General features: G+C 44.1%; 2 protein-coding genes and 2 long non-coding RNA genes across 5 annotated transcripts; 2 read left to right on the forward strand and 2 right to left on the reverse strand.

Annotated features, from left to right (window-relative positions):
• Nucleotides 1-23,810: 23,810 nt before the first annotated feature.
• Nucleotides 23,811-293,582, reverse strand: HRH1 (histamine receptor H1). 2 transcript variants are annotated; one of them, XM_077275993.1, is made up of 3 exons: nt 293,172-293,582; nt 107,126-107,303; nt 23,985-26,425 (listed from the first exon to the last, which is right to left on the reverse strand). In XM_077275993.1, the coding sequence occupies exon 3, from the start codon at nt 26,323-26,325 to the stop codon at nt 24,835-24,837; it is 1,491 nt and encodes a 496-aa protein (XP_077132108.1). In that variant the 5' UTR covers nt 26,326-26,425; nt 107,126-107,303; nt 293,172-293,582; the 3' UTR covers nt 23,985-24,834. The 2 variants fall into 2 exon arrangements, with proteins under 2 accessions (XP_077132107.1, XP_077132108.1); XM_077275992.1 differs by lacking the exon at nt 107,126-107,303 and having other exon boundaries at nt 23,811-26,425; nt 293,172-293,523.
• Nucleotides 246,074-285,038, forward strand: LOC143788929 (uncharacterized). The gene is made up of 3 exons (XR_013218759.1): nt 246,074-246,085; nt 284,769-284,859; nt 284,992-285,038. It is a non-coding gene; the product is annotated as an uncharacterized LOC143788929 (long non-coding RNA).
• Nucleotides 293,583-342,853: 49,271 nt separating the features above from the next.
• On the reverse strand, nt 342,854-384,655 carry LOC143787575 (uncharacterized). The gene is made up of 3 exons (XR_013218403.1): nt 384,568-384,655; nt 354,168-354,230; nt 342,854-344,003 (listed from the first exon to the last, which is right to left on the reverse strand). It is a non-coding gene; the product is annotated as an uncharacterized LOC143787575 (long non-coding RNA).
• A 158,491-nt stretch (nt 384,656-543,146) lies between these two features.
• On the forward strand, nt 543,147-546,883 carry LOC143787365 (protein kinase C delta type-like). The gene is made up of 5 exons (XM_077276029.1): nt 543,147-543,204; nt 543,725-543,863; nt 544,384-544,575; nt 545,156-545,284; nt 545,843-546,883. The coding sequence occupies exons 2-5, from the start codon at nt 543,798-543,800 to the stop codon at nt 546,485-546,487; spliced, it is 1,032 nt and encodes a 343-aa protein (XP_077132144.1). The 5' UTR covers nt 543,147-543,204; nt 543,725-543,797; the 3' UTR covers nt 546,488-546,883.
• Nucleotides 546,884-576,716: the final 29,833 nt, after the last annotated feature.

Consider the following 576,716-nt stretch of genomic DNA (forward strand, 5'->3'; position numbering starts at 1 on the left):
TAAGTACAATTGCTCATTTTACCTTTCTACCTAGATAATTCTTCTCTTTTCTCTGCTCTATGTAGAAACATGAAGTCTCTTTTCCATGCATTTATCATTCCCCTCTTCACCTCCTGACCCAGCTGTTTCTCTATGCCCCCACCAGGGACTTTTGCAGTGACTCATGACTCATACAGGGAAGATTGACCTCCTGTTTCTACATAGAGCTTAGAATGATTCAACTCGTCAGTTATTAATCACGTGATGTCATAAACCTAATGGTAAAGAGAAGAATTATCTGGGTAGAAAGGCAAAAAGCAATTGTAAGTACACGGTGCTGTAAAATACGATGACTGCAATATATTAAGACTAAGAGGATAAACATTTTGATGGGCGTGCTTCTTTAATGGATGCATGAGGGTGGATTTATCGATCATCTCCCTGTAGCCACCTTGCCTTTCTGCATACCAAACAGTATAATACAGTATGTAGCAGCTAAAGTTACCTGATTACAGTTTTGGGGGGGACTCATTTTATGTGCAGTCTTGTGATAAATGAGGTCTTAACCCTGCAGTAACAGGGCCTGCTTTGATTCCTTCCAGTAATGATTCCAGATATTTTTATCCTCAGAGGTTTAAAGTAGGAAATGTACTTGTTCAGATGTTCCGAGCTCATTTCAGACGCCAGCAGAATAATATTCAGATATTTATCTCACACAAGTGTTAGAATCAACACTTTTACTGCAAGAGTAAAAATATTGGAAGTGAAATTTAAAGGAGCAATAACGGCGATTGCCCTTGGCATTCTAAATTTAAAGGTTTATATGTCAAAGTGCCCCATCTGGAAGAAAGCGTACCTAGGGGAGTTCTAAAGATTGGAGAGCTTTGATCATTAGGATCAAAGGAATATATGTAATGTCTATAAATCACATCATATGATACTTTCAACATTTTTCAAAACGTTTTAGCAGCTTCAAACTTTTGAACGATTTTCTGAGGCGGGTGCTATCTGTGGTTTTCACGGATCGCACTTGTACGCATGATATTCTGTGGGGCTGTGCACATGGACTGAGTGGTCCGAGAAAAGAATCAGAGACTTGTTCGATTTTGATGCCAGTGTTGGATCAAAATCAGCAATGCAAGTCTATGGGTCCATGAAAAAAAAATGGACTGCACTCGGATAACATTATTATTAATTATTATTATAGCGCCATTTATTCCATGGCGCTTTACATGTGAAAGGGGGTATACATAATAAAATGAGTACAGTAATCTTAAACAATACAAGTCACGACTGGTACAGGAGAAGAGAGGACCCTGCCCGCGAGGGCTCACAGTCTACATGGGATGGGTGAGGATACAGTAGCAGAGGGTAGAGCTGGTCGTGCAGTGGTTTGGTGGATCGGGGGTTACTGCACGTTGTAGGCTTGTCAGAAGAGGTGGGTCTTCAGGTTCCTTTTGAAGGTTTACATGGTAGACGAGAGTCTGATATGTTGCGGTAAAGAGTTCCAGAGTGGGGGTGATGTGCGAGAGAAATCTTGTATGCGATTGTGGGAAGAGGCGATAAGAAGGGAGTAGAGAAGGAGATCTTGTGAGGATCGGAGGTTGCGTGTAGGTAAGTACCGGGAGACGATGTCACAAATGTATGGAGGAGACAGGTTGCGGATGGCTTTGTATGTCATGGTTAGGGTTTTGAACTGGAGTCTCTGGGTAATAGGGAGCCAGTGAAAGGATTAACAGAGGGGAGAGGTCGGGAAATAGGGGTGATAGGTGGATTAGTCGGGCAGCAGAGTTTAGAATAGATTGGAGGGATGTGATAGTGTTAGAATGGAGGCCACAGAGCAGGAGGTTGCAGTAGTCAAGGCGGGAGATGATGAGGGCATGGACTAGGGTTTTTGCAGATTCTTGGTTGAGGAATGTACGGATCTGGAAAATATTTTTGAGTCGAAGTTGGCAGGAAGTGGAAAGGGCTGGGATATGTGGTTTGAAGGAGAGATCAGTGTCAAGGATTACCTCAAGGCAGTGAGATTGTGGGACTAGGGAGAGTGAGCAGCCATTTACTTTAATGGATAGGTCATACTCAAAAATATTTCACAGATCTGTACATTCCTAAACCAAGAATCTGCAAAAACCCTAGTCCATGCCCTCATCATCTCCCGCCTCGACTACTGTAACCTCCTGCTCTGTGGCCTCCTCTCTAACACTCTCGCACCCCTCCAATCTATTCTAAACTCTTCTGCCCAACTAATCCACCTGTCCCCCCGCTATTCCCCGGCCTCTCCCCTCTGTCAATCCCTTCACTGGCTCCTCATTACCCAGAGACTCCAGTACCAAAGCCTAACCATGACATACAAAGCCATCCACAACCTGTCTCCTCCATACATCTGTGACCTCGTCTCCTGATATTTTCCTGCACGCAACCTCCGATCCTCACAAGATCTCCTTCTCTACTCCCCTCTTATCTCCTCTTCCCACAAGCGCATACAAGATTTCTCTCGCGCATCACCCCTACTCTGGAACTCTCTACCACAACATATCAGACTCTCACCTACCATCAAAACCTTCATAAAGAACCTGAAGACCTACCTCTTCCGGCAAGCCTACAACTTGCAGTAACCACCGATCGACCAAACCGCTGCACGACCAGCTCTATCCTCACCTACTGTATCCTCACCCATCCCTTGTAGATTGTGAGCCTTCGCGGGCAGGGTCCTCTCTCCTCCTGTACCAGTTGTGACTTGCATTGTTCAAGATTATTGTTCTTGTTTTTACTATGTATACCCCTCCTCACATGTAAAGCGCCATGGAATAAATGGCGCTATAATAAATAATAATAATAATAATAATAGGTCTGTTGGGGGAGTCAAGTAAGATGGGAGAAAGACGATGAATTCTGTTTTGTCCATACTAAGTTTTAGAAATCTATCGGAGAAGAAAGATGAAATAGCAGATAGACATTGAGGGATTCTGGTTAGTAAAGAGGTGATATCGGATCCAGAGAGGTAGATCTGTGTGTTGTCAGCATAGAGGTGATACTTAGGGTTGAGCGAAATGGATCGTTCATTTTCATAAGTCGCCGACTTTTGGCAAAGTCGGCGTCTCATGAAACCGAGCCGATCCCTGTGTGGGGTCTGCCATGCGGTACGCGACTTTCGCGCCAAAGTCGCGTTTCAATGACGCTAAAAGCGCCATTTCTCAGCCAATGAAGGTGGACGCAGAGTGTGGGCAGCGTGATGACATAGATCTCAGTCCCCACCATCTTAGAGAAGGGCATTGCAGTGATTGGCTTGCTTTCTGCGGCGTCACAGGGGCTATAAAGGGGCGTTCCCGACGACCGCCATCTTACTGCTGCTGATCTGAGCGTAGGGAGAGGTTGCTGCAGCTTCTTCGGAAGCAGGGATAGTGATAGGCAGGGTACATAAAGCTACAAACCGCTTGTGCTGTAGCGATTTCCACTGTCCAACACCACCTTTTGATTGCAGGGACAGTGGAAGCTACATTTTTTTTTCCTCAGCGCTGTAGCTCATTGGGCTGCACTAGAAGGCTCCCTGACCCTGATAGCTGCGTTGCTGTGCCTGTGTGTACGCCGCTGTGCAAACCAACTGCTTTTTTCAAAGCACAAATCCTGTTTTTCCTTCCTTTCTGCACAGCTATCTTGTGTGTTTGTCCACACTTTTGTGTGCAGCAGTCCTTTTTATAGCTGCCTGCCATACTTTTCTGAGATAACTGAAGGGAGATAAATATTGGCAAGTCTGCCTCCGTGCCATTGCTGTGTGTGGTATCTGTCTCTCATTGTGTGCCACCGAAAACTCTGTGTAATACTTGGCCCTTTTTTTTTTTTTTTGCTACATTCTCCCTTTTCCCCAAAAAAAATTAGTGGGAGATAAATATTGGCAAGTCTGCCTCCGTGCCATTGCTGTGTGTGGTATCTGTCTCTCATTGTGTGCCACCGAAAACTCTGTGTAATACTTGGCCCTTTTTTTTTTTTTTTGCTACATTCTCCCTTTTCCCCAAAAAAAATTAGTGGGAGATAAATATTGGCAAGTCTGCCTCCGTGCCATTGCTGTGTGTGGTATCTGTCTCTCATTGTGTGCCACCGAAAACACTGTGTAATACTCGGCCCTTTTTTTATTGGGGGGTACATTCTCCCTTTTCAAAAAAAAAAAATTAGTGGGCGATAAATATTGGCAAGTCTGCCTCCATGCCATTGATGTGTGTGGTATCTGTCTCTCATTGTGTGCCACCGAAAACACTGTGTAATACTTTGCCATTTTTTTTTTTTTAGGGTAAATTCTCCCAGAAAAAAAAAAAATAGTGGGAGATTAAGATTGGCATTTCTGCTTGAGTGCTGGTCCTGTGTGTGCCATCTGTCTCAAATTATTGGGGCACAGAAAACCTAGTGTGTAACATTGGGCCTGATTTTCCTTTCAGTGTCAGGCACCTATAAAGGCTACACAAGGCCTCGAACGCTCTCTTTTCTGGGAGTAGGAAAACCACTTTTGAAGCCGGAGCAGGAGGAACAAGTATTGGCTTTCATTGCTGACTCTGCCTCTAACTCTTTCGCCTCTTCCTCGGAAAGTGCCAAATGTCAGAGCAGTGCATCGTCAGTGGATGCTCCCGGTCAGGAACAAGTCGCTTCCTTGTGTCCTTCACTAAAAACAACAGTGAAGGATGCGTCAGTCGACACAACAGGTTACTCCATGGAGCTCTGTACACATACCGTTCCTGGGTTACACAGTAAAACAGTTAACAGGCCATGCCCATTAGAAGTTGAATCGGACATGGAGTGCACAGATGCACAGCCACAGCCAGATTACTATGCTGTTCCTTTGACTCAGACCAGAACATTGCCCTCGCAGTGTACTGAGGCAGAATCAAAACCAGCGGAGACTATGGTGCTCCGTCACGAACGCAATACCACCGGCTTACACGGTGACACAGACGAAGTTGCACACAACATAGAAGAGGAGGTCATAGATGACCCAGTTGTGGACCCCGATTGGCAGCCATTGGGGGATCAGGGTGCAGGCGGCAGTAGTTCTGAAGCGGAGGAGGAGGAGCCGCAGCAGGCATCAACATCACAACAGGTTCCATCTACCGGGCCCGTATCTGGCCAAAAACGCGTGGCAAAACCAAAACCAGTTGGAGGACAGCATGGCCATCCGGTTAAAGAAGCTCAGTCTGCAATGCCTGAAAAGGTATCCGATAGTAGAAAGAGTGCAGTCTGGCATTTTTTTAAACTACATCCAAATGATCAGCGCAAAGTCATCTGTCAAAAATGTTCAACTACCTTAAGCAGAGATCAGAATCTTAAAAGTCTAAATACAAGTTGCATGCATAGACACTTATCCACCATGCATTTGCAAGCCTGGACTAACTACCAAACGTCCCTAAAGGTTGCAGCACCCTCGGCCAATGAAGCTAGTCAGCAACGCTACATCCCTCCCTGTAAGCCGACCATTTCCCACACCACCTGCAGTATCTGTGCAGCTTTCGTCGCCAGGCCAAAGCAGTCAGGGAATCACCAGGTTAGTAGTAGGAAACACTGCATGTAGGGCACCGGCAAGAATACCATCTCCAACCCTCTCTCACTCACCCATGTCCACCGGCACCACCGCTAGTTCCACGATCTCCAGCTCTCCAGTCCAGCTCACCCTACATGAGACTCTTGTTAGGAAAAGGAAGTACTCATCCTCACATCCGCGTACACAGGGTTTGAACGCCCACATTGCTAGACTAATCTCATTAGAGATGATGCCCTACCGGTTAGTTGAAAGCGAAGCTTTCAAAGCCCTGATGGACTACGCTGTACCACGCTACGAGCTACCCAGTCGACACTTCTTTTCTAAAAAAGCCATCCCAGCCCTCCAACAGCATGTTAAAGACCGCATCGTCCATGCACTCAGGCAGTCTGTGACTACAAAGGTGCACCTGACAACAGATGCATGGACCAGTAGGCATGGCCAGGGACGTTACGTGTCCATCACGGCACACTGGGTGAATGTGGTGGATGCAGGCTCCACAGGGGACAGCAATATTGGGACAGTTCTGCCTAGCCCATGGTCAAGGAAAGAGTTGGCTGTAGGCGTTCGCCCCCCCTCCTCCTCTTCCTCCTCCTCCTGCAGAAGCAAGAGCTCGTCCACAGACTGCAGTCGCACATCCACTCCATCCGCAGCTGCCACTGTTGCACACCAGGTGTGCCATTATGGGACAGCTAGTGGCAAGCGTCAGCAGGCTGTATTGGCAATGAAGTGTTTGGGCGACAACAGACACACCGCGGAAGTTCTGTCCGAGTTCTTGCAGAAAGAAACTCAGTCATGGCTGGGCACTGTACATCTTGAGGCAGGCAAGGTAGTGAGTGATAACGGAAGGAATTTCATGGCTGCCATAGCCCTTTCCCAACTGAAACACATTCCTTGCCTGGCTCACACCTTAAACCTGGTGGTGCAGTGCTTCCTGAAAAGTTATCCGGGGTTACCCGACCTGCTCCTCAAAGTGTGCAGACTTTGCTCGCATATCCACCGTTCGCCTGTACACTCCAGCCGTATGCAGAACTATCCGCGTTCTTTGAACCTTCCTCAGCATCGCCTAATCATCGACGTTGCAACAAGGTGGAACTCCACACTGCACATGCTTCAGAGAGTGTGCGAACAGAGGCGTGCTGTTATGTATTTGTGGGAGGATACACGGGCAGGCAGTTGGATGGCAGACATGGAGTTGTCAGGTGTGCAGTGGTCAAAGCTACAAGACCTGTGTCAAGTCCTTCAGTGTTTTGAGGAATGCACATGGCTGGTTAGTGCAGACAACGCAATAATAAGCATGAGCATCCCCCTAATGCGTCTGCTGATGCAAAGTTTGACGCACATAAAGGAGCAGGCGTCTGCAGCCGAGGAAGAGGAAAGCCTTGATGACAGTCAGCCATTGTCTGGTCAGGGCCGTGTAGAGGACGCGGTAGCGGGCGAAGAGGAGGAGGAGGACGAGGAGGATTGATGGGGATGAGTACTTTTTTAATGAGGAAGCTTCTCCTGGGCCAACAGAAATTAGTGGCGTTGCAAGGCCGGGTTCTGTTTTTGTAAGGGAGACAAGTGACGTAGATTTGCCTGTAACTGCCCCCTCAAACCAGCACAACCGCAGATTTGCCAACTGGAACTTTGGCCCACATGGCGGATTATGCCTTACGTATCCTCAAAAAGGACCCACGCATTATTAAAATGATGAGCGATGTTGATTACTGGTTGGCCTGCATCCTTGACCCTCGCTATAAAGGCAAATTGCAAAATATTATGCCACATGAGAACCTCGAACAAATATTAGCAACCAAACAAGCTACTCTTGTAGACCGTTTGATTTAGGCATTCCCAGCACACAGCGCCGGTGATGGTTCTCACACGAGCTGCAGGGGGCTACAGGGCAGAGGTGTTAGAGGTGCACAGATCAGAAGTGGCGTTGGACAGAGGAGTTTTCTGACCAGGTTGTGGAGTGATTTCGCAATGACCGCAGACAGGACAGGTACTGCAGCATCTATTCAAAGTGACAGGAGACAACATTTGTCCAGTATGGTTACTAACTATTTTTCAGCCCTTTTTGATGTTCTCCCTCAACCGTCATTCCCATTTGATTACTGGGCATCCAAATTAGACACCTGGCCTGAATTGGCAGAATATGCGTTGCAGGAGCTTGCTTGCCCAGCAGCTAGTGTGCTATCAGAAAGAGTATTCAGTGCTGCTGGTTCAATATTAACCGAAAAAAGGACTCATCTGGCTACCCAAAATGTGGATGATCTCACCTTCATTAAAATGAACCACTCCTGGATTTCAAATTATTTTGCCCCACCTTTCCCGGCTGACACTTAGCTTTCCTATAAAAAGGTCTTGCTTGTGGACTGGTCTTACTGAGTGTTAAAATCTCTTAATTTGCAGCAGCTGTTTGACCAGCATACGACATGTTTACACATCCCCCAATGGGAAAACTCCCCCCACGGGGCCGTTGTCTCACTCTCGACACTTGGCGCAAGCACCCGTTAGTTACAGTGCTGTCTGTCAGAAGAGGTGGGTGTGCCCGCTTTTGGTCGACGGCACTGCCACTGGGTCCCTCATAGTACAATGTACTGTCTCTGGCGGTGGTGGTGCGCACCCAACGTCAGACACACCGTTGTAACATGAGGGGCCCTGGGGCGGTACCGCCGGCCACAAGAGAGTTCCCCCCCAGCTCAAACTGTGCTTTACCACGTGCCAAATTATCTCGCACAGCTCCACCAATGTTTAGTCTATGCGCTGACATCATTCAATGCCTGGCACTGACAATCAATACCAATTTGTTGACATCTATGATGATAGTTAAAGTAGTCTGGGTCAGTGTCCTATATTGACACCAGTAAATACTAATTTACTGCCAAATTACTTTGTCATAAACTCTGCAGATGAGCCCACCCCTGTACCTAAGCATGCCACCCTTTTTTTTATTTATAGTTGTTTTGCGAGACATTAACATCTATTTATTTTTTGGGAGTACTAACTGTGTCAGACACTTCTTGCAATACTCCTCCACTGACCACAATGCTGCCTGCCTGTGTATCCATGTAACCGATTTAAAACTGCCATGCCTGCCTATTGTTTGTTATTTTAGGCCTTTGATAGCCTGTCTGCGGCCCCTACCTGCAATACTCCTCCACTGACCACAATGCTGCCTGCCTGTGTATCCATGTAACCGATTTAAAACTGCCATGCCTGCCTATTGTTTGTTATTTTAGGCCTTTGTTAGCCTGTCTGCGGCCCCTACTTGCAATACTCCTCCACTGACCGCAATGCTGCCTGCCTGTGTATCCATGTAACCGATTTAAAACTGCCATGCCTGCCTATTGTTTGTTATTTTAGGCCTTTGATAGCCTGTCTGCGGCCCCTACCTGCAATACTCCTCCACTGACCACAATGCTGCCTGCCTGTGTATCCATGTAACCGATTTAAAACTGCCATGCCTGCCTATTGTTTGTTATTTTAGGCCTTTGATAGCCTGTCTGCGGCCCCTACCTGCAATACTCCTCCACTGACCACAATGCTGCCTGCCTGTGTATCCATGTAACCGATTTAAAACTGCCATGCCTGCCTATTGTTTGTTATTTAAGGCCTTTGATAGCCTGTCTGCGGCCCCTACTTGCAATACTCCTCCACTGACCACAATGCTGCCTGCCTGTGTATCCATGTAACCGATTTAAAACTGCCATGCCTGCCTATTGTTTGTTATTTTAGGCCTTTGTTAGCCTGTCTGTGGCCCCTACTTGCAATACTCCTCCACTGACCACACCAATGCTGCCCGTGTACCCCTGGAACCTATTTAAAAGTTCATAGAGCCTAGTTATATATTTTATTTACTATTAATAAGGCCATGATGGACTACGCTGTACCACGCTACAAGCTAACCAGTCGACACTTCTTTTGCGAGAAAAGCCATCCCAACCCTCCACCAGCATGTAAAAGACCGCATTGTCCATGCACTCTGGCAATCTGTGAGTACAAAGGTGCACCTGACAACAGACGCATGGACCTGTAGGCATGGCCACGGAAGATTACGTGTCCATTACGGCGCAATGGGTTAATGTGGTGGATGCATGGTCCACAGGGGACAGCCTACTAAGTCTGTCTGCAGTCCCTAATTCAAATTGTCCTCCACTGTCTAAATCGGAGCTTCCACCTTCTGACTTTCGGCCTATAGTATCAGAAATTAAACTGCATTTGGCCTTCAACTTTGGTTACGGCCTACTAACGGTGTCTGCCCCTGCCTGGTGTTTGTCCTCAACTGAATAAAGCTGAGCTTCAACCTTCTGGCTCTCATTAAGTGCTGTGTTTTTAAAAATTGGTGGTTAGGGACTACTAACGGTGTCTGCCCCTCCCTGGTGTTTGCTCTCAACTGAATAAAGCTGAGCTTCAGTCTTAGGCTTTTGGCCTAAAGTATCAGATATTAAACTGCATTTGGCCTATTAGTGTGTTTGGGCCCTTAAAACAGTGTCTGCTGCTCCTGGGTTTGCTACTCCACTGAACAAAGCAATGCCGCCTGTTTAGTCCTGTTACCAATTTTGAACTGCATTTAGCCTACTTTATTCTTTGGCCCTATATCTGTTTCCTCCTCATCCTGCCCATTGCCCAGCCACTGCTAGATGAGTCTGCTGGTACATTGACCTAGACCACTACATTCCCCTTGCACTCTACACAGCCAGAATCTGACCCTGCTGAAAGTAAGGTTCCCCTTCCCGCATGTTATACCACCTTAAACAGGGACAAAGAGGAAGGTGCAGATGAAAGTGCAGGTTCCTTCATCAGGTGGGGGGGCATACTCGTTGGCGACGTCACTGGCACAGGGCCGCTCAGAGTACGCAAAAGTGTCGCTGCTGGTGAGAGGCGCCCCCGCCGTGCAAACACACCGCTGTACTTTGAGGGGCCCTGTGCCAGTGCCAATGCGAACGAGTGTGCCCCCCTGCTTGCTCAGGATCACAGCACTTGCAACGTTGAAATACTTACCTCTCCCTGCTCCACCGCCGTGACGTAGTCCACGATTCCTGGGCCCACTAAAACCTTGAACCAGCCCTACCCCCCACAACTTTTGCCAAATGACCCCCAAGTTCCATTGAACAACTATTATTATAAAGTTAATTAAGATTGACAAGCTTCAGAAACAAGAATGGATGTTTTTGGCATTAAAATGGGCACTGTAGGTGTTTTCCTGGCCTCCACTCACTGCCGACTATGCTTCCCCATTGACTTGCATTGGGTTTCGTGTTTCGGTCGATCCCCGACTTTTAGCGATAATCGGCCGACTGCACTCGACTCGACTCTGGACAAAGTCGGGTTTCACAAAACCCGACTCGATCTTTAAAAAATGAAAGTCGCTCAACCCTAGTGATACTGAAAGCTGTGGGACTCTATGAGCTGTCCCAGACCAAAGGTATAGATGGAGAAGAGCAGAGGCCCTAGAACTGAACCTTGCGGGACTCCGACAGATAGGGGGCGAGGTGAGGAGGTGGTGTGTGAGTGGGAGACGCTGAATATCCAGTCTGTTAGGTATGACGAGAGCCAAGATATGGCCAAGGTTGTGATGCCAAGAGATCAGAGGGTCTGTAGTAATAGGGTTTGTTCCACTGTGTCAAAAGCAGAGGACAGGTCCAGGAGGAGGAGGACTGAGTAGTGTCGCTTGGCTTTGGCAGTTAGTAGATCACTGGTGACTTTAGTTAGGGCAGTTTCAGTGGAGCGATATGGTCGGAAGCCAGATTGTAAGCGGTCGAAGAGAAAGCAGGAAGATAGATGGGAGGACAGTTCAAAATGGATGTGTTGTTTCAGTAGTTTTGAGGCATAGGGCGATAGCTTGATACAGAGGATGGGTCAAGAGAGGGATTTTTGATGATGGGTGTGATTGAGGCATGTTAACATCCAAGTGTGGTACGATTTTCAAGGACTGACAGAATGGAAAATAAGAAACTTTGTAATGTATCTGATCAGATAATACGTCTTTCTCCGCTTGGACTGATATTTTATTCTCAAAATTCTCAATTCACAGGTAAAATTTGTCTTCATGGATTAAATACCTTCCCATTACTAAGATGGGAGATGACAGTTTGTGCTTATAAAGTTCTCTGGGGAAATGTAACTATTAATGATGAGCGAACGTACTCAGACTAGGTGCTAACCGATCATGCTCAGGTGCTAACCAAGTGACTTCGGCGTGCTTGAATAATATGTTCGAGTCCCCACGACTGCATGTTTCGCGGTTGTTCGATAGCCCCAACACATGCAGGGATTACCTGTTTGTTAGGCAATCCCTACATGTGTTGCGGCTGTCAAACAGTGATGAGACATGGAGCCGCAGGGACTCGAACATATTTTTTGAGCATGGCGCAGACACTTGGTTAGCACCTGAGCATGCTCAGATAAACCCTTATCCGACTACGGTCTCTCAACGCCAGTAACTAACAATGAAACATTGATTCCAGGGGCTTGAATTCTTTTATCAATGACTTCCTAAAGGCTGTCATTGAAATATTGGATTGGATTAAGAAGAAATAAAGAAGCAGAACTGATACTGTGCCTCATCTCCAGATATGGGATGACAATCTGACTGATATCCCTCATTGTGGCGCAGTTCTGTTCCTAATTGTTCCTGCACCACAGCTATTCCTTAATATGGGTGTTTGGGAAGATGCTAAAGGTCATGGTGTCCTCATATATATACATTTAGTCCTATCCAGTTTTCTCCTTTTTACAAGCTAGGGTGCATGATTAAATCAGCACATACAGTATAGAATACGTATACCTACTCTTCCACCGTTGGGTTTGCTGTGAAACAAAAAACCTTTGACAGACCCCTGAGCTACTGCAACCTAATAAGATTTCGATGGTACTTTTTCTATAACGAGGGGCATATTTGGAAGGAGGTACCTTATTTAATTCTGAAAGGCATTGGTAGGGGTGTAATGGTCGGAGAGGGTGCGACTGGGTTCGTGTGGGATGAAGGCCCACCGATGTCAGAGCCAATTTCACATTGATCTACATCCGAGGACGCACATTCAGCTGAAACGTACTGGAGCACAGAGATCCACCATCTCCCTCCTCTGCAATACTCGCTGACGGCCATTAAGAGGCCAGCAGCTGATGTCAGCTTGCCCGTGATGGGCGGTGTATGGCAGTGACCTCATACGCTACCCTAGCTGGCACACCAAACTCAGCTTCCGGTTTCTGTGCTGGCTATAGAGGAGGACGCTTTTTAAAATGTGCTGGAGAAACACAGAAGGTGCCCAGGTTGGGGGACAGTGTTATAGCATGGGACCAGGATGGAGGATATTATTACAGGAAGGGGCCCAGGATGGGAAGCATTATACCAGGAAAGAGCCTAGGATGGGGGACATTGTTATAGAATGGGAACCAGGATGAGGGGCATTATTACTGGAAGTGTCCCAGGATGGGGGACATTATTACAGGAAGGAGCCAAGGATGGGCAGCATTATAACAGGAAGGGGCCCAGGATAGGAGGCATTATACCAGGAAGGTGCCCAGGATGGGGGACATTGTTATAGAATGGGGACCAGGATGGGGGACATTATTACAGGAAAGGGGCCAAGGATGGGGAACATTATTACAGGAAAGGGGCCCAGGATGGGGAACTTTGTACCCGGTAGGAGCCCAGGATGGAGGACATTGTTATAGAATGGGGACCAGGATGGGGGACATTATTACAGGAAAGGGGCCCAGGATGGGGAACTTTGTACCGGGAAGGTGCCCAGGATGGAGGACATTGTTATAGAATGGGGACTAGGATGGGGGATATTATTACTAGAAGGGGCCCAGGATGGGGACATTATTACAAGAAGGAGCCCAGGATGGAGGATATTATTAACCCCTTTCTGATCTCGGACGGGATAGTACGTCCGAGGTCAGAAGTCTCTCTTTGATGCGGGCTCCGGCAGTGAGCCCGCATCAAAGCCGGGACATGTCAGCTGTTTTGAACAGCTGACATGTGCCCGTAATAGGCACGGGCAGAATCGCAGACAGCGGCATTTAACCTGCTCTTCAGGCCGGGCGGCCGGAAATGAGTGCATCGCCGACCCCCGTCACATGATCGGAGGTCGGCGATGCTTCAGAATAGTAACCATAGAGGTCCTTGAGACCTCTATGGTTACTGATGCACGGTAGCTGTGAGTGCCACCCTGTGGTCGGCGCTCACAGCACACCTGATTTTCTGCTGCATAGCAGCGAACATAAGATCGCTGCTATGTAGCAGAGGCGATCGAGTTGTGCCTGCTTCTAGCCTCCTATGGAGGCTATTGAAGCATGGCAAAAGTAAAAAAAAAAAGTAAAAAAAAATGTGAAAAAAATACAAAAAATATAAAAGTTTAAATCACCCCCCTTTCGCCCCATTCAAAATAAATCAATAAAAAAAAATCAAATCTACATATATTTGGTATCACTGCGTTCAGAATCACCCGATCTATCAATAAAAAAAGCCTTAACCTGATCGCTAAACAGCATAGCGAGAAAAAAAAATCGAAACTCCAGAATTACATTTTTTTGGTCGCCGCGACATTGCATTAAAATGCAATAACGGGCGATCAAAAGAACATATCTGCACCAAAATGGTATCACTAAAAATGCCAGATCGGCATGCAAAAAATAAGCCCTCAACTGACCCCAGATCATGAAAAATGGAGACGCTACGGATATCGGAAAATGCCGCAATTTTTTTTTTTTTTCTAGCAAAGTTTTGAATTTTTTTTCACCACTTCGATAAAAGAGAACCTAGACATGTTTGGTGTCTATGAACTCGTAATGACCTGGAGAATCATAATGGCAGGTCAGTTTTAGCATTTAGTGAACCTAGCAAAAAAGCTAAACAAAAAACAAGTGTGGGATTGCACTTTTTTTGCAATTTCACCGCACTTACGTAAACGACATGGTAAAACCAATGATGTCGTTCAAAAGTACAACTTGTCCCGCAAAAAATAAGCCCTCACATGGCCATATGGAAGGAGAAATAAAAAAGTTATGGCTCTGGGAAGGAGGGGAGCGAAAAAACGAACACGGAAAAACGGAAAATCCCAAGGTCATGAAGGGGTTAAAGGACGTAGCCCAGGATGGGGGACATTGTTATAGCTTGGGGACCAGGATGAGAAGCATTTTTACACTAAGGGGCCCAGGATGAGGGGGCATTATTACAGGATGGGGGACATTATTACAGGAAGGTACCAGGATGGAGGAGACTATTAGGCTGGGGTCACACATGCGAGTTTTACGGACGTAAGAGCGCAGAAACTACGTCCGTAAAACTCGCATTACATACGGCACAATTATTCTCAATGGGGCTGCTCCTATTAGCCATATATTACGGTTCAGTATTATACGGCTTTCTACGGCCGTACAAAATCGCAGCATGCTGCGTTTGTCAGCGTACTGCGCAAATAATACGCCAATGAAAGTCTATGGGGGCGCGAAAAATACGGATTCCACACGGACCTGCAGTGTGACTTGCGAGAAATACGCAGCGGTGTTAGTGAAAAGTCGGTAATTCAATTGCCGGCTTTTCATTTCTCCTGCCTAAACCCGACAGGATATGAGACATGATTACATACAGTAAACCATCTCATATCCCCTTTTTTTTGCATATTCCACACTACTAATGTTAGTAGTGTGTATGTGCAAAATTTCAGCGCTGTAGCTGCTGAAATAAAGGGTTAAATGGCGGAAAAAATTGGCGTGGGCTCCCGCGCAATTTTCTCCGCCAGAATGGTAAAGCCAGTGACTGAGGGCAGATATTAATAGCCAGGAGAGGGTCCATGGTTATTGGCCCCCCCGTGGCTAAAAACATCTGCCCCCAGCCACCCCAGAAAAGGCACATCTGGAAGATGCGCCTATTCTGGCACTTGGCCACTCTCTTCCCACTCCCTGTAGCGGTGGGCTATGGGGTAATGAAGGGTTAATGCCACCTTGCTATTGTAAGGTGACATTAAGCCAGATTAATAATGGAGAGGCGTCAATTATGACACCTATCCATTATTAATCCAATTGTCTGAAAGGGTTAAAAAACACACACACACATGATTACAAAGTAGTTTAATGAAATAAACACAGCGGTTGTTGTAATAATTTATTGTTCTCCCATTCCATTTCCAGGACCTCGCTTGGCAACATAATAAACGCACAAGATACATACCTTCTGCTGTCAGATCTCGTCCCACGAAGTAATCCATCTGAAGGGGTTAACTAATATTACAGGCAGGAGCCCTGCAAATGCAGCTGTGCTCCGTGCTTGTAATCCCCGGGGAATGAATGAAATGTAGGTCATTGACCTACATTTCCTTCAGTCGCGGTGATGCGCCCCCTGGTGGATGTTCTCATGAACTGCAGCCTGGGAACTTTTTCCCACGCTCCAGGTCATATGAGGACATCCACCAGGGGGCGCATCACCGCGACTGAAGGAAATGTAGGTCAATGACCTACATTTCATTCATTCGCAGGGGAATTACAAGCACGGAGCACAGCTGCATTTGCAGGGCTCCTGCCTGTAATATTAGTTAACCCCTTCAGATGGATTACTTCGTGGGACGAGATCTGACAGCAGAAGGTATGTATCTTGTGCGTTTATTATGTTGCCAAGCGAGGTCCTGGAAATGGAATGGGAGAACAATAAATTATTACAACAACCGCTGTGTTTATTTCATTAAACTACTTTGTAATCATGTGTGTGTGTTTTTTAACCCTTTCCTACAATTGGATTAATAATGGATAGGTGTCATAATTGACGCCTCTCCATTATTAATCTGGCTTAATGTCACCTTACAATAGCAAGGTGGCATTAACCCTTCATTACCCCATATCCCACAGCTACAGGGAGTGGGAAGAGAGTGGCCAAGTGCCAGAATAGGCGCATCTTCCAGATGTGCCTTTTCTGGGGTGGCTGGGGGCAGATGTTTGCAGCCAGGGGGGGCCAATAACCATGGACCCTCTCCTGGCTATTAATATCTGCCCTCAGTCACTGGCTTTACCACTCTGGCGGAGAAAATTGCGCGGGAGCCCACGCCAATTTTTTCTGCCATTTAACCCTTTATTTCAGCAGCTACAGCGCTGAAATTTTGCACATACACACTACTAACATTAGTAGTGTGGAATATGCAAAAAAAAAGGGGATATGAGATGGTTTACTGTATGTAAACCATGTCTCATATCCTGTCGGGTTTGTGCAGGAGAAATGCAAAGCCGGCAATTGAATTAGCGGCTGTTCACAGATATCGCGCTGAATGAAATCTAAATACAGAATATATATATATGTGTCACAATGACATATATATATATATATATATATATATATATATACTGTATATATGTTTTCCCTAACATTTGAGCACATAAATCCATTAGATGTCGGTTTTGCAAGCCTGCGCGAAAATCTCGCAGTACGGATGCCATACGGATTACATACGGAGGATGCCATGCGCAAAATACGCTGAAACACCCTGACTACGGATCAATATTTTGGGGACATTTCTCCGTATTACGGCCGTAGTACGGACGTATAATACGTGGCGTATTTTCTTACGCCATGTGTGACCCCAGCCTTACAGTCAGAAGCCAGGATGGGGGACATTATTACACGTGGTGCGAACACGCATGTCTTGATAGGATCTAGAATACTATAAGGGTCCATACCAGATCCATCGGACTCTAGTTACAACACTGGGCATCAGGGCCCTCGGGAACATTTTACTGCTCTTCCTTTTTCAAATACTGCCCATTTAATACTGACTGTTTCCATATATTTGTATGTACAATATTATAGATAGGGCATTATGCTAATGTACCATTTCCATCTTGTACTTTGCAATGTAAATACTTGAATGAATGGGAAAAAATGAAAACTGCAGGTAAAACACATAAAAAAGCAGTAAAAATACACAAAAAACAACATTTGCAGAAAATCTGCTGCAAATGCTAACTGTACGCACACAGCCCTGTAAATGGAAGTGTTCTGCATTTTGTTTGCACTTTTCATATCATTATACTTGAATATCATTCATAGGTTGGATACTTAGCAGTATTAGATGCAAAAGGAAATGTGATTTCTCATAAGAGGATAGGAGGCTTTTTATGGGGTAAGGCATATTTGTATATAAAACATAATTTAAAAAAAAAAAAAAAAAAAAGCCTCGTTGTAATTTCAACCTTTTTTTATGCATTTCCTAAGATCAACATCAAATACATTTGCATAGAGTAAAGGCAATGAGTCCTTGGCTTCGCTGGATGGGTTTATTTCAGTGTAAACATTTCTGATATTTCAGACGTATTATTTATCCCAGCTATGCTCCGTGTAACCCTGAAGCCCATTGTTGTGCACACGCTCATTAAATCCACTTAATATACTTCTTGCTGTGGTCTTGCACTTATCATGTGCAGCGGGTCATTCATTGCTAATCACGGCCTTTTGATTGACAGCTGGCTTTAATTATGATTTTCTATACAGTTTTTTTTGCTCTGGGTCTGCTGGAAATGATAATAATGGGATATTTGCACATTGCATCATCGCTGCACAAAATCACCAAGTTTTACCTAATAAGAAAATATAATCCAACAGAAGCATAAATATTTTTCCTCCATACCGTAAAATCGCATTAAAATGAAGTAAAAATTCATATAATGTTACATTCACATGGAATTTCTATCAGCATATACATTTAAGAGACTTTCCCCTGAAATTAAACATTGGAACATTATTTATTTTTATCATACCTGTTTCCAAGAAACCTTTTTGGAAAGTTGAGGGGACAACATATTGCTAGGCAGATTTTATATTTTTAAAGGGGCGTATTAACGTTATCCATATATCCCCTAGATAGTGATAATGTTGGGATCCGAGCACCAATGATTGTGGTCATTGATGGATGGCAGTCAGCTGCCTTTCGCAGCTTCATATCAGCAGTAACCAGGTGACTTAAAGGGGTCGGGCAGACAACCATATTTTCTGTCCGAGTGCACTTGTGCCAATGTTATTGTATGGTGCCGGATTTTTTCCTTGGACAGAGCCAGTCCGAGGGAAAATAAATCACAGCTTGCTCGATTTTTATTGGATATTCGGATGGCACTTGGTCATACAAGTCAATGAGTCCGGGATAAACATCGGACTGCACTTGGATGACATCTGAGTGCAGTCTGATGTTTACTGACTGACAGAATGAGAAAGATGGAGAATTTTTTTTTCTCCATCTTCTCCTCATCCAAGAAAGGTGGATCACACTCTGGTCAGAGTATGATTAGCATAATGGACCCTATCCTCTCGGATGATAGGAAACAAAACAGTTGGCAATTGTTCAAAGAGTCATGGAAATGGCAAAGAATTGGAGACAAGCCCCAGATTCTACAGTCCTTGCGGTAAAATGCTTCACCCTAAGAAAGGGACCTTTTGGATCTTCACTATGGGGCTCCCGTTCTCTTCTGTTTGCTCCATTGGGCGTCATACATTTTTAACACCCTAATTACTTCACAATTGTGCTAAAATTATGGCACATTTAGCTTAAAAGAAAGGGGTTGTACGGCCTCAGGCTACAAGTCTGCGGTCACTCTATATGACAGCAGACTTGTGAATCCTCAGATTGTGCACACTACGTACGTTGAGGATTCTCCTGTGCCAATGGCGGGAGTGTTTGGTCATGTGTCCCCAAGTACGCGATATGCATACTTCCAGCCACATTCCAACTAGACGAGCTAGGCTGTGCACATCTAGTCTAGTTGGTATGTGAACAAATGTATGCGATGAAGCGTCCATCCACTCCTGGCACCGGAACAGCGCACAGTACTTACAGAGAGTGACTGCAGACAGTTAGAGGCCGGTCAACCCCTCTATTACGATTCACCATTTTTTTTGTGGATGTTTTTTGTAAGGCTGTGTGCCCACGTTCTGGATTTTTAGCTTTTTTTTCATGTTTTTTCGTCAGTTTTCCGCTGCAAAAGCGCAAAATAATGCTTATATTAAGCATCCCATATTTAGAATGCATTCCGCAATTCTTGTGTCCATGCTGCGTTTTTTTCCGTGAAAAAAACGCATCGCGGAAAAAAGCGCAGCATGTTCATTAATTTTGTGGACTTGCCGCTATATTATTGCATTGGGAAGCTCCGGAAAAAAAAAACGCCAAAAATCCGAGAGAAAAACGAACGGAAAATGCGAGAAAAACGCAAGCGGATTTCCTGCGAAAGGAGTCCGATTTCCTTCAGGAAAATTCTGCAAACAATCCTGAACGTGGACACATAGCCTTAATAATAGCAGGCTTATTGTATAAACTAAAGACTTGCAAGTAATATGTAATTTGGAATTACAGTACCGTTCTTTAAGGCAACATTTCACACCAGAAAATTTGGGTCAATCCAAGATGATTGGTGTTTTCAGACAAGACAAGGTCATTGTTTGGGAAATCCTCCAAGTTGCAAGTAACTGTCATGAAAAAGAACCTTGATCCTTATCTTATAGTTACTATTCTCCTAAATGTCTGCAATAAATACTAAAAGTAGCCTGCCACATCCCCAAATGCTATTAACCTGTAGATATGGGGTTAATTTATGTTCCAAAACTGTGAAAGCCCGGCTACTGGGGAAAATGAACTTTATTCCTCCCGGTAGCCTAGAGCTTTATGCCATAGAGGAGCCTCCGGTGCAGCTTCAGTCACTGACCAGTACCCAGTGAGTGGCGGCTGTAAGCACACCCCGGCCTTGACTGACAGCTGGCTCTGCTGTCTATCAGTACAGAAATAGCTGTCAGTCAGTGCTGGGCCTAATTATCTGAACGCCGGAGGCTGCTGGGAGGAATAAAGTTCATTTCTTCCCAGTAGCTGGGCATATTTGGAATTCTATGACCCTGCAAATTTGCCCCATATCTACAGTAATGTTAAAAGCATTTGCGGATGTGAATGGTTCCCGTTAATGATTATAAATATTGTATGCTAGCTTTACTTCCAAACTTCCAATTTATTTTATGCATTATCATTTGTCACATGGGCCAATTTATCTGGATGAATGAGGGTGTCATATGGCCCTATTAATTCTGTCTCTACTTTGAATTACTTATTATTTTATGAGTGGCGATAATCTATATTACTTTAGTTGAGCCTACGGAGCTCATTAAATATATACACTGCTCAAAAAATAAAGGGTACCCTTAAACTTCTGTGAAATCAAACTGTCCACTTAGGAAGCAACACTGATTGACAATCAATTTCACATGCTGTTGTGCAAATGGAATAGACAACAGATGGAATTATTGGCAATTATCAAGACACCTCCTATAAAGGAGTGGTTCTGCAGGTGGGGACCACAGACCACATCTCAGTACCAATGCTTTTGATGTTTTGGTCACTTTTGAATGTTGTTTGTGCTTTCACACTCGTGGTAGCATCAGACGGACTCTACAACCCACACAAGTGGCTCAGGTAGTGCAGCTCATGCAGGATGGCACATCAATGCAAGCTGTGGCAAGAAGGTTTGCTGTGTCTGTCAGCGTAGTGTCCAGAGGCTGGAGGGGATACCAGGAGAGAGGCCAGTACACCCGGAGACGTGGAGGGGGCAGTAGGAGGGCAACAACCCAGCAGCAGGACCGCTACCTCAGCCTTTGGGCAAGGAGGAGCACTGCCAGAGCCCTGCAAAATGACCTCCAGCAGGCCACAAATGTGCATGTGTCTGCAGAAATGGTTAGAAACTGACTCCATGAGGATGTTCTGAGTGCCCGACATCCTCAGATGGGAGTTGTGCTCACAGCCCAACACCGTGCAGGGCGCTTAGCATTTGCCACAGAACACCAGGATTGGCAAATTCGCGCACCCTGTGCTCTTCACAGAAGAAAGCAGGTTCACACTAAGCACATGTGACAGACGTGACAAAGTCTGGAGACGCCATGGAGAGTGATCTGCTGCCTGCAACATTCTTCAGCATGACCGGTTTTGCAGTGGGTCAGTAATGGTGTTGGGTGGCATTTCTTTGGAGGGCTACACAGCCCTCCATGTGCTCGTCAGAGGTAGCCTGACTGCCATTAGGTACCAAGATGAGATCCTCAGACCCCTTGTGAGACCATATGCTGGTGCGGTTGGCCCTGGGTTCCTCCTAATGCAGGACAATGCCAGTCCTCATATGGCTGGAGTGTGTCAGAAGTTCCTGGAAGATGAAGGCATTGAAGCTATGGACTGGCCCGCCCGTTCCCCAGACCTGAATCTGATTGAACACATCTTGGACATCATATCTCACACCATCCACCAACGTCACTTTGCACCACAGACTGTTCAGGAGTTGGCGGATGCTTTAGTCCAGGTCTGGGAGGAGATCCCTCAGGAGACCATTCGCCGCCTCATCAGGAGCATGCCCAGGTGTTGTAGGGAGGTCATACTGGCACGTGGAGGCCACACACACTACTGAGCATCGTTTCCTTGTTTTGAGGCATTTCCACTGAAGTTGGATCAGCCTCTAATTTGATTTTCCATTTTGATTTTGAGTATCGTTCCAAATCCAGGCCTCCATTGGTTAATAAATTTGATTTCCATTGATGATTTTTGTGTGATTTTGTTGTCAGCACATTCAACTTTGTACAGAACAAAGTATTCAGTGAGAATATTTAATTCATTCAGATCTAGGATGTGTTATTTGAGTGTTCCCTTTATTTTTTTGAGCAGTGAAATACACATAACAAATTCAAATATTATTCTAAACCTAGGGACTATTATAGAAGATATCATGACTGAGCGCTTACTCTGGTTGACTTGTTATGACTATGTATTGGGCTCACGGTGGCTCAGTGGTTAGCGCTGTAGCTTTGCAGCACTCAGGTCCTCCTGGGCTTAAATCTCACCAAGGACAACATGTGCAAAGAGTTTGTATGTTCTCAAGGTGTTTGCATGGTTTTCCTCTGGGTTCTCCACTTTCCTCCCATAATTCAAAGACAAATTGAGAGGGAATCTACATTGTGAGTCCCAATGGGGACAGTGATGATGTCTATAAAGCGCTGTGGAATTAATGGCCAACATTGGGGAGACCAAGACCTTATTTTGACAAGTTTGTCCAGGTTGGGATAACCCATTAAACAGTTAACTCTACATTCATTATTTGGTTGACTGTCCATATTTCAACTGGTACCATACCTTACACATTGATTAAATGTGAAAAACTGGGCAATGACAATTCTAACCACATTCAGGTGCAGATATGGTAGCATTATTGATACAGTAATAATATTAATTTTTGTTATATAGTAATGCTGGTTTTAGAATCATATTTTTTAATTAAAAAAGTCAAATAAAAATCAACTTAATTTTCTTTAAATCTTGGAAATAAAGTTTAATACTATGTTCCTATTGACTGAGAGCTGTAGCATGGCAATGTCCTTGGTAGTGAAGTTTGATAACTGTCTCCTTTGTGACTTTTCTTCGGTTAAAAGGTTTTTCTTATGTCTTTTTGGCATATCCACAGATGAGAGTTGTGGGTCACAAAGGGGTCCTGTTTCGCACGGCTGTTAATCGAGACGTGTCTGTGTAGCTTCTTCATTTACTTTAAAGGGAGTTACAAAAGTAGCCCGACATGCTTGCTTGGCTAGTCCCATAACTCCCATAGAAGTTAATTGAGAGAGCCACACTTCTCCATTCACATGGGCACCCGATAAACATGGATCCCATAGGTGCGACTTGCATCTATAAGACATTTATGGTTTATTCGGTGGATGTTTGACATGGAAATACTGTATTCCTTCAAGTGATAGAAATAAAGAATGGATAAAATATAAAGTAAAGTCTACTTGCAGATACCCGCATAGTTAGTCAAGCTTCTCAATTCTTGAAATTCTTATTTCTATGTGCAGTGTCGTCATATTAGAGTTGAGCGAATATGTTGGGTATCGGTCGCCAAATCTGAATTTGCCATATTTGTGCCATATTGGTACCCTATTTGTGCCGAATTTATGTTTGACAATCGATTCTGAACATATTTGGTCATTTCTACTCCCATTGATTCCAATGATGTTCGGCTGTGTTTGGCGAATATTGCAAATACAATGTTCTCCGCCAATTGTAACCGGAACCGAATTTTGAAACATTCGCTCAACTCTAGTCACAATCATCAAGATGTTGTGTGTGTTTTATATTACATACATAAACACAAGTCTGCACATATATACTGTACACTTTCAATGTAACAAGTAGATATTGTATTTTGGTAATTCGAATCCAAGAAATGTTTTTATCATTTTTATAGTAAGGCTACGTTCACACAAAGTTTTTTTCAGGCTTTCAAGAGCCACCAGTTTTCAAGGGGAAAACGTTTCAGGAAATTCTTCTTTTTTGGAGTTTTACTTTTTCTAAAGTGCTTCCTGAAGAGTTGTTTTCTAAAGAGTTTGATTTTTCAGTCTTTTGATTGGAAGTGCCTAGTTTGGAGAAGTTTTCTTCAGTGTCAGCTTCCAAGAAGTGACATACACTTTTTTTTTTACCCTTAGAAGTTATTTAAATCTTCTTCAGGAAAAAAGTAGAAAGAAAAATCCTCCTCATATGAACATATGAATTTGAAAGGTTTTTCAAGAGGTTTTTGAGAAGCATTTTGGAGAGGATGAAAAATCTAAGTTTTTGTAGTGGAAACTGAGCAGCACCTCCAAGTTTTTGATGAGTTTTGAATATTTGAGGAGGATCTGGACAGTTTTTGTCCAGTTTCGGCTCAGTTTCTGTTCTAAAGCCTTGTCCAAACATTTTGTGTGCACATAGCCATAGCACGTAGTTAAAAAAGTATGGTATATGTAATATTAATATTCTGACGAAAAACTAATGGTGGCACTGCTGTCACAGATGGCTATAAACAGGTTTAGTCTTGGGTTAAAGGCTAGCCAAATAAAATGCTTAAATATATGTATAAATTATGTTATGTTTGATATGTTGGGTTGATGTTACTTATGTGTTATATTTGGTTGGTAAATATGAAGCAGTAATAGAAAAAGCGCTCAGAGGAACAAAACACAGGCTCATACAAATCATGTTTTTTCTGTTTGGCATTTCCTTTATGCTTCAGCAGAATAATCTAGTTTATACTTTTCAAGAGAATTGGACAAATCTCTTTATTTCAATTTCATTGTTTGCTCCTGTAAGATAAACCTTTGCAATAATGTCTTAAATTCTTAACCCTTGCTCTGTACATTAAGATTACATTTAGTTCAAGTTTTCACAGACTTAACAGAGGCATACAACGTTCTTGAATCAAAATTAGGAAATGAGGCACCAAACACAATTCATGAAAAATGTTAAATATCTCAAGTAAGGTTCCTCTCGAAAACCGTTAAGTTAATACTGATATTTCAAAGACTTCTGAAGAGCGGACCAAGTTCATTTATAAGTACACGTCGCACAATTTTCCTTTTTATCACAGTTTAACCTAATATGAAATATTTTCTTAAATGTCTTCTTAAAATTTTCATTACACAAAGGGTAGATCAAAGGGTTTAGTGTTGAGTTGATATAGCCAAGCCAAATGGTGAACATGTGAATGTTGTGGTTGAAGCAGTCTTGACAAAAAGCTATAACCATGAAAAGAACAAAATATGGGATCCAACACAACATAAAAGCTGCCATGATGAAACCTAACTGCTTAGCAGCTTTCCTTTCCCTGTTCATGTGAAGTCCTTGCATGTTCTGCTTGGATTGTGTGCGGAACCTCTGCCACGTGTGCTTTAGGTAGCCAAAATGGCTGGTTTGCCTTGTTTCAGCGCCATCGGTGGTCTCAGTGTTGTTCTGTTCTATCTGATTTGAATCCAAGATATAAGATCCTGCCTCGGCAAATGTGTGTTCCTCTGATATATCTGTCACCTCCTGATTTTCTGGGAAGTGTCTACTCTTTTTTCTACTTACTGTAACATAGTTTCGGCATTCTTCAGGGTTTGCTTGTATTATGGTCAAAGGAAAACAGTGCAATTTGACTACCTTATTGTCACATGGGCTGAATGTCTGCTGACTCTCCAAGTCTTCCATATGGAATTGTCCATGTAGGTTTTTTGGTTTAGAAAACACATTGGAAACTGTAGTATATTGTCTGTGAATGCTTGCCTCTGGTACCATAAGAGTTCCATTACTACACTGTTTTTTTACACAAGTCCTTGGCTTTTTTAGCACTTTGACTTTACGAACAAACTTACTGTCATAGAACAGTTGGAAAGAGCCATTAATGAGTTTGCGATGTTGATAATGTTCTCTCACCGCTTTGTATATCTTAGCGTAGAACCACAACATTAGCAAAGATGGTATATAGAAATTCAATATGGCAGTGAGAACTTTAAACCAAGTGACTTTGTGAAACTCTGTTTCACATGTATGTTCCGGCACTGACCTATTTCCACCATTTGCAAATACATGCCAACCCAAAATAGGAATGATCCAAGTCAATGAAAAAAGCCAAGCTCCAGATATCATGAAGGAAGCTCTAGTCTTTGTACGATACTTTAAATACTGCAAAGGTTGCTGAATGGAGCGATAGCGATCTATACACAGAATAAATAGGCTGAAGATAGAGGCTGTACTAGCAACGTAGTCCATAGATAACCAAAAGAGGCAAGTTGGTCTTCCAAGGATCCATTCATGGTTTAGGAGATACACAATATTTAGTGGCATGACTGCAATGCCCACTATGAGATCAGCGATAGACAAGCTAACGATGTACAGGTTTCCCACAGTGTGAAGCTTTCTCTCAGTTTTCACAGCATACAGTACTAAAATGTTCATGATAACTGTAAAAAATGATATGCTGCCTAATACAAATCCCAAGGTTGCAGAGTGAATACTGGTCACATTCTTTGCTAGGCTTAAGTTATTCTTCAACATCATTCCACGAGAATGGTGGATTAGAAACAAAATGACAGAAGACGCCGGGTCTTTATTAATATGCAGGATTGGAAAGGGTCATTTTCTGATTGTTGGTCTTTATCTGCAAAACAAACAGAAAAAAATGTTTAATGTTGAATGGTAGGTCATTAAATAGATAGAAGTATATAAATGTATTAAATGATAGATGGTAACAGCAAATGCACCATTGCAAATCTGCTAAGAATCTCCAGAATAATATAGGACAGTCTAGGTAAAGTAACTGTCACTGCTCCATTGTCGGGTGTCCCTGGACCAGGGGCTCCTTCCCTGTCCCTAATGCTAGCCTTGTTCCTCGGATTACTTCTGATGGTGAAGTTGCCAGGGCCACGTACCTTTCCTTAGATCCTGAATCTGCCCTCAGTCTGTACCCTTCCCCCACCCAGGGGAGAGGGGAGTAGTTGTGTACCGTAATACACCAAACAGACTAACAAGGTAATACAAACGGGGTAACGAAAAATATCAAACATACAAATATACTCACACATACAAAAGAGGAATGCACCTGGGAGTGGAGGATGGGGTTAAACCAAAGTAGGAGAAGAAAGGGAATTATCACGTGCTCAAGACCTAGCAACATACACAGATAAACCCACCAAATGCCTTCTCCAATAATAACCACCATCAACCTCCAGCCATGCAGCAAAAGCTAACTCTGACAATGAGTGCTAACCAGGGCCCAGATTATATAGGAGATGGAAGTGGCTAACAATGCACAGCTGAGAGGCTTAACACTCCAGGAGCTCTCAACTGAGCAGATTAACCCCTGCACTGCTAAAAGAAACACCATTTAATATGAAAGTGAAGTGCTTCTAATCCATGCAGGAGTAGGAGAAATCAGACGCTGCAGTCTTCTAGCTCTTCTCTGATGTGCTTAGCCCGTGACAGTATCACGAGAGCTCTATCTATACATATGTTAAAGGGAATCTGTCACAAGATGTACGCCCCCCTATCCAGGTGTAGTATAAAGTTGTGACAGAGGCCCGGTTCAATCTCTGGATCACCAACTTGAATTATTTCAGTAGCTTTCATAATATCATTGTTTATACTAAATGGATTTTCCCTTCTGTAAAAAGAGAGAGAGTAGCATTTCTCTGAGGGTTCGCTCATATAACCGACAACATTGCATGAGTGCTATCCGCTGTTTTATCATATAGCACTTGGACCAATGTTATGATATGGGGCAGTGCTGATCAAAAAAAAAATTCTCATCCTGATTTAGTATGAGAATAAAATAACGGCAAATCAGATTTCATACACCCACCCATTTAAATCTATGGGTGCGTGGAAAACATTGGCCTGCACTTGGATGACATCCGTCTGCACTCTGATTTCCGCGAACTCACACATTGTAGAACATTGAGAAATTTTGATCTCCAGCTTCTCCTCACCTGTGCTCTGATTCTCTCATCAGAGAGAATTGAACCACACTAAGCTTAAACTTTTGTAGGCCCAGCTCCAAAAGAAAAAGACACCGGAAGAAGGCTGGATTCATGCGAAACATGTTGTGGTTTTAATTCAAGCTTAATTATTTCTTCTTTTTTTGGTGATTTTTTCACTTTTTTCCCTTTGCAGTGCTCATCACCTGGATCTTATTTTCATAAAATCACTGACTCAGAATCTAAGCCTGGACTCCATTAAATGTAATCCATATAATGCAGAGTCCTTGATATTCAGGAGCTGTGGGCTATACTCACTCCCCTGGTGCTGATTGACAGCTTTCTCCCTATACTGTCCAGGAAAATGGCTGTTAATTAGGCTTGGGACAAGATTACCCCACAGCTCATGAATATCGCGGACTCAACAGTGCATACATTGGGAGAAATACTATATTTTTTAACAACCAATTAAGAAAATTTCTATTTGTCATAATTAAAAATTTGACCTACATTTTCAATGACCATTGAAACAAGTAGTATGTGCAGAATTAAGTGTTACGGTTAAGAGCACCAACATTGGAAAGTTTAGTAAGTGCAGTGTCGGCTTAAGGAAGCCTTCTAAGACAGACATGATTGAGATATGTCTCTGGTGAGATTTTCTGAATAATAGCCTAACCGCTTGCTTAGCTGTTTAAAATATAAACTGCATCGCCCCAGTTCTCTGCCAAGCTAAACTGTACAGAGTGATTCATGAGGTTTAATAAACATTACACTTTACCTAGTAAATCATGAGACAAGGCACAGGATCCTTTTACCTGTCATTTCGGAGTATATTGATGGTATAATTATTTAGCTATTTGAGACAGATGCAATTTTGAGCTTTTTACCTTGTAATCAGGCAAAAGAACATATACAACTAATTGTATCATATTCCATAAATGTATTTTTGTTAAAAAAAATTATGTTGGCATTTCTTTTATTTGTTTCTGTGTTACACAACCATTCCTCATTATTACACCAGGCATGCAATCCACTCATAATTTACTCACTTTGTCCATAAGTCACTTAGTGACAGACTCGGGTTCCCTGGGCCCACCATAAAAGAACCAGTCCTCCTTGTTTAGAGAGTTGTTGTGATCCGCTTTTTGGCTCCCCTGGTGGTGGCTGGTGGTACTGGAGACTTGTGTGTGCTTTTCTTCCTCAGCTCACCTGCTTCCATCAGTTTTGGGCGTTCCCTATTTAGCCTTGCTCTCCAGTCACTTCCTTGCCGGTCATCATTGTAACCTGAGTCATTCAGTTGCATGTTCCTGCTACTAGTCTGCTGATCAGCTAAGTGGACTCTTGTCCTTATTGTTTTGTTTTTCTTGTCCAGTTTACAGTTTTGTCTTTTCCTGTTACTGGAAGCTCTTGTGGACTGAAATTGCCACTCCTGTGTCATGAGTTGACACAGGAGTCTTAAAGTAATTTCAGGATGGTTTTTTTGAAAGGGTTTTTCAGCTGACCGTGAAGTCCTCTTTTGTATCCTTCCTCTATCTAGTAAGTGGACCTCGCTTTGCTAAATCTACCTTCATACTGTGTATGTCTTTTCCTCTGAACTCACCGTTAATATACGTGGGGGCTACTATCATCTTTGGGGAATTTCTCTAGAGGTAAGCCAGGTCTGTTCCTTCCTCTTCCAGGCGTAGTTAGTTCTCCGGCTGGCGCATGGCATCTAGGCAGCCGTAGGAATGCTTCCTGGCTACTGTTAGTTGTGTGGTAGATTTAGGTCACGGTCAGCTTGAGTTTCCATCACCCGAGAGCTAGTCTGTTATTTTTGTGTTTCTGATGTTCCCATGCCATTGGGGAATCATGACAGTATGACCGGCCGTTGTTAAAGTAATTTGCAGAAGAAAGGAGAGTAAAAGAAGTCTGTAGATTTTTTTTTTTTTTTTTCCTCTCATGTTTGCTACTTAGTTGGCTCAGTTGTATTTCTGCTCTATTTACAGCCTTGCCTTTCTCTCCTTCTAATCCTTGAATGGCTCTGATCTCTCCGGTTTAAGGATGGACCCTCAGAGTTTGGCTGCAGGTTTAAATAATCTTGCTATGAAGGTTCAGAATTTACAAGATTATGTTTTACGTACTCCTATTTCTGAACCTAAGATTCCTACACCAGAGGTATTTTCCGGAGATAGATCTCGGTTTCGGAATTTCAAATGTAATTGTAAATTATTCCTTTCTCTCAGACCTCACTCCTCTGGAGATCCTGTTCAGCAGGTTAAGATTGTGATTTCTTTGCTGCGAGGTGACCCTCAGAATTGGGCATTTTCATTGACACCAGGGGATCCTGCGTTGCTCAATGTGGATGCGTTTTTTCTGGCTTTAGGGTTGCTGTATGAGGAACCTAATTTGGAGATTCAAGCTGAAAAAGCTGTAATAGCCCTGTCTCAAGGGCAAGATGAAGCTGAGATATACTGCCAAAAATTTCGTAAATGGTCTGTGCTTACTCAGTGGAATGAGTGTGCCCTAGCGGCAAATTTCAGAGAGGGCCTTTCTGATGCCGTTAAGGATGTCATGGTGGGGTTTCCTACGCCCACAGGTCTGAATGAGTCCATGACAATGGCGATTCAGATTGATCGGCGTTTGCGGGAGCGCAAACCCGTGCACCATTTGGCGGTATCTTCTGAAGGGACGCCAGAGAAAATGCAATGTGACAGAATTCTGTCAAGAAGCGAGCGGCAGAATTATAGGCGCAAAAATGGCTTGTGCTTCTACTGTGGTGATTCCGCGCATGTTATATCAGCATGCTCTAAACGTACTAGGAAGGTTGACAAGTCTGTTTCTATTGGCACTTTACAGTCTAAATTTCTTCTGTCTGTAACTCTGATTTGTTCATTATCAGTTATTACCGTGGATGCCTATGTGGACTCTGGCGCCGCTCTGAGTCTCATGGATTGGTCCTTCGCCAGGCGCTGTGGGTTTGATTTGGAGCCTCTGGAAGTTCCTATACCTCTGAAGGGTATTGATTCTACACCTCTGGCTTGTAATAAACCACAGTTCTGGACGCAAGTGACTATGCGTATGACTCCAGACCATCAGGAGATGATTCGCTTCCTCGTGTTGTATAATTTACATGTTGTTTTAGTGCTTGGATTACCATGGTTACAATCTCATAACCCAGTACTGGACTGGAAAACTATGTCTGTGTTAAGCTGGGGATGTCGGGGGGCTCATGGGGACATACCTTTGGTTCCTATCTCGTCATCTATTCCCTCTGAGATTCCTGCATTTTTGTCGGATTTTGGGGATATTTTTGAAGAGCCTAAAATTGGTTCTCTCCCTCCCCACAGAGAGTGTGATTGCGCCATAGATCTGATTCCAGGCAGTAAATTTCCAAAGGGTCGTTTGTTTAACCTATCTGTACCTGAGCATGCTGCCATGCGAGAATATGTTAAGGAGTCCCTGGAAAAGGGACATATTCGTCCTTCTTCATCACCTTTAGGAGCTGGGTTTTTCTTTGTTTCTAAAAAGGATGGCTCGCTGAGGCCTTGTATTGATTATCGACTCCTGAATAAAATTACTGTCAAATATCAGTATCTGTTGCCGTTGCTTACTGATTTGTTTGCTCGCATAAGGGGGGCTAAGTGGTTCTCCAAGATTGATCTCCGTGGGGCGTATAATTTGGTGCGAATTAAGCAAGGGGATGAGTGGAAAACCGCATTTAATACGCCTGAGGGCCACTTTGAGTATTTAGTAATGCCTTTTGGCCTTTCTAATGCGCCTTCAGTTTTTCAGTCCTTTATGCATGATATTTTCCGTGAATATCTGGATAAATTTATGATTGTGTATTTGGACGATATTTTGATTTTTTCTGAGGACTGGGAGTCTCATGTTCAGCAGGTCAGGAGGGTTTTTCAGGTCTTGCGGGAGAATTCTCTGTGTGTAAAGGGTTCTAAGTGTGTTTTTGGGGTTCAAAAGATTTCCTTTTTGGGGTATATTTTTTCCCCTTCTTCTGTTGAGATGGACCCTGTCAAGTTTCGGGCTATTTGTGACTGGACGCAGCCTACTTCTCTAAAGGGTCTTCAGAAGTTCTTGGGCTTTGCTAATTTTTATCGTCGATTTATAACTGGTTTTTCTGGTGTTGCTAAGCCTCTTACGGATTTGACTAAGAAGGGTGCTGATGTTGCCAATTGGTCCTCTGCCGCTGTGGAGGCCTTTCGGGAACTTAAGCGCCGCTTTTCGTCTGCCCCTGTGTTGCGCCAGCCCGATGTCTCTCTCCCCTTTCAGGTTGAGGTCGATGCTTCCGAGATCGGAGCGGGGGCGGTTTTGTCGCAGAAAAGTTCCGATTGCTCAGTGATGAGACCTTGTGCGTTCTTTTCTCGAAAATTTTCTGCCGCCGAAAGAAATTATGATGTCGGTAATCGGGAGCTTTTGGCCATGAAGTGGGCATTTGAGGAGTGGCGTCATTGGCTTGAGTGTCATGAATCCCAATGGCTAGGGATAACAAGGGACAAGCAAAGTAATACAAAATATCGGACGAGCTCTAGGGTGATGGAACCTGGGCTGACCGCTGCCCTACGCCTGACAAACGCAACTAGAGATAACCAGGGAGCGTGCCTACGTTGGTTCTAGACGCCACGCACCAGCCTAAGAGCTAACTAGTACTGCAGAGAAAATAAGACCTCACTTGCCTCCAGAGGAATGAACCCCAAAAGGTATAGTTGCCCCCCACATGTATTGACGGTGAAATGAGAGGAAGGCACACACATAGAGATGATATATATAGGTTCAGCAAATTGAGGCCCGCTGTAAACTAGAAAGCAGAACGATACAAAAGGGGTCTGAGCGGTCAGCAAAAAACCCTAATCAAAAAACCATCCTGAGATTACAAGAACCCATGTGCCAACTCATGGCACATGGGGAGAACCTCAGTCCACTAGAGCTACCAGCTAGCATAGAAACATAATAAGCAAGCTGGACAAAAAACCAAACAACTGAAAATCAGCACTTAGCTTATCCTGAAAGATCTGGGAGCAGGTAGGCAGGAACCAAACAGAGCACATCTGAATACATTGATAGCCGGCAAGGGAATGACAGAAAGGCCAGGTAAAATAGGAAACACCCAGCCTCTGATGGACAGGTGGAAACCAAAGGCCGCAACCCACCAAAGTCACCCAGTACCAGCAGTAACCACCAGAGGGAGCCCACAAACAGAATCCACAACAGTACCCCCCCCTTGAGGAGGGGTCACCGAACCCTCACGAGAACCCCCAGGGCGATCAGGGTGAGCTCTATGGAAGGCGCGGACCAAATCAGTCGCATGAACATCGGAGGCGACCACCCAGGAATTATCCTCCTGACCATAACCCTTCCACTTAACCAAATACTGGAGTTTGCGTCTGGAAACACGAGAATCCAAGATCTTCTCAACAACATACTCCAATTCTCCCTCCACCAGCACCGGAGCAGGAGGCTCAACCGAAGGAACAACGGGCACCTCATACCTCCGCAACAACGACCGATGGAACACATTATGAATAGCAAACGATGCTGGGAGATCCAAACGAAAAGATACAGGGTTAAGAATCTCCGAGATCCTATAAGGACCGATGAACCGAGGCTTGAACTTAGGAGAAGAGACCTTCATAGGGACAAAACGAGAAGACAACCACACCAAATCCCCAACAAGAAGTCGGGGACCCACGCGGCGACGGCGATTAGCAAACTGCTGAGTCTTCTCCTGAGATAACTTCAAATTGTCCACCACCTGATTCCAAATCTGATGTAGCCTGTCCACCACCACGTCCACTCCAGGACAATCCGAAGACTCCACCTGACCAGAGGAAAAACGAGGATGAAACCCCGAATTACAAAAAAAAGGAGAGACCAACGTGGCAGAACTAGCCCGATTATTAAGAACAAATTCGGCCAGCGGCAAAAAAGCAACCCAGTCATCTTGATCAGCAGAAACAAAACACCTCAAATAAGTTTCCAAGGTCTGATTAGTTTGCTCCGTCTGGCCATTCGTCTGAGGATGGAATGCAGACGAGAAAGACAAATCAATGCCCATCTTGGCACAAAACGTCCGCCAAAATCTAGACACAAACTGGGATTCCCTGTCAGAAACGATATTCTCCGGAATCCCATGCAAACGAACCACGTTCTGAAAAAATAAAGGGACCAACTCAGAGGAGGAAGGCAACTTAGGCAAGGGCACCAAATGAACCATCTTAGAAAAGCGGTCACACACCACCCAGATAACGGACATTTTCTGTGAAACCGGGAGATCAGAAATAAAATCCATGGAAATGTGCGTCCAAGGCCTCTTCGGGATGGGCAAGGATAACAACAACCCACTGGCCCGAGAACAGCAAGGCTTAGCTCGAGCACACACTTCACAAGACTGCACAAAGGTACGCACATCCCTAGACAAGGAAGGCCATCAAAAAGACCTGGCCACCAAGTCTCAAATAATACCAAATATTCCAGGATGACCAGCCAACACAGAAGAATGGACCTCGGAGATGACTCTACTGGTCCAATCATCCGGAACAAACAGTCTTTCTGGTGGACAACGATCCGGTTTATCCACCTGAAACTCCTGCAATGCACGTCGCAAGTCTGGGGATACGGCGGACAATATTACCCCATCCCTAAGGATACCAGTAGGCCCAGAGTCTCCAGGAGAGTCAGGCACAAAACTCCTGGAAAGAGCATCTGCCTTCACATTCTTTGAACCTGGCAGGTATGAAACCACGAAATTGAAACGAGAAAAAAACAACGACCAACGAGCCTGTCTAGGATTCAAACGCCTGGCAGACTCAAGGTAAATGAGATTCTTGTGATCAGTCAGGACCACCACACGATGTTTAGCACCCTCAAGCCAATGACGCCACTCCTCAAATGCCCACTTCATGGCCAAAAGCTCCCGATTACCCACATCATAATTGCGCTCGGCGGGCGAGAATTTTCTAGAGAAGAATGCACATGGCTTCATCACCGAGCCATTAGAACTTCTCTGTGACAAAACCGCCCCCGCTCCAATCTCGGAAGCATCAACCTCAACCTGAAAAGGAAGTGAAACATCTGGTTGACACAACACAGGAGCAGAAGAAAACCGGCGCTTAAGTTCCTGAAAGGCCTCCACGGCCGCAGGAGACCAATCAGCAACATCAGCACCCTTTTTAGTCAAATCAGTCAAAGGTTTAACAATACTGGAAAAATTAGCAATGAACCGACGATAAAAATTAGCAAACCCCAAGAACTTCTGAAGGCTCTTAACAGATGTAGGTTGTGTCCAGTCACAAATCGCCTGAACCTTGACGGGATCCATCTCAATAGTAGAAGGAGAAAAAATGTACCCCAAAAAAGAAATCTTCTGGACTCCGAAGAGACACTTTGAGCCCTTCACAAACAGAGAATTGGCCCGCAGAACCTGAAACACCTTCCTGACCTGTAAAACATGATACTCCCAGTCATCAGAAAACACCAAAATATCATCCAAATACACAATCATAAACTTATCCAGATATTCACGGAAAATATTGTGCATAAAGGACTGAAAGACTGACGGAGCATTGGAGAGTCCAAAAGGCATTACCAAATACTCAAAATGGCCCTCAGGCGTATTAAATGCGGTTTTCCACTCGTCACCCTGTTTTATCCGCACCAGATTATACGCACCGTGAAGATCTATCTTAGTGAACCACCTAGCCCCCTTAATGCGAGCAAACAAATCAGTCAATAATGGCAGTGGATACTGATATTTGACTGTAATCTTATTCAGAAGGCGATAATCTATACAAGGCCTCAGGGAACCATCTTTTTTTGCCACGAAAAAAAAACCTGCTCCCAGAGGGGACGAAGATGGACGAATATGTCCCTTTTCCAAGGACTCCTTAATATAATTCCGCATAGCAGTATGCTCTGGCAGTGACAGATTAAATAAACGACCCTTAGGGAACTTACTGCCAGGAATCAATTCTATAGCACAGTCACAATCTCTATGAGGAGGGAGCGAATTGAGCTTAGGCTCCTCAAAAACATCCCTATAGTCAGACAAAAACGCAGGGATCTCAGAAGGAGTAGATGAAGCGATTGAAATCGGAGGTGCATAATCATGAACCCCCTGACATCCCCAGCTTAACACAGACATTGTTTTCCAGTCCAGGACAGGATTATGAGTTTGTAACCATGGCAGACCAAGCACTAGTACATCATGTAAATTATACAGTACAAGGAAGCGAATCACCTCCTGATGAACGGGAGTCATGCGCATGGTCACTTGTGTCCAATACTGCGGCTTATTCATAGCCAATGGTGTAGAGTCAATTCCCTTCAGAGGGATAGGAACTTCCAGAGGCTCCAGACGAAAACCGCAGCGTTTAGCAAATTACCAATCCATAAGACTCAGGGCAGCGCCTGAATCCACATAGGCATTGACGGAAATGGAAGACAGTGAAAAAATCAGAGTCACAGACAAAATGAACTTAGTCTGCAGAGTACCAATGGCAAAAGATTTATCAACCCTTTTTGTGCGTTTAGAGCATGCTGATATAACATGAGCTGAATCACCACAATAAAAACACAATCCATTTTTCCGCCTATAATTTTGCCGTTCACTTCTGGACTGAATTCTATCACATTGCATAGTCTCAGGTGCCTGTTCAGAAGACACCGCCAACTGGTGCACGGGTTTGCGCTCCCGTAAACGCCGATCAATCTGAATGGCCATAGCCATCGACTCATTCAGACCTGTAGGCGTAGGGAACCCCACCATAATATCCTTAATGGCCTCGGAAAGACCATTTCTGAAGTTAGCAGCCAGGGCGCACTCATTCCACTGAGTAAGCACCGACCATTTCCGAAATTTTTGACAATATATTTCCGCTTCATCATGCCCCTGAGAGAGGGCTAATAAAGCCTTTTCAGCCTGAATCTCCAGGTTGGGTTCCTCATAGAGCAATCCCAATGCCAGAAAAAACGCATCCACATTGAGCAATGCAGGATCCCCTGGTGCCAATGCAAATGCCCAATTCTGAGGGTCGCCCCGCAGGAAAGATATTACAATCTTGACCTGTTGAGCAGGGTCTCCAGAGGAGCGAGATTTTAAAGAAAGAAACAATTTACAATTGTTCCTGAAATTCAGGAAGGTAGATCTATCTCCAGAAAAGAACTCTGGAATAGGAATTCTAGGTTCAGACATGGGAGTGTGAACAACAAAATCCTGTATGTTTTGAACTTTTGCCGCGAGATTACTCAGGCTGGAAGCCAAACTCTGGACATCCATGTTAAACAGCTAATATCAGAGCCATTCAAGGGTTAAGAGGCGGTAAGAAGCAGCTAGACAGCAATTAAGGGCTAGGCAGCAAAACTCTGAAGGAAAAAAAAAAAAAAAAAATTTCCCTTAAACACTTCTTTTTCTCCTGCTTCAGCCCAAACAATTAACACTTTGTGGGCCGGCTATACTGTCATGAATCCCAATGGCTAGGGATAACAAGGGACAAGAAAAGCAATACAAAATATCGGACGAGCTCTAGGGTGATGGAACCTGGGCTGACCGCTGCCCTACGCCTGACAAACGCAACTAGAGATAGCCAGGGAGCGTGCCTACGTTGGTTCTAGACGCCACGCACCAGCCTAAGAGCTAACTAGTACTGCAGAGAAAATAAGACATCATTTGCCTCCAGAGGAATGAACCCCAAAAGGTATAGTTGCCCCCCACATGTATTGACGGTGAAATGAGAGGAAGGCACACACATAGAGATGATATATATAGGTTCAGCAAATTGAGGCCCGCTGTAAACTAGAAAGCAGAATGATACAAAAGGGGTCTGAGCGGTCAGCAAAAAACCCTAATCAAAAAACCATCCTGAGATTACAAGAACCCATGTGCCAACTCATGGCACATGGGGAGAACCTCAGTCCACTAGAGCTACCAGCTAGCATAGAAACATAATAAGCAAGCTGGACAAAAAACCAAACAACTGAAAATCAGCACTTAGCTTATCCTGAAAGATCTGGGAGCAGGTAGGCAGGAACCAAACAGAGCACATCTGAATACATTGATAGCCGGCAAGGGAATGACAGAAAGGCCAGGTAAAATAGGAAACACCCAGCCTCTGATGGACAGGTGGAAACCAAAGGCCGCAACCCACCAAAGTCACCCAGTACCAGCAGTAACCACCAGAGGGAGCCCACAAACAGAATCCACAACACTTGAGGGTGCTAGACATCAGGTGGTGGTTTTGACTGATCACAAGAATCTGATTTATCTTGAGTCTGCCAGGCGCCTGAATCCTAGACAGGTGCGCTGGTCGTTGTTTTTCTCTCGGTTTAATTTTGTGGTCTCATATCTGCCAGGTTCTAAGAATGTGAAGGCGGATGCCCTTTCTAGGAGTTTTGAGCCTGATTCCCCTGGTGATTCGGAACCTACAGGTATCCTTAAGGATGGGGTGATATTATCCGCTATTTCCCCAGATCTGCGACGTGCTTTGCAAGAGTTTCAGGCGGATAGACCTGATCGCTGTCCACCTGGTAGACTGTTTGTTCCTGATGATTGGACCAGTAGAGTCATCTCGGAGGTTCATTCTTCTACGCTGGCGGGTCATCCTGGAATTTTTGGTACCAGGGATTTGGTGGCTAGATCCTTCTGGTGGCCATCTCTGTCTCGTGATGTGCGTGTTTTTGTGCAGTCTTGTGATGTGTGTGCTCGGGCCAAGCCTTGTTGTTCTAGGGCTAGCGGGTTGTTGTTGCCCTTGCCTATTCCGAAGAGGCCTTGGACGCACATCTCGATGGACTTTATTTCTGATCTTCCTGTCTCTCAGAGGATGTCTGTTATCTGGGTGGTGTGTGACCGTTTTTCTAAGATGGTTCATTTGGTGCCATTGCCGAAGTTGCCTTCCTCGTCTGAGTTGGTTCCTTTGTTTTTTCAAAATGTGGTTCGCTTGCATGGTATTCCTGAAAATATCGTTTCTGATAGGGGTACCCAGTTCGTTTCTAGATTTTGGCGGGCATTCTGTGCCAGGTTGGGCATTGATTTGTCTTTTTCGTCTGCCTTCCATCCTCAGACTAATGGCCAGACGGAGCGAACTAATCAAACTTTGGAGACGTATTTGAGGTGTTTTGTGTCTGCGGATCAGGATGATTGGGTTGCCTTTTTGCCGTTGGCGGAGTTTGCTCTTAATAATCGGGCCAGTTCTGCCACTTTGGTTTCCCCTTTCTTTTGCAATTCGGGGTTTCATCCCCGTTTTTCTTCTGGTCAGGTGGAGTCTTCGGATTGTCCTGGAGTAGATGCTGTGGTGGATCGGTTGTATCGGATTTGGGAACAAGTGGTGGACAATTTGAATTTGTCCCAGGAGAGGACTCAGCGGTTTGCTAACCGTCAGCGTCGGGTTGGTCCTCGCCTTCGTGTTGGGGACTTGGTGTGGTTGTCTTCCCGTTTTGTCCCAATGAGGGTTTCTTCTCCTAAATTTAAGCCTCGGTTCATCGGTCCCTATAGGATTTTGGAGATTATTAACCCTGTTTCCTTTCGTTTGGACCTTCCGGCATCTTTCGCTATCCATAATGTGTTCCATCGGTCGTTGTTGCGGAGATACGAGGTGCCGGTGGTTCCTTCTGCTGGGCCTCCTGCTCCTGTGCTGGTTGAGGGTGAATTGGAGTACGTTATAGAGAAGATCTTGGACTCCCATATTTCCAGGCGGAGACTCCAGTACCTGGTTAAATGGAAGGGCTATGGTCAGGAAGATAATTCTTGGGTAACTGCCTCTGATGTTCATGCCTCGGATTTGGTTCGTGCCTTTCATAGGGCTCATCCAGGTCGCCCTGGCGGTTCTTGTGAGGGTTCAGTGCCCCCTCCTTAAGGGGGGGGTACTGTTGTGATCCGCTTTTTGGCTCCCCTGGTGGTGGCTGGTGGTACTGGAGACTTGTGTGTGCTTTTCTGCCTCAGCTCACCTGCTTCCATCAGTTTTGGGAGTTCCCTATTTAGCCTTGCTCTCCAGTCACTTCCTTGCCGGTCATCATTGTAACCTGAGTCATTCAGTTGCATGTTCCTGCTACTAGTCTGCTGATCAGCTAAGTGGACTCTTGTCCTTATTGTTTTGTTTTTCTTGTCCAGTTTACAGTTTTGTCTTTTCCTGTTACTGGAAGCTCTTGTGGACTGAAATTGCCACTCCTGTGTCATGAGTTGACACAGGAGTCTTAAAGTAATTTCAGGATGGTTTTTTTGAAAGGGTTTTTCAGCTGACCGTGAAGTCCTCTTTTGTATCCTTCCTGTTATGACCCCAATGGCGAGGGTCTCAGAGGAACGTGGAAGTCTGCAGAATACAAAAATCCAGCTCATAGGGCAGTGGTAACTGGGTTGACCATATATCTACTCCTAACGCCAACACTAGAAGTAGCCGGGGATCATTCCTACGTTGATTCTAGATGACACGCGCCAGCCGGAGAATCTAGCTACCCCTAGTAGAGGAAAACAAAGACCTTTCTTGCCTCCAGAGAAGGGGACCCCAAAGCTGGATAGAAGCCCCCCACAAATAATGACGGTGAGGTAAGAGGAAATGACAAACACAGAAATGAACCAGGTTTAGCACAGAGAGGCCCGCTTACTGATAGCAGAATAAAGAAAGATAACTTATATGGTCAACAAAAACCCTATCAAAATCCACACTGGAAATTCAAGAACCCCCGAACCGTCTAACGGTCCGGGGGGAGAACACCAGCCCCCTAGAGCTTCCAGCAAAGGTCAGGATATAGATTTGGAACAAGCTGGACAAAAATACAAAACCAAAACAAATAGCAAAAAGCAAAAGGCAGACTTAGCTGATATAACTGGAACCAGGATCAGTAGACAAGAGCACAGCAGACTAGCTCTGATAACTACGTTGCCAGGCATTGAACTGAAGGTCCAGGGAGCTTATATAGCAACACCCCTAACTAACGACCCAGGTGCGGATAAAAGGAATGACAGAAAAACCAGAGTCAAAAAACTAGTAACCACTAGAGGGAGCAAAAAGCAAATTCACAACAGTACCCCCCCCTTAGTGAGGGGTCACCGAACCCTCACCACGACCACCAGGGCGATCAGGATGAGCGGCATGAAAGGCACGAACCAAATCGGCCGCATGAACATCAGAGGCGACCACCCAGGAATTATCCTCCTGACCATAGCCCTTCCACTTGACCAGGTACTGAAGCCTCCGCCTGGAGAGGCGAGAATCCAAGATCTTCTCCACCACGTACTCCAACTCGCCCTCAACCAACACCGGAGCAGGAGGCTCAGCAGAAGGAACTACAGGCACAATGTACCGCCGCAACAAGGACCTATGAAATACATTGTGAATAGCAAACGACACAGGAAGATCCAGACGAAAAGATACAGGATTAAGGATTTCCAATATCTTGTAAGGCCCAATAAAACGAGGTTTAAATTTGGGAGAGGAGACCTTCATAGGAACAAAGCGGGAAGAAAGCCATACCAAATCCCCAACGCGTAGTCGGGGACCCACACCGCGGCGGCGGTTGGCAAAGCGCTGAGCCTTCTCCTGTGACAACTTCAAGTTGTCCACCACATGATTCCAGATCTGCTGCAACCTATCCACCACAGAATCCACCCCAGGACAGTCAGAAGGCTCCACATGACCCGAAGAAAAGCGAGGATGGAAACCAGAGTTGCAGAAAAAAGGCGAAACCAAGGTGGCGGAACTAGCCCGATTATTAAGGGCAAACTCAGCCAACGGCAAGAATGTCACCCAATCGTCCTGATCAGCAGAGACAAAACACCTCAAATAAGCCTCCAAAGTCTGATTGGTTCGCTCCGTCTGTCCATTAGTCTGAGGATGGAAAGCAGACGAAAACGACAAATCAATGCCCATCCTACTACAAAAGGATCGCCAGAACCTGGAAACGAACTGGGATCCTCTGTCTGACACAATATTCTCAGGGATGCCATGCAAACGAACCACGTTCTGGAAAAACACAGGAACCAGATCGGAAGAGGAAGGCAGCTTAGGCAAAGGAACCAAATGGACCATCTTAGAGAAGCGATCACATATCACCCAGATAACGGACATGCCCTGAGATAGCGGAAGATCAGAAATGAAATCCATGGAGATATGTGTCCAAGGTCTCTTCGGGACAGGCAAAGGCAAGAGCAAACCGCTGGCACGAGAACAGCAAGGCTTAGCTCGAGCACAAGTCCCACAGGACTGCACAAATGACCGCACATCCCTTGACAAGGAAGGCCACCAAAAGGACCTGGCCACCAGATCTCTGGTGCCAAAAATTCCCGGGTGACCTGCCAACACCGAGGAATGAACCTCGGAAATGACTCTGCTGGTCCACTTATCCGGGACAAACAGTCTGTCAGGTGGACAAGACTCAGGCCTATCAGCCTGAAATCTCTGCAACACACGTCGCAGATCCGGAGAAATAGCTGACAAGATAACTCCATCTTTAAGAATACCAACAGGATCCGCGACTCCAGGAGCATCAGGCACAAAGCTCCTAGAAAGAGCATCGGCCTTCACATTCTTTGAACCTGGTAAATACGAGACAACAAAATCAAAGCGGGAGAAAAACAATGACCAGCGGGCCTGTCTCGGATTAAGGCGTTTAGCAGACTCGAGATACATCAGATTTTTGTGATCAGTCAAGACCACCACACGATGCTTAGCACCCTCGAGCCAATGACGCCACTCCTCAAATGCCCATTTCATGGCCAACAACTCCCGATTGCCCACATCATAATTTCGCTCGGCAGGCGAAAACTTCCTAGAGAAAAAGGCACAAGGTTTCATAACAGAGCAACCAGGGCCTCTCTGCGACAAAACGGCCCCTGCCCCAATCTCCGAAGCATCCACCTCAACCTGAAAGGGAAGTGAGACGTCAGGCTGGCACAAAACAGGCGCCGAAGTAAACCGGCGTTTCAACTCCTGGAAAGCCTCCACGGCAGCAGGAGCCCAGTTAGCTACATCGGAGCCCTTCTTGGTCATATCCGTCAAAGGTTTCACAATGCTAGAAAAATTAGCGATAAAACGACGGTAGAAGTTAGCGAAGCCCAAGAACTTCTGAAGACTCTTAACTGACGAGGGCTGAGTCCAATCAAGAATAGCTCGGACCTTAACTGGGTCCATCTCCACAGCAGAAGGGGAAAAAATGAACCCCAAAAAGGGAACCTTCTGTACACCAAAGAGACACTTTGAGCCCTTGACAAACAAAGAATTTTCACGCAAAATTTTAAAGACCAACCTGACCTGCTCCACATGCGAATCCCAATTATCAGAAAAAACCAAAATATCATCCAGATAAACAATCAAAAATTTATCCAGATACTTCCGGAAAATGTCATGCATAAAGGACTGAAAAACTGAAGGCGCATTGGAGAGCCCAAAAGGCATCACCAAGTATTCAAAATGACCTTCGGGCGTATTGAATGCGGTTTTCCATTCATCACCTTGCTTAATGCGCACAAGGTTGTACGCACCACGAAGGTCTATCTTGGTGAACCACTTGGCACCCTTAATCCGGGCAAACAAGTCAGACAACAGCGGTAAAGGATACTGAAATTTGACAGTGATCTTATTTAAAAGCCGATAATCAATACAAGGTCTCAAAGATCCGTCCTTTTTTGCCACAAAAAAGAATCCCGCACCAAGAGGGGAAGAAGACGGACGAATATGTCCTTTCTCCAGAGACTCCTTGATATATGAACGCATAGCGGTATGTTCAGGTACCGACAGATTAAACAGTCTTCCCTTAGGAAATTTACTGCCTGGGATCAAATCTATAGCACAGTCACAGTCCCTATGAGGAGGCAGTGCACTGGACTCAGACTCACTGAAGACATCCTGATAATCAGACAAATACTCCGGAACTTCCGAAGGCGAAGAAGAAGCAATAGACACAGGCAGGGAATCCCCATGAATACCACGACAGCCCCAACTTGAGACTGACATAGCCTTCCAGTCCAGGACTGGATTATGGGTCTGTAACCATGGCAGCCCTAAAACAACCAAATCATGCATTTTATGTAAAACCAGGAAACGTATCACCTCGCGGTGTTCAGGAGTCATGCACATGGTAACCTGTGTCCAATACTGCGGTTTATTTGCTGCCAATGGTGTAGCATCAATACCCCTAAGAGGAATAGGATTTTCTAATGGTTCAAGAGTAAAACCACAGCGCTTAGCAAATGAGAGATCCATGAGACTCAGGGCAGCACCTGAATCTACAAACGCCATGACAGGATAAGATGACAGTGAGCAAATCAAAGTTACAGACAGAATAAATTTAGGTTGCAAATTACCAACGGTGACAGGACTAACCACCTTAGCTATACGTTTAGAGCATGCTGAGATAACATGTGTAGAATCACCACAGTAGTAGCACAAGCCATTCCGGCGTCTATGAATTTTCCGCTCATTTCTAGTCAGGATTCTATCACATTGCATTAAATCAGGTGTCTGTTCAGACAATACCATGAGGGAATTTGCGGTTTTTCTATCACATTGCACCGAATTAGGTGTCTGTTCAGACAACACCATGAGGGAATTTGCGGTTTTGCGCTCCCGCAACCGCCGGTCAATTTGAATAGCCAGTGCCATAGTATCATTCAGACCTGTGGGAATGGGAAAACCCACCATAACATTCTTAATGGCTTCAGAAAGGCCATTTCTAAAATTAGCGGCCAGTGCACACTCGTTCCAATGTGTCAGCACGGACCATTTCCGAAATTTTTGGCAATACACTTCAGCCTCGTCCTGCCCCTGAGACATAGCCAGCAAGGTTTTTTCTGCCTGAATCTCAAGATTGGGTTCCTCATAAAGTAAACCGAGCGCCAGAAAAAACGCATCAAGATCAGCCAATGCCGGATCTCCTGGCGCCAGCGAAAAAGCCCAATCCTGAGGGTCGCCCCGTAAGAACGAAATAACAATTTTTACTTGCTGAGCAGAATCTCCAGATGAACAGGGTCTCAGGGACAAAAACAATTTACAATTATTCACGAAATTCCTAAACTTAAACCTGTCTCCGGAAAACAGTTCAGGAATCGGTATTTTAGGTTCTGACCTAGGATTTCTGATAACATAGTCTTGTATGCCCTGCACACGAGTAGCCAGCTGGTCCACACTTGTAATCAAGGTCTGGACATTCATGTCTGCAGCAAGCATAGCCACTCTGAGGTAAAGGGGAAGAAGAAAAAAAAAAAAAAAAAAACTCAGAATCTTCTTTCTTATAATCCCTCTTCTGCAATGCATTAAACTTTTAATACTGGCCTGGCAAACTGTTATGACCCCAATGGCGAGGGTCTCAGAGGAACGTGGAAGTCTGCAGAATACAAAAATCCAGCTCATAGGGCAGTGGTAACTGGGTTGACCATATATCTACTCCTAACGCCAACACTAGAAGTAGCCGGGGATCATTCCTACGTTGATTCTAGATGACACGCGCCAGCCGGAGAATCTAGCTACCCCTAGTAGAGGAAAACAAAGACCTTTCTTGCCTCCAGAGAAGGGGACCCCAAAGCTGGATAGAAGCCCCCCACAAATAATGACGGTGAGGTAAGAGGAAATGACAAACACAGAAATGAACCAGGTTTAGCACAGAGAGGCCCGCTTACTGATAGCAGAATAAAGAAAGATAACTTATATGGTCAACAAAAACCCTATCAAAATCCACACTGGAAATTCAAGAACCCCCGAACCGTCTAACGGTCCGGGGGGAGAACACCAGCCCCCTAGAGCTTCCAGCAAAGGTCAGGATATAGATTTGGAACAAGCTGGACAAAAATACAAAACCAAAACAAATAGCAAAAAGCAAAAGGCAGACTTAGCTGATATAACTGGAACCAGGATCAGTAGACAAGAGCACAGCAGACTAGCTCTGATAACTACGTTGCCAGGCATTGAACTGAAGGTCCAGGGAGCTTATATAGCAACACCCCTAACTAACGACCCAGGTGCGGATAAAAGGAATGACAGAAAAACCAGAGTCAAAAAACTAGTAACCACTAGAGGGAGCAAAAAGCAAATTCACAACACCTTCCTCTATCTAGTAAGTGGACCTCGCTTTGCTAAATCTACCTTCATACTGTGTATGTCTTTTCCTCTGAACTCACCGTTAATATACGTGGGGGCTACTATCATCTTTGGGGAATTTCTCTAGAGGTAAGCCAGGTCTGTTCCTTCCTCTTCCAGGCGTAGTTAGTTCTCCGGCTGGCGCATGGCATCTAGGCAGCCGTAGGAATGCTTCCTGGCTACTGTTAGTTGTGTGGTAGATTTAGGTCACGGTCAGCTTGAGTTTCCATCACCCGAGAGCTAGTCTGTTATTTTTGTGTTTCTGATGTTCCCATGCCATTGGGGAATCATGACAGAGAGTGTATGCAAACCTAATTTTATTGAATCTCAAAGAGGACCTTTCATCAAATTTTTCATGCTGAACTGGACACATGATGTAATAGACGCTGCAGAGCAGAATTAAATGTTTTTTTTTTTTTTAAATTTCACCTCTCCATTGCGGAGATATTAGTGATCAAAATATTTGGCACCTGAGCAGTTAATTTCTGTAAGTCTATGTGGGCATTATCAGAGAGATTTCACTGGGGGCATGTTTTTTCTTTTTTTCTGATGCTGACCAATCATAAACGTGCAGCTACCCACTGAAGAAAGAAAAACATGCCCCCACAATAGCTTAGAACAGGCTCAGTGTGAGATTTGTATTGACAAACAGTCTGGTCTCCTCACTGCAGAGTGATGACAAATGCTGGTTCACAGCAGACCTGAGTGTGAATAACAGCTCTCATCTCAAACAATCATTTTGAGAAGAGGGGGAGTACAGCAGGGTTGTCAGCTCAGCACTGCAGTTGCTTTGACAATGCTAAGGAGCATTTGGTTCTGTCAATGAAACTCATTTGTGTTTCATTGTGAGAGGATTCTGCTCTGCAGCGCCTATTACATCATGTGTCCAGTTCAACATCAAAAATGTGGTGATAGGTTTTCTTTAAAGGGTGAGTAAGTTATTAAATTTCTTTAACTGGTTAGCAATAATAAATAAGCAAGTTTGCTATTGACCTGCTTTTTCTGTCTGCTGTCATTCTCCTGCAATGAGAGCTTTTATTTTACATAGTGTAGAGCTGGTGTACATGGAGCTTGGAAACTAGTGTCTGCCCAGTCCCTGGTGAGAGTTCACAGTAGCTACATTCCACGAGAGGAGTTAAATCCTAATATACCAATATGCTCTTTCCATTCAATTGATTTCTGTACAGCTATTAGCTGGTCACCTCCCTCTCAGCTCCTCACAGTGCTTTTATCAGTCTTGTGTAATAACGATCTCTGGCCTTCAACCTCTAACTGCTCTCACTCTCACAAGCCCTATGCATGTTCAAATGTTCAGTTATTTCTTTATGTAAATACAGTGATAACAGTGTAGACTCAGATCAAACAACTGATGGCTGATTGTGTTACAGCAGACCTTGTGCTGAGCTTTATAGTTCTACTAAGACTACAGCTATGCTACTCAAAGTTGAACCCACCCTACAAGAAACCAGCAACTAGAGAGACTCCAGAGCTGTGAGCTGCTCAAGAGAGAATTTGAGAATAACCCTTTAACTGTTCTTGTCATCACTGCACACACAGTAAAATATCATCATTACATAAAGCCCCCATCCATAGGTCAAAGGTTTCTAAATACACCAATTTCAGTGGGACTCTTTTCTCCCCCTACAGAACACTTACATGCTTAGCTGAGCAGAGCATTAATTGTTTGGGATGGTCTGGAGAAATAAGTGTCAGCCAAACAAATGTTGGGTAGACACAAGTTTTATGGCCAGCTTTATACTATGGTCTTTATAAAGCAACCCGTAAGAAATATATCATAGTGACAAATATTTGGCTCCAAAGAAATCTCCAAAACCTTACATCCTCTGCTAAAATCTTTGTATCCCTTATTGTCTAAGAAACTAAGGAATCCTCTGGCACTTTGGTTCTTTCCTAATTATTATGCTTTTGTATATCTACAAACACACATCAACTAATGTACCATAAATACTCGTGTATAAGCCGAATTTTTTCAGCACATTTTTTGTGCTGAATACGCCCCCTTGGCTTATATACGCGTCATTGTCCCAGAAGACAGAGGGGAAGGGGAAGTGGCGGAGCAGCAGGTCACAGGAGGCAGGAGCCGGCAACTGCGGTTAAAGCCTGAGCCAGCTGCCAAAGAGAAATGAATATTCACTGCACTGGCAAAGAATATTCATTTCTCTTATAGCGTTCACATTTACAGCCACAGCCACCTGCTTCCAGCAGCTGCCGGGCTATCACGGGTGTGCGCTCATTAAGATAATGCATATTCACCTCTCTCCACTCCCATAGGTGTGGGGAGAGGTGAATATTCATCCCCTTAATGAGCATACCCTAAGACATCTCTTTTTAAGAGCTTGTACATGCCCTATGACTAGTGTTGAGCATTCCGATGCTGCAAGTATCGGGTATCGGCCGATACTTGCTGTATCGGAATTTCCGATACCGAGATCCGATATTTTTGTGATATCGGGTATCGGTATCGAAACAACATTAATGTAAAAATGTGTAAAAGAAAGAATTAAAATAAAAAATATCGCTATACTCACCTGTCCGACGCAGCCTGGACCTCAGCGAAGGAACCGGCAGCGTTGTTTGTTTAAAATTCGCGCTTTTACTTGGTTACGTGAATTCCCGGCTTGTGATTGGTCAGGGCGGCCATGTTGCCGGGACGCGGACCAATCACAGCAAGCCGTGACGAAATTACGTCACGGCTTGCTGTGATTGGTCCGCGTCCCGGCAACATGGCCGCCATTAACCAATCACAAGCCGTGACGTCACGGGAGGCTGGACTTGCGCGTTTTTTTAAAAAGCGCGCGTGTCCAGCCTCCAGTGACGTCCCGGCTTATGATTGGTCACGGCGCCATGTTGCCGGGACGCGGACCAATCACAGCAAGCCGTGACGAAATTACGTCACGGCTTGCTGTGATTGGTCCGCGTCCCGGCAACATGGCCGCCATTAACCAATCACAAGCCGGGACGTCACGGGAGGCTGGACACGCGCGTTTTTTAAAAAGTGCGCAAGTCCAGCCTCCCGTGACGTCACGGCTTGTGATTGGTTAATGGCGGCCATGTTGCCGGGACGCGGACCAATCACAGCAAGCCGTGACGTAATTTCGTCACGGCTTGCTGTGATTGGTCCGCGTCCCGGCAACATGGCCGCCCTGACCAATCACAAGCCGGGAATTCACGTAACCAAGTAAAAGCGCGAATTTTAAACAAACAACACTGCCGGTTCCCTCGCTGAGGTCCCGGCTGCGTCGGACAGGTGAGTATAGCGATATTTTTTATTTTAATTCTTTCTTTTACACATTTATATGGTTCCCAGGGCCTGAAGGAGAGTTTCCTCTCCTTCAGACCCTGGGAACCATCAGGAATACCATCCGATACTTGAGTCCCATTGACTTGTATTGGTATCGGGTATCGGTATCGGATTGGATCCGATACTTTGCCGGTATCGGCCGATACTTTCCGATACCGATACTTTCAAGTATCGGACGGTATCGCTCAACACTACCTATGACATATTTGCAAAATGTCTTTTTAAGAGCTGACCTGATGGTGGAATGTGCAAGGGCTAAAACCCGTCAATTTCATCCCTTTAAAATAATCAGATATATTACAAACACTGCATAAAATAATTAAATCATGTTTTTTAATTTTGGTGAAAATCACAGTATAGTTTTTATAGATTTCTATATTCCCCGTTATTCTCCTTAAAGTAGACAACAATTGATTTTAATACAAGACACAATAATTATTTGATGAAAATATAGTAAGAACATTTTTGTAACTGAGGGAAGCTGCTGAAGAACTATTCTCCATTCATTTATATAGACATAGTAATAAGAAAAGTTTCTTTAGAGACCTCTCAGGATCTTCCACACACTGATGTGACAATTTAGTAATTTATTGTCTCTTAGGCTAGGTTCACACAAGAGTTTTTTGATGATGAGGATTTTGAAGTGGAGCTGCTCCAAAATCCTCCACCAAAAAACACTTCAAATACTGCTTGAATATACTTGCTGTTCAATCCAGTTCAATTTTAAGCTTTTCGTTTCAGATTAGATTTTGAAAACCTCGCATCAGAAAGGAAGTGGTGTGTCATTTATTTAAGTTGAATCACAATTGGATTGAACTCCAAACTTAAAGAAGTTGCCCAGGTTTGGCACAAAATCTACAGTGATTTGATTGCAGACTTGTGAACAGTGCACGCTGTCAGGATTATCCTGTGCTGGAAGCAGGCGGTCATGTGACCACAAATATGCGGTATACATACTCCTGACTAGAGTTGAGCGACTTTCATTTTTTTAAGATCGAGTCGGGTTTTGTGAAACCCGATTTTGTCCAGAGTCGAGTCGAGTGCAGTCGGCCGATTATCGCTAAAAGTCGGGGATCGACCGAAACACGAAACCCAATGCAAGTCAATGGGGAAGCATAGTCGGCAGTGAGTGGAGGCCAGGAAAACACCTACAGTGCCCATTTTAATGCCAAAAACATCCATTCTTGTTTCTGAAGCTTGTCAATCTTAATTAACTTTATAATAATAGTTGGGCATAGGGAATTGGGGGTCATTTGGCAAAAGTTGTGGGGGGAGTAGGGCCGGCTCAAGTTTTTCGTGGGCCCAGGAAATGCGGACTACGTCACGGCGGTGTTGCAGGGAAAGGTAAGTATTTCAACGTTGCAAGTGCTGTGATCCTGAGCAAGCAGGGGGGGCCCACTCGTTCGCATTGGCACTGGCACAGGGCCCCTCAAAGTACAGCGATGTGTGTTTGCATGGCGGGGGCGCCTCCCACCAGCAGCGACACTTTTGCGTACTCTGAGGGGCCCTGTGCCAGTGACGTCGCCAACGAGTATGCCCCCCCACCTGATGAAGGAACCTGCACTTTCATCTGCACCTTCCTCTCTGTCCCTGTGTAAGGTGGTATAACATGCGGGAAGGGGAACCTTACTTTCAGCAGGGTCAGATTCTGGCTGTGTAGAGTATAAGGGGAATGTAGTGGTCTAGGTCAATGTACCAGCAGACTCATCTAGCAGTGGCTGGGCAATGGGCAGGATGAGGAGGAAATAGATATAGGGCCAAAGAATAAAGTAGGCTAAATGCAGTTCAAAATTGGTAACAGGACTAAACAGGCGGCATTGCTTTGTTCAGTGGAGTAGCAAACCCAAGAGCAGCAGACACTGTTTCAAGGGCATAACCACACTAGTAGGCCAAATGCAGTTTAATATCTGATAGTATAGGGCGAAAGCCAGAATGTGGAAGCTCAGCTTTGTTCAGTTGAGGACAACACCAGGCAGGGGCAGACAGACACCTTTAGTAGGCCGGAACAGCCAATTGCATTTTTAAAAATGGTAATTTGGAACTGAAGGTTGAAGCTCAGCTTTATTCAGTTGAGGACAACACCAGGCAGGGGCACACAGACACCTTTAGTAGGCCGGAACAGCCAATTGCATTTTTAAAAATGGTAATTTGGAACTGAAGGTTGAAGCTCAGCTTTATTCAGTTGAGGACAACACCAGGCAGGGGCAGACAGACACCTTTAGTAGGCTGGAACAGCCAATTGCATTTTTAAAAATGGTAATTTGGAACAGAAGGTAGAAGCTCAGCTTTATTCAGTTGAGGACAACACCAGGCAGGGGCAGACAGACACCTTTAGTAGGCCGGAACAGCCAATTGCATTTTTAAAAATGGTAATTTGGAACAGAAGGTTGAAGCTCAGCTTTATTCAGTTGAGGACAACACCAGGCAGGGGCAGACAGACACCTTTAGTAGGCCGGAACAGCCAATTGCATTTTTAAAAATGGTAATTTGGAACAGAAGGTTGAAGCTCAGCTTTATTCAGTTGAGGACAACACCAGGCAGGGGCAGACAGACACCTTTAGTAGGCCGGAACAGCCAATTGCATTTTTAAAAATGGTAATTTGGAACAGAAGGTAGAAGCTCAGCTTTATTCAGTTGAGGACAACACCAGGCAGGGGCAGACAGACACCTTTAGTAGGCCGGAACAGCCAATTTTTTAAAAAAACAGCAGTTAGTAAGAGGCAGAAGGTTGAAGCTCAGCTTTATTCAGTTGAGGACAACACCAGGCAGGGGCAGACAGACACCTTTAGTAGGCCGGAACAGCCAATTGCATTTTTAAAAATGGTAATTTGGAACAGAAGGTAGAAGCTCAGCTTTATTCAGTTGAGGACAACACCAGGCAGGGGCAGACAGACACCTTTAGTAGGCCGGAACAGCCAATTTTTTAAAAAAACAGCAGTTAGTAAGAGGCAGAAGGTAGAAGCTCAGCTTTAATCAGTTGAGGACAACACCAGGCAGGGGCAGACAGACACCTTTAGTAGGCCGGAACAGCCAATTGCATTTTTAAAAATGGTAATTTGGAACTGAAGGTTAAAGCTCAGCTTTATTCAGTTGAGGACAACACCAGGCAGGGGCAGACAGACACCTTTAGTAGGCCGGAACAGCCAATGGCATTTTTAAAAATGGTAATTTGGAACAGAAGGTAGAAGCTCAGCTTTATTCAGTTGAGGACAACACCAGGCAGGGGCAGACATTCACCTTTAGTAGGCCGGAACAGCCAATTGCATTTTTAAAAATGGTAATTTGGAACAGAAGGTTGAAGCTCAGCTTTATTCAGTTGAGGACAACACCAGGCAGGGGCAGACAGACACCTTTAGTAGGCCGGAACAGCCAATTTTTTAAAAAAAACAGCAGTTAGTAAGAGGCAGAAGGTAGAAGCTCAGCTTTATTCAGTTGAGGACAACACCAGGCAGGGGCAGACAGACACCTTTAGTAGGCCGGAACAGCCAATTGCATTTTTAAAAATGGTAATTTGGAACAGAAGGTAGAAGCTCAGCTTTATTCAGTTGAGGACAACACCAGGCAGGGGCAGACAGACACCTTTAGTAGGCCGGAACAGCCAATGGCATTTTTAGAAATGGTAATTTGGAACAGAAGGTAGAAGCTCAGCTTTATTCAGTTGAGGACAACACCAGGCAGGGGCAGACATTCACCTTTAGTAGGCCGGAACAGCCAATTGCATTTTTAAAAATGGTAATTTGGAACTGAAGGTTGAAGCTCAGCTTTATTCAGTTGAGGACAACACCAGGCAGGGGCAGACAGACACCTTTAGTAGGCCGGAACAGCCAATGGCATTTTTAGAAATGGTAATTTGGAACAGAAGGTAGAAGCTCAGCTTTATTCAGTTGAGGACAACACCAGGCAGGGGCAGACAGACACCTTTAGTAGGCCGGAACAGCCAATGGCATTTTTAGAAATGGTAATTTGGAACAGAAGGTAGAAGCTCAGCTTTATTCAGTTGAGGACAACACCAGGCAGGGGCAGACATTCACCTTTAGTAGGCCGGAACAGCCAATTGCATTTTTAAAAATGGTAATTTGGAACTGAAGGTTGAAGCTCAGCTTTATTCAGTTGAGGACAACACCAGGCAGGGGCAGACAGACACCTTTAGTAGGCCGGAACAGCCAATGGCATTTTTAGAAATGGTAATTTGGAACAGAAGGTAGAAGCTCAGCTTTATTCAGTTGAGGACAACACCAGGCAGGGGCAGACAGACACCTTTAGTAGGCCGGAACAGCCAATGGCATTTTTAGAAATGGTAATTTGGAACAGAAGGTAGAAGCTCAGCTTTATTCAGTTGAGGACAACACCAGGCAGGGGCAGACATTCACCTTTAGTAGGCCGGAACAGCCAATGGCATTTTTAGAAATGGTAATTTGGAACAGAAGGTAGAAGCTCAGCTTTATTCAGTTGAGGACAACACCAGGCAGGGGCAGACATTCACCTTTAGTAGGCCGGAACAGCCAATTGCATTTTTAAAAATGGTAATTTGGAACTGAAGGTTGAAGCTCAGCTTTATTCAGTTGAGGACAACACCAGGCAGGGGCAGACAGACACCTTTAGTAGGCCGGAACAGCCAATTTTTTAAAAAAACAGCAGTTAGTAAGAGGCAGAAGGTAGAAGCTCAGCTTTATTCAGTTGAGGACAACACCAGGCAGGGGCAGACAGACACCTTTAGTAGGCCGGAACAGCCAATTGCATTTTTAAAAATGGTAATTTGGAACTGAAGGTTGAAGCTCAGCTTTATTCAGTTGAGGACAACACCAGGCAGGGGCAGACAGACACCTTTAGTAGGCCGGAACAGCCAATGGCATTTTTAAAAATGGTAATTTGGAACAGAAGGTAGAAGCTCAGCTTTATTCAGTTGAGGACAACACCAGGCAGGGGCAGACATTCACCTTTAGTAGGCCGGAACAGCCAATTGCATTTTTAAAAATGGTAATTTGGAACAGAAGGTTGAAGCTCAGCTTTATTCAGTTGAGGACAACACCAGGCAGGGGCAGACAGACACCTTTAGTAGGCCGGAACAGCCAATTGCATTTTTAAAAATGGTAATTTGGAACAGAAGGTAGAAGCTCAGCTTTATTCAGTTGCAGCTTCTTGGCAATAATATAAAGAAGACGCGACAGGACAACACTCGGTGGATGCCATATCTGTGTTTTCAATGGAAAAAAACCTTTCAGTTAACTACTTGCAGGAGCAAGTTTTTGTAGCTGGTGGACAATTTTTTTTAAAAAAAGCAGTTAATAAGAGGCAGAAGGTAGAAGCTCAGCTTTATTCAGTTGCAGCTTCTTGGCAATAATATAAAGAAGACGCGACAGGACAACACTCGGTGGATGCCATATCTGTGTTTTCAATGGAAAAAAACCTTTCAGTTAACTACTTGCAGGAGCAAGTTTTTGTAGCTGGTGGACAATTTTTGTACTGTACCAGTTTTTTGTTGTATGTGTTTTTGTTTTTAATGTTAAAATGTCTGCATTTGATATCTCTCCAGTATTTTCTTTTTTATAAGCAAAATACTGCAGTTTTACATCGGTTACATGGATACACAGGCAGCTTGGTGGTGAGTGGAGGAGTATTTAAAGTAGGGACCGCAGACAGGCTATCAAAGGCCTAAAATAACAAACAATAGGCTCATGGCAGCTTTACAGCGGTTACATGGATACACAGGCAGCTTGGTGGTGAGTGGAGGAGTATTTAAAGTAGGGACCGCAGACAGGCTATCAAAGGCCTAAAATAACAAACAATAGGCTCATGGCAGCTTTACAGCGGTTACATGGATACACAGGCAGCTTGGTGGTCAGTGGAGGAGTATTTAAAGTAGGGACCGCAGACAGGCTATCAAAGGCCTAAAATAACAAACAATAGGCTCATGGCAGTTTTACAGCGGTTACATGGATACACGGGCAGGCAGCTTGGTGGTCAGTGGAGGAGTATTTAAAGTAGGGACCGCAGACAGGCTATCAAAGGCCTAAAATAACAAACAATAGGCTCATGGCAGTTTTTCAGCGGTTACATGGATACACGGGCAGGCAGCTTGGTGGTCAGTGGAGGAGTATTTAAAGTAGGGACCGCAGACAGGCTATCAAAGGCCTAAAATAACAAACAATAGGCTCATGGCAGTTTTACAGCGGTTACATGGATACACAGGCAGCTTGGTGGTGAGTGGAGGAGTATTTAAAGTAGGGACCGCAGACAGGCTATCAAAGGCCTAAAATAACAAACAATAGGCTCATGGCAGCTTTACAGCGGTTACATGGATACACAGGCAGCTTGGTGGTCAGTGGAGGAGTATTTAAAGTAGGGACCGCAGACAGGCTATCAAAGGCCTAAAATAACAAACAATAGGCTCATGGCAGTTTTACAGCGGTTACATGGATACACGGGCAGGCAGCTTGGTGGTCAGTGGAGGAGTATTTAAAGTAGGGACCGCAGACAGGCTATCAAAGGCCTAAAATAACAAACAATAGGCTCATGGCAGTTTTACAGCGGTTACATGGATACACGGGCAGGCAGCTTGGTGGTCAGTGGAGGAGTATTTAAAGTAGGGACCGCAGACAGGCTATCAAAGGCCTAAAATAACAAACAATAGGCTCATGGCAGTTTTACAGCGGTTACATGGATACACGGGCAGGCAGCTTGGTGGTCAGTGGAGGAGTATTTAAAGTAGGGACCGCAGACAGGCTATCAAAGGCCTAAAATAACAAACAATAGGCTCATGGCAGCTTTACAGCGGTTACATGGATACACAGGCAGCTTGGTGGTGAGTGGAGGAGTATTTAAAGTAGGGACCGCAGACAGGCTATCAAAGGCCTAAAATAACAAACAATAGGCTCATGGCAGCTTTACAGCGGTTACATGGATACACGGGCAGGCAGCTGGTGATGAGTGGAGGAGTATTTAAAGTAGGGACCGCAGACAGGCTATCAAAGGCCTAAAATAACAAACAATAGGCTCATGGCAGCTTTACAGCGGTTACATGGATACACAGGCAGCTTGGTGGTGAGTGGAGGAGTAGTGCAAGGAGTGTCTGTCCCAGTACTCCCAAAATATAAATAGATGTTAATGTCTCGCAAAACAACCAAAACAAAAAAAAAGGTGGCATACTTAGGTACAGGGGTGGGCTCATCTACTGAGTTTCTGACATAGTAATTTGGCAGTAACTATTTAATGGTGCCAATATAGGACACAGACACAGACTACTTTAAGTTGCATCATAGATGTCTACAAATTTGTATTGTCAGTGCCAGACATTGAATGATGTCAGCGAATAGACTAAAGATTGGTGGAGCTGTGCGACATAATTTTGCACGTGGTAGAGCACATTTTGAGCTGGGGTAGGGGGGAACTCTCTTGAGGCCGGCGGGACCGCCCCAGGGCCCCTCATGTTACAACGGTGTGTCTGACGTTGGGTGCGCACCACCACCGCCAGAGACACTACATTGTACTATGAGGGACCCAGTAGCAATGCCGTCAACCAAAAGCGAGCACACCCACCTCTTCAGACAAACAGCAGTCTCACGGGTGCTTGCGCCAAGTCGCGATACCACGGCCCCGTGTGGGGAGTTTTGCCATTTAGGGAGGTGTAAACATGTCGTATGCTGTACAATCAGCTGCAGCAAATTAGACATTAGAAAAGTAATTCACAGGCAAGAGCTTTTCATAGGAAAGCTAGGTGTCGGCCGGGCAAGGTGGGGCAAAAGATTTCGAAATCCAGTTGTGGTTCATTTTAATGAATGTTAGATCGTCAACATTTTGGGTAGCCAGACGAGTCCTTTTTTCGGTTAATATTGAACCTGCAGCACTGAATACTCTTTCTGATAGGACACTTGCTGCCGGGCAAGCAAGCTCCTGCAATGCATATTCTGCAAATTCTGGCCAGGTGTCTAATTTGGAGGCCCAGTAATCAAATGGGAATGACGGTTGAGGGAGAACATCGATAAGGGATGAAAAATAGTTAGTAACCATACTGGACAAATGTTGTCTCCTGTCACTTTCAATTGATGCAGCAGTACCTGTCCTGTCTGCGGTCATAGCAAAATCACTCCACAACCTGGTCAGAAAACCCCTCTGTCCAACGCCACTTCTGATGTGTGCACCCCTAACACTCCTAGTCTGCTGCCCCCTGGAGCTCGTGTGAGAACGATCACGTGCGCTGTGTGCTGGGAATGCCTGAAGCAAACGGTCAACAAGAGTTGATTGTTTGGTTGCTAATATTAGTTCCAAGTTCTCATGTGGCATAATATTTTGCAATTTGCCTTTATAGCGTGGATCAAGGAGGCAGGCCAACCAGTAATCGTCATCGTTCATCATTTTCGTAATGCGTGTGTCCCTTTTTAGGATACATAAGGCATAATCCGCCATGTGGGCCAAAGTTCCAGTTGTCAAATCTCCGGTTGTGATTGGTTGAGGGGCAGTTGCAGGCAAATCTACGTCACTTGTGTCCCTCAAAAAACCAGAACCCGGCCGTGACACGCAACCAATTTCCTGTGCCCCCGGGAAAGGTTCGGCATTAAAAATATACTCATCCCCATCATCCTCCTCGTCCTCCACCTCCTCTTCGCCCGCTACCTCGTCCTGTACACTGCCCTGACCAGACAATGGCTGACTGTCATCAAGGCTTTCCTCTTCCTCTGGTGCAGACGCCTGCTCCTTTATGTGCGTCAAACTTTGCATCAGCAGACGCATTAGGGGGATGTGTTGTGAATTTGCTTTTTGCTCCCTCTAGTGGTTACTAGTTTTTTGACTCTGGTTTTTCTGTCATTCCTTTTATCCGCACCTGGGTCGTTAGTTAGGGGTGTTGCTATATAAGCTCCCTGGACCTTCAGTTCAATGCCTGGCAACGTAGTTATCAGAGCTAGTCTGCTGTGCTCTTGTCTACTGATCCTGGTTCCAGTTATATCAGCTAAGTCTGCCTTTTGCTTTTTGCTATTTGTTTTGGTTTTGTATTTTTGTCCAGCTTGTTCCTAATCTATATCCTGACCTTTGCTGGAAGCTCTAGGGGGGCTGGTGTTCTCCCCCCGGACCGTTAGACGGTTCGGGGGTTCTTGAATTTCCAGTGTGGATTTTGATAGGGTTTTTGTTGACCATATAAGTTACCTTTCTTTATTCTGCTATCAGTAAGCGGGCCTCTCTGTGCTAAACCTGGTTCATTTCTGTGTTTGTCATTTCCTCTTACCTCACCGTCATTATTTGTGGGGGGCTTCTATCCAGCTTTGGGGTCCCCTTCTCTGGAGGCAAGAAAGGTCTTTGTTTTCCTCTACTAGGGGTAGCTAGATTCTCCGGCTGGCGCGTGTCATCTAGAATCAACGTAGGAATGATCCCCGGCTACTTCTAGTGTTGGCGTTAGGAGTAGATATATGGTCAACCCAGTTACCACTGCCCTATGAGCTGGATTTTTGTATTCTGCAGACTTCCACGTTCCTCTGAGACCCTCGCCATTGGGGTCATAACAGTTTGCCAGGCCAGTATTAAATGTTTAATGCATTGCAGAAGAGGGATTATAAGAAAGAAGATTCTGAGTTTTTTTTTTTCTCCTTCCCCTTTACCTCAGAGTGGCTATGCTTGCTGCAGACATGAATGTCCAGACCTTGATTACAAGTGTGGACCAGCTGGCTACTCGTGTGCAGGGCATACAAGACTATGTTATCAGAAATCCTAGGTCAGAACCTAAAATACCGATTCCTGAACTGTTTTCCGGAGACAGGTTTAAGTTTAGGAATTTCGTGAATAATTGTAAATTGTTTTTGTCCCTGAGACCCTGTTCATCTGGAGATTCTGCTCAGCAAGTAAAAATTGTTATTTCGTTCTTACGGGGCGACCCTCAGGATTGGGCTTTTTCGCTGGCGCCAGGAGATTCGGCATTGGCTGATCTTGATGCGTTTTTTCTGGCGCTCGGTTTACTTTATGAGGAACCCAATCTTGAGATTCAGGCAGAAAAGGCCTTGCTGGCTGTGTCTCAGGGGCAGGACGAGGCTGAAGTGTATTGCCAAAAATTTCGGAAATGGTCCGTGCTGACACATTGGAACGAGTGTGCACTGGCCGCTAATTTTAGAAATGGCCTTTCTGAAGCCATTAAGAATGTTATGGTGGGTTTTCCCATTCCCACAGGTCTGAATGATACTATGGCACTGGCTATTCAAATTGACCGGCGGTTGCGGGAGCGCAAAACCGCAAATTCCCTCATGGTGTTGTCTGAACAGACACCTAATTCGGTGCAATGTGATAGAAAAACCGCAAATTCCCTCATGGTGTTGTCTGAACAGACACCTGATTTAATGCAATGTGATAGAATCCTGACTAGAAATGAGCGGAAAATTCATAGACGCCAGAATGGCTTGTGCTACTACTGTGGTGATTCTACACATGTTATCTCAGCATGCTCTAAACGTATAGCTAAGGTTGTTAGTCCTGTCACCGTTGGTAATTTGCAACCTAAATTTATTCTGTCTGTAACTTTGATTTGCTCACTGTCATCTTATCCTGTCATGGCGTTTGTAGATTCAGGTGCTGCCCTGAGTCTCATGGATCTCTCATTTGCTAAGCGCTGTGGTTTTACTCTTGAACCATTAGAAAATCCTATTCCTCTTAGGGGTATTGATGCTGCACCATTGGCAGCAAATAAACCGCAGTATTGGACACAGGTTACCATGTGCATGACTCCTGAACACCGCGAGGTGATACGTTTCCTGGTTTTACATAAAATGCATGATTTGGTTGTTTTAGGGCTGCCATGGTTACAGACCCATAATCCAGTCCTGGACTGGAAGGCTATGTCAGTCTCAAGTTGGGGCTGTCGTGGTATTCATGGGGATTCCCTGCCTGTGTCTATTGCTTCTTTTACGCCTTCGGAAGTTCCGGAGTATTTGTCTGATTATCAGGATGTCTTCAGTGAGTCTGAGTCCAGTGCACTGCCTCCTCATAGGGACTGTGACTGTGCTATAGATTTGATCCCGGGCAGTAAGTTTCCTAAGGGAAGACTGTTTAATCTGTCGGTACCTGAACATACCGCTATGCGTTCATATATCAAGGAGTCTCTGGAGAAGGGACATATTCGTCCGTCTTCTTCCCCTCTTGGTGCGGGATTCTTTTTTGTGGCAAAAAAGGACGGATCTTTGAGACCTTGTATTGATTATCGGCTTTTGAATAAGATCACTGTCAAATTTCAGTATCCTTTGCCGCTGTTGTCTGACTTGTTTGCCCGGATTAAGGGTGCCAAGTGGTTCACCAAGATAGACCTTCGTGGTGCGTACAACCTTGTGCGCATTAAGCAAGGTGATGAATGGAAAACCGCATTCAATACGCTCGAAGGTCATTTTGAGTACTTAGTGATGCCTTTTGGGCTCTCCAATGCGCCTTCAGTTTTTCAGTCCTTTATGCATGACATCTTCCGGAAGTATCTGGATAAATTTTTGATTGTTTATCTGGATGATATTTTGGTTTTTTCTGATAATTGGGATTCGCATGTGGAGCAGGTCAGGTTGGTCTTTAAAATTTTGCGTGAAAATTCTTTGTTTGTCAAGGGCTCAAAGTGTCTCTTTGGTGTACAGAAGGTTCCCTTTTTGGGGTTCATTTTTTCCCCTTCTGCTGTGGAGATGGACCCAGTCAAGGTCCGAGCTATTCTTGATTGGACTCAGCCCTCGTCAGTTAAGAGTCTTCAGAAGTTCTTGGGCTTCGCTAACTTCTACCGTCATTTTATCGCTAATTTTTCTAGCATTGTGAAACCTTTGACGGATATGACCAAGAAGGGCTCCGATGTAGCTAACTGGGCTCCTGCTGCCGTGGAGGCTTTCCAGGAGTTGAAACGCCGGTTTACTTCGGCGCCTGTTTTGTGCCAGCCTGACGTCTCACTTCCCTTTCAGGTTGAGGTGGATGCTTCGGAAATTGGGGCAGGGGCCGTTTTGTCGCAGAGAGGCCCTGGTTGCTCTGTTATGAAACCTTGTGCCTTTTTCTCTAGGAAGTTTTCGCCTGCCGAGCGAAATTATGATGTGGGCAATCGGGAGTTGTTGGCCATGAAATGGGCATTTGAGGAGTGGCGTCATTGGCTCGAGGGTGCTAAGCATCGTGTGGTGGTCTTGACTGATCACAAAAATCTGATGTATCTCGAGTCTGCTAAACGCCTTAATCCGAGACAGGCCCGCTGGTCATTGTTTTTCTCCCGCTTTGATTTTGTTGTCTCGTATTTACCAGGTTCAAAGAATGTGAAGGCCGATGCTCTTTCCAGGAGCTTTGTGCCTGATGCTCCTGGAGTCACTGATCCTGTTGGTATTCTTAAAGATGGAGTTATCTTGTCAGCTATTTCTCCGGATCTGCGACGTGTGTTGCAGAGATTTCAGGCTGATAGGCCTGAGTCTTGTCCACCAGACAGACTGTTTGTCCCGGATAAGTGGACCAGCAGAGTCATTTCCGAGGTTCATTCCTCGGTGTTGGCAGGTCACCCGGGAATTTTTGGCACCAGAGATCTGGTGGCCAGGTCCTTTTGGTGGCCTTCCTTGTCAAGGGATGTGCGGTCATTTGTGCAGTCCTGTGGGACTTGTGCTCGAGCTAAGCCTTGCTGTTCTCGTGCCAGCGGTTTGCTCTTGCCCTTGCCTGTCCCGAAGAGACCTTGGACACATATCTCCATGGATTTCATTTCTGATCTTCCGCTATCTCAGGGCATGTCCGTTATCTGGGTGATATGTGATCGCTTCTCCAAGATGGTCCATTTGGTTCCTTTGCCTAAGCTGCCATCCTCTTCCGATCTGGTTCCTGTGTTTTTCCAGAATGTGGTTCGTTTGCACGGCATCCCTGAGAATATTGTGTCAGACAGAGGATCCCAGTTCGTTTCCAGGTTCTGGCGATCCTTTTGTAGTAGGATGGGCATTGATTTGTCGTTTTTGTCTGCTTTCCATCCTCAGACTAATGGACAGACGGAGCGAACCAATCAGACTTTGGAGGCTTATTTGAGGTGTTTTGTCTCTGCTGATCAGGACGATTGGGTGACATTCTTGCCATTGGCTGAGTTTGCCCTTAATAATCGGGCTAGTTCCGCCACCTTGGTTTCGCCTTTTTTCTGCAACTCTGGTTTCCATCCTCGCTTTTCTTCGGGTCATGTGGAGCCTTCTGACTGTCCTGGGGTGGATTCTGTGGTGGATAGGTTGCAGCAGATCTGGAATCATGTGGTGGACAACTTGAAGTTGTCACAGGAGAAGGCTCAGCGCTTTGCCAACCGCCGTCGCGGTGTGGGTCCCCGACTACGCGTTGGGGATTTGGTATGGCTTTCTTCCCGCTTTGTTCCTATGAAGGTCTCCTCTCCCAAATTTAAACCTCGTTTTATTGGGCCTTACAAGATATTGGAAATCCTTAATCCTGTATCTTTTCGTCTGGATCTTCCTGTGTCGTTTGCTATTCACAATGTATTTCATAGGTCCTTGTTGCGGCGGTACATTGTGCCTGTAGTTCCTTCTGCTGAGCCTCCTGCTCCGGTGTTGGTTGAGGGCGAGTTGGAGTACGTGGTGGAGAAGATCTTGGATTCTCGCCTCTCCAGGCGGAGGCTTCAGTACTTGGTCAAGTGGAAGGGCTATGGTCAGGAGGATAATTCCTGGGTGGTCGCCTCTGATGTTCATGCGGCCGATTTAGTTCGTGCCTTTCATGCCGCTCATCCTGATCGCCCTGGTGGTCGTGGTGAGGGTTCGGTGACCCCTCACTAAGGGGGGGGTACTGTTGTGAATTTGCTTTTTGCTCCCTCTAGTGGTTACTAGTTTTTTGACTCTGGTTTTTCTGTCATTCCTTTTATCCGCACCTGGGTCGTTAGTTAGGGGTGTTGCTATATAAGCTCCCTGGACCTTCAGTTCAATGCCTGGCAACGTAGTTATCAGAGCTAGTCTGCTGTGCTCTTGTCTACTGATCCTGGTTCCAGTTATATCAGCTAAGTCTGCCTTTTGCTTTTTGCTATTTGTTTTGGTTTTGTATTTTTGTCCAGCTTGTTCCTAATCTATATCCTGACCTTTGCTGGAAGCTCTAGGGGGGCTGGTGTTCTCCCCCCGGACCGTTAGACGGTTCGGGGGTTCTTGAATTTCCAGTGTGAATTTTGATAGGGTTTTTGTTGACCATATAAGTTACCTTTCTTTATTCTGCTATCAGTAAGCGGGCCTCTCTGTGCTAAACCTGGTTCATTTCTGTGTTTGTCATTTCCTCTTACCTCACCGTCATTATTTGTGGGGGGCTTCTATCCAGCTTTGGGGTCCCCTTCTCTGGAGGCAAGAAAGGTCTTTGTTTTCCTCTACTAGGGGTAGCTAGATTCTCCGGCTGGCGCGTGTCATCTAGAATCAACGTAGGAATGATCCCCGGCTACTTCTAGTGTTGGCGTTAGGAGTAGATATATGGTCAACCCAGTTACCACTGCCCTATGAGCTGGATTTTTGTATTCTGCAGACTTCCACGTTCCTCTGAGACCCTCGCCATTGGGGTCATAACAGGGATGCTCATGCTTATTACGGCGTTGTTTGCACTAACCAGCCGTGTGCATTCCTCAAAACACTGAAGGACTTGACACATGTCTTGTATCTTAGACCACTGCACACCTGACAACTCCATGTCTGCCATCCTACTGCCTGCCCGTGTATCCTCCCACAAATAAATAACAGCACGCCTCTGTTCGCACAGTCTCTGAAGCATGTGCAGTGTTGAGTTCCACCTTGTTGCAACGTCTATGATTAGGCGATGCTGGGGAAGGTTCAAAGACCGCTGATAGGTCTGCATACGGCTGGCGTGTACAGGCGAACGTCGGATATGTGAGCAAAGTGCACGCACTTTGAGGAGCAGGTCGGAGAACCCAGGATAAGTTTTCAATAAGCACTGCACCACCAGGTTTAAGGTGTGAGCCAGGCAAGGAATGTGTTTCAGTTGGGAAAGGGAGATGGCAGCCATGAAATTCCTTCCGTTATCACTCACTACCTTGCCTGCCTCAAGATCTACTGTGCCCAGCCACGACTGCGTTTCTTGTTGCAAGAACTCGGATAGAACTTCCGCGGTGTGTCTGTTGTCGCCCAAACACTTCATAGCCAATACAGCCTGCTGACGCTTGGCAGTAGCTGGCCCATAATGGGACAACTGGTGTGCAACAGTGTCGTCTGCCGATGGAGTGGTTGGCAGACTGCGTTCTGTGGAAGAGCTGTAGCTTCTGCAGGAGGACGAGGAGGAGGAGGAGGAGGGGGTGCGAACGCCTACAGCCAACTGTTTCCTAGACCGTGGGCTAGGCACAACTGTCCCTAAATTGATGTCGCCTGTGGACCCTGCATCCACCACATTCACCCAGTGTGCCGTGATGGACACATAACGTCCCTGGCCATGCCTACTGGTCCATGCATCTGTAGTCAGGTGCACCTTTGTACTCACAGATTGCCTGAGTGCATGGACGATGCGCTGTTTAACATGCTGGTGCAGGGCTGGGATGGCTTTTCTGGAAAAAAAGTGTCGACTGGGTAGCTCGTATCGTGGTTCAGCGTACTCCATCAGGGCTTTGAAAGCTTCGCTTTCAACTAACCGGTAGGGCATCATCTCTAACGAGATTAGTCTAGCTATGTGGGCGTTAAAACCCTGTGTACGCGGATGCGAGGATAAGTACTTCCTTTTTCTAACCAGAGTCTCATGTAGGGTGAGCTGGACTGGAGAGCTGGAGATCGTGGAACTTTCGGGTGTGCCGGTGTACATGGCAGACTGAGAGACGGTTGGAGACGGTATTGTTTCCGCCGGTGCCCTAGATGCAATATTTCCTCCTACAAAACTGGTGGTTCCCTGACCCTGACTGCTTTTGGCTGGCAAAGAAACCTGCACAGATACTGCCGGTGGTGCGGAAAATGGTGGCCTTACAGTGACGGAAGGGATGTTGCGTTGCTGACTAGCTTCATTGGCCGAGGGTGCTACAACCTTAAGGGACGTTTGGTAGTTAGTCCAGGCTTGAAAATGCATGGTGGTTAAGTGTCTATGCATGCAACTAGTATTTAGACTTTTCAGATTCTGACCTCTGCTTAAGCTAGTTGAACATTTTTGACAGATGACTTTGCGCTGATCAATTGGATGTTGTTTAAAAAAATGCCAGACTGCACTCTTCCTAGACTCGGATCCCTTTTCAGGGATTGCAGACTGAGCTTTAACCGGATGGCCACGCTGTCCTCCAACAGGTTTTGGCTTTGACACGCGTTTTGGGCCAGATACAGGCCCGGCAGATGGAACCTGTTGCGATGTTGATGCCTGCTGCGGCCCCTCCTCCACCTCCGCTTCTGAACTACTGCCGCCTGCACCCTGTTCCCCCAATGGCTGCCAATCGGGGTCAATAACTGGGTCATCTATTACCTCCTCTTCGAGCTCGTGTGCAACTTCGTCTGTGTCACTGTGTCGGTCGGTGGTATAGCGTTCGTGGCGGGGAAACATAGTCTCATCAGGGTCTGATTGTGGATCTGTACCCTGAGAGGGCAATGTGGTGGTCTGAGTCAAAGGAGCAGCATAGTACTCTGGCTGTGGCTGTGCATCAGTGCACTCCATGTCAGAATATACTTGTAATGGGCATGGCCTGTTAAATGTTTCACTTTCTAAGCCAGGGACGGTATGTGTAAAGAGCTCCATGGAGTGACCCGTTGTGTCGCCTGCTGCATCCTTCTCTCTTGTTGTAGTTTTTTGCTGAGGAGGACAAGGAAGCGACTTGTCCCTGACCGTGAACATCCACAAGCGACGCGCTGCTTTTACATTTACCAGTTTCGGAAGAGGAGGCAAAAGAGCTAGAGGCTGAGTCTGCAATGTAAGCCAAAACTTGCTGTTGCTGCTCCGCCTTTAAAAGCGGTTTTCCTACTCCCAGAAAAGAGAGCGTTCGAGGCCTTGTGTAGCCTGACGACGAAACTGGCTCCACAGCTCCAGACTTAGGTGGAATATTTTTATCCCCACGACCACCTGATGCTCCACTACCACTACCATCATTACCAGCTGACAATGAACGCCCACGACGACCTCTTGCACCAGACTTCCTCATTGTTTTAAAATCTTAACCAAAGTAACTTTATTTGTTGCTGTCAAACAACTTACACGGTGAGCTATAACTTCAGTATGATTTCAATATCCCTTAACTGGTTGGTGAGACCACAAGGAAAATCAGGCACAATGTTACACACTCTGTTTTCTGTGGCACAAAATCACAGAGATGACACACACGCAGGACTGTCACTCAAGCACTAATGTCAATATTAATCTCCCACCTAATTTATTTATTTTTTTTTTTCAGGGAGACTTTAGAAACCAAATAATATTAAAAAAACCAAAAAAATAAATAGCCTTTCTATGGCCCACTGAATGAGAGAGAGAGGTGGCACACCCAGGAGTCAAGACTGGCACACAAGCTGAAAGGGCAATATTACTCTCCCACTGTTTTTTTATGTATTTTTTGTTTTTTAAGGGAGACTTTAGAAACCCAATAATATTTAAAAAAAAAAATAAATAGGCTTTCTATGGCCCACTGAATGAGAGAGGTGGCACACCCAGGAGTCAAGACTGGCACACAAGCTGAAAGGGCAATATTACTCTCCCACTGTTTTTTTATGTTTTTTTTTTTTTTTCAGGGAGACTTTAGAAACCAAATAATATTAAAAAAACCAAAAAAATAAATAGGCTTTCTATGGCCCACTGAATGAGAGAGAGGTGGCACACCCAGGAGTCAAGACTGGCACACAAGCTGAAAGGGCAATATTACTCTCCCACTGTTTTTTTATGTTTTTTTTTTTTTTTCAGGGAGACTTTAGAAACCAAATAATATTAAAAAAACCAAAAAAATAAATAGGCTTTCTATGGCCCACTGAATGAGAGAGAGGTGGCACACCCAGGAGTCAAGACTGGCACACAAGCTGAAAGGGCAATATTACTCTCCCACTGTTTTTTTTTTTTTTTTTTTTTTTTCAGGGAGACTTTAGAAACCAAATAATAAGAAAAAAAATAAATAAATAAATAGGCTTTCTATAGCCCACTGAATGAGAGATAGCACACACAGCAGTGGCACACAAGCCCTGACTGAGGCCAATATTTTTCTCCCACTGATTGATGTAGTGTTTTTGTGTTGAGGTAGATTTTAGAACACAAATCAAGGAAAAAAAAAAATGCTTTCTATGGCCCACTGAATGAGAGAGGTGGCACACCCAGGAGTCAAGACTGGCACACAAGCTGAAAGGGCAATATTACTCTCCCACTGTTTTTTTATGTATTTTTTGTTTTTTAAGGGAGACTTTAGAAACCCAATAATATTTAAAAAAAAAAATAAATAGGCTTTCTATGGCCCACTGAATGAGAGAGAGAGGTGGCACACCCAGGAGTCAAGACTGGCACACAAGCTGAAAGGGCAATATTACTCTCCCACTGTTTTTTTATGTATTTTTTGTTTTTTAAGGGAGACTTTAGAAACCAAATAATATTAAAAAAAACAAAAAAATAAATAGGCTTTCTATGGCCCACTGAATGAGAGAGAGATGGCACACCCAGGAGTCAAGACTGGCACACAAGCTGAAAGGGCAATATTACTCTCCCACTGTTTTTTTTGTTTTTTTTTTTTCAGGGAGACTTTAGAAACCAAATAATAAGAAAAAAAATAAATAAATAAATAGGCTTGCTATAGCCCACTGAATGAGAGATAGCACACACAGCAGTGGCACACAAGCCCTGACTGAGGCCAATATTTTTCTCCCACTGATTGATGTAGTGTTTTTGTGTTGAGGTAGATTTTAGAACACAAATCAAGGAAAAAAAAAAAATGCTTTCTATGGCCCACTGAATGAGAGAGGTGGCACACCCAGGAGTCAAGACTGGCACACAAGCTGAAAGGGCAATATTACTCTCCCACTGTTTTTTTATGTATTTTTTGTTTTTTAAGGGAGACTTTAGAAACCCAATAATATTTAAAAAAAAAAATAAATAGGCTTTCTATGGCCCACTGAATGAGAGAGGTGGCACACCCAGGAGTCAAGACTGGCACACAAGCTGAAAGGGCAATATTACTCTCCCACTGTTTTTTTATGTTTTTTTTTTTTTCAGGGAGACTTTAGAAACCAAATAATATTAAAAAAACCAAAAAAATAAATAGGCTTTCTATGGCCCACTGAATGAGAGAGAGGTGGCACACCCAGGAGTCAAGACTGGCACACAAGCTGAAAGGGCAATATTACTCTCCCACTGTTTTTTTTTTTTTTTTTTTTTTTTCAGGGAGACTTTAGAAACCAAATAATAAGAAAAAAAATAAATAAATAAATAGGCTTTCTATAGCCCACTGAATGAGAGATAGCACACACAGCAGTGGCACACAAGCCCTGACTGAGGCCAATATTTTTCTACCACTGATTGATGTAGTGTTTTTGTGTTGAGGTAGATTTTAGAACACAAATCAAGGAAAAAAAAAAATGCTTTCTATGGCCCACTGAATGAGAGAGGTGGCACACCCAGGAGTCAAGACTGGCACACAAGCTGAAAGGGCAATATTACTCTCCCACTGTTTTTTTATGTATTTTTTGTTTTTTAAGGGAGACTTTAGAAACCCAATAATATTTAAAAAAAAAAATAAATAGGCTTTCTATGGCCCACTGAATGAGAGAGAGAGGTGGCACACCCAGGAGTCAAGACTGGCACACAAGCTGAAAGGGCAATATTACTCTCCCACTGTTTTTTTATGTATTTTTTGTTTTTTAAGGGAGACTTTAGAAACCAAATAATATTAAAAAAAAACAAAAAAATAAATAGGCTTTCTATGGCCCACTGAATGAGAGAGAGGTGGCACACCCAGGAGTCAAGACTGGCACACAAGCTGAAAGGGCAATATTACTCTCCCACTGTTTTTTTTTTTTTTTTTTTTTCAGGGAGACTTTAGAAACCAAATAATAAGAAAAAAAATAAATAAATAAATAGGCTTGCTATAGCCCACTGAATGAGAGATAGCACACACAGCAGTGGCACACAAGCCCTGACTGAGGCCAATATTTTTCTCCCACTGATTGATGTAGTGTTTTTGTGTTGAGGTAGATTTTAGAACACAAATCAAGGAAAAAAAAAAATGCTTTCTATGGCCCACTGAATGAGAGAGGTGGCACACCCAGGAGTCAAGACTGGCACACAAGCTGAAAGGGCAATATTACTCTCCCACTGTTTTTTTATGTATTTTTTGTTTTTTAAGGGAGACTTTAGAAACCCAATAATATTTTAAAAAAAAAATAAATAGGCTTTCTATGGCCCACTGAATGAGAGAGGTGGCACACCCAGGAGTCAAGACTGGCACACAAGCTGAAAGGGCAATATTACTCTCCCACTGTTTTTTTATGTTTTTTTTTTTTTCAGGGAGACTTTAGAAACCAAATAATATTAAAAAAACCAAAAAAATAAATAGGCTTTCTATGGCCCACTGAATGAGAGAGAGGTGGCACACCCAGGAGTCAAGACTGGCACACAAGCTGAAAGGGCAATATTACTCTCCCACTGTTTTTTTTTTTTTTTTTTTTTTTCAGGGAGACTTTAGAAACCAAATAATAAGAAAAAAAATAAATAAATAAATAGGCTTTCTATAGCCCACTGAATGAGAGATAGCACACACAGCAGTGGCACACAAGCCCTGACTGAGGCCAATATTTTTCTACCACTGATTGATGTAGTGTTTTTGTGTTGAGGTAGATTTTAGAACACAAATCAAGGAAAAAAAAAAATGCTTTCTATGGCCCACTGAATGAGAGAGGTGGCACACCCAGGAGTCAAGACTGGCACACAAGCTGAAAGGGCAATATTACTCTCCCACTGTTTTTTTATGTATTTTTTGTTTTTTAAGGGAGACTTTAGAAACCCAATAATATTTTAAAAAAAAAATAAATAGGCTTTCTATGGCCCACTGAATGAGAGAGAGAGGTGGCACACCCAGGAGTCAAGACTGGCACACAAGCTGAAAGGGCAATATTACTCTCCCACTGTTTTTTTATGTATTTTTTGTTTTTAAGGGAGACTTTAGAAACCAAATAATATTAAAAAAACCAAAAAAATAAATAGGCTTTCTATGGCCCACTGAATGAGAGAGAGGTGGCACACCCAGGAGTCAAGACTGGCACACAAGCTGAAAGGGCAATATTACTCTCCCACTGTTTTTTTTTTTTTTTTTTTTTCAGGGAGACTTTAGAAACCAAATAATAAGAAAAAAAATAAATAAATAAATAGGCTTTCTATAGCCCACTGAATGAGAGATAGCACACACAGCAGTGGCACACAAGCCCTGACTGAGGCCAATATTTTTCTACCACTGATTGATGTAGTGTTTTTGTGTTGAGGTAGAATTTAGAACACAAATCACGGAAAAAATAAATAGGCTTTCTATGGCCCACTCAGTGAGAGATGGCACACACAGGGATGGCACTGTAGCAGAAATGCCAATCTTAATCTCCCACAAAAAAACAAACAAAAAAAAACCAGGGACTGTCCTACAATTACTATCTCCCTGCAGTAATCTAAGCCAGGTATGGCAGGCAGCAATAGGAGTGGACTGATGCACAAATTAAATAAAAAGTGTGGACAAACAAAAAAGATAGCTGTGCAGAAAGGAACAAGAGGATATGTGCTTTGAAAAAAGCAGTTGGTTTCCACAGTGGCGTACACACAGCAATACAGCTATCACGGAGCCTTCTAGGGCAGCCCAATGAGCTACAGCGCTGAGGAAAAAAAAAAAAAAAATAGCTTCCACAGTCCCTGCACACCGAAGGTGGTGTTGGACAGTGGAAATCGCTACAGCACAAGCGGTTTGGTGGTTAGTGGACCCTGCCTAACGCTCTCCCTGCTTCTGACGAAGCGGCAGCAACCTCTCCCTAAGCTCAGATCAGCAGCAGTAAGATGGCGGTCGGCGGGAACGCCCCTTTATAGCCCCTGTGACGCCGCAGACAGCAAGCCAATCACTGCAATGCCCTTCTCTAAGATGGTGGGGACCAGGATCTATGTCATCACGCTGCCCACACTCTGCGTTCACCTTCATTGGCTGAGAAATGGCGCTTTTCGCGTCATTGAAACGCGACTTTGGCGCGAAAGTCGCGTACCGCATGGCCGACAAGCACAGGGGTCGGATCGGGTTTCATGAGACGCCGACTTAGCCAAAAGTCGGCGACTTTTGAAAATGATCGACCCGTTTCGCTCAACCCTACTCCTGACTACATTCCAACTACATGTGCACAGCCTTCAAAAAGCTCTGTATGTACACTGGCATGTAAATGTTTGGGCACCCCTGGTCAAAATTACTGTTATTATGAACAGTTAAGCATGCTGAAGATGAAATGATCTCTAAAAAGACTAAAGTTAAAGATGCCATATATTTGTATTTAACGCAAATTTTTTTTGTAAAATGTTTTACATTTTAAAAATTACAAAAAGAAAAAAGGGACCACTTGCAAATGTTTGGGCACCCGGCATGGTTAGTACCTAGTAGTGCCCCCTTTTGGAAGTATCACAGCTTGTAAACACTTTTTGTAGCCAGACAAGAGTCTTCCAATTCTTGTTTGAGAGATTTTCATCCATTCTTCCCTGGAAAATTCTTCCAGTTCTGTGAGATTCCTCGGTCGTCTTGCATGCACTGCTATTTTGAGGTGTCGCCACAGATTTTCAGTGATGTACAGATCAGGGGACTGTGAGGGCCATTGTAAAACCTTCAGCTTGCTCCTTTTGAGGTTGTCTATTGTGAATTTTAATGTTTGTTTAGGATCATTATCCATCTATAGAAGCCATCCTCTTTTCACCTTCAGCTTTTTTTTTACAAATGGTGTTTGTATCAATAATTTGTTGAAATTTCATTTAATGCATTCTTCCCTCTACCCATGAAATGTTCCCCATCCCATTGGCTGCAAAACAAGCCCAAAGCATGATTTATCCACCTCCATGTTTAATAATGGTTGGTGAAATGTTCCTTTCCTAATTTTCTGTGCCCTTTTTCTCCACACATATCTGTGATCATTGTGGACAAAGAGTTCTATTTTAACCTCATCAGTCCACAGGACTTGTTTCCAAAATGCATAAGGCTTGTTTAGATGTTCTTTTGCATAACTTTGAAGCTGAATTTTATGGGGAGGATGCAGGGGAGGTTTTCTTCTCATGACTCTTCCATGAAGGCCATATTTGTGCAGGTTTCTCTGGACAGTACAACAATGTACCACAACTCCAGAGTCTGCTAAATCTTTCTGAAGGTCTTTTGCAGTCAAGCAGGGGTCTGATTTGCCTCTCTAGCAATCCCACAAGCAGCTATCACTGAAATTTTGCCTGGTAACCCAGACCTTATTTTGACCTCCACTGTTCCTGGTAACTGCCATTTCTTAATTACATTTTGAGCTGAGGAAATGGCAACTTGAAAACTATTTGCTATCTTCTTATACCCTTCCTGCTTTGTGGGCCTCCACCATTTAAATTTTGAGAGCGCTAGATAGCTGCTTTGAAGAACCCATGGCTGCTGTTTTTTTGGCACAAGGTTAGAGAAGGCTGGGTTTTTATGAAGCTGGGAAATTTGCATGAACAGAATATAAAGTAGTGTAGGAGGCTATAAAAGAATGGTTAACATGGACGTTGTGTGACAAGCAATAAGGCTGCACGCTTGGGAGTTAACAGTGGAGGTGTGCAACGGCTCGCGGTGATTACCCATTATCTAGGTGCTGAGAGTAACCAGAGTTACTGAGTGACATGAATGCAAATGACTCAGGCTGCCTCTACACATGCTGTCATTTATCCTCATACGCATAAAGAGCTGCTTCTTTATGAGCATTATAGTACTAATCTTATAAAGTATTGCTAATAATAGTGTTCCAGCAATTTTTCAATCATAAAGAATAGGCTATACAGTATATATGGTTCGAAAATTGCACCATTCATCCTGAAAAATGGTCAAATACCTTTATATATTTTTAATAGCGCCAATATATTCTGCTGCACAATTACTCCTTGTACCCACTTAGAATATACAATCTAAAATTCCAAATTAATCAATCAGTATATTTTTTTGAAGCGTTGGAGAAAATCTACAGAAAGATAGGAACAACATATAAACTCCAGACTGGTTTTGTCGCAAACACATGCATATAAAGAGAGTCTTAGGGGTTCCATAGCCAAGCTTTGAATTTGTGCCCCTGGCTACAATTAATCGATCCACTGTGTTTCTGGAATTGATTGGCTGATCACTGTGGCATCTACAAGATTAAAATGTTCAATTATAAAAATCAAAGCTGGCTCCAATCGCAGCAGTTACCAGCAGGGTCTGCTGTGTAAAAGAGCCAGCACCTAATGGGTTTATAGCATGCTCAGAAAGTGAGCCTGCATTATGCAAATCATCGCTAGTTCTGCCGTGCACAACCTATATCAGGCCTCATAATGGTCAATTGGCCTGTCGCCAATGACTTTTGGTTGGATTCAAGATCCCAGATTTGCAAAGTAAGATTGCTTAGCACTTTACCTCTTTGAAGTCGTCCATACATATACGAGGGGCGTTCATTAAAACTTTCCCCTGACCCACTTCCTGTGGACTGAGAGCAATAAGACTTGGTACAGTTATTAGTCCTTCTCTATATAGGTGCTACCTAGGAACACACACTTCTCTCATCTCTTTCAGAAACTGTAAACACCTTACTTGTAGAAGTTGATAGGTTGCTCCAAAAAACACGTTGTGACTTCGGAAATTAGAGTCTCATCATCTGGAAAATGCTTGTCCTTCAAAAATAACGTCATTGTTGGAAAGAGTTGGAAGTCCGATGGTACGAGGTCAGGTGAATAAGTGGGATGCAGTAGAATTTCAAAGCCACAGGAGCATGCTTCCATTTGGACAGCACGTGAGTTGTGAACTGGGTGCTTTGTCTTGCAGAAGGCGGACACCTTTGGTGAGCATGCCACGCCTCTTGGATTTGATGGCCTTCTGCAATTTCCGCGGCAGTGAAGCATAGTAAGCTCCAGTGATCATGGTACCCTTTGCTAGGAAATCCATCAATACTACTCTATGCTGCTCCCAAAGTACTGTGAGCATGACCTTGCCTTCCGAAGGTTGGGCACGTGCCTGCTTTGGAGGGGGTGAGTCATGATGCTTCCATTGCATCGACTGGACTTTAGTCTCAGGATCATAGTGATGAACCCAGCTTTCATCCTGTGTGATCAGTCTGTTGAAAAAGTCCTCCTGGTTTCCATAGCAGATCATCAATAGAGCCTGAGAGCATTCGACTCATTCCTGCTTCTGGAAAGTTGTGAGCCGCCGGGAACCCAGTGAGTGGATACCTTATGCATGTGAAGATGGTCGTGGATGATTTTTTCCACAGACCCCACACTAATCTTAACATTTTGGGCTATGTGGCGAATGGCTAGGCAGCAATTTTTCAAAAGGGCGACCTCCACTTCCTGGATGGTGTGTTCATCAATAGCAGAGTGGGATCGCCCTGGAATTGGAGCTGTTTGCACTGAAGTCTGACCACATTTGAATTGACGATGCCAGTTCTTGACTGTATGCATCATATGATGGGGAATCATTACCATAAACCTCTTTCATCTCATCGAACGTCTCCTTTGGTGTGCAGCCTTTCAAGTAAAGGAGCTTGATGACTGCTCTGTATTCCACTGGGTCCATTACCAAACCTCACACCACTTCAGCACCTGTAAAATCAAGACCGTTATCAGTTCTGAGTTGCAAATTGGCACGTAACCTATAGAGACTTTTATCATTACATATGTGCAGCTTCAGCGTCCTGTGGTAAATAGAAGTGGGTCAGGGGAAATCTTTAATGAACGCCCCTCATATATGTTTGATTTATAGAATAAACCTTTGAATAGAACGGAATTATTATTTATTTTTCTATCATATTCAAAAATGGCTTGGACAAAGTTTATGATTCCCTTTTAAAGTTGTAAGAAAGATTTGCTCTAAATTGATATTGTATTTCCAGTTGTAACGGTACAAATTGCCCCTTCAGAGAGGATGAGGACTTGAACTCTATAGCTTCACCTGTTGGAAGCAGCAATACTACAAGTTACTATCGACCCTTTAACGACCCTTGAAATCTGATTTGGGATAAAAACCAAATCAGAATCTCAAGTTGCACAGACTAATATTGTTTCGGGGTATTGCCCCTTGTTAGTGCAAAGTATGAGAACTGATTTGGCTAGGTGAGAGGCTCTGGACTCAGGTCTAAGGGGTAACAGTTCTCCTTGTGGGGAGTGACATACCAGCACTGGCGTGCCAAGGAAAGGAGGCTTATTCACCGTGCAATGCGCCCCTGAGAATTCTAATAGCAAATTTCAGAGAGTAAGAGGACTTGATCTCCATACCATAGGGCCACCTATTAGAAGCAATGATCCTACAAGTCACTATTGTCCCTTTTAACGGATCTTGAAATATGACTTAGGATAAAAGCCAAATAAGAATCTCAAGTAGCAGATATGGTGTTTCGGGGTATTGCCTCTCGTCAGTGCAAAGTATAAGAAAATAATTGGCTAGGTGAGAGGCTCTGAACTCACTTCTAAGAGGTAATGGAGAGTGACATACCGGCATGCCAAGGTAATGAGGCTAATACGCCATGCAATGCTCCTATGGGAAATTTAATATGCAAGTTGTAATGGTGGCATCCATTTTGGGATGATAACGCTGATATTTTCTATAGTGTTCTAAATAGACAATAGTTTTATGTTGAATTTCTAAGAAGATACATTAGCCCGTACACAATGACCTTCAGAATGAAGGATGTTTAATCTACAAAAGTTTCTATCGGTGGCCTTCCTACTAAGAAGGCATGCATTGTCCAGCTCACATACACAAAGTTTGAGACACCCACCCATGGCATTATGCACACAATGTTAATTAGAAGCTTGAAATGTAAGCCTATAACATGTTCGTTAGAAATGAATATTCAACTAGGTAGAGGATTGAATTATTAACCAATCAATAGTAAGATGTTAATACAAATCAATAAGATGCTTACATTTTTGTGTCTTATTTCTTTTCTACACCCAAAATTATACTGTATAAGTATGAATTAATTTTCTCTAATAAATGAGGAATCTTGTTATACCAAATACTTGTCTGTAACTTCATTGCCTCCATTGACGACATTCAACTGTGACACGAGGCTGATCCCTGCATGGCTGGTCTCCATAGTTGCCATGCCTAAGTCATCTAATATCTCTTACACAGGAGTGAGAAGACATAACAACTGATCATAAGCTGCTGACGAAAAGATCTGGTACTGAAAGCCTAGTGGTCAATTTTAAGTCAATGTTCATATTTCCAGTAATGATCCGTTAGAATGGATACAACAGCAATCCGTTGGCAGAAAATAATACTTCAGCACCATTTCCCACACTACTGAATCATCAGAGAGCAGGCAAAATGTCAATTTGCATTGCCTTGTACAGTGGTGATCTGTATCGGGACCATCACAGATCAGCGGTTAAGAGTGGAGCTCACTTTACACGGCAGAGTCGTTTTCCATTTCCAGATTCACTTGGAAAGTCTGTGTCCCCTGTAAAATGTAAGCTCTTATAGTCAGCAGGGTCCTCTATCTCTCTCCTGTAGAGTGTAAGGTCTTATAATCAGCAGGATCCTCTATCTCTCCTGTAGAGTGTAAGGTCTTATAGTCAGCAGGGTCCTCTCTCTCTTGTAGAGTGTAAGCTCTTATAGTCACAAGGATCCTCTCTCCTGTAGAGTATAAGCTCTTATAGTCAGCAGGATCCTCTCTTCTGTAGAGTGTAAGCTCTTATAGTCATCAGGGTCCTCTCTCCCTCCTGTAGAGTGTAAGGTCTTATAGTCAGCAGGATACTCTCTTTCTCTCCTGTAAGGTGTAAGGTCTTATAGTCAGCAGGATCCTCTCTCTCTCCTGTAGAGTGTAAGGTCTTATAGTCAGCAGGATACTCTCTTTCTCTCCTGTAAGGTGTAAGGTCTTACAGTCAGCAGGATCCTCTCTCTCTCCTGTAGAGTGTAAGGTCTTATAGTCAGCGGGATCCTCTCTCTCTCCTGTGGAGTGTCAGCTCTTATAGTCAGCAGGATCCTCTCTCTCTCTTGTAGAGTGTAAGCTCTTATAGTCAGCAGGATCCTCTCTCTCTCCTATAGAGTGTAAGGTCTTATAGTCAGCAGGATCCTCTCTCTCCTGCAGAGTGTAAGGTCTTATAGTCAGCAGGATCCTCTCTCTCCTGTAGAGTGTAAGCTCATAGTCATCAGGATCCTCTCTCCCTCATGTAGAGTGTAAGGTCTTACAGTCAGCAGGATCCTCTCTCTCCTGTAGAGTGTAAGCTCTTATAGTCAGCAGGATCCTATCTCTCTCTCATGTAGAGTATAAGGTCCTATGGTCAGTGGAGTTCTCTATCTCCTCTCCCCCACATGTAACATTTAACGAGCAATTACAAGTTTTCCAGTATTGAAATTTGTGCAAATGTATTAGCTGGAAATCAATATTTTTTTTAATAAAAATGTTGTGATTTTGAATTTCAAAAGATTCACTCATCTCTAAAAGAAAGCACAGTGGTGCTTGGCAGAGTGAGTTCTCCTGCGTTTGGAGTATCTGGGAGAGATAGCTGCCGCTGAACCATTTATCATCTGATAGCTATTTGTTATGTATGGGGCCCTTAAAACTGACGATGGGTTCAATTGTTTTCGTGATTGGCGAAAGGTCTCAGGAAAACAAAGCAGTGAGTTTCTAAGCAATAGAAAATGCTTGAACATGACATAACACAGTAATTTGTCAGAATCGTGATGAATAAAATTGATTACCACTCTGGTAACAATGATTGTGATGCAATTCAGAATATAAAAAAGTGTATTTGCACATTCTGTGGAGATGGTGGCCTCAGTGTTGTCTCAACTAGTGGGTCCAAGGAATTTTAGTCTGGCACCGTACAAAGCGTAAAACTGAAGCTGTCTTCATTGTTCACTAGTGTTGAGCATTCCGATACCGCAAGTATCGGGTATCGGCCGATACTTGCGGGTATCGGAATTCCGATACCGAGATCCGATACTTTTGTGGTATCGGGTATCGGTATCGAAACAACATTAATGTGTAAAAGAAAGAATTAAAATAAAAAATATTGCTATACTCACCTCTCCGACGCAGCCTGCACCTTACCGAGGGAACCGGCAGCGTTCTTTGCTTAAAATGCGCGCTTTTCCTTCCTTCCGTGACGTCACGGCTTCTGATTGGTCGCGCGCCGCCCATGTGGCCGCGACGCAACCAATCACAGCAAGCCGTGACGTAATTTTAGGTCCTTCAGTATTTTAAAATTACGTTCCGGCGTTGTGATTGGTCGCGTCGCGGTCACATGGGCGACGCGACCAATCACAAGCCGTGACGTCACGGGAGGCAGGAGACGCGCGCATTTTAAAATGCCGGTTCCCTCGGTAAGGTGCAGGCTGCGTCGGAGAGGTGAGTATAACAATATTTTTTATTTTAATTCTTTCTTTTACACATTAATATGGTTCCCAGGGCCTGAAGGAGAGTTTCCTCTCCTTCAGACCCTGGGAACCATCAGGAATACCGTCCGATACTTGAGTCCCATTGACTTGTATTGGTATCGGGTATCGGTATCGGATTAGATCTGATACTTTGCCGGTATCGGCCGATACTTTCCGATACCGATACTTTCAAGTATCGGACGGTATCGCTCAACACTATTGTTCACATCTTACTATCCTTTCATTAATATTTGCCAAATCTCCCGGAATGTCCGAGAGGCTCCTGGAAAAAGGGGATACTATTGGACTTCAAAAAGATTTGACATTTTTCTTGGGTACTCCTGAAGCCAAGCGAAAAACAAAAGAAAAAAACACTGTCACTAAAATTGAAGAAAAATTGGGATAAAATAAAAAGATCTCCAGATTAAAATAGCAATACCTTGTGTTGCTTAGCTTGATACATAGCTAGTAAATACCAATGAAGTGTACAGAACGAGGAAAGCGGCACTCATCACTCTCAATTCAGGAAAATACACTTTGTTTCGGTTACAGGGTTGCAAACATAGACATCAATGAAATGAGCAATAGCCGTTTCTCATGAATACACGCTTCTTCCGGGAGACCCAGAAGAAGCTTGTATTCCCTCGAAACAGCTGTTGCTCATTTAATTGGGGTCTCTGTTGGCAATCCTGTGTCCAAAATAAAGTGTCTTTACTGAATTTCTGCATTCTCTATGCTTCATTCGTACCTCCGAAGCCAAAACTGCTCCCAAAAACTGCACTTTTGAAAGATATCTTCTGTGCTATGGTGGAATGCTCCATCATTAGATGTAGCTCCGCCATCCAAATACATGTACACAGTGAGTAGAAAAGGCATAAAAGAGGTGTTGGAGAGCTGTGAAGGGGGCATGACCTGGAAAAAGGGTATGGATACAGGGTGAAATATTTTAGTCACAGGCAATTGCCTTCTGGAAAACCATTCCTTAAAGTTGGCAAGCATGCTTTTATTAGTCATCATTTATAAAGGCAGTAGCAGTACTAAAAGACTCAATGGTAGACATTTCTGGGAAAAAAACAACTTTTTATTTATATTTTTTTCCAAGTGAATCTTGTGTCAATACAATTTCTAAATAAATCCTCTAAATGACTTTGATCGCTATCAGTGGAGGAAAGTACAATTCTGCTATTCTAGTCTGAAAAATACTGTATTGATTAACTGTCCTGAGCTAGGAGCAGCGGTAATGGCTGACTTGACAAAAACAAGGCATTCAAGCTTAACTCAGAGCTGATATTTATGTTTGTATACTTTGTTTTTCTTAGAGCACAGTGACTGTAATGTATTTGTGCATGAAAATCAATCAGAATAATCTTTTGGAAATATGAACCCTTTCTTGATGAATCCTGTTTGGGCCATAAAAGAGGACTCAGCAATAAGAGACTTTTCAGCTGTCCTCTGGATAAGCCATATTATGGTAGAACTACCCTTTTTACCACTTAGTGACCGCCATATAGTATTCAGGGTATTTCTTCTGATGAATAAGAAAATTGCAACTTAGTGCTGTGTAAACCCAATAACCAGGCTGATGTTCAACCTCTTACATGACCTTGAAATCTACTCCTTCTGTCATTCCTTCTGCCCCTTGCATCATTGTCAGCGATGCTTTCCTAACAAAGGCCACTAGGTCTGTGATAACCATCTGCCTTTAAGGTGATGCCAAAGAACTACAGAAAAGAGTCCCACTTCTCATTTCAAAAATGTTCATATCTTTTTTAAATAGTTCACCTTAAAGGAGTGATCCAAAGTTATTCTTGAATTAGTTAACACGAAAATGAGCAAGTAAGCAAATTGACTTGCTTTTCTGCCATTCTCTTTCAATGAGTGCTTTTGTCTTTCATAGTGTTCTGCTAGTTTTCATGGACTGTGGCTGCTAGTGCTTGCTTACACTTTGGCTAAAAGTGCACAGAAGCTAAATGCTATGAGAGGGGTTAACTCTTAATACTCTAGCCACTTCTCTCCAGCCCACCAGCCTATTGATTTATATAAAGCAGTTAGCTGCTCACCTCCCTTACTCCTTGACAGGCAGCTTGCTTTGCATTGTGCGTACAGCATATGCTACAGAATGACAGACAAGGTGCAGGTACAGTGATGACTGCACACTCATTGTATAGTGAGTGGTGACTATTTGTCAGAGAGAGACTAGGTGAGTGAGAGCTAATAACCCGGGCCCCTGCAGTTTCCCTCAGACTAGGGAAATCCTGACTGACCCTCTACCTGGAGTTTACACTGAAGGTGTGCATGTCCAGGCCTCGAACCTCACCCTGTCTCCTGAGCTCAGCCCTAGGCTGAAACCTCCGCCCACCACCCAGTGAAGATGTTATTCCCCAATACCCACAGTTAGCACAGACAAGGATAAAGGAAAATATACACCACGCCGCAGTCACTCAGGAATACACTATAAATGTGCAGGGCAAAATAAATACAAATATAGGAAGGAGTAAATAAGACAAAGGAAAATACACCACCAGCAACGAATCTCCAACCACCAGCTCTCCTCACCAGACCGAGATAACAACGCACAAGACAGAAGCTATAATCGGCGACGCCCAAAGATCAGGAGAACTATTTAAAGGCAGTGGGCATGGCCCAGCTTCCAATCCAAGGATTAGGTAAATTAACCCCGGAACAGCTAGATAAAATCTAGCAGACGCCAATGAGCAAATAGTGGTCAAAAGGGGAATCACCGCTGTCTGTCGGACGACCTGGTCTGAACAGCGTCCGACATGACAGTACCCCGCCTTCTACGAGGGACCCCAGGGCCCTCACAGCTAATAGGACCCGGCTTGTCCGGATGACGGCGGTGAAACAACCTGACCAGCCGGTCAGCATGAACGTCCGAGGCTGGTACCCAGGACCTCTCCTCAGGCCCATAACCACGCCAATGTACCAAGTACTGTAAAGTGCGACGCACTACACGAGAGTCAACCACCTTGGAGACTTCAAACTTCAAATTACCATCCACCAAGACTGGAGGTGGCATAGGCGCCGCGTCCACAGAACCCACCACCTTCTTTAGAAGAGACCTGTGGAACACGTTGTGTATCTTATACACCGTAGGGAGCTCCAATCGGTACGCTACTGGGTTAATGACGGCGTGACCCTAAATGGACCCAATTTAAGGGATGGTATTTTGAGCCTTATGTTTTTTGTGGATAAGCACACCCAGTCATCCACACTCAGGTCCGGACCTGGCACACGCCTACTGTCAGCCACACGTTTGTACCTAGCACCCACACTCAACAGGCGCTGTTTAACTCTCCTCCAGACTGATGACAATTGTGTTCCTAACTGGTCCTCCTCCGGAACGCCGGAAGAGCCCCTCTGACTCAAGGTACAAAATTGAGGATGTAGCCCGTAAACACAAAAAAAACGGAGACTCCCCAGAAGACTCCTGGCGGTGATTATTGATGGCAAACTCAACCAAAGGAAGAAAGGTAGACCACTCCTCCTGGTTATCAGAGACAAAGCAGCATAAGTACTGTTCCAAATTTTGGTTCATACGCTCAGTCTGACCATTTGACTGAGGATGAAACGCCAAAGAATGAGATAACTTGATTCCCAGCCGTGAGCAAAACACTCTCCAAAATTTTGCCACAAACTGAGACCCCCTATCAGACACGATGTCAGATGGAACCCCATGAAATCTGACCACCTCCTGCACAAATACTTGGGCCAGAGTCTTAGCATTAGGCAATGCAGGCAAAGACACATTTTAGAAAACCGATCAACAATCACCAAGATGACCGTGTTTCCAGCTGATGAGGGCAAATCAGTGATGAAATCCATGGAGATTTCCGTTCATGGCTTACTAGGTACCTCAAGAGGAAGTAGTGTGCCAACAGGAGGGGAGCGAGGAGTCTTAGCCCTAGCGCACGTGGTACAAGCTGACACGTATGAGACCACGTCCTGTCGGATCTTGGGCCACCAAAACCGACGTGACACCAACTCCAAGATACCTCTAACCCCTGGGTGACCAGCCAGGACAGCATCATGATGCTCCGCCAAAACCTTTAGGCGGAGATGAAGCGGTACAAAAGATTTGTTGACGGGAAGCTCAGATGGTACCTCCTCCTGAGCCTCGGCAATCTCAGCCTCAACCTCGGTAGTGAGAGCCGAAACCACAACACCCTTTTGGAGGATGGGTACTGGATCTTCCCGAGGTTCTCCCCCCGGAAAACACCTGGACAGAGCATCCGCCTTAGTGTTTTTAGACCCCGGTCTGTAAGTGACCACAAAATTGAACCGCGTGAAAAACAATGCCCAGCGAGCCTGCCTGGGGGACAGACGCTTGGCAGACTCCAAATACAGCAAATTCTTATGATCGGTAATAACAGTTACCTGATGTACCGACCCCTCCAAGAAGTGTCGCCATTCCTCAAAGGCCAACTTAATTGCCAACAACTCCCTGTTGCCGATATCGTAGTTACGTTCGGCGGACGACAGTTTCTTGGAGAAATAGGCGCACGGACGTAAAACAATCAAAGATGAACCTTGAGATAGTACCGCCCCCACACCTACCTCAGACGCATCGACTTCCACAACAAAAGGTTTTGATACGTCTGGCTGCACAAGAATGGGGGCTGAAACAAAACTGTTCTTAAGAAATTCAAATGCGCGCACAGCAGCCTCAGGCCAAACGGAGAAATTGGAACCCTTTTTAGTCATGTCAGTTAGCGGTTTAGCAATGATGGAAAAATCCTTGATAAATTTCCTATAGTAGTTAGAAAACCCAAGGAACCGCTGATGTGCTTTCAGGTTATCAGGACGTTCCCACCGCCTGCACCTTAGCGGCGTCCATTTTAAAACCAGAAGCAGACACAATATAACCCAAGAAAGGCAACTCTTGAACAGAAAATACACATTTTTCAAGTTTAGCATACAGCTTATTCTCTCTGAGAAGCTGTAACACCTGCCTGACATGATCTAAATGAGTATCACGGTCGCAAGAATATATGAGAATGTCATCTAGGTACACGATAACGAATTTCCCCAAAACATGCGAGAACACATCATTGATGAAATGTTGGAACACTGCAGATGCGTTAGTCAGCCCAAACGGCATCACCAAATTTTCAAAATGACCCTCAGGGGTATTAAAAGCCGTCTTCCACTCATCACCTTGACGGACTCTTATGAGGTTGTACGCCCCCCTGAGGTCAAGCTTGGTAAACCACTTAGCACCTGCCACCTGGTTGAACAAATCTGGTATCAGAGGTATAGGGTATGGATCACGAACCGTAATCTGGTTCAACTCCCTGAAATCCAAACACGGGCGTAATCCGCCATCTTTCTTCTTCGCGAAGAAGAACCCTGCTGCCACCGGCGAGGATGACGGCCTGATGTGCCCTTTGCTCAAGCTTTCAGCAATGTAATCTTTTAACGCTTGTCTCTCCGGACCAGAGATGCTAAACATCCTTGCTTTAGGCAATTTGGCTCCTGGTTTAAACCTGATAGAACAGTCATAAGGACGATTTGGCGGCAACTCTGAACAACCCTTCTCAGAGAACACATCCACAAAATCCTGAAGTGACTCCGGAACGCTTGAAGTCACTGCAGCCACACATGTGGCCAGGCAATTCTCCTGGCAGAACTCGCTCCACCGAATTATGTCCTGAGTTTTCCAGTCAATTACCGGGTTGTGCATAGACAACCAAGGAAAACCCAAAACCACCTGAGCAGGAAGATTCCTGAGCACCTTACATATAACCCGCTCGGAATGTAGAACTCCAATGTGGAGTTTTACCTCAGCCACAAATTCAGTAATCTCTTCCTGAGAGAGAGGAGCAGCATTGATGGTGACCACGCGGATAGGATGAGACAGTTTTTCAATCCTAAAACCTGCTGTGTTGTTGGGCTGATTATAATGTCAGGGAGAGACTAGGTGAGTGAGAGCTAATAACCCGGGCCCCTGCAGTTTCCCTCAGAATAGGGAAATCCTGACTGACCCTCTACCTAGAGTTTACACTGAAGGTGTGCATGTCCAGGCCTCGAACCTCACCCTGTCTCCTGAGCTCAGCCCTAGGCTGAAACCTCCGCCCACCACCCAGTGAAGATGTTATTCCCCAATACCCACAGTTAGCACAGACAAGGATAAAGGAAAATATACACCACGCCGCAGTCACTCAGGAATACACTATAAATGTGCAGGGCAAAATAAATACAAATATAGGAAGGAGTAAATAAGACAAAGGAAAATACACCACCAGCAACGAATCTCCAACCACCAGCTCTCCACTCCGGACAAGAGATAACAACGCACAAGACAGAAGCTATAATCGGCGACGCCCAAAGATCAGGAGAACTGTTTAAAGGCAGTGGGCATGGCCCAGCTTCCAATCCACGGATTAGGTAAATTAACCCCGGAACAGCTAGATAAAATCTAGCAGACGCCAATGAGCAAATAGTGGTCAAAAGCGGAATTATCGTTGTCTGTCGGACGATCTGGTCTGAACAGCGTCCGACATGACACTATTAAAGTCCCCTGTACCACCATGATGATAAGTGAGTGGCTGCAGGGAGAGTCTACCTTGATTTTCTCCGTATAGCTGTTTCTTCTTGTTCCAGTTACACTGACATACATGATTAATATGCTATTTATCTGCATATTGTCACTATATCTGCAGGTAACTTGCAATTTTATAGCAAACAGGATCCTTTAAAAACCAAGCAATTGTTTTAATGTTTTCTTGTTGCATTTCAAGCGCTATAAAGCTGGATATAGATGGCAATTTTAGATTTTGGATCTGGATATAGATGGCGGTTTTATGGATTGTTACAGATAAAAGAAGATAAGGACATTGGTAAGTGCCATCCTTTTTTGTCTTTTTATGTTGAATACTGATTGTTAGTGCCACTGGAGTCTGAGCGCCACCGTGAATGGCTTTTAAGCCCAAATAAAATACTCTTGGAATGTTCCACGCTTGAGAGATAGTGCCATTTTCTGATACCTGTAGCGTCTCCATTTTTCGTGGTCTTGCGTTGAGTGAGGGCTTGTTTTTTGCACGCCTTACTGACATTTTTAATGATACCATTTTGGTGCAGATACGATCTTTTGATCATCAGTTATTGCATTTTAATGCAATGTTGCGGCAACCAAAAAAATTTAATTCTGGAGTTTTGACTTTTTTTCTTGTTACGCCATTTAACGATTAGGTTAATTCTTTTTTTATATTGATAGATTGGGCGATTCTGAATGCGGCGATACCAAATATGTGTATATTTGATTTCTTTGATTGTTTTATTTTGAATGGTGCGAAAGTGGAGTGATTTTAACTTTTATATTTTTTTTATTTTTTTATATTTTTAAAGACCTTTTTTCTTTTACTTTTTGCATGCTTCAATAGTCTCCATTGGAATCTAGAAGCTGTAGAAGCTGCTGTACTTTGATCGGCTCTGCTACATACAGGCAATGATCAAATCGCCTGTATGTAGCATAAATGCTCACTTGCTATGAGCGCCGACCACCGGGTGGCACTCATAGCAATCCGGCTATGGCAACCATAGAGGTCTGCTGGAGACCTCTGGTTGTCATACCAACCCATCAGTGACTCAAGATCACGTGACAGGGTCACAGATGGGCGGGATTTCCGTCGCTCTTCCGGAATGCCCAAGTTAAATGCTGCTGCCTGAGATTGACGGTTGCATTTAACTAGTTAACAGCTACGGGTGGATCGCGATTCCACCCGTAGCTGTTGCGTGCACATGTCAGCTGTATAAATCAGATGTCATGTGCCCGGAAAAGTGCGGGCTCAGAGCCGGAGCCTGCACCAAACAGGGTGAGTCCGACATCGGCGTGCTATTATGCCCGATGTTGGAAAGAGGTTAAGTATGCAGAATGTTTTCTACTTGTATTAAAAGTTGTAAAATAAAAAAGAAATAAAAATAGAATTATCTATTTGTAGCTAATTTCACTCCGTGCTCCTGCTTTCTCCCACATGTTGGATTTGGCATTTTTCATATCATACGGTCGAACGACTGTCACAATATCTCAACAAGGTTTAGATCTGGTAATTTACACTTTCCAATTAATTACACACAGCCTTGACATCAGTTTGCTTCCAATGGCAATTATTAGAATCCGCCATTAAATGTGAAAACCCACCATAACAAATTATACTAAAGACACCTAATTAGACCATCCTCATGGCAAATCCAATCAAAGCCAACGTGAAATATGCATGATGTTTCAGGGACTTTATGTAACGAGTCTGATACATAACAGATTATCTGACATATTTAGACCATGGTATAAATAAATCTTTCGAAAGCTTGCAATGTTATTGTGACAGAAAATTAATCATGTAATTAAACTGTAAAACAACAATTTAAAAATTACAAACTAGGATAATCCACAGGAGAAAATATTTGTAAGACATTTTATTAGCCAAGAACCACACAACGAGCTGTGTGTTCACTTCCAAGTGTCATCTTAGAGGGATTTTCCACTACACTATCTTTAGCATAGGTCATCAATATCAGATTGATTGGGGTCTAACTACAGACACAGCCACCGATCAGCTGCAAGCAGCTCTAGCAGTGGATGGATGTAAACATTATATAGATTAGAACATCAACGCCCCATCATACTGTTTAGTGGCCATTCCCGGGTGCTGCTCTTTAATACTGTTTTCCATTGTCAGCTGTTGACTCTAGCAGCTAATTGATGGGTATGTTGGGAGACAGAGCCCTACTCATCTGATCTTGATTACTTAAGACCCACATACATATTAGACTAATGTTGCTGAACCCACCGATATTCATGGGTTAGTCCGATGGGCTTGTATTGGGGCGGAGGCTGACTGATGGCTGCGAGAGAAGTCAATCAGGCATGTCTGTTTTAGGACTGCCAATCACATTATACTCCCTGAGATAAGATCCTGGACAATGTGTCAATTGATCGCTTTCTCATAAAGACCACAGGAGCTCTCGACTAAATGTCGAGAGTCAGGAGAGTTGGCTGTTAGCTAAACAATCGGCCAAAGCATCGTTTGGCTGACAGCCATCTAATGTGAATGGCCAGCTTTAGTCTTAGAATAGGTCATCAATATCAGTGTAGTAGAAAATCCCTTTAAATCCCTGTTTTTTCTCATTTCTTTCTTCCCTTCCGAGAGGGATTTCTTTCTTGTATCTTAATTAACCAGACATCTATTTTCAGCAAGCCAAGAAGAAAAGACTGTTATCTATATGTTGATTTTTGAATTTTTGTGTTTCTTTCTTGTTGGCCAAGAAGCAGACTTTTGCTTGTGTAAGCCTGTAATATTGACTTGTAAGTTGACAATTTGTTGTGATACATTGTACTCTTATCCTGGATGACTAGTGATGTTTCTTGATATGCTGATTAGACATTGTACAGGCAAGCCAGTTTGTTGACTTAGAAAATAGAGGAGAAAAACTATGCAAATAGATTACATAATCAAACAATATGAGCTGGCCTTATCAGCATTCTCTCACTTTACCTGTAAATACTGAATGAATGGCCCTTTTTAATTATAAAAAGAGGCTGTATGCCTCTGTAAGAGCCAGAGATATTCAGTCAAGACATCCAGACATCCAAAGAACCAGACTCTCTACAGGAGAGCAGTCAAGACATAATGGCTCCATCATGAAGGACATAGATTTGCCAATTTACAGGATGCCAACTTAAGGGACGTCCCTGGCTGGAGGAATACCGATCTGCTCCATTGACCATCGCTGAACTATGGATATGTTTGTAAAAGCCAGGAATGGGACCCTCCGGTTGCCTGGCTCCATGGAGATGTTCGGAGAAGCCAGGCTGTGATCCTCAGGTCAACTGGCCTTGTACCTCAATGGACTGTCATCTTCCTAAGCTTGTCGTTACTTCCTCTTTGTGTGCATGCCACAGGTGGGGTAGTCAGTGCTGGAAGTCACAGCTGCTCTTATCTCGGCAAGTCAGCGGAAGGGTTAGATTCTGTAATGTGCACCATCTTGTGTATTTTGCTGGGTCTGTTCTATGTGTTATCTGCCTGTTTTATGGTTCAATAAAGCATTGCCACACTGTTTTACCCTCACCGTGTGTTTTTTGAATATTGTTACACCCACGTTAAAAGAAAAGCTGGCGTTTGATAGGAGGATCCCTGGTCCATGCAATTTTGGCTAGCGGACTGGGGCGCCCGCAGACTTCCTATGTCTCCACAGATAGCTTTGTGCCATCTACATAGCTGTATGAGAACTTGCTTTATTGTGGAAAGAGTTGTTATTTTGAATTGCACCATTCATTTTATCATATATTGCACTGAAATGGGAAAAAAGTGGGATGAAATGGTGAAAAAACACAATTCCTCTATTGTTTTTTTGTTTTTTTCTACAGCGTTTATTGTATGGCAAAAATTACCTGAAAACAGGATTCTTCAGGTCACTACAAATATTAGGTTCCATTTTTTTTACTTAGATGGCAAAATACATGAAAAATTTAGAAAATAGAAATCGGTTTCTGTCACCATATTTTAAAACCTGTAACTATTTTTCCATCAACTGAGTTGTGTTTGGTCTTGTTTTTTGCTTGGCAAGCTGACAGTTTTATTTATATCATTTAGGGTTATATGTGATGTTTTCATTGGTTTTTATTGTACTTTTTTAGAGAGGTGCGGTGACTGAAAAAAATGCAATTTTGTCATTTCATTTAATAGAATCTGCAGTTGTCTGATCGGCTCAGCTTTACACAGGCGATGAGCTATGAGCACTTGCTATGAGCGTCGTCCAGTGGGCCGCACACATAGCAATCCGGCTATGACAACCATAGAGGTCTGCTGGAGACCTCTGGTTGTCATGCCAACCCATAGGTGACCCGCGATCACGTGATGGAGTCACTGAAGGGTGGGATTTCCGTTAGGAGATCGACAGCGGCATTTAACAGTTTAACAGCCGCAGGTGGATTGTGATTCCACCCGTGGCTGTTAGAGGCACATGTCAGCTGCTCAAACCAGTTCAAAACAGCTGACATGTGCCAGAAAAGATGTGGGCTCAGTCCAGAGCCCACATCAATGGGAGAGTGTTGTGAAATTGGATTTTGGGCTCCCCCGGTGGCCACTGGTGGAATTGAACTTGTGTGCATCATCCCCTCTGTTCACCTGTTCCCATCAGGATGTGGGAGTCACTATTTAACCTTGCTCCTCTGTCACTTCCATGCCGGTCAACATTGTAATCAGAAGCCTTTCTGTGCATGTTCCTGCTACCAGACAACTTCCAGCTAAGTCGGACTTTTGTCCTTGTTTGTTTTTTGCATTTTGTTCCAGTTCACAGCTGCAGTTTCGTTTCTGTGTCTGGAAAGCTCTTGTGATCTGAAATTGCCACTCTGATGTTATGAGTTAATACTAGAGTCTTAAAGTAATTTCAGGATGGTGTATTGATAGGGTTTTCAGCTGACCATGAAAGTACCCTTTCTGTCTTCCTGCTATCTAGTAAGCGGACCTCGATTTTGCTAAACCTATTTTCATACTACGTTTGTCATTTTCATCTTAAATCACCGCCAATATATGTGGGGGCCTCTGTCTGCCTTTCGGGGAAATTTCTCTAGAGGTGAGCCAGGACTATATTTTCCTCTGCCAGGATTAGTTAGTCCTCCGGCCGGCGCTGGGCGTCTAGGGATAAAACGCAGGCTACGCTACCCGGCTACTGTTAGTTGTGCGGCAGGTTTAGTTCATGGTCAGTTTAAGTTTCCATCCTTCCAAGAGCTAGTTCCTATGTATGCTGGGCTATGTTCTCTTGCCATTGAGAACCATAACAGTTTGACCGGCCCACAAAGGGTTAAATTAATTGGCAGAGAAAGGAGAGAAAAAAGAAGTCTGCTGAAAAAATTTTTATTTTTTATTTTTTTTTTCCTTCAGTTCTGAGTGTGCTTTCAATTGAATCACTTGCAAGTCTGCCTATATTGCAGCCTTCCTCTCTCTCTCTCCTTCTAATCCTGGAATGGCTCTGTGTTCACCTGTTTAAAATGGATATTCAGAGTTTAGCTGCAGGTTTGAATAATCTCACCACGAAAGTTCAAAATTTACAAGATTTTGTTGTTCATGTTCCTATATCTGAACCTAGAATTCCTTTGCCTGAATTTTTCTCGGGGAATAGATCTTGCTTTCAAAATTTCAAAAATAATTGCAAGTTGTTTTTGTCCCTGAAATCTCGCTCTGCTGGAGATCCTGCTCAGCAGGTCAGGATTGTGATTTCCTTGCTCCGGGGCGACCCTCAAGATTGGGCTTTTGCATTGGCTCCAGGGGATCCTGCGTTGCTCAATGTGGATGCGTTTTTTCTGGCCTTGGGGTTGCTTTATGAGGAACCTCATTTAGAGCTTCAGGCGGAAAAAGCCTTGATGTCCCTATCTCAGGGGCAAGATGAAGTTGAAATATACTGCCAAAAATTCCGTAAATGGTCTGTGCTTACTCAGTGGAATGAGTGCGCCCTGGCGGCGAATTTCAGAGAGGGTCTCTCTGATGCCGTTAAGGATGTTATGGTGGGGTTCCCTGTGCCTGCGGGTCTGAATGAGTCCATGACAATGGCTATCCAGATCGATAGACGTCTGCGGGAGCGCAAACCTGTGCACCATTTGGCGGTGTCTACTGAGAAGACGCCAGAGAATATGCAATGTGATAGAATTCTGTCCAGAAGCGAACGGCAGAATTTTAGACGAAAAAATGGGTTGTGCTTTTATTGTGGTGATTCAACTCATGTTATATCAGCATGCTCTAAGCGTACTAAGAAGCTTGATAAGTCAGTTTCAATTGGCACTTTACAGTCTAAGTTTATTCTATCTGTGACCCTGATTTGTTCTTTATCATCTATTACCGCGGATGCCTATGTCGACTCTGGCGCCGCTTTGAGTCTTATGGATTGGTCCTTTGCCAAACGCTGTGGGTATGATTTAGAGCCTCTTGAAACTCCTATACCTCTGAAGGGGATTGACTCCACCCCATTGGCTAGTAATAAACCACAATACTGGACACAAGTAACTATGCGAATTAATCCGGATCATCAGGAGATTATTCACTTTCTTGTGCTGTATAATCTACATGATGTGTTGGTGCTTGGATTGCCATGGCTGCAATCTCATAACCCAGTCCTCGACTGGAACGCTATGTCTGTGTTCAGCTGGGGATGTAAGGGGATGCATGGGGACGTACCTTTGGTTTCCATTTCGTCATCTATTCCCTCTGAGATTCCTGAATTCTTGTCTGACTATCGTGACGTTTTTGAAGAACCTAAGCTTGGTTCATTACCTCCGCACCGGGAGTGCGATTGTGCCATAGATTTGATTCCGGGTAGTAAATACCCTAAGGGTCGTTTATTTAATCTGTCTGTGCCTGAACATGCTGCTATGCGAGAATATATAAAGGAGTCCTTGGAAAAGGGACATATTCGTCCTTCGTCATCTCCCTTAGGAGCCGTTTTTTTCTTTGTGTCTAAGAAAGATGGCTCTTTGAGGCCGTGTATTGATTATCGGCTTTTGAATAAAATCACGGTTAAATATCAATATCCGTTGCCACTGCTGACTGATTTGTTTGCTCGCATAAAGGGGGCCAAGTGGTTCTCTAAGATAGATCTCCGTGGGGCGTATAATTTGGTGCGAATTAAGCAGGGGGATGAGTGGAAAACCGCATTTAATACGCCCGAGGGCCACTTTGAGTATTTGGTGATGCCTTTTGGCCTTTCAAATGCCCCTTCAGTCTTTCAGTCCTTTATGCATGACATTTTCCGTGATTATTTGGATAAATTTATGATCGTGTATCTGGATGATATTCTGATTTTTTCGGATGACTGGGACTCTCATGTCCAGCAGGTCAGGAGGGTTTTTCAGGTTTTGCGGTCTAATTCCTTGTGTGTGAAGGGTTCTAAGTGCGTTTTTGGGGTTCAAAAGATTTCCTTCTTGGGATACATTTTTTCCCCCTCTTCCATCGAGATGGATCCTGTCAAGGTTCAGGCTATTGGTGATTGGACGCAACCCTCTTCTCTTAAGAGTCTTCAGAAATTTTTGGGCTTTGCTAACTTTTATCGTCGATTTATTGCTGGTTTTTCTGATGTTGTTAAACCATTGACTGATTTGACTAAGAAGGGTGCTGATGTTGCTGATTGGTCCCCTGCTGCTGTGGAGGCCTTTCGGGAGCTTAAGCGCCGCTTTTCTTCCGCCCCTGTGTTGCGTCAGCCTGATGTTGCTCTTCCTTTTCAGGTTGAGGTCGACACTTCTGAAATCGGAGCTGGGGCGGTTTTGTCGCAAAGAAGTTCCGACTGCTCCGTGATGAAACCTTGTGCTTTTTTTTCTCGTAAATTTTCGCCCGCCGAGCGGAATTATGATATTGGGAATCGGGAGCTTTTGGCCATGAAGTGGGCTTTTGAGGAGTGGCGTCATTGGCTTGAGGGGGCTAGACATCAGGTGGTGGTATTGACCGACCACAAAAATTTAATTTATCTTGAGTCCGCCAGACGCCTGAATCCTAGACAGGCGCGCTGGTCGTTGTTTTTCTCTCGGTTTAATTTTGTGGTGTCATACCTACCGGGTTCTAAGAATGTTAAGGCGGATGCCCTTTCTAGGAGTTTTGAGCCTGACTCCCCTGGTAATTCTGAACCTACAGGTATCCTTAAGGATGGAGTGATATTGTCTGCCGTTTCTCCAGACCTGCGGCGGGCCTTGCAGGATTTTCAGGCGGATAGACCTGATCGTTGCCCACCTGGTAGACTGTTTGTTCCTGATGATTGGACCAGTAAAGTCATTTCTGAGGTTCATTCTTCTGCGTTGGCAGGTCATCCTGGAATCTTTGGTACCAGGGATTTGGTGGCAAGGTCCTTCTGGTGGCCTTCCCTGTCACGAGATGTACGAGGCTTTGTGCAGTCTTGAGACGTTTGTGCTCGGGCCAAGCCTTGTTGTTCTCGGGCTAGTGGATTGTTGTTGCCCTTGCCTATCCCGAAGAGGCCTTGGACGCACATCTCGATGGATTTTATTTCGGATCTTCCTGTTTCTCAGAAGATGTCTGTCATCTGGGTGGTGTGTGACCGTTTCTCTAAGATGGTCCATTTGGTTCCCCTGCCTAAGTTGCCTTCTTCTTCCGAGTTGGTTCCTCTGTTTTTTCAAAGTGTGGTTCGTTTGCATGGTATTCCGGAGAATATCGTTTCTGACAGAGGAACCCAATTCGTGTCTAGATTTTGGCGGGCATTCTGTGCTAGGATGGGCATAGATTTGTCTTTCTCGTCTGCTTTCCATCCTCAGACTAATGGCCAGACCGAGCGGACGAATCAGACTTTGGAGACATATTTGAGGTGTTTTGTGTCTGCAGATCAGGATGATTGGGTTGCTTTTTTGCCTTTAGCGGAGTTTGCCCTCAATAATCGGGCCAGCTCTGCCACCTTGGTGTCTCCTTTTTTCTGTAATTCGGGGTTTCATCCTCGATTTTCCTCCGGTCAGGTGGAATCTTCGGATTGTCCTGGAGTGGATGCTGTGGTGGAGAGGTTGCATCAGATTTGGGGGCAGGTGGTGGACAATTTGAAGTTGTCCCAGGAGAAGACTCAGCTTTTTGCCAACCGCCGGCGTCGGGTTGGTCCTCGGCTTTGTGTCGGGGACTTGGTGTGGTTGTCTTCTCGTTTTGTCCCTATGAGGGTTTCTTCTCCTAAGTTTAAGCCTCGGTTCATCGGCCCGTACAAGATATTGGAGATTCTTAACCCTGTGTCCTTCCGTTTGGACCTCCCTGCATATTTTTCTATTCATAATGTTTTTCATCGGTCATTGTTGCGCAGGTATGAGGTACCGGTTGTGCCTTCCGTTGAGCCTCCTGCTCCGGTGTTGGTTGAGGGCGAGTTGGAGTACGTTGTGGAAAAAATCTTGGACTCCCGTGTTTCCAGACGGAAACTCCAGTATCTGGTCAAATGGAAGGGATACGGTCAGGAGGATAATTCTTGGGTGACTGCCTCTGATGTTCATGCCTCCGATCTGGTCCGTGCCTTTCATAGGGCTCATCCTGATCGCCCTGGTGGTTCTGGTGAGGGTTCGGTGCCCCCTCCTTGAGGGGGGGGTACTGTTGTGAAATTGGATTTTGGGCTCCCCCGGTGGCCACTGGTGGAATTGAACTTGTGTGCATCATCCCCTCTGTTCACCTGTTCCCATCAGGATGTGGGAGTCGCTATTTAACCTTGCTCCTCTGTCACTTCCATGCCGGTCAACATTGTAATCAGAAGCCTTTCTGTGCATGTTCCTGCTACCAGACAACTTCCAGCTAAGTCGGACTTTTGTCCTTGTTTGTTTTTTGCATTTTGTTCCAGTTCACAGCTGCAGTTTCGTTTCTGTGTCTGGAAAGCTCTTGTGATCTGAAATTGCCACTCTGATGTTATGAGTTAATACTAGAGTCTTAAAGTAATTTCAGGATGGTGTATTGATAGGGTTTTCAGCTGACCATGAAAGTACCCTTTCTGTCTTCCTGCTATCTAGTAAGCGGACCTCGATTTTGCTAAACCTATTTTCATACTACGTTTGTCATTTTCATCTTAAATCACCGCCAATATATGTGGGGGCCTCTGTCTGCCTTTCGGGGAAATTTCTCTAGAGGTGAGCCAGGACTATATTTTCCTCTGCCAGGATTAGTTAGTCCTCCGGCCGGCGCTGGGCGTCTAGGGATAAAACGCAGGCTACGCTACCCGGCTACTGTTAGTTGTGCGGCAGGTTTAGTTCATGGTCAGTTTAAGTTTCCATCCTTCCAAGAGCTAGTTCCTATGTATGCTGGGCTATGTTCTCTTGCCATTGAGAACCATAACAGGAGAGATTCCGACGTGGGCATATTATTACGCCCAACATCAGAAATTGGTTAAATCAAAAGCTTTTTCAATCAAAAACATCTTAAGAGGTAAAGTTTCATGTTAATATAGGACCCCTCCTTTGATATCACCTTTACAATTCTTGCATCCATTGAACTTGTGCTTGAATTTCTTGCAAGATGTCAGAATAACCTCTCAGAGCTGTGGTTTCGATGTGAACGGACACCCACCCCATAGATCTTTTGCTTCAGGATACTCCAAAGGTTCTCAATAGGGTTGAGGGCAGGGGAGGATGCTTGCCATCACATGGGTTACATCCCCTTTATTCCCATAGCAGTCAATGACTTAGAGATATTCTTTGCAGCATGACATAGGGAATTCTCATGCATGAAGATAATCTTGCTATGGATGGCATGGTTCTTCTTTTTGTACCACGGAAGAAAGTGGTCAGTCAGAAACTCTATATACTTTGCTGAGGTCATTTTTCACATCTTTAGGGAGCCTAAAAGGGAGCTACTGGTTCTCTCCCTACATTTCCAGCCCAAAACATCACTCCATCACCTGTTTGCTGACGTTGCAGCCTTGTTGGGATGTGGTGGCCATCCACCAACCATCCACTACTCCATCCATCTGGACCAACCAGAGTTGCACAGCACTCATCATTAAACAAAACTATTTTAAAATCGGTCTTCATGTGTGTCTGAGCCCACTGCAACTGTTTCTGCTTGTGAGCACTGTTTAGGGATGGCAGAAGCCTCTGGATCATCGTACAACTTGAAGTTCCTGGGATTCCAGAGGCACCAGCAGCTTCAAATACCTGTTTGCTGCTTTGTAATGGTATTTTATCAGCTGCTTTCTTAATCAAATGAATTTTCAGAAACCTTCCTCATTATGCCTTTATCTGCATAAACCCTTCTGTGGTCTGTATCAGCCACAAATCTCTTCACAGTTTGATGATCACACTTAAGTTTTTGTGAAATGTCTAATGTTTTCATACCTTGTCCAAAGCATTGCACTATTATCGTAAGTAGTTTTCCTTTAATTGGACTCACCTGGCAAACTAATTATCATGCGTGTTTGTGATTGATTTCAGTGATCCCAAGAGCCTCAAGACACAATGCCATCCATGAGTTTATTTTTTTTTTCAAATTACATCTTTATGACATGTAAATCCTATTTGCATAATAATTTGGAATGCAGTGTATATATGTGAAAAAGTACAGTAGTTTCAGATTTTCTTTAGTCGTCTAAAAAGTAAGTTTTGAAAATATTGCTTTTTCTGAACTATTTTAAAAAACATGAACAAAAACGTAATAAAGCATGGAACATAAAAGAATTTCATGCATGTCAGCCACATCTGAATGCGTATGATGTGAAGATGTCACTTTTCAGAGCAGATCTGAGGACCAGCATGGCACGTAGCCAGCGGCTCACTGAATTGAGAGCATTAGACTAAAGCAATAAATTGAGCTGACGCATCACACGTCAGTGAATCCTTTGGAAAAAAACCCACAATGTACAAGTAATCTAATTGTGTTTGGGACAAATGACTGTACAATTTGGTACTCAGCATTTGGAAGGAAAAAAAACTTTCTCCAACCCATATATCTTGAAACACCTGCAGAGCCTGTTGTCTAATGAAGGGAACAGTCAAAATCAGACATTTCCGAACCACTCAGCAGTGAAAAATCAATTTCTATTGTCTCAAAAGTTACACTAGACCACAGCCGTCAGTAGGCTTCATTATTTTACCCTGTGACATGTAAGCACAGATACATCTCTATATATAATTGCCTAAGGGGTACTTCCGTCTGTTTGTCTGTAACTTACGTAACGGAAATCCCAGCTCGCTGATTGGTTGCGGCCGGCCGCGACCAATCAGCAATATTGGGGCGAGAGTTAAACACCGCTTCACTTTTTACTATTTATGCTGCCTAGGCAGCATCAATACTAAAAACAGATAATGTTAAAAATAATAATAAAAAAACCCCATTATATTCTCACCTTCCGGCGTCCATGGCACCCTTTCCCATTCCTCGCGACGCTCCTGTCCCAAGAATGCATTGCGGCAATGACTGGAGATCACGTAGCGGTCACGCGAGATGATGACGTAGCGGCCTCGCGAGACCGCTACATGATCACGGGTTATTGCCGAAAGGCATTACTGGGAAAGGAGTGTCGCGAGGAGCATCGCTAAAGGCCTGGGCTGGATCCGGGGCCCGACGGAAGGTGAGTATATAATTATTTTTTATTTTAATTGTTTTTTTTTTAACAGGGATATGGGCACTGCGTGGACTGTCTTATATACTGCATGGCCTGTGTTATATACTGCGTGGGCTGTGTTATATACTACGTGGGCTGTGTTATATACTACGTCGCTGTGCTATATACTATGTGGCCTGTGTTATATACTGCGTCGCTGTGCAATATACTACATGCTTGTGTTATATACTTCGTGGCTGTGTTATATACTACATGGTCTGTGTTATATACTACATGGCTGTGTTATATACCACGTCGCTGTGCTACATGCTACGTGGCCTGTGTTATATACTACTTGGCTGTGCAATATACTATGTTGGCTGTGTTATATACTGTGTGGGCTGTGCTATATACTACGTGGCTGGGCAATATACTACATGGCCTGTGTTATATACTATGTGGCCTGTGTTATATACTGTGTGGGCTGTGTTATATACTGCGTGGCCTGTGTTATATACTACGTCACTGTGCTATATACTATGTGGGGTGTGTTATATACTATGTGGCTGTGCAATATACTACGTGGGCTGTGTTATATACTGCGTAGGCTGTGTTATATACTGCGTGGGCTGTGTTATATACTGCATGGGCTGTGTTATATACTGCGTGGGTTGTGTTATATACTACATAGGCTGTGTTATATACTACATACATATTCTAGAATACCCGATGCGTTAGAATCGGGCCACCATCTAGTTTCTAATACTAAAGGATAACTAAACTTTTAAATATTTTTTTGATATGTTTTAGGCCCTGTTTAAGTGTTACTAGGGGTTCAGGCTCTAAGCTTCCCTCAAACTGATGGGTAGTAGTGCCCAGTGTATTACTGAGCATGAGAAGAGCCTAAACCATTGACTTTCTACATTGACTATTAAAGTTGAGTACTAAACCATTGACTTTCAAAGGAGCCGGAACATGAAGATTCTTACAGTTGAGGATTGGCAGGGTTTCTTCCTCTTGGTATAGCAATCAGTGGGGTACAAGGACCAGGACTCCCATGAATCAGTACTGCAAAATATCAAAAATGATTTACACTGTTTAAATATTTTAAAAATGAGAAGTAGAACTTCTCATTTATATATGTCACGCATCTGCCGCGCACTGTGTCCTAGGGATGCAGTGACAGCTCAGCTGGCCAATAGATGGAAGTGGGACTGGAGTGTCCTGACTATCTTAATGCTAATTAGGGATAATTAAGCTGCCTAGTCAGGGGCTGGGGCATGCTGGGCTGCCCCATGCAAATTTAAGATTGCCCAAGAGCCCAATCATAGGCTGAGCTTACTGGGATTCCACCAGGTCTCACCCTTTTAGGGTGATCGCCTGGCTTTTCAACTGTGCTGGCTTTGCTTGGTGAAGTTCATTTCTTGTGCTTTAGTGTTCTGCTGTCCTGATCTTTTGCTGTCTGACCTTGTCTTTGACTATTTGTTTAGCTATACCCTTTGTCTCGATCCACACCATTTTAGACCACTGACTTTGGACAGTGACCTGTTTTCTCTTTTGTCTAAAGGTACCGTCACATTAAGCGACGCTGCAGCGATAGCGACAACGATGGCGATCGCTGCAGCGTCGCTGTTTGATCGCTGGAGAGCTGTCACACAGACCGCTCTCCAGCGACCAACGATGCCGAGGTCCCCGGGTAACCAGGGTAAACATCGGGTTGCTAAGCGCAGGGCCGCGCTTAGTAACCCGATGTTTACCCTGGTTACCAGCGTAAAAGTAAAAAAAAACAAACAGTACGTGCTCACCTGCGCGTCCCCCAGCGTCTGCTTCCTGACACTGACTGAGCTCCGGCCCTAACAGCACAGCGGTGACGTCACCGCTCTGCTTTCACTTTCACTTTAGGGCCGGCGATCAGTCAGAGCAGGAAGCGGACGGCAGGGGACGCGCAGGTGAGTATGTACTGTTTGTTTTTTTTACTTTTACGCTGGTAACCAGGGTAAACATCGGGTTACTAAGCGCGGCCCTGCGCTTAGTAACCCGATGTTTACCCTGGTTACCAGTGTAAAATATCGCTGGTATCGTTGCTTTTGGTGTCAAACACAACGATACACGGCGATCGGACGACCAAATAAAGTTCTGGACTTTATTCAGCGACCAGCGACATCACAGCAGGATCCTGATCGCTGCTGCGTGTCAAACTAAACGATATCGCTAGTGAGGACGCTGCAACGTCACGGATCGCTAGCGATATCGTTTAGTGTGACGGTACCTTTACCCTATTGGTATTTGACCCCAGACTTCTTGACTCTTCTGCCTCACGGTTTGTCCGTGAGAAGCAATGATAGTCAGCATCACAATATTGTGATTGAAGTTGAGCAAAACATTTAAGCTTTATTCCATACTCCATGAATATGATATCGATGCCTTCCCTGTGTATAGGCGATCAATATCAGTTCTTGGGATGCCCGACACCTGGCGCCCTCACCAATCGACTGCTAACACTCCCAGTGGTGGCCAGATGTAAACAGTTGCTTTCAACTTGTGATATATTTTTCTCAAAACAGCAATGAATTTATTTGACTTGATACATAAACACAATTGTTTGTCTTCTGAGAAATTTTAGCAACTATTAGAGAAAATGGATGTTACAGGCATTGACAGTTGATACCACTCATAGGTCCGCAATCTGTCCAGTCTTCTTTAAGACCCAAGTGCCTTAATTCAGTGACTGTCAGTCTACTGCATATTGGATAGAGCTGTGCAGCACAGCCCTTCTCAATGTTTTCATCTGGCCACCGGAGCTGCTAGCAGCTGAACAGTGTTGGGAGTTGGACTTAATCGTTACGATAGGTCATAATTATAATATGCCCAGATATCCAATTTAGCATTTAACAAGTTAGAAAAGCTTGTATGATAGTTTTCATGGAATCTTAATTTAAAAAAAAGTTTCTTTCAGTCCAAAAGAAATATGGACACATTGCCGAGCTCCAAGTGGGACCATCTATCAACGTCTGTAACACTCATGTTCTCTAAAACTTTCTCAAATTTCTCAGAAGACAAACAAGTCTGTTCATATCTCAAGTCAGATAAGTTTCTTGCTGTTTTGAGAAAAAGATGTTGGAAGCTGGATTCACGCTATGTGCATTTGGGAGAAAAACTATTGATGTGACTTAACTTGAGAAATTGAGAGCTTTCAGTGTGACCTAAGTCTCAGCTAGAAGGATAACATTAGACATCTAAGGAGCCGTTATTGCATGGCAGATTCCGTCTGTTTTCTCATAATCAACTTGTGATTTATTCATCACATTTTTCTCCTATGGCCAGTTGGATGCTAGAGAAGAGATAATATAGAATTTCGGTTGATAAGGACAAACTGATATTCTCCAGGTGGAAAATGTGAACATATCACTGAAGGCTTTGTAAAGAATACGCCTTCGGGAAAGCAAAATGAAAACAAACAACTAAATTAGCTCCCACTCCTTGTACAGAACAGTTTGTGTATTATGATTGAAAAATTACTTGACTTTTTCTTAAATAATGAAATAGGTAATCAAAGGTGTATTCTCTAGCAGTCAGGAGATGTTCAGGGAACCATGGAAACTGAGGACATTCCGACACAATTTGAGAAACTTTATAATGATTAGTAGGGTAATGTTACCCTTAAATATGCCCATTGTGCACATTGTTCTGAAATGCCAAATGGTAATTCATGTTTCTTTTTTTTTTTTATTAAAGAAGTCCAAGACTTTTTCATATTATGTAGCTGCATTATAATCAACATTCAACATACAGTATATTCCACATATTCATGTTATTTCAAACAGGCTCAAAAGGCTACCTCGGACTGTTTTTGCACATTGCTTCCACAGATTGCTTTTACAGCACGTGAGACAAGAAGGGTCACCATGTCAGGTCAGTGCCAAAAAGTCAAGTTAAAACAAGCAGATGGTCAAAATTCAAACCGAGGTTAGAAAACAGAAGAAATCAGGAAGCAAACACTAGCACAGCAAACAGGTAAGCATAAGTAATTGACCGTCATTGGAAGTCAGAGACCCCAGGATTTAAATAGCAGGCATCTTCCATCCCCAGAGCTCTCAGAAAGGAGTAATCAAAACCAGACATGTAATCCCATAGCTCCCGGATCTAGCGGCACCAAAAGTCCCAGAAATAAAACTGGAAAAAACAAAATCCACTACATTACACCCTTTTTTACCCCATGTAATACAACACCCATAATATTCTGTAGGCCGACGTTGTACCTATATGTTCATTCAATTTTACACAAAGGTGCATTTGGGACCATAGTTTTTCAGAAGACTTACTAGGCTAGGAGCCAAGCATTTTCTTTGTTTAGGCACTGTTATCTGTGCCTTTGGGCTCCAAAAGTTGAAAGTTACTTTCCCTCAGCTCAATAGCAATACCCATACATAAATATTTTATCATAGTGGACCTATGGATCACTAGCGACAGGGCTGTGACGTCACACCACCTCATCCCTCATTATCCCTCCATGAGCAGTATAGTCTTGTCATGACCATGATTACATGTGCTCAAATTTTTCCATGGGCTGTTGGGCCAAGCCAAAGCAACTATCGTTTATAGGGCTAAATAGGTCTAGTACCTACTGTTCCAGCTTCATGCTATCAGCTGTAGTGAGGCGAAAGACTGACGTGCAAGAACGGGCCATAAATATTTGAAAGCCCTTGGACCTGTTTGTAGACTAATACAGCTTTGGTAGCAATAAGTGTTTCCCAGTGGGTTACATCATATTTGGTGAGGTTGTTTCCATTATATGCCTCGGCTGCTCATTAGGCATTTATTATCTTTAAAATGCTTATTAAGTGCTTTACCAGTCCTGATGAATTATCCAATTAGGGTTGCTATATCTTGTACAGCCATATTTGTCACTGGCGGCGTCTATTATCATAGCAACACATTATGCGTCTCAGAGACCGGAGGCAGTTATATTCCTCTGCCTTTTTTCCGGAAATGTGTTCCCAGTGGAACGCAGCGTTCCTCCTATTTTCGACTTATACTGAGGTTAATTACACTTCTGGTTTAGCCGACAGAAAATACCTCCCTCGGTGTGTTTTATGGACGGGCTGAGCAGCCAGCGTGCATTCCAGCCATGCACTAGTAAGTGTTTGTATGTTTTGATTATGCTAATTTATATCCCTTTTTATTTTGCTAATTGCTTGCTATATAAGTCCACCCCTCCAGGTGTCTTCTGCCTCCCATAAATATAGGATGAGCCCAGTAGTGTTCCCCTTTTTTCTGCACTAGCGTGATATAGGTCCCCTGAAGAATCGCATTTGGTGAAACCCGTCAGAACGCACAGGGATAGTGCAGGGCCTCCATTATAAGGGTCAGATGTGGACTGCCCTTGTCAGCATTGGAGTTTTGGGGTTCAGGTTAGGCCAGCCATCTTAGGGCTATTTCAGTGCCAGACTACATTCCCAGCTTTTCCTGGAGGAATCCCACATAACCATGATGACCTCCTGCACCTGACTTCTTCTTATGGGTGAGAGACCATTCCATTTTAATATCATTTGTTGTGTTTTGATATATATTCATGCCCATTATATGTCTATTATACCTCTGCACTCACACATACAACTATTTGATATGTGGTGGTTCCACTAGGGTTATACTCTTCCTGAATCTTTGACCATTGTCAATTCATTCATTTTCAATTTACCCTGGATCACTGTCACATACTGATATCTTTTGTGTATGTTCTCAGTTTGCAGAGATAGATCCAGTCATTTAATCTGCAGAACTGGTTATTCTTGTCTGATCTATATACATTGAGATCTGTTGCTATATGCTTTACTACAATTGATATCCGTATATTCAGCTCTTAACGTTTAACGTTTCTAATTATTTTATGTCCCTTCATTTCCCATCCATTTTATTCATTATTTAATTAAAACTTATATTTTATTACTTTATTGCTGTTACACTACTGTGAGAGATATTACAGTGGGCCTTTCTCCACTTTTTGCTGGCTGTATACTACCAGTAGATTACATCATACCAAAAATCAGGAACTTCTTTTTTGCTTTTTAAAAACCACACCATTCTTATTTATAGGCTGTATTTCCCTCAGCACCTTTAAAATTAGCATGACTAGGTTACAATACCAGGCACACCGAATGGACAAAAGTGGTTCTGTTTATGGATTAAAAATGGAACCTCTTTTTTGCAACATCAGACAACGCCTTTAAGATTTTTGAATGCAGGTTACTTTGCTGACGGTGTATAATAATATATAATATTGGGGGAAGATCTTCATTGTATTATTATATTGTATTAACTGGAAAATTAATTGGACATGTCACTCAAAGCAAGGAAACCAGATTACGGCTTGCCTACTTTGGACACATAACACGAAGAGAGCAATCACTGGAGAAGGACATCATGGTTAGAAGAATAGACTGAACAAGGCGAAGAGGAAGATCAGCAACACAATGGCTTAATACTATCAGCGGAGAACACCCTGGTGGAACTATGTAGACTTGCACAAGATCGATCTTCCTACAGAATGTTCATCCATCCATTGCATGGCTAAAACTGAAAGCCGTGAAAAAAAAAAATTGCACACAGCACAAAGCCTTATAAACATGTCCCTATTTGCTTATTTGGTTAAATCCGATTTTTTCTGATATACAGTATATATATATATATATATATATATATACAGTGGGGCAAAAAAGTATTTAGTCAGTCAGCAATAGTGCAAGTTCCACCACTTAAAAAGATGAGAGGCGTCTGTAATTTACATCATAGGTAGACCTCAACTATGGGAGACAAACTGAGAAAAAAAATTCCAGAAAATCACATTGTCTGTTTTTTTATCATTTTATTTGCATATTATGGTGGAAAATAAGTATTTGGTCAGAAACAAACAATCAAGATTTCTGGCTCTCACAGACCTGTAACTTCTTCTTTAAGAGTCTCCTCTTTCCTCCACTCATTACCTGTAGTAATGGCACCTGTTTAAACTTGTTATCAGTATAAAAAGACACCTGTGCACACCCTCAAACAGTCTGACTCCAAACTCCACTATGGTGAAGACCAAAGAGCTGTCAAAGGACACCAGAAACAAAATTGTAGCCCTGCACCAGGCTGGGAAGACTGAATCTGCAATAGGAAAGGAGCTTGGTGTGATGAAATCAATTGTGGGAGCAATAATAAGAAAATGGAAGACATACAAGACCACTGATAATCTCCCTCGATCTGGGGCTCCACGCAAAATCCCACCCCGTGGGGTCAGAATGATCACAAGAACGGTGAGCAAAAATCCCAGAACCACGCGGGGGGACCTAGTGAATGAACTGCAGAGAGCTGGGACCAATGTAACAAGGCCTACCATAAGTAACACACTACGCCACCATGGACTCAGATCCTGCAGTGCCAGACGTGTCCCACTGCTTAAGCCAGTACATGTCAGGGCCCGTCTGAAGTTTGCTAGAGAGCATTTGGATGATCCAGAGGAGTTTTGGGAGAATGTCCTATGGTCTGATGAAACCAAACTGGAACTGTTTGGTAGAAACACAACTTGTCATGTTTGGAGGAAAAAGAATACTGAGTTGCATCCATCAAACACCATACCTACTGTAAAGCATGGTGGTGGAAACATCATGCTTTGGGGCTGTTTCTCTGCAAAGGGGCCAGGACAACTGATCCGGGTACATGAAAGAATGAATGGGGCCATGTATCGTGAGATTTTGAGTGCAAACCTCCTTCCATCAGCAAGGGCATTGAAGATGAAACGTGGCTGGGTCTTTCAACATGACAATGATCCAAAGCACACCGCCAGGGCAACGAAGGAGTGGCTTCGTAAGAAGCATTTCAAGGTCCTGGAGTGGCCTAGCCAGTCTCCAGATCTCAACCCTATAGAAAACCTTGGGAGGGAGTTGAAAGTCCGTGTTGCCAAGCGAAAAGCCAAAAACATCACTGCTCTAGAGGAGATCTGCATGGAGGAATGGGCCGACATACCAACAACAGTGTGTGGCAACCTTGTGAAGACTTACAGAAAACGTTTGACCTCTGTCATTGCCAACAAAGGATATTTTACAAAGTATTGAGATGAAATTTTGTTTCTGACCAAATACTTATTTTCCACCATAATATGCAAATAAAATGATAAAAAAACAAACAATGTGATTTTCTGGAATTTTTTTTCTCAGTTTGTCTCCCATAGTTGAGGTCTACCTATGATGTAAATTACAGACGCCTCTCATCTTTTTAAGTGCTGGAACTTGCACTATTGCTGAATGACTAAATACTTTTTTGCCCCACTGTATGTGTCATGATTACTTAAAGGGAACCTGTCACCAGGTTTGACGGATGCGAGTTACAGCCATCACCTCTCAGGGCTGATATACAGCATTGTATAATGCTGTAGATAAGCCCCTATTCTGACTTGTAAGAGAAGAAAAATAACTTTTATTATACTCTGCTGGGGAGCGGTCCACTCCGAGGGGTGTCGCTCTTCTTGGTCCGGCGCCTCCCATCTTCTTACGATCCCTGTCCTCATGCTTGTTTCATATGGATGAAGCATCAGTGCATCATCCACAAGGGCTCCCCTGGCATTGCGCTCCTGTGCAGGCGTACTTATCTGCCCTGTTGAGGTATTGCAGTGCGCAGGCGCCGGGAAAGGTCAGAGAGGCCCAGCGCCTGTGCACTGCAGTACTTTGCTCTGCCCTCAACAGGACAGATAAGTATGCCTGTGCAGGAGAGCGATGCCAGGGGAGCCCGTGAAGCAAGCAGGAGGGCGGCATCACAGGACGATGGCAGGTGCCAGACCAGGACCTGCGACACCCCTCAGACCGGACCGCTCCCAGGTAAGTATGATAAAAGTTATTTTTCTTCTCTTGCAGGTCGGACCAGGGGCTTACCTACAGCATTATAGAATGGTGTATATAAGCCCTGAAAGACGGTGGCCTTAACTCATATCTGCCAAACCTGGTGACAGGTTCCCTTTAACTAAATATACCATCACCTTCTAAATATTCCAAAATATTTTAATCAAGGCAAGCCTTAGGCATGTGCAATATGTAGCACAGGGCACTACATCTGCCATTGCTGAAAGGCATGCCGCCGGTCCTCATGTTCTGGGCCACCAAACCTTGCTCCCTGGGTCACACTCTTGGTGCCATTATCTATGGAGAGAGACATGCACAGGTTACAGCTACGTTCCCTGGTTTATTAAATAGTGATGATTGTAATGTTTGGGTACAGTATGGGGCACCATAAGGGTACAGCACACCAGCCAACATCAAGGATTGACTATTTATGGTCCATTTGACATTATGTGCACAGAGAAAGATCACAGGCGAAATGACATCATCCTCCAATAGAAAACTTATTGAAATGACTGACACATCCAGCTTTGCAGAACACGTGGATGTATAAGAACTTATGTGAATTCATGAAGATCGTCGATGTAACTAGCATAATATTTTCTGCTTCAATGTAATGTTCTCCATTAGGCAAGGTGAGGACCTGGTCTTAGACATCAGCATCATTAGGCATGTGAAGGCTTAATTCTCACCTCTCTTCTTTGTCTCCTGGTTATTTCCGTACTTTCACCTTGACACTCCAGTCATTATGGCTTTGGTGACAGACAGATTTGGCAGCAACGGGAACGAATAAGCGATCTCTTTCCCGTGTCACCGTGGCTCAGGTCAACTGATCTAGAGGGGTGGAGATGTTCTCTGTCATAGTTGTCCCTGCGGAATATAATGAGAGCAGCACAATTTTGACTTGGTTGTGAATGACATATTTTTTTTATTCTGCTTTTTATACAAGAGTCAGACGTGACTATAGCCATCTCTATGACATGGGAAAAGAAAGTAATTTTGTAGCTTTGCAGCGTTGGGGTCTTGGGTTCAACTTTTATTGAGGACAATATCTGCTCGGAGTTTGCATGTTTCCACTGTGTTTGCATGGGTCTCCTGTGAGTACTCCACACTCCAAAAGACATACTCATATGGAATTTATATTGTGAGTCCCCATGGGATGACAATGTCTACTGTGACTGCAATATTTTAGTTTTAGCTGTTGATATTCATTTTGCTCTTTTGGGTGGTGAAGGAGCTTCACTATCAATAGGATTCTAATGACGACAATGCAACAATTTACAAACCCCCCAAATTATAATTTGAATGACATTACATATATCAAAATATTAGTATGTTTTAATAATATTATTATTACTATTACATATATCAAAATATTAATATTTTGATTATTATTATAATATTTTTAGATTTTGCTTCCTATAGTGACAATATACTCTGTATCTGACCATAGTGGAGCTCACAATGTAATCATCTCAGAAACACTAAGTCCGATTTCAGCAAAAAAAAATAACTACTGAATGACAAAAAACTATTTTTAAGGTTAAAAAAAAAAACTAGCTACCACTAGCACATTCACAAAAAAAAGAGAATTCATCCCAATGATTTAGCCATCCAATATGAGAATAGCATAATGTAGAAATAGATACCCTGATACCAGTAATGTGTCACTTACTAGCTTTGATAAAATCACTGTTTTATCAGCAGGAGATTATCACTCGTGACTAGGGAACCTGCTGCCTTGTAGTCCTCCATATTCATGAGCTCTGTGTAACCCCGCCCCCACCACTGATAGGCACATAGAGTGCACACAGAAAGCTGCCAATCAGTGATATGGGCGGGGTTATACAGAGCTCAGCAGTCAGAAGACTGGGAGATTTGCAGCAGATAAAATAGTGATTTTATCAAAACTGTAGCAAGCAGCCCAGTAAGTGATACATCACTGGACTCAGGGTATCTGTCCCTACATCATGCTGCTCTCAGATGGGATAGCAAAAACCTGATGACAAATTCCCTTTAATAGCAAGCTCATCAGAAAGCAATGATAAGTATGATTAGCATGACAACTTGAAAAAATCACAAATGGCCCAAGAGAGCGGCTGGAAATGTGACCTTTGAATTTAGTATCCGGCAGCACCTTGTGATCCAGATCATGTTTACAATATGCAATTGCCTCTAATTAGCCAATTAACACATTTCAGTCAGTGGCATTTGGATAAACAACTTAAAATTCATGAAACCTCCAAATGTTTATTCCTAACGAGATGACAGCTCGTTTGTTCTGCATATTGATTACATTATGGAACGATGAAAACAAAGAAGTAAATATACCGATATACCACGCAGTGTCCTGATTGTCCAATAAGGAGGGTAAATTCTGCTGGTAAACAGCCACTAAATGTTCTCTATTTTCTGGAGAGCGTCTCATCACTTCAGATGTTTGCTGATTGTACTGAAGCCTATTTTAATAATTAGCCGTACTCGTTCTGGCTTGATTGCTTTTTCTTTAATCAGGACAAAGGGTTATTAATGCCTACTCATTGTTCACATTGTAGTTCTTAAAGGGAATTCATCACCAGTTTTTTTTACCCTATCTGAGTGCAGCATGATGTAGGGGCAAATACATTGATTCCAGTGATGTATCACTTACTGAGCTGCTTGCTGTCATTTTGATAAAATCACTGTTTTATCTGTTGCAGATCTAGCTGTGCTCTGAATGCTGAGCTCTGTATAACCCCGCCCACACCACTGATTGGCCGCTTTCTGCTCATGTAACGTGTACACAGAAAGCTGCCAATCAGTGGTGGTGATGGTGGGGGTAGTTGGACTATTTGGCAGCAGGTTTATTAGCCCTGTAGTGATAATCTTCTGCTGATAAAACAAGTGATTTTTTATCAAAATTACAGCAAGCAGCCCAATAAGTGACACATTGCAGGAAACAGGGTCCCTGTCTCTAGACCAAGCTGCTCTCAGATTAAGTGGCAAAAACTTGGTGACAGATTCTCTTTAAAAACAAAGTGCCTAGTGGTAAAAGTCTTTAAGAGTACTAATTCCTGAAGGTTAAAACAAAAATCTACTCAAAACTCAAAAATTCAATGTGAGAATGTCTTTAACCCTTTCATGACCTTTCACGTGTATTTAAAAGGTCGTGTTTCTGCCTTTGGTATGGGCTCGCTAACCAAGCCCACATCTTTTGCAACACAAGATGACTGATTTAATCAGTCATCATGTGCCTTTAACAACCGCGGGTGGAGCAATGTTCCACCTGTGGCTGTCAACCAGTTAAATCCTGCTGTCTATCACTGACAGTGGTATTTAACACATGCCGGATGGAGGTGCTTCATTTATCCCACCCATTGACGTCTCTGTTGTGTGGCCATGCGCAGTGCATATCCTCACCTCTCACTCCCCTCCCTACGGCTTCTTCAGACTGTGCGGTGTCACGGCCGTGGCATGCTATTAGGGATCAGCTGACACCGAACAGTCTTTAGAAGCCGTAGGGAGGGGAGTGAGAGGCGAGGATATGCACTGCGCATGGCCACGGATCCCAGGCCCGCGGTGGGATTACATTACACGACACTGCGAGGCTGAATCTCGGACAGCGCACACACACAGGCGCAGCCAGCCTGACAGCAAATGATGTCAGAAGACAGGCAGCGCGAAATGTGTGCATGGCCAAGGGGTAACCTAACAGCGCAGGCTCCGGGACAGATTCAAACAACGCTGAGGAGGCGGCGCACGGCGCCAAGGGGGTATAAATGACGGCTGTGCTGCGTCACATGACAAAGGAAAGTTCCACCTACCGGACGGTTGAACGCTGTGAGGGGACACATTTCATAAGTGTTAGGTTCAGCATCTGCAAGGAGCACCACGAAAAGAGGCACTTTTTCCCTTTGCATCATTACTGCTGCACAAGGTGGCTCCTTCAGTAACAAACGCCTGGGGGGGGGGGGACAGGTTCCCTTAAATTTAACTTGTTGTGCCTGCGTGGCGGTCGCAGTACACGTTGCCGTATACACAGCAGGGGAACAGCTGGCGGTGCTGAACCCCACTAACACATTTGCGAGGTGTTTGGCTCTGTGCGTACAGCACTTCTGGACGGCAACTGGCGGTGTTGGAGCCCAGGGACAGGTGGAGGAGGAGGTTGGAGGAGGTAGGAGGGATTGCCACACACACAGCAGGGGAACAGCTGACGTTACTGAACCCCAATAACAGAGGAGGGACTGTTGACTGTGCGTACAGCACTTCTGGACGGCAACTGGCGGTGTTGGAGCCCAGGGACAGGTGGAGGAGGAGGAGGTTGGAGGAGCTAGGAGGGATTGCCACACACACAGCAGGGGAACAGCTGACGTTACTGAACCCCAATAACAGAGGAGCGACTGTTGACTGTGCGTACAGCACTTCTGGACGGCAACTGGCGGTGTTGGAGCCCAGGGACAGGTGGAGGAGGAGGAGGTTGGAGGAGGTAGGAGGGATTGCCACACACACAGCAGGGGAACAGCTGACGTTACTGAACCCCAATAACAGAGGAGCGACTGTTGACTGTGCGTACAGCACTTCTGGACGGCAACTGGCGGTGTTGGAGCCCAGGGACAGGTGGAGGAGGAGGAGGTTGGAGGAGGTAGGAGGGATTGCCACACACACAGCAGGGGAACAGCTGACGTTACTGAACCCCAATAACAGAGGAGGGACTGTTGACTGTGCGTACAGCACTTCTGGACGGCAACTGGCGGTGTTGGAGCCCAGGGACAGGTGGAGGAGGAGGAGGTTGGAGGAGGTAGGAGGGATTGCCACACACACAGCAGGGGAACAGCTGACGTTACTGAACCCCAATAACAGAGGAGGGACTGTTGACTGTGCGTACAGCACTTCTGGACGGCAACTGGCGGTGTTGGAGCCCAGGGACAGGTGGAGGAGGAGGAGGTTGGAGGAGGTAGGAGGGATTGCCACACACACAGCAGGGGAACAGCTGACGTTACTGAACCCCAATAACAGAGGAGCGACTGTTGACTGTGCGTACAGCACTTCTGGACGGCAACTGGCGGTGTTGGAGCCCAGGGACAGGTGGAGGAGGAGGAGGTTGGAGGAGGTAGGAGGGATTGCCACACACACAGCAGGGGAACAGCTGACGTTACTGAACCCCAATAACAGAGGAGCGACTGTTGACTGTGCGTACAGCACTTCTGGACGGCAACTGGCGGTGTTGGAGCCCAGGGACAGGTGGAGGAGGAGGAGGTTGGAGGAGGTAGGAGGGATTGCCACACACACAGCAGGGGAACAGCTGACGTTACTGAACCCCAATAACAGAGGAGGGACTGTTGACTGCGTACAGCACTTTTGGACGGCAACTGGCGGTGTTGGAGCCCAGGGACAGGTGGAGGAGGAGGAGGTTGGAGGAGGTAGGAGGGATTGCCACACACACAGCAGGGGAACAGCTGACGTTACTGAACCCCAATAACAGAGGAGGGACTGTTGACTGTGCGTACAGCACTTCTGGACGGCAACTGGCGGTGTTGGAGCCCAGGGACAGGTGGAGGAGGAGGAGGTTGGAGGAGGTAGGAGGGATTGCCACACACACAGCAGGGGAACAGCTGACGTTACTGAACCCCAATAACAGAGGAGGGACTGTTGACTGTGCGTACAGCACTTCTGGACGGCAACTGGCGGTGTTGGAGCCCAGGGACAGGTGGAGGAGGAGGAGGTTGGAGGAGGTAGGAGGGATTGCCACACACACAGCAGGGGAACAGCTGACGTTACTGAACCCCAATAACAGAGGAGGGACTGTTGACTGTGCGTACAGCACTTCTGGACGGCAACTGGCGGTGTTGGAGCCCAGGGACAGGTGGAGGAGGAGGTTGGAGGAGGTAGGAGGGATTGCCACACACACAGCAGGGGAACAGCTGACGTTACTGAACCCCAATAACAGAGGAGCGACTGTTGACTGTGCGTACAGCACTTCTGGACGGCAACTGGCGGTGTTGGAGCCCAGGGACAGGTGGAGGAGGAGGAGGTTGGAGGAGGTAGGAGGGATTGCCACACACACAGCAGGGGAACAGCTGACGTTACTGAACCCCAATAACAGAGGAGGGACTGTTGACTGTGCGTACAGCACTTCTGGACGGCAACTGGCGGTGTTGGAGCCCAGGGACAGGTGGAGGAGGAGGAGGTTGGAGGAGGTAGGAGGGATTGCCACACACACAGCAGGGGAACAGCTGACGTTACTGAACCCCAATAACAGAGGAGCGACTGTTGACTGTGCGTACAGCACTTCTGGACGGCAACTGGCGGTGTTGGAGCCCAGGGACAGGTGGAAAAGCAGAGGAACACAATGTAGGCCGAAGCCTGAGAAAGTCGAAAGGGAACCTTTAACCCCCCCCAAGGCGTTTGTAGCTGAAAGAGCCAGCTTGTGCAGCACAAAAGATGCAAAAGGAAAAGGTGGCTCTTTTCATCATGCTCCTTGCAAACACAGAACTAAACACTTATAAAATGTGTCCCCTGCAACCGTAAAACCGTCCTGGAGGTGGGACTTTCCTTCGTAATGTGACGCAGCACAGCCGTCATTCCTACCCCCCCGGCGACGCGCACTGGCTCCTCAGCGTTGTTTGATTCCGTCCCGGAGCCTGCGCTGTTATGTTATCCCGTGGCCAGGCACACTTAGCGCTGCCCGTCTTCTGGCATCATTTGGTGTCAGGATGGCTGCGCCTGTGCGGCCGCGCTGGCCGAGAGCCCGCCTCGCAGTGTCTTCTGATTTAATCCCACTGGGGGCCTGGGATCCATGGACATGCGCAGTGCATATCCTCGCCTCTCACTCCCCTCCCTACGGCTTCTTAAGACTGTGCGGTGTCACGGCCGTGGCATGCTATTAGGGACCAGCTGACACCGAACAGTCTGAAGAAGCCATAGGGAGATGAGTGAGAGGTGGAGGTTCAGATATGCACTGCGCATGTCCATGGATCCCAGGCCCCCAGTGGGATTAAATCAGAAGACACTGCGAGGCGGGCTCTCTGCCAGCGCGGCCGCACAGGCGCAGCCATCCTGACACCAAATGATGCCAGAAGACGGGCAGCGCTAAGTGTGCCTGGCCACGGGATAACATAACAGCGCAGGCTCCGGGACGGAATCAAACAACGCTGAGGAGCGGGTGCGCGGCGCCGGGGGGGTAGGAATGACGGCTGTGCTGCGTCACATTACGAAGGAAAGTCCCACCTCCGGGACGGTGTTATGGTATCAGTGGACACATTTTATAAGTGTTAAGTTCTGCGTGTGCAAGGTGCTAAACAAAAATAGCTACCTTTTCCTTGTGCAGCATTACTGCTGCACAAGGTGGCTCTTTCAGTAACAAACGCCTTGGGGGGGGGGACAGATTCCCTTACATTTCAGTTGTTGTGTCAGCGTGGTGGTCGCATGACACATTGCCGGCTACACAGCTGGGGATCAGCTGACGTTACTGAAACCCAATAACACTGGGTCGTATGTTTTGACTGTGCAGACGGCACTTCTGAGCCTCAACTGGCGGTGTTGGAGCCCAGGAATTTAAGTTCAGGTGGTAGAAAGATGAACACAACAGGAGACCTGGATAACGTATACAGTGACCTAATTATTTAATCAGGAGGAGGAGTGGCAAATTCCTGCGAGATCCAGGCCTTGTTCATTTTCAGGAAAGTAAGCCGGTCAACGTTATCGGAGGATAGTCGCATGTGACGGTCAGTTAGTACACCACCTGCAGCACTAAAGACACGTTCCGATAATACACTGGCCGCAGGGCAAGACAGCACCTCCAATGCATACTGGCTTAGCTCTGGCCATGTATCCAGCTTTGAGACCCAAAACTTGAAAGGGGAAGAGCCGTCTGGGAGTACAGCAAGAGGGCAAGACATGTAGTCTGTCACCATCTGACGGAACCGTTGCCTCCTGCTGACTGGAGCCGTCTGTGATGGTGTAGACTTTTGTGGGGGGCACAGAAAACTGTGCCACAGTTGGGCCATACTGGTCTTGCCTTGGGCAGAGGCACTGCTTCTGCTCCCTCTTTGTGCAGAGCCTCCACCACTGCCTGGACGCACTGAGCTGCTTTGGAATGCACTAGCAGAACTTCTCTCAGTTGGAATGGAGAAGATGATGGAATTGACCAGTGTGTCTTGGTACTCCCGCATTTTTCGCTCCCGGTTCAACGGTGTGATGAGGCTTTCTACGTTGTCCCGGTAGCGAGGATCGAGGAGGGTGAACACCCAATAATCAGACATGTTGAGAATGTGGGCGATGCGGCGGTCGTTTCTCAGGCACTGCAGCATGTAATCCACCATGTGCTGCAGACTGCCAACTGCCCAAGAAACGCTGTCCCCTGCTGGAGGCGTGATCTCTGCCTGCTCGTCATCACCCCACCCTCGCTGTACACACTGAGTACTGGACAATTCGGTAACTCCCTCCTCTGGACGGACGTGTTCCTCCTCCATTGACTCCTCCTCATCCTCCTCACAAACTGTCCCCTGCCTACGCGTTTGTGTGGAACCACGTGGCGCTGACTGTCCAGAAGATGATGGAAATGGTGAATCCTCATCCTCCACCTCTTCCACAACATCATCCCTTAGCGCTTGCAGTGATTTTTCAAGCAGGCAGATAAGGGGGACAGTCATGCTGACTAGTGCATCATCTGCACTCGCCATCCGCGTGGAATAATCAAAGGGACGCAAAACCTGGCAGACGTCATTCATAGTGGCCCACTCTGTAGTTGTGAAGTCTGTACGGCGCTGACTGCGACTTTTTTGCGCCTGAAGCAGCTGGTACTCCATTACAGCTTGCTGCTGCTCACACAACCGCTCCAACATATGTAACGTGGAATTCCACCTGGTAGGTAGGTCACATATGATGCGATGTTCCGGCAGGCGGTGTCGGCGCTGCAGAGCCGCAATGCGCGCTTTTGCCGTGCTGGAACGCCGCAAGTGAGCACACTCTAGGCGGACCTTGTGCAGCAGTGCATCAAGATCCGGATAGTCCCTCAAAAAGCTCTGCACGACCAAATTGAGCACATGTGCCAGACATGGGATGTGAGTGAGGTTGCCGAGGCCCAAAGCTGCCACCAGATTTCGGCCATTATCACACACTACCATGCCTGGCTGGAGATTCGCTGGCACAAACCACACATCGCTCTCCTGCTTGATGGCATTCCAGAGCTCCTGCGCTGTGTGGCTACGATTCCCCAAAAAAATTAATTTCAACACGGCCTGTTGACGTTTGGCCACGGCTGTGCTCATGTCGGTCGTAACAGGTACACGTTCATCACGGGTCCATGTGGAGGTGGACTGTGACGGCTCCTGCAGCGATGATTCTGAGGAACTGGTGTAAGAGGAGGAGTCAATGCGTACAGAATGGATTCCTGCAATCCTTGGAGTGGGCAGGACACGTCCTGCGCCACTCGCACGGTCTGTACCCGGCTCAACGACATTAACCCAATGGGCAGTGAGGGAAAGGTATCGCCCGTGTCCATGTTGACTGGTCCACGCATCGGTGGTGAGGTGGACCTTGCTACTGACGGCGTTCAGTAGCGCGTGTTTTATGTGTCCCTCCACATGCTTGTGCAGGGCAGGGACGGCTTGCCTGCTGAAGTAAAAGCGGCTGGGCACATTGTACTGTGGGACTGCCAATGACATCAAGTCACGGAAGCTGTCAGTCTCCACCAGCCTGAATGACAGCATTTCCAGTGACAGAAGTTTGGCAATGCCTGCAGTCAGAGCCTGTGCTCGTGGGTGGTTTGACGAGAAAGGCCGCCTTTTCTCCCATGCCTGTACTACCGATGGCTGTAGACTGGGCTGGGAGTGTGTGGATGACTGGGAAAGTGGTGCTGCGGGTGGAATTACAGCGGGTCTCTGGACAACAGGGCCAGAGGTTCTTCCACGGCGATCCTGGGAGGAAGCCGAACCAGCTGCGTGTGAGCTAGAGGAAGAGGCAACACGAGCTGAAGAGGTGGTAGCTGCCGCTGTTGGTTGGCCTACCTCTTCAGTGTGTTTTTCTAACTCCGCTCGGTGCCTGTTGCGCACATGTTTCCACATGTTGGAGGTATTGAGGTTGCTGACATTTTTCCCTCTTTTGACTTTTTGATGACACACCTTGCATCTGACATAGCAAATGTCATCTGCAACTGTGTCAAAAAAGGACCAGGCACTGCAAGTCTTGGGAGCGCCCTTTTTGGCTTTTGGAAGAGACATGCTCCTAACGGGTGCCAAAGCGGAGGCTGCAGGATCCGCAGTCTTCCCCCTCCCTCTCCCTCTTTGGGCCGTACGGGGAATCTCTTCCTCAGAGCTGCTCCCACCACCTTCCTGTCCCTCACGCCAAGATGGGTCGAGGACCTCATCATCTACACTACCCTCTGCCCCCAACTGCTCCTCCTGGGTAGTCTCAGCAGCAGAGCACGCACCAGTAAGTGGCACCTGAGTGTCATCATCAGCTGATGCGGCCTGCGATGTGGTGACCGGAGCCACTGGCCCACCCACCTCTTCAGAGGAAGACAGAAAAAGCTGTTGGGCATCACTGCACCCTGCCTCTTCTTCCATTTCTCCAATGCTGCTTGGCTGGCCCCCTGTTTCCAAGCCAAGAGATTCAGAGAACAGAAGTAGAGACGGCTCCTGTCCTGGGCTCTCTGTCTGCCTGGGCAATTTGGCAGGTGGTGAAGAGACAGATGGCTGCTCTCCAGTGCTCTGTGTCTGAGAGGATGTGGCACTAATGGAAGTTGATGCATTAGCTGCCATCCATCCGACAACAGCTTCAATTTGTTCTTGACGCAGCAGCGGTGTACGGCGCTCTGACACAAAGCTGCGCATGAACGACTGTTGCCTGGTGAAAGTGGGTGCTGATGAGTCACCGGTGCCCGCAGCAGGCACAGAATCCCCACGTCCCCTCCCTGCTCCGCGCCCACGCCCACGCCCACGTGCCTTACTCACTGCCTTCTTCATCTTGGTTGACTGATAAAGATAAGCAGAAAAGTACTAACGGATTTGTGTGCTTATTCCTGAGCAACTCCTCCTAACAGGTATAAGAAACACTAATTTTCTAAAGTGTGGACTAGACTTTAATATGAGCTAATGTGGCCTACACAAATGTAAAGTGGTGTAACTGGTGTGTTTGGTGAACTTTATTATTTATTTATTTTTTTGGGGCTGAACTGACAACAGATAGAGCTGCAGTCACACGGAGACCGTGCAGACAGACGTAAACGGCGCTGCAAGGCCCAAAAACCCTCCTCTACGTTATCCTATGTAGTGTTTTTCCACAAGTTAGCTGGAGACGGGTGGAAAGACACTAATAGGATTTTTTTAAATAAATTAGCAGCAACCTACACTACTTGAAAAAAAAAGAAAATTGATTTGGCGGTATGACGCAGTGAACAACCCTGAGCTGGAGACAACCAGGCTATGGCTGCTCACAGACTACAGGGCGAGCTGCAATCACACGGAGACCGTGCAGACAGCCGTAAACGGCGCTGCAAGGCCCAAAAACCCTCCTCTACTTTATCCTATGTAGTGTTTTTCCACAAATTAGCTGGAGACGGGTGGAAAGACACTAATAGGATTTTTTAAAATAAATTAGCAGCAGACTACACTACTTGAAAAAAAATTAAAATTGATTTGGCAGTATGACGCAGTGAACAACCCTGAGCTGGAGACAACCAGGCTATGGCTGCTCACAGACTACAGGGCGAGCTGCAATCACACGGAGACCGTGCAGACAGCCGTAAACGGCGCTGCAAGGCCCAAAAACCCTCCTCTACTTTTTCCTATGTAGTGTTTTTCCACAAATTAGCTGGAGACGGGTGGAAAGACACTAATAGGATTTTTTAAAATAAATTAGCAGCAGACTACACTACTTGAAAAAAAATTAAAATTGATTTGGCGGTATGACGCAGTGAACAACCCTGAGCTGGAGACAACCAGGCTATGGCTGCTCACAGACTACAGGGCGAGCTGCAGTCACACGGAGACCGTGCAGACAGCCGTAAACGGCGCTGCAAGGCCCAAAAACCCTTCTCTACTTTATCCTATGTAGTGTTTTTCCACAAATTAGCTGGAGACGGGTGGAAAGACACTAATAGGATTTTTTTGAATAAATTAGCAGCAGACTACACTACTTGAAAAAAAAAAAAAAAAAAAAAAGAACAGTATGAGGCAATGAACCACCCTCCCTGAACTGAATACAACCAGCTATGGATGGCCTATGTGGCTGCACTCAGACTAGAGAGTGGGCTGCACTCACACACACACACACACAGACCTTGCAGATCGCTGTGAAAACAGCGCTACAAGGCAAAAGCAAGGTGAATAGTAGGTGAACACAGCGGTTGCTAAATTAGCCTTTGGAAAGCACAAAGAAGCAAATCGCTATCTCTAAACTGTCCCTCAGTCAGCAAACAGCGTCCTGTCACTAACTGAATTCACAGCGGAGTGATCGCAAAATGGCGCCAGCGACTTTTAAACTGCAGCATGACATCATTTCAGCAGCCAATCACAGCCTTGCCAGTAGTTTCATGCCCTCCATGCTAAACAGGATGTGCCCACACTTGGAATCATTCTCATTGGCTGAATTTCTGCATTTTGAATCTTGGAACTTCCGATTCCGGTATCCGATACGCGGCAAGTATCGGAATCCCGGTATCGGAATTCCGATACCGCAAGTATCGGCCGATACCCGATACTTGCGGAATCGGAATGCTCAACACTACTCGTAAGTAATCTATTAAATTTAGTGAAAAGTAAAAAAAAAAAAGGTTGTTAAAAATATGAAAAAAAATAAATATATAAAACCACAAAAGTAAAAAAAAAAGTTTTTGCAAATATATATAAAAAGGAAAAATGCAAAAATTAAAAAAAAGTTTTTGCAAATACATAAAAAAGGAAAAATACAAAAATGAAAAAAAGTTTTTAAAAATATAAAAAAGTAAAAACACAAAAGTTAAAATCACCTCCTTTTGCCCAATTAAAAATAAAACAATAAAAATAAATAAAATAAAAAAAGACACATACTTGGTATCGCTGCATTCGTAAAAGTACGATCTATCAAAATTTAAAATAAATTAATCTGACTGGTAAATGGTGTAATGAGAAAAATAATAAAAATGACCTATCTATCGTTTTATTGATAAAATGGTATCAATAAAAAGATTGACTCAGGCTGAAAAAATAAGCCCTCACACAGCCCCATATCCTGAAAAGTGAGAACGCTACAGTTCTCGGAAAAAGGTGACATAAGTGAAAAAGATTTTTCTTAAACATTTTCGATTTTTTTTTCACCACTTAAATAAAAAAAAATCTATACATGTTTAGCATCTGTGTACTCCTACTGACCCGGAGGATCATACTAGCAGGCCAGTTTTATCATATAGTGAACATGGTAAATAAAAACTCAAGAAACAATTATGGAATTTCACTTTTCGTTGCAATTTTAACGCTTTTGGAATTTTTGGGTTTCCAGTGCATCACATGGTAAAAGAAATGGTGTAATTCAAAAATTCAACTTGTTACTATAGGTTTTTTTTTCTTATAAAATCACTGTTCTATCAGCAGAAGATTATCAATAGAGGACTAATAAACCTGCTGCCATGTAGTCTTCCATATTCATGAGCTCTGTGTAACCCCGCCCCCACCACTGATTGGCAGCTTTTTGCCTATGCACAGTGTACACAGAAACCTGCTAATCAGAGGTGTGGATGTAGTTGTACAGAGCTCAGCATTCAGAGAACTGATTGACAGGTCTCTCTCTGTGTGCGTGTATACAGTACAGACCAAAAGTTTGGACACACCTTCTCATTTAAAGATTTTTCTGTATTTTCATGACTATGAAAATTGTACATTCACACTGAAGCATCTGAGCTGCTGTTAACCTGCGATTTCTGAGGCTGGTGACTCAGATAAACTTATCCTCAGAAGCAGAGGTGACTCTTGGTCTTCCTTTCCTGGGGCGGTCCTCATATGAGCCAGTTTCTTTGTAGCACTTGATGGTTTTTGCAACTGCACTTGGGGACACTTTCAAAGTTTTCCCAATTTTTCGGACTGACTGACCCTCATTTCTTAAAGTAATGATGGCCACTCGTTTTTCTTTACTTAGCTGCTTTTTTCTTGCCATAATACAAATTCTAACAGTCTATTCAGTAGGACTATCAGCTGTGTATCCACCAGACTTCTTCCCAAACAACTGATGGTCCCAACCCCATTTATAAGGCAAGAAATCCCATTTATTGACAGGGCACACCTGTGAAGTGAAAACCCGGTGACTACCTCTTCAAGCTCATCAAGAGAATGCCAAGAGTGTGCCAAGCAGTCATCAAAGCAAAAGGTGGCTACTTTGAAGAACCTAGAATGACATATTTTCAGTTGTTTCACACTTTTTTGTTAAGTATATAATTCCACATGTGTTAATTCACAGTTTTGATGCCTTCGGTGTGAATGTACAATTTTCATAGTCATGAAAATACAGAAAAATCTTTAAATGAGAAGGTGTGTCCAAACTTTTGGTCTGTACTGTAGGTAGAGACATATGAGTCATTCATTGGCAGTGGGTGGGACACATGTTTCCAATTCATCTCTCCTGTGGCTTGGTGCCCGGTGACTTTTAAGGTACGGTATGTGTTTTCTGAAACGCTGCATCGTTTCACAAATAAATATATATGGCTGAAATAATACAGCCAATGTCTGATACATGCTGCCCATGGATCAGGCAGCATGTATGAGCTTTCCCTTTAAAAAGATTAATTCAAAAACATATATCATCTATCCACGGGATACGTGGTAAATTTATGATTGCTGGAGGTCCCACTAATTACGAGAACGTGACTGAATGATGTGTTAGTGAGCATGCTAGTAACTGTGTGTAGCAGTTATAGACCACTAACGGACAATAGAAAGCGTGTAGACAGTCAATGCAGCAATGACCTTACATGCCCATTAACATTTCTGTTGTGAACTATACTTCTTGGCTCCCTCTTGTGGTCACTAGTGATTTGGCACTTGGATTGTCTTTTACCAGGTTGGTACTCACCTGCTTCGTTCGGCCTGGGGTGTTGCTATTTAAACTTCCTGGATTCTCAGTCCAGTGCCTGGCATCATTGTAATCAGATCATTTCTGTTTGCTCCTGTCTTCAGGTCCTGGTTCCTTGCAAGATAAGCTAAGTCCTGCTTTCTTATTTTTGTTATTTTGCTTTGTTCATATTTTTGTCCAGCTTGTATAAAATGTGATTCCTGATATTGCTGGAAGCTCTAGGGGGCTGATATTCTCCCCCCTCACCATTAGTCGGTTTGGGGGTTCTTGGATATTCAGTGTGGATATTTTGCAGGGTTTTTTGCTGACCATATAAGTCATCTTACTATTTCCTGCTATTAGTCAGTGGGCCTCTCTTTGCTAAAATCTAGTTCATTGTTACGTTTGTCTTTTCTTCTTACCTCACCGTTATTATTTGTTGGGGGCTTGTATTACTTTGGGTCTTTTCTCTGGAGGCAAGAGAGGTCTTATTTTCCCTGATAGGGTTAGTTAGTTCTCCGGCTGGCGCGAGACGTCTAGGATCAACGTAGGCACGTTCCCCGGCTACTGTTAGTGTTTGTGCTAGGATCAGGTATATGGTCAGCCTAGTTACCACGTCCCTATGAGCTGGTATTTATGTTTGCAGACTTTGCTGTAATCTCTGAGATCCTTTGCCATTGGGATCATAACAGTATGCCAGGCCTATGAATAGTTAATGCATTGCAGAAGCGGGATTAAAAGAAAAGGAGTCCTGAGTTTGTTTTGTTTTTTTTTCCTCTCCTCTTTCTTCCTTCCCCTTTTTCTCAGAGTGGCTGTAAGCTTTGCTGCAGACATGAATGTTCAGATCTTGATTACTAGTGTGGATCAGCTTGCTGCACGAGTGCAGAGCATTCAGGATTTTGTTGTTAGCAGTCTGTCTGAGCCTAAGATACCTATTCCTGAGCTGTTCTCTGGAGATCGATTTAAATTTAGGAATTTTAGGAATAATTGTAAATTGTTTCTATCTTTGAAACCTCGTTCGTCTGGAGATTCAGCTCAGCAAGTTAAAATTGTTATCTCCTTTTTGCGTGGCGACCCTCAGGATTGGGCTTTCTCGTTAGCGCCAGGAGATCCGGCATTGGCGGATGTTGATGCGTTTTTTCTGGCGCTCGGATTGCTTTATGAGGAGCCTAATCTTGAAATTCAGGCAGAAAAAGCTCTACTAGCTATCTCTCAGGGCCAGGATGAAGCCGAAGTGTATTGCCAAAAATTTCGGAAATGGTCCATGCTCACTCAATGGAATGAATGTGCTCTGGCGGCAAATTTCAGAAATGGCCTTTCTGAAGCCATTAAGAATGTGATGGTGGGTTTCACAATTCCTACAAGTCTGAATGATTCTATGGCGCTGGCTATTCAGATTGATTGGCGTTTGCGCGAGCGCAAATCCGCTAATCCTCTGGCGGTGTTGTCTGAACAGACACCTGTTTCAATGCAATGTGATAGAAACCCCGATCCAGCAATGCAATGTGATAGAATCCTGACTAGAACCGAACGACAAAATCATAGACGACAGAATGGGCTGTGTTTTTACTGTGGTGATTCTACACATGTTATATCAGCATGCTCTAAACGCCTAACCAAGGTTGTCAGTCCTGTCACCATTGGTAATTTGCAGCCTAAATTTATTTTGTCTGTGACTTTAATTTGTTCATTGTCTTCCTACCCTGTTATGGCGTTTGTGGATTCAGGTGCTGCCCTGAGTCTTATGGACTTGTCGTTTGCCAAGCGCTGTGGTTTTGTCCTGGAGCCTTTAAAAGTTCCTATTTCTCTCAGAGGAATTGATGCTACGCCACTGGCGGAAAATAAACCGCAGTATTGGACACAAGTGACCATGTGCATGACTCCTGAACATCGGGAGGTGATTCGTTTTCTTGTTCTGCATAAAATGAATGATTTGGTCGTGTTAGGTCTGCCATGGTTACAGACCCATAATCCTGTTTTGGATTGGAAGGCTATGTCTGTGTCGAGTTGGGGTTGTCAGGGAATTCATTGCGATTCTCTGCCGGTGTCTATTGCTACTTCTACTCCTTCAGAGGTTCCTGAGTATTTGTGTGACTATCAGGATGTATTCAGTGAGTCCAGTTCCAGTGCTCTTCCTCCTCATAGGGACTGTGACTGCGCTATAGATTTGATTCCTGGCAGTAAATTTCCTAAGGGACGATTATTTGATTTGTCTGTACCCGAGCATGCCGCGATGCGTTCTTATGTCAAGGAGTCTTTGGAGAAGGGGCATATTCGTCCATCCTCTTCCCCTCTTGGTGCGGGATTCTTTTTTGTGGCCAAGAAGGACGGGTCTTTGAGACCTTGTATAGACTATCGGCTTCTGAATAAAATCACTGTTAAGTTTCAGTATCCTTTGCCACTATTGTCAGACTTGTTTGCTCGGATTAAGGGTGCCAAGTGGTTCACCAAGATAGATCTTCGTGGTGCGTACAACCTTGTGCGCATTAGGCAGGGAGATGAATGGAAAACGGCATTCAATACGCCCGAAGGTCATTTTGAATACTTGGTGATGCCCTTTGGGCTCTCTAATGCTCCTTCAGTGTTTCAGTCCTTTATGCATGATATCTTCCGGAAGTATCTGGATAAATTTATGATTGTTTATCTGGATGATATTCTGGTTTTCTCGGATGATTGGGATTCTCATGTAAAGCAGGTCAGGATGGTGTTTCAGGTTTTGCGTGATAATGCTTTGTTTGTGAAAAGCTCTTTGGAGTGCAGAAGGTTTCCTTTTTGGGTTTTATTTTCTCCCCTTCTGCTGTGGAGATGGACCCAGTCAAGGTCCGAGCTATTCATGATTGGACTCAGCCCATGTCTGTTAAGAGTCTTCAGAAGTTCTTGGGGTTTGCTAATTTCTACCGTCGCTTTATCGCTAACTTTTCTAGCGTTGTTAAACCTTTGACGGATATGACCAAGAAAGGTTCTGATGTGGCTAATTGGGCCCCTGCAGCCGTGGAGGCCTTCCAGGAGCTGAAGCGCCGGTTTACTTCGGCGCCTGTTTTGTGCCAGCCTGATGTCTCACTTCCCTTTCAGGTTGAAGTGGATGCTCCTGAGATCGGTGCTGCGGCTGTTTTGTCGCAGAGAGGCTCTGGTTGCTCTGTGATGAGACCATGTGCTTTTTTCCCTAGGAAGTTTTCGCCTGCTGAGCGGAACTATGATGTTGGTAATCGGGAGTTGTTGGCCATGAAGTGGGCATTTGAGGAGTGGCATCATTGGCTCGAGGGTGCTAAGCATCGTGTGGTGGTCTTGACTGATCACAAGAATCTGATGTATCTCGAGTCTGCTAAGCGCCTGAATCCTAGACAGGCTTGTTGGTCATTGTTTTTCTCTCGTTTTGACTTTGTGGTCTCGTACCTGCCTGGTTCGAAGAATGTTAAGGCTGATGCTCTTTCTAGGAGCTTTGTGCCTGACTCTCCTGGAGTCTCGGAGCCAGCTGGTATTCTTAAAGAGGGAGTTATCCTGTCGGCCATATCTCCTGATTTGCGACGTGTGTTGCAGAGATTTCAGGCTGGTAGACCTGACTCTTGTCCACCCGACAGACTGTTTGTTCCTGATAAATGGACCAGCAAAGTCATTTCCGAGGTTCATTCCTCGGTGTTGGCAGGGCATCAGGGAATTTTTAGTACCCGAGATTTGGTGGCTAGGTCCTTTTGTTGGCCTTCCTTGTCACGGGATGTGCGGTCATTTGTGCAGTCCTGTGGGACTTGTGCTCGGGCTAAGCCTTGTTGTTCTCGTGCTAGCGGGTTGCTTCTGCCCTTGCCCGTCCCGAAGAGGCCTTGGACACACATTTCCATGGATTTCATTTCTGATCTTCCGGTGTCTCAAGGAATGTCTGTCATCTGGGTGGTGTGTGATCGTTTTTCCAAGATGGTCCATTTGGTACCCTTGCCTAAGTTGCCTTCCTCTTCCGATCTGGTTCCTTTGTTTTTTCAGAATGTGGTTCGTTTACACGGCATTCCGGAGAATATCGTGTCCGACAGAGGATCCCAGTTTGTGTCCAGATTCTGGCGATCTTTTTGTGCTAAAATGGGCATTGATTTGTCGTTTTCATCTGCCTTCCATCCTCAGACTAATGGTCAAACGGAGCGAACTAATCAGACACTGGAGGCTTATTTGAGATGTTTTGTTTCTGCGGACCAGGATGATTGGGTGACCTTCTTGCCATTGGCGGAGTTTGCCCTTAATAATCGGGCTAGTTCCGCTACTTTGGTTTCGCCATTCTTCTGCAACTCTGGTTTTCATCCTCGTTTCTCCTCGGGTCATGTTGAGTCTTCTGACTGTCCTGGGGTGGATTCCGTGGTGGATAGGTTGCAGCGGATTTGGAATCATGTGGTGGACAACTTGAAGTTGTCACAGGAGAAGGCTCAGCGTTTTGCCAACCGCCGCCGCGGTGTGGGCCCCCGACTTCGTGTTGGGGATTTGGTTTGGTTGTCTTCTCGGTATGTCCCTCTGAAGGTTTCTTCTCCTAAGTTTAAGCCTCGCTTTATTGGTCCTTATAAAATTTTGGAAGTTCTTAACCCGGTTTCTTTTCGTTTGGATCTTCCGGTGTCATTTGCCATTCACAACGTGTTCCATAGGTCTTTGTTGCTGCGGTACGTTGTGCCTGTGGTTCCTGCTGTTGAGCCTCCTGCTCCGGTGTTGGTTGAGGGCGAGTTGGAGTACGTGGTGGAGAAGATCTTGGATTCTCGTCTCTCTAGACGGAGGCTTCAGTATTTGGTCAAATGGAAGGGCTATGGTCAGGAGGATAATTCCTGGGTGGCCGCCTCTGATGTTCATGCGGTCGATTTGGCGTGCCTTCCACGCTGCTCATCCTGGTCGCCCTGGTGGTCTTGGTGAGGGTTCGGTGACCCCTCCTTAAAGGGGGGGTACTGTTGTGAACTATACTTCTTGGCTCCCTCTTGTGGTCACTAGTGATTTGGCACTTGGATTGTCTTTTACCAGGTTGGTACTCACCTGCTTCGTTAGGCCTGGGGTGTTGCTATTTAAACTTCCTGGATTCTCAGTCCAGTGCCTGGCATCGTTGTAATCAGATCATTTCTGTTTGCTCCTGTCTTCAGGTCCTGGTTCCTTGCAAGATAAGCTAAGTCCTGCTTTCTTATTTTTGTTATTTTGCTTTGTTCATATTTTTGTCCAGCTTGTATAAAATGTGATTCCTGATATTGCTGGAAGCTCTAGGGGGCTGATATTCTCCCCCCTCACCGTTAGTCGGTTTGGGGGTTCTTGGATATTCAGTGTGGATATTTTGCAGGGTTTTTTGCTGACCATATAAGTCATCTTACTATTTTCTGCTATTAGTCAGTGGGCCTCTCTTTGCTAAAATCTAGTTCATTCTTACGTTTGTCTTTTCTTCTTACCTCACCGTTATTATTTGTTGGGGGCTTGTATTACTTTGGGTCTTTTCTCTGGAGGCAAGAGAGGTCTTATTTTCCCTGATAGGGTTAGTTAGTTCTCCGGCTGGCGCGAGACGTCTAGGATCAACGTAGGCACGTTCCCCGGCTACTGTTAGTGTTTGTGCTAGGATCAGGTATATGGTCAGCCTAGTTACCACATCCCTATGAGCTGGTATTTATGTTTGCAGACTTTGCTGTAATCTCTGAGATCCTTTGCCATTGGGATCATAACACATTTCATTCACATATTCTTATGACTGGTGGCGTTGTCACAGTCAGAGCCTCAAAAATAATACATTTATCTCCTTTTTCAAACAAATTTTATTAACATTTTCAAATTTTACAAACAAACAATTGTATGTCGTCTATATAAATAAAATATTGGGAGAAGTCTAAAATCTGTTGAAACAGTCCAGGCAACATAGGATAAGTTCAAACATAAGTTAATTCAATAAAAATAGACTATGGGTTTCTGCATCATACTGAGGCCTTCCTCAGGTCTGCATATATGCTAAACTGCTTGAAAAAGCCAATCGCTGAGCTTCAGCATTCTTCGGCAATCTCATGGACCATGAATGGATCGGAGGTGGAAAATGTATTCTTCTGCTCTTTTATTCGCAATTTCAGAGCCCCGCTCTTGATCGCCAGGAATCCCAGCAGTTGGACACTCAACAATCAGCCAGAAAATCCCCTATATGCCTCCATATGACATCAGAATCATATGGTGGCACATTACGGACCCATAGACGTCTAAGCGTACCCCATTATGGCTCCATACAACTTGGAGCTAAAGACTGCCTGATACTTTTACAGAGACTAAGTATCACTTAAAGGAGTTGCCTCATTTAAAAAAAAAACACCCTGATTTTCTCACCTTCCCTGGGTCTGTAAGGAGATGGACATACTGACCATGTTCCCCCTTGAAGAAGCAAGTTTACTGTTGTAATATGTTATCTGATGCAATGTGAGGTATAATGTGAATTGCGATGGGCGCTAAAGGTAATAGTAATACTGATAGTGTGTGTAGTTTGACCGTAGAGACAGTAAGAATTAGCATATGAAACTAGCCCAGAATAGAAGGGGCTGAGTTGAAGGGAATGTGACAATTTATTGTCAGAGCGTCAGATATGGTCTGGAGTGCATAGAAAGAGGAACTAAGGTCCACGGTGAGCAGCACCGCATGCTAGGGTGTCCCTAAAGTGAGAGGAGACCAAAGGAAAGAGATAGTGAGAGCTGGAGCAGAAGTGACTGAGAGAGTGATCAATCTGAGAAGGGTCCTGGGAGAGGCCACCTAGCTGAATAGCCCAGAGTTTACAATTCCAAGAGGTAACAGGCCAAGATAGGACTGAGTATATGACATGAATAGATTGTCTTGGGCGGGCGTTCCAGAGTGTCAAAACTTGAGGCGATAAGTACAAGCCATACTGGCACCCTAAAGGGAGAGAAGAAGCAGAACCACGTGTCGAGTAAAGGACTCTTTCTGAACAGGACTGTAAAGTTGAGCTTGGTTGTAGTGAAGTTGTGAGAAACAGTAGAGATGGAAGACAAGTAGTGAAAGTAAAGAGGAAAAGTAAAGAAACGAGAGCAACAGTGAAACGAAAGAAGGAAACTGTGTGGAAAATGTTTTGAGTTGTAAAGGAAAGTTGTAAAGTTTATAAGACTTTGTACCCGCTATCTCTTGTATATATTCCCTACCAAGTTCTTGTTCAGTAAAAAGTTTATTTTCAAATGGTGGTCTTCCTCATTGAACAGTCCAACATATGAGCCTGGCAAACCAGCAACATTGGTTACATATGGGCCTACATGGGCGTAGCGCCCTCGCAGCACAAGTCTTCACACCCAGCCAGGACCCCCACTTTCATGTAATGTGCATAAGCGATGAGTACCTCACCCATGGCTACCACGTTACAGGTCCACCACTAAGACTCTGTTGCTGCTCCCAGTGTCTCCCAACCTGAGCGTTACAGCCTCATAGAAATATATGAAGGTATCACTCTCGAATCGGGAGAGCCGTGGTCAATCCATGCTTTAGCGGTCGGACCGATTGACACAGACGTCAGCATTGGCTGCGTCGGCATTATAATAGATTCTTAAACGATGGTTCAAACAACATGCTTCAATCCAATGAGCAAGGGGCCTTAACGATTGATGACTAGCCTTAACGATTGATGACTAGCCTTAACGATTGATGACTAACCTCACCATATGAGCAAGTTCTTAGAAATAACTAATCTGGTTAATAGTATTGATCTGAGTGAGGTTCATTAGGAGATGCTGAGATTCCATTTAACTGCTAAAAAAAGGTTTGTTTGCATAAAAGTATTTTGGGAGTTGATAAATTATGCAATTTAACGTACAAATTTTGTTTCACCTCATTTGCTTCCCATACACTAGATGACCATTTTCTAAATGGCTTCACATTTGGAGGTTGTCATTCTGGAGAACAGAAACCTCAAAATGATCTTTGATCACTAAGCCAAGCTGAGATTTTACTAATGTGTGCACATCTGTTGTTTTGTACAAAATATCTTGCCAAGTAATGGCAAAAACTACACTCAAAAGTGATAAAAAATTCCAACAATCCCAAGATCCAAATTTGATAGATCACTGCCCTTGGTCAACGTTTGACATGATCTTTTGTGTCGTAACAAAAAAAGAAACCAATGTCAATGAATGGTTAAAATCTGTGATTCTGAAAGTCCAAAAATATACTATTTTATACCCCATGTAGCCTAGCTTACATCACATGAGAACATGAGTATAAAATATGATGGTGCAAAAATTGATAGAGAAAATAATTGCAATGTATATATGAATAAAAAATTAAAAACAGAAGAGACTCTCACAGAAAAAAGGGAGAATAATAGTAAACTAGTTTGCAGCAATCCAAAAGACGTATAGAAAGAGCTAGTGCATTTTATTATCATTCAAATAGACTAAGTATGTAGAGCATGATGAGACTCTAAGGAATAGACATTAATTAATATACAATGACTTGTGAAAGTATTCACCCACCTTGGCATTTTTTTTTATTTTGCTAACTCATAGCCTGGAATTTCACTTGTATTGTTGAGGGTTTGCATCAGTTCATGTAACAAACATGCCTATAACTGTGATAATTTAGTTTATTGTGATGCAAACAACAAATAGGATGAAATAACAAAGCTTCAGTGTGCATAACTATTCACCCCCCCCTAAAGTCAATACTTTGTAGAGCCTCCTTTTGCGGCAATTACAGATGCAAGTCGCTTTGGATAAGTCTCTGAGCTTTCCACATCTTGCCACTGGGATTTTTGACCATTCCTCAAGGCAAAACTTGTCCAGCTCATTTAAGTTCGATGGTGTCCTCTGGTGAACAGCAATCTTCAAGTCCAATCACAGGTTCTTGACTGGATTAAGGTCAGCGCTTTGACTACGCCACTCCAAAACATTTACACATTTCTCCTTAAACCACTTGAATGTTACTTTAGCAGTATGCTTTAGTTCTTTGTCTTGTTGGAAGATGAAACTCCGTCCCAGTCTCAAATCACTGACAGACTGAAACAGGTTTTGCTCAAGAATATCCCTATAGTTTGCACCTTCCATCTTCCATTCAACTCTGACCATTTTCTCTGTCCCTGTTGACAAAAAACATCCCCATAGCATGATGCTGCCACCACCATGTTTCACTGTGGGGATGGTGTTTTGGGGGTGATGAACTGTGTTGATTTGGAGTCAGACAAAGCGTTTTTACTTTGGTGGACAAAAAGTAAAATTTTGGTCTCATCTGACCACAGCCACTTCTTCCATACATCTGGAGAGTCTCCCACATGTCTTTTGACAAACTCAAAACAAGCCTTACAATTTTTGTGAAGCAAAGGCTTTTTTTCTGCCTACTCTTCCATAAAGGACACCTGTATAGAATGTACGGCTTATTGTGGTTATATGGACAGATACTCCAGTCTCTACTTGGGAACGCTGCAACTCCTTCAAGGCTACCTCTGGTCTTTGTGCTGCCTGTCTGATTAATGCCCTCTTGCCTGGGTGGAGAGTTTTGGTTGGCGGCCCTCTGCTGGCAGGTTTATTGTGGTACCATGTTCTTTCCATTGATGGTAATGGATTTGATGGTGATGGTGGGGATCATTAGAGATTGGGACTTTTTTTTATAACCCAACCCTGACTTGAACTTCTCAACAACTCTGTCCCTGACTTGTTTGGAGATCTCCTTGGTCTTCATGGTGGTGGTTGGTTAGTGTTGCCTCTTGCTTACAGCTTCTTATAACAGCCTCTATGACCTTTCAGAAAAGGTAAAGTGTATATACCGGCAGACATCCGACACTTAGATTGCACACAGGAGGACTTCCTTTCACTAAGCATGTGACTTATGAAGATAATTGCTTGCAACAGAAATTTTTAGGTGTGTAATAGCAAAAGGATGTATACACATTGCAGTGCAGTGGGGTTGGTGCAGTGTGACAGACAGGCAATGACCACAGGAAAGTTCAAAGCAAAGTGACTTTAATGTCCAACGTACTCACAAACGGAAAACAAATGGCATCTTCCGGATCGCAGCCGGGAATCAAGACAGTCCGTATCTGAGACTGGTTGCCGTGGGCGACTGCACCACCGTGTCACGCTGAGGGGTGCCAGGCGTTTTGGCTTTGCTTGGCTCCGTGTTACTTCACCCAGGCTGAACCTTGTAGAGCCACCTGCTCTGCAGTTTGCAAACCAACACTGACACACCCAAACCTTTGCTGCATGGTTTTTAAATGGAATCTGTACGACCCGGCCTGGAGGTAGTGAACTGCCCCACTACCATCTTGTAGTTCGCTCCAAAAATAAAAGCCCATGCCGGGTTTTCTTAAATCTGCCTTGGGCAAATAGCTTGACCAAGACCAACTTATTTTTATTTTACACTGCAATCACAGCTATGCCTGTGACTGCAATGCACTCCAGTGGCCTTAATACGCTTCTATGTACATCCTGGGGGACACATAGAGACCCTCGCATATAACACCTGTCACTGCCTCCTAATATGCACATGCAATTTTTTATTTATTTTATCCCATAAATTTATTTATGCATATATTTTTTTCCACTTCACCAACTTAGAGTATTTAGTGCTGATGCATCACACACAAATCAGATTACAATAATATTTAAGCCAAGGTTGTAATGTAACAAAATAGGTAAAAAGCCAAAGCTGGAGAATACTTTTGCAAGCCACTGTAATATGACAGAAGGAGTTAATAACAATACTGCTGGCTCTGATTTAAATTTGCAAAGGTTATATTAGTCAATAAGAAATATTATAGAGGTGCAATCTCTACTGTCATAGTAACATTAATTAAATATCAGAGTCTGCATGTAAAATCCACATAATAGCTGCTAGCTATTATACCTGCGGTCACAATGATACAATGGATACCAATATTCCCGTCCCGGATTAAACCTTGACGCGCGTTTCATTGTAGCACACAACAAAGTCGAAGTTTCATCATATCTCTGGTTGGTTCTAGATATTCTTTTAGGAGATGCTTTTTAGGGAATTGCTTTGGTGTTCTATGAGAATAAAATATTCATATCTTAGACTATTTCTATATTCATGTGTTAATGAGATTGTCTGTCCTGAGTAGTTACACAAAAACCATAATGAGAATAAAAGAATAAATCCGTATTTCAAACTGGAAACATCAGCTACCTGGGTATTGTAGGTGAAAACCGCAAAGTAGGTCAGAAACGTGAATTATTAAAATCTCCTTTCCGGCTGTAGTAAATACTTGTAATCTCCAGGTTAAAAAAAAACCCCTCGGAATCAACTTTCCTGAGAACTGTTATGTTGTGCTGTTCCTCTCTTATTCCAATCTGAAATTTAAAGGGGTTGTCCAAAACTTTTATGTTGAAGGCTTATCCTTAGGATAGGTCATCTATATCAGATTGTGGGGGAGCAACACCCGGTATCCATGCCGATCAATTGTTCCTGGTGCCGGCTGCATGTGATCAGTTGCAGAGCAGCACAGCTTTGTCAACAGTATAGTGGCCGCAGATGGGTACTGCAGATCTGCCCCTATTTGCTCTAATAGGGACGCATGTGTAATGCCATCCGCTACCACCATACAGTTGACGGAGCTGTTCAGCTCTGCAACAGGTCACATTCAGCTGCCACCCACACTAAGAGCAGCTGATCGGTAAGGGTATGTGTCCACGTTCAGGATTGCATCAGGATTTGGTCAGGATTTTCCATCAGTATTTGTAAGCCAAAACCAGGAGTGGGTGATAAATGCAAAAGTGGAGCATATGTTTCTATTATACTTTTCCTCTAATTGTTCCACTCCTGGTTTTGGCTTACAAATACTGATGAAAAATCCTGACCAAATCCTGTTGCAATCCTGAACGTGGACACATACCCTAAGGGTGCTGGGTGTGACACCTCAATTGATCTGATATTGATGACCTATTGTAAGGGTAAGCCATTAATATAAAAAAACTGTATTTTAATGCACAAGTCAAGTGGGCGGTCCTATCATGATTGACAGCCTTCACCGGATGATAGATATCTATCAATCATTGGTAGCACCACCCACTGGACTCACATAAATACAAACGTCAGCAATTGGAATGAATAAAATACAAGTTTTACGGAATCTTTTCCAACAAACCTACATATCATTCTGCTCAGCTTGCTGTCCCTTATACATTGCCACGACCTTACCATACACAGGGCCTAGTCGAGGCTGGAAGTCCCAGCCTAGAGTGCACATCATAAGATCAGAACGCCGTCACTATGACCTTACAACATACATGTACAGAGACATTACGGGCCTAGTTACAGGTGAAAGCCCCAACCTAGAGTGTGCAACTAGGCCTGGGATGTCTCTGTGCATGATGTGCACTCTAGACAGAGACTAGGCCCAGCATGACCCTGCACATTGTAAGGTTGTGGTAACATATGGGGGTCAGTGAGCAGCAGAGATGAGCAGTGATGAGAGCATTAGTTGTTTTTTTTTGTACATATTATCTTTATTATGCATAATAAAGAGACATTCAATTTGTCAAGAATAAATTTGCTGCAAATCAAATCTTCCTATAAAATCCATGTAATTTGCCGAATTTGAATCTCGTCAGATCCGCTCATTTCTACTGTCCGCAGATAACACTGCATGTAAAATGGGACAGGTTTCTTTGATGTTCTCTACGGAACCATTTAAGACCACATTGAGACCAAAGAAATTTCAGTCCACGTGCTGAACGTTTGTACAATGAGCCCCATGTGGACAATACAATGGCCAATGTAGGCAATATACTAGTTCGCATAACCCATTTTCCACATGGATAGATGGTCTGTATAGAAAAAGTCATACTTGGTCTCCTCAGTTTCAATTGTGCCGAATGGCTCATAGCTCATGTACCCGTTGCTGATGAGTGCAGTGAGTTGCACATGGATGACGTCACACAATTTGCCCACATATTTGCCTGGTAGATTGAATGTGCACTTCAGTTGGACCAGTCTAGAAACTACTGAGTATGGTGGTGTCCACCGGCACTGACTGACAGCCGGCTCATCATTAGGCCGGATGTCAGTCAGTGCCAAGGGGCGCTGTTACTACCACAGCTCTCTAAGCACAGATTTTTTGCATATTGTGTCTCCATGTTTTATTGTTTTCTATGCTAATAAGATCAATTTTTTAATCCATTCCTAATAAAGTGTTGAAATTTTTAAGGCAATAGCTTCTTTTCCCTTTTCTGATGATTATCTCTAAGCACAGAGCGGTGACTGAACCCGGGGCGGCACCATCCCTGTGACTGAAAGACCAAGCCTCCTGGGGGCAATAAAGTTAATTTCCTCTCAGTGTCGGGCCACTGAATAATTAAACTAATAATTAAACTTGTCCTGCGAAAGCAATCCCTCCTGTAGCTGATGTATATTAACAACAAAACATGAAAAGTTATGGTCTAAAGGACGTTTTGCTATTAGGGGATAGTGCGAGCCTAATCTCTGTAATGGGGTATATGTTCCAAATTGGACAACCCCCTTAATTCCATAGTTTGTACGATAATTTGTAAATACTGTATTATAAATTACAATGTCAAATGTAGCAACAATTCCATCCATAAAATAACATTTGTAAAGCTGCATACTAATGGCTCTCTCCATACAGGACATGAACTGGTGCAGAGATAGCCTCTCGAAAATTCGACTCTATGTGCTGCCAGCTTCAATTCAAAATCAGTCTAACTTCTGGTGCCAAGTCAGACCTTTAGGCCGGAGACACACTGGTGCGAGATACGGCCGAGTCTCGCTGGTTAAAAGCAAGCCGTGTCACCGGCACTCCGGAGCAGAGCGTGCGGCTCCATGTATTGCTATGCAGCTGCACGCTCCGCTCCGGAGTGCAGGTGCCACAGCTTGCTTTTAACCAGCGAGACTCGGCCGTATCTCGCACCAGTGTGTCTCCGGCCTTACTGTCATTAATTGCCTTGTAAGTGTCAGTGTTCTCTATAGAAATGCTGACTCTGAATTTCCAAGAAAAGAAAATGATAATTATCTGTCTTCCTGGACTGACTCCCACTTCTACTGTTTTTTTTTGTGCACTAGTGGGTTTGTCAGTGAATGTCCACCTAAAATGTTGAGAGTGAGATAATAAAGTCTTACTTGTTATATTTCCTTAAAAGGAGCTTAGACACTGATTTCAGTGATGTGTCACTTACTAGGATGTGTGTTGTTGTTTCAGGACAATGAGTGGTTTATCAGCAGGAGATTATCTCTGCCAAGACTACAGTTGTTGTGCATTCTGGTCCAACTCCGCCCCCACACTGATTAGCAGCTTACTGTCAATTTACAATGTACCACAGGTGGACGCAGTCAGAAAGGGGCTCTTTTGCAAGAACAATATGGGCCCTCTGCAGCCCAAGCACACTCGCCCATCACTACTCGCAACCGATGCTTCATATTTACTTCAGTTCCGGGTCATATTTTCGTATCGGTTTTAAATAAAATAATTGGAAAACTTTTAAAGTCACTGAAATCAATGGATATGTTCCATTTCTTTTGCTACGACCACGGGAAAATTAATTCAATTTACAGGAGAAGCGTAATTCTCTGCACTGACACATCGAATTTAATAAACAAAAAGAACTCCGTGAATTCTGACTGTATCTGTTTTTCTCAGATGTGGATCATTATTGCCCTTGTGTGGGTGTGAATATCTTGACGAGCCTTATAATGAGCTTGTAAATGACTGAGATTTGTGACGGGGACGCGATCGCCATGGTAAAGCCTCTCTGTCGTTAGAGACACAAAGATCGTATTCAATCAATGCTTGAATTAACAAGAGGAGATTGCAGAAAGATTCTGATCATCCTTATTAAGCATTTTTTTTACTAATATGGATTTTGTTTTGTTTGAAGTATCTTTAATGGATTAAATTGAATTCTCTTCTCAGTGCTTAGCACTTGAGATTTAAGATGATAATTTGAGCAAAGGTTCATTATCCAAAATGCACTTGTCCTTGGGATCAGTCTGTTCATTTTTGCAAATTATGCATTGATTCTAATGAAAGACTCGAAGATTTTGTTGGTATGTTCATTCCTTTGTTAATTACCTGTCTGATTTTTTCCTGTGGTGTTACGACCACTGGTCATGTGTGATCATGTGTTCACTACAGGGGTAGTGTGCGTGTGTGACAACTGCCACATTGGCTATAATTATAGACTGGCAAAAAATGAGTAAATTCCATATTTAAAGGAGTTGCCCACAACTTGGACAACCCGGTATCAGCTGGAATTTTTGCCCCGAGTAAAATTACAACACTTTTACTCATCTCCGATGACGGCACTCACTGTCTAGGGGCACGTGTTACATGTTTATCCACTTTGGGGCAAATATGCTGATTGAGACGGGCTGGTCTGAGTAGTGGCCTAACCCTTTAAAGGAGGTTTGTCATCTTATAAAGTGATTGCATATTGCGAAGAAATGCCATCACATTTTAATCAGTGGGTTTGATGTCTGAGACTTAGAATGATCAAAAGAATAAAAAAGCTGCTGAAAATCAATAGCCGTGTGTCTCCATTAAACTTTTCCCTGCACAGCAACACTTCCTGACGATTTCGGTTCCAGGTACAGGAGAAAAGCCCCTTCTACGTGAATTTACCTGTGTTTTAATTTTTTGCACAGAAAATTGCAAGAGGTGACACTGTACTGGGTAAAAACAGTAGAGAAGACAAAGTGGTTATATTAGTACTTCATCCTCAGGATTGGAAGGGGTCCTGGCGGTCAGCAGCAATCACAATATAATGGAGGATCTTTGAGGGATACATCTTTTCCCAGAACCTTAGTAATGCCCTAAACTGAGATAATGCAGAGTGTTTATCTATGCAAGTTTACAAGAATTTTTTACCTTTGTACTCGATAAAAGTGGCAGCAGTTCTTTCCTTTTTTTTTAATGTGAAAATTAGTCTACATAAAAAATTGCGCCCCTTTCAAAGCAGTATATTTTTCTCCTTGAGGTTGTTTTATTCTGTTATTTGTTTCTACATTCGTACCTGATCTTTCAAGAAATCATAAAATGAAAGAAACTTTCAAAAGTCAAGGTAGGGTTGAGACTCAAGTTCTTCTTCACCTTCTGTATGTGGCTGCGGTGTTTCAGCCTGTCTTTATGATCCTCCACTAATTTTGTTTTATCTGAGGACAGTGGATAGAATAACAAAAAAGTATATTTTTTCCACTGGTAAAATCATTCCTGGCGTAACCAAAATATAGAACCAAATAATGAAATTTGCAGATGGTAGTCTTTCAGACAAAATACATAGTGATAATCATCAAAGTCACTTTTTAAAGGGAACCTGAAAGCTGATATGTGCTGCCTGATTCACGACTTCAGCCAGGTATGTTTGACTCTAAGGCTGTGTACCCATATTACCCGTATTTTCACTGCATCCAAAGTGCTGCCTCCTAAATCCGCATGTGTTCACTGAACCGTGTGGATTTTCCGCATTCAATACATTCTATTGATTATATTTCTGTTGCGGAAACTATCTTCCGCAAGAGAAATTGACATGCTGCAGTCTTGAAAGACGCGTCACATGTCAGTGTCTGCGGGTGACATCCCATCCACTATGCTGTAACAGCTGGTCGCTGTGGGTTTGACGTTGCATACATACACAGCGTGAAACCCACAGCAATTCCTGATCATGTGTACATACCCTAAAACTCTGTGGAATTTCAGAGAATAACATACTTTAACAACAGTAAGAGATCAAGCCACAAGGGAGACTAGTCAGACAGGCAGGTCTCCAGCGGCTTCTTACCGCCTCCTTCCCTGGAGTGATAGTTCTCTCTCTACACAGTCACCCAGAGAGAAACCTGACACCAGGGGAGCTGGTAGGGGAGAAGCCACTAGGCATCTGCCTGTTGGACTAGTATACCCATGTGGCTAGGTCCCCAGTGACTTTTTCCCGCCTCCTCCCCTGGAGTGATAGTTCCGTTTTTACACAGTCACCCAGGGAGAAACCTGTCACACCAGGGGAGCAGGTGGGGAGAAGCCACTGGAGACCCGCCAGTCTGAATAGTCTCCCTTGTGGCTAGGTCCCCAGCGGCTTTTACCCGCCTCCTCCCCTGGAGCGATAGGTAACTTTTTACGCAGTCACCCAGGGAGAAACCTGTCACACCAGGGGAGTGGGTGGAGAGGAACCGCTGGAGACCCGCCAGTCCGACTAGTCTCCTTTGTGGCTAAGTCCCCAACAGCTTTTAGTCTTTGTATTTCTCTGAAACAGTGCATAATTTTGAAGTCAAGCCTATCTGGCTGAAATGATGCAATCAGTGTCTAATACATGATGCATTGTATGAACTTCCAGACTCCCTTTAATTATGGTGAGCTTCATATTATGATGTGAGACAGTCAGAGAATCCAACAGCAGACTCTCAAAAGTAATGACTTTCCATTGCTGCAATTTACAAGATTTTAATGGTCACACTGTGGATGGAGCCAGTAGGCTTGAATCGTGTTTTATAGAACCAACGAAACCTCCAAAATGGTAGCGCTCTACATGGTGGATAATAAATATATCACAAAGTAACACTACTGGGCTCAGTCAGCACCCATAACATCAGGTTATATGTTCCATATTTACAATTTCAAGCAAGAATATATATAAGGGGTTTCAAATTAATATCATACAAATTCCCTATGCAGATAATACTTTATTGATAAAAAGGACCAAAATACTGTCCATACCAAAAACTGACCAAATAGCCAACAAAAAAGTGCTAAAAAAACCAATAAAAAACTGTTGGGATGAACTAAGAGTCCCTAGGTGTATCGCCTAAGCTCACACCTACCTGGCTGCGGAGGTTGGCACCCTAGGGGGAAGTGTGTTTGCACCCCCGCTCCACAATGGCTGGCCCTGATGTACCCTGCAGCCACTAGAGAAACCCTCTACCCAACAGTTTTTTTTATTGTTTTTTGAGCACTTTTTTGTTGGTTATTTGGTCACTTTTTGGTGTGGACAGTATTTTGGTCCTTTTTATCAATAAAGTATTATCTGTATAGGGAATTTGTATGATATTTATATGTTCCATATTTACCTCGATAAAGTGAGAAGAACATTTCTTAAATGACACAAGATATTTAATGGGGTTTTCTGATATTAGCAAAAATAGCTGTTTTTTTCCCTAAAACAGCTCCACCCCAGTTAAAATCTTTTGATCGGTGTTGCAGCTCAGACCAATTGAGTTTAACATACAGTAGGTGAGCTTCTCTACCAGGCAAAACTATGGACAATGTGACCTTGTTTCTGGAAGAAAGCTGCCATGTTTTTCTGGACATCACCTTCAGTTTATTATTTCCTTAAACAATATATAAAGTCCTGCCCAAGAAGCTCATGGATAGTCTCCTGCCCTTTCACTGGTTGTAGTTCTTGGGCCACAGAATTAGATACTATGCAGAACAACTTTATAGGATTATGAGGACTTCTCGAGAGAGAATCAAAGCTTGATCAGGAAGCATACAATAAGAAGAAACTATAAAGTTTCAGTAAAAATGGTAATAACCAGCCCACAGTGATCATACACTTTTCATTAACTCAGGCTGTATGTACCTCCCTGTTATAGGGACATCATTGGGCACAAAGCCCGGAAGCGCATCTCAATAGCTTATCTTCTCTTGCAGACTTAGGACCACAGGTCAGTAACTTGAAACAACTCTCACATCCGCTGCCTAATGGTCACACCTAGAACCAATTTAGATATGAACGTGACCCTTTTTCATCTCTCACTTGTCTGCATAGGCAATAAGTGGCCTTGCTGGTAGTTTGGCCACGCTGGCTGCAGGAGAGAGAGATAGAGAAAGATAGAGAATGACTCTCCCACCATGACGCCTGGGATTGACCTCTTCCTAGAGCCATGTTGGATGAGACATCACAATATGCACAATATTGGATCACCGCAAACTTTACATTACAATAAAATGTAACAAAAAAAGTGTACAAAAGCAATAAAAACATTTCCTAACAAAAGTCCAGGCCAATTCCCTGGCTTACAAGAGTATAAAGAAACGTCAATGCCTTGCTTTAACTTTCTTCATAGTAGTGCTCCATATAAGTGAATATGAACATCAATATCTGATCTATAACAAGTATGGCGTCTCCTCTTATCTGTGCGGCTGGTTTATCTGATACTTAATCTAATTCAGCATTTAATCAACAGCAGAGCAAACATTCCATAAAATAGTTGTATTTGCTAGAAAATAGACATCATTAAATAGACATAATTTGTTGAATGTAAGTCTGTTTAACCCCTTCATGACCCAGCCTATTTTGGCCTTAATGACCTTGCCATTTTTTGCAATTCTGACCAGTGTCCCTTTATGAGGTAATAACTCAGGAACGCTTCAACGGATCCTTGCGGTTCTGAGATTGTTTTTTCGTGACATATTGGGCTTCATGTTAGTGGTAAATTTAGGTCGATAATTTCTGAGTTTATTCGTGAAAAAAATGGAAATTTGGCGAAAATTTTGAAAATTTCGCAATTTTCACATTTTGAATTTTTATTCTGTTAAACCAGAGAGTTATGTGACACAAAATAGTTAATAAATAACATTTCCCACATGTCTACTTTACATCAGCACAATTTTGGAAAGAAATTTTTTTTTTGCTAGGAAGTTATAAGGGTTAAAATTTGACCAGTGATTTCTCATTTTTACAACAAAATTTACAAAACCATTTTTTTTAGGGACCACCTCACATTTGAAGTCAGTTTGAGGGTTCTATATGGCTGAAAATACCCAAAAGTTACACCATTCTAAAAACTGCACCCCTCAAGGTGCTCAAAACCACATTCAAGAAGTTTATTAACCCTTCAGGTGTTTCACAACAGCAGAAGCAACATGGAAGGAAAAAGTGAACATTTAACTTTTTAGTCACAAAAATGATCTTTTAGCAACAATTTTTTTATTTTCCCAAGGGTAAAAGGAGAAACTGGACCACAAAAGTTGTTGTCCAATTTGTCCTGAGTACGTTGATACCTCATATGTGGGGGTAAACCACTGTTTGTGGGCACGGCAGGGCTCGGAAGCGAAGGAGCGCCATTTGACTTTTTCAATGAAAAATTGGCTCCAATCTTTAGCGGACACCATGTCGCGTTTGGAGAGCCCCCGTGTGCCTAAACATTGGAGCTCCCCCACAAGTGACCACATTTTGGAAACTAGACACCCCAAGGAACTTATCTAGATGCATAGTGAGCACTTTAATCCCCCAGGTGCTTCACAAATTGATCCGTAAAAATGAAAAAGTACTTTTTTTTCACAAAAAATTTTTTTTGCCTCAATTTTTTCATTTTCACATGGGCAACAGGATAAAATGGATCCTAAAATTTGTTGGGCAATTTCTCCTGAGTACGCCGATACCTCATATGTGGGGGTAAACCACTGTTTGGGTGCACGGCAAGGCTCGGAAGGGAAGGCGCGCCATTTGACTTTTTGAATGAAAAATTATCTCCATCGTTAGCGGACACCATGTCGCGTTTGGAGAGACCCTGTGTGCCTAAACATTGAAGCTCCCCCACATGTGACCCCATTTTGGAAACTAGACCCCCCAAGGAACTTATCTAGATGCATAGTGAGCACTTTAAACTCTCAGGTGCTTCACAAATTGATCCGTAAAAAATGAAAAAGTACTTTTTTTTCACAAAAAAAATTTTTTAGCCTCAATTTTTTCATTTTCACATGGGCAACAGGATAAAATGGATCCTAAAATTTGTTGGGCAATTTCTCTTGAGTACGCCGATACCTCATATGTGGGGGTAAACCACTGTTTGGGTGCACGGCAAGGCTTGGAAGGGAAGGCGCGCCATTTGACTTTTTCAATGGAAAATTAGCTCCAATCGTTAGTGGACACCATGTTGCGTTCGGAGAGCCCCTGTGTGCCTAAACATTAGAGCTCCCCTACAAGTGACCCCATTTTGGAAACTAGACCCCCCAAGGAACTAATCTAGATGTATAGTGAGCACTTAAAACCCCCAGGTGCTTCACAGAAGTTTATAACGCAGAGCCATGAAAATAAAAAAATATTTTTCTTTCCTCAAAAATGATTTTTAGCCCGGAGTTTTTTATTTTCCCAAGGATAATAGGAGAAATTGGACCCCAAATGTTGTTGTCCAGTTTGTCCTGAGTACGATGATACCCCATATGTGGGGGTAAACCACTGTTTGGGCGCACGGCAGGGCTCGGAAGGGAAGGCACGCCATTTGGCTTTTTGAATGGAAAATTAGCTCCAATCATTAGCGGACACCATGTCGCGTTTGGAGAGCCCCTGTGTGCCTAAACATTGGAGCTCCCCCACAAGTGACCCCATTTTGGAAACTAGACCTCCCAAGGAACTAATCTAGATGTGTGGTGAGCACTTTGAACCCTCAAGTGCTTCACAGAAGTTTATAACGCAGAGCCATGAAAATATAAAATTATTTTTCTTTCCTCAAAAATGATTTTTTAACCCACAATTTTTTATTTTCACAAGGGTAACAGGAGAAATTGGACCCCAAAAGTTGTTGTGCAGTTTCTCCTGAGTACGCTGATACCCCATATGTGGGGGTAAACCACTGTTTTGGCACACGTCGGGGAGCGGAAGGGAAGTAGTGACGTTTTGAAATGCAGACTTTAATGGAATGCTCTGCGGGCGTCACGTTGCGTTTGCAGAGCCCCTGATGTGCCTAAACAGTAGGAACTCCCCACAATTGACCCCACTTTGGAAACTAGACCCCCAAGGGAACTTTTCTAGATGTGTGGTGAGCACTTTGAACCCCCAAGTGCTTCACAGAAGTTTATAACACAGAGACGTGAAAATAAAAAATGTGTTTTCTTTCCTCAAAAATATTTTTTTAGCCCAGAATTTTTTAATTTTCCCAAGGGTAACAGGAAAAATTTGACCCCAAAAGTTGTTGTCCAGTTTCTCCTGAGTACGCTGATACCCCATATGTGGGGGTAAACCACTGTTTGGGCACATGGCGGGGCTCGGAAGGGAAGTAGTGATGATTTGGAATGCAGACTTTGATGGAATGGTCTGCGGGAATCATGTTATGTTTGCAGAGCCCCTGATGTGCCTAAACAGTAGAAACCCCCCACAAGTGACCCCATTTTGGAAACTAGACCCCCCAAGGAACTTATCTAGATGTGTGGTGAGCACGTTCAACCCCCAAGTGCTTCACAGAAGTTTACAACGCAGAGCCGTGAAAATAAAAAATCATTTTTCTTTCCTCAAAAAAGATGTTTTAGCAAGCAATTGTTTATTTTCACAAGGATAACAGGAGAAATTGGACACCAATATTTGTTGCCCAGTTTGTTGTGAGTACGCTGGTACCCCATATGTGGGGGTAAACCACTGTTTGGGCGCACGTCAGGGCTCGGAAGGGAAGTAGTGACATTTGAAATGCAGACTTTGATGGAATGGTCTCCGGGCGTCACGTTGCATTTGCAGAGCCCCTGATGTGCCTAAACAGTAGAAACACCCCACAAGTGACCCCATTTTGGAAACTAGACCCCAAAAGGATCTTATCTAGATGTGTGGTGAACACTTTCAACCCCCAAGTGTTTCACATAAGTTTTATAACGTAGAGCCGTGAAAATAAAAAATAATTGTTCTTTCCTCAAAATTATGTTTTAGCAAGTATTTTTTTATTTTTGCAAGGGTAACAGGAGAAATTGGACCCCAATATTTGTTGCCCAGTTTGTTGTGAGTACGCTGGTACCCCATATGTGGGGGTAAACCACTGTTTGGGCGCACGTCAGGGCTCGGAAGGGAAGTAGTGACATTTGAAATGCAGACTTTGATGGAATGGTCTGCGGGCGTCACGTTGCATTTGCAGAGCCCCTGATGTGCCTAAACAGTAGAAACACCCCACAAGTGACCCCATTTTGGAAACTAGACCCCAAAAGGATCTTATCTAGATGTGTGGTGAACACTTTCAACCCCCAAGTGTTTCACATAAGTTTTATAACGTAGAGCCGTGAAAATAAAAAATAATTGTTCTTTCCTCAAAATTATGTTTTAGCAAGTATTTTTTTATTTTTGCAAGGGTAACAGGAGAAATTGGACCCCAATAGTTGTTGCCCAGTTTGTCCTGAGTACGCTGGTATCCCATATGTGGGGGTAAACCACTGTTTGGGCGCACGTCGGGGCTTGGAAGGGAGGGCGCACCATTTGACTTTTTGAACGCAAGATTGGCTGGAATCATTGGTGGCGCCATGTTGTGTTTGGAGACCCCTGATGTGCCTAAACAGTGGAAACCCCTCAATTATAACTTCAACACTAACCCCAACACACCCCTAACCCTAATCTTAACTGTAGCCATAACCCTAATCACAACCCTAACCCCAACACACCCCTAACCACAACCCTAACCCCAACACACCCGTAACCCTAAATCCAACCCTAATCCTAACCCTAATCCCAACCCTACCCACAACTGTAACCCCAACACAACCCTAACCCTATCCTTAACCCTAACCACAAGCCTAATCTTAACCCTATTTCCAACCCTAGCCCTAATTCCAACCCTAAGGGTACCGTCTCACATAACGATTTACCAACGATCACGACCAGCGATACGACCTGGCCGTGATCGTTGGAAAGTCATTGTGTGGTCGCTGGGGAGCTGTCACACAGACCGCTCTCCAGCGACCAACGATGCCAAGGTCCCGGGTAACCAGGGTAAACATCGGGTTACTAAGCGCAGGGCCGCGCTTAGTAACCCGATGTTTACCGTGGTTACCAGCGTAAAAGTAAAAAAAAAAAACGTACATACTCACATTTTGGTGTCCTTCAGGTCCCTTGCCGTCTGCTTCGCGCTCTGACTGAGTGCCGCCGTACAGTGAGAGCAGAGAGCAGCGGTGACGTCACTGCTGTGCTGTGCTATCACTTTCCGGCCGGCAGACAGTCAGAGCGGGAAGCAGACGGCAAGGGACCTGAAGGACACCGAAATGTGAGTATGTACGTTTTTGTTTTTTTTTTTTTACTTTTACGCTGGTAACCACGGTAAACATCGAGTTACTAAGCGCGGCCCTGCGCTTAGTAACCCGATGTTTACCCTGGTTACAAGTGAACGCATCGCTGGATAGCTGTCACACACAACGATCCAGCGATGACAGCGGGAGATCCAGCGACGAAAGAAAGTTCCAAACGATCTGCTACGACGTACGATTCTCAGCAGGGTCCCTGATCGCTGCTGCGTGTCAGACACAGCGATATCGTATGGATATCCCTGGAACGTCACAGATCGTACCGTCGTAGCGATCAAAGTGCCACTGTGAGACGGTACCCTAACTCTAATTCCAACCCTAACCCTAAGGCTATGTGCCCACTTTGCGGATTCGTGTGAGATTTTTCCGCACCATTTTTGAAAAATCCGCAGGTAAAAGGCACTGCGTTTTACCTACGGATTTACAGCGGATTTCCTGTGTTTTTTTGTGCGGATTTCACCTGCGGATTCCTATTGAGGAACAGGTGTAAAACGCTGCGGAATCCGCACAAAATTGACATGCTGCGGAAAATACACAGCGTTTCCGCACGGTATTTTCCGCACCATGGGCACAGCGGATTTGGTTTTCCATAGGTGTACATGGTACTGTAAACCTGATGGAAAACTGCTACGAATTCGCAGCGGCCAATCCGCTGCGGATCCGCGGCCAATCCGCGGCCAATCCGCTGCGGATCCGCGGCGCATCCGCTGCGGATCCGCGGCCGATCCGCTGCGGATCCGCGGCAATCCGCTGCGGATTCGCAGCCAAATCCGCACTGTGTGCACATGCCCTAACCCTACCCCTAACCCTAATTCTAACCCTAATTCTAACCCTAGTTCTAACCCTAACCCTAGCAGAAAAAAAAAAATAAATAAATATTTATTTTTATTATTGTCCCTATGGGGGTGATAAAGGGGGGTCATTTACTTTTTTTTCATTTTGATCACTGCGATAGGCTATATCGCAGTGATCAAAATACTTCTGAAATGAATCTGCCAGCCGGCAGACTCTGCGGGCGCAGTGCGCATGCGCCCGCCATGTTGGAAGATGGCGGCGCCCATGGAGAAGCCGGACGGACATCGGGAGGCCCGGTAAGTATGAAGGGGGGGTGATCGGATCACGGGGGGGGACCGGAGCACAGGGAGGGGGCATCGGAGCACGGGGGGAGCGGACAGGAGGACGGAGGAGCGGACAGAACGAATTAGGGGGGCAGACCGCGCACCGGAGCACTGGGGGGGCGATCGGTGGGGTAAGGTGGGGGCAGATTAGGTTTTCCAGCCATGGCCGATGATATTGCAGCATCGGCCATGGCTGGATTGTAATATTTCACCGTTTTTTTGGGTGAAATATTACAAATCGCTCTGATTGGCAGTTTCACTTTCAACAGCCAATCAGAGCGATCGTAGCCACGGGGGGGTGAAGCCACCCCCCCTGGGCTGAAGCACCACTCCCCCTGTCTCTGCAGATCGGGTGAAATCGGAGTTAACCCCTTCACCCGATCTGCAGGGACGCGATCATTCTGTGACACAGCATATGCGTCACAGGTCGGGAAGGCACCGACTTTCATGACGCATACGCTGTGTCACAGGTCGGGAAGGGGTTAAAGGAGCTAATTAGATAATGAATGGAAAGATGTTTTTTAATTGGCTAATTATTATATAAGGTCAGAGAGATATGCATTTAACCCATTATCTACCAATGTCCTTTTTTTGGGACACCTAATCTTTAGCTTCTAGCAGCTATGATTTTATAATTTTTATAATTAGGTCCAATTTTTTGTGTTGTATTTGTAAAATGAATGTTTTCAAAATAGGAAATTATGTCATTGTAATTTTTAATTGAATATTGGGACGTCCTTTTCTGAAAAATCCGTAATTGTAAAAATTTTGCAAATTATGTTTCTGATTCATTAGGACCCAAATCATTAAAAATCTGTCATAAAAAAAAAAATGAAGATTGCTAATTTGGCAAGTAATGGGTTAAAAATCAATGAAAAAAGCAACCTGAATGTATTAAACTACTGTGGCATGTAAACGTTTGGGCACCCCTGATCAAAATTACTGTTAGGCTATGCACACGCTACGGATTTTACTGCGGATCCGCAGAGGTTTTGATGCTGCGGATTCGCAGCTGTTTACCATGCGTTTACAGTACCATGTAAACCTATGGAAAACAAAATCCATAGTGCACATGCTGCGGAAAAGAATGTGCGGAAACGATGTGTTGTTTATTCCGCAGCATGTCAATTCTTTGTGCGGATTCCGCTGCGGTTTACACCTGCTCCACAATAGGAATCCACAGGTGTAAAACTGCAGGTGGAATCCGGACAAAAACTGCAGTAAATCCACAGTAATTCCGCAGTAAATCAGCAGGTATTCCGCAGTGCGGTTTACCTGCAGATTTACAAAAATAGGTGCGGAAAAATCCGCAGAGATCCAACCTACATGTGCGCATACCCTTAATGTGAACAGTTAAGCAAGTTGAAGATTAAATGATCTCTAAAAGGACTAAAGTTATAGATGACACATTCCATTGTGTTTTAGGGAAAAAAAACAGTAATTTTTTTACATTTTAAAAACTGCAAAAAGGAAAATGGGCTTGGAGATTTGTGTGCTCAGATAACTTTGACCCAGGTTTCAGACTTTAATTAGCCTGCTAGGGTTATGACTTGTTCACTAACATCGTCAGGAAAGGTCAAGTGATGCAAATTTTTCAGCTTTATAAAAACCCAACCTCCTCTTACCTGGTGGCAAAAAAACATGGGATCTTCTAGGCAACTGCCTAGCACTCTGAAAATGAAAATGGTGGTCCATAATGCAGGAGAAGGCTATAAGAAGATAGCAAAGTGTTTTCAAGTTGCCCTTTCCTCAGTTTGAAATGTAATTAAGAAATGGCAGATAACAGGAAGAGTGGAGGTCAAAATAAGGTCTGGAAGGCAAAGCAAAATTTCAGTAAGAGCTGCTCGTAGAATTGCTAGAGAGGTAAATCAGAACCCCCGCTTGACTGCAAAAGACCTTCAGAAAGATTTAACAGACTCTGGAGATGTGGTACATTGTTCTACTGTTCAGAGACGCACAAAGAGTCATGAGGAGAAAATTTCTTCTGCGTCCTCACCGTAAAATTCAGCAACAGAAGTATGCGAAAGAATATCTAAACAAGATTGATGCATTTTGGAAACAAGTCCTGTGGACCGATGATGGTAACATACAACTCTTTGGCTAAAATGATCAAAGGTATGCGTGGAGAAAAAAGAGCACATAATTCAGAAAAAGAACATCTTGTCAACCATTAAGCATGAGGGTAGATCAGTCATGTTTTGGGGTTATGCTGCAGCCAATGGCACAGGGAGCATTTCACGGGTAGAGGGAAGAATAGATTCAACGAAATTTCAACAAATTCTTGATGCAAACATAACATCATGATCCTAAACTCAAATCATAATTCACAATAGTGTACTTTAAAAGGTGCAAGCTGAAGGTTTTACAATGGCCCCAACAGTCCCCTGATCTGAACATCATTGATAATCTGTGACTAGACCTCCAAATAGCAGAGAATGCAAGACGACCCAGGAATCTCACAGAACTGGAAAAATTTTCCAAGAAAGAATGGATAAAAATCTTGCAAACAAAAATTTAACAACTCTTGGCTGGTTACAAAAAGTGTTTACAAGCTGTGAAACTTTCAAAAGGGGGGGCTACTAGGTACTAACTATGCCCAAGCTTTTGCATCAGACCATTTTTCTTTTTCTAATTTTTAAAAAGTAGAAGATGACAACATACATATATTTTTTGTTTAATAAAAAGGAAATGTGTCATCTTTAACTTTAGGCATTTTAGAGATTATTTTATCTTTAACTTGCTTAACTGTTCACAATAACAGTAATTTTGACCTGTGGTGCCCAAACTTTTACATGCCACTGTAGATCTGCATTGTACTCCTCCATCATTGGAAAAGGATTGTGCCACTTGGAATATTACACCAACCAGTTCCAAAACAAAAAAAGATCAGAACCATAACCATATATTATAAAAGAAATAGAATAGAGTTATGGGATTGTGATCACAGTCGTTTGGGATCTGTACCAATCATATCAGTATGGGATTCAAAGTCGGGCTGTAATCCTAGCTGTTTAATACCAGACAGGGTTCTCCTTTCTGAGAGGGGTCACTCCATCTGAATTCCTGAAAAGCCCTCTATTCTCATATGTTAAAGGTAGTCTGTCACTCCAAAAATGCATTTTAAATTACGGTAGTTAGACATTTTATAGGGAACTTAGGGAGTACTGTCCATCAGAAGAGATGGGCCACCCCCAATATGTAAAGGAGGAGGTATAACAGTGCACCAACGCATCCTCAAATACAATTACAGTGCTAGTATGATTTATATAGGGGCTAAATACCCTATATCACTGTATAGCTTATTTAAAATGTATATGGCGGAGGAAAGACTAAATTTCAATAAAAAATCTAAATAATCAAAATATTATTTATTTTTAGAGTACCATTGATTCCACAGTGCTGTACATGAGAAATGGCCACATACAAAACACAAATAGAAATTACAATGAACAAACAGACTGGTACAAATGGGAGAGGACCCTGACTTCACGGGTACAGAATAATGTGGAAGGCGACAGTAGGTTGAGGGGTTGCAGGAGCTCCGATGATTGGGAGTAGTCAGCGGGGTTAGTTTAGGCTGTAAACTTTCTGGAAGAGAAGGGTTTTAAAATTCTGTCTGAATGTTTTCAATGTGGTGGATAATTATACAGAGAATTCCAGAGGATGAAGGACACTCAGGAGAAGTCTTGGAGGTCAATTGGGTGAGGAAAGTTTGAGTATGGAGGAGAGAACGAGGTCTTGTTTGGCCTGCAGATTACGTGTTGGAAGATATCTGGAGATTAGTTAGAAGATACAGGTGCTGCTCACAAAATTAGAATATCATCAAAAAGTTGATTCATTTCAGTTCTATTTCACGTGTTTATTTCTGTTAATGTTGATGATTATGGCTTACAGCCAATGAAAACCCAAAAGTCATTATCTCAGTAAATTTGAATATGTCAGCACTCTGAACATTTTTTACCTTTTGTGCATTACTGCCCTTTTCCAAGATGGCGTCTTTGGTCTCATGTGCACTGTGTCTTCCTGCTATAAAACTCCACCCCAGCCTTCAGTCTGCGCTAGAGTATTCTGCCTTGCATCCAGCTCCTGACTCTGGTGACTACCTGGCTGTACACCTGCTCCTGTGAACCTGTGGGGTTATCCTGCTACTCTGCTCTGAGTTCCTGCTTCATATACCAGTTTCCAGTAATCCTCCTTCATCTGCTGCTCGTGTTTACTTCCATCTGCATTTGCTGGACATGTAAGCTGTTGCTGCTCTGCTTAAATCTGAGATTATCACCCAGGCCTTCCTGGTTGAGATAAGACATTGCTTGAACTGCCTTATAAGCATATCAATCTGTGTTTGGACTAAAACAAGGACTAATTTGTGTCAAGTATCCTCAAGAATAACTGTGCTTCATAGACTTTCTGCGTGATTGCATTTTCCTCTGAAGTTCCCTAAAGACTGCTAAGCTGCGTTTAATATTTACACCAAGCGTCGTGGACTCGAGTTTCTCTCTGCACCTGTTTGAATCACCGTGTGATAATATAGACTTTACCACTTATAAAACTGTGTCCTGTAGTTGTCTTGTTCCACGCAGAGTCTCCTGAGTTATCCCCTATAATTATTACAGAATACTTTATAACACCAGCCTGAAAAATGATTGTAAAATCCAAAATGTTGGCCTACTGAAATGCATGTTCAGTAAATGCACTCAATACTTGGTCAGGGCTCCTTTTGCATCAATTACTGCATCAATGCAGCGTGGCGGCGATCAGCCTGTGGCACTGCTGAGGTGTTATGGAAGCCCAGGTTGCTTTGATAGCAGCCTTCAGCTCATCTGCATTGTTGGATCTGATGTCTCATCTTCCTTTTGACAATACCCCATAGATTCACTATGGGGTTAAGGTCAGGCGAGTTTGCTGCCAATCAAGCACAGTGATACTGTTACTTTTAAACCAGGTATTGGTACTTTTGGCAGTGTGGACAGGTGCCAAGTCCTGCTGGAGAATTAATTCTCCAAAAAGCTTGTCGGCAGAGGGAAGCATGAAGTACTCTAAAATTTCCTGGTAGATGGCTGCACTGACTTTGGTCTTGCTATAACACAGTGGACCTACACTAGCAGATGACATGGCTCCCCAAACCATCACTGATTATGGAAGCTTCACACTAGACCTGAAGCAGCTTGGATTGTGGCCTCTCCACTCTTCTTCCAGACTCTGGGACCTTGATTTTCAAATGAAATACAAAACTTACTTTCATCTGAAAACAACACCTTGGACCACTGAGCAACAATCCAGTTCTTTTTCACCTTGGCCCAGGAAAGACGCTTCTGGTGTTGTCTATTGGTCATGAGTGGCTTGGCATAAGGAATGTGACACTTGTAGCCCATGTCCTGGATATGTCTGTGTGTGGTCTCTCGTGAAGCAATGACTCCAGCAGCAGTCTGCTCCTTGTGATTCTCCCCCAAATTTTTGAATGGCCCTTTCTTAACAATCCTTTCAAAGCTGTGGTTAAGGCTGCTTTCACACATCAGGTTTTTTGTTTCAGGCTAAATCCGGCAAATTTACATTAAAACGGATCCGGCGTAAATTGTGGAAAACTGATGCACCGGATCCGTTTTTTAGCTGGCTCTGACTTTCTTCACTGCGCATGGATTTTTGACTTTGAGAGAGAGAGAGAGAGAGATTTCCCATGTCAGAATCGAAAACAAAGCTTCTGGGCATGCTCAGTGTACAAAAAACGGATTCGGTAGCCGGAACCGTTCATTCACACATCCGTTCCATGCATTTATTGCCGCAAACATCCCTTCAGGCTTTTTCGCCACACAGAAAAAACGTTGCAGTGGATGTTTTTTGTGTCCGGCAAAAAAGCCTGAAGGGACGGATCCGGCACAGAACGGATGAATCGCATGTCCTTCAGGCACAATTCGGCGCTAATACAACTCTATGGGAAAAAACAGATCCGGCGTGTAAAAAAACCGGATCCGTTTTTTTCAAAAATTGCCGGATTGTGCCTGAAACAAAAAACCTGATGTGTGAAAGCAGCCTAACCCGGATGCTTGTGCACCATTTTCTGCCACACTTTTTCCTTCCACTCAACTTCCCATTAATATGCTTGGATACAGCACTCTGTGAACAGCCAGCATATTTAGCAATGACCTTTTGTGGCCTGCCCTCCTTGTGGAGTGTGTCAGTGACTGCCTTCTGGACATCTGTCGATTCAGCAGTCTTCCTCATGATTGTGGAGCCTACTGAAACAGACTAAGGGACCTTTTTAAATGCTTAGGAAGCCTTTGCAGTTGTTTTTTGTTAATTATTCTAATTTACTGAGATAATGACTTTTGGGGTTTCATTGGCTGTAAGCCATAATTATAAACATTAACAGAAATAAACCCTTGAAATAGATCACTCTGTTTGGGGCTACTTCATTGGGAAAAAATTGCATGGCTCTTGGATAGCAGGAATGAAGCAATCCAAAGTGAAAAAAAAAATAGCTGTGGTGCCAAGGGGTTAAAGATTTAACTTAATAATTGTCTGACAATTGTCACAGTTGGCCCATGTGACTTTAATCATTTAATTGCTTTTGGACTGATATGCCGGATATAATAGATAAATCACTATGTGTGTGCAGGTTCATTTCTTAACATGTCTAATGTCTCAGAAGAAGCATGAAAATCAGCAGCGAAGGTTTAATATGGAAACAGTCATAACAAGCAAGTAATAGATGCTCATTGCATTAGTTATGGGCACACTATTTTAAAAGATATTATTAACGGAAGCGTTTCAAAGATATATTAGCGAAAATAATCCTTATTCTTAAAAGCTTTTTTGGAGCACCAGTCATATGAACACTGTGAGGAGTAATGATCATCGAATACATCTAATGTGGTGCTGTTCCAGTTACCTGACCTCTGCAGGCAATCACTGGCCTCAGTGATCAAATATCCAAAAAAGGACTCTATCATCATCTCCTGTGCCACTTGACAAGACCAATGTGTCCTGTACTAATACCATGGTGTTTAGAGAAGATGAGTATACACCATTTCATCATCTTTTTACCTATTCATTGCTTCCTTATTTTTTTTTTTTTAAGTCGGGCATCCCTTTTCAAGCCCTCCTTTTTCAGTACACAGCCGCCCTCATTTACAGTGATTCTGGTTAATCCCATATAAAGGTTAGCTGTTCTAGTTGGATTTTTCAGATATTTTCTTAGTTGATTTTAGAGCAAAAGTCGTGATTCTTAAAGAGTCACAGCAAAGGGATATCATTTTTGAAAGTTATCAGTGAGGAGAAGACAACAATTTTTTTCCAAGGCATTAGATGTACCATACAACACTGAAGATGGTCATGAACTGGATGTCACTCAAAAATTTATGAAAACGTTTGAGAGAAATTGTTTCGGGAGGCCGCCAAGAGGCCAACAGCAACATTAAAGGATCTGTAGGAATTTCTGGGAAATGCTTGTTGTGTACTGCATGTGACAACAATCCCCCTATTCTTCATATGTCTTGCCTGTGGGTTAGGGTGGCAAGATAAAAGCCATTTCTTACAAAACAAATCATCCAAGCCAGTCTATGTTTCGTAAAAACCTACATCAAGTCTGCCAAAAGCAGGTGGGAAAATATCTTATGATCTGATGAGACCATGGATGTCCTTTTCAATTATAATTCCAAAAGGTATATTTGGCACATTTACCATTGTGCATAACCAAAACAACACCGTACCCACAGTGAAACATGGTGAAGGAAACATTATGCTTTGCGCATGTTTTTTGGCAGTTGAAACTGGGGCTTTATTCAAAGTGGATGAAGTTATGAACAGTTCCGTTTATTAGTAAATTTTACAACAAAGCGTTCATGCCTCTGCTGCAAAGCTGAAGAGGAAATTCACCTTTCAGCACATCAACAACCCTAAGCATACCTCCAAATCAACAAAAGAATGGCTTCCAGAGAAGAAGATCAAAGTTTTGGCATGGCCCAGCCAGAGCACAGACCTGAATCAAATTAAAAATCTGTGGGTGAAGAGGGAGCTGTACACAAGAGATGACCTATTAATCTGAATGATTTGGAGGTACTGCGAGGAAGAGTGGGCAAATATTGTCAATCCTTTATGTGCACTGCTAATAGATTACAGCCCCAAAAGACTGCTGTCAAAAATGCAAGGGGTCTTACGCAAACTATTATGATAAGGTTGTGCATATTTATGCAACCGCATTATTTTAGTTCTTTATTTTTCTTTTCTACCCCAAAAGATTTCAGTTTATTTCTAACTGAATTGTATAGTTTACATGTGGCATTATAGGTGGAAAAAGCTCTGAAATGATTCTTCTTGTTACAAGTTATTTATTTTACAAAAACCTGTAATTTTAACAAGGACATGTAGACTTTTTACATCCACTGTAAAGGCTTTAAATATTGGACTATCATATTTTTTAGACGAAAAATCTCATAAAATAGACCAATTTAGGCCCCAAAACTGCAGATAAACCCTAAAAGGGTCAATTAATAGGACTGAAACTTGAGTTAGCAACTGGCTATAATTTATTCTAATTTATGGTGTAAATGATAGTAAACATGCAGGGACATAGGTGGCCCCTTCTCGTCTGCTAAGTCCCATGTATGTTTTCAAAAAAATGCTTAAATAAGAAATAAGAAACAATTGCGGCACGTGGCCCTTTATAAATTCCTTCCTATGAGTACAAATAGCATAATTGGAGCTCTCAGAAAAAGGAAGGTTTGCAGCATATCATTTTTTTAAATGATGAAAACATTATTGCTCATTGCTTATGTTCTACTTTATAGAAATCATGACATGTTTCTCACTGGAGAGCACCGACCTTTCGAAAAAATATTTTTCAGCAGTCTGTAAACAAACCGGGCTGACAACTGAGAGTGCCCATCAGTAACTTGCTGTTTTACATATACTTAGTTTGGATAAAAGAATTACTGATGTATTTCACTCCACTAATGGGAAATAATGTGCTCTGTAATTGTGTGTTTTCCCTTTGGTTCATCATAGTTATGTGAGAATTCCCTGAGCTAGCCTACCCAGCCGTTTATCTCCGTGCAGCCAGGAGATCTTTTCATGTTGATGTTCAAGCCAGCTGAGCACAATATAAAAAAAGTGTGAGTTTCTTTTTCTGTAATATACCTTATAGGGATTTTTCATTTTCAGAAAACCTGCACCCAAATAAGAAGGGCACGTCTCAGGTGGCGGCATGGCTATTTTTTCAAGGAGTCACAAAGGTTTGAGGATGAATGCTCAGATCATAGACTTTGCTCTTCTCGCCGATGCTTTGGAGTGCCAGCCCTTTGGCTGACAAGCACTGTGATATGCTTTCAAGTGAAAAGAAGAACATTGCAGACCTTCTCAGCTGAAGAGGCCAAGCATCGGCAGAGTCAGTCTGCACCACGTAGCGCCAAGCTCAGATCAGGCTTCACTGTCCTCTGCTTTGATCCTTTGAAGCAATTCCCCTTCAGCTGACAAGCACTGTAATATGCTGTGCAATCACAATCAATGCATTGGAGAGCTTGTCATCTGAAGGGCCAGTTCTTCAACATTGACCGGACCGCAGAGGAGTAGGAGAGTAAAGTCTGTGATCTGAGCATGTGTGCCCAGACTCCGGTCAGTCATAGCCGCACCCCACCAGCGACATGCTTATCTCCGAGTGATTCTGGTGTCCAGATCATAAGTAACAGATGAGAAGCAATGGCTGAATGACAAAGGGTAATATGACTCTCACAAGTATGTGCTCATGGAACTATCGCAGGTTATGAAAGTATAATAGATAACTGATTAATAGGAAGAGTTAGGACATATCGTAATGGGGTCAAACATTAGTGGAAAACCCCTTTAAGGTTTTCTTCACATATTTCTTTTATTTCAATATACAGTACAGACCAAAAGTTTGGACACACCTTCTCATTTAAAGATTTCTTTGAATTTTCATGACTATGAACATTGTAAATTCACACTGAAGGCATCAAAACTATGAATTATCACATGTGGAATTATATTCTTAACAAAAAAGTGTGAAACAAATGAAAATATGTCTTACATTCTAGGTTCTTCAAAGTAGCCACCTTTTGCTTTGATGACTGCTTTGCACACTCTTGGCATTCTCTTGATGAGCTTCAAGAGGTAGTCACCGGAAATAGTCTTCCAACAATCTTGAAGGAGTTCCCAGAGATGCTTAGCACTTGTTGGCCCTTTTGCCTTCACTCTGTGGCCCAGCTCACCCTAAATCATCTCGATTGTGTTCAGATCTGATGACTTTGGAGGCTAGGTCATCTGGCGTAGCACCCAATCACTCTCCTTCTTGGTCAAAGAACCCTTACACAGCCTGGAGGTGTGTTTGGGGTCATTGTCCAGTTAAAAATAAATGATGGTCCATCTAAACGCAAACCGGATGGAATGGCATGCCGCTGCAAGATGCTGTGGTAGCCATGTTGGTTCAGTATGCCTTCAATTTTTAAATAAGTCCCCAACAGTGTCACCAGCAAAGCACCCCCACACCATCACACCTCCTCCATGCTTCACGGTGGGAACCAGGCATGTAGAGTCCATCCGTTCACCTTTTCTGTGTCACACAAAGACACAGTGGTTGGAACCAAAGATCTCAAATTTGGACTCATCAGACCAAAGCACAGATTTCCACTGGTATAATGTCCATTCCTTGTGTTCTTTAGCCCAAACAAGTCTCTTCTGCTTGTTGCCTGTCCTTAGCAGTGGTTTTCTAGCAGCTATTTTACCATGAAGGCCTGCTGCACAAAGTCTCCTCTTAACAGTTGTTGTAGAGATGTGTCTGCTGCTAGAACTCTGTGTGGCATTGACCTGGTCTGTAATCTGAGCTGCCGTTAACCTGCGATTTCTGAGGCTGGTGACTCAGATAAACTTATCCTCAGAAGCAGAGGTGACTCTTGGTTTTCCTTTCCTGGGGCGGTCCTCATGTGAGCCAGTTTCTTTGTAGCGCTTGATGGTTTTTGCAACTGCACTTGGGGACACTTTCAAAGTTTTCCCAATTTTTCGGACTGACTGACCTTCATTTCTTAAAGTAATGATGGCCACTCGTTTTTCTTTACTTAGCTGCTTTTTTCTTGCCATAATACAAATTCTAACATTCTATTCAGTAGGACTATCAGCTGTGTGTCCACCAGACTTCTTCTCAACACAACTGATGGTCCCAACCCCATTTATAAGTCAAGAAATCCCACTTATTAAACTTGAAAGGGCACACCTGTGAAGTGAAAACCATTTCTGGTGACTACCTCTTGAAGCTCATCAAGAGAATGCCAAGAGTGTGCAAAGCAGTCATCAAAGCAAAAGGTGGCTACTTTGAAGAACCTAGAATATAAGACATATTTTCAGTTGTTTCACACTTTCTTGTTCAGTATATAATTCCACATGTGTTAATTCATAGTTTTGATGCCTTCAGTGTGAATTTACAATTTTCATAGTCATGAAGATACAGAAAAATCTTTAAATGAGAAGGTGTGTCCAAACTTTTGGTCTGTACTGTACATATTTCTTTAAATGACATAAAATTCATGCTTTTTTTACAAGCAATTTCTCTGCAGCCTCTAGACAGGAAGATTTCTCTGCAGCGCCTCGACAGGAAGATTTCTCTGCAGCGCCTCGACAGGAAGATTTCTCTGCAGTGCCTCGACAGGAAGATTTCTCTGCAGTGCCTCGACAGAAAGATTTCTCTGCAGCGCCTCGACAGAAAGATTTCTCTGCAGTGCCTCGACAGGAAGATTTCTCTGCAGTGCCTCGACAGGAAGATTTCTCTGCAGTGCCTCAACAGGAAGATTTCTCTCCAGCCTCTCGACAGGAAGATTTCTCTGCAGTGCCTCGACAGGAAGATTTCTCTGCAGTGTCTCGACAGGAAGATTTCCCTCCAGCCTCTTGACAGGAAGATTTCTCTGCAGTGCCTCGACAGGAATATTTCTCTGCAGTGCCTCGACAGGAAGATTTCTCTGCAGTGCCTCGACAGGAAGATTTCTCTGCAGTGCCTCGACAGGAAGATTTCTCTGCAGTGCCTCGACAGAAAGATTTCTATGCAGTGCCTCGACAGGAAGATTTCTCTGCAGCCTCTCGACAGGAAGATTTCTCTGCAGTACCTCGACAGGAAGATTTCTCTGCAGTACCTCGACAGGAAGATTTCTCTGCAGTGCCTCGACAGGAAGATTTCTCTGCAGTGCCTCGACAGGAAGATTTCTCTGCAGTGCCTCGACAGGAAGATTTCTCTGCAGTGCCTCGACAGGAAGATTTCTCTGCAGCCTCTCGACAGGAAGATTTCTCTGCAGCCTCTCGACAGGAAGATTTCTCTGCAGTACTTCGACAGGAAGATTTCTCTGCAGTGCCTCGACAGGAAGATTTCTCTGCAGTGCCTTGACAGGAAGATTTCACTGTAGTGCCTCGACAGGAAGATTTCTCTGCAGCGTCTCGACAGGAAGATTTCTCTGCAGTGCCTTGACAGGAAGATTTCTCTGCAGCGTCTCAACAGGAAGATTTCTCTGCAGTGCCTCAACAGGAAGATTTCTCTGCAGTGCCTCGACAGGAAGATTTCTCTGCAGTGCCTCGACAGGAAGATTTCTCTGCAGTGCCTCGACAGGAAGATTTCTCTGCAGCCTCTCGACAGGAAGATTTCTCTGCAGTGCCTTGACAGGAAGATTTCTCTGCAGTGCCTTGACAAGAAGATTTCTCTGCAGTGCCTCGACAGGAAGATTTCTCTGCAGCGCCTCGACAGGAAGATTTCTCTGCAGCGCCTCGACAGGAAGATTTCTCTGCAGTGCCTAGACAGGAAGATTTCACTGCAGCGCCTCGACAAGAAAATTTCTCTGCAGTGCCTCGACAGAAAGATTTCTCTGTAGTGCCTCGACATTGTGTCAATTAAAACGAAAGAGCTGTTGAAGTAATGCACAGGCATGTTGCGTTCTCCGGAGAGGTAGACACACTTTTAACCTGTCCTATACTTTGGTTTATTGTAGAGGGTTGTGAATAAGGACCAACTCCCCCACATCTATTAACTCAGAATTCCCTAATAACATATGAAAATGGAAATCGTAACCCCAACATCACCTTTTAGAAAAATTCACACCTCTGCTTTCCTATCCAAATATGCACTGGGACCCCATATATTACTGGTGTTAAAATAGGCATCAGAAACTCAGAGTCACTATACAGTTATTTACTCCTGTGATGGGGGAGGATGCTCCAATTTTCCAACACTGTAGGCTACAATCATGAATGTGTTCAGAATTGACAGAAGCTTTCAGGCAGTTCATGTATCTTGCTGTACATGATTTATGGGCAATCATGCCTTGTTCAAGGATTCTTCTCTTCTACGAAAGTAATTAAATGACTATAATACATTTTTATTTTAATGGGTGCATTATACAAAAGACCAGCATGAGCAGCTAAGAACATCAGGAATGTCTTGAAGAATCTATTGAAACATTACAGGTAGTATGAGGTCTGCAAGAGATAACTCTATTATCATGGGCTACGGGAAGAAAAACCTATCGTAGAATTTCACACAATACCACTGAACAATATAGGATTGTGAACCCATTAAGTTATATAAAAGCTGAATCAAAGCTCAATATAATACTGCAAAAGGATAAAAGTGCTGTTAACCCTGCCAATCTATTTGATTCCGAACTCATAACAATGGAGTTAAGGAAATGGACTAGTATATATGGCTTAAATCTCTGTAAAAACTTACTTGCAGGCTTGGACTGGCCCACAGGGGAACCGGTGAATCCTGTTATGGACTTGGTGGTTAGGAGCACCCGGAATGACCTGATGGTTATAACCAAAACTTGAGACAAGCTCTGAGGAGGTGGTAACTCTACTGACCGGAATCCCTAATCCTATCACACACACTAGAAATAGCCGTGGAGCGTACCTAACTCTCCCTAGACGCCTCTTCACAGCCTAAGAGATAACTACCCCTAAAGATAGAAATAGTAGCCTACCTTGCCTCAGAGAAATTCCCCAAAGGAATAGTAGCCCCCCACAAATATTGACTGTGAGTTAAGAGGGAAGTGACAAACACAGGAATGAAAACAGATTTTAGCAAAGGAGGCCGAATCTTATCTAGATAGACAGAAGATAGGAAAGGGAACTGTGCGGTCAGTATTAAAACTACAAAAACCACACAGAGTGTGCAAAAAGACCTCCACACCGACTCACGGTGTGGAGGTGCAACTCTGCACCCCCAGAGCTTCCAGCTAGCAAGGAAATATCATAATAGCAAGCTGGACTAGAACATAGCATGTACTGAGAAATATACTCAAAAACAAATGGACAACAAATGAACTAGCAGGGACTTAGATTCTGCTGGAGTAGACAGGTCATCTGAGAAATCCAAGAGAGATCTGAACCAGTACTGGGACATTGACAGCTGGCATGAACTAATGATCAGAGCAGAGTTAAATAGGGAAGCCAGCAGGAACAATAAACGAGGGCAGCTTAGAAAGCCAACCTCAAAGATCAGCAGTTCCACTCAAAGCCACCAGAGGGCGTCCAAGGACAGAACTCACCAAAATACCATTCACGACCACAGGAGGGAGCCCGAGAACGGAATTCACAACAGAAACGGAATTCACAACAGAATACCCTGGTGGGCCCCTGTGCAGGAGTAACCCACTTACTCCCCAGTAGTTGAGCAGTAGTTGGCCCAAAACATTTTATTCACTATGTACAGAGAAAAGCAGCATCTCATCCTTCACTCAACAAACTACCTAGTTTGTAATCATATGGAAGCAGAGGTAAATCTGTGAATGAGGGTAGTGTAATACTTGAATGTAGATAAACAGTGGACCCCAAGAGTCAATGTTACTGGTGGACTTTTACCTGTCATGAATCCCCAATGGCTAGGGATAGCACAGGACAAGCAAAGTATAACAAATATCGGACGAGCTCTAGGGTGATGGAACCTGGGCCGACCGCTGCCCTACGCCTGACAAACGCAACCAGAGATAGCCAGGGAGCGTTCCCACGTTGGTTCTAGATGCCACGCACCAGCCTAAGAGCCAACCAGTACCGCAGAGAAAACAAGACCTCACTTGCCTCCAGAGGAATCAACCCCAAAGGTACAGTTGCCCCCCACATGCATCGACGGCGAAATGAGAGGAAGGCACACACACAGAGATGATGTATACAGCCTCAGCAAATAGAGGCCCGCCGAAAACTAGAAAGCAGAATGATACAAAAGGGGACTGAGCGGTCAGCAAAAAACCCCAATCAAAAAAACCACCCCGAGATTACAAGAACCCATGTGCCAACTCATGGCACATGGGGAGAACCTCAGTCCACCAGAGCAACCAGCCAGCATAGAGACATTCCAAGCAAGCTGGACCAAAAACCAAACAACTGAAAATCAGCACTTAGCTTATCCTGAAAGATCTGGGAGCAGGTAGGCAGGAACCAAACAGAGCACATCTGAACACATTGATAGCCGGCAAGGGAAATGACAGAAAGGCCAGGTAAAATAGGAAACACCCAGCCTCTGATGGACAGGTGGAAACCAAAGGCCGCAACCCACCAAAGTCACCCAGTACCAGCAGTAACCACCAGAGGGAGCCCACCAACAGAATCCACAACAGTACCCCCCCTTGAGGAGGGGTCACCGAACCCTCACGAGAACCCCCAGGGCGATCAGGGTGAGCTCTATGGAAGGCGCGGACCAAATCAGTCGCGTGAACATCGGAGGCGACCACCCAGGAATTATCCTCCTGACCATAACCCTTCCACTTAACCAAATACTGGAGTTTGCGTCTGGAAACACGAGAATCCAAGATCTTTTCAACAACATACTCCAATTCTCCCTCCACCAGCACCGGAGCAGGAGGCTCGACCGAAGGAACAACGGGCACCTCATACCTCCGCAACAACGACCGATGGAACACATTATGAATAGCAAACGATGCTGGGAGATCCAAACGAAAAGATACAGGGTTAAGAATCTCCGAGATCCTATAAGGACCGATGAACCGAGGCTTGAACTTAGGAGAAGAGACCTTCATAGGGACAAAACGAGAAGACAACCACACCAAATCCCCAACAAGAAGTCGGGGACCCACGCGGCGACGGCAATTAGCAAACTGCTGAGTCTTCTCCTGAGATAACTTCAAACTGTCCATCACACGATTCCAAATCTGATGTAGCCTGTCCACCACCACGTCCACTCCAGGACAATCCGAAGATTCCCCCTGACCAGAGGAAAAACGAGGATGAAACCCCGAATTACAAAAAAAAGGAGAGACCAACGTGGCAGAACTAGCCCGATTATTAAGAGCAAATTCGGCCAGTGGCAAAAAAGCAACCCAGTCATCCTGATCAGCAGAAACAAAACACCTCAAATAAGTCTCCAAGGTCTGATTAGTTCGCTCCGTCTGGCCATTCGTCTGAGGATGGAATGCAGACGAGAAAGACAAATCAATGCCCATCTTGGCACAAAACGTCCGCCAAAATCTAGACACAAACTGGGATCCCCTGTCAGAAACGATATTCTCCGGAATCCCATGCAAACGAACCACGTTCTGAAAAAACAAAGGAACCAACTCAGAGGAGGAGGGTAACTTAGGCAAGGGCACCAAATGAACCATCTTAGAAAAGCGGTCACACACAACCCAGATAACGGACATTTTCTGTGAAACCGGGAGATCAGAAATAAAATCCATGGAAATGTGCGTCCAAGGCCTCTTCGGGATGGGCAAAGATAACAACAACCCACTAGCCCGTGAACAGCAAGGCTTAGCTCGAGCACACACTTCACAAGACTGCACAAAGGTACGCACATCCCTAGACAAGGAAGGCCACCAAAAAGACCTGGCCACCAAATCTCTTGTACCAAATATTCCAGGATGACCAGCCAACACAGAAGAATGGACCTCGGAGATGACTCTACTGGTCCAATCATCCGGAACAAACAGTCTTTCTGGTGGACATCGATCCGGTTTATCCACCTGAAACTCCTGCAATGCGCGTCGCAAGTCTGGGGATACGGCGGACAATATTACCCCATCCCTAAGGATACCAGCAGGCCCAGTGTCTCCAGGAGAATCAGGCACAAAACTCCTGGAAAGAGCATCTGCCTTCACATTCTTTGAACCTGGCAGGTATGAAACCACGAAATTGAAATGAGAAAAAAATAATGACCAACGAGCCTGTCTAGGATTCAAACGCCTGGCAGACTCAAGGTAAATGAGATTCTTGTGATCAGTCAAGACCACCACGCGATGTTTAGCACCCTCAAGCCAATGACGCCACTCCTCAAATGCCCACTTCATGGCCAAAAGCTCCCGATTACCCACATCATAATTGCGCTCGGCGGGCGAGAATTTTCTAGAGAAGAAAGCACATGGCTTCGTCACCGAGCCATTAGAACTTCTCTGTGACAAAACCGCCCCCGCTCCAATCTCGGAAGCATCAACCTCCACCTGAAAAGGAAGTGAAACATCTGGTTGACACAACACAGGAGCAGAAGAAAACCGGCGCTTAAGTTCCCGAAAGGCCTCCACGGCCGCAGGAGACCAATCAGCAACATCAGCACCCTTTTTAGTCAAATCAGTCAAAGGTTTAACAATACTGGAAAAATTAGCAATGAACCGACGATAAAAATTAGCAAACCCCAAGAACTTCTGAAGGCTCTTAACAGATGTAGGTTGTGTCCAGTCACAAATAGCCTGAACCTTAACGGGATCCATCTCAATAGTAGAAGGAGAAAAAATGTACCCCAAAAAAGAAATCTTCTGGACTCCGAAGAGACACTTTGAGCCCTTCACAAATAGAGAATTGGCCCGCAAAACCTGAAACACCTTCCTGACCTGTAGAACATGAGACTCCCAGTCATCAGAAAACACCAAAATATCATCCAAATACACAATCATAAACTTATCCAGATATTCACGGAAAATATTGTGCATAAAGGACTGAAAGACTGACGGAGCATTGGAAAGTCCAAAAGGCATTACCAAATACTCAAAATGGCCCTCAGGCGTATTAAATGTGGTTTTCCACTCATCACCCTGTTTTATCCGCACCAGATTATACGCACCACGAAGATCTATTTTAGTGAACCACCTAGCCCCCTTAATGCGAGCAAACAAATCAGTAAATAATGGCAATGGATACTGGTATTTGACTGTAATCTTATTCAGAAGGCGATAATCTATACAAGGCCTCAGGGAACCATCTTTTTTTGCCACGAAAAAAAAACCTGCTCCCAGAGGGGACGAAGATGGACGAATATGTCCCTTTTCCAAGGACTCCTTAATAGAATTCCGCATAGCAGTATGCTCTGGCAGTGACAGATTAAATAAACGACCCTTAGGGAACTTACTGCCAGGAATCAATTCTATAGCACAGTCACACTCTCTATGAGGAGGGAGCGAATTGAGCTTAGGCTCCTCAAAAACATCCTTATAATCTGACAAAAACGCAGGGATCTCCGAAGGAGTCGATGAAGCGATAGAAATCGGAGGTGCATCATCATGAACCCCCTGACATCCCCAGCTTAGCACAGACATTGTTTTCCAGTCCAGGACAGGATTATGAGTTTGTAACCATGGCAGACCAAGCACTAGTACATCATGTAAATTATACAGTACAAGGAAGCGAATCACCTCCTGATGAACGGGAGTCATGCGCATGGTCACTTGTGTCCAATACTGCGGTTTATTCATAGCCAATGGTGTAGAATCAATTCCCTTCAGAGGAATAGGAACTTCCAGAGGCTCTAGACTAAAACCGCAGCGTTTAGCAAATGACCAATCCATAAGACTCAGGGCAGCGCCTGAATCCACATAGGCATCGACGGAAATGGAAGACAGTGAAAAAATCAGAGTCACAGACAAAATGAACTTAGACTGCAGAGTATCAATGGCAAAAGATTTATCAACCCTTTTTGTGCGTTTAGAGCATGCTGATATAACATGAGCTGAATCACCACAATAAAAACACAAACCATTTTTCCGCCTATAATTTTGCCGTTCACTTCTGGACTGAATTCTATCATATTGCATAGTCTCAGGTGCCTGTTCAGAAGACACCGCCAACTGGTGCACGGGTTTGCGCTCCCGTAAACGCCGATCAATCTGAATGGCCATAGCCATAGACTCATTCAGACCCGTAGGCGCAGGGAACCCCACCATAACATCCTTAATGGCCTCAGAAAGACCATTTCTGAAGTTTGCAGCCAGGGCGCACTCATTCCACTGAGTAAGCACCGACCATTTCCGAAATTTCTGGCAATATATTTTCGCTTCATCATGCCCCTGAGAGAGGGCTAATAAAGCCTTTTCAGCCTGAATCTCTAGGTTAGGTTCCTCATAGAGCAATCCCAATGCCAGAAAAAACGCATCCACACTGAGCAACGCAGGATCCCCTGTGTTATGGTTACCCCAATGACCATGGGAAAAAAATACAAAACGGACTAGCTCTCGGGTGATGGAAACTAAGGTCGACCGTGACCTGAACCTGACCCAACACTTACAGTAGCCGGGGGATGTACCTACGATGCCCTAGACACCACGCGCCAGCCGGAGATCTAACTACCCCTATAAGAGGAATATACAGGCCTACCTTACCTCCAGTGAGGAACCCCAAAAGATGATAGTAGGCCCCCACAGATATTGACGGTGAGTTCAGAGGAAATGACATACGTAGGATGAACAGCAGATTTAGCACAGTGAGGTCCGCTTACTAGATAGCAGAAGGACAGGAAAGAGTTACTTCACGGTCGACCTAAAAATCACTATTCAAAAACACCATCCAGAAATTACTTTAAACTCCAGTGACAACTCATGCCACTGGAGTAGTAATTTTCTGTCCACAAGAGCTTCCAGCACTGAAGAGTCACATTGCAGATAGCTGGACAAAAATAGCAAAACAAGAAACAAAATTCAACTTAGCTGAACTGGGACTTGAGGCAGGTGAATGCAACAGAATGCTACTAGCACATTGTTGGCCGGCATGTGACTAACAGCCAAGCAGCCTTAAATAGGAAACTCCCCAAGAGGGTGGCGACAGGTAATCAGAGATGGAGGAAGGCACATAAGAGACACTACCATAACAGACCACCGGGGGAGCCCACAAACCGAATTCACAACAGTACCCCCCCCTTAAGGAGGGGGCACCGAACCCTCACCAGAACCACCAGGGCGACCTGGATGAGCACTATGAAATGCACGAACCAAATCGGGAGCATGAACATCGGATGCTGTCACCCAAGAATTATCCTCCTGGCCATAACCTTTCCACTTAACCAGATACTGAAGTTTCCGTCTGGAAACACGGGAGTCCAAGATCTTTTCCACCACATACTCCAATTCACCCTCAACCAACACAGGAGCAGGTGGATCAGCAGAAGGAACAACCGGTACCTCATACCTCCGCAATAATGACCGATGGAAAACATTATGGATATTAAAAGATGCTGGGAGGTCCAAACGAAAGGACACAGGATTAAGAACCTCCAGAATCCTATAAGGGCCGATAAACCGAGGCTTAAACTTAGGAGACGAGACCTTCATAGGAACAAATCGAGAAGACAGCCACACCAGGTCCCCAACACAAAGACGAGGACCAATACGCCGATGACGATTAGTGAACTGTTGAGTCTTCTCCTGGGACAACTTCAGATTGTCCACAACCTGTCCCCAAATCTGATGCATCCTATCAACCACAGCATCCACTCCAGGACAATCCGAAGACTCCAATTGACCGGACGAAAACCGAGGGTGAAACCCTGAATTACAAAAAAATGGAGAAACCAAAGTGGCAGAACTAGCCCGATTGTTAAGGGCAAACTCTGCCAATGGCAAAAAGTCAAGCCAATCATCCTGATCAGCGGACACAAAACACCTCAAGTAAGTCTCCAAGGTCTGATTAGTACGCTCAGTCTGGCCATTAGTCTGAGGATGGAATGCAGACGAAAAAGACAAATCGATACCCATCCTGGCACAGAACGTCCGCCAAAATCTAGACACAAACTGAGTACCCCTGTCAGACACTATATTCTCAGGAATACCATGCAAACGCACCACATTCTGAAAAAATAGAGGAACCAACTCAGAGGAGGAGGGCAATTTGGGTAAAGGTACCAAATGAACCATCTTGGAAAAACGGTCACAAATCACCCAGATGACAGACATCCTACGAGAAACCGGAAGGTCAGAAATAAAGTCCATAGAGATGTGCGTCCAAGGCCTCTTAGGAATAGGCAAGGGCAACAACAACCCACTGGCCCTAGAACAGCAGGGCTTGGCCCGAGCACAAACATCACAAGACTGCACAAACATGCGCACATCTCGAGACAAAGAAGGCCACCAGAAGGACCTAGACACCAAATCCCTGGTGCCAAAAATTCCAGGATGACCTGTCAACGCGGAAGAATGAACCTCCGAGATAACTCTACTGGTCCAATCATCAGGGACAAACAGTCTACCAGGCGGACAGCGATCAGGCCTATCCACCTGAAACTCCTGCAAAGAACGCCGCAGGTCTGGGGAGACAGCTGACAATATCACCCCATCCTTCAGGATGCCGGTAGGTTCGGAATCACCAGGCGAGTCAGGCTCAAAACTCCTAGAGAGGGCATCCGCCTTCACATTCTTGGACCCAGGCAGATATGACACCACAAAGTTAAATCGGGAGAAAAACAACGACCAGCGCGCCTGTCTAGGATTCAGACGCCTGGCCGACTCAAGATAAATTAGATTCTTGTGGTCAGTGAGGACCACCACCTGGTGTCTAGCACCCTCAAGCCAATGACGCCACTCCTCAAACGCCCACTTCATGGCCAGAAGTTCCCGATTTCCCACATCATAATTTCGCTCAGCAGGCGAAAACTTTCGGGAGAAAAACGCACATGGTCTCATTACTGAGCAGTCAGGATCTTTCTGCGACAAAACTGCACCTGCTCCGATCTCCGAAGCATCCACCTCAACCTGGAACGGAAGTAACACATCAGGTTGGCGCAACACAGGAGCGGAAGAAAAGCGGCGCTTAAGCTCTTGAAAGGCCTCCACAGCCGCAGAGGACCAATTAGCAACATCAGCACCCTTTTTGGTCAAATCAGTCAAAGGTTTAGCAATGGCAGAAAAACCCGCTATAAATCGGCGATAGAAATTAGCAAAACCCAAGAACTTTTGCAGACTCTTCAAAGAAGTAGGTTGCATCCAATCACAAATAGCCTGGACCTTGACAGGGTCCATCTCCATAGATGAAGGGGAAAAAATATATCCCAAAAAGGAAATTCTCTGAACTCCAAAACTACACTTTGAGCCCTTTACAAAAAGAGAATTAGCTCGCAAAACCTGAAAAACTCTCCTGACCTGTTGAACGTGAGATTCCCAGTCCTCCGAAAAAACAAGAATATCATCCAAATACACAATCATAAACTTATCCAGATATTCACGGAAAATATCGTGCATAAAGGACTGAAAAACGGAAGGAGCATTTGCGAGACCGAAAGGCATTACCAAATACTCAAAATGGCCTTCAGGCGTATTAAATGCGGTCTTCCACTCATCCCCCTGCTTAATCCGCACCAAATTATACGCACCACGTAGATCGATCTTAGTGAACCACTTAGCCCCCTTTATACGAGCAAACAGATCAGTCAGTAAAGGTAACGGGTACTGGTATTTAACTGTAATCTTATTCAAAAGTCGATAGTCGATACAAGGTCTCAATGAACCATCCTTTTTACCTACAAAGAAAAATCCTGCCCCTAGTGGAGACAACGAGGGGCGAATATGACCCTTTTCCAAGGATTCTCTGATATACTCCCGCATAGCAGTATGTTCAGGTACAGACAAATTAAACAAGCGACCCTTAGGAAACTTACTACCGGGGATCAATTCAATAGCGCAGTCACACTCTCTGTGGGGAGGGAGAGAATCAACTTTAGGCTCTTGAAAGACATCATAAAAATCTGACAGAAATGCTGGGATCTCAGAGGGAGTAGATGAAGAAATAGGAACCAAAGGTGCATCCCCATGAATACCCCGACATCCCCAGCTCAACACAGACATAGATTTCCAGTCCAAGACGGGATTATGAATCTGTAACCATGGTAATCCAAGCACTAAGACATCATGTAGGTTATATAATACAAGGAAACGAATAATCTCCTGATGGTCTGGGGTAAGACGCATAGTCACTTGTGTCCAATATTGTGGTTTATTGCTAGCCAAAGGTGTAGAATCAATACCCTTCAGGGGAATAGAAACTTCCAACGGCTCCAAATCAAACCCACAACGCTTGGCAAAGGACCAATCCATGAGACTCAGAGCGGCGCCAGAATCCACATAAGCATTCACAGTCACAGATGATAAGGTACAAATCAATGTCACGGACAAAAGAAATTTTGACTGCAAGGTACCTGTAGAAAAAGATTTATCAACCTTTTTATCAACCTTATTTATACGTTTAGAGCATGCTGATATAACATGAGCTGGATCTCCACAGTAGAAGCACAATCCATTTTTGCGCCTGTAATTTTGACGTTCGCCTCTAGACAAAACACGATCGCATTGCATATGCTCCAATGCCTTTTCAGAGGTCACCGCCAAATGGTGCACAGGTCTTTGCTCAGAAGACACCGCCATATGGTGCACAGGTTTTTGCTCAGAAGATACCACCATATGGTGCACAGATTCTTCCTCAGAAGACCCCGCCATATGGTGCACAGATTTGCGCTCCCGCAAACGCCGATCAATCTGGATAGCCAATTTCATGGCATCATTCAGACCTGTAGGCACAGGGAACCCCACCATGACATCCTTCACGGCATCAGAGAGACCTTCTCTGAAATTAGCTGCTAAAGCGCACTCATTCCATTTAGTAAGCACCGACCATTTACGGAATTTCTGGCAGTATATCTCAGCTTCATCTTGCCCTTGGGAAAGAGCTATCAAGGCTTTCTCAGCCAAAATCTCCAAATTAGGTTCTTCATAAAGCAACCCCAAAGCCTGAAAAAACGCATCTACATTTAACAACGCAGGATCCCCTGGCGATAATGCAAATGCCCAACTTTGTGGGTCGCCGCGCAGTAGAGAGATAACAATTTTAACTTGTTGAGTCTGATCACCAGCAGAGTGAGATCTCAGAGACAAAAACAATTTGCAATTTTCTCTGAAACTCAAAAACCGGGATCTGTCTCCGGTAAAGTATTCAGGCAGAGGAATCTTAGGTTCAGACATTGGAGCACGTATAACAAAATCTTGTAGGTTCTGTACTTTTGTCGCAAGGTTATTCAAACCTGCAACTAAACTCTGTGGATCCATGTTTCAAATGGGTGTAACCCAAGCATTCAGAGGTTAAGAGGAGAGGAGAAAAAAAAAAAGGCTGAAGACTGCAGTTTAAGCAAGGAATACAAATGATCAAACTAAGGTGCACTTTCAAACACAGAAAAAAAAAAAAAAAAAAAACCTTTTCTTCTCCTTCCTACTTTAGTGCATATTTTAACACATAGATTTTTTACGGGCCGGCCAAACTGTTATGGTTACCCCAATGACCATGGGAAAAAAATACAAAACGGACTAGCTCTCGGGTGATGGAAACTAAGGTCGACCGTGACCTGAACCTGACCCAACACTTACAGTAGCCGGGGGATGTACCTACGATGCCCTAGACACCACGCGCCAGCCGGAGATCTAACTACCCCTATAAGAGGAATATACAGGCCTACCTTACCTCCAGTGAGGAACCCCAAAAGATGATAGTAGGCCCCCACAGATATTGACGGTGAGTTCAGAGGAAATGACATACGTAGGATGAACAGCAGATTTAGCACAGTGAGGTCCGCTTACTAGATAGCAGAAGGACAGGAAAGAGTTACTTCACGGTCGACCTAAAAATCACTATTCAAAAACACCATCCAGAAATTACTTTAAACTCCAGTGACAACTCATGCCACTGGAGTAGTAATTTTCTGTCCACAAGAGCTTCCAGCACTGAAGAGTCACATTGCAGATAGCTGGACAAAAATAGCAAAACAAGAAACAAAATTCAACTTAGCTGAACTGGAACTTGAGGCAGGTGAATGCAACAGAATGCTACTAGCACATTGTTGGCCGGCATGTGACTAACAGCCAAGCAGCCTTAAATAGGAAACTCCCCAAGAGGGTGGCGACAGGTAATCAGAGATGGAGGAAGGCACATAAGAGACACTACCATAACAGACCACCGGGGGAGCCCACAAACCGAATTCACAACACCCCTGGTGCCAATGCAAATGCCCAATTCTGAGGGTCGCCCCGTAGGAACGATATAACAATCTTGACCTGTTGAGCAGGGTCTCCAGAGGAGCGAGATTTCAAAGAGAGAAACAATTTACAATTGTTCCTGAAATTCAGGAAGGTAGATCTATCTCCAGAAAAAAACTCTGGAATAGGAATTCTAGGTTCAGACATGGGAGTGTGAACAACGAAATCCTGTATGTTTTGAACCTTTGCCGCGAGATTACTCAGGCTGGAAGCCAAACTCTGGACATCCATGATAAACAGCTAAGATCAGAGCCATTCAAGGGTTAAGAGGAGGTAAGAAGCAGCTAGACAGCAATTAAGGGCTAGGCAGCAAAACTCTGAAAGAAAAAAAAAAATAAAAAATTTTCCTTGAACACTTCTTTTCCTCCTGCTTCAGCCCAAACAATTAACACTTTGTGGGCCGGCTATACTGTCATGAATCCCCAATGGCTAGGGATAGCACAGGACAAGCAAAGTATAACAAATATCGGACGAGCTCTAGGGTGATGGAACCTGGGCCGACCGCTGCCCTACGCCTGACAAACGCAACCAGAGATAGCCAGGGAGCGTTCCCACGTTGGTTCTAGATGCCACGCACCAGCCTAAGAGCCAACCAGTACCGCAGAGAAAACAAGACCTCACTTGCCTCCAGAGGAATCAACCCCAAAGGTACAGTTGCCCCCCACATGCATCGACGGCGAAATGAGAGGAAGGCACACACACAGAGATGATGTATACTGTTGTGAATTCGGTTTGTGGGCTCCCCCGGTGGTCTGTTATGGTAGTGTCTCTTATGTGCCTTCCTCCATCTCTGATTACCTGTCGCCACCCTCTAGGGGAGTTTCCTATTTAAGGCTGCTTGGCTGTTAGTCACATGCCGGCCAACAATGTGCTAGTAGCATTCTGTTGCATTCACCTGCCTCAAGTCCCAGTTCAGCTAAGTTGAATTTTGTTTCTTGTTTTGCTATTTTTGTCCAGCTATCTGCAATGTGACTCTTCAGTGCTGGAAGCTCTTGTGGACAGAAAATTACTACTCCAGTGGCATGAGTTGTCACTGGAGTTTAAAGTAATTTCTGGATGGTGTTTTTGAATAGTGATTTTTAGGTCGACCGTGAAGTAACTCTTTCCTGTCCTTCTGCTATCTAGTAAGCGGACCTCACTGTGCTAAATCTGCTGTTCATCCTACGTATGTCATTTCCTCTGAACTCACCGTCAATATCTGTGGGGGCCTACTATCATCTTTTGGGGTTCCTCACTGGAGGTAAGGCAGGCCTGTATATTCCTCTTATAGGGGTAGTTAGATCTCCGGCTGGCGCGTGGTGTCTAGGGCATCGTAGGTACATCCCCCGGCTACTGTAAGTGTTGGGTCAGGTTCAGGTCACGGTCGACCTTAGTTTCCATCACCCGAGAGCTAGTCCGTTTTGTATTTTTTTCCCATGGTCATTGGGGTAACCGTAACAGTTTGGCCGGCCCATAAAAAATCTATGTGTTAAAATATGCACTAAAGTAGGAAGGAGAAGAAAAGGTTTTTTTTTCTGTGTTTGAAAGTGCACCTTAGTTTGATCATTTGTATTCCTTGCTTAAACTGCAGTCTTCAGCCTTTTTTTTTTTCTCCTCTCCTCTTAACCTCTGAATGCTTGGGTTACACCCATTTGAAACATGGATCCACAGAGTTTAGTTGCAGGTTTGAATAACCTTGCGACAAAAGTACAGAACCTACAAGATTTTGTTATACGTGCTCCAATGTCTGAACCTAAGATTCCTCTGCCTGAATACTTTACCGGAGACAGATCCCGGTTTTTGAGTTTCAGAGAAAATTGCAAATTGTTTTTGTCTCTGAGATCTCACTCTGCTGGTGATCAGACTCAACAAGTTAAAATTGTTATCTCTCTACTGCGCGGCGACCCACAAAGTTGGGCATTTGCATTATCGCCAGGAGATCCTGCGTTGTTAAATGTAGATGCGTTTTTTCAGGCTTTGGGGTTGCTTTATGAAGAACCTAATTTGGAGATTTTGGCTGAGAAAGCCTTGATAGCTCTTTCCCAAGGGCAAGATGAAGCTGAGATATACTGCCAGAAATTCCGTAAATGGTCGGTGCTTACTAAATGGAATGAGTGCGCTTTAGCAGCTAATTTCAGAGAAGGTCTCTCTGATGCCGTGAAGGATGTCATGGTGGGGTTCCCTGTGCCTACAGGTCTGAATGATGCCATGAAATTGGCTATCCAGATTGATCGGCGTTTGCGGGAGCGCAAATCTGTGCACCATATGGCGGGGTCTTCTGAGGAAAAATCTGTGCACCATATGGCGGTATCTTCTGAGCAAAAACCTGTGCACCATATGGCGGTGACCTCTGAAAAGGCATTAGAGCATATGCAATGCGATCGTGTTTTGTCTAGAGGCGAACGTCAAAATTACAGGCGCAAAAATGGATTGTGCTTCTACTGTGGAGATCCAGCTCATGTTATATCAGCATGCTCTAAACGTATAAATAAGGTTGATAAAAAGGTTGATAAATCTTTTTCTACAGGTACCTTGCAGTCAAAATTTCTTTTGTCCGTGACATTGATTTGTACCTTATCATCTGTGACTGTGAATGCTTATGTGGATTCTGGCGCCGCTCTGAGTCTCATGGATTGGTCCTTTGCCAAGCGTTGTGGGTTTGATTTGGAGCCGTTGGAAGTTTCTATTCCCCTGAAGGGTATTGATTCTACACCTTTGGCTAGCAATAAACCACAATATTGGACACAAGTGACTATGCGTCTTACCCCAGACCATCAGGAGATTATTCGTTTCCTTGTATTATATAACCTACATGATGTCTTAGTGCTTGGATTGCCATGGTTACAGATTCATAATCCCGTCTTGGACTGGAAATCTATGTCTGTGTTGAGCTGGGGATGTCGGGGCATTCATGGGGATGCACCTTTGGTTCCTATTTCTTCATCTACTCCCTCTGAGATCCCAGCATTTCTGTCAGATTTTTATGATGTCTTTCAAGAGCCTAAAGTTGATTCTCTCCCTCCTCACAGAGAGTGTGACTGCGCTATTGAATTGATCCCCGGTAGTAAGTTTCCTAAGGGTCGCTTGTTTAATTTGTCTGTACCTGAACATACTGCTATGCGGGAGTATATCAGAGAATCCTTGGAAAAGGGTCATATTCGCCCCTCGTTGTCTCCACTAGGGGCAGGATTTTTCTTTGTAGGTAAAAAGGATGGTTCATTGAGACCTTGTATCGACTATCGACTTTTGAATAAGATTACAGTTAAATACCAGTACCCGTTACCTTTACTGACTGATCTGTTTGCTCGTATAAAGGGGGCTAAGTGGTTCACTAAGATCGATCTACGTGGTGCGTATAATTTGGTGCGGATTAAACAGGGGGATGAGTGGAAGACCGCATTTAATACGCCTGAAGGCCATTTTGAGTATTTGGTAATGCCTTTCGGTCTCGCAAATGCCCCTTCCGTTTTTCAGTCCTTTATGCACGATATTTTCCGTGAATATCTGGATAAGTTTATGATTGTGTATTTGGATGATATTCTTGTTTTTTCGGAGGACTGGGAATCTCACGTTCAACAGGTCAGGAGAGTTTTTCAGGTTTTGCGAGCTAATTCTCTTTTTGTAAAGGGCTCAAAGTGTAGTTTTGGAGTTCAGAGAATTTCCTTTTTGGGATATATTTTTTCCCCTTCATCTATGGAGATGGACCCTGTCAAGGTCCAGGCTATTTGTGATTGGATGCAACCTACTTCTTTGAAGAGTCTGCAAAAGTTCTTGGGTTTTGCTAATTTCTATCGCCGATTTATAGCGGGTTTTTCTGCCATTGCTAAACCTTTGACTGATTTGACCAAAAAGGGTGCTGATGTTGCTAATTGGTCCTCTGCGGCTGTGGAGGCCTTTCAAGAGCTTAAGCGCCGCTTTTCTTCCGCTCCTGTGTTGCGCCAACCTGATGTGTTACTTCCGTTCCAGGTTGAGGTGGATGCTTCGGAGATCGGAGCAGGTGCAGTTTTGTCGCAGAGAGATCCTGACTGCTCAGTAATGAGACCATGTGCGTTTTTCTCCCGAAAGTTTTCGCCCGCTGAGCGAAATTATGATGTGGGAAATCGGGAACTTCTGGCCATGAAGTGGGCGTTTGAGGAGTGGCGTCATTGGCTTGAGGGTGCTAGACACCAGGTGGTGGTCCTCACTGACCACAAGAATCTAATTTATCTTGAGTCGGCCAGGCGTCTGAATCCTAGACAGGCGCGCTGGTCGTTGTTTTTCTCCCGATTTAACTTTGTGGTGTCATACCTGCCTGGGTCCAAGAATGTGAAGGCGGATGCCCTCTCTAGGAGTTTTGAGCCTGACTCGCCTGGTGATTCCGAACCTACCGGCATCCTGAAGGATGGGGTGATATTGTCAGCTGTCTCCCCAGACCTGCGGCGTTCTTTGCAGGAGTTTCAGGTGGATAGGCCTGATCGCTGTCCGCCTGGTAGACTGTTTGTCCCTGATGATTGGACCAGTAGAGTTATCTCGGAGGTTCATTCTTCCGCGTTGACAGGTCATCCTGGAATTTTTGGCACCAGGGATTTGGTGTCTAGGTCCTTCTGGTGGCCTTCTTTGTCTCGAGATGTGCGCATGTTTGTGCAGTCTTGTGATGTTTGTGCTCGGGCCAAGCCCTGCTGTTCTAGGGCCAGTGGGTTGTTGTTGCCCTTGCCTATTCCTAAGAGGCCTTGGACGCACATCTCTATGGACTTTATTTCTGACCTTCCGGTTTCTCGTAGGATGTCTGTCATCTGGGTGATTTGTGACCGTTTTTCCAAGATGGTTCATTTGGTACCTTTACCCAAATTGCCCTCCTCCTCTGAGTTGGTTCCTCTATTTTTTCAGAATGTGGTGCGTTTGCATGGTATTCCTGAGAATATAGTGTCTGACAGGGGTACTCAGTTTGTGTCTAGATTTTGGCGGACGTTCTGTGCCAGGATGGGTATCGATTTGTCTTTTTCGTCTGCATTCCATCCTCAGACTAATGGCCAGACTGAGCGTACTAATCAGACCTTGGAGACTTACTTGAGGTGTTTTGTGTCCGCTGATCAGGATGATTGGCTTGACTTTTTGCCATTGGCAGAGTTTGCCCTTAACAATCGGGCTAGTTCTGCCACTTTGGTTTCTCCATTTTTTTGTAATTCAGGGTTTCACCCTCGGTTTTCGTCCGGTCAATTGGAGTCTTCGGATTGTCCTGGAGTGGATGCTGTGGTTGATAGGATGCATCGGATTTGGGGACAGGTTGTGGACAATCTGAAGTTGTCCCAGGAGAAGACTCAACAGTTCACTAATCGTCATCGGCGTATTGGTCCTCGTCTTTGTGTTGGGGACCTGGTGTGGCTGTCTTCTCGATTTGTTCCTATGAAGGTCTCGTCTCCTAAGTTTAAGCCTCGGTTTATCGGCCCTTATAGGATTCTGGAGGTTCTTAATCCTGTGTCCTTTCGTTTGGACCTCCCAGCATCTTTTAATATCCATAATGTTTTCCATCGGTCATTATTGCGGAGGTATGAGGTACCGGTTGTTCCTTCTGCTGATCCACCTGCTCCTGTGTTGGTTGAGGGTGAATTGGAGTATGTGGTGGAAAAGATCTTGGACTCCCGTGTTTCCAGACGGAAACTTCAGTATCTGGTTAAGTGGAAAGGTTATGGCCAGGAGGATAATTCTTGGGTGACAGCATCCGATGTTCATGCTCCCGATTTGGTTCGTGCATTTCATAGTGCTCATCCAGGTCGCCCTGGTGGTTCTGGTGAGGGTTCGGTGCCCCCTCCTTAAGGGGGGGGTACTGTTGTGAATTCGGTTTGTGGGCTCCCCCGGTGGTCTGTTATGGTAGTGTCTCTTATGTGCCTTCCTCCATCTCTGATTACCTGTCGCCACCCTCTAGGGGAGTTTCCTATTTAAGGCTGCTTGGCTGTTAGTCACATGCCGGCCAACAATGTGCTAGTAGCATTCTGTTGCATTCACCTGCCTCAAGTCCCAGTTCAGCTAAGTTGAATTTTGTTTCTTGTTTTGCTATTTTTGTCCAGCTATCTGCAATGTGACTCTTCAGTGCTGGAAGCTCTTGTGGACAGAAAATTACTACTCCAGTGGCATGAGTTGTCACTGGAGTTTAAAGTAATTTCTGGATGGTGTTTTTGAATAGTGATTTTTAGGTCGACCGTGAAGTAACTCTTTCCTGTCCTTCTGCTATCTAGTAAGCGGACCTCACTGTGCTAAATCTGCTGTTCATCCTACGTATGTCATTTCCTCTGAACTCACCGTCAATATCTGTGGGGGCCTACTATCATCTTTTGGGGTTCCTCACTGGAGGTAAGGCAGGCCTGTATATTCCTCTTATAGGGGTAGTTAGATCTCCGGCTGGCGCGTGGTGTCTAGGGCATCGTAGGTACATCCCCCGGCTACTGTAAGTGTTGGGTCAGGTTCAGGTCACGGTCGACCTTAGTTTCCATCACCCGAGAGCTAGTCCGTTTTGTATTTTTTTCCCATGGTCATTGGGGTAACCATAACAGTATACAGCCTCAGCAAATAGAGGCCCGCCGAAAACTAGAAAGCAGAATGATACAAAAGGGGACTGAGCGGTCAGCAAAAAACCCCAATCAAAAAAACCACCCCGAGATTACAAGAACCCATGTGCCAACTCATGGCACATGGGGAGAACCTCAGTCCACCAGAGCAACCAGCCAGCATAGAGACATTCCAAGCAAGCTGGACCAAAAACCAAACAACTGAAAATCAGCACTTAGCTTATCCTGAAAGATCTGGGAGCAGGTAGGCAGGAACCAAACAGAGCACATCTGAACACATTGATAGCCGGCAAGGGAAATGACAGAAAGGCCAGGTAAAATAGGAAACACCCAGCCTCTGATGGACAGGTGGAAACCAAAGGCCGCAACCCACCAAAGTCACCCAGTACCAGCAGTAACCACCAGAGGGAGCCCACCAACAGAATCCACAACATTTACCCCAGTCTGACACTTGTGCCATATTTGCTTATTTTGTAACCTAATAACATACAGAAACTTTACAGTGCTGTCACATGTGATGTTTTGATACAGTTTTTGAAGAAAAAGTACTATAATACCACATTACATAGTTTTTTTAACCCCTTTCCAACTTTGGACATAATAGTACACCCATGTCGGACTCCTTTACGGGGCACATGTCAGCTGATCTATACAGCTGACATGTGCCTGCAACAGCCGGGTGTGGAATTGCGATTCACACGTGGCTGTTAACTAGTTAAATGCCGCTGTCAATGTCTGACAGTGGCATTTAACTCGCGCTTACCGGAAATCGTGTCATAAATTCAGCCCATCGGTGACCCCATCACATGATCATGGGTCACTGATGGTTCAGCATGACAACCAGAGGACTAAAGCAGACCTCTATGGTTGTCATTGCCAGATTGCTATGAGCATCGCCTCGTGGTCGGCGCTCATAGCAAGTGAGCATTTCTGCTACATACAGGCATTGCCTGTGTGTAGCAGAGGCGATCAAGGTAGTGCAGCTTCTAGTCTCCCATGGAGGCTATTGTAACATGCAAAAAGTAAAAAAAATGTTTTTAAAAATATTAAAAAAAATTAAAAAATAAATAAAAGTTCAAATCAGCTCCCTTTCTCCCCATTCAAAATAAAAAAATCATATATACACATACTTGGTATCACCACATTCAGAATCGCCTGATCTATCAATATAAAAAAAAAAAAATTAACCTGAGCATTAAATGGCGTAACGAGAAAACAAGTCAAAATGCCAGAATTACACTTCTTTGGTCGCCGCAACATTGCAATAAAATGAAATAACGGGCGATCAAAAGACCAAAGCGGTATCAATGAAAACGCCAGCTTTGTGTGCAAAAAAATAAGCCCTCACCCTGCCCTAGATCATAAAAAATGGAGATGCTACAGGTATCGGAAAATGGCACTTTTTTTTTTAAGGAACTTTGGAAATTTTTTCACCACTTAAACAAAAAAGAAAATAGACATGTTTGGTGTCTATAAACTCGTAATGACCTGGAAAATAATAATGGCAGGTTAGTTTTAGCATTTAGTGAACATGATGAAAAAAAAGAAAAACAGCAACTGTGGAATTGCACTTTTTTTGCAATTTCACCACACTTGGAATTAATTTCCCGTTTTTCCAGTACATGATATTTTAAAACCAATGGTGTCGTTCAAAAGTACAACTTGTCCCACAAAAAAAAGCCCTCGCATGGCCATATTGACGGAAAAATAAAAAAGGCTCTGGGAAGCAGGGGAGCAAAAATGAAATCGCAAAAATTGAAATACCCTTGGTCGTTAAGGGGTTAAAGTGATTGTGTGGACACAGAACATTGTGAGGAGTTTTTAGATCAGAAACTGAGAGGAAACTTTTCAAATCTTCCTCAAAAATGCAAAACACCTAAAAAAAATTGGTTGTTCTGCTTAGTTTCTTCTAAAAAAAAGAAAACACTCAGCAAAAAGACTCCATGTACACAAAGCCAGCTAAACTAAGAACACGCACCAGAATCGGCTGTTAAAAGGAATGTATCAGCAACATTTTTTTAATAAATGAATAAATTGACAATCTTTTTTTCTGTGTTTTTCTTTTTAATTAATTTTCTGACTGAAGATCTTTTTTTTCTATTTTCTGAACACGATATAGGGGAGCCCAACCTTCCTGAGCTTTTGTTAAAGGGAATATGTTATCACAAAATGAAGTACTGGTTTTCATTATTTTGAAAGTAAACTGTTGCCAGGTTTTCCCAATATAGATTTCAGCCACCACCTTTACCGCCTCTTTTACAGTAGTCTAGTTGAGCGCCCCCACGTGTAAGGGCAATGGGGTACTCGGTACCGGGTCTATCTCTCTCGGTTCTGGGAATGTCACAGTGGCCCGACCCGGTCCATGGCCCTTCTGAGGGGCGTCCACTTAAGGGTGTAGTTGTTTGTACGATGTTCGTGACGCCACCTGTGGTATTCGGTCAGGGTGACCGACGCTGCTAGGGGTCCGCTGGGGTGATGGAATGGCAGCTAGATGGTGAACCTTCCCACAGGTGAAGTGTAACCCCAGGGCTTCCCTGTTGTATAGGTGTTGAGGGTTTACATTGTAAGGCGCAATGAATAACGAGGACACAAAGGTTGCAGTCTCTTTACCTTTTACTGAAGACTTCAGAGTCCACAGTCCAGAGTACCGTTCACAGGGCAGGCTGAGTCTGGCCGGTCTGAAGGCACATCCAGAGTTCCCTTATGCAGGTGGAAATCAGTAGCCTTCCTACTAGCGCCTGTGTGTTGTAGTACCTCCCTGCTGAGCACCACGGGATAGTCCTCACAACTTTTGTGGATGTTTCTGATGTTCTCTCTGTCCCCCAGATGATATGGATAGGACAACCCGTATAATGGGGTAGGCCTGGAGCTATTTTATAGGGACCCTAGAGACGCCCCTCTCCCACACTTTGCCTCTGTGTCCTCATAGGTATTAAGGTCGGGCAGCCAACTTGGAATCAACTGTCCTGCCAGTCTCTGAAGTAATCCGTAGAGCCTATTACTCCCTCGGTGTTCTGGCCACCGGCTACGCGCCTCAGAAGGAGGCTGCCGATCTTGGGGCAGAACTCCTCCCGGTATTATCTCCTTGTGCTGTGACTTCGTTTCTCACTTTCCACAATATACTTCGCTTCCTCGCTTCCTTTCTTAGGATACTGCCGCAATGAAGTGCAGGTGCAGCTCCGTAACGTTCTATCTCGTGCTTGGCCTCTGTCAGGATCCCACCCCTGACAGAGACCCTCTGTCTGCAGCTCAGATGTTCCTCCTTCTCCCCCTGTCTGCCTGACAGGTCCTCTCTGGGTCTAACCCAGGCAGCTTCTGACTGACTTCCTATCCAACCCACCAGTTTTACCCGTGTGTGAGGAGTGGCCTAGTAGATAGTACCTTTGCTCCCCCCGGTGGACTGGAGTGTGAAGTGTAGTGTGTGACTGTGATACCTGGTCAGGTGAACTCCTTTAGTACCATCAGACGTAACATCACTCCCCCTGGTGGAAGAGCGACATTACTGCAACGACCAGGACTCTGGGGTGCTGCACTAGCAACCTAAATATAAGCCCCCAACACCCTCTTCATATCCCCAAAAATACCTTTTAAAGTCCCCTTATGGCACATTCAAGTCTGATGGGCATCACTTGTCTTGCTCTGCACCTCCTCTTTCCCCGCTTCCTCCTGCCCTGCTTCATGTGGATGACGCATCCTATGTCATCCACACAGTGCCCTCAATCTTGCACCTGCGCAGGCGTACATTGCTCTGCCCTGCTGAGGATAGACCAAAGTACTGTAACGCGCATGCATGCTTTAATTTCCATTCATCGGTGCTTTTGACGCATGCGCATTACAGTATTTTGCTTTGCTCTAGCTAAATAGTAATATAAAGATTTAAAAATAAATCCCCAAAAATTATTTAAAAAAACTTGATTGAAACAATAGGTTATCTTCTGATGACACATTCCCTTTCAACTCAGCACAGGAAGTGATCCCAGAACAAGAAGTGTTATTCTATTATTTGGCTTAATGGCCAGAAAGAAAATTATCATCGTAGCTTTAAACATAGATATAGTTATTGTTATGGATAATTAAAACTAAGTCACAAAAGAAAGAAGAACAAACCACCAGAAAACTTGCTTGAAAGTGTGCCATCTTTTGATGACACATTCCCTTAAGCTCATCTTTATTTTATGGTTATAATGGTTATCTAGAATAAAAAATTACAGCTCTAAAAATAACTGAATAAAATGGACGGATGCCATATGTTTTCTTAGCACTTAAGAAAGTAATTCATTGCAGTGGGATTGGTGAATTATGATCCCAAGAGAAGAGCTGAGGAATATGAATAGTCTCATTATTTAGCCATGTTGTATCATTTCTAACATAAGATATATTCCCGGGGACAGTAACTGCTTCCTGCTTCACAATGCTCCAATACACATTCATTTAGCTCAAATATCACACAGAGGGTAAAAAGATAATCAAGAGACAAGACATGCACAGTCTCAGTTCTACCAAATTGCCAATAAAATGCTGTGACAAAAGAATAGTCTGGGCGCCTTTGTCAGAGTATCTGGAGGGGCTGAATGAAAAGGTTACTCTAGAAGTTGCATTGCTTCTTTTTAAGTTTGGCACGTGTTGAACTGTCTGCGAGACAAAAATGAACTTTGACAATTTGTGCAGCACCGCCGTTCATTATATAAAGTAAATTAGCAGGTGTTTATACAAGCAGAAATTTGTCTTCGTAAGACTAAGGCTTTGACCACGACAGCTATCACATGTCCAAGGTTTACTCAGTGCTGCTGCTACATCACATCATTGTCAAATACAAGTGAATGGGGTCACATCATGATCCTGACGGTATTGCGACGGTATTTTGTGCAGTGGCAGAAGCCCATTCACTAGTTCTATGCTCTGATCTAGCAGCGGCACTGAGTTAACCTTGAAGGCTTGACAGGTGTCTCGGCCAAAGTCGCCGTGTAGCCCTAGGCTAAGGCCAGGCCTACACAGTTTTGGTAAAACTACTAGAATTGGGTAAACTGGAGGCTTCCACTTAATAATTAAAATCAACCAGTGCTACAAAAAGTTGCAGTACACCTGGGCCTTAATGAGGTTGCCCCTTACAAAAACTGTTTGCCTATAAGTAAACTGCCCCAAAAAACTGAACCTTGCTTATTCTCCTAGAGTCTAGCGCAATGACTTTGCCTCCGCAGTCTTCATTGATCAGCTGAAATGGAGATGCCAGGTCAGAGGTGCTGCAGCCAATCACTGAGCTCTGCATGATTTGCTGAGCTCAGTGATTGACTGCTGCTCTGTTGACTTGACTTCACTGTTGTAGCTAATCAACACAGACCAGGGTAGGGTAATTAAAGCTAAGGGTTTTTTACACATAATGTGGGCAGACGTTTCTTTTGAGGCTATCGCCTCTTTAATGTTATCTTGAATGTCCACTTGGGATGTGTTAATGTACACCACTTATATCACTAGTTTAATTAGTTAAATCACTCTCATAGATTACCTTTAAGTCTAAGAAATATATGAAAATCATTATCTGTGTGTCTCAGGAGCTCAGCCATGTCTTCCATCCTCCTTCTCCTCACTGTCCTGTGTTTGGATGTAGAATAACTGGCTGCAGCAGAAACCTCCCTGCTGTGCTCTGTCTGCTGTGGCAGTGGGACAAAAATTGCTAAGCCCCGCCCCTGAGTTACCAAGATGGAATTGATAGGTGATGATGTCACCCTATAGACTGACTTCCTGTCTACACATTAAACCACGTACTAGATTTACAATCACACCGATGATCACATGACAGCTGTTCATAATGAAGCAAGGGAAATGCATGGATGCAACTGAGAAAGGATGAAATAAGATACACAGGTAGAATATTACTGGTAAGGCACCATTATATGTACCAAAAAAAACCCAGCAGGAGTGTTACTTTAAACTTTCTGCTGGCTGATATGTTCATATTACACATTTTTCGGTCATTTGGTAGATACTATATATATATCATAATTGATGGTAATTTGACGGATATTCTACCTTCTGCGTGACACTTATTCATATCTTTATCCAATACTTACTCTGACCACAAACAAATCCAGACAACGGTGTATGATATGATTATTGTATAAAATGTCAGAGCTGGTTCTTTTTTTAGACTAGATCCACTAAAATGAATTCCATCTGAAAAGATTGAAGTCATAAAAAACATCACCACTGTTAACCAGTTCAAAACTGGATTATTTTCATATACTGGTCACAGTGGTTTGGTCTGGCTACGGCATTCTTCATTTTTTTAAATTTAGATTTAATTTATTTTTTCTTATTTCTTTATTATTTATTTTCTTTTATTTGTTTTACGCATTTTGCCCCAATTAGGGGGCATTACAACATGTAAAAACTAACCGTTGTTTTAATTTTTATTTCATAAATCAATAGTATATTTGAAAATAAAAAAAATTGTAAAACATCTTATCAAATAAATTTGCTTTTTTCTCCTCCTGGAATGACTTTTTGTATTCAGTGAAGAATGATTTTCACATTACTTGTTTTTAAAAACCGATGGAGAGAGAGAAAGAGGAGAAAACAGAGACAGACATTCTGCTGCAAGTTCTTCCGAAACAACAGTTTGCACTAGGCTTGACTTCACCTCCATTAAGTCTGTTCACATTTGCCGATTATCAACATGATTCACATGTTTCTGAGAAATTGTGGTGACAGTCAGTGTTAACAAAGGGGAACATCAATGATTACACTGAACTGAGAAGCCTTGAAAATAATTGTTATCGGTGGCAGAAGAGAAAAATGTAAATGCTGTTGAGTGACATGTACACAAGATATTGCTATCTGTTGCAAAACCAGGTCTTTGGGTTCAGTGGTGTGGACTGTGTTCCCCAAGGCTCAACTGCTTTTTTTGAAAATACAAAGTACAATATGGTAGAAACATTACACATAAATTATCCCTTCCTCCAAATAATAATAATAAAAAATAAGGAAACTAAAAAATACCGCTATACACTGACTAACATATGCCTACAGCACACATATCGTGTCTTATTTTGTAAGGATAGGACTGCAACATGCAAGTTTACCCAAGCATCCCTTATCTTGGGTTTCCAACACTAGTATACATAAAGTGGGGGTCTCAATTGTGGGACCCCATTAATATTAATGACTTTTCTATATATGCTGGATACATTTGGTTGCATCCACCTTGCTATATCTGCACATCATACAGTATATTGTAGAGTATTCTAGATGCCTCTTTCGATAGAAGCATAACCTTTTGTTTTCAATCTCTGAATTCCCCAGAGATGTCCTGTAACAAAAGACCAACGGATACAAGTGCTGTATAAATACATATGTGCTACCTTTTCACATCGAGCTGGAATGTTGAAAGCTTTCCGCAATACAAGAGAACTGTATCATTTTTCTGTGTGTGCAATTTTACAACCTTACATTTTGGTGTTAAGAAGCAACACAATAAATTATGTTGCCGTCTTTTCAAATGTTTCCTGAATTGAAAAGAGTCAAGATCAGAATTGAAGAGAATAGTTTCGTGCCAAAAACAACTTATAATGTATTTACAATTTTATATCATGTAGCACCAGTACTTGCAGGACAACTTTATTGTGGGCGTAGAGGACACAGGTTTTTTTTCATTGCAGAGTTTCAAAGAAACAAGACATAACAAGAATCAACGTGTCATGCTGTGATGGTCTTCAGTAAGGAAGAGGATCCTCAAACTGTCCCTGCAATTGGGCACTAACTATCCCTGTCCCGGTTGTACTCTTGAAGGTAGAGAGGCCTGAGTTTCCGACCTTACTAGGCTCCTCTAAAAACCCTAATCTGTCCCCTCCCCTACCCCATGAGGCGTGGGACAGAAATGAAAGGTAAACCAGACACAAAGGTAAAACAGGAATAACAGAAAACCTCTATCATACAAAAGCACTAACCAACAATAGGGAAGAAGATAGGGACCGGGAGGAATAAATGGGAAAATGGATCAGGGGATAAGCACACACGTACAACAGCAAACTATAGAACACTCCAACTCCAACTCCAAACTTTAACTACTTAGATTTAGCACAAAGCACAGGAAGACAAATCTTTTACCAGCAGGAACTAAACACCCAGAGCCTTTCCCAACTTAAGGGTCACTGCTCCAAGTGCTCCTATCACCACTGGAATCACTGTTGCCTTCACCTTTCACATCTTCTCCAGTTCTCCTTTGAGGCCCTGGTATTTCTCCAGCTTCTCATATTCCTTCTTTCTGATGTTGCCGTCACTTGGCACTACCACATCTTTTATCATTGCTGTCTCCTCATCTTTGTCTACTATCACAATTTCTGGTTGGTTAGCCAACACCTGCTTATCTGTCTGGATCTTGAAGTCTCACAGGATTTTAGCCGTTTCATTCTCCACCACTTTATCTGGGGTCTCCCACCTGGACTTAAGGGGACTTAGCCCATATGCTGTGCAGATGTTCCTGTATACAATTTCTGCTACTTGGTTGTGGCATTTGGTATACGCTGTTCCTGCTTGCATTTTGCATCCTGCCACTATGTGTTGGACCATTTCAGAGGTTTCTTTGCATAGTCTGCACCTTGTGTCTTGTCTTGTGTGGTAGATTACTGCTTCTATGGATCTGGTATTTAGTGGTTGCTCTTGTGCCGCTATGATTAGTGCCTCTGTGCTGTCTCGGAGTCCAGCTTTCTCCAGCCATTGGTAGGATTTCTCCATGTCAGCCACCTCCATTATGTGTCAATGGTATATCCCATGCAGCAGCTTGTCTTGCCATGGGGCTTCATGTTCCTGTTGTTCCTTCCAGATCTGTTGTTGTTGCTGTCTTAGGCTTTCTCTCGGTATCTCTTATTTTGGTTCCATCATTCCTGGATACTCCTTGTTTCAACTGTGATGGTGGTTTGGATGCTTATCAAGCCTTGACCACCCTCCTTTCTGTTGGTATACAATCTTTGAGTGTTTGACTTAGGGTGGAGACCTCCATGCATTGTGAGGAGCTTTTATGTCTTCACATCTGCAGCTTCCATCTCTTCTTTTGGTTAGCACACTATGCCAGCAGGGTATCTGATAACTGGCAGGGCATATGTATTGATGGCGTGGATTTTATTATTCCCATTGAGCTGACTCTTCAGCACCTGTCTTGCCCTTTGATGGTAATTGAATGTAGCTGCTTTCCTTGCCTCCTCATCATGGTTACCATATCCCTGTGGGATGCCGAGGTACTTTTAGAAAGCCTGCATATCTGCTATGTGCCCTGCTGGTAATTTCAATCCATCAGTCTTGACTACCTTGCCTTTCTTTATTACCAACCGGCTGCACTTCTCCAGTCTGAAGGACATCCCAATGTCTTCGCTGTAGATCCTTGTCAGGTGGATCAGTAAATTGATGTCTCATTCATTTTTTGCATACAGCTGATGGTGCTTCCACTCTTGAACTTGTATCTATAGCCAGACTCTGTAATTATGTGACTGAGGGGGTTCAAACCTATGTAGAACAGCAATGGGGACAGTGCATCACCTTGGTATATGCCACATTTGATGGTCAGGTGCGCTAGTTGTCTGGAGTTGACTTCCAATGTTGTTCTCTATGGCCCCATTGAGTTTCTGAGGAAGGTTCTTAATTTCCTGTTGACATTGTAGAGAGCCAAGCATTCACAGATCCATGTGTGAGGCATTGAGTCATAGGCTTTCCTGAAGTCAATCCAGGCTGTGCTGAGATTGGTCTGTCTGGACCTTGAGTCTTGAATGACTGCTCTATCTACTAGGATCTTAGGTTTTGGAGTTTTTAGCTGCTAGATGCAAGGGGAGGGGATTTAGGCAAAGCCAGGGGCCAGGAGTGGAGAGATCTCAAGGGGTTAAATGCTTATGTACAGCATAGCCTATTGTTGTTTTCCAGAGAGGTCAGGACAACTTATCATGTGGGGAGAAGTCAAGGAACAGAGGGGATCACCAGGCTCCCATTTGGCAGCTCCTCCCCCACAAGTTGGGCCTTTCATATGACTGGTAACTGACTCTTATCTTCTGAACACTTTGTACTGCTACTATTTGTATTTGCATATCTCACCATTGTATATGCATAACCATTGTGTGCATAGTGTTTTGTCTAGTGTGCCCTTAAGATGATTAAATATATAATTTAACCTTGAGCTGTTATTTTATCTTGATCTATGAATCTCCATGTCTGTATTCTCGGCTTAACTCTCCTTGCTACCTGGGCTAGTTTCTGGCCTGATATAATCCAGTTAACAGACCGGGCATTTATCTAATGAGGAACTGGTGATGTAATGGTAATGTCAGGCTGATTGGCGATGTGCGGGTTCGTCACATGTGGTGGCAGCAGTGGGATTCTGCATGATCTCTTTAGTGCCATCATTCACATGTGGTGGCAGCGGTGGGATTCTGCATGATCTCTATAGTGCCATCATTTACATGTGGTGGCAGCGGTGGGATTCTCTCTGATGCCATCCTTCACATAGGTCATCATTTATCAAAACTGTCTGTAAGGCCCTACATTACTGTCTCCAATGCCTTAATTTAACAAAACTGTAACAGACAGTGTTTGTTTCCCCTAGCAACAAATCAGAGCTCAGCTTTCGTTCTTTAAATTGGTCTGATAAAATAAAAGCTGTTCTGTGATTGGTTGCCATGGGCAGCAATTTTTCTTATAGATAGGTCATATATATCTGCCTCGTGTCTTTTTATTTTTCCAGAAAATTATTTTTTGCGCTTTGGAGAGTCCATTATACTTTTAGGATCATTAGATTCAATGATTTAATTCAATGAAGCATCAGTTAGCTACCTGTATGTGAGAGACATTATACTGATGTGGTCTCCCATGGCTGTGTGTCTACTATCTGGGACCAGTCCTTCTCAGCCTTTATCTGCATGTGGAGCGCCCTCAGACGCAGGGCCGCGGGGCACTCGGTACCGGGCCTCTCAGTCTCAGTCTTGGGGTTGTCACGGTGGCCTGACCCGGTCCGTGACCCTGCTAAGGGGCATCCAATTAAAGGTGGTGGTGCGTGGTGCGATGAAATAACGAGGACACAGGGTTGCAGTCTCTTTACCTCTTTACTGAAGGCTTCAGGATCCGCAATCCGGAGCACTGCTAACAGGGCTGGCTGAGACCGGCCGGTCCAATGGCACATCCAGAGTTCCCTTCACAGGTGGAAATCAGTGCCTACCTTCTAGCGCCTGTGTGTTGTAGTACTTCCCTGCTGAGCACCACGGGATAGTCCCCACAACTGTTGTGTCTTATTCTGATGTTCTTTCCCACAACTCGTATCTTTCTGATGTTCTTCTCCGTCCCCCAGATGATATGGCTAGGACGCACCCGTATGACGGGTAGGCCTGGAGTTCTTCCGGGACCCTAGTGACGCCCCTCTCCCACAGTTGCCCCCTATGTCTGCTTAGGTGATTTAGGTGAGACAGCCAACATATAATTAACTGTCCTGCCTCTGTTTGAAGTAATGCTTGGAGCTCAATACTTCCTCGGCGTTCCGGCCACCGGCTACGTGCCTCAGTAGGATGTTGCCTCGGTCATACAGCACGACTCCTACTGGTATTATCTCTTTTTTGCTGCGATCTCGTTTCTCACTGCTTCACAATAAACCTCGCTTCTTGTCCTCTCTTAGGACACCGCCGCAAATCAGTGCAGGCGTGGTTCCGTAACGTTCTGTCTGTTCGCTAGGCCTCTGTCAGGATCCCACCCCTGACAGGGACCCCTCTGAATCTTTCCCTGCAACACCCTCTGCCACAGGATGTTGCCTGGTTCCAACCCAGTCAGCTTCTCTCTCACTTTCTATCCAACCCCCAGTTTTACCAGTTTGTGAGGAGTGGCCTAATGCATAGTGCCCTTAGCTCCCCCTGGAGGCGAGACGGTGAAGTGTATTGGTGCTTGTGATACCTGGTCAGGTGAACTCCTTAGGTGCCATCAGACGTACCATCACTCCCCTTAGCGGCGGAGCATCAGTACTGCAACGACCAGGACTCTGGGGCGCTGCACTTGCATCTTACTTGACAAACAGTAAGGTTTTTAATAAGAGAGTTAGGACTGTCCCAATTACGGTCAACCTTGAAGAGGCTGGATCGCTTTTGCATTTTTTTTTAATCAAAAAACATGTTAACTAAGTATCGTACTTTATTTTTTTATGCACTATGCTGTTTACTTATTTACTGCAGGGTATTTAATCATTATCTTTCTGTGCTTGGTTTCTTCTGTATGTGAGATATAATGTGTATAGACAGAGTGGACAATTAGTATACATTATTAGTTATACCATCTACACTTTATATATTTTTTAAGGCTATGTGCACATGTTCAGGATTTCTTGCAGAAATTTCCTGAGCAAAACAGGACATTTTCTGCAATAAATCCGCATGCGTTTTTATCGCGTTTTTACCATGTTTTTGGTGCTTTTTTTGCAGATTTTTCCGGAGGTTCCCAATGCAATAATATAGTGGGAAATCTGCAAAAAATCCGCAAAATTAATGAACATGCTGCGTTTTTTACCAATTAATGAACATGCTGCGTTTTTTACCGCGATGCATTTTTTTCGCGGAAAAAAACGCATCATGTGCACAAAAATTGCAGAATGCATTCTAAATGATGGGATGCATAATGTATGCGTTTGTTTTGCGTTTTATAGCGAAAAAAAAACGAAAAATCTGCAACGTGTGCACACAGCCTAAGTGTTTAGTAAGTCAGTACATAGACCTAAAAATGTGCAAGTGGCCTTCTGACCTGTAGATTCAATTGTCCATGAGTCTACAGCGTTGACATGGAGATAACACTGTGATCAAAGCCATCCCTGTTCTTACCAAGTAATGGCAGAAGAGTCAAAAGTAATCATTTTTTTCAACCCTGCTGAGCTATTATTTTGTTACATCTCAGTTTCTTTGACTCCTGTGGTTTTCGGGAAGTTAGCGAGAGACTGAGCTTAAATGCAGCCAATCCTGAATTTTTCGATTTATGTTGGATAAAGCTTTAAGTTTCCTTAAGGGGACTATAACTAATATGCAATCTTGGCAATCAAGATCTTAAATGTATAGAGATTATAAAAATTGGAAAGTATATGTGATATGTAAATAGATAACTGTAGAGTTCTAAACCTCCCCTGGCATCAACATCAGTATGACTGTTGTGCACTGGAAGCTGTATGACATTGGTTTCCATTGGTCAGTAGCTGCATGATTGCCTTACATCACCAAGCACAATCCCAAGCATTTGATGGAGTAGTTTAAAGCAGTGGCAACATATTCCATGGAGAGAAAAACCACACTTCTCTATTCCTGATGAATGAGTCTAGTCTGGAGTGTAAACAAATTTTTTTGTGTTTTCTTCTCTTTTTTCTTACTGAGTTAGAAATAGCGATGTCTAATAGACACCTCTCTATTACTAACCTGTGAGCTTGATGTCAGTGGACATTATACAATTGACATCAACCCCACAATCCCATTACCCTGCACCAGGGCAATCGTGAAGAGCCGAGGCTAAGCACCATAACTGGTGCATCAAATGGATGCACCATTTCTGGGATGGCTGAAGGCTGGTGTTATTAGGTTGGGAAGAGAGCAATATCCATGGCCATTCTAAGCCTATTAATATCAGCCCGCAGCTGTCTGGTTTGCCTTAGCTAGCTATTAAAAATAGGGGGACTCCACATCATTTTTTTTAGAGTTCCCACATCTTTAATAACCAGCAAAGCCAAAACAGACAGCTGAGGGCTCATATTAATAGGCTGGGAAGGTCTGTGGATTTTGGCCCCTTCCCAGCATAATAAGACCATAATAGGAGGGTCACTTTGTTTTATTTATTAGTATTTTTCATTTATTTACATGTAATAAATAAACTATGGGCTGATATTAATAGGCTGGGAATGCCCATGGTTATTGGGTCATTCCTAACCTACAAATATCAGCCTGCAGCTGCCTCAGAAATGAAACTTCGTATTTAATGTGCCATATCTGGCTCTTTGTCAGGACTCTGAATATTTTTTATTACCTTTTGTGCATTACTGCCCTTTTCCAAGATGGCGTCTTTGGTCTCATGTGCACTGTATCTTCCTGCTATAAAACTCCACCCCAGCCTTCAGTCTGTGCTAGAGTATTCTGCCTTGCATCCAGCTCCTGACCTCTGGTTACTCCCTGGCTATATACCTGCTCCTGTGAACCTGTGGGGTTATCCTGCTACTCTGCTCTGAGTTCCTGCTGCATACACCGATTCCAGTAATCCTCCTTCATCTGCTTCTCGTGTTTACTTCCATCTGCATTTGCTGGACATGTAAGCTGTTGCTGCTCTGCAAGAACCTGAGACTAACCCAGGCCTCCCTGGTTGAGCTAAGATATTATTTGAACTGCCTTATAAGCATATCTATCTGTGTTTTGAACTAAGCAAGGACTTATTCGTGTCAAGTATCCTCAAGAATAATTGTGCTTCATAGACTTTCTGCGTGATTGCATTTTCCTCTGAAGTTTCCTATAGACTGCTAAGCTGCATTTAATATTTACTCCAAGTGTTGTGGACTTGAGTTTCTCTCTGCACCTGTTTGAATCACCGTGTGATAATATAGACTTTATCACTTATAAAACTGTGTCCTGTAGTTGTCTTGTTCCATGCAAAGAGTCTCCTGAGTTATCCCCTATAATTATTACAGGATACTCTAGCCTAAAAAAAAAAGGAGACTGCCGGAACAATGACTGCAGAAAGAAGACTAGAGCAGGTGTTTTCCATAATTAGATCACTGCAGAAAGATGTGGAAGGTCTGCAAAAGAAGTTTGGAAGCTTTGAACACAATCAACAAGTGTTTGGACAAACTTTGCAGGACTTAAGCACCCGCATAGCAGCCCAGGAAAACAAACTTGCTGGCATAGAGTCCCAGTATGGACGGGCTTTCCAGGACATAAGCACGCAAATAGCTGCACAAGCGACTTTTCCCTTTGGGCAACCGCCACCAGCTAGCCCACCTAAGTTGCCCCCATTCAGATTTAATGGTGATCGCGACAAATTTCGTGGCTTTGTGAATCAATGTATGCTATATTTTGATGTGGATGCTGACCGTTTTCCTAATGATAGATCCAAAGTATTGTGTGTAATAATGCTGCTGACCGCACGAGCGCTCGCCTGGGCGAATCCGATGATTGAGTCTCGTGACCCACGGTTAAATAACTTGGATGATTTCTTGGCCGCTATGGCATTAATGTTTGATGATCCTAATCGCCGTGCAACCGCTGAATCTGCTTTATTGTCTTTACGCCAGGCAAAACGTTCTGTTATTGAGTATGCTACTGAATTCAGGAGATTAGCAGTAGATACCAATTTTGACAGTTATGCACAATTGCCTATTTTTAAAAGGGGTCTGTCTAGTATTGTAAAAGATGATGGCTCGCTCTGAGTCACCACAAGAGCTAGAGACATTTATACAGCATTGTGTGCGCATTGACATTCGTCTTCCTGAGCGTAGGCAGGAGAAGTTTGCTGCATATAACCGTATTTCTAACTTTTCCCTTCCCTCCAAAGAGCCTGCAGGTAAAACATCTCGGGAGGTGGAGGAGGTGCCCATGCAAATTGATTCCGTTCAGAGGCGCGAGATCAATGAGCGCCGGGAGCATCGCCTTCGTGAAAGTCTATGTTTCTACTGTGGCCAGTCTGACCACTTCTTGATCAATTGTCCTAAGTGTCCTAGACGGCCTAACAAGGTGCTAGCAGCAGTAGGGGAGTATGACAACTGTGATGTTGAATCTGACATCTCTGAATGTAGCCTGCCTTTAAACGCTGTATTCCATTCACTTTCTGTGACTTCACCCCCCAAGGAGCTTAAGGAAAAAAACTCTCACTGTTCTCTCCCTATTAAGATCCTGTGTTCAGGACAGTGGATTTCCAGTGCAGCTATGATTGACTCTGGTGCAAGTGGCAATTTCATGGATATCGCATTTGCCAAGGAACATGGTATTAAAATTCAGCAAAGAGCCTCTCCAATTACCATGGAAACAGTGGATGGGTCACCTTTAATCTCTGGGCCTGTGGATCAGGAGACCGTACCCCTTGAAATTTTGTTGGAGCCTAATCATCAGGAGCAACTTTCTTTCTTGCTAATATCTTCTCCTCATTTTCCTGTGATTTTAGGCATTCCTTGGTTGCGTTCTCAGAACCCAATTATCAACTAGGAGACCAAGGAGATTATCTTTCCAACAAGTAGCAACTCAGCATTAACAGAAGCTGCCCCTGAGTCCACAGCTACGGAACCACATGTACAGGTATTTTCTTTACCTCCAGCATATAAAGAGTTCTCTGACATCTGTGATCAGAAGAATGCAGATCAGCTTCCTCCACACAGGCATTATGACTGTCCCATTGAGTTGCTTCCTGGGGCAGCTATTCCTTTTGGTAACGTTTACCCTTTGGCGGCACCTGAGCTTCAAGCCTTAAAGGAGTATATTGATGAAAATCTGGCCAAAGGCTTCATACGTCCTTCTTCCTCATCAGCAGGGGCACCTATCTTTTTTGTAAAGAAGAAGGATGGGACCCTGAGACCCTGTGTTGACTATCGGGAACTCAATAAGGTAACCGTATGAAACCATTACCCTTTGCCTCTGATTCCCGAATTACTGGAAAGAGTCCGCCATGCTAAGGTGTTCTCTAAACTGGATCTTCGTGGGGCTTATAATTTGGTGCGTATTCGTCCAGGGGATGAGTGGAAAACAGCATTCAGATGCCGGTATGGACACTTTGAATCTCTTGTGATGCCCTTCGAGCTTTGTAACGCCCCTGCAACGTTTCAACACCTTGCTAATGACATTTTCAGAGATTTGTTGGACCAGTTTGTAGTGATCTATTTGGACGATATACTAATCTTTTCTGACTCTCTACAGGAACATAAAGAACATGTCAAAACTGTTTTAAGACATCTGAAAGAGAACCATCTGTATATTAAGCCGGAAAAATGCGAGTTCCATCGTTCTGAGATACAGTTCTTATGTTATATCATCTGTCCCCAGGGGCTGAACATGGAATCTGGTAATATTCAGGCTATCCTTGACTGGCCGGTATCCAAGAACGTTAAGGAGGTCCAACGTTTTATTGGTTTTGCAAATTTCTACAGACGCTTCATTCGAAATATTTCTGATATTGTCCGTCCCATTACTTTTTTGACAAAGAAGGAAAAGCCCTTTAAGTGGTCATCACAGGCTCAAGAAGCTTTTGATCGGCTTAAGATCTATTTCACATCAGCACCGCTGTTGATACACCCAGATCCAACACTTTCTTTCATTGTGGAGGTGGACGCTTCTGATAATGCTTTGGGGGCTATTCTCTCCCAAAGAACTGGAGAGAAGGGTCTGCTACATCCTTGTGCTTTCTTTTCCCGTAGACTAACCTCAGCAGAGAAGAATTACGACTTGGGAGAAAAGGAATTGCTGGCTATTATTGTGGCTTTCAAAGAATGGAGGCATCATCTGCAAGGAGCTGCACAACAGATCATAGTGCTAACTGACCATCGCAATTTAGAGTTCCTTAGATCCGCTAGATGTCTTTCTCCTCGTCAGGCTCATTGGAACTTATTTTTAAATCATTTTAACTTTGTTATCTCGTACCGTCCAGGTTCTCGTAATGGGAAGGCTGATGCTTTATCCCGAATCCATGCTGCGGATTCCATACCTGGAGCCCCATCCAAGACCACTCTATCTGATGCCAATTTCATCAGTTATCCACAATCAGAACTTGTGGAAGGAGTGCAGGGAGGCCTATGATGGCGATGTATTTCTGGCCAACCCACCTGTGTATATTAATCTTGTCTTTCAAGGTGGCATGTGGTTCAGAGATCGACGTATCTATGTCCCTGAGGTTGTCCGTCTGCAGATCCTCAAGTTGGTACATGACTCCAAGTTGGCTGGTCACAGGGGGTACAGAAGACACAAGAGTTCCGGAGCCGATTCTTCTGGTGGCCAACTTGCCTGAAGGATACCAAGGACTATGTTCTCTCTTGTGAGGTTTGTGCTCGTTACAAGACTCCTCATGTGGCACCTACGGGTCTTCTACAACCATTACCTGTTCCGTCCCACCCTTGGGGGTCTATATCAATGGACTTTATGGTGGAGTTGCCTACATCAGGGGGCATGAATACAATCATGGTGGTAGTTGATCGCCTGACTAAAGCTGCTCATTTTGTTCCATGCACCGGCCTCCCCTCAGCTAAAAATACAGTGAACTTGGTTATACAGAATGTCTTTCGGTTGCATGGGGTTCCGGATGAGATCATCTCTGACCGTGGAGTGCAGTTCACTTCAAGAATCTGTAAGGGGTTTTGCTCTGTACTCAATATTAATGTCTGTCTCTCTTCCGCTTACCATCCCCAGACAAATGGTCAGACTGAGTGTACCAACCAGACGCTGGAACAATATCTAAGATGCTATGTCAGCCATCTCCAGGATGATTGGTTGGAGTTGCTGCCGTTAGCCGAATTTTCATATAATAATTCTCAGAGCGCCTCCACTAAATTTACACCTTTCTTTGCCAATCTGGGTTATCATCTGTGTATCTTACCTAGGTCTCCAATTAATTCTCCAGTTCCGGCAGTGGAGGAAAGGCTGACTGCGATGAGGCAAAATCTGGAGGTTCTGAAGGAATCCCTGACCACAGCTCAAGAACGTTATAAGAGATCGGCTGATAGATTCCGTAAACCTGCACCTATGTTCAAGGTAGGAGATTCCGTGTGGTTAGCAACTAAGAATTTGAAGTTAAATGTTCCTTCACAAAAACTTGGACAGAAATTCATCGGCCCTTTCAAGATCAACGGTATTGTGAGCTCTGTGGCCTGCTGAAGCTGCCTAGGACTATGAAGGTACACCCAGTTTTTCATGTATCTTTACTAAAGCCTATATCGACTAATACCTTCCAGGGAAATGTTGTGCCACCTCCGCAGCCTGTGGTGATTGATGGGCAAGAACAATTTGTGGTGGAGGAAATTGTTCATTCCAGGATTCGCAGGAATCGGCTCCAATATCTGATAAGTAGTGTTGAGCATTCCGATACTGCAAGTATCGGGTATCGGCCGATACTTGCTGTATCGGAATTCCGATACCGAGATCCGATATTTTTGTGATATCGGGTATCGGTATCGAAAAAACATTAATGTAAAAATGTGTAAAAGAGAGAATTAAAATAAAAAATATTGCTATACTCACCTCTCCGACGCAGCCTGCACCTTACCGAGGGAAGCGGCAGCGTTCTTTGTTTAAAATTTGCGCTTTTCTTTCCTTTACGTGAGTCCCGGCTTGTGATTGGTTGCGTGCCGCCCATGTGACCGGGACGCAACCAATCACAGCAAGCCGTGACGTAATTTCAGGTCCTTCAGGATTTTAAAATTACGTTCCGGCGTTGTGATTGGTTGCGTCGCAGTCACATGGGCGACGCAACCAATCACAGCAAGCCGTGACGTAATTTCAGGTCCTTAAGGATTTTAAAATTACGTCCCGGCTTTGTGATTGGTTGCGTCGCAGTCACATGGGAGACGCAACCAATCACAAGCCGTGACGTCACGGGAGGCTGGACACGCGCGCATTTTAAAATGGGCGCGTGTCCAGCCTCCCGTGACGTCCCGGCTTGTGATTGGTTGCGCCGCGATCAACCAATCACAAGCCGGGAGGCTGGACACGCGCGCATTTTAAAATTTTAAAATGCGCGCGTGTCCAGCCTCCCGGCTTGTGATTGGTTGACCGCGGCGCAACCAATCACAAGCCGGGACGTCACGGGAGGCTGGACACGCGCCCATTTTAAAATTTTAAAATGCGCGCGTGTCCAGCCTCCCGGCTTGTGATTGGTTGACCGCGGCGCACAAAATGAGTGAGGATGAACTAAACCAAACAAGGGGAAACTGCCAATGTTGTCAAAACATCAATTATTGCATAATAAGTTTGGTCGAATTTGCAGGATGTGTCTCACATTCCCATGTATCACCTCTCAGCTGATGTATTATACAAGCCTCCCGGCTTGTGATTGGTTGACCGCGGCGCAACCAATCACAAGCCGGGACGTCACGGGAGGCTGGACACGCGCCCATTTTAAAAAGCGCGCGTGTCCAGCCTCCCGTGACGTCACGGCTTGTGATTGGTTAATGGCGGCCATGTTGCCGGGACGCGGACCAATCACAGCAAGCCGTGACGTAATTTCGTCACTGCTTGCTGTGATTGGTCCGCGTCCCGGCAACATGGCCGCCCTGACCAATCACAAGCCGGGACTTCACGTAACCAAGTAAAAGCGCAAATTTTAAACAAACAACGCTGCCGGTTCCCTCGCTGAGGTCCAGGCTGCGTCGGACAGGTGAGTATAGCGATATTTTTTATTTTAATTCTTTCTTTTACACATTTATATGGATCCCAGGGCCTGAAGGAGAGTTTCCTCTCCTTCAGACCCTGGGAACCATCAGGAATACCGTCCGATACTTGAGTCCCATTGACTTGTATTGGTATCGGGTATCGGTATCGGATTGGATCCGATACTTTGCCGGTATCGGCCGATACTTTCCGATACCGATACTTTCAAGTATCGGACGGTATCGCTCAACACTACTGATAAGATGACAGGGATATCCCCTGAGGAAGACTCTTGGGAACCTGTGGAAAACATCAATGCCCAACAGAAGATTTCTCGTTTTCATCAGAGATTCCCTGAGAAACCAGGTCCAGGATCGTCCTGAGGCCGCTTCTAAGGAGGGAGAAATGTCAGGACTCTGAACATTTTTTATTACCTTTTGTGCATTACTGCCCTTTTCCAAGATGGCATCTTTGGTCTCATGTGCACTGTGTCTTCCTGCTATTAAACTCCACCCCAGCCTTCAGTCTGTGCTAGAGTATTCTGCCTTGCATCCAGCTCCTGACCTCTGGTTACTCCCTGGCTATATACCTGCTCCTGTGAACCTGTGGGGTTATCCTGCTACTCTGCTCTGAGTTCCTGCTGCATACACCAGTTCCAGTAATCCTCCTTCATCTGCTTCTCGTGTTTACTTTCATCTGCATTTGCTGGACATGTAAGCTGTTGCTGCTTTGCAAGAACCTGAGACTATTACCCAGGCCTCCCTGGTTGAGCTAAGATATTATTTGAACTGCCTTATAAGCATATCTATCTGTGTTTTGGACTAAGCAAGGACTTATTCGTGTCAAGTATCCTCAAGAATAATTGTGCTTCATAGACTTTCTGTGTGATTGCATTTTCCTCTGAAGTTTCCTATAGACTGCTAAGCTGCATTTAATATTTACTCCGAGTGTTGTGGACTTGAGTTTCTCTCTGCACCTGTTTGAATCACCGTGTGATAATATAGACTTTACCACTTATAAAACTGTGTCCTGTAGTTGTCTTGTTCCACGCAAAGAGACTCCTGAGTTATCCCCTATAATTATTACACTCTTTGTCTTAGCTCTTCCCGATTGACCTGGTGCAGTGGCAATTTGGGTAATTGTTTTTGGGATTAGCAATGTAAAAATATCAGACATCCCCATTACTAGCACACTATTAAAAATATAACACACGCACTGAAAAAACTTTATTTGAATAAAGGCTCTCCCACACTATCCCTGATTCACATAATTATTAATCAAATGATACTACAAAGTATTCCATGTTCATCTACTTGATCTCGGGTGCCTGTGAATGGCAGTTAAGCTACTGGTATGCACAGGCTCCGGCTGATGGCTACTCTTTTCAGCATCGCCTGTTCTCGCTGCTTTCAGAGAGACCAAGTGCATGATGATAAGAGCAGCAGTCATCCGTATCCAGCTGACCATGGGTAACCTTGTCACCGCTTGTCACAATCGCTGGTTCTCACGCTGTCCTCTGTGTGATAGTGGGTGAACCCACAGTGATCTGTGATACCCAGTGGCTGTCACTGGCGGTGACTTCAGTAAGAATACCGCCTGTCAGAGCTGCTGTTTAACATGCTGTCACACAAAGGAGCACATGGAAGCCGCCAGCTGTTTGGGCCCCCATGGACTTGAATGGAGTTTGGGTTCAGGAACAAGGTTGAGTACCATTCTGGTAACCAAACCAAACTTTTTTCTTAAGTTCAGCCAAACTCAACCAATTGCTGTCTTCTATTGTTTCCAGCACCAATCCGGTCCCTGTCCACCATCATATGACCGCAGCTCTGACTGGCCGGAAGTCACTGCCAACAGTTACTTTCATTCTTACAGTAAGTTTATGAGAGCCATGCTTTAGCCTTGTTCTGCATCTCATAGAGTTACATTGTGAAGTGACATCCGATCAACCCCGCAAACACTGGAATGATCTGGCTGGTCACAGCTGCCCGTCATATGGTCCTCAAAAGGAGCGAAGCTGGAAATGGCAGTAGACCACGACAGGTAAGTATTCAACCCCACAAATGGAACACACGTTACTGATATATAACTGGTCGTGAAATAAATAATCACTGAAGCCCTACATCTAAAAACCTTAATTAAGTCATGCTTATGAGCTGTCAGATCGTCAATCTACATCTATGCTATAAATAAGTGATAATCACCATTAAATTCACAAGAGAAAATGGAGGTCCAACTCAAAGTCCCAATAGACTGATAATGGCATGGTTCTGTTTTTGGTGGACTAATAGAGATCACTTAGCTACTTAAAGATACTTGGGTGTCTAATGGATGACGGTATAGACTGGTATATATAATTATATATATGGATATACTGTAGTAGACATATAATGCAGTGCATGCTTATTTGCACGTGTTAAATGTATGAGCAAGCAGAAGCCAAGATGATGAGTCTGCCGCTATGTGAACAAGTTTGCAGAGTTTCCTAGCGCCTTCACTCTCTTGATTAAATTTTGATATAGGAAAACCTAACAGTTTGCAAGAGTACATCAAGTAGATAATTCGTTTTATTGATTTCTTTGAAGAAATTCCTACTTGACCTTAGATTCTTACGCGAGCAAAGTCTACTTACAAAAAAAAATAAGATCTTTTTTTCACTGGTTCTCAAAGTACAATTGCCAGAGGGATTGCTAACCTTCTAAGAATGAATTTGCCATAGCAAACTAATTAAAGACTTGAAAAATCTGTGGACAAGATTTTAGCATAGAGCTGTAAGTTGTGCTGAAAGGACATGTGCCCTTTGCCAACGTTACTCCTTCTGTGATCATAGATTTGCTACAAGGAACAGCATTTTCTAAATGGATGTAACCCAACTAGTTTAAGGGGTCAAACTGGTGTAAGTGCAGGATACAAGTCATATAATGGCCAGAATAGTGTTGTCCCTCATGTGTACACAGTTCATTCTGAAAAGTTACTTGAAAGTAATTAAAATGTAAAAAGAACCTGTCACATTAAACAAACTGTGCAGATTAATTTTGAGTTTTGCCTGTAATTTATTGGTCTAAACCCCTGCTTACTATGAGCTTAGATGTCTACTGGGTGGTCCTACACTTATAGAGAAACAGATGATTAAATACTAAGTAAGACCACAAACTGGACTCTTAAAGAGTTTCTGTAATTTTAATTTTAATTTCATCAATCAATGGTAAACATGAAAATAAGCAACTTTATAATATGTCTTATCGGAGAAATTTGCTTCTTTCTCCTCTTGGATTTCACCCACAATAAATGGGTAAAATCTGTCTTCATTGAATGCAGATATTCACATTATGGAGATAGGATATGACAATTGCAGTTCATAAGATTCTATACAGAGGGGGACAGGAGGCAGACATATATACTGCACGTTCCATAGAAATTTCTCAGCACCAACTTTCATTTCCTATCTCAGTCATGGAAAAATCGGTATTTACCGAAGACATATTTTACCCATGAATTGAGCATTTTGAGAATTAATGATCATTTCTGGATGAAAAACTAGCACATTTCCAAAATAACATATATTGAAAAGTTGCTTATTTTCATGTGCACTATTGATTTATGAAATAAAAAATAAAATGACGGTTACTCTTTAAGCTCTGAATGAGCGAGAACTTAGACAAGTCATTTATATGTTAAACTTAACCTTTTTTTGTACAAACCATTCCATCAACCTGGTCAGATCGTTCTATTGTGTAACATGCTGATCACAAATTGGAGATTGGACTGAGTTTGACAGGTTCCATTTATAGGATTTATGAACCTTAGGGTCACCCGAACCTGAGTGAGTTTGGAAGACAGATAAGGGGAGAGAGGGATCAAGGATTTGGAGATAAGCTGTTATCAGAGACAGGAATGGTGATTGGGGTCAGAAAAGATAGCTGTCAACCAAACAATTTTATACATGTATGGTAAGATTTAGTTTAATGCTATACCACGAATGGAGATAAGAGTTTAGGATTAGTGTAACTGACCTGTCCCTGGGATCCCAGGCTCCACTTACTTCCCCTGGGTCCGCTGCCCTCTGTTGTGCTCCACATCAGGTTTTGCAAGTTGCCCGGTGTGGATCATTGGGTTGAGACTCTAGTCCTACATATGGTGTGCTTTCTTTGCTTATGTTGATGTTTGTGCTTATATTCAGCCCTGTTGGCTTTCACTTCATCGGTCCTGCTGCTCCTGAGATTCCTGTGTGTGCCAAATCCTTGCTGCCCAGATTCTTTCCCACTTGCTGCATCAATGCTCTGGGTCCATGTGCTCACCCAGACCTGGGGCTTAGAGGATCCACCTCACGTGGTTAGTCTAACAACAGCATTGCACATCAGATGACCTACAAGCAACCAAAATTGACTGTTGCCTCATTTACACCCACCTACAATACTCAATAACCTGTTAGGCTCTACTATGCCTTCGCATGAGAAAGAAAAAGGAGGGTGGCACTCACCGTCCCATAAAATCCACTTTATTACAGCAATTTAAAACATCCAGGACAGGAGAGTCACATATGGAGCTGAAAGGACAACAATCGTTTCGCACAAATGCGGACCCGTAGAAGCGTATTTGGGCGAAACGAACGTTGTCCTTTCAGCTCCACATGTGACTCTCCCATCTTGGATGTTTTAAATTGCCGTAATAAAGTGGATTTTATGGGACGGTGAGTGCCACCCTCATTTTCTTTCTCATACATGGACACTTGTTTTGTTTTTTCGTTGGGTTGGCACCCGGACTGCGATGCTTAATAGCGGTTTGGATACCTTAAGCAAGGGTGACGATCATTTTTGTGTTCTTTTTTGTGGACTTATTCTACTGTGCCTTCATATCACTAAGATTTAATATAGAGAGTTTTTTTGCCAGATAGATTTACAGCATTACTTTTTTCTGTGAGATTCCATATAACTTTATGGGAAAAAAAATATTGCAATGATCCATTGGATGCCATATTCTCCCCTAAGAGCCTCATTTTAATACCATTTGCTGTGCACCATATGGCAGCAGACCAAAGCCTCTATAATAGGAGCCACAGAGACTCCATGTTGTCATACAATGCAGTCTATATAACGGTATTGACCTATGTTTTTATTGCTAAGTTGCATCAATTTGAAGATTACAAGTATTGACTACTTTCCAATTTATCAAATCATTTCAGCATTGATATCACTGATATGATCTCAATGACCTGACCTAGAAACACATCCAATCTCTCTTTGTGCCATTTCAGGAGTCCAATTTTCTCAGTAAATCAGCATTGCATTCTGCTAGAGGATTGCTCCATCAGGCGAATGGTCAATAGTATTCAGTTTTACTTAGAGCAGTGATTGCTCCAATATTATGTGACACATTAGGGTTGCAAATTCCAGTTTCAAGAAATACTTTCAATGCATGCATGGTTTGCCCTCAATATCAGCGTAAGGTCAAACTGAAATAAAACCCTACTCTTATTTTTTTCTTAAGACACATTCAGGTTTTTGAATAAGATTCTAAGCTCATAAATATTGAACAGATCAAGTATGTTTGGTTTCTTTAAAAAAAGAAAAAAAAGTTAGAAGTTTGGTTAGGATTAGACAGCAATTCGCTCACGCACTTGAAGCTTTCTTGCCAGGAAATCACTGTTATCTTTTTTCTTTTATTAATTGGAGACCTTTACGGCTTCTTAATAGCTATTGTTGAATTATTCTTTTGTGCTACCTGGGATTATTAGCAAGCACACATCACAAACTATTTTATTCCCTTGACAGAAGAACATTTGATAGCATAAGGCTTTCAGTTCCATTATAAAAGGGCATATATTTTTGCCATGATGAAGCTTTTTGTACTGTGGCAGGATGCAAATTTTATTTTTTCACTTTTCTAGTTTAAAGAGAAACCTGTCAGCACAATTTTGAAATATAGAGTAAAGGCATGACGGTAATGGTGATGTAATACTGATGACATTGATACTTTTGGAGAAGAAATCTGCTTTGTTGTTCTTCTTTAATCGCCATTTGGCATTTTCTGCCAATCAGATTTCAATGCACAGCGGCTGGAGGTAAGGTTGTAAGGGTGGTGGACAGTTGCTGTTGTGCTACTGCCCCTGAAGACATTAGTAATGAGCAAACGGGCTCTGATGACATCTTATCCGAGTATGCTCAAGCATTATCCGATTATTTTGGGCGTGCTCGTATATTATGTTCGAGTCCTTGTGGCTGCATGATTTACGGCTGTTAGACAGCCTGAACACCTGTGGCGATTCCCTAATAAACAGGGGATCCCTGCATGTGTTCAGGCTGTCTAACAGCTGCAAATTATGCAGCCACGGGGGTGTGAACATAATATACGAGCATGCCCAAGATACTCTGATAACACCCGAGCATACTCAGATAAGACGTTATCCGAGTACATTCACTCATCAGTAGAAGACACTAATCGCGTTGTTGTAGTGGTATGTGAATTGTGTCCTGCATTTGTAAATAATGTGCAATGTGAATTGCGTTGTAATATGTCATGTGGTGTAATGTATACTGTGATACTGTGATGTAGTGATAATAGTGTTATACATTAGTATATGTATAATGTTTGTTTTTTTAGTAAGATCTGCCCAGCAACAGTCTGCAGGGGCAGAGACAGTTAGTAATTAAGACTAACCCATAGTGGGAAGGTCTAGTGGTAAAGGGAACCTGTCACCTGAATTTGGCGGGAACGGTTTTCGGTCATATGGGCGGGGTTTTCGGGTGTTTGATTCACCCTTTCGCCACAATATTGGATTGAAGTTCATTCTCTGTCCTCCGTAGTATATGCCTGCGCAAGGCAATCTTGCCTTGCGCACGCGCAGTATGCTTTGCCCAACTGCGGGCAAAGCCGAAAAGCATTAGTGCACATGCGCCGGCGCACTATGTCCCGGAAGTATTTCGCTGTGTTCCGGGAGGACAGAGAATGAACTTCAATCCAATATTGCGCCCAGCATGCAGCCAGCGGGTAAGGAAAGGGAGAATCAAACACCCAAAAACCCCGCCCATATGACCGAAAACCGGTCCCGCCAAATTCAGGTGACAGGTTCCCTTTAAGGGAAAGTGGCTGCTTCCTGCTGAAGAAACAGCTAGAGTCTAGAGTGCAGAATAAGCAGGGCCACTTATGAAGGTGACCCTACATGAGAGAAGACCAAATGGGAGGGATAGCGAGATTCTGAGGATAAGCGACAGAAGAAAAACAGAGTGGCCTTCTGGCGATTGGTCCTAGGATAGGAAGTCTAGATCACCTAGATCACAATGTTCTCCACACCGCAGAGGCCATCCAGAAGACATGATGTCCTCCCCAGGATGATTAATTTCTTTGTTTGATTATTTCTGAGATTATATTGTCGTACTCCAGATATACTTTTATTTATTGCTGTCATGTAATAACCCTAATATTTCTAATTTTTTTACTAGCCTCTTGCATAATCTCACCCTTTTCCTCAAACTTCCCTTTCCTCCTTTTTCCCTATACATTTTGGACTGTCGGGTATAACACCTATATGACTTACTGAGCAATAAGGATCACAGAAGGCTGCTTCTTCTTGTCATGGCTTCCTCCTTTCAATCTCTTGGATACTTCTCCCACCTGTTCCCTGGGCTTGTTTTTATGGTCCAATCATGTGCCAGTTCTGGGGGCACAAGATTGATTCCTGCAACCCTTTAGAAACTTCTTTTGGAGACTTAATGATCATCTCTTTAGAGATCATGTCTGTGCTAAAGAGATTGAGGAAGCCATATCCACATTTATTGAAGGCCACAAAAATAACAATACCAGTGCCACCATTAAGTGGGAAACATTGAAATACATATTAAAGGGTACCTGTCCGCAGGATTGTGCACAGTAACCTACAGACAATGTCAGGTTTGCGCCATTATACTGATTAAAATGATACCTTGGTTAATGAAATCTGTTTTGTGGTTGTTTTTAATCTGTATTTTAAGTTTTCAGTTATTGAGATTCTCGTGCTTTGGGGCGGCCTGTGGGAAGGGGGTGCTGTGGGGGTCTTCATGTGGTGCTCTGCTTACATATTTATCTGTATGGCTTATGACAGGTCACTGATCCCTCACTGACCTGCCCCCTATTTTACATACTGAATATAATATGTTTTGAGAAAAAAATCACAGTCAGCAGGCAGGCGCTTATGATCACATCTATTATATCCATTTAATCATTTTATTTGGTGATCAGCGATGCAATAGATGCTACTGCGCAGGCACCACCGGTGCTTTTTTTACTAGAGGAAAAAAATTGTCTCCACCAAGATGGCACCGGCGGCACCTGCACAGTAGCATCTATCGGCAAGGTAGGATCATATCAACCGCATGGGTTTACAATGGTATACGTATCCTTACATATGCTTTCAAAATACAGTACATGTGCATAATTGCTCCACTTAAAAAAATCTTTTTAGGAAAAACATGTGAAAGAATTCAGCTTTCTACAGAATAATTACCGTATTTTTTGGACTATAAGACGCACCGGACCATAAGACGCACCCCAAATTTGGGGTGAAAATTGCAGAATTTTTTTTTTTTTATAAGATGGGGGTCCGTTTTATTGTCTGAATTTACAGCATCTTACCTGAGGGCTGGCGGTGGCAGAACAGGGTCACAGGAGGCATGGTGTCGGCAGAGGTAGGGTGATGCGGCACGGCGTGCACCTGAGCAGGGTCCCTTCCTGCTTAGGTGGGCGACGCCACGGCCTGGTGTCCATGGGGGGGTTGCAGCAGTGGTGTGGCGATGGCAGAGGTTCGGGGATGATGAGCGGTATGACGTGCGCAGGGTCCCTTCCACAGGTGAGGTGATGCAGCGACCCAGAATGCAATGTGAGCAGCAGAGCTGGGTTAATCACCGGTTTATCAGTGGCGGCGGCCATCTTCCTGAGGCCGCGCGTGCGCAGATGGAGTGCTCTGCTTCCCAGGGCTTCAGGAAAATGGCCGCGGGAGGCCGCGCGTGCGCAGATGGAGATCGCGGCGGCCATTTTCCTGAAGCTGAGTTCGCAGATTTAGATCTCGGCTTCAGGAAAATGGCCACCGCGATCTCCATCTGCACACGTGCGGCCTCCCGCGGCCATTTTCCTGAAGCCCTGGGAAGCAGAGCGCTCCTCGTGCGGCCTCAGGAAGATGGCTGCCGCCACCGATAAAACGGTGATTAACCCAGCTCTGCTGCTCACATTGCATCACCTCACCTGTGGAAGGGACCCTGTGCACGCCATACCGCTCATCATCCCCGCACCTCTGCCGCCGCACCTGCTGCCGCCGCCACCACACCACTGCGGGTAAGCCTGCATTACGACTATAAGACACACCCCCTATTTTGTGCGTCTTGTAGTCCGAAAAATACGGTACACATTTATAGAGAATGAACAACTTTACTCTGATCATACTTTTTTTTAACTGTTTTTGGCTTGATCTTGAGCCATGACAACTTGATGGATGAATGCTCTGTAGGAAGATCGATCTTGTGCGAGCCTAGATAGGTCCACCAGGGTCGTCTCCGCCATTATCTTGATAGTATCAACCCATTTTGTTGCTGATCTTCCTCTTCACCTTGTTCCTTCTATTCTTCCAGCCAAGATTTCTTTTTCCAGTGATTTCTCTTTAGTGATGTGTCAAAAGCAGACAAGTTTTAGCGTGGTGATCATCGCTTTGAGTGTTTTAGAGTGACATGTCTGACTTGATTTATTCCAAAACTGTTTTTTTTGTTCTGGTTGTCATCCATGATTTGGGTCTTACATCAACCATTAACTTCATCATCAAAGATTGAGGATTAAAGGAGAAAACTGACATACACAATCCAAAGAGCTCCGACGGTACAGTATTAGCAAACTCTGAAAATTACTACAGCGCCAACTGCTGTCTGCTCAGCACAGTCCCACCTTCACCCCAGCACAAGCCTGCAGCTGTTGTATAATCCTACAGAATCATTCTCTCCATTATTATCTTTAATGTATGTCTTGTTAATGTCTCCTACTGAAAAACTGAAAAATTCCAGAACACTGGTCGAATTGGGTAAAGATATTTCTAAGGCCGCCAGATTAAATGATTTCAAATTGTAAAGATTGTCAGATTGTTAATGGGAACAGCACGTAAATGGAAAAAGTAAACCTGTTTAATTCGTTTTTAAGGGCTATTTATTTTCTTGTTAAACTGTGGTATAATACATGTGAATAGAGTTGATTGAGAAGGAGTAAATTTCTCCAAGACTTGAAGTGCTCTCTCTCCATCACACAACTCATTGCAAGGAGATAAGCTCCGTCATGGGAGTCCAGTAGTTAGCTTACAATTAAAAAGCCCCAGTTATATTTTAATTGCTGAGAAAATTATAAAAAAGAGCATGAAATCATGTTGGCATAAAGAACCCATTAATCAGGTCAATGAATAGGTGAGAGAATGAAAATCCTTAATAAATGTACATTGAAATTTCTAATGCTAAAATTTCAGAAATTAAAGTTCCTTACATAAAAAAAAAAATAAAAAATAATCCACAAATCTCCAAAGTATGTGAGTAGCATCTATTAGTTCATAGATTTGAATATGTTCTATGTATGTATGTGTATATACCGTATATATACACTCACCGGCCACTTTATTAGGTACACCTGTCCAATTTCTTGTTAACACTTAATTTCTAATCAGCCAATCACATGGCGGCAACTCAGTGCATTTAGGCATGTAGACATGGTCAAGACAATCTCCTGCAGTTCAAACCGAGCATCAGTATGGGGAAGAAAGGTGATTTGAGTGCCTTTGAACGTGGCATGGTTGTTGGTGCCAGAAGGGCTTGTCTGAGTATTTCAGAAACTGCTGATCTACTGGGATTTTCACGCACAACCATCTCTAGGGTTTACAGAGAATGGTCCGAAAAAGAAAAAAAATCCAGTGAGCGGCAGTTCTGTGGGCGGAAATGCCTTGTTGATGCCAGAGGTCAGAGGAGAATGGGCAGACTGGTTCGAGCTGATAGAAAGGCAACAGTGACTCAAATCGCCACCCGTTACAACCAAGGTAGGCCTAAGAGCATCTCTGAACGCACAGTGCGTCGAACTTTGAGGCAGATGGGCTACAGCAGCAGAAGACCACACCGGGTACCACTCCTTTCAGCTAAGAACAGGAAACTGAGGCTACAATTTGTACAAGCTCATCGAAATTGGACAGTAGAAGATTGGAAAAACGTTGCTTGGTCTGATGAGTCTCGATTTCTGCTGCGACATTCGGATGGTAGGGTCAGAATTTGGCGTAAACAACATGAAAGCATGGATCCATCCTGCCTTGTATGGAGCATCTTTGGGATGTGCAGCCGACAAATCTGCGGCAACTGTGTGATGCCATCATGTCAATATGGACCAAAACCTCTGAGGAATGCTTCCAGCACCTTGTTGAATCTATGCCACGAAGAATTGAGGCAGTTCTGAAGGCAAAAGGGGATCCAACCCGTTACTAGCATGGTGTACCTAATAAAGTGGCCGGTGAGTGTATATATATATATATATATATATATATATATACTAGCTGAAGAGCCCAGCGTTGCCTGGGCATAGTAAATATCTGTGGTTAGTTATAGCACCTCACTTCTCTTATTTTCCCATCACGCCTCTCATTTTCCCCCTCACATCTCTCATTTTCTCCCTCACACCTCTCATTTTCCCCCTCACTCCTCTCATTCCCCCCTCACTCCTCTCATTCCCCCCTAACACTTGTCATTTCGACCTCACATCTGTCATTTTCCGATCACTCCACTATTTTCCCTCACTCCTCTCATTTTGCACTCACACCTTTTCATTTTCACCTCAGACCTCTCATTTTCCCCTCAGTATATACAGTTATATGAAAAAGTTTGGGCACCCCTATTAATCTTAAGCTTAATGTTTTATAAAAATTGGTTTTATTGCAACAGCTATTTCAGTTTCATATATCTAATAACTGTTGGACACAGTAATGTTTCTGCCTTGAAATGAGGTTTATTGTACTAACAGAAAATGTGCAATCTGGTACACACAGCACACATGGGAGTGATTCAGAAATGCTTTAGGTACAGGTTGCATTTAATGTGGTCTTGCTTTTTAGAGGCCGTAATGGCACAGCGAATATAAAAAACGTAGAGTAGGACTGCCCCATTATGAGAATGCCGTGAAGTGGCGGGGTGGCTCAAAGAATTGATCAATTGTTTGCTAAATGTCTCATTTTTGAAACTCAGTTAGAAATCAATATGTGCATGTGCACTTTATGTTTTGAGTTCTGACCACAAGCAGCGCTGGCTTTTCTCCATTTTTTTACTTTGTAAGTCATCTCCTCCTGTATATAGTATATACCTGTGTGTCATCTGCTCCTGTATATAGTATATATCTGTGTGTCATCTCCTCCTGTATATAGTATGTACCTGTATTTTATCTCCTCCTGTATATAGTATATACCTGTATGTCATCTCCCCTGTATATAGTATAAACCTGTGTGTCATCTCCTCCTGTATATAGTATATACCTGTGTGTCATCTCCTCCTGTATATAGTATATATCTGTGTGTCATCTCCCCTGTATATAGTATATATCTGTGTGTCATCTCCTCCTGTATTAGACCTCGTTCACACGTTATTTGCTCAGTATTTTTACCTCAGTATTTGTAAGCTAAATTGGCAGCCTGATAAATCCCCAGCCAACAGGAAGCCCTCCCCCCTGGCAGTATATATTAGCTCACACATACACATAATAGACAGGTCATGTGACTGACAGCTGCCGTATTTCCTATATGGTACATTTGTTGCTCTTGTAGTTTGTCTGCTTATTAATCAGATTTTTATTTTTGAAGGATAATACCAGACTTGTGTGTGTTTTAGGGCGAGTTTCATGTGTCAAGTTGTGTGTGTTGAGATGCGTGTGGTTACATGCATGTAGCGACTTTTGTGAGATGAGTTTTGTGTGGCGACATGCGTGTAGCAACTTTTTGTGTGTCGAGTTGCATGTGACAGGTTAGTGTAGCAAGTTGTGTGCAGCAAGTTTTGCGCATGGCGAGTTTTGCGCGTGGCGAGTTTTATGTGTGGTGCGTTTTGAGTATGTGAAAGTTTTGTGTGAGGCAACTTTTGCGTGTGTTGCAACTTTTGTGCATGTGGAAATTTTTCCGCGTGTGCAAGTTTTGCGTGTGGTGAGTTTTCCATGAGGTCAGTTTTGCACGTGTGGCGAGTTTTGCGTGAGCCTAGTTTTGCATGTGGCGAGTTTTAAGCGGCGACTTTTGTGTTTCGACTTTTATGTGGCGAGGTTGGTGTATGTGTGGTGAAATGTGTGCTGAGGGTGGTATATGTGTTCAAGCATGTGGTAGTGTGTGGTGCATTTTGTGTGTGTGTTCATATCCCCATGTGTGGTGAGTATCCCATGTCGGGGCCCCACCTTAGCAACTGTACGGTATATACTCTTTGGTGCCATCGCTCCCACTCTTTAAGTCCCCCTTGTTCACATCTGGCAACTTTCAATTTGCCTCCAACACTTTTCCTTTCACTTTTTCTCCATTATGTAGATAGGGGCAAAATTGTTTGGTGAATTGGAATGCGCGGGGTTAAAATTTCACCTCACAACATAGCCTATGACGCTCTCAGGGTCCAGACGTGTGACTGTGCAAAATTTTGTGGCTGTAGCTGCGATGGTGCAGATGCCAATCCTGGACATACATACATACACACACACATTCAGCTTTATATATTAGACTTGCTGTTTCCAGCCAGCTAACGCTCGGCATGCTCATTGCTATCTAATTAACGCTGCTAGTGATTAAACTAAAGTAAATAATGACAACATTCAATAGCGCTTACACAGGTGGTAAATTAACTTAAAATGAAGTTAATAACAATAATAATAATTAAAAATCAGAATAATACTAATACATTTTATTCACAGTGTAAAATCAAAAGCAAACAGGATTCGTGTGGTAATATGTGAGGACGGAGCCTCGTGTGGTAATGTGGAGGGACGGAGCCTCGTATGGTAATGTGTGAGGATGGAGCCTCGTGTGGTAATGTGTGGGGACAGAGCCTCATGTGGTGATGTGTGGGGACGGAGCCTCGTGTGGTAATGTGTGAGGATGGAGCCTCGTATGGTAATGTGTGGGGACAGAGCCTCGTGTGGTGATGTGTGGGGACGGAGCCTCTGTGTGGTAATGTGGTGGGGGGCGGGATTATGTGTGGTAATGTGGTGGGGGCGGGATTATGTGTGGTAATGTGGTGGGGGCGGGATTGTGTGTGGTAATGTGGTGGGGGCGGGATTGTGTGTGGTAATGTGGTGGAGGGCGGGATTATGTGTGGTAATGTGGTGGGGAGGGCGGGATTGTGTGTGGTAATGTGGTGGGGGCGGGAATGTGTGTGGTAATGTGGTGGGGGGCGGGAATGTGTGTGGTACTGTGGTGGGGGGGCGGGATTATGTGTGGTAATGTGGGGGCGGGATTGTGTGTGGTAATGTGGTGGGGGGGCAGGATTATGTGTGGTAATGTGGTGATGGGCGGGAATGTGTGTGGTAATGTGGTGGGGGCGGGATTGTGTGTGGTAATGTGGTGGGGGGGCGGGATTATGTGTGGGGGCAGGATTGTGTGTGGTGATGTGTGGGGGCAGAGTTACTGCACAGGTGGCGGGATTAGCGAGTAATCACGACGCCTCTTATATATATAGATATATACACACATTTATATATAATATACACAGTCATGGCTGAAAGTGTTGGCACTCTTCAAATTGTTCCAAAATATGAAGTGTTTCTAGCAGAAAATTAATGAAATGACACTTGTTTTGTTATACAAGTTTATTTCTTTCATGTGTATTGGAGCAACACAAAAAATCAGAGAGCAGAAGGCAAATTGGACATCATTTCACAGAAAACCCCCATAATTGGCCTGACAAAACTGTTAGCACCCTCAGCTTAATATTTGTTTGCGCACGCTTTGGAATAACTAACTTCAAACAATCGCTTTCTATAACCATCAACGAGCTTCTTACACCTCTCGTCTGGAATTTTGGAGCACTCTTCTTTTGCAAATTGCTCCAGGTCTCTCATATTTGAATGATGTCTTCTCCCAAGAGCAATTTTAAGATCTCTCTACAGATGTTCAATGGGATTTAGAGCCAAACATATTGCTGGCCACTTCAGAACCCTCCAGCGCTTTGTTTCCATCCATTTCTGAGTGTTTCTTAAAGCATGTTTGGGGTTATTGTTCTGCTGGAAAACCCATGAATTAGGACGCAAACCCAGATTTCTGACACTAGTAACTACATTGCAACCCAAAATCCTTTGGTAATCTTTAGACTTCATGATATCTTATACATGGTCAAGGTAAACAGTGTCAGAGGCAGCAAAACAACTGCAAAACATCTTTGAACCTCCACCATATTTAACTGTAGGTACTATGTTCTTTGTCCATTTTTTGTAAACAATAGAATAATGTCCTTAACCAAAAAGGTATATTTGGTCTCATCTGTCCACTAGATGATTTCCCAGAAGGATTTTAGCTTACTCGTCTACATCTTACTCCGACAGTTCTCTTCTTACTTGCTACAGGTGAGTTTGAACAAGCATCACATGCTTGAAACAAAGCTGTTTATCTACAATTTATGTCCAATTTTTCTTTTTCCTCTGTTTTTTTGTGTTGTTCCTATGCACACAAAGGAAATAAACACATGTAATTGCAATAATTTTCTGGAAGAAATGCTTCATTTTCTAGAACAATTTCAAGATATCTATCTATCTATCTATCTATCTATCTATCTATCTATCTATCTATCGTTTATCTATCTATCCATGTCAACAAATAGAGGCGGCACTCCAATTTACTAAAATGGAAAAATATTTAATGGCCCCATAGTGGCAATGGCGATGACCTTTCTAAAGCCTCATTTGAAATTAAACATTTGCCACTATGCATCATTGAATATTTTATTATTTTCCTGCATTGTAGTACTTTCTCTTTTTTTGGATATATTGAAGGATTGATCAAACTTGGAGGCTTTGCATCTTATTATTTATTGCTGGTGCTGCATTTATATTTTTTATCTATCTATCTATCTATCTATCTATCTATCTATCTATCTATCTATCTATCTATCTATCTATCTATCCATGTTATTGTGATGGCATGAGATTCAACACAGCTTCATTGGCACCTGCCCACTACAAATGTTTTTAATAATAGTCTCAGTAATGCAGGGGACCTGTTTTGTAGAAATCCTGGGAGGCCACTAGGTTCATTTATGAACATCATAAAAATGTGTTTTGAAAGTGAATCAATCTCATAAATGGTGCACTGTAATTTGCCATAGCTTAAAGCAGACTCAAGAGAGAACGTCATAAAAAGAATAAAAGTACCCAAATAGAAAAAGAAAATTTCAGCTTCTTTGTAAAAGCTCTTGTCTTCTTCAAGTTTTTCATCTCGTCTCCCATTTCCGATGTTCTGCAGTTTTATGTGTTTTCCCTGATGGCGTTTTACTTATCTATATAAAATAACATCAGAACTAAAGACTTGGAAACATTGCTGCACGTAAAGCAAGTATATCTGCGAGTACGAAGTGTTCATCTTTGGAGACATTAGAAAGTTCCTAATGGACTCTGCAGTAGGTAAAATGAAGCCATTAGATAAATTGACCATTAGGATTCAGATAATTGAAATGATTATGTATAATAGCCTATAATTATGTTAATAGAGCAAAATAAATGAGTATTAAAAGATCAAATCCAATTTTTCTTTTTTTTAATGAAATGATAAATATTGTGAACGATGACAATACCATCCAGTGTGCTGACCCCACTTTGTCTTGCATTATTATTAGATGTTAGACTTTTCATCATGGTCTAATTTACAACAACAAACCCCTAACAAAAATGTGGCAAAAAAAGTTTAAAGTGATAGGAGTTATATTTAAGAACTATGTAATATATTCATTTTTTGTACTTTTTTATGACAAATCCTCTTTAAAGGGGATCCATCAGTAGGATCAACCCTGCTAAGCCATCTGCATGGGGGATAGAAAGTTGAATAAAATGATACCTTGATATTTGTGATCTGATGTCTCATTCCACAGAAATCCACTATTGTTTAAATTCTGTAAAATGAGCTGTTAAGATAAGATGGGCCGGGCATAGATCTCTCAGAGAATCTGCCTCCAGAGATTATTGTAAATGAAAGGGAGAGATACCAGTGTGAGACATGTAATGACTGACAGTCTGCTCTCCTGGTGAACTTTTTTTTGTTGATTTACACTATCTAGATATGAGCTGATATTTTGCAATTTGAATAAGCTGACTTCACTTAATTTTGCACAAAAAAATCAGTGTGCAGTAAATCAATCTGTGCGAATCTCAATACTGGATAGTTTGTAATTGCTCAGAAAATACAAGTGGGGGGAGGCGAGAGAAAGAACCCCGCTGATCACAAGAGCTTACAATGTACAGGAGAAATAGAGAGGACCATGCTGACTATAAGAGCTTATACTTTACAGTAAAGAGAGAGGACCCTGCTGACCATAAGAGCTTACACTTTACAGGAGAGAGTGGCCCTCACTGATCATAAGAGCTTGCACTTTACAGTAAAGAGAGAGAGGACCCTGCTGGCCATAAGAGCTTACACTTTACAGTAAAGAGAGAGGACCCTGCTGACCATAAGAGCTTACACTCTTCAGGAGAGAGAGGACCCTGCTGACCATAAGAGCTTACACTTTACAGGAGAGAGTGGCCCTCACTGATCATAAGAGCTTGCACTTTACAGTTAAGAGAGAGAGGACCCTGCTGGCCATAAGAGCTTACACTTTACAGTAAAGAGAGAGGACCCTGCTGACCATAAGAGCTTACACTCTTCAGGAGAGAGAGGACCCCGCTGACCATAAGAGCTAAAACTCTACATTAAAGAGAGAGAGGACCTTGCTGACCATAAGAGCTTACAGTCTTCAGGAGAGAGAGGACCCTGCTGGCCATAAGAGCTTACACTCTACAGTAAAGAGCGAGGACCCTGCTGATCATAAGATCTTCCAATCTATAGGCGAGAGCGAGGACCTTGCTGACCATAAGAGCTTACACTTTATAGGAGAGAGATACTTAGCCAGTAACTGTGTAAATGAAAAACGACTCTGCCGTACAAAATGTGCTCCACTGGAAACTGCTGATCTGTGATGGCCTTGGTACTGACCACCACTGTACAAAGTATGATAAGTATGATAATCTGTAAGATGTCATAGCTGCAGGGCATTATAGGGCGTCTCGTACAGAAACACAAAAAGACATTAGCCTGCTCTTTAATGCTTCTACAGTGTGGGAAATGGTGTTGGACAAGTTTTTTTTGTGAACCATGAATCAAATCTCAAAATGTTCCAATTTGTGTGAAAATTGAAACTTTAGGAAAGTCAAACTAAATTCTCCGAAGATCGATCCATTCTACTCTAGCGATAGCCAAATTACAAACTGTTTGAATTCACGGGGACCTGCTAATTTCATAAAATTCAATCCGAATTGGTGTAGCATCGAATTGATTAAGTCATGTCTACCAGATACAGTGGGGCAAAAAAGTATTTAGTCAGTCAGCAATAGTGCAAGTTCCACCACTTAAAAAGATGAGAGGCGTCTGTAATTTACATCATAGGTAGACCTCAACTATGGGAGACAAACTGAGAAAAAAAATCCAGAAAATCACATTGTCTGTTTTTTTATCATTTTATTTGCATTTTATGGTGGAAAATAAGTATTTGGTCAGAAACAAAATTTCATCTCAATACTTTGTAAAATATCCTTTGTTGGCAATGACAGAGGTCAAACGTTTTCTGTAAGTCTTCACAAGGTTGCCACACACTGTCATTGGTCCTCTGAAAAGATTGCCAAAACACCTGTCTGATTCAGCATCATCTGTTGTGTGACAGTTGAGGAGCCCTCATACACATCAGATGGTCGGCTGGTTGAACTGATTTTCATCTAAAACTACAGCTTAAAACGTGGTAATAAGGAGTCAGTTAGCAGGTATATACTTTACAGAATGTTTTGTGATTTGTGTTTGCAATGTCATTGCAGTTGTCAACATGACATGAGAAGTAGAATCTGGAGTTGAGGCATATCGTACATTCATCCAATCATCCATTCAACGTGTAAGAGCATCATTACGGGGATAACATGTTCCTACAAAATGTGTTTCACATTAAACTCCCATCCGCAGAATTTCCAGGTTCCATATGTCAGGATCGACTAAGACAAAGAAAATTTGTTAGTGCTTATCAGGTGTCAGATCTCCAGTCTGATATATCAACTGTACATCACAGCTTAGCAGACTTAAACTTGGCATATATTTGAAATAAAACATTTTATCTTCTGCTTAGTCTTAACAGCAACGAATATAGAGAAGAGGAGATCAGCACGAGTGCAACCCATTATTACTGAGGATTTGTAAATGCAGGTCTGCAGGAGCTTAAACAGGAGAGAAACACAATTGTTACTGTGAATAAGAAGTAAAATGTTCATAACTAGTGTCATACAATATGCCTTATTAAGATGGTATTCTGTTCAATAGAGATGGGCGAACCCAAACAGTAAAGTTCGGGGTCCGTACCGAACACCTAGTGTCCTGACACGGACCCCAAACATTGATTTCTTCAGGAAGTCCGTGTTATTGTTTAGGTTCGGCACCCTGAACATCAGGGTGTCACAGAGCTGTGGTTCCCATGCTGATGACTGCGCGAGCCAGCAGCTGTGATTGGCGGTAAAAAGTTTACTGCCAGTCACAGGCGCTGACTGATGAGAGACTACTACTTTCAGCAGCCTACGCCTGATGTCGCTGATAACAGCGAGAGGAGACGCTGCTGATGGAAGTATTAATCAGCCAGTGCTATAAATAAATAAAATAAACTAATAAAAAAAGGATGTGGTGTCTCTTCTATTTTTGATAACCAGTACAGGTAAAACTGTCAGCTGTGGGCTGCAACCCTCAGCTGTCAGCTTTATCATGGCTGGTTATCAAGAATAGAGGCATCCACATGCTGTTTTTTAAAGTTATTTAAATAAATAATTGATAAAAACAGCATGGGGTTCCTCCCAATTTTGACCACTAGCCAAGCTAAAGCAGACAGCTGAGGGCTCGTATTTTCAGGCTGGTAAAGTCATGCATATTTCCTCCCCCAGCCTAAAAGTAGCAGCCTGGAGCCACCCCAGAAAAGGCGTATCTATTAGATGTGCCAATTCTGGCACTTTGCCCAACTGCCTTGGTGTGGTGGCAAGAGGGGTAATATTTGTGTGATTGATGTCAGCTGTTTTATGGTTGCTAATAAAATATATAATCACTGCACTTGTACAGGAGAAGATTTGCTACAAGAGAATAATTTATTGGTGAAAAGTGAGGCGACAGGAAAAAATTAACATTTCGGTCAATCAGTGGCCTTGATCACAATGTCACCTTTCGTAGGTTCTTTTCTAGAATTTGAACATGTAGTATCATTGAGGTAGATGAATATGAGGGTGTATACATAAAATCCACACTGAGGGAAAAAAAATTTTTTGCACTGGGGTCCAAAAGACGCCAAGGTAGGAATGCATACAATGTGCACCAACAGGTAGTAAGATAGGTATTTGGTTCTGAAAAAATGACACATCCGTGTTTAAATGGAGTTACTGCGCTAGTCGGCATTGGTGATACAGTGGAAATGCTGAGATATATATCCAGGCAAGGAGGATTTATAGCCAAAAGAGGGTTTGGAAACAAGTCCGTTGGTGGCACAGCTGTGCCTGCAGATCAGGTAGATTCCCTGGAGTTGCTGAAGAAGCCAGCGTTAGTGACTAAGCGGGAGACTCTGACACAGACGTATCTGAGCAGAAGGAGCAGCTGACATTAAGCCCACAGGTTAGTAATGGAGAGGCATCTGTAAGACGCCTCTCCATTACTAACCACATAGATAGGTTGTAAAAAAACATAGCCAGAATAAATTCCTTTATTTAAAAGAAAGACACGGAGTCCTTTACTTGAAATAAAGATAAAAAAGCACAGTTATACTCACCTTATGCCTATCCAACGTGAAGATAATCCATACTGTCCCACGACAATTCGGATAATTCTCTCCGCCAGCTGGAACACACTGACAGGGTAATCACTCATGCTGTGTCTATTGCTGAGCTCCTGTAAGAAAGTTCACACCAGATGAACCCCGGTGAACTTATGGCACCGCTCACTGCGTGAAAAGTTTCAGCTATGAACCATGGGAGAATGAGGTGATGCGAGATCAACTTGAGTGACTCTCGGTGACGCCATCGAGGCCAGGACGATGAACTGCAGTGACCTCAATTAGATCACCACGAGAATTTTTTTAACATTAATTTATAGTCCTGGCGCCAACTGATGAATAGCGATGCCTGCTCTCGTTTTCAGCAAGAGCAGGCGTAGGCTGATGGGAGTAATTCTCTCTCATCAGCCAATGCCTGTGACAGGAGGTAACCTTTTTACCCCCTCGTAACAACTGCTGGCTCATGCTGTCATCTGATAGCATGGGAACCGCAGCTCTCTGACCGGTGGTAATAATCTTACTGCCGATCAGAGCCGGTGTTTGCCGTGCTGTAGTGCAGATGACAGTCTGTTGGGGGTCGAGTTCCTGCTTCTGCACAGGGGGAATCTCAAGCCATCTCCTCTGCCGTCTCCCATTCTTCTCCTGCCGCAGTGGAGCTTGCTCAGCGGAGGCGTCGGTCCCAGCGTCATGCTCAGTCTGACACTGTGCGAAGGGTTACTGCTGTCCTTCCAGCTTCTGTCGTTGTGGCCAGTACTGGTCAGCAGCGAGCAGACGTCTTTGGGACTAAGTCCTACTTTTCCTCTTCTGAGCATGCCCAGGGTAAGATCTCTCATTGGAGATCAAGGGTCACATGCTCAGGTACTGCAGCAAATCCTATTAGTCCTCTAGGAAGGTCCTGAAGGTGTTCAACATCTGTGGCAGTCTCTCATTGGTCCTTCTAGGAAGGTCCTGTACTTGCTGCAGCTATAAGAGGTGCACATGACCGCACGGCCATGCGCTAGTGTCAATTTATGTACGAGCTCAGCGCCAGTGTGGTCATGTTTGTGTGTGTATTCAGGGACCAAACTTTCTAATAAGTGCAGATAAGGTAAGTACCCTTGAGAGGTGTAAGTCGAGAAAGCTAATATAGCCAACTTTATACTGGCAGAACAATTGGTCCAAATATCTCAAACCCACATATTGACTCAATTGAACCTTATTGAAACCATTAATTGATAAAATCAAACTGTAAGTGGGATATGAGTGTCTCCCCGATTAGCACTATTTAATAGCAGTAACTATCCTTACTTTACATAAAAAATTAATAGTAAAAGCATTCAAATAGTACATCTACAGGAGATCAGAGTGACAGCCATCCCATAGGCTAAGGTTTCACATATTGTACAAAGTATAAACTAATACCAAGGAAACGTTAGTGACATCAGTCCCCTTGACGCGCGTTTCGCATGGCTTTTTCAGAAGGGGTGCACTTAGCACTTTCTTAAAAAGTTTGTAATTTAGAAAGGGAGAGATAGGTTCTTTTTTGCCATTGAGATTCTTATAATTGCCTATGAAAGATTGATAATGTATGTCTAAGAGAGAGACATAATTCATCAAGTAAGATTGGTAGTGTAAATCACATTTTTCTAATTCCGGACAGCTGCAATTTTAGCATAGCAATGACTCAGGATTCGTCTTTGCATATTACCATCAGGTTCTATTTTCTTCCCTGCACTATGTAGTATCCTGGTATTTTTATGTATGTTTTTATTATAAAATATTGTGATTTAATAAAGTATAATTTTTTTGATTAAATTATCATGGAGGGTCTGTTTCTTTTTTTAGATTTATTGATAAAATTTGACCCCTAACAATTAGAAAGCCAAGTTGGTTAACTTCTTATTTTAGTGCCTGAGTCTTCTCGATGAGCTTTTGAAATAATCCGTGAGCTCGTCTTGTTCACACTATTGATGGGCAGCTCGGCTCTTTTTAGTGATCTGACTCAATTGGCTTCGCTCACCAAAAGGAGTCGGCTCTTTTGGATCTTGAATTGATTTCTATTCTATGTGTTCACCAGAGATGAAATGTGGTTGGTTTTGGGTGGGGTGGTTTCACCCAATGAACACCATAATTTTACGCCCAATGACAGCCAATCAGAGAATATAGTGGCTCTCACTGCGGTGAGAACGATGGGAGCCGACTCTTCGTCTCAGCCCATCACTAGCTCACTCAATGCTCTGTTTATGTTCCGGGAGAGGAATCACAGTCCTCTTTCTAGCCCACAACAGTAAGAGAAGTGGCCAGGCCCGTATTGAAGTGGCTAGGAGAGGAGGGAGACACCTGTCTAGATTGGCAAATTTAGTAACTTACTAATTAAAGCTCACTTATCAATGTTTTTTGGCTGCAAGACTCAATTTAAAAGGAAATATGTCAGCAGGTTTTTGCTATGTAATTTGAGGACAGCGTGAGGCAGTGATTAAAACACAGAATTTAATGATGTGTGGCTCATCAAGCTGTGTGCTGCGATTTACTTACAATGAAGGTTTTATCACTAGGAGATTATCATTGCTGGGACTAGCTGCCTCATGGTAAATCGTCTGACCGCGCCCCTTCCTGTGATAAGCAGCTCACCGTCAATAGACAATGTACATGAAGAGCCTGGTGTGGCTGGGGGAAGCTTTCTGAACTCTACTGCCTTCTGCATTTTAGGACTCACTGAAATCAGGGTCTCTTTTCTTTTGGAGGTAACAAAAAAACTGATTTTGTTTAAGGGTTGATAAATAATGTGACATAGGTGGGTGGGCTCTGGTTCTTGATCATGAACTTTGTATCATCAGAAATAATACCCAAATAAAGAAATTGCCCATGTTATTGCTGCTATACAGTTCCCAAGATAAACAGCAGATAGAGAATATAAAGCAGTAGAACATATACATGTTTTCTACAAGTAAGTGCACACATGCTTCATATATTCAGTGCATACTCACTACATACGTTCACGTACAGATATGTGCACTCATTACATACATTCTTCAATGTAAGCCAACCAGCCCTCTTCTGTACTCTCAGATGTGTGCCGCACACCGATGGAACCGCTGTAAAGCAGAACAGCTAGGGAAAGTTGGCTGCCACCATAATCATGCCAACAAATAGATACAAACTTTTGTGCTATAAAGCCTTTAATAAAAATAAGGCTAATTTCCCACCTATGATAGCTTATTATGCTTAAAGAAGCACTGCCATCAAAATGTTTATCCTCTTAATATATTGCAGCCATCATGTTATACAATTTTGTGCACTTGCAATTGCTCATTTTGCCTTTCTGCCCTTCTACTTCTTCTATTATACATTAGGTTTATGACATCAGGTGATTAAGAGCTGAATCCTAAGGCTATGTAGAAATAGGAGGTCAATTTTCCCTGTACGAGTCATGAGTCACTGCAAAAGTCCCTGGCAGGAGGAGGAGGGAGCAGCTGGGTCAGGAGTTAAAGAGGGGAATGATAAATGCATGGACAAGAGACTTCCTGTTTCTACATAGAGCAGAGAAAAGAGAAGAATTATCTGGGTAGAAAAGCAAAATGAGCAATTGTAAGTACACAGTGCTGTATAATATGATGATTGCATTATATTAGGAAGATAACTTTAAAGGGAATTTGTTAGCAGGATTTCACACCTCACGCTACTTGTATGCGAAGTAGTTATTTCAAAGACAAGTCCAGCAATACATATACATGGCCAGTAGAAAAAAAGTAATAAAGGGGCCATGCCAATATTATTCGTTATACACACAATGGGTGCCAATTCCTGCTGATGAAGCTCAGCTATTGTAGAACCAAAGAAGAAAGAAGGATTCTACTGTTTTTAATTGCATTTCTAGCAAAAATATTAATTTTACGGATAGAAGTGTCAGAAAATCCTTTTCTTTGATTCTATGCATGGCCAGTCTGTTCCTTTGTTACTGAGAAATCAACAATTAAATAGATATGGAAATGTATGTGTCTGAAGAGCAATGGTGGTTCTAAAACCTTTGTCACTCCAGCTCTATTTTCTGCCCAGTGCGGCATCCTCTTACTTGATTGACTGCTCCTTTGCCTGAAGTCACACAGAATAGAGGCTGTCAGTCAAGCAGGAGGAGGCGGTGCTGGGTTGGAAATAGAACTGGAGTGACATACTGCAGATCCTTTTTTTCTTTTTTTCCTAACCTTTTGATTGACAGCTAAACAAATTCCATTTCTGGGTTATTGTAATATGGAGCACATACAGAAAGAAGAAGTAGCCCTATACAGTGGGCAAAAAAAGTATTTGATACACTTCCGTTTTCCCACCTGCAAAGAACAGAGAGGTCTGTAATTTTTATCGTAGGTACACTTCAACTATGAGACAGTAGAGTTATTAGTGACTGTTGCTTGGTTTGTGTGCACGGTAATTCCTTATCCCTCTCTTTTTTGTTTATTCCCCTACCTGCACACCCCGGTGGATTCCTCTGTTACATGTGGGTGAATATTTTGTATGCCTGGAGTTTTCAGTTATCCCTTGTCTGTGTAGCCTTGTTTGTCAGATTGGGGTTCCACGGTGCACAGAAGCTCCACCGCTTCCCTGGCTGGGGAAGAGAACAGACGGAGGGCTAACTTATACGATAAGGCAAAGGTGGAGGCTCCGGCCTCTTCACCATATGAAGTATCCCTGGGAGCAGGGCAAGCTAAGGCGCCCCCGAGTGTTAGGGACAGGGAAGGAGCCCCTGGTCCCGGGTCACCCGACAGCTGTGTTGTGACGCAATGTGATTTTATGGATTTTTTTCAGATTCTGTCTCTCACAGGTGAAGTCTGCCTACGATACAAAATTACAGACATCTCCATTCTTTGTAGGTGGGAAAACTTGCAAAATCCTCAGTGTATCAAATACTTATTTTCCCCACTGTATATGTGTATGAATGTACTGTTGTGTTATCTAAATGTAATGGAGATTTGTATTTTCTCGTTTGGCTGATTTTGTATAAAGAAATGGCGATGGACCATCACATTTACAATTTCCGTAGGAATGTGCATCTGGCAAATTCTACTTTCAGCACAACACAGGGCAATGATCCTGTTTTAGGATTGAATGACAGAAACAGATTACGATATGATTGTGCTTAATTTGAGATCTAACCTGTCACACAAAGCTGGCAGACATAGGAGCTGTTCACAGGGAGAGGATGATAGGAGACTGTCTAGATAAGATTCAGGTCAGGGATGGAAGATATCAAAGAAAGAGAAGAAGGAGATGACCTGGCAGTGGAGCGTAGACTTTCGTTTTTTTCTAATATACATTAATAAATGACGGATTGTGCTGGATTCGAAATGAACTTTATAGAGAAGACTTCCACAGGCGAGTCCTCTGCACCCTGCATTATTATTCATAAAGGGAAGTGATGTGCCTCGGGGATGATATAGTTGGATGCTGTCATGTTCTTAATAGAAAAGCTGATGTCAAGAAATCCATTTTTGATGTGTTTTATAATCTGGTGGATTTGATATAGACTACACACACATATAGCTTTCTAGGGGTGTTATTCAGATGCCTATAAGATCAGAACATTAGGTACTGAAGTGATTTATTCCGCAGTAGACAAATATCCTCAGAAATATCAAAGATAAATTGCTAATATGGTAATCATGTCCACCGGGAAATGTTTGCAAAAGTTTAACACACAGATGAAACTTTCTGTCCTACTGTGGAAGGCCAAATGTACAACACAACAGTTGTTACAGTGTTAGACTATTAAAGACAGACGTAATGTTACACTGCCCAATTTGCCGCTTTCAAACTTTTGCTGTAGCGTCAGAATTAAAGATCCCTTCTTTCTACCTTTGTACGACCATTGCACAGTTTACTGAGTATAATTCAATTTACAGTGGCATGTAAAAGATTGGGCACCCCAGTGAAAATTAATGTTATTGCGAACAGTTAAGCAAGTTGAAGATGAAATGATCTCTAAAAGGGCTAAAGTTATAGAGGACACATTTCCTTTGTTTTGTAGGCAAATTAAAAAAAAAATAAAATATATATATATATATATATATATATATTCATCTTTTATATTTTAAACATTTCAAAACGGAAAATGGGCCAATGCAAAAGTTTGGGCAGCTTCAATGGTTAATAATACTAAGTATCACAGCTTATAAATGCTTTTCGTAGCCAATCAAGAATATTTCAGCTTTTATTTGAGGGATTTTCACCCATTCTTCCTTGGAAAATTCTTACATGCACTGCTATTTTGAGGTCTAGCCACAGATTTTCAATGATGCTCAGATCACGGGACTGTGAGGGCCGTTGTAAAACTTTCAGCTTGCACCTTTTGAGGTCGTCTATTGTGGATTTTGACGTGTGATTAGGATCATTAGCCATTTGTAGAAGCCATCCTCATTTCAACGTCAGCTTTTTTACAGATGGTGTTCTGTTTACATCAGGAATTTGCTGAAATTTCATTGAGTCTATTCTTCCCTCTGCCAGTGAAATGTTCCCCATGCCACTGGCTGCAACACAAAGCATGATTGATCCACCCCAATGCTTAATGGTTGGCAAGATGTTATCTTCCTGAAATTCTGTGCCTTTTTTTCTCCACACATACCTTTGATCATTGTGGCCAAAGAGTTACATTTTAACCTTATCAGTCCACAGGACTGGTTTCCAAAATGCATCAGGCTTGTTTAGATGTTGTTTTACATACTTCTGATTCTCAATTTTATGATGAGGACGCAGTTGAGGTTTTCTTCTAATCACTATTCCATGAAGGCCATATTTGTGCAGGGGTCTGTGAACAGTAGAACAATGTACCACAACTCCAGAGTCTGATAAATCTTTCTGAAGGTCTTTTGCTGTTAATCAGGGGTTTTAGAGCAGCTCTAACTGAAATTTAGCTTGGTCTTCCAGACCTTATCTTGACCTCCTCTGTTCCTGTTAACTGCCATATCTTAATTACATTTTGAACTGAGGAAAGGGCAAGTTGAAAATGCTTTGCTATCTTCTTATAGCCTTCTCCTGCTTTGTAGGCCTCCACCATTTTCATTTCCAGAGTGCTAGGCAGCTGCTTAGAGGAACCCATGGCTGCTGTTATTTTTGGATAAGGCTAGAGGAGGCTGGATTTTTATAATGCTGGGAGATTTGCATCACCTGACCTTTTCTAACGATGATAGTGAACAAGCCATAACCCTAGCAGGCTAACTAAAGGTACCTTCACACTGAACAACTTTCCAACGAGAACGACAACGATCCGTGATGTTGCAGCATCCTGGATAGCGATATCGTTGTGTTTGACAGGCAGCAGCGATCTGGATCCCGCTGTGATATCGTTGGTCGGAGCTAGAAGGCCAGCACCTTATTTCGCTGTTGGATCACCCGCTGTCATCGCTGGATCGGTGTGTGTGACACCGATCAAGCGATGTGTTCGCTTGTAACCAGGGTAAACATCGGGTTACTAAGTGCAGGGCCGCACTTAGTAACCCGATGTTTACCCTGGTTACCATTGTAAATGTAAAAAAAAAAAACAGTACATACTTACATTCCGGTGTCTGTCACGTCTCTCGCCGTCAGCTTCCTGCACTGACTGTGAGCGCCGGCCGTAAAGTAAAAGCAGAGCACAGCGGTGACGTCACCTCTGTGCTGTGCTTTACGGCCGGCACTGACACAGTCAGTGCAGGAAGCTGACGGCGAGGGATGTGACAGACACCGGAATGTAAGTATGTAGTGTTTTTTTTTTTTTTACATTTACAATGGTAACCAGGGTAAACATCGGGTTACTAAGCGCGGCCCTGCGCTTAGTAACCCGATGTTTACCCTGGTTACCCGGGGACTTCGGCATCGTTGGTCGCTGGAGAGCTGTCTGTGTGACAGCTCTCCAGCGACCACACAACGACTTACCAACGATCACGGCCAGGTCGTATCGCTGGTCGTGATCGTTGGTAAATCGTTTAGTGTAACGGTACCTTAAGCTCTGAAACCTTGGTTTACGTTATCTGAGCACACAAATATCCAAGTGTGTACAAACTTTTGCATCAACCCATATTCCTTTTTGTAATTTTTAAAATGTAAATAATGAAAAAAATTACATTTTTTTTGGCCTAAAATACAAAGGAAATGTGCCATCTTCAACTTTAGCCTCCATAGAGATAATTTTTTCTTCAACCTGCTTAATTGTTCACAATAACAATAATTTTGACCAGAGGAGCCCAAACGTTTACTTGCCACTTTATGCAGACACTAAGGTCTTTTAAATTTATTTTAATGATTAGAGATTAATAAATCGGTCTAAGAATCAGCACACTCTATATGTAGACTGTGAAATGGTGCTCAAAAGTGGACATTTGCTCTAAGATAATTTTACCTGACATACATCTGCTTTGATCATAGTTGCTCCCTGGCAGCTTCTCATTTTGGCACAGAAGATCAAAGCTTTTATAGGTGTATCTAGTTATCAGAAGGACAGGGATTCGGGATGGTTGTGGCGGGGTAGGAGGCAGAAAAAATCCAAGCTAAAGACTTACATTTGCATATATTGCTATTTATATATTCTAGTTGTCTGTCATCTTCCAGCAAAATTGAATGCGGGTTCTCAGAGTGTAAATGAAGTAAATGCTTGACTTGAACATTTGGTTTTGCAAGATTGACAAATACACAACGGTTCTAAGTACCTTATGTGCAGTTTATGAGGCAATATAATAGTAGTATAATGGGGAATACCAATATGGTAACATGCATGTGCCCTTATAGACCTGTTTAATATGGTATATGGCTACTCTTGTTTTAATAAACGTTGCCTAATTGATTATTATGGACAAATATAAGAAACTTTTAAATATATGTTATAGGAGAAATAAGCTTGTTTCTCCACTTATGGACCATTTCTTTCTCCCTTGTCTTCTGAACTCATCATTCTCCCTGAAAAAAGTTGATATCTATCTAAGAAACTGCCATGTCACCCAGTAGTCGGATTGGTTCTTCCATCATTTTTCATTTCTCTTCCATCTTCTTTCTGGCCAGGTCATCCAGTCACTAGAACCCACGCTATCACTTTGGGAATGATGAGTGAATCGATTACCCTGATCCAGTGACCAGGTGAGTATGGATGGCAGTCCTGTGAACTGTTTCTTGTCTGCAACCCTGGTTCCTCTTTAGATTAGCTGGCTTGGCGCAGCATCATTGTTGTGGCACACATTACGTCACATTGTTTTAGCTCACCTGGTGAGGTGGATCCTCCAAGCCCAAGGTCCAGGTGGTCTGGAAATCGGGTAACGGATGTACTGGAGGTTGTGTAGGCAGGCAAAAGGCTGGAAATCAGGTAGCTGAAGTACTGGAGGCTGTAAGACTGGAAATCAGGTAGCAGATGTACTGGAAGCTGCAGGCAGGCAAAAGACTGGAAATCAGGTAGCTGATGTACTGGAGGCTGCAGGCAGGCTAAAGACTGGAAATCAGGTAGCTGAGGTACTGGAGGCTGCAGGCAGGCTATAGACTGGAAATCAGGTAGCTGAGGTACTGGAGGCTGCAGGAAGACAAGATGCAGGAACACTAAAAGTCTTAATATCAAGACACAGGTGTGAGTTTTTGTGTGCCTTATATAGGTCCAGGCAGATTATTGCATGGGAACATACCAGGCCACTTGCAAAGCCTAATGGAAAGGACAACAGAGTTCAGCGGGTCAGGGAGATGGGAGCAAAGCTCAGATCTGGGACAGTTGGGTAAGGCATGCAAGACTGTCTAGTCAAAAAAGCAGCTGGGGATAGCAGCAGGTAGAAGGTGGTTCTCAGAGCTTCCACCTACAATAGTGACTACACACCACACCCATAAACATTTATACATCACACAAGACAGTACGGAAATATATTCAAACTTTAGACCCACTAACTACAAGGACACAGCTATTAAGGAACTACCAGAACATGTGCACCTGGTACTGGGTGCTAATGGTTTTTTGTTTGCTTCAAGTGAAAAAGTTTATTTAGACAATAGTGGTGGTGAAGCGATAGGCACAAAAACGTTTCGGCCAACTCGTGGCCTTGATCACAATATCGCCTATTGGGACGTTTCACTAGACTAGGTATACTGTGAGGCCGTGATGGTTATTGTTATGGACACAGTTGTATGAACCAGTGTATTGCTGATGCTCCCTGTGCAGCATACCGAAATTATCTACCGACGGATCTCTATCCTCTCCTGTTTCTTTGGAGACACATAAAAAACGACACAGGAACCCTCCAGCCACATTTGGCATATTACATTTCTCATATGAGACAGCTATACCATCTAATACTAAACTAATACTACTGTGTACTTGGCTTGAGCTACATCAGCAATACACTGGTTCATACAACTGTGTCCATAACAATAACCATCACGGCCTCACAGTATACCTAGTCTAGTGAAACGTCCCAATAGGCGATATTGTGATCAAGGCCACGAGTTGGCCGAAACGTTTTTGTGCCTATCGCTTCACCACCACTATTGTCTAAATAAACTTTTTCACTTGAAGCAAACAAAAAACCATATGAGTGCAGTGATTATTCTACTTTATGATTTATGGGACCTAAGGCCCCTTTTCACTGGCACCGTGAACCACATTAGTCGAGTGCTTGCTTTCTACGCCCTCTATGGTACTGGGTGCTGGTGGTGGCCATTTTTCTTTGGCCAAAGTATTTAGATGCTGACCTTAGGCAGTCTAAGATTTGATTAAGAAAATCCTAGCTATGTCTCCATTCTCCATATGTAGATATAGAGCCACACGTGAAGAGTCAATACCTCATGTAGTTGTGTTGAAAGGAGGAAAAATAGGCAAGCAATCCTTACATCAGAATTTATTGGGTATTCCCAGTATTCATTAGTTAGTACCTATCAAAACTGGTCCAGGGATGGAACAGGTGATGAAATAACAAGAGGGGCAAGGCAAAGTCTAGCTCGTGTACTGTTGGCTATAATATAAATATGTTAGAAAACAAAATTCATAGAAGCATGCAGTGAATGGGGCTTTGTGGCTATATTGCACCTGCTGACCCCTGTCCAATGTCAAAATTGCATACAATGGACACAAGAGCATCAGAATTGGACCATAGAGGAATAAAAAATTAGCTTTGGCCAGGTGGTTCACCTTCAACATAGTGCATTGGGGCTATAGGCAACCTGTTACTAATATCTTGTTGGCAGATACCACAGGACACGTTAGGAGGTCTTGTGGAGTCCATGCCTCAATGGGTATGAGCTATTTCAGTGGTGTGAATGTGGTCTACACAAAATTAGTTAGGTTTTAATGCCATGGTTGATTATTGGTGTATATATATATATATATATATATATATATATATATATATATATATATATATACACACTGTGCGCAGAATTATTAGGCAAGTTGTATTTTGATCACATGATACTTTTTATACATGTTGTCCTACTCCAAGCTGTTTAGGCTTGAGAGCCAACTACCAATTAAGTAAATCAGGTGATGTGCATCTCTGTAATGAGAAGGGGTGTTGTCTAATGACATAAAAACCCTATATAAGGTGTGCTTAATTATTAGGCAACTTCCTTTCCTTTGGCAAAATGGGTCAAAAGAGAGATTTGACGGGCTCTGAAAAGTCCAAAATTGTGAGATGTCTTGCAGAGGGATGCAGCAGTCTTGAAATTGCCAAACTTTTGAAGCGTGATCACCAAACAATCAAGTGTTTCATGGCAAATAGCCAACAGGGTCGCAAGAAGCTTGTTGGGCAAAAAAAAACACAAAATAACTGCCCATGAATTGAGGAAAATCAAGCGTGAAGCTGCCAAGATGCCATTTACCACCAGTTTTGCCATATTTCAGAGCTGCAACGTTACTGGAGTAACAAAAAGCACAAGGTGTGCAAAACTCAGGGACATGGCCAAGGTAAGGAAGGCTGAAAAAAGAACAACCTACCTTTGAACAAGAAACATAAGATAAAACGTCAAGACTGGGCCAAGAAATATCTTAAGACTGACTTTTCAAAGGTTTTATGGACTGATGAAATGAGAGTGATTCTTGATGGGCCAGATGGATGGGCCAGAGGCTGGATCAGTAAAGGGCAGAGAGCTCCACTCTGACTCAGATGCCAGCAAGGTGGAGGTGGGGGACTGGTATGGGCTGGTATCATCAAAGATGAACTTGTGGGACCTTTTCGGGATGGAGTGAATCTCAACTCCCAGACCTACTGCCAGTTTCTGGAAGACAACTTCTTTAAGCAGTGGTACAGTAAGAAGTCGGTATGGTTCAAGAAAAACATGATTTTCATGCAGGACAATGCTGCATCACATGCCTCCAACTACTCCACAGCGTGGCTGGCCAGTAAAGGTCTCAAAGAAGAAAAAATAAGGACATAGCCCCTTGTTCACCTGATCTGAACCCCATAGAGAACCTGTGGTCCCTCATAAAATGTGAGATCTACAGGGAGGGAAACAGTCCACCTCTCGGAACAGTGTCTGGGAGGCTGTGGTGGCTGCTGCACGCAATGTGGATCGTAAACAGATCAAGTAACTGACAGAATCTATGGATGAAAGGCTGTTGACTTGAGTGTAATCATAAAGAAAGGTGGCTATATTGGTCACTAATTTTTTGGGGTTTTGTTTTTGCATGTCAGAAATGTCTATTTCTAAATTTTGTGCAGTTATATTGGTTTACCTGATGAAAATAAACAAGTGAGATGGGAATATATTTGGTTTTTATTACGTTGCCTAATAATTCTGCACAGTAATAGTTACCTGCACAAACAGATATCCTCCTAAGATAGCCAAATCTAAAAAAAAAAACCACTCCAACTTCCAAAAATATTAAGCTTTGATATTTATGAGTCTTTTGGGTTGATTGAGAACATACTTTTTGATCAATAATAAAAATAATCCTCTAAAATACAACTTGCCTAATAATCCCGAACACTGTATCTGTATATATATATGTACAGTACAGACCTAAAGTTTGGACACACCTTCTCATTTAAATTGTACATTCACAATGAAAGCATCAAAACTATGAATTAACACATGTGGAATTATAAACTTAACAAAAAAGTGTGAAGCAACTGAAAATACGTCTTATATTCTAGGTTCTTCAAAATAGCCACCTTTTGCTTTGATGACTGCTTTGCACACTCTTGGCATTCTCTTGATCAGCTTCAAGAGGTAGTCACCGGGAATGGTCTTCCAACAATCTTGATGGAATTCCCAGAGATGCTTAGCACTTGTTGGCCCTTTTGCTTTCACTATGCGGTCCAGCTCACCCCAAACCATCTCGATTGGGTTCAGGTCTGGTGACTGTGGATGATGTGTGTTATGATCCTTAGTGGCTGAGGATCACGAATAGACCAGCAAGTGAATAAACTAAGGACAAGCTCTAGGGAGATGTAACTGGACTGATCGCAAATCTGAACCTATCCAACACAACTAGAGGTAGCCGGTGAACGTGCCTAAAAATTTCCTAGACGTCTCGAGCCAGCCTGAGGAACTAGCTACCCCTAAAGAGAAAGAAAGACCTCGCTTGCCTCCAGAGAAATAATCCCCAAAGATATAGAAGCCCCCAACAAATATTAACGGTGAAGTAAGAAGAAGGCACATACGTAGGGATGAAATCAGATTCAGCAAAAGAGGCCCACTAGTACTAGAAAGCAGAAAATAGAGCAGGGGTCTATGCGATCAATAAAAAACCCTTACAAAATATCCATCCTGAGATTTCAAGAACCCACACACCAACTAACGGTGTGTGGGGAGAAACTCAGTCCACTAGAGCATCCAGCAAGCGAGGGAATCACATTTTAGCAAGCTGGACAAAACAACATGATAAACACTGCTGATCAAAAAATGAGCAAACAAAACTTATCTTGTCCTGGATGGACTGGGAGCAAGGTAGTCAGAAGGAATCCGAGTAGCACTGATTACATCGACAGCCGGCAACAAATGGAAGTAAAACAGAGCTAAATAGGAACCTCCCAGAGGATAACGAACCAGCTGATAGCCAGAGACCAGCAGGATAACAAACAAAGCCACCAGGGGGAGCCCAAAGCAAAAGTCACACCATACCACCAGTGACCACAAGAGGGAGCCTGAAAACAGAGTTCACAACAGCTGTTGTAGCCATGCTGGTTCAGTATGCCTTCAATTTTGAATAAATCCCCAACAGTGTCACCAGCAAAGCACCCCCACACCATCACACCTCCTCCTCCATGTTTCACGGTGGGAACCAGGCATGTAGAGTCCATCCGTTTACCTTTTCTGCGTCGCACAAAGACACTGTGGTTGGAACCAAAGATCTCAAATTTGGACTCATCAGACCAAAGCGCAGATTTCCACTGGTCTAATGTCCATTCCTTGTGTTCTTTAGCCCAAACAAGTCTCTTCTGCTTGTTGCCTGTCCTTAGCAGTGGTTTCCTAGCAGCTATTTTACCATGAAGGCCTGCTGCACAAAGTCTCATTTTAACAGTTGTTGTAAAGATGTGTCTGCTGCTAGAACTCTGTGTGGCAATGACCTGGTCTCTAATCTGAGCTGCTGTTAACCTGCGGATTCTGAGGCTGGTGACTCGGATAAACTTATCCTCAGAAGCAGAGGTGACTCTTGGTCTTCCTTTCCTGGGACTTCCTCATGTGAGCCAGTTTTTTTGTAGCGCTTGATGGTTTTTGCCTCTGCACTTGGGGACACTTTCAAAGTTTGCCCAATTTTTTGGACTGACTGATCTTCATTTCTTAAAGTAATGATGGCCACTCATTTTTCTTTACTTAGCTGCTTTTTTCTTGCCATAATACAAATTCTAACAGTCTGTTCAGTAGGACTATCAGCTGTGTATCCACCAGACTTCTGCACAACACAACTGATGGTCCCAACCAAGAAATCTCACTTATTAAACCTGACAGGGCACACCTGTGAAGTGATAACCATTCCTGGTGACTACCTCTTGAAGCTCATCAAGAGAATGCCAAGAGTGTGCAAAGCAGTCATCAAAGCAAAAGGTGGCTACTTTGAAGAACCTAGAATATAAGACATAATTTCAGTTGTTTCACACTTTTTTATTAAGTATATAATTCCACGTGTTAATTCATAGTTTTGATGCTTTTAGTGTGAATGTACAATTTTCATAGTCATGAAAATACAGGAAAATCTTTAAATGAGAAGGTATATATATATATATATATATATATATATATATATATATATATATATATATATATATATATATATATATATATATATATTTTGAGGGTTAAGCCTAACTGGATGACAGTGCTATTGTGGACGTTCTCAAATGGTAAAAATAAATAAATGTTCCCACAGTATGTTGCACGTAATGATGAAATCTAATTACTCTTCTGCTATGTTCTGCATGAATTGCACCTACACATTTACACATGCTGAGCATATTCTGCCACTTATACTGTGATGAATTAATTGCCATTTATTTACTAGTGGAATAATGTGCCTCTGGGGGAATGAACTGCACTTGTTCTGTATATCAATGAGAATGGTGAAGTTGGAGTGTAAGGTCTCAAGTAGATAATTGGATTACAGATCCATGTTGCAGAGATTAGTTTATGGCTTCTACAGACTACTGTTCCATACTGTGTGCTTGTGAATTTCTATGCTTTTTTCATGGATTCAAATAAGTGTATTATAGAGCAATGCTATTAGGAGAGAGTATGGTGCCCCCCCAAAGACCATCAATGACACAAGATACTGTAGGCATGTGAGTGACTTGGGTTTTTTTGGAAATATGTTGAAAACATGGCAGACCCTATTGAAATCACCATGGTTGTCCAGGGTGCTTTTGTGATTGTGATTTGTTTGATTCAAATTATATTTTTCTTGATAAAGAAAATAATCCTCTGATTTATTCTGAAAAACTACTTCATATATCTGTGCTAATCTACCTGCCCAGCTGTAATTACATAGAGAATTAATAGGCTACAAAGGGATCCAGCCAGAATCAGAGTGTGATTTCTGTGATAAAAGAAACTTTAGTTGCTATCCTTTTCCTCCTCCTCTGGTCCTTGAAAACTAATGACTGATTATATTTTACTTATAAGTTGTTTAAAGGGGTTGTCTACTACTTGGACAAACCATTTTGAATCCCTATATTTCCCCCCCGTAAAATAATATTACTTATACTCACCTCTGGTGCCGGAGCCATTCCAGCGGTTTCGGTACTGGCTCTCCCAGGGCTCTCGTGACACTTTTATGTCAGATGATCCCTGTGGCCAATCAATGCTGGCTTCACTTCTTTCCTATCATATGAACGTACTTGACATCTGTAGGTAGTGAGAGCAGCCGCAACTCTCTCTTTCTCTGGGTATCTTGATTTGTTAGAAAGAAAGGAGAGTGCAGTTAGGGCTGGTTGACCACAGGGATCTCATCACATGGAATGTCATGTAAGGCCAAGGAGATCCAGTGCTAACACTGCTGTAACGGCCCTTGCACCGGAGGTGAGTATAAGTGTTATTTTTTTTCCTTCAGGGAAACATACAAATTCACAAGAGGTTGGTTGAGTAGTGGACAACCCCTTTAACCCATTCACCCCCAGCCTGTTTTCACTTTTCTATCCAGGCCAAATTTTTCAATTCTGACCGGTGTCATTTTATGAGGTTATACCAGTGGAACGCTTCAACATAGGCAAGTGATTTTGAGAATATTTTTTCATGACACATTGCACTTCATGTTAGTGGTAAATTTTGGTTGAAATGATTTGGGTTTATTTATGGAAATTTGACAAAAAAAATTTGAAAATTCTTCAGTTTTCAAACTTTTGATTTTTATGCCTTTAAACCAAATAGTTATATCATGCAGAATAGTTAGTTTACCACGTCTACTTCACATCAGCATAATTTTTTAAGCATAATTTTCTTTTGTAAGGAAGTAAGAAGGGTTAAAATATTATCAACAATTTATCATTTTTCCCACAAAATTTACAAAATCATTTTTTTAGGGACTGCATCCCATTTGAAGTGACTTTGAAGGGCATATATGACAGAAAATACCCAAAAGTGACACCACTGATACCCCATATGTGGTGGAAAACTACTGTTTAGGTGCACAGCGGGGCTTGGAAGAACAACACCATTTGACATTTGGAGCACAAAATAGGCTGGAATAGATAGCGGATGCCATGTCACATTTACAGAGTCTCTGATGTGCCTAAACAGTAGAAACCCCCCACAAGTGACCCAATTTTGCAAACTACATATCTCAAGGAACTTTCCTAGAGGTGTGGTGAGCATCTTGAACCCACAGGTGCTTCACAGAATTTTATAACTGTGATCTGTGAAAATGGAAAAATACTGTTTTGCCACAAAACACCTCAATAAGTGACCCCATTTTACAAACTACATCTCTCAATTAATCTAGAGGTGCTGTGATCACTTTGACACCACAGGTGCGGCACAGAATTTTATACCATTGGGCAGGGAGGAAAAATAATCACATTTTTACCACAAAAAAAATTGTTTTAGCCCTATACTTTACATTTTCACACAAGAAGTGGGTAAAAATGGCACCAAATTTTTCCCACAATTTCTGCTGAAGGTACGGTACTGCTTAGACACACGGCGTGACTTGGGTGGGATGGAGAACAAATTATTGTAGAATAGTTTGTGAACTCCATATACAGAGCTCATAAGTACAAGAAAAGCAGAATCCTCCCTCAAGTGACCCCATTATGGAAATTACACCCCTCTGGGAATTTATCTACAGGTGTAGTGATGATTTTGATTCAATGGGTGTTTTCCAGAAACAAGCAGCAGTGGGTGTTGCTTAGTAAAAATTACATATCTGCCATTGTAGTGTCCGTACATAGCAGTGCCTAGTATGTTGTAGAGCCCAGTACAATTTAGTGCTCATACATTGTAGTGCCCAGTACATTGTGCCCAGCTGATGTTTCTGGAGACATGCCTTCGTAAATTAACCCCTTCATGACCTTGGGATTTTCCGTTTTTCCGTGTTCGTTTTTTGCTCCCCTTCTTCCCAGAGCCATAACTTTTTTACTTTCTGTCAATATGGCCATTTGAGGGCTTATTTTTTGCGAAACAAGTGGTACTTTTGAACGACATCATTGGTTTTAGCATGTCATGTACTAGAAAACGGGAAAAAAATTCCAAGTGCGGTGAAATTGCAAAAAAAGTGCAATTCCACACTTGTTTTTTGATTGGCTTTTTACTAGGTTCACTAAATGCTAAAACTGACCTGCCATTATGATTCTCCAGGTCATTACGAGTTCTTAGACACCTAACATGTCTAGGTTCTCTTTTATCTAAGTGGTGAAAAAAAATTCAAAACTTTGCTAAAAAAAAAAAAATTGCGCCATTTTCCGATACGCGTAGCATCTCTATTTTTCATAGCCTCCATGGGAGGCTTGAAGCTGGCACCACTCGATCGGTTCTGCTACATGGCAGCGATCATCAGATCAGCAGAAATGCAGGTGTGCTATGAGCGCCGACCACAGGGGGGTGCTCACAGCAGGCCGGCATCAGTAACCATAGAGGTCTCAAGGACCTCTATGGTTACCATTCTGATGCATCGCTGACCCCCGATCATGTGACGAGGGTCGGCGATGCTCTCATTTCCGGCCGCCCGGCCGGAAGGGCCGGTTAAATGCTGCTGTCAGCGTTTGACAGCGGCATTTAACTAGTTAATAGCGGCGAGTGAATCGCAATTTCACCCGCCGCTATTGCGGGCACATGTCAGCTGTACAATAAGCTGACATGTCCCGGCTTTGATGCGGGCTCACCGCCGGAGCCCTGCATCAAAGCGTGGTATCTGACCTCGGATGTACTATCCCGTCCGAGGTCAGAAAGAGGTTAAGTGGGCTCTCATCGCTACAAAAATGCCAAACGTGTGGACACTAAATGTGATTTAGGCACACTGTGGGGCTCAAAAGGGAGAGGGACATTTGGATTTCAATTGACAGATTATGGACCTGAGTGGGGACTTGATTTTTTTGTGTGGATTGAGTTAAAGCTTTTATTCAGAACATTTTACATAACATTTTGGATCACATTTATCCTGTACCATATGCTGAGCACTTACATCGGGATTTCCATCTAAGGGCTCTTTTCCATTTGTGAGAAACACATCCGTGTTTCGCATGTGAAAACCAAGGTCTGGCGCCGGCACTCCAGAGCGGAGCATGCGGCTGCATAGCAACACATGGAGCTGCACGCTCCGCTCCAAAGTGCCGACGCCAGAGCTTGGTTTTCACATGCAAGACATGGACATGTTTCTCACAAATGGAAAAGAGCCCTAAATCTCCGAATGACACAATTCAAAATAAACCACCCGAGAGATCTATTCACTATAATGAGGCAGCAAAGTTCCTACGGGCTCCAACTAGTTTGTGATCAGCATTGTCTTTTTCAGAGGTGCACAAAACTGTGGCCGACCGCACTTTTATGTACTCTTAAAAAGACAGACACTGTTGGATCATAGGCCAGACGGTGTTCACAGTGTATCCATCGGCCTCATTATGGGGAATCTCTGAATCACATATTTCAAAGATTTACATGGAAACCCCGATGTAAGGGTACTGTCACACAGTGGCACTTTGGTCGCTACAACGGCACGATCCGTGACGTTCCAGCGATATAGTTACGATATCGTTGTGTCTGACACGCTACTGCGATCAGGGACCCCGCTGAGAATCGTACGTCATAGCAGATCGTTTGAAACTTTATTTCATCGTCAAGTGTCCCGCTGTGGCGGCATGATCGCAGCGTGTAACAAAGGTGTGCACTATATTCCCAATGTCCCGTATGACTTCTACATCGCAACTACGTCATGAAATTATCGCTCCAGCGCCGTGCATTGCAAAGTGTGACCGCGGTCTATGACGCTGGAGCGATAATCAAGCGACGCTGCAACGTCACGGATCGTGCCGTCGGAGCGATCAAAGTGCCACTGTGTGACAGTACCCTAAGCGCTCAGCGTAGAGCGCAGGATAAATGTATGCCCAGACTTACTGTGATCTTTGGGAGGCAGAATATACAAAAAAAACAACAATGTCAAGAATGGGTTTTATTTATTTTTTACATCATTCCTCGTGCAGTGTAAGTGATTAGATTACTTTATTCTTTGGGTTGGTGCAATACAGCAATACCAGATTTATATAGTTTTTTTATGTTTGGTTGCTGTCACATACTAAAAAACGCTTTTTTTTTCAACTAGTTTTTGCATCGCCATAATTTAGGAGCTATAATTTTTTTTTTAAATATTTCTGCAAACACAGTCATATGAGGGCTTGTTTATTGCTGGACGAGTTGACGTTTTTATTGGTACAATTTATGGGCTCATGACATTTTGTGATCGCTTTCTATTCAGATTTCTGGGAGGCATAATGATCAAAAAACAGCAATTCAATAACTTTTTTGGGTTGTTTTTTATGCTGTTCATCACATGGTAAAATTGATAAGGCATTTTCAATCTTTGGGTCATTACGATTACACATTTAAATAATTTTTTATGTTTTGCCGCTTTTACACAAAAACTTTTATAGAAAAAAATAATTGTTTTTTTTTCATTGCTTTATTGAGAGCTATAGCTTTTTTTATTTCTTCACTGATGAAGCTGTACAGTGGCTTGATTTTTGCTATACAAGATGATCTTTTTAACTATACCATTTTTATGTACATACATCAATTGAATTGATTTTTATTCGATTTTTTGTTCGGCGGTATGATGAAAACACATATTTTTTTGCCAGGTTTTTTTTTCTGTGTTCACTTAAAGGGATAACTGGTTTGACTAGTGTGACCTTTTTATAGGTTGGCTCATTCCAGGCGTGGCTATACCAAATATGTGTACTTTTTATATGTATTTTTGTTTTTACATAAATATACTATAGATTGATATTTTCATTTATTTAATTTATGGTGTGATGTTTATTTTTAATATTTGTACAAACATTTTTTAAACTTTTTTTTTACTTAGTCCCTCTATGGGACTTTAGCTTTTATCACTCTGATCGCTGGTATTATGCATTGCAATGCACCAGCACTGCAATCCATTTTACCTGTCCATGCTGTACTTACTGAAGCCTCTTAGACCATGCTCCTGGCATGATCTAACAGGCTTGTCACAGCTGGCTGACCCAGAGTTTCTATGACAACAATCGGACCCTTTCAATGACGTTGTGGGGGTGCCAATTGGAAGGGAGTCCCAACTGCTGCAATTGATATCGATTGCGGCGTTTAAGGGGTTAAACTGCCCTGGGCGGTGCGGGCACCACTCCTGGCAGTGACAGCCAAGTCTCTATCACTTAAGCCACGCTCCCGGCGGCAATCTTGCAGGCACAGCTCCTGTGCTAAACACGATCGCCATGACGCATGGGTACGTCAAAAGTCGTGAAGGATTAACTGTTACTGATGTGCTATATTATTTAAGTTTCAGTGTGCACAGAAGACCAAAGGCTGTGAGCCAAAATTTTTTCTTAAATACTGAACCCTTTGGGGGGAGGGGGGGGACTTTTTATCACAAATGTATTTCCATTACCTTTTATTTTTACCAATCCGTTCTTAAGGCCTCATTTATACTACAGTTTTTTATGTAAAAAAAAATGACCGAGTTTCAACAGTGACTTTGTTCAGAGTCTTAAAAAGTTGTTAGGTGTCGAGTTCCCGCCGCTGCACAGGGGGAATCTCGAACCACCTCCGCTGCGGTCTCACATTCTCTTCCAGCCACAGTGGAGCCTGCTCAGCAGAGACGTCGGTCCCAGCGCCTGGCTCGGACAGATACTGCACATTTAGCTACTGCTGGCCTTCCAGGTTCAGCCATTATAACCAGTACTGTTCAGCGGCGAGCACGCACTCCTGGAACTAAGTCCTATTTTTCTCCTTCTAAGCATGCCCAAGGGAAGACCTCTCATTGGAGGTCGGGGGTCATATGCTCAGGTCCTGTAGCAGCTCCTATTGGTCCACTAGGAAGGTCCTGGAGAGCTACAGCTATAAAAGGTTCGCATGGCCGCACGGCCATGCGCTAGTATAAACCTGTTATCGTGTGTGTGTGGTTGTATGCCTGTTCTGGTGATTGCTCCTTAATCAATCCCATTCCTAGTGATGTTGAATGCTCGCAAATGTTGGAGTTAACTAGCGCCTGACAGGGCTAATCTATACAAAAGAGCACAATCTGTTCTGTGTCTAACCAGCAGTGACCGGCAGTGCTGTGCAGTACGCACTCTGTGCGGCTATCTTCTATTACTCCTGACAATTGGTCAGTGTAGGGTGGGAACTCCCACTCGATCTCTGCATCTGACTCAGGGCGTCCTCAGGCGCGGGCTCAAAAGCCACCGAGGATCAGAGCGGGATCAAGCACCAGCATAGTGGGGGTGAATTGCAGGGATCCCACTAGTATTCACTTGCTGCTCCCTGTGACCGCTAACAGGGCACAGCGTTTCCTTGATTCCCTGCGACTCTGTGAAGTAACAGAGTTCGCACCAGTGCAGGCCAGGTGACGGAACCCATGTCTATTCTGGTGTAGTACTGCCATATAGTGCCACCATTACCTAGCAGCAGGTACCACTCCTGCACGGTGGATCCCGGGCTGCAAGCGCACCTTTACTATCATTATATTTACTTGGTCCGTTCCGCCATCCCTAACAAAAGTTTTGTCAAAATGCGGCCTGAGTGTCATCAGTTTTTCTCGTACATGAAAAAATAAAGAAGTTTATCCATATTTCTATAATCTAACTGTCCGAGAATTACGGTCCAATTTCTTCACGTACCCATAGACTTGCATTAACGATTTTCATCTGACTCTCAGGTCAATATCGGAAACGTCTCTTTGATTTTGCTCATTCTGCTCAGTCCGCGAATGATCACAGACATGGAATTGGCCCCATTAACAATTCTAGGCATGAGTGAAAAACATGGATAGCACTTGTACGCAAAAAACTGACGTCTGAATGAAGCCTGATTGTAACATTTTTTCTAGAAAAAAATGTGTTTTATTCAAGTCACTTCTGAAGACCCGATCTTTTGCTATGAGCTCAAATTCCTAAATCATTCTCTTCCTATCGTCCACGTGACAAAATTAGCTCCATTGTTTTCAATCAAAAAACTGTAAAGCAGGTTACACACCCTTGTTTTTACCCCCAGAGCAATCTTCAATAATAAGTGGCGTGTCACTTGAAGAGGTTAGAGGTTTCTGAGTGGATTTCACCTGAAAATCATGGCAGATAATGGCAGGCGGATTGGTCCCATTGAATAAAGTCATTTCTTGTGTGGAAAAGCTGCAGTTAAACTGAAAATTGACAGCACAAATGCAAGGAATTGCGTCAAATATCTGCTGCATATTCTGGAACAAATATACATTTTTTTCTACAAGGTAATGGAAAATATAATTATTACCAGAGTAAGACCTATTGTCTTGATGAATGCCTTTAACTTAAAGATGTTTTGATGGCTCAGACTTGGACCGAAACTACAGGAGCAGGAACCCTTAAAGGCTTTAAGGGTTCCTGCTCTTGTAGTCTCGGTCCAAGTCTGAGCCATCAAAACATCAGATTGCATCCAGACCAATGTTATTCAAAGGAGAAAAATTGTAGCATGCACTGTTTGCCACTGATGACTGGAACTGGCACTCTCACATTTACAGGTGCTTCTCACAAAATTAGAATATCATCAAAAAGTTAATTTATTTTAGTTCTTCAATACAATGTGCCAATCAAGCTCAGTGATACTGTTGTTTGTACACCAGGTATTGGTACTTTAGGCAGTGTGGACAGGTGCCAAGTCCTGCTGGAGAATGACATTTCCATCTCCAAAATGCTTGTCGGCAGAGGGAAGCATGAAGTGCTCTAAAATTTCCTGGTAGACGGCTGCACTGAGTTTGGTCTTGATAAAACACAGTGGACCTACACCGGCAGATGACATGGCTCCCCAAACCATCACTGATTGTGGAAACTTCACACTAGACCTCCAGCAGCTTGGATTGTGGCCTCTCCACTCTTCCTCCAGACTCTGGGACCTCCTTTTCCAAATGAAATGCAAAATTTACTTTCATCTAAAAACAACACCTCGGACCACTGAGCAACAGTCTGGTTCTTTGTCTCCTTGGCCCAGGTAAGACACTTCTGGCATTGTCTATTGGTCATGAGTGGCTTGACACAAGGAATGTGACACTTGTAGCCCATGTCCTGGATATGTCTGTGTGTGGTGGCTCTTGAAGCAATGACTCCAGCAGCAGTCCACTCCTTGTGAATCTCCTCAAAGTTTTTTAATAACCTTCTCTTAACAATCTTTTCGAGGCTGCGGTTATCCCGGTTGCTTGTGCACCTTTTTCTACCACACTTTTTCTTTCCACTCAACTTTCCATTAATATGCTTGGATACAGAGCTCTGTGAACAGCCAGCTTCTTTAGCAATGACGTTTTGTGGCTTACCCTCCTTGTGGAGTGTGTCAGTGACGCCTTCTGGACATTTGTCAAGTCAGCAGTCTTCCCCATGATTGTGGAGCTACTGAAACAGACTTTTTAAATGCTTAGGAAGCCTTTGCAGGTGTTTTTTTGTCAATTATTCTAATTTACTGAGATAATTACTGTTGGTTTTTCATTGACTGTAAGCCATAATCATCAACATTAACAGAAATAAACACTTGAAATTGATCACTCTGTGATGAATCTATATAATATGAGTTTCACTTTTTATATTGAAGAGCTGAAATAAATAAACTTTTTGATTATATTCTAATTTTGTGAGAAGCACCTGTATGTCTGTGGGTCCTTGAAAACATTGGACCGCACGTGGATGACATCCGAGTGAGGTCTGCTTTTTACGGACAGACTGAATGGAGAAGATGGAAATCTTTTTTTTTTCTCTACCCTTGACAAAATTGGATCACACTCTGATTAAACTCTGCGAAGAGATTTATCAGAGTGGGATTAGCATAATCGGACCACTTTTCTCAGATGGAGAACATATGGTCATCCGCACCTGCCCTAAATATGACTATTTTATTTAAAAAGTTGAATACCCCCCAAAACAAGAGAGCAAAGTCATACCAATGCTTTTGCAGCTCAGGCAAAGTTACTATGTAGCCCTAAACTAAGGATTTAGCAGTGAGCTAATCCCCCTTTTAACACATATGGGAGAGATCAGTTTCTGTATGTACATAGATACTTTGATATAGAATCCATGTAGCCACGAGCACGAGCTCTTATACGTCTGATATTAAGAACATCATTGGAACTAATTCAGATACTTATTAACTACACACGGGAGAACATTTAATTAACTGGAAATGAACAAATATACCAAAGATTTAAAACCACCTGGACACATTTTGCCATCACTGAGTTTGACATCAATAAGTCTTACCTTTTGTTATCCAAGAGTTTAAAAAAAATTGGGTAACAGTAGCAAATGTGATAAAATAAACTAAATAAGTAATACTCCCCAGAGTCAGTGCTCTGGTGCCCCCCACTGGTCTTTGTTCACTTGATTGCTGTGATGACATGTTGCATATGCATGTGACTGTTGCAGCCAATCACTGTCTTCAATGGTGATGCCAACTCCTACAGCACAAGGTTGGCTTTAAAAGGAATCTGTCAGCAGGTGTAATGCAACTGCGTAGCAGTTGCGCTCAGCAACCACCAGGGGGCGCTGTAATGGGAAAAAAGGGTCACACTTACTGTGTAGCACTTCGGTGCAGAAGTGCAGGCCATCACCAGGAGGCGGCAGGGTAGTCATATAGGCAGAAGTCAGCAACAAACAGAGAGATGAAGTACCAGAGGTCACAGCAAAGCACGAGGTCAGAGATGAGCTAAAAGTCAGAGCCAGATGGGAGCGCGGTATCCAAAACATGAGACGGAACGAGGAGTCAAGGTTCTAGCCAGAGGATCAAAAGCCAGTCGGGGAACACAGTACCAGAGATAGAAAAACCGAAGGCGGGGTTCAGAGTTCAAGCCGAGTCATACACTGTAGGGAAATCACCAAATGTACACTGTCAGCTCAGACACACACACGGGAAGTCAGAGGCCGAAGGATCACTAGGGTATACAGATCAGCTGCTCTAGCTAAGGACCAGAACTATCACTGACACAGGCTACCAGAAATAGCACCAATAAATAGCCACCCAAGAACGAAAGAGAGGCAGAAAAGGTTAACCCCTCCATGACCAGGCCGGGGAAAGAAAAACAAGAAGCAAACCCCCGACCTGGATCATGACAGCATGATTTCACACCTGAAACTATTTCTATGCACATGTAGCTCTTTCAAAAGTCCAGCAATATCTTTCCATGCACAGTGCGTTCCTCCATTCCTGAGAAATCAGCATTTGAATTGATGTGCAAACGAGGTTGCAGATCTAAAGCCTCCATCACTGCAGCTCTATTCCCCTCTCAACGCTTCCTACTCCTGCTTTCCTTATGGCTTTTTCCTGAAGTCATACAGCACACAGGCAGTCAGCCAAGCAGTAGGATGCAGCGCCTGGCGGAGAATGGAGCTGGAGTGACAGAGGCGTCAGATCTACCACCCTCATTTGCATATCAATCCAGGCGCTGATTTCTCAGTAATGGAGGAAAGGACTGGCCATGTAAAGGTATTGCTAGACTTGTCTTTCACAGAGCTATATGCACATTAGATATCATTTGGGGAGTAAAATCCTGTGGACAGAGTCCCTTTAGGTATTCTTCCCCGATTGCCAGGATGTATTAAGACTGAATTTATCACGCGACATACATGAGTCAAAATATAACCTTTTATCTTAAAGAGTAGAATTATCCAGCATAATATAATGATCTATAAGTTACTGACACGTATTTGGTTTGCAGTAAGATTCTTCTTTCCTTGGACACAATCCTTTATAACGTAGCAACTGTAATAGCAAAATTAGTGTTTGTGCTACTAAAGCGTGTGATCAGCCGGAGGTATGAGTGGGAGGATATGCTTCTCATTCACTCCAATCATCTGTATACAAAGAACTTCCGGAGTGTAAATATAGTAGTATATACTATGACCTCAGTACTGTGACAAGCGCCACTTCTGTAATGATACCGGAGGCTCTTAAAGGCACATACAGAGAGTGTTATCTGACAATTCCTACGTTATCGAAGAAGATAACTCACTGCACACATTATTTACAATTTATCATGGACATGCACCAGAGTCTTTCCTGATCAATCAACCTTGGGACATTCAGTGCAAACCATCCGTCATGTACGAGGCAGGTTATCTGCATGCAGGCCAATGACTTTGATGATGACATTAGGGTTTGATTAATGTTGGTGGTGGAATGTCCAAGAATCCCGAGGCACCAGATGATGATTCTTAAAAAGCTAGAGCTTTAAAAAAAATCACAACATTAGGAAGGCAAGAAGGTAGGGTCTTCTACTAGGTCCAAAAACAGTAGAATATCCTAGAATCCCAAGAGGTACCAAATGATAATCCTTAAAAAAAAATCAATTTTTATTTTCAAGCCTCAAAATAGCCATATTTTGAGGCTTTAGAAAGGCTAGATATGCCTTTCTAAAAGCTCAAAATATGGGAATGTTAAGGCTTGAGAATAAAGATCATTTTTTTTAAGGATTATCCTTTGGTTCCCCTGGGGTTCTTGGATATTCTACTGTTTTTGGACCTAGTGGGAGGCCCTACCGAGCAAGTACAGAATTGATCAAAAGTGTATGGGACTTGGACACTGGATTAATGTTGGTGGTGGCATAGTGATCAGATGGATGGTCGTCGTGTCGTCATCAAATGTGGCCTGGCCGAGACCATCAGATCTGCAGCACTGGAGCAGGGAGCAAATTGCTGGAGTGATTTTACATTTTTGATCTTTTTACCAACATGGCATCCCAGTGCAATTTTTTAAAGGCCAGAAAACCCCTTTGAACAACCCTTACTTGTTTAATAATAAGGAGATAAAGTGTCGTCCATTTGTGCCCCCCCCCCCCCTAATCAGATATAAGCTATGGGGAAATATCAAGATAAGTATTCAATTTTTCTACGGCTCCATCACAGGGGAATTTAAAGGGAACCTGTCACCGCGAAAATACAGCCCAATCTGCTTCCACCATGTTGTAGAGCAGGAGGAGCAGAGAAGATGGATATATAGTTTTATGAGAAAGGATTCACAATAAGTCATGAGGTGTGTCCAAACTTTTGGTCTGTACTGTATGCAGAGACAGCTGTCAATCACTGATTTGACCGCCCACTGGACTGACAAATCCAGGACCACCCACTTGACTGGAAAATCCAGGATGAGCAAATGAATGAATCACAAGTTGTACTGTATCCTTTCTCAGAAAACTTTATAACAATCTGCTCAGCTTCTCCTTTTCTATACCATGGTACCTGCAGATTGGACTGTATTTTCTTGGTGACAGGTTTCCTTTAAGAATTATACCATTTCCATGTAACCTAATGGGATATCTGTATATTATATAGGGGAATAATTCCTCCATAGTGAGATACTTCTCTTTATTCTGGCCAAGTATCCTGAGCAGAGGACCCCTCTATATTAACTCAAAATTCCTCAATTGTACAAAAATTGACATTCTAAACTGGCAAACACCTTTAATTAAATAGTTCATAGAAGAATACAATTCCTCCAATAGCAGGTAATTATGGTGAAATGTTCAGGCTGTAGGATATTTCATGTTAACTGAACACGAAAATACACAGTTTTGGTCACTAGTGTCGCGGCATCATAAAGCATCAGACAGTGTACACAATTGGCAAATAACTTCAATGAAAAATTTAACCCCTGAAAAGTCACTGTTGGTAACGTCATGTCTGTATTTTGTCAGGCTTTTATCATTTTGGCACAGAGTACATGCCAAGAAGTGATAGAAAGGAAGTTCCCACACTTATAGTGCTGGCAGAATACCGATGACTAGAAACAGCACCCTCAAAAAGTGGACGACAAATTACTCAGACAGTTTTTAGACTTAACAGTCTTTGTGTCCTAAAATCAGTTTTAAAATATATTTATTGCAAAAATCAATAAGTGATAGAATTAAGATGTTGTAATGTGTCTCTTATTTTCATCATAATATTCATATTATAAGACACTGTGTTGTGAAAGCAAACAGGATATAATGGAGGAGTGGTCTGCCTGTCCTCCGGAGCAGCATTTACCGTACTTGTGGAACAATACTTATACCAAAATGTGAGAACGAGATTTGCTCACACTGTTTAATCAATTTGCAATCACTTTAATGGAACAGGCGATATAAAGGAATAGGAATAGTAAAGGGGAGAGGGGGTCCTGCTGCTTCTAAAACGTGCCCCCTTTGTCTCCTTTTGGTTCTGTCGTGCTGCTCTTTAATTAGTTTAAATGTATGTAGAGCTTTTTTTTTAATTAAACCAAAATGCAAATGTGACAAACAAGGGGGATCTTCTCACATAAACGAGCAGACTACAATAAAAGCTACACTTCCCGATTCGATTGCACGTGAAGACAATCTATAACTACACAAACTCAAATCCAACAAGATGCATTGCTTTGTTATTTATTAATATGTTTGGAGACCTCCCGACTAGGGTCGATGTTGGGAGAAACATGGAATGGGTTATTGGATTTCGAATGGTCTGTTTCCTTTTGTTCTCGGGGGAGATAAGTTGCTGCCAAAGTTTTCTGGCAGCAGCTTTCTCCCATCTCCATATTCATGACTCACGCTCACTTGGCAGAGACAGGAAGAATAGCTGTTGGGCAAACAAGCATTTAGCTGACAGCTATGTGAAGGTTATAGACAGCTTTAGGTCCCATTCAGATCTTGTTTAGAAGATCTTCTTTGCATAATTATTTACAATCAAAAGTAGGATTGCATCTCTATGTATGAGAAATGGGGAAAATTCACTAACATCTGTGCCGATTATGTCAGGATTCCCATGTGTACGGCACAATGTAGTACAGAACTATCTCCTGGAAAAATCAATTCATCAGGGTGTTTATCAGATGATTAGTGTTAAGGGCTCACCTGGTGCGGTGGATTATCTGAGCAGCATGGGTTGGGGGTAATAGTGCAGCAGTGCAGGTCTTACCTAATGGCACACGGACCAGCCAGGACAGCAGGACATACAAGATGGTAAACAGACAACTGGAGCAGGAAGCACCAAGTAAAGCAGAGATAGGTGTGTGGATAAACCAGGGGCGGATTATCAGAGGGTCAATATGGGCTGTAGCCCAGGGCCCAGTGGCTTGGGGGGGCCCTGGGCCACCGCAGATTGACCCTCTGATAATCTCGCCGTAGTGTGCCCGGCCCGCCGGCATTTATGTGCCCCGCCCCCCGGACCCGGTGGGCAGAGAGAGGGGGTCCGCATGGGGCCCCTTCTCATCTGCTCACCGGGCCCCTTCCGGCACTGCGGCGCTTCCCTATTGACGTGCGTGCGCGCGCGCCCGCACCTCAATAGTTAACAACAGCCGCCAGCCAGCCAATTGGAGGCTGGCAGCTGAAGTCGGCCGCAGCTCACACGTCGCCGGCATCTGACGTCATTGTCAGTCGCTGGCGAGTGTGCGCTGCTGGAGGGAGCTCGCCGCGTGGAGCGCTGGTAAGGTGAGGAGACTGTTTTGTTTTTTTTTTCGTTTTTTTTTTAAAAGCTAACGGTGGACTGTGGACACATTGGGGGCAATGCTGGAGACACTGGGGCAGATTGCTGGAGACACTGGGGCAGATTGCTGAAGACACTGGGGCAATGCTGGAGACACTGGGGCAGATTGCTGGAGACACTGGGGCAGATTGCTGGAGACACTGGGGCAGATTGCTGTAGACACTGGGGGCAATGCTGTAGACACTGGGGGCAATGCTGTAGACACTGGGGCAGATTGCTGTAGACACTGGGGCAGATTGCTGTAGACACTGGGGCAGATTGCTGTAGACACTGGGGCAGATTGCTGTAAACACTGGGGCAGATTGCTGGACACACTGGGGGCAATGCTGGAGACACTGGGGCAGATTGCTGGAGACACTGGGGCAGATTGCTGTAGACACTGGGGCAGATTGCTGTAGACACTGGGGCAGATTGCTGGACACACTGGGGGCAATGCTGGAGACACTGGGGCAGATTGCTGTAGACACTGGGGCAGATTGCTGTAGACACTGGGGCAGATTGCTGTAGACACTGGGGCAGATTGCTGTAAACACTGGGGCAGATTGCTGTAAACACTGGGGCAGATTGCTGTAGACACTGGGGCAGATTGCTGGAGACACTGGGGCAATGCTGGAGACACTGGGGCAATGCTGGAGACACTGGGGCAATGCTGGAGACACTGGGGCAGATTGCTGGACACACTGGGGCAATGCTCGAGGACACACTGGGGCAGATTGCTGGACACACTGGGGCAATGCTGGAGGACACACTGGGGCAGATTGCTGGAGACACTGGGGCAATGCTGGAGGACACACTGGGGCAGATTGCTGGTTACTGGGGCAATATGCTAGACATACTGGGGCAGATTGCTGGACACACTGGGGGTAATATGCTGGACACACTGGGGCAGGTTGCTGGACACACTGGGGGCAGGACTGGAGGCATGGGCAGAATGTAGACACGGGGCAGAATGAAAGACATGGGGCAGGATTGGATCATGGGGCAGGAGAATACGATGGAGACAGATGGGGCAGGATGGGGAGATCACATGGGGTAGAATGGATACTCATGAGTGCAGGATGGGAGAACATATGGCAGGAGCCAGGAATGAGACACACGGGGCCAGGGTGGGGAATATTATTACCATAGGGGCTAATTAAGGGATATTATTACTGCAGTGATGTATTTATTTTATTTTTTGAGTATACTGTTTTAAATGGGGGGCGGTCCTGTTACTGTGCAGAGTGACTCTATATCGCCTTTTTTTCTCCATGTGTAATGTAGAAGTTGTGAAAAATTAAGTAATGTGTTCTGCAAGCAGAGCTCGAGATAACTGTGTTATTTCCTGCAGAAACGAGTCCTGGCTGGAAGAAATGATGGCGGTCTGTGCTGGATGAAAGATGAAGGACTTCACCTAGAGATGTCATTGGTGAGTCAGTGTTACCTATACATTGACACTATACACTATACTATATACAGAGCTCCTGTGTATAATGTCACCAGTGATCTCTGTATTACCTCTACACAGACACTGCATACTAAGTATAGATCTCCTGTGAATACTGGCACTTATGGTGATAGTATTGTGTTTTGTTTTTTTTTATTATTACTGATCAGTATTGTAGTATTCAGTCACTATGTGGTGGTAATATGTGGTCTGGAAATGGTGTTGTGGTATTTGTCCCTTGAATGTGCTATTTGGTCACCAAGTGGTGGTAATATGTGGTCTTGACATGGTGCGGTGGTATTTGTTCCTTGTATGTGATTTTATTCGATCACTGTGTTTGTAATTTGTGGTCTGGTCATGGCGTGGTGGTATTTGTTCCTTGTATGTGATATTATTGGTCAAAATATACCTAAATTATATTGCAGATTTTAACAAATATTTAATAGGTTATAGTAGAGTAGGGCCCGGCGATTTTTCTGGAATAATCTGGTTCGGGTATAATATGACCCCCCCCCCGTCACATGACCACCACCCCCCCCCCCGTCACATGGCCCCCGTCACATGACCGGGGGGGCCCACAGTGTCTGAACAGCCCGAGGCCCTGGCTACCCTTAATCCACCCCTGGGATAAACGCAGGAATAGCAGATATTTCATCAACTTGCAGCAGAGTAATGGTTAACAGCATAGAAGTATGCAGTCAGGAAAATGTAACAGGGAAATGGTTATCTGCACAATAGCAGTGAGGCTATGGCAAACTTGCTTGCAGAGATGCAGAAATGTATTTTAAAAACTGGTAACTTTCTTGCAGAGATCCACTACCTTGATAACAGAGACTGAGGTGTGAACAGTTCCAAGAACAGTTTCTAAAAGTTGATAATGAAATCTTGATTGCAGAATGTTAGGTGTGGACAACACTTAACTACATTCCCAAAATTAGCTTCTTTTGGTGCATTTTTGACTGTGCATTTTTACTACATCAAAAATGCAGCGTCTTACAGTTCAAGCGAAGTGGATGGGATTTAAAGAAACCTCATGCCCACTGTGCTTTGTTTCTAATGCTCCGTACATTAACCTGCAGTACCTTTTTCCAATCCGCAGCATGTCAATTTCTCTTGCGATGAGTTTTCTGTGTGGAATTTCCCCATAGACTTGCATTAGATGCTGAAATTTCACAGGTAAAAAATGCATATGCGAGTGTTTCCATGGTGGAAACGCATCAAAAATACATGTAATCTGCACCTAAGTATGTCAATAAAGTTGTCAAAGTAAAAAAAAAAAAGTATAAAAACAAAGCAGCTTTATTTACAGTATAGCACACAAAACAGACAAAAAATGCAGCATCAAAGATGCAATAAAAACACGTTAAAAAATCACAATGAAAAATTTTAAGCAATCTAGTTTAACCCCTTTCTGCCATTGGACGTACTATTCCGTCCATGTGGGGTGGGCCCTAATTCCCAAGGACGGAATAGTACGTCCAGCACGATCGGCCGCGCTCACGGGGGGAGCCCGGCCGATCGCGGTCGGGTGTCAGCTGCCTATCGCAGCTGACATCTGGCACTATGTGCCAGGAGCGGTCACGGACCGCCCCTGGCACATTAACCCCTGGCACACCGCGATCAAACATGATCGCGGTGTGCCGGCGGTACAGGGAAGCATCGCGCAGGGAGGGGGCTCCCTGCGTGCTTCCCTGAGACCCCTGGAGCAACGCGATGTGATTGCGTTGCTGCGAGGGTCTCTTACCTCCTGTCCCTGCAGGCCCCGAATCCAAAATGGCCACGGGGCTGCATCTGGGACCTGCAGGGATTACTTCCAGGTGCCGTGCAGGTGCTGGTAAGCCTGCACGGCTGTATGTCAGATCGGTGATCTGACAGAGTGCTGTGCAAACTGTCAGATCATCGATCTGTGATGTCCCCCCCGGGGACAAAGTAAAAAAATAAAAAATAAAAATTCCCACATGTGTAAAAAAAAAAAAAAAAATATTCCTAAATAAAGAAAAAAAAAATATTATTCCCATAAATACATTTCTATATCTAAATAAAAAAAATCAAACAATAAAAGTACACATATTTAGCATCGCCGCGTCTGTAACGACCCCACCTATAAAACTATATCACTAGTTAACCCCTTCAGTGAACACCGTAAAAAAAAAAAAACGAGGCAAAAAACAACGCTTTATTCTCATACTGCCAAACAAAAAGTGGAATAACACGCGATCAAAAAGACAGATATAAATAACCATGGTACCGCTGAAAACGTCATCTTCTCCCACAAAAAACAAGCCACCATACAGCATCATCAGCGAAAAAATAAAAAAGTTATAGTCCTCGATGCCAAAATAATTATTTTTTCTATAAAATAGTTTTTATCGTATAAAAGCGCCAAAACATAAAAAAATGATATAAATGAGGTATCGCTGTAATCGTACTGACCCAACGAATAAAACTGCTTTATCCATTTTACCAAATGCAGAAAGGTATAAACGCCTCCCCCAATAGAAATTCATGAATAGCTGGTTTTTGGTCATTCTGCCTCACAAAAATCGGAATAAAAAGCGATCAAAAAATCTCTCGTGCCCGAGGATGTTACCAATAAAAACGTCAACTCGTCCAGCAAAAAACAAGACCTCAAATGACTCTGTGGACTCAAATATGGAAAAATTATAGCTCTCAAAATGTGGTAATGCAAAAAATATTTTTTGCAATAAAAAGCGTCTTTCAGTGTATGACGGCTGCCAATCATAAAAATCCGCTAAAAAAACTGCTATAAAAGTAAATCAAACCCCCCTTCATCACCCGCTTAATTAGGGAAAAATGCAAAAATTTAAAAAATGTATTTATTTCCATTTTCCCATTAGGGCTAGGGCTAGGGCTAGGGTTAGGGCTAGGGTTAGGGTTGGGGCTAGGGTTAGGGCTAGGGTTAGGGCTAGGGTTAGGGCTAGGGTTAGGGTTGGGGCTAGGGTTAGGGCTAGGGTTAGGGCTAGGGTTAGGGCTAGGGTTAGGGTTGGGGCTAGGGTTGGGGCTAGGGTTAAGGCTACAGTTAGGGTTGGGGCTAAAGTTAGGGTTAGGGTTTGGATTACATTTACGGTTGGGAATAGGGTTGGGATTAGGGTTAGGGGTGTGTCTGGGTTAGAGGTGTGGTTAGGGTTACCGTTGGGATTAGGGTTAGGGGTGTGTTTGAATTAGGGTTTCAGTTATAATTGGGGGGTTTCCACTGTTTAGTCACAACAGGGGCTCTCCAAACGCGACATGGCGTCCGATCTCAATTTCAGCCAATTCTGCGTTGAAAAAGTAAAACAGTGCTCCTTCCCTTCCGAGCTCTCCTGTGCGCCCAAACAGGGGTTTACCCCAACATATGGGGTATCAGCGTACTTGGAACACATTGGAGAACAACTTTTGGGGTCCAATTTCTCCTGTTACCCTTGGGAAAATACTAAACTGGGGGCTAAAAAATAATTTATGTGAAAAAAAAAATATTTTTTATTTGCACGGCTCTGCGTTATAAACTGTAGTGAAACACTTGGGAGTTCAAAGCTCTCACAACACATCTAGATGAGTTCCTTAGGGGGTCTACTTTCCAAAATGGTGTCACTTGTGTTTTTTTTACTGTTTAGGTACATTAGGGGCTCTGCAAACGCAATGTGATGCCTGCAGACCATTCCATCTAAGTCTGCATTCCAAATGGCGCTCCATCCCTTCCGAGCCCTCCCATGCGCCTAAACAGTGGTTCCCCCCCACATATGGGGTATTAGCGTACTCAGGACAAATTGGACAACAACTTTTGGGGTCAAATTTCTCCTGTTACCCTCGGGAAAATACAAAACTGGGGGCTAAAAAATAATTTTTGTGGGAAAAAATTTATTTTTGTTTTATTTTTACGGCTCTGCATTATAAACTTCTGTGAAGCACTTGGTGAGTTAAAGTGCTCACTACACCTCTAGATAAGTTCCTTAGGGGGTCTACTTTCCAAAATGGTGTCACTTGTGGGGGGTTTTCAATGTTTAGGCACATCAGTGGCTCTCCAAATGCAACATGGCGTCCCATCTCAATTCCTGTCAATTTTGCAGTGAAAAGTCAAACGGCGCTCCTTCCCTTCCGAGCTCTCCCATGCGCCCAAACAGTGGTTTACCCCCACATATGGGGTATCGGCGTACTGAGGACAAATTGTACAACATCTTTTGGGGTCCATTTTCTCCTGTTACCCTTGGTAAAATAAAACAAATTGGAGCTGAAGTAAATTTTGTGTGAAAAAAAGTTAAATGTTCATTTTTATTTAAACATTCCAAAAATTCCTGTGAAACACCTGAAGGGTTAATAAATTTCTTGAATGTGGTTTTGAGCACCTTGAGGGGTGCAGTTTTTAGAATGGTGTCACACTTGGGTATTTTTTATCATATAGACCCCTCAAAATTGGCCCGGTCATTAACGTGCAAACCACCCTTGGGGGTGAAGGGGTTAAATAATAGATGGAGAAATTCTGCAACATCAAAAACGTACTAAAAGCTCATCGTGGGAATATATAAGCCGGACTGAGCTTGAACATACCACTGATAGAATAAAAGAAAGGGAAAGCTGGAAAAATGCTTTAACGCTATCTACTACCTCTGAGAGGTGCAAACAAAAATACACACTAAGTAAAGAAATAGTATATAATGGAAAGAGATGTATAAGGTAACACAATGGTAGCAGAATTAAATACCCATATATACAGTACTTGATCGTGGAATGTAAATGGTAGACTATTTGGATAGAGGATAGATAGATAAGGAGGAATAGCCAAACAGAAGGTCAAAAAAGATGGAAGGACAATGATGTTAGGGATAAAACATTAAGTTTATTGAGACAATAAAGGGGGGTAAAGGTGGCACTAACAACACAAAAAATGGCTGCAATCACAAAAGTGACATGGTAGTGATCCAAGAAAAAAAAAATACAGGAAAGTATAACATGTGAGACAATTGGTGGATCAAAAACGATGGACTGAGGGTAAAAAGTGACAATATGTAGGAATATGATACAAGAAATTGGTCATGCATATAAGGGATACAAAGTACCTGTAAGGGATATATCAACAAGTATGAGATATCTAAATGTATATGTATCCAATAAGGTCAGAATATACAGATTAAATCAACTTAGGGTAGTATGTGCATCAACATAAAACATGTGTATGTCACTTTAAGAGGTAAGCCTGTGCATGGATGGAGGGTAGAATAATCAAAAAGGCTGTAAAGGAATCAAAGTGTGATGTAAATGGAATGTGAATGTACTGGCAAAGGAAACAAAACAGGCAGAGGCATGGCCACTATGGATAAACTCCTATGAGACCATGGTATGTAAGTACAGGAGTATATAAATATATATAGAAGAGGTATAGCTGTACCGAAGTGCCTACAGTAGGTGTCACGGTGCAACACTGCAGGAAAATGCAAACTCCAATAGATGGCAGCAGAGTGGAGAGAGGGCTGAAATCCTTCTCAGAGCAGACCAGCAGAACTGCAGCGAGGCTACCACCAGGTGGCAGTAGAATAGTTAGACAAGCCAGGTCGATACCAGAGAGTAGCAAAGTACCAAGGGGAATTCCAAACACACACAGTCAGAGGAACGCCGAAAGGTCAGTACCGGTCTGTAGAAGAAGTACCAGAAGGGAGACGCAGAATCAGGTCAGAGCCAAAGCCAAGTCGAGTACCGGGGAATCTCACATAGGGACACAAAGAGTCGGGATGGGAAGAGAGGAAAGAACAGACACTGGAAAAGCCAAACGCAGCAGAATAAATCAGGGTTTCACCAGAGCCAGCTACACACGCCGTAGGCAGGAAATATAACTGGCACTGCCTGCAGGATGCAGCGCAGAGAAATAGCAGACCTGACATCGAAACGAGGCAAAGAAAGTTAACTCCTAGCATGACCAGACCGGGAAAGGAGAGACAAGACCCAAAACTCGGTCTGGATCATGACAGTGGGATATAGTAATCATATGCACAATGCAGCTGTGTAGAAATGCCAAGGGGTGCAGACACAGTAAATGGCAGTTTGTAGAGCATACAGATAAGCAAGGGAACGTAAATGGAAAGAAATGTCAGCCACATAAGCAGGCAGATGATGGTAAAAGGTTGCTGAGTAGAACGGTTACCTGTGTGGACACAAAGGTGATTCTAGGAACGCGCTCCGAAGCATGTTTCCGATGAAGTCTTTCGTCAGTTGAAAGACGCTTGTCACTTACAAGCTGTGATACTTGCAAAAAGGGGGTGCTACTAGATACTAACCGCAAAAGAATGTAAAGAACAGAAGAAAAGCCTCCAACACAAATATTTAGAAAAAATAAATAATTTTATTGACTCACATCATTTTAAGAGCAATTAAAAATGGAGATGCAATCCTTTCTTGCCCACATAATTGTCCTGTTCCAGACACCACTCCCTTTTCTTCAATGCTGCCTTTTGTCTGCTGTTTTTATTCTGGCTGTACTTTTAATAAATTCTTTTATAGTTATCTTTATTTGTCTTTTAATTGTGTTTTGATAGGGGTTAATACCTTTGGCTCAATTCAATTACATCTCTCCAGTGGTTCTTAGTGTCATTCTTTTTTTCGGCTCCTGTTCCCTGAGTCCAAACTAACTTCGTGTATCCAGTCACGGTTTTTACCCTACAAGATGTTTAGTGTCGCTATTATGGTTCCCGTTGGGGTGTTCATTTTTTGCCTATATTATCTACATGTTTTCTTATGAACATTTAATCCTGTCTGTTTTTAGCATTTACACTTATGTACTCTCTTTGTCGTCACCTTTTCATTATTCACCTAATTTATTATGCTCAGATGCAGGTGTGCACTCGATGCGTTTTATTTCTGTTCACTTTTCTGCATATAGTTATATATCACTTCATGTTTGTTATACTCATGTTCTTTATATCACATAGTCATTATTTTTATTGTTGGATAATATACTCTCTTCAGGTGGCTAAATTTATTTTATCTGCCCTTTCCTGGTTGCCAGTTACATTTATTTCTTAGACTCTGTATGAGCACTTGCACTATACTATGTAGGCTTCTGGCCACTATGGCCTATATATACCTACCTGTATTTTACATTATTTAGTTGCATGGCATTAATCATTCTTTCGCAGCTATGCATCTGCGCTTTGTTGTATTTGTTTATCTTATATTATGATATTTTGTTTTTCAGCGGTTTTATGTCACTACCGCAGCTATATCTGCTGCGTTATTTTATGTTTACCTTGTCTCTTAGATTGGTCATCATTCATTTTTTTCAGCGTCGACTTCATCTACCCAATGGATCTTCAATTTTGTACATGCGCTGCTTGTGCTCTGGCCGCTATTATGCACATTTACTAACTTGCATAACCGCTCTGCAAGTACATGACTGCATTCGTATTTTTACTAGATGCTGGTGCACTTTTTATCTGGACATTTTGTCTTGGCCCCACTGTGCTAGTGTTGTAGCAATTGTTGTTTTTTCAACCCCTTTACCCCCAAGAGTGTTTTGCACGTTAATGACCAGGCCAATTTTTACAATTCTGACCACTGTCCCTTTATGAGGTTATAACTCTGGAACGCTTCAAGAAATCCTGGTGATTCTGACACTGTTTTGTCGAGACATATTGTACTTCATGATAGTTGTAACATTTGTTTGATATTACCTGCGTTTATTTTTGAAAAAAAAACGGAAATTTGGAGAAAATTTTGAAAATGTTGCAATTTTTCAACTTTGAATTTTTATGCCCTTAAATCACAGAGATATGTCACACAAAATACTTAATAAGTAACATTTACCACATGTCTACTTTACATCAGCACAATTTTGGAACCAAAATTTTTTTTTGTTAAGGAGTTATAAGGGTTAAAAGTTGACCAGCAATTTCTCATTTTTACAACACCGATTTTTTTTTAGGGACCACATCTCATTTGAAGTCATTTTGAGGGGTCTATATGATAGAAAATAACCAAGCATGACACCATTCTAAAAACTGCACCCCTCAAGGTGCTCAAAACCACATTCAAGAAGTTTATTAACCCTCCAGGTGTTTCACAGGAATTTTTGGAATGTTTAAATAAAAATGAACATTTAACTTTTTTACACAAAAAATTTATTTCAGCTCCAATTTGTTTTATTTTACCAAGGGTAACAGGAGAATATGGACCACAAAAGTTGTTGTACAATTTGTTCTGAGTACGCCAATACCCCATATGTGGGGATAAACCACTGTTTGGGCGCATGGCAAAGCTCGGAAGCGAAGGAGCGCCATTTGACTTTTCAATGCAAAATTGACTGGAATTCAGAAGGGACGCCATGTTGCGTTTGGAGAGCCCCTGATGTGCCTAAGCATTGAAACCCCCCACAAGTGACACCATTTTGGAAAGTAGACCCCCTAAGGAACTCATCTAGATGTATTGTGAGAGCTTTGAACCCCCAAGTGTTTCACTACAGTTTATAACGCAGAGCCGTGAAAATAAAAATAATTTTTTATTCCCCAGAAAAATGATTTTTTCGCCCCCAATTTTTTATTTTCCCAAGGGTAAGAGAAGAAATTGGACCCCAAAAGTTGTTGTCCAATTTGTCCTAAGTACGCTGATACCTTATATGTGGGAGTAAACCACTCTTTGGGCGCATGGCAGAGCTCGGAAGGGAGGAGCGCCATTTGACTTTTCAATGCAAAATTGACTGGAATTGAAATGGGACGCCATGTTGCGTTTGGAGTTTGGAAAGCCACTGATGTGCCTAAACATTGAAACCCCCACAAGTGACACCATTTTGGAAAGTAGACCCCCTAAGGAACTCATCTAGATGTGTTGTGAGAGCTTTGAACCCCCAAGTGTTTCACTACAGTTTATAACGCAGAGCCGTGAAAATATAAATTATTTTTTTTCCCCACAAAAATTATTTTTTAGCCCCCAGTTTTGTATGTTCCCAAGGGTAACAGGAGAAATTGGACCCCGAATTTTGTTGTTCAATTTGTTCTGAGTACGCTGATACCTCATATGTGGGGGGAACCACCGTTTGGGCGCATGGGAGGGCTCAGAAAGGAAGGAGCGCCATTTGGAATGCAGACTTAGATGGAATGGTCTGCAGGCGTCATGTTGCATTTGCAGAGCCCCTAATGTACCTAAACCGTGGAAACCCCCCACAAGTGACCCCATATTGGAGACTATACCCACTAAGGAACTTATCTAGATGAGTTGTGAGAACTTTGAACCCCAAGTGTTTCACTACAGTTTATAATGCAGAGCCGTGAAAATAAAAAATCCTTTTTTTTCCCACAAAAATTATTTTTTAGCCCCCAGTTTTGTATTTTCCCAAGGGTAACAGGAGAAATTGGACCCCAAAAGCTGTTGTCCAATTTGTCCTGAGTACACTGATACCCCATATGTGGGGGGGAACCACCGTTTGGGCGCATGGGAGAGCTCGGAAGGGAAGGAGCACCATTTGGAATGCAGACTTAGATGGTTTGGTCTGCAGGCGTCACGTTGCATTTGCAGAGTCCCTAATGTACCTAAACCGTAGAAACCCCCCACAAGTGACCCCATATTGGAAACTAGACCCCCCAAGGAACTTATCTAGATGTGTTGTGAGAACTTTGAAGTGTTTCACTACAGTTTATAACGCAGAGCCGTGAAAATAAAAAATCCTTCTTTTCCACAAAAATTTTTTCTTAGCCCCCAGTTTTGTATTTTTCCAAGTGAAACAGTGTAAATTGAACCACAAAAGTTGTTGTCCAATTTGTACTGAGTACGCTTATACCCAATATGTAGGGGGGAACCACCGTTTGGGCGCATGGCAGAGCTCGGAAGGGAAGGAGCGCCATTTGGAATGCAGACTTAGATGGTTTGGTCTGCAGGCATCACGTTGCATTTGCAGAGCCCCTGATGTAAGTAAACAGTAGAAACCCCCCATAAGTGACCCCATATTGGAAACTAGACCCCCAAAGGAACTTATCTAGATGTGTTGTGAGAACTTTGAACCCCCAAGTGTTTCACTACAGTTTATAATGCAGAGCCGTGAAAATAAAAAATATTTTTTTTACACAAAAATTATTTTTTAGCCCCCAGTTTTGTATTTTCCCAAGGGTAACAGAGAAATTGGACCCCAAAAGTTGTTGACCAATGTGTCCTGAGTACGCTGATACCCCATATGTTGGGGTAAACCCCTGTTTGTGCGCACGGGACAGCTCGGAAGGGAAGGAGCACTGTTTTACTTTTTCAACGCAGAATTGGCTGGAATTGAAATCGGACGCAATGTCGCGTTTGGAGAGCCCCTGATGTGCCTAAACAGTGGAAACCCCCCAATTATAACTGAAACCCTAATTCAAACACACCCCTAACCCTAATCTCAACTGTAACCTTAACCACACCCCTAACCCTGACACACCCCTAACCCTAATCCCAACCCTATTCCCAGCCGTAAATGTAATCCAAACCCTAACCCTAACTTTAGCCCCAACCCTAACTTTAGCCCCAACCCTAACCCTAACTGTAGCCCTAACCCTAGCCCCAACCCTAACCCTAGCCCTAACCCTAGCCCTAACCCTAACCCTAGCCCTAACCCGAGCCCTAACCCTAACCCTAGCCCTAACCATAGCCCTAACCCTAACCCTAATGGGAAAATGGAAATAAATACATTTTTTTAATTTTTTAATTTTTCGTAACTAAGGGGGTGATGAAGGGGGGTTTGATTTACTATTTATAGTGCGTTTTCTAGCGGATTTTTGATTGCCAGCCGTCACACACTAAAAAACGCTTTTTATTGCAAAAAATGTTTTCTGCGTTACCACATTTTGAGTGCTATAATTTTTCCATATTTTGGTCCACAGAGTCATATGAGGTCTTGTTTTTTGCGAGACGAGTTGATGTTTTTATTGGTAACATTTTTGGGCACGTGACATTTTTTGATCGCTTCTTATTCCGATTTTTGTGAGGCAGAATGACCAAAAACCAGCTATTCATGAATTTCTTTTGAGGGAGGGGGTGTTTATACCGTTCCGCGTTTGGTAAAATGGATAAAGCAGTTTTATTCTTCGGGTCAGTACGATTACAGCGATACCTCACTTATCATTTTTTTAATGTTTTGGCGCTTTTATACGATGAAAACTATTTTATAGAAAAAATAATTATTTTTGCATTGCTGTATTCTGAGGACTATAACTTTTTTATGTTTTTGCTGATGATGCTGTATGGCAGCTCATTTTTTGTGGGACAAGATGATATTTTCAGCGGTACCATGGTTATTTATTTCCGTCTTTTTGATCGCATGTTATTCCACTTTTTGTTCGGCGGTATGATAATAAAGCGTTGTTCTTTGCCTCGTTTTTTTTTTTACGGCGTTCACTGAAGGGGTTAACTAGTGGGAAAGTTTTATAGGTTGGGTCGTTACGGACGCGGCGATACTAAATATGTGTAATTTTATTGTTTTTTTTTATTTATTTAGCTAAAGGAATGTATTTATTGGAACAATATATATATTTTTTATTATTATTTATGAAGGAATTTTTTTTTTTACACATGTAATTTTTTTTTTTTTTACATTTTTACTTTGCACCGGGGGGGGGGGGGGGGGGGGGCATCACAGTAAAGTGACGGATCGCCGATCTGACACTTTGCTGTGCACTGTGTCAGATCGGCGATCTGAAGTGCACTGCACAGCAGGGAGGCTTCCCGGCGCCTGCTCTGTGCAGGCGTTGGGAAGCCACCTCCCTGCAGGACCTGGATGCAGCCCTGCGGCCATTTTGGATCCGGGGCTTGCAGGGAGGAGACGCTCGGTACAAGGTGAGCACATTGCCTTGTACCGATCGTCTCAGGGAAGCACACAGGGAGCCCCCTCCCTGCACGATGCTTCCCTGTACCGCCGGAACACTGCGATCATGTTTGATCGCAGTGTGCCGGGGGTTAAGGTGCCGGGGGCAGTCCGTGACCGCTCCTGGCACATAGTGCCGGATGTCAGCTGCGATAGTCAGCTGACACCCGGCCACGATCGGCAGCGCTCACCCCTTGAGCGTGGCTGATCGCGCTGGACGTACTATTCCGTCCTTGGGAAGTAGGGCCCACCCCACATGGACGGAATAGTACGTCCAATGAGAAAGGGGTTAAAGTGCACTTGCGCTTTGTATTTAGATAGGGTGCCGATTCACTTCCGGTTTTGGTCCCAGTGTTGTTGCGGTATTGTTGTAGCAACGGTTGTTGCTCTATTGTGCGCCTGTGCTGCGAATTTAGTATCGCAGCTATGTTTGTTGTCTCACCCTGCGCTTGTGTCTTTTTGTGTCTCTAGACTGGCCATCACTCATCCTTGTCAGCGTTGATTTCACCAGCGTAATGTATCTACATGTTGATGTATGCGCTGTTTGTGCTCTGGCCGTCATTATGTACACCTACTAACTTGCACGGCCGTTCTGTAGCTGTACGCATGCGCTCTGATCATTACAAGCCGCCGCTGCATTCCCTATCTGGACATTTTGTCCTGGCCCCACTGCGCTAGTGCTATAGCAACTGTAGTCACCTTTTTGTGCGCTTGCGCTATGTGCTTAGGCAGGGCATGGTTTTACTTCCGGTTTGGATCTCAGCGCCGCTATGCTACTGTTGTAGCAACAGTTGTGGCTTTATTGTGTGCTTGGCTGCGAACTCAGTATGTCACTCATCTACTTCCGGGTTTTCTTTTTCTTCCATATGCACGGCGCTCGGTGTTTACCATCACAGAGGTATGTTATCCTATCACAGCGGTCTATCGCAGGTGCCAGTACTTTCTGTTTAATTCCACTTCTTTGCCATTGGTCATGACCGATATATAACCCCTATCTGGCCAGTACCCAACCACCCCTGGACGAAGCATTTCAGTGCGAAATGCGCGTCGGGTGTGGTGGGTCCCCGGGTCCTTCCTCCTGGTAACTATACTCATACCTTATATTTATGCAGTATTTACATGGTCTGTGTTAGGCTGTTTATCTGACTTTATCTCTCTTATGGGTGTGTTGTGGACATTTGTATATACATTTATATGTTATTATTTCTTTTGCACCCTATCTACACTCATGTAGTATTGAGTTGGATATTATTTTTATATTTCCTGTTACTGCGACTTACATCTTTATAAAGAGGTTGTTTCCTGTGTGGGTCCCACTGTTGCTGCTGCACTAGTGGTTACTGCCCCTATTTTTATACATTGTCTTTTATGTATTGTTTTATGTTTGCATTAATAAAGTTTATACGTTTCTATTACTTTTGGCTCAGTATGAGGGTTTCTTCTTGGTATCTAGATACTAACCACAAAAGAATGTAAAGAACAGAAGAAAAGCCTCCAACACAAATATTTAGAAAAAAATAAATAATTTTATTGACACATCATTTTAAGAGCAATTAAAAATGGAGATGCAATCAGACCCTACACGTGATGGAAAAAACAGCAAACGCTGGACATGAAAAATATATATAGGATTAGTACCCCAACAGGGTAAATCACACCATAAAAAAACATATTTCAACCAGTCAAAAACTATAAGCAAATGGAATTGATACATGCAGGATAGAATGCATAATGCCCAATAATTGAATAGTATGCAAAAATGCAAGATGATGAAACAGATAATTATGCACCCCTTCTGAGGAAGATTAAACATCGAAACGCGCATAAAGGGGTACCCTGGATGTGACTACACGCAGGGTATCTATATTAGCTTTTGGTATTCATATTGCTTATTGCCATTGTTCTGTTTAGCTACCTCGTGCTATGGTGTGCACATTACTGTCTCTGTTTTCCCCTGGAAGCTGTATACTTTTTATGATTTCACTATATCACCTCTATTGATATGTTCTTTGCTTCCTAGTGAAATCTGACACAGTTAATATAAATGAATAGTTATAGCTCAAATTTTTTGCATACTATTCAATTATTTGGCATTATGCATTCTAACCTGCATGTATCAATTCCATTTGCTTATAGTTTTTGACTGGTTGAAATATGTTTTTTATGGTGTGATTTAGCCTGTTAGGGTACTAATCTTATATATTTATTTTTCATGTCCAGCGTTTGCTGTTTTTTCCATCACGTGTAGGGTCTGATTGCATCTCCATTTTTAATTGCTCTTAAAATGATGTGAGTCAATAAAATTATTTATTTTTTCTAAAAATTTGTGTTGGAGGCTTTTCTTCTGTTCTTTACATTAATTTTTCAGGGCCTTCCTTTTGCATATAGATACTAACCATGCAGGGTGCACAAACTTTTGCATTCACCCATTTTTCTTTTTGTAATTTTTCAAATGTAGAAAATGAAAATATATTTTTTGGCCTAAAATTCAAAGGAAATATGTCATCTTTAACTTTAGCCATTTTAGAGATGATTTAATCTTCAACTTGCTATAGCAGTAATTTTGACCGGTACCATTTGTGTCACTGTACATGTCATGAGGTGAGGAGGACAATGCCATTATCATAGGATCCAAGTTTATATTTCTGACTATGAAACAGCTACTTAGAAGAGTTAATGTAAGGTTATTCCCAACTTGCCAAGTTTTCACCTGTTCACAGTATAAATGATAACATGCTGATTGGCTTAGGCCAGGGGTCCCCAACCTGTAGCTCGGGAGCCACATGTGGCTTGCGATCCCATGAATTGTGGCTCGCGGCTGTCTGCCAGCTTGGTGCATTAGCTCAAGGTCTAGCAAACAGGTATGAAGAGCACATGTCAAAATGGTGAATTTTTGAGTAGCCCTGCACAGAAAATCAGATCTGGATGCACATCTACTGGTGTTAGGGGTTTAGAGATGTTTTAGGTATGGAAGATGATATTACCTGTTAGAGGAGGGTCTTGAAGCTGGATGTGACAGTGTGTTGGGAGTCTTTGATGGGAGAATACTGAATTGGGGCATTGTGGTAACCCCTGGATCTCAGTGTACTGCTTTGGAGTGATTTCTGTGGAAAACCTTCGATTATCATTATACCCGTAATGTGGGCTTTGGTTGACACTACGTTGAGGGGGACAGGAGCAGGATGTTGCTCGTGACCCCCTCTCAGAGCTGAATGTGGCTCACGACTCTCTCAGTGCTGAATGTGGCTCTCTAGGTCAAAAAGGTTGGGGACTGCTGGCTTAGGCCGACCTTACTGTCTTATTTCAGATCCTAAATTCTTAGTTTCAATGGGGGACACAGTGGTTGGATACCCATCAATAAACAAGTTATCACCTAAAAAATAGGTGATACCTTGCCAAGTTGGAAAAAAACATTAAAGTTTCACCTAATAGTCCTCCTTATTTTTATTTAACATACTTATAGCTCCTTATTGTTGAAACTAACCAATATGCAGCTTGAATAAAAGTTCTAAACTTCTGAGTACTCTATAGCTTCATCCTCTTAATAATGACAGTATGCTATTATTGCGTCTTGTCAAACTGATCCTAACAGCATATGTGCTTCATATTTGTAAAGGGAGGGGGAGATTAGCTGCCTAGTAGTGATGAGCGAGTGTGCTCGTTACTCGAGATTTCCGAGCATGCTCGGGTGTTCTCTGAGTATCTTGGGTGTGCTTGTAGATTATGTTTGAGTCACCGCAGCTGCATGATTTGCAGCTGTTAGACAACCTGAACACATGTGCAGCGCCCCAGAGTCCTGGTCGTTGCAGTACTGATGCTCCGCCGCTAAGGGGAGTGATGGTACGTCTGATGGCACTGAAGGACCTGACCAGGTATCACAGACACCAATACACTTCATAGTCTGGCCTCCAGGGGGAGCTAAGGGTGTTAGACCACTTTTCACAATCTGGTAAAACTGGGGGTTAGATAGAAAGTTAGACAGAAAGCTGACTGGGTTGGAACCAGGCAACATCCTGTGGCAGAGGGTGTTGCAGGGGAAGATTCAGGGGGGTCCCTGTGAGGGGTGGGATCCTGACAGAGGCCTAGCGAACAGGAAAGAACGTTAAGGAACCGCGCCTGCACTACACCGCAGCGGTATCTCAAGAAAGGACAAGAAGCGAGGTTTATTGTGGAGAGTGAGAAACGAGATCAAAGCAAAAAGGAGATAACACCAGTAGGAGTCATGCTGTAAGATCAAGGCAACATCCTATTGAGGCACGTTGTTGTGAATTCCAGTCTCGGGCTCCCTCCTGTGGTCATGAGCGGTATTGTGTGAGTTTGTTCTGGGCTCCCTCTGGTGGCCTTTAGCGATATGGCTGGTCTTGGCTGGGCTCAGCTTCTTCTTTTCCTGCTATGCTGGGCCTATTTAATTCACCTGGTCCTTCATTTGTTGCCTGCTGTCGGTGTATTCAGTCCTGTTTCTGAGAGCTCCTGAATATTCCTTGTGACCAGTCTCCTGCTGGAGAAGTTAAGTTTGTTTGTTCATTTTGCTCATCATTTCCTTGAAAACGTTTCTCTGTATATGATGAGTTCAGTCCAGCTTGCTTATATGTGATTTTTCGCTTGCTGGTTAGTTCTGGGGTGCAGAGTGCGCCCCTCACATCGTGAGTCGGTGTGGGGGTTCTTGTATTCTCTGCGTGGTTTATTTTTGATAGTTTTTGTACTGACCGCACAGACTCCTATCTATTTTCAGTCTATCTAGTGTTAGCGGGCCTCATTTGCTGAACCTGTTTCATTTCTACGTTTGTCTTTTCCCCTTAACTCACCATTATTATTTGTGGGGGGCTGACTAAAACTTTGGGGTCATTTCTCTGAGGCAAGTGAGGTCTTTGCTTTCTCTCTAGGGGTAGTCAGTTTCTCAGGCTGTGAACGAGGCGTCTAGGATTTTAGGAACGCTCCACAGCTGCCTTTAGTGTTTGTGGATAGGATCAGGATTGCGGTCAGTATAGCTTTCACATCCCCAGAACTTGTCCTATATTCTGGTCCTATGTGTCAGGTCAGTTTTGAGATCCTACCACCGGATCATAACAGTACAGCAGGCCACAAAGTGTTAATGCAGCAGAAGAGGGAGAAGAGAAATCCTGAAGTCATTTTTTTTTTTCCTCTGCACTGTGTTTAGCCTCTCCTCTCCCCTTAATCTTTGGGTGGTTCTGAATTCAGTTGCAGATATGGACATTCAGAGGCTGTCTTCTAGTGTGGATCATCTCACTGCAAGGGTGCAGGGCATTCAGGATTATGTAGTCAGCAGTCCTATGTCAGAGCCTAAAATACCTATTCCTGAACTGTTTTCCGGAGATAGATCTAGGTTTTTGAACTTTAAGAATAATTGTAAGATATTCCTTTCTCTGAGACCTCGCTCCTCTGGTGACTCTGTTCAGCAAGTTAAAATTATTATTTCTTTGTTACGTGGTGACCCTCAAGATTGGGCATTCTCTCTGGCGCCAGGAGATCCTGCATTGCTAAATGTGGATGCGTTTTTTCTGGCGCTTGGAGTGCTTTATGAGGAACCAAATTTGGTAGACCAAGCAGAGAAGGTTTTGCTGGCTCTCTCTCAGGGTCAAGATGAAGCAGAGGTTTACTGTCAGAAGTTTAGGAAGTGGTCTGTGCTCACTCAATGGAATGAGTGCGCCCTGGCGGCGATTTTCAGAAAGGGTCTTTCTGAAGCCCTTAAAGATGTTATGGTGGGGTTCCCCATGCCTGCGGGTCTGAATGAGTCAATGTCTTTGGCCATTCAGATTGATCGGCGTTTGCGGGAACGCAAACCTGTGCACCACTGGCGGTATTTTCTGAGCAGAAACCTGAGCCTATGCAATGTGACAGGACTCTGACCAGAGTTGAACGGCAAAACCACAGACGTCAGAATGGGTTGTGCTTTTACTGTGGTGATGCTGCTCATGTTATCTCAGAGTGTTCTAAGCGCACAAAAAGGCTCGCCAAGTCTGTCACCATTGGTACTGTACAACCTAAATTCATTTTGTCTGTTACTTTGATTTGCTCTTTGTCATCCTACTCAGTTATGGCTTTTGTGGATTCAGGTGCCGCCCTGAATTTGATGGATTTGTCATTTGCCAGGCGCTGTGGTTTTATCTTGGAGCCTTTACAATTCCCTATTCCACTAAGGGGAATTGATGCTACGCCATTGACCAAGAATAAACCTCAGTACTGGACTCAAGTGACTATGTGCATGGCTCCTGCACGTCAGGAGGTGATTCGCTTTCTTGTGCTACATAATTTGCATGATGTTGTCGTGTTGGGTCTGCCATGGCTGCAAGCTCATAATCCACTCCTGGATTGGAAAGAAATGTCTGTGTCAAGTTGGGGTTGCCAGGGAATTCATGGCGATGCTCCTTTGGTGTCAATTGCTTCTTCTACTCCTTCTGAAGTCCCTGAATTTTTGTCGGACTACCAGGATGTATTTGATGAGCTCAAATCCAGTGCCCTACCTCCTCATAGGGATTGTGATTGTGCTATAAATCTGATTCCTGGTAGTAAGTTCCCTAAGGGACGACTTTTTAATTTATCTGTACCAGAACATGCCGCTATGCGGAGTTATATAAAGGATTCCTTGGAGAAGGGGCATATTCGCCCGTCCTCGTCCCCTTTGGGTGCGGGGTTCTTTTTTGTGGCCAAGAAGGATGGTTCTCTGAGACCCTGTATAGATTATCGCCTTCTAAATAACATCACAGTCAAATTTCAGTACCCCTTGCCACTGTTGTCCGATCTGTTTGCCCGGATTAGGGGGGCCAGTTGGTTCACCAAGATAGATCTTCGAGGAGCGTATAATCTTGTGCGCATAAAGCAGGGCGATGAATGGAAAACAGCATTTAATACGCCCGAAGGCCATTTTGAGTACTTGGTGATGCCTTTTGGGCTTTCTAATGCCCCCTCTGTGTTTCAGTCCTTCATGCACGACATCTTCTGAGAGTATCTGGATAGATTTATGATTGTGTACCTGGATGATATTTTGGTCTTTTCTGATGATTGGGAGTCTCATGTGAAGCAGGTCAGGATGGTATTTCAGGTCCTGCGTGCCAATGCCTTGTTTGTGAAGGGCTCTAAATGTCTCTTCGGAGTCCAGAAAATTTCCTTTTTGGGCTTTATTTTTTCTCCTTCTACTATTGAGATGGATCCAGTCAAGGTCCAGGCTATTCATGACTGGACTCAACCTACATCTGTGAAGAGTCTTCAGAAGTTCTTGGGTTTTGCTAATTTTTACCGTCGCTTCATCACTAATTTTTCTGGCGTGGTTAAGCCTTTGACGGATTTGACCAAGAAGGGTTCTGATGTGACGAATTGGTCTCCTGCGGCCGTGGAGGCCTTTCAGGAGCTGAAATGTCGGTTTTCTTCGGCTCCTGTCTTGCGCCAGCCCGATGTCTCTCTTCCCTTTCAGGTCGAGGTTGATGCTTCTGAGATTGGAGCAGGGGCTGTCTTGTCGCAGAGAAGCTCTGATGGCTCTGTGATGAGACCATGTGCTTTCTTTTCAAGAAAGTTTTCGCCTGCCGAGCGGAATTATGATGTTGGTAATCGTGAGTTGTTAGCAATGAAGTGGGCATTTGAGGAGTGGCGACATTGGCTTGAGGGAGCCAAGCATCGTGTGGTGGTCTTGACTGATCACAAGAATTTGACTTATCTCGAGTCTGCCAAACGGTTGAATCCGAGACAGGCTCGATGGTCGCTGTTTTTCTCTCGTTTCAATTTCGTGGTTTCATATCTTCCGGGTTCGAAAAACGTGAAGGCTGATGCCCTTTCTAGGAGTTTTGTACCTGACTCCCCGGAAGTTTCTGAACCGACTGGTGTCCTCAAAGAGGGGGTGATTTTGTCTGCCATCTCTCCTGATCTGCGACGGGTGTTGCAGGAGTTTCAGGCCAATAGACCTGACCGTTGTCCACCGGAGAGACTGTTTGTCCCGGACAGATGGACCAGTAGAGTTATTTCCGAGGTTCATTCTTCAGTGTTGGCGGGTCATCCTGGGATTTTTGGTACCAGAGATTTGGTGGCGAGGTCCTTTTGGTGGCCTTCCTTGTCGCGGGATGTGCGTTCCTTTGTGCAGTCCTGTGGGATTTGTGCTCGGGCCAAGCCTTGCTGTTCTCGTGCCAGTGGATTGCTTTTGCCTTTGCCTGTCCCGAAGAGGCCTTGGACGCATATTTCCATGGATTTTATTTCGGATCTTCCTGTCTCTCAGAGGATGTCTGTCATCTGGGTGGTTTGTGATCGTTTTTCTAAGATGGTCCATTTGGTACCCTTGCCTAAGCTGCCTTCCTCCTCCGATTTGGTGCCACTGTTTTTTCAGAATGTGGTTCGTTTACATGGTATTCCGGAGAACATTGTGTCTGACAGAGGATCCCAGTTTGTGTCCAGATTTTGGCGGTCCTTTTGTGCTAAGATAGGCATTGAATTGTCTTTTTCGTCGGCCTTCCATCCTCAGACGAATGACCAAACCGAACGAACTAATCAGACCTTGGAAACTTATTTGAGATGTTTTGTTTCTGCTGATCAGGATGATTGGGTGACTTTTCTGCCATTGGCTGAGTTCGCTCTCAATAATCGGGCTAGTTCTGCTACTTTGGTTTCACCGTTCTTTTGCAATTCTGGTTTTCATCCTCGTTTTTCCTCGGGTCAGGTTGAGCCCTCTGACTGTCCTGGGGTGGATTCTGTGGTGGATAGGTTGCAGCAGATTTGGAACCATGTGGTGGACAATTTGACGTTGTCCCAGGAGAAGGCTCAGCGCTTTGCTAACCGCCGTCGCTGTGTGGGTCCCCGACTTCTTGTGGGGGATTTGGTATGGTTGTCCATTATGTCCCGATGAAGGTTTCCTCTCCTAAGTTCAAGCCTCGTTTCATCGGTCCTTATAAGATTTTGGAAATCCTCAACCCTGTGTCTTTTCGTTTGGACCTCCCAAAATCGTTTGCCATTCATAATGTGTTCCATAGGTCTTTGTTGCGGAGATATGTGGTGCCTGTGGTCCCTTCTGTTGATCCTCCTGCTCCGGTCTTGGTCGAGGGGGAGTTGGAGTATGTGGTGGAGAAGATCTTGGATTCTCGTATTTCGAGACGGAGGCTTCAGTACTTAGTTAAATGGAAGGGCTATGGTCAGGAGGATAATTCCTGGGTTGTCGCCTCCGATGTCCATGCGGCCGATTTGGTTCATGCCTTTCATTCGGCTCGTCCTGATCGGCCTGGGAGCTCTGGTGAGGGTTCGGTGACCCCTTCTCAAGGGGGGGGTACTGTTGTGAATTCCGTTCTCGGGCTCCCTCCTGTGGTCATGAGCGGTATTGTGTGAGTTTGTTCTGGGCTCCCTCTGGTGGCCTTTAGCGATATGGCTGGTCTTGGCTAAGCTCAGCTTCTTCATTTCCTGCTATGCTGGGCCTTTTTAATTCACCTGGTCCTTCATTTGTTGCCTGCTGTCGGTGTATTCAGTCCTGTTTCTGAGAGCTCCTGAATATTCCTTGTGACTAGTGTTGAGCGATACCGTCCGATACTTGAAAGTATCGGTATCGGAAAGTATCGGCCGATACCGGCAAAGTATCGGATCCAATCCGATACCGATACCCAATACCAATACAAGTCAATGGGACTCAAGTATCGGACGGTATTCCTGATGGTTCCCAGGGTCTGAAGGAGAGGAAACTCTCCTTCAGGCCCTGGGAACCATATTAATGTGTAAAAGAAAGAATTAAAATAAAAAGTATTGCTATACTCACCTCTCCGAGGGAACCGGCAGCGTTGTTTGCTTAAAATTCGCGCTTTTCTTTCCTTACGTGAAGTCCCGGCTTTGTGATTTGTTGCGTCGCAGTCACATGGGCGACGCAACCAATCACAGCAAGCCGTGACGTAATTTCAGGTCCTTAAGGATTTTAAAATTACGTCCCGGCTTTGTGATTGGTTGCGTCGCAGTCACATGGGCGACGCAACCAATCACAGCAAGCCGTGACGTAATTTCAGGCCCTTAAGGATTTTAAAATTACGTCCCGGCTTTGTGATTGGTTGCGTCGCAGTCACATGGGCGACGCAACCAATCACAAGCCGTGACGTCAAGGGAGGCTGGACACGCGCGCATTTTAAAATGCGCGCTTGTCCAGCCTCCCGTGACGTCCCGGCTTGTGATTGGTTGCGTCGCGGTCAACCAATCACAAGCCGGGAGGCTGGACACGCGCGCATTTTAAAATGCGCGCTTGTCCAGCCTCCCGTGACGTCCCGGCTTGTGATTGGTTGCGTCGCGGTCAACCAATCACAAGCCGGGAGGCTGGACACGCGCGCATTTTAAAATGCGCGCTTGTCCAGCCTCCCGTGACGTCCCGGCTTGTGATTGGTTGCGTCGCGGTCAACCAATCACAAGCCGGGAGGCTGGACACGCGCGCATTTTAAAATGCGCGCTTGTCCAGCCTCCCGTGACGTCCCGGCTTGTGATTGGTTGCGTCGCGGTCAACCAATCACAAGCCGGGAGGCTGGACACGCGCGCATTTTAAAATGCGCGCGTGTCCAGCCTCCCGTGACGTCACGGCTTGTGATTGGTTGCGTCGCCCATGTGACTGCGACGCAACCAATCACAAAGCCGGGACGTAATTTTAAAATCCTTAAGGGCCTGAAATTACGTCACGGCTTGCTGTGATTGGTTGTGTCGCCCATGTGACTGCGACGCAACCAATCACAAAGCCGGGACGTAATTTTAAAATCCTTAAGGACCTGAAATTACGTCACGGCTTGCTGTGATTGGTTGTGTCGCCCATGTGACTGCGACGCAACCAATCACAAGCCGGGACTTCACGTAAAGGAAAGAAAAGCGCGAATTTTAAACAAAGAACGCTGCCGCTTCCCTCGGTAAGGTGCAGGCTGCGTCGGAGAGGTGAGTATAGCAATATTTTTTATTTTAATTCTCTCTTTTACACATTTTTACATTAATGTTGTTTCAATACCGATACCCGATACCACAAAAGTATCGGATCTCGGTATCGGAATTCCGATACCCGCAAGTATCGGCCGATACCCGATACTTGCGGTATCGGAATGCTCAACACTACTTGTGACCAGTCTCCTGCTGGAGAAGTTAAGTTTGTTTGTTCATTTTGCTCATTATTTCCTTGAAAACGTTTCTCTGTATATGATGAGTTCAGTCCAGCTTGCTTATATGTGATTTTTCGCTTGCTGGTTAGTTCTGGGGTGCAGAGTGCGCCCCTCACATCGTGAGTCGGTGTGGGGGTTCTTGTATTCTCTGCGTGGTTTATTTTTGATAGTTTTTGTACTGACCGCACAGACTCCTATCTATTTTCAGTCTATCTAGTGTTAGCAGGCCTCATTTGCTGAACCTGTTTCATTTCTACGTTTGTCTTTTCCCCTTAACTCACCGTTATTATTTGTGGGGGGCTGACTAAAACTTTGGGGTCATTTCTCTGAGGCAAGTGAGGTCTTTGCTTTCTCTCTAGGGGTAGTCAGTTTCTCAGGCTGTGAACGAGGCGTCTAGGATTTTAGGAACGCTCCACAGCTGCCTTTAGTGTTTGTGGATAGGATCAGGATTGCGGTCAGTATAGCTTCCACATCCCCAGAACTTGTCCTATATTCTGGTCCTATGTGTCAGGTTAGTTTTGAGATCCTACCACCGGATCATAACAGCGCGTGGCCGGTGGCCGGGAACGCCGAGGAAGTATTGGGCTTCGACCGGCCGGTCTCGGACAGCCCTGTTAACAGTACTCTGGATTGAGGATCTTGAAGCCTTCAGTAAAGAGGTAAAGAGACTGCAACCCTGTGTCCTCATTATTTACCGCAATCTGCACCACGCACCACCACCTACACCTTTCATTGGACATCCCTTAGCAGGGTCACGGACCGGGTCTAGCCACCGTGACAACCCTAGAACTGAGACAGAGAAGCCCGGTACCGAGTACCCCGCGGCCCTGCGTCTGGGGGCGCTCCACATGCAGGGATTGGCTGTTTGTTAGGGAATCCCCACATGTATTCAGGCTGTCTAGCAGCCGCAAATCATGCAGCTGCGGGGACTCAAACATAATTTCCGAGCATGCCCAAAATACTTGGAGATCACCTGAGCATGCTCGGAAATCTTGAGAAACGAGCACACTCGCTCATCACTACTGCCTAGCAGTAAGCAAAATGCGATCAATGCAGTCAGAGACAGTGACACAGAAGTGCGCTTCAAACAGATCTTCTCCTGTTCTATATTATCGTTGTGCAAAATAAATGTAAATCCTTTACATCCAGGCACAAAACACAAATTGACCCCTGCTTGGTTGACTGCTAACCAGACATAAGCTTCCGTGACTATGTAGGTGGTCTATTACCAAACACCCAAAATGAAACAAAAGGGATGTATGTTACCTTAAACCAGCAGAATCAAGTAGAGGTCAGCAGTCCTCAATTACGGCTAATTCAGACAACTGTATGTGCAAATGAATTAAAGCATGGACGATTAATGCCTGGACTGGCCAAAGCTGTCCTGACCCGAGTGTGAGAACCTCATAGAAATGCTTGAAGCTGTTATGCTCTGGTTGGCAGACCATTGGCCAGTCCGTGCATCTGAGATCAATCAAAATACAAGGACATCTGAATGAGCCCCTACATAGTCTCCCGGACAGATTCCTTGTGCCTCTTCAAACTCTCCCCACAACTGGAGTGAACGCACTTCACACCTTTGTAAACCTGAGTACTCATATAACAAACAACGAGGAAGACAAGAACAGGTCCCACTAATACCAAACCTGCATATCATTCTATAAAAATCCAAGCCAAAAACAGGAATCGCCAACGCCCTTAGTATACTAAACTTTGCTGTGGACATTTAGGTTCCAGGATTACATATACTGTACCTAACTCTTTCTCTATGAGATGTATATTTCCTGAAGCCTAGTATGCATATGAAGGGAATCTTGCAGAATTATAGCAATCCAGGACCACTTGTCCTGTCCCTATCTCGAAAGGCTTATAAAGCCATCAGTAACACTCTGGAGCTACATCAAACCAATATGCTCCAAAGACTTGAAAATGACGAAACTTTAGAGATTACTCCAAGGACAAAACCAAAACTCATGCAGGTGAGAACATCAGAAGATTTGCAGACCTCTCTAATCATACCTAGGGTCAATCTTTATCTCTAATCATACCTAGGGTCTTGCTTTACGCAAGACATCGGGCAAAATGTGATTGATGTGAGAGCGGCAAGTTGTAAAGAATTACTGAATTACTATCCTTGAGTCACATCAAAGCACATTTGCAGAATGAGTATCTGACTGAGAGCTTGAAGATGTTTGGGATATTGTTTTATTGACAAATGAATAGAAAGCCTAATTCTTTGGAAAACCAAGTCTGGTGCACCGTAAATCCATAACTCCTCAGCAAGAACATTATACCAATAATTGAATGCAATGGTTTTCTAATAGTGTGAGGAATCGGATGCATCACAGTCATGGGTCATGGCCAGCTTTTAAATGGTAAAGGAATCAATGAGAAATTCTAATCATTTGTCTTTGCTTTGAAGATTGTTCCTCACTGGGGCATAAGGAAGTGATGCAAAACACGTCTACAAGTTCCAGCTTAAGACTGTCCTTAATAATACTAAATTAAATCAGAAAGCTAATAAGCCACCTTTTCTTTTCAAGACACTCTATATGCAAGGAAAAGCATCCCTCCACTGTGGGACTCAAAGGTGACTAAACATTTCATACTGTATGTATGGTCACCCTACTTGCTGATGTCCATTTGCCTACAGTTGCCTCCTCCATTCGGATTGTCGTTTCCTCCTGCCTTCAAGACAGCAGCCAGAGACTGTGTCAGAGCAGTGGCATTGGCATGTAGAGCCCAGTGGTAAGTCTAAACTATACTTATGCCTTTGATATCCCACAACACAAGGAAGATGGGGTTCAGTCTTTCCACTGGGCTCCACATGACAATCTTAGAAACAGAAGGAATGGATCCCCGATCTATAGCGTGGAGGCACTCAGAGCGCACTAAGTTGAATGACTATACATGTGAAATGTATAATTTTCAATATCAGGGTGGAGGGTCACTTTAAGAAGGGTCCTTTCAACCAAAGACTAAGCAATAATGGCTTACTTGACTGCTAAAGTGTTTATGGAAATGCAGAATTACAGAGAACAGGAGTCTCCAAAATGCTTCTAAGCTAGAAAACCACAAAAGCATCCAGACACTGGGCTAAATCATGGCCAATAATAAAAACGACTAATGTGCTTAGAAATTCATCTACTTGGAAGTCCAAGACTTATGGGTAAAATATCATATATCATATACAGTGCTCTTCGATTTTATGACATATGAATGACATGATTAAGTATGCTTATTACATGATATTAAACATTATTGGAATGACTTTGGTTAGGCTAGATACCGTATATCCCACCACCCTACTTACTTTACTATCTTAGTGTAGTCTCTCAATGATCAAGTCTACTTATGTGTCCTCGATAACGACCTCGAAAGTTAATCTCAAATGCAGGGGGCATTTATCGAGTGTGGAATTTTCAAAATCAGTTTGGATTCTGGTTGCTTTTATTTCCGCCAAAATAATTAGAGTGCTGGATGACATTGGATAGACTTGATAGAACTGATTTTACCATTTTATTTCTCTTCCCTCTATTGGAGAATCGTAACTTTTTTTTATAATCAGTCATCATGATCTTTCATAAATCTGACTTAAACATTACTTTCATAGCTAACCATCCCAGCATTTTACAAGTTGAGCTAAGCTCAAAAATGCGAAAAAATAGCCTTGCAACAAAACTTTCAACTTTGATTTTTTTAAAATGGCGCATAAACCTAAAATAAATGACTCCATATGTGTTCTTTGACTGGAATATGTTAATTTATTCTTGCTTTAACGTAAGGTTACAAATCACACATTCGTGTGACGCGTCTTAGTGCTGTCCGATTTTTTCTCGCACAGCACACTAACCCATAGAGTTTCACTGAGTCATTTGCACATGCGTTTTAAAAACGGGTCCATGTCTCTGGTTCGTGAGACTCAAAGCATGTTCTATTATTCTGATAACTTTTTATGGATGAGTGTCAGCCCTTAATGTCAATGGGAATCCATGGGACACGGAGAAAACTAGGAAGCCAGACTTTACACCTTCTGTGTTCCTTCCTAGTTTCATCAGTTTTTAACTAATACATTGTTAATAGTCAATGAGTAAAAAAAAGCTCAGACAGTCTACACCTGCATCAGGGAAAGATAAAAAAAAGATGCAACTAGGATGAAACCTAGTCTGTACCAAATATTAAGTTCTGATTTTCTATTACATCACATACGGTACTTATTTAATGCAATAAAATACAAATTAATTATGTAAAAATCATAAAATGTGATTTTTCCGGGTTTTTTTGTGATTCCGTCTCTCACGGTTGAAGTGTACCTACGATAAAAATTACAGCCCACTCCATTCTTTGTTGGTGGGAAAACGTGGAAAATCGGCAGTGTATCAAATACCTATTTTCCGCACTGTATATTGTTAAATTTTACATAGTAAGTTTTCTAGTTTAAGAAAGATAAACTTTGGAGCAATCCATATATATATATTTTTTTTTAAAAAAAACCTGTTTGCTAGAAAGATGTTTCTTAATATTACCGTATATACTCGAGTATAAATCGACCCGAGTATAAGCCGAGGCACCTAATTTTGCCACTAAAAACTGGGTAAACTTATTGACTCGAGTATAAGCCGGGTATGCATTGTTCACTTGTCCCTATCCTGGTATGCATGGCCTCCTAGTCGCTGTCCTTGTATGCATGGCTCCTATAAAAAAAAACACATCCTACTTACCTTGCCTACGTACCTTTGCTGCATCTCGTTCCGGCGCCAGCAGCTCTTCCTGCTTAGAGATCCCATGGCCCCGTTCATTAAGGGAATGAATATTCATTCCACACCTATGGAAGTAGAGAGGCGTGAATATTCATTACCTTAATGAGTGGGACCACGTGATCGCTCGGCCAGAAGAGCTGCTGGCGCCGGAACGAACAAGATGCAGGGCCAGCGAGGGTGCGCAGGAAGGTAAGTAGGATGTGTGCTGGAAGTTGGCAGCTATGGCTGTAACTGTGTGTGCTATAAGATAAATGAATATTCACTGCCATTGCAGTGAATATTAATTTCTCTTTAGCAGCGGGCACAGTCTTTAGCCACCGGCTCCTGCCTCTGTGACCCGTTGCTCCGCCGTTCCCCTTCCCTCGCTGTCTTTCTGGGACAATGACCTGTGTATAAGCTGAGGGGGGCAATTCAGCACCAAAAAAAATTGCTGAAAAACTTGGCTTATACACGAGCATATACGTTATATATAATAATATAATATTATATATAATATTATATAATATTATATAATATAATAAAATCTAATAATAATATAATGTATATTATATAATATAATAATAATAAAATACATTTTGTATAATATATGTTTCTTCAGCTGTTCTTAGCATCTTCAGGGTTTTCTAAAGTCTTATCATCTCACAGATTGCAAAAATTATAGAAGACCAGTTTTCTCTGTCCCTAAGCTACTAGATTATATTTTTCATTATAGTCATAAGGGAATTCAATGAATGTGCACAATAGTGCATGTGGGAAGTCATTTAGCTCTAAGGAAAGTTTAAGAACATAAGGGCAAGATGAGAAATGAGAAAAGCTTATTAAATCAATATTCTTCAAACTCCTATTATTTTACCCATATTATTTCTTGACGCTATAGCATGGCAAATTGAACTCAATGGTAGAACCAGAGGTCTGTCCAGTGATATAAAGGATAATACATGTTCTACTTGGAAATAATGTTGTATACCTTGTAAATTTAACATTTGTATATTATATAAATTAAGTATTGTATAAGACTATTTTCACATCTGTGTTAATAATAATAATAATAATAATAATAATAATAATAGTTATACAAATACAATTCTTATTCTATTTATAAATGTAAAAAAAAACATGTTGTTTAGACAATAAAAAGATGTATTAAATCAGTACCAATATCAGAAAAAATACAGATGTAAAGATGGAATGCTGGCTACCTGCATAGAGAAGATATAATTTAAAAATGTACTGTATCACAAGACAGTAATCCTTCTCTAACAAGTGCCTCCAATATGATGTATAATATGAGTGCAGGAGACATCAAGAGAAAAAGATATCAAACTTATTACCACAAAAGATCCCTACTATGGAGGCAGCCACCCTCAGTGAGTGTTTCGCATTCACCACTTCATCTGGGGGTCCCAGATGAGGGCTTGGACCTATACTGTAGCTCAGAAATTTTTTTTATAGCTTTCTTTGTATGCACACATACTGTATACAATCACAATCACTGAGCAGGGTTGTCTATTTTACTGAAAACACAGAATGAACAAGGTTTTAAATGTGTAAAATACACATTTTCCACAAAACAAAACATCAATCTGTTCAGCTTCTCCTGCTCTATATCATGCGGTTTGTAGATCGGACTGCACGTTCAGTGTGATGGGATCCCTTTTAATGATGGACAACATGATGGAAACAAAAAGTCAATGAGTTCCATTTGGCCGTGTTGGTGTCCTGGGTTTGGGTCATATGGCCCTCCTGTTATTTTCAATTTCCATTTTCTCTGATGGGGAAAAAAAGGACAACTCACCAAATTATCAACTTAACTAAAGACTTAAAGTCCTACTTGCTGAGTAAAGCAGTTCTGTTAGTTTGCCATTCTAATGAGCTGTGCACCTACATAAATATGGCCATGCAGGTGCGATAACTGTTGGAAAAATGTTCATTCTCACAACTAATACATCCCTTTATACCACTAAAAATGTAGACTTTAAGTGTTCAGACATGGCATAGAAAAATCCCAAATTCAGCTCACAGGAGAAGGAGACATTGGCTTGATCTTGCCTAAAATGATTGTCTACTTTTTACTCTTAAGTGCTAGTTACATCCTCCTACGTGTGTGATCTTTCCTACAATTTTTGCTCTTCAAAACACTTTATTCCTCTTATTTCACAAAGCCGGACTGTGTTAATGGTCAAAATTTCTGTATTTTCTAGAATCTCTCTGGAATTATACCTTCCCGTGGTGTGCCCAAAATATACCAAACTGATCAATTCATTGACTTATTCCTCTCATATTTTTGAGTCTCTTCGCTCCCGGCTCTATTATTCACCCGTGACGGAACCATATGTTTAAAGCCACGGAAAGAATTGGACAAGAAATGTTAATAGGCATTTTTCAATTATAAAGCTGGCTTGACATCTGCATTAGATGCCTCTTTAGATGAATCTGATACAGATTCCATAAAAAAAAGCTTGGAATAAATCGCTGTCATTTTTATTTTGTGAAATATCTGACACCATGATAAAAACCAGATGTACTCCAATATAGTCAAAGGGGATCATCTGGTATCCTGTGATGATCTAGATTCTATCTCACCAGACATCACCATAGGTGCCTGAATTGAAGTTAAGGAAGTTAGAGCAGGCAAGTATAGATATTGCAAACTGTGAAGATGAGTTCCCACAATAAGAATTCATCACATACAATATTTGGTCAAAGCACTGGACATCTACTCTTAACACTACAGGAGCTATTATATGACATCCGACTCTAAATCCATAAATATTAATATGGAGTCTGTCTCAATTTTGTAGCTATATCAACTTCTACTCTTCTAGAAGGATTTCTCCAAGATTTTGGAGATGCCTCTCGATATTTTTGTCCATTCATGCAGAAGAGCATTTGTCAGGTCAGACACTGATGTTGGTGGTGAAGGTCGAACTCATAATCTCTGTTCTAGTTCATACAAAAGGTGTTGGCTAGTGTTGAGATCAGGACTCTTTGCAGCCAGTCAAGTTCTTCCACACCAAACTTACCCCACCATGCCTTTATGGACTTACGGTAGCTTTGTGCCTTGGGGCACAGTCATAAGGAGCAGAAAGCAGCCGTATTCATAGTGTTCCCACAAAGTTAGAAGCATACAAACCAAAATGTTGTGGTATTCAGAAGCATAAATATTTGACTTAATTGGAACTAAGGTGCCTAAGCCACACCCTGATAGCCAACCCCTGCTATGCCAAACTTTACAATTGGCACAATGGTAGATAAAGTTATCCTAGTATTTACCAAAGCCAGGCTCCCCAACAGACTGCCAGATAAAGAACTTTTATCCTTCACTCCACAGAACACGTTTTGCACTGCTTCAAAGACGAGTGGTGGTGGCTTTGCCCAACTCCATTTGATGCTTGGGATTGGCTTGGTGATGGAAGGCTTACATGCAGCTTCTGGGCCATGGAAACCCATGCCATGAAGCAGTTTTCTGTGTTGATGTTAATGACAAGGGAAGTTTGGACAGTTATTAAATCAACCAAATGTTAGCAAGAAATTTCATGAACTGACTTGCTACAATGGTGACATCCAATTACAACATCATGCTTAAATTCAGTGAGCTCTTTAGAATGAGCCATTCTTTCAGAAATGTTAGTAAAGGCAGACTGCATGTCTAGGGGATGGATTTTATATAGCATGTCTGGGCGCTAATGATAAGATTACATATGTTTTAGACTCAAAGTTAAAGAGGACCTGTCACTTTCCCCCCCAAAATTTGGTTCATGACTTGTAAATATCCTTGGTCTCCCCAGATTCTGCTACGTTTTTCTGTGAATATCTCTACAATGGAGCGATGCAGTGCAAATCGTAAAATAAGAACTTATAAGTTAATTATGATTTAATTCAGAAGCAAAAGCCTGAGCATGGAGACACGAGGGTTAGTGGGTGCTCTTGTACGCTGGCCTGGCTGTCTTTAGAAAGATGGCATGGACCATGGCTCATTCAACTGAACGCCCGCACTACTTTCCCGTGGGCAGAATACTGTGCAAACAACACAGGGTGAGGGTAACTGTTATGACCCCAATGGCGAGGGTCTCAGAGATATCAGCAAGTCTGCGAAGTACAAAAATCCAGCTCATAGGGCAGTGGTAACTGGGTTGACCATATATCTACTCCTAACGCCAACACTAGAAGTAGCCGGGGAACATGCCTACGTTGGTCGCTAGATGTCTCGCGCCAGCCGGAGGACTAACTACCCCTAGAAGAGGAAAACAAAGACCTCTCTTGCCTCCAGAGAATAGACCCCAAAAGTTGGATACAAGCCCCCCACAAATAATAACGGTGAGGTAAGAGGAAATGACAAACACAGAGATGAACTAGGTTTAGCAAAGAGAGGCCAACTCACTAATAGCAGAATGTAGTAAGATAACTTATATGGTCAACAAAAACCCTACAAAAATCCACACTGGAGATTCAAGAACCCCCGAACCGTCTAACGGCCCGGGGGGAGAACTCCAGCCTCCCTAGAGCTTCCAGCAAGGATAGGATACAGATTATGTACAAGCTGGACAAAAATGCAAACAAAAACAATAGCAAAAAGCAAGAAAGCAGACTTAGCTTAATCAAGCAGGAACCAGGATCAGTAGACAAGAGCACTACAGATTAGCTCTGATATCAACGTTGCCAGGCATTGAACTGAAGGTCCAGGGAGCTAATATAGCAACACCCCTGACCTAACGACCCAGGTGAGCATACAAGGGATGATAGACATACCCAGAGTAAAAACACTAGTAGCCACTAGAGGGAGCCAAAAGGTAAATTCACAACAGGTAACACACTACAGTAATAATTTATTGGATCAACAACAGTCAATAACATTTAGTACAGTCCCAATAAGTACATAAGATGGTGCAAATGACAGAGTCTCACCCTTCCCCTGACTCGCCGAGAAATAGAACATCTGCAACTTCGAGACTTAAAGGGCCAACCAACCCAACTAGTACCACATGATTTTGGTGGGCACCCACAGAGAGAAGGTAGCAGCAAGCTTAAGAAGCTGACAGAATCCATTGAGGTATGTGGCCAGGTGACCTGACTGTCCCAACCTGGGTTCTCCAAATATCTCCATGGGTTCAGTGATGGGCAGTGGATAAAATCTGCATTCCTCCTGTTGGAGTCATGGTGCCTTGACTGCTGTCCTCTAGAGTATTTCTATAGAAACAGAGAGGTCCTTTTTATACCCACAGCTGTCCTTCAGGCCATTATTCACAGGTTTGTGGGCAGGTGGGAGGAGGTCATCTCTCATTGTTTGAGTGTTCAATTAACCTGCATATTTTGTCCTTCAATACTTGCAGAACAATAAGCTGCAAGGACTGAATCAATAGGCAGTCAGCAACCATTCAACAAACATCAATTCAACCTACAACAAGAGTCAACTTTCAGGCTCATATGAACAATAGCTGATGTCCCTTGGCCTACTGTATAATACATCTGACATGATTAAGAATAAACTTGGTGTCGTCACAACTAGTGACAAAAGATTGTCTTCAAAATCAGTTCCAACTGGCTTTTCCTTCTTCTTTACCCTTGGTTTCTTCTTTTATTAGAGTCTTATTGTATCAGAACCTGAAACTCTTAGATGATCCTCTGGTACTCTGATGGTCCAGACAAAAAATTATGAGGACTATTATTTTAAAGGTATGGTTCACTGAGTTAATTCCGTTGATATGTTTGTACTGTAAATGTGAGAAATCCACATTCAAATATTAGACCAATATCCCACATAACAGCTTATGACAGTAAAGAATTTCATTTTCCTTTTTCCCACAGAGCTGTTGTCACGATCAATCTCATGTGTAATTACACATCCCAGAGGTCAGAGTCCGTCAGATAATGAGGACCAGAGCATAATTCTGAACTTGACTAAAGCTTTTCTGCAGTAAATAATTTCAGTAAAACGATCGGTGGAAAAGGCTCATATCATTTCTGTAGTTCAGCGACTGGTGAGGGAGAAAAACAAACACATTTACTGTATTATGACAGATATTGCAGGGTTCAGAGTTTTCATCGATTTATTAAATCATATATTCTCCAGGGAGAAGACCTTTCAGAGCAATTGTATAGAGATTTGATATGTAGTCCTATAGGGGACACTATGGTTTGGTCTTTTCCGAGATTTCGAGTCATCTTCAAATATCAAAGATCGAAGCCTAAAGGTACCTTCACACGAAACGACTTTGTAACGATATCGCTAGCGATCCGTGACGTTGCAGGGTCCTCGCTAGCGATATCGTTTAGTTTGACACGCATCAGCGATCAGGATCCTGCTGTGATGTCGCTGGTCGCTGAATAAAGTCCAGAACTTTATTTGGTCGTCCGATCGCCGTGTATCGTTGTGTTTGAAAGCAAAAGCAACGATACCAGCGATGTTTTACACCTGTAACCAGGGTAAACATCGGGTTACCAAGCGCAGGGCCGCGCTTAGTAACCCGATGTTTACCCTGGTTACCAGCGTAAAAGTAAAAAAAACAAACAGTACATACTCACCTGCGCGTCCCCCAGCGTCTGCTTCCTGACACTTACTGAGCGCCGGCCCTAAAGTGAAAGTGAAAGCACAGCGGTGACGTCACCGCTGTGCTGTTAGGGTCGGCGCTCAGTCAGTGTCAGGAAGCAGACGCTGGGGGACGCGCAGGTGAGTATGTACTGTTTGTTTTTTTTACTTTTACGCTGGTAACCAGGGTAAACATCGGGTTACTAAGCGCGGCCCTGCGCTTAGCAACCCGATGTTTACCCTGGTTACCCGGGGACCTCGGCATCGTTGGTCGCTGGAGAGCGGTCTGTGTGACAGCTCCCCAGCGATCAAACAGCGACGCTGCAGCGATCGGCATCGTTGTCGCTATCGCTGCAGCGTCGCTTCGTGTGAAGGTACCTTTAATCAATAGATCAAATGCAAATTGCATTATCTGACATTGGTTTAGAATTGACTTAGAGATATTGTAAAGTTTCTGTATGTGTCCAGTAGTAATGTACATATAGTAGGCAGGTCTAAAGGAGATGTCTTCGATCTTCAGGCATGCACAGCCCCTCTTCCTCCCAGCTTCCCAATTGTTAGGTTCACCTAGTGACGTGGGTTCTCCAAGTCTCAGGTCTAGGTTGGCAAACAGTCTCAGGGCGGTGATGCAGTAAGTAGGAAGACACATGGGCACTGAGGAGATGACACACTCAGGAATCTCAGGAGAAGTAGGATGGATGAAATGGAACCCAGCATTGATGAAATGCAGGCAAACACAAACTGTACAGCTGGTGGACCACAACAAATGTAGGAAAATAGTCTCAATCCCAAGACACAAGTGTCTGTCTTAATGGGCTGTAAATAGGTCTGGGAAACCTGATGTGGAGCACAACAGAGGGCAGCGGACCCAGTGGAAAGAAGCAGAGCCCAGGATATCTGAGACAGATGTGTAGCGCTATTTGTCTGGGGGTGACATGCTTCTGAAAGTTGACAGTTTGGACCCTTGGCATGGCTTTGCCTCTGCAGCATCACAGGAGTGCACTGAAGCTGAACTTATCCAGTAATCTGGACAGCTTTAGAACTTGGTCTACAGTCAGGAGTTTGCAAGTGCTCCCTCCATGCCTAGGCTTGGAAAGCAACCACTTTTGATAGAGGTAATGAACAGTAAATTAGGCTCTCAATCCCAAGATCCAATTGTCTGTCTTAATGGGCCGTAAATAGGTTTGAGAAACCTGATGTGGTGGAGCACAACAGAGGGCAGCGGACCCAGTGGAAAGAAGCAGAGCCCAGGATACCTGAGACAGGTGTGTAACACTATTTGTCTGGGGGTGACATGCTCCTGAAAGTTGACAGTTTGGACCCTTGGTATGGCTTTGCCTCTGTAGCATCACAGGAGTGCACTGAAGCTGAACTTATCCGGTAATCTGGACAGCTTTAGAGCTTGGTCTACAGTCAGGAGCTTGCAAGTGCTCCCTCCAGGCCTTGGCTAGGAAAGCAACCGCCTTTGATAGAGGTAACGAACAGCAAATTATAGGAATTAAAAAGATTTTTAATAAGAACTTTGTGATGTTACCAATTTTAGAAAATGCGACAATCTCTTTAAGAAAATGTTGAACTTCTGTTATCTTTTAAATGCTGGGATAATCGATAGTCTCTAAACAAGATTTATTTTGTTTAAAGTCAGGAAGACTTATGTGATTCTGAATCACCAAATATATCAATGTCCATGTATATGCCAACACTGATTCCATGCTAAGAGAAAATCCTTAGACTTGATGAGGCTGGAGTCCTTACTTTAAAATTCTTGAGCATTTCATGGGTTTAGCTAGAGCTCATTTTAATTTTAGGCCGGAACACTTTAAAAAAGGATTATACGGCCATTATAGTAAGTAAAAGCATCGGTGTCATCAGGTCTAGGAGTTCAAATTTAATAGTGGACACAATTCGTACTGTGAAATCTAGTGATCGGTCCTCTTAAAGTGGTAGACTGGGATGTTTTTGCTTTTTTTAAGAAGGCTGAAAATGTGTTAAAATATTAAAATACACATTACTCACGCACATCTACAAGCTCTGGTGGTCAACGCTGGACCTATAGTGCTAAAGTCACATGTGTCATTCCCTTGACCGCTGCAGCCAATCATGCTTGTATCTGTGACACTTGACCACTGAGATCAATGATTGGCTGAAATGATTATGAGGGGCTTAAATTTTTGCTCTTTGATCCTTTTCTAAAAGTCACAAAAAATACATTTTAAGGTGAGTGGGGAAGAGAAATTTGTTGTTTGGCTCCACATAGGTTATCCATGACCACACGGCAGCGGACAGAAATTGAAGTAATGTTTTTATTATTATGGTCTCGAGGGCTATATTGCAGTTTTGTGCCCAGCAAAAAATTGAAGAGGGTGCAATTTAAGTTGCCTTTTAGCCTTTCAGTCTGAGGATTGTGGGGGGTCCCGGCAACAGACCCCCAACTGATCGGTTAGTGATGGCATAGCCAAGGGATATGTCATTAGTTTTAATATTGAGACCAACCCTATAAAATGATCTTTCATTTTAGGTTTTGTGATCTCCATATCACAGTTCTCCCAATCAGGAATTGTCAGTTACATGTTAAAGGGAATCTGTCACCAGGCTTTGCCACCTAATCTGAAAGCAGCATGGCAAGGAAAAAAAGACCCTGATTCCAGAGATGTATCACTTACTGGGCTGCTTGTGGTAGATTTTATAAAATCATTGTTTTATCAGCAGGAGATTATCACTAGAGGACTAGTAAACCTTCCATCAGGTAGTCCAACCACTCCCCCCAGCACTGATTGGCAGTTTTTTAGGCATGTACATAGAAAGCTGCCAATCAGTGGTGTGGGTGGCGTTATTCAGGGCTCAGCCTCCAGAGAACTGGTAGATCTAAAGCAGATACAACACTGTGATTTTATCAAAACGACAACAACAACTAAATTTTGATATACATCGCTGGAATCAGTGGCTCTGCCCCTGCATCATGCTGCTTTCAGAAGAGGTAGGGAAAACCTGGAGATAGATTCACTTTAAGTGCTTGAATATTATGGTTTTATCAATGTTTTGTAATGAACAGAGTTGTCCTTTAAGCCTTAAATCACCTCTGTGATTCAACAGGAATGTATCATGTATCCGAAGGGATTATTCTGTCTGAAGCCAAGTGAGTCCGTCGTAATGGTCTGATTATCATTCTCTGGGTTACATAGGAATTCAGAACTGAGTCATCCTCCTGATTACCTATTCTTCTCAAAAGTCACACCTGATGAAGTCAAGATCTAGATCTTAGAAAACAGAGATCCAAAATGCAACCTGTTAGGGGATGTTCACAGTGCACTTTTTTAAATGTTTTAGCATGGAAAATGCTGCAGAAACTGCTGCTAAAATTTCTCAAAAGAATAGACCTATTCATATCTATAACGTAAAAAAAAGACGTGAGACTTTCGAAAAGCATCAATCTTTTATAAGACATAATACATACATTTGTCAACTATTTTCCGGTAGTAAAGCACTCAATATTTTATAATAGAAGTCAATGAGAAGGCTATAGAAGAGGTCGCCGTCCGTCATGGGAGTGGGGGAAGGTGAGAATCGTTTTATTTTTTTTTACATGTGTTAGAGGACAGCGGAAAAACATTACCCCATAACATTATTACAGAAGATTATTACAATAATACATTATTACAGGATGGGCCCTGGACCTGGGACATTATACAAGGAAGGGGCCCAGGATGGGGAACTTTATTACAGGAAGGGGCCTAGGATGGAGGACATTATATCAGGAAGGGGCCAAGGATGGGGGGCATTATATCAGGAAGGGGCCCAGGATGGGGAACTTTATTACAGGATGGGGCCCAGGATGGGGGTATATTATACTAGGAAGGGGCCCAGGATGGGGAACTTTATTACAGGAAGGGGCCCAGGATGGGGGACATTATACTAGGAAGGGGCCCAGGATGGGGAACTTTATTACAGGAAGGGGCCCAGGATGGGGGACATTATATCAGGAAGGAACTCAGGATGGGGGACATTATATCAGGAAGGGGCCAAGATGGGGACATATATTACTGGAAGGGGCGCAGGAAGGGGAATATGTATTGCTGGAAGAGACACACGATGTGGGACATGATACCAAGAATGGTCACAGAATGAGAAACTTTATTACAGGGAGGGGCCCAGGATGAGGACATTATATCATGAAGGGGCTCAGGATGAGGGGAATTATACCAGGAATGGGCCAAGGATGTTGGACATTATTACTTAAAGGGGCCCAGGATGGTGGATATTATTACTAGAAGAGGCACAGGGTGGGGAACATTATTACTGGAAGGGGTTCAGGATGGAGGACATTATACCAGGAAGGGGCCCAAGATGGCTAACATTAATACAGTATTGGGATATTATTACAATTTGGGTGCGAGTAACACATATATCTTTATAGGACTTAGAATTATCCAAGGGCAAATACATCTGACCAACATGTATATGGGGGCCCAGGTCCAAACTTTGCACTGGGGTCATCAGACTCTACTCCACTGGCTATTAGCAGTAGCATAACTAATGTTGTGATATACCATTCACATCTGTGGTGCAGTGGAACCAGAAGTTGGCAGTTGCAAATTTATACAAGTTGTTAGACACCTCGGAACTTTATATATTATGATATATTATGCAGAATGTATTATATATCGCCAAACAATCGCAACCATTCTGAAATATCCTACCACATTGTCTTAAAAGTACAGATGCCAATTTTATGTCATTTTTAAAGGAGCATGCATAAAATATTCGCCTCGCCATGGCTCTCTGTCACACCAGCCAAGCTTTGTTCATCCGCCACACAGTGCACAGGTTCTACTCCTGCACTACAGTGTTAGCGTCGCTGCAGACGGATCCCATATAGCAGTGGTAGTACATTATATATGTGAAAACAAGTGATAGTTTGACTCATTCCTCCCTGATGGCCCTCCATGTCCGCTCCTGGGTTGTTAGTAAAACACTTTTGGAGAATCTTTTAGGTATGAATGAGCTTTCACAGCCAAATAACCCTCCAGCAGCTGATTTATCACACACTCCTGTGTCCAGACGTCAATACAATGATTGCATGTTAAAGCCTCTTCTCAAGGCGAGATCCGCGCACTAGAATATAGAACCCTACATTCAACATGTGCACTGGTATCACTGATAGCAACAAGTTCATCATTTCATCAATGGCGGCATTTAAAGGGGCTATGGCACATCTAACAGATATCTTCTTCGGCTCTTTTTCTTATATATTTAGTTTGAAATGAATCACATATTGGTGTTCAGAAACTCAATATCCAGGTTATTGCCTCCAGGGACTGCGAAGATGCAATCTAAAGCTCCTTATGTGTGGGAGAGGTTGTCAGATATTAGAAAAAGGGCTTTGCTCATTTTTCCAGAAAGCCATTCTTGATCATGGCTGTACCTGGCTGCTGAACCATTTAAAGGGGTAATAGAGAGCCGTCTGGAGGCGTTCACTTCCACATCGGAGGAAGAGGTGTTAATGACGTTAACCGGTTTATCCAGGACTTTTTTTTTTTACTATGGACCTAAAAACTACCTACCTGCCTGTTGTTCCCGGTGGTGATCTCTATCGGCGCAGAGCGCTCTTGCCGGCGATTCAGCGACTTCAGCTGATGTCATGTCGACATCTGGACAGCTTCCATCTGTATAGGTTCCCATTGATGGGTGTCTCAGTTTTTCACTGTCCTGCTCTGCCCTTATTCACATTGACGCATGGTAAGGATTTAATGCTAGAGACAGGATTAGACTGTCCCGATGGGTACACCTTGACATGGTGGGATAACTTTTATGCTTTTCTGATCAAAATAGCGTTAACTAAGTATCATATGCTATTTACATGTATTATTACCATTTACTGATTTATTGGCCATAGGTTATAGCTAATTTTTTGTTTTTTTTCTTGGGTTTTCATATAACGTTGAAAGAGCAGCGGCTTCTTTGCTGCTTTGTTCTTTTGACCGGTGTGATGTCATGCTGATTGACAACCAGCTCACGCTGCCTAACTGCTGTCAATCACCATGACGTCGGCAGTTGCATCCCGTCATCATAGCAGCCTGGAAGAGGAAGAGCTGTTCTGTTGACGTTGAGCAGCTGAATCGCTGGCAGGAACGGTCAATGACCACTCTGTGGCGGCACAGGGTGGAACAGGCAGGCAGTTATCAACTACATTCCTGTTAGATTTTAACCCCATAGTAAAAAAAGGCCTTGATAAACCCTTTAAGACCCTGAACCCTTACCAAGACGTGTGCATGATTGGCAGGTATTGAGCACATGTGTTGGCAGGTGTGCAGGTCAGGACATCATTAGCAGCGCTCAAGACGGAAGTGAGCGCCTGTGGGCAAAGCCGGATTTACGTAAATGAGGATGAGCTGCCATACCAGGCACAACCCATAGGCAAGAGCGGAGTTCTTCCTGCGCTTATATTTTATTCTAAACAACCTCTTTAATGATTTGTATACATATGTTGTAAAAATCGTCTCTCCTTTTAAAATTCAGGTGTCGGTGTCTGAAAGCCCATTTTTTATACCCCCAAGTCAAACTATAATTCTAGGGTTTATTTCACCGTTTCCCCAATCTGGAGAGCTGCTTTAATTGCCCCTGGGACTGACATGGGAGGAAAAGGTTGTTACCTCTTCATATTGATCCCATCATAATACGGGCTCTGAGGAATGAAGAATTTGGTCAAGGAGTAATAACGATCTTCACCGGTGGCTTGGTAAGCTACGAAGAAGCAATATTAACTCCAGTGTCGTTAAGCTGAAGATCTCTAGGATCAGTGGAGCCAAGTTAGTCCAGGACTTAGCTCCTTAGATCTCTATGATTTAGATGGGAAGGAGGTGAAGATATTGGGTTTAAGAGCAGCAAAAGCTAAATTCATCGTCCAGGGATTATCTACCAAGGAATGGTATTTTAGATGACCAGTTCACGGACCCAAGATCAGACGTCGTAAATCTCTGTCTTAAAAATATGCTTTTTGGAGTACATGTACTCACAGATACAGTACTTCTTCAGTTTGACAGAGGAAGCTGTTGGTAAAACTCCAACAAAGGGACACAGATACAGCATGCCACAACAACCGGTGGTCTTCCTCAATATTCATGATGCATCTCCTCAATTATTTATCCAATTTTCCAAATATTTTCAAGTCACATCTTGGCACTAACATAATAAATGTCTCAAATGTATACATATTCGTCTCTTGTTGCACATGTTTCATCACACATCTATTTGGTACGTTTTACTTGCAGTCCTATGCAAAAATCATATGAGATCATGACAAACCAAATCTATCAACATCTGCAGTTTTCTTTAGAATTAAAACTTTAAGCATTACAATGTGCAAGCGTATCCAGCAAAATCCTCCCGGATAAAGAATGAAACATTTTTCCTCCTCAGTCATTCTCTATTTGCTCCGTACATGTAAAGTTTAATTACTCACCAGGTTTTTGTGTTCTTTAAAGTTGTTGAAATTCCTTTTTGGGATCCGATTGTTTTCGTGTTTTTTTTGCATCCTCTAAAATATCTTCTTGATTGATGGTCGTTGATTCAAGGTCTGGAGGTTTGCAAAAGAAAAGATTGGAAAAATTCTAAAAAAATAAAAATTGAGCTGCCCGGAGAGATGGAAAAGGGAGTTTACACATGTTCTCCTTCTCTGTATCCTCATGTCTGGTCCATCGTTCCCTTCTCCCTTTGTGTGCGTTTGTGAATGATGCAGCTACCTCCGAGTCTCCTCTCCCTCCCGCCCAGAACCGTAGCCTTTTCTTGACAACTGTTGAAACCCTCAGGGATAGAAAAATCATTCTATACAGTCCTCAGAAGAAATCCGCCACCCAGCGAAATACTCTTTCCAATGATTCTTGAGAATCTCCCTCCCACTGCTTGCACTCCCTCCATCCCACTATTTACTTTACATATCATTTGTCATCTCATCTTCTTTTTGTGTTCCCTTATTAGGCTGAAATCACCGGGCTTTCCTGAAAATAGTCTTCCATCATGCTTATTACAGCTTTTATGTAGGCGCCTGATTAATCATTACATGTTCAACATTTAACAAGGTAAGGTGCTACAGATTACGGTAAGAAAACATGCTCAGATTCAGAATATATTATAAAATCGCTTAAAGGGGTGGTCCAACATACAAAGTAATTTTCATCATAAATCCCTACCTATTTAATGCCATAATCTAAACTTTTCTCTAATATGCTCGAATTAAAACTTTGCTATCCTTCCCTAACTACACTATCTAACTTCTTTTCTTTTTTTTTCCTGCTTCCCTTTTTGATGACGCCTCCTTTGAGAATCACAGTGCACACTGGGATACTCAAATGAAGCGTTATCAGGGGGAGAAGATGCGGTTTCTCTGAAACCCTGCCCCCACCCTGAAACAAAGTGTTATCAGTGACGCTCGTTACAGAGGCTGGACTCCCTGCGCAATGTGCACTATGTGATGTGCACAATGACAGTGCGCTCTGAGACAGTGCCGATTCAGATCAGCAATAATGAGCCAACACCAGAGCGCAGTTTGGGTGCGTTATAAGACTAGAAAAGCCAGCTCCGCCATGTCTCTTATTGATGGATAATCTAAGAACACACACGAGCAGTGCGCTCATTACTGCTGATCTAAACCAGCAACAGATAGTGCACTGTCATTGTGTCACTCATGACACTTTATTTTAGAGAGGGGGCAGAGGCTATCGCATTGATCACAGTCTCCGCCCACTGATGATGTCTCATTTGAGATTCTCAAATTAATCATCTTCAAAAAAGAATTAATACCGCACAAAGGGACTGCAGCGCCTACCTGTCCAGGTCTCTAGACTAATGCACTCCCAGGATGCAGTAAACCCATGTGATAAAGATGGCAGCAATACAGGTGCAAAATGCTGATGAGTATCTGATTGCACAAAAGAGGCTTGTATGGGGCTTGTATAGGTCACCCTATGCAAGCCTCTTTTGTGCAATCAGCATTTTGCACCTGCATTACTGCCATCTTTATCACATGGGTTTCCTGCATCCTTGGAGTGCATTAGTCCAGAGACCTGGACAGGTAGGCGCTGTAGTCCCTATGTGTGGTATTATTTTTTTGAATTTTTGGAGGATTCTTAGTCCTCTTTTTGTGTTTTTTGTCATGAAAAAGAAAGTAGTAAAAAAAGCAAAGTAGTTAGATAGTGTAGTTAGGGAAGGATAGGAAATTCTTAATTCTAGTATATATTAGAAAATAGTTAAATAGATATAGACTTAAGATGAAGATTACTTTGTATGTCAGACCATAGCAATATCCCCAAATATAGTTCTACTACCTGAATTTTTTTCTTCAGATGCAGAAGCAATCCACAAATTAAAGGAAAACTGTCACAAGTCATGATATTGATACCGTAGGGTATGTGCGCATGTTAAAGGCAATCAGTCAGCAGGTTTTTGCTACCTCTTCTGAGAGCAGCATGATGAGGGCAAAGAGACCCTGATTCCAATGATGCATCACTTAGTTCACTGGGTGCAGCAGTTCTGACACAATTAGAGCATTTAGATTTATCAATGCAGCAGAGCTGAGAAAGCTAAGCAGTAATCCATCCTCCCTTGGCACCCACCTATGTGACGACAGTCTGGAACTTTGAGACATTGTTATTGCTTCCGCATCCTCCTCTGCTTCCTCCTCTTCCACTAGGACCACCTCCTCTGCACCTCCTCTCCTCTGTTTTGAAATGGCTACTAAGATGGTTAACTGGCGATGCCATCATCATTATCACTATTTCAGTCATTTTCATGCTGGAACAGACTGTATAGCCCGTGGGGGAGGTGGTGGTCCTAGCGGAAGAGGAGGAAGCAGAGGAGGATGCGGAAGGGATAACAATGTCTCAAAGTTCCCGACTGTCGTCACACAGGCGGGTGCCAAGGGAGGGTGGATTACTGCTATCGAGGGAAGCTAGTGATACCAAACAAACTGTTAGTAAAGGTGAAAGAGCCGAGGAACAAATGGAGGAGGAAGAGGTGATGGGCGATCAACTGTCAGGAGATGAAGAGGATAATCATCCCCTCTCAGTTGTTTGTGGTTGGTGGGAGGGGATGGAGGAATCAAGCATCAATGTTACCCAGCCACCAACACAGCATGGTTTTGGACCTCATGGTAAAGCCCAACATATGAGTACCTTCTTGCTGCAACATGATCCCCATATAGTTGTGATTCAAAATACTACTGACTACTCTGTTAGATCCACGTTATAAGAGTAAACAAATTTTACCAGATGCTTCCCACCCTGGAAAGGGACTCACGAATGCTGGAGTATAGAAACATGCTTTTACACAACCTTAAGAGAGGTTTTCCCCAAGACATCAGTGAGGCACACAGCTCTAGACTTCCAACCTCCAGCACGTCAAATTGTCAACGCCAAAACATTAGCAGCAGCAGTGTAAGTGGCAGAAGCAATTTCTGTGAGTCCTTTGACACATTTTTTTATACTAGCTCGTGCACAAACACAACAGAGTACAAGTCTGACACGTGGTGAACGACTGAAGAGGATGGTGCAGAAGTATCTAGAACTCAATATCAATACCTAATATTTGTAAATGTGGAGACTCCTGATTGGGTCCCCATCTACTGGGTTGGCTGTAGTGGAAGAGGTGTCGGTCCCCATTATACTAGTTATACTTTAGTGAAATTGATGAAACTTTGGTGGTGTCTGGCACTATTTTTTTTTTTATTTAAAGAGTCCTATTTTGGTCTCCATGTGCTGGGTTGCCTGTAGTCTAATAGATGTCGGTCCCCATTATACAATTTATCCTCTGGTAAATTGATGCCAATTTGGTGGTGTCAGGTCCTAATTTTTGGAAATGTGGAGACTTCGGATTGGGTCTCTCCATCTGCTGGGTTGGCTGTAGCGGAAGAGGTGTCAGTCCCCATTAAACTATTTCTACACTGCTGAAATTGATGCCACTTTGGTGGTATCTGCCCCTAATTTTTAAAAAAGTTGATTGGGTTTCTGTAGCGCTAGCACCTCTGCCTTCTGCCTCACTCTCTCGGGAGAGTCACAGAGTCTCTCAGCAACGCAGCCTATGTCCCACATTTATTTCTTCACCCATGTCTGCCCAGGCCCAGGGTGCGTGAACCGCTCGCAGGTCCCCGGGCACTATGCTTAGAGTGCGCTCCCTTTAAAAGGTATCATATGCATCGCCATAGGTTTCACCTGGCAATAGCTGAGAGACACTTTCTATTTAAGGCTCCTCCTCCAATATGAAGGTGCCTGAGCAATGTTATTAGTTTGCCTTGCATGCTTGCTATTTGTCAGGTTCCCCAGGCCTGCCCGTCTGCTTGCCTACACTGTTCCCGTCTGCTCGTACCTCCTTGAGCTCTTCTGTCCATCAGCCGGTCCAGCCTGCACCTGCCAGAGCTCCTCTGTCTATCACCTGGTCCAGCCTCCACCTACCAGTTCTCATCTGTCTAACACCTGGTCTAGCCCGCACCTGCCAGTGCCCATCTGTTCAACACCTGGTCCAGTCTGCACCTGCCAGTGCTTCTCTGTCTAACATCTGGTCCAGCCTGCACCTTCCAATCCCCATCTGTTTAACATCCAGTCCAGCCCGTACCTACCGGTGCCCATCTGTTCAACACCCAGTCCTACCTGCACCTACTGGTCCCCATCTGTTCAACACCTGGTCCAGTCCACACCTGCCAGCACTCTCCTGTTCCTCAGCTGGTCCAGTCCGCACCTGCCAATGTTCCTCTGCCTAACACATGGATCAGACTGCAACTGCCTGTGCTCCTCTACCTAATACCCAGTTCAGCCCATAACTGCCAGCGCTCATCTGTCTAACAGCCAGTCCAACCTGCACCTGCCAGGGCTCATCTGTTCAAGACCCGGTCCAACCCACACCTGCCAGTGCCCATCTGTTTTACACCTGGTCCAGCCTGCACCTGCCAGTGCCCATCTGTCTAACAGCCCATCCAACCCGCACCTGCCATTGCTCATCTGTTCAACACCTGGTCCAGCCCGCACTTGCCATGCTCATCTGTTTAACAGACGGTCCAACCTGCACCTGCCAGAGCTCATCTGTTCAATACCTGGTCCAGCACGCACCTGCCAGTGCTCATCTGTCTAACAGCCAGTCCAACCCGCACCTTCAGGAGCTCATCTGTTCAGCACCTGGTCCAGCCCGCACCTGCCAGTGCCCATCTGTTTAATACCTGGTTCAGCCCGCAACCGGCCAGTGCTCATCTGTCTAACTGCTGATCCAGCTAGCACCTGCCAGACTTTATTGGTCTAACAGCTGGTCCAGTCTGCACCTGACAGTGCATTTTCTGCTTCTCAGCTGGTCCCATCTGCACCTGTGGTTCCAGTGTCCCTACAGTGCCTGCCTGCATTCTGCATCTCTCCTTTGGGCCGTACCAGCCTTCCCACTCTAGGGGATCAGCTGCCACCCTCTGTAGGTCAGCCCTGGAGTAGAACCTGGTTCCACCATCTTATCCCTCCTTTGGTCGAGATGTCGACTGCTGTTGCTTATCCAAGGTCAGATTTAGTAGACCACCTAGTTACACCCCTCCAGGCTTTTCAAGGGCTACGGCACAGTGCACAGTGGTACCACCACCTTGCCTGTTACAGTCTCCATCTCTTGGGTTCATGCGTGTTGCCTGTAGCAGTAGGCCTCTGAGACCGGCAGGCCTCCACTTACTTTCGGTCAACTACCCATGTTACTATCCTTACATTTTTCTGACAATAGTAGTCTATGAAACTGATATTTGTGCAACCTGAGTGTGGCTGAGCATAAAAGCAGGTTAAGCTGTTGCACGTGGTATCAGGTGTTATGACCCCAATGGCGAGGGTCTCAGAGGAACAAGTAAGTCTGCGAAGTACAAAAATCCAGCTCATAGGGCAGTGGTAACTGGGTTGACCATATATCTACTCCTAACGCCAACACTAGAAGTAGCCGGGGAACATGCCTACGTTGGTCGCTAGATGTCTCGCGCCAGCCGGAGGACTAACTACCCCTAGAAGAGGAAAACAAAGACCTCTCTTGCCTCCAGAGAATAGACCCCAAAAGTTGGATACAAGCCCCCCACAAATAATAACGGTGAGGTAAGAGGAAATGACAAACACAGAGATGAACTAGGTTTAGCAAAGAGAGGCCCACTTACTAATAGCAGAATGTAGTAAGATAACTTATATGGTCAACAAAAACCCTATCAAAAATCCACACTGGAAATTCAAGAACCCCTGAACCGTCTAACGGCCCGGGGGGAGAACTCCAGCCTCCCTAGAGCTTCCAGCAAGGTTAGGATACAGATTATGTACAAGCTGGACAAAAATGCAAACAAAAACAAATAGCAAAAAGCAAGAAAGCAGACTTAGCTTAATCTAGCAGGAACCAGGATCAGTAGACAAGAGCACAACAGATTAGCTCTGATTACAACGTTGCCAGGCATTGAACTGAAGGTCCAGGGAGCTTATATAGCAACACCCCTGACCTAACGACCCATGTGAGCATACAAGGGATGGCAGACATTCCCAGAGTCAAATCGCTAGTAACCACTAGAGGGAGCCAAAAAGGTAAATTCACAACAGTACCCCCCCCTTAGTGAGGGGTCACCGAACCCTCACCAAGACCACCAGGGCGATCAGGATGAGCGGCGTGAAAGGCACGAACCAAATCGGCCGCATGCACATCAGAGGCGACCACCCAGGAATTATCCTCCTGACCATAGCCCTTCCACTTGACCAGGTACTGAAGCCTCCGCCTGGAGAGACGAGAATCTAAGATCTTCTCCACCACGTACTCCAACTCGCCCTCAACCAACACCGGAGCAGGAGGCTCAGCAGAAGGGACCACAGGCACAACGTACCACCGCAACAAGGACCTATGAAATACGTTGTGAATGGCAAACGACACCGGAAGATCCAGGCGAAAGGATACAGGATTAAGGATTTCCAATATCTTGTAAGGACCAATGAAGCGAGGCTTAAATTTGGGAGAGGAAACCTTCATAGGAACAAATCGAGAAGACAGCCATACCAAATCCCCAACGCGAAGTCGGGGACCCACACCGCGACGGCGGTTGGCAAAACGCTGAGCCTTCTCCTGTGACAACTTCAAGTTGTCCACCACATGACTCCAGATCCGCTGCAACCTATCCACCACAGAATCCACCCCAGGACAGTCAGAAGGCTCCACATGTCCCGAGGAAAAACGAGGATGGAAACCAGAGTTGCAGAAAAATGGCGAAACCAAGGTGGCGGAACTAGCCCGATTATTAAGGGCAAATTCAGCCAACGGCAAGAAGGTCACCCAATCATCCTGATCAGAAGAGACAAAACACCTCAAATAAGCCTCCAGAGTCTGATTAGTTCGCTCCGTTTGTCCGTTAGTCTGGGGATGAAAAGTGGACGAAAACGACAAATCAATGCCCATCCTACCACAAAAAGAATCGCCAGAACCTGGAAACAAACTGGGATCCTCTGTCCGACACAATATTCTCAGGAATGCCGTGCAAACGAACCACGTTCTGGAAGAACACAGGAACCAGATCAGAAGAGGAGGGCAGCTTAGGCAAAGGAACCAAATGGACCATCTTGGAGAAACGATCACATATCACCCAGATGACAGACATGCCCTGAGACACCGGAAGATCAGAAATGAAATCCATAGAGATGTGTGTCCAAGGTCTCTTCGGGACAGGCAAGGGCAAGAGCAACCCGCTGGCACGAGAACAGCAAGGCTTAGCTCGAGCACAAGTTCCACAGGACTGCACAAATGACCGCACATCCCTTGACAAGGAAGGCCACCAAAAGGACCTGGCCACCAGATCTCTGGTGCCAAAAATTCCCGGGTGCCCTGCCAACACTGAGGAATGAACCTCGGAAATGACTCTGCTGGTCCATTTAGCAGGCACAAACAATCTGTCAGATGGACAAGAGTCAGGCCTACCAGCCTGAAATCTCAGCAACACACGCCGCAGATCAGGGGAAATAGCTGACAAGATAACTCCTTCCTTAAGAATACCCACAGGTTCAGCGACTCCAGGAGCATCAGGCACAAAGCTCCTAGACAGAGCATCGGCCTTCACATTCTTAGAACCTGGTAAATACGAGACCACAAAGTCAAAACGGGAGAAAAACAATGACCAGCGGGCCTGTCTAGGATTCAGGCGTTTAGCAGACTCGAGATACATCAGATTTTTGTGATCAGTCAAGACCACCACACGATGCTTAGCACCCTCGAGCCAATGACGCCACTCCTCAAATGCCCACTTCATGGCCAACAACTCCCGATTGCCCACATCATAATTTCGCTCTGCCGGCGAAAACTTCCTGGAGAAAAAGGCACAAGGTCTCATAGTAGAGCAACCAGGGCCTCTCTGCGACAAAACGGCCCCTGCCCCAATCTCCGAAGCATCCACCTCCACCTGAAAGGGAAGTGAGGTGTCAGGTTGGCACAAAACAGGCGCCGAAGTAAACCGGCGTTTCAACTCCTGGAAAGCCTCCACGGCAGCAGGAGCCCAGTTAGCTACATCAGAGCCTTTCTTGGTCATATCCGTCAATGGTTTAACAACGCTAGAAAAATTTGCGATAAAACGACGGTAGAAGTTAGCAAAACCCAAGAACTTCTGAAGACTCTTAACTGACGAGGGTTGAGTCCAATCATGAATAGCTCAGACCTTGACTGGGTCCATCTCCACAGCAGAAGGGGAAAAAATGAACCCCAAAAAGGGAACCCTCTGTACACCAAAGAGACACTTTGAGCCTTTAACAAACAAAGAATTTTCACGCAAAATCTTAAAAACCATCCTGACCTGCTCCACATGCGAGTCCCAATCATCAGAGAAAACCAGAATATCATCCAGATAAACAATCAAAAATGTATCCAGATACTTCCGGAAAATGTCATGCATGAAGGACTGAAAAACTGAAGGTGCATTAGAGAGCCCAAATGGCATCACCAAGTACTCAAAATGACCTTCGGGCGTATTGAATGCGGTTTTCCATTCATCGCCTTGCTTAATGCGCACAAGGTTGTACGCACCACGAAGGTCTATCTTGGTGAACCACTTGGCACCTTTAATCCGGGCAAACAAGTCTGACAACAGCGGCAAAGGATACTGAAATTTGACAGTGATCTTGTTTAAAAGCCGATAGTCAATACAAGGCCTCAAAGATCCGTCCTTTTTGGCCACAAAAAAGAATCCCGCACCAAGAGGGGAAGAAGAAGGACGGATATGCCCCTTCTCAAGAGACTCCTTGATATATGAACGCATCGCGGTATGTTCAGGTACCGACAAATTAAACAGTCTCCCCTTAGGAAACTTACTGCCAGGAATCAAATCTATTGCACAGTCACATTCCCTATGAGGAGGCAGTGCACTGGACTTAGACTCGCTGAAGACATCCTGATAATCAGACAAATACGCCGGAACTTCCGAAGGCGTAGAAGAAGCAATAGACAAGGGCAGGGAATCTCCATGAATTCCATGGCAGCCCCAACTTGACACCGACATTGCCTTCCAGTCCAAGACTGGATTATGGGTCTGTAACCATGGCAAACCCAAAACAACCAAATCATGCATCTTATGCAGAACAAGAAAACGTATCACCTCCCGATGTTCGGGAGTCATGCACATGGTAACCTGTGTCCAAAACTGCGGTTTATTTTTTTGCCAAAGGCGTAGCATCAATACCCCTAAGAGGGATAGGATTTTCTAATGGCTCCAGAACAAAACCGCAGCGCTTGGCAAATGACAGATCCATCAGACTCAGGGCAGCACCTGAGTCTACAAACGCCATGACAGGATACGATGACAGTGAGCAAATCAAAGTTACAGATAGAATAAATTTAGGTTGCAAATTACCAATGGCGACAGGACTAACAACCCTAGTAAGACGTTTAGAGCATGCTGAGATAACATGTGTAGAATCACCACAGTAGTAACACAAGCCATTCTGGCGTCTATGAATTTTCCGCTCATTTCTAGTCAGGATTCTATCACATTGCATTAAATCAGGTGCCTGTTCAGACAACACCATGAGGGAATTTGCGGTTTTGCGCTCCCGCAACCGCCGGTCGATTTGAATTGCCAGGGCCATGGAATCATTCAGACCTGTGGGAATGGGAAAACCCACCATCACATTCTTAATGGCTTCAGAAAGGCCATTTCTGAAATTTGCAGCCAATGCACACTCGTTCCACTGGGTCAGCACGGACCATTTCCGAAATTTTTGGCAATACACTTCAGCCTCGTCCTGGCCCTGAGCAAGGCTTTTTCTGCCTGAATCTCAAGATTGGGTTCCTCATAAAGCAAACCGAGCGCCAGAAAAAACGCATCAATATCAGCCAATGCCGGATCTCCTGGCGCCAGCGAGAAGGCCCAATCCTGAGGGTCGCCCCGTAAAAAAGAAATAACTATTTTCACTTGCTGAGCGGATTCTCCAGATGAACAGGGTCTCAGGGACAAAAACAATTTACAATTATTCCTGAAATTTCTAAATTTAAATCGGTCTCCGGAAAACAGTTCAGGAATCGGTATCTTAGGTTCTGACATAGGATTTCTGATAACATAATCTTGTATGCCCTGCACACGAGCAGTAAGCTGGTCCACACCTGTAATCAAGGTCTGGACATTCATGTCTGCAGCAAACACAAGCCACTCAGAGGTAAAGGGGAAAAGAAAAAAAAATGAGAAAGAGGAAAAAAAACTCAGAATTTTCTTTCTTATAATCCCGCTTCTGCAATGCATTTAACATTTAATACTGGCCTGGCAAACTGTTATGACCCCAATGGCGAGGGTCTCAGAGGAACAAGTAAGTCTGCGAAGTACAAAAATCCAGCTCATAGGGCAGTGGTAACTGGGTTGACCATATATCTACTCCTAACGCCAACACTAGAAGTAGCCGGGGAACATGCCTACGTTGGTCGCTAGATGTCTCGCGCCAGCCGGAGGACTAACTACCCCTAGAAGAGGAAAACAAAGACCTCTCTTGCCTCCAGAGAATAGACCCCAAAAGTTGGATACAAGCCCCCCACAAATAATAACGGTGAGGTAAGAGGAAATGACAAACACAGAGATGAACTAGGTTTAGCAAAGAGAGGCCCACTTACTAATAGCAGAATGTAGTAAGATAACTTATATGGTCAACAAAAACCCTATCAAAAATCCACACTGGAAATTCAAGAACCCCCGAACCGTCTAACGGCCCGGGGGGAGAACTCCAGCCTCCCTAGAGCTTCCAGCAAGGTTAGGATACAGATTATGTACAAGCTGGACAAAAATGCAAACAAAAACAAATAGCAAAAAGCAAGAAAGCAGACTTAGCTTAATCTAGCAGGAACCAGGATCAGTAGACAAGAGCACAACAGATTAGCTCTGATTACAACGTTGCCAGGCATTGAACTGAAGGTCCAGGGAGCTTATATAGCAACACCCCTGACCTAACGACCCAGGTGAGCATACAAGGGATGGCAGACATTCCCAGAGTCAAATCACTAGTAACCACTAGAGGGAGCCAAAAAGGTAAATTCACAACAATCAGGGTTCCCAGCACAGCAGGTCTACACCGATGCCTCACCCACCTCATCTTAATTTGAAGTTCAATTCAAAGCTGTAAATGGTGGTCCAGACCCTGATACCTGATGCATGACCGATTGCTGCCATGCCATTCTAAAATTTGTACTGTAAGTGAATTGAGGCCACTTTCCTGGTGTCCGCCCCTAATTCGATATGTTTTAGCAGCTTTTGGGCCCGTTTGAAGGTGTTGTGTATGCATTTGTTTTTGCCTCCCATTGACTCCATCCAGAGGCGGACAGCTATGTTCGACGAATATTCGTTGAATGATTTGGTGAATATTGCAAAATCGGCGATCGTAATCTGAACCAAATATTGAAATATTCGCTCATCTCTAATAACTATACCTCTCTTATCTGCAAATTGTCTATGGTGAGGTGTTGCAATAGGTATAGCGTATGACAGGCATCTAGTCAGGGATTATTGTCTTATAAATTCTAAAGGCTGTGATCACACATGCTAATAATACAGCCGAGTCTCGCATGTTAATACCAGGCATTGCCGCCGGCACTCAGGAGCGGAGCGTGCGGCTTCATGTATTGCTATGCGGCCACACGCTCTGCTCCTGAGTGTGATCTCGGCCTAAGCGTTGCTGCTTCTTTTTTGCATGGACTCATTGACCGAGTAATGTTTTTTATGGTAATCTGTACTCAGAAATTTTATCAAAGCTGCCAGTGTTACTTGCCTTCCTCCAACTTTGTGACTTCCACATACAAGAAAAAATATTTTCAGGACCGGTTCAAATCTTTTCTATATTCTATCATAATACCACACTTATCTGCAATTTGTGTAGGGTGGGGTGTGGCAGTAGGTATAGTGTATGACAGACATGTAGTCAGGGATTATTGTCTTAGAAATTCTAAGCCTTGCTGTTGCTTCTTTCCATGGACTTATTGACCAATTCATGTTTTTTATGGTTGTTGATCTGCACTCAGAAATTCAACAAAGCTGCCAATGTTACTTGCGTTCCTCCAGACTTTGTGGCTTCTACGTACAATAAAAAAATCTTTTCAAGGTCGGTTTAAATCCCTTATACTGTATATTCTACAATAGTACTTCTCTTATCTGCAATTTGTCTAGGGTGAGGTGTTGCAGTAGGTATAGCGTATGAAAGTCATCTAGTCAGGGATTATTGCCTTATAAATTCTAAGCCTTGCTGCTTTCCTCCATGGACTCATTGACCGATTCATGTTTTTTATGGTGTCCTGCACGCAGAAATTCATCAAAGCCGGCAAAACTAACTGATTTAAGGTGTCCATTCACAGTTTACCATCTGTATGTAAGAGGTAGTGGTGGGACTTTTACGCTACTGGAGCTGGAATTACCACTTCTGAACTCGAGTACTTTGTTTCCATCTATTTCTGGATGCTTCTTTAACCCCTTCATGACCCAGCCTATTTTGGCCTTAATGACCTTGCCGTTTTTTGCAATTCTGACCAGTGTCCCTTTATGAGGTAATAACTCAGGAACGCTTCAACGGATCCTAGCGATTCTGAGATTGTTTTTTCGTGACATATTGGGCTTCATGTTAGTGGTAAATTTAGGTCGATAATTTCTGAGTTTATTTGTGAAAAAAACGGAAATTTGGCGAAAATTTTGAAAATTTCGCAATTTTCACATTTTGAATTTTTATTCTGTTAAACCAGAGAGTTATGTGATACAAAATAGTTAATAAATAACATTTCCCACATGTCTACTTTACATCAGCACAATTTTGGAAACAAATTTTTTTTTTGCTAGGAAGTTATAAGGGTTAAAATTTGACCAGTGATTTCTCATTTTTACAACAAAATTTACAAAACCATTTTTTTTAGGGACCACCTCACATTTGAAGTCAGTTTGAGGGTTCTATATGGCTGAAAATACCCCAAAGTGACACCATTCTAAAAACTGCACCCCTCAAGGTGCTCAAAACCACATTCAAGAAGTTTATTAACCCTTCAGGTGTTTCACAGCAGCAGAAGCAACATGGAAGGAAAAAATGAACATTTAACTTTTTAGTCACAAAAATGATCTTTTAGCAACATTTTTTTTATTTTCCCAAGGGTAAAAGGAAAAACTGGACCACGAACGATGTTGTCCAATTTGTCCTGAGTACGCTGATACCTCATATGTGGGGGTAAACCACTGTTTGGGCATACGGCAGGGCTTGGAAGGAAAGGAGCGCCATTTGACTTTTTGAATGAAAAATTGGCTCCAATCTTTAGCGGACACCATGTCGCGTTTGGAGAGCCCCCGTGTGCCTAAACATTGGAGCTCCCCCACAAGTGACCCCATTTTGGAAACTAGACCCCCCAAGGAACTTATCTAGAAGCATAGTGAGCACTTTAAACCCCCAGGTGCTTCACAAATTGATCCGTAAAAATTAAACAGTACTTTTTTTTCACAAAAAAATTATTTTAGCCTCAATTTTTTCATTTTCACATGGGCAACAGGATAAAATGGATCCTAAAATTTGTTGGACAATTTCTCCTGAGTACACTGATACCTCACATGTGGGGTAAACCACTGTTTGGGCACATGGTAAGGCTCGGAAGGGAAGGAGCGCCATTTGACTTTTTGAATGAAAAATGATCTCCATCGCTAGCAGAGACCATGTCACGTTTGGAGAGCCCCCGTGTGCCTAAACATTGGAGCGCTCCCACAAGTGACCCCATTTTGGAAAGTAGACCCCCCAAGGAACTTATCTAGAAGCATAGTGAGCACTTTAAACTCTCAGGTGCTTCACAAATTGATCCGTAAAAATTAAAAAGTACTTTTTTTTCACACAAAATTTCTTTTAGCCTCAATTTTTTCATTTTCACATGGGCAACAGGATAAAATGGATCCTAAAATTTGTTGGGCAATTTCTGCTGAGTATGTTGATACCTCATATGTGGGGGTAAACCACTGTTTGGGTGCACGGCAAGGCTCGGAAGGGGAGGCGTGCCATTTGACTTTTTGAATGGAAAATTAGCTCCAATCGTTAGCGAACACCATGTCGCGTTTGGAGAGCCCCTGTGTGCCTAAACATTGGAGCTCCCCTACACGTGACCCCATTTTGGAAACTAGACCCCCCAAGGAACTTATCTAGATGCATAGTGAGCACTTATAACCCCCAGGTGCTTCACAGAAGTTTATAACGCAGAGCCGTGAAAATAAAAAAATAATTTTTCTTTCCTCAAAAATGAGTTTTAGCCCAGGATTTTTTAATTTTCCAAGGGTAATAGGAGAAATTGGACCCCAAATGTTGTTGTCCAGTTTGTCCTGAGTACGGTGATACCCCATATGTGGGGGTAAACCACTGTTTGGGCACATGCCGGGGCTCGGAAGGGAAGTAGTGACGTTTTGGAATGCAGACTTTGATGGAATGCTCTGCGGGCGTCACGTTGCATTTGCAGAGCCCCTGATGTGCCTAAACAGTAGGAACTCCCCACAAGTGACTCCATTTTGGAAACTAGACCCCCCAAGGAACTTATCTAGATGTGTGGTGAGCACTTTGAACCCCCAAGTGCTTCACAGAAGTTTATAACGCAGAGCCGTGAAAATAATAAATGTGTTTCCTTTCCTCAAAAATATTTTTTTAGCCCAGAATTTTTTATTTTTGCAAGGGTAACAGGAGAAATTGGACCCCAAAAGTTGTTGTCCAGTTTCTCCTGAGTACGCTGATACCCCATATGTGGGGGTAAACCACTGTTTGGGCACATGCCGGGGCTCGGAAGGGAAGTAGTGACGTTTTGGAATGCAGACTTTGATGGAATGGTCTGCTGGCGTCACGTTGCATTTGCAGAGCCCCTGATGTGCCTAAACAGTAGAAACACCCCACAAGTGACCCCATTTTGGAAACTAGACCCCCCAAGGAACTTATCTAGATGTGTGATGAGCACATTCAACCCCCAAGTGCTTCACAGAAGTTTACAACGCAGAGCCGTGAAAATAAAAAATCATTTTTCTTTCCTCAAAAAAGATGTTTTAGCAAGCAATTTTTTATTTTCACAAGGGTAACAGGAGAAATTGGGCCCCAATGTTTGTTGCCCAGTTTGTTGTGAGTACAGTGATACCCCATATGTGGGGGTAAACCACTGTTTGGGCGCACGTCAGGGCTCGGAAGGGAAGTAGTGACATTTGGAATGCAGACTTTGATGGAATGGTCTGCGGGCGTCACGTTGCATTTGCAGAGCCCCTGATGTGCCTAAACAGTAGAAACACCCCACAAGTGACCCCATTTTGGAAACTAGACCCCCCAAGGAACTTATCTAGATGTGTGATGAGCACGTTCAACCTCCAAGTGCTTCACAGAAGTTTACAACGCAGAGCCGTGAAAATAAAAAATAATTCTTCTTTCCTCAAAAATTATGTCTTAGCAAGTAATTTTTTATTTTTGCAAGGGTAACAGGAGAAATTGGACCCCAACAGTTGTTGCCCAGTTTGTCCTGAGTACGCTGGTACCCCAAATGTGGGGGTAAACCACTGTTTGGGCACACGTCGGGGCTTGGAAGGGAGGGAGCACCATTTGACTTTTTGAATGCAAGATTGGCTGGAATCAATGGTGGCGCCATGTTGCGTTTGGAGACCCCTGATGTGCCCTAACAGTGGAAACCCCTCATTTCTAACTTCAACACTAACCCCAACACACCCCTAATCCTAATCCCAACTGTAGCCATAACCCTAATCCCAACCCTAACCCCAACACACCCCTAACCACAACCCTAACCCCAACACACCCGTAACCCTAATTCCAACCCTAGCCCTAATTCCAACCCTAACCCTAAGGGTATGTGCCCACGTAGCGGATTCGTGTGAGATTTTTCCGCACGACTTTTGAAAAATCTGCAAGTAAAAGGCACTGCGTTTTACCTGCGGATTTACAGCAGATTTCCAGTGTTTTTTTGTGCGGATTTCACCTGCGGATTCCTATTGAGGAACAGGTGTAAAACGCTGCGGAATCCGCACAAAGAATTGGCATGCTGTGGAAAATACAACGCAGCGTTTCTGCACGGAATTTTCCGCACCATGGGCACAGCGGATTTGGTTTTCCATAGGTGTACACGGTACTGTAAACCTGATGGAAAACTGCTACGAATTCGCAGCGGCCAATCCGTTGCGGATCCGCGGCCGATCCGCTGCGGATCCGCCGCCGATCCGCTGCGGATCCGCTGCCAAATCCGCACATGCCATAACCCTAACCCTACCCGTAACCCTAACCCTAGTTCTAACCCTAACCCTAGTTCTAACCCTAACCACAGTGGGAAAAAAAATAAATAAATATTTTCTTTATTTTATTATTGTCCCTATCTATGGGGGTGATAAAGGGGGGGGTTTATTTATTATTTTTTTTATTTTGATCGCTGTGGTAGAACCTACCACAGCGATCAAAATGTACCTGTAAGGAATCTGCCGGCCGGCGGGCGTACTGAGCATGCGCCCGCCATTTTGGAAGATGGCGGCGCCCAGCGAGGAGACGGCCGGACACCGGGAGGATCGGTAAGTATGAAGGGGTGGTGGGGGGGTGGATCTGAGCACAGGGGGGGTGATCGGAGGACGGGGGGAGCGGACAGCAGGACGGGGGAGCGGGCAGGAGCATGGGGCAGCGGAGCACAGGACGGAGGGGACCGGACCCCATAACGGAGCACTGGGGGGGCGATCGGTGGGGTGGGGGGTGGTCACTTCAGGTTTTCCAGCCATGGCCGATGATATTGCAGCATCGGCCATGGCTGGATTGTAATATTTCACCTGTTTTTTAGGTGAAATATTACAAATCGCTCTGATTGGCAGTTTCACTTTCAACAGCCAATCAGAGCGATCGTAGCCACGGGGGGGTGAAGCCACCCCCCCTGGGCTGAAGCACCACTCCCCCTCTCCCTGCAGATCGGGTAAAATAGGAGTTAACCCCTTCACCCGATCTGCAGGGACGCGATCATTCCATGACGCCACATAGGCGTCATGGGTCGGATTGGCACGGGTTTTCATGACGCCTATGTGGCGTCATGGGTCGGGAAGGGGTTAAGTATGTTTGGGGTCATTGTCCTGCTTGAAGACCCATGACCTAGGATGCAAACCCAGCTTTCAGACCCCCCAAATCCTTTGGGAATCTTCATATTTCATGATGCCACACAGTCAAGGGCACCCAGGGCAAGAGGCAGCAAAACAACACTTACATTTATTTGAACCTCCACTACATTTGACTGTAACTATAACTGTGTTCTTTTATTTTTAGGCCTCATTCCATTTACAGTAAACAGTAGACTGATTTTTTGCATCAAAAACTCTATTTCAGTCCCTTCTGCCCACAAGGCACCTGCTGGCCCTCTAAAAATATGGGGGCCGCCTGCTGTCCCTCTACAAATTGTGATGACCGATTGATGGCCCTCCAAGTTTTAAACTTTAAAGTATTAGTACGAAAAAGAAAATTTGCCCATCTCAGATGGATAAATTATATTGCAGTAGTAATAAACGGCAAAAATGCTTTGTAAGGGCTGGCTGTTGGCCCTCTAAAATTAGAATGAGGGCCACCTGATTGCCCTCTACAAATAATGTGATGGTCGCCTAATGGGCCAGAAAAAAATTGTGACTTCATAAATTAAACAAGATGTGTCTGATCATGTCTCACACACCACATGGCCAGATAAGGTATTAAAATGATAAAATTACATTTCCTGTAGAATGTTTTTTTCATCATTGAAAGCAATGCAAATGTGCAGAAACACAGCAAAAACTCTACGTGTGAACTTAGCCCAAGGTGTGGAGGAGCAATTTTTTTCATCTTATTTATTTTGCCTTATATATAAGTCATTATCCTGAAAAGAATGTTTCTTAACATTTTTTCCAGTCAAATTAAGTAGTTAATGACACATCATTATGTCTGTTTTAGTGGACAGGAGTATTTCATATAAAATAACAATGCTGAAGCAATGGGATGTTTATCTACTACTTCTCTCGGAAATGTATGAATAAACTTGCTCCTTTGTCACTGTGTATTCAGCATCAGACAGTATTGATAAGGGAAAATGATAAATCCAAGTTCTGATGAAGGGAAAGGATGTGCCATGGTTTCACCACCCGCGCATTCTTTCCCTTGGTGTTACCTTCCTGGTATCTGAGCGGAGACTCCCTGGGTGGAGCAGCACCTTTGGATTAACATTCCCATTCCCACAGGGTTGTGCCTGGACTTCCGCAACTCACCCAGGTGAGTAATTCTTCTCCGCAGTGATTTCAATGTGTTCCTGTGTGATCTGCGCCAGGTGCGCTTTCCTCTTTTCTTTGAAGCGTAAGGTCACATGGTTAGAGGGCATGACCAAGTCCTGGTTTAGCGTTGTTAGGGAAGGAGACATTTTGTGTGCACTAGTGAGTCATCAAGAAAAATGAAGGAACAGGTAGGAAACAGCCGGGAATTCCTGGGAAAGAGAAACCACAGCCTCAGCTACAGATAGCTGTGTGATCAGGACTGCGCATATTAGAAGAAGCTGAGACCCAGGAATCACTGCACCATTGTTATATCTGCATTACTATACCAGAAAGTAACTGTGATTGCTGCACTGGAATTGAATCTCTGATAAATCATTGTTTATCTGGATGTACCTGTGTATTCATGTAACAAGTAAAGTTTATCAATAGCCTGTCTGGCCTCCCTGTTTTCTGGACTATTTGAAGTGCACCACATTACATCACACTACCAGGAAACATAGGTTTATTAAGTGCAACCTGACTCACAATCTTTGTTTTCTTTTCTTTTGTCCTTGCCATAGCAAAGTGGTAACATCCGTGCTCCACATGGTGCGTGACCTATGGCATAGTAATGCATTGTCAGGAATACTTCACTTTTAGTCAGGGACTTGCAGCTCTCTGGCACCTCCCCTACCCTGCTGGCCAATAAGTGTATTGACAGAAAATAAGAAAAAAGGTGCAGCTGCTCTAATTTATGTCGAGTATTGTGGTACGTGATGTGACAGGATGTATATACAGTACAGACCAAAAGTTTGGACACACCTTCTCATTTAAAGATTTTTCTGTATTTTCATGACTATGAAAATTGTACATTCACACTGAAGGCATCAAAACTATGAATTAACACGTGGAATTATATACTTGACAAAAAAAAGTGTGAAACAACTGAAATTATGTCTTATATTCTAGGTTCTTCAAAGTAGCCACCTTTTGCTTTGATGACTGCTTTGCACTCTCTTGGCATTCTCTTGATGAGCTTCAAGAGGTAGTCACTGGGAATGGTCTTCCAACCATCTTGAAGGAGTTCCCAGAGATGCTTAGCCCTTGTTGGCCCTTTTGCCTTCACTCTGCGGTCCAGCTCACCCCAAACCATCTCGATTGGGTTCAGGTCTGGTGACTGTGGAGGCCAGGTCATCTGGCGTAGCACCCTGGAGCGCCCCCACACCGCCGCAGGGCCTAGGGGTACCCGGCACCGGGCCTCTGGGTCTCAGTCCTGGGGTTGTCACGGTGGCTAGACCCGGTCCGTGGCCCTGTCTGTCAGTGGGGGACGTCCGGTAGAATAAGTGATGATGATGGTGCAGTTGTGGGGTGCAAGTCGCGGTAAATAACGAAGACACCAGGTTGCAGTCTCTTTACCTCTTTACTGAAGGTTTTGGAGAACTCAGTCCAGAGCGCTGTTAACTGGGTTGTCAGAGACCGGCCGGTCCAAAGGCACATCAGGAGTTCTCTTTACAGGTGGGAATCAGTGTCTACCTTCTAGCGCTGGATGTTGTAGTTCTTCCCTGCGGAGCTCCCGGGATAGTCCTCACAACTGTTTCTGTCTGTCTCTGATGTTCGTTCTCTCCGTCCCCCAGATGATATGGTAGGACGCACCCGTATGACGGGGTAGGCCTGGAGTTCTTCCGGGACCCTAGAGCCGCCCCTCTCCCACAGCTGCCTCCGTTGTCTGCTTAGGTGTTAAGTGAGACAGCCAACCTGTAATTAGCTGTCCGGCCATGGTTTGCAGTGTACTTAAAGTCTCTTACTTGCTCGGCGTTCCGGCCACCGACTGTTTGCGCCTCAGAAGGATGTTGCCTCGGTCTAACAGCACGACTCCTTCTGGTCCCAATACTTCTTTACTGTATTCCCGTTGTGCACTGGTTAGTTCTGTTCTGAGGAGTCTGCCAGGATCCCATCCCTGACAGGTCCTCTCACTAGCTCTTCCCAGCTACTTCTCCCTGTCTTCCTGTCCAACCCCCAGTTTTACCAAAGTGTGAGGAGTGGCCTAGTAGATAGAACCACCCCCCCTGGTGGCCGGAGTGTGAAGTGTGGTGTGAGTGTACCTGGTCAGAGAAACTCCTTAGTGCAATTAGACGTACCATAGCTCCCCATAGTGGCGGAGCCACAGTACTGCAACGACCAGGACTCTGGGGCGCTGCACTCCCCCCCGGTTAAATCCAGTACTCCGGGACTGGGAAAACAAGAACAACAATACATGTTAACAGAAAACATACAGAATTTTGAAATAGCATAGCAATTAAACATAACAGTGCTTCCCTTTATGGGAGGTGAGGACTCTTGAACGTTGCGAAAGTTAGGTCATGCACAGTTTATGACTCTCAGTTCAGTGGTTGAAACAATGGGGACCCCGGGTAAACAAAGGGGTCCCCCTTTTTGAAAGTTTTTGAGCAATTCACCGTCCATTACTCTATTGTCCATTTAAAAACCTGTAACAAAAAGATATGCATACAAACATTTTCAATTAAATAGCAGCCCTTATTAATACCTCCAAGTTTTGTAGCGGAGGGGAGTTTGATTTTGAGTGCTGCGTGTGGACCTTCGCAGCGCAGGGGTTGCTATTGGCCTAACAGGGCCCGCTATGCTTGCTACCGCTGGTGTAGTGCACTGTCTTCTAGCTACACTTCTAGTGAGTCTGGGTAGCACTGGCAGGTTGGGGCTCTCGGAGCTGCTGCTATCAACAGTGGGTACAGCAGATTCACTGATAGCAGAGGGAGGATTTGCTGGTTCAGCGGTTGGCATGGCTTCATCAGGTAAGGCTTGTTGAGGTAGCGGGGCCGGCTGATCTGGTACCACCATTGTTTCTGGTGGGTCCGGCTGTTGGAACATTAGAACAGGCACCACGATGGCTTGGTTTATCTGAGTCCAGGACTGGGGAAAGTCACCAAGGACGGTATGAAACATCTTCTCCTTTTCCACCGGCGGGGAGATTTCTGGGGCCGTGCCCCTCTCTTTCAACTTATCGAGGCAGACCTTAAGGTGATCCCTGGATACCGCTGTCGAGGTCTCCCCTCTGTCCTTGCTGATGAGACAAACCTTTGAGTTATCGAAGTCGGATGGCAGGATGGTATACGGTTCCGCTTCCCATTGGTCATCGAGCTTGTGTAATCTCCTCTTTCGTTTAAGTACTTGCTCACCAGGTGACAGGGGAATCGCAGGAGCGTGTTGGTTGTAGTCCCTTTCTTGTTTCTGCCTAGCCTGGGCGAGACTTCTCTCTACACACTCCTGTACTTCGCGGTATCTTCGCTGCCTTTCTGAATCCCAATCTTCCTCCGGCGAGGTATCTTCGGGTACTAGGACCCCCATGTCCAGATCAACGGGTAACCGACTAGATCTTCCTCGCATCAGGTACGCTGGAGTACAATTGGTGGAACTTACTGGGATGTGGTTGTACATATCCACCAAGTCAGGCAACTTTATCGGCCACAGGTTCCGTTCCTCCACAGGCAAGGTCTTCAATAAATCGATTACCACCTGGTTCATCTTCTCGCACATCCCATTAGTTTGAGGGTGGTACGGTGTGGTCCTGATCTTCTTACACCCGTACAGTTGGCAGAATTCTTGGAACACTTCTGCTTCGAATGCAGGTCCCTGATCAGTCAGTACCTTCTCTGGGTAGCCATGGGGCCTACAAAAGTGCTGCTGGAAGGCCCTGGCGGCAGTCCTGGCTGTTAGATCCTTGACAGGCACAACCACCAAAAACCTGGAGTAGTGGTCCACGATGGTAAGGGCGTAGATATAGCCCGACCGGCTAGGTGTCAGCTTCACATGATCCAGCGTGACCAGTTCGAGCGGCCTTTTGGTGATGATAGGCCGCAGGGGAGCCCGTTGACTGTCACGGTCCTTCCTGCGCAGACTACATGGACCACACTCCCGACACCACTTCTCAATGGTTCTCTTCATGCCAATCCAATAGAACCTCCCTCGGAGCAGCTTCTCTAGCTTCCTCCATCCGAAGTGTCCGGCTCCATCATGGTAGGCTCCCAGAACCATGGGCGCATCCCGCCTGGGCACCACTATCTGCCACACCAATTCATGAGTACATGGGTCGATGCTTCTCCTGCACAGCTTGCCATCATGGATAAACAGTTTGCTTCTCCCCTTCCACAGCTGCTGGGTTTCTTGTGGGTCATCTGGGCCAGGGTGCAACCCAGCCTGCGTCAAGAGCTCCTTCACCTGACGGACCGCGGGGTCACTATCCTGGGTTTCTGCCCATCCATGGTGGGGCAGGGGATTGAGCGTGGCATCCGATTGGTTCTTGTGCCTATTCTTCACCTGATGAGAGTTTGGGGTGATGGAATGCAGGCAGCTCCACCTCTTCAAGTGCCTCCGGGTCTTCTCCCGCTTCTGGCAAATTGGGCATTCGGGACAAGGCATCGGCATTGGCATTCTTGTGTCCTGCCCGGTACTTGATGGTGAAATTGTAGTTGGTTAGCCGGGCCATCCACCGCTGCTCTAAGGCCCCAAGTTTGGCAGTATTCAGATGCGTTAGCGGATTGTTGTCCGTGAAGACGGTGAATTTCGCGGAGGCCAGGTAGTGTTTGAACCTCTCTGTCACTGCCCAGACAATGGCAAGGAATTCCAGCTTAAAGGAACTATAGTTGTCAGGGTTCCTTTCCGTGGGACGGAGTTTCCGGCTGGCGTAAGTGATCACCCTCTCTTTGCCCTCCTGGACCTGGGACAGCACGGCTCCTAATCCCACATTGCTGGCATCTGTGTACAGCACAAACGGTTGGTCGTATTCGGGGTAAGCCAGTACCTCTTCTCCCGTCAGTGCCGACTTCAAACAGGTGAAGGATTCCTCCAGCTCTTCGTTCCAATCAAAGGGGGTGTTCCTCCCCTTGGTCTTCTTTGGTTGGCCCACCAACAGGTTTTGCAAGGGTGCGGCCTTCTTGGTGAAGTCCTTAATGAACCTCCGGTAATAGCCTACCAGCCCGAGAAACTGCCGGACTTCGTGGAGGTCACTGGGCTTCGGCCAGTCCTTAATCACTGTGACCTTGTCGGGGTCTGGGGCCACTCCTTCAGCGCTAACCACATGGCCCAGGTACTGCACTTTCGGTTTCAGCAGATGGCACTTGGACGGTTTCACCTTTAAGCCAAAGTTGGATAGGGCTTCAAACACCTCGGCCAGGTGCTTCAGGTGGTCTTCGTAGGTCTTAGAGAAGACAATGACATCATCCAAATATAGCAGCACGGTTTCAAAGTTCAGGTGTCCCAAGCAGCACTCCATCATCCTCTGGAACGTTCCGGGAGCATTGCACAATCCGAAGGGCATGTAGTTGAACTCACAGAGACCCATTGGCGTCGTGAAGGCCGTCTTCTCTTTGTCCGCCTCCGCCACAGGAACCTGCCAGTACCCACTGGTGAGATCTAAGGTAGAGAAGTAGTTAGCAGATTTTAAAGCAGCCAGAGACTCCTCTATCCTGGGCAGTGGGTATGCGTCCTTATGTGTAATGCGATTCAACTGCCTGTAATCAACACACATCCTCATTGTACCATCTTTCTTTTTAACAAGGACTAACGGAGCTGCCCAGGGGCTACAGCTGTCTCTCACCACCCCAGCCTCCTTCATTTCCCGCAACATGTCCTTGGCACACTGGTAATGAGCTGGGGGTACAGGGCGATATCTCTCTTTTATGGGTCGGTGATCTCCCGTGGGGATGTGATGTTGGATCCCTTTCACCTGCCCAAAATCTGAGGGGTGTTTGCTGAATACCTGCTCGTACTCGTGTACCACCCTGTAGGCCCCCTGTTTTTGATGGGATGGGGTAGAGTCAGTGCCCACATGCAATTCCCGACACCAGTCTTTTGAGGGTTCCGCAGAACCTTTGTTCTCTGCCAAGTTTGACGGGACCAAGGGTTCAGGTGTCTGTATCACATTATTATTGACAGTGAACAGTTTGGCGAGCGTGGTATACTTGGTGAGGTGAACCTCTTCCTCCCCACAATTGAGGACACGTACGGGCACTCTCCCCTGGCGGACGTCGACCACCCCCCGGGCTGTCAGGACAGTAGGCCTATTGTCTGAATATACGGGTTCCACCAAGGCCTGATAGTCCTTACCCCTGAGGCCTATAGCTGCCCGACACCATATTAACATCTCACTCCTGGGGGGTATCGCGATGGGGTTCGAATCACTCACAGTGACACGACCAATCTCACCACCAGTCAGCTCTACCTGCTGTCTCTGCATCAGAGCTCTGATTTCCTTCTGCAGGGCACGTTGTTCACTGTGGCCAGCGGTTTCTGCCACCTGTTGCAACAAAACAATAACTTCTGCAAGACAATTTTCTATAACATTAGTACCAAGAGTCATCATGGGATTACATTCTCGACGATCAATATCAACAATCACAATCCCTTGGGCTTTCAATTCCACCTGCCCCACCTTGATGGTGACCTCCTTATACCCCACTTGTGGCAACGGCTGACCATTACTGGCAATTATGGTGAAATCATCGTCAGGGCCACAGGTAATATCAGTGTCCTCCCAATACCGTTTGTAAAGCACGTAAGGTATAGTCGTCACCTGAGAACCAGTGTCCAGCAAAGCGTTCAAGGGGATCCCATCAACCACTACAGGGAGAACTGGCCGTCCTCCAATGTACTTGGTTCTCCAATGCTGCGGGCCGGATCGTCCTACTCCTGGCGGTTGGCCCTTTGCCCCAGGGGTTGCTCGTTTAAAGGACAGTACCTTGCAAGGTGGCCCACCTGGTGACAGCGGCGGCAGATGGGTCGTCCATCCTGATGGAAGCGATCGTCGGGCCGGCTTCTGGTCGGCGGGGTCCTCCTCTGTCGCATCCACGGGACATCCTCCGGGCTGGAAGCCAACTGGATCTTCTCTTTGGGGGCCTCCTGTAGGGACTGCACCGTCCGGGCCAGGGCAGCAACGCTCTTGGTTAGCTCTTGCACCTGGAGACGGAGTCTTGCAGGGGAGTCGTCCTCGAAGCTCTGGGCGTCGGCCTCCGCGGCAACTGGGGTGTCCGATGCCACCTCCTGGTGGTATGTGAGAGCGGGGCGCCTGGGTGGTATTGTGCGGCTGGGCTGGCGCTCCTGCAATGCCTGAATAGCTTTATCTTTGAATTGCGCAAAAGTCAAGTCTGGATTTTGCATGGCCAGGAAGTGCAATTGGCCCCGCTGGTGACTGCACAGGAGCCCCTCAATGAACCGCTCCTTCAGAAGTTTATCCTCATCCTGCATGCTGCCGGGGTCACCCTGCTTAATGGCCCGCATCGCCTCCTGGAGATTAAGGGCATAGTCCCGTAAGCTATCCTGCGGTCTCTGTTTGCATCCATAGAAAGTCAATTTAATCTCTGTAGCAGTGCGAGTATCGAAGGTGGCCTTAAGCTTTGCAAGAATCTGTTGCGCAGTTCCCTTATCCTCGGCGGGCCAGGACTTCAATTCTCTCAGAGCCGCCCCAAAGAGTTGGCCGGTTATCATATGAACCTTCTGAGGCTCTGTCAGGGGATAGAACTCGAGCAGGCTGCAGAGCCCTTCTTTAAAGTCAGTGAATGTATGCGACTCCCCAGAGTATCGCGGAAGCCAGGCCGCTCCGGGCAGGTACGGCATAGAGAAGGGCATTATGGCTTTTGTGTTAGCGGCAGCGTCCGGCTGGCTGGGAGGAACAGCGGGTTCTGCGGCTACCGGTGGTGGTATTAGGGCCGCGGCTCCGTCCGCTGCGGGGACCGGAGCTGCCCCTGCGTCCGCGGCTGCGACCGCCACCTCCTCTCCTCCCGACTCAGACATGGCTGTCCCTTCCTCCCACTAACCTGCTGGAGGTCGGAGTTCCTCTTCCGGGATTGGCGCCTTACCGCGCTTTCCGTTCCGCGCTTCTTTTGGCTGATTCCGCCCATGTAGCTAAGGCTCCTCCCTCCGGGCGCGGCAATGGCGAATTTTTGGCGGTAAATGGCAGTACACAGTCTTTTCAATAAAGTACAGTTCAAGCGCAATAAATCACAGTTCCAAGGCACACATGACCTGATTCTTCAGGCTTAAGTAGATCCTGTTCGTGACGCCAAGTTTGGAGCGCCCCCACACCGCCGCAGGGCCGAGGGGTACCCGGCACCGGGCCTCTGGGTCTCAGTCCTGGGGTTGTCACGGTGGCTAGACCTGGTCCGTGGCCCTGTCTGTCAGTGGGGGACGTCCGGTAGAATAAGTGATGATGGTGCAGTTGTGGGGTGCAAGTCGCGGTAAATAACGAAGACACCAGGTTGCAGTCTCTTTACCTCTTTACTGAAGGTTTTGGAGAACTCAGTCCAGAGCGCTGTTAACTGGGTTGTCAGAGACCGGCCGGTCCAAAGGCACATCAGGAGTTCTCTTTACAGGTGGGAATCAGTGTCTACCTTCTAGCGCTGGATGTTGTAGTTCTTCCCTGCGGAGCTCCCGGGATAGTCCTCACAACTGTTTCTGTCTGTCTCTGATGTTCGTTCTCTCCGTCCCCCAGATGATATGGTAGGACGCACCCGTATGACGGGGTAGGCCTGGAGTTCTTCCGGGACCCTAGAGTCGCCCCTCTCCCACAGCTGCCTCCGTTGTCTGCTTAGGTGTTAAGTGAGACAGCCAACCTGTAATTAGCTGCCCGGCCGTGGTTTGCAGTGTACTTAAAGTCTCTTACTTGCTCGGCGTTCCGGTCACCGACTGTTTGCGCCTCAGAAGGATGTTGCCTCGGTCTAACAGCACGACTCCTTCTGGTCCCAATACTTCTTTACTGTATTCCCGTTGTGCACTGGTTAGTTCTGTTCTGAGGAGTCTGCCAGGATCCCATCCCTGACAGGTCCTCTCACTAGCTCTTCCCAGCTACTTCTCCCTGTCTTCCTGTCCAACCCCCAGTTTTACCAAAGTGTGAGGAGTGGCCTAGTAGATAGAACCACCCCCCCTGGTGGCCGGAGTGTGAAGTGTGGTGTGAGTGTACCTGGTCAGAGAAACTCCTTAGTGCAATCAGACGTACCATAGCTCTCCATAGTGGCGGAGCCACAGTACTTCAACGACCAGGACTCTGGGGCGCTGCAACCCCATCACTCCTTCTTGGTCAAATAGCCCTTACACAGCCTGGAGGTGTGTTTGGGGTCATTGTCCTGTTGAAAAATAAATGGTGGTCCAACTAAACGCAAAGCGGATGGAATAGCATGCCGCTGCAAGATGCTGTGGTAGCCATGCTGGTTCAGTATGCCTTCTATTTTGAATAAATCCCCAACAGTGTCACCAGCAAAGCACCCCCACACCATTACACCTCCTCCTCCATGCTTCACGGTGGGAACCAGGCATGTAGAGTCCATCCGTTCACCTTTTCTGCGTCGCACAAAGACATGGTGGTTGGAACCAAAGATCTCAAATTTGGACTCATCAGACCAAAGCACAGCTTTCCACTGGTCTAATGTCCATTCCTTGTGTTCTTTAGCCCAAACAAGTCTCTTCTGTTTGTTGCCTGTCCTTAGCAGTGGTTTCCTAGCAGCTATTTTACCATGAAGGCCTGCTGCACAAAGTCTCCTCTTAACAGTTGTTGTAGAGATGTGTCTGCTGCTAGAACTCTGTGTGGCATTGACCTGGTCTCTAATCTGAGCTGCTGTTAACCTGCGATTTCTGAGGCTGGTGACTCGGATATCCTCAGAAGGAGAGGTGACTCTTGGTCTTCCTTTCCTGGGGCGGTCCTCATGTGAGCCAGTTTCTTTGCAGCGCTTGATGGTTTTTGCAACTGCACTTGGGGACACTTTCAAAGTTTGCTAATTTTTCAGACTGACTGACCTTCATTTCTTAAAGTAATGATGGCCACTCGTTTTTCTTTATGTAGCTGCTTTTTTCTTGCCATAATACAAATTCTAACAGTCTATTCAGTAGGACTATCAGCTGTGTATCCACCAGACTTCTGCACAACACAACTGATGGTCCCAACCCCATTTATAAGGCAAGAAATCCCACTTATTAAACCTGACAGGGCACACCTGTGAAGTGAAAACCATTCCCGGTGACTACCTCTTGAAGCTCATCAAGAGAATGCCAAAAGTGTGCAAAGCAGTCATCAAAGCAAAAGGTGGCTACTTTGAAGAACCTAGAATATGACATAACTTCAGTTGGTTCACACTTTTTTGTTAAGTATATAATTCCACATGTGTTAATTCATAGTTTTGATGCCTTCAGTGTGAATGTACAATTTTCATGATCATGAAAATACAGAAAAATCTTTAAATGAGAATGTGTGTCCAATCTTTTGGTCTGTACTGTATATTACCGGTTCCTGATCGGAACTTATGTATACCTCGATCCAGTCACCACCATGTCCCCAACACCACATAAATACTAAAACTATGCTCCCACCGTTGACCTCTTTTCGCTGGATAGGACACCCGTTTGGTAACATGAATTTGCACGGAGTACGTGGCAGATCGCTCATAGCGCAAGAAGAACAAAGTTAGCAAATTTATAAGTTTACTCTAGAAAAAATTGCCAGTGTTTACAAAAAATACAAATGATATTACAAAAGAGACAAAATACAAATATGTACAGTTATGAAATAAAAGGGATGAAAATACGAAACTTACTAAATCTCAGGTATGACATGTCGATAAAGGGGAGGAGAGATCCCAAAGAAATGATCCATTTCCACAGCATGGTGTTTCAGCTGTCTCTCCTGGCTCTGAATGCCTGCCAAAGATGGACTTTCTTGTTTTATGCTTCAGCCATAAAGCTAAGAAATCCGACTTTGCTGATCTCACATATTGTGAGGAGTGGCAGAACGCACAGATTTAATATGGATGTTATAATTGATGCGTTCGCGACCTGGGTCCACTGTGCAGGAGACAACCTGCTGCTAGAAAATGACGGCACTATATGGCGGTATAAGTGAACTGAGTTACTTCACTGAGTCACACAGAAAAGAACACTGTTAGCGTTACAGGGTAACACAGCTAACTGCTGAGCTGATGGCAGTCAGTGGTCACGCACACAGAGAAGCACACAAAAACTCCTCACCGGAGGTGCCAGTATTCTAGGGGCTTAGTTTAGCCAGGTCCTTGAATACAATCATACAAACTCCTCACCGGAGGAGCCGGTATTCTAGGGGCTTATTTCAGCCAGGTCCCTGAATACAATCATACAGGCATGACCACAATTAGCAAGCTCATAACATGAAGTAATACTAGCGCATTGCCATGCAGCCATTCAAACCTTTTATAGGTGCAGCAGCAGCTTCAGGACCTTCCTAGAGGACCAATGGAAGCTGCTACAATACCAGAGCAACTTCAGGACCTTTCTAGAGGACCAATGGGAGCTGCAGCAGTACCGGAGCATGTGACCCCTGACCTCCAATGAGAGGTCTTACCTTGGGCATGCTGAGAAGGGAAAAGCAGGACTTAGTCCCAGAGACGTCTGCTCGCCACTGACCTGTACTGGCTACAATGGCTGAGCCTGGGAAAGCAACAGAAACCATCCGCACAGTATCAGGCTGAGCCAGATGCTGGGACCGACGTCTCCGCTGAGCAGGCTCTACTGCGACTGGAGAGGAATGGGAGACCGCAGAGGAGATGGCTCGAGATTCCCCCTGTGCAGAGGTGGGAACTCGACCCCTAACACATATGGGCTGTTTTCTGGGAGGTACATCTAGCTTGTAAAGTTATGGACAACTCCTTTTCTTCATATCTTTGTCCTGGAAGCTCACAGGCCAATGATATTGGTGTAATTTTGTTCCCTGCGATTTTACCGTTCTTTAAAGTCCAAACATGGTATGTCTGTGATTTGCTGGTGGGAAGAAATTTATTTCCCTGGCTTCTGATGGCCCTAAATGCTGTAAAATGCTGCCATGCATAACCTCAAGTACCCATATCTTGGAAATCTAATTTTCCTGTTTCTGGGGTTAATGTGCATTATTGAATTTGACTTTGAGTGTTATACCTTGAAGATAAAGAGATTTTTTGGGGGGAAAACACATTCAGCTCTGCTAGTAATTACATTCACATTCCACACTGACCATTTGCCTGAAGAGCGGGGCATGGAAATTCACAGAGAGAGAGAGAGTAGGACTTGGTCCTACAGAAACCTATAGTGGGAGGAGTGGTATGCCAACTGTGGCCGTGTCCTCAGAACAATGGAAAATAATTCATATTCTTCTGACATGCATCACGGGAGTACACAATTATTTAGTAACGCTGACATGATAGGAGAAATGACTGATTCTTTTTAAAGTAAATCTGGCACCAAATTTTCGTTACCACATATGAGAACAACATGATGTAGGGGCAGAGACTCTGATTCCAGCTATGTGTCTCTTACTGAGCTGCTTGCTGTAGTTTTAAAAAAATAGCTGTTTTACCTACTACAGATGTACCAGTTCTCTGAATGCTGAGATCTGTATAACCCCACCCCCACCACTGATTGGCTGATTTTTGTTTAACTGTGCATAGGCAGAAAGCTGGCAATCAGTGGTTGGTGCAAGTTTATACAGAGCTCATGAATTTGGAGGGCTACATGGCAAAACATTTGCTTGTCCTCTAGTGATAATTGTCTTCTAATAAAGCAATGATTTTATCCAGACTACAGCAAGCAGGCCAATATGTGACACATCGCTGGAATCAGGGTCTCTGTCTCTACATTATAGTGCTCTCAGATTAGCTGGCAAACCCTAGTGACAGATTCTTTTTAATATGAAGCAGTTTGAGAAATTAAATGTAAAAGTAAAGTGTCGTTGGCCTGACATCATGATCCAAAGCATCTAATTTCTCTCCTAAGCTTTGAAATCTTTGAAAAGGAGACTTGCTGTAATGATGTCATTGTCAACAGATTTTTCTAGTGTCAGGCCAAGAGTCCAGTAAATTTACTAATGCACTATTAACGTCTAATTCCAGTATCCAACATTTTTCTGCTGCTGTAAGAGAGCCGCTCCCATCTGCCAAGGGTCATTGCAGGTTATTACGGAGGACATTTTCAGCTTATGTAATATTCTACTCTGCTGCTGTGCACATTGTGGTTCAAAACACAGGCTTCCACTAGAAATAACGTGAGAATCACTGAAGGCTGTCAATGCTTTAATTTTTAATTATACTAGATCAATGAGACTTAATTTTTGGGCTCGTTGACACAACTGTACAAATGGACTTCACTCGGACCAATGTTATTTAATGGGGAAGGGCAGATGAGATTTTTTTCAATGACCGAATCTATGTGTTAAATTATCGCAGCATTCACTAATTTCTTCCAAGAATTGGATACGACTCACCCACTCAAGTCTATGGGTGCATAAAAAATCGTATATAATACGGAACCACAGTATAGCATCCAATCTTTATGGATATATTGCAATTCTGTATTTTTTAGTCCCCTTAGGGGACTTGAACCTGCGATTGTCTGATCGCCTATACTAAATACCGCAATTCAAGTGGATTGTTGTATACAGCAAAAATCAGTCTCACAGGAGTACCGTCATGACAGGTACGGGTATCATCAACAGGCCTCCAACTATCATGGCAACCCATTGGCACCCCATGATCGCAACTGCCAGGGGGCCGATGAGCTCTCAGAAGGGAGCACCGCCCACTCCTGGGTTACTCAATGTAAATACTGCATTCAGCAGGTTAACAGCTGTGAGTGGAGATAACTTGTGACTGTTAGATGCAGATGATGTCTGAATAACACAGCCATCATCTGCTGGGAAAAATGTTGGCTCACCTCCTGAGCCTGCATAAGAGAAGGGGACCCGACGGTATCAGTGCACCATATGGCAGAAAGGGGTTAAAACTGTCTAGTCCAAAGGTACATTAGAGTGGATTAGTAAATTTGCTTGTACTAGTCTATGTAGCTTAATGGAAATTTTTATCTGTACAATTGTATTGAAAATGAACTCTTACTTTGCTAAACATATAACCATAATTGATAGATTAGATACTATATTATAATTGTGCATGCTGAGTTATATTATATGGAGCAGTAACCATTATATGATTAATAACATTATATGCAATTTCTTCACCACCTCTGTGTAGGCGGTGTCGACGTCAGAGTTTATTCCAGAGCCGTAGAGCATGAAACTGATTTCTATGTGTTATTTTATCTTGATATGTGCAGTGCCGAAAGTATACAACATGTTGGACAAATATTTTTAGTCTTTTGATTTTATGGTTGTTTAGTATTTGTTAGGGGATGTACAATAAAATATTCTCTGTGGCGTCTGGGGCTTCCATCAATTGAAGATTAATCTTTATTTGGAAGGAGAAGCTAGTGATAGCTCCCTCAGGGGTTGTCCACAAGGCTTGTCTCGACTCCTGAACATCAAGTCTAAGGTTAACCCAAAAACTTATTTTCTTAGATGACTAGTAGTAATGATGATTTTAATATATTTTTTTAATTCCTTAATATAATAAACATACATTGCATGCAAAAACATGCTAATTTTAACTCGCTAAAGCACAGCTCTTCTGATTCTAAAAGGGTTAGTCAAATCACTTCAATTGGAGTTCTGAAATGAGGTAGAGTGGTCCACGTCTTTGTTTTCTCCATATAACACGAAGTATAGAGAGACAGATATTCCTATAAATGGCTGAGACCGCAATAGCCTTTAACCCCTTCACCCCCAAGGGTGGTTTGCACGTTAATGACCGGGCCAATTTTTACAATTCTGACCACTGTCCCTTTATGAGGCTATAACTCTGGAACGCTTTGACGGATCTTGGCGATTCTGACATTGTTTTCTCGTGACATATTGTACTTCATGTTAGTGGTAAAATTTATTCGATATAACTTGCGTTTATTTGTGAAAAAAATGGAAATTTGGCGAAAATTTTGAAAATTTTGCAATTTTCCAACTTTGAATTTTTATGCCCTTAAATCACAGACATATGTCACGCAAAATACTTAATAAGTAACATTTCCCACATGTCTACTTTACATCAGTACAATTTTGGAACCAAAATTTTTTTTTGTGACGGAGTTATAAGGGTTAAAAGTTGACCAGCAATTTCTCATTTTTACAACACCATTTTTTTTTAGGGACCACATCTCATTTGAAGTCATTTTGAGGGGTCTATATGATAGAAAATACCCAAGTGTGACACCATTCTAAAAACTGCACCCCTCAAGGTGCTCAAAACCACATTCAAGAAGTTTATTAACCCTTCAGGTGTTTCACAGGAATTTTTGGAATGTTTAAATAAAAATGAACATTTAACTTTTTTTCACACAAAATTTATTTCAGCTCCAATTTGTTTTATTTTACCAAGGGTAACAGGAGAAAATGGACCCCCAAAGTTGTTGTACAATTTGTCCTGAGTACGCTGATACCCCATATGTGGGGGTAAACCACTGTTTGGGCGTATGGCAGAGCTCGGAAGGAAAGGAGCGCCATTTGACTTTTCAATGCAAAATTGACTGGAATTGAGATGGGACGCCATGTTGCGTTTGGAGAGCCCCTGATGTGCCTAAACACTGAAACCCCCTACAAGTGACACCATTTTGGAAAGTAGACCCCCTAAGGAACTTATCTTGATGTGTGGTGAGCACTTTGACCCACCAAGTGCTTCACAGAAGTTTATAATGCAGAGCCGTAAAAATAAAAAATCATATTGTTTCACAAAAATGATCTTTTCGCCCCCAATTTTTTATTTTCCCAAGGGTAAGAGAAGAAATTGGACCCCAAAAAATGTTGTGCAATTTGTCCTGAGTACGATGATACCCCATATGTGGGTGTAAACCATTGTTTGGGCGCATGGCAGAGCTTGGAAGGGAAGGAGCGCCATTTGACTTTTCAATGCAAAATTGACTGGAATTGAGATGGGACGCCATGTTGCGTTTGGAGAGCCCCTGATGTGCCTAAACATTGAAACTCCCTACAAGTGACACCATTTTGGAAAGTAGACCCCCTAAGGAACTTATCTAGATGTGTGGTGAGCACTTTGACTCACCAAGTGCTTCACAGAAGTTTATAATGCAGAGCCGTAAAAATAAAAAATCATATTTTTTCACAAAAATGATCTTTTCGCCCCCAATTTTTTATTTTCCCAAGGGTAAGAGAAGAAATTGGACCCCAAAAAATGTTGGCCAATTTGTCCTGAGTACGATGATACCCCATATGTGGGTGTAAACCATTGTTTGGGCGCATGGCAGAGCTTGGAAGGGAAGGAGCGCCATTTGACTTTTCAATGCAAAATTGACTGGAATTGAGATGGGACGCCATGTTGCGTTTGGAGAGCCCCTGATGTGCCTAAACATTGAAACTCCCTACAAGTGACACCATTTTGGAAAGTAGACCCCCTAAGGAACTTATCTAGATGTGTGGTGAGCACTTTGACCAGCCAAGTGCTTCACAGAAGTTTATAATGCAGAGCCGTAAAAATAAAAAATCATATTTTTTCACAAAAATGATCTTTTCGCCCCCAATTTTTTATTTTCCCAAGGGTAAGAGAAGAAATTGGACCCCAAAAAATGTTGGCCAATTTGTCCTGAGTACGATGATACCCCATATGTGGGTGTAAACCATTGTTTGGGCGCATGGCAGAGCTTGGAAGGGAAGGAGCGCCATTTGACTTTTCAATGCAAAATTGACTGGAATTGAGATGGGACGCCATGTTGCGTTTGGAGAGCCCCTGATGTGCCTAAACATTGAAACTCCCTACAAGTGACACCATTTTGGAAAGTAGACCCCCTAAGGAACTTATCTAGATGTGTGGTGAGCACTTTGACCCACCAAGTGCTTCACAGAAGTTTATAATGCAGAGCCGTAAAAATAAAAAATCATATTTTTTCACAAAAATGATCTTTTCGCCCCCAATTTTTTATTTTCCCAAGGGTAAGAGAAGAAATTGGACCCCAAAAAATGTTGGCCAATTTGTCCTGAGTACGCTGATACCCCATATGTGGGTGTAAACCATTGTTTGGGCGCATGGCAGAGCTTGGAAGGGAAGGAGCGCCATTTGACTTTTCAATGCAAAATTGACTGGAATTGAGATGGGACGCCATGTTGCGTTTGGAGAGCCCCTGATGTGCCTAAACATTGAAACTCCCTACAAGTGACACCATTTTGGAAAGTAGACCCCCTAAGGATCTTATCTAGATGTGTTTTGAGAGCTTTGAACCCCCAAGTGTTTCACTACAGATTATAACGCAGAGCCGTGAAAATAATTTTTATTTTTTTTCTCAAAAATGATTTTTTAGCACCCAGCTTTGTATTTTTACAAGGGTAACAGAATAAATTGGACCCCAAAATTTGTTTTCCAATTTGTCCTGAGTACGCTGATACCCCATATGTGGGGGGGAACCACTGTTTGGGCGCATGACAGAGCTCGGAAGAGAAGGAGCGCCATTTGGAATGCAGACTTAAATGGATTGGTCAGCAGCCGTCACGTTGCATTTGCAGAGCCCCTGATGTACCCAAACAGTACAAACCCCCCACAAGTGACCCCATATTGGAAACTAGACCTCCCAAGGAACTTATCTAGATGTGTTTTGAGAACTTTGAACCCCCAAGTGTTTCACTAAAGTTTATAGCGCAAAGCCGTGAAAATAAAAATTCTTTTTTTTTTTCACAAAAATGATTTTTTAGCCCCCAGTTTTGTATTTTTACAAGGGTAACAGGATAAATTAGACCCCAAAAGTTGTTGTCCAATTTGTCCTGAGTACGCTGATACCCCATATGTGGGGGGGAACCACTGTTTGGGTGCATGACAGAGCTCGGAAGGGAAGGAGCGCCATTTGGAATGCAGCCTTAAATGGATTGGTCTGCAGGCGTCACGTTGCATTTGCAGAGCCCCTGATGTACCCAAACAGTACAAACCCCCCACAAGTGACCCCATATTGGAAACTAGACCTCCCAAGGAACTTATCTAGATGTGTTGTGAGAACTTTGAACCCCCAAGTGTTTCACTACAGTTTATAACGCAGAGCCGTGAAAATAAAACATCTTTTTTTTCCCACAAAAATGATTTTTAGCCCCCCAAATTTTTATTTTCCTAAGGATAACAAGAGAACTTGGACCCCAGAAGTTGTTGTTCAATTTGTCCCGAGTACGCTGATAACACATATGTTGGGGTAAACCCCTTTTTGGGCGCACGGGAGAGCTCGGAAGGGAAGGAGCACTGTTTTACTTTTTCAACGCAGAATTGGCTGGAATTGAGATTGGACGCCATGTCGCGCTTGGAGAGCCCCTGATGTGCCTGGACAGTGGAAACTCCCCAATTCTACCTGAAACCCTAACCCAAACACACCCCTAACCCTAATCCCAACGGTAACCCTAACCACACCCCTAGCCCTGACACACCCATAATTCTAATCCCAACCCTAATCCAAACGTAAATGTAATCCAAACCCTAACCCTAACTTTACCTCCAACCCTAGCCCTAACCCTAACCCTACCCCTCACCCTAACCCTAAACGTGACTGAAATACGTGTCACTAAAATACGTGTCACTAAAATACGTGGCACTGAAATACGTGGCACTGAAATACGTGGCACTGAAATACGTGGCACTGAAATACGTGGCACTGAAATACGTGATACGTGGCACTTAAATACCTGGCACTGAAACACGTGGCACTGAAATACGTGATACGTGGCACTGAAATACGTGGCACTGAAATACGTGGCACTGAAATACGTGGCACTTAAATACGTGGCACTTAAATACGTGGCACTGAAACACGTGGCACTGAAACACGTGGCACTGAAACACGTGGCACTGAAATACGTGGCACTGAAATACGTGGCCCTAAAATACGTGGCACTGAAATACGTGGCACTGAAATATGTGGCACTGAAATACGTGGCACTGAAATACGTGGCACTGAAACACGTGGCACTGAAATACGTGATACGTGGCACTGAAATATGTGGCACTGAAATACGTGGCACTTAAATACGTGGCACTGAAATATGTGATACGTGGCACTGAAATACGTGGCACTGAAATACGTGGCACTGAAATACGTGGCACTGAAATACGTGGCACTGAAATACGTGGCACTGAAATATGTGATACGTGGCACTTAAATACGTGGCACTGAAACACGTGGCACTGAAACACGTGGCACTGAAATACGTGGCACTGAAATACGTGGCACTGAAATACGTGGCACTGAAATACGTGGCACTGAAATACGTGGTACTAAAATATGTGGCACTGAAATACGTGATACGTGGCACTGAAATACGTGGCACTGAAACACGTGGCACTGAAATACGTGATACGTGGCACAGAAATACGTGGCACAGAAATACGTGGCACTGAAATACGTGGCACTGAAATACGTGGCACTGAAATACGTGGCACTGAAATACGTGGCACTATGACTGTCAGAAAATGTTCATTAAACGGTTAGGGGTGAGGTTAGGGGTAGAGTTAGGGTTAGGGTTTGGATCCCTTTATCACCTTGATGGTGGTGGGTGGCTTTTCAGTGTGTTTTCTGTTTTTTTTCGATAAAAATGCATGCGTTTTTAACGCAAACAAACGCATGTGCTTAAAAACGCAAGAAAATACTGCAGGTTGTATTTCTGAAAATGAACGCATGCAGAAAAAAACCGCATGCGTTTGAAAACGCGACCAAACGCGTACAAAAAAACCGCATGCGTTTTCAATGTCAAATATAGGGAAAAAACGCATGCGTTTTTTTGTGCAAAAAACGCTGCAGACAAAAACGCAAGTGTGAAACCAGCGACGCTTTTTATAGCAAAAAAGTTTTTGCGTCTCCACATTTTGAGACCTATAATTTTTCCACATTTTGCTCCACAGAGTCATGTGAGGTCTTGTTTTTTGCGGGACGAGTTGACGTTTTTATTGGTAACATTTTCGGACACGTGACCATTTTTGATCGCTTTTTATTCTGATTTTTGTGAGGCAGAATGACCAAAAACCTGCTATTCATGAATTTCTTTTGGGAGAGGCGTTTATACCGTTCCGCGTTTGGTAAAATTGATAAAGCAGTTTTATTCGTCGGGTCAGTACGATTACAGCGATATCTCATTTATATCATTTTTTTATGTTTTGGCGCTTTTATACGATAAAAACTAAAATATAGAAAAAATAATTATTTTGGTATCGCTTTATTCTCAGGACTATAACTTTTTTATTTTTTTGCTGATGATGCTGTATGGCGGCTTTTTTTTTGCGGGACAAGATGACGTTTTCAGCGGTACCATGGATATTTATATCAGTCTTTTTGATCGTGTGTTATTCCACTTTTTGTTCGGCGGTATGGTAATAAAGCGTTGTTTTTTGCCTCGTTTTTTTTTTTTTTTTCTTACGGTGTTTACTGAAGGGGTTAACTAGTGGGGCAGTTTTATAGGTTGGGTCGTTACGGACGCGGCGATACTAAATATGTGTACTTTTATTGTTTTGTTTTTTTTATTTAGATAAAGAAATGTATTTATGGGAATAATATATTTTTTTATTATTATTTATTTAGGAATTTTTTTTTTATTTTTTTTTACACATGTGGAAAAATTTTTTTTTTACTTTTTTACTTTGTCCCAGGGGGGGACATTACAGATCATTGATCTGGCAGTGTGCACAGCACTCTGCCAGATCGACGATCTGCTGTGCAGGGCTGCAGGCTTTCCAAGTGTCTGCTCTGAGCAGACACTCGGTAAGCCACCTCCCTCCCTGCAGGACCCGGATGCCGCGGCCATCTTGGATCCGGGACCTGCGGCGAGGAGGGAGGTAGGAGACCCTCAGAGCAACGCGATCACATCGCGTTGCTCCGGGGGTCTCAGGGAAGCCCGCAGGGAGCCCCCTCCCTGCGCGATGCTTCCCTATACTGCCGGTACACTGCGATCATGTTTGATCGCGGTGTGCCGGGGGTTAATGTGCCGGGGGCGGTCCGTGACCGCTCCTGGCACATAGTGCCGGATGTCAGCTGCGATATGCAGCTGACACCCGGCCGCGATCGGCCGCGCTCCCCCCGTGAGCGCCGCTGATCGATGATGACGTACTATCCCGTCGGCGGTCATACGGGCCCACCCCACCTCGACGGGATAGTACGTCAAATGTCGGGAAGGGGTTAAACACTTTCCGACATCCACCATACATATATGGTGTAAGTCAACTGTAGATCTCTGCAGTTCATCCAGAGTGATCATGGGCCTCTTGGCTGCATCTCTGATCAGTCTTCTCCTTGTTTGAGATGAAAGTTTAGAGGGACGGCTGGGTCTTGGTAGATTTGCAGTGGTATGTTACTCCTTCCATTTCAATATGATCGCTTGCACAGTGCTCCTTGGGATGTTTAAAGTTTTGGAAATCATTTTGTATCCAAATCCGGCTTTAAACTTCTCCACAACAGTATCACGGACCTGCGTGTTGTGTTCCTTGGTCTTCATGATGCTCTCAGTGCTTCAAACAGAACCCTGAGACTATCACAGAGCTGGTGCATTTATACGGAGACTTGATTACACACAGGTGGATTATATTTGTCATCATTAGGCATTTAGGACAACATTGGATCATTCAGAGATCCACAATGAACTTCTGGAGTGAGTTTGCTGCACTGAAAGTAAAGGGGACGAATAATATTGCACGCCCCACTTTTCAGTTTTTGAATTTCCACAAAAATTTCAAATAACCAATAAATTTCGTTCAACTTCACAATTGTGTTCCACTTGTTGTTGATTCTTCACAACAATTTACATTTGCTAGCTTTATGTTTGAAGCATGATATGTAGGAAAAGGTTGAAAAGTTCCAGGGGGCCGAATACTTTTGCAAGGCACTGTAGCTTAGGACTTAGGACTTAGGACACAAGATAGGTAGGGTAAAATAGTGACTGTAATTAGATAGTAATGTTAGGTGAAATAGTGTTAATGTTCAGGACTAGCCCATAGTGGGAGGGGCTTAGTGTTAGGGAAAGAATGCCCTTCCTGTAGTTATGCAGATAGGGACAAGTTCAGGTTGAAGTAGGATGTGTCTGTAAGCAGTGCTGCCATTTTGGTTGGACTACAGCAGAGGAGAATAAGGGACAAGGGAGTAGAGTCATCTGGAGCTGACCAAAGACGAGACAAAGAGGATTCCAACTTGAAGGGGTCCTTGGATGAGATAATGTATCAGTGGAAACCCTGAGCTTGCAGAACACCGAAGGTAATGGACCTAAACAGGACTGATTTCATAGGACTAGTTTGTGGTCCAGAGTGGTAGATCCAGGACGCCAGTAGTGGAAGAACTAGGACACGGAACCACCACTGATCAGGTAGAGAGATTTGTTGATTAGGACTGTGGCAATAGCCTAGGCTGTGGCACGGTAGGGCAAAACATTGTGCTTCCCCATCCCAGAGGTGGATAACAGTGGAAGGAAGCAATGTGTGTGTGAAAATGCTTTACACTTTAAAAGAAACACCCATTACAGCATGGCAAACACTGGATGTTCGGGCCCCCATTCAAGTAAATGGGGTCTAGGTTCGGGTCCAAGTACTGTCCTGGTACCTTAACCCGAACTTTTGTAACCTGTCTGCCGAACCTGAACATCCAGGGGTCCACCCATTTCTATTAAGGATGTTTAAAAAACAAGGAGTCCATCCATAGTAAGAAACCAATCCACATACTGTAGAAGCTACTGACCTACATGTTTAGGCAAAAACAATGCCCAATGGTAACACAGAATAATTCCACTGGACGTTCATGGGAACAATTACTACGTGATGAACTTGACTCTTACCTGATTATACACATTGGGATTAGTCATTAATACTGTGTCGTTTTATCAATGTATGGAAAACCGAGATAATACTGGTCTGAAGAGATATCCTCCTCACTAACTCGCCAATGTAGAAGTAAAGTACATTGAGTATTGTAACAATCTGAAAAGCTCAGATGATGACATATAATGAGATTTATTCTGGAAAGAGGCACGTGGGGTGCAAATGTAAAGTGCTGCAGAGCGGTAGTCATGACCGAGCTGCTGTCCCCTCATACTTTGGCACTTTACAAGACAATTGTCTAGGTCCTGGCTGGGTGTTGATGTTAGTGTTGTGTAGGCCTTGCGCCCGTGCAGGCCACCTTTAGCCGATGGTATTGACTGGCCAGGATCACAACTCCACAGATCATTGAAGGAGACTTCCATGCTAACATGGGAACTTTAATGATTTTAATAAGGGTTTTAATAAGGAATAGCGAGCACGTTTCATTCACAGCAAGAAGCCTTTTCACAGACATTGTTTCTTTCCACTGTAGTCTACTCCAGGACCGGTATAGCACACTGTTTCGCCCTACTTCATCACAAGCCTAGCTTGTCGCCACAGTACTGCTCAGCGGCTCCACGTCCTATCACTATGGATGCCCTGGATCCACCACTCGGGATCCCCACTAGTCCCACAGTCTCAGTCCTCTTTAGGTCGATAACCTTCGGCGTTTATCAAGCTGAAGGTTTCCCGTGACATGTTATCCTATCCAAGGAAGGCCACTCTGACTTTTCTGTCGATTCCCGTATCCTAAGTTCTAGCTGTGGATCACTCTTTGGCAGCACTGCACACTTCTTGCTCTCCAAATTCTCACTCACTCTATTCAGGAGGTAATCTGCCTTCCTTGGCACTAGTCCCTCCCATTGTGGGCTATTCCCAAACATTAACTGTATTATAACTCTTCCTGTCTCCGCCAGCTACCTGTGGCTGGTCATACTACAGCATCATACTAACAATGTAAAACATCTCTATACACTAAGCCTATTACACTTATAATGCTTGTCCTATACTATCACATCCTGTACTATACATGGCTTTACATAGGCAAACATCTTAACCATCACATGAATATGTACAGGAGCCGCAGGACATTATTCAGATTGGACATCACATTATTCACATCTCTGATGTCATCGGGGGAGCAGGGCAATATGTCCATCTCCTTACATGTGCACTTTTTATTACATAGAGTAGATAGACATAAATAAGTGGTAACCTTAACATCAGGCCCGTCTGTAAAATAATGGCATCTGGACGCTTCAGTTACGCAGATTTACGCTGGATAATTTCAACCTTCGGGTTGAAAAAGTGTTTGACATATTGTAACGGTGTATAAGGATGTTTACATTAGATTTGCCTGCGTTTTCATTCCTTTGATACCTCAACTCATGATCTAACAGACACTTCCTATGATAAAAATCAAGTCTTATATATACACAAACTAAACCTTACTAATATGTATTTTTGCATGTATTTGGTTTTATTAAACAAAAAATCCCAGGAAAAAAAAGTCTTTCTTTCCCCAATTCTTTAGCAGTAAATATGTAGTGTAATGAGCAAGAGTTTACAGGAGTCCGCATATATGGACATTCAGGTCTTTGAAATGCAAACCCATCAACACCTTTATATTTTTTATCTGTTGCTGTATTTCCAACTATTAAGCATTTTCATTAATCTCCAAATTAGATTTTAAGTGCTCTGAGTGTGAAAGAGCACTTAATGGGGTTTTCTTAAGTTATTAAATTGATTTAATTGGTTACACACCATTAAAATAAGCAAGTTCGCAATTGACTTGCTTATTCATTCTGCTGTCATTCTCCTGCGAAGAGAGATTTTATCTTTCATAGTTTACTTCTGGTTTTCATGGAACTTGGCCCCTAGTAACTTCCCAGATCATGGATTAAAAGGCACAATAGTTGCATTCCAGGAGAGGAGTTAACTTCTAACATCATAGTCAGCTCTCTGCAGCCCGTTGGTTTCTTCTCAGCAGTTCTTTGCTTTCTATTTGTCTGAGCTCCTAAGGCTAAGTTCACATGTCCAGAAACCATTCATTGAAACGGATCCAACAACAATCAGTTGACAAAAAAGTTGTGCAAACACAACTTTTTTATGTCCAGCTAAAAAAACTGATTGCAACTTTATCCATTTTTTAATATTGAAGTCTATGGAAAATAGATCTTTTGACTAGCTATTTATTTTTCTCCTATTTGAAAAGGATCTGTTTTTTTGCTTACTGGAGGTGGAAAAATAAATATTTAGCATATACTACTGCACATGTGAACTTTCAAGTAATCATCCAGTAAGCAAAAAATGGATCCTTTCCAAATGGGTGGAAAACGGATGGCTATTTGATGGATCAATTTCCCATAGACTTCATTGTTAAAAAAAAACGGATCCAGTTGAAATCAGATTTTTAAAAACGGACAAAAAAGTTGTGTCTGCATAACTTTACTGGACTCTTTCTAACTGATGATTACTGTATATCTGAACATAGCCTAAAATATTTATTTTTCCACCTCCAGTTGGGAGTTGAGGTGGGGTACAGTAGGGTCATCATTCTGCGTGTGTGGATGGTACTGTGGTGTAATTCATTATCATAAAGTGTTTGGGGGGCACTTTTATTGGCATCATACTTTATAGGTGCAATGAAAAGGAAATCTAGGGCTTCAGTAGGAGGAAAAATACTTTGTAAAAGCTGCAAAGTTGTGCTCTTCTGTGACCTGTCATGAATTCCAATGGCTAGGGATAGCAAGGGACAAGCAAAGTAATACAAAATATCGGACGAGCTCTAGGGTGATGGAACCTGGGCTGACTGCTGCCCTACGCCTGACAAACGCAACTAGAGATAGCCAGGGAGCGTGCCTACGTTGGTTCTAGACGCCACGCACCAGCCTAAGAGCTAACTAGTACTGCAGAGAAAATAAAGACCTCACTTGCCTCCAGAGGAATGAACCCCAAAAGGTATAGTTGCCCCCCACATGTATTGACGGTGAAATGAGAGGAAGGCACACACATAGAGATGATATATATAGGTTCAGCAAATTGAGGCCCGCTGTAAACTAGAAAGCAGAACGATACAAAAGGGGTCTGAGCGGTCAGCAAAAAACCCTAATCAAAAAAACCATCCTGAGATTACAAGAACCCATGTGCCAACTCATGGCACATGGGGAGAACCTCAGTCCACTAGAGCTACCAGCTAGCATAGAGACATAATAAGCAAGCTGGACAAAAAAACCAACAACTGAAAATCAGCACTTAGCTTATCCTGAAAGATCTGGGAGCAGGTAGGCAGGAACCAAACAGAGCACATCTGAATACATTGATAGCCGGCAAGGGAATGACAGAAAGGCCAGGTAAAATAGGAACCACCCAGCCTCTGATGGACAGGTGGAAACCAAAGGCCGCAACCCACCAAAGTCACCCAGTACCAGCAGTAACCACCAGAGGGAGCCCACAAACAGAATCCACAACAGTACCCCCCCCTTGAGGAGGGGTCACCGAACCCTCACGAGAACCCCCAGGGCGATCAGGGTGAGCTCTATGGAAGGCGCGGACCAAATCAGTCGCATGAACATCGGAGGCGACCACCCAGGAATTATCCTCCTGACCATAACCCTTCCACTTAACCAAATACTGGAGTTTGCGTCTGGAAACACGAGAATCCAAGATCTTCTCAACAACATACTCCAATTCTCCCTCCACCAGCACCGGAGCAGGAGGCTCAACCGAAGGAACAACGGGCACCTCATACCTCCGCAACAACGACCGATGGAACACATTATGAATAGCAAACGATGCTGGGAGATCCAAACGAAAAGATACAGGGTTAAGAATCTCCGAGATCCTATAAGGACCGATGAACCGAGGCTTGAACTTAGGAGAAGAGACCTTCATAGGGACAAAACGAGAAGACAACCACACCAAATCCCCAACAAGAAGTCGGGGACCCACGCGGCGACGGCGATTAGCAAACTGCTGAGTCTTCTCCTGAGATAACTTCAAATTGTCCACCACCTGATTCCAAATCTGATGTAGCCTGTCCACCACCACGTCCACTCCAGGACAATCCGAAGACTCCACCTGACCAGAGGAAAAACGAGGATGAAACCCCGAATTACAAAAAAAAGGAGAGACCAACGTGGCAGAACTAGCCCGATTATTAAGAGCAAATTCGGCCAGTGGCAAAAAAGCAACCCAGTCATCTTGATCAGCAGAAACAAAACACCTCAAATAAGTTTCCAAGGTCTGATTAGTTCGCTCCGTCTGGCCATTCGTCTGAGGATGGAATGCAGACGAGAAAGACAAATCAATGCCCATCTTGGCACAAAACGTCCGCCAAAATCTAGACACAAACTGGGATCCCCTGTCAGAAACGATATTCTCCGGAATCCCATGCAAACGAACCACGTTCTGAAAAAATAAAGGAACCAACTCAGAGGAGGAAGGCAACTTAGGCAAGGGCACCAAATGAACCATCTTAGAAAAGCGGTCACACACAACCCAGATCACGGACATTTTCTGTGAAACCGGGAGATCAGAAATAAAATCCATGGAAATGTGCGTCCAAGGCCTCTTCGGGATGGGCAAGGATAACAACAACCCACTGGCCCGAGAACAGCAAGGCTTAGCTCGAGCACACACTTCACAAGACTGCACAAAGGTACGCACATCCCTAGACAAGGAAGGCCACCAAAAAGACCTGGCCACCAAGTCTCTAGTACCAAATATTCCAGGATGACCAGCCAACACAGAAGAATGGACCTCGGAGATGACTCTACTGGTCCAATCATCCGGAACAAACAGTCTTTCTGGCGGACAACGATCCGGTTTATCCACCTGAAACTCCTGCAATGCACGTCGCAAGTCTGGGGATACGGCAGACAATATTACCCCATCCCTAAGGATACCAGTAGGCCCAGAGTCTCCAGGAGAGTCAGGCACAAAACTCCTGGAAAGAGCATCTGCCTTCACATTCTTAGAACCTGGCAGGTATGAAACCACGAAATTGAAACGAGAAAAAAACAACGACCAACGAGCCTGTCTAGGATTCAAACGCCTGGCAGACTCAAGGTAAATGAGATTCTTGTGATCAGTCAAGACCACCACACGATGTTTAGCACCCTCAAGCCAATGACGCCACTCCTCAAATGCCCACTTCATGGCCAAAAGCTCCCGATTACCCACATCATAATTGCGCTCGGCGGGCGAGAATTTTCTAGAGAAGAATGCACATGGCTTCATCACCGAGCCATTAGAACTTCTCTGTGACAAAACCGCCCCCGCTCCAATCTCGGAAGCATCAACCTCAACCTGAAAAGGAAGTGAAACATCTGGTTGACACAACACAGGAGCAGAAGAAAACCGGCGCTTAAGTTCCCGAAAGGCCTCCACGGCCGCAGGAGACCAATCAGCAACATCAGCACCCTTTTTAGTCAAATCAGTCAAAGGTTTAACAATACTGGAAAAATTAGCAATGAACCGACGATAAAAATTAGCAAACCCCAAGAACTTCTGAAGGCTCTTAACAGATGTAGGTTGTGTCCAGTCACAAATCGCCTGAACCTTGACGGGATCCATCTCAATAGTAGAAGGAGAAAAAATGTACCCCAAAAAAGAAATCTTCTGGACTCCGAAGAGACACTTTGAGCCCTTCACAAACAGAGAATTGGCCCGCAGAACCTGAAACACCTTCCTGACCTGTAAAACATGAGACTCCCAGTCATCAGAAAACACCAAAATATCATCCAAATACACAATCATAAACTTATCCAGATATTCATGGAAAATATTGTGCATAAAGGACTGAAAGACTGACGGAGCATTGGAGAGTCCAAAAGGCATTACCAAATACTCAAAATGGCCCTCAGGCGTATTAAATGCGGTTTTCCACTCGTCACCCTGTTTTATCCGCACCAGATTATACGCACCGCGAAGATCTATCTTAGTGAACCACCTAGCCCCCTTAATGTGAGCAAACAAATCAGTCAATAATGGCAGTGGATACTGATATTTGACTGTAATCTTATTCAGAAGGCGATAATCTATACAAGGCCTCAGGGAACCATCTTTTTTGGCCACGAAAAAAAAACCTGCTCCCAGAGGGGACGAAGATGGACGAATATGTCCCTTTTCCAAGGACTCCTTAATATAATTCCGCATAGCAGTATGCTCTGGCAGTGACAGATTAAATAAACGACCCTTAGGGAACTTACTGCCAAGAATCAATTCTATAGCACAGTCACACTCTCTATGAGGAGGGAGCGAATTGAGCTTAGGCTCCTCAAAAACATCCCTATAGTCAGACAAAAACGCAGGGATCTCAGAAGGAGTAGATGAAGCGATTGAAATCGGAGGTGCATCATCATGAACCCCCTGACATCCCCAGCTTAACACAGACATTGTTTTCCAGTCCAGGACAGGATTATGAGTTTGTAACCATGGCAGACCAAGCACTAGTACATCATGTAAATTATACAGTACAAGGAAGCGAATCACCTCCTGATGAACGGGAGTCATGCGCATGGTCACTTGTGTCCAATACTGCGGCTTATTCATAGCCAATGGTGTAGAGTCAATTCCCTTCAGAGGGATAGGAACTTCCAGAGGCTCCAGACTAAAACCGCAGCGTTTAGCAAATGACCAATCCATAAGACTCAGGGCAGCGCCTGAATCCACATAGGCATCGACGGAAATGGAAGACAGTGAAAAAATCAGAGTCACAGACAAAATGAACTTAGGCTGCAGAGTACCAATGGCAAAAGATTTATCAACCCTTTTTGTGCGTTTAGAGCATGCTGATATAACATGAGCTGAATCACCACAATAAAAACACAATCCATTTTTCCGCCTATAATTTTGCCGTTCACTTCTGGACTGAATTCTATCACATTGCATAGTCTCAGGTGCCTGTTCAGAAGACACCGCCAAGTGGTGCACGGGTTTGCGCTCCCGTAAACGCCGATCAATCTGAATGGCCATAGCCATCGACTCATTCAGACCTGTAGGCGTAGGGAACCCCACCATAATATCCTTAATGGCCTCGGAAAGACCATTTCTGAAGTTTGCAGCCAGGGCGCACTCATTCCACTGAGTAAGCACCGACCATTTCCGAAATTTTTGACAATATATTTCCGCTTCATCATGCCCCTGAGAGAGGGCTAATAAAGCCTTTTCAGCCTGAATCTCCAGGTTGGGTTCCTCATAGAGCAATCCCAATGCCAGAAAAAACGCATCCACATTGAGCAATGCAGGATCCCCTGGTGCCAATGCAAATGCCCAATTCTGAGGGTCGCCCCGCAGGAAAGATATTACAATCTTAACCTGTTGAGCAGGGTCTCCAGAGGAGCGAGATTTTAAAGAAAGAAACAATTTACAATTGTTCCTGAAATTCAGGAAGGTAGATCTATCTCCAGAAAAGAACTCTGGAATAGGAATTCTAGGTTCAGACATGGAAGTGTGAACAACAAAATCCTGTATGTTTTGAACTTTTGCCGCGAGATTACTCAGGCTGGAAGCCAAACTCTGGACATCCATGTTAAACAGCTAATATCAGAGCCATTCAAGGGTTAAGAGGAGGTAAGAAGCAGCTAGACAGCAATTAAGGGCTAGGCAGCAAAACTCTGAAGGAAAAAAAAAAATTTCCCTTAAACACTTCTTTTTCTCCTGCTTCAGCCCAAACAATTAACACTTTGTGGGCCGGCTATACTGTCATGAATCCCAATGGCTAGGGATAGCAAGGGACAAGCAAAGTAATACAAAATATCGGACGAGCTCTAGGGTGATGGAACCTGGGCTGACCGCTGCCCTACGCCTGACAAACGCAACTAGAGATAGCCAGGGAGCGTGCCTACGTTGGTTCTAGACGCCACGCACCAGCCTAAGAGCTAACTAGTACTGCAGAGAAAATAAAGACCTCACTTGCCTCCAGAGGAATGAACCCCAAAAGGTATAGTTGCCCCCCACATGTATTGACGGTGAAATGAGAGGAAGGCACACACATAGAGATGATATATATAGGTTCAGCAAATTGAGGCCCGCTGTAAACTAGAAAGCAGAACGATACAAAAGGGGTCTGAGCGGTCAGCAAAAAACCCTAATCAAAAAAACCATCCTGAGATTACAAGAACCCATGTGCCAACTCATGGCACATGGGGAGAACCTCAGTCCACTAGAGCTACCAGCTAGCATAGAGACATAATAAGCAAGCTGGACACAAAAAACCAACAACTGAAAATCAGCACTTAGCTTATCCTGAAAGATCTGGGAGCAGGTAGGCAGGAACCAAACAGAGCACATCTGAATACATTGATAGCCGGCAAGGGAATGACAGAAAGGCCAGGTAAAATAGGAACCACCCAGCCTTTGATGGACAGGTGGAAACCAAAGGCCGCAACCCACCAAAGTCACCCAGTACCAGCAGTAACCACCAGAGGGAGCCCACAAACAGAATCCACAACAGTGACCCCATCGAATATTATTATTATTTTTTTGGTTGAGGGGGGCAATTAGAGCTTCTGTTATGTACGCCCCTGATTAATAATATAACTTTAATTACAAAATCTTTAGTTTTACTTAAATTAGTTGATGCAAAAATGAATACACCCCACATCAAAAACTACTCCATCTAGTTTTGTCTCACTATCAGGGTGACCAAACATTAACAGATCTCCACAGTGGTACTTGAATAAAATCAATATTTATTAAACCAAATTTAAAATGTAATTTACATGTTACAAGAAGGGTACATGATCCAAAGAAGAGGGACTAAACTTTCATAGGATTTTTTTCATAAGTGGCTAAATAAGTGATGACTTATAATTATTGACTACCAATAAATTCCCCACATTGTTAGCAGGTATGTGTATGAGCCGTGACTATCAATACACAAGACCTAAGCTAAAGTGTCTCAAATCACTTCTATAAGGGTAAGAAAAAATCTCATTCCCATAGACGAGGTATGATAAACTATGGTTGTGAAAATCATAAGGTAAGTAAATAAATGAGTTACCTCACAGTTGGCCACGTGAAAAAACCTCGGCGTCCCTCTGCCCCGATGCGCGTTTTGCACTGCTTCTTCGAGAGGCGTGTCAGGGCAGGGGGTTTGCCAGTTTAAATAAGAAAAGCCGTGCTGCTAATTGGCTTGAAATCGGCAAGACCTACAATCAGCCAAGCTAATGTGATAAAGTGCAGGTGTTTCTGGCGCATGCGCCTAAGTATACGGAATCTTCATGTTGTTGTACGTAAACAGGAAGTATTTCTATGGGAGATACCATATTGGAGTCACCGTACGGAACTAACCCCATGGATAGACTTTTCAGCACATGCTCAGCTGCAAAGTTGTGAGATGTGCTCTTCTGTGACCCCGTCGAATATTATTATTATTTTTTTGGTTGAGGGGGCAATTAGAGCTTCTGTTATGGGGCCCCATGATTTCTTTGTACGCCCCTGAATAATAATATAACTTTAATTACAAAATCTTCAGTTTTACTCAAATTAGTTGATGCAAAAATGAATACACCCCACATCAAAAACTACTCCATCTAGTATTGTATAAGACCTCCATGAAGGACAGCACCAAGTGTTCTATGCATAGAGTAAACAAGGAGACATATTGCAACATATATCTTTTTCCATCCTTCCATTCTTCATGAACGGCCACTTTTAGAGCCTGGATGCTGGATGGAGAGAGATGACAACTTGTCTCTTCAGAATTCTTCATAGGTGTTCGGTTGGGTTCAGATCAGGAGACACTCGGCCACTGAATCACTTTCACCCTGTTGTTACTCAGAAATGCAACATATGCGTGATTTGGATCATTGTCATGTTGGAAAAGTACAGGTCTGCTAAGATCCACATGAAGACCCCCATAGGCCATTCCGGAGTATGAGCAGACCATTAACTAAAAAAAAGAAAATAAAGATTAAACAAGAACCACAAGACAGATTTCATCACCAGGTATCATTTAATCAGTATAACGGCGCCGACCTGACGCTGTGTGTAGGTTACTGTGCACAATCCTGCTGACAGGTTCCCTTTAATGGCTACAGTGTGAATGTGCACCTACAAATTGCACTTATGCCAACAGGCACGCCGTCTCATTTGTTCATTTTGTTTTACTGTTCCTGTCCTGATTAAGATACTAATTCGGTATTGAACTCTTTAGCCTGAATATCTTACCAATATAGGAACCTTGACTACATATGTTATTCATTATTAGCAGTGCTCATGTCCCCCATTTTTTGATACCTTTATGGTTGCCATCCCTCCTGATACCGGCATCAGAAAAAAAATAATTAAGAAAAAAGATTGTGGGTTCTTTTACTGTATTTTCCTCCTTTGCCTCCTTTTCTTATTGAGGTCCGTTAGTTGAAGATAAACATTAACACGATTGAAATGTTCTACTGCAAATTGGCTAAACTAATTATGTTTGTATAGCATTGAAAATAAATTCAACTTTTATTAAAGGTTACAAAAAGTGTAAATGCATTATTCTTGCATCAAAAAACATGAATAATGTTAAGAATCACCTACCAAAAGCAATCAAATGCTGCCTGGATGCAAAATTGCACTTTGTAAAAAAAAGTTCGTGTTTCTAAAGCCATCTCCAAGGCAACATAATCATCATTCCAACATATTTAATGATGTATTATTGGCTTTCTTTGCATTGGGCATAGCATATTGTGAGCAAAACTCGAAAACATTGAAGACTTCTTTCCAAATAGTCTGTCATTGATCTAGAAATAATTAAAAAATAAAAATAAATAGGGAGTGTGAGCTGCTTGTTGTGTGGTGTGTAGCAGATCTCTGTGTGTGTGACGTTATGTCTGGTACAGCAGAGCTGACTGTGTTTTGGGCTATGCCTGGTGTAGTGGAGCTGACTGTGTACTGCATATGGTGCAGCAGATGTGAGTATGGGTTGTATTTTGTCTGGTGCAGCAGAGCTGTGTGTTGTGCCATTTCTGGTGCAGCAGAGCTGACTGTGTGTTATGTTCTGTCTAGTACAGCAGAGCTGACTGTGTGTTATGTTCTGTCTAGTACAGCAGAGCTGACTGTGCATTTAGATCTGTCACAGTACAGTAATCATAGGCAGAGTGGTAGATTGACCTGTGAGGAGGGAGAAAAAATACCTACAGAGTAGAAGAGAGAATTCAACTTGGATGAAAGTCTGAGATGGAATAAAGATGGGCATTTTACACATCATTTTTTTGTATTTTGTGCATATAGGGATGTGGCTGCCTTTTTGGTGTTAGCAGATATGCAACAGATACAGACTTATTTGTGTGCAGGAGGAGTTTACACCTTTCCGACAGTAGATGGCGATGTTGTTACTGTTATATGCTTAGTTGAATGTAATGCATATACTTGTTGTACTTTGGTTTCACTTTCTCTCTGGTGAACGGTCTTTCAGACTTCCTGTTATGCTGTGTTAAGCTGATGCATGTACCCCATCTTCTGCGACCAAACTATGCAACATTTAGGCTGTGCATTTTGTCTATTTTGTATAGCATTCCACAGGCAGGTGTGAAACAGTCAGGTCTGGGTCCTGCTCTGCCCCCGTCTATTTTGAGTCTTGCTGGCACATAGTGAGGTGAACTACAAAAGTTAGGGCCATCCCAATTGGGAGCACCTTGTCGCGGTGGGATGGCTTTTGTTCTCTTAACATGTACTATAACAATTTATTTACTTACTGCAGGCTATTTGCTCATTACTTTTTTGTTAACATTTGGACTGTTAATGACCACAGTGTGAATGTGCACCAACACGTTGCCCTTATAGCAACATTAGTGCTGACACATTTCTTTGGTTTATGAAAAAAGCTGAGCTTCAGTTTGAAAGGGACTACATGGACTACATAAATAGTAATAAACTAAAAAATGAAAGTGTTGGCCCCCTTAAAAATAGTCTGGGTGAAATGGTGGATGAGGATGAGGAAAAAGCCAATATGCTAAATGACTTTTTTCATCAGTATTTACACAAGAAAATCCCATGGCAGACAATATGATCAGTGATAACAAAAATTCCCCATTAAGTGTCACCTGCTTAACCCAGCAGGAAGTACGGCAGCATCTAAAAATCACAAAAATTGACAAATCTCCGGGCCCGGATGGGTTACACCCCCGAGTACTGCAGGAACTAAGTACAGTCATTGATAGACCATTATTTTTAATCTTTAAAGACTCCATAATAACAGGATCTGTACCACAGGACTGGCGAATAGCAAATGTGGTGCCAATATTCAAAAAGGGGACAAAAACTGAACTCGGTAATTATAGGCCAGTAAGCTTAACCTCTACTGTGGGTAAAATCCTGGAGGGCATTCTAAGGGATGCTATACTGGAGTATCTGAAGAGGAATAACCTCATGACCCAGTATCAGCACGGGTTTACTAGGGACCGTTCATGTCAGACTAATTTGATCAGCTTCTATGAAGAGGTAAGTTCCGGACTGGACCAAGGGAACCCAGTGGATGTAGTGTATATGGACTTTTCAAAAGCTTTCGATACGGTGCCACACAAAAGGTTGTTACATAAAATGAGAATAATGGGGATAGGGGAAAATATGTGCAAGTGGATTGAGAGCTGGCTCAGGGATAGGAAACAAAGGGTGGATATTAATGGAGCACACTCGGACTGGGTCGCGGTTAGCAGTGGGGTACCACAGGGGTCAGTATTGGGCCCTCTTCTTTTTAACATATTTATTAATGACCTTGTAGGGGGCATTCAGAGTAGAATTTCAATATTTGCAGATGACACTAAACTCTGCAGGGTAATCAATACAGGGGAGGACAATTTTATATTACAGGATGATTTATGTAAACTAGAAGCTTGGGCTGATAAATGGCAAATGAGCTTTAATGGGGATAAATGTAAGGTCATGCACTTGGGTAGAAGTAATAAGATGTATAACTATGTGCTTAATTCTAAAACTCTGGGCAAAACTGTCAATGAAAAAGATCTGGGTGTACGGGTGGATGACAAACTCGCATTCAGTGGCCAGTGTCAGGCAGCTGCTACAAAGGCAAATAAAATAATGGGATGCATTAAAAGAGGCATAGATGCTCATGAGGAGAACATAATTTTACCTCTATACAAGTCACTAGTTTGACCACACATAGAATACTGTGCACAGTTCTGGTCTCCGGTGTATAAGAAAGACATAGTTGAACTAGAGCGGGTGCAGAGAAGAGCGACCAAGGTTATTAGAGGACTGGGGGTCTGCAATACCAAGATAGGTTATTACACTTGGGGCTATTTAGTTTGGAAAAACGAAGACTAAGGGGTGATCTTATTTTAATGTATACATATATGAGGGGACAATACAAAGACCTTTCTGATGATCTTTTTAATCATAGACCTGAGACAGGGACAAGGGGGCATCCTCTACGTCTGGAGAAAAGAAGGTTTAAGCATAATAACAGATGCGGGTTCCATACTGTAAGAGCAGTGAGACTATGGAACTCTCTGCCGTATGATGTTGTAATGAGTGATTCATTACTAAAATTTAAGAGGGGACTGGATGCCTTTCTTGGAAAGTATAATGTTACAGGGTACATATATTAGATTCCTTGATAGGGCGTTGGTCCAGGGAACTAGTCTGATTGCCGTATGTGGAGTCGGGAAGGAATTTTTTTCCCCAATGTGGAGCTTACTCTTTGCCACATGGGTTTTTTTTGCCCCCTGGATCAACATGTTAGGGCATGTTAGGTTAGGCTATGGGTTGAACTAGATGGACTTAAAGTCTTCCTTCAACCTTAATAACTATGTAACCAATAAATAACAGTTTATGGTATGTAGGCGCTAAGTAACACCCATAATAGTATTTTTTTTTATTTATAGACATTTTTACCAAAATGGAAAACCCTTATAAACATATTATTGCTTAAATTTTGCATTAACTGTACCATGATCTCCAGTAAATTTTATTTAAGGCATAATTCAGTCAGTTATGCCCAGCTATGTATGATCATTTTCTATTCTGAGCATGTTTTTCCCGGCGGCCAAGACTCTCATCTCTCATTTTAACTGTAATGCATTTGCAGCATTTACACTAGGTGATATTGCCAATAGTTGGATGATGATAATTTGTTAAGTAGGAATATCTTAAAGAGATTCCCATTTAGAGTTTTACTTAAAGGGAATGTGTCTGAAATTTTTTTTATTAATGAAATTTTAAACTTTATTTTTGATTTTCATAATATACAGTATATGTATATAGTGAAGGATAGGGGGATGTAATGGCAGCTTATAATCGTCCTGTAAGCATTGCAGCTGTAACAAGACACCAGGCTCAGCAGGTAGTCCCACTTTTCAGCTGCAAAGTCAGAGTTCACACCCCCACCAGCTAGCTAGGATCCAGCTCCTACAGGAAGACCCCTTGTGGATCCAAACCATGTGGTCTGCTTTGTTCAGGCAGCAAGGATTTCATAAGGAGAACATTTGCTTATCGTATGCCCTAGCTACACACTGGTTACATTTTAGTAACATCTGGACCAGACAGAAAGCCTTCCAGGGTCTCGATCTGCTCTAGCACCCAGGGGTGTGGAGAACAGAGAACAGCTACTAGAAGCCAGGTAGCTAAGCTGTGTTTGGTTCCAACACATAGCAGGAGCTAGACTGGATCCGATGGCATCTGAACCGCCGCTCTAAGACTGTCTAGAAAGGAGCTAGAATCTTTCATAGGTTTTGGGAGATTTAGCTACAAACTTCCATGGGAAGGGATTTAGGTTCAGCCCAAAAGTCAGGAAGGGAGTGACCCATTAAATTTGGGGATGGATCAGTTGTAGCCAATGGCATGAGTAAAATTTCATGCGTAATGAGGAAATAATGAATTCAATGAAATGTCAACAAATTCTTGATGCAAATATAACACCATCTCTAAAAAGCTGAAATTGAAAATAGTTAGGCTTCCACAAATGGATAATGACCTTGCCCATGTTGTAGAGGTTAGAGTCTGACTGATTACTTAAGTCTCTGGACAGGAGTCTTTTATAAAGGTGACTATGTAAGACAGCTGTCTTTAATGCAGGTAACGAGTTGATTAGAAGCATCTACCTGGTCTGTAGGAGCCAGAACTCTTAATGGTTGGCAGGGGATCAAATACTTATTTCTCACTGCAAATTGCAAATAAATTTATATAATTTATGCAATGTGATTTTCTGGATTTTATTTTTGATATTCTGTCTCTCAATGTTAAAATTAACCTACCCTTAAAATTATAGACTGTTCATGTCTTTGTCAGTGGGCAAACTTACAAAATCAGCAAGGGATCAAATACTTATTTCCCCAACTGTAGGTACAGTGGGTACGGAAAGAATTCAGACCCCTTTACATTTTTCATTCTTTGTTTTATTGCAGCCATTTTGTAAATTCAAAAAAGTTCATTTTTCCACATTAATGTACACTCCGCACCCCATCTTGACTCCAAAAAAACAGAAATGTAGACATTTTTGCAAATTTATTAAAAAATAAAAACTGAAATATCACATGATTAAAAGTATTCAGACCCTTTGCTCAGACACTCATATTTAAGTCACATGCTGTCCATTTCCTTGTGATCCTCCTTGAGATGGCTCTACTCCTTCATTGGAGTCCAACTGTGTTTAATTAAACTGATAGGACTTGATTTGGAAAGGCAAACACCTGTCTATATAAGACCTCACAGCTCACAGTGCATGTCAGACCAAATGAGAATCATGAGGTCAAAGGAACTGGCCAAGGAGCTCAGAGACAGAATTGTGGCAAGGCACAAATCTGGCCAAGGTTACAACAGAATTTCTGCAGTACTCAAGGTTCCTAACAGCACAGCAGCCTCCATAATCCCTAAATGGAAGAAGTTTGGGACCACCAGAAGTCTTCCTAGACCTGACGGTCCAACCAAACTGAGCAATCGTGGGAGAAGAGCCTTGATAAGAGAGGTAAAGAAGAACTCCAAAATCATTGTGGATGAGCTCCAGAGATGCAGTAGGAAGATGGGAGAAAGTTCTACAAAGTCAACTATCACTGCAGCCCTCCACCAGTCGAAACTTTATGGTAGAGTGGCCCAATGGAAGCCTCTCCTCAGTACAAGACATGTGAAAGCCCATTTAGAGTTTGCTAAAAAACACATGAAGGACTCCCAGACTATGAGAAATAAGATTCTCCGGTCTGATGAGACAAAAATAGACCTTTTTAGTGATAATTCTAAGCGGTATGTATGCAGAAAACCAGGCACTGCTCATCACCTGCCCAATACAATCCCAACAGTGAAACATGGTGGTGGCAGCATCATGCTATGGGGGTGTTTTTCAGCTGCAGAGACAGGACGACTGGTTGTCATTGTAGGAGACATGAATGCGGCCAAGTACAGAGAGATCCTGGATGAAAACCTCTTCCAGAGTGCTCTGGACCTCTGACTTGCAGAAGGTTCACCATCCAACAAGACAATGACTATAAACACACAGCTAAAATAACAAAGGAGTGGCTTCAGAACAACTCTGTTACCATTCTTGACTGGCCCAGCCAGAGCCCTGACCTAAACCCAATGGAGCATCTCTGGAGAGACCTGAAAATGGCTGTCCACCAACGTTCACCATCCAACCTGACAGAACTGGAGAGGATCTGCAAGGAAGAATGGCAGAGGATCCCCAAATCCAGGTGTGAAAAACTTGTTGCATCATTCCCAAGAAGACTCATGGCTGTACTAGCTCAAAAGGTGCTTCTACTGAATACTGAGCAAAGGGTCTGAATACTTATGACCATGTGATTTTTCAGTTTTTCTTTTTTAATAAATTTGCAAAAATGACTACATTTTTGTTCTTTCCAGTCAAGATGGGGTGCAGAGTGTACATTAATGAGAAAAAAAATGAACTTTTTTGAATTTACCAAATGGCTGCAATGAAACAAAGGCTGAAAAATTTAAAGGGGTCTGAATACTTTCCATACCCACTGTATGTATATATATATATATATAGAGAGAGAGAGAGAGAGAGAGAGAGAGAGAGAGAGAGAGAGAGAGAAAAAAAAAAAAAACAACCAGCACCCCTAATATGAACATGTGCAAAGCTGCAAGCTGCATCATATAGACAAAAAAACACAGCAGCACATGTACATGAATCTAGGCCATGTGAAAACACAGACAAATATTCAATATGAATTATACTTCAAAAATATTTTTTTACAAAATTTCTCAAAATTTTTTTTTTCATAAAACTTACAGTAATGAAGATTCTTAGCGCATAAATTGGCCAATTCATGTGTGCCCATCAACCACGGCAAGGTGATCTCCCTCTGATGGGTCCTACTCTACCGTACATGCCACTCTTGGGCCACAAGCCTACAACTATGGACAAAACATGTCACTCTGGGCTAAACCTACAATTTATGGGCAGGTAGAGCTGATTACCGCCACCTGCAAGGTCAATGGGAGGAGTGCAAGATCAGTATGGATGCAGCCACATCCAATAACTAAATAGAGAAAAAAAACCAACCAGCACCCCTAATATGAACATGTGCAAAGCTGCAAGCTGCATCATATAGACAAAAAAACACAGCAGCACATGTACATGAATCTAGGCCATGTGAAAACACAGACAAATATTCAATATGAATTATACTTCAAAAATATTTTTTTACAAAATTTTTCTCAAAAATTTTTTTTTCATAAAACTTACAGTAATGAAGATTCTTAGCGCATAAATTGGCCAATTCATGTGTGCCCATCAACCACGGCAAGGTGATCTCCCTCTGATGGGTCCTACTCTACCGTACATGCCACTCTTGGGCCACAAGCCTACAACTATGGACAAAACATGTCACTCTGGGCTAAACCTACAATTTATGGGCAGGTAGAGCTGATTACCGCCACCTGCAAGGTCAATGGGAGGAGTGCAAGATCAGTATGGATGCAGCCACATCCAATAACTAAATAGAGAAAAAAAAACAACCAGCACCCCTAATATGGTTATGCAGGTGGCGGTAATCAGCTCTACCTGCCCATAAATTGTAGGTTTAGCCCAGAGTGACATGTTTTGTCCATAGTTGTAGGCTTGTGGCCCAAGAGTGGCATGTACGGTAGAGTAGGACCCATCAGAGGGAGATCACCTTGCCGTGGTTGATGGGCACACATGAATTGGCCAATATATGCGCTAAGAATCTTCATTACTGTAAGTTTTATGAAAAAAAATTTTTGAGAAAAATTTTGTAAAAAAATATTTTTGAAGTATAATTCATATTGAATATTTGTCTGTGTTTTCACATGGCCTAGATTCATGTACATGTGCTGCTGTGTTTTTTTGTCTATATGATGCAGCTTGCAGCTTTGCACATGTTCATATTAGGGGTGCTGGTTGGTTTTTTTTCTCTATTTAGTTATTGGATGTGGCTGCATCCATACTGATCTTGCACTCCTCCCATTGACCTTGCAGGTGGCGGTATTCAGCTCTACCTGCCCATAAATTGTAGGTTTAGCCCAGAGTGACATGTTTTGTCCATAGTTGTAGGCTTGTGGCCCAAGAGTGGCATGTACGGTAGAGTAGGACCCATCAGAGGGAGATCACCTTGCCGTGGTTGATGGGCACACATGAATTGGCCAATTTATGCGCTAAGAATCTTCATTACTGTAAGTTTTATGAAAAAAAATTTTTTGAGAAAAATTTTGTAAAAAAATATTTTTGAAGTATAATTCATATTGAATATTTGTCTGTGTTTTCACATGGCCTAGATTCATGTACATGTGCTGCTGTGTTTTTTTGTCTATATATATATATATATATATATATATATATATATATATAAAATTTACTCTTTTAATTTGTTGATTTGTTGAAAACATGAAAGATTGTATGTGCTGCAAAGGTAGGCTGCAACAGATTACAGTAGTAAATGCAGTGCTTTTTTGTTGGTGACTTCACTGTGATATTCTTGTGTCGCCAACATCTACCCATAGTTGGTGGATAGTGTTACTAGTAAGCTTGCTTACAGAGCTGCTAACAAGCTCACAAGAACCAGTTGTAACATGCAAATTGTCTCTTCAGAGAGGGAAATGACTTGATCTCTACTGACACTTATTGGAAGTAGTGATCCTAAACGTTAATATCGACCCTATAACAAGTCTTGCCACATGACTCAGTATAAAAGCCAAACCAGAATTTCAATTTGCAGACACATGTTTCAGAATGTTGCCCCTCCTCAATGCAGTGCATGCAATCTGATTTGGCTATATGAGAGGCCTCTGACTGGGCTTTAATGGGTAATGTTTATCCTTGAGGAAACAGACATGCTTGACATGCCAGGGTTAGGAGACTTAAAGGTAATGCAAGCTCGAGACTGAGGAGGGGCAATATCACGAAACATGGGTCTGCAAATTGAGAATCTTGTTTGGAATTCATCCAATGTCATGTAGCAAGACTTATTAAAGGGTCGATATTGACTTTTAGGACTGCTGCTTTTAGGTGGCTATAGAGATCAAGTCCTCAAACCTCTGAAGAGGCAATTTGTATATTTAATTTTCCAGTCGAGCATTGCAGCCTCCTTAACTTGTCATGTCAGGCATGTCCCTCTCCACAATCAGAAAGGTTACTCCTTAGACCTTAGGTAAAAAAACACATTTGTGTTGGCCAAGACCTGTAGTTTTAGAGGTGATGATCACTGTCAAAATTGTTTCCAGTTACAAATCATTTTAGAGGTAGGTTAAATGGAATCGTGCTGGGCTTCACAAACATGGTGATGTGCTCCGACTGCAATAGAGGAATGACTGCGAATGGTGCTTTCCAGGAGGATGCACAGCAGATCATATGGTCAAAACATATAAAATAGGGTTAGACACCATGACTTACTTTCCTATGCCCTATATATGCAGTATTTGCTGTGCAAAAGAAGAAAAATTTAATAATAATGTCATAAAAACATTACAATATTAGGATTATAATACAAGAATCATAACTGTTTTTAATTATGCGATAATATAAAATGTAATCCTATATACATATCATTCATTAAAAAGTGACACATTCCCATAGTCTTAATAAAAGGTCTCACACCTCTGAGAATTATAAAAGAATATTTATCGTTTAATTATAAATACTGACCGGGTCATCCACCTTCTTCCTCTGAGTCATCCAAGCTGGTTTTTCATACGTTAATTCTGAATCCTTGAGAAAAACAAGAAAAAAATAGTGAAACAGGATTATCAGTCGCATAAATTGACTTATCTATTGACTGAACAACTCATCCACTACCTTGTAGATAACGACTTGATTAGATTCTGTGTTTGTAGCTCGGTTGGCCATTAGCAAGAAGTTATGCAGCGTACTATTACACTAGTACGACAAATAATTTTAAATTTTACTGCGGTCGGTCATCTGTGAATTTTCTGAGGTGTCTACAAATAATGTACTTCTATTTTAAAAAATTAGGAGGGATTATAAATAAAAATTTTGAAGACACTTCGTCTTCTTTGAATTTTTAATCGGACGCTGCTAGCACGGAAAATAAACATTCATAGCCTACATCTATCAGCTAAACAGTTGCTTTATTTTGACAGTGGAGAAACATGTTTTGCCATCTGGTATGTCATGTAATTGTAATAATTATGTATATATACATAAAATATGTATAGGACAAAGAGTGTCATGGCTAGGAGATGGTTAATGTCCTGTTCTTTCAGGGTTAATGTTGTTGGCCTCTCTTTCATGATGGGAGGGGTATTTATACTCACTCCAAACTGGGTTTCACTGTCAGCTATACCTTCTGCTTTAGTCTGTGTGCTTGACCCCTGGAGTGAGTGCTCAGTTTGCATTGTGCTTCCCTTGCTCTCCGTGTGTTACTCTGTTTGTTCTTCTGGATTACTGACCTCGGGCTTCACTTCTGACAATCCCCTGTCGGTACTTCGTGATCTCCTGGCTCCGATCTTAGCTTGTTTGACTACTCTCTAGTGTTTGTCTCTTCTCTGCACCCTGGCGTCTGGCTCCGCTCCTGACCACCTCCCACTCTGTCACATGTTTCAGGTCCTTTTGGTTACCAGGTTAGTAACTCGACATTTAGCTCAACTCCCTTGCCACACCAATAATACTCGGGAACCATGACAAAGAGTCTGTGAGGTGGCAACATTTCACCCCCTAAAATGGTAAAGCTCAGCATAATGAAGTGGGCTTTGTCATCCAATTTACTGCCTACACAGAGTGCAGCAGCCAATGCAAACTGATGTAGACTGCTCCGCTCTGTATAAGAAGCAACGGAGATGACAGAAGATCAGCAGCTAACGAATAAAGACAGTGTGCGTGATTCAATATTGTCATTTACTGATAAGATGTCCCTTCTCATCAGTCGGCAAGAGAGCGCACTGTCAGTGCACATTGTAAGGAAAGAATGTGGTGAGCAGAGTAAACAGAAACAAGTCCCACTCCCAAAATTGACATTAGTTTTGGGGGCGGGACTGGTCTATGTTTTTCCTGATCACCTGGTTCTTTTCTTACAATGCGCACTGACAGTGTGTTCCCTTGCCTGATTCACACTTCTCAACCTGTGAGGGAGCGCACTGTCACTGTGCATTGAGATGTAAGACCAGGATCAGCAACACCCATCGGACCTGGCTCCCCCTGGTGAGTATAATGAAAGCTGGGATTTTTGTTGCAAGCTGGATTGGGGGAATAAACACAGCATACTAGCATGCTATATATGATGAAACTTCCCCTTTAAATGACAGCAGACACACTCCCAACTAATTACATTTAACCCACAAATAGATGCAGCAATGCAAATAATACAGTCCAGTACTGGGGCCCGAGTACCATAGATATTGCGCTCTTACAGGAACTGTTGTTGTACTAAATAATACAATGATAACAAAATCCACTCCACTACAGGTTCTATTATAAACTGTCACAAATGTACCACTCATGGTTTCCTAGGGACGCTGTGGGTGGCAGCCCTGCTGACCTGTGGGATCGAGTTCTGGTGGAGCTTTTGGGATTGTGAGTGATGACTATATCGCCCCAACTGAGGCAGAGGTGTTAATATTAATTGATAGCTTAGCCGTCCTATCTGGATGGGTCTGTGGGGTCTCCTGTAAGTGTCATCCATTCTGTGTGATTACAGGGCAATTTGGCACTCTGACAATTGTGAGACCTTTGCCAATTGTAACTTTGCTCAAGTGGTGTGTGCGTGTTTACTCTGTACTCTTAGTGGTATTATTCTGATCTCTTTTGCTGACCTGAGCTATACCTTTTGACCATCCGTCTAACCCCTTTGTCTTGGTCCGCTACCTTCCTGATTCTCTGACCTCGGACTGTAACTTGACTATCCTTTTGCCTCACTTCTCTGTTTATTACAAGCCCTCTTGGTACTGAACCCGCACCTTTTGACTTTTCTGCCGCACAGTAAGTCCGTGAGAAGTGACTAGTATCATATTGAGTAGTGACTAGCTTTATATACACTCATTGAGTGTGGAACCACAAGTCCCAGCAATTCTCCATTACAAATTGCTCTAGCATAACTTCCTCAACAGTAAATCACAAGTCTCAGTAGTAGCTACTCATTTATTGATGTAGCAGATCTGCAGTCACATCGGATTCCAGGGGGCTGTAGGATCCAGGTACCTAGTGACTCAAGGAATGGATGGCATTATTGTTCTCTGTGGTAAACAAGGCGAGGTTGGGCAGTGTATTACTCTAGGAACCTCAATGGCTTGCCCCATCTGGTCATATGTTAGCATCATGGGGGGGCTAGCGTCACATTTGGGACAAGCGTGTACTACAGGGACCCCTTCATCAACCTCTAGCTCTTGACATTCAGGCTCAGGTTCCATGACAGTCTCTTCTTCCCTTGGTAATTCTGTGATCCCTAAACTCTCCCCCGACTGGTGACAGCATGGGCTTGATTATAAACTACACTTTTCTTGAGAATCTTCTTCAGTTGATTGATCTGTAAGGTCTTGTATTACAGAGCACGGTCACCCAACAATCTGTAGTATCACCTACATTCATCACTGAAATCACTCTTAGTACTTTCAGGAATTATTACAGGACTAGTCAATTGTCGATGACGAAGACTTCTACTGGGAGATCTGTTTCCTGGATGGGCCCATTGCTTTTGGCTGCTGCAACCAGATGTTCTCTCCTATAGCCTTTCTCAGGCTTCACTCTGTAGACCTGGTTATCAGGCATCTTATCTACCACCACCCACATAGAGTTCTGCATGCCATGTGTCAGCAAGCTTTCCAGGAAGGCACAACTGATGGATGAGGACTCAGTCTCCTGGCTGTAGGCCTCTGTAGGCCTCTTCAATCCTCCCTTCAGATTTGACATATACTTTAGATTGTTCTTTTATGATCAATGATCAGGGGAGTACACAGTTCACACATTTTTTGTACATTTATAGGCATGGATTAATTTACTTATGTGTCAGCTCCAATGCCCTTTCTAGTTTGAACCCAAGGTGCCGAGCATGTTAAGGAGGGTATGGTTGAACCTCTCAAAATAGGGACCGACCTGAGGATGGAACAGTGTGATTCTGAACTTCTTCATCCCACAGAATTTACACAACTCCTTAATTAGCCAACTCTCAGAGTCTCTTCCTTTGTCAGAATGAATGCGTGCTGACAACCCATAATATACAAAGAATTTCTTCCACAATGTTTTACCCTCGGTTTTTTGGCACCCTAAGCTTGAGTATGTCTTGTGAAATGATCAGTGACAACTAGCATGTTGCTGAGATTTTCTTCATCAGGCTCAAATGAAAGAAAGTTCATGTACACTAGATCAAATGTGCCGTCACTGATGATATTGACAAGGGGGTGGACCGAGAAGGCAAAGTTTTCTTCAGGACACACAGCACACAAGATGTACAGTAAATCTCAATGTTAGCTTTCATTCTTGGCCAGTAAACCAATCTGTTACGAGACTAGTGGACTTCTCAACACCAAGGTGTACATGGTCATTATGCAGCACTCTCGTGAACATTGTTAAAAAGAGAGTGGGAAGCACCAACTGTCTATGAACTTCTCTGTTTTGCCGTTTGACCTCTATGTACAGCAATACCCTGTTCACATCCAGAGAGAGTGTCAGCTCAGCAAGACACACTCTTCTGTTTTCAGTGCATTCCTCTCAGGCCTTCAGACCCTTTGCACTCACCATCGAACAACACCCACAGAATGGTCTTTCTGTTGGGCCTTTTCTACATGATTTTGCTTAAGTTGAGGCAGGGGACCGGTGTCCACCTTAGTCATCTGACAGAAGAAAGGTGGAAGAGTTTCCTTTGGAACACCAAAGAAGGTAGCACAGCCCCTTGATCTATCAGTTTTCCCTTGATGTTGATGACACATAGCCTTCACCTCTGGGGCTGGACTGTTAATACAGGCTTCTTGTTCTTGTCCTTCAACATCTTGCTGGCCAGGTGGGACAGAGCATCGGCATAAATATTGGCATCTCCCGCTCTTTACTTCAGGCTGAAATCGTAAACAGCTAGCACAGAGAGCCATTGATGACCAGTAGACTCAAGATCCAGTATAAAGGAATGCAGTTTCTTGACTACGCATTTCAAAGTATAACAAACTTCTTCCTCAGGCAAACCACAATTTGTGGTTTGTCCTGAGGAAGAAATTTTTTTAGTTGTGACCCGTGATTTGTCCTGAGGAAGAAGTTTGTTACATGTTGAAAGGTGTAGACAATTAACCGCATTCCTTTATCCTGGATCCTGATTCTTTCTCTGGAATATCCTTTGGTATTCGTGGCAGCACAGAAAAAAACCTTTTTTTTTTTGCTATTGTATTGTTGACAGCTGTGCTGGTCTGCAGTAGCCATATCAAGTGCATTGTATGTTTTGGTTTCACAAACTGACCAGTGGAGCAACTCCCTGTACCCTAATATTCTAGCCACCCAGATAAGACACTATTGCCCCATTGTTTTTTCAGATCCTCCACAATAATACTTGACTGATGTCAGGCCAGTGTCAGGCAGCTGCTACAAAGGCAAATAAAATAATGGGATGCAAAATATGAAGAAAGAGAAGTGGCACTCACCCGATGATGCTGTACAAAAAATGTCCTTTATTCAGAGCATACACTCACAGACATATAATGGAGAGGCGGCTGGTGAGGAGAGGAGTGCAAGGGGAGGCAAGAGGACGACGGCCGTTTCGCGCCTGCGCGCTTCCACGGGTCCAGGTGCGTGAATTAAGAACGTCATATCCTATATAGGAGACTAAACATCTTAATTTGAACAGGTGATATAATTAAAAACACATTTGGATGCATGCACCAAATTACGCTGATAAGTAAAATGAACAAATTCATTTACATTATACATATAAAGAATACAAAAACTATAGCTTTTAAAGGAAAATAGCCATATCCAATTTGTCGTTCAATCCGATAGCGCCCTGAGCGTTTGTTTCAATGATCCACCTCGCTTCACATTGCAGCAGCATTTTTCCGCGATCACCCCCATTTTGAGGAGTTTTTACAATTTCCAGACCCGCAAATCGCAATACATTCGGGTCTGCACAATGTGCATCACGTATGTGTTTTATGAAGCGAGGACAGCCCTTTCCAGAAGAGACCGAATTATAATGTTCTCTGAATCTATGGAACAATGGGCGAATAGTCTTGCCAATATAAAAGAAATGGCATGGACATGTAATTAAATAAACTACATATTGTGATCTACATGTTATCAATTGACGGACTGTATGACAAATGGGGCCGATACGAATGGGATTATCAAGCAATCTAAATTGGCAATAACTACAGTTTCCACATTTGTGGTTACCTGTAGGTTGTAATTTCTTGAGCCAATTAGAATTTTCGTTAGCTGTCAAACGATTTTTTACTAAAAGATCACCCAAATTCTTTGTGCGTTTATAGGCGAAAGTTGGCTGATTCATTGTCAAAGATGATAGTTCCCTGTCAGATTGTAAAATATGCCAATTTTTCTGTATAGCCGCATAAATTACTTTATTCATTGGACTATGCATGAATGTAAATACAAACTTATTATTGGCGCTATCAATATGAGGATATTTAGATTTTTTGCGACTTTTAAGCAAGTCGTTCTGTTCCAATTTTCTGACCCTATTTTCCGCTCTGGACAATATTTTAGGGGGATAATTTCTTTTCAGAAAATTGGTCTTAAGCTCAGTTATTTGTTGATCGAAAGCTTCCTCATTATTAATAATTTTCCTATATCTGACCATCTGGCTGTAGGGTATACTATTTTTTGTGTGAAAAGGATGAGCGCTATTATAATGCAATAAACTATTTGTCGCTGTGGGTTTTTTATATACACTCCTCAAAATGGGGGTGATCGCGGAAAAATGCTGCTGCAATGTGAAGCGAGGTGGATCATTGAAACAAACGCTCAGGGCGCTATCGGATTGAACGACAAATTGGATATGGCTATTTTCCTTTAAAAGCTATAGTTTTTGTATTCTTTATATGTATAATGTAAATGAATTTGTTCATTTTACTTATCAGCGTAATTTGGTGCATGCATCCAAATGTGTTTTTAATTATATCACCTGTTCACATTAAGATGTTTAGTCTCCTATATAGGATATGACGTTCTTAATTCACGCACCTGGACCCGTGGAAGCGCGCAGGCGCGAAACGGCCGTCGTCCTCTTGCCTCCCCTTGCACTCCTCTCCTCACCAGCCGCCTCTCCATTATATGTCTGTGAGTGTATGCTCTGAATAAAGGACATTTTTTGTACAGCATCATCGGGTGAGTGCCACTTCTCTTTCTTCATATTTTGGATTCACATTGCTGCTGATGTTGAGCACCGCCCCAACGCTATTGCTTAAATGCATGCCGTAGTGGTTCTAAATTGAGTCTTTTTTTGTCCACATTTCAACGTTTGGAATCTGAGATTAAGGCAAGTTCCACGTGATATTTAATCTGTGGTGAAAACACCTGGTGCCATTCTATCTCTCCTTGCAAAAATAATGGGATGCATTAAAAGAGGCATAGATGCTCATGAGGAGAACATAATTTTACCTCTATACAAGTCACTAGTGCGACCACACTTAGAATACTGTGTACAGTTCTGGTCTCTGGTGTATAAGAAAGACATAGCTGAACTAGTGCGGGTGCAGAGAAGAGCGACCAAGGTTATTAGAGGACTGGGGGTCTGCAATACCAAGACAGGTTATTACACTTGGGGCTATTTAGTTTGGAAAAATGAAGACTAAGGGGTGATCTTATTTTAATGTATAAATATATGAGGGGACAGTACAAAGACCTTTCTGATGATCTTTTTAATCATAGACCTGAGACAGGGACAAGGGGGCATCCTCTACGTCTGGAGGAAAGAAGGTTTTAAGCATAATAACATATATCGCCCAAACTGAGGCAGAGGTGTTAATATTAATTGATAGCTTAGCCGTCCTATCTGGATGGGCTGTGGGGTCTCCTGTAAGTGTCATCCATTCTGTGTGATTACAGGGCAATTTGGCCCTCTGTCAATTGTGAGACCTTTGCCAATTGTAACTTTGCTCAAGTGGTGTGTGCGTGTTTACTCTGTACTCTTATTGGTATTATTCTGATATCTTTTGCTGACCTGAGCTATACCTTTTGACCATCCGTCTAACCCCTTTGTCTTGGTCCTTCCTGATTCTCTGACCTCGGACTGTAACTTGACTATCCTTTTGCCTCACTTCTCTGTTTATTACAAGCCCTCTTGGTACTGAACCCACACCTTTTGACTATTCTGCCGCACAGTAAGTCCGTGAGAAGTGACTAGTATCATATTGAGTAGTGACTAGCTTCATATACACTCCTTGAGTGTGGAACCACAAGTCCCAGCAATTCTCCATTACAAATTGCTCTAGCATAACTTCCTCAACAGTAAATCACAAGTCTCAGTAGTAGCTACTCATTTATTGATGTAGCAGGTCTGCAGTCACATCGGATTCCAGGGGGCTGTAGGATCCAGGTACCTAGTGACTCAAGGAATGGATGGCATTATTGTTCTCTGTGGTAAACAAGGCGAGGTTGGGCAGTGTATTACTCTAGGAACCTCAATGGCTTGCCCCATCTGGTCATATGTTAGCATCATGGGGGGGCTAGCATACCCATTTGGGACAAGCGTGTACTACAGGGACCCCCTCATCAACCTCTAGCTCTTGACATTCAGGCTCAGGTTCCATGACAGTCTCTTCTTCGCTTGGTAATTCTGTGATCCCTAAACTCTCCCCTGACTGGTGACAGCATGGGCTTGATTATAAACTACACTTTTCTTGAGAATCTTCTTCAGCTGATTGATCTGTAAGGTCTTGTGTTACAGAGCACAGTCACCCAACAATCTGTAGTATCACCTACAGTCATCACTGAAATCACTCTACTTTCAGGAATTATTACAGGACTAGTCAATTGTTGATGACGAAGACTCCTACTGGGAGATCTGTTGGCTGGATGGGCCCATTGCTTTTGGCTGCTGCAACCAGATGTTCTGTCCTATAGCCAGCAAATTCTGATGATGATAGGTCTTTCACCTTCTTTCTCAGGCTTCACTCTGTAGACCTGGTTATCAGGCAGCTTACCTACCACCACCCACATAGGGTTCTGCATGCCATGTGTCAGCATGCTTTCCAGGAAGGCACAACTGATGGATGAGGACTCAGTCTCCTGGCTGTAGGCCTCTGTAGGCCTCTTCAATCCTCCCTTCAGACTTGACCTCCCTTCAGACTTGACATATACTTTAGATTGTTCTTTTATGATCATTGATCAGGGGAGTACACAGTTCACACATTTTTTGTACATTTATAGGCATGGATTAATTTACTTATGTGTCAGCTCCAATGCCCTTTCTAGTTTGAACCCAAGGTGCCGAGCATGTTAAGGAGGGTATGGTTGAACCTCTCAAAATAGGGACCGACCTGAAGATGGAACAGTGTGATTCTGAACTTCTTCATCCCACAGAATTTACACAACTCCTTAATTAGCCAACTCTCAGAGTCTCTTCCTTCGTCAGAATGAATGCGTGCTGACAACCCATAATATACAAAGAATTTCTTCCACAATGTTTTACCCTCGGTTTTTTGGCACTGTAAGCTTGAGTATGTCTTGTGAAATGATCAGTGACAACTAGCATGTTGCTGACATTTCCTTCATCAGGCTCAAATGAAAGAAAGTTGATGTACACTAGATCAAATATGCCGTCGCTGATGATATTGACAAGGGGGTGGACCGAGAAGGCAAAGTTTTCTTCAGGACACACAGCGCACAATATGTACAGTAAATTTCAATGTTAGCTTTCATTCTTGGCCAGTAAACCAATCTGTTACGAGACTAGTGGACTTCTCAACACCAAGGTGTCCATTGTCATTATGCAGCACTCTCGTGAACATTGTTAAAAACAGAGTGGGAAGCACCAACTGTCTATGAACTTCTCTGTTTTGCCGTTTGACCTCTATGTACAGCAATACACTATTCACATCCAGAAAGAGTGTCAGGTCAGCAAGACACACTCTTCTGTTTTCAGTGCATTCCTCTCAGGCCTTCAGACCCTTTGCACCCACCATCGAACAACACCCACAGAATGGTCTTTCTGTTGGGCCTTTTCTACATGATTTTGAGTAAGTTGAGGCAGGGAACCAGTGTCCACCTTAGTCATCTGACAGAAGAAAGGTGGAAGAGTTTCCTTTGGAACACCAAAGAAGGTAGCACAGCCCCTTGATCTATCAGTTTTCCCTTGATGTTGTTGACACATAGCCTTCACCTCTGGGGCCGGACTCTTAATACAGGCTTCTTGTTCTTGTCCTTCAACATCTTGCTGGCCAGGTGGGACAGAGCATCAGCATAAATATTGGCATCTCTCGCTCTTTACTTCAGGCTGAAATTGTAAACAGCTAGCACAGAGAGCCATTGATGACCAGTAGACTCAAGATCCAGTATAAAGGAATGCAGTTTCTTGACTACGCATTTCAAAGTATAACAAACTTGTTCCTCAGGCAAACCACAATTTGTGGTTTGTCCTGAGGAAGAAATTTGTTTAGTTGTGACCCGTGATTTGTCCTGAGGAAGAAGTTTGTTATACATTGAAAGGTGTAGACAATTAACCGCATTCCTTTATCCTGGATCCTGATTCTTTCTCTGGAATATCCTTTGGTATTTGTGGCAGCACAGAAAAAAAACAACTTTTTTTTTGCTATTGTATTGTTGACAGCTGTGCTGGTCTGCAGTAGCCATATCAAGTGCATTGTATGTTTTGGTTTCACAAACTGACCAGGGGAGCAACTCCCTGTACCCTAATATTCTAGCCACCCGGATAAGACACTATTGCCCCATTGTTTTTTCAGCTCCTCCACATTAATACTTGACTGATGTCAGGCCAGTGTCAGGCAGCTGCTACAAAAGCAAATAAAATAATGGGATGCATTAAAAGAGGCATAGATGCTCATGAGGAGAACATAATTCTACCTCTATACAAGTCACTAGTTCGACCACACTTAGAATACTGTGCACAGTTCTGGTCTCCGGTGTATAAGAAAGACATAGCTGAACTAGAGCGGGTGCAGAGAAGAGCAACCAAGGTTATTAGAGGACTGGGGGGTCTGCAATACCAAGACAGGTTATTACACTTGGGGCTATTTAGTTTGGAAAAACGAAGGCTAAGGGGTGATCTTATTTTAATGTATAAATATATGAGGGGACAGTACAAAGACCTTTCTGATGATCTTTTTAATCATAGACCTGAGACAGGGACAAGGGGGCATCCTCTACATCTGGAGGAAAGAAGGTTTTAAGCATAATAACAGACGCGGATTCTTTACTGTAAGAGCAGTGAGACTATGGAACTCTCTGCCGTATGATGTTGTAATGAATGATTAATTACTTAAATTTAAGAGGGGACTGGATGCCTTTCTGGAAAAGTATAATGTTACAGGGTATATACACTAGATTCCTTGATAGGGCGTTGATCCAGGGAACTAGTCTGATTGCCGTATGTGGGGAAGGATTTTTTTTCCCCAATGTGGAGCTTACTTTTTGCCACATGGGTATATTTTGCCTTCCTCTGGATCAACATGTTGGGGCATGTTAGGCTAGGCTATGGGTTGAACTAGATGGACTTAAAGTCTTCCTTCAACCTTAATAACTATGTTACTACTGTATGTTACTATGATGTAGCAGCTCTGTAGTCAAATATCGTTAAAGCTTATGGTTGTAGAATCAAAGTGCAAGTGCCAGGTGACACAAAAAATGGAAGGCAGAATTCTTCTATGTGGTAAGCCAGGCGGGAATGGACATCTCCTGGCAACCTGGCCAGTCTGTAATTGTGGTGCAACTTCAGGGTTATCTCCTCCCCTCAAACACTTAATGGCTTTGCTATTAGCACTTACTCTACGCCTCTGTACTCTGCTCTCCAGAATCAGACTCTCCCCAGTATGTAATGGAGAATCATACACCTCTCTCTCTGCACAGCTGGCTCCTCCATTCCTCTCCAACTTGCTCAGACAATCTGTCACTTCCTCTGCTTCTCCTCCTCTTCCATGATGCAGAGAGGAGCAACGTCTTCTGGGAGTTTGAGTCCAGGGCAGTGCAGCAAGAGAAGCTCTGTCTTCTCTATCTTTACATTGGTTGTGGCAGAGAATTGGTCTGGCTTAAATACTGAAATGAGTAGACCCTTTAATCCTTGAGGCTTTAATGTTGCTGAAGCTCTTAGTACTTGTCTTGGAGGTTACCAAAATTTGAATTTTGAGGGAACGTACAGGACAGATTTAGGTAAACCAAGTGTGCCGAATATTCGACTAGACTTTGTCCAAAATAGTTTTACCGATATTGATATTTTCTTTGCTGCTTTTCTTATCCTTTTCCTATTCTTGGGTCCAGGTGTAAGACATTACTGAGGATTCTGATTGACATTTATCTAGCACAAGTTGGCAGGCAGAGGTGAATGAACTCTATTATGATACTTGAAGAGAAGTAGAAGATAGACTCTCTGGTAGACCACACTTCTGTGAAAAATGAGTAGTTCCACGTGTGGCTATACTTCAAGTAGCTTTTATTAAGCGATTCAGGTTCCTAGTTCAGTTTTGGGAACGGGTTCAGTATGAACCTGAAAAGAGTTAATAAAATCTACTTGAAGTGTACCAGAACATCTATTTCTCTCCAAATTACATGCACAAAAAGATCCTCTTTTATCTGCAGGTATGACTGTAGCAGCTGAACAATCTTTGGGCATTTATTGGAGTTGTGACATACGCAACCCAATCTGGTGAGTAACCCCATCGCCCCACAATTTATCTATTAAAATACATTATTACCCTTTGTGCTTGTCTCCCTTTTTGTAGTCTAATAATTCCAATTATTTATTATAAGCTATATTTTATATATTTTTTTCCCATTTTACAGATATGATGGGCAACTCTTATTACACAATCTCTATCCATAACTTCTACAATTTCATTCATTGTGTCAAGAAAAATACTTGAAATCTGGAGTATTTGTAGTTTAAATTGTTTTCTCTGACCATGCGGAAATTTGCAATATAATAACATTTTAGTGAGCCATCTTGAGATCTTTAAACACAAAACCCTTAGATCTTGGGAACATCTTTGGCAAAAGGCTTTCCTTTTTAAAAGGAGTCCTGTGATGTTAATGACCTGCCAACTTTAGAGTGTCACTTCTATGATAAAAGTATCTTTGAAAATTTTGGGATAATATCTGCACTTTATGCTAATATTTTTCTTTGAATGACTAACAGCCACAACTTATCTTTTTTTTTTCTTCCTTTGTAGTGAAAGGACATTGAACTAAAACGTTTTCTTCCATTTTTTTTGGGGGGTAGTGTTACTCATAATATAATTTAGGATATCATCATACGTGCAATGTTGGTTCTTTATAGAACACATACAGATTTTTGTAATTTTTTATACTGCATATTTTATTAGATACTGCTATTAATTAAATTTTTTTAATTATTATTAATGATGAGCGAACGTGCTGGGATAAGGTGTTATCCGAGCATGCCCGGGTACTAATCGAGTGTCTTTGGCGTGCTCGAATAATATGTTGAGTCCTCATGCCTGCATGTCTCATGGCTGTTCAACAGCCGCAACACATGCAGGGATTGCCTAACAAACAGGCAATCCATGCATGTGTAACAAGGTGGCACGGGGTGGTAGTCCCAGCTGAGTCAACTAAGCCACAGTCAGTATACACCCTGGCACCTTGTACAGAAAAGAACAGGACAAACAGAATGCCAGGCTCAATTTGCAATCCAACAGGAAAACAGTTTATTTAAAGGATTGAAGAAAGTGCAACATCAACTTCCTGCTCTCTCCCTAGCGACACCCATAGCCATACCCACTGCAGCCACGGTGACTGAAAAAGGAGATAGTCCATACGCCGGAATCTGGACATTTAAAGTCCCTTCGACGGGGCACCTTCGTACTCCTGGTGCCTGTTTCACTGCCCAAAGGTCCGGGGCAGCAGTCTTTTGGTTTGGTCAGCTCCCCACAGGGAAGCACATTCTGCTGTAGACAAGCCTGCCTCGGCTCCAACTCATGATCAGGAACTTCCTGCTCCTTTTTGGGGCTGTTAACCTAACCCCCTGGGTTAACGCCTTCTGTCCCTATCTCTAACATACATGCAATAACCATAGTGAAGATTACACAGGTCAACAAAAAAAATTTTTTTTTCTGGTGTCCAAAATATTTTAATGAATTTGGGGTATTTTTGGGGTGCTGATTCTGAATATGCTATCAGTTTTGCCAGATTGGCTCAAGTTTTTGAGATTTTTGGTATCTTATTTATAGCACTTGTTGGTAAATGCGACGCATCATCTCATTAATTTCTTTGGATTAGTACTTGAACTGAGCAGTTCTCAATATAGTTTTGTGTTAAATAGTGTTCTAAAAGTTTGTTCATAGCTTGATTTTTGCACTAACTTTATGTTGTTGTCTGTTTTCCAGTGAAAAGCATGAACTCATCAAGAAGTTGTCTTAACGATCCAGACTCATTCTGTTACATTTGTGGTGAATACACACTGCCAAAACATAGAAGAAACATAACAGACTTCGTAAAAAAAGTGTATTTTGCCTATTTTGGGGTTATGCTTCGGGACCAAGACAAGTTTTGGGCACCACACATAGTGTGCAAAGCATGTATCGAATTATTACGAAAATGGAGCAAAGGACAAAGAAAAAGCTTCAAATTTGGTGTTCCAATGGTGTGGAGAGAGCCAAAAAATCATCATGATGACTGTTATTTCTGTGCAGTGCAAGTGCAAGGATTCAATAAGCATAAGAAACGAAAATGGGAGTAACATGGAATCTGCAAGAAGGCCTGTCCCTCATTGTGAAGATGTGCCTGTACCTGTGTTTACCATAAATAACAGTCATCATGATGATTTTTTGGCTCTCTCCACACCATTGGAACACCAAATTTGAAGCTTTTTCTTTGTGCTTTGCTCCATTTTCATAATAATTCGATACATGCTTTGCACACTATGTGTGGTGCCCAAAACTTGTCTTGGTCCCCAAGAATAACCCCAAAATAGGCAAAATACACTTTTTTTACGAAGTCTGTTATGTTTCTTCTATGTTTTGGCAGTGTGTATTCACCACAAATGTAACAGAATGAGTCTGGATCGTTAAGACAACTTCTTCTTGATGAGTTCATGCTTTTCACTGGAAAACAGACAACAACATAAAGTTAGTGCAAAAATCAAGCTATGAACAAACTTTTAGAACACTAACACAAAACTATATTGAGAACTGCTCAGTTCAAGTACTAATCCAAAGAAATTAATGAGATGATGCGTCGCATTTACCAACAAGTGCTATAAATAAGATACCAAAAATCTCAAAAACTTGAGCCAATCTGGCAAAACTGATGACATATTCAGAATCAGCACCCCAAAAATACCCTAAATTCGATGAAATATCTTTGGCACCAAAAATGCTGTTGACCAGTGTTATCAGACATTACAAACACAGCACATACATTACATTACAAGTTAACAAAGATCACAGCATAGGAATAAAAGGGTAATACATTAATACACAAGGCATATGGAATACGGATATTGCTAAATGGGTACACCTTCTGGATACCATATAAAATGCACGGGCCCAGCACACGGGAGAGAGGGAGAGAAGCAATGAGGTTGTCCGCCACCTCCTTACACATGCACCCGAACATGCTCGGATAAGACCTTATCTGAGTATGTTCGTTCATCACCAGTTATGTTATTGAATGTTTTTTCGGCCTTTAAAGCCAACTCTGCCTCATCTGCAAAAAAACAAGGCTAATGGGTGGACATTTTTTTAGGGCAGGTGCAGATTCTCACATCTGAAATAATGGGGTCAATTATGTTAATTACACTCACATCAAACTCCGATCAGAGTGTGGTCACAGTGTGATCTGATCTTCTTGGATGAGGAGAAGAGGGAGGTAAAAATGTATGGAAATGCCGTGGAAATCGGACTACACTCAGATGTCATCTGAGTGTAATCAGATGTTTTCCAAGCATTCATTGACTTTCATGGCCGAATGCGATCCAAATTGGATTAACCTCGAGCATGTCCTTGGACATTTGCACAGTCCAATAGACTAACATTGGTCCAAGTGCGATCTAGTGTTTTTTTTTGGATGGCATGGTTAAGGTGCTGTCCATGTCTAGTCCTTTGTACTTACGGACAGCACATGGGCCAATATAATGTTGCTGTGAATGGAGCTTGTTTGAGAGTGTTAATAAGTGCCATTTTCATGCAGTTTTTGGAGCCAAAGCAAAAAGGGAATTAATAAAAGTGAGAAGTCATTTTTATTCCACATCATTTTCACTTTACAATCCTCTACTTGCATTGGCTTCAAAAATGACATCCGATAGTATGTGTTGAATAAATAGGTTGTAAATGGAAAGATGACTGTGCCTGTTGGGTTTCCTTAATTTACTTATATGGAAGTTCTTTAAAAAGTCCTGCAAGTTATAAAGTTATACCGCCAATATTTACATTGGATAAAGACAATGGAGATGGCCCATGTAATGTGGTGGTAGTTGACTGAATTGAGCTGAGCCGGGGGTTGCAACTTGGAATTGTGGTATAGTAATGATTACTGGACCTCTGACATGCCTCAAGCATGAAGTGCCGAGGTCCAACAGGCGGTGTACGCGATGAGGAACTGGTGCTGCAAAAAACACCAAACATGCAACAGAAGTATTGAATTGCCAATATTTCAGCAAATAAGTGTGTAGGATCTCTAAACTTACAGAAAGCACAAACTAAATTCCCTAAATACCAAAGGGAAAAATGTGGTTGTACTGCAGTGATGGTAAGGATTACTCAGGAAACCAACACAAACACAGAGAGAACATACAGACCCCTTGCAGATGTTGTCCTTGGTGGGATTTGAACCCAGGACCCCAGCGCTACAAAGCAACAGGGATAACCACTGTATAATACATTGAAGCTCTTTAAAAGATAAGCCAGTTGATCCCTATATGACCCCGAAGAGCTGCTGCAGCAGCAGTAAATAACATTTTGAAGCTCAGTATACATCAGTCTGGATGTGCACTGGGACGTGAAGATGCAGTTACAGCTTCTTAGCTTTTTTTCTGTGTTCCCTGTTTAACACCACCCTCCTCTGGTATTGGCTGTGTACCAGAACAAACAACCTGTCTATCAACCATAGGAAGGTTGCACTAGGCATGGAATACAGCATGAATCTGAGGAGCTTCAAGTGCATCGTGACGCCCCAGCGCACTTCTAGACTGATGTATACTGAACTTCACAATAGAATTTCTCTCTGATAGAGCATCACTTTGGAGTCACAAAGTTATGACCCGTCTTATGTTCTATTGGGCTAAATAGTCATATAAATGATTTGACTGTGGGATAGAAATTTATGAGAGGTTCCCCTTAGGATTGCAGGGGCTTCCTTGACAAAAAAGTTTTGATGAAGGCTCTTACCTTACCTTTGACTTTTAGACACCTTTCTACCACCCAAGCTCACCAAACAGAGAAGAGCTTACCAAGCATTCGCACTTTCCTGACTTTCATCTGGAGACAGCTGAGCCAGTGGCACATTCACACTTCAAAAAAAGAGTCTCATATGTGTGCAGCCTACTCTCTACCTCTTCTTGGTTGGATAAAATCACTGAATGTTTCCGAAAGAGAAGTGATTCTGACATCCTAGGTCGCCAAAGTGGTAAATGTTCCAGGGATTTTGTCCAAGGTAGAGCCGAAAAGTTGGAGCACAGGATGAAATATAGTCATAGGGACCATTGATTGGCCAATGAATGGATGAATACTATAAATGATGCAGCCAAAACTGGACTGAAGCCTTCGGCAAGTTGGTGTAGATTAAAACTCTATGCGTGTAAATTCTTTGGTGCTTTCCCTAGTGTTTTGTGAGAGAACTTTTCCTTAGAGTCTCATTTGTCTCACTCATCCACACACTTATGTGTTCACTCTTTCCTGCACAACAATAGAATTGCATCACTGAGTATTGATATCTAAATGTCTTGTCAGCTATCTCAAATTTGGATTTAATTAGCTATTTGATGTTTTAAATTGATTAATTATTCAATTAGGGCCTGTGAATTATGAGTCAGCTGCTGAAATTGAAATTTATGAAGACTGACAACTGACAGAAACCTTTTTGGGTATGGGACACACTTCAATAAAGCTGAATAAAACAATATGAAGCATATTAAATGCATTTTATTATAAATAATGAAAATAATTATAGTTTTCATATATTTTAATTTTATAACTCAATAAGTTTTTATAAGTTTCTGGCAGAATGAATCTATCCTCTGGGGAAGAAGTCACATATGAGTGGTGCTGCAAGACCATTATGGCTTCCATAGATGGGACATTATAATTGCCAATGGCTGGTGGTGAAGGCCCACTATGACTGACGCTAACTTGTTCACTTCTTGCGCTTTGCATGCATTTTTTTCCTTTCTTTTTTTGTGTGATAAAAATGCAGCCTTTTACATTACATTTTTTAAAAACTGAATAGAAAAATACATGCTAGTGCTTCACTTGTGGTGCAAAAAGCAGCATATAAAAATCCACTGACAGACTGACATTCAGACTTACAATCAAAAACTGCCACTCGAGTTACCTGCTACAGGGACTCCCATGAATCAAGAGCTGCCGCTCTAGCAATTTGGTGTCACATGCTACAGGAACTCCCATGAGCTACAGGAGTTCTCATAGCTGTGATGTCACATTGCTTGAACGGCAGTTTTTGATGGTAAGGGCTCGATCACAAGAGCGTATAAATCTGATGAATGCAATTGCACTTGGACCAATGTTGTTCAATGATAATTTTTTTCAGCTGTATTCGGCATGAGGAGGAAAATCTCAGCATGCTGCGAGTGCATGCGTATATCGGACCAGACTCACCAATGCAGGTGTAAAGGTGCGATTAAAAAACGCACACCACACGGACTATTCATGTAACGTACGATTCATACGCAGTCATCTCCAAAAACCCAGGAAATTGTATAAGACAAGAACAGGAAGTTTGCCAATAAGATTGTCCTGACAGCCTCTAAAAATGTAAAAACACGCCTCCAAAGAGACAAGGAACATTGCTAGACAAATCAATGTGGAGATGCTAATTGTCTTGATCCAGGAGACGCCAGCTATGCGGACCTCACACATTGTGATGCCTCCTAGATTCGCATCTGCCATCAGATGTACCCCAATTTTGCTGACAGTATACGAGTAGTGATGGGCAAACCCATGGATGTTTGGGTCTGGCAGGTTCGGCCAAAAATGTACCGAACCCGAACCCCAACCTGGACCCTATTCAGATCAATGGGGAGCCCAAACATGCAATGTTTGCCATGCGGTCATCTGCAAACACAGGCTCTAATTGGTAGTAAGATAATTACCGCCGGTCAGAAAGCTGCGGTTCCCACACTGTCAGATCACTGAGTGAGCAAGCAACTGTGACCAACATTAAAAAGTTGGCTGATGAGAGAATACCACTTCCGTCAGCCTACGCCTGCTGTTGCTGAAAGCCGCGAGAGCAGGCACTGCTGATGGGAGTATTCATCCACCTGCGCCTGTGCTATAAATAAATAGATAAATAAAAAAATGAATGAAATCAATTTTGCTACAACCAAAATCACATCTACAATGGTAGATAAGCAATAGTGAACACTTAAGATTATTAAAATATTAAATTTTTTATTTATAAAAAATGAAACATACATAAATACACAAAGGTGCCTCAAATGTGAGGAACCAGCTAACAATGAGTCCAGCCCAAAAAATAAGCACAAAATAGCTCAAATGTAATATATAAAAAGTATAATTCACATTAAAACACAGTCACCTCTTCACACAGACAGCAAGATCAGTACAGTCTCTGCCTCAAAGGAAAATGGGTGATAATAGACTAAATCGATCCCACTATTATATATCCGTAAGGGGGCAATAACACTAGAAGATGCAAGTGCATGTAAGCTTAGGTGTTTCTCTAGTAAAGTGCCAGTGCATAAGGAGAAACAGCTTGTTGAGCTAAATGTTAGAATAGGTAGATTTTACCTGTGATATGAGCTGTTGCAGAGTGATGACCAGAGTTGTCAGATACCCCTCTGCCCCGATTCACGTTTCAAAACCACTTATTCAGGGGGTGTATTGGGAGGGGGTAAGCCAATTAAAGCATGGTTCGTTTAGCACATGGTTAGGAAATTGGTTTGTGCTGAGCTGTGGTTAGTATGATCCGGTGCCATGAGTCACATGCCAGCCCTAACCACATGACTCAACGCTTCTGTTCAGTGACCCACAAGCTGGCAGTGCAGTCACATAAATGATTACAATGCATGCCAGCTGGGTGCGATATGCTTGAAATGGTCAGAGTCCAAGGGTGGCACCCAATGACAACCGCTCACGATTACCTCAAGTGTCATGATTCTCAATGGCGAGAGAACATAGCCCAGCATATATGAGAACTAGCTCTTGGAAGATGGAAACTATACTGACCATGAACTAAACCTGCCGCACAACTAGAAGTGGCCGGGTAGCATGCCTACGTTTTTTATCCCTAGATGCCCAGCGCCAGCCGGAGAACTACCTAATCCTAGCAGAGGAAAAGACAGTCCTGGCTCACCTCTAGAGAAATTTTCCCAAAAGGCAGACAGAGGCCCCCACATATATTGGCGGTGATTTTAGATGAAATGACAAACGTAGTATGAAAATAGGTTTAGCAAAATCGAGGTCCGCTTACTAGATAGCATGAAGACAGAAAGGGCACTTTCATGGTCAGCAGAAAACCCTATCAAAACACCATCCAGAAATTACTTTAAGACTCTAGCATTAACTCATAACACCAGAGTGGCAATTTCCGCTCACAAGAGCTTTCCAGACACAGTAACGAAACAGCAGCTGTGAACAGGAACAAAATGCAAAAACACACAAGGACAAAAGTCCAACTTAGCTAGGAGTTGTCTAGTAGCAGGAACATGCACAGAAGGCTTCTGATTACATTGTTGACCGGCATGAAACTGACAGAGGAGCAAGGTTATATAGCGACTCCCACATCCTGATAGGAGCAGGTGAACAGAGGGGATGATGCACACAAGTACTATTCCACAAGTGGCCACCGGGGTAGCCCAGAATCCAATTTCACAACAGTACCCCCCCCTCAAGGAGGGGGCACCGAACCCTCACCAGAACCACCAGGGCGATCAGGATGAGCCCTATGAAAGGCACGGACAAGATCGGAGGCATGAACATCAGAGGCAGTGACCCAAGAATTATCCTCCTGACCGTATCCCTTCCATTTGACCAGATACTGGAGTTTCCGTCTGGAAACACGAGAGTCTAAGATCTTTTCCACAACGTACTCCAACTCACCCTCAACCAACACCGGAGCAGGAGGCTCAACGGAAGGCACAGCCGGTACCTCATACCTGCGCAACAATGACCGATGAAAAACATTATGAATCGAAAAGGATGCAGGGAGGTCCAAACGGAAGGACACAGGGTTAAGAATCTCCAATATCTTGTACGGGCCGATGAACCGAGGCTTAAACTTAGGAGAAGAAACCCTCATAGGGACAAAACGAGAAGACAACCACACCAAGTCCCCAACACAAAGCCGAGGACCAACACGACGACGGCGGTTGGCAAAAAGCTGAGTCTTCTCCTGGGACAACTTCAAATTGTCCACTACCTGCCCCCAAATCTGATGCAACCTCTCCACCACAGCATCCACTCCAGGACAATCCGAAGATTCCACTTGACCGGAGGAAAATCGAGGATGAAACCCCGAATTACAGAAAAACGGGGACACCAAGGTGGCAGAGCTGGCCCGATTATTGAGGGCGAACTCCGCCAAAGGCAAAAAAGCAACCCAATCATCCTGATCCGCAGACACAAAACACCTCAAATATGTCTCCAAGGTCTGATTAGTCCGCTCGGTCTGGCCATTAGTCTGAGGATGGAAAGCAGACGAAAAAGACAAATCTATGCCCATCCTAGCACAGAATGCCCGCCAAAATCTAGACACGAATTGGGTCCCTCTGTCAGAAACGATATTCTCCGGAATACCATGCAAACGAACAACATTTTGAAAAAACAGAGGAACCAACTCGGAAGAAGAAGGCAACTTAGGCAAGGGAACCAGATGGACCATCTTAGAGAAACGGTCACACACCACCCAGATGACAGACATCTTCTGAGAAACAGGCAGATCCGAAATAAAATCCATCGAGATGTGCGTCCAAGGCCTCTTCGGGATAGGCAAGGGTAACAACAATCCACTAGCCCGAGAACAACAAGGCTTGGCCCGAGCACAAACGTCACAAGACTGCACAAAGCCTCGCACATCTCGTGACAGGGAAGGCCACCAGAAGGACCTTGCCACCAAATCCCTGGTACCAAAGATTCCAGGATGACCTGCCAACGCAGAAGAATGAACCTCAGAGATGACTCTACTGGTCCAATCATCAGGAACAAACAGTCTACCAGGTGGGCAACGATCAGGTCTATCCGCCTGAAACTCCTGCAAGGCCCGCCGCAGGTCTGGAGAAACGGCAGACAATATCACTCCATCTTTAAGGATACCTGTGGGCTCAGAATTACCAGGGGAGTCAGGCTCAAAACTCCTAGAAAGGGCATCCGCCTTAACATTCTTAGAACCCGGTAGGTAAGACACCACAAAATTAAACCGAGAGAAAAACAACGACCAGCGCGCCTGTCTAGGATTCAGGCGCCTGGCAGACTCAAGGTAAATTAAATTTTTGTGGTCAGTCAATACCACCACCTGATGTCTGGCCCCCTCAAGCCAGTGACGCCACTCCTCAAAAGCCCACTTCATGGCCAAAAGCTCCCGATTCCCAATATCATAATTCCGCTCGGCGGGCGAAAATTTACGGGAAAAAAAGGCACAAGGTCTCATCACGGAGCAGTCGGAACTTCTCTGCGACAACACCGCCCCAGCTCCGATTTCAGAAGCGTCGACCTCAACCTGAAAAGGAAGAGCAACATCAGGCTGACGCAACACTGGGGCGGAAGAAAAGCGGCGCTTGAGCTCCCGAAAGGCCTCCACAGCATCAGGGGACCAATCAGCAACATCAGCACCCTTCTTAGTCAAATCAGTCAATGGTTTTACAACATCAGAAAAACCAGCAATAAATCGACGATAAAAGTTAGCAAAGCCCAAAAATTTCTGAAGACTCTTAAGAGAAGAGGGTTGCGTCCAATCACCAATAGCCTGAACCTTGACAGGATCCATCTCGATGGAAGAGGGGGAAAAAATGTATCCCAAGAAGGAAATCTTTTGAACCCCAAAAACACACTTAGAACCCTTCACACACAAGGAATTAGACCGCAAAACCTGAAAAACCCTCCTGACCTGCTGGACATGAGAGTCCCAGTCATCCGAAAAAATCAGAATATCATCCAGATACACAATCATAAATTTATCCAAATAATCGCGGAAAATGTCATGCATAAAGGACTGGAAGACTGAAGGGGCATTTGAAAGACCAAAAGGCATCACCAAATACTCAAAATGGCCCTCGGGCGTATTAAATGCGGTTTTCCACTCATTCCCCTGCTTGATTCGCACCAAATTATACGCCCCACGGAGATCAATCTTAGAGAACCACTTGGCCCCCTTTATATGAGCAAACAAATCAGTAAGCAGTGGTAACGGATATTGATATTTAACCGTGATTTTATTCAAAAGTCGATAATCAATACACGGCCTCAAAGAGCCGTCTTTCTTAGACACAAAGAAAAAACCGGCTCCTAAGGGAGATGACGAAGGACGAATATGTCCCTTTTCCAAGGACTCCTTTATATATTCTCGCATAGCCGCGTGTTCAGGCACAGACAGATTAAATAAACGACCCTTAGGGTATTTACTACCCGGGATCAAGTCTATGGCACAATCGCACTCCCGGTGCGGAGGTAGTGAACCAACCTTGGGTTCTTCAAAAACGTCACGAAAGTCAGACAAGAATTCAGGAATCTCAGAGGGAATAGATGATGAAATGGAAACCAAAGGTACGTCCCCATGAGTTCCTTTACATCCCCAGCTTAACACAGACATAGCTCTCCAGTCGAGGACTGGGTTATGAGATTGCAGCCATGGCAATCCCAGCACCAAAACATCATGTAGATTATACAGCACCAGAAAGCGAATAACCTCCTGGTGATCCGGATTAACACGCATAGTCACTTGTGTCCAGTATTGTGGTTTATTACTAGCCAATGGGGTGGAGTCAATCCCTTTCAGAGGTATCGGAGCCTCCAATGGCTCCAAATCATACCCACAGCGTTTGGCAAAGGACCAATCCATAAGACTCAAAGCAGCGCCAGAGTCGACATAGGCGTCCGCGGTAATAGATGACAAAGAACAAATCAGGTCACAGATAGAATAAATTTAGACTGTAAAGTGCTAATTGAAACAGACTTGTCAGGCTTCTTAGTACGCTTAAAGCATGCTGATATAACATGAGTTGAATCACCACAATAGAAGCACAACCCATTTTTTCGTCTAAAATTCTGCCGCTCGCTTCTGGACAGAATTCTATCACATTGCATATTTTCTGGCGTTTTCTCAGTAGACACCGCCAAATGGTGCACAGGTTTGCGCTCCCGCAGACGCCTATCGATCTGAATAGCCATCGTCATGGACTCATTCAGACTCGCAGGCACAGGGAACCCCACCATAACATCCTTAATGGCATCAGAGAGACCTTCTCTGAAAATCGCCGCCAGGGCGCACTCATTCCACTGAGTAAGCACAGACCATTTGCGGAATTTTTGGCAGTATATTTCAGCTTCATCTTGCCCCTGAGACAAGGACATCAAGGCCTTTTCCGCCTGAAGCTCTAAATGAGGTTCCTCATAAAGCAACCCCAAGGCCAGAAAAAACGCATCCACACTGAGCAACGCAGGATCCCCTGGTGCCAATGCAAAAGCCCAGTCCTGAGGGTCGCCCCGGAGCAAGGAAATTACAATCCTGACCTGCTGTGCAGGGTCTCCGGCAGAGCGAGACTTCAGGGACAAAAACAATTTGCAATTATTTTTAAAATTTTGAAAGTGAGATCTATTCCCCGAGAAGAATTCAGGCAAAGGAATTCTAGGCTCAGACATAGGTGCATGAACAACAAAATCTTGCAAATTTTGTACCTTTGTGGCGAGATTATTCAAACCTGTAGCTACACTCTGAAGATCCATTTGAAACAGGTGAACACAGAGCCATTCAAGGATTAGAAGGAGAGAAAGAGAGGAAGGCTGCAGTATAGGCAGACTAGCAAGTGATTCAATTAAGAGCACACTCAGAACTAGAGGGAAAAAAAAAAAAAAAAAATTGTAGCAGACTTCTTTTTTCTCTCCTTTCTCAGCCAGTAATTTAACCCTTTTTTTTGGCCGGTCAAACTGTCATGATTCTCAATGGCGAGAGAACATAGCCCAGCATATATGAGAACTAGCTCTTGGAAGATGGAAACTATACTGACCATGAACTAAACCTGCCGCACAACTAGAAGTGGCCGGGTAGCATGCCTACGTTTTTTATCCCTAGATGCCCAGCGCCAGCCGGAGAACTACCTAATCCTAGCAGAGGAAAAGACAGTCCTGGCTCACCTCTAGAGAAATTTTCCCAAAAGGCAGACAGAGGCCCCCACATATATTGGCGGTGATTTTAGATGAAATGACAAACGTAGTATGAAAATAGGTTTAGCAAAATCGAGGTCCGCTTACTAGATAGCATGAAGACAGAAAGGGCACTTTCATGGTCAGCAGAAAACCCTATCAAAACACCATCCCGAAATTACTTTAAGACTCTAGCATTAACTCATAACACCAGAGTGGCAATTTCCGCTCACAAGAGCTTTCCAGACACAGTAACGAAACAGCAGCTGTGAACAGGAACAAAATGCAAAAACACACAAGGACAAAAGTCCAACTTAGCTAGGAGTTGTCTAGTAGCAGGAACAAGCACAGAAGGCTTCTGATTACATTGTTGACCGGCATGAAACTGACAGAGGAGCAAGGTTATATAGCGACTCCCACATCCTGATAGGAGCAGGTGAACAGAGGGGATGATGCACACAAGTACTATTCCACAAGTGGCCACCGGGGGAGCCCAGAATCCAATTTCACAACACTCAAGTCACAGGAATAGATGAGTTTAACTAGTAGTAGCTCAGCATCTGGGACATGGCATACAACAAGTGTATAAAAGAAGTTGAGGTTGAGTGTGGAGTGAAAATTGTAAGTGTATGTGAATGTAAGAATTGAAGTGAATTAGACCTGAATAAATGCTGATGATAAACTGAAGAAAAATATATAGATGTGTGGAGCGTGAATATGTGTCAAAAATTGTGTGGGGCTTCTTCTATTTTTGATAACCAGGGCAGGTAAAACTGACAGCTGCGGGCTGCAATCCTCAGCTGTCACCTTTGTTATGGCTGGCTATTAAAAATAGAAGGGTCCCAATGCTGTTTATAAAACATAATTACATAAATAATTTAAAAACATAGCGTGGGGTCCCCACCATTTTTGACAACCAGCCAAGCTAAAGCAGACAATTGGGGGTTGGTATTCTCAGGCTTCTAAAGGGCCATAGATATTACCCCCCAGTCTAAAAATAGCAGCCTGCAGAGCCCCAGAAAAGGCACATTTATTAGATGCTCCAATTCTGTCGCTTAGCCCGGCTTTTTCCACTTGCACTTGTGTAGTGGCAAGTGGTGTAATGATTGTGGGGTTGATGTTGGCTGCTTTATGGCCGCTGACATAAAGAACACAGTTTGGTAATAGAGAGGCGTCTATAGGATGCCCCCATTACTTACCCCATAGTTGGATTGTAGAAAAGACACAGCCAGATAAAATCCTTTATTTTTTAAGCTAGAAAAACCTTATTCACTTGCTCTGACTTTAGTTTGTGAGCACATTTTATGCAGATCTAGGTTACGTTCCCATGATGAGTTTTTGGTGAGTTTTTGATGCTGCACATTTTTTGCTGTGCAAAATAGGCAGCATTTTACAGTTCCAACAAAGTGGAAGAGATTTACATAAATCTCTTGCCAACTTTTTGTTTGCACTGCGTCAACTGACCTGCAGTGCATGTTTGAAATCCGCAACATCGCAATTTCTTTTACGGTACACTAAGGTTTTACGTGCGGATCAGACTTGCTTTAAATGTGGGAAATCCGCCGGTAAAAAAAAAATGTGATAAAAAAGCATTTAACAAATGCACCCTAAAACACAGTGAAAAACTAAAGTAACCTATTTTAGCTAATAGGTGCAGAAATGCTGCAGAAATACTCATCATTGAAATGGAATCTATACCCTAATAACATTCTCAGTATTGGCTCATAAATGCTAATACACAGTGACTTGTCAAAATATTCACCCTCCAAGGCTTTTTACCTATTTTTTTTACATTAAAACCTGTGTTTAAATAATTTTGTAATCCGATTTGTGTGTGATGCATCACTACTTAACAGTCTGATTTAGTGAAGTGAAGTGAGAAAAATATAAGCAAAAAATAAATTTATGGGATAAATTAAATAAAAATATTGGCATTGCATATTTCTTCACCCATTTTGCTATGAAGTCCGTAAAAAATTCTGGTGCAAGTAATTACCTTCATAAATCACATGCTTAGTAAAAGTAATTCCACCTGTATGCAATCTAAGTGTCACAACAAACCCGCTGAGAGAGGGCTGCTGACCAAAACTATCAGCCCAGGCAAGGAGGTGGCACAGAGACCAAAGGTTACCCTAAAAGAGCTACAGAGTTCTCAAGCAGAAACTGGAATATCTGTCCATACAATCACAATAAGCAGCACACTCCATAGAGGTGGCCTTTATGGAAGAGTGGAGAGAAAAAAGCCTTTTCTTACACACAAAAATTGTAAAGCTCATTTTGAATTTGCCAAAAGACATATGGGAGACTCCCCAAATGTATGGAGGAAGGTGCTTGTGGTCAGATGGGACCAAAATTAAACTTTTTGGCAACCAATGTAAACGCTATGTCTGGCTCCAAACCAATGCAGCTCATCACCCTAAGAACACCATCCCCACAGTGAAATATGGTGGTGACATACATGTTCACAAGAAAGTGATCATAAATGTGCACAAACAAGTGAGTGTAAATGTGAACAAACAAGTGAGTATACGTGTGAACAAACAAGTGAGCATACATGTGCACAAGAAAGTGAGCATAAATGTGCACAAACAAGTGAGCATAAATGTGTACAAACAAGTGAGTGTAAATGTGAACAAACAAGTAAGCATCCGTGTGAACAAGCAAGTGAGCATACATGTGCACAAGTAAGTGAGCATAAATGTGCACAAACAAGTGAGCATAAATGTGCACAAACAAGTGAGCATGAATCTACACAAGAAAGTGAGCGTATACGTGCACGAGCAAGTGAGCATACATCTACACAAGCAAGGGAGCATACATGTGCACAAGAAACTGAGCATACCATTGAAAATTGCAGACAGTTAAGCCCTAGGATTCAGCGGTGCAATCATATTCTCTCTTTTGGCTGGAGAGACACAGTAATCCATATACGCTATGTGACTTTGGTTTTGGACACTCAGATAATTACTCTCTCATCCAAATTTGTGCTTTAAGCAATTTAAAATTGCATTTCTGCAGTGATAGTAAATAATTTGTTTACAAGGCTGTACGTGGTCCTAAAGCAAATGTGACTATATTTTTCACTTAATTTGATTTTGTGAGAGATATGGAAGGGAACAGCTAATTTGAAGCCTGTCGTTTCTGTGTAACTTCTGCATTAATGAATGCAAATTATCTGGCTCCTTATTTTAGAAATAATCAGAAACATTTGTACTTGGTAAAAAGACAATGAGATATCTTTGTTTTACAGTTAACCTGCTCACTTCATCACCCCAGATATGAATTTAATGATTTCTTTTTCATCAAACTTCTCTTTTAGTTTATAAAAGTAATAAAAGATTTAATGATGTCAAAAATACTTTTCATTTGTGTTGCAGTATTGAAAATAGGATTAGCATTTCATTTATAGCAGGGGTGTCAAATTCATTTTCACAGAGGGCAATATCCACATTTATGGCTGCCTTCAAAGGGCTGCTTGTAATTGTAAGGGCTTATGCAGACATCCATGCAATACGGTAAAAGCAAGGACTGCAAACCACAGAACTGGCCAAGGGCTTAAAAGAGAGCTGTCCTTCGGCAGTATGGATATAAGAGAGCTGTCTCTGGATAGTAGCTCTCTAAGACAGCTTTCCCTGGGTAGTAGGGCTCTAAGAGAGCTGTCCCTGGTGAACTCCTGTGTCTGTTAGCTCCTTTGTCTTTAGTGGATATTCTAGATTCTGACCTTGACGCTCTTACTGACCATTCTCCTGCCTGATGATTTTGGCTCCTGGTACTGACCTGGCTACCTGGCCAGAGAAGGGATTAGCGTGGCACCTCCTCCAGCTGATTGTTTGATCTTTCACTATGGGAAGACCAGTCAATCACGTCTAGCAGCGCTTGGAGAAACTGGCCAGGGGCATCTCCAGACTAGTCTCATTTATGGCTATGGTGCCTGTACACTAAAGATACTTTATTTGAAACACCTGTGCGTTTCATGGATTATTATTATGATTATTATAAAAAATATACCTAACTGCAGTCCTTCAGCCAGGCTCTGGGCAGAATGAATCAGCAGACAAGATCCCTTTAAACTGTTTGTAAAATTTTGAAAATAGATTGACCACTTCTGTTAGTTTTCGCAACCAGTACCGAATGCTTTAACCTCCAGTTGACGACAGCTGCCATATTTTAGGTGACTAGGAATAATACTTCCTACTACTTCTCTTAGTTTATATTTTACAGAATAATATAATTTTTGTATAAAATATTGCACAAAAAGTGCACTTTCAGAAAATGAAACCACTATCCCTTATTTTGTTGGTCATTACTAGGATGATTCCAACTATGAAGAAGAAGGAAGCTCAACTGTAAATAACCCTATTACATGTAACAATTTACCACTGGGGCAAAAAAAATACCCAATTTTTCACTTTACATGACAATTGTGAGAAGTTAATATGTTAATATGGTAATTGTACACTGCATAAAACACTGTATAAAAAAATTAATTTTTATTTCAAATGCCAACAAGTGAGTTAAAAACATGACCGAGTTCCGCGCTCTACCCTTTATGTACTCTAAAATTGCTCTCTACCCTCAGACAGAAAGTGAATAAACTGCTATTATACACAATTATACACTAATGGAGATTGACCTTGATAGTTGACCACATGGCAACCATAGTCATTCTCCATTACCTAAGAACATACAGTATTGCAGTGTGGATTCATTATCCATTTTTCTATTTTATTTGTTCAGCTTTCCAATGCTCCTGTGGACTTCTTAACATCTACAATAGTTACCTTGATTGGAATCATTAGCTTTCATCCAACCACAAACCTATTAATACTTGAGTAGTCTTTTTTCATATACGTTATATCTTGATTCTTAAAGCACTTATTAGTTGTTCCAATGTTAACATTTATTATTTGTTAGACATGGATTATTAAAGTGGCTACTGCCACTCCTGTGGATCTCAAAGATCGTTCAAGTGGTCGGCGTCGCCCGTGAAAGACATGACTGCATCATCCTCATGTCCCACTATGGCTGAAACCTGTCATTGGCTGCATCAATCAAGGGACAGGAACACAATCACAGCATCCAAAAGAATCTGTCAGCAGGTTCTTTAGAGCTACATAATGTATAGAGATATATCAATAAATATTATTGTCCAAGATAATACTGTCTTGATATATAAAGTCAACACCATATTTAATAATAAAATATAATATTTTACTGAATTAACAACTAAAAACAATGCAAAATAAAAATTGATACCTCACAATGAAAGGGCACAGAGCACACTTCACATATAACCCAACATAAGTATATTCATGGTAACATAATGAGAATAGGCTGATATATCATTCATGATCATTTGATAGCTGTCATAGACATGCATTAAAGTGAAAGAGTTCAGCTAGTATTATGAACATAATTACCTGGATAGATATAGAAAGGAAGATTGCAGGGGATGTGTTATGGATTAGGTCCAGTGTCCCTTTACCCCGACGCGCGTTTCAGGCCACTTCTTCAGGAGTCGCCCTTGACCTAATACATCCAACCAATTATAAAAGTAATAATAACATTTTGTTTCAATTAAAAGTTAAAAGTCACTTATAAAAATGAAACTTGATACACATATAGCTGTCTTATGCATTTCGAATTTACATGAGTCTTTAATCATAGCCTGTTTTTTTTTCAATTTGTGTGTAGTACAAAATGCCAGTTTTGATGAATGGGAACCTAAAAGTCCATTTAATCAATAAGATTTTGAAAGGGAAAATATGTATATGTGAAGTATAAAAGTCCTTATGAAATAACAAAATACTTAGTTTGGCTGGTTCAAATAAAGCCTCAGGGTATGTGTACACAATGTCTTTTTCAGGCACATTCCACCTGGAACTCGCCTAAAAAGTACTTAAAAAATGCCAAAAAGAATGAACATTTGCACAGCAATATAAAGCGACTTGGTGTATAACGTCAATCGTTTAACTGCTTGAGAATTCAATAGCTGTGAAGCAGCTAAAAAGTGGTTTGGAAGTGGCTGTGAAGAGGTTGAAAGCCACCATTATCTTATATATGAAATAATAATTATAAAAAAAAACCCTCCAGCGACAAAAGTGACGCAAAACACATCAAAAGAAGAATTTGGAACACTGGTGTTGTTTTTTCCAGAAGCTTCTTCTCCTTCAAAATCTATTTGGCTATGTCAACGTCTAAAGGACGTCTGCACACACCCAAAGACGGACCATAGCCAGAAGACATGAACTCCTGCGTGTAAAAAGCATTGAGCCCCAATAATTATTTTCCTTTTATGAAAAACAAAAAATTATTATCTGTAATGAATGCTTTATGATGATGTATGAACAGAAAACTAAGCCAAGAAATTACTTTCACGCAGATTTGTTGATGATGTTATTTACTTAGAATGCATGAATCATATTACAGTCATTGTTTTTGATGGATTTTAGTAAATCTTAATGGTAGATGGCAGCAATAATTATTATTTTCTTTGCTTGTAAAAAAAAAATAACTCCCACACGAAGGATATATTTCTTGTAGATGTTTTACGTACTGGCAGGAGAGATGTTATGACTGTGATAACGCCTAACTCCGAGGCCATAAAATAAGATGCAAATGGCAAATACAAACTATTATATTTGTGTGACAAGCCATTAAAAGAAATCTGTTCATTGTCTGATCTTTCGCGTGTGCTAATTTGTATGCAGTCAAGTAGTGTACATGTCACCCAATAATACATATGACTTACAGAAAGAAGCAGTTCAGAACATTCTATAACAGTGACATTAGTAATAAAGAGATCACAATATGCTTTTAGCGTAATTCTTTGTATGGGCTTTGAATCGGAATCTGAAGTGGCAAAAGTTGGCGGCAATAAACAATTACCGAACGGCAGCCATGTACTGCAGTCTGTCTGTTTAAACAGGTTTCTAACCCTTTATCTACCAATGTCCTTTTTTTGGGACGCCTAATCTTTAGCTTCTAGCAACTAAGAATTTATAATTTTTATAATTCGGTCCAATTTTTTTGCGTTGCGTTTGTAAAATGGTTGTTTACAAAATAGGAAATCACGTCATTGTCATTTTTAATTGAATATTGGGACGCCCTTTTCTGAAAAATCCGTACTTGAAAAAATTTTGCAAATTATGTTTCTGATTCATTAGGATCCAAATCATTAAAAATCCATCATTAAAAAAAAAAAAAAAGAAAATTGCTAATTTGGCAAGTAATGGGTTAAAGAAGTGGTACCAAACTACATTTTATTTTCCCCCCTAAATCTCTGTTTAATGCCACAATCTAATTTTTTTTATACACTTTAATTAAAAATTCCTTATTCATCCCTAACTATTCAAGAGGGAAAGAGAGAGATTTTTTTCTCCAGAACTAAAGTTTGGGACTGAAAGTTTGGGTTGGGAACCAAAACCCTGACTTCCATGGGTCCGCTCATCCCTACTACTGACACTTTGTTTGAGAATCCCAGTGTGTGTTTGCATACTCAAACGAAGCCCCATCAGGGGCAAAGACTGCTCATTGATGCAGCCTCTACCACCTCCCTGAGATGAAGTTTCTTCAGTGACCTCCGTTTCAGAGTCTAAGCTAGTCCCTACTTTATTGAGCATGCATTGGTTGTCAATACCAACTTATGCTCGGTAGATTCTTGTCACTGTGCAACACTCACAGTGACAGTGCACTCTCTTGCCAGCTCAGACCAGAAGTAACGTTCTGGTAGGAGAGTGCACTGTCAGTGCAAGTGATGACAATAAATAGGCCTTTAGAATTAAAAATAATTTGTCTTTCAGATCACTACTTTGATGTTAGTTGGAGTTACATGAACCTTTAATTAATTCCTTAGAGAGGATCTTTCAATGTTTTTTTCATGTAGGCTGAAAAGCAGGATAAAACTTATTTGAATGTTTTTATTTTACATCTCAGTTGTGGAAATATTGGCTTCTAAAGTTTACACACTATGTTAATTCCCCTTCAACCAAGGGGCTTTAATAGAGGTTCTACTCTAGGGTTGTTTACTTTTTACCCTGTATAATGTTGTCAATCATAAGCAGGCAGCCCCCCATGTGAAGCTCAGAACAGACTTTTTCATTGTGATCTGTTAAGACTGATATGTCTAACCTTATCACACTGAGATCTGATATTACAGCACTGGGAGAGGAGCACTGAGTTGAATTCATTACATACAACACGCTTCCCGTACAACGCACAGGATTTATTCCAGGTGTCGGATTTAGGGTATTAATCTGTAGACCCTGGCGCCAAGTGAAAATGCTGGAAGAGCCAAAGAGAATGCTGGACTTGTAGAGTGAGAACAGAATAGGAGTCTGGGGTTACAGAACAGGTAAGTAATGAAATGTTTTGGGTTTTTTTACCCCTTTTCTGTCTCTCCTGAAATTGGCATAAAGCCACCATTTTGCTGAATTTGCAGGAAAAGAATCACATTTCAGGAAAATCTCATTTTTTTGTAAAACTCAAGGCGATTTCAATTTGCCTTGAACTGCATTGTTGATCAGTAGTGATAACGTCCAATTTTGGGAATAGCTTTTTAATGGCCTGACTCTAAGAATTCAGTATTAGGACTCGTCCAGATGACTGTATAACTTGGACAAGTCCAAGTCCGTGAACATGTCCAATATGCTTCTGATAATTGGATCCCACTCGGCCACTGAAGTCTATGGGTCCGTGTAAAACATCGGACTGCACTCGGATGACATTTTCATAGACATAATGAATGAAGAACATGGAGAAACTTTCCTTTTTTTCTCTACCTCCACTCTGATAATAGTGTAATTGGTATAAATGGACAAATTATTTCGGATGGAGAACCTAAGGTCATGTGACCATAGCTTTATAGTGTGTGTTTTTTTCAGAGAGATTACACTGCAGTATTACGTTTCGAAAAATTGAGCACATTTACTTCTCAGAATGTTGGCATAAATGGAATACATTTCTTAATTGATTTATCTGCTTGAAGAATATTTAAAAGTCCTTTAAAAGAAAATACTTGTTTTGTGCTCGTTTTCAATGGCCGCTGAAAACTGGCTTTATGTGCTAGAAAATAAAACGCAAAGATTAAACGAGACTCTACAATTGTCGTTAATGTTCCCACATTTCAGAACTATTTAATAATGTTCCCTATTCACAATCTATCATCAGATAAAATGCTGCTTATATGCTAAAATTCAATACCCTTATACAGAGAGTCGTCTGCTACCTCTGAAATGTTCCTCAAGAACCAGTGGCAAAGAAGAGAGCTTTTATTGTTCCTCCATATGCCGCCAATTTCAGTTTTTCCTTTCAGATTCCATAGAAACCTGAAAACAAATTATTGTAACTTGCTCCATCGATTGCTGTATTTGCTAAATTATTCTGCCGTAGATGCTTTATAGCTAAGGAGACTAGATCTGTACACACAGTATGCTGATAGAGGGTGGTTCAAAGATGGAGGGTATAATATAACCGGAGATGCGTCCTTCTGTCCAGAGCCTCGATGCCTGTGCAGTGTGTCGTCGGAGACAGCGCATGTGCATAATGCACTACTGAACTATTTTATTGAAGAGTGGCGCCCCTATGTCACCTGGATGTGCGTCCTCGGGTGCACATTCAGCTGAAGTGTATTGCAGCGCACAAACTTGCCAAGTATGTGCGGCGCAATACATACCGCTGGCCAATCAGAGGCCAGCAGCTGACGTCGGCATGCACGTGACTGGGCGCATTGCAGTGATGTCATGTGTCCCCATTGCTTGGACGCTGAAGCCAGAAGCTAGCTTTAGAAGATGATGATGAGCTGCAGGGTCGTGGGGGAAATGTGAGTAGGAGTGTTTATTGTTTGTTTATTTTTCTATGTATTGAACAACAGCAGCGCAGGCAGGGTGGGGTCATATACCAGGATGGGGGACATATACCATGATGGGAGGAGCATATACCAGGATGGGGGGAGCATATATCAGGATGGGGATATATAAGAGGATGGGGGACGTATACTAAGATGAGGAGAGCATATACCAGGATGGAGGACATATACCAGGATGGGGGGAGCATATACCAGGATGGGGGAAGCATATACCAGGATGGGGGGAGCATATACCAGTATGGGGGATATATAAAAGGATGGGGGGATGTATACTAAGATAAGGGGAGCATATACCAGGATGGAGGAGAATATACCAGGATGGGGAAGCATATACCAGGATGGAGGGAGCATATACCAGGATGGAGGGAGCATATACCAGGATGGGGAAGCATATACCAGGATGGAAGGAGCATATACCAGGATGGAGGGAGCATATACCAGGATGGGGAAGCATATACCAGGATGAAGGGAGCATATACCAGGATGGAGGGAGCATATACCAGGATGGGGAAGCATATACCAGGATGGAGGGAGCATATACCAGGATGGAGGGAGCATATACCAGGATGGGGGGAGCATATACCAGGATGGGGGGAGCATATATCAGGATGGGGATATATAAGAGGATGGGGGGACGTATACTAAGATGAGGGGAACATATACCAGGATGGAGGGCATATACCAGGATGGAGGAGAATATACCAGGATGGGGAAGCATATACCAGGATGGAGGGAGCATATACCAGGATGGGAGGAGCATATACCAGGATGGAGGGAGAATATATCAGGATGGGGATATATAAGAGGATGGGGGACGTATACTAAGATGAGGGGAGCATATACCAGGATGGAGGACATATACCAGGATGGAGGAGAATATACCAGGATGGGGAAGCATATACCAGGATGGAGGGAGCATATACCAGGATGGGGGGAGCATATACCAGGATGGGAGGAGCATATATCAGTATTGGGGATATATAAGAGGATGGGGGATGTATACTAAGATGAGGGGAGCATATACCAGGATGGAGGCCATATACCAGGATGGAGGTGAATATACCAGGATGGGGAAGCATATGGATCGCCCCCAGGCGCAGGGCAGTGGGGTACTCAGTACTGGGTCCCTCGGTCTCGGTTCTGGGGATGTCACGGTGGCCCAACCTGGTCCGTGGCCCTGCTAAGGGGCGTCCAATTAAAGGTGTAGTTTGTCAAGTGTTCGTGACGCCACCTGTGGTATTTGGTCAGGATGACCGACGCTGCTGAGGGGTCCGCTGGGGTGATGGAATGGCAGTTAGATGGTATACCTTCCCACAGGTGAAGTATGCCCCCAGGGCTTCCCAGGTGGGTAGATGGTGATGGTGTAAGTCACAGTAAATAGCGAGGACACAAGGTTGCAGTCTCTTTACCTATTACTGTAGACTTCAGCATCCACAGTCCAGAGCACTGCTAACAGGGCAGGCTGAGACCGGCCGGTCTGAAGGCACATCCAGAATTCCCTTTGCAGGTGGAAATCAGTAGCCTTCCTACTAGCGCCTGTGTGTTGTAGTCCTTCCCTGCTGAGCACCACGGGATAGTCCTCACAACTGTCGTGTATGTTTCTGTTATTCTCTCTCTCCGTCCCCCAGATGGTATGGAAAGGACGACCCGTATGACGCGGTAGGCCTGGAGCTATTTTATAGGGACCCTAGTGTCGCCCCTCTCCCACAATTTGCCTCCGTTGTCTTCATTAGGTTTAAAGGTTGGGCAGTAGTGTTGAGCATTCCGATACCGCAAGTATCGGGTATCGGCCGATACTTGCGGGTATCGGAATTCCGATACCGAGATCCGATACTTTTGTGGTATCGGGTATCGGTATCGAAACAACATTAATGTGTAAAATACAACATTAATGTGTAAAATAAAGAATTAAAATAAAAAAAATTGCTATACTCACCTCTCCGACGCAGCCTGGACCTCACCGAGGGAACCGGCAGCGTTGTTTGCTTAAAATGCACGCGTTTCCTGCCTCCCGCGACGTCACGGCTTCTGATTGGTCGCGTGCCGCCCATGTGGCCGCGACGCAACCAATCACAGCAAGCCGTGACGTAATTTTCAGGTCCTCAATGCCTAATTCTAGGCATTCAGGAATTTAAAATTACGTTCCGGCTTGTGATTGGTCGCGTCGCGGTCACATGGGCGACGCGACCAATCACAAGCCGTGATGTCACGGGAGGCAGGAGACGCGCGCATTTTTAAAATTACATCACGGCTTGTGATTGGTTGCGTGCCGCCCATGTGACCGCGACGCGACCAATCACAGCAAGCCGTGACGTGATTTCGGGTCCTCAATGCAGAAATAGGCATCAGGACCTGAAATTACGTCACGGCTTGCTGTGATTGGTCGCGTCGCGGTCACATGGGCGGCACGCAACCAATCACAAGCCGTGACGTAATTTTAAAAATGCGCGCGTCTCCTGCCTCTTGTGACGTCACGGCTTGTGATTGGTCGCGTCGCCCATGTGACCGCGACGCGACCAATCACAAGCCGGAACGTAATTTTAAATTCCTGAATGCCTAGAATTAGGCATTGAGGACCTGAAAATTACGTCACGGCTTGCTGTGATTGGTCGCGTCGCGGCCACATGGGCGGCACGCGACCAATCACAAGCCGTGACGTCGCGGAAGGAAGTAAAAGCGCGCATTTTAAGCAAAGAACGCTGCCGGTTCCCTCGGTGAGGTCCAGGCTGCGTCGGAGAGGTGAGTATAGCAATATTTTTTATTTTAATTCTTTATTTTACACATTAATATGGTTCCCAGGGCCTGAAGGAGAGTTTCCTCTCCTTCAGACCCTGGGAACCATCAGGAATACCGTCCGATACTTGAGTCCCATTGACTTGTATTGGTATCGGGTATCGGTATCGGATTAGATCTGATACTTTGCCGGTATCGGCCGATACTTTCCGATACCGATACTTTCAAGTATCGGACGGTATCGCTCAACACTATTGGGCAGCCAACTTGGAATTAACTGTCCTGCCGTAGTTCAAAGTAATGCGTAGAGCCAATTACTCCCTCGGTGTGCCGGCCACCGGCTACGCGCCTCAGAAGGAGGCCGCCAATCTCGGGGCAGACCCTCCTCCCGGTGTTATCTCCTTATGCTGTGATCTCGTTTCTCAGTCTCCACAATATACTTCGCTTTGTGTCCTTTCTTAGGATGCTGCCGCAATATAGTGCAGGCGCAGGTCCGTAACGATCTATCTCTTGCTATGTCTCTGTCAGGATCCCACCCCTGACAGGGACCTCTGTCTGCAGCTCAGATGTTCCTCCTTCTCTCCCTGTCTGCCTGACAGGTCTTCTCTGGGTCTCACCCAGTCAGCTTTCTCTCTAACTTCCTATTAAACCCCCAGTTTTACCCGAGTGTGAGGAGTGGCCTAATAGATAGAACCCTTTGCTCCCCCTAGTATTTGGAGTGTGAAGTGTAGTCTGTGACTGTGATACCTGGTCAGGTGAACTCCTTTTGTGCCATCAGACGTAACATCACTCCCCCTGGAAGACATTACTGCAACGACCAGGACTCTGGGGCGCTGCACATACCAGGGTGGAGGGAGCATATACCAGGATGGGGGGAGCATATACCAGGATGGGGATATATAAGAGGATTGGGACATATACTAAGATGAGGGGAGCATATACCAGGATGGAGGAGAATATACCAGGATGGGGAAGCATATACCAGGATGGAGGGAGCATATACCAGGATGGGAGGAGCATATACCAGGATGGGGGGAGCATATACCAGGAATGTGACATATACCAAGATGGTGGGAGCATATACCTGGATAGGGAACATATACCAGGATGGGGGAGCATATATCAGGATGGGGGAGCATATATCAGGATGGGGAGAATATATCAGGATGAGAGGAGCATATACCAGGATAGAGGTAGCATACACCAGGATGGGGGAGCATATACAAGAAATGGCAACATATACCAGGATGGGGGGAGCATATGCCTGGATGGGGGAGCAAATTCCTGGATAGGGCAGCATATACCTGCATGGGGGACATATACCAGGATGGGGACATATACCAGGATGAGGGAGCATATACCAGGATGGGAACATATACCAGGATAGGGGAGCATATACCAGGATGGGGGAACATATACCTGGATTGGGAAGCATATACTAGGATGGGGACATATACAAGAACAGGGGCATAAACAAAGATGGGGACCATATATCAGGATGGAGGAACATATACCAGAATAGTGGAGCATATTCCTTTCTATCTGCAGTTCCTGTCTGTGACTGTACTTTGTTACCCCTGCCTGCTCTCTGTTGGCCCTACCTGCTCTGCTGGCCCCATATGCTCTTTGCTGCTCTGCCTGCTTTTTGCATGAGTTGTTTTTTCAAACTGAAACGTTAGTATTCAGGTTAAATTGTTTTTTCACTTTGCAATAAATGAGTTTCAGGTTGTAGTTTCGGCACTCGGTCTCTAAAAGGTTTTTCAAACTTCACTATTGTAGTAAATTACTTTAATAAAATGGCACCGGAGTCAGTGCGTGCGCATACCGCGATCTCCATCTTCATCCATCTTCAAAAAATGGAGTAAAAATATAAATGTGACAACTAAATGCTCGCCACCTGAGTGTAGAATGGTTCAATAGCAAGTGGCTGTATATCAGTGTATAGCAAGATGGTAGGGAACACTGCATTCCTGTAACACCAATATGCAAAACAAATCATATGAAAAATAGAAGTCCCTCTCCATTATAATCCAAGTGTAGACCAATGGGTAGTAGAGTATATCTGGCAGCTTTTCCAGACCGAAAACAAGTGACTTCAAGTTTGTTCAGCTGGTCATACTCATGAAGAATTGAGTCACTCAGCTCTTCCTACCACATCCATTCAAATGAGCAACAACAATATAGATTTGTGAGTATGCTTTTTAATCTGTGGCGTTGATCTGGGCCATTAGTATGAGGTGGGTGTTCTAAATACATACAGAATTTAGGCTTCAACATGTAGGTCGGCTGATGTAGCTTACTGTAAAGTGATGCAGACTAGGGTTGAGCGACTTTCATTTTTTTAAGATCGAGTAGGGTTTTGGGAAACCCGATTTTGTCCAGAGTCGAGTCGAGTGCAGTCGGCCGATTATCGCTAAAAGTCGGGGATCGACCGAAACACGAAACCCAATGCAAGTCAATGGGGAAGCATAGTCGGCAGTGAGTGGAGGCCAGGAAAACACCTACAGTGCCCATTTTAATGCCAAAAACATCCATTCTTGTTTCTGAAGCTTGCCAATCTTAATTAACTGTATAATAATAGTTGGGCATAGGGAATTGGGGGAAAGTTGTGGGGGGAGTAGGGCTGGCTCAAGTTTTTCGTGGGCCCAGGAAATGCGGACTACGTCACGGCGGTGTTGCAGGGAAAGGTAAGTATTTAAAAGTTGCAAGTGCTGTGATCCTGAGCAAGCAGGGGGGGGCCCACTCGTTCGCATTGCCACTGGCACAGGGCCCCTCAAAGTACGGCGGTGTGTTTGCATGGCGGGGGCGCCTCCCACCAGCAGCGACACTTTTGCGTACTCTGAGGGGCCCTGTGCCAGTGACGTCGCCAACGAGTATGCCCCCCCACCTGATGAAGGAACCTGCACTTTCATCTGCACCTTCCTCTTTGTCCCTGTGTAAGGTGGTATAACATGCGGGAAGGGGAACCTTACTTTCAGCAGGGTCAGATTCTGGCTGTGTAGAGTACAAGGGGAATGTAGTGGTCTAGGTCAATGTACCAGCAGACTCATTTAGCAGTGGCTGGGCAATGGGCAGGATGAGGAGGAAACAGATATAGGGCCAAAGAATAAAGTAGGCTACATGCAGTTCAAAATTGGTAACAGGACTAAACAGGCGGCATTGCTTTGTTCAGTGGAGTAGCAAACCCAAGAGCAGCAGACACTGTTTCAAGGGCCTAACCACACTAGTAGGCCAAATGCAGTTTAATATCTGATAGTATAGGGCGAAAGCCAGAATGTGGAAGCTCAGCTTTGTTCAGTTGAGGACAACACCAGGGAGGGGCAGACACCTTTAGTAGGCCGGAAAAGCCTATTGCATTTTTTAAAATGGTAATTTGGAGCAGAAGGTTGAAGCTCAGCTTTATTTAGTTGAGGGCAACACCAGGGAGGGGCAGAAGCCGTTAGTAGGCCCTAACCACCATTTTTTTTTTTTAAAACCACTTAATGAGAGCCGGAAGGTTGAAGCTCAGCTTTATTTAGTTGAGGACAACACCAGGCAGGGGCACACAGACAGACACCTTTAGTAGGCCGGAAAAGCCTATTGCATTTTTTAAAATGGTAATTTGGAGCAGAAGGTTGAAGCTCAGCTTTATTTAGTTGAGGGCAACACCAGGGAGGGGCAGAAGCCGTTAGTAGGCCCTAACCACCATTTTTTTTTTTTAAAACCACTTAATGAGAGCCGGAAGGTTGAAGCTCAGCTTTATTTAGTTGAGGACAACACCAGGCAGGGGCACACAGACAGACACCTTTAGTAGGCCGGAAAAGCCTATTGCATTTTTTAAAATGGTAATTTGGAGCAGAAGGTTGAAGCTCAGCTTTATTTAGTTGAGGGCAACACCAGGGAGGGGCAGAAGCCGTTAGTAGGCCCTAACCACCATTTTTTTTTTTTAAAACCACTTAATGAGAGCCGGAAGGTTGAAGCTCAGCTTTATTTAGTTGAGGACAACACCAGGCAGGGGCACACAGACAGACACCTTTAGTAGGCCGGAAAAGCCTATTGCATTTTTTAAAATGGTAATTTGGAGCAGAAGGTTGAAGCTCAGCTTTATTTAGTTGAGGGCAACACCAGGGAGGGGCAGAAGCCGTTAGTAGGCCCTAACCACCCTTTTTTTTTTTTAAAACCACTTAATGAGAGCCGGAAGGTTGAAGCTCAGCTTTATTTAGTTGAGGACAACACCAGGCAGGGGCACACAGACAGACACCTTTAGTAGGCCGGAAAAGCCTATTGCATTTTTTAAAATGGTAATTTGGAGCAGAAGGTTGAAGCTCAGCTTTATTTAGTTGAGGACAACACCAGGCAGGGGCACACAGACAGACACCTTTAGTAGGCCGGAAAAGCCTATTGCATTTTTTAAAATGGTAATTTGGAGCAGAAGGTTGAAGCTCAGCTTTATTTAGTTGAGGACAACACCAGGCAGGGGCACACAGACAGACACCTTTAGTAGGCCGGAAAAGCCTATTGCATTTTTTAAAATGGTAATTTGGAGCAGAAGGTTGAAGCTCAGCTTTATTTAGTTGAGGACAACACCAGGCAGGGGCACACAGACAGACACCTTTAGTAGGCCGGAAAAGCCTATTGCATTTTTTAAAATGGTAATTTGGAGCAGAAGGTTGAAGCTCAGCTTTATTTAGTTGAGGACAACACCAGGCAGGGGCACACAGACAGACACCTTTAGTAGGCCGGAAAAGCCTATTGCATTTTTTAAAATGGTAATTTGGAGCAGAAGGTTGAAGCTCAGCTTTATTTAGTTGAGGACAACACCAGGCAGGGGCACACAGACAGACACCTTTAGTAGGCCGGAAAAGCCTATTGCATTTTTTAAAATGGTAATTTGGAGCAGAAGGTTGAAGCTCAGCTTTATTTAGTTGAGGGCAACACCAGGGAGGGGCAGAAGCCGTTAGTAGGCCCTAACCACCCTTTTTTTTTTTTAAAACCACTTAATGAGAGCCGGAAGGTTGAAGCTCAGCTTTATTTAGTTGAGGACAACACCAGGCAGGGGCACACAGACAGACACCTTTAGTACGCCGGAAAAGCCTATTGCATTTTTTAAAATGGTAATTTGGAGCAGAAGGTTGAAGCTCAGCTTTATTTAGTTGAGGGCAACACCAGGGAGGGGCAGAAGCCGTTAGTAGGCCCTAACCACCATTTTTTTTTTTTAAAACCACTTAATGAGAGCCGGAAGGTTGAAGCTCAGCTTTATTTAGTTGAGGACAACACCAGGCAGGGGCACACAGACAGACACCTTTAGTAGGCCGGAAAAGCCTATTGCATTTTTTAAAATGGTAATTTGGAGCAGAAGGTTGAAGCTCAGCTTTATTTAGTTGAGGACAACACCAGGCAGGGGCACACAGACAGACACCTTTAGTAGGCCGGAAAAGCCTATTGCATTTTTTAAAATGGTAATTTGGAGCAGAAGGTTGAAGCTCAGCTTTATTTAGTTGAGGACAACACCAGGCAGGGGCACACAGACAGACACCTTTAGTAGGCCGGAAAAGCCTATTGCATTTTTTAAAATGGTAATTTGGAGCAGAAGGTTGAAGCTCAGCTTTATTTAGTTGAAGGCAACACCAGGGAGGGGCAGAAGCCGTTAGTAGGCCCTAACCACCCTTTTTTTTTTTTAAAACCACTTAATGAGAGCCGGAAGGTTGAAGCTCAGCTTTATTTAGTTGAGGACAACACCAGGCAGGGGCACACAGACAGACACCTTTAGTAGGCCGGAAAAGCCTATTGCATTTTTTAAAATGGTAATTTGGAGCAGAAGGTTGAAGCTCAGCTTTATTTAGTTGAGGGCAACACCAGGGAGGGGCAGAAGCCGTTAGTAGGCCCTAACCACCCTTTTTTTTTTTTAAAACCACTTAATGAGAGCCGGAAGGTTGAAGCTCAGCTTTATTTAGTTGAGGACAACACCAGGCAGGGGCACACAGACAGACACCTTTAGTAGGCCGGAAAAGCCTATTGCATTTTTTAAAATGGTAATTTGGAGCAGAAGGTTGAAGCTCAGCTTTATTTAGTTGAGGACAACACCAGGCAGGGGCACACAGACAGACACCTTTAGTAGGCCGGAAAAGCCTATTGCATTTTTTAAAATGGTAATTTGGAGCAGAAGGTTGAAGCTCAGCTTTATTTAGTTGAGGGCAACACCAGGGAGGGGCAGAAGCCGTTAGTAGGCCCTAACCACCCTTTTTTTTTTTTAAAACCACTTAATGAGAGCCGGAAGGTTGAAGCTCAGCTTTATTTAGTTGAGGACAACACCAGGCAGGGGCACACAGACAGACACCTTTAGTAGGCCGGAAAAGCCTATTGCATTTTTTAAAATGGTAATTTGGAGCAGAAGGTTGAAGCTCAGCTTTATTTAGTTGAGGGCAACACCAGGGAGGGGCAGAAGCCGTTAGTTGGCCCTAACCACCATTTTTTTTTTTTAAAACCACTTAATGAGAGCCGGAAGGTTGAAGCTCAGCTTTATTTAGTTGAGGACAACACCAGGCAGGGGCACACAGACAGACACCTTTAGTAGGCCGGAAAAGCCTATTGCATTTTTTAAAATGGTAATTTGGAGCAGAAGGTTGAAGCTCAGCTTTATTTAGTTGAGGGCAACACCAGGGAGGGGCAGAAGCCGTTAGTAGGCCCTAACCACCATTTTTTTTTTTTAAAACCACTTAATGAGAGCCGGAAGGTTGAAGCTCAGCTTTATTTAGTTGAGGACAACACCAGGCAGGGGCACACAGACAGACACCTTTAGTAGGCCGGAAAAGCCTATTGCATTTTTTAAAATGGTAATTTGGAGCAGAAGGTTGAAGCTCAGCTTTATTTAGTTGAGGGCAACACCAGGCAGGGGCACACAGACAGACACCTTTAGTAGGCCGGAAAAGCCTATTGCATTTTTTAAAATGGTAATTTGGAGCAGAAGGTTGAAGCTCAGCTTTATTTAGTTGAGGGCAACACCAGGGAGGGGCAGAAGCCGTTAGTAGGCCCTAACCACCATTTTTTTTTTTAAAACCACTTAATGAGAGCCGGAAGGTTGAAGCTCAGCTTTATTTAGTTGAGGGCAACACCAGGGAGGGGCAGAAGCCGTTAGTAGGCCCTAACCAAAGTTGAAGGCCAAATGCAGTTTAATTTCTGATACTATAGGCCGAAAGCCAGAAGGTGGAAGCTCCGATTTAGACAGTGGAGGACAATTTGAATTAGGGACTGCAGACAGACTTAGTAGGCTGTCCCCTGTGGACCATGCATCCACCACATTAACCCATTGCGCCGTAATGGACACGTAATCTTCCGTGGCCATGCCTACAGGTCCATGCGTCTGTTGTCAGGTGCACCTTTGTACTCACAGATTGCCAGAGTGCATGGACAATGCGGTCTTCTACATGCTGGTGGAGGGTTGGGATGGCTTTTCTCGCAAAAGAAGTGTCGACTGGTTAGCTTGTAGCGTGGTACAGCGTAGTCCATCATGGCCTTATTAATAGTAAATAAAATATATAACTAGGCTCTATGAACTTTTAAATAGGTTTCAGGGGTACACGGGCAGCATTGGTGTGGTCAGTGGAGGAGTATTGCAAGTAGGGGCTGCAGACAGGCTATCAAAGGCCTAAAATAACAAACAGTAGGCAGTCATGGCAGTTTTACATCGGTTACATGGATACACAGGCAGGCACTCCAGGCAGCATTGTGGTCAGTGGAGGAGTATTGCAAGTAGGGGCCGCAGACAGGCTATCAAAGGCCTAAAATAACAAACAATAGGCTCATTGCAGTTTTACAGCGGTTACATGGATAGACGGGCAGGCAGCTTGGTGGTCAGTGGAGGAGTATTTAAAGTAGGGACCGCAGACAGGCTTCAAAGGCCTAACATAAGAAAATGGGCTGGCTGTAGGCACTTTATAATTGGTTCCAGGGGTACACGGGCAGCAGTGGTCTGGTCAGTGGAGGACTAGTGGAAGGAGGGACCGCAGACAGGCTTCAAAGGCCTAACATAAAAAAATGGGCTGGCTGTAGGCACTTTATAATTGGTTCCAGGGGTACACGGGCAGCAGTGGTCTGGTCAGTGGAGGACTAGTGGAAGGAGGGACCGCAGACAGGCTTCAAAGGCCTAAAATAACAAACAATAGGCTTATGGCAGTTTTACAGCGGTTACATGGATACACGGGCAGGCAGCTTGGTGGTCAGTGGAGGAGTATTTAAAGTAGGGACCGCAGACAGGCTTCAAAGGCCTAACATAAGAAAATGGGCTGGCTGTAGGCACTTTATAATTGGTTCCAGGGGTACACGGGCAGCAGTGGTCTGGCCAGTGGAGGACTAGTGGAAGGAGGGACCGCAGACAGGCTTCAAAGGCCTAACATAAAAAAATGGGCTGGCTGTAGGCACTTTATAATTGGTTCCAGGGGTACACGGGCAGCAGTGGTCTGGCCAGTGGAGGACTAGTGGAAGGAGGGACCGCAGACAGGCTTCAAAGGCCTAAAATAACAAACAATAGGCTCATGGCAGTTTTACAGCGGTTACATGGATACACGGGCAGGCAGCTTGGTGGTCAGTGGAGGAGTATTTAAAGTAGGGACCGCAGACAGGCTTCAAAGGCCTAACATAAGAAAATGGGCTGGCTGTAGGCACTTTATAATTGGTTCCAGGGGTACACGGGCAGCAGTGGTCTGGTCAGTGGAGGACTAGTGGAAGGAGGGACCGCAGACAGGCTTCAAAGGCCTAACATAAAAAAATGGGCTGGCTGTAGGCACTTTATAATTGGTTCCAGGGGTACACGGGCAGCAGTGGTCTGGTCAGTGGAGGACTAGTGGAAGGAGGGACCGCAGACAGGCTTCAAAGGCCTAAAATAACAAACAATAGGCTCATGGCAGTTTTACAGCGGTTACATGGATACACGGGCAGGCAGCTTGGTGGTCAGTGGAGGAGTATTTAAAGTAGGGACCGCAGACAGGCTTCAAAGGCCTAACATAAGAAAATGGGCTGGCTGTAGGCACTTTATAATTGGTTCCAGGGGTACACGGGCAGCAGTGGTCTGGCCAGTGGAGGACTAGTGGAAGGAGGGACCGCAGACAGGCTTCAAAGGCCTAACATAAAAAAATGGGCTGGCTGTAGGCACTTTATAATTGGTTCCAGGGGTACATGGGCAGCAGTGGTCTGGTCAGTGGAGGACTAGTGGAAGGAGGGACCGCAGACAGGCTTCAAAGGCCTAACATAAAAAAATGGGCTGGCTGTAGGCACTTTATAATTGGTTCCAGGGGTACACGGGCAGCAGTGGTCTGGTCAGTGGAGGACTAGTGGAAGGAGGGACCGCAGACAGGCTTCAAAGGCCTAAAATAACAAACAATAGGCTCATGGCAGTTTTACAGCGGTTACATGGATACACGGGCAGGCAGCTTGGTGGTCAGTGGAGGAGTATTTAAAGTAGGGACCGCAGACAGGCTTCAAAGGCCTAACATAAGAAAATGGGCTGGCTGTAGGCACTTTATAATTGGTTCCAGGGGTACACGGGCAGCAGTGGTCTGGCCAGTGGAGGACTAGTGGAAGGAGGGACCGCAGACAGGCTTCAAAGGCCTAACATAAAAAAATGGGCTGGCTGTAGGCACTTTATAATTGGTTCCAGGGGTACACGGGCAGCAGTGGTCTGGTCAGTGGAGGACTAGTGGAAGGAGGGACCGCAGACAGGCTTCAAAGGCCTAAAATAACAAACAATAGGCTCATGGCAGTTTTACAGCGGTTACATGGATACACGGGCAGGCAGCTTGGTGGTCAGTGGAGGAGTATTTAAAGTAGGGACCGCAGACAGGCTTCAAAGGCCTAACATAACAAACAATAGGCTCATGGCAGTTTTACAGCGGTTACATGGATACACGGGCAGGCAGCTTGGTGGTCAGTGGAGGAGTATTTAAAGTAGGGACCGCAGACAGGCTTCAAAGGCCTAACATAAGAAAATGGGCTGGCTGTAGGCACTTTATAATTGGTTCCAGGGGTACACGGGCAGCAGTGGTCTGGCCAGTGGAGGACTAGTGGAAGGAGGGACCGCAGACAGGCTTCAAAGGCCTAACATAAAAAAATGGGCTGGCTGTAGGCACTTTATAATTGGTTCCAGGGGTACACGGGCAGCAGTGGTCTGGTCAGTGGAGGACTAGTGGAAGGAGGGACCGCAGACAGGCTTCAAAGGCCTAACATAAAAAAATGGGCTGGCTGTAGGCACTTTATAATTGGTTCCAGGGGTACACGGGCAGCAGTGGTCTGGCCAGTGGAGGACTAGTGGAAGGAGGGACCGCAGACAGGCTTCAAAGGCCTAACATAAAAAAATGGGCTGGCTGTAGGCACTTTATAATTGTTTCCAGGGGTACACGGGCAGCAGTGGTCTGGTCAGTGGAGGACTAGTGGAAGGAGGGACCGCAGACAGGCTTCAAAGGCCTAAAATAACAAACAATAGGCTCATGGCAGTTTTACAGCGGTTACATGGATACACGGGCAGCTTGGTGGTGAGTGGAGGAGTAGTGCAAGGAGTGTCTGTCCCAGTACTCCCAAAATATAAATAGATGTTAATGTCTCGCAAAACAACCAAAACAAAAAAAAAGGTGGCATACTTAGGTACAGGGGTGGGCTCATCTGCTGAGTTTCTGACATAGTAATTTGGCAGTAACTATTTAATGGTGCCAATATAGGACACAGACACAGACTACTTTAAGTTGCATCGTAGATGTCTACAAATTTGTATTGTCAGTGCCAGACATTGAATGATGTCAGCGAATAGACTAAAGATTGGTGGAGCTGTGCGACATAATTTTGCATGTGGTAGAGCACATTTTGAGCTGGGGTAGGGGGGAACTCTCTAGAGGCCGGCGGGACCGCCCCAGGGCCCCTCATGTTACAACGGTGTGTCTGACGTTGGGTGTGCACCACCACCGCCAGAGACACTACATTGTACTATGAGGGACCCAGTAGCAATGCCGTCAACCAAAAGCGAGCACACCCACCTCTTCAGACAAACAGCAGTCTCACGGGTGCTTGCGCCAAGTCGCGATACCACGGCCCCGTGTGGGGAGTTTGGCCATTTAGGGAGGTGTAAACATGTCGTATGCTGTACAATCAGCTGCAGCAAATTAGACATTAGAAAAGTAATTCACAGGCAAGAGCCTTTCATAGGAAAGCTAGGTGTCGGCCGGGCAAGGTGGGGCAAAAGATTTCGAAATCCAGTTGTGGTTCATTTTAATGAATGTTAGATCGTCAACATTTTGGGTAGCCAGACGAGTCCTTTTTTCGGTTAATATTGAACCTGCAGCACTGAATACTCTTTCTGATAGGACACTTGCTGCCGGGCAAGCAAGCTCCTGCAATGCATATTCTGCCAATTCTGGCCAGGTGTCTAATTTGGAGGCCCAGTAATCAAATGGGAATGACGGTTGAGGGAGAACATCGATAAGGGATGAAAAATAGTTAGTAACCATACTGGACAAATGTTGTCTCCTGTCACTTTCAATTGATGCAGCAGTACCTGTCCTGTCTGCGGTCATAGCAAAATCACTCCACAACCTGGTCAGAAAACCCCTCTGTCCAACGCCACTTCTGATGTGTGCACCCCTAACACTCCTAGTCTGCTGCCCCCTGGAGCTCGTGTGAGAACGATCACGTGCGCTGTGTGCTGGGAATGCCTGAAGCAAACGGTCAACAAGAGTTGATTGTTTGGTTGCTAATATTAGTTCCAAGTTCTCATGTGGCATAATATTTTGCAATTTGCCTTTATAGCGTGGATCAAGGAGGCAGGCCAACCAGTAATCGTCATCGTTCATCATTTTCGTAATGCGTGTGTCCCTTTTTAGGATACGTAAGGCATAATCCGCCATGTGGGCCAAAGTTCCAGTTGTCAAATCTCCGGTTGTGATTGGTTGAGGGGCAGTTGCAGGCAAATCTACGTCACTTGTGTCCCTCAAAAAACCAGAACCCGGCCGTGACACGCAACCAATTTCCTGTGCCCCCGGGAAAGGTTCGGCATTAAAAATATACTCATCCCCATCATCCTCCTCGTCCTCCACCTCCTCTTCGCCCGCTACCTCGTCCTGTACACTGCCCTGACCAGACAATGGCTGACTGTCATCAAGGCTTTCCTCTTCCTCTGGTGCAGACGCCTGCTCCTTTATATGCGTCAAACTTTGCATCAGCAGACGCATTAGGGGGATGCTCATGCTTATTACGGCGTTGTCTGCACTAACCAGCCGTGTGCATTCCTCAAAACACTGAAGGACTTGACACATGTCTTGTATCTTAGACCACTGCACACCTGACAACTCCATGTCTGCCATCCTACTGCCTGCCCGTGTATCCTCCCACAAATAAATAACAGCACGCCTCTGTTCGCACAGTCTCTGAAGCATGTGCAGTGTTGAGTTCCACCTTGTTGCAACGTCTATGATTAGGCGATGCTGGGGAAGGTTCAAAGACCGCTGATAGGTCTGCATACGGCTGGCGTGTACAGGCGAACGTCGGATATGTGAGCAAAGTGCACGCACTTTGAGGAGCAGGTCGGAGAACCCAGGATAAGTTTTCAATAAGCACTGCACCACCAGGTTTAAGGTGTGAGCCAGGCAAGGAATGTGTTTCAGTTGGGAAAGGGAGATGGCAGCCATGAAATTCCTTCCGTTATCACTCACTACCTTGCCTGCCTCAAGATCTACTGTGCCCAGCCACGACTGTGTTTCTTGTTGCAAGAACTCGGACAGAACTTCCGCGGTGTGTCTGTTGTCGCCCAAGCACTTCATAGCCAATACAGCCTGCTGACGCTTGGCAGTAGCTGGCCCATAATGGAGTGGTTGGCAGACTGCGTTCTGTGGAAGAGCTGTAGCTTCTGCAGGAGGACGAGGAGGAGGAGGGGGTGCGAACGCCTACAGCCAACTGTTTCCTAGACCGTGGGCTAGGCACAACTGTCCCTAAATTGATGTCGCCTGTGGACCCTGCATCCACCACATTCACCCAGTGTGCCGTGATGGACACATAACGTCCCTGGCCATGCCTACTGGTCCATGCATCTGTAGTCAGGTGCACCTTTGTACTCACAGATTGCCTGAGTGCATGGACGATGCGCTGTTTAACATGCTGGTGCAGGGCTGGGATGGCTTTTCTGGAAAAAAAGTGTCGACTGGGTAGCTCGTATCGTGGTTCAGCGTACTCCATCAGGGCTTTGAAAGCTTCGCTTTCAACTAACCGGTAGGGCATCATCTCTAACGAGATTAGTCTAGCTATGTGGGCGTTAAAACCCTGTGTACGCGGATGCGAGGATAAGTACTTCCTTTTTCTAACCAGAGTCTCATGTAGGGTGAGCTGGACTGGAGAGCTGGAGATCGTGGAACTTTCGGGTGTGCCGGTGTACATGGCAGACTGAGAGACGGTTGGAGACGGTATTGTTTCCGCCGGTGCCCTAGATGCAATATTTCCTCCTACAAAACTGGTGATTCCCTGACCCTGACTGCTTTTGGCTGGCAAAGAAACCTGCACAGATACTGCCGGTGGTGCGGAAAATGGTGGCCTTACAGTGACGGAAGGGATGTTGCGTTGCTGACTAGCTTCATTGGCCGAGGGTGCTACAACCTTGAGGGACGTTTGGTAGTTAGTCCAGGCTTGAAAATGCATGGTGGTTAAGTGTCTATGCATGCAACTAGTATTTAGACTTTTCAGATTCTGACCTCTGCTTAAGCTAGTTGAACATTTTTGACAGATGACTTTGCGCTGATCAGTTGGATGTTGTTTAAAAAAATGCCAGACTGCACTCTTCCTAGACTCGGATCCCTTTTCAGGGATTGCAGACTGAGCTTTAACCGGATGGCAACGCTGTGCTCCAACAGGTTTTGGCTTTGACACGCGTTTTGGGCCAGATACGGGCCCGGCAGATGGAACCTGTTGCGATGTTGATGCCTGCTGCGGCCCCTCCTCCACCTCCGCTTCTGAACTACTGCCGCCTGCACCCTGTTCCCCCAATGGCTGCCAATCGGGGTCAATAACTGGGTCATCTATTACCTCCTCTTCGAGCTCGTGTGCAACTTCGTCTGTGTCACTGTGTCGGTCGGTGGTATAGCGTTCGTGGCGGGGCAACATAGTCTCATCAGGGTCTGATTGTGGATCTGTACCCTGAGAGGGCAATGTGGTGGTCTGAGTCAAAGGAGCAGCATAGTACTCTGGCTGTGGCTGTGCATCAGTGCACTCCATGTCAGAATATACTTGTAATGGGCATGGCCTGTTAAATGTTTCACTTTCTAAGCCAGGGACGGTATGTGTAAAGAGCTCCATGGAGTGACCCGTTGTGTCGCCTGCTGCATCCTTCTCTCTTGTTGTAGTTTTTGCTGAGGAGGACAAGGAAGCGACTTGTCCCTGACCGTGAACATCCACAAGCGACGCGCTGCTTTTACATTTACCAGTTTCGGAAGAGGAGGCAAAAGAGCTAGAGGCTGAGTCTGCAATGTAAGCCAAAACTTGCTGTTGCTGCTCCGCCTTTAAAAGCGGTTTTCCTACTCCCAGAAAAGAGAGCGTTCGAGGCCTTGTGTAGCCTGACGACGAAACTGGCTCCACAGCTCCAGACTTAGGTGGAATATTTTTATCCCCACGACCACCTGATGCTCCACTACCACTACCATCATTACCAGCTGACAATGAACGCCCACGACGACCTCTTGCACCAGACTTCCTCATTGTTTTAAAATCTTAACCAAAGTAACTTTATTTGTTGCTGTCAAACAACTTACACGGTGAGCTATAACTTCAGTATGATTTCAATATCCCTTAACAGGTTGGTGAGACCACAAGGAAAATCAGGCACAATGTTACACACTCTGTTTTCTGTGGCACAAAATCACAGAGATGACACACACGCAGGACTGTCACTCAAGCACTAATGTCAATATTAATCTCCCACCTAATTTATTTATTTTTTTTTCTCAGGGAGACTTTAGAAACCAAATAATATTAAAAAAAAAAAAAAAAAAAAGGCTTTCTATGGCCCACAATTAGAGAGAGAGAGGTGGCACACCCAGGAGTCAAGACTGGCGCACAAGCTGAAAGGGCAATATTACTCTCCCACTGTTTTTTTATGTATTTTTTTTTTTTCAGGGAGACTTTAGAAACCCAATAATATTTAAAAAAAAAAAAATAGGCTTTCTATGGCCCACTGAATGAGAGGGAGAGAGGTGGCACACCCAGGAGTCAAGACTGGCACACAAGCTGAAAGGGCAATATTACTCTCCCACTGTTTTTTTATGTATTTTTTTTTTTTCAGGGAGACTTTAGAAACCCAATAATATTTAAAAAAAAAAATAAATAGGCTTTCTATGGCCCACTGAATGAGAGGGAGAGAGGTGGCACACCCAGGAGTCAAGCCTGGCACACAAGCTGAAAGGGCAATATTACTCTCCCACTGTTTTTTATGTATTTTTTGTTTTTTAAGGGAGACTTTAGAAACCCAATAATATTTAAAAAAAAAAAAAATAGGCTTTCTATGGCCCACTGAATGAGAGGGAGAGAGGTGGCACACCCAGGAGTCAAGACTGGCACACAAGCTGAAAGGGCAATATTACTCTCCCACTGTTTTTTTATGTTTTTTTGTTTTTTTTTCAGGGAGACTTTAGAAACCAAATAATAAGAAAAAAAATAAATAAATAAATAAATAGGCTTTCTATAGCCCACTGAATGAGAGATAGCACACACAGCAGTGGCACACAAGCCCTGACTGAGGCCAATATTTTTCTCCCACTGATTGATGTAGTGTTTTTGTGTTGAGGTAGATTTTAGAACACAAATCAAGGAAAAAAAAAATGCTTTCTATGGCCCACTGAATGAGAGAGAGGTGGCACACCCAGGAGTCAAGACTGGCACACAAGCTGAAAGGGCAATATTACTCTCCCACTGGTTTTTTATGTATTTTTTGTTTTTTAAGGGAGACTTTAGAAACCCAATAATATTTAAAAAAAAAAAAAATAGGCTTTCTATGGCCCACTGAATGAGAGGGAGAGAGGTGGCACACCCAGGAGTCAAGACTGGCACACAAGCTGAAAGGGCAATATTACTCTCCCACTGTTTTTTTATGTTTTTTTTTTTTTTTTTCAGGGAGACTTTAGAAACCAAATAATAAGAAAAAAAATAAATAAATAAATAGGCTTTCTATAGCCCACCGAATGAGAGATAGCACACACAGCAGTGGCACACAAGCCCTGACTGAGGCCAATATTTTTCTCCCACTGATTGATGTAGTGTTTTTGTGTTGAGGTAGATTTTAGAACACAAATCAAGGAAAAAAAAAATGCTTTCTATGGCCCACTGAATGAGAGAGAGGTGGCACACCCAGGAGTCAAGACTGGCACACAAGCTGAAAGGGCAATATTACTCTCCCACTGTTTTTTTATGTATTTTTTGTTTTTTAAGGGAGACTTTAGAAACCCAATAATATTTAAAAAAATAAATAAATAGGCTTTCTATGGCCCACTGAATGAGAGGGAGAGAGGTGGCACACCCAGGAGTCAAGACTGGCACACAAGCTGAAAGGGCAATATTACTCTCCCACTGTTTTTTTATGTATTTTTTGTTTTTTAAGGGAGACTTTAGAAACCCAATAATATTTAAAAAAAAAAAATAATTGGCTTTCTATGGCCCACTGAATGAGAGGGAGAGAGGTGGCACACCCAGGAGTCAAGACTGGCACACAAGCTGAAAGGGCAATATTACTCTCCCACTGTTTTTTTATGTATTTTTTGTTTTTTAAGGGAGACTTTAGAAACCCAATAATATTTAAAAAAAAAATAAATAGGCTTTCTATGGCCCACTGAATGAGAGGGAGAGAGGTGGCACACCCAGGAGTCAAGACTGGCACACAAGCTGAAAGGGCAATATTACTCTCCCACTGTTTTTTTATGTATTTTTTTTTTTTCAGGGAGACTTTAGAAACCCAATAATATTTAAAGAAAAATAAATAGGCTTTCTATGGCCCACTGAATGAGAGGGAGAGAGGTGGCACACCCAGGAGTCAAGACTGGCACACAAGCTGAAAGGGCAATATTACTCTCCCACTGTTTTTTTATGTATTTTTTGTTTTTTAAGGGAGACTTTAGAAACCCAATAATATTTAAAAAAATAAATAAATAGGCTTTCTATGGCCCACTGAATGAGAGGGAGAGAGGTGGCACACCCAGGAGTCAAGACTGGCACACAAGCTGAAAGGGCAATATTACTCTCCCACTGTTTTTTTATGTATTTTTTTTTTTCAGGGAGACTTTAGAAACCCAATAATATTTAAAAAAAAAATAAATAGGCTTTCTATGGCCCACTGAATGAGAGGGAGAGAGGTGGCACACCCAGGAGTCAAGACTGGCACACAAGCTGAAAGGGCAATATTACTCTCCCACTGTTTTTTTATGTATTTTTTTTTTTTCAGGGAGACTTTAGAAACCCAATAATATTTAAAAAAAAAAATAAATAGGCTTTCTATGGCCCACTGAATGAGAGGGAGAGAGGTGGCACACCCAGGAGTCAAGCCTGGCACACAAGCTGAAAGGGCAATATTACTCTCCCACTGTTTTTTTATGTATTTTTTGTTTTTTAAGGGAGACTTTAGAAACCCAATAATATTTTTAAAAAAAAATAAATAGGCTTTCTATGGCCCACTGAATGAGAGGGAGAGAGGTGGCACACCCAGGAGTCAAGACTGGCACACAAGCTGAAAGGGCAATATTACTCTCCCACTGTTTTTTTAGGTATTTTTTTTTTCAGGGAGACTTTAGAAACCAAATAATATTAAAAAAAAAAAAAAAAAATAGGCTTGCTATAGCCCACTGAATGAGAGATAGCACACACAGCAGTGGCACACAAGCCCTGACTGAGGCCAATATTTTTCTCCCACTGATTGATGTAGTGTTTTTGTGTTGAGGTAGAATTTAGAACACAAATCACGGAAAAAATAAATAGGCTTTCTATGGCCCACTCAGTGAGAGATGGCACACACAGGGATGGCACTGTAGCAGAAATGCCAATCTTAATCTCCCACAAAAAAAACAAAAAAAAAACAGGGACTGTCCTACAATTACTATCTCCCTGCAGTAATGTAAGCCAGGTATGGCAGGCAGCAATAGGAGTGGACTGATGCACAAATTAAATAAAAAGTGTGGACAAACAAAAAAGATAGCTGTGCAGAAAGGAAGGAACAAGAGGATATGTGCTTTGAAAAAAGCAGTTGGTTTCCACAGTGGCGTACACACAGCAATACAGCTATCACGGAGCCTTCTAGGGCAGCCCAATGAGCTACAGCGCTGAGGGGAAAAAAAAAAAAAAATAGCTTCCACAGTCCCTGCACACCGAAGGTGGTGTTGGACAGTGGAAATCGCTGCAGCACAAACGGTTTGGTGGTTAGTGGACCCTGCCTAACGCTCTCCCTGCTTCTGACGAAGCGGCAGCAACCTGTCCCTAAGCTCAGATCAGCAGCAGTAAGATGGCGGTCGGCGGGAACGCCCCTTTATAGCCCCTGTGACGCCGCAGACAGCAAGCCAATCACTGCAATGCCCTTCTCTAAGATGGTGGGGACCAGGATCTATGTCATCACGCTGCCCACACTCTGCGTTCACCTTCATTGGCTGAGAAATGGCGCTTTTCGCGTCATTGAAACGCGACTTTGGCGCGAAAGTCGCGTACCGCATGGCCGACAAGCACAGGGGTCGGATCGGGTTTCATGAGACGCCGACTTAGCCAAAAGTCGGCGACTTTTGAAAATGATCGACCCGTTTCGCTCAACCCTAATGCAGACCTCAGGATCTAAGCTATGGGTTGAGTAGTTTTGAAGCCTGAGAAGCCAAGGAGAGGTGACCCTTGGTTTGGACAACTCTCTGAGTTTGGCACTTTGCAAGCACTTACATTTAGTTGATATTTGATCAGCCTGTTGGATAAACCAATTTTTGGAATTGTTATAGCTCAAGGTGGATGTCTGGCCTGTATTCGCAGCTCCCATATCTATTTTTTATCACTGTGTTCATTGTATGTGTTTGTTTGTCAAAATCACACATCGGTATGACAATTCTAAGATCTAGGAAAGGGCATGTGGCCATCAGATTCCTCACCCACTGTAACCCCTTCTTTAACTGAGGCTCTTGGACAATACTATGGTGGCAGCCTAGATGGCATATTGGGGCAAGACAGGCTCTCCCTAAAGACCTGCCTTAGATTAAAGTAAGCCAAATTTGTCGATATCGACAGGATTTGTTGACAGTCTAATGTGTATAAATGGCAGATGATGTTGGGGAAGAGAAGAATTCGGTCTGTTGCATTTCCAATAGAATAGTCTTTTATTCTCCTGGAGGTCAGCCTCTCTCATAGTGAAGACAGGAATGCTTGGCCGAGCTGAGTACTCCTGTGTATGGGAGAGTCAGAAGAAATAGCTGTCAGACATATGATTGTTGAACTGTTGGATGAAGCATCTAATGTTTGTTGGGGTCTTAAGCTCCAGCGAGGGATGCCACCTATTTCTGATACTTGCTGTAGTCTTCTGGTCTGGAGGGATGAGGAAAGGTTTGTTGAAGCCCTTCTCATTTCAGAGTTAGCATACGATAGACTTTATAGTGCGGCACGCTGCTTTTTTGTTGCACTTTAGAGAGCACACTGTTGGAAAAATGAATGAAAAGACTTGGTACAATTATAGACACGAGGTTCAGATGATTCCATATTGAATCAAAATTAACCTAAAATGCCCCCAGTCATACAGTACAAGTGTATTGGAAATCTCAGTGTTTACATGTATGGAAATGAAGACTTAAAATTAATAGAAAATTGCTGATGATTGATGAACATAAATTACATGCAAATGAAGTCAAACGCGGCATCGGTAGAATTGAAGCTCGTTTTACATGGAGGGAGAAAATGCAGCACAAATTACAAGGATATTCACAGATTCTCAAATGCAGAGTGGTTACATCTGTTAGTGGTAGGAATTTCAATAATTACTGAATAAATAACACTTCATTAAGATCACCAGATGCGTTACACAGCCTGAATATTGATAAAATACAGCTTGATATATTCCATTCACACAGTTAACGCCATAAGTAGCTCACATTATTAAAATGAACAGTGTCGTATCCCATGACTTGGGAATCATGCATTATTATATTGTCATTGTATTGTGGCTGTTTCACTGCTATGGAATCCGTTTGCCTTTTAGAAGTTTGTCCCATCTCAGTCCCTGTAGCCCAGCCCTGTTGTTATTAACCCCTCCCTTCTTCCTCCTTTTCTATATTTTGACAGTCATATATTGGTCTGAGGATCATTTCTATACACTCTGATTTAGAATTGTCTACTTACTTAATGCAGTTTCATAATACAAAAGTTCAGTTTCACAATAAACTTCTGGAACCTTCATCCATGCCTTTGCAGTTGAGTTGAAGCTATCAGACAAAATCACTTGGTGTGAGTACTAGTACATAGAGAACCATGGAAATGATGTCTCAAGATCCCCACACTTTCAGCCTAGTTATGGAGTCAGAATAGACAATAAAGGCACTTTAGTTAAAAGGGTTGTCTGGTTGTGAACACTAATTTTCATATACTGGATTATGGAGATAATATTTTGAGCTAAAAGATGGGCATCCTTAGTTAAGGACCATCCTCTAGAAACCAGAGAGGTGAAAAGGAATGTCTCCACTCTGGAAGACCTCATTCCTTACAGACGTCACTAGACAAGAATACATCAAAAGGTTGCCATCCAGAATCAATAAGACAAAGAAAAACACTGAAAAAATATGCTTTAATTAGTTTTCTAATAAAAATATATTTTTTTAAATGTTTTTTGTTGTTCATTCTCTTTACAGACATCCAACTGATTTCAATTAGAACTATAAAATGCTTCACTTCTCCCGTGGGGGTGCTATAGGGGCATTGAACACTTGTGAGATTTTTCCACAGGTTGTAGCTGACTAATGGGGTCTAAACAATTTGGAAATGCTGTCACCTTATCTTTAGTGGAACATTCTAGCAAAAATAGATTTTCTAAAGTAGACACCACTTTATAGGATAAAGCAGTAGAAGTGATTCCATTTGTCACGGGAAGCCTAGGTAGGCAAGAGCTAATAACCCAGTCCCCTGTGATTTCCCTCAACTCTGGGAAACCCTGACTGACCCTCTCCCAGAGTTTACACTGATGGTGTGCATGTCTGGGCCTCCATCCTCACCCTGTCTCCTGTTTCAACCCTAGGCTGAAACCTCCACCCACCACCCAGTGAAGAAACCACTAACCAATACCCACAGTAAGCACAGACAAGGATAACGGAAAATATACACGCCGCAGTCACTCAGGAATACACAATAAGTGCACAGGGCAAAACAAATACAAATATAGGAAGGAGGAAAATATGACAAAGGGAAATATACACCACCAGATACGATACTCCTTTTCCTAAACCACCACTCCAGACCGAGATAACCAAGCACAAGACAGAAGCTATAATCGGCGACGCCCAATGTTCAGAAGAACAATTTAAAGGCAGTGGGCGTGACCCAGCTTCCAATCCGAGCACCAGCTAAATTAACCCCGATCCAGCTAGACAAAATCTAGGCGATGCCACTGAGCGCATAGTGGACAAAAGCGGAATTACCGCTGTCTGTCGAACGCCCTAGTATGAACAGCTTCCGACATGACACCATTATAATAAAGCGATAGTCACTGCAATAAAATACAAATGTCCATGCTGCTCTTTTCCAAAATAGAACGATTTACTGTCACGGCAAGGAAGAGAGAAAACAATGTGCAATGTCAAGGTCTAGAACCCCTTTAGAGCAAGGTCAATTTTGATTGTAAGGACCAGATACATTTTTCGTTTTTTATATTTGACAGGCATAGCACAGGATGACATGTCAACTTTTTAACTTATTGTTTTAAAGTATTTAAATTATATAATTTACAGAGTATTCATATATATTTTTTAAAGTAGAATCAAGTAAGCAATTATTTAGTTTTCTTTTAAGCTTTTACTTTACATCAATAATAATGGATGAGATTTTTTGTACATGTTACACTTATGGAGACACCAAATATATACACATTTTGTGATATTTTGGTCAATACAAACTATGTATTTATATAGTACATTTACTAATTTGGATTTGTAACAGCATTACAGCAGCATTTGTTGCTTATATGGTGCAGCATAAGCTATTTTTTATTGTAAAGACAAATGTAGAGGCTCTTGTGTACAGTGGCTCGCGAAAGTATTCACCTCCTTGGCACTTTTTGTGTTTTCCTACCTCTCAACCTGGAATTTCACTGTTTTTTTTGAGGGTTTGCCTCAGTTCATATAAAGAACATGCCTACCACTGTGAACATCTGGTTTTCTTTTTATTTTCAAGCAAATAACAAATAGGACAAAATAACTGGAAACCTCAGTGTGCATAACTATTCACCCCCCTAAAGTCAGTACTTTGTAGAGCCTCCTTTTGTAGCAATTACAGCTGCAAGTTGCTTTGGAGAAGTCTCTATGAGCTTTCCACATCCGGACACTGAGATTTTTGCCCATTCCCAGTGTTGCTTCAGCAGTATGCTTTGGGTCATTGTCTTGTTTCTCACATCATCAACTTCGACTATTTAGTGCTGATAAGTAATACACAAATCAGATTACAAAAATATTAAAACACATATTTTCATGTAACAAAATAGGTAAAAAGCCAAGGGGGGGGGAATACTTTCACAAGCCATTGTATATCTGGTGTATACCAGTTTAGTTGATGTTCCATGGCTGGGTTCTGTGCCATCATGATTCTTTCTTTTCCTATGACATGGTTTCCCTGATGCAGATTACATTTTTCATGATACCACAGCATCATCATTATATTGTTCTGTTTCCTTTCTAATTGTTTCCAGTAATAGATCACGTTCATGGATTTGTAGTTTCCTCATATACTGTATATTGTAAACTTACAGTTGTGCTCAAAAGTTTACATACACAGGAAGAATTTTTGCTTTCTTGGCCTTATTCCAGAGAATATGAATGATAACACCAAAACTTTTTCTCCACTCATGGTAAGTGGTTGGGTGAAGCCATTTATTGTCAAACTACTGTGTTTTCTCTTTCTAGATCATAATGACAACCCAAAACATCCAAATGACCCTGATCATTACAATTTCTGAAAATAATTGTGATACTGTCGCGGGGTTACCGTGACAGTGTGAAGCCAGAAGACCGCAGCGTCTGATTGCTCCTACTCCAGCACTGAGAAGAAGCACTTCTCTGTCATTTTAAATGTGTTTATTTCTCCTGGCAGAACAAGGGTTAATCGGCCAAGTTGTAAATCCCTGTGTTCACAGTGAAGCTCGGTTAGCCACTCCTTTTCCCTTTATAATCTGGGCTCTGTTACTAATCCTTGTCAGAGTTAGCTTTATTGCTGCATGGCAAATGGAGGGAAAAGAGTTGGTGTGGTAAGGAGAGTTGGAGGAGTTATTAGTGACTGTTGCTTGGTTTGTATGCGTGGTAATTCCTTATCCTTCTCTGTTTTTGTTTATTCCCCTACCTTCACATCACGGTGCATTCCTCTGTTATATGTGAGTGAATATTTTGTGTGCCTGGAGTCTTCTGTTAACCCTTTTCTGTGTTGCCCTGTCTGTCGGGTTGGTGTACTACGGTGCACAGTAGTGCCCCCTCTTCCTGGGTGGGGGAATAGAACAGACGGAGGGCTAACTTAGGAGATAAGGCAAGGGTGGAGGCCCCGGCATCTTCACCATCTGAAGTATCCTGTGGAGTAGGGTCAGCTAGGGCACCCCCTACTGTTAGGGACAGGGAAGGAGTCCCTGGTTCCGGGTCACCTGACAGCTGTGTCATGACAGACATACTCCATAAGAATTGTCACCTAAAAACATTATGTCTGGGGTGCAATTTTAAAATGCAGATGCTACTGGAGTGCTGAGAAAACAATTAATATTGTCCTATTGTCAGTTATTTTCCTGAGTACTACACTCCCTGACAGAAGTTATGTCGCTTATCCATGTTATGTAAAGCTTATAACCTGATGTTAAATTCATCCATTGGTTGTATAAATTATTCTTTTTGAAAGCTGAAACCCTCCGAAATGTGGTTTAGGTTAAGAAAATAAATTGGCATCAATGCCAAAATATTGATCAGTTAATGAACACAGAATGGTCAGATTTTGGCAAGACAAAAGTTTTGTCGCCCACAGAATGTAATGTGATATTCAAACAAATAATTAACTTAAAATACAAATATATGTTGCATAACATTGGTGAATGAAGTTGTGGTGCTATTAGAGTCATAGAGTGTGGGGCTCAGTCTCGCAGCATGGGTGATGTGGGGCAACAGGCCGTCCGCCCTGCTGGGGCATGGCCGCTGTGGCGGTGGTCGCCGCATGGCTCCACTCCGTTAGGGTGGTAGGACCCACTACGAGGTTTGCCGTGAAGTGGCAGTGGGCTTCATACAGTCTGATCAGAATGTTAAACTGAAAACCTCATGTTCAGTATATTAATTTTTGCCTAGCGGCTTTAGATCAACGTATGATTTTGGGATGTGCGGTTCATGCGCTTTTTTTTTTTTTTCTTTTTGCACAGAGTCATATTTAATATTTTGTGTGACTTCCATGAGCTTGAAGGACTGCATTCATGCGGTTCAACAATGTTTCATACAATCTATTAATGAAGTCATCAGGAATAGCAAAGAATGCAGTCTTGCATGCCTCCCAGAGTTCATCTAGATTCTTTGGTTTTGTCTTCCAAGCTTCCTCTTTCATCCTACCCCAAACATGCTCAATGATGTTCATGTCTGGTGACTGGGCTGGCCAGTCCTTGAGCACCTTGATGTTTTTTTGCCTGGAGGAACTTTGTTGTAGAGATGGATGTATGAGATGGAGCACCATCCTGCTGCAGAATTTGACCACTTTTATTATTTGGAATATAAGAGGTAGCTAATACTTCTTGATATTTTAGGCTATTGATATTGCCTTCCACCTTGCAAATGTTTCGCACACCACCATACTGAATGTAACCCCAGACCATGATCTTTCCACCACCAAATTTAACTGTTTTCTGGGTGTATTTTGGATCCATACTGGCTCCAGTAGGTCTCATACAGTATTTGCGGCAGCTGTGGTGTAATTCTACTGAAGATTCATCAGAGAAATCTACCTTCTGCCACTTTTCCAGCGTCCATCTGTTTAGCAGGCTGTGAGACTTTACAAATGCCACACAGTTTTTTATTTCAAGACAGAATCCTACAAACTGTTCTAGTTGACACAGGGACTTGAGGTGATCAGGCCTGTTGAAGCTCTGCTGCAGTGGAAGAGGGGCTTGTTTTGGATTTTCTAGCCAACAAATGTTCCTCCTGAGCAGTTGTCTTGCGGGGTCTGCTGGACCTGAGCTTGTCAAACACATCTCCAGTCTATGCAAATCTTTTTTTAATTCTTTGTGCTTGATGCTGAGACACATTAAAGGTTCCAGCCACCTCTGCAGTGGATCTGGTCTTCAGCCTCTTAATAATCCAGGCTTTGGCTGCAGGGTGGATTTTTAGCAAGTTGTCAGAGCTCAAGTTGCAGTTCAAGTGAAGGTCTGGGGTGCTGGGTTTCTTTTTACACACAGACACTAATTAACCGATCATTTACTGAGCACAGGTGAGGATGTAAACTAGGATTGGGTGCATTATATGACCAGGCGACAGAACTTTTGTCTTGCCAAAATCTGACCATTCTGTGTCCATTAACTGATCAATATTTCTGCATTGATGCCAATTTATTTTCTTGACCTAAACCACATTTGGAGGGTTTGAGCTTTCAAAAGAATAATTTATACAACCAATGGATGATTTTAGCTTCAGGTTATAAGCTTTTATTTACATAACATGGATAAGCGACATAACTTCTGTCAGGGAAGTGTAGTCTACTAGTTATATTAAAGCTATTTCTCCTTTTGAATTCTTGCATACCAACACATAGTTGCTCTATTTGATATATCTAACTTCTACCTGTTTTTGCATTATTTTCTACTATATATGGTAAATATCAAATGCATAATACATTTCTTACCCATAAATTTCATATGACAATAGACAAAGCTAAGACAAAATCGACGTTTAGTTTTGCAGAAAACTCCTCAGGACCATTTTCTGCTTTGCATTTCAGAGCTAACCCTGATTGACATATAAGAGAACACCAATTTACTGCCTAATTCTCCAGGGATCTGCCAAATCCAGGCATCGTTAGCACAGAGAGAGGCGAGTGAAAATGTCTCAACACCGCTGTTTCTTTCTTAGAAAAGGCTTTTGAATGCCTGCGGAATCGCTTACATTTCTACAGGAATATTAATTGTTGACAAGAGGGGATAATTAATGAGGTGAGAGATAAAATGGAAAATTCCCCATATTTAAAGAGTGACCTAAGTTCAGCTGAAAGCGTGCTCATCATGTACGGCTTTGTTGCTAACTACTCTCTACGATGAGAGAATATTAGCTGTCAAAAATGAAACATTTGTCAACGGCTAGACTTCTGTGCCCTATATCGTAGTTTGTTGAAAGTGTATAGCAAAAGGGAGCAAAAATATATGCTTTACACACATTATAATCAGTAATTACATCATTCATACAGACAAGGACTATGTGATCATTTATCAGTTTGCCAATATTTTAGCCAGGGTTTTGGTACACAGGTCAACTGTAAGTGGTAAAGAAAGACAAGGTCCAATATGTTGAAAATCATCTACAGTAAACATCCATTTTCATTAGCAAAAATAAGAATAAAAAGGATGTATGATTTATCTCAGGAGTACAGTAAAATTGGAATTAAAGGGAACCTGTCAATCAAAGGTGAGCTAAGCCCACCGGCATCAGGGGCTTATCTACAGCATTCTGTAATGCTGTAGATAAGCCCCCGATGTATCCTGAAAGATGAGAAAAAGAGGTTAGATTATACTCACCCAGGGGCGATCGGGTCCTATGGGCTTCGCGGTCCGGCGCCTCCTATCTTCTTATGATGACATCCTCTTCTTGTCTTCACGCTGCGGCTCTGGCGCAGGGGTACTTTGTCTACCCTGTTGAGGGCAGAGCAAAGTACTGCAGTGCGCAGGCGCCGGGAAAGGTCAGAGAGGCCCAGCGCCTGTGCACTGGAGTACTTTGCTCTGCCCTCAACAGGGTAGACAAATTACCCCTGCGCCAGAGCCGCAGAATGAAGACAAGAAGAGGACGTCATCCTATGAAGATGGGAGGCCCCGGACCGGACCGCGACACCCATCAGATCAGACCATCTGCCCAGGTGAGTATAATCTAACCTCTTTTTCTCATCTTTCAGGATACATCGGGGGCTTATCTACTGCATTCCAGAATGCTGTAGATAAGCCCCTGATGCCGGTGGGCTTAGCTCACCTTCGATTTTGAGGGTGACAGGATCCCTTTAAAATAGCAAGTTCACATTGACACGTTTCAATCTGAAAAGATCTTAGTCCATGCTATATCATACTGCTATGTCGAGAGGAAAAAACAGTGCATGTGATATCGCATCCTGCATACTATATGTTACATGCAGTGTTTTTTTCCTCTCCACATAGCAGTATGCTGTAGCATGGGCTAAAATCTAGATATAAAAAACTTGAGGGTGATCAATGAGTGGAACAGGTGGCTATGAGAGGTGGTGAGTTCTTTAATGGAAGTCTTCAAATAGAGGCTGGACAGATATCTGTCTGAGATGGTTTAGTGACTCCTGCATTGAGCTATGGGGTTGGACACAATGACCCTGGAGGTCCCTTCCAACTCTAACATTCTACGATTCTATGATTCTATCTTTTCAGGTCGAATCGTGTCGCTATGAACTTACTATTTTAAATCAAGTTTTACTGTACTCTTGAGATGGATCACACATCCTTTTGTATTCCAATTTTTGCAAATTAGAATGGACTTTTAGAAGATTTTCAACATGCTCGACTTTGTTTTTCCTTGTTAAATTTCCCCGCTTCACCGTGGGAGTCCGTGCAACTGAATCTATCTTCAAGGAAGGTGAACTGACATTTCCCTGTTTTCTTAACTACCGTATTTTCCGGCGTATAAGACGACTGGGCGTATAAGACGACCCCCCAACTTTACCAGTTAAAATATAAAATCTTCTTAAAAGTCGGGGGTCTTCTTATACACCCTATGTCGTCTTATAGGGCCGGTGAATATGTGCCTTTTGGGGGGGGGGGGAGTGATCCTGATGCCGAGGGGGCGTCTCACAGGAAAGTGAGTATCCCCCATTACCTTATCGTAGCGGTGCAGCGTGGGGGTCTCAGTGCTGGGAGTGGCGGCGGCGGCTGCTGTGCTCTGGTGCGGCGGCTGCTGTGCTCTGGTGCGGCGGCTCCTCTTCTGTGTGGGGCCTCTGTGCTGTGAGGTGGCGGTGGCGGCGGCATATCTTTATCCAGTTGGGGCTCCTCCGGCATCTCCTTAGCCCTGGAGGCCCCGCCGCAACTCCATCGGTGCAATGCAGCGGCCATTTTCCCGGAGGCAGCTCAATAGGTGCGATGCGGTGGCCTCCGGGAAAATGGCCGCTGCTCAGATTCAGATCTCGTCCCGAAATCTCGGGACACGAGATCTGAATCTGAGCAGCGGCCATTTTCCCGGAGGCCACCACATTGCACCGATGGAGTTGCGGCGGGGCCTCCAGGGCTAAGGAGATGCCGGAGGAGCCCCAACTGGATAAAGATACGCCGCTGCCGCCGCCACCTCACAGCACAGAGGCCCCACACAGAAGAGGAGCCGCCGCACCAGAACACAGCAGCCGCCGCCGCTCCCAGCACTGACACCCCCACGCTGCACCGCTAGGATAAGGTAATGGGGATTACTCACTTTCCTGTGAGACGCCCCCTCGTCATCAGGATCACTCCCCCTCCCCACCCACCATATACACCGGCGTACACGACGATTCCCGGCGTATAAGACGACCCCCGACTTTTAAGAAGATTTTCGGGGGTTAAAAAGTCGTCTTATACGCCGGAAAATACGGTATATGTGATGTTGCCAAAGGAAAGAGAGGGAGAGAGCTCACCACGCTGTGTAATCCATATATCCTGGTTGCAGTCTGTGTGGAGAGTGCCTGATCCTACTTAATAAATAAAAAAAATATATGTTAGATCTAAAAAGAAATAATACAACAAATGAAAATAAACCAATGAATAGAAATCAATAGATATAAAATACATCAATTTAATTAATCATGACATATGGAATTTTTGTGTTTAAATTTAAAATCCAAAATGCCTTTCGGAGCGCTAATTGTCTCTGCCAATTACCCCCTTTAGGAGGACATGTCACCCTCTCCAATACATAGAATGAGAAGCAAGACATGTCCCCTCAGTGGACAGTAGTGAAATGCTACCCTGCTCCAGAATATGTGTTATTGTTGCAGTTTATGTTAGCTTTATGCTCTGCAGTGTGTTTTTATAACTTACGTGTTGTATATCCCACATAGCCCATGTTGCACCTGCCGCACTCAATGCAGTAAACCACATGGTGTGAATCGCAGTTGATGAAGGATTTGATGTCGCGAGTAGTGATGAGCGAGTGTGCTCGTTACTCGAGATTTCCCAAGCATGCTCGGGTGATCTCTGAGTATTTGGGCGTGCTCAGAGATTTTGTTTTTGTTGCTGCAGCTGCATGATTTACAGCTGCTAGACAGACTGAATACATGTGGGGATTCCATAACAAACAGGCAATCCCCACATGTATTCAGGCTGGCTATCAGCCACAAATCATTCAGCTGTGGAGACAAAAACAAAATCTCTGAGCATGCCCAAATACTCGGAGATCACCCAAGCATGCTTGGGAAATCTCGAGTAATGAGCACACTCGCTCATAAATAGTCGTGAGTCGACTCACACTATGCGGCAAACTGAAGGATTTATTATTGTCTGGCTTTTTTACAATTCTTTACAGGAAAGCCAAGTCGAAGGAGTTCGGGCAGATTGGAACATGCTGGGGTAAAGCATATTGCTTAAAGAACAGCCCCGACTGGCAACGCATCTGCGGCCTCTGGTGACAATTTGACAGAGAGTTTAATCTTGATTGACTGTAGGAAGGTATTTTAGGACAATCTATTTAATCTTTTTGAATTGAGAACTTTAAGGTGTGGAGAATGTTATGACTGATGAATTTTGCTTTTAATTTATTGTTTTGTTATTTGAATTGCATGAAAACCTGTTTCTAGTTTTATTGTTAAATTTATTGAACGCATATTTGATTTTGTAATCACAGTAGCCTCTATCCTTGAGTCTGTTACCAATGAAGGTGCTCTTATGGAGGAAAGCCAAATCATGTTGTCCTGAAGAAAGAGTTACGGACTCTTAAATGTCTTGACAATAAACATACAGTTCAACTTATCTATTTGTGTGACTCAATTCGGAGAGCGCAGAAATACTTCCTATCCTGCTATTTAATTCTATTGTTCATGGAAGCCACTGCTGGTTTTCAAGCTCTATAAGTGTTGTGTCTCATACAACCATGAGTTGCCCGCCAAGGCCGTGGGGTACCCAGTACCGGGTCCGGTGTTCACAGGGGGATGTCACGGTGGCGACCCGGTCCGTGGCCCTGGGTGCCCATGTAAAAGGGGAAATTGAATAAAGTTTATGTTCGTGATGCCACCTGTGGTATTCGGTCAGTGGGGACCGACACTGCTTTAAGGGGTCCTCTGGGGTGATGTTATGGCAGCTAGATGGTATAACTTCCCACAGGTGAAGTGTATCCCCAGGGCTCCCGGTGTGTAGATGGAAGATGGTGAATGGCGCAGTAAGGAAAGAGGACACAGGTTTGCAGGTGCAGTAAGGAAAGAGGACACATGTTTGCAGTCTCTTTACCTTGCTTACTGAAGACTTCAGGCAGCCACAGTCCAGGGTACCAGATCACAGGATAGGAAGATTCCAGCCGGCTTGAAGGCAAGTTGGGAGTCCCCTTTTCCAGATGAAGATTAAGAGCCTTCCCTCTAGCGTGGTGGTGTTGTAGTCCCTTACTGCCTATGGCTTCAGATAAGGTCCTCACAGTTCGTCTCTGTCCCCCATATCAGATAGGACAATACTTGCATGACAGGTAACTCAAGCCTTTTTACAGGGACTCTAGCACGTCCCGGGCTCTATGTATTACTGTGTCTCAGGTGTGTGTGGCAGACAGGTAACTTGCAGTTCAGCTGTCCTGCCGGTCTCTGATGTAAGTCTTAGAGTCCCTTACAACCTTGGTGGTCCGGCTACCGGTATCTGCCGGTGTCTGCTCGCTGCTGTCCTCCCCCTGGTGTCCTCGCCTGTGCTTCTCTCTCCTACACGCTCACTGCAATATGTTCTGCTTTCAGTGTTATCTCTGTCCAGAAGCTGCAGCACTCTGTCGTGGCTCCACGGCCCCTCATGCTTTCTTCCCGCCTCAGACTGCTCCAGTCTGCTGTCTGGCACTCACTAACTAACTTTCCCTCCAAAACTACCATACATTTGGGGAGTCACCTAGTAAATAGCATCAAAAGCTCCCCCTAGTGGCCTGGAGTGTGAACATGTTGCATGCTTGTGTTTACCTGTTATCCTTCCTTGCCTTCAAGAAACACGCCAATCACCAAAGCATGGATACACCAAGAAGTCCAAATAGGATCAAGAATATTCTTTATTTAGGCAGTGATACAATAATATTAAAAAGAAAATTTTGTTACATTAAAATACAAATAATTATAAAAAATACAATATAGTATACAAAGAATGTGCAGCACGGACGGCATATGACCATAAATATGCGGATATCACTATGCATAGTAAATCTCCTGTATTTGTGCAAGGTAAAATACTTCCCCCAATAAGGGGTATACTAATTGCCTGGGAAACAGTGAAATAGAATTTTTTTTTTTTTAAATATATAAAAAACCAACAGTTAATGTGCAAATGTGCAAAAAACTGCAAAAAGTGCAAAAAGGAAGATATAATATTACGTGGCAGAGGATAATATGATCCTGTAATGTGCCCAATTCACAAAGTGCAAAGTGCTAAAGTCAGAGAGAAATTCCCAGGAAACAAAGTAATTAGTTGGTATTACCTTATGATACCATGCCAGACCGGCATGCACGTTCACGCCCGACGCGCGTTTCGGAATTAAATTCCTTCGTCAGGGGACGGTGTTAGGGTATACTGCATGTGTTTTTATAGTGCGCACAAAAAATCATTCCAAGCGCCGGAGCACTTCCGGGTTAAAGTTGGTATATGCGCCTAAGGATTTTCATCCAAGCACATAGCCGATGATGTCAACCTGGGCATCATCGGCGCATGCGCGGCCAAATGAAACCGGAACCTTCAGACCCCCACACCTCGACACCGGACGCACAGGAAGAGAACCCGACGTTACCAAGGTGATCAAAATGCAGAGAGTCCGAGATCCCAGACACCGGCCACGCATGCGCACTGACCAGGATTTCCACCATGAGCGGTGCAGAGTGCAGACATCACAAATGAGCAATATTAGTATACTAACTAAAGGGAGAGCCAGTACAAAAAAGCACAAGCGATTAGCATATATTGTGCCGCATAATATACCATGAAAAGAGAGACATAATGTCGATATCCCTTCCATGTAGCTGTACAGAGAGACAAAGTGCGCAAAAAATTAATTAAACAAGGTGCACATGCATCAGGGAGCTCTGAATGTGTAAATATAAATATGACATAAAATTAGGAAATAACTATATATTCTAACTCCCCATGTGTTACCACTTTGCTCATGAAAAAATAAACTGCTTAACATGTATATCAGAGAAAACCGACTATGTAATCATTTACATATAAAATAATTACAGTTCAAGTATATAATTTGAATAATCTTCTTCTCTTCACTCAAGGCAAGAAGCACCTTCATCTTGATTATCCACGGCCCCTCATGCTTTCTTCCCGCCTCAGACTGCTCCAGTCTGCTGTCTGGCACTCACTAACTAACTTTCCCTCCAAAACTACCATACATTTGGAGAGTCACCTAGTAAATAGCATCAAAAGCTCCCCCTAGTGGCCTGGAGTGTGAACATGTTGCATGCTTGTGTTTACCTGGTGAAAGTTATCCTTCCTTGCCTTCAAGCGTAACATCACTCTCCCCGTGAGGAAAGCAATGCTACTGTGATGACCAGGACCCTGGGGCGCCACAACCACACAGTGTGAGAGGTTCTATAAACATCAACCCTCTGATGTGGATAAGACCCTATTGCGGTCTTGAATTTCTCTCCAGAACTGAAGATGTGTCCCTGAGGTAACCAGGAACTCTCATCACGAAAGGCTGAAAATGCTCGAACAACCATTGGCTCTGGTTTTCTTTGCCTAATATATTCGAACGCAAGGAGAGGGAAAATATTTTTATAGACCCAAGTAGACCCAAAGTAACACTTTCGTCAAGGCACTTAGAGAGCGTGACTTTAAATTACATAGTAGGATCTGATCGGAGTAACTTATAAGTATCGAGATTATTTAAAATCTGAAAAGCCATATGTAAAGCGAAATATCTAATACAATTACACCTCCCCTTTTATCTGATTGATGTAGAGTAAGATTAATGTTTTTTGGAGGTTTTGTATAGCTGTGAACTGTTGGCTGCTGGGGATTTTTGTATGCGGCCTTACTATAAGTCTTCGTTCTTGAGCGTGTCCAGTGTGCGCGAGCTCCTTTGCTCTTAAAGGGGCAGCACGCACATGGTAAAATGCCCCCAGCTAACAGAAGAGGAACCTTGGCTTTCATCCTTTAACTCCTATGCTGGAATCAGGACTTACTCCGAGGACTGATGGGTTGTGTCCACAGAGTAGATGCTGGACAAAGGCACAAGCCTGAGGCAATAGTAGTCAAACTAGCTGGCTCAGAAACTGTAGGGAAAGACCATGGACAGAATCAGGGGACAAAACTGTTATAAGGAAAATAGCTAGGGTGAGGTACCGGAAGTCACTTAAATCAGGGTCAAATTAACCAATGTCATTATCAAAGGTAGTAGCAGATATAGATTAAGTTGGCTTCAAAAACTAGGTCAGTATCAGGAACACATTGTTACAAACACACATCTGCAGTATAAGGAAACCAAATACAATAACTGTCATTGCCCAGCAGACTGCTAGGAGTTTAAATAGGGTGTGGGGCAGCATCATAGGCAAAGGCAGGGAGATTATTACACCTGCTTAGCAGCTGGACATCTTAAACACAGCATCCAATGTCCCTTGATGGTTGGCAACTGAAATCCCAGTCACACTAGTATTCTTAGCGGGACTGTGCCTGCCCAGTGATATTAGCAATTCCATCTCCTTTAACACCAGCACCGCCTGCAATTGAATACAGCGGCACCCAGTGCCAGAAGCAAAAATCACTGGAACCAGTCAAGATAGGTACAGCGCCCCAGAGACCTGGTCATTGCAGTAACATCACTCTGCAACTAAGGGGAGTGATGGTACGTCTGATGGCACCAAAGGAGTTCACCTGACCAGGTATCACAGGCACCAATACACTTCACCATCTGGCCTCCAGGGGTAGCTAAGGGCACTATGCATTAGGCCACTCCTCACAATCTGGTAAAACTGGGGGTTGGATAGAAAGTGAGAGAGAAGCTGACTGGGTTGGAACATTCAGGGGGGTCCCTGTCAGGGGTGGGAGCCTGACAGAGGCCTAGCGGACAGACAGAACGTTACGGAACCGCGCCTGCACTGATTTGCGGTGGTGTCTTAAGAAAAGAAAAGAAGCGAGGTTTATTGTAAAGCAGTGAGAAACGAGATCGCAGCAAAAAGGAGATAATACCAGTAGGAGTCGTGCCGTAAGATCGAGGCAACATCCTACTGAGGCGCATCGCCGGTGGCTGGAACGCCGAGGAAGTATTGGGCTCCAAGCATTACTTCAAACAGCGGCAGGACAGTTAATTATAGGTTGGCTGTCTCACCAAAATCACCTAAGCAGACATAGGGGGCAACTGTGGGAGAGGGGCGTCACTAGGGTCCCGGAAGAACTCCAGGCCTACCCGTCATACGGGTGCGTCCTAGCCATATCATCTGGGGGACGGAGATGAACATCAGAAAAGATACGAGTTGTGGGAAAGAACATCAGAATAAGACACAACAGTTGTGAGGACTATCCCGTGGTGCTCAGCAGGGAAGTACTACAACACAAAGGCGCTAGTAGGTAGGCACTGATTTCCACTTGTGAAGGGAACTCTGGAGGTGCCTTCGGACCGGCCGGTCTCAGCCAGCCCTGTTAGCAGTGCTCCGGATTGCGGATCCTGAAGCCTACAATAAAGAGGTAAAGAGACTGCAACCCTGTGTCCTCGTTATTTCCTCGCACCACGCACCACCACCTCTAATTGGATGCCCCTTAGCAGGGTCACGGACCGGGTCAGGCCACCGTGACAACCCTAAGACCGAGACTGAGAGGCCCGGTACCGAGTGCCCCGTGGCCCTGCGTCTGGGGGCGCTCCATAAGGACATAAGAGAACCTTTACAATTCTTTCATTAGTTTCTTGTGGAAGTTTTCATAAGTGATATGGGCTCACAGGGGGCTCACAGAGAGTCTGTCATGTTATGCAACAACATGATATTTCCATTTAAGTAACTTGCAGTACTAATAGTAAAAGGTGTAATTATCTGGAAGCGGCACACAACACTTTTTACTTAAAGATTCCTAACTATCTCCTACTGTGAAATCAAAAGGTATTCTCCTGCATAATTCTGCAGCTAATTAGCTTGATGAAATGCAGGTGTTCGAATTATGTGCCTACAGGATGTTTCTGAGAGGGATTTTTTACCCTTGAAATACCTGAAATACATTCAGAGCCACCATATCAATAGAATTCCTTCTATGACTTTTGCTGTCTTCCTTTTGTGTATTGTTATTACTCCCACACATTCCCGTGCCAGAATAAAGCAGTCACATAACCTGAATAATTTGACTCCTAATAAGTAGAGCATTCAATACGTAACCTATTTACCATTATGGCTATCAAATTTATTCTATTTTATTTACTGAAAGGTTATCTCCTAATGGCTTAGTAATGACCTATGCTACATCAAAACCTGGGATGACCTTCCATTTTAAAAAAATAGATTAATGACTTTCAATACAAATTTGTGTGATGGAGTTCTTGTAGCTCATATAGTCCAAGGTCAGATTTGAACATTGGAATATCAGAAGACCCTGCATTATGTCCCAGTTGTAATACTAAAATAGAAGACTACACTCTTTCAAACTCATTTGGAGATGATGGGCCCAATTCATTAATGAAGGGACCGCTGGAGTAAGATGTGCCTAAATCATGAAGAGGAACACACCACTTAATGAATTAGGTGAATCTTACAACTGGTGTGCACTTGTAAGAAGAGAACCCAGATCGGGGGTACCTTTTTCACTCCGGGGCTGGAACTGTCGGGACTGTCACCTCTGTTGTCTGGGGGAAAGCTTAGAGACCTGGACCGACCTTTGCACTTGACAGCAGGGGGCGGAGTGAGGATAAAAAGGACAGAGCACGTGACACGGCAGGCAGACTTGGCGGGAAGATGCACCGCAAAGCAGGGGAATTTAGGAGCTCCGTCCTCTGAGCACCGTGACAGCTCAGGACCATGCTACATTGTTCTGATTGCTCCCTAAAAAGGCTGTAACTGGAGAACCGTTTTCCATCCGTTGGCCCACACTGCTCAAGTAACTCTACGTCATGGGCCGCAAATGCACGTGTGCCACCTAAAAGAATCCGGGTGACTTATCGAAAACTTAACCTATACTCACCCGCTTACTTCTGCCAGGCTCTGTCCAGCCCTGGCCATGCACAGGACTGTTCTTCTCCCTGCTGCTCAGAACCCAGGAACAGACATCAAGGACTTACCATCATCGCCAAGAACCGATCCATTGACGCCTACAGGCCTGCATCATTTCCATCACGCTCTGACCGTGTCGACACCACCGTGCGCATCTGAGACTCATCACTCTGAAGCAGCCGGACCGATAAGTTTACTACTGTTGAAAATTGTTTATACCCTTTGCCCTCCCTCCGTCGGTGTAACGAAAGTGTTAATACCACCTGTCTAAACTTTCCTCCCTGAGTGGAGTATACCCCTATTATAGTAAAGATAATTTTAACCCTTGCTCTGCCTCCTATCCGTTACTTCATCCCGCAACCTGCTCACACACTTTCACGAGAAATGTTACTCTAGTATCTGAAGTACATTTCTGGCTTTGATGGATCTACTGGTCATGCTTTGTACTTTGACAAAGTTAGCGGGGGCTCTTAGGGATAGCGGAACGCACCAAATAATTAGGTAGATAGAATAAGGTGCGTTCGCAGCCTGTGGTCCACCGTGCAGAGATGGAACCTGCTGCTGAGTAATGACGGACTATATGGAGGTACAAAATGGATTCACACACGGGTTGTCTTCACCATGTATGAAGAAAGTGAACCCTGTTGCGTCACAGGGCCGCGGTACCGCACAAAAGAGCACAAGCAAGGAGTCACAGAACTCTATCCCAAGACTCTGGATTAGAGTTCATCTAGACCTCTTGCGCTCGACACCACAACTGGGGTGTCACAGTGAATGAAATAATAATAATGATTTAGATGCACGAGAGTGCATGCGGTGCCGCTCTGGCGGACGCCACTAACCACCCAGACTTGAGTAAGGAAAGCGCTGTGAAAGCGCACGGCACCACACTGGCGGTCACAGCAATTAGACGCTGTTTTGTGTGTCACGTGCTGATAGCTAAGTCGGGCTTTAGATAGCAATCATCCACCTTACGCGAGCAGTCATACACAAGGGAGGGGATATTTAAAGAACGACTGACACGTCAACACACACACGTTTATAAGTGTACACTAGCGCATGGCCGAGCGGCCATGCGAACCTTTTATAGTGGCAGTGTGCTACAAGACCTTTCAGATGGTCCAATAGGAGCCGCAACAGGACCTGAGCATGTGACCCTCGACCCCCAAAGGGAGGTCGTCCCATATGGGAAAAGCAGGACTTAGAAAGAAAGATCTGCTTGCCGCTGATCAGCGCTGGGTACAAAGGCAGAGCCTGGAAGAACAGTAGTAAACAGTCGACCAGTATCAGCCTAAGCTAGACACTGGGACCGACGTCTACGCTGAGCAGACTCCACTGCAGCTGAAGAAGCATGGGAGACCGAAGCGGAGATGGTTCGAGATTCCCCCTGTGCAGAGGTGGGAACTCGACACCTAACAGGGGCTGGCGTAAAGGAGCCAAAAGTAACAACATTTTTACACAACTCTAAATGGCGCAAATATCTTGCATAATTCAAAGGTATCTTACTACAGAATTCTGATATAAACACCTTGGTGAATTGGAAGAAGTCTAAGGGCTCATTCAGACATTAGTGATTTTTTTTCTACGTAAAAAATGGTCTTAGGTTCATCAGTGTTTTGATCAATGTCATCACAGTTTGCTCAGTTTCAGTTTTTACCATCAGAGTTTCATCAGGTTTTTCAGATGAAAAAGAAGAAAACTGATGGAGGTTTCTCAAGCTTCTCCTATCAAACAATCCATGAAAAACAGATGCTGCCCAAGTTTTTCACTAACCCATAAACTTGCATTGATGAGTTTGATTCGACACCCAGAATATCGGACATATTGGTCCGAGGAAAAAAATCCGACATGTGAAATAACCCATAGACAGATAGACACACAGAGTAACTGCAGACTTGTCATTTTAGACCACACAGTATAGTCTTCCATACTGTATTATGGGCACCAGGTAGTCTTCCATACATTATTATGGGCACCACATAGTTCTCCATATAGTATTATGGGCACCATATAGTCCTTCATACAGTATTATGGGCCCCATATATTGTTCTATTTAGTATAATAGGCCCCACATAGTGAAACATACAGTATAATGGGCTCCAAACAGTGGTGTGAAAATGTGTTTGCCCCCTTCCTAAATTCCTATTCTTATAGGAATAGGAAAGAAGGAAAGGGGAATACTCTTTTATACACCACTGTATTTTGCTCTATACAGTAAATGAGCCCCATATACACTCACCGGCCACTTTATTAGGTACACCATGCTAGTAACGGGTTGGACCCCCTTTTGCCTTCAGAACTGCCTCAATTCTTCGTGGCATAGATTCAACAAGGTGCTGGAAGCATTCCTCAGAGATTTTGGTCCATATTGACATGATGGCATCACACAGTTGCCGCAGATTTGTCGGCTGCACATCCCAAAGATGCTCCATACAAGGCAGGATGGATCCATGCTTTCATGTTGTTTACGCCAAATTCTGACCCTACCATCCGAATGTCGCAGCAGAAATCGAGACTCATCAGACCAAGCAACGTTTTTCCAAATCTTCTACTGTCCAATTTCAATGAGCTTGTACAAATTGTAGCCTCAGTTTCCTGTTCTTAGCTGAAAGGAGTGGTACCCGGTGTGGTCTTCTGCTGCTGTAGCCCATCTGCCTCAAAGTTCGACGCACTGTGCATTCAGAGATGCTCTTAGGCCTACCTTGGTTGTAACGGGTGGCGATTTGAGTCACTGTTGCCTTTCTATCAGCTCGAACCAGTCTGCCCATTCTCCTCTGACCTCTGGCATCAACAAGGCATTTCCGCCCACAGAACTGCCGCTCACTGGATTTTTTTTCTTTTTCGGACCATTCTCTGTAAACCCTAGAGATGGTTGTGCGTGAAAATCCCAGTAGATCAGCAGTTTCTGAAATACTCAGACCAGCCCTTCTGGCACCAACAACCATGCCACGTTCAAAGGCACTCAAATCACCTTTCTTCCCCATACTGATGCTCGGTTTGAACTGCAGGAGATTGTCTTGACCATGTCTACATGCCTAAATGCACTGAGTTGCCGCCATGTGATTGGCTGATTAGAAATTAAGTGTTAACAAGAAGTTGGACAGGTGTACCTAATAAAGTGGCCGGTGAGTGTATTTCTCCATACAATATAATGGGCCCCATATATAACTCCATACATTATAATAGCCCCACATGGTGCTCCATACAGTATAATGGGCCCCATATATTACTCCATAATACAGTATAATTTGTCCCATTTAGTACTCCACATACTATAATGGGTCCCATATATTACTCTATAAAGTGTAATGGGCCCCATATAATGCTCCACTCATAAAAAATAAATAATCATAAACTCACTTCTCCGGTCTCCTAAGCGTTCTTTGACCCTCTACACTGCTCAGCACAGAGGGAGCGCTGTAGTGATGCCATTGCGCACCCTGAACTGAGATGTCACACAGCTCAGATGCAAAGAGGGAATGATGGGAGTGTCAGTGGATGCTTTCTCTCCCATCATTGCTTTCAACTCTATGGGCATCCAGGATGCCAAAACAGTTGAAAGTTCAATGCGGGGAGTCCAGTGCCAACACCGGGCCCCCCGACACAAGGGCCCCATAGTGTGCCAGTGTCCCCAGTGGTGATTGGACCCCGGCACTTACCAAGGTGCTCCAGGTGGTGATGCCGGCTCTCCCACTGATCAGCTAGCTGTTCCTGGCGTCTGTCATGGGCGAACTGCTCAGTTATGGATCTGCATAGCTCCTTAAACAGAAAAGTGGCCATCGTTGGGTACTGCACATCCACTCCCTATTGATGTGAATAGGTATTAGATTTGCAGTACTCGGCTGGGGCCATTATGCAATTGACGGGGCTGTGCTGTGCAGCTCCATAACTGAGCAGTTTCGACAACCACAGACACCAAGACAGCAGCTGATCAGCGGGGGTGCCAGGTGTTGCACCCCATAAATGAGACATTGATGACCTATCTTAAGGATAGCCCATCAATGTTAAAGTCCGAGACAACCCTTTTAATGAATTTGCTGCATATTATTTCGGCCGACTTTGCATCAATATGTATTTGATATGTTGGCGCCAAGTGTCCATAATATCGACAAAAGGAACTGTACTGCAAACTATTCTCTCATATCTAGTAGTTTATGTCACCTCTCACTTTAGTCTTTGTGCATATTAGTTTTCAGTTTGGCATAAATTGTTGTGTCTGAAGTAAAACTTGTATTTGTTGTTATGTTGTCTCATTTTGATCCCATTTTGGCTTATGATGTGTTTTAGCTGTCATTCTATATTTCTTTAAAAAATAACATTAAATCAAAGAAAATCCAAGGCATAAAATGCTCCCCGCAGACCTGTCACTGAAAAAGAAATCAGTTTTCTAATAGTCTCCAAAAATATCTCACAGAAGTAGCTTTTGTATAAAACGTTGAAATGCTCTGGCATTAAAAGAGATAAGAGTTTGATGCTTCACATAATGCATTATAGTAGTGATATAAAATGATGAAAGTATGAGAAATAACTACAGTAAATGATAAATTATTACAGAGGTGCAAATAATCTTGTACTGTCTGAGGGGAATAGTTAAATGGCAATATCTACCCCCACTGAGGGTAAAAACAAAACTTGCTGTTAAAGGAAAAGTACTCTTTAAGGTAAAAGGCGGGGACAAGGTGTTTTAGTGAAGTAGGCAGATGAAGCTGATGGTGCCCTCCTGGATGAACCCTTAGCCCCCAAGTAAAGAAATAGGTCAGAGACTAAAGTAATAGGTCCCCTATTTCTGGCCTCCTCCAATTCTGAAGACCACTTCCACTAGAATTGTTACCTTTTTTCTCCCAAAAAATAACAGCAAAAGTAAAAATGTGATCTATTTTAGGGGTGAGGCTCAACAAAGAGTGTGTTTTTAGAGTAAGATATAGAATCATTCCTTGTTTAGAGACCATTTACACAATGCAAGGGACAAATAACGATATTCATCCCTTACATCCTATATTTGAAATGTCAAACCCAAGGATAGTAGTGGAAACTACCATATTTTGGGGACTATAAAACACACTTTTTTCCTTTAAATTTGGGAGGAAAATGGGGTCACATCTTATAATCTGAATGTAGCTTTCCTGGGTGGGTGAGTGACATGGAGTGGGGTCGCGGGAAGCTGTCGGCAGCAGGAGTGGGATGATGCAGCAGGCCCTGGGTTGGGAGGAAGGGTCCCAGGTTTTCACAAAATTTTGGCGCAGTCCCCGCACTTCTCACTGTTTTCACTGTGGTGGACTTAAATAAATAGGTCACTAGAGCAACCATCAGTACAAGAATAAGGCACCAGAAACACCATCAGTACATGAACGCATCACCAGAACCATAACAGTACATGAATATATCATGAGAACCAACATCAAGGCCATCATCAGTACATGTATATGTCACCAGAACCAACATCAGTACGTGAATACATCACCAAGCTTACTACAGCAAACAGTTATAATGTAAAGTCAGTCCCATATACATTTGTGTTTCATGAACCTACAAGTCCCAGTATGTCTTTAACAATGGTAAGGAGATGATGGGGGTTGTCGGCATGAGTCATTATCAGTCTGTGCACCATACAAGAATCACAGTACTGATGAGTAAGGCCGTACTGGGCCGCAGGCCTTCAAAGGGAGGACGCCATGACAGGGTTAAGTGATAATACATGAGAAAGCATTGGGTTGAGGGAATTTTGGGTGGGGAAGGGTTAATAAATTTGAATCAGGGGAATGATGTATGGCTAGGGGGAGGGGGAATGGGGAGAAGAGGCGGAGTAAGGGCGGGCAGTATAAGGGGCAACGGCCATCTCAGTGGGGCAACCATTTTAGGTCCCCCACCGTACTAGAAACAAGCTCAGAGCTGATTTTAGTTATGGAGATTGAGGCGATTTTGCAGCAATTGAGAGCGGCTGCGGGAACCAGAGGTGCGGGATGGCTGCAGGCATCCATTCAGGGCCTGCTGCCTGATGAGGGAGCCGACCAACCCCAAGGTTTAAGTGCAGGGCGACGGACTCGGAGGTCTAGGCCTCCGGAGCGCCTCAGCCCTGAGGCTACCCCCAGGGCCCGGCGCCGTATAAGGAGCCCCTCTAGGGACCCTCCGGCCGCGGTCACGAAGCGTCGGCAGCCGGCGCGTAAACCTGCGGCTGGGAGGAATCCACAACACCGGCGGGGCCTGCAACAGGGGGAGGTGTCGGCCTCCCCTGCAGCGATGGCGTCTGGAGGAAGCGTGGATCCAGGAGCAGGAGCGGCCGCTGCCCAACCAGGAACGGGCTCGGCTCGGCGGGGCAGAGAGGTACTGAAGAGCACACGAGGGCCTGCTAGTCAGGTGCCTTCAGCGCAGGGGGGAAGCCGGCAACACGAGCACTCACCAGCAGCAGAAGGAGCCAGGGATCCGGGGTCAGGAACGGCTGGGGCCCCTTCGGTTCGGCCCCAGGCTCGGCATTCATCCAGCAGCAGTGAGGAGTCAGCGGGGCGAGCATCAGCACGCAGGGCGGCTGGTGAGTGGCAGTGGGGAGTCTCCTCCTGCTCATCGGCTGCTGCTGCTGCTACAGAGAGCAGAGCTGGACGTCCCTGTGCTGCAGCTGGGAGGGGGAGGGGGAGGGGGGGCGAAGCTGACCGCAGGCATGGAGGAGATCGCTGTGTAGTAGGAGGGAGGGAATCTCTGGCCACTGGGGAGGGGGAGAGGAGGGGGGAGCATGGATTAGGCCATTCATTTAGAAGAAGAGGATCATCAGATGGATTTGAACCAGGACATGTGGGACGTATGGACACTGGGGACGCAGCGGTCGAGTCAGGCTGGCTGCACACTGCATCAACTTCCATGGGACAGCACGAGGATGGAGGAAGCACGCGCCCAGAGAGATCGCGTCAGGACGCCGGATTGGCGGCTGCTGGGAACACAGCACCCAGGCAGCCAGGTGAGCGAGACTGCACTTCTTTTTACTTACCTGCACTAGCCTCAAATGTGAATGCAAGGGGGGAGGAATTATCTGTTGGGGGGGCTAGTGGCGGCTCTGGTGTTTTATTACAAAGTCTTAAAGATTTAGTGTGGTTATGGGAGGCGGGGAGTGCGCAGGGTACGTTATCTCCCTCGGCGGCTTGGTTAGGTAATAGAAGGGGTATAGGGGATGGAGAAAGAAGTCTGGAGTCACGTCCTGTGGTACAGAGCGAGGTAACGGGGGTTACTGCGGCGGCTGGGGATGAGGCGGCTTCGGGCAACGCAATAACGGGTCAGGTATCCACGGCGGTTGATAACGGGGGCAAAGATAAAGATGAAGCAGTGCGTTTAGGGGATGCTGCAAAATGTGAAGTGTATGTCTGTTTTGAGGGGCCTCTGGGAACACATTTAAAGCAGGAAGTAAGGGATAGGATTTGAAAGGGGGAATACGTGGAGATATTCTCACTTCTCCCACTCGAACGTTTTAATTTAGACAGGGTCAGACGGGATGAGTATAAAAAGGAAGACGAGGAGAGGAGACGTTTTCGTTTGATACCCCGCACATTCAATAATTGGTTACAGGCTTTCGCTATATTGGCTAGTGTGATTGGGGAAAAAGCGCCAGAAAATTGTTCGCCCCTATTCTGCTATATGGATACCATAGGGGAGGCATATAGAGTATACGGGGGACAAGGATGGTTGAGATATGATGAACAATTCCGCCAGAGGAAAGCAGTTCGTCCAAACATTAGATGGGAACATAAAGACATAGCTCTATGGATGAGAGTGACGGCCCCTGGAAAAGGGGGTTCGGGTTCACAATCGTTTCTTGGGGGCACCGGGGGTTCAGGGCAGTCAGGGCACTCGGTGGCAGTACAGAAAGGACTGTGCTTCTCATACAATGACGGCGCATGCAGGTTCGGCGCCAAGTGCAAATTCAAACACGAGTGTTCCGCCTGCGGAGGTAATCATGGGGTGTCGAAGTGCTTCAAGGGAGGAAAACAGAAGGGATCTGAGGGTTTTGAAAAAAGGGGTGACACCGGTTCGGCTGGAAGAGATGGAGCACTTCCTAAATAAATACCCTGACAAAGAGGCTGCAAAATTGTTGCGTGATGGTTTTCGGGAGGGATTCAAGATCCCTTTTGTTGACATGGAGGTGAGGTTATCAACCAGGAATTTGAAATCAGCCAGGGAATTCCCAGAAGTGGTCACTGAAAAATTGCAAAAAGAAGTGGCTTTAGGTAGAATGGCTGGGCCGTTTGACACAGCCCCCATGGTTAACCTGAGAGTGTCGCCATTGGGGGTTGTACCAAAAAAGGAGCCTAACAAGTTCAGGTTGATTCATCACCTCTCATTTCCGAAGGGCTCTTCGGTAAACGATGGAATTGACCCCCAATTGTGTTCTGTGTTATATACTTCTTTTGATTCGGCAATGTCATGGGTTAGAAAATGTGGACAAGGGGCCATGTTGGCAAAGACGGACATTGAGGCAGCGTTTAGACTGCTACCAGTTCATCCGGACAGTATGCATTTGCTTGGTTGTTTTTGGGACGGGGGATTTTTTGTGGATCGTTGTTTACCGATGGGGTGTTCATTGTCATGCGCCTATTTCGAAGCATTTAGTACGTTTTTAGAATGGGTAGTTAAGGACGTGACAGGACTCGGTTCTTGTGTTCATTATCTGGATGATTTCCTGTTTGTTGGGTCGGCCTTTTCTTCGGATTGTTCGGTTTTACTTCACTCGATGGAAGGGGTGGCTAAAAAATTTGGCGTTCCGTTGGCAGCGGAAAAAACGGTTGGGCCTGTTACATCTTTGAGTTTTCTGGGTATTGAAATCGACACGGTGGCAATGGAGTGTAGATTGCCTGAGGACAAACTGGTGAACATGAGATTGGAGGTGAAGCGTGTGGGTAGCTTGAAGAAGGTAACACTTCGTGAGGTCCAGTCGTTGCTTGGTAAACTGAACTTCGCATGTCAGATCATGCCAATGGGAAGAGCCTTTTGTCGTAGACTTTCATTGGCCACGGTTGGGATTAGGGCACCAAATCATTTCATACGGCTTAGAAGGGATCTGAAGGATGATTTGAAAGTTTGGGAATTTTTTCTGGATTCATACAATGGAAAGTCACTCTGGATTGCGCCGGTGGTGTCGGCGGAGTTTCTCGGCATTTTGGTCGGTTCAGCGGACGAATCGGGTTTTTCTTTGTTTTTTCGGAACGAATGGTTAGTGGCCGAGTGGCCAAAAACATGGAAAGAGAACGGTTTAGTGGCTGATATTACACTACGCGAAGTTTTTTCCTATCGTGGTAGCTTTGACACTATGGGGAGGCAATGTTCGAGACAAGAAAATATGTTTTTGTTGCGGCTCAGTTGGGGCCATGGAGGCTATTAATTCGTTGTCATCATCAAAACACTCTCTTCTGCGAGTTTTACAACAATTGGTTTGGGCTGGTTTGAATTTTAATTTGTGGGTCACGGCGGAACTTGGGGTTTTGAAATATAACAAAATTCTTGAAGCTCTTTCTTCTTCGCAGTGGGATCGTGTTCGGGAGTTGGCACCTCAAGTGGAACCCACGGGGAAGGTTTGTTCAGAGGAGCTTTGGAATCTTCCGCTGGGGCAGTGAGAGACTTGTTGGCCAGATCGCTGTCGGCTGGAACTTGGTCGCACTATACGAGGGCCTGGGATTCTTGGGTCCGGTGGAAAAATCAGATGGGTGCGGATTTAGAGGACGAAAGCAAATTGATTTTATTTATCGGTCATATCTGGGAGTCAGGTTGGTCAGTGTCAAAAATCAATAATTCGTTATCAGGCTTGGCTTTTGGCTTTAAACTTAGAGGGTTGCAGGATTTGACAAAATCGTTTCTGGTCCGGCAGGTGGTAAAAGGCTGTCGTAAAGGCTGGAAGGTGTCAGACGGTAGGCGGCCGGTGTCATATGAAGTTTTATTAAATCTGGAAAATCAGTTAGAGGCTGTGTGTTCGGATATGGGGGAAGTAATTTTGTTTAGATTAGCATTTTCTCTAGCATTTTTTGGTGCGTTTCGGTTAGGTGAATTGGTTAGTCCTTCCAAGTGTAAGAAAGGTGGTATACTGAGGCAGGATGTGGACATGTTTGGGGACAGGCTAGTGATAATTTTGCGTTCTTCCAAAACGGATACTGCAGGTAAAAGGTTGTCGAGTGGTTCTTTTTGAGGTAAACGGCTCTCCAGTTTGCCCGGTAAAATGTTTGAGGGAGTTCCTGTCTGGTCCAGGTTCGGGGGATTGCCCATTGTTAGTGCATAAGGATGGGTCATTTCTCTCCCGTTTTCAATTTTTGACTGTATTTAGACGTTGTTTGGAAAAAGGGGGCATTTCAGCGAAGAATTTTAGTGGGCATTCATTCCGGATTGGGGCGGCAACAGAGGCTGCCAGGAGGGGTCTAGGAGATGAAATGGTTCAGAGGATCGGTCGGTGGGAATCAGTAAGATTTCGTTCTTACATTCGCCCGTCTTTGTTGTAACGGATTGATCTAATTGACCGCAGTTTTCCTTTTCAGTTATACGGTGTTGATGTTTCCTTTTCTATTTTCAGAGCCGAGGCAATTGCTTATTTGGATCATGGGTCATTCATTTGTATTCTGGGCGGCATTGAGGGCCGACGTTCGGCCGGACGGGAGACAACTGGGAGTGCCCCGATCGCGTGGAACCCTGAGGTGGATCGGAAAAAGGGGTATGATGTGGAAGCAATTGCTGTCGGAATTCCACAGATTTGTTCAATTGGATCGGGTGCCAGACTTGTTGGTGGTTCATTTGGGGGGCAATGACTTGGGCAAACGTCCCTGTAGGGAACTAATTAAGGATATCAAGTTTGACATGTTACGGCTTTGGTCTATGTTTCCACGTTTGTTGGTTGTTTGGTCGGACATTGTGCCCAGGAAGGTTTGGCGCGAGGCAAGATCTGTTCATGGTGTGAACAAGGCGAGGATTAAGTTAAACAGAGCGATTTCACGTTTTATGGTGAGAAATGGGGCACTTGTGGTTCGGCATAAGGATCTGGAGTCTGGGCAAGGGGAATACTGGAGGAAAAATGGGGTCCATTTAAATGCGATAGGTCTAGATTTGTGGTGTCTGGCGATTCAAGAGGGCATTGAGAAAGGTATTTTGGTATGGCGTGACATAAATGTTTGAGGGGTCAGAACATTTATGCTGGTGGCGTGGGGGGGGGGAGGTCCTCGAGGTTGGTGGTGATGGAAATGGTGGATCGGAGGGGGGGGGGATCTCTAAGGTCCTGGACTCCCCCGTGGGTGAACAAATTTGGAATGGAACAAAAAGATCACATGGAGGTGATAATTAGGATATATGGGTAATTTTGGAGGAAATTGGCCGGGTGAGTCTATGGGCGTCTCTGAGCTGGAGCGTAGCGGCTAGAGGCAAGACGTGACCTGGAGGCCAAGTTTTACGGTTATGGAAGACAAGTTTTTATGGTCTGGAGGCCAAGTTTATTACATTTTGGGGCCTCGAGGACCACCCTCCCCGTGGTTAATGTTTAATAAATAAACTGTTTGTTATTATGTGTTAATAAACGGCTGCTGTGGCCAACTTATCCAAATACCATTGTGGTCAGCTTTTTATTTTAGATAAAGTGGTCGGGTTGTTTGGTTGAAGGGTAAAAATGAGGAGTAAAAAAGGTGGGTAGAGAAACTCATGGGGATTCACGTATACCAACTGTCAAGTAAGGCCGTACTGGGCCGCAGGCCTTCAAAGGGAGGACGCCATGACAGGGTTAAGTGATAATACATGAGAAAGCATTGGGTTGAGGGAATTTTGGGTGGGGAAGGGTTAATAAATTTGAATCAGGGGAATGATGTATGGCTAGGGGGAGGGGGAATGGGGAGAAGAGGCGGAGTAAGGGCGGGCGGTATAAGGGGCAACGGCCATCTCAGTGGGGCAACCATTTTAGGTCCCCCACCGTACTAGAAACAAGCTCCCACCCACCCTCCCTTTTTTGTTGGTTGCTTTGGAAACGTTCATAGGTGATGTCAAGGTCGTTAAGAAAAAGGGGTTATTATCGTTGTATTGCTCGAATTATTGCGTTATGTTTTCTGTTGTTTTGTCGCGGCAGCAAGGCGTGGGGGGGGAGGTCCTCGAGGTTGGTGGTGATGGAAATGGTGGATCGGAGGGGGGGGGGGATCTCTAAGGTCCTGGACTCCCCCGTGGGTGAACAAATTTGGAATGGAACAAAAAGATCACATGGAGGTGATAATTAGGATATATGGGTAATTTTGGAGGAAATTGGCCGGGTGAGTCTATGGGCGTCTCTGAGCTGGAGCGTAGCGGCTAGAGGCAAGACGTGACCTGGAGGCCAAGTTTTACAGTTATGGAAGACAAGTTTTTATGGTCTGGAGGCCAAGTTTATTACATTTTGGGGCCTCGAGGACCACCCTCCCCGTGGTTAATGTTTAATAAATAAACTGTTTGTTATTATGTGTTAATAAACGGCTGCTGTGGCCAACTTATCCAAATACCATTGTGGTCAGTTTTTTATTTTAGATAAAGTGGTCGGGCCGTTTGGTTGAAGGGTAAAAATGAGGAGTAAAAAAGGTGGGTAGAGAAACTCATGGGGATTCACGTATACCAACTGTCAAGAAGTAGTTAGTATCAGCAAGTAAACATTTATATCCAGGTACCTTATAGATAACATCTTCTCTGATTGAGTTGTTTCTTTCTTTTCATCTCCATCTTGTCCAGATGCCATGATGATTATTCACATCCACAGATCTTCTCTGTAAACTTCCCTATTCTCCACAGACTTCTCTCTTCTGCAGCACATCCCCACACAGTGCATAAACGTGTCATTAAAATGCCCTCTGCATAAAAATATCTGGCCATACTATGCCCTAAATAAGTCTCCTATGGTATACAACCACCACACTGTCTGCCTTAATGAGCTACACCCACCACACTGTTTGCCCTTATGAGTTATAACCACCACACTGTCTGCCATTATCAGCTACAATTGCCACACCGTCTGAACCACGGCCTATACCTTGGCTGTTCCCTCTCCACTGTTTTCCATACACTCTCTATATCTCCACACTGTCCCGCACCAGGCTGTTCTCTCCAACCTGTGCCAACATTTTATGCTGCCCCCTCTCCATATCCATTCTGTGCACCTGTTCACACTTTGATCTAATACTGCCCACCACATTGTCCTCTATGCCCCTCTCAACAGAGTGTCCCCCTATACATTATGATAGACAACTCTGCCACCCATACAGTATATTCTCAACAGACCTCCAAAATACACTATGATGTACACTACAACCCCCTAGTCCCCTATGCAGTATGAAGTCCACCACAGCACCCCATTATATAGTATGGTTACCACAACAGTCCCTCATATATCATTAGATGTCCATCAAAGCCCTCTATATTCAGTATAATGTTCCCTCAGTCTCCCATATAATATTATGTCCCCCACATTCGCTCTTGTAATGTCCCAACATTCAGCCACTTTTACAATGTCCACACAGCCAGCCCTTCAAAATGTTCCCACAGCAGCCCCTAGTAATGTCCCCCACAGCCAGCCCCTCAATGTCCCCACAGCCAGTCCTACATAATATCCCCACAGCCAACTCCTCACATTGTTCACACAGCCAGTCCCTCAATGTCCTCACATCCAGCCCCTCATATTGTCCCCACATCCAGCCTTTCATATTGTCCCCACATCCGTCCACTCATGATGTCCACACATCCAACTCCTATTGTTAGAGCCTCTATTTCTTGTGAAAGTAAAAAAGAAAAATAAAAAAAATAAAAAAAAGCTTATATTCACCTAATTCAGGTTCCCCATCCATCGCAGCCCCAGTCTCATCTTCTGTCTAGTACAGCAGTGGGTGCTGGACGGCACAATGACGTCCCTGAATCACTCCATCTGATGTCCCCTGCATGCACCGTCTCCAACAGGATGCAGGCAGAAAATGGCCTGTGTTCTGCTGGAGTAGCCGGAGGAGCAGAGAGCTGATTACTGCTTCCTTCTTCTGAGCCGGGCCCCCGCCATCATCAATTGTATTTGCGTCTAACAAACATGAATATATTTGAGTTCAGAGAGTGAGCGACGGCTAGGGCCCAGGCAGAGAGGGTTGAGCAGTGTCAGTGACTGACACTGCTCCTCTGTATGCCTGCTCCCCCGGTTGTCACAATACTGAATGCCAGCAGCTGGTGAAAGGTGCCGGGTGGCCACAGTTATTCAGTAGTGTCAGTGGGTTTTTTTTAAGTGTGCTCCTTTGGGGAGGCAGGAGGTGGTGCCCTAGACATATGCCCAACATTAAACTATACTGTCTTCGATCCAGCATAGGGTAAACAATAACACACAAATTTGCCATAGGCAAATAAAGATCCCTATTAAAGATCCTAAAGTAAAACGTAGTGTAGATATGTAACGTGGCGCAACCGTTTTTTTGTTGCTGCACAAGTAGGGTCCCAGTCCTTTATACTTAGCTAAATGAAGCTTGGCACATACCTTTACACATTCACCTTGACAGTAAACTCGATTGGAAGTGTCATACAGAAAAGGTTTACAAGAAGGGAATGAGCAGACATTTACTTTGAATAAATGCAATGGGGTAGTAATTTTATATGTATAGTCATGTAATACCCTAAAATATAGATTTTATTAAATATAATTAAAATGCCAACAACCAATGGCACACCAAAAAACAACACACCGTGAAAAAAACTAGAATGGGGAAAAGGTCATGCCCTAGTATACACTCACCGGCCACTTTATTAGGTACACCATGCTAGTAACGGGTTGGACCCCCTTTTGCCTTCAGAACTGCCTCATTTCTTCGTGGCATAGATTCAACAAGGTGCTGGAAGCATTCCTCGGAGATTTTGGTCCATATTGACATGATGGCATCACACAGTTGCCGCAGATTTGTCGGCTGCACATCCCAAAGATGCTCCATACAAGGCAGGATGGATCCATGCTTTCATGTTGTTTACGCCAAATTCTGACCCTACCATCCGAATGTCGCAGCAGAAATCGAGACTCATCAGACCAAGCAACGTTTTTCCAATCTTCTACTGTCCAATTTCGATGAGCTTGTACAAATTGTAGCCTCAGTTTCCTGTTCTTAGCTGAAAGGAGTGGTACCCGGTGTGGTCTTCTGCTGCTGTAGCCCATCTGCCTCAAAGTTCGACGCACTGTGCGTTCAGAGATGCTCTTAGGCCTACCTTGGTTGTAACGGGTGGCGATTTGAGTCATTGTTGCCTTTCTATCAGCTCGAACCAGTCTGCCCATTCTCCTCTGACCTCTGGCATCAACAAGGCATTTCCGCCCACAGAACTGCCGCTCACTGGATTTTTTTTCTTTTTCGGACCATTCTCTGTAAACCCTAGAGATGGTTGTGCGTGAAAATCCCAGTAGATCAGCAGTTTCTGAAATACTCAGACCAGCCCTTCTGGCACCAACAACCATGCCACGTTCAAAGGCACTCAAATCACCTTTCTTCCCCATACTGATGCTCGGTTTGAACTGCAGGAGATTGTCTTGACCATGTCTACATGCCTAAATGCACTGAGTTGCCGCCATGTGATTGGCTGATTAGAAATTAAGTGTTAACAAGAAGTTGGACAGGTGTACCTAATAAAGTGGCCGGTGAGTGTATGTCTATGCTGTATGCTGCCTATCTGCGGGGGTTGGCACCCTAGGGGAAACGTATTGGCGCCCCCGCTCCGTGATGGCTGGCCCTGGGGTCCCTAGATTGACCCTGATTGGCCCAAACTATCCCTCTGCCCACACAAAATAGGACTAAAGGTACCCCTATTGGCTAGACATAGATAATACCTATATCTAGGGAGACCTATACCCCACACCGTGTAATATAAAAACAATAAGAGAACATGTTACTTAGGCATTATGGTAGCAGAATAAGCAATCATATCCCTGATTATAAATGGTCATTGGCACAAATGCCTAATGTGGATTGCCACAATATGATTGGCCACAAATGCTATGCAATTACAGATATCACACCCAATGGATGAAATTATGAACACATATGATAGTTAGTAGTAAGCATTCCAGAGTCATTATATCAAACTCTGCTGTTGGGCCATGTGGATTACCACAGTATTATAAGTCCCAGCTACAATGCGGCTGCTTAATAATTTACCAGGTATATGCAGAAAACAAAATACATTCCAGAGACATTAAATAAGACTCTGCTAGAAGGCCACTGCCTATTTTAAGTACACAGCATATTCCAAGAGCTGGAACAAATAAATACGTATATGCTTGATACTCATCGTTCAGGTGCTATGCCGCCCGCCTAGTCTGTGTTTAGCCTCAACGCGTTTCGCCTCTCTGGCTCATCAGGAGGCCCGATTTCTTGTCATGTTTCTCGATAGGGTGGGCGGCATAGCACCTGAACGATGAGTATCAAGCATATACGTATTTATTTGTTCCAGCTCTTGGAATACCTGTGCAAGATTTGTGTCCTAATATTTTATGTACTGCTGTTTGTATTGCTGCTGCAATACTGTATTTTCCCCCTGGGATCAATAAAGTGTATCGTATCGTACACAACAGATGAATGATAGATGATTTTAATGTAGTCTAAGGCTACTTTCACACTTGTGTCGTTTGGCCTCCGTCACAATGCGTCGTTTTGGGAAAAAAACGGATCCTGCCAATGTGCCCGCAGGATGCGTTTTTTTCCCATAGACTTGTATGGCCATACGTCGCGCCCATCGTGCACTGGATCCGTCGTGTTTTGGCGGACCGTCGCCACGAAAAAACGTTCAAGGGAACGTTTTTTCGTATGTCGGGTCCTGCATTTCCTACCGCGCATGCGCGGCCGGAACTCCGCCCCCTCCTCCCCGGTACTTTAGAATGGGCAGCGGATGAGTTGAAAAACTGCATCCGCTGCCCACGTTGTGCCAAATTTTCACAACGTCCGTCGGTACGTCGCGCCGACGCTTAGCGACGGCCCCGTACCAACGGAAGTGTGAAAGAAGCCTAAGATAGATGTGAATCCAAAAGATAGTACAAATGATACAAACGTTTCGGTCAAACAATAATGACCTTCATCAGTGTACTGACCTCAAATAGTATTGGTGTGTTTGGGATTTTCAACAGTATTGTGACCCGAAAGTGTCTTGTGACTAGGGCTTATAGTTATAGGTGGTTAGGTAAGCGGATCATACATCCAAAGGTGTACAATGGAACGTAGCAGTAAATCGGTGTGTCATATGTGCTTGAGTATCTCCTATGACGTGTTATCCACCACTGGTCTGCCTGTTCTACTTGTGATGATCTGACTGCTCAGGTGGTGACTTTCCAGCTTCATTTCATTTCATTTCAACAGAGCAGCACCTTATCTTCTGGTCTGCTTTGTCTAGGGGATGTCAATGCCAATATCATGCTGATGGACAGCTTTCTCCTGCAGTTAGGCAGCTGGGAGAAAAACATCAATCAACATAGCAGCGGTAGTTACGCCCCATCGACGGAGTGGAACGGGAGAGAAGATTCTGCTCTGTTGATATGATGTTATCGAAAGCAGGAAAATTACCAGGTCTGTGACTGCTCTGAGCCAGCAGAACAGGCAGTATTTAGCAAGTACCTTTTTACAAGTTATTATCACCATAGAAAAACTAGCCAAAGTCCTGGATAATCCCTTTTAACTGCAAGCTTGCTGGCAGAGACTATTTACTTTACAGTAACTGTTTTAGTGTTTATCCGCACACTTGACTCTGCTTAATCTGTGCTACCTGCTCGATTGATTGTTTGGAACTCAGCTTACCCAGCTGTCTTGCTCCTCATTGATTCACGTGTCATCTGTGAAGACCCACTCCGCTGCACCATCACATTTAGGTTGTTCATCCAGACCTACAGCTTAGAGAATCGACCTTACTAGGTGAGCTCTTAATTATATTAGAGGTATATCAAAATTATAGTCGTATAGCTTACTATAATTATAATGAAACATACTAAGTGCTGTGAGAGGTTAATCGGCCATATTAAGGGCTGGTGTTTTGTGAACAGCTGAGGAGTGGGTGGGAGGCTGTTCACTATATCAAAACCCCAGGGTGTGGTCCAGAAGGTAAATGTGTAGCCTTTGGACTTATTCAGTATTGGGTGTGTCTGGAGATGAAATCTCCAAAGCTGTGCTTGTGTTAAAGACAATTGAACCTTGTTTTGTTCCCCTGAGTGGGGGTTCCCCGCAGCCACACAGACTGTATTGTATGCTCATTTTGTTTTTCCCCTTCCCCAGAAGGCCATGTATGTTTATCTAATTTTGCACTGGTTTATGCAGTACGTTTTTAATAAACCAGTTGAAAACCTAAATGGAAAATGTTCCTGTGACTACCTCTTTGAGCAGCAGAGTGAGACGATCTACCACATTATCTAATGACCTTGGATTGTTAAATTCTATGCTGCTTCAAGAGAACATTCAGCTTAAGCCAATAAAGCCTGCAAATCTGTTAGAGAAGAAGTATTTTTCGCACACAATGAATGGCAGATTATATGGTTGAATAATTGTCAACATAAGCAAGAAACTTCCTTTTGTGGAGAATCATGCACGACATCCAGGTTTCTTTTAAAAAAATATTCAAACCAGTCTGATAAACTCCAATTAAAGATCAGCCTTCAAAAAGCATCAATGACAGAGAAATTAACAAAAATGATACCATACTAATGGAGAAAGGGAGAGAATGCGAAAGCTCATTTGATATTTCATGGTTTCAATTAAGTTTTTCTAGTTCTGGAGTTCTTGGGTAGAGGATTAAAATAAGTTGCATTATTTAAAGTTATTGTTAGTAATAAGTTATTAAAAGAGTTAGAGTTAGATAGAATATTTGGCCCATTAAGTTCTTCTCTATTTGTGAAATTTGGCTATTCCTGTTAGGTATATTACCTACGAACGAACCTGTAATTCTTTCTGTCCAATTCATCACTTACCATAGCCTGGGAAACTCTCTAAGTGATGAAACTGACAAATTTTTTCCATCAGTCAATTGTGTGTCTTTTGACCAATTATTACCATTGCTCAGGTATAATAGAAATGGATCATTTCTTGCAAAAAAACGTTAAATCATCTTTTAGATTACTCCATCTAATCCTATAGGATTTAGCTCACTTGGATTTCAGTTTGATAATGTATATTTTTATAGATTTTTGCTTAACCCCTTCACCCCCAGGGGTGGTTTGCACGTTAATGACCGGGCCAATTTTTACAATTCTGACCACTGTCCCTTTATGAGGTTATAACTCTGGAACGCTTCAACGGATCCCAGTGATTCTGACTTTGTTTTCTCGTGACATATTGTACTTCATGATAGTGTTAAAATGTCTTTGATATTACCTGCGTTTATTTGTGAAAAAAATGGAAATTTGGTGAAAATTTTGAAAATTTGCAATTTTCCATCTTTGTATTTTTATGCAATTAAATAACGGAGATATGTCACACAAAATACTTAATAAGTAACATTTCCCACATGTCTACTTTACATCAGCACAATTTTGGAACCAACGTTTTTTTTTGTTAGGGAGTTATAAGGGTTAAAAGTTGACCAGCAATTTCTCATTTTTACAACACCATTTTTTTTTAGGGACCACATCTCATTTGAAGTCATTTTGAGGGGTCTGTATGATAGAAAATACCCAAGTATGACACCATTCTAAAAACTGCACCCTTTAAGGTGCTCAAAACCACATTCAAGAAGTTTATTAACCCTTCAGGTGTTTCACAGGAATTTTTGGAATGTTTAAATAAAAATGAACATTTAACTTTTTTTCACAAAAAATTTACTTCAGCTCCAATTTGTTTTATTTTACCAAGGGTAACAGGAGAAAATGGACCCCAAACGGGTTACTCCATGGAGCTCTTTACACATACCGTCCCTGGCTTAGAAAGTGAAACACTTAACAGGCCATGCCCATTACAAGTAGATTCTGACATGGAGTGCACTGATGCACAGCCACAGCCAGAGTACTATGCTGCTCCTTTGACTCAGACCACAACATTGCCCTCTCAGGGTACTGATCCGCAATCAGACCCTGATCAGACTATGTTGCCCCGCCACGAACGCTATACCACCGACCGACACAGTGACACAGACGAAGTTGCACACGAGCTCGAAGAGGAGGTAATAGATGACCCAGTTGTTGACCCCGATTGGCAGCCATTGGGGGAACAGGGTGCAGGCGGCAGTAGTTCAGAAGCGGAGGTGGAGGAGGGGCCGCAGCAGGCATCAACATCGCAACAGGTTCCATCTGCCGGGCCCGTATCTGGCCCAAAACGCGTGTCAAAGCCAAAACCTGTTGGAGGACAGCGTGGCCATCCGGTTAAAGCTCAGTCTGCAATCCCTGAAAAGGGATCCGATGCTAGGAAGAGTGCAGTCTGGCATTTTTTTAAACAACATCCAATTGATCAGCGCAAAGTCATCTGTCAAAAATGTTCAACTAGCTTAAGCAGAGGTCAGAATCTGAAAAGTCTCAATACTAGTTGCATGCATAGACACTTAACCACCATGCATTTTCAAGCCTGGACTAACTACCAAATGTCCCTTAAGGTTGTAGCACCCTCGGCCAATGAAGCTAGTCAGCAACGCAACATCCCTTCCGTCACTGTAAGGCCACCATTTTCCGCACCACCGGCAGTATCTGTGCAGGTTTCTTTGCCAGCCAAAAGCAGTCAGGGTCAGGGAATCTCCAGTTTTGTAGGAGGAAATATTGCATCTAGGGCACCGGCGGAAACAATACCGTCTCCAACCGTCTCTCAGTCTGCCAGGTCCACCGGCACACCCGCAAGTTCCACGATCTCCATCTCTCCAGTTCAGCTCACACTACATGAGACTCTGGTTAGAAAAAGGAAGTACTTATCCTCGCATCCGCGTACACAGGGTTTTAACGCCCACATAGCTAGACTAATCTCGTTAGAGATGATGCCCTACCGGTTAGTTGAAAGCGAAGCTTTCAAAGCCCTGATGGAGTACGCTGAACCACGATACGAGCTACCCAGTCGACACTTTTTTTCAAGAAAAGCCATCCCAGCCCTGCACCAGCACGTTAAACAGCGCATCGTCCATGCACTCAGGCAATCTGTGAGTACAAAGGTGCACCTGACTACAGATGCATGGACCAGTAGGCATGGCCAGGGACGTTATGTGTCCATCACGGCACACTGGGTGAATGTGGTGGATGCAGGGTCCACAGGGGACATAAATTTCGGGACAGTTGTGCCTAGCCCACGGTCTAGGAAACAGTTGGCTGTAGGCGTTCGCACCCCCTCCTCCTCCTCCTCGTCCTCCTGCAGAAGCGACAGCTCTTCCACAGACCGCAGTCGGCCAACCACTCCATCGGCAGATGACACTGTTGCACACCAGTTGTCCCATTATGGGCCAGCTACTGGCAAGCGTCAGCAGGCTGTATTGGCTATGAAGTGTTTGGGCGACAACAGACACACCGCGGAAGTTCTGTCCGAGTTCTTGCAACAAGAAACGCAGTCGTGGCTGGGCACAGTAGATCTTGAGGCAGGCAAGGTAGTGAGTGATAACGGAAGGAATTTCATGGCTGCCATCTCCCTTTCCCAACTGAAACACATTCCTTGCCTGGCTCACACCTTAAACCTGGTGGTGCAGTGCTTATTGAAAACTTATCCTGGGTTCTCCGACCTGCTCCTCAAAGTGCGTGGACTTTGCTCACATATCCGACGTTCGCCTGTACACGCCAGCCGTATGCAGACCTATCAGCGGTCTTTGAACCTTCCCCAGCATCGCCTAATCATAGACGTTGCAACAAGGTGGAACTCAACACTGCACATGCTTCAGAGACTGTGCCAACAGAGGCGGGCTGTTATGTTTTTGTGGGAGGATACACATACACGGGCAGGCAGTAGGATGGCAGACATGGAGTTGTCAGGTGTGCAGTGGTCTAAGATACAAGACATGTGTCAAGTCCTTCAGTGTTTTGAGGAATGCACACGGCTGGTTAGTGCAGACAACGCCGTAATAAGCATGAGCATCCCCCTAATGCGTCTGCTGATGCAAAGTTTGACGCACATAAAGGAGCAGGCGTCTGCACCAGAGGAAGAGGAAAGCCTTGATGACAGTCAGCCATTGTCTGGTCAGGGCAGTGTACAGGATGAGGTAGCGGGCGAAGAGGAGGTGGAGGACAAGGAGGATGATGGGGATGAGTATATTTTTAATGCGGAAGCTTTCCCGGGGGCACTGGAAATTGGTTGCGTGGCAAGGCCGGGTTCTGGTTTTTTGAGGGACACAAGTGACGTAGATTTGCCTGCAACTGCCCCTCAACCAATCACAACCGGAGATTTGACAACTGGAACTTTGGCCCACATGGCGGATTATGCCTTACGTATCCTAAAAAGGGACACACGCATTACGAAAATGATGAACGATGACGATTACTGGTTGGCCTGCCTCCTTGATCCACGCTATAAAGGCAAATTGCAAAATATTATGCCACATGAGAACTTGGAACTAATATTAGCAACCAAACAATCAACTCTTGTTGACCGTTTGCTTCAGGCATTCCCAGCACACAGCGCACGTGATCGTTCTCATACGAGCTCCAGGGGGCAGCAGACTAGGAGTGTTAGGGGTGCACACATCAGAAGTGGCGTTGGACAGAGGGGTTTTCTGACCAGGTTGTGGAGTGATTTTGCTATGACCGCAGACAGGACAGGTACTGCTGCATCAATTGAAAGTGACAGAAGACAACATTTGTCCAGTATGGTTACTAACTATTTTTCATCGCTTATCGATGTTCTCCCTCAACCGTCATTCCCATTTGATTACTGGGCCTCCAAATTAGACACCTGGCCAGAATTGGCAGAATATGCATTGCAGGAGCTTGCTTGCCCGGCAGCAAGTGTCCTATCAGAAAGAGTATTCAGTGCTGCAGGTTCAATATTAACCGAAAAAAGGACTCGTCTGGCTACCCAAAATGTTGACGATCTAACATTCATTAAAATGAACCACAACTGGATTTCGAAATCTTTTGCCCCACCTTGCCCGGCCGACACCTAGCTTTCCTATGAAAAGCTCTTGCCTGTGAATTACTTTTCTAATGTCTAATTTGCTGCAGCTGATTGTACAGCATACGACATGTTTACACCTCCCTAAATGGCCAAACTCCCCACACGGGGCCGTGGTATCGCGACTTGGCGCAAGCACCCGTGAGACTGCTGTTTGTCTGAAGAGGTGGGTGTGCTCGCTTTTGGTTGACGGCATTGCTACTGGGTCCCTCATAGTACAATGTAGTGTCTCTGGCGGTGGTGGTGCGCACCCAACGTCAGACACACCGTTGTAACATGAGGGGCCCTGGGGCGGTCCCGCCGGCCTCAAGAGAGTTCCCCCCTCCCCCAGCTCAAACTGTGCTCTACCACGTGCAAAATTATGTCGCACAGCTCCACCAATGTTTAGTCTATTCGCTGACATCATTCAATGTCTGGCACTGACAATACAAATTTGTAGACATCTATGATGCAACTTAAAGTAGTCTGTGTCTGTGTCCTATATTGGCACCATTAAATAGTTACTGCCAAATTACTATGTCAGAAACTCAGCAGATGAGCCCACCCCTGTACCTAAGTATGCCACCTTCTTTTTTTTTTTGGTTGTTTTGCGAGACATTAACATCTATTTATATTTTGGGAGTACTGGGACAGACACTCCTTGCAATACTCCTCCACTGACCACAATGCTGCCTGTGTATCCATGTAACCGATGTAAAACTGCCATGAGCCTATTGTTTGTTATTTTAAGCCTTTGATAGCCTGTCTGCGGTCCCTACTTTAAATACTCCTCCACTAACCACCAAGCTGCCTGCCCGTGTATCCATGTAACCGATGTAAAACTGCCATGAGCCTATTGTTTGTTATTTTATGCCTTTGATAGCCTGTCTGCGGTCCCTACTTTAAATACTCCTCCACTGACCACCAAGCTGCCTGCCCGTGTATCCATGTAACCGATGTAAAACTGCCATGAGCCTATTGTTTGTTATTTTAGGCCTTTGATAGCCTGTCTGCGGTCCCTACTTTAAATACTCCTCCACTGACCACCAAGCTGCCTGTGTATCCATGTAACCGATGTAAAACTGCCATGAGCCTATTGTTTGTTATTTTAGGCCTTTGATAGCCTGTCTGCGGTCCCTACTTTAAATACTCCTCCACTGACCACCAAGCTGCCTGCCCGTGTATCCATGTAACCGATGTAAAACTGCCATGAGCCTATTGTTTGTTATTTTAGGCCTTTGATAGCCTGTCTGCGGTCCCTACTTTAAATACTCCTCCACTGACCACCAAGCTGCCTGCCCGTGTATCCATGTAACCGATGTAAAACTGCCATGAGCCTATTGTTTGTTATTTTAGGCCTTTGATAGCCTGTCTGCGGTCCCTACTTTAAATACTCCTCCACTGACCACCAAGCTGCCTGCCCGTGTATCCATGTAACCGATGTAAAACTGCCATGAGCCTATTGTTTGTTATTTTAGGCCTTTGATAGCCTGTCTGCGGTCCCTACTTTAAATACTCCTCCACTGACCACCAAGCTGCCTGCCCGTGTATCCATGTAACCGATGTAAAACTGCCATGAGCCTATTGTTTGTTATTTTAGGCCTTTGATAGCCTGTCTGCGGTCCCTACTTTAAATACTCCTCCACTGACCACCAAGCTGCCTGCCCGTGTATCCATGTAACCGATGTAAAACTGCCATGAGCCTATTGTTTGTTATTTTAGGCCTTTGATAGCCTGTCTGCGGTCCCTACTTTAAATACTCCTCCACTGACCACCAAGCTGCCTGCCCGTGTATCCATGTAACCGATTTAAAACTGCCATGAGCCTATTGTTTGTTATTTTAGGCCTTTGATAGCCTGTCTGCGGTCCCTACTTTAAATACTCCTCCACTGACCACCAAGCTGCCTGTGTATCCATGTAACCGATGTAAAACTGCAGTATTTTGCTTATAAAAAAGAAAATACTGGAGAGATATCAAATGCAGACATTTTAACATTAAAAACAAAAACACATACAACAAAAAACTGGTACAGTACAAAAATTGGCCACCAGCTACAAAAACTTTCTCCTGCAAGTAGTTAACTGAAAGGTTTTTTTCCATTGAAAACACAGATATGGCATCCACCGAGTGTTGTCCTGTCGCGTCTTCTTTATATTATTGCCAAGAAGCTGCAACTGAATAAAGCTGAGCTTCTACCTTCTGCCTCTTATTAACTGCTTTTTTAAAAAAAAATTGGCTGTTCCGGCCTACTAAAGGTGTCTGCCCCTGCCTGGTGTTGTCCTCAACTGAATAAAGCTGAGCTTCTACCTTCTGCCTCTTATTAACTGCTTTTTTTAAAAAAAATTGGCCACCAGCTACAAAAACTTGCTCCTGCAAGTAGTTAACTGAAAGGTTTTTTTCCATTGAAAACACAGATATGGCATCCACCGAGTGTTGTCCTGTCGCGTCTTCTTTATATTATTGCCAAGAAGCTGCAACTGAATAAAGCTGAGCTTCTACCTTCGGCCTCTTATTAACTGCTTTTTTAAAAAAAAATTGGCCACCAGCTACAAAAACTTTCTCCTGCAAGTAGTTAACTGAAAGGTTTTTTTCCATTGAAAACACAGATATGGCATCCACCGAGTGTTGTCCTGTCGCGTCTTCTTTATATTATTGCCAAGAAGCTGCAACTGAATAAAGCTGAGCTTCTACCTTCTGCCTCTTATTAACTGCTTTTTTAAAAAAAAATTGGCTGTTCCGGCCTACTAAAGGTGTCTGCCCCTGCCTGGTGTTGTCCTCAACTGAATAAAGCTGTGCTTCAACCTTCTGTTCCAAATTACGATTGTTAAAAATGAAATTGGCTGTTCCGGCCTACTAAAGGTGTCTGCCCCTGCCTGGTGTTGTCCTCAACTGAATAAAGCTGTGCTTCAACCTTCTGTTCCAAATTACGATTTTTAAAAATGAAATTGGCTGTTCCGGCCTACTAAAGGTGTCTGCCCCTGCCTGGTGTTGTCCTCAACTGAATAAAGCTGTGCTTCAACCTTCTGTTCCAAATTACGATTTTTAAAAATGAAATTGGCTGTTCCGGCCTACTAAAGGTGCCTGCCCCTGCCTGGTGTTGTCCTCAACTGAATAAAGCTGAGCTTCTACCTTCTGCCTCTTATTAACTGCTGTTTTTTTAAAAAATTGGCTGTTCCGGCCTACTAAAGGTGTCTGCCCCTGCCTGGTGTTGTCCTCAACTGAACAAAGCTGAGCTTCCACATTCTGGCTTTCGGCCTATACTATCAGATATTAAACTGCATTTGGCCTACTAGTGTGGTTAGGCCCTTGAAACAGTGTCTGCTGCTCTTGGGTTTGCTACTCCACTGAACAAAGCAATGCCGCCTGTTTAGTCCTGTTACCAATTTTGAGCTGCATTTAGCCTACTTTATTCTTTGGCCCTATATCTGTTTCCTCCTCATCCTGCCCATTGCCCAGCCACTGCTAGATGAGTCTGCTGGTACATTGACCTAGACCACTACATTCCCCTTGTACTCTACACAGCCAGAATCTGACCCTGCTGAAAGTAAGGTTCCCCTTCCCGCATGTTATACCACCTTATACAGGGACAAAGAGGAAGGTGCAGATGAAAGTGCAGGTTCCTTCATCAGGTGGGGGGGGCATACTCATTGGCGACGTCACTGGCACAGGGCCCCTCAGAGTACGCAAAAGTGTCGCTGCTGGTGGGAGGCGCCCCCGCCATGCAAACACACCGCCGTACTTTGAGGGGCCCTGTGCCAGTGCCAATGCGAACGAGTGGGCCCCCCCTGCTTGCTCAGGATCACAGCACTTGCAATGTTGAAATACTTACCTCTCCCTGCAACACCGCCGTGACGTAGTCCGCATTTCCTGGGCCCACGAAAAACTTGAGCCAGCCCTACTCCCCCCACAACTTTTGCCAAATGACCCCCAATTTCCTATGCCCAACTATTATTATAAAGTTAATTAAGATTGACAAGCTTCAGAAACAAGAATGGATGTTTTTGGCATTAAAATGGGCACTGTAGGTGTTTTCCTGGCCTCCACTCACTGCCGACTATGCTTCCCCATTGACTTGCATTGGGTTTCGCGTTTCGGTCGATCCCCGACTTTTAGCGATAATCGGCCGACTGCACTCGACTCGACTCTGGACAAAGTCGGGTTTCACAAAACCCGACTCGATCTTAAAAAAATGAAAGTCGCTCAACCCTAATCAAGAGCAATCAGAATAGCACTGAATACATTGACAGCCGGCGACAAGTGGAAGTGAAGCCGAGCTAAATAAGAGCCTCCCTGGTGGATAACGAGGCAGCTGATCCAGCCAGACCCGCAGGATAATGAACCAAACCACCAGGGGGAGCCCAAAAACCAAAGTCACACAATACCATCTGTGACCACAAGAGGGAGCTTAAAAACTGAGTTCACAACACAACCCTAACTGTAGCCTTAACACTAGCCCCAACCCTAACCCTAACCCTAACCCTAACCCTAGCCCTAACCCTAACCCTAGCCCTAACCCTAGCCCTAGCCCTAACCCTAGCCCTAACCCTAGCCCTAACCCTAGCCCTAACCCTAACCCTAGCCCTAACCCTAGCCCTAATGGGAAAATGGAAATAAATACATTTTTTTAATTTTTTAATTTTTCCCTAACTAAGGGGGTGATGAAGGGGGGATTGATTTACATTTATAGCGAGTTTTTTTAGCGGATTTTTATGATTGGCAGCCGTCACACACTGAAAGACGCTTTTTATCGCAAAAAATATTTTTTGCGTTACCACATTTTGAGAGCTATAATTTTTCCATATTTGAGTCCACAGAGTCATGTGAGGTCTTGTTTTTTGCGGGACGAGTTGACGTTTTTATTGGTAACATTTTCGGGCACGTGACATTTTTTGATCCCTTTTTATTCCGATTTTTGTGAGGCAGAATGACTAAAAATCAGCTATTCATGAATTTCTTTTGGGGGAGGCATTTATACCATTCCGCGTTTGGTAAAATTGATAAAGCAGTTTTATTCTTTGGGTCAGTACGATTACAGCGATACCTCATTTGTATTTTTTTTATGTTTTGGCGCTTTTATACGATAAAAACTATTTTATAGAAAAAATAATTAGTTTTGCATCGCTTTATTCTGAGGACTATAACTTTTTTATTTTTTTGCTAATGATGCTGTATGGTGGCTCGTTTTTTGCGGGACAAGATGATGTTTTCAGCGATACCATGGTTATTTATATTCGTCTTTTTGATCGCGTGTTATTCCACTTTTTGTTTGGTGGTATGAGAATAAAGCGTTGTTTTTTGCCTCGTTTTTTTTTTTTTACGCTGTTCACTGAAGGGGTTAACTAGTGATATAGTTTTATAGGTGGGGTCGTTATGGACACGGCGATACTAAATATGTGTACTTTTATTGTTTGTTTTTTTATATTTAGATTAAGAAATGTATTTATAGGAACAATATATATATATTTTTGGGGAATTTTTTTTAAATTTTTTTTACACATTGGAATATTTTTTTATTTTTACACTATAACATTGCCCCGGGGGGGGCATCATGTTATAGTGTAAGATCGGTGATCTGGCACTTTGCTGTGCACGGTGTCAGATCACCGATCTGACGTGCACTTTTTCTATGCTTCCCAGCGCCTGCTCTGAGCAGGCGCAGTGAAGCCACCTCCCTGCAAGACCTGGATGCTGCGGCCATCTTGGATCCAGGCCTGCAAGGAGGAGGAGGAGGTAAGAGACCCTCGCAGCAACGTGATCACATCGCGTTGCTCCGGGGGTCTCAGGGAAGCCCGCAGGGAGCCCCCTCCCTGCGCGATGCTTCCCAATACCGCCGGCACACCGCGATCATGTTTGATCGCGGTGTGCCGGGGGTTAATGTGCCGGGGGCGGTCCGTGACCGCTCCTGGCACATAGTGCCGGATGTCAGCTACGATAGGCAGCTGACACCCGGCCGTGATCGGCCGCGCTCCCCCCGTGAGCGCGGCCGATCGCGCTGGACGTACTATCCCATCGGTTGTCATACGGGCCCACCCCACCTTGACGGGATAGTACGTCCAATGTCAGAAAGGGGTTAAGGTCTTCTCATTTCCGTGTTTTTACTTGGAAACTTTTGCCACCTTCATTCAATGGGGAGTAGATAGAGAAAAGTTGAATGGATGAATGCTACAATGTTTCGATTATTTTTTTTACTAATTGGCTTTTCAGTTTTTGACGATTGTTTATGAAAATTAACTTAGTTTGATGAGTTTGATATATTTTTTTAATATTCCTCTTGAAGAAATAACAATGATGCCTTGTTTGTTATCAGTCTTATTTTTGGACATTATAATTGACATTCTTGTCATTGAATTCCATTTTCCCTTAGTTAAGCTGGAATAGATCTTATCCTTTTTAATCTCTTCTATTAATCTCATGTTAATACAGAAAAGATCATTTTATAAGAGTTGCAGTCGTTACTTGGTCTTTTCATCTTCACATCTTGATTAATCCTTATTGGGAAGGTCTTTTCAAGAAGGTTGTATTTATCAACAAAGGGTTTAAAGTGCCTCTTTCCTTATAAAAGATCAACTCCACCATTGAAGGAGGATTCAGGTATCTGATGTACAGTACAGACCAAAAGTTTGGACACACCTTCTCATTTAAAGATTTTTCTGTATTTTCATGACTATGAAAATTGTACATTCACACTGAAGGCATCAAAACTATGAATTAACACATGTGGAATTATATACTTAACAAAAAAGTGTGAAACAACTGAAAATATGTCTTATATTCTAGGTTCTTCAAAGTAGCCACCTTGCTGCTTTGATGACTGCTTTGCACACTCTTGGCATTCTCTTGATGAGCTTCAAGAGGTAGTCACCAGAAATGGTTTTCACTTCACAGGTGTGCCCTGTCAGGTTTAGTAAGTAGGATTTCTTGCCTTATAAATGGGGTTGGGACCATCAGATGTGTTGTGCAGAAGTCTGGTGGATACCCAGCTGATAGTCCTACTGAATAGACTGTTAGAATTTGTATTATGGCAAGAAAAAAGCAGCTAAGTAAAGAAAAATGAGTGGCCATCATTACTTTAAGAAATGAAGGTCAGTCAGTCCGAAAAATTGTGAAAACTTTGAAAGTGTCCCCAAGTGCATTTGTAAAAACCATCAAGCGCTGCAAAGAAACTGGCTCACATGAGGACCGCCCCAGGAAAGGAAGACCAAGAGTCACCTCTGCTTCTGAAGATAAGTTTAACTGAGTCACCAGCCTCAGAAATCGCAGGTTAACAGCATCTCAGATTAGAGACCAGGTCAATGCCACACAGAGTTCTAGCAGCAGACACATCTCTACAACAACTGTTAAGAGGAGACTTTGTGCAGCAGGCCTTCATGGTAAAATAGCTGCTAGAAAACCACTGCTAAGGACAGGCAACAAGCAGAAGAGACTTGTTTGGGCTAAAGAACAAGGAATGGAAATTAAACCAGTGGAAATCTGTGCTTTGGTCTGATGAGTCCGAATTTGAGTTCTTTGGTTCCAAACACCGTGCCTTTGTGCGACGCAGAAAAGGTGAACGGATGGACTCTACATGCCTGGTTCCCACCGTGAAGCATGGAGGAGGAGGTGTGATGGTGTGGAGGTGCTTTGCTGATGACACTGTTGGGGATTTATTCAAAATTGAAGGCACACTGAACCAGCATGGTTACCACAGCATCTTGCAGCAGCATGCTATTCCATCTGGTTTGCGTTTAGTTGGACCATCATTTATTTTTCAACAGGACAATGACCCCAAACACACCTCCAGGCTGTGTAAGGGCTATTTGACCAAGAAGGAGAGTGATGGGGTGCTACGCCAGATGACCTGGCCTCCACAGTCACCAGATCTGAACACAATCGAGATGGTTTGGGGTGAGCTGGACCGCAGAGTGAAGGCAAAAGGGCAAACCAGTGCTAAGCATCTCTGGGAACTCCTTCAAGATTGTTGGAAGACCATTCCCAGTGACTACCTCTTGAAGCTCATTAAGAGAATGCCAAGAGTGTGCAAAGCAGTCATCAAAGCAAAAGGTGGCTACTTTGAAGAACTTAGAATATAAGACATATTTTAAGTTGTTTAACACTTTTTTGTTAAGTATATAATTCCACATGTGTTAATTCATATTATATATAGTATAGTATAGTATATAGTATATATTTTTATTATTTTTCCATGTGGAATCACAGGTGTGTATATCATACGCTCACTGTGATTTCCCCAGTAACTGGTCTAGTAGTAGAAGCAGCCGCGACCTCGTCCATCACTTGTCAGTCAATTGTGTAATTGCCCAGACCATTGGAGGCAGCAGAGTTGCATTTCCTGACAAAAAGGGAACAATGGGCGGATCTGGGCGCCCCCTGGCTGTGTACCCTTGACAGGAGCAAAAATTAATTTCCTAGTCTTGAATGCCTGTGTAAGGGTATGTGCACACGTTAAGTATTTAATGGAGAAATTTCTTCACCATTTCTGCATCTCTTGGCAGAAAAAATACTGTTAAAAATGGGTGCATGTGTTTTTGATGCAGATTTTTTTCCCACTCATAAGTATATAGCAGGTAAAATCTGCAGCAAAAACACTGAAAGAATTGACATGCTGCAGATTTAAATCTGCAAGGCAAAAATAAGAAACGTTTGCTTGATACTTCATGGATCTCATTCACTTTACACTGTGGTCCAAATTATTATGCACAAAGAGTTTAGGAGTGATAAGGTTAGAATTTTTTTGTTTGTCATTTAAACTCATTGATGGTGATGTGTGTCAGGGCTCTTTGTATCACTGAAGGCAATTGCAGATACCTGTGCAAATTAGTTTGGCAGATGTGTCCAAATAAAGGCATGACTACTTAAGAAGGCTGTTCCACATTATTAAGCAGCCTACATTTTTGGCCAAAATGGGAAAGAAAAAGGATGTGTCGGCTGCTGAGAAGCAACAAATTGTGGAGTATTTAGGTCAAGGCATGACTGCAATCAACATTGCCAAGACACTTCATCGTGATCATCGCACAATCAAGAAGTATGTAGCTGATTCCCAGCACACACGTGTGCGTGCTGATAAGGAAAAATTGAGGACTCTTTCCAACAGGCAATTGCGTAAGGTTAAAAAAGCAGCTGCAAAAATGCCTGGTCATAGCAGCAGACAAGTTTTTGAAGCTGCTGGTGCCTCCAACGTCCCCAGAACAACAAGATGCAGGGTCCTTCAGAGGTGCATAAGCCATCCTGTCGACCACCTCTATCCACTGCACACAAGCAGAAACAGCTCCAGTGGGCCAAATGATACATGAAGACTGACTTCCAAACTGTTTTGATGACCGATGAGTGCGGTGCAATGCTCGATGGTCCAGATGGATGGAGTGGAGGATGGCTGGTTGATGGACACCCCATGAAAACACGGCTAAGGCGCCAACAAGGAGGAGGTGGAGTAATGTTTTGGGCTGGAATCATGGGGAGAGAGATTGTCAGCCCCTTTATGATCCCTGAAGGGGTAAAGATGAACTCCATAATCTATGTGGAGTTTCTAAAAACACTTCCTGCCATGGTTCAAGAGGAAGAACCGTGCTTTCCGCAGCAAGATCATTTTCATGCATAATAATGCACCGTCTCATGCTGCAAAAAACACATCTGCATCTCTGGCTGCTATGGGCATAAAAGAGGACAAACTTATGGTGTGGCCACCATCTTCCCCTGACCTCAACCCCATTGAGAACCTCTGGAGCATCATCAAAAGGAGTGTCTATGATGGCGGGAGGCAGTTTACATCTAAGCAACAGCTCTGGGAGGGTATTCTGTCCACATGCAAAACAATTGAAGCATAAACCATCCAAAAACTGACAAATTCAATGGATGAGAGAGTTCAGAAGCTTCTTTCGAACAAGGGGTCCTATGTGCAAATGTAACATCACCTAGAATAAAGTTTTCACTTGAAAACTGTTTGATTTCATTTTGTAATAAGCTGATAATGCTTATAACTTCACAATTGACCATTTTTTTGTTCAAAATAAAATAAAAAAGGTTGAAAACTCTGCTGTGCATAATAATTTGGAACATGCATTTTGAGTGTTTATTTTTTTTTTAAAAGATACTGTTTTCATAGGCAGTTTGTTCCAAAACATTGCAATTATACTAGAATAGTAGATGACTGGAAAATAACAATGACTGCAATTCAGATAGGTAATTTAGAGAAAATATGAGGAAATATTATTTGCATAATAATTTGGAACACAGTGTACAGATACTAGGAAATCCTTCAGACTTTGTGACAAAATTGTGCAGAAAAAATGCAACAAAAACGCAACAAACCCTACTATTTTTTACTTGGAAGCATTGAAACTGGCTCACTTAGTCGGCTCTGGGTGTGCACAAGCAAGGAAACTGTGTGACCACATGCGTAAATCCAAACAAGAAAAGAGACAGATTCCAGCCCCAAAAATTCCAAGATTTTTTCCAAGTATTTAAAACAATGAATATAAAAGGTGCAACAAACAACAAGTTTCAAATGCTCACCGGTGTTCTTTGTCTGAGCTGACAAAGAATGTCGGTGAGTATTTGAAACTTGTTGCGTTGATCACCTTTCAGGTTCATTGTTTTAAATACTTGGAGCTGGGATCTCTCCCTTTTTTTGCTTGGCCTAATATTTTTTGTCTTCTTGCAAAAAAAAACCCTCGAATGCAGAAAAACTGCAAATTTTGCTAAATATTGATGAGGCCCGCCAAGATAAAAGATAGGTTAATAATAATAATAATAATCTTTATTTTTATATAGCGCTAACATATTACGCAGCGCTTTACAGTTTACGTTTTTGCAAGGCAAAGTTTTTTTTTACATATATTTTTCTATAAATATTTTATTAAGCTTTTATTTCACTTTTTCGTGACATTTTACAGCAGTAAACTACAGGAATTTATGACATTAAATCTTATTGTGGTAAATTAATACTCTTTTGACATCTAGTGGTAGTTACTAGAACTGCTCAGTTTTACAATTCTAACGATACCAGTAGAGATGAGCAGATTGACTCACGAGGCATCTAGTTTTGAGTCGAATTTTCTGAAACTCACAGTTTAACATGAATTTGAATATTTTGAGATTTGTTTCGTTGTTCAAAAAAAACAAAAAAACTTGTCCAGCAACATTTTCCGAACTGCTGAAGCATAAGAGAGAGGGTAAGTCTCTTTCGCCAGTAAAGTGTAAGCTCTTATGCTCAGTGAGATCCTCATTCTCTCTATTTCCTGTAGAGCGTAAACTCTTATGATCAGCAGGGTTCCCTCTTCTCTCCCTCTCCTCCACATGCATCTTTTGGGCAATTACAAGCTTTCCAGTATTGAGATCCATGCAAATGTATTCAAATCAAATCATATTTTTTGGGGAAAAATTTGGCGAAGATCTGCTCATCTCTAGATGCTCGCCATATTTAAAGGGGAACATTATGGAAAAACACCAGATTTCACTTAGGCTAGTTTCACACTAGCGTTTACCTGATCTGCGGCGGGCTGCGGACTTCCTCCGTGAAGCCCCACCCCCGCCACACCTCCGCCGCTAGCTCCGCCTACTTCTGCATGCGGCCTGTGTATTTATATTTAACATTAGGTACGCAGGTCGTGCCGCAGTATGCGGATGGTGCCGCATGCGTCGTTTTGACGATGCGGAAAAAAAAAATGCTGCGTCTACGATGGTCGCCGCATCGTCAAAACGACGCATGCGGCACCATCCGCATACTGCGGCATGACCTGCGTACCTAATGTTAAATATAGGTACACAGGCCGCATGCAGAAGTAGGCGGAGCTAGCGGCGGAGGTGCGGAGGGGGGCGGGGCTTCACGGAGGAAGTCCGCAGCCCGCCGCAGATCAGGTAAACGCTAGTGTGAAACTAGCCTTAGTTATTTGCTTCAGGCTTGCGTCCAGCAACAGGCCAAGAGGTTACCCCACTGAATGTAGTGGAGGCTTCTATGCAGTATTCTACTTTTATTATGTAATGAAACTATATCCTGAAGTCTAGCAACAATAAGGGCACATTCACATGTTCAGTATTTGGTCAGCATTTCACATCAGTATTTGTAAGCCAAAACCAGGAATGTGTGAAAAATTATGTTTCTATTACACTTTTCCTCTGACTGTTCCACTCCTTGTTTTATGCAAATTGTCTCTTCAGAGAGGAAGAGGAAGAGGACTCGAACTCTAGTGCCACCTATTGGATGTAGCAATCCCAACAGTCAATGTCGACCCTTCAACGAGCCTTGCTACATGACTTAGAAGAAAAGCCAAAACCAAAATCTCAATTTACAGACATTGTGTTTCGGGGTACAGCCCCTTGTCAGTGCAAAATGTGAGATCTGGTTTGGCTGAGTTAGAGGCCTCTGATCAGGATCCAAGAGGTAACATTTCTGCTTGCGAAGTGTGACATGTCAAGCCTTACATGGCAAGGTGATGAGACTTTTAAGGCTTGCAATGATATGTTAGGCTTGTCAGTGCCAGAGGCAGAAAAACAACCCCAAAACATATTTGAACCTCCACCATATTTGACTTTAGGTACTGTGTTCTTTACCATTTTCCCTAAACAGTAGAATGATGTGCTTTACCAAAAAGCTCTATCTTCGTTTCATCTGTCCACACCACAACATGCTTTCACAGAAGGATTTTGGCTTACTCATGTACATTTTGGCAAACTGCAGTCTAGTTTTTTATGTTTCTGCATCATCAGTGGGGTCCTCCTCTGTCTCCTGCCATAGCGTGTAACTTAATTCCAATGTCTGCAGATAGTTCACGCTGACACTGACGCGTGGTAAGCCTGCAAGATAGCTTGCATTTCTTTGGAACTTGATTGGGGGTTGCTTATCCAGAATCCGGAGTATCCTGCATTGCAACCTTTCATCAATTTTTCTCAGCCATCCAAATCAAGGGAGATTAGCTACAGTGCCATGGGTTGTAAACTTCTTGATTATGTTGTGCACCATGGAAAAAGGAACATCAAGTCCTCAGACAGTTCTCTTTTCCTCTTTCTGTTCTCTATGATTAATGTGGCACACTCAGACAAACAATGGAAAGCTTGAGTTAACTTCTCCCCTTTTTATTTGGTTTCAGGTGTGATTTTTATATTGTCTACACCTTGAATCAAGTGAGTGTGAATGAGCATCACATGCTTGAAACAAAGCTGTTTACCCACAATTTTGGAAAGATACCAACAATTTTGTTCTGCCAATTTTGGGGATTTTGTGTGAAATTGTTTCCAATTGCCTTTTTTTTCTCTGTGTTTTTGTGTTTTAAAAATGCGTATAACAAAACATTCTTAATTGCAATAATATTCTGGGAGAAATACTTAATTTTCTGGAACAATTTCAAGGGTGCCAACACAATCTGCCATGACTGCACACACTAGAATGGAAGACATATATACAAGGATAGGTGACATATATACCAGGATGGGGGACATATATATCAGGATGGAAGACATACAGTGGGTATGGAAAGTATTCAGGCCCCTTTACATTTTTCACTCTTTGTTTCATTGCAGCCATTTGGTAAATTAAAAAAAAGTTCATTTTTTCTCATTAATGTACACTCTGCACCCCATCTTGACTGAAAAAAACAGAAATGTAGACATTTTTACAAATTTATAAAAAAAACCTGAAATATCACATGGTCATAAGTATTCAGACCCTTTGCTCACTGTTGAGTAGAAGCACCCATTTCAGCTAGTACAGCCATGAGTCTTCTTGGGAATGATGCAACAAGTTTTTCACACCTGGATTTGGGGATCCTCTGCCATTCCTCCTTGCAGATACTCTCCAGTTCCATCAGGTTGGATGGGGAACGTAGGTGGACAGCCATTTTCAGGTCTCTCCAGAGATGCTCAATTGGGTTTAGGTCAGGGCTCTGGCTGGACCAGTCAGGAATGGTCACAGAGTTATTCTGAAGCCACTACTTTGTTATTTTAGCTGTGCCCCCTCTGGCACCCGTGCTATAGATTCACCACCACTGATCTAGTGTGTTATAGAGTCCTGATCCAGAGGCCACTAAAAAATCTTCTGTTCCTAATGTCAAACAGTAGGGGACATCTCACATTCAATTAGTTTGTAACTTCTAGTGTGTTATAGAGGTGTGATCCAGAATCCACCAAAAAATTGTTCTGTTACTAATTTCATAAAGTAGGGGACCTGACTTTCAAATATTTTGTAGTAGTATCTAGTGTGTTATAGAGGCCACCAAAAATTGTTCTGTTCCTAGTGTCATATAGTAGGGGACATCTCACATTCAAATAGTTTGTAGCATCTAGTGTGTTATAGAGTTGTGATCCAGAATCTACAAAAAAATTGTTCTGTTACTAATGTCATAAAGTAGGGGACCTGACTTTCAAATATTTTGCAGAATCTAGTGTGTTATAGAGGCCAGATATAGAGGCCACCAAAAAAATTCTTCTGTTCCTAGTGTCACATACACTAGGGGTCATCTCACATTCAAATATTTTGTAGCATCTAGTGTGCTATAGAGGCCTGAGCTAGAGGCCACTAAAAAAATTATTCTGTTCCTAGTGTCACATACACTAGGGGACATCTCACATTAAAATAGTTTGTAGCATCTAGTGTGTTATAGAGGACTGATCTAGAGGCCATCAAAAAATTCTTCTGTTTCTTGTGTCATACAGTAGGGGACCTGTCAAAAATATTGTGTAGCAAGAAGTGTGTTATAAAGGCCTGATCCAGAGGACACCAAAAAATTCATCTGTACGTAGTGTCATACAGTAAGGGACATCTCACATTCAAATAGTTTGTAGCACCTAGTGTGTTATAGAGGCCTGATCCAGAGGCCACCAAAAAATTCTTCTGTTCCTAGTATCATATAGAGATGAGCAAATATTTCAATGTTCTGTTCAGATTTCAATCGCCGAATTTGAAATATTCCTAGATTAATTTGTCAAATATTCGACAAACATAACCGAATGCCATTCATCTCAATGGGAGGCAAAAACAAACGCATGTACAACACCTTATAATGGCCCCAAATTCTGCCAAAACACATCAAATGAGGGGCAGACACCAGGAAAGTGGCCTCAAGTCACCGACAGTACAAATTGCAGCATGGCACTGCAGCAATCAGCCGAGCATGAGGAATCGGGGTCTATGACAGTATTTACAGCTTTCAATTGAACGCCACAGTAAGGCGAGGTGGGTGAGGGATGGATGAAGGCCTTCTTTGCTGGGAGCCCTGATACCACATGCAACACCTCTACCTGCTTTCATGCTGAGCCACACTCAGGCAGCACAAATATCAGTTTTGTAGACTACGATTGTCAGAAAAATTTAAGGATAGTAACATGGGTAGTTGAGTTCAAGGAAGTGGAGGCCTGAGGGTCTCAGAGGCCTACTGCTACAGGCAACACGCATGAAGGTGAGCCAACCAGGAGTGTTCACATTTCCAAAAATTATTGGCAGACACCATCAAAGTGGCATCAATTTCACCACAGCAGTACATAGTACAATAGGGACCGATAGGTCTTTCAATACACCCAATCCAGCAGATGGACACCCAACAAGGAGTGTTTTTCACATTTTAAAAAATGAGGGCCTTGAAGTGGCATCAATTTCACCACAGTAGAAATTACTGTGGAAAGAGTTATGTCCCAAAAAATAATTTATAAATAACATTTACCACATGTCTGCTTTACATCTGCATAATTTTTTAAACATATTTTTTATTTAGATGGAAAGTTAGAAAGGTTACAGTGGCATGTAAAAGTTTGTGAACCCCTGGTCAAAATTACTGTTATTGTGAAAAGTTAAGCAAGATGAAGATAAAATAATCTCTAAAAGGCAAAAATAAAAATATATACTGTATAATGTTAGGGGTCGAGTTCCCGTCTCTGCACAGGGGGAATCTCGGGCCATCTCTGCTGTGGTCTCCCATTCTCCCCCTGCCGCAGTGGAGGCTGCTCAGCGGAGACGTCGGTCCCAGCGTCTTGCTCAGTCTGACTCTGTATAGAGAGTTGCTGCTGCTTTTCCTGCTTCTGCCATTGAAGTCAGTGCTGGGCAGCAGCGAGCAGACGCTTCTGGGGCTAAGTCCTGCTTTTCTCGTTCTGAGCATGCCCAGAGTAAGATCTCTCAGTGGAGATCGAGGGTCACATGATCAGACACTGCAGCTAAGGTCCTGTAGGTGCTCACGCTCTGTGGCAGCCTCTCTTTGGTCCTTCTTGGTAGGTCCTATACGTGCTGCAACTATTTAAGGCTCGCATGGCCTCACGGCCATGCGCTAGTATTGCTTTCATTTATGTACTTTGCGCCAGTGTGGTCTTTTATGAGTGTGTTCAGGGACCCGGCTGAAATAAGCCCCTAGAATGCTGGCACCTCCGGCAAGGAGTTTGTATGCTTGTGTGTTCAGGAACCTGGCCGAAATAAGCCCCTAGAATGCTGGTACCTCCGGCGAGGAGTTTCGTGTGCATGCAAGACCACTGACTGTTCTTGTTTAGACAGTTAGCCTGTGCCTCTGTGGTGTCTAACAGGGTGCAGTGCTTTGAGTTCACGGCTGCTCTGTGAAGTAACAGAGTTAGCTAACACTGCCATTTAGTTCCTCTATTTGCTAGCAGCAGGTTCTCCTGCACGGTGGACCCCGGGCTGCGAACGCATCTATCCTAATAAAATATATACATTCATTAGGTGCGTTCCGCTAGCCCTAACATAATACTAGCGCCAGGGTCTGGCTAGTAAATGGCGGACATACAGCAATCTTTGCAGTATATCCAGCAGCTGGAGGGTAGGTTGGCGGCTCTCGAGAGCTCAACCTCAGCTGTGGATATTTCCGCAGTTGCTGTACAGGCTGCTAGCGTGGCTGCAGCAACCTTGTCCACTACCACCCCTGTTCCGACATTTTTGCGCCTCCCGCTCCGAGAAAAATTTTCTGGAGAAAGCAGATCTTGTAGGGGATTCGTGAGTCAGTGCTCTATTCACCTTGAGCTTCTGGCTGCACATTTTCCCACAGAGCGGGCTAAGGTGGGATTTATTGTGTCCCTCTTGTCAGACAGGGCGTTGGAATGGGCTACGCCGCTGTGGGAGCGTGGCGATCATGTGGTGCAGAGTGCTCTGTTGTTTCTGAGCACTCTGAAACAGGTCTTCCTAGGACCTCAAGTCACCCATGATACGGCGCTCCCTCTGCTGGCATTAACTCAGGGTGAGTCCTTGGTCAGCCAATTTGCCATCCGTTTCCAAACTTTAGCTTCAGAGCTGGAGTGGTCGGATAAAGCCCTTATCCCCATATTTTGGAGGGGGCTGGCTGATCATGTTAAGGACGCTCTGGCCACTAGGGAGATTCCAGCCACACTGGAGGAGTTAATAACTGTCTCTACCCGTATTGACCTCCGTTTTTACGAGTGGAGGTTAGAGCGAGCCCAGTGTAGGCAGAGGTTTTGGCTGGCTCCTACCTTCGCCAGACCTCTGGAATCTCCGGTCTTGGTTCCTGAGTCACATGAGGCCAGGGAGGTGTCACGAGTGGAATCTAAGTCCCGGACCGCTTGGGCATCCAAGGTCTGTCATGTTTGCCAGCAGTCTGGACATCTTGCCACCAGATGTTCCCAGCGGTCGAGGAGATGTCAGCCTCTAGTGGTAGTCGGTGGAGGTACTCTAGATACAGCAACATTTGCCTCAAAATTGTCCTTTAAGGGGACAATTATTATTGGCTCATCTTCCCACTCAGTAGAGCTCTGCGTGGATTCTGGGGCAGAGGGCAATTTCATGTCTTCCGCCTTTGCCCAACGTCACGCAATACCTCTGGTTATGCTAGCGCAACCAGTTATGGTACGAGTGGTGAATGGGTCGACACTGCCTTCACAGATAACTCACCAGACCATTCCTTTTTCTCTGTCCATGTCGCCATCCCATCAGGAGACAATATCTCTGCTCGTCATACCTGAGGGTATTGATGAGGTCCTGTTGGGGATACCTTGGTTACGGTACCACTCTCCTCATATTGAGTGGTCTTCAGGCAGAATTTTGGGATGGGGTGAGTCTTGTGAGGATAGATGTCAAAGGGAGTGCATTCAGGTTGCTACTACAGAGGTACGCGCTGATCTATCCTCTCTCCCCAAGCAATACTGGTCTCATACGGACGTATTCTCCAAAAAGGCGGCGGAGACCCTTCCATCTCACCGCCCCTATGACTGTCCTATTGATCTCTTGCCTGGTGCTGAGCCTCCCCGGGGTCGAGTTTATCCGTTATCTCTCCCGGAGACGGAGGTTATGTCTCAGTACATCCAAGAAAATCTGGCAAGAGGGTTCATCAGGAAGTCAGTGTCGCCTGCTGGGGCTGGGTTCTTCTTTGTTCAGAAGAAGAATGGGGAACTGCGTCCATGTATAGACTACAGGGGTCTTAACGCCATCACCGTTAAGAACAAATACCCATTACCCCTGATATCTGAGCTTTTTGATAGGCTACGGGGAGCAAGGGTATTTACAAAATTAGATCTGCGGGGTGCTTACAACATGATTCGCATCCGTGAAGGGGACGAATGGAAGACGGCTTTTAACACCAGGGATGGGCACTATGAGTATCTGGTGATGCCCTTCGGGCTCTGTAATGCCCCGGCTGTTTTCCAAGACTTTGTGAACGACATCTTCCGAGATATGCTCACCACCTCGGTCGTAGTCTATCTGGATGATATTCTCATCTACTCTCCAGATATCGACTCCCATCGGAGAGATGTTCGCAAAGTCTTTGACCTCTTACGGGCAAACTCCCTCTACGCCAAGTTGGAGAAGTGTGTGTTTGAGCAGGAGTCCTTGCCATTTCTTGGTAATATCATCTCTGCCCAGGGTTTGGCTATGGATCCTGTCAAGCTACAGGCTGTGATGGACTGGCAGGAACCCCATTCTCTTAAAGTGGTGCAGCGCTTTATGGGGTTCATTAACTACTATCGACAGTTCATTCCACACTTCTCAACGTTGGTAGCTCCCTTGGTTGCCCTTACCAAGAAGGGAGCAAATCCCAAATTGTGGTCTGAGGAGGTCTCCAAGGCCTTTAATTCCATAAAGTCACACTTCGCCAGCGCTCCCATCCTACATCGCCCCGATGTAGACAAACCATTTATCATGGAGGTGGATGCCTCATCTGTTGGTGCTGGAGCAGTTCTCTTCCAAAAGGATGCTCAAGGTCGGAAGCATCCTTGCTTCTTCTTTTCAAAGACCTTCTCACCAGCAGAGAGGAATTATTCCATCGGGGACAGGGAGTTGCTGGCCATGAAGTTGGCCTTCTCGGAGTGGAGACATCTCTTGGAGGGAGCTCGTTTTCCTTTCCAAGTCTTCACAGACCATAAAAATTTGGTGTACCTACAGACAGCCCAGCGATTAAATTCTCGCCAGGCTAGATGGTCCTTGTTCTTCTCCCGGTTCCATTTCACCCTCCATTTTCTTTCTGGGGAGAAGAACATTTGTGCCGAAGCCCTCTCTCGCTCCGTTGTGTCATCTGAGGAGGAGGAAGAGGAGCCTCGGCTTATTGTCCCCACTGAGAGCCTAAGAACCGTAGCTCTGGTTTCGCTAGAGTCTGTGCCTCTGGGCAAGACTTTTGTACCATCCAATTTGCGACCGGAGGTTCTCTCGTGGGCTCATTCGTCCAGGGTGGGTGGACATTTTGGGACAAAAAGGACATCTGAGCTGTTGGCGAGGACGTATTGGTGGCCACATATGGTCCGTGATGTCAGGGATTATATTCAGGCATGTGTCTCCTGCGCCAAAAATAAGTCTCCTCGACAATGGCCAGCTGGGTTACTCTATCCATTGCCGGTGGCAGACAGGCCCTGGGAGATGGTCGGGATGGACTTTGTGGAGGGTTTGCCCAAGTCTCGGGGCTGTACCATCATTTGGGTTATCACCGATCACTTCTCCAAAATGGTGCATTTGATGCCGCTTCCGCGGTTACCTTCGGCACGGGCCTTGGCAGCATTGTTCATAAAGCACATCTTTTGCCTACACGGTAGGCCAGACAAGATTGTCAGTGACTGGGGTCCCCAGTTTGCATCTCGGTTCTGGAGAGAGCTTTGTCGTCTTCTCAGCATTGAATTAAATCTCTCTTCCGCATATCATCCCGAGACGAATGGATTGGTAGAGAGGGCCAATCAGACCTTGGTCACATATCTGCGACATTTTGTCTCAGCCAGGCAGGATGACTGGGCATCCTTGCTACCATGGGCAGAGTTTGCGCTGAACAATGCGGTTGCCGACTCCACTGGACAAACCCCATTCCTCCTCAACTATGGTCAGCATCCGCGGGTACCTGTGCCTATGCTCGTGTCTTCTGCCGACTCCAGGGTGGCAGACTGGGCTGTGGAAGCACGGGATATTTGGGGCCGCACTCAGGATGCTGTTGTGAACTCTATTTTTGGGCTCCCTCTAGTGGTCACAAGCGGTACTGTGTAGTGTTGTCTTTCTGCAGGTTGCAGCATCAGCTGGTTCGTTATCCTTGGTTGGTTTCCTATTTAGCTCACCTGGATACTCAGTTCCTTGCCTGCTATCAATGTATTCAGTGCTCTTCAGATTCCTTGTGTCTACCTTGCTCCCTGTCTCTCCAAGACAAGCTAAGTTTTTGTTTGATCATTTTTTGATTATCAGCGTTCATTATGTTTTTAGTCCAGCTCGCTAAAATGTGATTTCCTCGCTTGCTGGTTGCTCTAGGGGACTGAGTTTCTCCCCCCACACCGTTAGTTGGTGTGGGGGTTTGTCATGGTTCCCAATGGCAGGGGAACGTCAGGACACATAAATAACGGACGAGCTTTTGGGTGATGGAATCTCGAGCTGACCGTGAGCTAATCCTACCACACAACTAATAGTGGCCGGGGGGCGTGCCTAAGTTTTATCCCTAGACGTCTCTCGCCAGCCGGAGGACTAACTAACCCTAGTAGAGGAAAAAACAGACCTGGCTTACCTCTAGGGAAATTCCCCCAAAAAGGAGACAGAAGCCCCCCACATATATTGACGGTGAGTTCAGAGGAAAAGACATACGCAGTATGATGGTAGGTTCAGCAAAGCGAGGTCCGCTTACTAGATAGTAGAAAGATACAAAAGGGAACTGCACGGTCAGCTGAAAACCCTTTTAAAATACCATCCTGAAATTACTTTAAGACTCATGTGTCAACTCATGACACCGGAGTGGTAATTTCAGCCCACAAGAGCTTCCAGCTACAGAGAATGATATAACTGTAAACTGGAACAAAAAATGCAAACAAACTTAGGACTAAGAGTCCAACTTAGTTGATCAGTAGTCTAGGAGCAGGAACATGCAACAGAAAGGCTCTGGTTACATTGATGGCCGGCAAGGCAATGACTGAAGAGCAGGAATAAATAGGAACTCCCCACTGCTGATGAAAACAGGTGAACTGAGAAAGAAAACACACCCGAGTCACCAGTACCACTAGCCACCACCAGAAGGAGCCCAAAAGCAGATTCACAACAGTACCCCCCCCTCAAGGAGGGGTGTCATGATCTCAATGGCAAGAGATCATAGCATCAGCATATATAGGAACTAGCTCTTGGAAGATGGAAACTGAGCTGACCATGAACTAAACCTAACGCACAACTAGCAGTGGCCGGGTAGCATGCCTACGTTGATTCTAGATGCCCAGCACCAGCCGGAGGACTAAATAAAGCTAGCAGAGGAAAATATTAGTCCTAGCTCACCTCTAGAGAAATACCCCGAAAGGAGACAGAGGCCCCCCACATGTATTGGCGGTGAATCAAGATGAAATAACAAACGTAGTATGAAAATAGGTTTAGCAAATTTGAGGTCCACTTACTACATAGCAGAAGACAGAAAGGACACTTTCATGGTCAGCTAAAAAACTCTATCAAAACACCATCCAGAAATTACTTTAAAACTCTGGCATTAACTCATAACACCAGAGTGGCAATTCCTGTTCACAAGAGCTTTCCAGACACAGTAACGAAACTACAGCTGTGAACTGGAACAAAAATGCAAAAACAAACATGGACAAGAGTCCAACTTATCTAGTAGTTGTCTAGGAGCAGGAACAAGCACAGAGAGGCTTCTGATAACATTGTTGACCGGCAAGCAACTAACAGAGCAGCAAGGTTATATAGCGACTCCCACATCTTGATGGGAACAGGTGAACAGAGAAGATGAAGACACCAGTTCAATTCCACCAGTAGCCACCGGGGGAGCCCAGAATCCAAATTCACAACAGTACCCCCCCCTCAAGGAGGGGGCACCGAACCCTCACCCGAACCACCAGGGCGATCAGGATGGGCCCTATGAAAGGCACGAACCAGATCAGAGGCATGAACATCAGATGCATTCACCCAAGAATTATCCTCCTGGCCGTATCCCTTCCACTTGACCAGATACTGGAGTCTCCGTCTGGAAACACGAGAGTCTAAGATTTTCTCCACAACGTACTCCAACTCACCCTCAACCAACACCGGAGCAGGAGGCTCAACGGAAGGCACAACCGGTACCTCATACCTGCGCAATAATGACCGATGAAAAACGTTATGAATAGAAAAGGATGCAGGGAGGTCCAAACGGAAGGAAACAGGGTTAAGAATCTCCAATATCTTATACGGGCCGATGAACCGAGGCTTAAACTTAGGAGAAGAGACCCTCATAGGGACAAAACGAGAAGACAACCACACCAAGTCCCCAACACGAAGACGAGGACCAACACGACGACGGCGGTTAGCAAAAAGCTGAGTCTTCTCCTGGGACAACCTCAAATTGTCCACCACCTGCCCCCAGATCTGATGCAATCTCTCCACCACAGCATCCACTCCAGGACAATCCGAAGATTCCACCTGACCAGAGGAAAATCGAGGATGAAACCCCGAATTACAGAAAAACGGGGACACCAAAGTGGCAGAGCTGGCCCGATTATTGAGAGCGAACTCCGCCAATGGCAAAAAAGCAACCCAATCATCCTGGTCAACAGACACAAAACACCTCAGATATGTCTCCAGGGTCTGATTAATCCGCTCAGTCTGGCCATTCGTCTGAGGATGGAAAGCGGACGAAAAAGATAAATCTATGCCCATCCTAGCACAGAATGCCCGCCAAAATCTAGACACGAATTGGGTCCCTCTGTCAGAAACGATATTCTCAGGAATACCATGCAAACGAACAACATTTTGAAAAAACAGAGGAACCAACTCGGAAGAAGAAGGCAACTTGGGCAGAGGAACCAAATGGACCATCTTAGAGAAACGGTCACACACCACCCAGATGACAGACATCTTCTGAGAAACAGGCAGATCTGAAATAAAATCCATCGAGATGTGCGTCCAAGGCCTCTTAGGAATAGGCAAGGGCAACAACAATCCACTAGCCCGAGAACAACAAGGCTTGGCCCGAGCACAAACGTCACAAGACTGCACAAAGCCTCGCACATCTCGTGACAGGGAAGGCCACCAGAAGGACCTTGCCACCAAATCCCTGGTACCAAAAATGCCAGGATGACCTGCCAACGCAGAAGAATGAACCTCAGAGATGACTCTACTGGTCCAATCATCAGGAACAAACAGTTTATCAGGTGGGCAACGATCAGGTCTATCCGCCTGAAACTCCTGCAAGGCCCGCCGCAGGTCTGGAGAAACGGCTGACAATACCACTCCATCCTTAAGGATACCTGTGGGCTCAGAGTTACCAGGCGAGTCAGGCTCAAAACTCCTAGAAAGGGCATCCGCCTTAACATTCTTAGAACCCGGTAGGTATGACACCACAAAATTAAACCGAGAGAAAAATAATGACCAGCGCGCCTGTCTAGGATTCAGGCGCCTGGCGGTCTCAAGATAAACCAAATTTTTGTGGTCAGTCAATACCACCACCTGATGTCTGGCCCCCTCAAGCCAATGGCGCCACTCCTCAAAAGCCCACTTCATGGCCAAAAGCTCCCGATTCCCAACATCATAATTCCGCTCAGCGGGCGAAAATTTACGGGAAAAGAAGGCACAAGGCCTCATCACGGAGCAGTCAGAACTTTTCTGCGACAACACTGCCCCAGCTCCGATCTCAGAAGCGTCGACCTCAACCTGAAAAGGTAGAGCAACATCAGGCTGACGCAACACAGGGGCAGAGGAAAAACGGCGCTTAAGCTCCCGAAAGGCCTCCACAGCATCAGGGGACCAATCAGCAACATCAGCACCCTTCTTAGTCAAATCGGTCAATGGCTTAGCAATATCCGAAAAACCAGCAATAAATCGACGATAAAAGTTAGCAAAGCCCAAAAATTTCTGAAGACTCTTAAGAGAAGAGGGCTGCGTCCAATCACAAATAGCTTGAACCTTGACAGGATCCATTTCAATGGAAGAGGGGGAAAAAATATATCCCAAAAAGGAAATCCTCTGTACCCCAAAAACACACTTAGAACCCTTCACACACAAAGAATTAGACCGCAAAACCTGAAAAACCCTCCTGACTTGCTGGACATGAGAGTCCCAGTCATCCGAAAAAATCAGAATATCATCCAGATACACAATCATAAATTTATCCAAATAATCGCGAAAAATATCATGCATAAAGGACTGGAAAACTGACGGAGCATTTGAAAGACCAAAAGGCATCACTAAATACTCAAAGTGGCCCTCGGGCGTATTAAATGCGGTTTTCCACTCATCCCCCTGCCTGATTCGCACCAAATTATACGCCCCACGAAGGTCAATCTTAGAGAACCACTTGGCCCCCTTTATGCGAGCAAACAAATCAGTCAGCAACGGCAATGGGTATTGATATTTAACAGTGATTTTATTCAAAAGCCGATAATCAATACATGGTCTCAAAGAGCCGTCTTTTTTTGACACAAAGAAAAAACCGGCTCCTAAGGGAGATGACGATGGACGAATATGTCCCTTTTCCAAGGACTCCTTTATATATTCACGCATAGCAGCATGTTCAGGTACAGACAGATTAAATAAACGACCCTTTGGGTATTTACTACCCGGGATTAAATCTATGGCACAATCGCACTCTCGGTGCGGAGGTAACGAACCAAGCTTGGATTCTTCAAAGACGTCACGATAGTCAGACAGGAACTCAGGAATTTCAGAGGGAATAGATGATGAAATGGAAACCACAGGTACATCCCCATGAGCCCCCTTACATCCCCAGCTCAACACAGACATAGCTTTCCAGTCGAGGACTGGGTTGTGAGATTGCAGCCAAGGCAATCCTAGCACCAAATCATCATGTAGATTATACAGCACCAGAAAGCGAATAATCTCCTGGTGATCCGGATTAATACGCATAGTTACTTGTGTCCAGTATTGTGGTTTATTATTAGCCAATGGGGTGGAGTCAATCCCCTTCAGAGGAATAGGAGTCTCCAAAGGCTCTAAATCATACCCACAGCGTTTGGCAAAGGACCAATCCATAAGACTCAAAGCGGCGCCAGAGTCGACATAGGCGTCCGTGGTAATAGATGACAAAGAGCAAATCAGGGTCACAGATAGAATAAACTTAGACGGTAAGGTGCAAATGGAAACAGATTTACCAAGCTTTTTAGTGCGCTTAGAGCATGCTGATATAACATGAGTAGAATCACCACAATAGAAACACAACCCATTTTTCCGTCTAAAATTCTGCCGCTCGCTTCGGGACAGAATTCTATCACACTGCATACTCTCTGGCGATTTCTCAGTGGACACCGCCAGATGGTGCACTGGTTTGCGCTCCCGCAAACGCCTATCGATCTGAATAGCCATTGTCATGGACTCATTCAGACCCGCAGGCACAGGGAACCCCACCATAACATCCTTAATGGCATCAGAGAGACCCTCTCTGAAAGTCGCCGCCAGGGCGCACTCATTCCACTGAGTAAGCACAGACCATTTACGGAATCTTTGGCAGTAAATTTCCGCTTCATCTTGCCCCTGAGATAGGGACATCAAAGTTTTTTCTGCCTGAAGCTCCAAATGAGGTTCGTCATAAAGCAACCCCAAGGCCAGAAAAAACGCATCCACATTGAGCAACGCAGGATCCCCTGGTGTCAATGAAAAAGCCCAGTCTTGAGGGTCGCCCCGGAGCAAGGAAATCACAATCCTGACCTGCTGTGCAGGATCTCCGGCAGAGCGAGATTTCAGGGACAAAAATAATTTGCAATTATTTCGAAAATTCTGAAACCCAGATCTATTCCCCGAGAAAAATTCCGGCAAAGGAATTCTCGGCTCAGATACAGGTGCATGACAAACAAAATCTTGCAAATTTTGTACCTTCGTGGCGAGATTATTCAAACCTGCAGTTACACTCTGAAGATCCATTGCAAACAGGTGAACACAGAGCCATTCAAAGGAGAGAAAAAAAAAAAAAAAAAAAAATTTCAGCAGACTACTTATTTCTCTCCTTTCTCAGCCAAGGATTTTAACCCTTTAGTGGGCCGGTCAAACTGTCATGATCTCAATGGCAAGAGATCATAGCATCAGCATATATAGGAACTAGCTCTTGGAAGATGGAAACTGAGCTGACCATGAACTAAACCTAACGCACAACTAGCAGTGGCCGGGTAGCATGCCTACGTTGATTCTAGATGCCCAGCACCAGCCGGAGGACTAAATAAAGCTAGCAGAGGAAAATATTAGTCCTAGCTCACCTCTAGAGAAATACCCCGAAAGGAGACAGAGGCCCCCCACATGTATTGGCGGTGAATCAAGATGAAATAACAAACGTAGTATGAAAATAGGTTTAGCAAATTTGAGGTCCACTTACTACATAGCAGAAGACAGAAAGGACACTTTCATGGTCAGCTAAAAAACTCTATCAAAACACCATCCAGAAATTACTTTAAAACTCTGGCATTAACTCATAACACCAGAGTGGCAATTCCTGTTCACAAGAGCTTTCCAGACACAGTAACGAAACTACAGCTGTGAACTGGAACAAAAATGCAAAAACAAACATGGACAAGAGTCCAACTTATCTAGTAGTTGTCTAGGAGCAGGAACAAGCACAGAGAGGCTTCTGATAACATTGTTGACCGGCAAGCAACTAACAGAGCAGCAAGGTTATATAGCGACTCCCACATCTTGATGGGAACAGGTGAACAGAGAAGATGAAGACACCAGTTCAATTCCACCAGTAGCCACCGGGGGAGCCCAGAATCCAAATTCACAACAGAGGGGGCACCGAACCCTCACAAGAACCACCAGGGCGATCCGGATGAGCCCTATGAAAGGCACGAACCAAATCAGAGGCGTGAACATCAGAAGCAGTTACCCAAGAATTATCTTCTTGACCATAACCCTTCCACTTAACCAGATATTGTAGTCTCCGTCTGGAAATACGGGAGTCCAAGATTTTCTCCACAACATACTCCAATTCACCCTCAACCAGCACAGGAGCAGGAGGCTCGGTAGAAGGAACAACCGGCACCTCATACCTCCGCAACAACGACCGATGGAAGACATTATGGATAGCGAAAGATGCCGGAAGGTCTAAACGAAAGGATACAGGGTTAAGAATCTCCAAAATCCTATAAGGACCGATGAACCGAGGCTTAAACTTAGGAGAAGAAACCCTCATAGGGACAAAATGGGAAGACAACCACACCAAGTCCCCAACACGAAGACGAGGACCAACACGACGACGGCGGTTGGCAAAATGCTGAGTCTTCTCCTGGGACAACTTCAAATTGTCCACCACCTGTCCCCAAATCCGATGCAACCTATCCACCATAGTATCCACTCCAGGACAATCCGAAGACTCCACCTGACCGGAAGAGAAACGAGGGTGAAACCCCGAATTGCAAAAGAAAGGAGAAACCAAAGTGGCAGAACTAGCCCGATTATTGAGGGTAAACTCTGCCAACGGCAAAAAGGCAACCCAGTCATCCTGATCCGCAGACACAAAACACCTCAAATAAGTCTCCAAGGTCTGATTAGTTCGCTCCGTCTGGCCATTAGTCTGAGGATGGAACGCAGACGAAAAAGACAAATCAATGCCCATCCTAGCACAGAATGCCCGCCAAAATCTAGACACGAACTGGGTCCCCCTGTCAGAAACGATATTTTCCGGAATACCATGCAAGCGAACCACATTTTGAAAAAACAGAGGAACCAATTCAGATGAGGAAGGCAACTTAGGCAAAGGTACCAAATGAACCATCTTTGAAAAACGGTCACACACCACCCAGATGACAGACATTTTCTGAGAAGCAGGGAGATCAGAAATAAAATCCATAGAGATGTGAGTCCAAGGCCTCTTCGGAATAGGCAAAGATAACAACAATCCGCTAGCCCGAGAACAACAAGGCTTGGCCCGAGCACAAACATCACAAGACTGCACAAAAACTCGTACGTCTCGAGACAGGGAAGGCCACCAGAAGGACCTAGCCACCAAATCCCTAGTACCAAAGATTCCAGGATGACCTGCCAACGCAGAAGAATGAACCTCCGAGATGACTCTACTGGTCCAATCATCAGGAACAAACAGTCTACCAGGCGGGCAACGATCAGGTCTATCCGCCTGAAACTCCTGCAAAGCCCGTCGCAGGTCTGGGGAAACAGCAGATAATATCACCCCATCCTTAAGGATACCTGTAGGTTCAGAATCACCAGGGGAATCAGGCTCAAAACTCCTAGAAAGGGCATCTGCCTTCACATTTTTAGAACCTGGTAGGTATGAGACCACAAAATTAAACCGAGAGAAAAACAACGACCAGCGCGCCTGTCTAGGATTCAGGCGCTTGGCAGACTCAAGATAAATCAGATTCTTGTGATCGGTCAATACCACCACCTGATGTCTAGCCCCCTCAAGCCAATGACGCCACTCCTCAAAAGCCCACTTACATAGCCAAAAGCTCCCGATTACCAATATCATAGTTTCGCTCGGCGGGCGAAAATTTTTGAGAAAAGAACGCACAAGGTCTCATCACGGAGCAGTCGGAACTTTTCTGCGACAAAACCGCCCCAGCTCCGATCTCGGAAGCGTCGACCTCAACCTGAAAAGGAAGAGCAACATCAGGCTGACGCAACACAGGGGCAGAAGAAAAGCGGCGCTTAAGCTCCCGAAAGGCCTCCACAGCAGCAGGGGACCAATCAGCAACATCAGCACCCTTTTTAGTCAAATCAGTCAAAGGTTTAGCAACATCCGAAAAACCAGTTATAAATCGACGATAAAAATTAGCAAATCCCAAGAATTTTTGAAGGCTCTTAAGAGAAGTAGGTTGCGTCCAATCACAAATAGCCCGAACCTTGACAGGATCCATCTCAATGGAAGAAGGGGAAAAAATGTACCCCAAAAAAGAAATCTTTTGAACCCCAAAAATGCACTTAGAACCCTTCACACACAAGGAATTAGCCCGCAAAACCTGAAAAACCCTCCTGACTTGTTGGACATGAGAGTCCCAGTCATCCGAAAAAATCAAAATATCATCCAGATACACAATCATAAATTTATCCAAATATTCACGGAAAATGTTATGCATTAAGGACTGAAAGACTGAAGGGGCATTTGAAAGACCAAAAGGCATTACTAAATACTCAAAATGGCCCTCGAGCGTATTAAATGCGGTTTTCCACTCATCCCCCTGCTTAATTCGCACCAAATTATACGCCCCACGAAGATCAATCTTAGAGAACCACTTAGCCCCCTTTATTCGAGCAAACAAATCAGTCAGCAGTGGCAAAGGATACTGATATTTGACTGTAATTTTATTCAAGAGTCGATAATCAATACACGGCCTCAAAGAGCCATCTTTTTTAGACACAAAGAAAAAACCGGCTCCTAAGCGAGATGAAGAAGGACGAATATGTCCCTTTTTCAGGGACTCCTTAATATACTCTCGCATAGCAACATGTTCAGGTACGGATAAATTGAACAAACGACCCTTTGGAAATTTACTGCCTGGAATCAGATCTATGGTACAATCGCAATCTCTGTGAGGAGGGAGTGAACCAAGCTTAGGCTCCTCAAAAACATCACGATAATCAGACAAAAATGCCGGAATCTCAGAGGGAATAGATGATGAAATGGAAACCAAAGGTACGTCCCCATGAGCCCCCTGACATCCCCAGCTTAACACAGACATTGCTTTCCAGTCAAGGACTGGATTATGAGATTGTAACCATGGCAATCCGAGCACCAAAACATCATGTAGATTGTACAACACAAGGAAGCGAATCACCTCCTGATGATCTGGAGTCATACGCATAGTCACTTGTGTCCAGTACTGTGGCTTATTACTAGCCAATGGCGTAGAATCAATACCCTTCAGAGGTATAGGGACTTCCAGAGGCTCTAGATTAAACCCACAGTGCCTGGCAAAGAACCAATCCATAAGACTCAAAGCGGCGCCAGAGTCGACATAGGCGTCCGCGGTAATTGACGATAATGAACAAATCAAGGTCACAGATAGAATAAACTTAGACTGTAAAGTGCCAATTGAAACAGACTTATCAACCTTCTTTGTGCGTCTAGAGCATGCTGATATAACATGAGTTGAATCACCACAATAGAAGCACAACCCATTTTTTCGCCTAAAATTCTGCCGTTCGCTTCTGGACAGAATTCTATCACATTGCATATTCTCTGGCGCCTTCTCAGAAGACACCGCCAAATGGTGCACAGGTTTACGCTCCCGCAAACGCCGATCAATCTGAATAGCCATTGTCATGGACTCATTCAGACCTGTAGGCGCAGGGAACCCCACCATAACATCCTTAATGGCATCAGAGAGACCCTCTCTGAAATTCGCCGCCAAAGCGCACTCATTCCACTGAGTAAGCACAGACCATTTACGAAATTTTTGGCAGTATATTTCAGCTTCATCTTGCCCTTGAGACAGGGCCATCAAGGCTTTTTCAGCCTGAATCTCTAAATTAGGTTCCTCATAAAGCAACCCCAAAGCCAGAAAAAACGCATCCACATTGAGCAACGCAGGATCCCCTGGTGCCAATGCAAATGCCCAATCTTGAGGGTCACCTCGCAGCAAGGAAATTACAATCTTAACCTGCTGTGCGGGATCTCCAGCAGAGCGAGGTCTCAGAGAAAAAAATAATTTACAATTATATTTGAAATTCAAAAAACGAGATCTATCTCCGGAGAAAAACTCTGGTATAGGAATTCTAGGTTCAGATATAGGAGCATGTATAACAAAATCCTGTAAATCTTGAACTTTTGTGGCAAGATTATTCAAACCTGTAGCCAAACTCTGAGGATCCATTTTAAGCAGGTGAGATCAGAGCCATTCAAGGGTTAGAAGGAGAGGGAGACAAAGACTGCAATTAGAGCTGAAATGCACCTGATTCAACTATAGAGCAAGCACCAAGGAAAAAAAAAAAAATTTGCAGACTTCTTTTTCTCTCCTTTCTTCTGCCAACAGTTTTAACACTAGTCCGGCCATACTGTCATGGTTCCCAATGGCAGGGGAACGTCAGGACACATAAATAACGGACGAGCTCTTGGGTGATGGAATCTCGAGCTGACCGTGAGCTAAACCTACCACACAACTAATAGTGGCCGGGGGGCGTGCCTAAGTTTTATCCCTAGACGTCTCTCGCCAGCCGGAGGACTAACTAACCCTAGTAGAGGAAAAAACAGACCTGGCTTACCTCTAGGGAAATTCCCCCAAAAAGGAGACAGAAGCCCCCCACATATATTGACGGTGAGTTCAGAGGAAAAGACATACGCAGTATGAAGGTAGGTTCAGCAAAGCGAGGTCCGCTTACTAGATAGTAGAAAGATACAAAAGGGAACTGCACGGTCAGCTGAAAACCCTTTTAAAATACCATCCTGAAATTACTTTAAGACTCATGTGTCAACTCATGACACCGGAGTGGTAATTTCAGCCCACAAGAGCTTCCAGCTACAGAGAATGATATAACTGTAAACTGGAATAAAAAATGCAAACAAACTTAGGACTAAGAGTCCAACTTAGCTGATCAGTAGTCTAGGAGCAGGAACATGCAACAGAAAGGCTCTGGTTACATTGATGGCCGGCAAGGCAATGACTGAAGAGCAGGAATAAATAGGAACTCCCCACTGCTGATGAAAACAGGTGAACTGAGAAAGAAAACACACCCGAGTCACCAGTACCACTAGCCACCACCAGAAGGAGCCCAAAAGCAGATTCACAACAGGGGTTCTTGAAATCTCAGAGTGGATATTTTGTAAGGGTTTTTTACTGACCGCATAGATTCCATTTTTCTATTTTCTGCTATCTAGTATTAGTGGGCCTCATTTGCTGAATCTGCTTTCACCCCTGTGTATGTGCCTTCCTCTTACCTCACCGTTATTATTTGTTGGGGGCTTCTATATCTTTGGGGATTATTTCTCTGGAGGCAAGAGAGGTCTTTCTTTCTCTCTAGGGGTAGTTAGTTCCTCAGGCTGGCTCGAGACGTCTAGGATTTTTAGGCACATTCACCGGCTACTTCTAGTGTGTTTGGATAGGTTCAGATTTGCGGTCAGTCCAGTTTGCCACCTCCCTAGAGCTTGCCCTATGTTTGTTACTTAGCTGGAGTAATTTGTGATCCTCAACCACTAAGGATCATAACAGTATAGCAGGCCAAAAAGTGTTTAATGCATCGCAGAAGTGGGATAAATAGAAGACCTGAGTACATTTTTTTTTTCTCCTCCCGCTTTTCCTTTGCTGCAGTCTGTTTAGCTTCTTTCATCCCCTTGAACTCTGGGTGGTTTTGAGCTCAGCTGCAGACATGAATGTTCAGACTCTGACTTCTAGTGTGGATCATCTTACTGCACGGGTGCAAAGTATTCAGGATTTTGTTATTCATAGCCCTATGTCAGAACCAAAGATACCCATTCCTGAGTTGTTTTCTGGAGATAGATCTAGGTTTCTAAATTTTAAGAATAATTGTAAGTTATTTCTATCTCTGAGACCTCGTTCCTCTGGTGATTCCGCTCAGCAAGTTAAAATTGTTATCTCCTTGTTGCGTGGCGACCCTCAAGATTGGGCTTTCTCTCTGGCGCCAGGAGTTCCTGCATTGCTTAATGTAGATGCATTTTTTCTGGCTCTTGGACTGCTTTATGTGGAGCCTAATCTTGAGAATCAGGCAGAAAAAGCATTGCTGGCTATCTCTCAAGGTCAGGATGAAGCAGAGGTGTATTGTCAAAAATTTCGGAAATGGTCGGTGCTTACTCAATGGAATGAGTGTGCCCTGGCTGCAAATTTCAGAGAAGGTCTTTCTGAGGCCGTTAAGAATGTTATGGTGGGGTTTCCCACCCCTACAAGTCTGAGTGATTCTATGGCTTTAGCCATTCAGGTTGATCGGCGTTTGCGGGAGCGCAAATCTGCTCATCCTTTGGCGGTATTTTCTGGACAGAGACCTGAGTCTATGCAATGTGTCCGAACTCTGACCAGAATTGAGCGACAAAGTCATAGACGTCAAAATGGGTTGTGCTTTTACTGTGGTGATTCTACTCATGTTATCTCAGCATGCTCTAAACGCTTAAAAAAAATCGCTAAACCTGTCACCATTGGTACTATACAGCCTAAATTTATTTTGTCTGTTACTTTGATTTGTTCTTTGTCGTCCTACCCGGTTATGGCTTTTGTGGATTCGGGTGCTGCCCTGAATCTGATGGATTTGTCGTTTGCCAGGCGCTGTGGTTTTGTCCTGGAGCCTTTGGAATTTCCTATTCCTCTGAGGGGAATTGATGCTACGCCATTGGCTGAGAATAAGCCCCAGTATTGGACGCAAATGACCATGTGCATGACTCCCGTACATCAGGAGATGATTCGCTTTCTTGTTCTGCATAATTTGCATGATGTTGTCGTTTTGGGTCTGCCATGGCTGCAAGCTCATAATCCAGTTTTAAATTGGAAGCTATGTCTGTGTCAAGTTGGGGTTGTCAGGGAATTCATGGCGATACTCCGTTGGGGTCTATTGCTTCTTCCACTCCTTCTGAGGTCCCTGAGTTTTTGTCTGACTACCAGGATGTATTTGATGAGCCCAGGTCCAGTGCCCTGCCCCCTCATAGGGATTGTGACTGTGCTATAAATTTAATTCCTGGTAGTAAATTCCCTAAGGGACGACTTTTTAATTTGTCTATACCAGAGCATGCCGCAATGCAGAGTTATATAAAGGAGTCTTTGGAGAAGGGACATATTCGCCCATCCTCTTCCCCTCTTGGTGCAGGATTTTTTTTTGTGGCCAAGAAGGACGGTTCTTTGAGACCTTGTATAGATTATCGTCTTCTGAATAAAATTACAGTCAAATTTCAGTATCCTTTGCCACTATTGTCTGATTTGTTTGCTCGGATTAAGGGTGCCAGTTGGTTCACCAAGATAGATCTCCGTGGTGCATATAACCTTGTGCGTATTAAGCAGGGAGATGAATGGAAAACAGCATTTAATACGCCCGAAGGCCATTTTGAGTACTTAGTGATGCCTTTTGGACTCTCTAATGCTCCTTCTGTGTTTCAGTCCTTCATGCATGACATCTTCCGAGAATATCTGGATAAATTTATGATTGTTTATCTGGATGACATTTTGGTCTTTTCTGATGATAGGGAGTCCCATGTGAAGCAGGTCAGGATGGTGTTTCAGGTCCTGCATGCTAATGCTTTATTTGTGAAGGGCTCAAAATGCCTCTTCGGAGTACAGAAGGTCTCCTTTTTGGGTTTTATTTTTTCTCCTTCTACTGTGGAGATGGACCCAGTCAAGGTCCAGGCTATTCATGACTGGACTCAGCCCACGTCTGTTAAGAGTCTTCAGAAGTTCTTGGGTTTAACTAATTTTTACCGTCGTTTCATCGCTAATTTTTCTAGCGTGGTTAAACCTTTGACGGATTTGACCAAGAAGGGTTCTGATGTGACTAATTGGTCTCCTGCGGCCGTGGAGGCCTTTCGGGAGCTGAAGCACCGGTTTTCTTCAGCTCCAGTCTTATGTCAGCCAGATGTCTCTCTCCCCTTCCAGGTCGAGGTTGATGCTTCTGAGATTGGAGCAGGGGCTGTTTTGTCGCAGAGAAGCTCTGATGGCTCTGTGATGAAGCCATGTGCTTTCTTTTCAAGAAAGTTTTCGCCTGCCGAGTGGAATTATGATGTTGGTAATCGGGAGTTGTTGGCTATGAAGTGGGCATTTGAGGAGTGGCGACTGTTGTGATTTTGCTTTTTGCTCCCTCTAGTGGTCATTAGTGATTTGACTCTGGAGCTTCTGTCTTTTCCTATATCCTCACCTGGGCCGTTAGTTCAGGGGCGTTGCTATTTAAGCTCCCTGAACCTTCAGTTCAATGCCTGGCATCGTTGAAATCAGAGCTAATCTGTTGTGCTCTTGTCCTATTATCCTGGTTCCTGTATTTCAAGCTAAGTCTGCTTCCTTGCTTTTTGCTTTTGTTTTGTTTGGTATTTTTGCCCAGCTTGTTCCAATCTGTATCCTGATCTTTGCTGGAAGCTCTAGGGGGCTGGTGTTCTCCCCCCGGACCGTTAGACGGTTCGGGGGTTCTTGAATCTCCAGCGTGGATTTTTATAGGGTTTTTGTTGACCAGATAAGTTATCTTGCTATATTCTGCTATTAGTAAGCTGGCCTCTCTTTGCTGAACCTGGTTCATTTCTGTGTTTGTCATTTCCTCTTACCTCACCGTTATTATTTGTGGGGGGCTTGTATCTTGCTTTGGGGTCCCTTTCTCTGGAGGCAAGAGAGGTCTTTGTTTTCTTCTCCTAGGGGTAGTTAGATTCTCCGGCTGGCGCGAGTCATCTAGCGATCACCGTAGGCATGATCCCCGGCTACTTCTAGTGTTGGCGTTAGGAGTAGCTATTTGGTCAACCCAGTTACCACAGCCCTATGAGCTGGATTTTTGAATCTCAAAGACTTACACGTTCCTCTGAGACCCTGTCCACTGGGGTCATAACAGTATGCCAGGCCAGTATTAAATGTTTAATGCATTGCAGAAGTGGGATTATAAGAAAGAAAATTTTGAGTTTTTTTTTTCCCTCTCTCATTTTTTTTTTTTTTTTTCTTTTCCCCTTTACCTCAGAGTGGCTTAAGCTTGCTGCAGACATGAATGTCCAGACCTTGATTACAAGTGTGGACCAGCTTGCCGCTCGTGTGCAGGGTATACAAGATTATGTTACCAGAAATCCTAGGTCTGAACCCAAGATTCCGATTCCTGAACTGTTTTCAGGAGACCGATTTAAGTTTAGGAATTTCAGGAATAATTGTAAATTGTTTTTGTCCCTGAAACCTTGTTCGTCTGGAGACTCTGCTCAACAAGTAAAAATTGTTATTTCATTCTTACGGGGTGACCCTCAAGATTGGGCTTTTTCGTTGGCGCCAGGAGATCCGGCATTGGCTGATATTGATGCGTTTTTTCTGGCGCTCGGTTTACTTTATGAGGAACCCAATCTTGAGATTCAGGCAGAGAAAGCCTTGCTGGCTATGTCTCAGGGCCAGGACGAGGCTGAGGTGTATTGCCAAAAATTTCGGAAATGGTCCGTGCTGACACATTGGAACGAGTGTGCACTGGCCGCTAATTTTAGAAATGGCCTTTCTGAGGCCATTAAGAATGTTATGGTGGGTTTTCCCATTCCCACAGGTCTGAATGATACCATGTCCCTGGCTATTCAAATTGACCGGCGGTTGCGGGAGCGCAAAACCGCAAATTCCCTCATGTTGTTGTCTGAACAGACACCTGATGTGATGCAATGTGATAGAAAAACCGCAAATTCCCTCATGGTGTTGTCTGAACGGACACCTGATTTGATGCAATGTGATAGAATCCTGACTAGAAATGAGAGGAAAATTCATAGACGCCGGAATGGCTTGTGCTACTACTGTGGTGATTCTACACATGTTATCTCAGCATGCTCTAAACGTATATCTAAGGTTGTTAGTCCTGTCACCGTTGGTAATTTGCATCCTAAGTTTATTCTGTCTGTAACTTTGATTTGCTCACTGTCATCTTATCCTGTCATGGCGTTTGTAGATTCAGGTGCTGCCCTGAGTCTTATGGATCTCTCATTTGCTAAGCGCTGTGGTTTTATTCTTGAACCATTAGAAAATCCTATCCCTCTTAGGGGTATTGATGCTACGCCATTAGCAGAAAATAAACCGCAGTATTGGACACAGGTTACCATGTGCATGACTCCTGAACACCGCGAGGTGATACGTTTTCTCGTTCTACATAAAATGCATGATTTGGTTGTTTTGGGGCTGCCATGGTTACAGACCCATAATCCAGTCCTTGACTGGAAGGCTATGTCAGTGTCTAGTTGGGGCTGTCGTGGTATTCATGAGGATTCCCTGCCTGTGTCTATTGCTTCTTCTACGCCTTCGGAAGTTCCGGAGTATTTGTCTGATTATCAGGATGTCTTTAGCGAGTCCAGGTCCAGTGCATTGCCTCCTCATAGGGAATGTGACTGTGCAATAGATTTGATTCCAGGCAGTAAATTTCCTAAGGGAAGACTGTTTAATCTGTCGATACCTGAACATACCGCTATGCGTTCATATATCAAGGAGTCTCTGGAGAAAGGACACATCCGTCCGTCTTCTTCCCCTCTTGGTGCGGGATTCTTTTTTGTGGCTAAAAAGGACGGATCTTAGAGGCCTTGTATTGACTATCGGCTTTTAAATAAGATCACTGTCAAATTTCAGTATCCTTTGCCGCTGTTGTCTGACTTGTTTGCCCGGATTAAAGGTGCCAAGTGGTTTACCAAGATAGACCTTCGTGGTGCGTACAACCTTGTGCGCATTAAGCAAGGGGATGAATGGAAAACCGCATTCAATACGCCCGAAGGTCATTTTGAGTACTTGGTGATGCCTTTTGGGCTCTCTAATGCCCCTTCAGTTTTTCAGTCCTTTATGCATGACATTTTCCGGAACTATCTGGATAAATTTTTGATCGTTTATCTGGATGATATTCTGGTTTTTTCTGATAATTGGGACTCGCATGTGGAGCAGGTCAGGATGGTCTTTAAAATTTTGCGTGAAAATTCTTTGTTTGTCAAGGGCTCAAAGTGTCTTTTTGGTGCACAGAAGGTTCCCTTTTGGGGTTCATTTTTTCCCCTTCTGCTGTGGAGATGGACCCAGTCAAGGTCCGAGCTATTCTTGATTGGACTCAGCCCTCGTCAGTTAAGAGTCTTCAGAAGTTCTTGGGTTTCGCTAACTTCTACCGTCGTTTTATCGCTAACTTTTCTAGCATTGTGAAACCTTTGACGGATATGACCAAGAAGGGCTCCGATGTGGTTAATTGGGCTCCTGCTGCCGTGGAGGCTTTCCAGGAGTTGAAACGTCGGTTTACTTCGGCGCCTGTTTTGTGCCAGCCTGATGTCTCGCTTCCCTTTCAGGTTGAGGTGGATGCTTCAGAGATTGGAGCAGGGGCCGTTTTGTCGCAGAGAGGCCCTGGTTGCTCTGTTATGAGACCTTGCGCCTTTTTCTCTAGGAAGTTTTCGCCTGCGGAGCGAAATTATGATGTGGGCAATCGGGAGTTGTTGGCCATGAAATGGGCATTTGAGGAGTGGCGTCATTGGCTCGAGGGTGCTAAGCATCGTGTGGTGGTCTTGACTGATCACAAAAATCTGATGTATCTCGAGTCTGCTAAACGCCTGAATCCTAGACAGGCCCGCTGGTCATTGTTTTTCTCCCGTTTTGACTTTGTTGTCTCGTATTTACCAGGTTCAAAAAATGTGAAGGCCGATGCTCTTTCCAGGAGCTTTGTGCCTGATGCTCCTGGAGTCGCTGAACCTGTTGGTATTCTTAAGGATGGTATTATCTTGTCAGCTATTTCTCCAGATCTGCGACGTGTGTTGCAGAGATTTCAGGCTGATAGGCCTGATTCTTGTCCACCTGACAGACTGTTTGTGTCTGATAAGTGGACCAGCAGAGTCATTTCCGAGGTTCATTCCTCGGTGTTGGCAGGTCACCCAGGAATTTTTGGCACCAGAGATCTGGTGGCCAGATCCTTTTGGTGGCCTTCCTTGTCTAGGGATGTGCGGTCATTTGTACAGTCCTGTGGGACTTGTGCTCGAGCTAAGCCTTGCTGTTCTCGTGCCAGCGGGTTGCTCTTGCCCTTGCCTGTCCCTAACAGACCTTGGACACATATCTCCATGGATTTCATTTCTGATCTTCCGGTGTCTCAAGGCATGTCTGTTATCTGGGTGATATGTGATCGCTTCTCCAAGATGGTCCATTTCGTTCCTTTGCCTAAGCTGCCTTCCTCTTCCGATCTGGTTCCTGTGTTTTTCCAGAACGTGGTTCGTTTGCACGGCATCCCTGAGAATATTGTGTCAGACAGAGGATCCCAGTTCGTTTCCAGATTCTGGCGATCCTTTTGTAGTAGGATGGGCATTGACTTGTCGTTTTCGTCTGCTTTCCATCCTCAGACTAATGGACAGACGGAGCGAACTAATCAGACTTTGGAGGCTTATTTGAGGTGTTTTGTCTCTGCTGATCAGGACAATTGGGTGACCTTCTTGCCGTTGGCTGAGTTTGCCCTTAATAATCGGGCTAGTTCCGCCACCTTGGTTTCGCCGTTTTTCTGCAACTCTGGTTTCCACCCTCGTTTTTCTTCGGGTCATGTGGAACCTTCTGACTGACCTGGGGTGGATTCTGTGGTGGATAGGTTGCAGCGGATCTGGAATCTTGTGGTGGACAACTTGAAGTTGTCACAGGAGAGGGCTCAGCGCTTTGCCAACCGCCGCCGCGGTGTGGGTCCCCGACTACGTGTTGGGGATTTGGTGTGGCTTTCTTCCCACTTTGTTCCTATGAAGGTTTCCTCTCCCAAATTTAAACCTCGTTTTATTGGTCCTTACAAGATATTGGAAATCCTTAATCCTGTATCCTTTCGCCTGGATCTTCCTGTGTCGTTTGCTATCCACAACGTGTTTCATAGGTCCTTGTTGCGGCGGTACGTTGTGCCTGTGGTTCCTTCTGCTGAGCCTCCTGCTCCAGTGTTGGTTGAGGGCGAGTTGGAGTACGTGGTGGAGAAGATCTTGGATTCTCGTCTCTCCAGGCGGAGGCTTCAGTACCTGGTCAAGTGGAAGGGCTATGGTCAGGAAGATAATTCCTGGGTGGTCGCCTCTGATGTTCATGCGGCCGATTTAGTTCGTGCCTTTCACGCCGCTCGTCCTGATCGCCCTGGTGGTCGTGGTGAGGGTTCGGTGACCCCTCACTAAGGGGGGGGTACTGTTGTGATTTTGCTTTTTGCTCCCTCTAGTGGTCATTAGTGATTTGACTCTGGAGTTTCTGTCTTTTCCTATATCCTCACCTGGGTCGTTAGTTCAGGGGCGTTGCTATTTAAGCTCCCTGGACCTTCAGTTCAATGCCTGGCATCGTTGAAATCAGAGCTAATCTGTTGTGCTCTTGTCCTATTATCCTGGTTCCTGTATTTCAAGCTAAGTCTGCTTCCTTGCTTTTTGCTTTTGTTTTGTTTGGTATTTTTGTCCAGCTTGTTCCAATCTGTATCCTGACCTTTGCTGGAAGCTCTAGGGGGCTGGTGTTCTCCCCCCGGACCGTTAGACGGTTCGGGGGTTCTTGAATCTCCAGCGTGGATTTTTATAGGGTTTTTGTTGACCAGATAAGTTATCTTGCTATATTCTGCTATTAGTAAGCTGGCCTCTCTTTGCTGAACCTGGTTCATTTCTGTGTTTGTCATTTCCTCTTACCTCACCGTTATTATTTGTGGGGGGCTTGTATCTTGCTTTGGGGTCCCTTTCTCTGGAGGCAAGAGAGATCTTTGTTTTCTTCTCCTAGGGGTAGTTAGATTCTCCGGCTGGCGCGAGTCATCTAGCGATCACCGTAGGCATGATCCCCGGGTACTTCTAGTGTTGGCGTTAGGAGTAGCTATTTGGTCAACCCAGTTACCACAGCCCTATGAGCTGGATTTTTGAATCTCGCAGACTTACACGTTCCTCTGAGACCCTGTCCACTGGGGTCATAACAGGCGACATTGGCTCGAAGGAGCTAAACATCGTGTGGTGGTCTTGACTGATCACAAAAATCTGATTTACCTTGAATCTGCCAAGCGCCTGAATCCTAGACAGGCTCGTTGGTCGTTGTTTTTCTCCCGTTTCAACTTCATGGTCTCATACCTGCCTGGTTCGAAGAACGTGAAAGCTGATGCACTTTCTAGGAGTTTTGTGCCTGACTCTCCGGGAGTTTCTGAGCCGGCTGGTATTCTCAGAGAGGGAGTGATTTTGTCTGCCATTTCCCCAGATTTGCGACGAGTGCTGCAGAAATTTCAGGCGGATAGACCTGACCGTTGTCCACCAGAGAGACTGTTTGTCCCGGATAGATGGACCAGCAGAGTTATTTCCGAGGTTCATTCTTCGGTGTTGGCGGGTCATCCTGGGATTTTTGGTACCAGAGATTTGGTGGCTAGGTCCTTCTGGTGGCCTTCCTTGTCACGGGATGTGCGTTCCTTTGTGCAGTCTTGTGGGATTTGTGCTCGGGCTAAGCCTTGCTGTTCTCGTGCCAGCAGTTTGCTTTTGCCTTTGCCTGTTCCGAAATGGCCTTGGACGCACATTTCCATGGATTTTATTTCGGATCTTCCAGTATCTCAGAAAATGTCTGTCATCTGGGTGGTGTGTGATCGTTTTTCCAAGATGGTCCATTTGGTGCCCTTGCCTAAGTTGCCTTCTTCCTCCGATTTGGTTCCTCTATTTTTTCAGAATGTGGTTCGCTTGCACGGCATTCCTGAAAATATTGTGTCTGATAGAGGATCCCAGTTTGTGTCCAGGTTTTGGCGGACTTTTTGTGCTAAGATGGGCATTGATTTATCTTTTTCGTCGGCCTTCCATCCTCAGACTAATGGCCAAACCGAGCCAACTAATCAGACGTTGGAAACTTATTTGAGATGTTTTGTTTCTGCTGATCAGGATGATTGGGTGACTTTTTTGCCTTTGGCCGAGTTTGCCCTTAATAATCGGGCTAGTTCTGCTACTTTGGTTTCGCCTTTTTTCTGCAATTCTGGTTTCCATCCTCGTTTTTCCTCGGGTCAGGTTGAGCCTTCTGACTGTCCTGGGGTGGATTCTGTGGTGGATAGGTTGCAGCAGATTTGGAACCATGTGGTGGACAATTTGAGGTTGTCACAGGAGAAGGCTCAGCGCTTTGCCAACCGCCGCCGCGGTGTGGGTCCCCGACTTCGTGTTGGGGATTTGGTGTGGCTGTCTTCTCGGTATGTTCCTATGAAGGTCTCCTCTCCTAAATTCAAGCCTCGCTTCATCGGTCCTTATAAGATCTTGGAAATCCTTAACCCAGTGTCTTTTCGTTTGGATCTCCCAGCATCGTTTGCCATTCATAATGTGTTCCATAGGTCTTTGTTGCGGAGGTATGTGGTACCTGGGGTTCCTTCTGTTGAGCCTCCTGCTCCGATGCTGGTCAAGGGCAAATTGGAGAACGTGGTGGAGAAGATTTTGGATTCTCGTATCTCTAGACGGAGGCTTCAGTATTTGGTTAAGTGGAAGGGCTATGGTCAGGAGGATAATTCCTGGGTTGTCGCCTCTGATGTTCATGCGGCCGATTTGGTTCATGCCTTCCACGTGGCTCATCCTGATCGCCCTGGGGGTCTTGATGAGGGTTCGGTGACCCCTCCTCAAGGGGGGGTACTGTTGTGAACTCTATTTTTGGGTTCCCTCTAGTGGTCACAAGCGGTACTGTGTAGTGTTGTCTTTCTGCAGGTTGCAGCATCAGCTGGTTCGTTATCCTTGGTTGGTTTCCTATTTAGCTCACCTGGATACTCAGTTCCTTGCCTGCTATCAATGTTTTCAGTGCTCTTCAGATTCCTTGTGTCTACCTTGCTCCCTGCCTCTCCAAGACAAGCTAAGTTTTTGTTTGATCATTTTTTGATTATCAGCGTTCATTATGTTTTTAGTCCAGCTCACTAAAATGTGATTTCCTTGCTTGCTGGTTGCTCTAGGGGACTGAGTTTCTCCCCCCACACCGTTAGTTGGTGTGGGGGTTCTTGAAATCTCAGAGTGGATATTTTGTAAGGGTTTTTTACTGACCGCATAGATTCCCTTTTCTATTTTCTGCTATCTAGTATTAGTGGGCCTCATTTGCTGAATCTGCTTTCACCCCTGTGTATGTGCCTTCCTCTTACCTCACCGTTATTATTTGTTGGGGGCTTCTATATCTTTGGGGATTATTTCTCTGGAGGCAAGAGAGGTCTTTCTTTCTCTCTAGGGGTAGTTAGTTCCTCAGGCTGGCTCGAGACGTCTAGGATTTTTAGGCACGTTCACCGGCTACTTCTAGTGTGTTTGGATAGGTTCAGATTTGCGGTCAGTCCAGTTTGCCACCTCCCTAGAGCTTGTCCTATGTTTGTTACTTAGCTGGAGTAATTTGTGATCCTCAACCACTAAGGATCATAACAGGATGCCATTCAGGCCTCCAAGGAGAGAATGAGGTCCTCCGCCGATGCACATCAGCGCCCCGCTCCAACCTTTGCTCCTGGCGACTTAGTGTGGCTATCCGCCCGTAACATCAGGCTGCGAGTTGAGTCCTCTAAGTTTGCACCTCGCTACTTGGGTCCTTTCAAGGTCCTCGAACAGGTTAACCCTGTGGTCTATTGTTTAGCCCTTCCGCCACGCCTGGGTATCATCGACACCTTTCATGTGTCCCTCTTGAAACCTGTATACATGTCCCGGTTTTCCGAGTCATCTGCCGGGACATCGGGTTCGTCTACGGACGATTACGAGGTGAACGCTATTTTGGGGTACAAGGTGGTTCGTGGCAAAAAATTTTATGTGGTGGACTGGAAGGGTTACGGTCCTGAGGATAGGTCCTGGGAGCCTGCTGAGCGCATTTGGGCTCCGCAGCTCATTGCTGCCTTCGAGCGTAGCGAGGCCAGAGGAGGGGGGGGCCCAAGGAGGGGGGTAATGTTAGGGGTCGAGTTCCTGTCTCTGCACAGGGGGAATCTCGGGCCATCTCCGCTGCAGTCTCCCGTTCTTCTCTTGCCGCAGTGGAGTCTGCTCAGCGGAGACGTCGGTCCCAGCGTCTTGCTCAGTCTGACTCTGTACAGAGAGTTGCTGCTGCTTTTCCTGCTTCTGCCATTGAAGTCAGTGCTGGGCAGCAGCGAGCAGACCCTTCTGGGACTAAGTCCTGCTTTTCTCGTTCTGAGCATGCCCAGAGTAAGATCTCTCAGTGGAGATCGAGGGTCACATGATCAGACACTGCAGCTAAGGTCCTGTAGGTGCTCACGCTCTGTGGCAGCCTCTCATTGGTCCTTCTTGGTAGGTCCTATACGTGCTGCAACTATTTAAGGCTTGCATGGCCTCAAGGCCATGCGCTAGTATTGCTTTCATTTATGTACTTTGCGCCAGTGTGGTCTTTTATGAGTGTGTTCAGGGACCCGGCTGAAATAAGCCCCTAGAATACTGGCACCTCCGGCGAGGAGTTTCGTGTGCATGCAAGACCAATGACTGTTCTTGTTTAGACAGTTAGCCTGTGCCTCTGTGGTGTCTAACAGGGCGCAGTGCTTTGAGTTCACGGCTGCTCTGTGAAGTAACAGAGTTAGCTAACACCGCCATTAAGTTCCGCTATTTGCTAGCAGCAGGTTCTCCTGCACGGTGGACCCCGGGCTGCGAACGCATCTATCCTAATAAAATATATACATTCATTAGGTGCGTTCTGCTAGCCCTAACATATAGTCATTTTTATTATTGTTTTAAAATTTATAAAAAAGGAAAATAGGACAAGTCAATGTTTGGGCATCCTTGGAGATTTGTGTGCTCACTTCACTTTGCCAAGGTTTCAGACTTTAATTAGCCTATTAGGGTTTTAGTTTGTTCACTATCATCGTTAGGAAAGGTCAAGTGATGCAAATTTCCCAGCTTTATAAAAACCCAGCCTCCTCTAACCTTGTGCCACAATACTGCAACCATAGGATGTTCTAAGCAGCTGCCATAATGTGTACTGGAGCCTCTCTCTACATCTGGGAGTAGAAAGATCTAGCACATTGGATTTCCAATGATTAATTCTTTGGAGTCTGGCAGAGTTTCTCTTATAAAGAGCATAGCAGTTCTTGGCCGAGCCGTGCTTTCCTGTTCATGTAATATATATGGGGCTTAGGTGTGGAAAAACACTACCAGTAAACATGGACCATGGTTGTTTTCGGTCTTCCAGGATGGACAATGTTCTAACTTACTCTTCTAATCTTATGTTTCCACAGATGATCCGTCGACAGCCCTTTTACATAGTAACATAGTAACATAGTAACATAGTTAGTAAGGCCGAAAAAAGACATTTGTCCATCCAGTTCAGCCTATATTCCTATATTCCATCATAATAAATCCCCAGATCTACATCCTTCTACAGAACCTAATAATTGTATGATACAATATTGTTCTGCTCCAGGAAGACATCCAGGCCTCTCTTGAACCCCTCGACTGAGTTCGCCATCACCACCTCCTCAGGCAAGCAATTCCAGATTCTCACTGCCCTAACAGTAAAGAATCCTCTTCTATGTTGGTGGAAAAACCTTCTCTCCTCCAGACGCAAAGAATGCCCCCTTGTGCCCGTCACCTTCCTTGGTATAAACAGATCCTCAGCGAGATATTTGTATTGTCCCCTTATATACTTATACATGGTTAATAGATCGCCCCTCAGTCGTCTTTTTTCTAGACTAAATAATCCTAATTTCGCTAATCTATCTGGGTATTGTAGTTCTCCCATCCCCTTTATTAACTTTGTTGCCCTCCTTTGTACTCTCTCTAGTTCCATTATATCCTTCCTGAGCACCGGTGCCCAAAACTGGACACAGTACTCCATGTGCGGTCTAACTAGGGATTTGTACAGAGGCAGTATAATTAGTCAATTGACTAATTTCTCTGGATGTTAAATAAAAACTTTAGAAAATATTTCAAAACCCTTGAGTGCCAAGTTTTTCTACAAATTTATGCAGCATCAATAGTAACAAGATATAATGTTAAAAATAATAAAAAAAATAAAAAAAATCGCAGTATTCCCACCTACCGGCGTTCCCGCGTAGCGTCACCAATGCTCCCGGCAGCTAGCGTTCCTAGTAATACATTGTGACTTCTCGCGAGATTTCGCATTTCGAGTATTACTAAGAATGCTAGCTGCCGGGAGCATCGCTGCGCGGGAACGCCGGTAGGTGAGAACACTGCAATTTTTTTTTTTAAACCTGGTTTATTTTGTGTATGCGTTTTCGCAGCGGAAAACCGCTGCAAAGACGCATACACAACAGGTGCACATAGCCTCGACGGGTCTGTCAGAAAGACGGCCCAGTGCACACGTTTTCCACAATCTGCACAGGATCCGTCATTTCAACGTCTTGACGGATCCTGTGCTGATTTTGAAGACGGAAGTGTGAAAGTAGCCTAAGTTTCCATCTAGTTAAGCACCCTTATCGGCAGCAGATAATTTTGTGTAAACAAGACAAGTGCTGCCTAGAACAATGATATTCTATAAGCACAGAAAGATTTTATTATTTAGACATGTGCCACATACACACGACACACACACCAGTCACACGCTAGCCACATGACACACTCACGCGCCAATCATACACCAGTCACACACTAAACTGTCATGGTTCCCAATGGCAAGGGAACGTAAAAAACACATAAGTAACGAACGAGCTCTCGGGTGATGGAAACTCGAGTTGACCGTGAGCTAAATCTACCACACAACTAACAGTAACCAGGGAGCATACCTACGGCTTCCTATATGCCACGCGCCAGCCGGAGGACTAACTACGCCTGGTAGAGGAAGAAACAGACCTGGCTTACCTCTAGGGAAATACCCCAAAAGATGATAGCAGCCCCCCACATGTAATAACGGTGAATTAAGAGGAAAAGACATACACAGTATGAAAGTAGATTTAGCAAAGAGAGGTCCACTTACTAGATAGCAGAAGGATACAAAAGAGGACTTCACGGTCAACTGAAAACCCTTTCAAAAACCATCCTGAAATTACTTTAAGACTCCTGTGTCAACTCATGACACAGGAGTGGCAATTTCAGCCCACAAGAGCTTCCAGCTACAGAGAATTACAAAAACTGCAAACTGGACAAAAGGTACAAAACAAAAGGACAAAGTACACTTAGCTGATCAGCAGACTAGTAGCAGGAACATGCAACCGAAGGCTCTGGTTACAATGATGACCGGCAAGGAAATGACTGGAGAGCAAGGCTAAATAGGAAACTCCCAAACACTGATGGAAGCAGGTGAACAGAAGAAGCAAAGTGCAAACAAGTCACCAGTACCACCAGCAACCACCAGGGGAGCCCAAAAAGCGGATACACAACAGTACCCTCCGCTTAAGGAGGGGGCACCGAACCCTCACAAGAACCGCCAGGGCGATCTGGATGAGCCCTATGAAAGGCACGAACCAAATCCGAGGCATGAACATCAGAGGCAGTTACCCAAGAATTATCTTCCTGACCATAGCCTTTCCATTTAACCAGATATTGAAGTCTCCGTCTGGAAATACGGGAGTCCAAGATCTTCTCCACGACGTACTCCAATTCACCCTCCACCAGCACAGGAGCAGGAGGTTCAGTAGAAGGAACCACCGGTACCTCATATCTCCGCAACAACGACCGATGGAACACATTATGGATAGCGAAAGATGCCGGGAGGTCCAAACGAAAGGAAACAGGGTTAAGAATCTCCAAAATCCTATAAGGACCGATGAACCGAGGCTTAAATTTGGGAGAAGAAACCCTCATAGGGACAAAACGGGAAGACAACCACACCAAGTCCCCAACGCGAAGGTGGGGACCAACACGACGACGACGGTTAGCAAACTGCTGAGTCCTCTCCTGGGACAATTCCAAATTATCCACCACTTGTCCCCAAATCCGATGCAACCGATCCACCACCGCATCCACTCCAGGACAATCCGAAGATTCAACCTGACCAGATGAAAAACGCGGATGAAACCCTGAATTGCAAAAGAAAGGAGAAACCAAAGTGGCAGAACTAGCCCGATTATTAAGAGCAAACTCCGCCAACGGCAGAAAGGCAACCCAATCATCCTGATCCGCAGACACAAAACACCTCAAATAAGTCTCCAAAGTTTGATTAGTTCGCTCCGTCTGGCCATTGGTCTGAGGATGGAATGCAGACGAAAAGGACAAATCAATGCCCAACCTGGCACAGACTGCCCGCCAAAATCTAGACACGAACTGGGTACCCCTGTCAGAAACGATGTTTTCCGGAATACCATGCAAGCGAACCACATTTTGAAAAAACAGAGGGACCAACTCAGATGAGGAAGGCAACTTAGGCAATGGCACCAAATGAACCATTTTAGAAAAACGGTCACACACCACCCAGATGACAGACATCTTCTGAGAAACAGGGAGATCCGAGATAAAGTCCATAGAGATGTGCGTCCAAGGCCTCTTCGGAATAGGCAAGGGCAACAACAACCCACTAGCCCTAGAACAACAAGGCTTGGCCCGAGCACACACATGGCAAGACTGCACAAAAACACGCACATCTCGAGACAGGGAAGGCCACCAGAAGGATCTAGCCACCAAATCTCTGGTGCCAAAAATTCCCGGATGACCTGCCAGAGTAGAAGAATGAACTTCCGAGATGACTCTAGTGGTCCACTCGTCAGGAACAAACAGTCTACCAGACGGACAACGATCAGGTCTATCCGCCTGAAATTCTTGCAAAGCACGTCGCAAATCTGGAGAGACAGCAGACAAAACCACTCCATCCTTACGGACACCAGCAGGTTCAGAATTCCCAGGAGAGTCAGGCTCAAAACTCCTAGAAAGAGCATCTGCTTTCACATTCCTAGAACCCGGTAAGTACGAGACCACAAAATTAAACCGGGAAAAGAACAACGACCAACGTGCCTGTCTAGGATTCAGGCGCCTGGCAGGCTCCAAATAAATTAAATTCTTGTGATCAGTCAAAACTACCACCTGATGTCTGGCACCCTCAAGCCAATGACGCCACTCCTTAAATGCCCACTTCATGGCCAAAAGCTCCCGATTACCAACATCATAGTTTCGCTCGGCGGCCGAAAATTTTCGCGAAAAGAACGCACAAGGTCTCATCACTGAGCAGTCGGAACTTTTCTGCGACAAAACCGCCCCCGCTCCGATCTCGGAAGCATCGACCTCAACCTGAAAGGGAAGAGAAACATCAGGCTGGCGCAACACAGGGGCAGACAAAAAGCGGCGCTTAAGCTCCCGAAAGGCCTCCACGGCAGCAGGGGACCAATCGGCAACATCAGCACCCTTTTTAGTCAAATCCGTCAGAGGTTTAGCAACGCCAGAAAAACCAGCTATAAATCGACGATAAAAATTAGCAAAGCCCAAGAATTTCTGGAGACTCTTCAGAGAAGTAGGCTGCGTCCAGTCGTAAATAGCCCGAACCTTGACAGGGTCTATCTCAATAGAAGAAGGGGAAAAAATATACCCCAAAAATGAAATTTTTTGAACCCCAAAAACACACTTTGAACCCTTTACACACAAAGAATTCTCCCGCAAAACCTGAAAAACCCTCCTGACCTGCTGAACATGAGACTCCCAGTCATCAGAAAAAATCAAAATATCATCCAAGTACACAATCATAAATTTATCCAAATATTCCCGGAAAATATCATGCATTAAGGACTGAAAGACAGAAGGTGCATTAGAAAGGCCGAAAGGCATTACCAAATACTCAAAATGGCCCTCAGGCGTATTAAATGCGGTCTTCCACTCATCCCCCTGCTTAATTCGCACCAAATTATACGCCCCACGAAGATCAATCTTAGAGAACCACTTAGCCCCCCTTATGCGAGCAAACAAATCAGTCAGCAAAGGCAACGGATACTGATATTTGACTGTAATTTTATTCAGGAGACGATAATAGGGTTATTCTATACCCTGTGCTGGCCATCTGCACGGCTCAGCACCAAGTGATGTGAGGCGAGAGCTTTCTATCACCTGCTGCTGCCGCTTATATTGATCTCATGAGCACTGCACAGCTGAGAGAGCGGCGCGAAGACATCAGTAGAAGCCGCAGCAGGTGATGAGAAAGCTCTCACCTCACATCACATGTTACTGAGCAGTGCAGGCGGCCAGCACCGGATATGGAATAACACTCACTGCTGGGTGCATGCAATCATAATGCGCAAAAATACAGGACAGAGCAGGAGTCTGGTGAGGGGGAGGGCCCCCTGGGGGGCGGGCCCACCGGAGGATTCTCCGATCTCCCGGTGGGCCAGTCCGACCCTGGCTGGAGCCCCGGGACAGCCTCTCCTATATGTACAGCGTTCTCATCTACAGGCCAATTTATACAATAAAGAGGCTGCGGCGCTCACCAAAACCTCTCCACACAGCTAATTATCAGGATTATTGGGTATCGGTCCCTGACTGATCGACTACTGATGGCCTATCATGTACTATCCTGTCCTATCCTGTCCTGTACTATACTATCCTGTCCTGTGCGGTATTATCTTATCCTATCCTGTCCGATCTTATTTCTTTCTAGCAATGGTTGTTTTAATAAATTAATCTTTCTATAACAAAATAAGAAAATAATTCTGTAATTGCTGTTTTTCTGAGATTATTATATTATTATACAAGAAAAAAGCTACCTGCGCTGTGCTCAGAGAAGAAAAACTTTTTATGAGAGACCCACGTGAATGCCAGTGGAAAATCAATAACCACAATGGGGGAATGAATAATCTAATGGTTATCGAATATGATTACTCTACAATGTTCTGAGAGTAATAAACAAGGTCAGGGAGAGAAGGGTTAAAATGTAGTAAAATATATTAAAATGAATGCCTGATATGGCTCTCAATGAATCATGCAATCCTGGTATAGTGAACTTACATGGCCCAGAGGAGAATGGAACGACCAGATAAATGCCGTGTGCTCCTTTCAACTGTATCTTGCAACGCTGTCTTGATTACGAGAAATCCTCTGCGGACCTGGATCAACTGTCTGTGGGTAAGGTGGCCCAGACCAGAGTGGCGATCCCAGGTGGATGCCGTTTGATACCCTCTGTTCGGTCAGTAGTCACAGCTGCACACGGTCCTCCGTGACCCCGTGTATTTCCAGAGGGAAAGTGCTGTCCAATGACTCCCAGGTGTAGCCTTTAGAAAAACGGGCTGCAGGGACTGCCCCGGCCGGTGGCAGAAAGTCCTGCGCTCGTGAAGAGTGTAAAATAGGTGTGTTGTTAATAGGCTAAGCCGCTAGGTACTCTGCTTCTTGCAGGACCTTTCGTGACGTCACGGTCACGTGAGTATTCACGTGACAGGCTAAGGGAAGCGTGTGAGACCAATTCCTACGCGTTTCGGAGACAATCGTGCTCCTTCCTCAGGGATCCCTGAGGAAGGAGCACGATTGTCTCCGAAACGCGTAGGAATTGGTCCCACACGCTTCCCTTAGCCTGTCACGTGAATACTCACGTGACCGTGACGTCACGAAAGGTCCTGCAAGAAGCAGAGTACCTAGCGGCTTAGCCTATTAACAACACACCTATTTTACACTCTTCACGAGCGCAGGACTTTCTGCCACCGGCCGGGGCAGTCCCTGCAGCCCGTTTTTCTAAAGGCTACACCTGGGAGTCATTGGACAGCACTTTCCCTCTGGAAATACACGGGGTCACGGAGGACCGTGTGCAGCTGTGACTACTGACCGAACAGAGGGTATCAAACGGCATCCACCTGGGATCGCCACTCTGGTCTGGGCCACCTTACCCACAGACAGTTGATCCAGGTCCGCAGAGGATTTCTCGTAATCAAGACAGCGTTGCAAGATACAGTTGAAAGGAGCACACGGCATTTATCTGGTCGTTCCATTCTCCTCTGGGCCATGTAAGTTCACTATACCAGGATTGCATGATTCATTGAGAGCCATATCAGGCATTCATTTTAATATATTTTACTACATTTTAACCCTTCTCTCCCTGACCTTGTTTATTACTCTCAGAACATTGTAGAGTAATCATATTCGATAACCATTAGATTATTCATTCCCCCATTGTGGTTATTGATTTTCCACTGGCATTCACGTGGGTCTCTCATAAAAAGTTTTTCTTCTCTGAGCACAGCGCAGGTAGCTTTTTTCTTGTATATTTTATTTTATTCAGTTACGGACGGGGTGTTCCGTAACACTATTTGCTGCAGTCTTCAGAGGGTGTTAGCGCTACTGGCTATTTTATACAATTTTATTATATTATTACTTGTGATATAATAATGGTTCATACATAGTGTAAGCCAGAATGTGTTTATCCTCCCCTGCTAATAGATGGGAGGAATTACAGTATGGGGCAGGATGGACAGGCTTTTACATATTTCTTAAAAGTGTAATTATTGTCCCCAATTCTTCAGAAGGCCACTTAGTGAATAACTTGGATCTGTTAGGCTGTGTTTACACTGCGCCTTTTTTTTTTTTTTGCAAAAGAGCCATATTGCTCTTGCTATTTTTTGGGAGAAAACCACAACAAAAGTATGCATTTTTGTTGATACCGCGGCAAAAGAACCCAATGTGGTTGTAACGTGTGAACACGGCTTTATGGTGCATTTGTAGCAGATGTGGATACCGCAGATTGCCAGGCAGCACCAGTAGTTGACTTGTTCTCAAGATGCAGGTAACGATGCATCATAGCGATTAGCGGTAATCTGCGCACAGTTACCACGGCTCATCCACAATCTGTACAGGTGCCCCCAGGAGGTGACGGATATAATTAAATACCTAATGAAGTAACCAGACTGATTTGTTTTTCTTCTATAGATCCAAGTTTTGGAAACCAGCAAACAAATTGAATTGGACCAAGTGATGTCTGGCATTGAAGCTCAGAAACCACCTATAACCCCGGAGGACCAGCAGCTGTTCTGTGGCTTCTCCTATATCAGCAACAAGTGGAAGAGCATTGAAAGCCGCAGAAATAACAGCAATGGAAATATAACGTAGTCCCCTCACCCAATACCTGACTACTGGCTCAGGGAGGCGTGGACCTGGGTGTGGTCTGAAGAAACAGGCGGGGTCTGTTGTTATCCCACCCCGAGTTCTTCCATCTACTCTGTTACATATCAGAGACCATAGTGTCCTGCATTCTCTATTGCTGCCCCATAACTCACCTGGCTGGCATGCTGCTTGGAGATGTAGGACCATCAGACTACAGGACGGCGCGGTGGTGCAGTGATTAGCACTGTTGGCGAGCAGCGCGGTGCTCCTGGGTGGAAATCTGGGACACCATCTGCACAGAGTTTGTATGTTCTCCCCGTGTCTGTGTGGGTTTTCCCCGGGTACTCCGGTTTCCTCCCACAACTCAAAATATACTGCTAGGAGAATAGAATAAAAAGATTAATTATTGATTATCATCCTGTATCTCGTGTATTTCTGTATTTATTACCAGTATGTGACATATAGAAAGGTGGTAACACTGCACAGTGTCAGGACGTTCAGATACTATTACTTATCCTCAGGTACAGACTGGGACTGAAATTCAGCCCTGGAATTTAAAATCACACAGGCCCATGCCATCCCCGACCCCGAGCATCAGATGGGGATATATTACTAATATTACCCTGGATTGAAGAAAGCAAGATTTACTACAAGACCAATATTTCTAATGATACCTGTGGCCTGCTGGGGTAAATGAAGGAGTCAGCAACTTTGTGCTCCATCACAACTCTTAACAGTATGGGTATCTTTAGAACACTGATTCTGTTAACAATGTAGTAGACAAGGCAGCCCACAACCAGACAGGCCCTTCTGGCATTTCCCAGAATTGCCAGATGGCCAGTCCAGCCCTGCTTATCCTCTAGATAACATACCTGTAAGAATTCACTGATGTCCACAGTGACATAAAACATGAATTTCTGAATAAGTAGGTTTTGAGCCTCTAGTAGTCTGCACAGTTACGATGTAACATGTAAACTCACCGGCTCCTTCCTACAGCCCTCCCTATACATTGTTATTGCTTCCTCCTGAGAATGAGGTTGTGTTGTTACTAGAACTCCGGGTTTTCTGTTACTACGTGCGCTATGAGGATTTTATTTAGCGGTATATGTAGCGGATGTTGGTTGTGAGTGCATGGAGCGGGCTCAGGAGCGGAGAGCGCGTCCTACAAGGCGGCAGTGGGTTGGAGTGCATGGAGCGGGCTCAGGAGCAGAGAGCGCGTCCTACAAGGCGGCAGTGGGTTGGATACACAGCTGACTCACATCTATAACTGACTGAGGTGGCATTGTTACTAGAACTATGGGTTTATGCATCTTCCTGCAGCCTCTAACTCTGACATTATCACTCTCTTCCATCTCCCCATGAGGCCTAATGTCCGTCAGTCACTAATCTATTGTATATCTGTCCTATCAAAAGCAGAATAAAGTTACATCAGTCTCCCAATAACTTGGCAGGGCAGTAACGTCCCTGACTACACAGGTGGAATACTATAGCCTACACAGGTGGAATACTGGTGATACACAGCACAGAATAGCGCAGTATGGCGTCACATGACAGAGAATTATCATGACGTACTGTACATAGCAATGAGAATATTCTGGGAACTGGGTGATATTTCTGCAGCTCCAGGTTCAGCAGTAACCCATAATATCTATCACAGGATGTGACCGTCCAGTCTACTCTAACACAAAGTTACACAAATTCTCCACATTTCTAGTGATCTCAATGGTTAATGTAAGTTTTCCGCTTCTCATCAAGCATACTTCCCCACATCTCGGTGTCTACAATAGGAATGTTCATGTCCTGCCCCCGAGAATACAAGAACCTGCACAGGACGCCTACTTTTGAGTGGGTATGTAATCCACAACAGTTTTTTGGACCAGGACAAGGCCAGGTTGGCTGTGATTTGGCACATTGAAGGCAAAGCCTAAAAATATTAAATATTTTTAAAAAACACAAATTCACAGTTTTATCCCCTTCTCGACCTTGGACATACGGGGTATGTCATGGCCAGTTGTTTAGCTAATATAAAAGCTGACCCCCAGCTCTCACCGCCAGGAGTGGTGCCTGCACTGCTCTTCGCAGTTTAACCCCTACATGCTGTAATTGATATCGATCGCAACATATAGAGGGCAGGGAAAGGGTGCAGAAATTAAAACGGGGTATTTCTTACCAACTTTCTCACATCTACACCCCTCAAATTCACTTCAAAAGTGAAGTGGTCCCTAAAAATATAAGTTTGTTAAATTTCATTGTAACAACGAAAAATTGTTGATAAACTTTTACCCTTTTAAACAATTTAACAAAAAAAAAAAGCAATCTCAAGAATGAAGCTGATGTAAAGTAGACGTGGTAAATTTATTAATTATTTTGGGTGGTATGATTAAATACTGACCAAATACTGAACGTGTGAACATGGGCTTAAGAGGATGAAAATGCACATTTTCAAAAATTTTGTCCAGTTTTATATTTTTGTCATACATACAAATCATATCGACCTTAGTTTATTACTATCATGAATGACAATGGTTCACAAAAAATTATCTTAGAATCACTGGGATATGTTGAAACATTTCACAAAAAATGACGCGTGTCAGATTTGAAAAACAAGGCTCAGTGATTAATGGAAAGTGGTTTGGTCCTAAAGGGGTTCAACACTACAAGTGATTCCCAGAAAATTAGAATATCATCAAAAAGTTAATTTATTTCAGTTCTTCAGCACAAAAAGTGAAACTCATATATTATATAGAGTCATTGTTAGGAGTCGAGTTTCCTCTGCTGCACAGGGGGAATCTCGATCTGTCTCTGCTGTGGTCTCCCATTCTCCTTCGGCCGCAGAGGACCCTGCGCAGCGGAGACGTCGGTCCCAGCGTCTCACTGAGTCTGATTCAGTGCAAAGCGTTTTTTGCTGCCTCTCCAGGCTCTACTATTGTACCCTGCACTGATCTACGGCGAACAGGCCTTCCGGGGACTAAGTCCTGCTTTGCACATACTGAGCATGCCCAGGGTAAGATCTCTCACTGGAGATCAGGGGTCACATGTTCAGCTTCTGCAGCCAAGTCCATTGGTCCTTTCAGGAAGGTCCTATAGGTGCTAGGACTAAGTCCTGCTCTGCACACACTGAGCATGCCCAGGGCAAGATCTCTCAGTGGAGATCTAGGGTCACATGCTCAGGTATGGCAATCTCTCATTGATCCTCTTCTTTAAGGTCTTATACGTGCTGCAGCTATTTAAGGCTCGCATGGCCGCACGGCCATGCGCTAGTATCTTCATATGTTACATGCTTTGCGCCACTGTGGTCATTTGCGTGAATGTGTTCAGGGACCCGGCTGAAATAAGCCCCTAGAATGCTGGCAACTCCGGCGAGGAGTTTGTGTGTGTGAGTATTCAGGGACCCGGCTGAAATAAGCCCCTAGAATGCTGGCACCTCCGGCGAGGAGTGTTGTATGCATGAATGACCACTGACTGCTCTCGTCTGGGTAGTTAGCCTGTGTCTCTGTGAGAGTTAACAGGGCACAGAGCTTTGCTTTCTCGGCCAGTCTGTGAAGCTAACAGAGTTGGTTAATACCGCCATATTGCGCCGCCATCCACTTAGCAGCAGGATAATCCTGCATGGTGGATCCCGGGTTGTGAACACACCAATCTCCTCAATAAATATATTCGGTGCGTTCCGCAAACCCTAACAGTCATTACAAACAGAGTGATCTGTTTCAAGTGTTTATTTCTGTTAATGTTGATGATTATGGCTTACAGCCAATAAAAACCGAAAACTCATTATCTCAGTAAATTAGAATACTTTATAACAACAGCTTGAAAAATGATTTTAAAATCCAAAATTTTGGCCTACTAAAATGTATGTTTTGTAAGTGCACTCAATACTTGGTTGGGGCACCTATTGAATCAATTACTGCATTAATACGGTGTGGCATGGAGGCGATCAGCCTGTGGCACTGCTGAGGTGTTATGGAAGCCCAGGATGCTTTCATAGAAGCCTTCAGCTCATCTGCATTATTGGGATTGGTGTCTCATCTTTCTCTTGACAATACCCCATAGCTTCTCTATGGGGTTAAGGTCAGGCAAGTTTGCTGCAGATCAAGCACAGTAATACTGTTGTTTTTAAACCAGGTATTGGTACTCTTGGCATTGTAGATAGGTGCCAAGTCCTGCAGAAGAATTACATTTCTATCTTCAAAAAGCTTGTAGACAGAGGGAAGCATGAAGTGCTCTAAAATTTCCTGTTAAACAACTGCACTGAGTTTGGTCTTGATAAAACACAGAGAACCTAAACCAGCAGATGATATGGCTCCCCAAACCATCACCAATTGTGGAAACTTCTTACTAGTCCTCTAGCAGCTTGGATTGTGGCCTCTCCACTCTTCCTCCAGACTCTGGGACCTTGATTTCCAAATGAAATACAAAATTTACTTTCATCTGAAAACAACACCTTGGACCACTGAGCAACAGTCCAGTTTTTGTCTCCTTGGCCCAAGTAAGACGATTCTGGCGTTGTCTATTGGTCACGAGCGGCTTGACACAAGGAATATAACACTTGTAGCCCTTGTCCTGAATACATTTGTGTGTGGTGGCTCGTGAAGCAATGACTCCAGCAGCAGTCCACTCCTTGTGAATCCCCCCAATTTTTGAATGGCCTTTTCTTAACAATCCTTCCAAGGCTGCGGTTATCCGGTTGCTTGTGCCATTTTTACTACCACACTTTTTCCTTCCACTCAACTTTCCATTAATGTGATTAGATTCAGCACTGTCTGAACAGCCAGCTTCTTTAGCAATGACCTTTAGTGACTTATCCTCCTTGTGGAGTGTGTGAATGTCTGCCTTCTGGACATCTATCAAGTCAGCAGTCTTCCCCATGATCGTGGAGCCTACTGAAACAGACTGAGTGTTAGGGTTGGCGGAAAGCACCGAATATATATATATATATACATATATATATATATATATATATATATATAACCCAGGGTCCACCGTGCAGGAGAGAAACCTGCTGCTAGTAACAGGCGGTACTATATGGCGGTATAAGCGAACTCTGTTTCTTCACAGATTCACTAGGAAAAGAGAATGCTGTGCCCTGTTAACCTCACAGGAGATCACGGCTACCTAATAGAGCCAACAGTGGTCATGCAGTCAGAATACCACACAAGCAACTCCTCTCCGGTGGAGCCAGAATTCTAATGGCTATATGCAAGCCCGGAATCCACATACACAAATCTCCTCACCGGAGGTGCCGGTATTCTAGGGGCTTATTTCAGCCAAACCCTGACCACATACAACCATGACCACACTGTCGCTGAGCTCATAACATAGGTTTGATACTAGCGCATGGCCGTGCGGCCATGCGAACCTTTTATAGTTTTAGCGCTCAAGGACCTTCCTAGTGGTCCAATAGGAACCGCTTCAGGACCTGCGCATGTGACCCCCGACCTCCAATGGGAGGTCGTCCCATGGGCATGTGTTGTGAATTTGGTTTCTGGGCTCCCCCGGTGGTCACTGGTGGTACTGAACTTGTGTGCTTCATCGCCTCTGTTCACCTGTTTCCATCAGGATGTGGGAGTTGTCTATTTAGCCTTGCTCCTCAGTCATTTCTATGCCGGCCAACAATGTTACCAGAAGCCTTTCTGTTGCATGTTCCTGCTCCTAGACTACTATCAGCTAAGTTGGACTTGTAGTCCTAAGTTTGTTTTGCATTTTTGTTCCAGTTCTCTGTGATTGTTTATTTCTGAGGCTGGAAGCTCTTGTGAGCTGGAATTGCCACTCTGGTGTCATGAGTTGATATTAGAGTCTTAAAGTAATTCCAGGATGGTGTTTTGAAAGGGTTTTCAGCTGACTGTGAAGTTCCCTTTTCTGTCTTCCTACTATCTAGTAAGCGGACCTCAATTTGCTAAACCTATCTTCATACTTCGTATGTCAATTTCCTCTGAAATCACCGACAATATATGTGGGGGCTACTGTCTGCCTTTTGGGGAAAATTTCTCTAGAGGTAAGCCAGGTCTGTATTTTCCTCTGCTAGGGTCAGTCAGTTCTCCGGCTGGCGCTGGGCGTCTAGGGATAAAACGTAGGCACGCTACCCGGCCACTGTTATTTGTGCGGTAGGTTTAGCTCACAGTCAGCTCGAGTTCCCATCTTCCAAGAGCTAGTCCTTTTTGTATGCTTTACTACGTTCTCTTGCCATTGAGAACCATGATAGTTTGGCCGGCCAAGGGTTAAAATTATTGGCAGAAGAAAGGAGAGAAAAGAAGTCTGCAGAGAATTTTTTTTTTTTTTTTCTGAGTTTGCTCATTAGTTATTCACTAGCTTCTCTGCTTACTGCAGCCTTCGTCTCTCTCTCCTTCTAATCCTTGAATGGTTCTGACTTCACCTGATGAAAATGTATCCTCAGGGTTTAGCTACAGGTCTGAACAATCTCGCTATGAAGGTTCAAAGTTTACAGGATTTTGTAATTCATGCTCCTATATCTGAACCTAGAGTACCTTTGCCTGAATTTTTCTCCGGGGATAGATCTCGCTTCCAGAATTTCAAACATAATTGTAAATTATTTTTGTCTCTGAGATCTCGCTCCGCTGGAGATCCTGCACAGCAGGTCAGGATTGTAATATCCTTGCTCCGGGGCGACCCTCAGGATTGGGCATTTGCTTTGGCACCAGGGGATCCTGCGTTGCTCAATGTGGATGCGTTTTTCCTGGCTTTGGGGTTGCTTTATGAGGAACCTCATTTAGAGATTCAGGCTGAAAAAGCCTTGATGGCCCTGTCTCAAGGGCAAGATGAGGCTGAAATATACTGCCAAAAATTTCGTAAGTGGTCTGTGCTTACTCAGTGGAATGAGTGCGCCCTGGCGGCGAATTTCAGAGAGGGTCTCTCTGATGCCATTAAAGATGTTATGGTGGGGTTCCCTGTGCCTGCAGGTCTGAATGAGTCCATGACAATGGCTATTCAGATTGATCGGCGTTTGCGGGAGCGCAAACCTGTGCACCATTTGGCTGTGTCTACTGAGAAGGCGCCAGAGATTATGCAATGTGATAGAATTCTGTCCAGAAGCGAACGACAGAATTTTAGGCGAAAAAATGGGTTATGCTTCTATTGTGGCGATTCAACTCATGTTATATCAGCATGCTCTAAACGTACTAAGAAGGTTGATAAGTCTGTTTCAATTGGTACTTTACAGTCCAAGTTTATTCTATCTGTGACCCTGATTTGCTCTTTATCGTCTATTACCGCGGACGCCTATGTCGACTCTGGCGCCGCTTTGAGTCTTATGGATTGGTCCTTTGCCAAACGCTGTGGGTTTGATTTAGAGCCTCTGGAAGTTCCTATACCTCTGAAGGGTATTGACTCCACGCCATTGGCTAGTAATAAACCACAATACTGGACACAAGTAACTATGCGTATTAATCCGGATCACCAGGAGATTATTCGCTTCCTTGTGTTGTATAATCTACATTGTTGTGAATTTGGATTCTGGGCTCCCCCGGTGGCCGCTTGTGGAATTGGACTTGTCATCCTCTTTCCTGTTTCACCTGGTTCCATCAGTAGTGGGTGTCGCTATTTAAGCTCATTTCTCTGGTGGTTTCTTGCCGGTCAACAATGTTATCTGATGCCTCTCAGTGCTTGTTCCTGCTTCTAGACAACTACTAGATAAGTTGGACTTTTGTCCATGTTTTGTTTTGCCTATTTGTTCCAGTTCACAGCTGAAGTTTTGTTACTGTGTCTGGAAAGCTCTCGTTGATCAGGGATTGCTACTCTGGCGTTATGAGTTAATGCCAGAGTTTAAGGTAATCTCTGGATGGTGTTTTGTTAGTGTTTTTCTGCTGACCATGAAAGTATACTATCTGTCTTCTGCTATCTAGTAAGCGGACCTCAAATTTGCTAAGACTATTTTCCTGCTGCGTTTGTTGTTTCATCTGAACTCACCGTCATTATATGTGGGGGGCTACTGTCTTCTTTGGAATATTTCTCTAGAGGTGAGCCAGGTCTTATATTTCCCTCTGCTAGCTATTTAGGTCTTAGGCCAGAGCTGGGCATCTAGCGATAAATAGGAAATGCTACCTGGCTATTTCTAGTTGCGCGGCAGGCTTAGTTCATGGTCAGTATAGTTCCATCTTCCGAGAGCTTGTCCCTCTATAGGCTTGCTATGATCTCTGCCTGCAGAGATCATGACAGTTTGACCGGCCCATAAAGTGTTAAAGACCCAGGTTGAGAAAGGAGAGTTATAAGAAGTCTGCTGGAATTTTTTTTTTTTTTTTTTTTTTCCTCCAGTCTGCCTTGCTGCAGTCTTTTTTCTCTCTCTCCTCCTAATCTCTGTATGCTCTGTGTGCACCTGACAATAATGGATCTCCAGAGTGTAACTGCGGGTTTGAATAATCTCATCACGAAAGTACAAAATTTACAAGATTTTGTGGTACATGCTCCGGTATCTGAGCCGAGAATTCCTTTGCCGGAGTTCTTCACAGGGAATAGAGCTAGCTTCCAGAATTTCCGAAATAATTGTAAGCTTTATTTGTCCCTGAAGTCTCGTTCAGCTGGAGACCCTGCTCAGCAGGTTAGGATTGTGATTTCCTTGCTCAGGGGTGACCCTCAAGATTGGGCCTTCTCATTGCCAGCAGGGGATCCTGCGTTACGCGATGTGGATGCGTTTTTTCTGGCCTTGGGCTTGCTTTATGAGGAACCTCATTTGGAACTTCAGGCAGAAAAAACTTTGATGGCACTATCTCAGGGGCAAGACGAAGCTGAAGTTTTCTGCCAAAAATTCCGTAAATGGTCTGTGCTTACTCAGTGGAATGAGTGCGCCTTGGCGGCAACTTTCAGAGAAGGTCTCTCTGATGCCGTTAAGGATGTTATGGTGGGGTTCCCTTTGCCTGCAGGTCTGAATGAGTCCATGACAATGGCTATTCAGATTGATAGGCGTCTGCGGGAGCGCAAACCGGTGCACCATCTGGCGGTGTCTATGGAAAAGACGCCAGAAAGTATGCAGTGTGATAGAATTCTGTCCAGGAGCGAGCGACAGAATTTTAGACGGAAGAATGGATTGTGTTTCTATTGTGGGGATTCTACTCATGTTATATCAGCATGCTCTAGGCGTACAAAGAAGCTTGATAAGTCTGTTTCCATTGGCACCATTCAGTCTAAGTTTATTTTGTCTGTAACCCTGATTTGCTCTTTGTCATCCATTGCCACGGACGCCTATGTTGACTCTGGCGCCGCTCTGAGTCTTATGGATTGGTCCTTTGCCAATCGTTGTGGTTTTGATTTAGAGCCTTTGGAGACTCTTATTCCTCTGAAGGGGATTGACTCCACCCCATTGGCTAATAATAAACCACAATACTGGACACAAGTAACCATGCGTATCAATCCGGATCACCAGGAGATTATTCGTTTCCTGGTGCTGTATAATTTACATGACGATTTGGTACTGGGATTGCCATGGTTGCAGTCTCACAACCCAGTCTTGGACTGGAGAGCAATGTCTGTGTTGAGCTGGGGATGTAAGGGTATTCATGGGGACGTACCTTTGGTTTCTATTTCGTCGTCCATTCCCTCTGAAGTCCCTGAGTTCCTCTCTGATTATCAAGACGTCTTTGACGAACCCAAGCTTGGGTCGTTACCTCCGCACCGTGAGTGCGATTGTGCCATAGATTTGATACCGGGTTGTAAATATCCAAAGGGTCGTTTGTTTAATTTGTCTGTGCCGGAACATGCTGCTATGCGGGAATATATAAAGGAGTCTTTGGAAAAGGGACATATTCGTCCATCTTCTTCTCCCTTGGGAGCTGGGTTTTTCTTTGTCTCAAAAAAAGACGGCTCTTTGAGACCATGTATTGATTATCGGCTTCTGAATAAGATCACTGTTAAGTATCAATACCCATTGCCATTGCTTACTGATTTGTTTGCTCGTATAGAGGGTGCTAAGTGGTTCTCTAAAATTGATCTTCGTGGGGCGTATAATTTGGTGCGGATCAGGCAGGGGGATGAGTGGAAGACCGCATTTAATACGCCCGAGGGCCACTTTGAGTATTTGGTCATGCCTTTTGGTCTTTCTAATGCCCCTTCAGTTTTCCAGTCTTTTATGCATGATATTTTCCGCGATTTTCTGGATAAGTTTATGATAATATATCTGGATGATATTCTGATTTTTTCTGATGACTGGGACTCTCATGTCCAGCAGGTCAGGAGAGTTTTTCAGGTTCTGCGGTCTAATTCTTTATGTGTGAAGGGGTCTAAGTGCGTTTTTGGGGTCCAGAAAATTTCCTTTTTGGGGTATATTTTTTCTCCCTCTTCCATTGAGATGGATCCCGTCAAGGTGCAAGCTATTTGTGACTGGACTCAGCCCTCCTCTCTTAAGGGTCTTCAGAGATTTTTGGGCTTTGCCAACTTTTACCGCCGATTTATTGCTGGTTTTTCGGATGTCGTTAAACCACTGACTGATTTGACCAGACAAGGCGCTGATGTTGCTAATTGGTCCCCTCATGCTGTAGAGGCCTTTCAGGAGCTTAAGCGCCGTTTTGCCTCTGCCCCTGTGTTGCGTCAGCCTGATGTGAATCTGCCTTTTCAGGTTGAGGTTGACGCTTCGGAGATCGGAGCTGGGGCAGTGTTGTCGCAGAAAGGTTCCGACTGCTCCGTCATTAGGCCTTGTGCCTTCTTTTCTCGCAAATTTTCGCCCGCAGAGCGGAATTATGATGTTGGGAATCGGGAGCTTTTGGCCATGAAGTGGGCGTTTGAGGAGTGGCGCCATTGGCTCGAGGGGGCTAGGCATCAGGTGGTGGTATTGACTGACCACAAAAATTTGATTTATCTTGAGACTGCCAGACGCCTGAATCCTAGACAGGCGCGCTGGTCTTTATTTTTTTCTCGCTTTAATTTTGTGGTGTCATACCTACCGGGTTCTAAGAATGTTAAGGCAGATGCCCTTTCTAGGAGTTTTGACCCGGACTCTCCTGGTAATTCTGAACCCACAGGTATCCTTAGGGAGGGAGTAATTTTGTCGGCCGTTTCTCCTGATCTGCGGCGGTCCTTGCAAGAGTTTCAGGCGGATAGACCGGATCGTTGTCCGCCTGATAGACTGTTTGTTCCGGATGATTGGACCAGCAGAGTCATTTCTGAGGTACATTCTTCTGCATTGGCAGGTCATCCCGGAATTTTTGGTACCAGGGATTTGGTGGCAAGATCCTTCTGGTGGCCTTCCCTGTCGCGAGATGTGCGAGTCTTTGTGCAGTCATGTGACGTTTGTGCTCGGGCCAAGTCTTGTAGTTCTCGGGCTAGCGGACTGCTGTTGCCCTTGCCTATTCCTAAGAGGCCTTGGACACACATCTCGATGGATTTTATTTCAGATCTGCCTGTTTCCCAGAAGATGTCTGTCATCTGGGTGGTCTGTGACCGTTTCTCTAAAATGGTCCATTTGGTTCCTCTGCCCAAGTTGCCTTCTTCTTCTGAGTTGGTTCCTCTGTTTTTTCAGAATGTTGTCCGATTGCACGGTATTCCTGAGAATATTGTTTCTGACAGAGGTACCCAATTTGTGTCTAGATTTTGGCGGGCATTCTGTGCTAGGATGGGCATAGATTTGTCTTTTTCATCTGCTTTTCACCCTCAGACTAATGGCCAGACCGAGCGGACTAATCAGACCCTTGAGACATATCTGAGGTGTTTTGTCTCTGCTGACCAGGATGATTGGGTTGCTTTTTTGCCATTGGCAGAGTTCGCCCTCAATAATCGGGCCAGTTCTTCCACCTTGGTGTCCCCGTTTTTCTGTAATTCGGGGTTTCACCCTCGATTTTCCTCCGGTCAGGTGGAATCCTCGGATTGTCCTGGAGTGGATGCGGTGGTGGAGAGATTGCATCACATCTGGGGGCAGGTTATGGACAATTTGAAGTTGTCCCAGGAGAAGACTCAGCGTTTTGCCAACCGTCATCGTCGTGTTGGTTCTCGGCTTTGTGTTGGAGATTTAGTGTGGTTGTCTTCTCGTTTTGTCCCTATGAGGGTCTCTTCTCCTAAGTTTAAACCTCGGTTCATCGGCCCTTATAGAATATTGGAGATTCTTAATCCTGTTTCTTTCCGTTTGGACCTCCCTGCGTCCTTTTCCATTCATAACGTTTTTCATCGGTCGTTATTGCGCAGGTATGAGGTACCTGTTGTACCTTCAGTTGAGCCTCCTGCTCCGGTGTTGGTTGAGGGTGAGTTGGAGTACGTTGTGGAGAAAATTTTGGACTCTCGTGTTTCCAGACGGAAACTCCAGTATCTGGTCAACTGGAAGGGTTACGGCCAGGAGGATAATTCTTGGGTCAATGCATCTGATGTTCATGCTTCTGATCTTGTTCGTGCCTTCCATAGGGCTCATCCTGGTCGCCCTGGTGGATCTGGTGAGGGTTCGGTGCCCCCTCCTTGAGGGGGGGGTACTGTTGTGAATTTGGATTCTGGGCTCCCCCGGTGGCCGCTTGTGGAATTGGACTTGTCATCCTCTTTCCTGTTTCACCTGGTTCCATCAGTAGTGGGTGTCGCTATTTAAGCTCATTTCTCTGGTGGTTTCTTGCCGGTCAACAATGTTATCTGATGCCTCTCAGTGCTTGTTCCTGCTTCTAGACAACTACTAGATAAGTTGGACTTTTGTCCATGTTTTGTTTTGCCTATTTGTTCCAGTTCACAGCTGAAGTTTTGTTACTGTGTCTGGAAAGCTCTCGTTGATCAGGGATTGCTACTCTGGCGTTATGAGTTAATGCCAGAGTTTAAGGTAATCTCTGGATGGTGTTTTGTTAGTGTTTTTCTGCTGACCATGAAAGTATACTATCTGTCTTCTGCTATCTAGTAAGCGGACCTCAAATTTGCTAAGACTATTTTCCTGCTGCGTTTGTTGTTTCATCTGAACTCACCGTCATTATATGTGGGGGGCTACTGTCTTCTTTGGAATATTTCTCTAGAGGTGAGCCAGGTCTTATATTTCCCTCTGCTAGCTATTTAGGTCTTAGGCCAGAGCTGGGCATCTAGCGATAAATAGGAAATGCTACCTGGCTATTTCTAGTTGCGCGGCAGGCTTAGTTCATGGTCAGTATAGTTCCATCTTCCGAGAGCTTGTCCCTCTATAGGCTTGCTATGATCTCTGCCTGCAGAGATCATGACACTACATGATGTGTTGGTGCTTGGATTGCCATGGCTGCAATCTCATAACCCAGTCCTCGACTGGAAAGCTATGTCTGTGTTAAGCTGGGGATGTCAGGGGACTCATGGGGACGTACCTTTGGTTTCCATTTCGTCATCTATTCCCTCTGAGATTCCGGAATTTTTATCTGATTATCGTGACGTTTTTGAGGAGCCTAAACTTGGTTCACTACCTCCGCACAGAGATTGCGATTGTACAATAGATCTGATTCCGGGCAGTAAGTTTCCAAAGGGTCGTTTATTTAATCTATCTGTGCCTGAACACGCTGCTATGCGGGAATATATTAAGGAGTCCTTGGAAAAGGGACATATTCGTCCTTCGTCATCTCCCTTAGGAGCCGGTTTTTTCTTTGTATCTAAAAAAGATGGCTCTTTGAGGCCGTGTATTGATTATCGGCTTTTGAATAAAATCACGGTTAAATATCAGTATCCTTTGCCACTGCTTACTGATTTGTTTGCTCGAATAAAGGGGGCCAAGTGGTTCTCTAAGATTGATCTTCGTGGGGCGTATAATTTAGTGCGAATTAAGCAGGGGGATGAGTGGAAAACCGCATTTAATACGCCTGAGGGCCATTTTGAGTATTTAGTAATGCCTTTTGGTCTTTCAAATGCCCCTTCAGTCTTTCAGTCTTTTATGCATGACATTTTCCGTGAATATTTGGATAAATTTATGATTGTGTATCTGGATGATATTTTGATTTTTTCGGACGACTGGGACTCTCATGTCCAACAGGTCAGGAGGGTTTTTCAGGTTTTGCGCTCTAATTCCTTGTGTGTAAAGGGTTCTAAGTGCGTTTTTGGGGTTCAAAAGATTTCGTTTTTGGGGTACATTTTTTCCCCCTCTTCCATTGAGATGGACCCTGTCAAGGTTCAGGCTATTTGTGATTGGACGCAACCCTCTTCTCTTAAGAGCCTTCAGAAGTTTTTGGGCTTTGCTAATTTTTATCGTCGATTTATAACTGGTTTTTCTGATGTTGCTAAACCGTTGACTGATTTGACTAAGAAGGGTGCTGATGTTGCTGATTGGTCCCCTGCTGCTGTGGAGGCCTTTCGGGAGCTTAAGCGCCGCTTTTCTTCCGCCCCTGTATTGCGTCAGCCTGATGTTACTCTTCCTTTTCAGGTTGAGGTCGACGCTTCAGAAATCGGAGCTGGGGCGGTTTTGTCGCAGAAAAGTTCCGACTGCTCCGTGATGAGACCTTGCGCGTTCTTTTCTCGAAAATTTTCGCCCGCTGAGCGAAATTATGATATTGGTAATCGGGAGCTCTTGGCTATGAAGTGGGCTTTTGAGGAGTGGCGTCATTGGCTTGAGGGGCCTAGACATCAGGTGGTGGTATTGACTGACCACAAGAATTTGATTTATCTTGAGTCTGCCAGGCGCCTGAATCCTAGACAGGCGCGCTGGTCGTTATTTTTCTCTCGGTTTAATTTTGTGGTTTCTTACCTACCGGGTTCTAAAAATGTGAAGGCAGATGCCCTTTCTAGGAGTTTTGAGCCTGATTCCCCTGGTAATTCTGAACCTACAGGTATCCTTAAGGATGGAGTGATATTATCTGCTGTTTCCCCAGACTTGCGTCGGGTCTTGCAGGAGTTTCAGGCGGATAGACCTGATCGTTGCCCGCCTGGTAGAATGTTTGTTCCTGATGATTGGACCAGTAGAGTCATATCGGAGGTCCATTCTTCTGCGTTAGCTGGTCATCCTGGAATCTTTGGTACCAGGGATTTGGTGGCTAGGTCCTTCTGGTGGCCTTCCCTGTCGCGAGATGTGCGAGGTTTTGTGCAGTCTTGTGATGTTTGTGCTCGGGCCAAGCCTTGTTGTTCTCGGGCTAGTGGATTGTTGTTATCTTTGCCTATTCCGAAGAGGCCTTGGACTCACATCTCCATGGATTTTATTTCTGATCTCCCTGTTTCTCAGAAGATGTCTGTCATCTGTGTGGTGTGTGACCGTTTCTCTAAGATGGTCCATTTGGTCCCCTTGCCTAAATTGCCTTCCTCATCCGAGTTGGTTCCTCTGTTTTTTCAAAATGTGGTTCGCTTGCATGGTATTCCGGAGAATATCGTGTCTGACAGGGGAACCCAATTCGTGTCTAGATTTTGGCGAGCGTTCTGTGCTAGGATGGGCATTGATTTGTCTTTTTCGTCTGCTTTCCATCCTCAGACTAATGGCCAGACCGAGCGAACTAATCAGACCTTGGAGACTTATTTGAGGTGTTTTGTGTCTGCGGATCAGGATGATTGGGTTGCCTTTTTGCCCTTGGCGGAGTTTGCCCTCAATAATCGGGCTAGTTCTGCCACCTTGGTTTCTCCTTTCTTCTGTAATTCGGGGTTTCATCCTCGTTTCTCTTCCGGTCAGGTGGAGTCTTCGGATTGTCCTGGAGTGGATGCTGTGGTGGAGAGGTTGCATCAGATTTGGGGGCATGTGGTGGACAATTTGAAGTTGTCCCAGGAGAAGACTCAGCATTTTGCCAACCGCCGTCGTTGTGTTGGTCCTCGTCTTTGTGTTGGGGACTTGGTGTGGTTGTCTTCTCGTTTTGTCCCTATGAAGGTTTCTTCTCCTAAGTTTAAGCCTCGGTTCATCGGCCCGTACAAGATATTGGAGATTCTTAACCCTGTGTCCTTTCGTTTGGACCTCCCTGCATCTTTTTCTATTCATAATGTCTTCCATCGGTCATTGTTGCGCAGGTATGAGGTACCGGTTGTGCCTTCCGTTGAGCCTCCTGCTCCGGTGTTGGTTGAGGGTGAGTTGGAGTACATTGTCGAGAAGATCTTGGACTCCCGTGTTTCCAGACGGAGACTTCAGTATCTGGTCAAGTGGAAGGGCTACGGTCAGGAGGATAATTCTTGGGTGACAGCCTCTGATGTTCATGCCTCCGATTTGGTCCGTGCCTTTCATAGGGCTCATCCTGATCGCCCTGGTGGTTCTGGTGAGGGTTCGGTGCCCCCTCCTTGAGGGGGGGGTACTGTTGTGAATTTGGTTTCTGGGCTCCCCCGGTGGTCACTGGTGGTACTGAACTTGTGTGCTTCATCGCCTCTGTTCACCTGTTTCCATCAGGATGTGGGAGTTGTCTATTTAGCCTTGCTCCTCAGTCATTTCTATGCCGGCCAACAATGTTACCAGAAGCCTTTCTGTTGCATGTTCCTGCTCCTAGACTACTATCAGCTAAGTTGGACTTGTAGTCCTAAGTTTGTTTTGCATTTTTGTTCCAGTTCTCTGTGATTGTTTATTTCTGAGGCTGGAAGCTCTTGTGAGCTGGAATTGCCACTCTGGTGTCATGAGTTGATATTAGAGTCTTAAAGTAATTCCAGGATGGTGTTTTGAAAGGGTTTTCAGCTGACTGTGAAGTTCCCTTTTCTGTCTTCCTACTATCTAGTAAGCGGACCTCAATTTGCTAAACCTATCTTCATACTTCGTATGTCAATTTCCTCTGAAATCACCGACAATATATGTGGGGGCTACTGTCTGCCTTTTGGGGAAAATTTCTCTAGAGGTAAGCCAGGTCTGTATTTTCCTCTGCTAGGGTCAGTCAGTTCTCCGGCTGGCGCTGGGCGTCTAGGGATAAAACGTATGCACGCTACCCGGCCACTGTTATTTGTGCGGTAGGTTTAGCTCACAGTCAGCTCGAGTTCCCATCTTCCAAGAGCTAGTCCTTTTTGTATGCTTTACTACGTTCTCTTGCCATTGAGAACCACGACAGGCATGCCCAGTATGGGAAAAGCAGGACTTAGTCCCAGAAAGATCTGCTTGCTGCTGATCAGCGCTCGCTACAAAGGCAGAGCCTGGAAGAACAGTGGTAACCAGTCACCCATTATCAGCCTGAGTCAGACACTGGGACCGATGTGTCCGCTGAGCAGGCTCCACTGCGGCTGGAGAAGAATGGGAGACTGCAGCGTAGATGGTTCAACATTCCCCCTGTGCAGAGGTGGGAATTTGACACCTAACACGTGTTTATCCTCTCCCCTACAAGAGAAAAAACAAGAATACAGATAAAATATATAAATCTTACAGAAAACACAACATTAAGATATTTTTTAAAGCAATACTTCTAAATAGTAATCATACAGTTACCAAATACCAAAATCATTACCATATTGTTACAGAACCGCTAGACAAAAACTAATAGAAAACTAAGAAACCAACAAAGGGGGAAAATGCACCACTAGTGTTGAGCGATACCGTCCGATACTTGAAAGTATCGGTATCGGATAGTATCGGCCGATACCCGAAAAGTATCGGATATCGCAGATACCGATACCAATACAAGTCAATGGGACACCAAGTATCGGAAGGTATCCTGATGGTTCCCAGGGTCTGAAGGAGAGGAAACTCTCCTTCAGGCCCTGGGATCCATATTACTGTGTAAAATAAAGAATTAAAATGAAAAATATTGATATACTCACCTCTCCGGAGGCCCCTGGACATCACCGCTGGTAACCGGCAGCCTTCTTTGCTTAAAATAAGCGCGTTTAGGGCCTTCCATGACGTCACGGCTTCTGATTGGTCGGGTGCCGCTCATGTGACCGCCACGCGACCAATCACAAGCCGCGACGTCATTCTCAGGTCCTAAATTCCTAGAATGAGGAGTTTAGGGCCTGAGAATGACGTCACGGCTTGTGATTGGTCGCGTGGCGGTCACATGAGCGGCACGCGACCAATCAGAAGCCGTGACGTCATGGAAGGCCCTAAACGCGCTCATTTTAAGCAAAGAAGGCTGCCGGTTACCAGCGGTGATGTCAAGGGACCTCCGGAGAGGTGAGTATATCAATATTTTTTATTTTAATTCTTTACTTTACACAGTAATATGGATCAAATACCGATTCCCGATACCACAAAAGTATCGGATCTCGGTATCGGAATTCCGATACTGCAAGTATCAGCCGATACCCGATACTTGCGGTATCGGAATGCTCAACACTATGCACCACACATTGACCAACCATATATTATCACCAGACAGTGCCTGAGTATAACCTCCATCCTGTTCCTGAACAAAATCTTCCACTTCTACTATTGAGCACATCATTATTTTTATGCAGATTTGCCACCTCCAACCTATATAAATTTGAATGCTTATTGGGTGAAGCTGCTTATTTGTGTAATGAAGAAGGGTGTGATCTATGGATATCAACACCCTTTACCTAGGTGTGCAGGGTTATTAGGCAGCTTCTTTTCCTCAGGCAAAATGCTCTAAAAAAGAGATTTAACTGTGTTTTAAAAATTGCCTGCAAATATTGAAATTATACTCTGACCAAGGTCATTAATAAATATGTTAAAAAGAAGAAACCCCAATACTGACCCATGTGGTATCCCTCTATTAACTGTGGCCAAATCAGACCCAAACTTACGCCAGAAATGTACTCTGATCGAAGAGTAACATTTATGATGGGGGTACATGGCATTTGTAAGATACGTATAAGTCATAAGTGACGTGCGCATCTCAATGAATTAGGCACATCTTACTTCAGCAGCCTAAGGAATAGGGGTTTTGATTTGCGATGGTGCTTATTCCAGTTCTCTGGTGACAAAAGACCATCAAATGTCCCCCCGCTATTCTCCGGCCTCTCCCCTCTGTCAATCCCTTCACTGGCTCCCCATTGCCCAGAGACTCCAGTACAAAACCCTAACCATGACGTACAAAGCCATCCACAACCTGTCTCCTCCTTACATCTGTGACCTCATCTCCCGGTACTTTCCTACACGCAACCTCCGATCCTCACAAGATCTCCTTCTCTACTCCCCTCTTATCTCCTCTTCCCACAATCGTATACAAGATTTCTCTCGCGTATCACCCCTACTCTGGAACCCTCTACCACAACACATCAGACTCTCACCCACCATCGAAACCTTCAAAAAGAATCTGAAGACCCACCTCTTCCGACAAGCCTACAACCTGCAGTAACCACCGATCAACCAACCGCTGCATGATCAGCTCTATCCTCACCTACTGTATTCTCACCCATCCCTTGTAGATTGTGAGCCCTCGCGGGCAGGGTCCTCACTCCTCCTGTACCAGTTATGACTTGTATTGTTCAAGATTATTGTACTTGTTTTTATTATGTATACCCCTCCTCACTTGTAAAGCGCCATGGAATAAATGGCGCTATAACAATAAATAATAATAATAATAAATGTCAAAATCTTTGTAAAATTTGAAAGTGGAGCAAAAGATTGTATCGTTTGGCACTTTATAAATTTTTTTTTATATATTTACTTTCTTAATTTGGAATGCTGCATATGTTCCACCATCATCCATGTTGTTGGGTCCTATAATTCCAAGGACATCTGGAAAATTTGTTTCCAAAGATTTATGCTAACCTGTTTGCATTTGACATTGACTGAATGTATGTTTCATCCACAGTTACCTTAAATCCATTTTGTCTAAACCATGGTTTCAAGCAGGCCTGTATATTTTTATGGGCATAATTGACTGTAGGTCTAAATTCCTCCACTCCACCAAAATATAAATGAGGTATCGCTGTAATCGTACTGACCCGAAGAATAAAACTGCTTTATCAATTTTACCAAACGTGGAACGGTATAAACAACCCTCCCAAAAGAAATTCATGAATAGTTGGCTTTTGGTCATTCTGCCTCACAAAAATCAGAATAAAAGGCGATCAAAAAATGTCACGTGCCCGAAAATGGTACCAATAAAAACATCAACTCGTCCCGCAAAAGACAAAACCTCACATGACTCTGTGGACCAAAATATGGGAAAAATTATAGCTCTTAAAATGTGGAGAAGCAAAATCTATTTTTTGCACTAAAAAGTGTCTTTTAGTGAGTGACAGCCGCCAATCATAAATATCCGCTAACCCCCCCCCCACTATAAATAGTAAATCAACCCCCCCCCTTCATCACCCCCTTAGTTTGGGAAAATAAAATAAAAAACATATTTATTTCCATTTTCCCACTAGGTTTAGGGTTGGGGCTAAAGTTAGGGTTAGGGGTACAGTTAGGGTTGGGGCTACAGTTAGGGTTGGGGCTACAGTTAGGGTTAGGGTTTGGATTACATTCATGGTTGGGATTAGGGGTGTGTTGGAGTTAAGGGTGTGGTTAGGGTTGAGATTAGGGTTAGGGTTGTGTTGGGGTTAGGGGTGTGTTGGGGTTAGGGGTATGGTTGGGATGAGGGTTAGGGGTGTGTTTGGGTTAGGGTTTCAGTTAGAATTGGGGTGTTTCCACTGTTTAGGCACATCAGGGGCTCTCCAAACGCGACATGGCATCCGATCTCAATTTTTAGCCAATTCTGCATTGAAAAAGTAAAACAACACTTCTTCCCTTCCAAGCTCTCCTATGCGCCCAAACAGAGGTTTACCCCAACATATAGGGTACCAGCGTACTCAGGACAAATTAGACAACAACATTTGGGGTCCAATTTCTCTTGTTACCCTTGGGAAAATAAAAATTTGGGGGATAAAAAATAATTTTTGCGGGGGAAAAAAAAAGGATTTTTTTATTTTCACGGCTCTGCATTATAAACTGTAGTGAAACACTTGGGGGTTCAAAGTTCTCACAACACATCTAGATTAGTTCCTTGGGGGGTCTAGTTTCCAATATGGGGTCACTTGTGGGGGTTTTCTACTGTTTAGGTACATCAGAGGCTCTGTAAATGCAAAGTGATGCCCGCAGACCGTTTCAAATAAGTCTGCATTCCAAACGGCACTCCTTCCCTTCTGAGCTCTGCCATGCGCCCAAACGGTGGTTTCCCCCCACATATGCGGTATCCTCAGGACAAATTGGACAACACTTTTGGGGTCCAATTTTTCCTGTTACCCTTGGAAAAATACAAAACTAGGGGCTTAAAAATAATTTTTGTAGAAAAAAATATTTTTTATTTTCACCGCTCTGCATTAGAAACTGTAGTGAAACACTTGGGGGTTCAAAGTTCTCAAAACAAATCTAGATAAGTTCCTTAAGGGGTTTAGTTTTCCAAAATGGTGTCACTTGTGGGGGGTTTCAATGTTTAGGCACATCAGGGTGTTAGGGCTAGCGGAATGCACCAAATAATTAGAGAGATGGTATAAGGTGCGTTCGCCGTCTGGGGTCCACAGTGCAGAGATGGAATCTGCTGCTGAGTAATGACGGACTATATGGCAGTACAATGTGGATACACACACAGGTTAACTTCACCCTGTGTGAAGGAAGCAAACCCTGTTGCATCACAGGGCCCTGGTACCGCAAGCAAGGAGTCTCAGAACTCTATCCCAAGACACAGGATTAGAGTTCATCTGGACCTCTTGCGCTCGACACCGCAACTGGGGTGTCAGAGTAACTGCAAAATATAACTTAAATGCACAAGAATGCGTGCAGTGCCGCTCTGGTGGACGCCACTAACCACTGAGACTTGGGATAGGAAAGCGCTCTAATAGCGCACGGCGCCGCACTGATGGTCACAGCAATTAGACGCTGTTTCGTGTGTTTATTGCTGATAGCTCAGCCGGGCACTAGATAGCAGACATCCACCTTACGAGAGCAGTCAAACACAAGGGATGGGTTGATTAATGAAAGACTTTCACTCATCAACACACACATGATTTCAAGAGTACACTAGCGCATGGTTGAGCTGTTATGCAAACCTTTTATAGCAGCAGTGCTACAAGACCTTCCAGATGGACCAATAGGAGCCTGTTGTGAATTCTGCTCTTGGGCTCCCTCCGGTGGTTATAAGTGGTAGCGCTGCTGTCTTCGATCGCAGCATTTCATTAGGTGTGTCCACTTAATGCAATCCACTGGGCTATTTAGTTTTGCTTGACCCTTTAGTCAGTAAAAGTTGTCCATTGTTCCTGGAGGATTCACATCTCTGCCTGGTCTCTCCTGCTTTGCTGTTCATTTCAACAAAGATAAGTTCTGCATATGAACGAATGAAGATACGGCCGCACTCACCAGTCTCAATTCCAGGTAACTTTATTGTGCAAAATACTTCACGGCACGGGAGTGTTTACATGACAAGAAGAGGTGCAGGCAGAACGACGGCCGTTTCGCGCCCGTATGGCGCTTCAACGGGTTCTAAGGGTGGACGGATGTGACGTCCTAAGAAGTGCATGGACCGAACACCACTCCCCCTGACGTCACTACGCCCACCCCCGGTACGGTGCAGATTAAAAACAATCTTATTTAAAAACAACTATAATCTATAAGCACAGACACACAGATGAACAATATTATGAGCAAAAACTAACCGATTATTAATACTCCTTACCCAAATGTACTCTGGGATCCTAAGGTGCATTCAGACTCTCATGTGAGCCACCTAATATAAGCTTCCTGGGAAATGTTGCATCAGTGCACTCCATGTCCGATTCTTCTTGTAATGGGCAGGGTACAATTTCCCTTTCTAACCCAGGCATGGTATGTGTAAAGAGTTCCATGGAGTAACCTGTTGTGTCGCCTGACGCATCCTTCACTTTTGGTTTGGGAGAAGGACACAAGGAAACGTCTTGTTCCTGACCGGGAGCATCCACTGACGACTGGCTGCTGTGACATTTCAAACTTTGGGAAGAGGAGGCCAAAGAGCTAGAGGCTGAGTCAGCAAGGAAAGCCAAAACTTTTTCCTGCTGCTCCGGCTTTAAAAGCTGTTTTCCTACTCCCAGGTAAGGGAGCCTTCGAGGCCTTGTGTAGCCAGACGATGATGCAGGCTCAACACCTCCAGCCTTAGGTGCTACTGTGCTTTTGCCACTACCACCAGATGCAGCACCACCATCAGTACCAGCTGACAACCCCCGCCCACGGCCTCTTACACCAGACTTCCTCATTTTTTGGGGGGAGACACAGAAGCACAACTCTGACCCAGTGGTATAACTGTAAACTATGAACGTGGCAGAAAGTGGCTGCCTGATATATACAACACACTAGCAGTACAGCAGAATATACACTGTGTGCGAATTTTAATCTCCCTTTTTTTGGGGGGGAGACACAGAACCACAACTGTGGCCCAGTGGTATATCTGTAAACTATCAACGTGGCAGAAAGTGGCTGCCTGATATATACGACACACTAGCAGTACAGCAGAATATACACCGTGTGCGAATTTTAATCTCCCTTTTTTCGGGGGGGGGGGAGAGACAGAAGCACAACTCTGGCCCATTGGTATAACTGTAAACTATGAACGTGGCAGAAAGTGGTTGCCTGATATATACAACACACTAGCAGTACAGCAGAATATACACTGTGTGCGAATTTTAATCTCCCTTTTTTTGGGGGGGAGACACAGAACCACAACTCTGGCCCAGTGGTATAACACAACACTATGAACGTGCCAGAAAGTGGCTGGAATTATTATTTAATAAAAAAAATAAAAATAGGAAGCTCCCTACAATGAGCTCAGGACAAGTATGGCAGCAATAAAAAGGACTGCTGAACACAAAAATGTGGACAAATAAACAAGATAGGTAACTGTGCAGAAAGGAGCAACAGGAATTTTGCTTTTAAAAAAGCAGTTGGTTTGCACAGCACCGTGCACACAGCTATGCAGCTGCTGCACTAAAATCCGACCTCCACTGTCCCTGCACAAAAAGGTGGTGTGGGACAGTGAAAATCGCTCCAGCACAAGCGGTTTGGGGGTTTATATTTCCTCCCTAACTCTGTCCCTGCTTCTGACTAACTGCAGCAACACCTCTCCCTATGCTCAGATCGGCAGAAGTAAGATGGCGGTCGGCGTGCACGCCCCTTTATAGCCCCTGTGACGCCGCAGACAGCAAGCCAATCACTGCCATGCCCTTCTCTAAGATGGTGGGGACCGAGACCTATGTCATCACGCTGCCCACACTCTGCGTCCTCCTTCATTGGATGAAAAACGGCGGTGACAGCGTCATATGAAACGCGACTTTTGCGCTCTGATCGTGTACCGCATGGCCGATCCCACACTAGGATCGGTTCAGGTTTCATGAAACCCGACTTTGCCTAAAAGTCGCCGATTTATGAAAATGACCGATCCGTTTCTTTCAACCCTAATGGACAGTAATTAGTGATGAGCGAGCACTAAAATGCTCGGCTGCTCGTTGCTCGGGTCGAGAAGATTGGAATACTCGGGTACTTGACCCGAGCAACGAGCCCAATATAAGCCTTTGGGAAACCGATGGTATTTTTACTGCGATCCCCCCGGGGGTCCTTTTAAGGTCTAAAAACATCTGAAAATGATGGAAACATTTCTCAAATCACATGGGAACATCATGGGGATCGCCCCTGGAAGCATTTCTGACTCCACGGTCACAGCTGTAAGTGTAGCACCCCAGGAGTTCGGGTACTGCCTTCCTCTCAGGGAGGGTAGTGCCACGCCTGGAGACAAGTGGGATCCCTTTGACAGGTAAATCTTACACACAACATATTCTAACTCCAGGCCAGAAGGGGGAGCTCAGAACCCTGTTTTAGGGGAACTTCCCTGATTTCCATCCTAGTCTGAAGGAGGAGTTAGTTCAGTCTGGAGCAGACAGTGTAGGGAGAGGAGTGATTAGGAGCTCATGGAGGCTGCAATTAGGCCTCCTGTGAGCCAGAGCACGGAAACCGGGCACCGGGAGCCCGAGGTTGTGGATAGCTGTAAGTTCCACAGCAGAACCGGAGGGCATAGGACTATATGTAAATTTCCCAATCAATGCCTGAGGTATAGCAGCAGTTAGAGCCTGGAGTCACCGTGTCAGAGACCCCAAGGGAACAGCTCAAGCTGCCCACCATGCAGGCACTGTCCCAGGACAGGAGAGGGAAAGGAGTACCTTGCCAGTGAACTACAGGCAGCAAAGGACCAGAAAACCAGTGCATATAGGAAGGCTCCAAACCTGACCTGCCAAGGGAGATTGCTACTTGTTTCCAGGCTGCCTGGACTACTTCTGTAGCTGTCGCCGGTACCCTGGACTGAGGCCTGTCACCATCAGTAAACCACGTAAAGACTGCAACCCCTTTGTCTTCCATTATTTACCGGCAACCCACCATCCCTGCCATACACCTTGGGAGCCCTTGGGACCCTGCTTCACCAATTTATCCTCTCTAAGCGCTAAGATTTTTGTGAAAAAAATAGCTTTTTCAATATGACAACTTAATGTAATCAAATTCTGTGTAGTACATGTGCAATGCTCACTTTACCCCTGGATAAAATCCTTGAGTGGTGTAGTTTAGAAAAATGGAGTCACTTTTGGGGGGTTTCCACTGTTTAGGGACCTTAGGGGCCCTGCAAATGCAAAATGGTGCCCACTATCTCTTTTAGCCAAAACTTGGGTTCCAAAATTCAAATACTGTTCCTTCCATTCCAAGCTCTGCCGCTTGTTCAAACAGAAATTTTTGATTACATATGGGCTATTGCCACGCTTGAAAGAACATGGGTAACCAACGGAAATTTGACTTTTGTGAAGAAAAATTAACTTTCTCAATATGATAACCTAATGTCATCAAATTCTGTGTAGTACATGTGTGTTCAAAATGCTCTCTGTACCACTGAATAAAATCCTTCAGTGGTGTAGTTTCCAAAATGTGGTCACTTATGGGGGATTTCTGCTTTTTTGGCACCTTAGGGGCCCTGCACATGCAACATAGTACCCGCCATCTCTCAAAGCCAAATTTGTGTTACAAAATTCCAATATTGCTCCTTCTGTTCCGAGCTCTGCCATTTGTTCAAACAAAACTTTTTGACTACATGTGGGGTATTGCCGCGCTCGTAAGAAAGCGGGTAACACATTCTGGTGTCCAATTTTTTGTATTACCTCTTGCAAAAATGAAAAAACTGGGGCTAAAGTAAGATTTTAGAGGTAGCATTTCAATTATTTTTTTTAATTCCACTTTCCAATAATTCCTGTGTAGCACCTGAATTTTTTTTTTTTTAAAGTTCCCAACAACAGTTTTGAAGCGTTTGATGGGTGCAGTTTTTAAAATGACCTCACCTTTGGGGAATTTCCCTCACAATCCATATAAATCTGAATAGGTCAATAAGGAGATAGGTTTTGCAAATCTGTTGAATAGGGTTGAGCGAAACGGATCGTTCATTTTCATAAGTCGCCGACTTTTGGCAAAGTCGGCGTCTCATGAAACCCGACCCGATCCCTGTGCGGGGTCGGCCATGCGGTACGTGATCTTGGCGCCAAAGTCGCGTTTCGTATGATGCGTTTAGCGTAATTTTTTCAGCCAATGAAGCAGTGTGGGCAGAGTGATGACATAGGGGTTAGGGGCGTGCACGCCTATCATCATTTTATCGCTTGTGCGCAGTAGGGATTTGCAATGTGTAAAACGAAATTTTCTGTGCTGGGACGGACGGAGAGAGAGAGAGAGAGAGAGAGAGAAGAGAAAAGAAAAAAAAAATCACCATTGACGTGCATAGGGTTTCGTGTTCCGGCCGATCCTCGACTTTTCGCAGTAATCGGCCGATTTCGCCCGACTCGACTTTTTAAAAAGTCGGGTTTCGCGAAACATGACTCGACCCTAAAAAAGTCAAGGTCGCTCAACCCTACTGTTGAAAAAATAAGAAATTGCTGCTAAACTTTTAACTCATCTATAATGTTAACAAAAAAAATTATGTTTAAAAAATGATGCACATGTAAAGTAGACATATGGGAAATGTTAATTATTAATAATTTTGTGTGGTTATCTGGCTGATTTAAAGGGCGAAAACATTTAAAGTTTGAAAATTGTGACATTTTCTAATATTTTGTCCAAATTTTAACCCCTTAATCCCATATGACGTACTATCCCGTCAAGGTGACCTGGGACTTAATTCTCAGTGACGGGATAGTACGTCATAGCAGATCGGCCGCGCTCACGGGGGGAGCGCGGCCGATCGCGGCCGGGTGTCAGCTGCCTATCGCAGCTGACATCCGGCACTGTGTGCCAGGAGCGGTCACGGACCGCCCCCAGCACATTAACCCCCGGCACATCGCGATCAAACATGATCGCGGTGCACCGGCGGTACAGGGAAGCATCGCGCAGGGAGGGGGCTCCCTGCGGGCTTCCCTGAGACGATCGGTACAAGGGAATGTACTCACCTTGTACCGAGCATCTCCTCCCTGCAGGCTCCGGATCCAAAATGGCCACGGGGCTGCATCCGGGTCCTGCAGGGAGTACTTCCGGGTCAGGAGCAGGCTGCAGATCAAAGCTGCAGCCTGCTCCGATGAAAGTAAGATCGCCTGTCTGACAGAGTGCTGTGCAAACTGTCAGATGGGCGATCTGTGATGTCCCCCCCTGGGACAAAGTAAGAAAGTAAAAAAAAAAATTTCCGCAAGTGTAAAAAAAAAAAAAAAATTTCCTAAATAAAGAAGAAAAAAAAAATATTATTCCCATAAATACATTTCTTTATCTAAAAATAAATAAATAAAAGTACAAATATTTAGTATCGCCGTAACGACCCAAGCTATAAAACTGTCCCACTAGTTAACCCCTTCAGTGAACACCGTAAGAAAAAAAAAAACGAGCCAAAAAACGTTTTATTATCATACCGCCAAACAAAAAGTGAAATAACACGCGATCAAAAAGATGGATATAAATAACCATGGTACCGCTGAAAACGTCATCTTGTCCCGCAAAAAACGAGCTGCCATATAGCATCATAACCAAAAAAATAAAAAAGTTATAGTCCTCAGAATAAAGCGTTGCAAAAATAATTATTTTTTCTATAAAATAGCTTTTATCATATAAAAGCGCCAAAACATAAAAAAATGATATAAATGAGATATCGCTGTAATCGTACTGACCCGACGAATAAAACTGCTTTATCAATTTTACCAAACGTGGAACGGTATAAACGCCTCCCCCAAAAGAAATTCATGAATAGCTGGTTTTTGGTCATTCTGCCTCACAAAAATCGGAATAAAAAGTGATCAAAAACTGTCACGTGTCCGAAAATGTTACCAATAAAAACGTCAACTCGTCCCGCAAAAAACAAGACCTCACATGACTCTGTGGACCAAAATACAGAAAAATTATAGGTCTCAAAATGTGGAGACGCAAAAACTTTTTTGCTATAAAAAGCGTCTTTTAGTGTATGACAGCTGCCAATCATAAAAATCCGATATAAAAAACGCTATAAAAGTAAATCAAACCCCCCTTCATCACCCCCTTAGTTAGGGAAAAATAATAAAATTAAAAAAATGTATTTATTTCCATTTTCCCATTAGGGCTAGGGTTAGGGTTAGGGCTAGGGCTAGGGTTAGGGTTAGGGCTAGGGTTAGGGCTAGGGTTAGGGTTAGGGCTAGAGTTAGGGCTAGGGTTAGGGCTAGGGTTAGGGTTGGGGCTAGGGTTGGGGCGAGGGTTAGGGCTAGGTTTAGGGCTAGGTTTAGGGCTGGGGCTAGGGTTGGGGCTAGGGTTAGGGTTAGGGTTAGGGCTAGGGTTGGAGCTAAAGTTAGGGTTGGGGCTAAAGTTAGGGATAGGGTTGGGGCTAAAGTTAGGGTTGGGAATAAAGTTAGGGTTAGGGTTGGGGCTAAAGTTAGGGTTAGGGCTTGGATTACATTTACGGTTGGGATTAGAATTAGGGGTGTGTCAGGGTTAGGGGTGTGGTTAGGGTTACAGTTGGGATTAGGGTTAGGGGTGTGTTTGGATTAGTTTCAGGTAGAATTGGGGAGTTTCCACTGTTCAGGCACATCAGGGGCTCTCCAAACGCGACATGGCGTCCGATCTCAATTCCAGACAATTCTGCGTTGAAAAAGTAAAACAGTGCTCCTTCCCTTCCGAGCTCTCCCGTGCACCCAAACAGGGGTTTACCCCAACATATGGGGCATCAGCGTACTCAGGACAAATTGGACAACAACTTTTGGGGTCCAAGTTCTCTTGTTATCTCTGGGAAAATAAAAATTTGGGGGGCTAAAAATCATTTTTGTGGGAAAAAAAGGATTTTTTATTTTCACGGCACTGCGTTGTAAACTGTAGTGAAACACTTGGGGGTTCAAAGTTCTCACAACACATCTAGATAAGTTCCTTGGGAGGTCTAGTTTCCAATATGGGGTCACTTGTGGGGGGGTTGTACTGTTTGGGTACATCAGGGGCTCTGCAAATGCAACGTGATGCCTGCAGACCAATCCATCTAAGTCTGCATTCCAAATGGCGCTCCTTCCCTTCCGAGCTCTGCCATGCCCCCAATACAGTGGTTCCCCCCCACATATGGGGTATCAGCGTACTCAGGACAAATTGGACAACAACTTTTGGGGTCCAATTTATCCTGTTGCCCTTGTAAAAATACAAAACTGGGGGCTAAAAAATCATTTTTCTGAAAAAAAAAAAAGAATTTTTAGTTTCACGGCTCTGCGTTATAAACTGTAGTGAAACACTTGGGGGTTCAAAGCTCTCAAAACACATCTAGATAAGTTCCTTTGGAGGTCTAGTTTCCAATATGGGGTCACTTGTGGGGGGGTTGTACTTTTTGGGTACATCAGGGGCTCTGCAAATGCAACGTGACGCCTGCAGACCAATCCATCTAAGTCTGCATTCCAAATGGCGCTCCTTCCCTTCCGAGCTCTGCCATGCCCCCAATACAGTGGTTCCCCCCCACATATGGGGTATCAGCGTACTCAGGACAAATTGGACAACAACTTTTGGGGTCCAATTTATCCTGTTACCCTTGTAAAAATACAAAACTGGGGGCTAAAAAATCATTTTTCTGAAAAAAAAAAAGAATTTTTAGTTTCACGGTTCTGCGTTATAAACTGTAGTGAAACACTTGGGGGTTCAAAGCTATCAAAACACATCTAGATAAGTTCCTTGGGAGGTCTAGTTTCCAATATGGGGTCACTTGTGGGGGGGTTGTACTGTTTGGGTACATCAGGGGCTCTGCAAATGCAACGTGACGCCTGCAGACCAATCCATCTAAGTCTGCATTCCAAATGGCGCTCCTTCCCTTCCGAGCTCTGCCATGCGCCCAAACAGTGGTTCCCCCCCACATGTGGGGTATCAGCGTACTCAGGACTAGGGTTGAGCGAAACGGATCGTTCATTTTCATAAGTCGCTGACTTTTGGCAAAGTCGGCGTCTCATGAAACCCGACCCGATGCCTGTGCGGGGTCGGCCATGCGGTACGCGATCTTGGTGCCAAAGTCACGTTTCGTATGACGTGTTTAGTGCCATTTTTTCAGCCAATGAAGGAGTGTGGGCAGAGTGATGACATAGGGGTTAGGGGCGTGCACGCCTATCATCATTTTATCGCTTGTGTGCAGTAGGGATTTGCAATGTGTAAAACGAAATTTTCTGTGCTGGGATGGACGGAGAGAGAGAGAGAGAAGAGAAGAGAAAAAAAAAATCCCCATTGACGTGCATAGGGTTTCGTATTCCGGCCGATCCTCGACTTTTCGCAGTAATCGGCCGATTTCGCCCGACTCGACTTTTCAAAAAGTCGGGTTTCGCGAAACATGACTCGACCCTAAAAAAGTCAAGGTCGCTCAACCCTACTCAGGACAAATTGGACAACAACTTTTGGAGTCCAATTTATCCTGTTACCCTTGTGAAAATACAAAACTGGGGGCTAAAAAATAATTTTTCTGAAAAAAAAAAGAATTTTTATTTTCACGGCTCTGCGTTATAAACTGTAGTGAAACACTTGGGGGTTCAAAGCTCTCAAAACACATCAATATAAGTTCCTTAGGGGGTCTACTTTCCAAAATGGTGTCACTTGTGGGGGGTTTCAATGTTTAGGCACATCAGGGGCTCTCCAAACGCAACATGACGTCCCATCTCAATTCCAGTCAATTTTGCATTGAAAAGTCAAATGGCGCTCCTTCCCTTCCGAGCTCTGCTATGCGCCCAAACAGTGGTTTACCCCCACATATGGGGTATCGTTGTACTCAGGACAAATTGCAGAACACCTTTTGTTGTCTAATTTCTTCTCTTACCCTTGGGAAAATAAAAAATTGGGGGCGAAAAGATCATTTTTGTGAAAAAATATGATTTTGAATTTTTACGGCTCTGCATTATAAACGTCTGTAAAGCACTTGTTGGGTCAAAGTGCTCACCACACATCTAGATAAGTTCCTTAAGGGGTCTGCTTTCCAAAATGGTGTCACTTGTGGGGGGTTTCAATGTTTAGGCACATCAGGGGCTCTCCAAATGCAACATGGCGTCCCATCTCAATTCCAGTCAATTTTGCATTGAAAAGTCAAATGGTGCTCCTTCCTTTCCGAGCTCTGCCATGCACCCAAACAATGGTTTACACCCACATATGGGGTATCGCTGTACTCAGGACAAATTGCACAACACCGTTTGTGGTCTAATTTCTTCTCTTACCCTTGGGAAAATAAAAAATTGGGGGCGAAAAAATCATTTTTGTGAAAAAATATGATTTTTTATTTTTACGGCTCTGCATTATAAACTTCTGTGAAGCACTTGGTGGGTCAAAGTGCTCACCACACATCTAGATAAGTTCCTTAAGGGGTCTGCTTTCCAAAATGGTGTCACTTGTGGGGGGTTTCAATGTTTAGGCACATTAGGAGCTCTCCAAACGCAACATGGCGTCCCATCTCAATTCCAAGAGCTTCCGACCTCTGTCATGTGCCCAATCAGTGGTTTACCCCCACATATGAGGTATCGGCGTACTCAGGACAAATTGTACAACATCTATTGGGGTCTATTTTCTCCTGTTACCCTTGATAAAATAAAACAAATTGGAGCTGAAGTAAATTTTGTGTGAAAAAAAGTTAAATGTTCATTTTTATTTAAATATTCCAAAAATTCCTGTGAAACACCTGAAGGGTTAATAAACTTATTGAGTGTGGTTTTGAGCACCTTGAGGGGTGCAGTTTTTAGAATGGTGTCACACTTGGGTATTTTCTATCATATAGACCCCTCAAAATGACTTCAAATGAGATGTGGTCCCTAGAAAAAAATGGTGTTGTAAAAATGAGAAATTGCTGGTCAACTTTTAACCCTTATAACTCCCTAACAAAAAAATATTTTGGTTCCAAATTTGTGCTGATGCAAAGTAGACATGTGGGAAATGTTAGTTATTAAGTATGTTGTGTGACATTTCTCTGTAATTTAAGGGCATAAAAATTCAAAGTTGGAAAATTGTGAAATTTTCAAAATTTTTGCCAAATTTCCATTTTTTTCACAAATAAACACAAGTTATATCGAATAAATTTTACCACTGACATGAAGTACAATATCTCACGAGAAAACAATGTCAGAATTGCCAAGATCCGTTGAAGCGTTCCAGAGTTATAACCTCATAAAGGGACAGTGGTCAGAATTGTAAAAATTGGCCCGGTCATTAACGTGCAAACCACCCTCGGGGCTTAAGGGGTTAATATTTTCATAAATATATGCAAATCATATCAACCGAAATATACCACTTGCTCTTAGATGTAGCCTATAATGAATTACTCAATTGCTACGAATAAGGAGTGATATAATACAATATGAAGGTAACTCCAAATTATAATAAGAGTCTTACCCTGCACCAGCGTTCAGAATGGCGTATAGGGTGCCTGATTGCAGACTGAGATCCTCACGCTGGATGAAACGCTTGGTTGCAGGCTGTATTTGTCCAGCAACGGCTGGCAACGTTGTGTTGAGGGAGTAAGTCACTAATTCCGCCCGCATGCGGCAGTTGCCTCGGCCGATGGCAGCTCACCGTTGTGCTCAGCTTGCGCTTGCGGTAGTTGGTACTCGTGCGTGCAGGTGAGTGTCCCTCTAGGTGCGCGGAGTGAGAGCAGCGTTTGCGAAAGGACCTGCGTGCCGATGTAAGTAACGTGACCACCCACGTGAATAAAAAGTGCACTACGGATGGCGGTAGGGACCACAAGAAATCAACGCGTTTCGGAGACGTCTGTCTCCTTCCTCAGGAATGGGCCCTACCCCATAATCACTGTCCTTATAACCGCCATCCGTCCATTCAAATCACTGGAATCCAAAAAGCTCCACCCCGCTGTTCAGTCCATTGGGAACAACAGTGTTTAGGGTGAAGATCCATCTTGTCTCCGCTCTTGACATAGCTTTAATAAAGTTGCCACCCCTCCAGTGTGGAATTATTTTCTCAATGCCTATGACCTCTGTACCCCACATGGATCCATTATGTTGTTCAGAGAAATGCTTTGAAAGAGGATGCCCCATGAATTTCTTCTTTATGTTCTGGATATGCTCACTAATCCTTATTTTTAGCGGTCTTTTTGTACGACCTATATATACCTTATTGCATGGACATCTAATAGCATATATAACCCCTTTGGTTGAGCAAGTAATGAAATCCTTTATAATAAATTCAGCCTCATCTTTACAAAACTTGCTTTGTTTTCTAGTTAGTCCCTGTTTGCACATGGTGCATTTCTGACATGGAAAAAAGCCTTTTAACAACTCCCGAGATAAGGTAGTTTGTTTGAAGTCAGATTTATTTTGTATGGTAGGAGCTATAAAGTTGCCTAAATTCCGGTATTTTTTGTATATAAAGCGAGGTTGATTTGATATTATATCCCCCAAAATTTTGTCGTTTTTTAAAACGTGCCAATGTTTTTTTACTATTTTTCTCAGAATATGTGAATTGGCATTAAACTGAGTAATAATTGGGGTAAAGTTTAGTTCAGCCTTAATTTTACTGCTCGGGTTGAAAAACTCTTGACGGGGTTTAGAAAAAGCATCTTTCATAGCTTTCTCCAACATTTCCTCATTATATCCTTTTTGGCGAAATTTTTTGGTGAGGATTTCTGCCTCTTTGTCGAGGTCCAGAGATTTTGAACAGTTTCTATGGATTCTCATATATTGGCTTTTGGGGATATTCAGCAGCCATTGGGGGAGGTGACAACTGTCTAGAGGGATAAAACTGTTGGAATCCCTCTAGACAGTTGTCACCTCCCCCAATAGTAAAATAGTAAAAAAAACATTGGCACGTTTTAAAAAACGACAAAATTTTGGGGGATATAATATCAAATCAACCTCGCTTTATATACAAAAAATGCCGGAATTTAGGCAACTTTATAGCTCCTACCATACAAAATAAATCTGACTTCAAACAAACTACCTTATCTCGGGAGTTGTTAAAAGGCTTTTTTCCATGTCAGAAATGCACCATGTGCAAACAGGGACTAACTAGAAAACAAAGCAAGTTTTGTAAAGATGAGGCTGAATTTATTATAAAGGATTTCATTACTTGCTCAACCAAAGGGGTTATACATGCTATTAGATGTCCATGCAATAAGGTATATATAGGTCGTACAAAAAGACCGCTAAAAATAAGGATTAGTGAGCATATCCAGAACATAAAGAAGAAATTCATGGGGCATCCTCTTTCAAAGCATTTCTCTGAACAACATAATGGATCCATGTGGGGTACAGAGGTCATAGGCATTGAGAAAATAATTCCACACTGGAGGGGTGGCAACTTTATTAAAGCTATGTCAAGAGCGGAGACAAGATGGATCTTCACCCTAAACACTGTTGTTCCCAATGGACTGAACAGCGGGGTGGAGCTTTTTGGATTCCAGTGATTTGAATGGACGGATGGCGGTTATAAGGACAGTGATTATGGGGTAGGGCCCATTCCTGAGGAAGGAGACAGACGTCTCCGAAACGCGTTGATTTCTTGTGGTCCCTACCGCCATCCGTAGTGCACTTTTTATTCACGTGGGTGGTCACGTTACTTACATCGGCACGCAGGTCCTTTCGCAAACGCTGCTCTCACTCCGCGCACCTAGAGGGACACTCACCTGCACGCACGAGTACCAACTACCGCAAGCGCAAGCTGAGCACAACGGTGAGCTGCCATCGGCCGAGGCAACCGCCGCATGCGGGCGGAATTAGTGACTTACTCCCTCAACACAACGTTGCCAGCCGTTGCTGGACAAATACAGCCTGCAACCAAGCGTTTCATCCAGCGTGAGGATCTCAGTCTGCAATCAGGCACCCTATACGCCATTCTGAACGCTGGTGCAGGTTAAGACTCTTATTATAATTTGGATTTACCTTCATATTGTATTATATCACTCCTTATTCGTAGCAATTGAGTAATTCATTATAGGCTACATCTAAGAGCAAGCTTTTTATGTCTTTTTTCCTTGGGTTTTTATTAGCGTGAATACGGATATAACACATATCCAATTTTTAAACTCATTTATTGCACGTACAATCATTGGTGGAGATTGTTCTATTCGCAGCAGAAATAAGAACCCTGTAATACGTAGCGCCACTCAACTTGTTTATTGCAAAATATACCACTAACAGGAAGTGCATTGTGTCATGAAAAAGCGTTCTCAGAATCAATGTGATAGGTTGAAGCATTCCAGAGTTATTACACTAAGAGACACTCTTCAGAGTTACACTTGTGTGAACGTAGCCTATAATAAGCTTATCCAGTGATCCAGGACAATATCGAGAAGAAGTTAGATATTTTGCTGAGACTTTGTGTGTTATCAAAATAACTTTTATGCACCATCTTAAAATTCTTTAAATAAATAGAATTTATTAGCGAAGCATTATATTTCATATTTATTGGTAATGCTTTTAAATTCAATGATGAAAGACATCATCAGGAGATCGACACGGCAATAGGTTCCCCGTCACATGTATTACATCAACCTTTTATGGACATTTTTTGAAAAGAATTGTATTTCAATTTTAATGATTTAAATAAGTGAAAACAATTAATATGAAAATCACTAGAAAGGTTAATGATATCATCATAGAATTCTTAGACATTTCAGTCTGTATAATTAACAATTAAATTATCACTAAAAACTACAGAAAACTACTTTCTTGCATCATGAATATGCCCATCCTCCACATGAACAAAATCCAATCCACACAGTCAATTCTTGCGAATACGATGTATAAATAATGTTATAGAGAACTTCACGAAACAGGACATGGATTTAAAAGAAAGATTAACAAAAAGAGGGTACCCAAAACATGAACTCATAGAAGCTCTGAAGACACGACAATCCACTGGCCTTCCATATTCTAAAGATGAAAGAAGAAAAAAGAATAGGAAATCACTTTGCTTTGCTTTTAAACACAGTCCTTTACGTGCAGCTATAAAATCAGCCATTTAGACAAAAAAAACTGTTATATCATTGAAATTTATCCAGATTTTAATGCAATCGCAATAAAGAAAGATATTTCAGTGAGGAGCCGCTTTAGTGATAGGAAAACCACCTGGTTAGAAGATTTCACACCAAAAGGAAATTACAGAAGGGGCAATTGCACAATTTATACTGACGTCATGATAGAGTCGGGCCAGATGAAGCGTCAGTCACAGTGCGAAACGGCGATTGCCTCTTAATGTTATCTGCATGCACGTCCCATCTACCACTGAACAGAATAAAGTATAAGTACATTTTACTTCCAGGGTGACTGACACTCTTCTCTCTGAAGATCCGGTATGTGGACTACACCTTATACAGTGTCCAGCACCGCCATTATGGTCTTGTATCCTGGGAGATCCATTATATACATGACACAGCCGCTCTCCTAATGCAGCCAAGTGATTCCTAGCACCGGACAGTTTCTTTTCACTTTTTTCCTCGCAGTAATAATACAGTAACATTACATCCATAGAGAGATAAAGTCATGCAACTACGTCATCCTATGGCTCCTGCAGGGTATAATATCACTGTGGACAAAATGCCACTGAGTATAAAAACCACTGGAGAATGTGGAGATTTTATATACTGTTGTATGTAGAAGAAATGTCACTGTGGCCTCTACACAACACAGGGCTGTGGGATGGAGGCACAATGTGAAATATAAGGATTTGTTCCTATTTTCATTCATGTGCATCACTGCAGATTTGAACCCATCAGCCATAACATAAAAAACACCTGTCTAATATTTTTGGTACTCTGGAGACCTGAGTCTCCGATTGTTATTTTAATATGTTTTTCTTCATATATTATTTTAATGAGATCATGTCCAGCAATTTTGTATATTGAATAAAGAAATATTTTTCCTTATTTCTTTGTTTCTTAACCTTTGTATTTGTTGCTGCATCAGTTCTTGCTTTTTTTTTTCTAAGTGTTTAAAGTTTTTTTGAATATTTGAATAGTTAGATGCAAAATATTTAGGGTCCTTGAATAGGATATAAAAAAATACTATCTTTGTTATTATGAAAAGCGAAACTTTTCTTATACTAGGTCATCTGATTATGTCAAACATGGTCCTGCAGCAACAGATGACATCATCGCTTACACTCTGGCTGATGATGTCACAATGGCGATGATGTCACAATACTAGGTGACTATTAGGTTAAGGATTCCAAAGTCACTTTTCTTACTTTACCTTCAACTGTTGGAGAGTGAAGACGACTTTTGCGCACTTAATAAATTCGTTATTATTGATATTAACTTATCATGGGACGAAAAAGGAAGTGTGGTGAAAAGAATAAGAAGAGTGCTAAAAAGAGATGCACGGAAGAGAGTTTTTCTCAGAGAGGAGAAACTTTTCAGGACATTGTACAGGACGTACCTGTTGAGAAAACAGATGATCCCTGTACAACATCTTCTGGATATCTACCAGAGATGAAGACCCTTAAAAAGGGGATAAAAAGAGGGAACACATCTCCTGAGAAGGGAGATGCAAACCCAAATAAGAGAGGAAGAATGGTGGAATCTGAGAGTGGAAAGGATGTTACCTCTGAAATAAGGTTTAGCGGATCAGCTAAAACCAGGAGCTCTCACCTACATCATGAGAGCGCTGAAAATCAAAGTTGTAGAGAACAACTTAAGAGAAAGAGGACATCTGACACTGAGACCACCACAAAGAGAAGACGTGAGACTGACAAATCCATCGATCAAGCTCCAGAAGGTAAAGTCTATAGTCATTTAGTCACAGGCCACATCCATCTTTTATATACAGTTTTACAAAATGGAAGCTAATTACATAATCTTATCCTGTACATCTTACCATGTACAACAGAGCTCTCCACCTTCTATACTTGGGGCTCTCCAGCCAGAACATGGTGGTAACCAGGTTCATCTGGGTTCAAAGTTCATGATAGATTGAAAAAAATTGCCAATTTATTGAAGCATTATATGTGAGTGTGACTGTAAGATTAATTGTTGGTTCTTATATCTGTTTTGTTTTCTAGGTGTAATTGGTGCTCAGACCACCAGCCCTTCAGAGCAAGTGGCTGCCTGTCTTTCCCTGGAGAGTTTCATCTTTACCAGGAAGCTTGGAGAAGGCAGTTTTGGCAGGGTGATGCTGGCAACACATCAACCCAGCGGACTTCAGCTGGCTGTCAAGATGGTCAAGAAGAGGGAATTGTTGGAGAACGCTAAACACACCATCCGCTTAGAGAGAGAGGTCCTGAAAATCACTGAAGGCAGCAGATTCTTCACACATGCCTATGGGACCTTCCAGACAGCGGTAAGAGACTCCTCACTTTCTAAAAATTCCTTTCTCCCCATCATGTCCAGTTGCTTCCATTAGATTGTAAATTCAATCTTTGCCTGTTCAAATGAATAGCCCTGCTGCATGCTCTGTGTGCCTGTATTCCCTGGGCGCCATTACTGGTGGCTACCATTATAGGATTTTGACTTAGTTTTCACCCTGGACACCTCTCTATTGTGTGCAGACAAGGAGACATGTCTTCTGAACACACAGTAGAGGTCCCAGAACCATAGTAAATGTTATCAGGATGGATAAAATCTGCATTATTTACAATCATCTTCCCTCCTCTCGCACAGGACTATGCATTTTATGCCATGGAATATCTGAGTGGTGGAACGTTGACTGCATTTATCAAATTCAGAGCCCCCCTGAATGTCTGCACGACCAGGTAAGAGAACAGCCGCTCTGTGATTTCTGTGGCCGCTGTCTCCCCTCATAGTTATTAGTGGTTCAGTAGAACAATTAATGCTGATAGGATTTTTTTTCTTCCTTATTAGGTTCCTTGCAGCAGAAATCTTGAGTGGAATAGAGTTTCTCCACAGTCGGGGGATTATTCACCGGTAATAAGCCATTTCTTTTTTTATACGTAGGGAAAGATTTACTATGGGAAATAGTTAAATGTGCCAGAATTGTGGTGTTATTTGTGACAATAATCTGGTGAACATGACGTGTACCACATTTATTAAGTGTTTTAGACACTTTTGGGGGTTCACTCGAAGAGGGGACAAGGCTTTTATGGTAATGGGAATAGTTTGATAGGAATCCATGTGGCTTACAATGTCACAACGTGCAACTAAACTGTAACCAGATTTTTGTGAAAATTATTGGCTGTAAGTAATGAAAACAATAGTGGTGTAACATCGGACAAAAGTCTCTGAAGATGCTCCTAATTTGTCAAACAGTCACTGTGATGAATTTGGCGCATTTTCAGACAGCCTGGTATTATATGTCTACACAAGATAGGATTAGTGAATCTGCCCCCAGTGTTTAGTGAGTGGTCCTGTGAAGCCCCCACAGTAACCCCAGCACTACAGCTCATCTATGTCTGATTCACAGAACTATTTTTCTTTCTTTTTTAAGGGATTTAAAACCAGACAACATTCTTCTGGACGGCGATGGACACGCTAAGATTGCTGATTTCGGCCTTGCTGCTATGAATGTATTTGGCTCTCAGAAGATCAGTGAATTTTACGGCACTCCTGGCTATATGGCTCCTGAGGTGACTATGTGACTACTAATATCTCATACTTTATTATCCACCTGCAATTCTCACTTAATGTGGAGCTTGTGGAATCACAGATCTATCACCACAGCGGCCCACATTTACTAACGCTAACTAATAGATGGACTGTGTAAGAGCCCCCATACATATTAGACTAAAGTCAGCCGAACCGGCCAATATCAGAAGGATCAGCCAACATTCTAATGTGTACTGGGGCCTCTAGACTCTATATCCAGGAGGAGAAGGATCTAGCACATTGGATTTCCAATGATCAATCCTTTATTTTTTGGAGTCTGGTAGAGTTTCTCTAATAGAGAACATAGAAGTTCTTGGCCGAACTGTGAGTTCCTTGCATGGGAGAGGTAGCTATCATCCAAATGATCTTTTGGCTGACATGTATTATGTATGGGGGCTTAGGTGTGGAAAAACACTACCAGTAAACATGTACCATGGTTGTTTTCTGTCTCCCAGGATGGACAATGTACTAACTTACTCTTCTAATCTTATGTTTCCACAGATGGTTCGTCGACAGCCCTTTAATTACTCTGTCGACCTGTTCGCTTTTGGGATCATAATCTACCAAATGGCCACAGGATTTTTCCCGTTTAACTATGGTTACTGTACTCGAAGGCTTGCCCGTTCAGTGACATGTGATGAACCTTGCTATCCGAACACCATGGATTCTCAGCTCAGGAATATCATAGCGAGAGTGAGTAAATAGACAATTATACCTGGAGACATAGGAAGGATAGACCAGTCATGAGTTTTGTTAATACACCGTACATTTCATCACCACTGTGTTGGGTATTTCAGCTTTATCCAATAGAAGGAATTGGGACAATGCTGGAGCCCCGGGACAGCCTCTCCTATATGTACAGCGTTCTTATCTACAGGCCAGTTTATACAATAAAGAGGCTGCGGCGCTCACCAAAACCTCTCCACACAGCTAATCATCAGGATTATTGCGTATCGGTCCCTGACTGATCGACTACTGATGGCCTATCCTGTACCATCCTGTCCTGTACTTTCCAGTCTTATCCTGTCCTATCCTATCCTGTCCTATCTTGTCCTATCCTATCCTGTCCTATCCTGTCCTGTACTATCCTGTACCATCCTGTCCTGTACTATCCTATCTTATCCTGTCCTATCGCATTTGTTCCTAGCAATGGCTGTTTTAATAAATTCATCTTTGTATAAGAAAATGAGAAATCAATTCTGTAACTGCTGTTTTTTCTGAGATTATTTCTATTATTACTTGTGATATAATAATGGTTCTTATTTATTTGCAGCTCTTGTGTAAATCACCAGAGAAGAGGCAGGATGTTTGCAGCAATTTAAAAGGACATCCATTCTTCTCACCTATAAACTGGGAGGAATTAGAGACGGAAAGGTCACGTCCACCATTTACAATGAAACCTGTAAGTGCACAGCATTATTTTATTATAATGTCACCTCCTCGTCTGTGTAATGTGATAATATGTGTAAGAAATACTCAAATAATGAGTAACAATCCTACATAGTGTAGGCCAGAATGTGTTTATCCTCCCCTGCTGGTAAATGGGTGGAATTACAGTATGGGGCAGGATGGACAGGCTTTTACATATTTCTCAAAAGTGTAATTTTTGTCCCCAATTCTTCAGAAGGCCACTTAGTGAATAACTTGGATCCGTTAGGCTGTGTTCACACTGTGGATTTTTTTTTGCAAAGAACCATATTGCTCTTCCCATTTTTGGAAGAAAATGTGTGAACACAGCTTTATGGTGCAGTTGTAGCAGATGTGGATACCGCAGATTGCCAGGCAGCACCAGTAGTTGACTTGTTCTCAAGCTGCAGGTAACGATGCATCATGGCGATTAGCGGTAATCTGCACACAGTTACCACGGCTCATCCACAATCTGTACAGGTGCCCTCAGGAGGGGACGGATATAATTAAATACCTAATGAATTAACCAGACTGATTTGTCTTTCTTCTATAGATCCGAGTTTTGAAAACCAGCAAACAAATTGAATTGCACCAAGTGATGTCTGGCATTGAAGCTCAGAAACCACCTATAACCCTGGAGGAGCAACGGCTGTTCTGTGGCTTCTCCTATATCAGTAACAGGTGGAAGAACATTACTGGCACTGAAGCTCAGAAACCACCTATAACCCTGGAGGACCAGCGGCTGATCTGTGGCTTCTCCTCTATCAGCAACAGCTGGAAGAACATTACTGGCACTGAAGCTCAGAAACCACCTATAACCCCGGAGGACCAGCGGCTGATCTGTGGCTTCTCCTCTATCAGCAACAGCTGGAAGAACATTACTGGCACTGAAGCTCAGAAACCACCTATAACCCCGGAGGACCAGCAGCTGATCTGTGGCTTCTCCGCTATCAGCAACAGCTGGAAGAACATTACTGGCACTGAAGCTCAAGAACCACCTATAACTCCGAAGGACCAGCGGCTGATCTGTGGCTTCTCCGCTATCAGCAACAGCTGTAAGAACATTACTGGCATTGAAGCTCAGAAACCACCTGGAACCCCGGAGGACAAGTGGCTGTTCCGTGGCTTCTCCTATATCAGAAACATGTGGAAGAACATTAAAAGCCACATAAATAACAGCAATTGCAATATAGCATAGTCCCCCTAATACCTGACTACTGGGTCAGGGAGGCGTGGACCTGGGTGTGGTCTGAAGAAACAGGTGGGGTCTGTTGGAATCCCACCCCAAGCTCTTCCATCTACATATCAGAGACCATAGTGTCCTGCATTCTCTATTGCTGCCCCATAACTCACCTGGCTGGCATGCTGCTTGGAGATGTAGGACCGTCAGACTACAGGACAGCACGGTGGCACAGTGATTAGCACTGTTGGCGAGCAGCGCAGTGCTCCTCGGTGTAAATCTGGGACACCATCTGCACAGAGTTTGTATGTTCTCCCCGTGTCTGTGTGGGTTTTCCCCGGGTACTCCGGTTTCCTCCCACAACTCAAAACATACTTCTAGGAAAAAAATAAAATAATTAATTATTGAACATCATCATCCTGTATCTCGTGTATTTCTGTATTTATCACCAGTATGTGACATATAGAAAGGTGGTAACACTGCACAGTGTCAGGACACACATTACACACCTGTAAGAATTCACTGATTCACCAATCACAGGCCGCGACGTCATCGCAGGCCCTAGGAGTTTAGGGCCTGAGATGACGTCGCGGCCTGTGATTGGTCGCATGAGCGGTCACATGAGCGGCACGCGACCAATCAGAAGCCGCGACGTCATCGAGGGTCCTAAACTGCTCATTCTTAGAAACGGAAGCTGCCGGTTACAACCATGGCGCGTCAGAGGGTGAGTATATCAATATTTTTTATTTTAATTCTTTATTTTTTACATGAATATGGATCCCAGGGCCTGAAGGAGAGTTTCCTCTCCTTCAGACCCTGGGAACCATACACTGGGAACTTCCGATTCCGATTCCCGATACCACAAAAGTATCGGAACTCGGTATCGGAATTCCGATACCGCAAGTATCGGCCGATACCCGATACTTGCGGTATCGGAATGCTCAACACTAGATACCACACATTTAGTGATGCCAATAACATTCCAGGCATATATCAGTCAATGCAGAATGCAACACAACTCAGCAATAATTAGTGCAACATGATCACATGCAATAAGCAGAATAACATTTGTCAAGGGGTCAAGTGCCAGTGGCAGGCAATTTTTCTTCCTGCAAAAATGTCAAGGCTTTTCAAAAAGATGCCTAACAAATAGTGATGAGCGAGCACTAAAATGCCCTGGTGCTCGTTGCTCGAGTCGAGCAGATTGGAATACTCGGGTACTCGACCAGAACAACGAGCCCAATGTAAGTCCCGATGGGAGACCCGAGTAATTTTACCGTGATCCCCCCCGGTGGTCTTTTTAAGGTCTAAAAACGTCTGAAAATGATGGAAACACTGCTCAATTGACACAGGAACATCATGGGGATCGCCCCTGGAAGCATTGCTGACTCCTAATTCACAGCTTTAATCAATTTTTTCCGAGATTCATGCCATTTTTCCCGGTGCCACAAAAAACACATTAAAACTAAACCAAAACGGGTTTTGCTTGGAAATATGTCAAGGTACATCCAAAAATTTCCTCCCCCACTTAGGCTTAGTTCAGACGCTGCGTTTTTGAAGCGTTTTTCAACTTTAACATTGCTTTCAACCACTACAAATGCATTCACTGGGAAATGTCATTGTAACATTTATCACCTCCTGCTGGCCATGTGGTGTGTGACAGATAAGCAGACCCATCTTGTTTCATTTACAAAGGTGGAACTCTTAGAGTCACAGAGCCTATTTTTACTGGTGCATCAGGCGGCTTTAATCTTCTTAAACGGCCATTATGAAACAGTGGGTCTACTAATCTATTGTAGCCTAGGCTGTGAGCGGATGGGCTGCCAAGAATTGTGACGCACCACAATACCCCTATCACAAGATGTCCAGGGGGGACTCCTGAAAAATTGTTGCATTGAATTCAAGGCCTGTCCTGCTGCATAGTCATATGCACCCCATTACACCTTGGAACCCACATACAGGTTGGGCCCATGAAAATCCACTTCACAATATGCATTTTGTACTCCGGTACTCCTTTGTTTTACACATTGGCAGCAAGGCCAGCCCTGCTGCATAGTCATATGCACCCCATTACGCCTTGGAACCCACATACTGGATGGGCCCATGAAAATCCACTTCACAGTATGCATTTTGTACTACTATACTCCTTTGTTTTACACATTGGCAGCAAGGCCAGCCCTGCTGCATAGTCAGTCATATGCATCCCATTACGCCTTGGAACCCACATACTGGATGGGCCCATGAAAATCCACTCATATTATTTAATGGTATGATGGTACCCTCTTTGCAGAATTATTTACAGGAGAATTTGGCAATTTTATTTGCCATGTTTTTAACACTAAGGTTCAGATACAGCTTGAAAAAAGGCTAATACTTGCAATGCAACGCAATTTTATTGCAAACTACAAAATTCAAGGAATAGGATGATTGAATAGTGTGATTGCATACACTTTTGTATATGTTAACATGCAAAGGTTAATAAGTACATATAAGGATTAAATAAATATAGTGATTACGTATATATGAAGATTAACTACATACTGTATACTTAGATCATCACCAAGAGGCTTTTAAACATCATCCGTCTGGAATATCAGAGAAGCAACACCAAGACAGAGAACCCCTGGGAGATTACCTACACTGCATGGGCGTTCCTAATTATGCAGATATTAACACACTGTACACGTACAGGTACCCCAGTTTTAGCATCTGTCTTAGTCATGTTTCTCTGGTCTTATATAGTGATTTACACTACCCACACCTTCAAGTGGCCACTTTTCAAGGTTGGATGAAACTGAGATATCATGGAGTCATCAGACGAGGGGCCATAAACCCCTAGAAAATAAAAGCCACAAGGATTTAGATCAAACCACCACAGGCATAGTTTCAGTAAACCTTATGTTAGGTGTCGAGTTCCCACCACTGCACAAGGGGAATCTCGAACCACCTTCGCAGCGGTCTCCCATTCTTCTCCAGCCGCAGTGAAGTCTGCTCAGCGGAGACGTCGGTCCCAGCGTCTGGCTCAGGCAGATACTCTGTGCTTGGTTACGGCTGCTCCTTCAGGCTCAGCCTTTGTAGCCAGTACTGGTCAGCGGCGAGCAGACGTCTCTGGGACTAAGTCCTGCTTTTTCCCTTCTGAGCATGCCCAAGGGAAGACCTTTCATTGGAGGTTGGGGGTCACACACTCAGGTCCTGTAGCAGCTCCTATTGGTCCTCTAGGAAGGTCCTGAAGTTGCTGCAGCTATAAAAGGTTTGCATGGCTGCATGGCCATGCGCTAGTATCATTTGTGCTTTGTGCTTGTCGCCAGTAATACTCTGCCACTCAGGCTACACGTGGAGAGTGTCCGTTAGCTGTGGGAATTACATAGGCAGGCAGCTAGCGTCAGTGAGGGCAATTAGTCGCTTGGCTTAGCATCTGGTTCCTTCATGTGTGCGGTTAGCACAGAAGAGTTCCAGAGAAAGCACAACCCTAGTTAGGGTATTATTCCCACTAATTATTTCATGACTCTGTGAGTCAACAGGGTTCTTGCTGATACTGACCGAGTGACGGAATGTGCGTCTAATCTGACATTGTACCGCCATATAGGGCAGCCATTTCTCTAGCAGTGGGCTTCTTTCCTGCCCGGTGGACCCCGGGCTGCGAACGCACCTATAACATCTCATATATATACTCGGTGCCAGGGCCGGCGTCAGCACCCGGCATACCCGGGCCCTGGCGAGACAGGGGGGCCCATTTAGGGCCGGCGATAGGGGCAGGCTGCCCGCATGCGGCCCCTGAGGCAGTCATCTGCGGTCCGAGGTGCACGCTAGAAGAGAGGAGGCAGAGGCAGCATGGAGCTCTGGAACTTTTGCAGCTGCTGGAGAGCCGCCCACAATCCGTCGCCATGGATACGCAGAGCAGAGTGACTTCCGACTTTCCAGTGCCTGGAGAATGAGCCAAGCGTCGCCAAACAGGAAGTGTGCAGCACCTGCCACCTGGAACAAAGGATTGCGGGGGCCGGGGGGATGCAGAGCTTGGCTGGGAGGACAAGGTATGGGCTCTTATATACTGATTGGGTTGTGCTATATACTACGTGGGCTGGGCTGCTATATACTACATGGGCTGGGCTGCTATATACTACGTGGGCTGCTATATACTACATGGGCTGCGCTGCTATATACTACGTGGGCTGGGCTGCTATATACTACGTGGGCTGCTATATACTACATGGGCTGCGCTGCTATATACTACGTGGGCTGGGCTGCTATATACTACGTGGGCTGCTATATACTACATGGGCTGCGCTGCTATATACTATGTGAGCTGGGCTGCTATATACTACGTGGGCTGGGCTGCTATATACTACGTGGGCTGCTATATACTACATGGGCTGCGCTGCTATATACTACGTGAGCTGGGCTGCTATATACTACGTGGGCTGGGCTGCTATATACTACATGGGCTGCTATATACTACATGGGCTGAGCTGCTATATACTACGTGTGCTGGGCTGCTATATACTATGTGGGCTGCTATATACTACGTGGGCTGGGCTGCTATATACTACGTGGGCTGTGCTGCAATATACTACGTGGGCTGCTATATACTATGTGGGCTGGGCTGCTATATACTACGTGGGCTGTGCTGCTATATACTACGTGGGCTGGGCTGCTATATACTACGTGGGCTGCTATATACTACGTGGGCTGGGCTGCTATATACTACGTGGGCTGGGCTGCTATATACAACGTGGGCTGCTATATACTACATGGGCTGCGCTGCTATATACTACGTGGGCTGGGCTGCTATATACTACGTGGGCTGGGCTGCTATATACTACATGGGCTGCTATATACTACGTGGGCTGCTATATACTACATGGGCTGTGCTATATACTACGTTGGCTGCTATATACTACATGGGCTGCGCTGCTATATACTACGTGGGCTGGGCTGCTATATACTACGTGGGCTGTGTTATATACTACATGGCTGTGTTTATATGCGATCATGAATCGTGGTATGTGTTAAAGGGGGGCCCACTGAGACTCTTTCGCCCGGGGCCCTCAAAAACCTGGAGCCGGCCCTTCTCGGTGCGTTCCGCCAGCCATAACAGAATAATAGCGCCAAGGTCTGGCTAGTGAATGGCGGATGATCAGCGTCTACAACGGTACATCCAGCAGCTGAAGGGTAGGTTGGCAGCTCTTGAATGCACAACCTCGGCCGTGGATGTCACCGCAGTCGTTGTTCAGGCTGCTGGTGTAGCTGCAGACAGTTTGTCCTCTGCCACCCCTGCTTCAACATTATCCCGACTCCCGCTACCAGACAAGTTTGCTGGTGACAGTAAGCTATGTCGGGGATTCGTGAGCCAGTGCACCATACATCTAGAGCTCCTGGCTGCACATTTTCCTATGGAATGGGCTAAAGTGGGATTTATCATATCCCTTCTGTCGGGCAGGGCGTTGGAGTGGGCAACGCCGCTGTGGGAGCGTGATGATCATGTGGTGCAGAGTGCTCCTTGCTTCCTGGACTCTCTGAAACAGGTCTTATTGGGACCTCGTGTCACCCATGATACAGCGCTCCAACTGCTGGCATTAACACAGGGTTCATCCATGGTCAGCCAATTCGCCGTCCACTTCCGGCCACTCCAGCTCTGATGCCAAAGTCCGGATAAAGGCCTTATCCCGATGTTCTGGAAGGGATTGGCTGACCATGTGAAGGACACCTTGGCCACCAGGGAGATTCCCGCCACACTGGAGGAGCTCATAACTATATCCACCCGCATCGACCTCCGTTTTAACGAGCGGAGGTTGGAGTGGACCCAGTGTAGGCAGAGGTTCTGGTTGGCTCCTACCTTTGCCAGTCCTCTGGAATCTCCTGTTCAGGCGTCCGACTCCCATGAGGCCAGGGAGGTTTATCGAGCGGGACCTAAGTCCTGGGCCACTCGAGTACCCGTCGTCTGTAATATCTGCCAGCAGTTAGGACATTATGCCAATAAATGTCCTTAGTGGTCGGGAAACGATCGCGTCTAGTAACCATAGGAGGAGGTTCACTAGACACAACGGCGTTTTCCTCCAAGCTGTCCTTTAAGGAGACAATCACTTTAGGCTCTTCCACGTTTACAGTCGAGCTTTGTGTGGACTCCGGGGCGGAGGGGAATTTTGTTCATCTGCCTTCGCCCATGCCACGCAATACCCCTGGTGATGCTCGCCAAGCCGGTGACTGTTCGATTGGTGAATGGGTCGACACTGCCCTCACAAATAACCCACCAGACCATTCCATTAACATTATCTATGTCTCCTTCCCATCAGGAGATTATCTCCTTTTTGTCATTCCCAAGGGAATAGACAAGATCCTGTTAGGGATACCCTGGCTACGTTTCCACTCCCCTCATATTGAGTGATTCAGGGAGAAGTTTGGGTTGGAGTGAATCTTGTAAGGGCAGATGTATGAGGGAGTGTGTTCAGGTTGCCATACAGAGGTACCCGCAGATCTTACTTCTCTTCCCAAGTGTTATTGGTCCTATGCAGACGTGTTCTCCAAGAGGGCTGCGGAGACCCTTCCACCTCACCACCCCTATGACTGTCCTATTGATCTCATGACTGGAGCAGAGCCTCCCCGGGGTTGGGTCCATTCCCTCTCTCCCGGAGACGGAGGCTATGACTCAATACATCCAGGAGAATTTGGCAAGAGGGTTCATTAGGAAGTCAGTGTCACCTGCAGGGGCTGGGTTCTTCTTTGTGCAGAAGAAGAATGGAGAACTACGTCCATGCATAGATTACAGGGGTCACAATGCCATCACCGTTAAGAAAAAGTACACTTTGCCCCTGATATCTGAGCTTTTCAATAGGCTACAGGGAGCAAAGGGTATTCACCAAATTAGATCTGCGGTGTGCTTACAACCTGATTCGCATTCGTGAGGGGGATGAAAGGAAGATGGCTTTTAACACCAGGGATGGGCACTATGAATATCTGGTGATGCCATTCGGGCTCTGTAATGCCCCAGCCGTTTTCCAAGACTTTGTGAATGATATCTTCTGGGATATGCTCTCCACCTTGGTCATAGTCTATCTGGATGATATACTCATCTACTCTCCAGATATAGACTCCCACTGGAGAGAGGTTGGCAAAGTCTTCGACCTCTTACGGGCAAACTCCCTCTATGCCAAGTTGGAGAAATGTGTGTTTGAGCCGGAGTCCTTTCCTTTCCTTGATTATATCATCTCCACCCAGGGATTGGCTATGGATCCTGCCAAACTGCAGGCTGTGATGGACTGGCAGGAACCCCATTCTCTTAAAGCGGTGCAGCGCTTTATGGGGTTCATTAACTATTATCGCCAGTTCATTCCGCATTTCTCAAGTTTGGTAGCTCTCTTGGTACCCTCACCAAGAAGGGAGCAAATCCCAAATTGTGGTCAGAGGAGGTCTCCAAGGCTTTCCTCTCTATTAAGTCTCATTTTGCTAGCGCTCCCATCCTACATCACCCCGATGTAGATACGCCGTTTATAATGGAGATGGATGCCTCATCCATTGGTGCTCAAGCAGTCCTCTTCCAAAAGGATGCTCAAGGTCAGTAGCATCCTTGCTTCTTCTTTTCCAAGATCTTAACACCAGCGGAGAGGAATTATTCCATCGGGAAAGGGAGTTGCTAGCCATGAAGTTGGATTTCTCTGACTGGTGACACCTCCTGGAGGGGGTTCACTTTCCCATCCAAGTTTTCACAGACCACAAAATTTGGTGTACATACAGATAGCCCAGTGGCTAAATTCTCGCCAGGCCAGATGGTCCCTGTTCTTCTCCCAGGTCCATTTCACCCTCCATTTTCTCTCCGGGGAGAAGAACATTCGTGCCGAAGCACTCTCTTGCTCTGTTATGTCATCTGAGGAGGAGGAAGAGGAGCCTCGGCTTATTGTCCCTTCTGAGAGCCTGAGAACCGTGGCTCTGGATTTGCTAGAGTCTGTGCCCCTGGGCAAGGCTTTTGTACCATCAAATTTGCGACCGGAGGTTCTCTCTTGGGCTCATTTGTCCAGGGTGGGTGGACATTTTGGGACCAAGAGGACATCTGAGCTGCTGGTGAGGACATACTGGTGGCCGCATATGGTCCGTGACATCGGGGACTATATTCGGGCATGTGTCTCCTGTGCCAAGAATAAGTCTCCTCGACAACAGCCAGCAGGGTTACTTTATCCCCTGCCGGTGGCAGACAGGCCCTGGGAGATGGTCAGGATGGACATTGTGGGGGGCTTACCCAAGTCCCGTGGCTGCACCATCATTTGGGTAATCATCGACCATTTTTCTAAAATGGTGCACTTGGTGCCTCTTCCACATCTACCTTCTGCACGGGCCTTGGCAGCATTGTTTATAAAACACATTTTCCATCTAAACGGTATGCCGGACAAAATTGTCAGTGACCGGCATCCTCAGTTTGTGTCTCGGTTCTGGAGAGAGCTTTGTCGTCTACTCAGCATCGAGTTGAATCTCTCTTCAGCATACCATCCCGAGACAAATAGGTTGGTAGAGAGGGCCAACCAGACCTTGGTCACATATCTGTGACATTTTGTGTCTGCTAGACAGGATGATTGGGCATCCTTGCTACCGTGGGTGGAGTTTGCCCTAAACAACGCCATAGCCGACTCCACTGGTTAGACCCCATTCCTCCTTAATTACGGCCAGCATCTGCGGGTTCCTGTGCCTATGCCCGTGTCTTCAGCCGATTCCAGGGTGGCAGACTGGGCTGTGGAGGCACGGGACATTTGGGACCGCACTCAGGATGCCATCCGGGCTTCCAAGGAGTGAATGAGGTCCTCCGCCGATGCACATCGGCACCCCGCTCTGACCTTTTCCCTTGTGATTTAGTGTGGCTCTCCGCCCATAACATCAGGCTGCACGTTGAGTCCACTAAGTTTGCTCCTCACTACTTGGGTCTGTTTAAGGTCCTGGAACAGGTTAACCCTGTGGTCTACTGCCTGGCTCTTTCTCCACACCTAGGCATCACCGAAACCTTCCATGTGTCCCTCTTAAAGCCCGTACACATGTCTGGTTTTCCGAGTCATCTGCTAGGACATCGGGTTCGTCTACGGATGATTAAGAGGTGAACGCTATCTTGGGGTGCAAGGTGGTACGTGGCAAAAAATTTTATTTGGTGGATTGGAAGGGTTATGGCCCAGAGGACAGGTCCTGGGAGCCTGCTTAGCACATTCGAGTTCCGCAGCTCATTGCTGCCTTCGAGTGAAGAGAGGCCCAAGAAGGGGGGCCCTAGGAGGAGGGGTAATGTTAGGTGTCGAGTTCCCACCGCTGCACAGGGGTAATCTCGAACAACCTCCGCTGCGGTCTCCCATTCTTCTCCAGCCGCAGTGGAGTCTGCTCAGCAGAAATATCGGTCCCAGCATCTGGCTCAGGCAGATACTCTGCGTTGGTTATGGCTGCTCCTCCAGGCTCAGCCTTTGTAGCCAGTACTGGTCAGCAGCAAGCAGACGTCTCTGGGACTAAGTCCTGCTTTTTCCCTTCTGAGCATGCCCAAGGGAAGACCTCTCATTGGAGGTCGGGGGTCTTACGCTCAGGTCCTGTAGCAGCTCTCATTGGTCCTCTAGGAAGGTCCTGAAATTGCTGACGCTATAAAAGGTTCGCATGGCCGCACGGCGCTAGTATCATTTGTGTTTTGTGCTTGTCGCCAGTAATACTCTGCCACTCAGGCTACACGTGGAGAGTGTCCATTAGCCGTGGGAATTACATAGGCAGGCAGCTAGCATCAGTGTGGGCAATTAGTCGCTTGGCTTAGCATCTGGTCCCTTCATGTGTGCAGTTAGCACAGAAGAGTTCCAGAGCAAGCACAACCCTAGTTAGGGTATTAGTCCCACTAATTATTTCACAACTCTGTGAAGCAACAGGGTTCGTGCTGTTACTGACTGAGTGACGGAACTCGCGTCTAATCTGACATTGTACCACCATATAGGGCCACCATTTCTCTAGCAGCGGGCTTCTCTCCTTCCCGGTGGACCCCGGGCTGCGAACGCACCTATAACAACTCATATATATACTCGGTGCGTTCCACCAGCCATGACACCTTAATGTTTTACAATGTCAAACAGCAAACATATAGAGGCTTAGGGTACTGTCACACAGTGCCATTTTGATCGCTACGACGGTACGATTTGTGACGTTCTAGCGATATCGTTACGATATCGCAGTGTCTGACACGCAGCAGCGATCAGGGACCCTGCTGAGAATCGTACGTCGTAGCAGATCATTTGGAACTTTCTTTCGTCGCTTGATCACCCGCTGACATCGCTGGATCGTTGTGTGTGACAGCGATCCAGCGATGTGTTCGCTTGTAACCAGGGTAAACATTGGGTAACTAAGCGCAGGGCCGCGCTTAGTAACCCGATGTTTACCGTGGTTACCAGCGTAAACGTAAAAAAAACAAACAGTACATACTTACATTCCGGTGTCTCTCCTCCGGCGTCTCAGCTTCTCTGCACTGTGAGCGCCGGCCAGCCAGAAAGCGAGCACAGCGGTGACGTCTAACGTCACCGCTCTGCTTTCCGGCTATGGCGCTTACACAGTGCAGAGAAGCTGAGACGCCGTGGGACAGACACCGGAATGTAAGTATGTACTGTTTGTTTTTTTTACGTTTACGCTGGTAACCAGGGTAAACATCGGGTTACTAAGTGCGGCCCTGCGCTTAGTAACCCGATGTTTACCCTGGTTACCCGGGGACTTCGGCATCGCTCCAGCGCCGTGATTGCAACGTGTGACCGCAGTCTACGACGCTGGAGCGATAATCATACGATCGCTGCGACGTCACGGATCGTGCCGTCGTAGTGATCAAAATGGCACTGTGTGACAGTACCCTTAGAACCGTTTGCGAAGTTAATTAACAAATATTTATCAAGATTGTGTCACTATGAGCATTGTCTGTCACATCTGTAAATGTTTTACAAGAAATGCAGATATGTGATTGACTGAATGCATTCGGTATACAGTGTTTTAATCTTGTTTACAAATCGCTATTTGTATTTGTACATTTGAGGCAGCCAAAGTTATGGCTCTCAAAGAGAGAAACTAATATAGTTGATAAAGAAATATTTGTAATGAACTACTGAGCCAAACTAACAGCATTGCTTTATCTTATTTACATGAAGTGTATTGTGTCCAATGTGAGCAACCAGACAACACTAAAAGGAGCTTTTTAAGGGTGCTCTTTAAGGTACACAAATGTTATGAAGTCTTTGCCAACAAGGATGTGGTTTCACCAATGTGGGGTATCTTTTTAAAAAATATACTATTGCCATCACAGCCCCCCTTGCCCAAACTTCACTGGCCTATAACAGTACAAAGCACATTCACCCTGGTGATCTAGTGGCAGTTAAACAAGAGACATTGCAGGAGTCAGAGGTAAGAAGTAAGCCCAATGTAGTGGTGTGGGTCACTGAGACTTAAAATGGAGTGCATGAGCTGCCAAACAATTCCCCAATGGGGGTACCTTTTTTAAAAAATAGACTAGTGCCATCGCAGGCCCCTTGCCCCAAATTCACCGGCCTATAACAGTACTGAACATGTTCACCCTGGTCATCTAGTGGCAGTTAAAGGACACATTGCAGGAGAAAGACTTAAGAATTAGGCCCAATGTAACGTAATGCCCAATTCCACAATGTGGGGTCCTGTTTTTACTAAATAAAATAGTGCCTTCACAGCCCCTGTGCCCAAAATTCACCGGCCTATAACAGTATAGAGCACGTTCACCCTGGTCATCTAGTGGTTCTGGATGATGAGGATGAGGATAAGGAGGAGGATAACAACAAACAGACCAAATCTAGAAGCGTATACCCCTGTGTGGTTGTGGTTGTCCATGATAATACACCTCCCCAAAAGAGAGAGTGTATTTGAGGTTATGTTTCTCTGTTTTCACTTGGTGGTGTACAGAAGTCTTTCCCAATCCAGCCCTTGTTCATTTTTATAAGAGTCAGCCTGTCAGCATTTTCAGTTGACAGCTGACAGGCGGATGCGCTTATCTGTTATAATTCCACCAGCGGCACTAAAAACCCGGCTTTGACAGAACGCTAGCAGCAGGGCAGGCCAGGACCTCCAAGACATAGAGAGTAAGCTCATGCCAGTTTGTGTCCAGCTTGGACAGTAATTAAAAGGCACAGAGGAATCACGGAGGATGTTTGTACGACCTGCAAGGTACTCCTGTTATGATCCTTAGTGGTTGAGGATCACAAAATACTCCAGCTAAGTAACAAAACATAGGACAAGCTCTAGGGAGGTGGTAAACTGGACTGACCGCAAATCTGAACCTATTCAACACACTAGAGGTAGCCGGTGAATGTGCCTAAAATCCTAGACGTCTCGAGCCAGCCTGAGGAACTAACTACCCCTAGAGAGAAAGAAAGACCTCTCTTGCCTCCAGAGAAATAATCCCCAAAGATATAGAAGCCCCCAACAAATAATAACGGTGAGGTAAGAGGAAGGCACATACACAGGGGTGAAAGCAGATTCAGCAAATGAGGCCCACTAATACTAGATAGCAGAAAATAGTAAAGGGGTCTGTGCGGTCAGTAAAAAACCCTTACAAAATATCCACACTGAGATTTCAAGAACCCCCGCACCAACTAACGGTGTGGGGGGAGAAACTCAGTCCCCTAGAGCAACCAGCAAGCGAGGAAATCACATTTTAGCAAGCTGGACAAGAAACATGATGAATGCTGATGATCAAAAAATAAACAAACAAAAACTTAGCTTGTCTTGGAGAGACTGGGAGCAAGGTAGTCACAAGGAATCTGAAGAGCACTGAATACATTAATAGCAGGCAAGGAACTGAGTATCCAGGTGAGCTAAATAGGAAACCAACCAAGGATAACGAACCAGCTGATGCTGCCAACCTGCAGAAAGACAACACTACACAGTACCGCTTGTGACCACTAGAGGGAGCCCAAAAATAGAGTTCACAACAGTACCCCCCCCTTGAGGAGGGGTCACCGAACCCTCATCAAGACCCCCAGGGCGATCAGGATGAGCCACGTGGAAGGCACGAACCAAATCGGCCGCATGAACATCAGAGGCGACAACCCAGGAATTATCCTCCTGACCATAGCCCTTCCACTTAACCAAATACTGAAGCCTCCGTCTAGAGATACGAGAATCCAAAATCTTCTCCACCACGTACTCCAATTCGCCCTCGACCAGCACCGGAGCAGGAGGCTCAACAGAAGGAACCACAGGTACCACATAACTCCGCAACAAAGACCTATGGAACACATTATGAATGGCAAACGATGCTGGGAGATCCAAACGAAAAGACACCGGGTTAAGGATTTCCAAGATCTTATAAGGACCGATGAAGCGAGGCTTGAATTTAGGAGAGGAGACCTTCATAGGAACATACCAAGAAGACAGCCACACCAAATCCCCAACACAAAGTCGGGGACCCACACCGCGGCGGCGGTTGGCAAAGCGCTGAGCCTTCTCCTGTGACAACCTCAAATTGTCCACCACATGGTTCCAAATCTGCTGCAAGCTATCCACCACAGAATCCACCCCAGGACAGTCAGAAGGCTCAACCTGACCCGAGGAAAAACGAGGATGGAAACCAGAATTGCAGAAAAAAGGCGAAACCAAAGTAGCAGAACTAGCCCGATTATTAAGGGCATACTCGGCCAATGGCAAAAAAGTCACCCAATCATCCTGATCAGCAGAAACAAAACATCTCAAATAAGTTTCCAACGTCGGATTAGTTCGCTCGGTTTGGCCATTAGTCTGAGGATGGAAGGCCGACGAAAAAGACAAATCAATGCCCATCTTAGCACAAAAAGTCCGCCAAAACCTGGACACAAACTGGGATCCTCTATCAGACACAATATTTTCAGGAATGCCATGCAAGCGAACCACATTCTGAAAAAATAGAGGAACCAAATCGGAGGAAGAAGGCAACTTAGGCAAGGGCACCAAATGGACCATCTTGGAAAAACGATCACACACCACCCAGATGACAGACATTTTCTGAGATACTGGAAGATCCGAAATAAAATCCATGGAAATGTGCGTCCAAGGCCTTTTCGGAATAGGCAAAGGCAAAAGCAAACCGCTGGCACGAGAACAGCAAGGCTTAGCCCGAGCACAAATCCCACAAGACTGCACAAAGGAACGCACATCCCGCGACAAGGAAGGCCACCAGAAGGACCTAGCCACCAAATCTCTGGTACCAAAAACCCCAGGATGACCCCCCAACACCGAAGAATGAACCTCGGAAATAACTCTGCTGGTCCATCTATCCGGGACAAACAGTCTCTCTGGTGGACAACAGTCAGGTCTATCCGCCTGAAATTTCTGCAGCACTCGTCGCAAATCTGGGGAAATGGCAGACAAAATCACTCCCTCTCTGAGAATACCAGCCAGCTCAGAAACTCCCGGAGAGTCAGGCACAAAACTCCTAGAAAGTGCATCAGCTTTCACGTTCTTAGAACCAGGCAGGTATGAGACCACGAAGTTGAAACGGGAGAAAAACAACGACCAACGAGCCTGTCTAGGATTCAGGCGCTTGGCAGATTCAAGGTAAATCAGATTTTTGTGATCCGTCAAGACCACCACACGATGTTTAGCTCCTTCGAGCCAATGTCGCCACTCCTCAAATGCCCACTTCATAGCCAATAACTCCCGATTACCAACATCATAATTCCGCTCGGCAGGCGAAAACTTTCTTGAAAAGAAAGCACATGGCTTCATCACAGAGCCATCAGAGCTTCTCTGCGACAAAACAGCCCCTGCTCCAATCTCAGAAGCATCAACCTCGACCTGGAAGGGGAGAGAGACATCTGGCTGACATAAGAATGGAGCTGAAGAAAACCGGTGCTTCAGCTCCCAAAAGGCCTCCATGGCCGCAGGAGACCAATTAGTCACATCAGAACCCTTCTTGGTCAAATCCGTCAAAGGTTTAACCACGCTAGAAAAATTAGCGATGAAACGACGGTAAAAATTAGCAAAACCCAAGAACTTCTGAAGACTCTTAACAGACGTGGGCTGAGTCCAGTCATGAATAGCCTGGACCTTGACTGGGTCCATCTCCACAGTAGAAGGAGAAAAAATAAAACCCAAAAAGGAGACCTTCTGTACTCCGAAGAGGCATTTTGAGCCCTTCACAAATAAATCATTAGCACGCAGGACCTGAAACACCATCCTGACCTGCTTCACATGGGACTCCCAATCATCAGAAAAGACCAAAATGTCATCCAGATAAACAATCATAAATTTATCCAGATATTCTCGGAAGATGTCATGCATGAAGGATTGAAACACAGAAGGAGCATTAGAGAGTCCAAAAGGCATCACCAAGTACTCAAAATGGTCTTCGGGCGTATTAAATGCTGTTTTCCATTCATCTCCCTGCTTAATGCGCACAAGGTTATACGCACCACGGAGATCTATCTTGGTGAACCAACTGGCACCCTTAATCCGAGCAAACAAATCAGACAATAGTGGTAAAGGATACTGAAATTTGACTGTGATTTTATTCAGAAGACGATAATCTATACAAGGTCTCAAAGAACCGTCCTTCTTGGCCACAAAAAAAAATCCTGCACCAAGAGGGGAAGTGGATGGGCAAATATGTCCCTTCTCCAAAGACTTCTTTATATAACTCCGCATCGCGGCATGCTCTGGTATAGACAAATTAAAAAGTCGTCCCTTAGGGAATTTACTACCAGGAATTAAATTTATAGCACTGTCACAATCCCTATGAGGGGGCAGGGCACTGGACCTGGGCTCATCAAATACATCCTGGTAGTCAGACAAAAACTCAGGGACCTCAGAAGGAGTGGAAGAAGCAATAGACACCAACGGAGCATCGCCATGAATTCCCTGACAACCCCAACTTGACACAGACATAGCTTTCCAATCTAAAACTGGATTATGAGCCTGCAGCCATGGCAGACCCAAAACGACAACATCATGCAAATTATGCAGAACAAGAAAGCGAATCACCTCCTGATGTACGGGAGTCATGCACATGGTCATTTGCGTCCAATACTGAGGCTTATTCTCAGCCAATGGCGTAGCATCAATTCCCCTCAGAGGAATAGGAAATTCCAAAGGCTCCAGGACAAAACCACAGCGCCTGGCAAACGACAAATCCATCAGATTCAGGGCAGCACCCGAATCCACAAAAGCCATAACCGGGTAGGACGACAAAGAACAAATCAAAGTAACAGACAAAATAAATTTAGGCTGTATAGTACCAATGGTGACAGGTTTAGCGATTTTTTTTAAGCGTTTAGAGCATGCTGAGATAACATGAGTAGAATCACCACAGTAAAAGCACAACCCATTTTGACGTCTATGACTTTGTCGCTCAATTCTGGTCAGAGTTCGGTCACATTGCATAGACTCAGGTCTCTGTTCAGAAAATACCGCCAAAGGATGAGCAGATTTGCGCTCCCGCAAACGCCGATCAACCTGAATGGCTAAAGCCATAGAATCACTCAGACTTGTAGGAGTGGGAAACCCCACCATAACATTCTTAACGGCCTCAGAAAGACCTTCTCTGAAATTTGCAGCCAGGGCACACTCATTCCATTGAGTAAGCACCGACCATTTCCGAAATTTTTGACAATACACTTCTGCTTCATCCTGACCTTGAGAGATAGCCAGCAATGCTTTTTCTGCCTGATTCTCAAGATTAGGCTCCTCATAAAGCAGTCCAAGAGCCAGAAAAAATGCATCTACATTAAGCAATGTAGGATCTCCTGGCGCCAGAGAGAAAGCCCAATCTTGAGGGTCGCCACGCAACAAGGAGATAACAATTTTAACTTGCTGAGCGGAATCACCAGAGGAACGAGGTCTCAGAGATAGAAATAACTTACAATTATTCTTAAAATTTAGAAACCTAGATCTATCTCCAGAAAACAACTCAGGAATGTGTATCTTTGGTTCTGACATAGGGCTATGAATAACAAAATCCTGAATACTTTGCACCCGTGCAGCAAGATGATCCACACTAGAAGTCAGAGTCTGAACATTCATGTCTGCAGTTGAGCTCAAAACCACCCAGAGTTCAAGGGGATGAAAGAAGCTAAACAGACTGCAGCATAGGAAAAGCGGGAGGGGGAAAAAAAAAATGTACTCAGGTCTTCTTTTTATCCCACTTCTGCGATGCATTAAACACTTTTTGGCCTACTATACTGTTATGATCCTTAGTGGTTGAGGATCACAAAATACTCCAGCTAAGTAACAAAACATAGGACAAGCTCTAGGGAGGTGGTAAACTGGACTGACCGCAAATCTGAACCTATCCAACACACTAGATATAGCCGGTGAACGTGCCTAAAATCCTAGACGTCTCGAGCCAGCCTGAGGAACTAACTATCCATAGAGAGAAAGAAAGACCTCTCTTGTCTCCAGAGAAATAATCCCCAAAGATATAGAAGCCCCCAACAAATAATAACGGTGAGGTAAGAGGAAGGCACATACACAGGGGTGAAAGCAGATTCAGCAAATGAGGCCCACTAATACTAGATAGCAGAAAATAGTAAAGGGGTCTGTGTGGTCAGTAAAAAACCCTTACAAAATATCCACACTGAGATTTCAAGAACCCCCGCACCGACTAACGGTGTGGGGGGAGAAACTCAGTCCCCTAGAGCAACCAGCAAGCGAGGAAATCACATTTTAGCAAGCTGGACAAGAAACATGATGAATGCTGATGATCAAAAAATAAACAAACAAAAACTTAGCTTGTCTTGGAGAGACTGGGAGCAAGGTAGTCACAAGGAATCTGAAAAGCACTGAATACATTGATAGCAGGCAAGGAACTGAGTATCCAGGTGAGCTAAATAGGAAACCAACCAAGGATAACGAACCAGCTGATGCTGCCAACCTGCAGAAAGACAACACTACACAGTACCGCTTGTGACCACTAGAGGGAGCCCAAAAATAGAGTTCACAACATACTCCCTCACCATCTTCACAATCATTGCACTTCTTGTGACAGCACCCCTTGCCTCTGAGCCGTCACGAAGGGAGGGTCTAAGAAAACTGTCCCATAACTTTGCCATTGTTCCCCTGCTTGAGCTGGATTGCACATCTGTCTCTCTCGCTTGGACTCCATGGTTGTAAAACAAACTCTGACATCTGTTGCCAGCGTTCTCACATGAGAATTTTCTAAGTAATTCCGCTACAAGGGCCCTCTGGTACTGCAACATTTTAGTACACCTCTCTGCCTCTGGTAGAAGAGATTGAAAGTTCTCCTTGTAGCGTGAGTCTAGAAGTGTCACCAACCAGTAATGAGTGTCACCAAAAATTTTTATAATGCGAGGGTCATGTGAAACTCAGAGCAACATAAAGTCAGCCATGCACGCCAGACTGCTAACAGGCAAGACTTCCATGTCCTCACCAGCAGGATGACTGACCACACTGTTCTCCTCATCCTCATCCTCCTCAACCCCTGTCCTCAGGCCATCCCCGCTGAACAGACGCTATGACAGCTGTGTTTGTAGTACCGTCTATAGTGCATGAAAGTAACTCCTGTTCTTCCTCCTCCTCCTCATTGACTACTAATTCACGAAGAGATGAAGCTGGGCTGAATGTAATCCCCCTGTATGGTTCCTTGCTCCATGTCATCGTGCTCTCCCTGCAATGCATCCTCTTTAATTGTGAGCAGAGAGGTTTTCAGAATGCTGAAAAGTGAGATAGTGATGCTAATTATGGCATCATCTGCACCATCTTGTGCAGTCGTCAAAGTTTTGGAGGACGGTACATATGTCGGACATCCATGTCCATTCCTAAGGTCTTATGTGTGGAGTCTGTTGATGTTGGTAGTCAACAACTGCCCTCTTCTGCTCACAAATCCTTTCCAACATATGCAGCGTAGAATTCCAGCTCGTGGGGACATCACACACCAGTCGGTGAGCTGGAAGCTGCAAACGCTGCTGAAGCACGGCAAGGGTGGCTGAAGCTGTAGCTGACTTTCTAAAATGGGCAGACAGACAGCGTACTTTCACTAGCAGATCCAACAGCTCAGGGTAGCTTTTCGAAAACGTTGAACCATGAGGTTAAGCACTTGGGCCAAGCAAGTTATGTGTGTGAGCTCACCTTTCCTCAGAGCCACCACCAGGTTACGGCCATTGTCACACACAACCATGCCTGGCTGTAGGTTCAGCGGTGTCATCCAAACATCTGACTGCTCTTTCAGTGCTGTCCACAACTCTTCTGCATTTTGCGGTTTGTCACCTATGCAGATTAGCTTCAGCACAGCCTGTTGCTGCTTGGCTGAGCAGTGCTGCAGTGCTTCCAGCTTCTGACTGATGTGTTGATTTCAGAGATGGAGGATGATGAGGAGGAGGTGCAGGAGCTGAAGACTGTGGGAGCAACCCTGATTGACGTAGGGCCAGCAATCCTCGGTGTGGGGAGGATGTGTTCCATCCCAAGGTCCGACTGGGTTCCGGCTTCCACTATGTTAACCCAGTGTGCCATCAGTGAGATGTACCGTCCCTGCCCACAAGCACTTGTCCACGTGTCAGTGAGTGGTTAGGTGGGCTTTCCCTGTAACAGCATTGTTGAGGGCACGGGTAATATTGTGGGACACATGCTGGTGTAATGCCGGTACGGCACACTGGAAGAAATAGTGGTGACTGGGGACTGAATACCTTGGGATGGCTGCCGCCATCAGGTTGCGGAAAGCTTCCGTCTCAACGAGCCTAAAAGTCAGCATTTCTAGCGCAAGCAGAAGAGAAATATTAGATTTTAGGAATGTGGCCTGTAGGGTGTTGGTGGGGTATTTCCGCTTGTGTTCCAAAGACTGGATTATAGACAACTGAAGGCTGTGCTGGGACCAGGACGTGGACGAGCTTGATGATGGTGCTGCTTGACTGTGGGCCACAACAGGTGCAGGGCTAGAGGCATCCTCACATGCACGTTGTACTGGGGATTGGCTTCTCCGCAAAACAGTCGAAGAAGCAGTGGCGTGACCTGCATGTAGTGGTCCTGGAGCCTGGGGTTTGGCCCACAAACTCGGGTGCTTTGCTGCCATGTGCCTGATCATGCTTCAAATGGCCTGTTTGGGGTTATCAGCAGAGTCTTTAAAAAATAACCAGACTCGGGAAGATCTAACAGTTGGAATGGCTGCTTCCCTCATGTTGGTGCTACGGGGAACGGATGCACGCCTTCTGTCTGTGGCCACCACACTGCTTCTTCCTGCCTGTTGTGGTGATATGCCGCCTTCCCCATGTGTGCTGCTGCCTTCGCTCTGCATGTCCTCCTGCCAGGTTGGGTCAGTCACTATTTCATCCACCACCTCATCTTCCACAATCCACACCCTGCTCCTCCTCCTGACTATCTGACAATTATGTCTCACCATCATCCACCTCTTCTGACACTTTCCCAACATCGCCTTTGCATGACCAAGGCTTGTCAAAGCTTTGGGCATCTGTACATGCAATCTCATCTGTCCCCACTACAAGTTGACCGGCCGAGAGTTCAGAATCTTGAAATGGAAAACTGAACAGCTCTTCAGAGTGTCCAAGTGTGGAATCAGTTGTCTCAGGGCACTCGGCATGGTGGGAAGAAGGAGGATCAGGTTGAGGAATATCCGGGCCACACTCTCGGCTACTCAGACTTGACTGTGTGGAAGACATGGTGGTTGTGGTGGTGGCTAAGTGACTGGAAGCATTATCCGCTATCCAACCTACAACCGTTTCACACTGCTCTGGCTTTAATAGTGGTGTGCTGCGGTCACCTAGAAACTGGGACAGGAAGGTCGAGCGACAAGATATGAGTCTTTGTTGTTGCACACTTTCACCTTGGCCACGGCCTCGTCCTCTGCATGCACCATTATCATCATCAAGTCCCATTCCCTGTCTCTTGCCCCTTACCTTGCCCATTTTAAATGGACTATTGCACTATTTCAAATGCTCAACACAAATATTAGTAGCTAAATAATATCTGATCAGTATGACTGCAAATCTACGATTTTTAAAACCCAAACACCAGGCAGGCTTCAGCCTGATGTAACAGACTGTATTCAATTTTTGGGGACTTTTTTTGTGAAGTAAATTTATGCAAAATAGTGCTGTATAGAATTAGAGTATCAGACAGCAAAAAAAGGGGTACACTGGCCTACAATGACCAAACTTGGAGCTGTCAGGTAAAGACCTTTGGTATCCACTACCTCAACTACAGAGGACGCAGAAAGGGAAATGCAGAGGACTCTTACCCGCAGGTACAACGGGTCGAGGGTCCGAAGTCTATCGTAGGTCTATCAGCAGCCAGAAGCCGGGACCTGAGGAGAGTGGAGGTGCTCTGGAGTACTTTGCACCAACAAGACCTGTGGTCACGTGACTGCACTTCAGAGAAGGGGCGGAGCTACTGCATAGCCCAACTGGGAGCCGACAGCAGCACAGGAAAGAAAACGTGAAGAGGAGAAAACAGTAGTCAGGTCAGCAAAGCAATAATATAACACACTGAGAGGGCGCTGTGGTACAGCAGGTACACAAAGAGGGCGACGAGGTACAGAATCAGCAGACGGAAGACTTAAACAGGGACGAGACCAGATCAAAAACCTAGCAGACATACAAGGATAGGCACGAAGCACAGGCAGAGCAGGGTCAGACACACTCAGCTTAGAGTACAAACGACAGAGAATGACCCCACAAAGAGGCTATAAAAACCCTCTCAAGATCCCAAAGAGAGGCCATCCACATTAACACTTAAACCATCTAACCAGCAAACCCAGCGAACCATGACAGGAGCATTCAGATATATGCGGGCTGTCACAGAAATACCACACTGGCAAATATGTGGCCTTTTTATAATTTTGGAAGCTAAATAGTGCTGTATAGAATTAGAGTATCAGACAGCAAAAATAGGGGTCCACCGGCCTACAATGCCCAACTTGGAGCACGCAGATATATGAGGGCTGTCACAGAAATACCACACTGGCAAAAATATGGCCTTTTTTTTTAAATGCAAAATAGTGCTCTATAGAATTAGAGTATCAGACAGCAAAAAAAAGTGGTCCACTGGCCTACAGTGCCCAAACTTGGAGCACGCAGATATATTTTTCGGTGAATTTAAAACACACACAAAAAAACAGTGGCACAAGGCTAGCACACACAACTATGATACGTATGCCTGACAAACTATGATTTTTAAACAGGCCTCAGTCTGACATAACAGATTGTATATTTTTGTTTTTTTGGGTGAATTTTTGGAAAAAAAATGCAACTAGATAAGTGCAGCGCCCCAGAGTCCTGGTCATTGCAGTACTGACGCTCCGCCACTAAGGGGAGTGATGGTACGTCTGATGGCACTTAAGGAGTTCACCTGACCAGGTATCACAGACACCAATACACTTCATAGTCTGGCCTCCAGGGGGAGCAAAGGGTTCTATGTATTAGGCCACTCCTCACAATCTGGTAAAACTGGGGGTTGGATAGGAAGTTAAAAAGAAGCTGACTGGGTTTGATCCAGGCAACATCCTGTGGCAGAGGGTGTTGTGGGGGAAGATTCAGGGGGGTCTCTGTCAGGGGTGGGATCCTGACAGTGGCCTAGTGAAAAGGACAGAACGTTACGGAGCCGCGCCTGTACACGTTGCGGTGGCATCCTAAGAAAGGACACGAAGCGAGGTTTATTGTGGAGAAGTGAGAAACGAGATCACAGCAAAAAGGCGATAGAACCAGTAGGAGTCGTGCCCCGAGATCGGCAACATCCTACTGAGGCGCGTAGCCGGTGGCCGGAATGCCGAGGAAGTATTGGGCTCCAAGCATTACTTCAAACAGCGGCAGGACAGTTGATTATAGGTTGGCTGTCTCACCTAAATCACCTAAGCAGACATAGGAGGCAATTGTGGGAGAGGGGCGTCTCTAGGGTCCCAGAATAACTCCAGGCCTACCTGTCATACGGGTGCATCCTAGCCATATCATCTGGGGGACGGAGAAGAACATCAGAATAGAAACGAGTTGTGAGAAAGAACATCAGAAACAGACACAACAGTTGTGAGGACTATCACGTGGTGCTCAGCAGGGAAGTACTACAACACACAGGCGCTAGAAGGTAGGCACTGATTTCCACCTGCAAAGGGAACTCTGGATGTGCCTTCGGACCGGCCGGTCTCAGCCAGCCCTGTTAGCAGTGCTCTGGATTGCGGACCCTGAAGCCTACAGTAAAGAGGTAAAGAGACTGCAACCCTGTGTCCTCGTTATTCATCGCACCTTGCACCACGCACCATCATTACACCTTTTATTGGACGCCCCTTAGCAGGGTCTCGGACCGGGTCTAGACACCGTGACAACCCCAGGACCGAGACAGAGAGGCCCGGTACCGAGTACCCCGTGGCCCTGCATCTGGGGGCGCTCCATATATATTAAAGAAGCTGCAGCAGACAGTTATGGAGCTTTGGGAGGGATGCAGTGGGAGCAATGGATGCACATACAGTGCCTGCAGGCCTTGCACTGATGTGGCTATGCTGTGCCCTTCCTACCTAGCGCTGCAATATCAGGACCCACGAATTAGCCCTAAAAAGGACTATTGGTTTCTGAGGAGTTGTGGATTTAAGAGTTAAGATTCTGACCCTATCTCGGCACCAGCTCTCCCTACTCTCGCTGAATCAGGAACAGAATGCGGCGAGCAGGTCTCTTATACTCGGGATGATGCTGTACAGCTAAGCCAATCACTGCATGACCACAAAAAAGATGGCTGCGGCGATTCATGGCCTGGCAGACAATGCCCGCACCGTGATTGGGTCTCTAAAGTCCCCCCAAAACGCTGGGTGGAGACACTAGTAACCGCCGAATAATCCCGGAAATGCTCGCTGCTCGCCGAGTATACCGAGCTTAGCGATACTCGGGCGAGTAACGAGTAGTGGTGAGCACGTTCGCTCATCACTACTAACAAAGGCTCAAACATAGGTGTGAACTTAGCCTGATTGACACTATAAATATTTACAAACACCACCATAAACAACTCAATTATAAATAGCTATCCATATGCTGCGGTCTGGAGAGGCGCGCCGCATGTCTGTCTCTGCGCATGATCCACAGGCGTCTCTGGATGCATAGTGGGCATAGGATTTCTTGAAATCCCCTCCACTATGCTGTAACATCTGGACACCGCGGGTTGGACACTGCAGAAGTACCCAGCATCCAACCCGCAGCATTTACCGATCGCGTGCGCATAACCTAAGAGAAAACTTACCTACATATTCAGAAAGGTACACAGCCCTCCATAATCAGGATAAATACTGGTAAAAACAGGGAAGACACATAAAGAGGAAAAAAATACTACAATGGAGGCTGTAATCCAAAAAGCATATACTAAAATAGTAATAAAAACATGTAGATAGCCAAAGGGACACCCTTGTTCTCTTGATATAGCATATGGCGAAATATGCGTTGGGACGTGACACACACTTTGTGGGGATTTGTCATTTATTTAGTTATTCCCATGCTGTTGGCTATACTTATGTATTTTTATTACTGTATTGGTGACTCACTTGTAGCGAGTTCTTTGTTTTTTTGTGTCTTTGCTGTTTTTATTTGAAATGTAATTGAATATACTATTCACCCTGCTCATGTAGTGCTGGGCTCTGTAGCCAATAAATATTTATCTATACAAAGAATCAAATAAAAAAGTCAAGAATAGCGTGCTGTACATTAACCACCACTAGATGTCACTACATACTTATAAATTATGACTGTTCTGGCGACTCAGTAAAACTTTATTGCCTATATCAATGGACCATGTACATAATGATGGAGGTCGTTGACTAAATCAGATTAAAGAACATCCATTTCTGAAGTGATACATTACATTTTTAGCTTTAACTTTTTCAAACAAAAATAAATGTTTTGCGCTTTTGTCTTTTCCTCCCCTTCAAGGACGGCTTTGTAGATGATAGCAAAGAGCAATGCTGTGTGAGTGACACTAAAGAGGAGTGCTCTATGGGTGACATCAAGAAGGAGCTCTGTGTGATGGACAGTAATTAGAAGTGGTCTGTAAATGACACCCATGAGAAGTGCTCTTTAACCCCTTAACCCCCGGAGCTTTTTTCGGTTTTGCGTTTTCGTTTTTCGCTCCCTTTCTTCCCAGAGCCATAACTTTTTTTTATTTTTCTGTCAATATGGCCATGTGAGGGCTTGTTGTTTGCGGGTTGCGAGTTGTACATTTAAACGACACCATTGGTTTTACCATGTCGCGTATTAGAAAACGGGAAAAAAATTCCAAGTGCAGTGAAATTGCAAAAAAATTGCAATCACACAATTGTTTTTTGTTTGGCTTTTTTGCTAGGCTCACTAAATGCTAAAACTGACCTGCCCATTATGATTCTCCAGGTGATTACGAGTTCATAGACACCAAACATGTCTAGGTTATTTTTTATCTAAGTGGTGAAAGACAATTCCCAAAAAAATGCGCGCCATTTTCTGAGACCAGTAGGATTTCTATGTTTCGTTATCTCGGGTCGGGTTAGGGCTTATTTTTTGCATGCCGAGCTGATGTTATTAATTATACCATTTTGGTGCAGAAATTATCTTTTGATCGCCCGTTATTGTATTTTAATGCAAGGTCGCGGTGACCAAAAAAGCGTAATTCTGGGATTTTGACTTTTTTCTCGCTACGCCGTTTAGCAATCAGGTTAATCCTTTTTCTTATTGATAGATTGGGCGATTCTCAACACGGCCATGCCAAATATGTGTAGGTTTGATTTTATTTTTATTGTGTTATTTTGATTGGGGGGAAAGGGGGGTGGTTTGATCTTTTATATTTTTTTATTTTTTTTTATATTTTTTAAAACTTTTTTTTTAACTTTTGGCATGCTTCAATAGCCTCCATAGGAGGCTAGAAGCTGCCATAGCCCAATCGGCTCTGCTACATAGAGGTGATGTTCAGATCGCCTCTATATAGCAGATTTACTGACTTGCTATGAGCGCCGACCACTGGGTGACGCTCACAGCAAGCCTGCACTGACAACCATAAAGGTTTCCAGGAGACCTCGGGTAGTCATGACAACACACCGGTGACCCGGGATCACGTGACGGGAGTCATTGGGGTGCGTATTTCCGGCCTGATGACCGGAAGCGCGATTAGTTAATAGCCGCGGTGATTCCACCAGCAGCTATTGCGGGCATATGTCAGCTGTTCAAAACAGCTGACATGTCCCCGGAAAGACGTGGGCTGAACGCCAGAGCCCACATCAAAGGGAGGGAGACCGACATTGGCGTACTATTACGCCCATGTTGGTAAGGGGTTAAGTGACACCAACCAGGAATGCTCATTGATTGATACAAACAAGGAGTGGACTGAGTGACACAATGAGGAGCGCTCACTGACTGACATTAATGAGTAGCGCCAATGAGGAGCACTCAGAGAGACAACAGAGAGGAGTGCTCTCTGTTTTCCCACTAACAAGGAGTGTTCCGTGAGTAAAGACAATCTTCTTGACTTTTTGTGAGTAACTTTATGTACAGAGGCCTGGCTTTGTATTTTTTAAAAACGGCTCCTGGGACACTTTAAAAAAAAAAAATGCACACCTCTGATTCCAAAACCAAAAAAAACATGTAAGATGAAGTTGTTAATGTACCTGGAATGAAAAGTAGTAGGCAGGGGCGCACCTATCATGAGGCAAGTTCAGCACTTTGTATCATCCAGGAGTTGTCCCTGAAAGACAGGGGGCGGCAGAGCGGCGGTCAGAACACGTGATGCCGACTCTCCATAATCCCTGACATTTGCTGACAGTGACACTAGTGCGGTGCGCGCCCATCCCACAACCTAATGTCATCCCCACACAGAGTTTGTCCGGAGCGGAAGGTGACTGTAAGGCCACTTTCACACTCTCAGTATTTGGCCAGTATTTTACCTCAGTATTTGTAAGCCAAAACCAGGAGTGGAACAATCAGAGGAAAAATATAATAGAAACAAGTCACCACTTCTGTATTTATCACCCACTCCTGGTTTTGGCTTACTAATGCTGAGGTAAAATACTGACCAAATACTGAACGTGTGAACGTGGCCTAAGGGTGCTGGCTGGGACTCGCAGAGCAGTAGAGTAAGTAAACATGATCTCCCACCCGCCGGCGCGCTGCCTGCTGCAGGGCTCCCTCACTCACGGGTCTGCAGGGCTGTGTTGTGTCTGTGTGTGGGCAGAGTCTGCCTTTGAAGTTCTGTTACCTGAGCACTATACAGGTCCTTCTCAAAAAATTAGCATATAGTGTTAAATTTCATTATTTACCATAATGTAATGATTACAATTAAACTTTCATATACTATAGATTCATTATCCACCAACTGAAATTTGTCAGGTCTTTTATTGTTTTAATACTGATGATTTTGGCCTACAACTCCTGATAACCCAAAAAACCTGTCTCAATAAATTAGCATATCAAGAAAAGGTTCTCTAAATGACCTATTACCCTAATCTTCTGAATCAACTAATTAACTCTAAACACATGCAAAAGATACCTGAGGCTTTTAAAAACTCCCTGCCTGGTTCATTACTCAAAACCCCCATCATGGGTAAGACTAGCGACCTGACAGATGTCAAGAAGGCCATCATTGACACCCTCAAGCAAGAGGGTAAGACCCAGAAAGAAATTTCTCAACAAATAGGCTGTTCCCAGAGTGCTGTATCAAGGCACCTCAATGGTAAGTCTGTTGGAAGGAAACAATGTGGCAGAAAACGCTGTACAACGAGAAGAGGTGACCGGACCCTGAGGAAGATTGTGGAGAAGGACCGATTCCAGACCTTGGGGAACCTGAGGAAGCAGTGGACTGAGTCTGGTGTGGAAACATCCAGAGCCACCGTGCACAGGCGTGTGCAGGAAATGGGCTACAGGTGCCGCATTCCCCAGGTAAAGCCACTTTTGAACCATAAACAGCGGCAGAAGCGCCTGACCTGGGCTACAGAGAAGCAGCACTGGACTGTTGCTAAGTGGTCCCAAGTACTTTGTTCTGATGAAAGCAAATTTTGCATGTCATTCGGAAATCAAGGTGCCAGAGTCTGGAGGAAGACTGGGGAGAAGGAAATGCCAAAATGCCTGAAGTCCAGTGTCAAGTACCCACAGTCAGTGATGGTGTGGGGTGCCATGACAGCTGCTGGTGTTGGTCCACTTTGTTTCATCAAGGGCAGGGTCAATGCAGCTAGCTATCAGGAGATTTTGGAGCACTTCATGCTTCCATCGGCTGAAATGCTTTATGGAGATGAAGATTTCATTTTTCAGCACGACCTGGCACCTGCTCACAGTGCCAAAACCACTGGTAAATGGTTTACTGACCATGGTATTACTGTGCTCAATTGGCCTGCCAACTCTCCTGACCTGAACCCCATAGAGAATCTGTGGGATATTGTGAAGAGAAAGTTGAGAGACGCAAGACCCAACACTCTGGATGAGCTTAAGGCCGCTATTGAAGCATCCTGGGCCTCCATAACATCTCAGCAGTGTCACAGGCTGATTGCCTCCATGCCACGCCGCATTGAAGCAGTCATTTCTGCCAAAGGATTCCCGACCAAGTATTGAGTGCATAACTGAACATTATTATTTGATGGTTTTTTTGTTTGGTATTAAAAAACACTTTTATTTGATTGGTCGGGTGAAATATGCTAATTTATTGAGACAGGTTTTTTGGGTTATCAGGAGTTGTATGCCAAAATCATCAGTATTAAAACAATGAAAGACCTGACAAATTTCAGTTGGTGGATAATGAATCTATAATATATGAAAGTTTAATTGTAATCATTACATTATGGTAAATAATGAAATTTAACACTATATGCTAATTTTTTGAGAAGGACCTGTATGGCCAATTCCCTCCTTCCCCACCCCCACTCCACCAAACTGCCTCTCTCATGGACTCATCTTAGGTGATATTCTTCTCATTCCTCTGCAGTCCTTACATGGAGATACAGACCCCGCAGGTCCCACCACAGGAGACGTATACACAGCGCAGAGCTGAGATACACGACGAATACCACGCACAACTGAGATATATGATGGATACACTGTACACAGCGCCCGAGCACACACATGGCAAGACTGCACAAAAACACGCACATCTCGAGACAGGGAAGGCCACCAGAAGGATCTAGCCACCAAATCTCTGGTGCCAAAAATTCCCGGATGACCTGCCAGAGTAGAAGAATGAACTTCCGAGATGACTCTAGTGGTCCACTCATCAGGAACAAACAGTCTACCAGACGGACAACGATCAGGTCTATCCGCCTGAAATTCTTGCAAAGCACGTCGCAAATCTGGAGAGACAGCAGACAAAACCACTCCATCCTTAAGGACACCAGCAGGTTCAGAATTCCCTGGAGAGTCAGGCTCAAAACTCCTAGAAAGAGCATCTGCTTTCACATTCCTAGAACCCGGTAAGTACGAGACCACAAAATTAAACCGGGAAAAGAACAACGACCAACGTGCCTGTCTAGGATTCAGGCGCCTGGCAGACTCCAAATAAATTAAATTCTTGTGATCAGTCAAAACTACCACCTGATGTCTGGCACCCTCAAGCCAATGACGCCACTCCTTAAATGCCCACTTCATGGCCAAAAGCTCCCGATTACCAACATCATAGTTTCGCTCGGCGGCCGAAAATTTTTGCGAAAAGAACGCACAAGGTCTCATCACTGAGCAGTCGGAACTTTTCTGCGACAAAACCGCCCCCGCTCCGATCTCGGAAGCATCGACCTCAACCTGAAAGGGAAGAGAAACATCAGGCTGGCGCAACACAGGGGCAGACAAAAAGCGGCGCTTAAGCTCCCGAAAGGACTCCACGGCAGCAGGGGACCAATCGGCAACATCAGCACCCTTTTTAGTCAAATCCGTCAGAGGTTTAGCAACGCCAGAAAAACCAGCTATAAATCGACGATAAAAATTAGCAAAGCCCAAGAATTTCTGGAGACTCTTCAGAGAAGTAGGCTGCGTCCAGTCGTAAATAGCCCGAACCTTGACAGGGTCCATCTCAATAGAAGAAGGGGAAAAAATATACCCCAAAAATGAAATTTTTTGAACCCCAAAAACACACTTTGAACCCTTTACACACAAAGAATTCTCCCGCAAAACATGAAAAACCCTCCTGACCTGCTGAACATGAGACTCCCAGTCATCAGAAAAAATCAAAATATCATCCAAGTACACAATCATAAATTTATCCAAATATTCCCGGAAAATATCATGCATTAAGGACTGAAAGACAGAAGGTGCATTAGAAAGGCCGAAAGGCATTACCAAATACTCAAAATGGCCCTCAGGCGTATTAAATGCGGTCTTCCACTCATCCCCCTGCTTAATTCGCA

Source organism: Ranitomeya variabilis, chromosome 8, assembly GCF_051348905.1.
Source record: "Ranitomeya variabilis isolate aRanVar5 chromosome 8, aRanVar5.hap1, whole genome shotgun sequence".
Lineage (NCBI taxonomy): Eukaryota > Metazoa > Chordata > Amphibia > Anura > Dendrobatidae > Ranitomeya > Ranitomeya variabilis.

What these genes read in the sequence shown, in the direction of transcription:
- HRH1 (XM_077275992.1), bottom strand. Translation starts at nt 26,325, where the DNA reads ATGATGTTGAAGAATAACTTAAGCCTAGCAAAGAATGTGACCAGTATT.
- LOC143787365 (XM_077276029.1), top strand. Translation starts at nt 543,798, where the DNA reads ATGAATGTATTTGGCTCTCAGAAGATCAGTGAATTTTACGGCACTCCT. An exon ending in TCAGGAATATCATAGCGAGA is followed by an intron (nt 544,576 to 545,155) that starts GTGAGTAAATAG and finishes ATTTATTTGCAG; the next exon opens with CTCTTGTGTAAATCACCAGA. An exon ending in CACCATTTACAATGAAACCT is followed by an intron (nt 545,285 to 545,842) that starts GTAAGTGCACAG and finishes TTTCTTCTATAG; the next exon opens with ATCCGAGTTTTGAAAACCAG.